Raw genomic sequence first — 576,716 nt, 5'->3', positions numbered from 1 at the left:
TATCCAAATGTGCCCTACCCTTTCCTTCTCCAAATTCACATCCATACGCATGTATGGTAATAAAGGGAGGGAGTCATCAGGCAGACCCAGCAACATCTTGGACTGCCTGAAGGAAGAGGCTCCTCCCTCCTCAACTGTCATCTCGGCCTCAGAGGGAGCCATCAGGCAGACCCAGCAACATCTTGGACTGCCTGAAGGAAGAGGCCCCTCCCTCCTCAACTGTCATCTTGGCCTCAGAGGGAGCCATCAGGCAGACCCAGCAACATCAGGGACTGCCTGAAGGAAGAGGCCCCTCCCTCCTCAACTGTCATCTCGGCCTCAGAGGGAGCCATCAGGCAGACCAGCAACATCAGGGACTGCCTGAAGGAAGAGGCCCCTCCCTCCTCAACTGTCATCTTGGCCTCAGAGGGAGCCATCAGGCAGACCCAGCAACATCTTGGACTGCCTGAAGGAAGAGGCCCCTCCCTCCTCAACTGTCATCTTGGCCTCAGAGGGAGCCATCAGGCAGACCAGCAACATCTTGGACTGCCTGAAGGAAGAGGCCCCTCCCTCCTAAACTGTCATCTCGGCCTCAGAGGGAGCCATCAGGCAGACCCAGCAACATCAGGGACTGCCTGAAGGAAGAGGCCCCTCCCTCCTCAACTGTCATCTTGGCCTCAGAGGGAGCCATCAGGCAGACCAGCAACATCTTGGACTGCCTGAAGGAAGAGGCCCCTCCCTCCTCAACTGTCACCTCGGCCTCAGAGGGAGCGATCAGGCAGACCCAGCAACATCTTGGACTGCCTGAAGGAAGAGGCCCCTCCCTCCTCAACTGTCATCTTGGCCTCAGAGGGAGCCATCAGGCAGACCCAGCAACATCTTGGACTGCCTGAAGGAAGAGGCCCCTCCCTCCTAAACTGTCATCTCGGCCTCAGAGGGAGCCATCAGGCAGACCCAGCAACATCAGGGACAGCCTGAAGGAAGAGGCCCCTCCCTCCTCAACTGTCATCTCGGCCTCAGAGGGAGTCATCAGGCAGACCCAGCAACATCTTGGACTGCCTGAAGGAAGAGGCCCCTCCCTCCTCAACTGTCATCTCGGCCTCAGAGGGAGCCATCAGGCAGACCAGCAACATCAAGGACTGCCTGAAGGAAGAGGCCCCTCCCTCCTCAACTGTCACCTCGGCCTCAGAGGGAGCGATCAGGCAGACCCAGCAACATCTTGGACTGCCTGAAGGAAGAGGCCCCTCCCTCCTCAACTGTCTTCTTGGCCTCAGAGGGAGCCATCAGGCAGACCAGCAACATCTTGGACTGCCTGAAGGAAGAGGCCCCTCCCTCCTCAACTGTCATCTCGGCCTCAGAGGGAGCCATCAGGCAGACCCAGCAACATCTTGGACTGCCTGAAGGAAGAGGCCCCTCCCTCCTCAACTGTCATCTTGGCCTCAGAGGGAGCCATCAGGCAGACCAGCAACATCTTGGACTGCCTGAAGGAAGGGGCCCCTCCCTCCTCAACGGTCATCTCGGCCTCAGAGGGAGCCATCAGGCAGACCCAGCAACATCTTGGACTGCCTGAAGGAAGAGGCCCCTCCCTCCTCAACGGTCATCTCGGCCTCAGAGGGAGCCATCAGGCAGACCCAGCAACATCTTGGACTGCCTGAAGGAAGAGGCCCCTCCCTCCTCAACTGTCATCTCGGCCTCAGAGGGAGTCATCAGGCAGACCAGCAACATCTTGGACTGCCTGAAGGAAGAGGCCCCTCCCTCCTCAACTGTCATCTCGGCCTCAGAGGGAGCCATCAGGCAGACCAGCAACATCTTGGACTGCCTGAAGGAAGAGGCCCCTCCCTCCTCAACTGTCATCTTGGCCTCAGAGGGAGAGATCAGGCAGACCCAGCAACATCAGGGACTGCCTGAAGGAAGAGGCCCCTCCCTCCTCAACTGTCATCTTGGCCTCAGAGGGAGAGATCAGGCAGACCCAGCAACATCAGGGACTGCCTGAAGGAAGAGGCCCCTCCCTCCTCAACTGTCATCTCGGCCTCAGAGGGAGCCATCAGGCAGACCAGCAACATCTTGGACTGCCTGAAGGAAGAGGCCCCTCCCTCCTCAACTGTCATCTCGGCCTCAGAGGGAGCCATCAGGCAGACCAGCAACATCAGGGACTGCCTGAAGGAAGAGGCCCCTCCCTCCTCAACTGTCATCTCGGCCTCAGAGGGAGCCATCAGGCAGACCAGCAACATCAGGGACTGCCTGAAGGAAGAGGCCCCTCCCTCCTCAACTGTCATCTCGGCCTCAGAGGGAGCCATCAGGCAGACCAGCAACATCTTGGACTGTCTGAAGGATGAGACTTCTCCCTGCTTTAATTGTCACATTGTATTTGTATTGAATTCAATTTTCACTGTACACCGCTATGATCATTGCGGAATAGCGGTCTATAAATAAAACGTATTATTATTATTATTATAAATGTAAACAGCAGGAAAAATCTGCTGCCCACTGCATTTCAGAGACTAAATAGAACAATCAAATGGACACTAATCCACAAAAACTTATGCCATAATAAATTCACTGCATCTATAAGGCAGTAAAAGTCTGTGTCATTTCTGTTGCAGCCTTCCCCAAGTTGGCACCCTCCGTTATTCCACAACTCCCATCATTCTCAGCCAATGTAATGTGAATTACAAACCACTTGGGGAAGGCTGCTCTCGAAACACTTAGAAATGGACGTCTCTCAGCCCCACTTCTTTATAATGATTATTTTGTCTTGCTTTTGAAGTGTTTTTGGTGAACTCTCACTCGCTGATGAACAGAGGAAGTGATTTTCATCGAAGTCTTCTTTCCAAATGCTTTTCCCACAGCTCCTGGTTTCCACAGCAACAACTGTGCATCCTCTCCACCAGTCAACAAAGAATCATCCGCCATGTTCCAGTAGAAAGAGCGGACAGTAGCAGAGTGTCCACCCTGAAGGACCCCCAGAGGATTTAGACCTTTGATACAGGATTCCAGGAGACAGATGTTTCCTGACAACATCCCTCCAACCACAATCAAGTTGTCTGACTTTTCAAGATACAGACCACCAATTAAGTAATCCAGTTTGTTATTTTTTATGCTGACGACTTCCCTGGCATCTGGAATACGCAATAACGTAATTGGCTCCTCAGTATCCAGCTGGGTAAGGTCCCACCAACAAAATCCTTCATCATGGCTCATGCAGTAAATCTGTTGGTAATCTTTTCCAGACCATCCAATAAAACTTATTGACGAATCCGAGTTGCAAGTTGAAATCAATGCATCCTCTTCATTGTCCTTGTTTATATCGAACACATTCACCAATCCATCGGTCGACCCTGAAACCACAAGGTTTGGTTTGCTGGGATGACAACCTATTTTAGTAATATCATCATTGTGGGATTCTGAATAGACCCCCAAGGGTGCTTTGCTGGAAGAGGCACTATTTGTGCAGCCCCTGGCATCCCAGAATACAATGAATGCATCTTCTTCCACTTTCTCTGTGCCAGCACACAGTATGAGGTCATTACAGCTTATATCAAAACTGATGAAGACATTGGAAGGATAGCCACAAAACAGCTGTACAGGCTCTAAAGAACCTGAACGCGTATCCCAGCATTTCACTGTTCCATCACTACCGGCTGAAAACAAGACATCTTTGCATGCATGTGCAAATCGGACACCACTGAGCAATCCTGGATGGTTACTATATTCCCGTAGCAAACTTAATGTCTCTCTGTTGTAAACTCTGATCGATTGATTGGAACAGGAAACAGCCACCAAATGGCTCCCTTCTGCTTTTGAAATATCAATATCCAATAAGTAAGTTGGGTCTTCCGTTAAGGCACTCCGCTTTGCTATTTGGAGCCTGGAAAATTGCTCTCTGATCTTCTCCATAGCAACTGCAAATGAAATCACATCCAGAGGCGGAGGAAAGTTCTGCAATAAATAAATAAGCCAAATTAAGCCAGGTTTGCACTGTTAATGAACTGTGAAACACTTTTCAGCATGCAACAAGTTGGGCAATTCAGATCTTATTTTTCCTCCCAATTTAACAATTTAGATCTGGGATGACCAATTTCTCTCTGCAATATAAGGGAGCCACCAGCCAGACAATGGCCCAAGCTGTTTGGGAGGATCATACTATCTAGTTCAACCTTCCACAGCAGCCAAATGATTCCTAATGGCATCATGGCAAGCCCAAAACAGCACCTTCACGAACATGCTCCTCAGCAAGTGCTACATAGCAGTACACTGTCTCCAAAACTGGAATCAGTACAGTGGGTCCTTGGTATCCACTGCAGCTTGGTTCCAGGGCCCTTCCTAGGTACCAAAATCAACTCTTCCAGTCCCATTATGCACAATGGTGTAGTAAAATAGCATCCCTTATATAAAATGGCAAACAGCAAGGTTTGCTTTTTGGATTTAAAAAAAATACATTTCAAACCATGAATGTGGATATGGAGGGCTGGCTGTACTTATTTCCCAGCCTTTGCCCAACCTTCTACCGTGGGCCCTTGGTATCTGCTGGGGTTTGTTTCCAGGACCCCCATATGGATACCAAAATCTGTAGATGCTCAAGTCCCATTAAATACAGTGGCGTAGTAAAGTGGCATTCCTTATATAAAATGGCAAACAGCAAGGTTATTATTCCTATTAAATCTGAATATAACTAGATAATAGATAATACAGCATGCAAAGTACTCTTAGATGTATTAGGTGAACTTACATTAATGGAAGGATTTGTTTTTGAATAGTATTTCCTGCACCATAAAATAAAGTGATTAAAAAGAAGCAACTGACAGTAGATACTGATCTAACAATTTGAATTCTAGGCCAGACTCCTGTTGTTTTTCACTAGGCAATCCCTTTCAGAGAGAAAATACTAACTTTCCTCATTTACTCATTTAATTTAACTGAGCTAACAGACATGGAAATTCCTTTGACACATGGGCTGACCAAGGTCAGTACTAATAGCCAAGGGCTTCCATCTTCATGACTGAGCACTCACAAGTTCCCTGACATGGCACGGAATCTTAAATCCCAAAACTGCCTCAAAAAAGCTACAGTTCATGGAAAAGAGGGTTCAACGTACATTGACCATTCCACTTTATTATTAACTCAGGTTGCCCACCTAAACATTTGAAAATGAGAGAACCATGCTATTCTTGTTTTGACATTCATTAACACTGAGAAATCCAACACACATAACATCAGATTGTGTTTTTGAAATGCAGTGGGTCCTTGGTATCTCCTGGGTTTGGTTCCAGGATCCCCTATGGATACCAAAATCTGTGGATACTCAAGACCCATTAAACACAATGGCAAAGTAAAATGGCACCCCTTATGTACAATGGCAAAATCAAGGTTTGCTTTTTGGAATGTGTATATTTCTTTAGTATTTTCAAGCTTTGGGTAGTTGAATCTGTGAATTTTTAAAAATCCATGGAAATGGAGGGTCAACTGTACCTTATTCTCATCACACTGTTGGGTACCACCATTTTTTCGTCTTCTGTCAGGTATAAGTGCTCAGCCTCCTGTTTTGCTGGCTCAAACATAATCTCCAGAAATACCCGCTCAGACACACAAACACACGCAGCAAGGAAAAGCTTAATTCCCAAGTCACCAATAATCTTCCCAAACTATCTGCCTCAGTAATATCCTGTGACAAGGAGGTCCTCAGGTTAACTATCTACATCAAAGGGACCCTTCAGATCTTATTTGCACGAAGGTCTCTTTTGCTAAAACAATTAATATTGACATCGAGGGTAGTGTTGGTAGTATTATTATTATTATCATCATTATTATTATTATTTCTTTTCCACTAAGGAATAAGCAAGGACAATATTCCTTCTGGCAGCACAGCCAAAGAAACTTAAGCTGACTTCAGCCTAACTGGCTTAAATCTGTCCCTTTAGACTGCCCAAGTTATTAGCAACGTAATTACATAAACACAGTTCTCAAATACTGTTCAGTAGGCTAAGCTCTCCAAAAGGCAGGGACTGTGGCTTCTGCTGAATTTTCAGAGCACAAAATGAAGATAAGGAAGCAATACACTCTCCCCACCACTTTTTTTGCAAAATTCCAAAATTCAAAGTATTCCAAAATCTAAAACTGTCCACATGGGTGGCTGAGATGATGATACCTTTGCTTTCGGATGGTTCAGTGTACACAAACTGTTTTGTGTGCAAATCTGATAAAAGTAGAGTGAGCCCTTTGTATCCACTGGGGTTTGGTTCCAGGACCTCCCATGGATACCAAAATCCATGGGTACTCAAGTACCATTAAATTTAATGGCTTAGTAAATTAGTGTCCCTGATATAAAATGGCAAACTCAAGATTTGCTTTTGGGAATTTATATATTTTTAAAAATATATTTTCAATTCTTGAGTGCTTGAATCGATGAATAAAAAATGTGTGGATGTGGAGGGTTGACTGTATTGTGTATAAAATTACTTTCAGGCTATGTGTATAGCATATATACAAAGCATAAATGAATTTCATGTTTAGACTTGGGTCTCATCTCCAAAGTGTCTCATTGTGTATATGCAAATATTCCAAAATCCCAAAAAATCCAAAACACTTCTGGTCACAAGCACTTCAGGTAAGAGAGACTGAGCCTGAAGTATCTTTTCCAGCCAGGATAGTGTGGTGGTTTGAGCATTGGACTGAGGACCCCAGGAGACCAGGATTCGAATGCATGGAAGCTTCCCACCCCCTACTCTAAAGCAAGATTGGTCCCACTCATACGTTTTTAACAAACAACTTAGAAACACACAAAGGGATCTTGTAATACCTTTGACACTAAGTGAGCAAAAGATGTTGTAGCATAACTTTCATAAGCTTATCCTGGGTCCTAGACCGCCACTCAAACTACTATACTATTCTGTCTTGTATCTAACTATATGGTTCAAGATACAATTAGATACAAGCCAGCATGGTGCCGTGGTCTGGCTGGTGATCTAGCACCCAGAATAAGCTTGAACAAGACTTCCAGGATTTCCACGGCTGAGCAGGGACTCCCAGACTCCTTCTCAAACTACTACACTGGGTCTCTCCCGACCCATTGAATCACTTGGATTTGCCTATATATTAATTCATCATTCAACCATTGACTTAATAGGTCTACTCTAGTTAGGATTAACAATTGAATTCAGGCCACAGCATTTGTATGTGCCCTCAAATGTCTTAATAATTACAACTACTATGTTCAAGGCTACCTTGAAGTTCTTTAAAATGGTTTTGAAATATGGTCAAATGATTTTTCACATGTAAGTCATCTTGTTTTCAACCTTATTCTTATAGGAACATTATAGCAGTCAGCTGAACAATGCCACATGCTCCAGTATCTCAGAAGGATTACGTGTTAATCCATAAGTGGTGCAAATCTGGTGCATTTATGAAAAGGTGCATGAATGATTAGCTACAAAGCTGAACATTTACTTACTAATATTTTTTATGTTGCCCCTCAGTCTGCCAGGCTCCCGAGGCAATGAACCACTGATAAATACAGATAAAAACTAACTGCACTAATTGTTACTAAATTAATATTAAATAAAATTTAAAATGTTAAATTCCTTTTTACATTCCCTAGACAGAGCTTCATTTAAGAGTACAGAGCAAAGGCCACAAACTGGGGTCCATCAATAGCAGCTTTACTATAGGGCTAGACAAGATTTGAGCATTTTTCCAACACCTCCAAGGACAGCCAGCCACTGCCCCCCCAGAACCTGGAATTGGGATTCAGGTCCTAGGCTGCATCTGCACTGCAGAAATAATCTGGTTTGACACCACTTTAACTGCCCTGGCTCAATGCTATGGGATTCTAAGAAGTGTAGTTGGTTGGAGCACCAAAACAAAGCCAGAAATTCTGTCTCATGCACAAAATTATTTTAAAATATTGTATAAAATTACCTCCAGGGTATGTCTATAAGGTATATATGAAAAATAAATAAATTTTGTGTTTAGACTTGGGTTCCATTTCCAAGATATTTCATTACGTACATATTTGCAAACAGAGGTATTCCAACATCGGTGGGGGGGGGGGGGGGGAATCCAATATATAGAATACTTCTGGCCCCAAGCATTTCAGATAAGGGACACTAAACTTGCATTTCATGCTTATAAAGATTTCCAAAGTACATTTGAGAGAGTGTTAAATGTAGAGCCGTTTGACAATGGAACCAGTTGTCTGAAGAGGTGATGGGATCTCTTTTTTTGGGTGTCTTTTAAAAAAAAGGCTGGACAGGTTTCATGCTGGAGATGTTCTATTTCAGTGGTTCCCAAACTTTGGTCCTTCAGATATTTGGACTTCAGCTACCAAAATTCCTGACTGTTGGCCAAGCTGTCTGTGCCTTCTGAGAGCTGAAGTCCAAAACCTCTGGAAGACCAAAGTTTGGGAACCATTGTAATCTAGCTGGATTTCCTGCACTGAACAGTGGGTTGGACTTTGTGGGCTATGGGTCCTTTCCAACTCTATGATTCTATGACATGAAAAGGTATGCTTCAGCCATCAAAAACCTGAAAAACATTGCTCTAATCATTCTGAAAAGCCATCATGGTTATCTTAAATAAGACATCGTGTGTGTTAAACTTGTTTCTGACTAAGGCAAAGCTATCATGGGGTTTTCCTGGCAAGGTTTGCCATTGCCATCCTCTGAGGCTAAGAGAGTGAAACTTGCCCAGGGCAACCCAGTGGGTTTCCATGGCTGAGCTGGAATTTGAACCATGGTCTCCAGATTCATAGTCCAACAATCAAACCACTATACCATGCTGGCACACAGGATAATAATGTGAAATTCTGCTGGGTAGAGACTGTCTACCCTTGTATTTATGCTAAAATGGATTTCCACATGTTCTGTGTCTGTGTGCATGTGCCTTCAAGTTGCCTGTCGACATATGGTGACCCCACGAATTGCACAGGATTTTCTTAGGCAAGGAATACTCAGAGATGGTTCTGCCAGTTCCTTCCTCTGAGCTCTGTTTATATGTCCTTGCCATCAGTGGGCATTGTTTTCCAGCGGAAAGGGCAGCATGCCACACAAGAGGGTAATAACCTACCACACTGCATTTTTCCTCAACTGCCACATCTCATTAAATCGCATTAGGGACATGCAGCCAAACATCAGCTGGTGGAAACGGGATGCTGGTTCTCATTAAGAGCAGCCAGCTGAAGGTTAAACAAACAATTGGGGCACAAGGTCCAGGGTGTAGCCTTCGGCTCTTCCTCTCCGTAAGAGGACATCGCGGCTGTACTTTGACTGGAGAATTTGCTCAGGAAATTGAAGCACAGCTTGGTTACATTTAACAGAAGAACTAAGAATTATTATTATTATAGCAATAGCATTTACATTTCTATACCACTTGTATTTACAATCAAACTGTAAGCCAATTGCCCCCAACAAGCTGGGTACTCCTTTTACCAACCTACATAAGGATGGAAGGCTGAGTCAACCTTGGAGACCTGGGATCAAACTTACAACCTTGTGGCTTCAGTACCAGCATTTAATCATCATCATCATCATCATCATCATCATCACCATCATCATCGCTTTCCCGCTTTTCATCCAAAATTGGGACTCAAATAAATTGGCTTATAGTTTAAAAGCACAGTTCAATTAAAAGCTTACAGAAGTGACCATTAAAATAGAATTAATCAGTTACAATAAGAAATGGTGATTTTCCACACACAACAAAGAGCTGGGAGGTTATCACCAGATGACTCTGAACTCTCACCATGAACATACCTGATCTTGTCTGATTTTGGCACAAAATCAGGGTAAAATATGGATGGAGAACTACCAAGGAATACCCCGGATCTCCAGGTAGAGCCAGGAAGAAATCCTGCCTTGGAGAGCAATAGCTGGCTGTCAGAGCTAACAAAGCAAGTCTAGATGGACCAAAGACCCTACTCATTGTAAGCAAGTTTTCCATATATCAGCATACCCCAGTTAACAAAGAAGCTCTTTTTACAGTCTTTCTACACCTGTCCATACTCCTTTTTCCTTTTCCTCTGTCTAACTGGATGTTCTTCTAGCAGCATCAGTATTGGGATGATGGTTATAGAGAGTTGCAGATACACAGAGGTCCAGTGCTAAGCAGCAGTATGTCTGCCTTAAACAACACAACAAAGCTTGAGCTGGGAAAGAATGGGATTCTTCTCTAGCTGATCCTACTGGAACTGTGTGTGCCTATCTACAAAAGGCAAGTAAAACAGCAGCTGCCTCCAGAATCCCATACTGAGCACGTGTGAACAGGAAAATGGAAAGAAAAGGAGAGAAAAGATGCTCTGGTTCAAAATCACAGATCTGTAAGTCTGGCCTCCAAAATGGAAATCATTTTTAAAAAGTGAGGCTGGTGAAAGAGAAAGAAAAAGTATCCTCGGATGTATTTTGGAGTACGTTTTCAAGCGGATGCTAGAAGGTTTGAAATGTTTTTCTCTGCTTATGCAAGCTTACCTGATCTGTTTGTTTTGTAATTTCACATGGACATATTATCAGTTTTGGATAAAAAGTTGTCTGAAACATGTTTAACTATCGTATATACTTGACTACAAGTCAACATCATGTTTAAGTTGAGGGCAGGTTTTGGAGCTGTACTTATGGGGTTTGATATGACCCATAGATATGTCAAGGGTAATACATAGAGGCATGTAATAAAGTATCTAAAGGACAAAGCAAAGGAAAACAATGACAAAGAATTTACAGAATCCCAGCAGGCATAACTCTTTGTTCTCATACTAAAGGCTGGATGGATGAGAAAATAAGAGGTGGGTTAGTGCTTCCAGGAAACATTACTCACTTGTCTTCCACCAGGGGATGTTTCCTTTTTTATCTTTTAAATAAGAGTTAAAGTGCAGTACTTACATGGATCCATGGATATGTTGACACCGTTTTGGGGGGTCAATTTTTTGACTAAAATTTCTAGACATATACATGAGTATATCCAGTGGTTCTCAACCTTCCTAATGGCGTGATCCACAGGTTGAGAACCGCTGCACTGGAGTATTATAGATAATGGTGCGAACCCTGGGTCTTAGGAGACCCCTGTGAATTGGTCGTTCGACCCCCAAAGGGGTCGCAACCCACAGGTTGAGAACTACTGGTATATACAGTACCTTTTTGTGTGTGTGTGTGCTTTGGTGGTGGTGTAGAAACCTATCCCTATTTCCATGTTACTTCTACCTCTGGTACCAAATTTTCTGTTTAAAAACTAATGCCCAGGAACACATCTCCTCTGTTAACGGAAGCGTTCCCATGGCACAACGTTAGCCACAAAAAAGGTCATGTCCAGCCATCAATAAGTTTTGTGTGCCCTTGATGCAGCCTGCAAAAACCAACCTTGCCATGACATGTCAGATTGATTGCTGGTACATCTAGGTGTGATCATATTGTGCCAATATTAAAACCACGCCACTCCAGTCAGTTTCCAAGCAAGGTATCAAGTGCTGGTTATTGCTTTTAAAACCCTACATGGTTTGGGTCCAGGCTACCTACAGGCTCACCTCCTCCCATATAATCCACTCCATACACTCATGTCCTCTGGCAGACATTTGCTCCGATCAGCCAGGATTAGACTGGCAACTGTCAGTCAGAGGACATTTTCTTCGTCCACTCCGAAACTATGGAATGAACTGTCGGGAGAGATAGCTAAATATGCTATCTTATTTTTTAAAAAAGTATTAAAGACCTATGTTTTCTGGCAGACCTACCCACTCGATTTTAAACTATGAATTTTAAATTAGGATATTTGAATTTATGTTGGGATGATTTTAATATCCATCAGGGCTAGCCTCAAGAAGAAGAGCCTCCATGGCAACTGTCATCTTCTGGCCTGGGAGGGAGTGAAATGGCTGGCCTATCTCCATCAGGGCTAGCCTGAAGAAGAAGAGTCTATTTTTATTTTTATGTATTTTATATTTATGTATTTTTATTGCTGTAACCCACCTGGATTCCTTGTGATTGGGCAGGCTATAAATAAATCATTTATTATTATTATTATTATTATTATTATTATTATCATTTTCATCATATGTCTTACATTTATGGGCTTTAACAATGTTTTAACAGTGTTTTTCAAATGATTTTATATGTTTTAATCTATGTTGTACCTTGCCTTGAGGCTCAGGGAGAGAAGGGTAAGAAATAACATTATTATTATTATTATGAAGAGGTGGATAAGGAATAAATTATTATTATTGGAAGTCAGCATGGTGTAGTGATTTGAGTGTTGGGACTACAACTCTGGAGATCAGGGTTTGTTTCTCCACTGAGCCATTAAAAAAATGGGGTGGCCTTTGGCAAGTCATACTCTCTCACCCTCAAAGGATAGCAAAGGCAAAATCCCTCTGAAGAAACTTGCCAAGAAAACCCTATGATAGGTCCACCTTAGGGTTGCCACAAGTCAAAAATGACCTGGAAAACATAATAATAATAATAATAATAATAATAATAATAATAATAATGTCCTTGCCCCAAAGGACAGAATCTTCTCATCATACTGCAATCCACTACTCCATTTTCTACAGCAAACCACAATTTGTCCTAACCATGATTGAGGACTATGTCAAAGGAAAGTTATGTTTTTAGCGGGGGTGCACATGTAACGTAAAAGCATAGTTAACTTTGGAAAGACAGGATGGTGGACACTGACTCCAGAAAGAAAGAAAATCTGTCACTGAGAGAGGCTTTTAGTTTGCAAATTATAGTCTGGAAAGAAAAGATTGTACATTGCTACCAAGAAGTATTTAGATGGTCAGATGGTTTCCAAATGAAATGCATGGTAAATAGAGCCATTTGCTGAACTTCCATCTTCCATTAACATTAGGGAAAAAAATGGGATGCCGAGGACTGTATTCAGTAAAATTATATTTAAGGTGTGAAAGGACAAGGAAAACTATAAGAGGCCTTTTAAAAGTGGCCCACTTGACTTTTAATACAATTGGAATAGAGTTATAAATATATATTGCGATGTTCAGTGTTCAACACACTAGTTATAAACATCATTGCTTAGGCTAAAGAGAGACCCGTGAGTCATTTTTTAATCCTACAAGGCCTTCAGAAATAGAACAGTGATTCATAAATTACATTCTTCCACCTCCTCTTTAAGAAACTTTCAGCAAGGCAGCAATTTTACAATGGTTTGCATATCCCCAAGAGCAATGCCATCAGATGGGCTGAGCTCTGAAAAGCAAACCCCACAAAAAGAAGAGACAGCTTCATAGTTACACCAAGAACTGTTAATGTTTGTCTGCATGAAGACCCAAAACCACACAACGCATATTCACTCGTTTCCTCTCCCTCCTACTTGTCTCCCTCTGTGGTTCGTGCATGTTTGCTCAAATTTTCTCACCTGGTTTCTATTAAGCTTCATTCTCCATTTTGCAATACTTTTGCCACATCAGTATAACACTCTCTACCCTCTTTCCTTCTCCATCACACTACTCAGAGTTTTGCAAAACTTGTAAACATTACATTTTTTCAAGTGCAATTCTCCAGATACTTCAATTAACAAAACCTTCAACCTAGGCTGCTGCCGCAGGGCAGAATTAATGCTGTTTGGCACCACTTTAACTGTCATGGCTCCATGCTACAGAATCGTGGGGTTTGTAGTTTGCTGGGACGCTAGAGATTCCTGGCAGAAAAGGCTAAAAGCCTCTGAGGGAGAGAGAAGGCTGGCCCAGTACCATCAGAGGCCAGCCTGAAGACAGAGGCTCCTCCCTCCCTAACTGTCATCTTTCGGCCTCTGGGGGAGAGAGAAGGCTGACCCAGTACCATCAGAGGCCAGCCTGAAGACAGAGGCTCCTCCCTCCCTAACTGTCATCTTTCGGCCTCTGGGGGAAAGAGAAGGCTGGCCCAGTACCATCAGAGGCCAGCCTGAAGACAGAGGCTCCTCCCTCCCTAACTGTCATCTTTCGGCCTCTGGGGGAGAGAGAAGGCTGACCCAGTACCATCAGGGGCCAGCCTGAAGACAGAGGCTCCTCCCTCCCTAACTGTCATCTTTCGGCCTCTGGGGGAGAGAGAAGGCTGACCCAGTACCATCAGGGGCCAGCCTGAAGACAGAGGCTCCTCCCTCCCTAACTGTCATCTTTCGGCCTCTGGGGGAGAGAGAAGGCTGACCCAGTACCATCAGGGGCCAGCCTGAAGACAGAGGCTCCTCCCTCCCTAACTGTCATCTTTCGGCCTCTGGGGGAAAGAGAAGGCTGACCCAGTACCATCAGGGGCCAGCCTGAAGACAGAGGCTCCTCCCTCCCTAACTGTCATCTTTCGGCCTCTGGGGGAGAGAGAAGGCTGGTCCAGCACCATCAGGGGCTAGCCTGAAGACAGAGGCTCCTCCCTCCCTAACTGTCATCTTTCGGCCTCTGGGGGAGAGAGAAGGCTGGTCCAGCACCATCAGGGGCTAGCCTGAAGACAGAGGCTCCTCCCTCCCTAACTGTCATCTTTCGGCCTCTGAGGGAGAGAGAAGGCTGGTCCAGCACCATCAGGGGCTAGCCTGAAGACAGAGGCTCCTCCCTCCCTAACTGTCATCTTTCGGCCTCTGAGGGAGAGAGAAGGCTGGTCCAGCACCATCAGGGGCTAGCCTGAAGACAGAGGCTCCTCCCTCCCTAACTGTCATCTTTCGGCCTCTGGGGGAGAGAGAAGGCTGACCCAGTACCATCAGGGGCCAGCCTGAAGACAGAGGCTCCTCCCTCCCTAACTGTCATCTTTCGGCCTCTGGGGGAGAGAGAAGGCTGACCCAGTACCATCAGGGGCCAGCCTGAAGACAGAGGCTCCTCCCTCCCTAACTGTCATCTTTCGGCCTCTGGGGGAAAGAGAAGGCTGACCCAGTACCATCAGGGGCCAGCCTGAAGACAGAGGCTCCTCCCTCCCTAACTGTCATCTTTCGGCCTCTGGGGGAAAGAGAAGGCTGACCCAGTACCATCAGGGGCCAGCCTGAAGACAGAGGCTCCTCCCTCCCTAACTGTCATCTTTCGGCCTCTGGGGGAAAGAGAAGGCTGACCCAGTACCATCAGGGGCCAGCCTGAAGACAGAGGCTCCTCCCTCCCTAACTGTCATCTTTCGGCCTCTGGGGGAGAGAGAAGGCACAGTACCATCAGGGGCCAGCCTGAAGACAGAGGCTCCTCCCTCCCTAACTGTCATCGTTCGGCCTCTGGGGGAGAGAGAAGGCTGACCCAGTACCATCAGGGGCCAGCCTGAAGACAGAGGCTCCTCCCTCCCTAACTGTCATCGTTCGGCCTCTGGGGGAGAGAGAAGGCACAGTACCATCAGGGGCCAGCCTGAAGACAGAGGCTCCTCCCTCCCTAACTGTCATCGTTCGGCCTCTGGGGGAGAGAGAAGGCTGACCCAGTACCATCAGGGGCCAGCCTGAAGACAGAGGCTCCTCCCTCCCTAACTGTCATCGTTCGGCCTCTGGGGGAGAGAGAAGGCTGACCCAGTACCATCAGGGGCCAGCCTGAAGACAGAGGCTCCTCCCTCCCTAACTGTCATCGTTCGGCCTCTGGGGGAGAGAGAAGGCTGACCCAGTACCATCAGGGGCCAGCCTGAAGACAGAGGCTCCTCCCTCCCTAACTGTCATCGTTCGGCCTCTGGGGGAGAGAGAAGGCTGACCCAGTACCATCAGGGGCCAGCCTGAAGACAGAGGCTCCTCCCTCCCTAACTGTCATCGTTCGGCCTCTGGGGGAGAGAGAAGGCTGACCCAGTACCATCAGGGGCCAGCCTGAAGACAGAGGCTCCTCCCTCCCTAACTGTCATCGTTCGGCCTCTGGGGGAGAGAGAAGGCTGACCCAGTACCATCAGGGGCCAGCCTGAAGACAGAGGCTCCTCCCTCCCTAACTGTCATCTTTCGGCCTCTGGGGGAGAGAGAAGGCACAGTACCATCAGGGGCCAGCCTGAAGACAGAGGCTCCTCCCTCCCTAACTGTCATCGTTCGGCCTCTGGGGGAGAGAGAAGGCTGACCCAGTACCATCAGGGGCCAGCCTGAAGACAGAGGCTCCTCCCTCCCTAACTGTCATCTTTCGGCCTCTGGGGGAGAGAGAAGGCTGGCCCAGCACCATCAGGGGCTAGCCTGAAGAAGAAGAGCCCTCCCTCTGGTCCATCTGCCTTGGTCCAGGCCTCAGAGGGAGAGAAGAATGCTGGACCTGATTCCCTCCCCCCTCACCATTCCCTTTATTTTATTGTATACTGTATGGTGTTTGTTTTTAATGCATTGTATGTGTAATTGTAACTTGTGTAAACCGCCCTGATCTGAGGAAGGTGCGGTATATAAATAAAAACTTTTTTATTATTATTATTATTATTATTATTATTATTATTAAATATTTCAAAAAACAACACATCCCAGAATTCCATAGCACTGAGCCACAGAAGTCAAACGTTCAAAACACACTGCAGAAATAATCCAGTTTGAAAGTGCTTCAACTGCCTTGACTCAATTCTGAGAGCTGTAGTTTTGTGAGACATTTAGCCTTCTCTGTCAGAGAGAGCTCTGATGCCACAATAAACTACAATTTCCAGGATTCCCTAGCACTGAGCCAGGGCAGTTAAAGCAGTCCCAGACTGGATTATTTCTACAGTGTGTTTTGGACCAAAACAGTGTCGAACTACATTCATTCTTCAGTGCAGATGCGGCCAAAAATTACCTTATCACAAAGTCCTTTTATGCCAGCCCCACTTTTTCCTTCTTGTCTTCAAAACTGTTATTAGAGGCATTGGCATTCATAGGATAGGTAGGAGGACTGGAAAAGTCCGACTTTTGCTACAGGATTGCTGCAGAGTGTATGCAGTAAACAATACAATTAAGCTGGCAATGGGAAGGAATGGGGTTTTTCTCTAGATCATTTTACTATAGTTGTGTGTGCCTGTCTACAACAGGCAAGGCAAACAGCAGCTGCCACCAGGAACTCTTACTGAGCATGTGTAAGAGGAAACAGAGAGAAAAGGAGAAAGCAGATTAGCCAGCCTCACCAGCTACCCCCCCCCCCCCCCGCATTTTTAAAGCATACTGTATACATTCATATATATAAAATTGACCCCAAAAAACTGGGCCGGCTTATCCATGGGTCAAAAAAAGAACCACTCTCTTTCTCTGAGTAGAGTGGCAAAAGGAGAAAGCTTAGTCCACCTCAGAGGCACCTAAAAGTAATACAACCCTTTCTATTCTCTCCACCATGGCTCCACTTCTGACCTTTTTGAATGCCTGGGTTGAAAAAGTACTAACAGTTATGCCTGCCAGAACTTTGTACGTTTTTTGGCACTGTTTTCCTTAGCTTCATCCTTTACATCCTTTTTTATGTGCCTCTAGGTTTTACCTTTGACTTATCCAATGGTCAGATTAAAATCCATAATTTTGGTGCCAAAACCTGCCCTCAATTTCTACAGGATGTTGACCTATTGTTGAGTATATACGATAGACAGCAATAGTAATAGACCTTTTGGGCCGGTCTGCCAAGCCCCTTGGCTTCCAAGGAGAGTTCAGGCTCAATCTGTTCTAGGATCCATTTGTTTGTCTTTTTAGCTGTCCACAATATCCTCAACACCACATCTCAAATGAGTTGATTTTTTTTCTCTCTGCTATCTTTATTGTCCAGCTCTCATATTCATACATGGTGATGGGGAATACAATGGCTTGAACGGTTCTAACTTCAGTGTTCAGCATGCCTTCCTCCAAACGTTCCACAGATCCTGAAGCCACTCTGAAATCAAGGAGCCCATTCATAATTCACAATTCTAGCACTATTTCACTTTAACTGCCGGTAGCAGCACCCTATGAAGCCCTGGGGTTTCTATCTTGGTGAGGTGTTTAAGAATTCTAAACACCTCTGCCCCCAAACTGCAAATCCCAGGATTCCAAAGAACGTTTCCATGTCAATTCAAGTGGAATCATAATACTATAACTGTATAGTGTAAAAGGGACCCTGGAGAATAGGAGATGTGCTATCCTCCAAGCTGATGCCCTGTACCTTTAATACCTCCCACTTAAAGGTCTAGAGGTGGGTGGAAGAGATTTGGCTCAGATCTAAAGAAAGCTGCAGCTGAGCTTCAGAACTTGTTGGAGCAAAGTGCTCACTGAAGAGTTCTCCAAAATGCTGCATGGTTTGCTCTGTCTTGCTGGAGCTCACAGACATGTCATAAAAGTGTGGTCTGAATTCCATGCATTAAGCAGGTTTGACCTTACAGACCTAACAGTGCTAAACTCAGGGTCTTGCATTTAGCAGCATAACCCACCTTTTCCTCCTTAGTGTTCAGAAGACAAACACGTGCAAAACCCTCACAAAGAAAAAACAAGAAAGAGTCATCTGACATTTGGATGCCATTTTTTGGAAAAGCCAACACAGAAGATTTCAAGCTCTGCTGAACTATTTCCAGGAAAGAGCTACTCCAACAACAAGTAAAAATGGTCCCTAAGGTTGGAAGTGACATCTCCATCCTTCTGATAAAAACAGAGTCCTGAAAAAGTCTGAGCATGACTCATATTCTGCATTTAATTGTTTCCCCAGCTGGGCCTTCCAGCTATCTTGCAATTCCCACACTAATGCACATTTATTATATAAGTCAGGTTTCCAAGGCAATGGGACCTGAAGAAGCTACGCAACCGGCAACCAATTTGCTCAGCACCGCTGGAATTGGTCATGGAGACAGCTGTTTTCTTCTTGCCTTTGAAGAAGAGTTTACCAGTTACCCGCTCACTTCCAGTGTGCTGGGGGGTGGGGGGGGGGAGATGCCAGATTTCACATTTGTTTCAAACATGGATACTCTGTTTATTCTATGGTAAACATCAAAATCACAGTGGCTTACAAATAAAAATATAAACCATCCCAAATGCTTCTGAGGTAGTAGGCTCACGTCTACAAAAGCTCATGCTACCTATCTTTCAGTTAGTCTCAAAAGTGCTTCAAGATTCCTTTGCATCCCTCCTTCTAATACTGAATTTAGAGGGCATGTGACAACAGGCCTGCAATCAAAACAGAGCTACTGAGAAACAAGAGGTGAGCATTAGCATTGCACATCTTCACTTAATTTAAAAAAAAAAGAAATATAAAAGATTGGCCTTCTTCCCCAAAATACAGCCCAAAAAGAACTGAGCATGCCCAGTAGTCCCAAAATATTAAATGTCAGCTGGAAATGAACAGAGGAAAAAACATGCAGGGAGAGAGAGAAGAATGATCTCACTGTGACAAATCTGCAAAACACTTTGCAGACAAAATCACTTGGATTCACTCTGACTTGGACGCTGCAGCTGAGACTGGTCCAGCGGATGTAGTTTTGGCACCTGCTTGCCCTGTATTATTAGGTATGTTTTAGTTTGTGCAGCCTGAGGATGTGGACAGGATCTTTGGAGAGGTGAAAGCCATCAAATGTATACTAGATCCTTGCCCTTCGTGACTCCTGAAAGCAGCAAGAGTGGACAAGTGGCTAGGATTGGCCAAGCGGCTAAAGGGAGTGGAGAATATCTCACTGCAGCAAGGGAGGTTTCCATCCTATCTAAAAGAGGCTGTGGTGAGACCATTACTAAAAAAAGGCCTCCCTGGATCCCACTGTTCTGAATAATTATCGGCCAATCTCTAGTGTTCCATTTTTGGAGCAAAGTTCTGGAGTGTGTGCTGGCCTCCCAGCTCCAGGGGGCTTCTGGATGAGACAGATTATCAAGATCCATTCCAATCAGGCTTCAGGTCTGGTTATGGAATGGAGACAGCTTTGGTGGATAAGCTACGCAGGGAACTGTATAGGGAGAGCGCATCCCTGTTGGTTCTGCTGGGCCTCTCAGTACGATCGACCCTGGTATCGTTCTGGGCCACCTCTCTGTGGTAGAACATGGGGGACTCTTATGCAGTGATTCCAGTCTTTCCAGAAGGGGTGAACTCAGAAGATGGTGCTGGGGGACTACCGTTCGATGCTCTGGCCATTGGCCTGTGAGGCCCCTCATGGTTGTTTTGTTCCCCATGCTGTTTAACATCTACTTGAAACCACTGGGAAAGGTCATTTTGGGACGCGGAGTTATTACTACTACTACTATTATTATTAAAGTTTAGTTATATAGTGCCATAAGTTTACATGGCACTTTACATAGTGAAACAACCGAAATATAGACAAAAACCTGTCTATGGCATACAGTTTAAAAAGAAAAAGCAGGAAATTATAAAATTAACAAGTGGGCCCTTGTTATCCGCTGGGGTTTGGTTCCAGGATTCCCAGTGGATAACAAAATCTGTGGATGCTCAAGTCCCACTAAATACAATGGGGTAGAAAAATTATGTCCCTTATATACAATGGAAAATCAAAGTTTGCTATTTGGAATTTATACTTTTTTTGAATGTTTTCAAGCCGTGGCTATTTGAATCCGTGGATAAAAAAATCCGCAGATAAGGAGGGACAATTGTATAATTAAAATAAATCTAAAACTATCAGTTTATAAAACAATACAGATTTATACACATTATCTACTGCCAAAATCAGGTTATAGGCTGGAAAGCTTCCCTAAACAATATTGTGTTTAATTCGGACTTAAAGTTGGCTAAAGATGTGGTAGTCCGTATGCGTATGGGAAGGAGATTCCAAGAGTAGGGAGCAGCACAGTAGAAGGGGCAAATCCGAGCGGATTGGTTGAGTCAACAGCCCTGAGTCTCTGGAACGTAAAGCATGAAAAGGAGTCACCAATATGCTCAGGACCACCTAACTCTACTTCTCTTTTCCATATGATTTTGAGGAAGCTGTCTCAATGCAGCCTCTAGAGCTGGGCTAGGTATTGTGTGGATGCTGGACTGCGACTCCCAACAGCGCTACTATACATAAATAATGCTAGAGAAAGCTGGAAGTTGAAATCCAGCACCATCTAAAGGATTGCACAAATTGCACCCCTGCTGTGAGGCTGCCCAGTTTCTCTGAAGATGCCAGCCACAGATGCTGGCAAAATGTCAGGAAGAAACTCTTCTAGAACATGGCCACTTAGCCCGAAAAACCCACAAAAAACTATGCACAGTATCTGTTGTTGTTGTATACCTTTCAAGTTGTTTCTGACTTTGCACCCATCCTATCATGGGGTTTTCTTCACAAGATTTGTTTAGAAGGGGTTTGCTCTTGCCTACCTCTGAGACTGAGAGTGTGACATGCCCAAGTCATCCAAAGAGTTTCCATGCTCAAGCGGGGCCAAGCATAGAATCAAACCCTGGTCTCCAGAGTCTTGGTCCAAAGCTGAAACCACTGCACCACCCTGGCTCTCAGTAGTCTCTACATTTACTTGTCCTGAACCTTTAGATAAAACAAGGATGAAAATACAGGAATACTGGAGATTCCACAAGAGTTCCACAAATGCCCCAGGAAAGAAATCAAGGAGGAAGAGAAAGAAGAGGAAGCAAGCAGATAGACACCGCAGACACTGCCTCTTCCTGCTCCAATGTCAATGTTCAACACAATACATTGCATTTTATTAATAGCATGAGCCACTCAAAGAACTTCAGCTGGATACAAAGCCACTAAGCAAAACAAATAAATGCTGATCTATTTTAATCGGTCTCATGAAGGGAGGGGGAAGCCTGTGTCATTCTTGAACAAGTCCACGGGGTGGCAGTAATTGAACAGCCATCCTTTGATATCTCCACTAGTTTTAAACATCCACAAAAGTAGTGTGTCAGGGTACAAAGAGATAATGCTATGCCAAAGCATTGTTTCTGAGTGCACAGATACAAGGAGAACTACTATAATAATCAATGCAAAGAAAGAGAAGATGAAGAAAAAAGGGGAGGGGGAAGAAGTCTAGTGGGACCTTTTCCCAAAGAGCTGAGAAATCAAAGTGAAACTTTAACCAAATTACAAATAAATGGGTCCTAGAGCAAATCAAGCCTGAATTGTCCCTCTAGAAGCCAAGATGACTAAACTGAGACCACCATACTCTGGATATATTATGATAAGACATGACTTACAAGAAAAGGCAATAATGTTTGGTAAGGTAGAAGGCAGTGGGAAAAGAGGAAGACCACCTTACAAAGAGCTGAAAGGGGGCTCATAGGCCACTGCATCCAATCCCCTGCTCAGTGCAGGATCTTCAGCTAAAGCATCCCCAATAGGTAGGCATTCAGCTGCAGCAGTCTGAATGTTGGACTAGGACCCAAATCTCCACTCAACTACAGAAATCTGAGTTACTTTGAGAAAGTTGCACTCTCTCAGCCTCAGAGGAAAGCAAATGCAAACCTCCCCTGAATAAACCTTGCCAGGCAAACCTCATGATATGACTTAGGGTTGCCATAAGTTTGAAATGTCTTGAAGGCCCACAAAAACAACAACACTAAGAGACGAACAGTTTGATTTTCACTTCTCTTCATGGATTTGCCATTTTGACATTGGGGCAATGCTTTCCTTGAACCACAACTCCAAAATCCCTTCCCTGGCCAGCCACTACTAGCTTCAAGTTTTAAAATGACAGCATGAGAACTTAGGAACTTTTCTTCCGACATGCATCATTTGATTAATAACCAACGGATGAAAATACTTACCCTCTTTTTGCAAGCAATCGGGATATGAAGAATTATGCAAAATACTATTCTTCAGAGTTCATCCCCTTGTTCCTTCTGATCCTATACAGAAATAGGAATATTAAGACCATTTTGCAAGAACACAGTTATTGGTGTAACAATCAATCATCTTGCAATAGTCATTAAAGCTTTACCCAGTTATGATTATGACAAGGCAAATCTCTCTCTTATCTATATCAAAGCAATTTGCTGATCCCAAGACTGAGTCCTGTGCTTGTAAATGCCACTTTAATTACAGGCTTCATCACGACAAGAGGCATCACCATGGGCATTCATAAATACTTTGGGCACATGCCACACCATAAACAAAATCTTGGTATGATAATGACAATAAGAGCAGACTTTGAAACAATGAGGAAGCAACAGATCTGGTTGAAAAACATTGCCACAGATAGAGAGATTTCAAGATGCTTAATCATTAACAGAACATCCTTGGTGCAGAAAGCAATTCACATCTACCTTCGTGAAAACTCTGTGAAATTCTAATTTAAGTCCAGTCCAGTTATTATCACTACAGGCCAATTGACTTCTCTAACCTACATGAACATGAAAATATCAGACTGACAGCTCCTACTCTAGGCACCACTAAACATAACAAAGGACACAGCCAAACTCCAGCAAAAACTGTCCCCCTTCTCTAGATTATCTAATAAACGTGTCCGCTAATTTAAAATGAAACGATCAAGTTGTATACAGTACCTTCATAATCATCACACAACCAAATTTAATTGCTGGATATCCAGGTTAACATACACAGGTTGAATCATGGGGTCTTCTTGGAAAGATTTGCTCAGAGGAGGTTTGCCATTGCCTTTCCCTGAGGCTGAGAGAGTGTGACTTGCCCAAGGGTCACCCAATGGGTTTCATAGTTCATCTGGAATCTCAAAACCCAGAATATTCCCAAACCCAAAGCTTTCTTCATGGGTGGCTGAGATAGTGGCACCTTTGCCTTCTGATGGTTTGGTGCATACCAACTTTGCTGCATGCACAAAATTATTTTAAAATATTGTATAAAATTACCTTCATGCCATGTTTATAAAGTGTATATGAAAGATAAAAGAATTTTGGGTTTAGACTTGGATCCCATGTCCAAGAGATCCAATAAATAAATAAATATAAAATCCAAATCACTTCTGATTCTAAGTATTTTCAATAAGAGAGATTCAACTGTAGATATCTAAAAGAGCAGCCAGTAACATATTCAGTCTACAGAAATCAGTCTGGGAATCCTTGGGTGAAGAGACTACAAACCAGTTTTGGTCCATGCCCTAATTCCAGGGGCAGAGCATTCTATAGGGAGCAGGGGCAGCTATACCAAATGCCCTTTCCAATGGCTTCCAAATGAATCTGGGGATCAGGTGGCTTCAACAAATGCTTTATGGGATAAGCTGAGCTCTCCAATAGTTCTCCTGAGGCCCTTGTGCCACACATAATTATAGCACTATAATTCCAGAGCCAGCTTGTGATAGTGGCTTGAAGGTTAGACTATAACTCTCAGTTCCTCACTCAGCTATGAAACCCTCTGGGTGACCTTGGGCACGTCACACACTCTCAGCCTCAGACACCAGATTAGGAGGAGTAGCTAATACCCCAGAGGACAGGATCAAGATCCAAAATGACCTGAACAGACTTGAAAGCTGGGCCAAAGCTAACAAAATGAATTTCAACATGGAGAAATGTAAGGGGAAAATAAAATGCACAGATATAGGATTGGGGATACCTGGCTGAATGAAACTACGTGTGAAAGGGATCTAGGAGTCCAAATAGACCACAAGTTGAACATGAGTGAACAGTGTGATGCGGCAGCTAAAAAGGCCAATGCAATTTTAGGTTGCATCAATAAAAGTATAGTGTCTAGATCAAGGGAAGTAATAGTGCCACTCTATTCTGCTTTGGTCAGGCCCCACCTAGAATATTGTGTCCAGTTCTGGGCGCCACAATTCAGAAAGGACATTGAGAAACTGGAGCGTATCCAGAGGAGGGCGACTAAAATGGTGAAAGGTCTGGAAACCTTGCCCTATGAGGAACGACTCAGGGAGCTGGGGATGTTTAGCCTGGAGAAAAGAAGGTTAAGAGGTGATATGATAGCCCTGTTTAAATATTTGAAGGGATGTCATATTGAGGAGGGAGCAAGCTTTTTTTCTGCTGCTCCAGAGACTAGGACCTGAAGCAATGGATGCAAGCTACAGGAAAAGAGATTCCACCTCAACATTAGGAGGAACTTCCTGACAGTAAGGGCTGTTCGACAGTGGAACAAACTCCCTCGGAAGGTGATAGAGTCTCCTTCCTTAGAGGTCTTTAAACAGAGGCTGGATGGCCATCTGTCAGGGATGCTTTGAGTGAGAGTTCCTGCATGGCAGAATGGGGCTGGAGTGGATCAGGGCCCTTGTGGTCTCTTCCAACTCTAGGATTCTCTGGTCCTACGATAGCGATGGCAAAGCTCCTCTGAACAAATCTTGCCAAGAGACCCCCCCCCCGATGGGTTGACTGCCTTAGGGTTGCCGTAAGTCAGAAATGACTTGAAGGCACAGAAAAACCAAAGCAAGAAGGAGATCCCACATTAGCTGCCCTGGTTCTGTGCAGTTTAGGAGGAGCCTCAGCAAACGACAAGCCCCAGGACTACTGCAGGGGATGGAAGAAGCAGGGCGACACCCAAGTGCCAGGCGCTGCCCTCTTGCTGCAAATCAGTCCTTTGCTGCCTGACGCGTCTATACAGAACCACAGGCTCAGTTTCCCTCCTGAAGTCTGTCTCATATTAACAGTCTGGCAACAACACTGTGCAGGCCAGCGTGGTGCAGTGGTATGAGCGCTGGACTATGACTCTGGCTGCATCCACACTGCAGAATTAACGCGGTTTGACGCCGCTTTAACTGCCATGGCTCAGTGCTGGAGCTCCGCGTGCTGCGGAAGCGAGTTACCTCCTCCTCCTTCTCCATTCCAGATTTAAAGAGGCAGCCTCGAACGCTCGCGCTCCCAACGTTCCTTCCTGCTTCAGGAAAGACGGCTCCCATTGGCTAGCTGGAGTCTGAAAGGAATCGCGAATGGCCAATCAGTGAAGAGGGGCGTGGCGGCTGAAAACATTGCCAAGGTCAAGCTGTGAGTCGCATGCATTCGTCACTTCAGGTCCTAGTTTGAACTAACAAGGAAGACGGAAGAGCCGCTCTACTTCGACGTCTCTATGGTGCAACGCTTTCGATTCGGAGCCGGAAATGCCTGTAGGACTTAGAATGGATCTAAGGCGGTCCCTTTGGCCAGGAAAGGCGCTGGAATGGGACGTGCGCATGCGCACATCGAGGAATGCCTCCCTGTGCTGTGGCCGCCAGGTGGCGCTGTGCGGCTGCTTTTCCTACCAAAGTGGAGGCTTTGTGATGAGAAATGTTTTATAGTAGTAGTGCTATATTGCATCTGCCCTGTAGAAATAATGCGGTTTGAGACCACTTTAACAGCCATGGCTCCCTATTACAGAATGATGAGACTTGTAAACGTACGAGGCACCAGCCTTTCTTTGCAGGGAAGGCTAAAGACCTTGCAAAATTACAAATCCCTGGTTTCCATAGGATTGGACCTACTGTATTAAAAGCAGTATCAAACCGCATTATTTCTACAGTGTAGATGCATCCTGAAACGCCTTCCGTTTCCAATGTATGTCCTACAACATTTCAGCCTTCTGTCCTCCAGGAGGGATTCCAAAATATCTTCCATTTTATTCAACAAAAATACACTTGTTTATTTGTTTATTTATGTTGGTGAATATAACAGACACAACAGTAGACAACCTGGTGCAAGATGAAATAAGCGTTTGGCTTTATATGGCAACTGCCGCCCGTATGATATACGCAAAACACTGGAAATCAAATGCAACACCGTCGATAAACGAGTGGATAGTAAAGCTGAATGAATTAGCCTTACTAGATAATTCGTCAATGTATGAAAATAAGAGAACAGCCCAACAATACGAAGGTCAATGGGAAGAAGCACCAAAATAAGGTAAGAAGACACAATACAAAAGTATGGAAAGAGATCTTACACAATATAATTCTAGAGATTTAGATAAAAGGAAGACATTGCATGAAGCTAAAAGGTAATAAGAAACGTATAGTCTGTTGTGAACTATATAATGGAGACATGTACTTGTCGGTTTGGTTTCGGTTTCTGTATTTATGTTTGCTCTAGTCTATACCCTTCAGCCAGGGCAGTTAGAACAGTATCAAACTGCATTAATTCTGCAGTGTAGATGCAGCCTGAGAGGCAGCATGGTCTAGTGGTTTGAGTGTTGGACTGTGACTCTGGAGACCAGGATTCGATTCCCGGATCGGCCATGAAACCCACTGATCTTGGGCAGGTCACACTTTCTCAGCCTCAGGGGAAGGCAATGGCAAACCACCTCTGAACAAATCTTGCCAAGAAAAACCCCAGGATACGTTCGCCTTACAGTTGCTGTAAGTCAGAAATGACTTGAAGGCACACAACAACACACGCAGATGCAGCCTTGGACCCATACTGAGGTTGTTATCAGTTCATATTGATCTCCAACTTCCCTCAAATGAGCTCAGGGCAGTATGCATGCCTCGGTCCCTCTCCTCACAACAACCCTGTGAGGTGGGCCAAGTTAAGCGAGTGAATACTCCCAAGCAAGCCAGTGAGCTTCATGGCTAAGAAGAACATGAAGCCCAAGTACCCATCCAGCAATCTAATTCCTATTATCAGCTGCATCCAGACAGCAGAAATAATTCAGTTCGAAAGTGCTTTAAGTGGCATGGCTGAATGCTATGGGATTCTGGGAATTGGAGTTTGTTGTGGGGCCCAGAGCGTAGTGGATGGCCATCTGTCAGGGATGATTGAGAGTTCCTGCATGGCAGGGGGTTGGACTGGATGGCCCTTGTGGTCTCTTCCAAGTCTATGAAGTTTATCGCACGGCCCCTAAAACGGGCCCAGTGCGTTCTAAATGTGAATGGGCGCGCATGGGACGGGATGGGGCCAAGAACCCCATTTTATCGCACGCTGGAACGCCGCCTTTGTTGCCGGGCATTCCAGTTCTGTCCCAGAAGGCGCCATTTCTGGGAACTGTTTCTAAGCATCCCTAGATATGGCGCTCTCTGGAACGGAACGGAGACGCAACTGGAACACCTGGGGGGAAAGGCGCCATTCCAGCATGCGATAAAATTGGGTTCTTGACCCCATCCTGTTCCTTGCGCACCCGCGTGCGTTCATGTTTAGAACACACTGGGCCCGTTTTAGGGGCCGTGCGATAAACTCCTATGATTCTATGGACTTGTGCTGAAGAACCTACTGATGCCTAGAGAAGTGTTCTCTCTAGGAGAGAATCTTCCACCATTATTTTCTATGAAAGTTGACCATAAGAGTCATGCTGGAGAATCTAGAAATTCCTAAAGAGAACATATTAATCAAATCTGCAAAGGTTGCACATGTGGAGGGCCTGAGCTACTCAGGGGGAAAGATGGGGATTTAGTTAGAGCCAGAACAGGTTGAGGTAGAATTATGAAGAGATAGGGAAAGAACAAAGTAGGAACTAGGCGTGTTAAATACGTTGGCAGGAACCTTCTATCACGGTCCACCTTGCACAACTATATGTGTACTTAGCTATGCAGCAGAGGCACTAAGTAAACCTGTTAGTGAAATACAAAGATGGGTATCAGGATGTCAATGCTCATCCCGTTGTGCATCAGTCAATCTGCTGGCTCTCCTACATAGAAATGTAATAGCAACTTGTTACTGGATATGGGCATTATGGAACTGCCCAATTCTTATCCCTGAAGATGTTAAATCCATTTATGAAGACACAAATCGTTGGGTTTTATTCAGTTGGGATGTTTAATATATTCCCTCTAACCTAAAGACTGGGTGGATCCCTTTGATGTAAGTGTATTACATAATGCATATAAACACAACATGCCTTGGTTTTATCAGGTGCAAAATCAGTACAATTTAAGAGTATATAGCTGTCTGTTTTGACTTGTCTTGTAATTTGTGCTTTGATTCACCATCTTGGGTTGGTCATCTTAATATTTTCAGTGGGCTTTCTTTACTTTACTTTTATCTGGAATAATAATAATAAATAAATATTGGTTTTAAATTTCACTATTTAATACAAAGAAAGGGGGGAAAGAAAAATGAAATGGGGTAGAGTACATACGATATAAAGATGGGCTAGAGATATACACTGATATAAGGTGACCATATGTCAAAATACCCTAAAGTCACCAGAGCCTGTCTGATCTTGAAAGCTAAGCAGGGTTAGCCCCGGTTAGTACATGGATGGGAGACCACCAACCAATACCAGCTGCTGTAGGCTATATTTCAGAAGAAGGAACTGGCAAACTCACCTCTGAGTGTTCTTTACCTAAGAAAACCCTATAAAATTTATAGGGTTGCCCTAAGTGAACAGACAAATTGAAGGGGTACACACACATCAAAAATACATTTTCTTGAAGTTGTTGTGTGCCTTCAAGTTGTTTTCAACTTATGGTGATTCTGAAGCAAAACTATCATACCATTTTCTTGGCAAGATTTGTTATAGGAAGGCGATTGCCTTTCTCTGAGGCTGAGAGAGTGTGACTTGTCCAAAAGCACCCAGTGGGTTTCCATGGTTGAGCAGGGGTTTGAGTCCTAGTCTCCCAGAGCCCTACTCCAACACTTAACTGGCTCTCTTGAGGATGTCATATGTTTCTTATACCTTCATGCTTAGCTATAACTGTGCTGTCTTTTGACCACTGAATGGTAGAAAGTAAATGTTTCCTACCTAGGAGCAGAAGAGTAAAAGCTTGCAGGATTCAACTGCATTGACCAATTGGTTAATTTCCTAGTTGCAGGTATATAGTTTTATAGTACATGTAGATCTACAAATATCAAAGATCTTTCAAACTCTTGCGAAATTAATGAATTATTATGCATCCAGCACATGATACACCACAAGGATGCACCACATTATCTGTATTATGATAGACTACATGATAAACCACATTATCTGTATTACATCAGCCACATTTAGCTGAAGTAGACAATTTCTGTCTCTCTTCTTTGTGGTGGAATTTGGTTTGCTCTGCTTCCTGGGATATTGAAATCTGCCCACAGGCACAAAAGTCATTGAAATATTTCCATCTCAGGCTCTGTCGTGAAATCTCAGAGCAGCATGCAATTAACATAAACAATGTAAAACAATTTTAGATAAAAAATAATGAAATGCTATAAATAGGATAAAAAGAAGAAGATGAACTCATTTGAGATGTGATGCTGGAGAAGAGTGCTGAGGGTACTATGGACAGCCAAGAAGACAAAGAAATGGGTCCTTGAACAGGTCAAGCCAAAGGTCTCCCTGGAAAGCCAAGATGACTAAATTGAGGCTGTCATATGTGAAGTCGAAGGCTTTCATGGCTGACTTCCATATTTTTTTGTGGGTTTTTCGGGCTCTGTGGCCATGTTCTAGAAGAGTTTCTTCCTGACATTTTGCCAGCATCTGTAGCTGGCATCTTCCCTCTCCCATCCCCTTGTATGATGTAGTGTATGATGAAGGTAGGCCCCTCCAGCAGAACTCAGGTTTTGGGCAGGAATATATGATGAGGTGCTATAAGGTTCTCGCCCTAACCAAGAAGACCCATTGTAGAGGCATGAAACTTATGTGCTATTCCAAAGATCAACACACTTGCCACATCATTTCTCAAGTTTCTTTAACTACCACCCCCAAATGCTGGTATCTGGTCACTGAAATATTGCTCTGCAGCTGCTATCATCTCTGAATCATTCAAAAATTCCCTTCCTTTCAAACTTTTTTTAAGATTTGGAAACAGGAAATAGTCAGATGAAGCAAGATTTGGTGAGTAGTGGGATGGCCTATGTGCTCAAACCCCAAATTCTTCAAAACATCCGTTTTCTTGCCAGCCCTATGAGCAAGGTGCATTGTCCTACAAAAAGAGAACAACTTTCTGCAGCTTCCCTTACTGTTTTTCCTTCATTGCCTCCTTTAATTGGCACAGCAAGTTAGAGCAGTGTCCTGCATTAACTCTTTGGCCCTTCAGAAGAGAGTCAGTCATCAAAATACCCTCCTAATCCCAAAAAAACTGTGGCCATGATCTTTCCTGTTAACTTTTGAGTATTGAATTTTTTTGGCCATGGAGAAACCGAGTGCTGCTATTGCAAGGAGTGTTGTTTGGTCAACGGATCCTAGTGATGTAACCATATTTCATCAACAGTGATGAGTTGTTCCTGAAAATTATCACTAGAGCTCTGAACATGCTGCAAAATCAGCCAGGAGGTATCCACCTGATTTTGTTTTTGGTCAGCATTACAACATTTTGGCACCCACTTGGCTGGCAGCTTCTGCATAGCCAACTGCTCATGAATTATAAACCCAATGCTTTCCTGTGATATCATATACTATATCTGCAACTGTTGTAGCTGAGATTTACTGATCCACCAAAATCAGGTCATAAGCACACTCAAAATTTTCAGGTATTGACAACCTGAAGGCCTCCTTGCTGCATCTTCAGTCTCAGAATCTCCAATGTGAAAGTTGGCATACCACTTCTCCACTGGGATTTGTCACTCAGTGTTTGCACCATACACTCATGTGTCGCGGCAAGGAGACGCAGAGACGAGAGTGGGGTTCACAAGCCTCCTCACAAGCTTCCTCTAGCCAGGTTTTTGGCTGGGCTTTTTATTGTCATCTTGCTTACATTAGTCCGTTGTTTGCCTTACAATCATTTGCTAGGTTACGTGCCCTTTTTGCAGTGGAAGCAGGATGTGAAGACCAGCTAAGTCAGCATGGACTTATCTATCTGATTATGGATAAAGCATTGTCATCTTGAGAGAGGGTCACATTCCTGTGGTTTGCCAGCAGAACTGTCACATCTCAATCTTGATGAGCATTGCTATCCTGAGAGAGGGTCGCGACCCCGTGGTTTTGCCAATGGGGTTGCCACACTCATGGATTTCCTTTGGAGTTTTCTTCTGCAACATGATGGCCTGAGTTCAGTAAATGAAAATTGTAAAAATTTTATTGACACCGTTCTATCAATGATCTGAAAAAACTGAGAAACTGGAGCTACAATCCTGCAAATTGGCAGCTTACAATACAAAATACAAAAGAACACTCTTTCAGGCTACAGTGACAAAATTATGCTCAGATTTTGGGAAGTGAGTCAGGCCAAGAACCTTTCAGCACTCCCTTGTACATAGAGGCAATCCTCTTGTCATCTATAATACATGAACAAAAACATTGAGAGCCAACATATAGCATTGTGTTTAGATTAACACAGCGGACTTGGGAGATGCATGTCCTCCAACATTTCACAGATGAAAACTGGGACACATGCCGCTAAGTAGCATCAGAGCACAGTCAAGATGGCAGAAGTTATTAATGAGGAAGAACAGACAAGCTAGGAGAGGCTGCAGCAGTTTGCTTTTGTCTGAATCTATTGGAAAAAGCAAGATTCCATCCTTTCCTAGGTTAATGATGTGCAAACTACATTTACACTTTAAGTTCAGTTTGTGGCAGTGGAAGTAAGCTAAGGACCAAGGGGGAATATGGGAGGAAGAAAAAGAAACTGTGACATTTTAAAGCAGCGGGAAAAAATTGAATGCCAGAGGATTAATTGGATATGGAGACGCAGGTTCTAGTCTGTATGGAGACATTAAATGTAAATAAGGGCCACTCACATTCTCTTGCAGCTTGACCCATGTTGCAGGGTTATCGTGAGCATGAAATAGAGTGGAACAATAAGTGCACACTAGATGAGAGGCAGAATATAAATGTAGCACTAAATTATTCCTCCATAACCTAACCCTGCAAATTAAGATTGTGCCCATTACAAAATAGGACAGAGGGGGAATTCCATATTCTCATTCAACAGAGTGTTTTGAGGTGAGGAGGAACAAACCAGTCTCACTGGTTCGCACAACACTAATTTTCTCAACAAGCCAGCGCAGGCTTTAATGAGAAAACCCCTGTGGCTCAGCATCATCTCGTATCTGCTCACAAGAGGAAAGCTGGCAGGGCAGTTCAAGGGATAGATGGCAAAAACTGTGCCTACGCCTCGTACCATGTAGGTGGCAGGGAGTCTTCATAAAAACTGGAACCATTCCTGGCATGCCAGATGATCAGCTCTCTGGGATTTTGGCTACCGGTTGGATCATGCTGGGAACATGAAGCTGGCTCGCTGGTGGGGCAGGATCCCATTTTTATCATGCCACTTCTGTCCCTTACATGCCAACGTCTCTACTGTTGCCAGGTTTTCAAAATAGCAAAAAGGGACAGTTGCAGTTCATGACATGCCAGGTTGACAACGGATGTAGCTAGTAATAAGTTTGTGTTCTGCCTAAATACCAAATGAAAGTATGAATTCCCATTTACTTAGCCATGTGTTCCTCTGTAACATTAACATATTATCCACATCCATAAACTACACATTTTAATTAATTTAATTATTTAATTAGTTTTATTTATATACCGCTGTTCCAAAGATCATAGCGGTGAACAGCAAGTAAGCTAATTAGCAAGTAAGCTAATTTGCCCCCAACAGTCTGGGTACTCATTTTAGCGACCTCGGAAGGATGCAAGCCTGAGTCCAGCTTGGGCCCTTTTGCTGGTCTTGAACTCGCAACCTTGCGGTCTTGAGTAAATGGCTGCAGTACAGGCATTGCAGTGGTTTTTGTTCTTTATGAAGGGCCAACAACCAAAAATGCAGAATCTTTGACATCTTATTCAGTCTATATAAAAGGAAAAACTTTCCAACCCTGAAATAGGGTTCATCCCTTATAAAAAGGGACACCTGCCAGCCCTTTCTAGCCTTTTTGAAAAATAATGATCAAGATGCTTGGAGTTGCTTTGAATTTAAGAAAATTGGGACTGAATAAGATAGACGATTATACAATAAAAATATTTTAGCACAAATTGTAATACCATGTCAAGAACTGCCTTTTCTCCCTAGAGTTCAGTAAACATGTCTTCTCTATTGTAAACAGTAAAACTTTAATTCAGAAAAAACATTGTTGTTATCAGGAAAACATCTGCAGACAGAAGGGCCATCATACACATACATTGGCATAACATTAACAATATTTGCTCAGTATTTTTAGTGACTGACTTGCTGGCCTAACTTCATCCAGAAGCAGCAGACTTGTTAGGCAATGGGCTTGAGGCAGGGGTTGAGGTCTACTCATTAGCTTGTCCTTGATGCACATTGGGAAAGGTTTAGAAGGACCGTTCTGCCTCAAGCCCCCCTACACACACACACACACACACACCCCAACTCCTTTATTTCTGTTAAAGTTGGCTCCCAGACTTTTCTGGTAAAGTTGGCTCCCAGACTCCACTTGAGATTTGACTTGAAAGTATCTTGCAAGGACTTGAGTCAACTTGAGGCTTGAAGGTAGAGACATGAGACTTGATTTGAGACGTGGACGAAAACACTGGAATATACCACTTGTAAAAATTCTTGAACCCTTCAACCACAGCATTTTTGGAGGACCTGACCTCTGGGGGGTGGTATAGGGTAAAACAAACACACAATACATAACAAATTCAATCATGGCTTCTGAAAAAGATAACAGCCAGTTTGACATAGTGTTGGACTAGGCCTCTACAAGACCAGAAGTTGACTACTTAAGCTAGTTGACTAGGAATCTAGGAGACCAGCTCAGGCATTAAAACTCACTGGGTAACTTTGGGCAGATCACACTCTCTCAGCCTAAAAGGAAAGCAATGGCAAATCTCCTTTGAATAAAACTTGTCAAGAAATCCTTGGAATTGACTTGTACTTGGCAGTAACAACAGCAATCTCTATAATGTTATTGCCTTCCAATTTGTTTTGACTGATGGTGTATCCTAAGGCTTTCTTAGCAATATTTATTCCATGCAGGATTGGCATTGTCTTCCTCTGAGGCTGAGAGATTGTGACCTGTCCAGAGTTACCCAGTGCATTTGCCTGACTGAGTGGAGAACCCTGGTCTCTCAAGAATCCTAGTTCAACATTCAAACCAATGCACCAAAATGTCTCCTTACAATGACTCTTACTAAATCTCTTGTTGGTGAAGCACTGCCATCAGTCACATCAAAGTGTAACTTGGGGGTATCCATACTATTCAGATATAGCAATTTGATACTACTGTAAGTGGCACAGTTCTTTCCTTTGGAATCTTGGGGAAATACACAGAAGCCCTTGAACTACAATACTAGAGTTGTCTTGGAGGGAACTCTAAATATCTTGTTCCAGGATTCTGTAAGATGTCATTATAGCAGTTAAAGTGGTTCCAAAGTGCTATAAGGAGTGTAATGTAAATACTCACTTATACCATGGGACCAGAATTATTAGGCCCTTGTTTGTAGGAAGATTTAAAGTTCAGTAGGTAAGTCTGATCTTTCATCTTGCCCCAGGTCCCATACCAGGAGCTGCTGGCCATCTGGGACACTTTGCCTGGAAAGTGTTTGGCTTCTGCCATTTTCCATTATGGTCCACATTCCTTAATATATTTTTTTTTCTTCCCTTAGGCTAAACGAGTCTCAAGTGCTTCAGCCGTTCCTCATGAGGTGACACAGGTACTAATTTCTTAACTCCCCACCTTTAGTGACTCAGACGCCTTCCCAGAGCCAGACGCCTTTGGAATTTGCCACTATCCTTTCCTTGCTAAGTGCACACTCCTCCTCCCTGACGCAAAACTGAGCTTGCGACATTTACATTGCATTGGTCCATCTTGGTGTGTTGTACTATTATCAGAAATGGATCGCAGCCGGTGAGCAGTGGAAATGCTTTCTCTTGCTGTTCCCATCATAAATATTTCACAGAGTTGGTTTGAACAGGAGCTCCCATGTTTAAAAATGCATGAGGTTTGGGCCACAGCCTTGCTAAACCGCACATTTTAATTTCCATAATGAAGATCCTTTGGCTTCATTATCAGTGACTTATGAGTCAACTGTCTATGTGAGGAGTGCACCTTCAAACAATGAAGTTTCCCACTGAGATCTTTTAAAAGAGCACTGAACCATTCTGGGCCAGAATCAAGTTCCCCCGCAGAAGCTCATGGGCATTTTAGTCCAAAATTCAGAGTGACCAGTTGCTGTTGTTGTAGTGTGCCTTCAAGACATTTCTGACTTATGGCAATCCTTAGATGAACCTATTGCAGGGTTTTTCTGGCAGGTTTCTTCAGAGGGATTTGCCATTGCCATTCTTTGAGGCTGATAGTGTGTGAACACTAGGGTTCCATGTCCGAGTGGGATTCAAACCCTGGTCTCCAAAGTCATAATCCAATGCTCAAACCATTTCACCACACTGTCCTCCTTTTCCTAGACACACCTTACATTTCAGGCTTCTGTCCAGGAGAAATTCCAAAATGTCTTCCACTTTAAGCATGTGACTTGCCCAAGGTAGTCGTTTTCATGGTCAAGAAGGGAATCGAACTCTGGTCTCCAGAATTGTAGCCCAACACTCAAACCACTATGCCACGCTCCCTTCAGTTACAGTGCTCCAAATAACCTGGGTCTGAGCCACATAATGCTTTTATATGTCATGGCTTGTTCCCAGAACCCAGGTTTACTCTGACACAGACAGTGAAGCAGAAGGACAGGGAAACGGGCCTTGTGGAAATTGGAAAAGGACAGGAGAACATGCCAGTAGTTGAGAGTGACACTCCCCAGAAGCCAGAACACAGCTATATGGACACAGTAATATCAACCATAATGAAATGATAGAGGATGGCTTAGAAAAATAGAATCCTGGAGTTGGAAGAGACCGCAAAGCCCATCCAGTCCAAACCTTGCCATGCAGGAACACACAATCAAAGCCCTCCCAACAGATGGCCATCCAGCTTCTATTTAGAAACCTCTAAAGAAGGAGACTCCACCTCTCTCCAAGAGAGTGTGATCTGAATATTATCTGTTCCCCCTTCTGACTATTTATGCAGAACTGAGGTGGAATGCTCTTGAAACTGAAGCCTGGCTGATGACTTATCGTTTTTGGTTTAAGATTCATTTCAGACCCAATAGATCTGGCCTTTTACATTTACTATGAAAGATGGGCTACATTTTACATAAGTAAAGTAATGTCTATGGGCTTAAATTTTGATTCTCTTCTTCTATTAACTGAAAAGGAGCGTCTTGAAACTGTCAGGGTCTGCCTCATGGAAAGAGAATATCAGCTGTCATATCCAACTAGCACCTAGGGTTTGTTCGCCATCGATGCTCAGTATCCCCCCCCCTTGCAGGGTAGGATTTTGGATTATTTCCAAACTCTTTCATTGCTGGTGTCACAGAAGGCTTTTCTATTTGAAAGGCCGAATGTACACCCCTCAGATGAGACTACCTCAAATTACAGATCTCATTTTTAAATCATACATGTTATTATGCACAAGCTGCTGACATTCTTCTTCATATTGTATTCTTTTGTCCACTGTATATAATTCCAAGGGAAAAATTGTTAAGGAGGTTATTGGAAATGAATATTTCTTCGGATGGGTTATCAATGGAATATTTTTATTAGAAGATCGGAACCCACATATTACCAGGTTAATGGCCAATTTTCCGGTGGAGGCAAGAAATTTATGGCTGAACTTTCATTATAACAATCCTGAAGTTTTATTGTAAATGTATGATGTTGTATGCCTAATAAAGATTGAAGAGAGGAAGGAAGGAAGGAAGGAAGGAAGGAAGGAAGGAAGGAAGGTGGGGTACAGACCGCCAGAAAGAGGCAGCCGGGAGCCACCTCTCTTTTTCGCGTAGCCGTGCCACAGCAACTAAATTGCATGGCACGGTTGCGCAAAAAAAGGAGCGCTGAAAAGCAGTTCCTTTTTGCGCTACCATAAACCGCTGGCGGCCACGTGAGCACATAACTGCCGTGTGGCTCTATCTGGATGCTGCACAGCAGTGACGTCATAGCTGTGCGTGACGTCTGGACGGTGCCGCACAACTATGGCATCATGGTGATGTACTAGTGTTGCAGGACGTGTGCACGCGCCACTCCAAGGCAACCCTAGCACGTCACCATGATGCCACAAAGGGCCCGTCTGTGCAGGGCCAAAGAAAGAAAGAAAAAAGAAAAGAAAAGAAAAAAATCATCTTGGCTTACAAGGAGATTTCAGGCTTGGCGGACAGGTGGGATAAAATGGAATTAAAAGAATAAAAAACTGGACAGGAGAATTTGGAATAGCTAAGAAGCCCAGTTGTTTGTGTTGGTCTATGACTGTAATAAAGATGAACTGAACTGAACTGAGCCCAGTTGTAGCATACCGGATTTTGCAGGCCATATTTCAAATCCTTCTCCAACCATGATTTGTTTGGAGCCAAATTCGTCTCTCTCATTGGGTCTAAATTATCTCAAAAAAGTGACTGGAGGTGGAAATGAGATCCAGATAGATTGCAACCTACCTGCAGCCCTTAGGTTAGGGTGGGAAAGTAATCTAAATTAACAATCTGCCCATTATTCTAAATTAAAAGGTACAGATTAAAAGCAAAATTTAATATAGGGATTGCACAAGACCTACCAGGGGGTGGAGATGTTCCAGACTGCCCTGGGAAAATCAAAGTCTGAAAAGTTGTGCTGTATCTCTCCTCAGTGTTACTCTTTTCAGTGTAATCAGTCTGAAGCAGGGTTGCCAGATCTCACGGCAAATCTCCTTGAACCTCCAGCTTTCATCAGTCATCTCCAAGTGAGAGATGCGGGTGCAAATTCTCCAGTTTTAATGGACTCATCTCTGGGCAAGAAGAATGGACTATGTACAAGTCTCTAGCTCAGTTAGCAGAGCAACAGCTTGCATGGATTAACTGATTTGTTTCTCCAACTTGCAAAGGCTCTGGGGGTGGGGGTATGCATTTACTTGTCATTGCAGCACTAGGGCTCACTCTCCACTCTGCTCTACATCCATTTCCTGGCTAGAAGTAGGAAGACTAAATTACATGTTCCGTATCCAGCCTCCCTAAGTAAGGGAAAAGGAATAATCCCCACATGTTACCTTGAACTAGGAACCTAAGATCTCCACCTTAACTTCCAAACAGGAAAATATATTTTCTTTCTTTCTCAAGGTGTATGTGTGATCTGAACACATCAGTTCTGAAAGTTCTGAAATTGCACTAGAAATTACACCAGGATGGACACTTGGTGTACAGGTAATCTATAAATACCTATAAATACTGACAGAACATTTCTCTACTTGTTTTAAGGCCATAAATCCTTCTTATTGCATTATAGAAGAGATATATCTGTGCTAAACAACAATGAGCTGAAAAATACCCCGCAAAAATACATACAATTTTAAAATAGCTTTCCTTCTATAAACATATTTCCTTCTGGGTAGAAGGTCTACGTTCTAAATGAATCTCAGCGCCCGAACAGACAGGCCAAAGTAAAGCTGCTTCAGGTCCCTTTGGAGGTATGCTGTTTAAATGATGCATATGTCCTAAGAGGCCGGAAGCTACGCCAAAGCTATGCTCCAGTCCTAGGGACTGGAACACAGCTTTGGCACAACTTCTTGCCTCTTAAGATGCATGCACCATTTAAACAGCATACCTCCAAAGGGCCCTGAAGCAGCTTTATTTTGGCCTGTCTGTTCAGGCCCTCACTTCTGATTTTTGGAAGTACAGTAGATTTCTGGTAGGACTGAACTTTACAGCTGGCTTGAAAGGATAATGGCTGACTGATAAGTCTCAACAACCATGATTTCCTGACATAGAAACATAAGAATCATAGAGCTGGAAGAGATTTCAGGGGCCATTCAGTCTAACCCCATTCTGCCATGCAGGAACTCACAATCAAAGGACTCCCAAGTCCCAACAGACAGCCATCCAGCCTCTAAAGACATCCAAAGGAGGAGACTCCACCACACTCTGAGGGAGTGTGTTCCACTGTCGAATAGCTCAGCATTAGAAGTTCCTCCTAATACTGAGGTGGAATCTCTTTTCCTCTAGTTTGAATCGATTGTTCCATGTCCTATTCTCTGCAGCAGCAGAAAACAAGCTTGCTCCATCCTCAACATGACTTCCCTTCAAATATTTAAACAGGGCTGTCATATGACCTCCTAACCTCTTCTCCAGGCTAAAGAAGGTTATAAGGTGATAGGATATCCGTATTTAAATATTTGAAAGGATGTCATGTTGAGGATGGAGCAAGCTTGTTTTCTGCTGCTCCAAAGAGTAGGACACAGATGCTTGACATATTTCCATCTTCAGTCAAATCAACTGAAACTAATTCATTTTTAATTCACAAATTATCAAGTTGCAAGAAGCCAGGCAGTGTCTCTGTGATAAAAATACGTAATGTATCATTCACAGGGTGTTAGTTGGTTAATTATCATAATATGATCATAGGATTTTGAGAATGAACGTTCATCTAAAATTATGTAATCACAACAGCTAAAATCCCAGCGGTCTCATAGGCATGCATACATTCCAATACAGAAGCAGATGCTATTTTTGTCCAATGTGGAACATCCTTACTCAGATGTAGGTTCCAGAAGTGGTTGTGCATGTGGTGCCATTGTGCATGGATGTTCATTGGCACATTGCACACTTGGTTATGCACATTTGTTCTCTCGGTTCAGACACACAAACGTGCCATTCAGCATAAGGGTTGCACCGCACAGTGTGTACCTCCACATGCAGACGTTTATGTAACACAAACCTGATGTAGGATTTTTGCCAGTATTTGTGGTTACAAGACACTTGCATTCTCTGCTCCAGCTGCTACAAATGCAGACAGTCCTCACAGCCACAGCTTTTTTTAAAAGGCCAAATTATGTACTATAACTTACCATAATACAATATTCTTGACTTTTGGCCAATTTCACATACGTTCCCTGACTTACTATCAGGCAGTCTAAAAGTAGACACTGCTCCATCATGCCTAGGTTCGGGAAACTCCTTCCCTACTGCCATTCCTTTTTCCTTGTATATTGTGCCTTATCAAGATTGTAAGCCCAAGGGCAGAGAACTGTCAATGATTTGTAAGCCTCTGAAAGCCTTTTTGCAGGGCAGCCAGATGTCCTCCTTTTCCAGGACATGTCCTATATTTCAACCTTTGGTCCAGGAAGAATTAAAAAACGTCCTCCATTTTGAGCGTGACTAAGAAGCCCAATGCAAATGTTGAAAGGAGTCCCCCCCTTTAATTTCAGCACAATGAACAAATGAATAATTTAAATGCAGATTCAGCCAAGATTTTGTTCCCAGTAGAGAACCATTTTATGCCTTTGTATCACTCAGAGTCCTGTAAATACAGTGGGACTTTGGTATTCGCTGCACTTTGGTTCCAGGACACCCCTTTGGATACCAAGATCTGTGGATGTTCAAGTCCCTATATAAAATGGCAAAATCAAGGCTTGCTTTTTTGGAATTTTTATATTTTTTTACTATTTTCAAGCTACTATTTAAAAAATCCATGGAAATGGAAGACTGCCTATATATTTGATTATTTATCTGATGTCCCCGACTGGTTTTATATATTGTTTTTAAAGTTTTTGATTGTATTATTTGTAACTGATGACGTATTGTACTATGACATGGGTCATATAGTTTTATTGTGTGTGAACCGCTTTGATCTGAAGGAAAAGCGGTATATAAATGAACGTTTTATATTATTTATTATATTTGCAAGTGACTATATAAGACTGAATATATATTGCGGGCTTTTAACAAAGATAAATTCATCATAAAAATAGGGTTGAGTACATAATGTAGTGTATCTAATATATCTGTAAATAAACCATATGCAATGAAATTATATTTGTGTTAGTGATTGCAGCTTGTATTTGGTAACCTCCTCCATTTTTCTTGAATGTCCATTTTCCAATGCTTTGTCCTCCCTTGCAGTTAGGGCATGTGGTCACCTTGCTTTTGGGTTTAAGGATAGGGAACAAATATAGATAAATGCAATAAATATACAAGAGTGCAGAAGGAGAACAAGTTGCCAGCTATCGTCCAACTATGGGTGGGAGGAGGTTGAGGGACTTTCCAAATTTGAAACCAGTAGTCATTTTGCTTTCAATCCAGAGCATCGGGACTGACAGCAGCACAATTTATGCATCACAAGAAAGGAACTGTGTCCCTGTCAAAAAGAGGGCACCGATTTACATAAATTTCATAAGCTAATGTATATTTATAGCTGCACCTAGGGCTAAAATTACATTACACAGCATTACAGTTTATGGTATTAGGAGAATGCAATAGAGTGAGTCTGTCTCCGTGATAATTCCAAGACACAGAACCTAGACACATGAAACTTGGCTTGCATACCAAAGGGACACTAGGATGTATGTAAGGGGGGAAATAATGTATTATTTAACTGTAATTAATCTAAATGCTTCTGTAATCTGCAACACCAGGTTAAATCAATAGGTGCCAAACACCAGGCTCTCCAAGAGTAAAGCTTTCCATGGAAGCAAGACAGCCAGCATGTATCATCAGGGTTGTAGCCATCCTATTTACTGCTTGTTTACAACATTTTCAAAAAGTCTTCAACTCTATAGCAGGTGAGATGTTACACAACCTATACAATTATTATCCTGCCCAGTTGTTCAGTGAGCAATGAGCTTAATAGTGACTGCCTTTCAGAGTGTATAGCCAACAGATGAAATTGCAGCTATGACCAACAACATATTTTAGGCTTCACACTATTACTGATAGTCCTTAGCATTTTCAAAGTGACTTCTGTGCATACAAAGCATACTTCTTACATTAGCCAAATAACCTTTTATCAAACCTGACCCTGAGTCAGATGAGTATGGTTGTTCCCATTTTTACAGCTGGAATGTGAGCCTCAGCCTAGGCAGTTATAATAAAAAAATAATAATAAAATTTATTTATATACCGCTATTCCATGGATCATAGCGGTTTACAGCATAGTAAAAACAATTTAAAAACACAATATACAATAAGATAACAAGATAAAAACAACAATACAATTACAAGGCTGACAGAATGGAAAAACGTCACATTCAGGGGGAGAAAAATAACACCAACGATTCATGGGGGGAATGCCTGACGAAAAGGGTAAGTCTTCAAGTTTTTCTTGAAAACGTCAAGGGAAGTGGACAAGCGGAGCTCATTAGGGAGTGCGTTCCAGAGTCTAGGGGCTGAGACAGAATAAGCCCTCCTTGTAACAGCGTAGCGGACATCTGGAACCGTCAACAGATGTCTTTCTCCTGATCTAAGAGTGCGGGGCGGACTATATGGGGAGAGGCAGTCCTCCAAGTACCCTGGGCCCAAGCCATATAGGGCTTTATAGGTGATAACCAACACATTGTATTCGGCCCGGAAGCGAATAGGCAGCCAATGGAGATCTTTCAGAACAGGTGTTATATGGCTGGCCCTGGAGCAACCAGTGACCAGCCTTGCTGCCATATTCTGCACTAATTGAAGCTTCCGAGATTGGTACAAGGGTTGCCCCATGTAAAGCGCATTACAGAAATCTAGTCGAGAGGTTACCAGAGCATGTACAACGGTTTCAAGGTCCCCCCGGTCCAAGAAGGGTCGCAGTTGGCGTATCAGCCAAAGCTGATAACAGGTGCTCCTAACCGTCGCATCCACCTGAGATGTAAGGTGGAGCGACGAGTCAAGGAGCACCCCCAAACTGCGAACCGAGTCCTTCACAGGGAGCGTGACCCCATTCAGGACAGGTGGAAAAACTTTCTTACCTGGACCAGGAGAACCTATCACCAGTACTTCCGTTTTCTCTGGATTCACACTGAGTCTGTTTTCCCTCATCCAGCCCATTACCAACTCCAAGCAGGCATCAAGAGGAGAGATGCCATCCTTAGTTACTGCATCAGTCGGAGACATAGAGAAGATTATTTGGGTGTCATCAGCGTACTGATAACACCACGCCCCATGTCTCCGGATGATCTCTCCCAGTGGCTTCATGTAAATGTTAAATAGCATAGGGGACAAAATCGCTCCCTGAGGGACCCCAGATGTAAGGGCCCTCTTGTCGTAACGACAGTCCCCCAGCTCCACCATCTGGAATCTGCCCAAGAGGTAGAAACGGAACCACTGCAAAGCAGAGCCCCCGATACCTAACTCTCTCAGGCGATCCAGAAGGATACCATGGTCGATGGTATCGAAGGCCGCTGAGATGTCCAAAAGCACTAACAGGGACACGCTTCCCCTGTCCATGCCCAGACGGAGATCATCAACTAAGGCGACCATGGCAGTCTCAACTCCATAGCCTGCCCGGATGCAAGCTTATGCAAGTTTAGATTCTATACTTAATGGTCATGGGACTAGGTGCAGTTCTTAGTGTGCATTATTTTACTCATTTCAAAATGTTTTTGCATCTCCTCTTCTGGGGTGCATCTACACTGCAGTTTGACACAAGTGTTGCAGCATCCTAAGGAATCTTGGAACTTTTAGTTGTACAATGTCTTTAGTCTTCTCTGCCAATGAGTGCTGGTGCCTAACAAAACTACAGATCCCAGATTCTGTAGGGTGATGCCCTGGCAGTTAAAGTGGCATCAAAATGCATTATTTTTATGATATAGATACACCCTCTGGTGCAGCTTCTCCGTGTGGTACAGCTGTGTATGGAGACTTCCTTGCTCTGAAATAAAGATTTGCATCATCATCATCATCATCCCTCCCTTCTCCCGGGACTGGGACTCAGGGCGGCTTACACTATTACAAAAAACAGTAAAATAGGTATTGTCTGCTTGCTTGAACAGGTTATAATTTAGCCAGACGGCAAGTTGCCAGGCCCGGTTTTCAAATTTGCTGTTGAAACTCTTTTTTATTACTATTTCCTTGCTTTACACTCTGGATATGCCTGCAGCATGCTGCAAGTTTCTGGGTCTGGCAACTTTCACTGCTTTGAAATCAATGTTTGCAACTCTTTTTCCGCCTCCGCACTTTTGCTCACCTCTTTTTCAGTTTTCACAAATGATGCTTCTAATGTTTTAAACACAATTGGGTGTAAGTTGTGCACACCTCCATCATATGCAAAGAATCTTAAGAAAAATTGAGCTTTTCTTTCCTATTTATTAAACGACTTTTCAAACTATGTCTCGTGGGAAATGTGTGTGTCCATATTGGGCAACCATTGTGTTCGCAACCACCACCATTGGCCTACTTATTACTGAACTATATAGTAGCAAATACAGCTGCTTGGACATGGAGAACAAGAATATGACAACCCTGAGAATCAGAGAATTATAAAGTTGGAAGAGACCACAAGAAACATCCAGTCCAACCCCTTTTGCAGGAACATAAAATTGAAGCACCCCCAACAGATGGCCATCCAGCCTCTGTTTAAAAACCTCCAAAGAAGAAGACTCTACCACATTCTGAGGGAATGTGTTCCACTGTTGAAGCAGAGAATCTTTTAGAAGCTATCAAGGTGTGGGGGAAAGGCAGGAGATGCACAAGACTCAAAAAGGTACATGACAGAAGGAAGAGAAAGACCAACAATAAAGGATGCAGTGGGGGAGACGACAAAGGGAACCGAGCAGGAATGACTAAGGGGCTTTTAACCATGCAAAGTTGGTACAAGCTGAACAAGAACAGATAGGACAAATAGAAAAATGAAAAGGGAAAAAAGGAGTGAAATGGAGAAAGTGGAAGAGAGTAGAGAGCAAGCAAGCATGGTGGGGTGCAGGGGGCCTGAAATAACAGGTTTTGAAGCCAGGTGGTGGTTACATGCCTTCAAGTCAACTCTGATTTATTGTGATCCTATCATAGGGTTTTCTTGGCAAGAATCCTGGTAAGGTTTGCCACTACTTTCCTCTTAAGCCAAGTATGTCTTGGCCAAGTTCACTCAGTGGATTTCCATGACTGAGCATAGATTCAAACTCTTGTCTGCAGAATCCTAATCCAACACTCACTGAAGCACTCACTTTATTTTCAACTGGATTCAAAGTATAAATTTTAATCTTAAAAGCCTGTACCATTTCTTGAACTGTCTTTTCAAGTATACATCCACCTAGTACTAATAGGAATTCCTAAATTCAATATTAGTATTTTATTGATTGTATTAACATTTTGTATTATTTTGTATTACTTTGTATTATTTTATTGCTGTCGAGGCGGGAAATGCAAATAAACTCTATTATTATTATTATTATTATTATTATTATTATTATTAGTCATTCAGCTCACTGTCTGGTTTATCCAAAGTGCCTTGTTCAGGGAAGCTTATCTGATGTGTACACAACAACAATGGCAGTCTTAGGTTTTGCATTTTGAATTTTTTAAACATTTGTTTTTTATGTTGTATTTGTTAGCAATCTCAGGATGAATGTACAGCATACAGTTAGATTTGCAGAGTCTGTGTAATTTTTTTCAATTCATTTGAAAGTGTTCATGCAGGAGAATCTCCTGCTGAGTTGTTCCTCAGGGATGTTGAACAAATGCTATTAACACAGTTGTACTTTGTTGGAAGTTGCATCCTAAAATTGACCCATATGCAGTCTGTTGCCACTCCTTGAAAACTACAAGAATACATTTGATAATTACCAACATTTATAATATCAGCTTTTTATGTCTGTATAATTCAAAGTGATGGAGCCACTCGAGTGTACTTTAATGAGACTTTGCTGAAGAAGTGATAATGTTTTTGTCTAGATTTCAGATTATGATCCTGATAAGAGTCACATTTCTCTCTCAGTCTCAATTCCCATTGGAACATGCCTGCATCATCAGTACCCAAAGCATATTAAAATACACACTCCAGTGTTTCATTTTATTTTTAAATCATACAGATGTACTGGTGATCCATGATTAAGGCTTCCAAGTACCAACGTAAAGCAAAATAATACAGACCAAATTTAAAATGTGGATGGCATATTTCATTTTGAAAGACTTACAGGCAGTGTAAAAAAATACACAGAGTAACAGTAGAAGATGCTACAGTGCATGCTTTTAAAACTTTGGAGACCATCATTTACATATTAATGAAATGAGCTCTTTCAGTGAAACTGTTTCTTGATGCATTAATGGTTATAACAGTGCTAGAACAACTTGAAAAAAAATCCATACAGCTTTGCAAGTTATTTACTTTCAACAGTCATTTCCTATTTAGCCCTTTCAACTACTTATATCGACATTCTTTGTTAGAAAAGTCAAGCTATTCAATGGAAATGTAACAAGAAAGTTTGTACAGTGGGCTCTCTACATTTTCTGGGGTTAGGGGTACAGGACCCCCATGAAAATGGAAAAGCCGCAAATAAAAAAAACCCTTTTTTAAATCTGAGAGAACACCTTTCTAGGAATCTCTAGGTCCTCTAGCACAACTATATAACCAAAATCTGCAGAAGCTGTCCATAGAATCACGCTGAAGGGCCTACAAATGCCTAGAGAAGTGTTTACTCTAGTAATCTCTAGGACTTCCAGCACAATTCTATGGTCAACTTCTGGCAGAGTTGCGCTGGAAGACATACAGATTCCTACAGAGAAAATACTAATCAAATCTGCAAATAAGCAAATCCACAAAAGTCAAAGCTGCAAATGTGGAGGGCCAACTGTAATTACTTTCTTTCACTACTGTGCTTTCCTTTAATATTAACTACAGTTATTATACAAGGATTAAGAAAACATGTATCTACTGCCCAACAGTTTTCTAAGAACCTGTTAAATTTAAGCACAACATTGAGTAACTACTGAATGCTTCCTGAAATTTTTCACTGTCCCATTGTTTTCAAAGGTAAAATCAAGTAATTCTAATTTTTAGCCCTAATATCTCATAAGGCATGGGTGAGCAGTCTTTCTGAATTTTTGTTTAATCCAAGAAGAGGATAACTAGGAAGCATTCCATTTTGTGCAGACTCATTCTATTGTAGAGGACATGAAATTGCATTTTTGTGTCATTATGAATGAAATTATGTTTCATGGTATGATAAACTTTGTTAGGAATGCTTCCTGTCTTTTTATTTGATTATAGCAATTCCTAAATTTCTGATATTTGCATTTGGTGATTATGATGACATGCTTTGAATGTACTGTATTCCAGAGTGAAATTATCTCCATGAGCCAAAGAAGTAGATGTTTTATTGTTTGCTCATGAGTTCTTCATATCTCCTTGGTATGTTTCTTTTGAAACTGAAGGAAGATTCAAAAGTAGTTTGGTATAGTTCAAGGCCTACTGATCAAAGTGGGGGGAAATCCACAGGATAAGTGTCAGCCTTTTGCATGCGTCTAAGCTAAACCCCTGCTACTGATTATTTGTAAATAACTAATTTCATCTTTTAATATAGCTGCTAAAGGGGACTTTGATTTACACTATTCATCAAATTCCTGTACATTTGTTCTTTGGATGGCTTATGCTGCAGTCCCATTCGTATAGTGAAAATTATTTCTGAGTGAACAAGCATTATAACGAACTGCTAATACAGTTAGCTGCTGAACATACTGCCTTGTCCCAGTATCCCAAGGTGCACTTGCAATCTGTTCAATGAAGCTAATCTTTCTGCATTTCTGCATAACTGATCCTGTCCCCTAAAGATTTTTAAAAGTTGCAGATTTTGCTACGTCACACTATTTACCCTTACTTTGGTCTGTTACAGACTGCCAAAATACAGCTGCTTCGGGTCTCTTTGGAGGTATGCTGTTTAAATGATGCATGCATCCTAAGAATCCGGAAGCTGCACCAAAGCTGCACTCCAGTGCTTAGGAATGGAGTGTGGCTTTGGCACGACCTCTGGACTCATAGGACCCATGCATCATTTAAACAGCATACCTCCAAAGAGACCCGAAGCAGCTTTATTTTGGCAGTCTGTAACAGGCCTTTGTTTAACCTCCAGTTTGATGAAGAACTCTACAGTACTTGAAAGTCTGCTCACAACTTTATGACATCTGGTTTGTCCTAATAACAGTAAAGCACTGTGATCTGGGGATTTTTGGTTTCCAATGGACTAATGCAGCTAACATGTAATGCTGGCATTATTTCAATTAGAATATCACACCAGAAACTCCTCAAAAACTTCAGCAGCAAACCATATCTGAGCATACTCAAAAGCAAACGTTACCTATTGAATTTAATGGATGTTTATCATACAGTTTGTATTAAGCCAGCTTTAAAAATCACATACCTAAAAACATGTTGAAGTCAGAGGACAAAATTCTCTATTCTAACATGTTCTGTAAAATGATACTACCAAGATAAAAAGTGCATTATTGTAAAAGTGTGGAGTCTAAACAAAATGGTTATTTCCAATTAGAGCAGTGCATCCTGTGACTCAACAGAATCTTATTGAATGAACATTTATGTGTCACTGATTTGATAGGTTTACTTCAGATCGGAAAAACAACAGGATTTAGACTTTAAGGAAGGAGTGAAAATTGTGTGGCCCTGCAGTTGTTGGTCAACTGGAAGGCCTAACAACCTTAAAGAGCATAGCTAATGGTGAGGAATGCTGTGAACTATAATCAAACAACATCTGAAGGTTCACATGATTCACATCCCTGCCTTAAGATTTCCCAGGCACACTATAATACATTAACCAATACTGTCATTTTTTAAAAGTTTAGTCAGTGTAGGCTTTGTTTGCACAACTGGTTGTACAGACAAAATTTCTAAAGTGAGAGTGAGCTCACAGACCAACCGTTGCTTACTTATATAACCCCTGAATAGTTACAAACTATACAGAATTATTAATAATTTTGAAGTAAAGATGGGGAAAATGAACTTGGATTAAGCATGTACATGGTCTGGATTTGTCATTTTAGCCCTCTCTTTTGGACATAGCATACCTATTTTATAAATTAAGGTAAATCTGCAGAAAAATATATGCTCTTTCAACAACGAACACTGCACTTAAAAATACCTAAAAAATGGAATTAAGAATGTTGTTCACAGTTAGCGAACTCCAATATAGGTTTTGTCTCATTCCTTTTAATATTTTTAATACAGAAGATAAAGTCTATATTTTTATTAGTTATGCAGCTAGTTACATTTTAAAGTGTCAGCCTAATTGAGTAAAAATTTAAAATAGTTGTGGGCTTTTATATATAATATATATGTATGTATGTATATACACATCACAGTATATGGTGCTTTTAATTTAGCAACAAAAAGGCACAATTATCAAGCAAAAATAAAATAAAATACAGTACCTGGATGTAACTGGTTTATATTTACAAATTAAAGTTGTTCTAGTGTATGGCAAAGGATCTAAAATGCCAGTTTTTCTAAGCCAGATCTCATTAGAAATTTGGTCCAATAGAACAGCTTCCTTCCTACATAGAACATTTGGGAGTGCAGAGAAGCAAAGAAAATGAGTTTTTCCTTTGTAGCAGTTTGTGGTTCAGAGAAACAAATAACTTAATATGAAATGGCTTACTCTGACCACAAAGAGAACTTTTGGATCAGCTATAAACATACCATTTTTAACATATCCAAATTAAGAGACAGAGAGAAAAAGAGGTACAATTATAGTCTGAGGCATAATTATACGCTCACACACAAAGTACATTTTGTTACAAGACTAGACATGGCATTTCTCAGGGACCTGAAGTGACTAGGTCTTCCTCTTGATAGCAAAGATTTGAGCTTTCTCTGTTAGGCATTACTTTAGCAGAGACAGTACAGTAGAACACTTCTATATTTCTCAAACCATTCAGCTTCTCTCAGAACTATACGCAGTCTAGCTCTCGTCCTGCACCAAGAAAACACTTGCATCAAGAGAGTCCCATTATGAGAAACAGGGAAGGAATTAAGAAAGTCAGTGAGAATCCAACCATTCCATAGGTAAAGTAGCGGTAAGGCAGCTCAACCTCCATACGCTGCCGGGCTTGTCGAACATCGCCGCTAGGTATACGGAAGATTTTACAGGCCAGTGGGATGGTGATCTTCTTCATGCCAGTTTTTGTTAGCAACAGAAGCACAACTCCAATCAATAATCGCAACATGGCTTTTCCAACGATAATTACAGTGAGAGAGGGAGTCACAAGTGGAAGCATCTCTGGTGAAGGGTCTGGCATCAGACCCAGCATGTAGTTAACATGAGAGCCACATGCAACTCCAGCACCGCAACCCAGGATTTGAGCAGTGTCCCCCCGGGATGTGCTCCAGGTGTCTAAAGTGAAGGAGAAAATCCCCAAGGCAAGGTGAAGACTGATGATGATTAGTGGTGCATACTTGCAGGTTAAGTTGAAGCTGTCAACTAGGTCCACAGCTGGAAGGAAGACAGCCAATATGAGAATAGCGTAAAAAAATCCAGCAATAACGTCCTGTTGCAAAATGGAGAAAAAGTAGATTAATACAGCTTTAAGAATAATAAGGCAATGTACCTTGTCTAATGCTATAAAAATACAGAAAACTGGTCAGTTTGTTAGTAGCAACTGTAACTATCTAATTAAAGGAGACTTATATAATACACAACAACACAGCAGTTCTGTCATACCTCTAAAACTGAACTGTATGTTCAAACCCTGAGAATATTCAAAGCAGGAAGGTTATCCATTTATAATGCAAACTCCCATAACTTGCTTATCAGGCTATTAAGAAAGCCCTTTTAAGATTTTTTTTTTCCTCATGGCTGCATAAATGGAAACCTACTTTAATTTTGTGTTTGTTTTGTTTTATTCATGTGGTTGTGCAAGTTATCCATGTAGTTCTTGTATGAATAGCTGTCGGCACAGGACAGCAGGGGCATATTTGTTTAAGGAAGGAAAACTAGCAAAAGCTCCAAATAACAGGTGGGGAAGGGAGAAGTATCATGACAAACCCTTTCCTCCAGAAAGTATGCATATCTGCAGGAAGTAGCATATAATCCCACTAAGATTATGCTCCTGCTAGACCAAAGGGTGGAAGCATATGGTACAGTACTCATAAAGTACAGAAAAACTGTACAGTAGCTTTATGCACATTTTACAGCTGAGGTAGGCAACTGCAGAAGGACAGGGCTTCATTAGTCACCCAAGATACCTTGGAGGCCCACACTCCCTGTGGTACCTGCCTCTGCAAAAAATGCCCCAACCTTTGCCCCAAATGCCTCCAGGAAATAAGGGGGTCTTCCTTGGCCATTTTAGCCCCACGTTACGTAGCACACCATGTACATAGTGCCCCCATGGTTCCATAAAGTGCCAGGGAATTCCTGATTAGTTTAAAACTAGGAGCAGATAATTTGACACCACTGTCTCTGGAGCACATTAAGAGTTGCTTGACCAGATCCATTCACACACAACACTAAATTATGCTCTAGAATTAGGTTGAACTGGCCCACTGAGAGAACCCCTTTCTTTTGAGAAAGCAAGGCAATTACAATAAAACAAGTTCATTATCAAAACTCATTTGTTAGAATAACAGATAAGATCACATTTCCCACAGAGGTCCCAGAAACCATGTAAGTTCCAAATACAACAGTAAAAGAATACTTTTTGTATGAATAAACAGCTTTTAGAATATATTACTTGCAATATTTTTCTTACCAGAATAGAATGCATTCCCATATATATTCGACTACAACAAACCAGTGAACACCAGCAGATGGCAAGGATCAGTCCATACATCAAAGGATACTAGGGAGTGGAAAGAGAGAGAGAGAGAGAGAGAGAATACATTGAACCTGCTAGAAATTGACATTTTATTGACAGGTCACTTCCGATGGAAGGTTTATTTTAAACATGTAAACTCTACCATTCAAAATATATGCTTTGAGATAGATTACCATAACAGCATTAAAATGCCAAAAATAGTCTAGATATAGTCAAAACATTTAAAATAAAATAGAAATTACAAATGTAAAAACATACAGAGTAAATTAGTGGAGGATGAAAAGAACTGTTGAATAAAAAAATGCATAGCTCTGGTTAAGTAAAGAAAACACTCAGAAGAACCAGATGGGAATTAAAGAGTGAATTAGCATTAAAAGTCATTAAAACAGGCTTCTCTTGCACCAAGATAACAGAGGGCACTAGCCAAATATGTTTATGGAGACACCAATTACATGTTCAACACAACTGAAAGGGCCTCTCCCTAGTAGCAGTATTACATCTGCAGTTGGCCAGATTCTGAAGCAATGTTTGATTTAGATGTGGAAAACCAAAAGTTCAAATCCCCACAGCCATGAGGCTCATTGGTGACCTTAGTGACTTGTCTATCAGCTTTACGTGCCTGCTGTGATAATATAATAAAACCCATGTGCTGGCAGCATACAAGTGGCCAGAAAATAAAAATAAAAATCAATAAAAATAGAATAGGCTTATGGTAAATCAGAGCTCCTGCTTTCTCTATGTAATCAAAACAAGTGATTGTTTTTAGTAGTCTTGGCAGAGAGAGAGAGAATAATAGTAAATGGGATTTTTTTTGTTATGTTGATGAAACTATTTCCTTAAGCAATTTAATAGAAAAATATTTTTGAAGATTTTAATGACCTTTCAAGCAGAAAATATTATTTACAACCAATTATAATAAATAAAAGGAAGATGTTGGTTTGTATTATTATTATTATTATTATTATTATTATTATCTGCTTTTCTTCCAGAATTGAGACTCAGAGCAGCTTACAATTTCGCAGATAAAATCTCTCAGATAAGGGTCAATCTGGATGCCGGCATTAAAACAGAATCAGAAAGAGGTGTCCAGTGACTCTGTGGACTGAGGCCCATTACAGACGGGCCTTTGCTCTGCCCCCAGTACGTACTAGGGGTTGGCCGAGGACGCAACGTCCAATCAGGCCTCACCGCTAGTACGTACTGGGGACGTCAAAATGGCGGCACCGCCATTTTGACATGATGGATGCTTAGCATCCGCATGTCGTGGCATGGTTATGACGGCACAAGTGCGCCATTGGCACCTAGCGGCGTCACAACTGTGCTGGAAGAACCTGCTTTTTGCGGGTTCTTTCTGCTGTGCAGGGGAGCCATACAGTTTGTCCGCTGTGTCTCCCCCGTGCAGCAAACACGGGCACCGGCAGAGCGCTGTTTTTGGGTGCTCTGTAAAGCACCTATGTTAGACTGCATTATTTTGAGTTTGTAAATACCGATGAAGTGGACAAGATTCTTGAAAGTGTAAGGAGGACAACATGCCCTCTCGATCCTTGCTCATCATGGTTGACCGTCCAGGGAGGGGATGCAATGAAAACATTATTACAGCTCATAATCAATGCATCCCTTAGGGAGGGAATATTCCCATCAAAACTAAAAAAAGCGATAGAGTGATTTTTAAAAAACCCTCCCTGGACCCCCTGGTGAGAGCCAATTATAGACTGGTCTCCTTATTACCATTTCTGGGCAAAGTGATCGAGAGGGCAGTTGCCTTCCAGCTCCAGGTTGTCTTGGATGAACCCGATTATCTGGACCCATTTCAAACTGACTTCAGGGCGGGATATGGAGTTGAGACGGCCATGGTTGCCTTAGTCGATGATCTCCATCTGGGCATCGACAGGAGAAGTGTGACCTTGTTGGTGCTCTTGGATGTCTCAGTGGCCTTTGATACCATAGACCATGATATCCTTCTGGAATGCCTGAGCAAGTTAGGTAGTGGGGGCACTGCGCTGCTGTGGTTCAGATCCTACCTCTCGGGCAGATTTGAAATGGTGATGCTGGGGGACAGTTATTCATCCAAGAGGGAGCTCAAATCAGGCGTCCCTCAAGGCGCCATTCTGTCCCCATGCTGTTCAACATTTACATGAAGCCGCTAGGAGAGATCATCCAGAGACATGGGGCGCGGTGTTATCAGTACGCCGATGACACCCAAATTTATTTCTCTATGTCTCTGGCTGCTGTAGTGACTAAGGATGGCATCCTCTGGATGCCTGCCTTGGGTCAGTAATAGGCTGGATGAGAGAAAACAAACTCAAGCTGAATCCAGAGAAAACGGAGGTACTTGCGATAGGTACCCCAAGAAGCAGATTTGTCAACTAGTCCTGGATGTGGTCAAACTTCCCCTAAAGTATGAAGTTCACAGTTTGGGAGTACTCCTGGATTCATCTCTACAGATGTCATCTCAAATAGATGCGATGGCCAGGAGTGCTTGGTACCAACTTCGGTTGATTCGCCAACTGAATTTGTCCTACCTGGATTTGTCCTACCTGGACAAAAAGGACCTTGAAGCAGTAGTACTTGCACTGGTAATCTCTCGTCTAGATTTCTGTAATTCACTCTACATGGGGCGATCTCTGTACCAAGTTCAGAAGCTTCAATTGATTCAAAATGTAGCAGCCAGATTGGTCACCAGAACACCAAGGTCGGCCCATATAACATCTGTGTTAAAAACTCTTCACTGGCTGCCGATTAGCTTCCAGGTGCAGTGCAAAGTGTTGGTTATTACCTTTAAAGCCCTTCATGGCTTGGGAACGCGTCTCCCTACACAATCTGCCGTGCACTCTCAGAACATCTGGGAAGAATTTATTAGAATACCATAAGCCCAGGTTAATGTCAACTTCCCATACATTGTTTACAGCCACAGCCCCCAAACTATGGAATAGCCTACCAGAAGTGATCCGTCTTATCACCACCTTAGAAGCCTTTAAGAAGGCACTTAAGAAGGATCTCTTCTGGAGGGCTTATCCATCCGACCTCTTATAGGAGATCTTTAAGATAAAATGCTTCACTTCTGGTTATGATGTATGTTTTCTAAATGTTTTATATGTTCTAGATGTTTTAGCTATTTTATTGAATTAATAATAATGTCAGTGTTTTATTGACTGTATTTTATATCTGTACTGTGTTGATTTGTTGATGTAATCCCACCTCGATCCGCAGGAAGTGGCGGGAAAATACAAATAATAATAATAATAATAACAATAATTAAAAGAACAGTGCAATTAAAATCATACAAAAGAGAGATTTTAAAAAGAATTAAATTATAGCCGCCCCTCCTTTTTTGCAGGGGATCCATTCCATACTCCCTCATGAAAATAAGAGTTTTGCTTATATTCAAGCCCCATTGGCTTGAATATAGACGTGGGCACAGGAGGGTGCGTGACCCATTCATTCCCCTTCCATTCGTCCCTTGCGCCTAAGCAAGGGAAGTGAGTCTGAAGACCCCGGGAACGGAGGGAGGACTTTATTACAATATTAAAACAGAGTACTCATTAAAAGAATAAAATAGTTTAAAAAGATAAATGCCCTTTAAAACAGTACTCTATAAAACAGTACAACATCTCCAGCTCATTATTTAAAGACTTCCTGTTTTAAAAGCCTGTCTGAATAAAAATGTCTTAGCATGCTCAGTGGCATCCCCAATGTGGGTCTCACCCAGGGTGTGTGTGTGTGTGGGGGGGGGGGGTTGTGGGTCAGCTGCAGCCCTCTCCTTTAACCAGATGGCAGAGGTCTCCTCATGAAGAGGCCTCCCCTGCTGTGACAAGTTGGGAAGGACACCATCTGCCTTCCTCACCCCACAGCAGCAAGAGGCCCCACCAGGTGTCATCTCTGTTTTAGGGTGTCACGCGGTGCAGCCTGAACCCCCCGCACCCCCCTAATGATGCTACTGAGCTTTCTGATGGAAGGACAACAGGGGCCATTCTGGTCTCTCTGGGAAGGAAGTTTCAGAGTCCACCAAAAAGGCCCTTTCTTGAGTCCCCATCAACTGTGCTTGCAATGGCGGTGGAACTGAGAGAAGGGCCTCTCTTGATGCTCTCAGAGCCTCATACAGAGCCTCTGTTCTATGTAGAATGTGTGTTGGAATTTAATAAAAATTAATATTTTTTTAAAAAGAGCCTCATACAGGGAGATACAGTCTGCCAAATAGCCTGGACCTGTGCCATATAGGGCTCCTCTCTATTTATCCTCTCTGCAGAGGAAAGAGGTTATTAAATCCAAGGATTAAAAACTGGCAAGTGTAAGCAAAGAATGCTTTTTAGACACAGAAATAGAATTAATCCACTTAGTCCACAGCCTTGCAAATAAATTGACAGGTTACTAGCACATAACAAGAATCCCATTTTACTATGAACTCTAATACTGTACAGAAAACAACTTTCACTCTCCTTCCATGAAATCTAATGGGTTCCACAAACAGTTTTTGCTTTGATGCAATTCATAAAATCATGACATTATCACTGGCCCAGTACAGATGGGCCTTTTAGCACGTAAGGAATACGTGCTAGGGTTGCCTCGGGGTGTCACTTACAGACGCCCTGCAACCCTAGTACATATTCCGTATGTCAAAATGGCGGCGCCCTGTACACACGAGCACCACCATTTTGATGCAATGGATGCTTAGTGTCTGCACGCTACAATGCACTTGTGATGTCTCGAGTGCGCCACTGGCGCACTCGGGCGTCACAAGTGCACCAGAAAAAGAAACTGTTTTTTGTGGGTTCTTTTTTTTGCTGGCTTCCCGCCGGTGGAAAAGGATGCACAAACAGACCGCCCTTTTTGGGTGGTCTGTATCCTGTCACTAACAGTTTATTTGGGTATTATACACACACACACACACACACACACACACACACACACACACACTCCTTGCATGCCCTTTAATGTTTTGGTAATTTCACAAAAATCAAGGTAAATATTAATGTTTAATTTATGCTAAATGTCAGCTGCTCTATTCAAGACTTTCAGCACGGATCATTTCTTGAACATAGCACTCAAATCTCCACAAAGAAATTTGCAGGTAATGTCACAGAGCATTATGGAACAAACTGAAAAATGCCAACTGAAAATGGTGCTGCTATTATGTTGTACAGTAATTGTTAGCTGTGTTCCTTTTTGTTTGATTTGTAACTCTCCAAATGCTTATTCCACTTCATTTCTTATCACTGTAACAATAAGCATTAAAAAGGGCAAAATGGAATAACTGCACAATAGTTTTTAATTGGTCACACTAGAAGCCATTTTTGTATAAGCACTCACTGTTTAGTGGTAACAGTTGCCTATGTATAATTTAGCACAATACTAAATGCTAACAAAGGAAGGGGAGTGTGGCGAAAAGGGGCCTGGGATGCAGAAGCTGAAATCTACCCAGACTTGCCTCCTATTCCCAGTACAGTACAGTAGTGCTGCCACCAAGCCCTCCTTTGGAGATTTTATCTTCCTCAGGTTCCTGCGGGTGTAAGGGCTCAATACCCTCCCTCCCTCTCTTATGACTATTGGGAACACTGAATAACAATTATAGGGTTTCTGGTAGTCCTGGTCACGGAGACATGTGGTTAGCGCTTCCCCTTCACTTTCCCTTGATAAATAAATCAGTCATTTAAAAGTGAACTCTTTGGTAACAACAACAACAACAACAACAACAAAATCTTTAGTCATTTACTGTCTCAATGACTGCAATCGTCTATTGGCTGGTCTTCCATGATCTCATCTTAGTCCTTTGGCTTCCATCCTTCATTTTGCTGCTAAGATTATCTTTCTGGCCTGTCGCTTTGATCATGTTACCCTTCTCTTGACATCTCTATTTTGGCTACCTATTCCCTGTAGGATTCAGTATAAGCTGCTTGTTCTAACATTGATCATGATACCACATGCTTGACAGCCCTTCCTTGGCTACCTACTCCCTATAGGATTCAGAATAAGCTGCTTGTCCTGATGTTCAAGCCCCAACATAATCTAGCTCCTCCTTATCTTGCAGCTCTTATCTCTTCCTCCCAGCCTGTTAGAAATCTGTGCTCTGGGAATACTGGGCTCCTCACAGAGCCACAGGTTTCCTCCTCTTTTGTTCAGCTTTGTCTTTTTTTCTCTTGCTGCCCCTTATCTCTGGAATCGCCTCCCTGCAAATTATTATTATTATTATTATTATTATTATTATTGAATAGTATACTGTATACATTTTTATTCTGCAGCTGTACATGGATGGTGCTATATAAACAAATAATAATAATACTCGGGATACATTCCCTCACTCAGACCTGAGCATTTAGCCCCTGCCTATCCTACTAATCTCTCTCCTTCTAACCCCACAGAAGCCTTGCCTCTTTTCCCTTTCCCCCCTCCACTGGGTAGCAAAGCCCAAGTGGGACTCTGGGCCAATCAGGTATCTCCACCTTCTCACCTTCCATTGGCTAACTAACAGAACCTTGTGAACGTCAGAGCCAATCCCTTCCATGCGTCCCACTGGCTAAGCCAGACCATGAGCTTTACTCATCTCCCCTGAGTTAACCTTTCCTTCCTATAACCTGGTCCCAGAGACCTTGCAGGGTCATTACAGAGAGGAATTCACAAGTCTAAGAAGGGAGGAGTGTAAAGTCCACTGTACAACCTGCCACTCTCTATTATCAAATTATGGCTTGATAATTAGACACTTTTGTCTCGGAACTAGATCCATGCGAGTTTTAATCATGAGCTTTATTACAGCAATGAATTGTAACAGCTTTTATTTTCTCTACTCCATATCAGCAAATATTGTTGGTTTCAGGGTCTGTTTCTTTAAACAAACATTTGATTATTTAGATAAAAAAGCACTACAGAAAATCAAAATATAACGAGGTCAGAGATTTTTTTTTAATCACCATAGCTTTTTTTCCATTTTTCCTCTTATAGTTGCATTGTTTATTACAAGGCTATCCATTAAAATCAGATTATATTACTTCTTGGAAAACAATACATTCATGAAATAATTATTCACAGAGAAACAGAAAGAGTGTATGGAAAAGCCTAACTACTACAGGTAGGTGACATTGTGTGGGTAACATATGATATGATCCCTAAATACTCTATGGTCTATTGTACAGGAGGCATAAGAAGTATGTTACCCCAAGATCACTCCTCCATGCAGTCTCCCCCCCCCCCAAATAAAAAGGGCTGTCTGAAGGCTTGTAGCCCTGAGGGCATCCCCAGTGCAGAGGAAGCCAATCTATAGGGGGAGCATGCAGCTAAGTTGGGGGTGAGGTCCTCTTTGCTGGAGGCTTTCAAACAGAATCAGAGCAGTTAGGGATGCTCTAATTCTGGATTTCCTGAATTTATCATGGCATTGGAGTAGAGGATCCAAGGCTCCCTCCAGCTTTACAATTCTAGTCTACCATCCTTTTTCTCAGGATGGTTAACCAGCTATTTCTAGAAAAGCTGTAAGCCAGAGATCAGGGCAAAAGTCCTCTGCTGCTGCTGCTTCCCAAGCTACCTAGAGGTATACAGTTATCATGTCTAGTAGTCACCGATAGCCGTATCCTCCATTAATCTGACCATTCCCCTCTCTAATCTACTAGCCATCACCACATCTTGCAGAAACAGTTGTGATAAGCTAACTATAAATTGGATGAATAAGAACTTCCTTTAGTGATTCAAGTTTAGTCTGTCCATAATCTCCTGACCATTTGTCATATTGGACAACACCTCAATTTGACAATATCAGCTGTTGCTCTGCAATGCCTCACTGTTAGAATCAAATACAATCATATAATGATGTGCTTGGCAAGTCCTCTTTTTTTCTACGCCACCAACATGAACACTCAACCATATACTTTCTATATCCTTGACTGTCTCCTCCCACTAGTCTCCAATGAAATGATACAGCCAAGGGCTGCATCCACACTGCAGGAATAATTTGGTTTGATACTTTAACTGTCCTGGCTCAATGCTAGGGAATTCTGGGAACTGTAGTCCATTGTAGCACCATAGCTATCTGCCAGATAAGGTGAAATGTCTCATAAAACTACATTTCCTAGAATTCCATAGCACTGAGCCATGGCAGTTAGAATCAGTGAGTTGGAAGAGACCACAAGGGCCATCCAGTCCAGCCCCTTGCCATGCAGGAACTCTCAAAGCTAAAGTAGTGTCAAACGGAATTATTTCTGCAGCGTGGATGCAGCCCTGGTGGAAAAGCCTAGTCCATTTTATATGACTGTACTAGCATGACCTGTTTTCCCCCCTCTTTTTAAAGGTCACTTTTGAATGTATCAGGCCAGAAAACTTTAAAATGAAAAAAAAAGTTAAGGGTGAGGTGCACAAACAGCAACAGACAGGTTCAAATGAGTCTTCGAAGATAAAACTTTCATCATGGAATCATAGCCTTGAGGAAAGACTGACAGACTGCCTGTAACACACAACTGTCCATTTATGATGCTAAATTGGCAGGAAACATCTCAAGATTACCAATATCCTGGTATAAAAGGGAAACTGGCCATGAATAAATGGCTAAAGGCCAAATGTAGTCCCATTTGTTTTTCTGCAGTTTAACAGATGTGGGGGCTGCCTTTGAAAAAGACCTAGAAATTTGTTAGTGCAAAACAAAGCAAGTTAGCATTTAGCTTGCTAAATGAAACTGGCCACATGATCATATCATGCCAGTACTCTGGCATCTGCAGTGGTTACCAGTTCTTTCCAGGCCCAATTCAAAGTGTGTGTTTAGTTTTCAAACAATAAACATTGTGGGCCATATTAACCAAAGAAATATTATAGAATCATAGAATCATAGAGTTGGAAGAGACCACAAGGGCCATCCAGTCCAACCCCCTGCCATTGCAGGAAATCCCAATCAAAGCATCCCCGACAGATGGCCATCCAGCCTCTGTTTGAAGACCTCCAAGGAAGGAGACTCCACTACACTCCAAGGAAGGAGTTTGTTCCACTGTCGAAGAGCCCTTACTGTCAGGAAGTTCTTCCTAATGTTGAGGTGGAATCTCTTTTCCTGGAGCTTGCATCCATTGTTCCGGGTCCTAGTCTCTGGAGCAGCAGAAAACAAGCTTGCTCCCTCCTCAATATGACATCCCTTCAAATATTTAAACAGGGCTATCATATCACCTCTTAACCTTCTTTTCTCCAGGCTAAACATCCCCAGCTCCCTAAGTCGTTTCTAAGTCGTAGAATGTAAAGAGGGATGCATTAGGTATACAGACTTCGTACAAATTTTATCATCCTCAAAGGAAAAAATAATGTGACATGTAGCAAAAATAGCCAACGGAGATCTCTTTTTAACATTTTGGTATGTTTTATGAAAGAAATGTTCATGCAAACCCAACATTTTACAACAGAAGAGGCTGTATTCTATACAAAAAAGAAAGTTTTTTACACAAAAATGTTTTCCTGATTATCGTTTTTTGTACTTGTTTTGCTCAACAGTCCCACAATACAAAATTTAACCAAAACCTTTTAGAATCTTTGCCAGCAAGGAGAAAACTTTTAAAATTAATTCTTTGCCCTTTGTTTCTGCCATGAATAGATCAAATAACCTGTATGTATTAATTTATGTACTGAAATACACAGTGGTGAAAAATCTATCTTGAGGTGAGTTGTTCCAAGATGTTTAGGAGCACACGGCAGATAATGATCACCAATTAGCAGACACCAATCCTCTTTTGCATTAGCCTCCCAGCCTGAGGCCAGCCATCAGCACAGAACAATACACATGCAAATCACTCCTGCATTCCCAGGCTCACACTGTATATATATATACCCCACTTTTCCCAGGCAAAGCATTCTCTGAAGATGCCAGCCACAGATGCTGGTGAAACATCAAGAAGAAACTCTTCTAGAACATGGACACATAGCCCGAAAAACCCACAAAAAACTATACTTAGGAGCAGTTTTCATTGTTGCCTTTACAAAGGGTTGTAAAACAAGGCAGACTTGCATTAAAAAGATAATACCACCTTTACAAGTTCTCAAATTATATTAAGCTACTTCTTAAGAAAAAGCAAGAGATTACAATATTACAGAATGCTACTCTGTACAAGATAGGGCTCAGCTTCCTTCAAAAGCTGGAGAAAATTTGCCACAATGTACTACAACGGGGAATTAGTCACAAGACAGATGGCAGGCATCCAGGACTCAGCTTTGTTTTCTTTATCACCAAAAGTATCTGCCAGTTCCTCAAAAATGCAGCTTGAGCTCATTTTCAGTCTTAGCATCTGGCTGAGGAAGAAATGGTTAAGAATACCAGGGAAGACATTTTCAAAGCTGATGAAAAGAGCTTATGAAAAAAGTACATAACTATTGTCTCTAGTTAGTGATAAATAAATAATTCCAGATGTCATGAGATATGGTTAAAAAACTGAACTCATTTACTGTATTTTGCTTAACTATTTTAAGCCACTACTCTCAGCCCCTGGATATTTTTCTATATATTGTTATCTGAGCCAAAGGGAAAATATATCTTAATGTTTAAGTTTTGATTAGCAACCTTGGGCTGAATCCTCTCAGGTACTTACACTTCTGTAGCCAGGGATTATTCTAACAGACATGTTGAGGGTGGCTGCTTTATAAGGAGGCACGCAGCAGCTACCTGTGAAATGCTTCTCCCCCCTTGACTATCTTATGGCAATTGGACTATACCAGAATCAGGTCCACCCCCTAAGCCAAATGGATTTGCCATAGGTGGTGCCTGCAAGGTTTCCTTAAGTTGTCACATAGCTGGTTTCCATTGCTTTCTACCAGCATAAATACACCATATCCAGACCTCTATTATAATTAGCCTAAAGGCCTCAGATCTCGCCTGATCTCAGCTAAGCAGGGTCATCCCCAGTTAGTAGTTGGACGGGAGACCATCAATGAACACCATGTGCTATAGGCTGTATTTCAGAGGAAGGAACTGGCAAATACACCTCTGAGTATTCCTTGCCTCAGAAAACCCAATGAAATTCATGGGTTTCCTATAAGTCAACAGATGACTTGAAGGAACACACATACACAGCTTTACACTGTGCCAACTTCAAAGAGAATCATGCAGTTTGTATAGCAGGGCAATGGTTCTCAATCAGTGCAATTCGTATCGCCAGTGGGGTATAAAAGTAGTCTAGGCAGGACCCATGTCTTTTAGTCAAAGCAATAATAATTATTCCCAATAATATCACTACAACTTTTTATTTATATTCTTTGTCCTTTCATTTTCATGGCAGTAAAATTTCTGCTCAACACTATTATATTTACAGTCAGCCCTTTTTATACACGGATTATTTAATATACGGATTCAAGCATCCACAGTTTGAAAATGTTCCAAAAAAGTATAAATTTCCAATATCAAACTTTGATTTTCCATTTTTATAAGGAACACCATTTTGCTATGTCATTATATTTAATGGGACTTGAGCATCCATGGGTTTTGTTATCCATGGGGGATCTTGGAACCAAACCCCAGCGTATAACAAGGATCCACTGTATTTTTTATTACCAGAATCATAGAGTTGGAAGAGACTGCAAGGGCCATCCAGTCCAACCCCCTCCCATGCAGGAAATCGCAATCAAAGCATTACTGACAGATCCCATCCATCCTCTGTTTAAAGACCTCCAAGCAGGGAGACTCCACTACACTCCAAGGGAGTTTGTTCCACTGTCGAAGAGCCCTTACTGTCAGGAAGTTCCTCCTAATGTTGAGGTGGAATCTTTTTTCCTGTAGCTTGCATCCATTGCTCTGGGTCCTAGTCTCTGGAGCAGCAGAAAACAAGCTAGCTCCCTCCTCAATATGACATGAATGAATGAATGAAATTTTATTTCTAGACCGCTATTCATTGCAGATCACAGTGGTTTACAAAAACACCAACAAAACCAATACAAAGTGACGACCAATAGCCCAACAATACAAAAACCCACCCATACCATTTAAAAACAATACAAAAATTCTAAAAACAATCCATACAATCATTCAATCTAAAACCAATTAAAAACCTATATATCAAATTAGCTGGATTGTTCCTTCAAGTATTTTGTTTACTATTTCCCAAGAGCACTAGTGCAATTTTACACCCTTAAAGATTATTACAGATGATAAACTTGCCAAGAAAACCCAAAGATAAATTTGCCTGCAAGTCGTCAAAACAGTGATACCTTTTTTGGTCCAACCAAAATGGACAAAATGCATGTTGCAAGCTTTCAAAGCTCTGCTGACATCTTCTCTTCCTGGCCATGTGGATGGACTCCCTGCATGGATATCCCTCCATATTATCTTAACTCTGAACAACACCAACAACATTGTGACAAAATGTAGGCAGGTGGCTGACATTGTCCTATATATTTTTTCCCCTCCTGTAAGATCTTTAATACCTTTGCCTGATGAAGATGCCAGTGGAGTTTTGAAAGCTTGTGAAATGTATTTTGTGGATTTCTGCCTGATAAAGGTATCTCTGTTTTGTGGATTTGGGATGTGATTGTTCATTGTTATATGGCCAACCAAGAAGACATGGATACAAAGTAGGCTGAAGTTTAGTTTATGCTTACACTAGATTATATGAACATTTTGTCATGAGAATACCCTGCTTCCAAAACATGGCCACATAGCCCAAAAGGCTCACAAAAAAATTATAGTCTAAACTTGTGTTCTTCACTTGGTATGCTTGGATAATTCAAAATCAAAATGTTAACTAACAATCTGTTATATTAACAATGTTAACTCAAGTTCTCAAGAAAATTGGCATTTAAAAGAAATTTACTGAAATTGTTTATCTTATATCAACTTAAGAACCAGTGTTGAGCTAAACTTAATTGAGATAAAAGAACAAACAACAAGAAGATGTTAACTGGTTTATGTTTGTGAGCATTCCCAAAATATGATGTGATACAGTTCTTAAAAGAAAGGGAACAGACAACAACCTTATCAACTGGATTTAAACTTGTTTGTGTGGGAGATTTTAGCTCCAGACTCCTATAAACTACCGTTATTATTATTATTGTTATTATTATTACTAATGTTTATTTATATAGTGCCATATGTTTTGCACGGCACTTTACAGCGTCATCAAAACTATACAATACCTGCCCATGGTGTACAATCTAAAATCACAATATAAAACATAGTAAACAGACAAAGTATTTCATTAAAACAGCAATAAAACTGAGAATCTAGACAAGCACTAAATGTGCAACTGTCTGCACATTTACATCCCACACAGATTTCTTGATAGCATTTAGTTATTATCAGTATGCAGTCACTCCCTCATTATGCCTGAGGACCACACTACATAAAAATGTTGGATTATGCACATTTGTGTGTCAAAATATGCTTATACTTGTCATTTTATTTTGAATGAAAAGCACCTCTGTGGGATCCCTATTCAGCACATGTTTCTGATCCAAATCAGGGTGTCATGGTGGTTTCCCCGTGAACAGTGTTTTTCTTCCACATGCTATTTATATCAGAATGTGCTGCTTGCAATCAATTGCACATTTAGAGGCAAAAGCCAGGGAGGGGGTTGAAGAGATTTTGATTGGCATCAGTATGGAACCTCCGTCTGGAATGAGAGTTTGTTTTGAAGCTCCAGTTTTCCTTTCAAAATAAAACTGTTAGCTTAAGCAAGTTTTTCAAAACGCAAGAACAGTGCCATATATAATCGTGTATAGGTCGATCTCGTGTATAAGTCGAGAGTAGGTTTTGAGGACAAAAATCTGGATTTTACTATGACCCGTGGATAAGTCTAGGGTAAAATTGAAGGGCAGGTAACCAGGCTGGGAAGAGGCTTGAGGATCGAACGTTGCATCTTCCCAGCCCAGCTGCCCCCTCTGGAGGCAATTGGACTTGAAAGATGCTTGGGAAGGGAGCATTTGCTCTTTCTGTTTCTTCCCAGCCCAGCTGCCCCCTCCTGAGGCAACTGGGCTGGGAAGAGGCTTGGAGAGTGAATGCTCCCTCTTCCTGTGCCTTCCCAGCCCGGCTGCCCTCTCCAGAAGGGGTAGGCAGGCTGGGAAGAGACTTGAGGAGAAAACACTCCCTCCTCCTTACTGTATTGCCCCATCTATATGTCGACTCAGGATTTTGGAATCAATTTGGGGGCATAAATTTTTCAACTTATAGGCCTGTTACAGACTTCCAAAATAAAGCTGCATCGGGTCTCTTTGGAGATATGCTATTTAAATGATGCATGGGTCCTAAGACTCCGGAGGTCGCGCCAAAGTAGGGTTGCCATATCCCGCCTGGGGGCGGGACTTTCCCGGTTTGGGGCAGGGCCACACAGTCCCACCCCGGTTTAGCCCCTCCCCCGGGACCTCCCCCCCCCCCAGCAAGGCCCTGGAGGCAGCTCCAGCCCTCCCCATGGCTGTGTGCCACCCTCCCCGCCTCCCTGCCTGGCTTAGCCTAGAGAGCAGGTCTTCAAGACATCTGCCACTCAGAGCTATTGCCAGCCCACTTGGTATATATACCCTGCAAGAGGCCTTACTTTCCAAGTTACAGTGAGAAAAGAAAAAAAGGCCATAAATCGTTCATGTTTCACTGGGAGTCTAAATGCCTCATCTTTTAAATGTATACCACTCAGTATTGTTGTAATTCTTTATCACAGGATCGTTTTTGAGGCCCTAAACACCTTTACTTGTAATATGCAAATTTCTCCCGAAGCTGACCAATGGGAAAGAAGCAATCAGCCCCCCTCCACTTGGGTTGGTTTTCAAGGGCTTGGAAGGAAGAGATTTTGCCTTGCAAGTTGCTGGTAAATAATAGAAGGCTTTGGGGTAGCAAAAGGCTGCAGAAATAGTTTGACACCCCCCTTAAACATCCATGGCTCAGTGCTATGGGATTCTGGGAATTGTAGTTTCTTGTGGCACCAGAGCTCTTTTGACAAAAGGAAGCTGAATGGTCCACAGAGGAGGCGTTGCCTGGGGGCAGAGCCTCTTACCAGCAGTCTTCGGTGGAAGAGAGGAGGCTGATGGTCCTGGCCACTTCCCTTGGCTCCCTCCCTCCTCCTCCTCCTCCTCCTCCTCTCAGAGTAGTCACAGCCAAGATGAGCTTCTCATTCACTCTCCCTGGCTTTTCTCTTCCCCCCCCCCTGCACTTTGAGACCCCTTTAACTGCCAAAGTTCAATGCTCTGGAATTCTGGGGTCTGTGAGGCATTTGGCCTTCTCTGTCAGAGAGCTCTGGTGCCACAATAAACTACAATTCCCAGGATTCCATAGCACTGAGCCCTGGCAGTCCAAGCAGTGTGTTTTGGACACAGAGATCCTCCAAATGAATCCAGTCCCTAGCTTTTATATCTCTCTCACACACTGCAGGAATAATAACCCACTTTGAGACTGCTTTAACTCAGTGCTAGGGAATCCTGGGAATGCTAGTGTTTGGGAGACATTGAGACTTCTCTGTCAGTGATGGCTCTGAGGCCACAATAGACTACAATTCCCAGGATTCCCCAGCACTGAGCAGTCTTAAACTGGACCATTTCCTCAGTGTGGATGCACCAGGGGAGGAATTCTGGGCACTGCAGTTCAATTACGTTTGGAGGGTTATGGGACTCCCTGTCAGAGATAGCTCTGGGGCCACATTGTACTACAATTCCCAGTATTCCCCAGCACTAACCCAAGACAGTTAAGTCACTCTCAAACTGGATTATTTCCTCAATGTGGATGCAGCTTTGGTGAGGAACTCTGGGCATTTCAGTCCAGCATTGTTTTATTTCTGCAGTGTATTTTGGACCAGAGACAAGGTGACCAGGCATCCTCCTCCTTTTCCAGGATATGCCTTCTTCGGTCAAATTTCAAAATGTCCTCCATTTGGATCATGGCTAAGAAGCATGGATTTATAATTACATGGGTGTTTTTAGCTTTTATTTACATTTTTTTGCTTGGGTGCCCTACATTTTGGGGTGAGGGCATTGGTCACCTTGGTCAGAGAGCTTTCCAGGGGTTAACTGCCATTCTGCTGTGGTGCTGGAACAAACCACCATTCCCAGAATTCCATAGCATTCAGCCAAGACAGTTAAAGTGGTCTCAAACCAGATTATTTCTCCAGTGTAGATGCAGCCCAAGCCTTTTGCCTCTCTTATGCCTGAGATTTCAAAGCCCAGCCTTGGCACCACAACAAACTACAAATCCCAGGATTCCATAGGATGGAGTGATGAGAGTGAAAGCAGTGTGGCAGCAGCCTAAGTGTGCTTAATGCAGTTCTTAACATGGTGCACCTCTTGCCTACAGAGTCTCACAAGACATTTTTGTTTAACAACTTGTACCCATTAACTCCATTTCATGTCTTCTTTATTTAGTGGGGAGGAATAGAGACAAAACAAGTCAAAATGAAGAAAAACCAAAGTCCCTTGACCAAAGGGTTTGGTTGTGGAATAAGCCTCTGAAATATGCAAGAGGCAATGTTAAAATAAAGCCATGTTCAATGCTCAGATGTGCTGTTTGGAATGGGGAGAGGGGGGTGGCCAGAAAGGGAAGTACATTTCCGTGATCTGTCTACAAATAATGTCAAAATGTCCTCCATTTTGATCATGCCTAAGAAACATGCATTTATATTAACATTTCTAAAAAAGCCTCAATTTTTTTGCGTGTCCTCCATTTTTTTAAAAATGTGTCCTACATTTGAAAATGTCATCCTGCATTTGTCCTACATTTGTCCCGGTTTGGAGGTCCTCACTTATGGCAACCCTACGCCAAAGCCACACTCCATTCCTAAGCACTGGAGTGCAGCTTTGGTGCAGCTTCCGGATTCTTAGGGTGCATGCATCATTTAAACAGCATACCTCCAAAGAGACCCGAAGCAGCTTTATTTTGGCAGTCTCTAACAGGCCATAGTCGAGTATATACAGTATACAGTTTCAGCCTGAGTCTCCATGATGTCCAGAACTATGCAGTTATTACTTGGCAGACATTTTCCCTTAGTTTATAGACGTGTGCACGTGAAAGGCAGAAGGATAACCATGTGAAGTAGGCCATGCAAATTCGAAGATGGGAAGGAGGCAGAAATATGAAGCAGAATGCAATCATATGTAAGGTGGAGATATAGAGTCAGTTCATGGCTAAAATCCATTCAGAAAGGAAAGAAGAAAATTAAAAGAGATAATCTCAAAATAACCATTACATGCAAGGGATAGGTACTGAAGAGGGAAACACTGAATACCCACTAATGCTTTTCCAGCTCTCCAACAAGTTATTATAAAGAGATGAAACAGGGAATGGAACCAGACACAAAATTAGCTGTTAAGCAGGATTTAGAAACCAAGCAAGTAAAGCAAGCCCAACTGAAATACACCAAAGAGATGCATAGAGGCTTAATGTAGTGCGGTACAAAGAGTGGCTTTAATACCTTAAAGCAGGGGTAGGCAACCTTTTTGAGCCGGGGGCCAGGTTGCTGTCCCTCAGACAACTGGGGGGCCGAACTCAAAATGGCGCCTGGAGCGGTGCGGAAGCTGCGGCGGGGGTAGGGTTGTCATAAGTCAGGACATCCAAACCGGGACACATGTAGGACAACATTTTCAAATGTAGGACACTTTTTTTTACATGGAGGAACCCACCCACCCCGCTCCTTCCCAGCCTTTGTGGAGGCCAAAGCCCCCTCAGAGGCCGGGAAGGAGCCCATGGGGCCACCCATGCAGGCGCCCTCCTCCTTCCCGGCCTCTGAGGGGACCGAGGCCCCCTCAGAGGCTGGGAAGGAGCCCGCAGGGTGCGCGCTATCATGGCAATCACAAGCGGCCTCTTTCTCCTTCCCGGCCTCTAAGGGGGCCGAGGCCTCCTTAGAGGCCGGGAAGGAGCCTGCGGGGCCAGCTGCGATCGCGGCGATCGCAGGCGGTCTCCTCACTCCTTCCCGGCCTCTGTGGAGGCCGAGGCCTCCTCAGAGGGCGGGAAGGAGGGAGGAGGCCGTGGGGAGGCGGGGAGGGTGGCGTGGCCGTGCGCAGGAGGTGCCGCCTCCACCTCGCCTCCTCCGCCCCAGGCCTCGCTGCCCTCCGCCTCCTCCGCGTGGCCATGCGTGGTGAAGGAGGAGGGCAGCGAGGCCCCACGGGCCACGGCCAACCCAACTGCAACCGGGGTTGTCCCGGTTTTTGGCGGCACCCAGGATGGGAGGGGCTCGGTGCCGCCAAAACCGGGAAAATCCCGGTTGTAGACGGGATATGCAGCCGGGGGGCGGCAATCGGCGGCAGGACCGAGCTGGGGCCGTTCCCAAGGCCTCGCCAGGCCGGATCTGGCCCATGGGCCGTAGGTTACCGACCCCTGCCTTAAAGACACCAGATCCCAGATCCCAAAACCACCACTGAGTATTTCTTGCCTAAGAAAATCCTATGAAATTCAGTTGACAGGCAACTTGAAGGCATAAACGCACAAAATAAAAGGAACATTTCTTAATTAAAAATATTTGATGAGGCCTCATAGAACACTATACACAAACAATCACATTTACAGGAATCCAGATATTAGTATCATCTTCACTTGATTGAACTGTGCCCATTAAAACAAACAAACAAAAAAACCAAAAACCTATGAAAATCTTTGTTAAATAGCCTCACTAATTTCAGTGGAAGATTCTTAAGAATACTTAACACTCCTGCCAGTATTTTGATAGGCACAGCAAGAGTACAAATACAAGGGCTCTGACCCACAAAATATAGAAAGACATACAAAGAAGGCAAGGGAACTTTGAAACTACAATTTGCCATTATAACAACAATGATCACAAGAAGCAGATTCCTTTTATAAACATGTATGGACAAATCAGGACATATAACTGCCTTTAAAAATATGACTTGATACTATTCTGCTTTCTTTTCTTCCTTCTCAATCATTTCTCTTAATAAAAATACAAACTTCAATATGATTACTGTACTATGCTTACACTGGTGGAAAAAAGGAATCCAGAAACATTTCTGTAGTCATAAAGTATAATGTATCTGTATATGACGTATTTATCCTTTGATATTTTCAACAGTCTTTGGCATGTTATGTGTTTACTAATTTCTCAGTGTTAAGAGACAGTGAAATCATGCTCCATCTATAGTCTAATGAGTAATTAATGACAACAAAAATGTTTACTATTTGAAGTTTTTAAGTTTGAAGTTTTTTAAGGGTCTGTATATAGTTTTTGGAGTGCACATTAATGCATAATGGAGTGCACAAGGGAATTCCAAATGAAAATCGGCATGTGCTTTATTGACTACAGAAAAGCCTTTGATGCATAGATCACAAAAAGCATTATGGGCTGCTCTCAGAGAAATGGAAGTACCACTACATTTCACTGTTCTGATGCGTAACCTATACTCAGGTCAAGAGGATCCCACAGAACAGAGTATGGAGAAACAGAATGGTTCCCAACTGGAAAACGGTTCAGGCAAGGCTGCATACTATCACGATGTACAGTATATTTTTTTTTGTCGAGCATATAGGTGCACGAGTGGCCAACTGCACCAGCGACCCATTGTACCACTGAGCCATCACACACCCCATGAAGCAAAATTACAAGAAACACAGCAGGTCATCAGTAATGCAATGGATATAATAAAAACATTGGGGCAAAGCAGACGGCCCTCCAGGAGTAGCTGGAGGCAATTCCAGCCATGATTGTGCTAGGACCATGGGGACTGCATGGCCCACTTCCAAAACAGACCGCACCGGTGGTCACAAGCTGGCCACCGCCAGGAGCTGGATTATTCCAGCTCCTTTTTGATCTGGACCAGAGGACTGGATCACGGCACCGGAGCAGCTCCCGGTCACTTTGGGAGCATGCATCATCTACACAACACATCCTCAAAGTGGGCAGAAGCTGCTTGTTTTGTCCCATACATTTCAGGCCATTAACAAACCAGACAGTCCAACAGGAGGCCATGGAGTGAAGGGGAGAGGAGGCATATATGGGGAGCCTCCGTGATTGTGCTTTGCCAATGTGTCACTAGGCACAACGAAGCACTACACTGGCATTGTATTGCTCATGCAACCATGTATTCAGTCACACAATTGGTCGTGGGGGTGTCCAAAGGGGTGGGCATCTGGCCAGGATGAAAGAGATAATTGGCAGTCACAAGGGGGTGAGGTGAAAAAACATAATCGAGTCATAACTGTCACAACATGGTGCAGACTGCCCATGGGTGTTTGGCCTGTTGTGGGAACGGGCCGTGCAAACAGCGGGTGCCCTCCCCCAATTCAGAAAACTCTGTAGGCAACCCAAATTTCCCCCTCTGCTTCAGCCCCTAATCCTCACAGGGTTGTTGTGAGGACATTGAAGAGGGAGGAGGAGGAAAGCTATGTATGCTGCATTGAAAGCAAAATGAACACAAAAAGATGGGCTACAAATGTAAAAAATAAATACATAAAATAATCTTCAAATGCTAGCCAGAAAAAAATGTTCAAATTTGTTTTGCAGTGTAATCCTGTGCATGTTTATCCAGCTATAATATTGCTGTTGTGTGCCTTCAAGTTGTTTCCAACTTATGATGAATTTAACATGGGTTTTCTTAGCATGATTTGGTCAGAGGGGTTTGCCATCGCTTTCCTCTGACTCTCAGAGTGTAGCTTGCCCAAGGTCACCTAGTGAGTTTCCATAGCTGAGCAGAATTTGAACCCTGTTCTCTCAGGGTCTTAGTCCAATACTGAAACAACTGCACCACATTAGCTCTCCAGCGGGGCTTAGGAATGTGTACATAGAAATGCAGCCTTAATTACTTGAAATCGTGTTGGTATTTCTGCTTTTTATTCAAGTACGTCTGAACAGCAAAGCTGCAGAAACACTTACAGTACTAGTAAGTAGTTGCTTGGCAGCACTCAGTGTCTTGATTAGAAGTGTTCACAGGAAAAGAGTCTAATTATAAATGTGTTCACTAGGCCAGTAACTGGAGTGGCATTTAGCCCCTTTTACAAAGCTGTAGGCATTTCTGTGACTGTCCAATACTGGTGGGAAATGCCCCCTTTTGTTTTTATTACATCCTCTTGTAATCCATAGTTTACATCTTGATTGGATGCATCAGGGGCAGAACCTCCCTAAAGACTTACTCTTTTCAGATTGAATTAGTGCCAGCAACCATTATGAGAGAACAATAGTTTCAAGAGTATTCATAAGGAAACAATTCCTCTCAAATGCCTATGACCCCAGGTCAAAAAAAAAATATTTTAAGGCACACATAACAAGAATTGTCCAAGTGTTTTAAATGCTACAGTATTACATGTTCTAATGTAAATATATGGTATAGTTTGACATCTGACATGTAGAATATTTTTGTTATTGAGTGCCTCCCAGTCTATAATAATGTGTAATAAAAATAAATTTGAATGGTCACAGCTGGGAATCCTGTATATGATCAACTATGGGGCAAAACAGACGGGTTTTCTGGGGCTGAAAGTGAGTGACTCACCCAAGGACACCCAGTGGGTTTCCATGACTGAGCAGGCAATTCATCCCTCATCTCCAGAATCATAGTCCAATGCTCAAACCACTACACCATGCTTAGCTTTCAAATTTATACAGTCCGACTCAACTTTTGCGGCTTTGGCATTTGCACTTTTGACTATCCACGAGGTTGTTGTTGCGTGCATGTGCACTCCTCTTCCCCATTCCAAGGCTTTTGCCCTGAAGGGGGGAAAGCCAGGAATGGTGCATGCACACCCCCTTCCCTCAGCCAACTATAGCATTGGGGGAAGTACAAGGGGGGCATGCTCTCCTCTTCCTTCCCCGGGGCTATAGCTGGCTTCCCTCAGCCAGCTATAGCACCAGGGAAGGTGATGGAGGGTCACACATTCTTCCTTCCCCTGCTTCTTTGGTGTTCTTTCCCACTTTCACAGTTGTCTTGAACCCCTAACCCCCACGAAAGTGGAGGGCTGACTGTATTAGCAAATATTGATTTCTCTTAGTTATCAATATATAATCACATTTTTACATAACAACATTTGGCACAATATTTAATGTTCGTTTTTTCCTATAAATTATATGTTACATGTAATGTAACATTACATTACAAAAACTAGCCCCAAATTCCCTGATATAAAGATTGTTGGCAGGAACAGAATCATTGCCTACATCATGTTAACAGGCAATACACTGTCAGGAACAGAGTTATTGCCTGTCTCACACCGATAGGCAAACATTATTGATCAATCTTGTTAATTAATTCAGAGCATTCTCAGTAGGACTTTAATATACTGCTAGGGGCCACAGTCCCTGATCTTTTGAATAAGCTGTACATGTAGCATCCAGAAATTCTCCCTTACAGTTCTACACAGATGACATATATATGTACCATAACCTTACTAGTATTACCTATCTGTGTCATTGGCTCCTTTGAGTTTGAAGTCTTCATGCCGTATTAATATCCAGTTCAAATGCAACTGGTTAGATTCTCCTCAAAACATCATCCCAAACTAAAGCCTCTCAGCCCTCCCATAAAAGTATTTCCTTTGGCACATAAGATAAAACAACTAGGTGGATGGTCCTATTTAAGAGTTTAATGCTCTCAATCCACTTTAATGGAACATCTCACAGTCAACTGATCAGCCACTGTGTGAACAGAATATTGGTCTAGACAGGCTTCCAGTCTGATCCAACATGGCTTGTCATCATAACATGTCTCCATCCCCGATTCACACAATTCAAATCCTTTCTTTCTCTGGTCTCCTGACAATCCTTCTCAAATTATTTTCACACATTAAACAGAATTAGCATACTATATTTGGCATGGGAGAAGTTAACTTAAAACATGTTCAAGTGGGTGGGCAGCACAGGCAGCAAAGGGGGAAGGGAAGATGTTCTTATGGTAACCGATACAAACAGAGAACTTCTCTCAACAGGAAAAAACCTCTGCAGAACCATTGTTTTACGAAATCTTTTCACGACACTCATTTGTTTGTTGCTGATTTTGCTACCGTCTTCAGTAACACCATAGGGCCAGTGAATATGAGTGTATCAAGACCATTTTAAGGGTATCAAAATACAGTCAACAGAAAGGCCTAGACAAATCTAGTTAGGGTTAAGTAGAGTGGTAAAAACAGCATCAAAGAATTATGTCCAAACCCACAAACACAACAGTAATAAGAAATTGACCTAATTCTTTACTTCCCCGTTGGTATGTTCCGAGCCTGACCACTTCTAACAGATGATGACCAAAGAGGCACCTTTACTACAGAGGACCCTCAACACAAAAGGCAACAAGAAAATGAAATAGAAATCTTGCAGCGCAATACTGAAGGAAAGATCCAAATAATAGCAGGCTTTTGCATATGTGGATGATATACATATGCCTCTGTACAATAATACCAATATCCAGGCTACTGACTAGTAGCATCTTTTGATGAGGGGGCAGATAGGAAGTATCTCAGCCAGGTCTATTCTGTTGTTGAATATGACTAGTTGACCATAACTGGAACAGGATCAGAGCCAATGTCAGCACACTCTTATGCAGTGGAAAGCTGTGCACTTTATGTATGGCCACTGTCTTTACAACACTGAGAGCAAATCCCACCATAACACAAAACATCCAAGAAAACATGTATAGGACTGCTCTATTCAATTGACGCTCCCTATTAATATAACCAAACCATGGATCCTTCAAATTAGAAGTGGATTTTGAACTCAGTAGGACTTATTCCCAAATAAATTTATATATATCACACCATGCAGAGAGATAGATAAGATAGACAGTTAGGTAGAAACACATGCATGCATATAGAAAGACATCACATCACATGGCTTCCAGATTCATTATCTTACAGTAAAAGCATATGTAATGCTAAAAACAGCATGTTCAGAGTTTATAAAATAAAGCGTAACAAGAAACCTTCTGGAGAATATGCTGAAGAGAAGTCCTCATGCCAAAAAAAAAAAAAGCCAGTTATCAGCATTTATATCCTGAGATCACTACATAACAATCTTCATGGCTTTTAAATACCTGCCTGGTAATAAAGGGTTTTTTTTTCCTTCAATCTTCCATGCATTTCAAATATAACAAGACCTATCCCATATTTCCACCAAACTGTTTCACCAACAGCACAGCAGCTTGAGTAGATGTCTCAATACAGAAAAGGCACCGTCCTTACCTGCCACCGTCCATAGCTGAACAGAAGCAGCGCCAGAGGGATGGCAGTGCCCGACATGGCATGGGTAGAGGGCATGCTGTACTCGGAGTTGTAGAAAATCTCCAGCTTCAGCACTGGCGGGGAAGCAGGCCTTGGCCAGCGGATGACATCCTTGGTGCACTGTCCCAGATACATGACCCAAACCCAAATGATGATGAGCCTCCTGCCCAGCCAAGCGTCCAGGTTCCAGATACAGAAGGGGAAAAAGAGAATGTAGAAGAGTTCATTGCCCAGCTCCGTCCCCAGGCTGAACAGGTAATACAGAAAGGGGCTGCGGATGGAGAAGTCCTGGCATACCGATTCCCCAGTGAGAGAGTTGCGGCGGGGCTGCCGTTTGGAAACCCATCCTTGTGGCTTTTCTTTCTTGGGGGTATCTGGCTGGGACTCGCCTCCGCAGGCTTCCCCAGACACCACCCCATTCTTCATGCCATTCCAGTGGCAGCCCTCGCCCTTCTCGTCCACCTTGGAGGCGCCTTGGAAGCGGTGTCGCTCGGACCCTTCGCTCTCCGCCTGGGGGGCACCCATGGGGCAGCTGCCATTGGCCACTAAGAGGGCGGCTTCTGATTCCTCCGCTGGGGCAGAGGGGGCAGAGGACCGGCCTGGGTTGGTCTCCACGCCACAGAGCCGCTGGAAAGCGGCCACTTTCTCTGGGTCCTGCAGGTAAGAGGTCAGGCGGCAGAGGAGGGACATCCTGGAAGGCCCCCGCCAGGAGGAGACGACGATCCCGACCAACAAGGAGAGAGGGAGGAAGAGGAAATAAAGCAACGCATTGTCACACACAGGAAGACATTTGGAAGAAATTAAGGGCCCACCTAATATTTTTTATTACAAATAAAGCACAGTAGAAGAGATTTGGAAGAATTTAAGGCTCCACCTGCTATTTTGTTCTTTATTATAAATAAAGCAAAGCAGTGTGACACCAGGAAGAGATCTGGATGAAATTAAAGCCCATTCCTCTTTAAGTTATAAATAAAGCAAAGCAATGTCAGACACGGGAAGAGATTTGGAGGAAGGGCCGACCTGCTCTTCTCTGTCATGTATGAAGCAAAGCAGCATTAGATGCAGGAAGAGAACGGGAAGAAATTAAGAGCCACGCTGATACTTTCTTTTATTTCTACTACAAATAAAGCAAAGCAGTGTCAGGCCAGGAAGAGATCGGAAGGACTCCAGGGTCAATCTGGCCTTTACTTTTTGACCAAGTCATGGGCCCAGCTTCCTGAAAGGGAGCAGCACTCTGGGCCAGTCTGGCTTTGGCTGCTTTGCTTTCTTTGCAAGATGGGGAGGGGTCTGTCCATGGGACGGAAGCGGAAAGAAAGAGAGCTGTATATTCATCATAAGCAAACAAACAAATAAATAAACAGTATTCTTAGACCCTGCCTTTCTGCTGCAGCAACCAAGGCGGCTGACATGACTGGGATAAGTGGGAATAATACATGCTTTCAATAATAAATAAATTGAACCCCTCCCTTTGAATTTAATAACTCTATTATATTAATTTGTATTCCACTTTTCCCCTCCAAAAAAACAGTCTGAAAACTTACAATTAAATATTATTATTATTATTATTATTATTATGAATCTGGCTTTGATTGATGTAACCTTTTTTGCAAGGCTGGGAGGGGAAGGGGTCTCTTGGGGGGAGTGACAGGGATTCGGGTGAACGAAGTGATTATTATTATTATTATTATTATTATATTTTAGAAAATTAATTAATTAATTAAATTAATTTCTGTTCCATTTGATTTATTCGTTTTTTATTTACATTTTATTTTGATTTAATTTAACATAAACCTTTAATTTAATTTAGCGACAGAGGGCTTGGAAGTAGGGACTGGGCTGGAAAGAGGGAAGGAGGACGAGGGACGCGGGAGAGGGCTGCGAAAAGGACCAGGGAGAGCGGGAGGGAGGCAGGGAGGGCGCGCGCTTTCTTTTACCTGAGGCAGCAACGGAGGGAAGAAAAAGGGGGCGAAAAGGCTGGGCTCCGCCGGGGCCCTGAGGAGGGAGAGGCAGGGCCGGGGGACGGGGAGGAGTGTCTCAGTCCCTCATGACGCCCAGCAGCCTCCGTCCTCTTTCCCCCTCAGACCCCTTCTGGCAGCTCGCTCTCTCGCTCAGAGCCGTCAAGGCTTCAGGAGGACGCGCATGCGCAGTTGTGACCTCCCCTTGGGAAGAATGGCCGTTGGAACGTGGGCGCGAGACGCCGCAGCCCCAGGGGGCGGGGTTTGGACCACCACCAGCCCCCGCACGCGCGCACCCGCGCGCCGGGATCCCTACTGCGCACGCGCGGGAAGCTGTCTACTCCTCTCACACTTGGAACTGGCCCCCCAAACTAGACTCCTTTAAGAGAGACTCTGTGGACTTCATTTCCCAGAAGCCTTAGACATTGTTGGCCAATAGCCTGGGATTCTGGGAACTGGAGTCCGAAACCCCTTAAAGAGCACAGTTTGGGGGCCACTGTTTTTTTACAGCAGTAGTCCCCAAACTCTGCCCTTCATCATCATCGTCATCGTCTTATTGCTGTTGTTGTTATAGAACATATTTAAATAATTAAATAATAAATTAAATAATATTTAGAAATATCTTATACATAGTATTCCACATACAATATGTAATAAGTCACATTAATTATCAATTTTTAATTACCTCATCTAAATATTATTCATATAAGAATCATTTAATATTAACTATTAAGAGGTTTTGGACTTCAGCTCCCAGAAGCCTCAGCCATTGTTGGCCAATAGCCAGGGATTCTGGGAACTGGAGTCCGAAATCCCCTTAAAGAGCACAGTTTGGGGACCCCACTGCGCTAAAAACAAAAACAGTGGTTCCAAAGCTTTGGTTCTCCAGATGTTTTGGACTTCAGCTCCCAGAATTCCTGACTTTTGACCAAGCATGGGAGCTGAAGTCCAAAACACCTGGAGTCCCTCTATATTGGGAGCAAGGCCCAATATATATTATTTTATAGAAAAATAAAATAATAAAGAAATAATAATAATAATAATAATAATAATAATAATTAGTAATAATAATAATCAGCAAAGTTGAGCAATCACTTCGGTCCAAAACACACCGCAGAAATAATCCAGTTTCAGACCGCTTTAACTACCTCGGCTCAGTGCAAGCGAATCCTGGGAACTGTAGTTTTAATTGTGGCACCAGAGCGCTCTGACAGAGAAGGCGAAATCTCTCACAAAACTACAGTTCCCAGAATTCCCTAGTATTGAGCCAAGGCAGTTAAAGTGGTGTCAAACTGGATTATTTCTGAGGTGTGTTTTGGACCTAACTCTTATTTCTCTCTCTTTCTTTGATCCAAAACACACTGCAGGGGATATCAGTTCAGGCAGGCATAACTGTTTGTGCTCATCCTAAAAGCTGGATGGATGAGAGAGTAGAGGGGATCCATGGAGTTTATCATAAGGGAGGAATTTCTCTTAATTTCAAATGCGAAGAAAGTGGGGCCAGAACGCCTTCAAGTGAATTCGCTAGTTCAGCAAATTTACGTGAATTCGAATTGCGTTCGAACTGACTTCCCATTGCCATTGCCCGAAATTGCGTGTGGTAGTCTATCACGCAATAATGTTAAACCCCATGATTGCATTCGGATTGCCATTGGATTATACTTCCAGTTTCCCTTGTCTGATAACGTCTCAAGCTTCTTTTTGGGGCTCCCAGGATGGACTAAGCTCTTGCCTTTTACCACTCTATTCAGAGAAAGGGTATAGCAACTGTGTGTGTGTATATATATATGAGTTAAAGTATAATACTTAGATTGATCCATAGATAAGTTTAACCAGGCTTTTGGGGTCAATTTTTTTGACTAAGATTTCTAGACTCATACATGAGTATATACAATAAGCACTCTCCAAGCAGTTTCCAATCTGTAAGCCAATTGCCCCCAACAAGCTGGGTCCTAGTTTACCAACCTACGAAAGGATGGAAGGTTGAGTCAACCTTGGAGCCCTGGGATCACAACCTTATGAATGCAGTTTGCAGGATAACTCCCATTTTTGGGATGCAATTTGTAATTTTAGTTACTTTTAGTTACAGACATGTGGCTTCATGAGGAGGAATATCACATGTTTCAAGTGTCTCTCATGTCGTTTCATGCTCTTGTCTCAGTGACAAGAAGGTGGGTGTCCGGAGATCCAGGCTGACCAGATGTACTCACCGCAAAGGAAGACAAGGCACTGTAAAATGTTGGAGGAAAATATGTATGGAGCGTACAGCGGGGGGGGGGGGGACTTTACACAGACAGCTTGGAGGGAGGACCTATGGGCTTAGATGTCTCTACACTAATGCACAGAGCATGGGAAATTAACAAGATGAACTTGAACTCCTAGCACAGCAAAGCATATATGATCTAATAGGCAGCACTGAAACTTGGTAGGATGAATCTCATGATTGGAATGTAGGAATAGAGGGGTATAACCTTTTCAAGAGACACAGGCCAAAGAGGAAAGGAGAAGGAATAGCCTTATATGTCAGGGATATTTACACCAGTGAAGAGATCCGGGACATCAATCCTGGAAGCCAGGTGGAGAGCATCTGGATAAAAATTAAAGGAGAGAGAAACAACAGGGATGCTATTGTGGGAATTACAATGCTGTTGTGAGAGTCACTGGATGGCCCTTGTAGTCTTTTCCAACTCTATGATTCTGTGAAAATGGAAGACATTCAATTGAGGACATGACCAAAGAAAACTAAAAACACTCATAGAATTATAGAATTCCAACTCTATGAAGAGACCGCAAGGGCCATCCAGTCCAACCCCATTCTGCCATGCAGGAACTCTCAGTCAAAGCATCCCCGACAGATGGCCATCCAGCCTCTGCTTAAAAACCTCCAAGGAAGGAGACTCCACCACAATCTCCGAGGAAGGAGTTTGTTCCAAACAGCCCTTACTGTCAGGAATTTCCTCCTAATGTTGAGCTGGAATCTCTTTTCCTGGAGCTTGCTTCCATTGTTCCATGTTCTAGTCTCTGGATGTAGTCCAGTCACTCATGTAAATATAAATTCCTGATTCTCTGTCCTGCTCAAAATGGAGGACCTTTTGGAATCTCTCCTGGACAGAAGGTTGAAATGGAAGACATGTCCAGGAAAAGGAGGACATCTGGTCACCCTGCAGGAGACCAGAACACTGGACTAGATTGGCCTTTGGACTGACTCAATGCAGCCCTGCTTGCAGTATTAAACCCGTGACCTATTGCAGAGTGCAAACTTTCATTTCTGCCCTTCCTCTCTTTGGATTTATCATTGAAGCTTGAAATGTGTGGAATTTGTGCAATCAGCACCAAACAAAGGGAGCAAAGTTTTAACGTCTTCCCCACCCATCTTCGTTGAGTTTAGTGATCTGTGTTTCAGTCCTTAATAAGGATTTCTTAATGGGTGGTTGGCTTCCCTTGCACAGGGTAACTAGATGCCCTCCTTTTCCAGAGCATGTCCTACATTTCAGCCTTCCATCCAGGACAATTCCAAAAAAAGATTTGGAAACAAAAAAGAGGTAGAGTGAGATACTGGCAGAAGAGCAAAGGTGGATGTAGTTCCTGCTGGAAAGTGCAACCCTGTTTAAAGAGTACAAAGACATGTCATTTATTAGCAGCGTCCAGTTAATAATATTGTTGATCTACTTGGCAGGGTTGTTATGCAAGGCTTCTGAGCTCTTTCTGCCTATAACAGCCTACTGTGTGTCATATGTTGGCACCTCCCAAATTATATTGTATCTTTGCGTGGATTTTAACTGTGAGCTGATTTGAAGAGTAATCTTGGTTGAAAAGCAGGTTATGGATATAATGGAATAATAATATATGTGGAATGTTTTGAGCATGCAACAAGGCACCTCATAAATGCTATTATCATTGCTATGTGAAACATTGAAAGTACAGCATCGTTCTCTAACCATTGATATGAATCAGGTTTTTTTCAAAGGTGCTCTTTGAGGAGCTTCTCAAATCCCATCATCCATTCTGAAAGTATGCAAAGGGATCTTGCAGAACCTTTGAGACTAAGGTCCAAAACACACTGCAGAAATAATCCAGTTTGAGACTGCTTTAACTGATCTGGCTCAATGCTAGGGAATTTTGGGAACTTTAGTTTTGTGAGACATTTAGCCTTCTCTGTCAGAAAGCTCTGGTGCTACAATAAACAACAATTCCTAGGAATCCCTAGCATTGAGCCAGGGCAGTTAAAGCGGTCTCAATCTGGATTATTTCTGCAGTGTGTTTTGGACCTCACTGCAAGACAGAGGTTGGTATCATGAGCTTTCATGACTTAAGTTTACTGCCTTAGATACATTTGGTAGTAGGCTCAAGTCTACAAAAGCTCATGCTACCAACTTCTGTCTTTCATTTAGTCTCAAAGGTGTTGCAAGATCCCATTGCATACCAATTTTCCAGGCTAACATGGTGTAGTGAGGGGAGTCAGGAGACTGGGAGAGCTGGAGGGGTGGAAGGGGGCCAGGTGGACAAGGAGGAAGGAATTAGCAGAGAGGCGGAGCGAACGGAGGGGAGGAGCCCAGGAGGAGGGATAAGAGGAAAGGGAGAGCGGCGCTCGGGAGGAGGGAGAAGCCGCGGAAGAGGAGGTCGTGGAGCTGCGGACGAGAGAGGGTCAGTGCAGGTTAAGAGGAGTCCTGGGAGGGACGGAGTCCCAGTCTCTCTCCGAACCCGCCTTACCTTCCAACGAAAAGGGCCCCATCAGGAGGTGGAATTGAGAGACCCCCGGGTCGAAGGAGACTTCACCTACTCGGACGAGGAGGAGTGGGCGCAGACGCCGCGCCGGGACCTGGAGGACGAGTGGTGGGATCCTAAAGGGGAAAGGTGGGAGTTTGGCCCTCCACCCCAGGACTACGACAAGGCCGACCGGGAGCCTTTGGAGAAACATTCCGGTAGGAGACCGAGTCGTGACCCAGAGGGCGCGAAGGACGGCGAGCCGGGAGATTAAGGGAGACGTCCTGGACGGGAGAAGTTGAGACGGTTTGGCCCGTTGGCCTAAGTTTGTTAAACGCACTTGGGAGAAGGAGGAAGAGTGTTTGGTGAAGGGAATAAATACACTGTTGCAGCAAACCAGAGCCTAGAGAGTTTGTTTCGCACGTGTGCCTGGAATTTCCTTTTCTTAAAGCAACATGCAGCCGGCTACCCCAGCCCCGCCCACACATGGCTATGAAGTTTATCACACAGGGGACAATTACAAGTATAAACAGTCATTAACCGTGATATTCCTGCAATTGCACTAATGGTTTTCACATGACGTCGTGTTCAAAGTGCTATTATCCTGTGAATAACCCGTGACAATCCCACAATTGTGCTAATGGTTTTCACACGATGTTGCGATGAAACGTGATTAAAGTGCCATTATCCCATGAATACCCAGGCGAGAAACAGCATCAAATCATTCACCGGATTTTCCCATGAATGACTGTGCTGTTTATTGCTTTCTTATTCCCTGGTTATTCACGGGATAATGGGTCCCATGTTAATCACGTTTTAATATCAATTGCATGATTTTCATGGGTTAATAATAATAATAATAGGATTTATTTATATGCTGCCCAATCACTGGGAATCCTTAAATCATAGTTTAAATTCCACATTTCTCCCTGTGTGATAAACTCCTACATTCTGAAAGTAGGCACCTTGCTTCCTGATGTCTGATTTTTTTGGGGGGGTAGGGGTAAAACAAAGGTTGGTAAACTTAGTTTTTGGACTACAGCTCCCAGAATCCCTTGGCATCTCCAAGGAGGCGACAGAACTCAGAATGCATTATTCTGTGCTGACAATGCAAGAATAGCAGCCTTCATCACCTCACCCTGGCACTTTGCACTTGTAGTCTGTCTTCCATTGCCTTGCTATATCACTCTTTTGCCTCCAAGGCTGCATCCACACTGCAGAACTAATGCAGTGACACCACTCTGGGATATGTAGTTTGTTATGGCACCAGTGCCCGCTGATGGAAAAGGCTAAATGTCTCACAAAACCACAAATCCCAAAATTTCAGAGCATGGAGCCATGGCAGTTAATGCAGTGTCAAACAGGATTATTTCTGCAGTGCAGATGCAGCCTTAGTCCCTGTTGCCTGAGGCACCTGCATACTCTCCAACATTTCACAGATGAAAACTAGGACGTATGTGGCTAAGCAACATCAGAGTGTGATCAAGAGGGCAAAAGTTATTAATAAGGAAGAACAAATAACCTAGGAGAGGCTGCAGCAGTTTGCTTTTGTCTCAGCCTATGGGGAAGCACCGATTTTAATTCTCCTCCTCCCCCCCCCCCCCCCCGCTGACTTAACTGAGTGCAAACTCCTTTTGCACTTCAAACCCAATTTGCAGCAATTTAAATAAGATGAGGACAAAATGGGGAGCAGGAGGAGGAAAGCCAAACAGGGACATATTAAATAAGTGGGACAACAGAGAACTATCCCTGCCCAATTGGGATAGTTGGAGGGCAGACAGATGCCCTATTCTCCCTTACAGCCATATTTCTTTGCTTCAGTGTAAAATGTTAATATAATTTTCTTGGATGGCCTGAGGACTTTGGCCAGCTGTTGTTGTGACGAGGTTATATACCATATGTTTCTCCCAACAACGTGGCCTAGTTGTAACCGAGGGCAAAGTACAGGAAACATCAGCATCAGTTTGAAAGCAGCCAACGCTCTTTCCTGGGTGCAATTGATTTCCACATTTGCAAAGGACAAACAGTTGACTTTGCTTCCTGCTTGGCAGTTCTTTATCTGTACTATTAAACTGAGAGGACATACTGTATTACTGCAGTACTTAATGGTCCTGCAGTCCTGTTTACACGATTGAATACAGAGGTACAGTATAGGCGGAAAACAGGGACAGAGCTGTATACACATTTCAGGAATCACTAGTTTACAATCCTGGCCAGGAAGTTTGAGTAACCAGTGGCTAGACATTTTAACCCAGAACAACCACAGCCTTTCCAGTTTGTCTGTGTTTCGAACTGAAGTGTTGTATGTGAAGTCAAAGGCTTTCATGGCCGGCATCCATAGTTTTTTGTAGGTTTTTCGGGCTATGTGGCCATGTTCTAGAAGAGTTTATTCCTGATGTTGCACAGCATCTGTGGCTGGCATCTTCAGAGAATGCTAGCGTCGTATCTTTCAAATACTTTTGCTATAAGGGAGAATTTTGCATCCACAAACTAAACACTGTGTGTCTCATATATAGCACCATCATCTACCATATTTAAGAACGTTGCCAACAGAATATTCTAATCTGCCAACTTGAATGCAGCTCACTTTTATTTTGAGCAACCGAAGAAGTCGGAAGCTGAAATATTTTGCTAATTAATCCATTAAGCTTTTGTTTGTTAAGCATTTTAATTGCATTATATTAATGGCATCATTCTGGGATCCCAAACAAACATTTGAGAGGTGCTGTTGTTTGGTTATTTTAAAATAAGCTCTCTAAACTTTTGTGTGGGCCTTTTCTTTTAATGCAAACTGATGTGGACAAGGATGGAGCAAACATAATCAAAATAGAATCAGACTTGACACATGCATCCTCCTTCGAGCTTTGAGCCCGAGGAACTATCCAGTAGATGGACCGTGTAGGTTTTCTCATCTTATCTTGAACAGGTGAAAATCCTATCTCGTGTCTGCAAAATAATCAATTATCTGAAAATTAATAGAAGTCAAAATACATCAGTCATTATCCAAATTGCAGGAGGGCTGAGGAGTCACCAGCTTAATAAATTCAACGGGCAAATTAATTTAGCTCAAGGGTTCCCAAACTGGGGGTCACGACCCCTTTGAGGATCGATTGACCCTTTCTCGGGGGTCGCCAGGTTGGTATTCGCCCCGCCTCCTCCCCTCTTCCCCATGGGTGCTGGCGGAAGCACCACCACCACACGGGGATGAGGACAGGGCTGCTTCCTCCTCCTCCCTGCAGGTGCCGGCGCCAGCACCGCCACCACAAGGGAACAAGGATGGGGCTGCCTCCTCCCCTCTTCCCCGCAAGTGGCAGAGCAAGTGCCACCACCGTGCGGTGACAAGGACGGGGATGGGGATGCCTCCTCCTCCTCCCCTCTTTCCAATGGGTGCCAGTGCAAGCGCCGCCACTGCACAGGGACAGGGATGGGGTTGCCTCCTCTTCCTCCTCCAATGGTCCCACCCCTTCTTCTGGTCGGTGGCCTCCTTAATTGTTTTGGAGGCTGGGAAGGGTCGGGACATCTGACCGCAAAGGCCACTGGGGCTTGTAGGCAGCCAGAAGTCCCCCCTTCTTGGCTTCCCAACCAATCAGGGAGGCCACTGGGCAGGACTTTCACCGCAATAGGTCGTGGCCCAACAAAGGTTGGGAACCGTTGGTTTAGCTCAACAGGTAGCAGCAAGAGGGCTAAGGTAACTCTAACCAGGACTTTTTAGCCTATGTATATCGGTTCTAAACCCAGAACTCCAGAGGAAAGTTACAAATTAATTAGTTTTAGTTATAAAAACAACAAAGGGAAGCCAAATTTCACTCAGATACGTTCACACAATACTGAAGATTCTAGCTGAAATCAGATAGAGTGCCTGCCTGGTTCCAACTGAGGCTGAATTAGAATGTCCCAACAGCTGGTCTTTGAGGCGGTTTCTGAGAAATTTTGAGTGGATTTTTCCAGGAGGAAGAATGACTCGAGATGTGGAAATGACCAGGCAATAAATGCAAGCATCCGAAACAAAGAGGTGTCATCTCCAGATGGCAGCACCCTCTGATTTTCAACTTTCCTGAGAGAAACGTGGCGCCTCCCCACCATCACACTTCTATGTGAAGGGATTATGCAGATTCTAACTTCAAAGGATCTATCCTGTCTACATGTGCCAGCACTGCCAAACCGAGCCTACCAGATCCTCATATGTTGGCAGACTGATGCCTAGCATTGGGGCCCCTTCCATGGTTATGTGGCCAAACAACGCTTTTAATGCTGAGCTGATCAAAGGTCAATTAGGGGTGATGGACGGCTTGTCCATGTAGCAGCACATGGATTTCCTCATCTTGGACAAGTGAAAATCTTATCTTAATTGCACAATAATCCATTAGCTGGTGATTACTAGAAGTCAAAATACAGCAGCAAATTGACTTCCAAGCAGTCTGTGCTGTTATGTCCAAATATGTTGTGCCATCAGAGTACAGGCAAGGAATCAGCAGCTGAGTTTACAGATCAGGCTGGGTCCGTGGCATGTGTTTCAACAGGGCGGCACTCCATTGCAAAGATTCCATACTCTGTCATCACTGAACCTTGGCCGTTCCTTTCTCAGCAAGCAACTAATTGTATTCGAGTGTCACTTATCTTAATGATAAGAAAACGAACACAACTACTTGACCAGCAGCCAGCAGGTTTCCTACTTTAGAAGAACTGCAGATTCAATATACTTAATACTACATGCTGATAAATAGCTGATTGCATTGATAGGAATCAATATAATATCACAATACCTGATTACACATGTTATAGAAAAGATCCATAATCCAACATAGGGTGCATCTTCACTGTAGAAATAATGCAGTTTGACTGACACCACTTTAACTGCCTTGGCTCGATCCTACAGGATCTTGGGATCTGTAGTTTTGTCAGGCACCATCACACTTTGGCAGAGAAGGCTAAAGGCCTGGTAAAAGTACAAATCCCAGGATTCCAAAGGATGGATGTACAGCACTTCATGTGGTGTCAAACTGCATTATTTCTACAGTATAGATGCACCTATAGACACTTAAGGTATTTATGCCCACTCGAATTGGTATGATCATATCAGATAATGTGATCTTCCCAGAGGACACCCCAAAAGGTCCATGGGGAGTTCTTTTTTTCTTCCTCCAGCCCACTGTTGAAACATAGGCAGCCACTACCTGGCTGCCCCAACACCCATCTTCCCACAGCCACTAAACGGTCATAGATAGTGATGCCCCATCAATAGATTAATATGTGAGGGAAGAGACGTTACATAATTCCACTTTAGTAAAACTTCATGCTATATCTTCCTATTCCAGGACCTTTTAAGATATAGGAACATTGTTGCCCATTTGGGAGCATCCTGATGTACCAGGTCAAAGCCTAAGAGCTAGGAACAATGTGTAGCAATGTCATTAAGTGTTAAGTGAGCAATCACACTTGCTCACACCTTGTCATTCAAACCATCTTGCATGCACATATACATGTATCATATTTTCCAGGTCTGAAATTAAGATTTAGCTAAAGGGGATGTTTCCAGCTAAGGGGAATGTTTCCTGTAAAATGAGGGCATTATTCCTTCTCACTTACTTAGGATAAGGAACCTAGCGCAATTGCCACACACAATTCAGAGGAATTTGAGCTTTTGCAGCAGGATGGCTCCATAAACTCTGTTGAAAAAGGATTCACAGTTTTAACAGGAGTATCCAGGAGGATGCACATTATTGAACTTGTGGCTGTTTGCCCGCTTCACATGAATTCACATGGTTGGACACTTTTGGCAGGAGGGTGACTAGATGTGAATTTGTGCAGGAAAGCGAAGACGGTTAAGTGTCAATGCAAATGTGTGAAAATCCACAGCAATTTGCATAGTACACTTACATGCAGACTAACCTACAAAGCAAGTTTTCGTGAATTGTATCAAACTGTACCCTTCTAGCTGAACTGAAGATTTCCACACAGCCCTTTCCTCTTGCCTGGAGCTGAGCTCTCCCCCCCCCCCCGCCAAACTGGAGAATTTGCCCCTTTTCTCCTGCCAGGTGATGATCCATGCAAACTGGAGACCTGGCGCTAGGCCCTGAGATCTGGCAACATAATCCAGGAACACTGTCCTGTATTCAACCTATTGTACCCCATATGTTGTTTAATATCCAAAAAGCAGTGGCGTCACTAGGAGCATGGGAGTTGGGGGGGGGGTTTTGAGGACCGCACTATGTGGTACCGGGTGACGCCCCAGATGTTACACCTGGAGAGTCTGGCATGGCTACTGGGTAAGTGAGAAAGGACATGTTCATGTTTGCCCAGCAACTGCACAGGACCCTAAATGGGTCCACTGGAGGCCGCACCTCTCCACATACCCCAGTAGCAGCAATAGCAAGTACATTTTTATACCACTTATCAGTGCACTCCCTAACCAGTTTACAATGTGTAATTTAATTGCCCCCAACATGCTGGGTACTCATTTTAGCGACCTCAGAAGGATGCTAGGCTGAGTCGACCCTGAGCCCCTGGCTGGTATTGAACTCACAACCTTGTGGTTTGTGAGTGAGTGGCTGCAGTACTAGCATTTCACCACTGCAACACTAAGGCAACTTCTAGGGGCAGTGATGCCTTCAATGTCCAGCATGGCAGCCGCACAGGACTCTGAAGTTCTGCAGTTCGCCACTACCCCAGCACCAGATGGCACCAACTTTAGTGCCAGCATGGCAAAAAGTACTTATTTTTATTTTAGCATGTTGTCAGTTTCTGTGGCCTCCAGAAGGTGTGGGGGAACGGCCTCCAGACCCACTACAATTGTCCATCCTATTTTAAATGGATCAGAAAGAAAATTGGCTGGCCCTAGGGATCCTTTGTTCTTCTGCTTCTATAATTCTGCCATTGAGAAATCATCACTGATATAGGAGATAAGCACACTTTTATCTCTTTTATCTTTTTCTTTTATCTCTTTTTCCTATTTTTAATATGAGGTGCTTTGTGAGGTATTTGTGCCATTGGAAAAAAAATCTGTGTTTAAAACAAACCTTGCACCTTTGCATGTTACCAGTCGTTCCGACCTTTATAATGCATACGTCTTCAGGTATGTAGTCTCTGTCTTTCTCTCTGTTAGAAACCCTGTGATTACAGGATGTTACAGCCAAAACTGCTGCTTTCAAATACAGTGTAATAAGGAAGGAAACAGAAACCTCAATTAAAAGGACTCTGTCAGCAAATCTACAGTAATCTCGCTTCTCTTTTCCACTTCTCTTGTTTGGTATTGTTGTTTTCAATGGACATCTAAGCCTTACTCTAACAATATCTGAAGGCAGATTGCCTTTCATGTAATCCCTAGGTGTGGGTTTTTTAAAGGCAACATTAAAAAGAGAGGGAGAAAGAGAGAAAAGAAATGTGACACTTCATTTGTTGCCTTGGAATCTGGCAAAATACCATCAGTTGTTTGGTTTTTACTTATGTGTTGGAATCCACAGTCATCTCTTTCCTGGTTTTTATTGCAAACGGCACGACAAGCTGTTTGCACATCTATTGTGAAATGTTTTACTAGAAGCAACTCTAAAATTACTTTATTGACACTACTTAAAAATGATATAAATCCACCTTTCCCAGAAAAGTAATTATGTGACTGGAGCACTGGGGGTTTCAAGAACCTCTTTCAAACTACTTTCTGGAAAAACTGGGTTTTTTTGCCTTTGCCTCACTTCATCATGACAGGATTCGATCACATTGCAACAGGACCAGTTTCAAATGGGAATGAGGGTCATTTACACTGAATGGGAATTTGCTGTATTTCATAGCAGGAACAAGCCCTACTAGAGAAATCACACTTCCCTGGACAAATTGCAATGCCCAGGATTTTCTAACACAGGACACTTCTCTCTTTGAAGGTATCCTCTAGTCTAAGAGATTATCTTTTGTTATCTATGGGATTGCCTCCTCCTGTATAATCTGTCCCATATACGCAGGTCCTCTGGGGAACATCTGCTTCAACTGGCCTAAACTAGACTGGCTATTTTAAATTGTCATTTTAAATTGGCCACCCCTAGAATGAAGAATTACCTGTCAGAATATCATTGATTGTGTCTTGAATTGGCTGATTTTGGTTTATGTTGAATCTTTATGTTTATGTTTATGGTTAATGTTTAAGGTGGTTACTGGAATAAAGTTTTACTGTTTGAAATACAGAAGACTGGTTCACTGAACTGTGGAGGAAAATAATAGTTCTTGACACCAGGAGAGAATCGACAGCTAAACATGCTATCTGGATTTAAAATAGTTTGAAAGACCTATCTCTTCCAACAGATCTACCCAGTCAATTTTAAATTATTAATTGTAAATTTTATTTTGCATTATTTTAACATATCCTATGTTTACATGTTTTAACTTAATGGGCTTAAATGGATTTATGTGTTAGTCCTGTTAATATCCATCGATGGGTCCATTAATGTTTACATGTGGTAGAAGAATGGAATAAGTGTGCTGGGGTGTGGGTCAGCCAGAAAAATCAGCATTATCAGAACATGTTACAAACCATCCTGGTATAAAATACTGTTTGAAAACACTGATATTCTGGACCATGCCAACAACTACCATGCCAGGATGCACAGGGAAACCCTTAAAGTAAGCAAGGTTTAGCAACCAGTCCTGAAAAATAGCAAGATGAAGACAAAACAAATGCAAATGAGAAATCTCCCAGGGTCAGACAATGAGCACGAATCAAGCAGCCACTAATCTTCTTTTGCATACCCTCCCACCCTGAGGCCTGCCATTAGCAACAGAACAATCCACTTGCAAATCACTCCTGCCTTTCCAGGTCACACAGTATATATTTATAACCAACTCCTTTCCAGACAAGCATTCTCTGAAGATGCCAGCCACAGATGCTGGTGAAACGTCAGGAGAAACTCTTCTAGAACATAGCCCAAAACCCCCACAAAAAACTATGTAATTAATTCAATTTGCAATAGCTAAGGCATGTTATCATATGGTCATAATTTAAAGGTAATGGCTGGCATCCTGTATGGAAGTTATGGATTTATAACCTAGAGTCATGGATCTGTAACTGTTCCATATTCAGTAATACTGCATATTCACTAGTGTCACATTTGTAAATGGCCATTCAGATCTACTGCAACCACCAACAGCCATACCAAGCAGTAGAGGTCTGTTTTGCTGGTGATCAGGGTGCAGGAGGGTGATATTTCCAGTTCCCCAGTGAGTGAGGCTATGACAAAGGATTGCAACCGGGATGGTTTTTTTATTTATTGTCACAGCCTTACTTGTTAGCAGGAAGGGGTTGCAAATGTAATCCTGATGTATGCCAGATGGCCAGCAGAACAAACCTCCATTGCTCAGTGTGCCTGTTGGCTGCTAGGGTAAGTTTAGGGGACCAGGAGGCGTTAAGTAGCTGTTCATTTGTAATTTAGTAGGTGATGTAAGATCTTAGCCAACTCTGTGACCTTATGATTGTAATTTACAGAGTAAGGGACAAAATAGACCATACCAAAAGGGTGGGTTGGGACCATCCTAGTGCCACTCACAACCACACACTGCAGCCCCAATCCATCTCAGAGCTGGTCCAAATAGGAGAGGGAAGGATTCGCTCCTATTTGGCTTGGTAAAAAGCCACTTTAGGTGACCCCGCTGAAACCCAGGGTGGCTTCAAGCCATTCCAGGGGCTTTTGGGGTCAAAACACCATGCCCCCAGAGTGGCTTCAAGACGCCCCCATCCAAATGGCTGGATGGCTTCTGGGTGGCTTCAGGGCGTGCAGCATGAAAACACCATGCCCCCAAGCCACCCAGAAACTGGCTTTTACAGCCGGCCTGTTCCAGCCCCAAGTCCACTTTTTTGTGGCGTAATTACAAGATTGTTGTGTATTTAATTCAGGTATGGATTACCAATGGTGGAGAAGAGACATAACATAGTTCAAGGTCTGGCTCATGTTGCACCTCATGCTGTTATCTCATGCTCTGCTATTTTCATCACAGGCAGCATCTGCACTGCAGAAATAATGCAATTTGTTACCACTTTAACTGCCATGGCTCAGTGCAACAGAATTCTGGGATTTGTGGCATTATGAGATTTTTTCCTCTTCTGTCAGAGAGCTCTAGTGAAACAGCAAACTGCAACTTGCAGAATTCCATAGCATTGAGCCATGGCATAAGTATTGTCAGACTGCATTAGTTCTGCAGTGCAGATGAGGCCACAGTGACAACAAAGTAAATGGGAAGACCATCGCTGCGTAGTCTAGGCTAGCAGTCTGAAGTAATCAGTTCTGTGAAAAGAAAAAAGTAATTAAGAAGTAACTATTTAGCTACTTTTTGAGTAACATGGACCTAAAGTAAAGAATTTGAAAACATTGTAAATGTAACTATAACTAGTTATTTCTTTAGGTCTTGGACCTATAACCACAACTTATTCCTTTTTCAAATTACAGTGAGCCTTTGGTATCTGCTGGTGTTTGGTTCTGCGCCCCCCCCCCCCCCCCAATGTATACCAAAATCCATGGATGCTCAAGTCCTATTAAATACAGTGGCATAGCAAAATGGTGCCCATTTTAAATATGGATTTAAATTTTAAATATGAATTTTATATTTAATTATTGTTCTACGTATTGTAATATAAATATTGTGTAGATCTCTTAATATGTGTATTTTATGCAGCTTAATGTGAATATTTTATGTAATGATTGTGTTTTACCTATGTTGAAACCCGCCTCAAGCTGTGAGGAGAGGCGGGTAAGAAATACAATTATTATTATTATTATTATTATTATTGAAAACAGAAAAATCAAGGCTTGCTTTTGGGAATTTATATATTTTAAAATATTTTGAAGCCATGGATGGAATGCTTGAATGTGTGGATAAAAAATCTGTGGATACAGAGGAATGACCACCGTTCCCCAAGGTATGTGGAAAAGGTGTTTTCTTTCAGCTTCAGCTGCTCAGCCTTGCAGGGGGGTTGTGAAGACCCAATAGGATGATGCCACAAGAGCTACCCTAAGACCAAGGAAACTAGAAATATTATTTTTTGATGCTACACATACACACACCCAGTTGCCATAGTGAAAGTAACTGCTGTGAAAATGTCCCTAAGCAGCAGAACGTACACCAAGTCAATGAGCTGTCACTAAGTAGTGTTATCTTGCCAGCCTTATTGGTCTCAATTTAACCGTGAACAGCTTTAATTTCCTTGAAACGAACAGCACCAGTGAGGGCAGTTATTAAAACCTTACAGAAGAGGATTTACAGATTACAGATGGAGCTACCACTGCCATCTTGGATGCTCTTCTCATGTTCTTGGTTTTCCATGACTAGCTCCCTTTGAGGCGGCTTTCTTTTGATGTGGTTTTTAGCTGACTGAAGATCAGCTATGCTACATTTCTTGCTTTCATTTCTCTAGTTAAAAAAAACCAGGTTTTTCCCCCGCTGGTCAGCAGCTCTGTTCCTCTGCAAGTTAATTATTCCTGAAGTCTGTTCATACATTAATGCAAAAGGGAGAGCAAACTGGTGTCACAGGAAGGTGGTAGCATGACTTGTAGTGCGTGTTTCATTGTCATGTGTTTGCATTTCAAAATGCAATCCCTGGCACACTGTTACTTATTATTATCCACGCTACTATCTCATTCTTCCGGCCAATGGCTTTGGACGGGGTGACCAGGTGTCCTAACTGAGAAGGAGGACAAGTAACCGTAAGATGGAGGACATTCAAGAAAAATGGAGGGTGTTACCAAATAAAAGCTAAAAACACTCATATAAATATGAATTCATGCTCAAAATGGAGGACATTTTGGCATTCCTCCTGGACAGAAGATTGAAATGTAGGACATGCCTGGGGAAAGTAGGACCTCTGGTCGCCCTGGCTTTGGTATGCCTTGTAAGATTATTTTGTCCTCTTACATTGGCCAGTTTAAACAGCTTTAAAAGAGCACTAGATAAATGTGTGAGAGCTAGCATAGTGTAATACTTTGAGTGTTGGACTATGACTTTGGAGAGCAGGGTCCAATTCCTCACTCATACATGAAACCCACTGGGTAACCTTGGGAAAGTCACATTCTCTCAGCCTTGGGGCAAGGCAATGGCAAACCTATGAACAAATCCTGCCAAGAAAGTCCCATGATAGGTTCACTTTAGAGTCCCTATAAGGCAGAAATGACTTGAAAGCTCACAGCAACAGATAAATAGTTGGAGGTTAGAGTCATCAGGGGATGCTAGTCAGGATGGATATGTATCACCTTCAGAGATGCTATATTAAGTCTCAGGGTCTTGAATGTCAAAATTGGAACCTGTTCTAGCCCTTATGGTGAGGGTGAGGAATCTCTGGATAAGATCACTGCCTTGAAAGTGTGTGTGTGTGTGTACACACACACACATACAGCTGGCCATCTGTATCCCCGGTATTATCCATAGACTATACTGTTCAGAGAAGCGTTCCAAGGCATTGCGCGACTATTGTAAGTATATATACACGCACGCACACACACACACACACACACACACACACATCTGGTGAGGACCTCACAGAGGGCTTTTACTATCATCGCCCCCTCATTGTGGAATAAGTTCCCTGTAGAGCTCCGTTCCTCTGCATCTTTAGTTTCTTTCAAGAAACAATTAAAACGCACCTATTCCAGCTGGCTTTTTCACTTTAGGAAATAGTGTTTTTTCTCTGCTCCTTGTTCTTTGTTTTTCGACCCCGGACTAGTGCAATACATTGTCCTTTTCTTGCCCCTAGTGAATTGCGATTTGTATAGATTCCCGTTCATACCCCTTGTAATGATGTTTTTAGACTTTTATATTGTGATGCTTTTAACTGTATTTTATTATTCTTTGTTTTGTAAGCCGCCTTGATCATGCAATTGGAAAGGCGGGGTAAAAATAAAAACTATCATTATCATTATTATTATTATTATTTGTTATCTGATGTTTTTAATTTGTTGCCTGTTTTAATGAACCCTTTCCTGTATTGCGATGTATTATTTATATGTATTATGCTATTATTTCTTAGATTGTACGCCATGGGCAGATTTACTCTTATCTATTTTATTGTTTGTATGTACAGTGTTGTGCAAATCTACAGTGCTAAATAAATAAATAAATAAATAAATAATACCTTTCAAACATGGTACCCTTAAGAGGTGTCTTTGCTACTGGGAGACAATGTAAAGGTCAAAGATGAGTTGGGTCTGAAAACGTGGATGAGTACTGCCATAAGAAATTGAATCTGGCCTTGGACCAGAGTGACCTGAATCAGTGACTAGGGTTGGTGCCACCCATGTAGTATGTCATAGTGTCACACCCCCCCCCCCTCATAGAACGCCTGGGGTGTGAACCGGGAGGAGGCTTTCATCCTGCAGAACCCAGCATCCTGCCAATGACTCCCCTGAGCAAAAACAGTTTTTTAATTACAAAAGATCTCTGCCCTCAAGAAAAGAGGAAGGACCTTTCCACACAGGGCACAGAAGTAGGGGCAGTTCGCATTGGTCGATGCGTATTCGCGTTATATCACATTGGTGTTCCACACCTGTGAGCTCAGAATACGTATTGACCAATGCGATATAACGTGAATATGCTTTGGTCAATGCGTATTCACGGCAGGGTTCCGAACTGAAGGCAGCCGGCTCCTCCGTTTTGCGAGTCCGCAAAATTAGTGGATGCATGGGATCCGTATTGATGGCCAGTGCGAAACCTCTGCTGCTTTGGCTGGTGTGTACATCCAATCCGCTGGTTCTCCTGAAGACCACCGGGTTACAAATTTCCCATGATGCTGCACTGGAATTTCCCCCATCTCCTTCCGTTGGCCCTTTCCCCTTTCAGGACAACCGCCAGGGCTAGGGAGCAATTTTTCCACAGAACGAGATAAAGCAGAAACCTTTTGTGTCGGGGGTGGAATGTATATGTATATGTGTGTATATATGTGTGTGTGTGTGTGTGTGTGTGTGTGCGCGCGTGTGTATATACATACATACATACATACATATACACACACACACAAAGATGTGTGTGTAAGCATATATATGCAGCATTACACTTTCGGCTGCTCCACAGTTTGTGTGTGTGTGTGTGTGTGTGTGTGTATAAACATTCATACAGACAAATGTGTGTGTACACATAAAAAAGGCATCTCACTTTTGGCTTTACCACTCTGTGTGTGTGTGTGTGTGTGTGTGTGTATTTATGTGTGTGCATACACACACACACACACACACACACACACATATACAGATGGTGCATACCCCTTTCGTAAGTTGCTAAAGGCAGCAATTCTCGCGATATTACGTGCTAAACAGTGACCTCATTCTTCACCCCGGAAGTTAAAAATGTTGCGCCCCGTTCAGAGCCCCACAGAGCATGCGCAAGGCTGCCAATGTGAATCGGCCAATACACATTGTATTGGGCTGGTGTGGCTATTCAATCTGCACTTGCCTCACTTTGCCTGAATACGCATTGGCCGATTCACAAAACTTCGATTCGGAAGACCGCCCAGGTGTGAAACAACAATGCGATATGATGCGAATACGAATTGGCAAAGCGTATTCGGAGAGCACGGGTGTGAATGAACGATGCGATATGACGCTGATACACATCAACCAATGCGAACTGACCCTACTTCTGTGCCCTGTGTGGAAAGGTCCAAAGTCACTCCAAAGAGCCTGTCATACCCTGCTTCCAGAAGATGGAAATGGACTCTGACTCAGACATTGAAGCAGTTGTCACACTGGGAACTGCTGCCGAATCAGAGCAGGAGCAGGTTTCAGAGCCACACATTTCAGGGACTGACCAGAGTGCAGTATCAGCTCTGGGGAAGAGTCCTGCCCATTTAGATACAGAAGACAATTTACACATATCTACTTTTGCTAAGTGGAGGCAACAAAAGGAGAGCTTGAGGAGGTCTTAAGGTATTTATAGGAAGCAGCAATTAATTAAGCAGCAGCTGTGTTAAGCTGCTGATCTATACATTCGCAGCCCTGCCCTCCGGGAGTTGTCAGAGATTATTCGATCTACCTGGTTCTCTGTCATGTTCCTGAACTCTGTGCTTGACCTAGACTGTTATTGACATTGGATACTGTTTACCTGACTTGGATATTGCTAAACTCTCTTGCCAGACCTGAAGCTTGAGAATGAATTTTGGGGCTCTACAGACCAGCACTTTGTGTCGGCCTGAACACACACTAGGGCTCAGTGTCCATACGCTCTAAGCCCTTGTTGCGCTGCCTGGGTGCCCTCTTGGCGTGCACCCATCTACACGGTGTGTACCATGATGATGCTCATTGTGTGCAGCACCTAAACGGCACTGTGCACAAGGGGCATCATCACGGCATGCAAGCACGCCTATGGCACCCCTTCTGGGATGCAAAAAGAACCCACCCAGAAGCAGGTTCTTTTTGCTCCCTCCAGAGACTGCAGTGTGTGGTTGCTGTGGCCTCCTTCTGGGGCAAAAATGAGTGACATGGAGCTGCCTGTCTGTATAACCCCTTTGTTTGGGGCTTAAGGCATATATTTACTAAAGTAAAATAAGTGTTGAATTGTAAGCTGTTCTATTACTTTGCTTGCTCATTAGCTGGTGTTGCATCTCTGCTGTCAGCTGTGTAGCAACAAGCCTTTGGGAGGTTGCCTGGAGTGTGTTTTCACAGAGATCCCCCCAGCGGACAACAGATGAAAGAAGGCAAACAGATCAGGAGGGGCAAACAGAGAGAAAGGTCTATGGCTTCCCCCTGTCCCTATCTCCCCTGAAAGGGGAGCAGCACACCAAGAAGAGTCCCTGCTTCCTTTCTAACCTTTCTTACAAATATGCTGTAAGGCTCAAATGGGATCACTCAACATATGCAACTCTAAACCACTTGACAGTAAAGCATTTTATGGCACCCTAAAGAAGATTGGCAGTTTGAGGCCCAGGTGCTGAGGGACGGAGTGAGCTCCCATCACTAGTTCCAGCTTCTGCCAAACAGTTCTAAAGCATGCAAATACAAGTAGATAAATATGTACCACTTTGGTGGGATGGTAACAGCATTCGGTGCAGTCATGCTGGCCACATAATGAAGATGAACACCACCCCCTATGGTCAGTTACGACTAGACATTCATGTTAAGGGGAAACCTTTACCTTTTAAAGGAGGGATGGCTGGTGAATCCACCATGATAAAGCAGTGAATCCACTCTCATGCTTCTCTTCCTGTAGTCGCTCTGAGTTGAACGTAGTGCAGGTAGACCAGCTGTCAAATCCAGAGTGCATTTGCCACCCCAGAGATGGCAGATCCATCAACTGTCCCTGTTTTAAAGGCAAACAAGTATTTCATAGTACCTGCTTCATCAGAGGCATAGAGTGTGATTTCAGTTGGTAAATGACTATAATAATTGTGATGTAACTATGTAGTATAAAACAACCCAAAAAGCCCTTTCACACTACACAATTATAGTACTATGATTCGAATTTAACCTCCATGGCTGCATCTTCTGAAATTCTGGGTTTTATAGTATGGTGAAACACTAGGATTCTCTGGCTGAGACTTCTGACTACCCTCCCTAAATTCCAAATCCTAGGATTCATTAGCTTTCAAGCTGGATTCAGAAAAGGAAGACACACTAAGGATCACAATGCAATTATGCACTGGATAATGGAACACACTAGGAAATTCCAGAAGAAAATCTGCATGTGCTTTACTGACTACAGCAAAGCTTTTGATGGCATAATAGATCATGAAAAGATATACAGTGGACCCTTGTTATACGCTGGGGTTTGGTTCCAAGATCCCCCGTGTATAACAAAATCCGTGTATGCTCAAGTCCCATTAAATATAATGACATAGCAAAATGGTGTCCCTTATAAAAAATGGAAAATCAAGGTTTGATATTTGAAATGTATACTTTTTTTGAACATTTTCAAACCATGTATGCTTGAATCCGTGTATAAAAAATCCGTGTATAAGAAGGGCCAACTGTAGCTTGCTCTGAGAGGAATGGGAGTATCACAACATCTGATTATCCTGATGCATAACCTGTACTCAGGACAAGAGGCTGTCGTCAGAACTTAGTATGGGCCCATTCAGACTACTTTTTAACCCGGTTTTGAAATTGATTCTTCCATGTGAAGTTCATATTGTGCCCGATTCTGTCACAATCCATGTTGAGGCATGCACAAGGAAATGCCCCTTAGTGTGGGGTATCGAGATTCGGGCTAAAATCCGTCTTTTCTGAAAAGACCTGGGTTCCATGAAATATGAACTTGCCCCCGATCATGATCAGGGCAAATTCAGGGAGGGATTAAGGTCAGAGAGCGAGTAGAGGGCAGCACATTCCCTCCCCTCATCGGAGAAGGAGGAGGAGGAGGAGGAAAGAGCCTGGATGCCAAAAGGGGAATCTGACAGGAGGCAAAGGGTGAGAGGAGGCTAAAAGGGGAAATCAGGGTGACTGACGGGGGCTGCAAAGGGCTGTCAGAGGAAGGGCGGGGGGACTGGAGAAAGTGACAGAGGAGGAGGAGGAGAAGGATGAAGGAGCTGTGGGAAGAAGGGAGCCATGGAGGGCATTCTATAACGGAGCAGGAGGAGGATGATGGAACCAGGGCAGTTCAGAGGGAGGGGAGGGTCGGAAGGAAAGAGGAGGATTGCCAAGGGAAATTGGGCTGTGGGGCCAAGCCAGAGGGGGGATGTAAGGAAATCAGGCTGCAGAAGGAGCCTCTTTTATTTTTGACAATCTATGCGCATGATTTTTTTGGGTGACATGTCTGTGTGCTTGCTTGTGCTACTCTCATTTCTTCTTGTTCCTATTATTATTATTATTATTATTATTATTATTTGTGTTATATGCGGATGCTACAGTCAGAATGCCTGCACTGCATTTCCCTTTTATTCCCAATTGATTCCATGGGTCAGTTGGAACTGACAGGTCACTCTCTCTCAGCCTCAGTGGAAGGCAATGGCAAACCTCCTCTGAAGAGAATGTAAGCAGGAGGAAAGGGGTCAGTTCAGTTCAGGTCAGAGGCAGGGCATGAACGGAGCTCACACCAGGCATCTCCCCCCCCCCCCCTTTTTAATTTTTTAAAATTATTTTTGACAAAATATGTGCATGTTTTTTGCTTAAGACAGATATATAGATGGATAGAACATGGCTAGCTGCTTGTTCCCTTTCCCTTTCATTTGCTCGCTTCCAGCAAAGGGGAAATGTTGCAAAGGGCAAGACTTTTTTTCCTTTGCGAATGAATGCTACAATTTGAATGTTACATTTGTTGCTCTTGTCAATTGGGCAAATAGATACATGCTTTTGCTACTGTCTCTAAGGAATTCAGGGGTAGCCCTGAATTGCTTTTGAAAGCAAAAAAGAATGAATGGCAATCGCATCCTTTTATGGCATTTCCAAGGTTAGGAATTTATTATTATTATTATTATTATTACATGTGTAAGAGGCATTCTGGGGTGGCAAGGAGCTGGGGATACAGGATGCATTCGCTTGCATTTTGGGGTTGAAAATGGGGTAAAGGGCAGATTATAACCTGCACTGACCCAAATGCCCACCACACACACACAAACACACAAGGTTTTTAAATCTGCCCCAATGAGTGCTGCAAATGTCACCTATGATGATCGCTTGATTGACAGCAGGTGCCTTCATGTTAAACCTGGATTTTCCCAAGAGGGCATTCGGGTTAAAATGCCCCTGATTTGTAGTGAGCACTTGCTTATGGAGAGATTTGGGAGCCCCCCCCCCCCCAAAAAAAAAAAATCTGCCCAGTTCCTTCCAGGGCAAAACCACCAGTGGGAATGGAGCCTATGGAGAAACAGAATGGTTTCCAGTAAGCAAAGGGGTCAGGCAAGGCTGCATACTATCACACTATTTATTCAACCTATATGCAGAAAATATTGTACACAAAGCAGACTTAGACTCAGAGGAAAAAGTGAATATAGGAGGAAGGACATTAACAACCTATGATATGCAAACGACACAATACTGCTAGCAGAAACAAAAAACACCTGAAGCAGTTACTGAAGAAGGTCAAGGAGGAAGGTGCCAAGGTTAGATTAATGCTGAACATTAAAAAACCAAAACTAATGACCTCAGAATATCTACAAGAATTCATCCTAGAATGGCTCAAGAAATCAGAAGAAGACTAGGATTATCCCCTCTGTTGTAAGCTGCCTGGATTCCCAGTGATTGGGTGGCATATAAATAAATCCTATTATTATTATTATTATTAGGATTGGGAAGGACAGCAATGAAGGATAGCTAAGAAAGAACTGGACAAGATCATAAAGTGTAAAGTCACAATTCTGAACACTAAAGTGAGAATCATCCAAGCCATTACGTTTCCCATCAGCATGTATGGACATGAGACCTGGACACTAGGAAAAAATCAATTAATTTGAGTTATGATGCTGGAGAAAAGTACTGAGAATACTATGGATGGTCACAAAGACAAACAAATGAGTCCTAGAACAGATCAAACCTGAATTCTCCCTGGAAGCCAAGATGATTAAATTGAGACTCTTGTATTTTGGCCACATCATGAGCAAAATGAATAATTAAAAAAGACAATGATGCTAGGAAAGATGGAAGGCAGCAGAAAGAGAGGAAGACCACATGCCAGGTGGATAGACTCAGTCAGGGAGGACACAGACCTGGGCCTGCAGGACCTGAGCAGAGAGGTAGAAGACAGGGGGTCTTCTTGGAGATGTCTCATCCATGAGGTCACCTTGAGTTGAAGCGGACTCAAGGGCAGTTAACAATAATAAAATTGGGAAGGATAAGATTTTGCTCTTTCCTTTCTCCCCACTGAGGAGGTAATTGAGTACAAATGATTTTTGTACTTTGAATTCAGGGCCCATTCACACTACAGAAATAACCCCATATGAAACCGGGTTATTTCCACAATGTTCACACTGCCCCTGAATACCCCTGGCGTGGTTTGCAGAAGGACTGGTGGAAAACCCACTTAACCGCATGCATTTTGGCCCATTCACACTACGGAAATAACCCTGTGTAGTGGGAACATCGATTCAGTATTGCATCACCACAGAGATCTGCATCTCTTCAGTACAAAAAAGTAAATGTGAATGCCCTTGAAGCAGGGTAGGAAGTAAGCTGAGAACATCAGAGAAAAATGAGAGGATGGGGGACATTTTAAAAACAGCTGAAAAAGTGAGACCACAGGATTAATCATGGCTGTTCCTATCAAACTGGGACAGTCATAGGGTATGAGACTGTAAGCATGAGAGGAAGGAACTGTTGAACTACTGTTTGTCATCTGCTCTTTTAGACTGAAGGGTAGGGTATAAATCTCTCTCTCTCTCTCTCTCTCTCACACACACACACACACACACACACACACACACAATTTGCCTCCATTTCTTGTTTGCTGATGTCATTTCCCACATATCTAGCCTGGCCTTGAACTTTTGGAGGACCCCCACCTTACCTCTTCAGGATGAGGAGGTGAACTAAACTCATCTCATCACATGTTCCTTTTGATGTCAGAATTAGTTGTCATTTTAAAACCGTGTCCAGAAAGCTCAGCATCACTGTACATGACTCTCTCTCTAATGTTATCTTCACAACAGTCCTAGGAGGCAGGCTGGGTCAAACTTGCAGGATGGCCCAAACATACTGCATGGGCTTCACAACTGAGTGGGGATTTGAACTCACATGTCTGCAGCCCTCCTGTACATTTTCATCCCTTCCTCACATTTGCTTTGTATATGGATGGAGCAGACATGCTGCATGTGGCACGGGAATATTTTTAGCTGTGTTATTCTCCCTGGGCTGGAGTGCAACCAGAAATATGAAGATGCCTGCATGGGGACTGGAATATTAGAAGACAAGGGAGAAAGTTGCCTCCCTGTATTTGGGGGCGGCTAGTATTAACCGCCACCCCCACCGTCTAACATCTGTATGTGCAACAATAGCCTTGAGCATCTGGTTTAGATTGTAAGATAAATACCACTTCTCACATACCACCTTCTGCAAGCATTAGCAGTCTCTGATGGACAAAGTCATATGAAAGAAGAATAAACAAGAGTTCCAGTCACATGTGGTTTGGCCCCAAGGGCTTAACCTTCGTTGGGCAGCTTGTTCCGGGACGCCATCAACTTAGTCCCAATGAAAGAACCTTTGTGCCCCTTCCTGAAGGAGTTGGCAGCATATACACTAGCTGTATTGCATACATTTTAATCGTGCAGCATTTATGCAGAGCATTGACTAACTTTAAACAATAGCCTGACTGTGGGTTGCAAAAAACATCCCAGTCTCCACGTAGAAAGGAAGTCACCCACTGAGCCTCTGTATGATACCCTCTTCAGGCCTTACCACTGTCTAATCCTGCCCTGGTGGCACAGTGGTTAAAGGCTTGCACTGCAGCCACTCACTCACATGCCATAAGGTTGTGAGTTCAATACCAGCCAGGGCTCAGGCTCAACTCAGGCTTGCATCCTTCTGAAGTCACTAAAATAAGTACCCAGCTTGTTGGGGGCAAATAGTTTATGGTTGTAAACCCCTTAGAGATGGTTAAGTAGTATGAAGCGGTATATAAATGATGCTGCTAATGTTGCGGTGGTCAGGGCAAATGCAGTGGGCCCTTGGTGCTGTAAACTGCTTAGAGACTGCTTAGATATTAATAATAATAATAATAATAATAATAATAATAATAATAATTATTATTATTCTGCTTAATCTCAAGGAATCCAAGCGGATTACAACAGTAAAAATGGTAAAATACAGTGGTATAGATGGTATGAAGCGGAATATAAATGAAGCTGCTTGGGCCCTTGTGGGCCCTTGGTATCTGCGGTTTCTCCATCCAGAGATTTCAGCAACTGTGGATTAAAATGAAGAAACATTTCTTTCTCAAACCTGCAATGTCCAGACTGAGAAGCAGTCCCAGGGCAATAGCAGAGGCAAATGGCTGCCCTTCCTTTTAATTTGGTATTACATCATCAAATCTCCTCAGATCTACTCGGCACAAAAACGCTAGTGTGAATGTGGCCTATGATTCTTTTATTCCCCACAAGGCAGATAACAGTTGGTGTGAAGGATCTTACTATGGGAAAAGTTCCATGAAAAAGAGTTAAGCTCCATATCTGGTGATTTTCTTCTCCTTGAAACTGGAGCCAGAAAGGTCTGGAAGCCATACCTTATGAAGAGCGTCTTAGGGAGCTGGGTATGTTTAGCCTGGACAAGAGAAGGTTGAGAGGAGATATGATAGCCCTGTTTAAATATTTGAAGGGGTGTCATATTGAGGATGGAGCAGGCTTGTTTTCTGTTGCTCCAGAGAATATGACATGAGCAATGGATGTATACTAGATGAAAAGAGATTCCTCCTAAACATCAGGAAGAACCTCCTAATGGTAAAAGCTGTTCAACAGTAGACTATGCTGCCTGAGAGAGTGGTGGAATTTCTTTCTTTGGAGGTTTTTAAAAAGAGGTCGGATGGCCATCTGTCGGGGGTGCTTTGATTGTGAATTCCTGCATGGAAGAATGGATTTTGTCTGGATGACCTTTGGAGTCTTTTTGGTATCACTAGGGGGAGTACAGTGGGGTGCGGACCATGGGTGGATACATCCAGTCGGGTGCTACGCCCCATGGGACTGGCACAGTTGATGGGCAGGAGAGAAAGGGTGTCATGTCTTTTTCTCACATGCCCACCAGTTGTGCTGAGACTGTAGCACTGTCCCTCCCAGAATTCCAGGCTGCTGGGATGGCTGTGCCTTCCATTGGGCCATCTGAAGGCCATGGCAGTCTGCCCCTCCACTGCCCCCCACACCGGATGAAACCAAGCATAGGGACACCACTGCTTCCAGTGCTAAGATTTATGAAAATAAAGGGAAGGTAGATTGCCTTTGATTATAAGAAGAAGATGACAGTTTTGAGCCTCTCCAAACCACTGAAATCCTGAAACACACAGGCAAAAGGTACTGGTTTCGGGCAGCGTTGGAGACATGGCGTTTAGATGATGCACACCCCGAACACTGCCAGAAGCCTTGCTGACGCCATGCCAAGCAAGAACCAAGCCAAAAAGTAACAGGCATAATCCACTCTTCCAGCAGCTCAGTTCACTGTCATGGCAGTGGCCTGGATCAGGACTGGGCCCCTGCAGTCGCCGTGGTCCTGGTACAATCAGGGTCGACACAGTCCCAGTGCAGGCCTAAAGTCTTCCTTCCATTGACTGGGAAAAGACTTAGCTCTGTTTCCACTAAACGTCTATCATCCTTTCCTAGATGACATAGAAGGAAAGGGAGATTAAAGTGCTACTTTTGCAGCACAGATATCTATTTTAGAGGCCCAAAGAGACAAATATCCATGTCCCACACTTTTTACTTGCTTAGATTTATGAGCAATTGATTTTAAGGTTCTATAGCACTGATAGTAACTTGTGGCGCAAACATATTTATTGTGCTACAAAGCCCCCTGGTGGAATATGGAAGATATAAAGTGGACTGGAACACACAAACACACACACTACTATGGACATTGAGTGAGGGGATGGTTGTTTTTCCCTACTCTTTTGTACAGTTAATACTTAAAATGTATCTTTAAATGGTATTGATCTTGTTCCAAGTTAAACTGAGAAACTGATGGTTTCTGGCTACTGTACAGTTTGTAAGTTAGAAGTAACACAATGACCTGTAGAAAAGTACTTTTCTATTGCATTTCAGATGAAGTTGCATTTCAGATGAAAGGACTGTGGCAAGTGGAAGAGAGTTAATTCCACTAACTTTTCAAAGGTCCTTTGAAGCATTTTCAGAGGCATAAGAAAGTGTTGAGTTTTATGCTATTCCCTTATCAATCTTGAAGTTTTTAAAAATAACAACAGAAAATTAGAGAGTAGGAATGAATAACATGCCAAGTAATGTTGTTATTATTAACTGTTGCCAAGTCAGCAGTGATTTATGTTGACCCTATGAATGAGAGATCTCCAAGTCACCCTGTTATCAAAAATGCTACTCAAGTCTTGCAAGCTTCCATGGCTTCCTTGATTCAGTCTATCCACTGTAATGCTCTTCTTCTTTTCCTGCTGCTTTCTACACTATTGAGCATTACTGTCTTTTCTAAAGAGTCCTGTGATCTCATAATATGTCCAAAGTATGACAGTATCACTTCAGCCATCTTGGTTTCTTGCGAGAGTTCAGGCTTTTGGACCCATTTATTTGTCTTTTTGACAGTTCTCCTCTGTCACCACATTGTAAATAACTTGATTATTTTCCTATCAGCTTTCTTCACTGTCCAGCTTTCACAGCCATGCACAGAAATCAGAAATATTATGGCACAGGCAATCCTGACTTTGGTATTTAATTATGTATCTGGTGATATATGCCAGATAATGCACCCTGTTATTTCTTTTACACCTTATTGATCAATGGCAATGAATTACTTTCTGAGCAATATAAGGTGGAATGGATTACTTTTCAAAGTAATGAGGCTTACTCAAAAATGCTTTGCCATTGCCTTCATCTGAAAATAGCCAACAGCATCTAGCATTCCTTGGCAGTGCCTCTGCCATGTAACAGGCCTTATCCTGTCAGGTTTCTTCACTTTTACAACCATACATAGAAATCAGAAGTATTATAACATGGCTGACTCTGAATATGGCATTTAATAATGTCTTTACACTGTCTTATATGGTCCCTTCATGGCTGCCTTTCAGTCTTTGGCTGCTGCCACACTGCAGAATTAGTGCAGTTTGTCACCACTTCAACTGTCATGGCTCCATCCTATGGAATCCTGGGATTTGTAGTTTGTTGTGACACCAGAGCTCTCTGTCAGAGAAGGTTAATGGTCTCACAAAACTACAAATCCCAGAATTCCATAGCATTGAACCAGGGCAGTTAAAGCAGTGTCAAACTACTGTTAGCCCTTTGTTTTCACGGGATCTGTCCCAGACCTCCCTGGAGAAAATGGAGGCTCGCGCTTATTCAAGCCCCATAGGCTTCAATGAGGCATGGCCCAGGCGCATGTGGCTTTGGCAGGTGCACTATGTTAAATAGCAGAGGTTGCCCCTCTGTGCATACTCAAGGATGTGAGTTAGGCGACTATACATTAATTCTGCAATGTTGATACAGTCTTTGTCTTCTGATTTCTTGCTTAGACTCTCCATTTTGGATAATGACTGTGCCGAGGTACAGTGTAGGAAGTCTTTAACTATTTCAATGTCTTTGTTACTTACTTTAAAGTTATGTAAATCATAACAAAATCCATGGATGCTCAAGTCCCATTAAATATAATGGGATAGCAAAATGATGCCCCTTATATAAAATGGAAAATCAATGTTTGCTATTTGGAATTAATACTTTTTTTAAAAAAATATTTTCAAGCCATGGATGCTTAAATCTGTGGATAAAAAATCTGTGGATAAAGAAGGCCAGCTGTATATGATGGCTTAAGTAAAAAACACACTGCAGAAATAATCCAGTTTGAGACTGTTTTAACTGCCCTGGCAAAATGCTAGGGAAATTCCAGAACTGTGCTTTTGTAAGACATTTAGCCTTCTCTGTCAGAGAGCTCTGGTGCCACAACAAACTGCAGTTCCCAGCATTCCCTAGCACTGCACCAGGGCAGTTAAAGTGGTCTCAAACTAGATAACTTCTGCAGTGTGTTTTGGACCTTAGTCCTCTGTGACACAGTGTATCTGAAGAAGTGGACTGAAATCCATTAAAACACATGCTAAACTAAAACCAGTAGTCTCAGAGTTGCTGCTAGATTCTTCTTATTCCCAACATTTTTTTCTTATTTCCCTTCTTTTATGTTAATATGGACCAATATGGCTATCTGTTTGAAAACAGGTGATTTTTAAATGCTGGTGATTTTATTTTAAATTGCCCACTAGATGCCACTGTTGCTAATGGAAAAATCAGCAAATAGACTGTGGCATCCTTAAGGCAAAACAAACAAACAAACATTTAAAAAAAAAAGTTTGTTTAACATTCTTCCTTTCTCCTGGGATGGGATCCAAACCAGTTTATATTAATTTAAAACAAGATTAAGTTAAATTCTATGATTCTTAATTTACAAAAGTTTTTAAAATAATTAAATTTCAGGATTATTTTTAAAATATGGTTGTTGTTGTGTTCCTTCAAGTTGTTTCCAACTTATGGTGACCCTAAGGCAATCCTAACGCTCATTTTGCTGGGGTGGACAGTGTGTGACTTGCCCAAAGTCACCCAGTGCACTTCCATGGCCAAATGGGGAACTGAACCCTGGTACTGCACTTAGGAAAAAAATGATGGGAGACACCTGGCTCAACAAGACTACATGTGAAAGGGATCTAGGATTCCAAGTAGACCACAAGTTGAACATGAGTTCAACATAAAAAGGCCAATGCTATTTTAGGCTACATCAATAGAAGTATAGTGACTAGATCAAGGGAAGTAATAGTGCCACTCTATTCTGCCTTGGTAAGGCCCCACCTGGAATACTGTGTCCAGTTCTGGGCACCATAATTGAAAAAGGATGTTGAAAATCTGGAGCATGTCCAGAGGAAGGCCACCAAAATGGTGAAGGATCTGGAAACTATGCACTGGGAGGACGGAGGAGCAACTTAGGGAGTTGGGGATGTTTAGCCTGGGGATGAGAAGGTTAAGAGGTGATATGATAGCCCTGTTTAAATATTTGAAGGGATGCCATATTGAGGATGGAGCAAGCTTGTTGTAGGCTGCTCTAGAAAATAGGACATAGTGCAATGGATACTAACTATATCAACACAGGTATATAAATATCAGTATACTGAATACATTAATATATCAGTATGAGGTTGAAACATGCATAGTGTTTATTATGTATGATTATGTTGTTTGTGTTCAAGGTGTTTCCAACCTATGGTGAACATAAGGCAAATCTATCATGGAGTTTTCTTGGCACATTTCTTCAAAGGAGGTTTGCCATTGCCATCCTCTGAGGCTGAGAGGGTGTGACTTGCCCAAGCAGGTCACCCAATAGGTTTCATGGCCAAGCTTGGAATCAAACCCTGTTTTTCAGAGTCATTGACCAACACTCAAACCACTACGCCATGCCGGCTCCTTGTATGATAGGTACTATGCACTTATTGTCATATATAATCATTTTGTGTCATTTATTATAAATATCCAGGAAGCCATTTGGTTTGAAATTTTTTGTGACTATAAATGTAGTTAAATGTGTCTGTGTACTGGTGCTTGAACTCATTTTACTAGACTATATACACACCACTGTCTTTGTTGACCTTTTGTTAACTTGGTTACTAGGATCAAGTTCCCTTTGTGTTTTCCCAAGTATATTACTTCTTCTTTTCCCTAAATACAAGAGGGAAGAACAGATGAATAGAAAGCCCCTGCCACTTGCTGTGCTACAAAACTCTAGGGAAATGCAATAAACAATTGTCCCTTTCTCCACTTAGCAGGAACCAAATTAATTGGCTTTTGCTGTTTACTCCAACCCCAAATGAGCCATCTCAGTTTGCCCCATGTAACTGGGGTGGTGGATTTGGCAGAGCCTGGAAAAACTGCTTCTTTAGTGTTTGTGGGTAACTGACACTTTTTCAGCAGTGGCAAGCCTCCTCTGAATAAATCTTGCCAAAAAATAATAATCATAGGATAGGGTCATCATAACCTGGGCTCCTAACACACTACAGAATTAATGAAGTTTGACACTGCTTTAACTGTTACGGCTTCATCCTGTGTAATCCTGGGATTTGTAGTTTGTTGTGGCACCAGAGCCCTCTGATGGAGAAGGCTAAATATCTCACAAAACTTCAAGTCCCAAAATTCCATAGCATTGAGCCGTGGCAGTTAAAGCAGTGTCAAACTGCATTAATTCTGCAGTATAGATATAGCCTTGAAGGCACGTAACAGCAACTGGCAAAGGAGTCAGACAAGGCTGCATCTTACCAGCCTACTTGTTCAACTTATATGCAGGCTTGGACACAGAAGAAGGAGGAGTGAACATAGGAGGAAGGAATATCATCAGTTGCAGAAGCAGGGGGGAACATGCAGTGCCACTTTATTGGAACCATTGTGCAGTACACATCCAGATGGGCATTGTACATTTCACATCCAAATGCACATTACTGTTGTAGATTTTACATTTGTTTGCACATTCAGTGGCATGGTGTTGCACTAATGCACAACGCTCATATACTTCCTTGAATGTAAAGATACAGCCCATCTCCTTAATGTTGGATCTCAGTCAATGTGTATGTGTACACAAATTAATGAGACAGACAAGGTGATTTCCAACAATACCTCCTAAATAAATATTATGTACAACTTTTAGAAGACTAGAAGGTCTAGTCCTCTTTATGTTAATACTTCTAATACTAACAGACACATCGTAATTACAGCATTCCTGAAGAGCTGTGCATTATTCGCTTCCGGGCGCAATATAAGGTGTTGGTGATGACCTATAAAGCCCTAAATGGCTTGGGCCCAGGATACCTGAAGGACCGCCTCTCCCCATACATTCCGTCCCGCACCCTCAGAATATCTGGGCAGCAACTACTTAGGGTTCCCGGGGCTAGGCTTGTCTCCACTACCAGGAAGACATTCTCCATCGCCGCCCCGGCCCTCTGGAATACGCTGCCCATAGAGCTCCGCTCGGCCACCTCCCTGGCCCAATTTAGAAGGGATCTAAAGACCTTCCTTTTCTGCATTGCATTCCCCGACTAAAATCCAATGGGCCTCCTTCCTCTTCACTGGCAAGGGGATTGGCTAATTCGGGGCTTTTCTGTTCTTCTGTTTTTTAATGAATTTGTATGTATTGATGTATTTTACCATTGTCTTAACCTGTTGTTAACCGCCCTGATCTGTTGGAAGGGCGGTATATAAATAAAAATTTTATTATTATTTATTATTTATTATCTCCTAGGTAAAGGCATACCTCAGTTAACAAAGTCTCTGACAAAGAAACTAATTTTCACAAAGTCCTATTAAGTCCACCCAGTTTCCCTTGTCTTTTGTCTAGCTGGAAGTATTTGGCAGCTTTGGCATTGGGAAGATAGTGAAGGAGGACTGGAAAAACCACAGATGGGGGTTGCAGCAGTGTGTCTGCACAGACAATATAATTCAAGCTTGAGTTGGAAAAGAATGGGATTCTAATGTAGCTGTATATGGCTGTCTACAACAGGCAAGGTAATGGTAAGTAACTCCAGCATCACTTTCTAAGCATTAATGAAATCCAAAACAGAGATAAAAGAGGAGACCAGATAAGGCTGCCTTACCAGCTACCAGCAAACCGAACCTACGCTTGGGTCACACAATATACCGAAAACCCACACATACAGACCGATACCTGCACAAGAACTGCAACCATCACCCAGGACAAAAAAGAAGCACAATCAAAACACTGGTAGACCGAGCAAAATGCATCTGGGAACCCCACTTCTTGGAAGATGAACTGAAGCACTTGGACTGGGCTCTACATGTCAATGGTTATTCCAGCTCAGACATCGGAAGGGCTGCCAGGCCCAGGAAAACCCAGAAAAGTGAAGACAGCAGCCACCCAAAGGGAAGGTATTTTTACCATACATCAAAGGAGTCACAGACAGAATAGGCAAAGTGGTGAGGAAGCACAACCTTCAAATGGTTTACAAACCGACCAAGAAAATCCAGCAAATGCTTCACTCAGCCAAGGACCAGAGAGACCTTCTTACAGCCACAGGAGTTTACCGCATACCATGCAGCTGCGAGAAAGTCTACATAGGGACCACCAAACGCAGTGTGCAAACAAGAATCAAGGAACACGAGAAAAACTGCAGACTGGGCCAGCCAGAAAAATCAGCAGTAGCAGAACATGCCACAAACCATCCTGGGCATAAAATACTGTTTGAAAACACTGAAGTTCTGGACCATGCCAACCACTACCATGTCAGGATGCACAGGGAAGCCATTGAGATTCACAAACATCTGGATAATTTCAACTGGAAAGAAGAAACCTTGAAAGTGAACAAAATTTGGCTACCAGTCCTGAAGAACAGCAAAATTAGGACTCAGCAAATGCAAATGGGAAACCATTCAGAGTCAGGGGCTTTCCCAGCAGATAATTGATCACCAATTAGCAGACATTAATCCTTGTTTGCATTAGCGTCCCAGGCTGAGGCCAGCCACCAACACAGAACAATACACATGCAAATCACTCCGGCATTCCCAGGCTCACAATGTGTGTGTGTGTGTGTGTGTGTGTGTGTGTATATATACACATACACCTAACTGTTTCCAGGCAAAGCATTGTCTGAAGATGCCAGCCACAGATGCTGGCGAAACGTCAGAAAGAAACTCTGCTAGAACATGGCCACAAAGCCCGAAAAACCCACAAAAAACTATGGATGCTGGCCATGAATGCCTTTGACTTTAAATCCAGGATTAATCCGGGTTAAATTTCCATGGTTCACACACATCCTGAAGGCACCCGGTTAAATTCCAAAAAGCCCACTTAATCCACGATAATCAATATTTTCCCCTGTTTTTTTTAAAGATCTGCACCATCGGTAGTGTGAATAACTGATGTGAATAGACCCAGGATGAAACGCTGCACACCCAAAATGTGGTTTTGAATGTATTCGCAATGTCGGCTCCATCTTTATTTGAATATTTGCACATATGAACAACCGAACTCGCAGAGATGCACACTGATGGAGTTCCATAGTGTGAATAACAAATCCAGAATGGAATACATGAGTAAAATGTTTCACATGTCGTGCTAAAACAAAACGACTTGTGAATGACGTCCCTGTAATCAGCAGGCAAAGGAGCTAAACTAGCAAATTGCTTCCAAGTAGATTGTGGAAAAAGTCATCAGGGTTATCTAGGGTATCATGCAAAGCCAGGGAAAAACAATGTTTGGGAACAAAAATCATGACCAGGAGCTGCAGTATTGCTAGGCCTCTCATCCTGCATGGATTTACAGCCTCAGGCAACAAGAGCTGGGAGCTTTCCCAGCTCTTGCACTGTTGCTAGTGTTTGTGAAAGGTTTGCCATCAGTCCACTGGGAAGTTTTCCAGGTCCTACACCTGTGCTGCCAGGGCGGAGGCAACAAGAAAAGCCATTAGTCACAAATTCTGATTGCTTCCCTCCAAATGGAACAATGGCCCTAAGTGCATACACCCACTGGCTCCCCCCCCCCCCCAAATCCTCTCTAAAGCTGCCAGAATGAAAACTGGTAGAATTCAAAGATATAGCCATGTTAGTCTAAAGAATCAGTATGCAGAGAGATCTTGAATAATCTTTGAGACTAACTGAAAGAAGTTGGCAGCATGAGCTTTCGTAGACTTCAGTCTATTTCCTCTACTAAATGCATCTTAGGAAGTAGATTGAATTTTATGAAAACTCACACTGCTAGCTTCTTTCTTTCACTTAGCCTCAAAGGTGCTACAAGATCTCTCTACAGAGTGAAAACTGGAGAACTTTAATGGTTATGGAGGAAAAGGATTTTCAGCACCTGTTGCTTGTGACCTGGTTTCATGACAAGCAACACCTGCTGAAATTCCCTCTTCCAAATAACAATTAATGGTACAGAAGACCCATAAGATGACCAGTTGGTCCACTGTAGTCTTCTTTTCTCTTGCTCTTTGCATTTTGCCGTGCTGGTCCTATGCAAAGTGAACACACATGCAAACTGCTTCACACTGAGCTAGTGGGCCCAGACAACAATGAGAGGGAAGGAGGTGGTCACCTAGATTTTAATGCTGTATACTGCCTAAGAAACCTGTGTGTTTTTAAGCAAGAAGGAAATATATGAGCTCTAAACATAGATGAGAACTCACCATTTTCTCTCCTTCCCAGCAGGAATTGTTAGGTGTGACATGCTACCAGGACACCTACATCTACCAGTGACTCACTGAGTGACTCATTGAGCCTGAACTCTCCCTCTTAGAACTGGGGCCAAGTTCCTACATTGGGACTGCATAGCATAGAGCTCCATGTGTGCAACTGCACATTGATTACACAACCTTTGTACTGAATGGGAACGTTGTCTAGCGTAAGTATATATTTCCTAACATTGTTCCACTAAGACACCACTTTCAGAAGTAAGGTTTTGACAGTGTCTGGTCAGAGTACCAGTTGCCTGTAATGGATTTCAGTTCACTTCTTCAAATACACTGATGTGTCATAGAGGACTAAGGTCCAAAACACACTGCAGAAATAATCCAGTTTGACACTGGTTTAACTGCCCTGGCTCAGTGCTAGGGAATCGCGGGAATGGTAGTTTGTTGTGGCACCAGACTCTCTGACAGAGAAGGCTAAATATCTCACAAAACTACACATCCCAGATTTCCGTAGCACTGAGCCAGGGTAGTTAATGCGGTCTCAAACTGGACTATTTCTGTAGTGTTTTGGCACATAGAGTTGGAAGAGACCACAAGGGCCATCCAGTGCAATCCCATTTTGTCATGTAGGAAGACACAATCCAAGCACTCCTGACAGATGGCTATCCAGCCTCTGTTTATGTTTATGATGTTATTTTTTGGATCAGCCAGAACTTGGAAAAGGTTTCACAGGCCTGCAAAATTCATTCAAAAACTTTCTAAAAAATGTGTGCTAAATCAGATTTGCTCCATCATGTACAGCTTTTTCACAACTTTCTTTGATATTTATCTGTTGCATTATGTGACTGAATGAAATGATCTTGCAAAGAATTATCCTGGAAAGAGTAAGACAGGGGTTGAAGTCTTCTAGCATACTTTCAGAACACTGTGATTCACTGATGTGAAACACAAATATCCCTTCAAAACCACTAAAAGAAATCATGCTGGAACATCAGCAACTGCACTTAGTCAAAACTGAGCAACAATTTAATTCCTAAAAACATTAAATGTGTGAAAAAAAACTGTGTGTGATATGACACTTTTATTGTGCTTTTAAAAAATTGAGCACCCAAAAATACATGCAAAGCTGTTACAATACTGGGGTGGTGGGAATCACAGGCATATAATATTATTTTTTAAAGACAACTCCTAGAATCTTGGCTGGGGGATTCTGGAAGTCATAGTTCAAAGATTAACTTTTCTAGGTTCTGTAAGATCACCCCAGGAAAGATCCCATAGTCTCCAGGACTAGCAGTGCCTGTCTCTCCCTCAGCTTCCCACAATTATTTGCCATAAGAAATGCTGTTCTTATTAGTCATTCATAGTTACTAGGTTTTCCAAATAGATGTAAAGATTTTGGGAGGGCTGTAACTGCCAGAATTCCAAATCCATGTGGACTTGGGAAAATTTCCTTTTTTAAATTTAGTTTTGCAAAATCTTCCAGAATGGGGTATATAAGTCCCTCCATCCGAAATAAATTTCCCCATGGTCTGGTGGTTTCTCTCAAGGGGCTGCATTTCTTGCCAGTTTGCTGATAGGCAGCAGGGCTGGTTACCATTAGGCCAAATGAAGCAGCAGCTTCAAGTGGCAAATAGTGAGGGGTAGCAGTGGCCCAACTTCTGGTTATTTCTCCGGTGGTCTTGGCAATCCCCTTTTGATGAAGAAGAAAGCTAAACTATAGTTGTTCTTGTATATATAGCCCACCTTTCTCCCAAAAGTGGGACTCAAGGATCCCTGGTGGCACAGTGGTTAAATAATACAGTTAAAAGTATTGCAGTCACGAGTTTGTGAGTTTGATCGCAGAGCTCCAGGGTTGACTTGGCCTTCCATCCTTCCATAGGTTGGTAAAATGAGTACCCAGCTTGTTGGGGCAATTGACTTATAGATTGTAAACCACTTAGAGAGTGCCGAGTTCACTATTAAGCGGTACAGAAATGCAAATACCATTGCTTAAAATTTAAAAATAATAATACACCTAAAAGCATACAGAAGGTGAAAATTAAAATGGAATTATACCATTCACCATACTAAAGTAATTCAAATCTACATTTACAATGATGTGACTAGATCAGCACAGTAGAAATAATGTAATTTGACACTGCTTTAACTAACATGGCTCAATATTATGGGATTCTGAGATGTGTAGTGTGTTGGTCACCAGGACTCTCTGATAGGGAAGGCTAAGTATCTCACAAAACTACAAGCACCAGAATTCTATAGTGAGTCATGGCAGTTAAAGTGGTGTAAAACTGCTTTATTTCTGCAGTGGAGACCAGGGTTTGAATCCTGACTTAGTCATGGAAACCCACTCCGTAACCTTGTGTAAGTCACAGTCTCTCAGCCTAAGAGAAAGACAATGAGAAACCCCCTTTGAAAAGGCTTGCTAAGAAACCCTATAACAGGGTCGCCTAAGCAGAAGTTGACTTGAAAACACAGAACAACAGCTTAAACTATTTGCAGAGGGATGATCCTTCCAAATACCAGCCTGCATACCAACCCAGCTGATCAAACTGTCATTGAGAGAGATTAAAATTGTAATAGTGGGAAACGGGGATTTTATTGGAATTACCTGAAACAGTACCACATTTGATTTAGTAGTTTTCAGGTTTTTATCATTATTCTTTGCTGTTGCGTTATCTGATTTGACTGGGCTTACTTGTTATCCAATAGTGTACACCACTTGAAATGTTTGCAAAAGCAGTTTATGGCTGTTTTCTTCATAGCAGTACCATTGTTTGAACCTGAAAGTCCCAGTCTCACTTCCTCAGTGTAGCCTGGTAAAAAAGTTCATGGTACTATAAAATTTAGCTGCACAGCTTCCTCATTTTAATATAATTTAATTGGTTTCAGGATTCTCTGCAGAGGTATTTTACACTTGTGTGATTGCTTTGCAATATGGGACAAGCCCTTGGAAATGAGGAATATCCGGCAACCCTATTTGCCTCCAAGGCTGAATTTTAATTAGTGAACTTTAATTGACTGTCCAATGTAGGAATTAGTTGCCTGAAGCCAAAGAAAGAGACAAAAGCAAAAGTAGAAATGTGACATTGGATCTGTTCATGGGAAATAGCTCGACTTTCAGAATCATAGAATTGGAAGAGGCCACAAGGGTCATCAAGCCCAACCCCTTGTCGTGCCAATCCCCAGCCAAGAAGAACTTAGAATTTAGTTCTGTGGACTGCAGATCCCAGAATCCCCCATTAAGCACAGTCAGTGGTCCAAAAATATACTATCTATCCAACCTTGGTTTTGGATTTTGCACATGGACGACACAGCTCTGTTATGTATTCTGTGATGGAAAATGCAACAAATAGCAACCCAAGATCTAATAATAGAGGGGGAAGATTTCCCATCACTCAAGAGGGATCACACTACCGTGAAGCCTTCCTCTTCCTCTAACCAGTAAGTCGTGCTGTTCTCCGAAGGGAGAAGCAGGAGATACAAATAAAATTTATTATTATTATTTATTTATTTGACATCAATTTACAGCTTTTGCCTAGTGCATCACTTAAATTTACTCTGCAGCTCTTCTGATATGGGGATTGTCATGTTTCTTGGTGCTTCTACTCTCAGGCAGCACAGGAGACATGTGCTAGAAAGAAGGAAAGAAAAGGCAATGGAGGCTAGGAGCAGGGTGGGAATGCTCCATTTTCAGTTCCTCCAGAGCTCCAAATGGCTGTAGTGGATTGGGATATTATTCTGCATTGAAATTTTTTTCTGCTCACAAAATGCTGTTTTCTGTGCAAAACAACCATGTGCAAATTCTGTGCAGAATATATACGAAACTGCAGGATCCATCCTACAAGACCAAAGACAATACTAGAATTAGAAAAGAAAATACTCTGCCCTAATACTGGGACTTGGTGGGAGACTGAAGACGGATAAAAGCACTTCTTCACATGGCATATAATTAAACTGTAGAATTCACATGGAATCCTTAAAATTAAGTGGATAGAACAGGAAAGAGCAGTGATTACTAGTCCAGTTATGTACCACTTTCAGTATCAGAGGCAGTACCAGAGACATTGCGGGGGAATGTCAGATGGAGGGTAGATTTGGAGTAATGTCCTGCAGGTGGGCCACTGTGTAAACAGAACTAATGCTAAATAGATCTTTGGTTTGATCCAGATGTTTTGATCATCCATTCTCACATTCCTGTCCCATCTGCTGTGCCACCTGGGAGTTGAAGTCCAAAACATCTGGAGACTCTAAGGCTTGCTGCAAGGCAGCTGCTTGCATTATTATGCATGCAGCTGAGGGAATAGACTTTGGTCTACAAACGCTCATGCTGCCAACTTCTTTCTTTCAGTTAGTCTCAAAGGTAATACAAGATCTCTCTACATACTGATTGCTTATTTAAGGAGGAAGGGTATGCAGTAGTAATCAAACTCCATGTTGGGGAAGGTGTATTCTGAGGCAAGTTTAATAATTTAGAGTTTTGGGTTGTTGTTTTTTGTAGAGACAAGCCACTAGAATCAAAACTCAGGATCTGGTAAGACTAGGTGTTTATGGCCTGCCTTCTGCATTCCTTTGAATACCCCTATTCATTAAGGATGTATTTTTTCACTATGTAAAGTCGAAGGCTTTCATGGCCAGCATCCATAGTTTTTTGTGGGTTTTTCGGGCTATGTGGCCATGTTCTAGCAGAGTTTCTTTCTGACGTTTCGCCAGCATCTGTGGCATCTCTGAAGACGCCAGCCACAGATGCTGGTGAAACGTCAGAAAGAAACTCTGGTAGAATATGGCCACATAGCCCAAAAAACCCACAAAAAACTAATTTTTCACTAATTTTCTTCTTGAAGGAAGTGACAAGTAATTTTAATAACTATCTTTTGCACTGTGAGAAAGTCTTAGAAAACTGCACAATTTTCAAAGATTTTTTTTGCATTTTGGGACTTATTCTATGGAAACTTTCCATGCAGTATTTCGGTGCAGAAAACAGCATTTTCTGCATAGAAAATAATATTTATATAGAAAATTGTTTCCTGTACAGAAAATGCTGTAACTGGGGACTGCACACACGTTACCCCCCCCCCCCCCACACACACACACAGAAAATAACATTTTCTGTTAAAGTATCAGCATATTCAGCAAAGAAAATATTATTCTGCACTGAAATCTTTCTTCTCAGAAAATGCTGTTTTCTGTTCAAAACCACCACATGCAAATTCTGTGTAGAATAGATACGAAACTGCAAAGATTTTTATTACACCAGGATCTACTCATCAAGGTTCTCTATACTCAGGACACATATTCTCTGACCATTTCCACAATAGTCTTTCCATCCCTGTTACTCACTCATTCATCTGTAGCCATGCAAGCAGCATACAGCCTGGGCTAAGATTTCAAAGATCTCAGGCAGGCATTAGACTCAGAAAAGTTACTTTTCCCCAGAATCTCCCAGGCAGCATGGCCACATGAGCTAGGAAGATGCCAAATCTCTCTCTCAAATCATAAGACACAGAGCATGGAAGAGTTCCTTTGCTGGACTGCAATTCACAGAATGCCCCAAGCAGCACAGCCATGTGAATCAGTACTTCAGAGATTTGCCTGGCACAAGAGCTATCCAGAAGTTGGCAACACTACTTACTCTTTGGACTACAACTCTCAGGATCTAGGACAGCCACCTAAAGCAAGATTTCAAGGGTTATTCACACTGTAAAAATCCTGTATTGATGAATTTGGGTTGAACCTCTGTTGGTCACACATGCCCCAAAGGCACTCAAGGTTTTTGGGGAGGGGACTGCCAAAACCCCACTTCATCCAGGATAATCGATATTGGGTTTCCCCCTGAATTTTAAAAAGAGATCCATGTTGTTGGTAGTGTGAATAACCAATGTAAACAGACCCGACTAGACCAGGTATAAAATGTTGCTTCCCTTGAATGTGTTCCAAATGCATTCGCATAGTAGACTCCATCGTTATTCAAGTGCTGGCACATGTGAGCAACCAAACTTGCAAAGATGCGCATCGATGTGGTTCCATAGTGTGAATAACAAATCCAGAATGCATGAGTGAGATGATTTGCATCACTGCACTAAAAAAACAAAACAATGTCTCTTTCTCTGGAGGCCAGCCACAGTTGCTGGTGAAACGTCAAGAAGAAATTCTTCTAGAACATGGCCACATAGCTCAAAATCCCACAAAAAACAATGTCTGAATGACCCTTCAGTCTGCCCCAAGGCTGGCTGTAAGGGTTTGGGAGTAATCTTCCAAAACTATTCACTCCAGGTTGCTCAAGTTTTAAACTGCTGTGATTTGGAGAGCTGGTGACTGAGGGAAGTTTACAGGGCTGTGACTAGGAAAACAACAGTAGCTGCTGGATCACATCCCAATGATGAAAACAGCAAAGCTGCCACCTGCTTACACAGAGCAACCAGAGTTCCTGTACCTCACCCTCCTGAACAATGGGAAACCAGAGCCACAGTCTATGACTTCTTAAGTAAAGAGTCTCCTGGGGGCTGATGATCCACCTTCACCAAAGTTTGGCAGCGGTGTTACCTAACATGCCAGTGTCCCAAGAGGGCACCTACAATCAATATTTAATAGGGGAAATTTATTAACTCAATTAAAGTTGCTGAAAGGGCCTCGACAATTATCTATACTGGTTGTGAGAAACAGAACTTTAGAATACAGAATGCAAGGTCTAAATGTAGATTTATTTGTCAAAGGGAATTATCACTCACACAAAAGCACACTCTCACACACTCACAAGAACTAAGAACATAAAAGGTGGTAGCAGACAGGGACTTTAGGGACTGCAGAGGGTCATACTGTACTGCACTGATTCCAGAAGTGGGGAGAAATTGTTTATTTCTCTGGGTGATTTTGTTTGCTGCCACATGTGCTCTGGTGACTTCTGGTGATGCAACTAATTCTTCTGTGCGCACACGCAAAAACACAATTCCCAAACCATCAGCGGGATTTACACACATCTGTGTGAAAACCAAATGTGCGTGCTACCCTTTTTCCCTTTAATAATGAGCCTCTAATGTGTTATTGTGTTCTGTGTGTGAAAATAATTTGTGCTTTTGGCCATCTGTCAAGGGTGCTTTGATTGTGTCTTCCTGCATGGCAGAATAGGGTCGGACTGGATGGCCCTTGGGGTCTTCCAACTCTATGATTCTATTCTAATAAACAAATAACATTGTGTAATACTGCTTTAACTGCCATGGCTCCATGCTATGGAATCCTGGGATTTGTAGCATTGTGAGCCATTTAGCCTTCTCTGTCAGAGAGCTCTGGTGCCGCAACAAACAACAAATCCCAGAACTGCATAGCACTGAGCCATGGTAGTTAAAGCGGAATCAGCATTGAAAGCACCCAACAAAAACCATAACCCACCTAAGGTTTCCCTAGGTAAGGGATACTCATGAGGTAGTTTTGCCAGCTGACAGGACTGGGCACCCAAATCACCCCCTTTCCTTCTCTGTCCGCAGCTTAGGGGTGCTCCTTGACTCGTCGCTTCACCTGACAGCTCAGGTAGATGTGACAGTCAGGAGCACTTGTTATCAGCTTCGGCTGATACGCCAGCTGCGCCCCTTCCTGGAGCAGGGAGACCTTGAAACAGTTGTACATGCGCTGGTCACCTCTCGATTGGACTTCTGTAATGCGCTGTATATGGGGCTACCCTTGTGCCAAGTTCAGAAACTTCAACTTGTACAAAATATGGCAGCCAGGTTAATTACAGGTACTCGTCGTACCGACCACATAACACCGGTTTTGAAATCCCTTCACTGGCTGCCAATTAGTTTCCAGGCAAGGTACAAGGTGTTGGTGATTACCTTCAAAGCCCTACATGGCTTGGGTCCAGAATACTTAAGAGACCGCCTACTTCCATACTGTCCGTCCCGCACTCTAAGGTCCTCGGGGAAGAACCAGAGGGCCTTTTCCATCGCAGCTCCGAAGCTATGGAATGACCTGCCGAAGGAGATCCGTGACATTTCTACTCTTACAGCCTTTAAGAAGGCTCTTAAAACGGATCTCTTCCGGCAAGCCTTCCCTACCTAGTTCTACTCCCCATTTACTGTGACTTATGTCACTCTGTCCACCAATTCTTCTCTTAAATTTAATGAGAAGAATTAAATTAAAATTAATTAAAATAAAATCCTTGCCTCAAGAAGAAGAGCCCTCCCTCCATGACATCATCATCAGACCTGGGAGGGAGTGAAAAAGAGAGGCCCAACTTCCATCAGGCCTAACTGTGAATGTACTCACTTCACTCTCTTTAATTTTATTGTATTTTATTTTATTATCTTTATTTTTACTGTTGTAACCCGCCTGGATTCCTTGTGATTGGGCGGGCTATAAATAATAATAATAATAATAATAATAATAATAATAATAATAATAATAATAATTATGCCCACCGGAAACATTGGAGACTACTTGCCCATAGGGAAAGATTGCAGGATAGTTGCCCATAGGAAAACATAGGGGAATACTTTCCTATATAGAAACGTTGAAGGTTACTTGCCAAAAGGGAAAAAAAAGAGGATCCCAACAATTATCGTCCAGTTAGTCTGACATCGATACCAGGAAAGATTCTAGAGCAGATCATTAAACAAAGAGTCTGTGAACATCTAGAAAGCAATTCCATAATCACAAAAAGTCAACACGTGTTTCAAAGAAGTCATGCCAGACAAACCTGATCTCTTTTTTTGATAAAATTAACAACTTGTTATATGAAGGGAATGCTGTGGATATAGTATATCTTGATTTCAGTAAGGCCTTTGACAAAGTTCCCCATGATATTCTTCCAAACAAGCTTGTAAAATGTGGGCTAGACAAGGCAACTGTCACATGGATTTGTAATTGGTTGACTGACCGAAGCCAAAGGGTGCTCAACAATGGCTCCTTTTCATCCTGGAGAGAAGTGACCAGTGGGGTCCCACAGGGCTCTGTCCTGGGCCCAGTGCTATTCAACATCTTTATCAATGACATGGAGGACAAAATTGGGAGCATACTTATTAAATTTGCAGATGACACCAAATTAAGGGGAGTAGCTAATACCCCAGAGGACAGGATCAAGATTCAAAATGACCTGAACAGACTAGAAAACTGGGCCATAGCTAACAAAATGAAATTCAACACGAGAAATGTAACGTACTGCACTTAGGGAGGAAAAACGAAAAGCACAGATATAGGATGGGGGACACCTGGCTGAATGAAACTACGTGTGAAAGGGATCTAGCAGTCCAAGTAGACCATAAGTTGAACATGAGTCAACAATGTGATGCAGCAGCAAACAAGGCCAATGCGATTTTAGGCTGCATCAATAGAAGTATAGTGTCTAGATCAAGGGAAGTCATAGTGCCACTCTATTCTGCTCTGGTCAGGCCCCACCTGGAATATTGTGTTCAGTTCTGGGCGCCACAATTCAAAAAGGACATTGAGAAACTGGAGCGTATCCAGAGGAGGGTGACTAAAATGGTGAAAGGTCTGGAAACCTTGCCTTATGAGGAACGACTCAGGGAGCTGGGGATGTTTAGCCTGGAGAAAAGAAGGTTAAGAGGTGATATGATAGCCCTGTTTTAATATTTGAAGGGATGTCATATTGAGGAGGGAGCAAGCTTTTTTTCTGCTGCTCCAGAGACTAGGACCTGAAGCAATGGATGCAAGCTACAGAAAAAGAGATTCCACCTCAACATTAGGAGGAACTTCCTGACAGTTAGGGCTGTTCGACAGTGGAACAAACTCCCTCGGAGTGTAGTGGAGTCTCCTTCCTTGGAGGTCTTCAAGCAGAGGCTGGATGGCCATCTGTCAATGGGGATGCTTTGATTGGGATTTCCTGCATGGCAGAATGGGGTTGGACTGGATCAGGGCCCTTGTGGTCTCTTCCAACTCTACGATTGCATAGTTGCCCATAGGGAAACACTGGGGCATATTTCCTGATAGGAAAACATAGATGAATACTTGCCCAGAAGAGAGAAACTTTGGGGGCTCCTTGCCATAAGGAAGCAGAAGGGGATACTTGCCTACATGGAAGTCATGAAGGGAAAGACTGGAGGGAGGTTGCTGATAGGAAAGGCAGGGGAATGCTTGCCGATAAGGAAGGCTGGAGGTTCCTTGCCCTGCAGGAAGACTGGGGGATGGTTGACCATAGGGAACCATTGGGGAATCTTCTTCTCTGGGGAAAGATGGGGGGATGTGTGGCTGTAGGGCAGGTATTCTGCCCCGTGTCCCTTTGGGGAGGCGCTGCCGTCGTGTCCCTTGTCCCTGCTGCTCCACGTGCTGTTTGTTTGTTTGTTTCCTGGCCATAGAGGCTGAGGGAAAGGGGCCTCTCTGCTCTCCGTCCTGGGCTTCTCCTCCTCCTCCTTCCCTGAAGCTCCGGGGGCGGAACGGGCCCCAGGCCCAGCAGGGAGGAACGGAGGGAGGGAGGGAGGTCCAGGCCCTGGGAGCAGGAGCAGGAGGAGCAGGAGGAGGAGGGCGGAGTTTGGGCTGCAGGGCGGCGAGGGCGGGGAGGCCGGGAAATCGGGAGAAGGCGCCCGGAGCCTCCTTCCTCCTCAGGAAAAGCGCGCCAAGGCAAGGCGGAATTCACCCCAAACCCGGACAAAGTGAGTCTCTTGTCCTTCGGGGAGAAGAAGGAGGCAGAGGGCGGCTGCGGCTGCGGATGCTGCTGCTCTGGTTGTGGTTGTGGTTGTGATGGGCGCCTTCCCCCTTGCCTTCCCCTCAGCAGCAGCAGCAGCAAAGGGTCTCCTTCCCTGCCGCCCTGCCGAGGCCAGAGCCCCCTCCAGCCGCAGGGACCCAGGCGCCTCTTGCCGGGCGGGAGAGGGGCTTCCATGCCTCCTCTTGGCTCTTCTTGTATTGCTTCCACAGGACTCTTTTCAGGCCATATGTACATATACAGGCCCTAAAAGAGTTCATGTCTTTGTGTGTGCAGACAATATCTGAACCCTTTCAGTGGCACTTTCTTTGCCTGAAGTGCGTCTTGTCTCTCTAGTACTCTCCATAGGATCGGTGTAGTCTTTATACTCCTCCTTGCATTGCTTGCTTTCAGCCTCGCGGGGTCCTGCTCCTTTCTTTCCCTGAAGCGCTGCCACAATTGTCTCAGGGAACAAATAGGTTCATAAAAGGAAGTCGGGACAATGAACACATTGAAGTAAAGGGTGGAGACTACTTTGGACCTCACTTTTGGGGGCAGATATTGGGTCGTTGTTCTTGCTGTTCACGAATGTCTTCAAGCTCTTTCCGTTTCACAGGGTTTTCTTGGCAAGGCTTGTTCAGAGGATGCTTCCCTCTGCGGCTGAGAGAGTGTGACTTGGCTGAAGTTGCCCATTAGGTTTGCATGGCTGACTGAGAGGAAGCACAGCCTGCTCTCCAGAATCACAGTCCAGCGCTCAAATCACTGCTCTGCGCTCGGCCTTTATTTGGAGGTCTCTTCATATGTTTTGAATGGTGTTGTGAGAGGCTTTGAGTCCCAATTGGGGGGGGGGGGGAGGGGGAGTAGATAACAACAACAACAACAACAACAACAGAGTAGTTGTGCTGGAAAAGAGTGCTGAGGATCCCATGGACAGCCAAAAAGACAAACAAATGGGCCCTAGAGCAGATGCAGCAAGAAACCTCCCTGGAAGCCAAGATGACCAAACTGAGGCTGACATACTTCAGACACATCATAAGAAAGAAGGACTCAGTGGAAAAGACAATAATGCTGGGAAAGGTGGAGGGAAGTAGGAAGAGAGGATGGCCACATGCCAGATGGAGGGACTCTATTAAGGGGGTCACTATGGGTTTTATGGGGTTGCAGAAATTAAGCAGAACAGTGGAGGACAGAGGGTCTTGGAGGTGTCTCATCCATGGGGTCGCCATGAGTCCAGATCGACTTGAGGGCAGTTAACAATAATAATAATAATAATAATAATAGGAAGCTCACACCCCCAGGACCAGTGGATCCAGAGAGAAGGAGCCAAGTGGCTGAAAGAAAGCCTCTTGGACATCTTCCTCCTCCTCCTCCTCCTCTCTGGGCAGGAGAGCAGCCAAGGCAACTAGGAGTATCTGAAGAGCTCTGCTGTCCCTTCCTGGGCAGGAAAGGATCAGGTGGGGAAAACAAAATCCTGAAAAGAAGGAAACCCTTGGAGAGTCCAAAGAAGTACCAAAGTTTGGTATTGGGGGCACAGACAGTTGTGGGGAACGGCACTGGAAAGTGGGGGGGAGAAGAGCATTCTTCAGGGCGGCCAAGTGTCCTAACAAGGCACTGCAAAATGTAGGGCATTCAAGAAAAATGGGGGCATGACAAAACAAAAGCTAAAAGCATTAATATAAATGTGAAGGCGAGGGCTTTCATGGCTGGCGTCCATAGTTTTTTGTGGGTTTTTCAGGCAATGTTTCTGTGTTCTGGAAGAATTTATTCCTGATGTTTTACCTGCATCTGTGGTTGGCATCTTTACCTCTGAAGATGCCAGCCACAGATGCAGGCGAAACATTAGGAATAAATTCTTCTTGAACACAGCCACATAGCACCAAACCCCCCCCCCCACCAAAAACTATGTAACTTAATGCAATTCTTGGTCATGCTGAAAATGGAGGGCATTTGGGAATTCCTCCTCGGCAGAAGGTTGAAATGTAAGACAGATAAAGGGGGGACTTCTGGTCACCCTGGCTGTTGTTAGAATACAGCTATGAGCTCCTCTGAGGAATGAGAAAGGAGGGTGAGGAGAGGGAATCACACTCTTTTAGGGTTGGTAGGTTGAAATGCCCTGCCTGGCAGCACTGCCTCCCTCCCTCTGGAGCAGGAGGTGAAGGGTGGTTATTAATTCTTCTCCTCAGATGGCTGTTTGGGGTCCTTTGGAGTAAGACCCTAATTGGGAAAAGACTGGGCAACCTGGAAAGGGATGCCTTTTCTGAATCTCCCCTTCTGTGGTGAGGCCCTCCCTCCTTTGCGCTTTGCCTGCGCAGCTTGGATTGGCTGCTGCCTCTACCTGGCGGTCTTTGTTGTCTGGAGCCGCCTTTGTTCTTTCTCCTCTAAGTGTCAGCTCCACCTTTTTCTTCTTCTCTTATACAGTATATTATATATTCTCCCCGCCAGCTCAGAAAACCTCAAGCGGAACTCCTCCAGCCCTCTCTGCGAATGCTTCCTGGCGGGAATACTTTCTGAGCAGAGCAAACCTTCCAGGGTTTCTGGAGCAGGATGTTGGAAGGAGCCAGAACAACAGCAGGAGCAGTGGCAGCTGTGACATTTTGTGATGCGAGGTTGTGGTTTGTTGTTTGCATCTTGAGGAGCCTTTGTAGGTGAGAGATGCTGTGAGACAGTTTGGTGCTGTAGGGCAGACAGTTGTGGGGAAAGTTGTGTTGTGAGTTGTGTACTAGGAAGGTAACATTGTTAGAGTACAGCTATTAGTGCCTCTGAGAGTGAGAAGGGTGGGATCCATTTTTTGGGGGTGGGTAGGTTGAGAGCCAGGGTAATGTAGTGGTTTAAGGGTTGGATTGCAACCCTGGAGACCAGGGTTCGATTCCCACTCAGCCATGACACCCACCAGGTGACTTTGGGAAAGTTACATGCTCTCATCTTCAGGGGAAGGTAATGGCAAGCTTCCTCTGAGAAACTATTGCTAAGAAAACTCCATGATATGTTTGCCCTAGGGTTGGCATAAGTTGGAAATGACTTGCAGGCACACAACAACAAAAGTAAGGGGTGTATAATGAAGAAGGAAGGATACCTCTGCTTTTTGGAATGGGAGAATTTTCCTGTTCAGCCATGGAAACCCACTGGGTGACCTTGGGTAAGTTACAGACTCTCGGCCTCATAGGAAGGCAAAGGCAAACTCATTCAGAACAAATTTTCCCAAGAAAACCCTGTGAAACGTTCACCTTAGGGTCACCATAAGTCAGGAACAAGTCGAAGACACACAACAACAACAAAGTTGGAGAGCTTGTTTCAGATATTAGTAAGGATGTTTGTTGTATAGATCAATTTAATAAATGTGTGCCGTGGAGACTCCCCTCCTGACAACTTATTGTTGTGTGCCTTCAAGTCATTTCTGACTTTTGGTGACCCTAAGACAACCCTGTTATGAGGTTTTCCTGGCATGATTTTTCAGAGGGGATTTCCTTTGCCTTCTCTGAGGGTGAGAGAGTGTGACTTGCCCAAGGTCACTCAGTGGGTTTTCACGGCTGAGTCGGAGTTTGGACCCTGATCTCCAGAGTCACAGTCCAATGCTCAAACCACTATGTTACAGGCATCATAGGCTAGAACTATCCTGCATATCAATTAAACTGTGGACTAATTGTTTTAAAGATATGCTAACCTGTTTTAGTATAAAAAGGAGTGGTAGGAATAGGAGAAAAGAAGAAAGAGGAATCTTGTAGTGTCCTTATAGCTAAAAGATATATTTTAGGCATTACCTTTTGTGAATTACTGTGCAGTTTCTCAGGTGCACTGATGTAATATAACATTCAGCTAGAGAGTCAGTGTGGTGTAGGGTTGAGTGTTGGACTATGACTTTGGGGGATCAGGGTTGAAATCTCTATTTGGCCCACTTGAGTCTTGAGTGTTGGACCTTTGGCAAGTCACACTGTCTCTGCCTCAGAGAAAAGCAATAACAAACCCCCTCTGAAGATATTTTGCCAAGAAAATCCCATGATAGGTTCACCTTATGTAGAGAACTCTTGTAGCACCTTTGATACTAACTGAAATAAAGACGTTGGCAACATTATGGTTGCTATTAAGTCAGAAACAGCTTGAAGGCACACAACAGTAGACATACACACATAACAAACCCCCCCCCCCCACACACACATTCAGATGCAGATGAAGACAAGACCATATCTATTTTGTGCAGGAACGAATTTCAAAAGTGCAAAGTAACTCATAAAATATGGTATAGCTAATAACATTACAAAGTCAAAGGGGGACATAAAAGACTTCAGAGTTATGACAGGTACAGAACCTCTTTTCATCATACATTTTGTGAAGTATGAGACATGTGGTCTGACTATCTTTCATTGTGTCAAATGGCTTCTTGTTTCTAATTCTGGGAGGGAAAATATAGAATGAATTAAGGTTAATCATGTTTCACATAAACATAGGGGAGCTGAGTCTACCAAGGTGTGACATACACTTGATCTGTGTACTAAATTTAACAGGATTCTTGAACCCAGGTACAAATCAGAAATGAAAACAGGTAGGGATTCTCACCAGCATCTGAACAGGTGTACATACAGTGTGAAAATTGCTAGAGTATGTTACAAACTAAATAACTGAACAATGTACCATGTTTATTTACATTTATAACACCTTTTTGTAAATACACTCAGAGTGATATAAGACAGAAACAAAGTCACAAACATTAAAGCAGAGAATTAAAAACAGAAAAACTACAAAACTACTGAAACAATTTAAAAGGTTAAATTAAACAGATGTGCTTTAATACTTTTTCTTTGTATGGCTGTTGTTATGGACTGTATAAACCAGCGGTTCCCAACCTGTGATCCGAGGAGCCCTTAGGGCTCCATGTCTACTTCCCAGGAGCTTCGTGGTTGTTCCAGTAAAATGAAAGATTAAAAATTGAATGAAATTAAAGAATAAGAAACAAAAGGTAACACTAGTCCTAAACATCATTAACTTGTAAGACATAGGCTAGGCCTCTTAGGGTCCCCACCATAGAAATTGATTCTAAAAAGTGCTCCACAAGTCAAAAAGTTTGGAAACCCCTGGTATAGACTCTCCCATTTCATTGGAGCTAGTCTGGTGTGTTTGTTGCAAATCAGTTCCTGCTCTAGAAAGATGAGACACAACACATACAGAGTATGTGTGTATGTATATGTATGTGCCTTTAAGCCACCTGTTGACTTGTGACGACCCCGTGAATTTCATATAAGATACTATAATTGTTTGAAGGGAGAATGGAGGAGAAGGAGAGTGGACAGAGAAAGGAAGCTGGTGAATGACAGAGTTGAAAAAGACCCCAAGAGCCAGTCCAACCCCCTGCCATGGAGTACACAAAGCACTCCTGACAGATGACCATCCAGTCTTTATTTAGAAACCTCAGAGGAAGGAGACTTCACCACTCTCTGAGGCAGTGTGTCCCAGTATCGAACAGCCCTTACTGTCAGGAATTTCCTCCTAATGTTGAACTGGAATTGCTTTTCCTCTGGTTTGCATCCATTGCTCTGGGTCCTGTTCTCTGGAACAGCAGAAAACAAGCTTGCTCCATCCTCAATATGACATCCCTTCAAATATTTAAACAGGGCTGTCATATAGCCTCTTAACCTTCTCTTCTCCAGGCTAAATATACCCTGATCCCTATGCCACTCTTCATAGAGCATGGTTTCCAGACCCTTCACCATTTTGGTTACTCTTCTCTGGACATGCTCCAGGTGGTGGAGGAACTTGCAAAATCATAGTTGGTGATTCCTGGTCATTGTTCTCCAGTGGGCTACTAGTGGCCTTTTACTTAATTTCCAAAGTCTTCATGATTGGTTCAGATCTCTGGCAAGAGCTACCTATTCTCCCTCTAGCAATACAGTGTTCAAGGAGCTAAAATGTATCTATTATTGTTGTGTGCCTTCAAGTCCTTTCTGACTTATGGCAACCTTAATGTGAACCTATAATGGGATTTTCTGAGACTGAGAGTTTGTGACTTGCCCAGTAGGTTTCCATGAACCTGAATGCGATATTGAACCCTGATCTCCTGAATTGCAGTGCGGTGCTCAGACCGCTTTTCAGCTCCAGGCGGTCTTGGATGAAACCGATTATCTTGACCCATTTCAAACTGGTTTCAGGGTGGGCTACGGAGTTGAGACTGCCATGGTCGCCTTAGTCGATGACCTCCGTCTGGCCACCGACAGAGGAGATATAACTCTGTTGGTGCTCTTGGACATCTCAGCGGCCTTCGATACCATCGACCATGGTATCCTTCTGGAACGCCTGGGAGAATTAGGCATCGGGGGCACTGCGCTCCAGTGGTTCCAATCCTATCTCTCGGGAAGGTTCCAGATGGTGAGGCTGGGGGACAGCTGCTCTCGTAAAAGAGAGCTTACATCGGGCATCCCTCAAGGCGCCATTCTGTCCCCGATGCTATTTAATATTTACATGAAGCCGCTGGGAGAGATCATCCAGAGCCATGGATCTCGGTGTTATCAGTACGCTGATGACACCCAGATCTATCTCTCCATGTCTCCGACTGACACAGTGACTAAGGATGGCATCTCTCCTCTGGACGCCTGCCTGGGGTCAGTAATGGGTTGGATGAGGAAAAACAAACTCAGATTGAATCCAGAGAAAACAGAGGTACTCATGATGGGCTCGCCTGGCCCGGGCAAGGAAATTTGTCATCCTGTCCTTGATGGGATTAAACTTCCCCTGAAGGACAAAGTACGTAGTTTGAGAGTACTTCTGGATCCATCCCTATGTTTATCATCTCAAATAGATGCGATGTCCAGGAGTGCCTGGTATCAGCTTCGGCTGATACGCCAGCTGCGTCCCTGTCTGGACCGGGGGGACCTAGAAAAAGTAGTACACGCACTGGTAACCTCTCGTTTGGATTTCTGCAATGCGCTCTACATGGGGCTACCTTTGTATCAGGTTCGGAAACTTCAACTGATCCAAAATGCAGCAGCCAGGCTAATTACGGGCACAACAAGATTTGATCATATAACACCTATTTTAAAATCTCTACACTGGCTGCCAATTCGTTTCCGGTCCCAGTACAAAGTGTTGGTTATTACCTTTAAAGCCCTAAATGGCTTGGGCCCGGGTTACTTGAGGGAACGCCTCTCCCTGCGTAATCCTCCCCGCACACTCAGAATTTCTGGAAAACTGTCTCTTAACCAACCTAAGGTGAGGTTGGCGTCCACTCAACAAAGGGCCTTTTCAGCCGTGGCGCCCTCTCTATGGAATGCCTTACCTGAAGGGATCCATCTTAGTGGATCAGTGGAAGCCTTTAAGAAGGCTTTAAAAACTCATCTCTTCCTTCAAGCCTTCCCTCCTAATTCCGTTTAAGAATATTTTCCCCTATCAATGTATAGTATCTATGATTTTTGATTTTAACAATGTCATTGGATGTTTTTAAATTTTGCTTGCATTTAATCTATTTTAATTATCTACTTTTAAGATGTGGTTTTTACTGTTCTTATTGTCTGTTTTTAATTATTTCTGTACACCGCTTTGATCGTTGGAAAAGCGGTTAATAAATGAACAATTTATTATTTATTATTATGTCACGCTGGCTCCTGATGTAGCTATAGAAGTAGTAAAATAAGAGCAGTGCCCCTGCCAAGTAAACATTCTGCCCCACCCCCCATGAATTTTTCCTTCAGCCTCCACATTTCTGCCACATCATTAAATTAAAACAGTTGAGTATTTAGAAATAGTGTTTAGACATGCAAAGAAAGTTATAAAGGAAATGTGAACACACCAAAAGGAAGAGTTCAAAGGCAAATTTTCAATGTGTCGCTGTCTATAATGCTAGAAATTTGGAGTCGGAAGGAAAATTTCAGGCAGGGGCAGAATTCTTATTTGGGGGGGGTCAGTGCCCTCATCCCCCTCCCCTTGTAACTGGAAAGGAGGAAGATAGGTAGATTGAAAGGGAGAAGCTTCACTTCTAGCTTCACCCATTGCTGGCTTCAGCCTCTCTGGTATTACTTGTTGTCAAATTGACTTGTAGTGATATCAGTGAGAGACTTGTAACATCCCCAGTCATCAGCTGCTATGGTCAGGTCTTGCAAACTCAGGACTGTGGCTTCCTTGATTGAATCTATCAGCCTGAAACAAGGTCTCTCTCTTTTCCAACTGCCTTCCACTTCAAGCATTATTGACTTTTTCAGTATTATCTCATGTTATGTCCAAAGTATGACAGCCTTAGGTTAGTCCTCACTTCTACTGAGAGTTCAGATTTTCTCTAAGACTCATTCATTTGTCTTTTATGCAGTCCGTGGTATCTAGAGAACTCTCCTCCAGAACCACATTTCAGTTGACTTTATTTTCTTCCTGCCAGCTTTCTTCACTGTCCAGCTTTTCAGAACTGTGCATAGAAATCTGAAATATTATGGCCTGGATGATTCTGATTTTGGTATTTAATGATAGCTCTTTACACTTGAGGATCTTATCTAACTCCTTCTTGTAAGAATAGCTGTGAAGAAACTAAATAAGATCAAATGTAAAGATAAGTCATTAAATACCAAAGTAAGAATCATCCAGGCCATAACATTTCAGATTTCTATGTATGGTTCTGAAAGCTGGACAGTGAAGAAAGCTGACAGAAAGAAAATAAAGTCAATCAGTAGTTTGGATTTAAGTGGCCAACCTACATAAAAAAAATTCCCCACTTTAGTTTTATTAGTGGAAATGGGAGCACAGAAGACAACAACTCCACAAAAAATGGCTTTAGCTTACTCTCCCTCTTAGGTGAGGGTTGCAGACTTCCACCATGGACCTAATAATCCAGCTTTCACTCCATTTGTGAAGGGTACTGGATTGGCCTATCCTCAAGTCCCTTGCCAAGGCGTTTATCTTTTTCCAACGTGGAAGGCCACTGTCCAGCTTGTCAACATCCTTTTTGAGTTGTGGTGCCTAGAATGGGACACAGTATTCCAGGGGAGGCCTGACCAAAGCAGAATACAGTGGCACTGCTACTTCCCTTGATCTAGACGCTATGCTTCTATTGATGCAGCCTAGAATTACATTAACCTTTTTAGCTTTTGCATCACACTGTTGACTTATGTTCAACATGTGGTCTAATAGGACTTCTAGATCCCTTTCACATGTTAAGCCAGGTGTCCCCCATCTAGGGTTGCCATAATTCTCTACTATAAACTGGGACAAAATTTAGACCAAAATTTAGGCCAAAATGCAGGACACTTGTAGGATAAAATTTAGCCCAAAATGTAGGACATTTAAAGTCCTCCATTTTTCTCAGATGTCCTAGATGAAGAGAAGCCATTGCTGAGCACCTATTGGGTTCGGCCTGTCAACCATCCAATTAGAAATCCATTTAACAGTTGCATTGTCTAGCCCACATTTTACTAGCTTGTTTGCAAGAGTGTGATGGGAGACATTGTCAAAGGCTTACTGAATTCAAGATATGCTATATACAGCATTCCCTTCATCTACCAAGCTGGCCATTTTATCAAAAAAGGAGATCAGATTACTCTGACATGACTTGTTTCTTAGAAATGCATGTTGTTGTTTTTGTAATTATGGCATTTCCTAACTCACGATTTGTTGCATTTTTTGCTGCAGACCTGCAGTCTGATTCTGCAAATCTGGTTTGTGTACATCCTCCCAGTGCAAGCGCTGCTAAATAAATCTTCCAGCCAGCCAGAGGACGAGAAGGAAAAAGAGGGGCTGGGCAGATGTAAAAAGACTTTGTAAAAAGGAGCATCTTTGGATGTAACCACACTGAAGAAATAAAGCAGTTTGGCACCACTTTAACTGTCCTGGCTCCACCCTGTGCAATCCTGGAATTTGTACTTTGTTGATGTATTCAGTCTGGTCTGGCAGAGGTCTGGTGCTTCACCAAACTACAAATTCCAGGATTCTGTAGGATAAAGTAATGGCAGTTAAAATGGTGCCAAACTACTTTAGTTCAATTGTGTGGATACACCCTATGTCAGAGGCCTTGTTAACTGAGTTATGTCTGTATTGTTTTAAGCCAACCTTCAAAAGTGGAGAGGGACTTAGATGTGAAAAGGTGAAAGGGACGGAACAAGGAGGCAGACACCCCAAAACATACAACACAATTTCTCATTTTCAAAATATGGTTTGGAGACAGTGAACGTTCATCTGAACATGACCTCTGAAAGAGTTTTCAAATGCAGCCACAATGCAACAATTGAAGAAGCAAACAGTGTTACTGGGTGACTTAATGATCTTAAAATACTTTCTGTCATTAGCTGTTGGCAGGCGTCCTTGTGTTTCAAAACCGAAGCTAACCAAGTTTGTTAATGTTTCACTCACTTGTCCCCCTCCTTGCTTTCCAGCCTTCCCAGTCAACTCTGACTTAGTGTTTTTCTTACCCTTGGGACTTGTTGCTAAGTTTTGAAATATCTTGTGGTACAGATGGACCGATGAGTTCTTAATTTAAATAAGATAAAATGGAAGTGCATTAGAATCTCATGCAAGTCATGGAAAACAGTGCCTTATGAGCTGGATTTCTTGTCTGGGCTTGAACCAAATTATAGAGGAAAACTCAGGAAAATAGGCTTGTTTGAACAGCATTAAATACAATGAACATGAATTAGTCTCTTTATTATAAGATGATTCCTAAACGCTTACAGGCATAGTCTGTAGCATAATTAAAGTTGCACTACATGTACATACAATTAGGACTGTCATTTTCTTCTATCATCGAAACAGAACTGCCAACTTTTAAAATGCCCAACTGTGTGTCTGACCTGCAGAAGTTGAGCAGGTGCAGCATCTTCCTGGCATGGAAATAAAACCCTGGAAAAAGCTTCTTTTGTTGAAATCATTCACATGGGGTTGTAGTTGAAGGCAGATGAGAAAACAAGATTGCCAGTTCTTTTATTGAGTTTGGTAACTGTGTCTTTAACAGGAGCCTGGGATCAGCAGCAGACAGGGTTTTTCCTCCCTGTAATTAAAAGCTTCAGCTGCTGGCCTATGCAAACTAGGCAGCTGTTTAAAGACACAGGAGCAGGCCAGGCTCAGTCTGAGGATTAGTTGGCTTCCTCATTTATTTCTATTGCTGTGAAATTTTGCTCCCCCTCCAATGGTGAAAGGTATGGAAACTATGCTCTCCCGATATGATAGCCCTCTTTAAATATTTGAAAGGATGTCATATTGAGGATGAAGCAAGTTTGTTTCTGCTGCTCCAGAGAATAGGGCATGAAGCAATTGCTTCAAACGACAGGAAAATAGGTTCCATCTCAACATGAAGATAAACTTCCTGATAGTAAGAGTTGTTTGACTGGGGCCATACAATACCAGTGGAGTCTCCTTTTTTTTTTGGAGGTTTTAAATCAGAGGCTGTATGATCATTGGTTGGGGGTATTTTGATTGTGTATTTGATTGGAATGGATGGCCCATGTGGTCTTCCAGCTCTGTGATTCTATGATTTAATGTGTGTTTTTAAAGCCTCAGTAGGAGGTCAGACTGGGTAGCTGGCAATGCCAGCATCAATTTATTTTATTTATTTCATTTATATCACACCTTTCTCACTGGAGGGACCCAAGGTGGCTCGCACCTGCAATGGTAAAATAATGATCCTAATTTTATTGATTTATTTAAAGGCATTTGTTTATGAAAAATAGTAATAGTGTCAAAACTTTCCCATACCTTGGACCCATCATTAACCAGAACAGCGATTTTAGTCAAGAAATCAGAAGAAGGTTAAGACTGGAAGAGCAACTATGAAAGAACTAGACAAAATCTGAAAGATATAAAGCTGAACACTAAAGCAATGGCAAACCTCCTCTGAACAAATCTTGCCAAGGAAACTCCATAACAGGGTCGCCTTAGGGTTGCCATAAGTCAGAAATGACTTGAAGGTGCACAACAATAAAAACAACTAAAGTAAGAATTGGTCCAAGCCATTGTATTCCCCATCACCATGTACAGATGCAAGAGCTGGACAGTGAAGAAAACAGATAGGAAAAAAATCAATTCATTTGAGATATGGTGCTGAAGAAAAGTGCTGAGGATACTGTGGACAGCCAGAAAGTCAAACAAATGGGTACCAGCGCAGATCAGTACTAAGCTCTCCCTGGAAGCCAAGATGACTAAATTGAGGCTGTCGTACTTTGGCCATGAGAAGGCACATCTCATTGGAAAAGACAATGATGCTAGGAAAGGTGGAAGATAACAGAAAGAGAGAAAGGCTGCATACTGTTGTTGTTGTTTTGTGTCTTCAAGTCATTTCTGACTTACAGCATCATGGGGTTTTCTTGGCAAGATTATGGTTGTTAGAGGAGGTTTGTTGTTGCCCTCCTCTGAGGCTGAGAGCATGTGACTTGTCCATGGCTGAGCTGGAAATCAAACCCTGGTATCCAGAGTTGTAGTCCAACACTCAAATCACTATGCCATGCTGGCTCCCTACTAGATGCACACTAGATGGATACATACTAGATGGATACATTCAATGAGGCCATGGCCCTTAGCTTGCAGCGCCTGAGGAGAACAGTTGAAGATGGGAGGTCTTGGAGTTGTCTTATTCATAGGGTCACCATGAATTGAAGTTGATTTGAAGGTAATTTACATGTAGGCATGAAACTCATGTACCTGGGAACACCCATTTGCCAATGATGTGTAGGGAGCTGACATGTATAGTGCTGATAAAGCAATCCACAGACCCTTTGTTGACAGTGTAATCTTAGGCAAATACTATGACAATGTGCCACATTATTCAGTGGTGAGAATTAGGATAAATAATAATAATAATAATAATAATAATAATAATAATAATAATATTTATTTATATCTCGCCTCTTCCGTTTTGGGGATCGAGGTGGGTAACAGCAAATTTTTACAATATGTACAACAATAAAAACAACAAGCCCCACAAGACCCCGACCCAACCCTCCCTCCCAAATATGAAATTAAATAATAAAACATGGTTAAAAAAATACATAACAATACGTCAAAATTAATAAACAAACCACAAATAAGAAAAATAATAAAAGGAGAGAGATTCAATAGGTTCTGGACGTTATCAATCGGGGAACGTCTGCTGGAAGCGAAAGCTTTTTGTTGCCTTTTTGAAAGCCGCAAGCAAGGATAACTGGCGAATCTCTTCTGGCAGGTCATTCCAAGTTTTTGGAGTGGTGGCAGAGAAGGACCTCCGGGAGGTCACCGCCAGTCTGGTCTTTCTAGATTGTAAGAGGTTTTTCCTGGAGGATCGGAGTGTATGGGAAGAATTGTATGGGAGGAGGTGTTCCTTCAAGTATATTGGACCCAGGCCATGTAGGGCTTTATAGGTGATAACCAACACCTTGTACTGTGCCCGGAAGCTAATAAAATAGGTGTCATTTGGCTGAACTTGGATTTTCCAGCGACCAGTCTGGCTGCCATGTTTCGTATCAATTGGAGCTTCCAGACGTGGCACAAAAGTTGCCCCATGTAGAGCACATTGCAGAAATCAAGACGAGAGGTTACTAGAGCATTTACGACCATTTCTAGATCCCACTCCTTCAGGTAGGGGCGCAACTGGCGTATCAGCCATAGCTGATAACAGGCACTCCTGGCTGTCACATCAATCTGAGAAGACAGCTGAAGTGACGAATCCAGGAGCACCCCCAAGCTGTGGACACAGTCTTTCAGGGGAAGTGTAACCCCATCTAGAACTGGCAAACTTATCTCCATACCTGGATTGGGGTTACCTATCACGAGTACCTCCATTTTATATGGATTCAGCTTATGTCAGTGGGGAGATGCTCTCATTGGTCACTGAAACAGTCTGAGACATAGAGAAATAAATTTGAATGTCATCAGCGTACTGATAACACCCCGCCCCATGTCTCCGGATGATCTCACCCAGCAGCTTTATGTAAATGTTAAACAGCATGGGGGACAGAATGGCGCCCTGAGGGATGCCAGATGTCAGCTCTCTCGTAGAGGAGCAGCTGTCCCCCAGCATCACCATCTGGAATCAGCCCAAGAGGTAGGAACGTAGCCACTGTAAAAGCAGAGTCAGCGATTCCCAACTCTCTCAGGCGTTCCAGAAGGATACCATGGTCTATGGTATCAAAGGCTGCTGAGATGTCCAAGAGCACCAACAGGGCCACACTTCCCCTGTCAATGCACAGACGGAGATCATCGACCAAGGCGGCCAGGGCAGTTTCCACTCCATATCCTGACCTGAAGCCAGTTTGAAATGGATCAAGAAAATCAGTGTCATCCAAGACTGCTTGGAGCTGGTTTGCAACCGTCCTCTTGATCACCTTACCCAAAAAGGGAAGAAGAGATACTGGCCGATAATTGTTTTTGTCCAAAGGATCAAGGGAAGGTTTCTTTAGAATTGGTTTCACCACTGCTAATTTCAAACTTGATGGAAAACAACCTTCCCTGAGGGAGGCATAGATGATAGATTGTAGCAACTTCAAAGTTGCCTCACCTCCCTGGATGGCCAGCCAAGATGGACAGGGATCAAGAGGGCAGGTGGTCTTTTTTACCTTACCAAGCAGTTTGTCTACATCATCAGTACTCATAGACTGAAACTGATCCAAGATAACCTCATTAACGGAGTCACTAGACACCTCTCTTGTTGACTCTGTACTAATGCTGGCGTCTAAGTCAGCCCTTATCTGAGAGATTTTATCTGCAAAGTGGTAGTTAAAGGTGTCACAGCAGGCTCTCATTGGTTGAAAAAGAGGATTCAAAGTGGAAGGAGTTTGAGTCAACTTCTTAACCACCTTGAAAAGCTCTGCTGGACGGGACTTCGCAGATGCAATAGATGCAGAATAGAAGGACTTCTTCGCTGCAGCTATTGCCACTCGATAGGTTTTAAGAAAAGTCATATGATGTGTCTTGTCAGATAAACGTTGAGTCTTCCGCCAGTGGCGCTCTAGTCGTTGTCCAGCCTGCTTCATTCTTCTAAGATCTTCAGTATACCAGGGATTTCAATTCAAAGCAGGCTGGAAAGGACGCTTGGGAGCGATTCTGTTGATAGCCTTGGAAAGATCTTTATTCCAGGTAGTCAAGGTTTCGACAGAGTTGCCAATGTTGCCATCCATTAAACCCTCTAGGGCTTCTTGAAATTTTTTGGGTTCCATCAGCCTTTGAGGGCGGACCATTCTAATAGGTCTACCACCGCTGAGGAGATTGGAGATAGTGACCTTCAGTCCAACCTTGATCAGGAAATGATCCATCCATGACAGAGCAGAGGTGGAAATCATTTCTGTCCACGGATATTCCTGATCTGTACAAAAGACCGCATCGAGGGTATGAGCTGCACAGTGTGTCGGCCCAGAGACTATCTGGGATAATAATAATAATAATAATAATAATAATAATAACAACAACAACAACAATAATAATAAGTTTTATTTATAGACCGCTATTCCGCAATGATCATAGCGGTGTACAGTAAAAATTGCAATACAATACAAAAAATTGCAAGGCCTCTCTCCCCCTCAAGATGGTGGTCAGGAGGAGGGCTCTTAGTCTTTCCAGGCCAGGCCTCGTCTGTCCCCCTCAAGATGGTGGTCGGGGGGAGGGCTCTTAGGCCCATGTTAGTCATGGCAAACATGAACTCCTGAGCTGCACCAGTGAGATCCAAAGAACTGGTTTTGGATGTGGGAGAAAATAGGAAAGAGAGATAAAAATGTATGAGAAGTGAAAAGAAATCAGGAAGTTATGGTAGTGACACCTGCTAGCGAGGTTCAGCACTTGTGAAACATGAACCGGATCAATTGAAAATTGAAAATGGTGGTGATGGTGCTTCCTGTAGTTTCAGGAATGTATTGCTACAGTGAGGTATACATAAAGAAAGGAAGCGATTCATTATTGTAACATTAGTTGTGCATGGCTTACCGATTAATGAGGAGGGTGGTAAGGTTCCCTAGGGCAATAATTCCCTAGCAACTGTCTAGAGCAGCACTAGTGTGCTTGCAGTTGAATGTGTCATGGGACATAAATTTAATTAGACTCATTGGAGGCTGCAGTGAATGCAAAGCACCTGCCTTCTATGTATCTATATGAGTCACCAGTTTGTTTCCAGTTCATCCAGAGATGCATTGGGCAGACTCCTACAGGGCGGGTTAGTGGTTCTTGATTTGTGGTCCATGGATCCTCATGAGGCCTTAGTATCCTCGCAGGGGGTCCACAAAGGCTTGAAGACTACTCAGCCCACTTCTGCACCTGTGTGACAGGAGTCAAGGCAAAGTTTGGGTGGGTGGGCCTGTGAATTGCCATTCAGTCCACTCCAGCTGCAAATTGCCTAGAGGAATAGTTTTTTGTGGGTTTTGTGGGCTATGAGGCTGTGTTCTAGAAGAGTTTATTCCTGACGTTTCATCAGCAGCTGTGGCTGGCATCTTCAGAGAATCTCTGGCATCTTTTCTGAAGATGCCAGCCAAAGATGAAAAACATCAGGAATGTCAGGAATAAACTCTTCTAGAACACAGCCTCATAGCCCGAAAATCCCACAAAAAACTATAGATGTTGGCCAAGAAAGCCTTCGCATGCCTGGAAGAAGCTGGAGAAAAACCATTCCTCTCACGGGTACCTCTGAAGGAAGGTTTAAAAGATGGTGTAATTGCTTGTGGTTCAGTGTTATGATGATGATTTTGGGTTTCAAATCTTGAGTCAAGTCTGGAGAGGGGTTGTGGCAACAAAATATGTTTTAAGGTGGTTCCCCCTTATAGAAAAGGTTAAGAACCACTGTGGTGGGTAATTCTTCTCCCAATGGATCATTTAGTCAGTCCAGGAATGAAGCTACTGAAGAATGACCCATTCTCGCAGCAAATTCTGCATTTCACTAATTCGATGGTGTATGAACATATGAGAATATGTTCTTTGTGCGCTTGAATGAGAAGCTGTGGGCAGCTGTGGTTGTTACTTAGAATAATAGAATCATAGAATCATAGAATCGTAGAGTTGGAAGAGACCACTAGGGCCATCCAGTCCAACCCCCTGCCATGCAGGAAATCCAAATCAAAGCATCCCTGACAGATGGCCATCCAGCCTCTGTTTAAAGACCTCCAAGGAAGGAGACTCTATCACCTTCCGAGGAAGTGCATTCCACTGTCGAACAGCCCTTACTGTCAGGAAGTTCCTCCTAATGTTCAGGTGGAATCTCTTTTCCTGTAGCTTGCATCCATTGTTCCGGGTCCTGTTCTCTGGAGCAGCAGAAAACAAGCTTGCTCCCTCCTCAATATGACATCCTTTCAAATATTTAAACAGGGCTATCATATCACCTCTTAACCTTCTTTTCTCCAGGCTAAACATCCCCAGCTCCCTAAGTCGTTCCTCATAGGGCATGGTTTCCAGACCCTTCACCATTTTTGTCGCCCTCCTTTGGACACGCTCCAGTTTCTCAATGTCCTTTCTTAATTGTGGCGCCCAGAACTGGACACAATATTCTAGGTGGGGCCTGACCAAAGCAGAATACAGTGGCACTATTACTTCTCTTGATCTAGACACTATACTTCTATTGATGCAGCCTAAAATAGCATTGGCCTTTTTAGCTGCCGCATCACACTGTTGACTCATGTTCAACTTGTGGTCTACTTGGACTCCTAGATCCCTTTCACACGTAGTTTCATTCAGCCAGGTGTCACCCATCCTATATCTGTGCATTTTATTTTTCCGCCCTAAGTGCAATACCTTACATTTCTCTGTGTTGAATTTCATTTTGTTAGCTTTGGCCCAGCTTTCTAGTCTATTCAGGTCATTTTGAATCTTGATCCTGTCCTCTGGGGTATTAGCTATTCCCCCTAATTTAGTGTCATCTGCAAATTTGATAAGTATGCTCCCAATTCTGTCATCCAGGTCATTGATAAAGATGTTGAATAGCACTGGGCCCAGGACAGAGCCCTGTGGGACCCCACTGGTCACTTCTCTCCAGGATGAAAAGGAGCCATTGTTGAGCACCCTTTGGGTTCGGCCGGTCAACCAATTACAGATCCATTTAACAGTTTCTTTGTCTAGCCCACATTTTACAAGCTTGTTTGCAAGAATGTCATGGGAAACCTTGTCAAAGGCCTTACTGAAATCAAGATATACTATATCCACAGCATTCCCTTCATCTACCAAGCTGGTAATTTTATCAAAGAAAGAGATTAGATTTGTCTGGCATGACTTGTTTCTCTGAAACCCATGTTGACTTTTTGTGATTATGGCATTGCCTTCTAGATGTTCACAGACTCTCTGTTTAATGATCTGCTCCAGAATCTTTCCTAGAACTGATGTCAGACTAACTGGACGATAATTGTTGGGATCCTCTTTTTTCCCCTTTTTGAAGATGGGGACAACGTTTGCCCTTCGCCAGTCAGCTGGGATTTCTCCTGTTCTCCAGGAGTTTTCAAATATGATTGCCAATGGCTCCAATATTACTTTTGCCAGTTCTTTTAATACCCTTGGATGGAGTTCATCTGGTCCCGGAGACTTAAATTCATTTAGATTAACAAGGTGTTCCTCTACTATCTCTTTACTTATTCTGTGCTGAAATTCCCCTATTCTGTCCTCTGCTCCATTATCCTCAGGTTGAGCACCCTTTGCCTTTTCTGAGAAGACTGAGGCAAAGAAGGTGTTGAGTAATTCTGCCTTTTCTCTATCTCCTGTTAGCATTTTGCCATCTTCTCCACGCAGTGGCCCTACCGTTTCCTTCTTCTTCCTCTTGCTGCGGACATATCCAAAAAAGCCCTTTTTATTGTTCTTAACCTCTCTAGCAAGCCTGAGTTCATTTTGCGCTTTAGCTTTTCTGACTTTACCCCTACACATGCCTGCTATTTCTTTGAATTCCTTTTTTGTGATTTCCCCCTTTTTCCATTTCTTATACATGTTCCGTTTCAAACTTAGCTCGGTTGAAAGTTCCTTAGTCATCCATCCTGGTTTCTTGAGACACCTCCCGTTTTTCTTTCTCACTGGAACTGTTTGAAATTGTGCCTTCAGTATCTCCCTTTTGAGAAAGTCCCATCCGTCCTGAACTCCTTTATCTTTTAGTATTTCTGACCATGGAATCGCCCTCAATACTTCTCTAAGTTTACTGAAATCCGCTTTCCTAAAGTCTAGGACGCGTGTCTGACTCTGCCTGGCTTCTCCTCTCCATTGTATAACAAACTCCAGGAGAACATGGTCGCTTCCACCTAAGGATCCCACCACTTGCACCCCATTAACCAAGTCATCCTTGTTGGTTAGGATCAGAACTAAAATAGCTGACCCCCTTGTTGCCTCTTCCACCTTTTGGACCATGAAATTGTCTTCCAGGCAAGTGAGGAATTTGCTAGACCTTGAGGATTTTGCTGAGTTTGACTTCCAGCAAATATCAGGATAGTTGAAGTCGCCCATCACTACTACATCTCTCTTTTCTGACTGTGTGGTCATCTGTTCTAGAAAGATATCATCCAATTCCTCAGTCTGACTTGGGGGTCTGTACTTAATGTATAGCACTTAACACTGTTACTGGGGACTGTACCTGGATTTCAGTTTTGGGTGCCAAAATCCTCAGTCCCTAGGATGGTACTGAATTTACAACCCCACACCCGACCTTGGGATCATAACTGTAACTGATGGCCTTTCTAAAAAGTGACATTTCAAGCTCTGTTTTTAATAAGCCAGTTCAGAGACATTGCTCTGTGTGTGTGTGTGTGTGTGTGTGTGTGTGTGAGAGAGAGAGAGAGAGAGAGAGAGAGAGTGGGAGAGCACCATAGCAGGAATTGGTCTATTTTGCATGTTTTCTTTCTCCCGTTTTCCTCTTTCCATGTGGTAGTGGTGATGTTGGAGAGATTGAAAGCTTCCAATTTTGGTTTTGAGTAAAACCACACTTTCCAATTTCTTCCACACTCCTGGCTCAGTCTCCAAGGCGCTCATTTGACAGCTTCCTGTGACTCAGTTCTCTGGCTATGGATCACAAAATCTGTAGGCTTAAAGTTGTAGCCACATTCATTTTTCCCCTCCACCTCCCTTCCTCCTATTTAAAGTCTGTACGCTTTGCTTTATGTGAAATGTTTCACATTCCCTAACCATCCTCCCCTCCTTTTCTCTGCTGCCTTATCTTGCTTTTATTCTGTCTACTTTTCAATGAACACAAGGATGTGCTGAAATGCGCTAGACAGTAGCCCTGTGTGAATGAGACCTCATGAAAGGTTTTGATTTACAAGCTGACAATATTGACCCCCTCTGGCTGCAATCACTGTCTTCTGTTAACGCCAAATAGACAACTGACATTTAGGGGTGATATGTCTGTCTAGAGGCCCTAAAAAGTCACCAGATCCTGTCTAATCTTGGAAGATAAGCAGAGACCTGGTTAGTACCAGTAAATACCAGGTGTGTGTGTTGTGTGCCCTCAGTTTTTGACTTAAGGTGAAGGAGTTTTCTTGGCAAGATTTGTTCAGAGGAGGTTTGCCATTGCCTTCCTTTGAGGCCGAGACCATGCCACTTGCCCAAGGCTACCCAGTGGGTTTCATGGCCAAGATGGGAATCGAACTCTTGTCTCCAGAGCTGTAGTCCAACACTCAAACGACTGTGCCACTTTGGTGCTGTAAACTATATTTTAGAAGAAGGTACTGCCAAAACCACCTCTGAGTGGTCGTTGCCTAAGAAACACTGTGAAATTTGTGGGGTTGCCATAAGTTGACAGGTGAATTGAAGGCACACATACAAACCCATATTTGTATTATGCATAGGACTCTTAATTTAAGGCCCAAGGATGAAGTTGATGCTTTGGTGTAGCTTGCTTGGTTTTTGAAGCATCTCCCATTTGGTATGGGATATTATATTCTGAAAGGTTTGCATTTTCAAGGTGTGATTCTATGGTGAGACTAGTGTATTAGCGGGGGGGGGGTGTTCTGTGATCCACTATTTTGGTAGAGGATGGATCTTTGTTAAATCTGGAGAGTTTGATTCTGCTCTCAACTGAGGCATAGTCTTCTACTTTCTTGCTGACATGTGCAATAAAGAAAGGAAACAAATTTATTTTTTCATTTATCATGGGTCCTTGGTATCCACCGTGGTTTTGTTCCAGGACCTGCAATGGATACCAAAATCTATGGATGTTCAAGTCCCATTGAATACAGTGGGGTAGTAAAATGGTGTCCCTTATATAAAATGGCAAAATCAAGCCTTGCTTTTTGGAATTTATACATTTAAAAAATATTTTCAAGCCATGGATTCTTGAATCCATGGATAAAGAATCCGTAGATACAGAGGGCCAGCTGTATTTGATTTATATCCCACCTTTCCCCCAGTATGTATCCTAATATAATGTAATATAATATAATATAATATAATATAATATAATATATAAAGGTAAAGGTATCCCCCTTTGACAAGGTTTAGTTGTGTCTTACTGTAGGAGGTGTTAGTCATTTCCATTACTAAGCCAAAGAGCCAGCGTTGTCAAAGATCATGTGGCCAGCATGGCTGCACAGAATGCTGTCGCCTTCCCACCTGCACTTTTACATGCTTTCAAACTGCTAGCTTGGCAGAAGCTGGGGCTAGTGATGGGAGCTCACTCCATCACACGTGCTTGGGCCTTGAACTGCCGGCCTGCCGATCTTGCATTAGTCAGAGTCAGCATCTTAACCGCTATGCCACCTCATCCCTTCAGCCACTGTGTTCCTTATTATATAAATATAATATATACTTATTATATTATACAATATACTGTGTATACTCAGCTATAAGTTGAGAAATTTATGTCCAAAAATTGACCCCAAAATCCTGGGTCGACTTATATATGGGTTAATATGGTAATGTTGATGATGGCAGCTCATTCAGTGACAAACACACACACATATCCCTTCCTCCCCACTTTCCCTCCCTACCTGGGAATGGACCTTAGGAGCCTCAAAGTTGTACCCTTGACTTACCCACAGGTCATACCAAAATCCATAACTTTGGCCCCAAAACTTGCCCTCAACTTATACAAGAGATCAATTTACAGTCAAGTATATATGGTAGATTTACAATATAAGCTAAAACAAAATAGCTAAACAGTGTATAGTACTAAAGTTTTTTTCAAAATCCTTAAATTTGCAAAGCAGTTAAATTTCCCCTTCCTGACCCATTTTGCTCCTTCAGATAACAGGAGACAGAATGTTCTCAAATGAGATGGCCTGGTTGACATCTCTTGTGAACTGCCTACAGTGCGTTCCTTCTCTAAAGCACATGATGATCTTCTGGTGAGCTCTCTGGTGTTCCAGTACAATGAAATAGAAAGTATCCATAGAGATAAAAAGTTTGAACATCGCTGATGTATATTATCTCAGTTGCCTTTACAACTTGAGTTGAAACTCTGCTTGTTTTTGAGCTACAACTCCTGTGATGCCTCACCACTAGTTGTGCTTGCTAGGTTACATGGGGGATGCAGTCCAATAATATGTGGAGGACTCTTGCTTGATATTCCCACTCTTGCCTCCTTATAGGATGGCATACTGTATATACTTGATTATAAGTCGACCTCATGTATACGTTGACGGCAGGTTTGGGGGCAAAAATGATGGATTTTGATATGACCCATGGATAAATCGAGGGTAAGATATAGGGACATGTAACAAAGGATCTATTAAGCAAAAGAAAACAATGCCAAAGGACTTACAAAATTCCAGCAGGAATAACTATTTGTACTCATACTAAATAATGAATGAATGAGAGAGTAGAAGGGGGTCAATGCTTCCAGGATAAAGTACACTCTTCCCTTTCACCAGGGGATGGTTCATATATATATATATATATATATATATATATATATATATATATGAGTTAAAGTACAGTACTTACATTGACCTGTAGATAAGTCAACTGAGATTTCTTGGGTCAATTTTTTGACTAAAATACTAGAGTATGCAATTATACATGAGTATATATAGTAGTTTTATTATTTATACCATGTATCAATAATGAAGCATGTGAGCAGTGAAGTTGCCTCCTTTGGAGGTTTTTAAACAGAGGCTGGATGGCCATCTGTCTGGAGTGCTTTGAATTGTGTATTCCTGCATGGCAGGGGAATTGGGGGTATCTTCCATCTCTGTGATTTTTAGTGTGAGCAGCATTGGCAAGTTTGGTGATTGATTTGTGTCCAGAACCTTCCACAGGCTGCCACCTCAGTTGTTACCATGGCTGAATTTTGTACAAGGAGGAAAAGTAGAGGAGCTTTTGCGGTTTCCCACTTGACATTGGCTTCAAATCAGGAAACCTTAAAACAAACATTTCCGGCTTTTAAGGGTTTTTTGTGGTTTGCTGCTGAAATTTGGCACCATAAACTTTTCCTGCTTGTTTAAAAGAGCTTTTTCTAGTTTGTTGTTAAAATGGGTAGCCAGGTACTTGAAAATACTATTTCCATTTATATCCAGATTGCAGATGGGGAAGGTTGGGAACCCAAATTGGTACATTTGTAATTGCTTCAGACTCAAAAAGCTTATAAGAGAAACAGGATATTTTTCCATTCTTGTTGCTAGTTGATCATTGGTGTACTATTGTAATTTGTGTCACCAATATGGTCATCATAAGCTTCATTTTATGGTGACATTAGTAATGAAAGACCTCTGAGGCATCATGTTATTAAGAACCTTGCTGAGATCTTGCAAATTCAAGGCTGTGGCTTCTTTTATTAGCCAATCCATCTGTATTTTGTACTTCCTCTTTTCATACTGTCTTCAATTTTATCTGGCATTATTATATTTTCCATTGAAATGAGTCATCTTATAATAGTCCATAGTGCAATAGCCTCAGTTTAAGTGATCCTACAGAGAGTTAAGGCTCAGTTTCCTCTCAGATCCATTCATTTATCTTTTTGGTGATCCATAGCATCTGTGGACCTTTTCCCCGCTCAAGTACCATAGTCCAATGAGATGATTCTCTTCCTGTCAGATTTCTTCACTGTCAGCTTTCAAACATACATAGAAATTAGAAGTACCATGGCATGAGTGATGCAGACTCATATTCAATGAAATCTCTTTACACATGAGAGAGTTAGCTAGTTCATTCATAGCTGGTGTTCCAAGCCCTAGGCTGCATCTGCACTGGAACGATAGTTTGACACCACTTTAACTTACACGACTCAATGATATTGAATTCTAGGATTTTTAGTTTTGTGAGCTATATAGCCTTCTTTATCAGAGAGCTCTGGTTCCACAACAGAGAAGAAATCCCAGAGTTCCACAGCATTGAGTCATGATAGTTAAAGTGGTGTCAAACTGCATTGTTTCTGTAGTGCAGATGCAGCCCAAGCCGTCTTCTCAAAGATTTGCCATTTTGGTTGCAAAATCACTTGTCAGCCACTACCTGGCCTGCTCTTCCTTTCAAATACGTGCAGCACTTTGACTTGCCTTAATAAAAGTAGCACTCCAATTCTACCGTTTCCCATAAATGTTTTTATTATCTTTATTAAGCACATTAGGTCCTCCCCATCTCATGGTCCTTGAAAGGGACAAATAAAAATGGTGGTGGGGAGGGAAGAGACAGAACATTAGAAGTCAGAGAGTCATAGAATCATAGAGTTGGAAGAGACTGCAAGGGCCATCCAGTCCAACCCCCTGCCATGCAGGAAATCTCAATCAAAGCATTCCCGACAGATGTTCATCCAGCCTCTGTTTAAAGATCTCTAAGGAAGGAGACTCCACTACACTTCGCGGGAGTTTGTTCCACTGTTGAATAGCCCTTACTTGTCTGGAAGTTCCTCCTAATGTTGAGGTGGGATCTCTTTTCCTGGAGCTTGCATCCATTGCTCCGGGTCCTAGCCTCTGGAGCAGCAGAAAACAAACTAGTTCCCTTCTCAGTATGACATCCCTTCAAGTATTTAAACAGGGCTATCATATCACCTCTTAACCTTCTCTTCTCCAGGCTAAACATCCTCAGCTCCCTAAGTCGTTCCTCATAGGACATGGTTTCCAGACCCTTCACCATTTAGGTCGCCCGCCTTTGGACATGCTCCAGTTTCATCGCCCCCCCTTTCGTTCCTTATGTTTTTGGCAAGCAAAACCATTTCCTTAGGGAATGGTCAGCCCAAAGCATAAAGTCTACCTCATGAAAAGGCAAACAGGCACATTTGTTTAAAAGAAACTGGGTTTCTTTGTTTATCCTGCTTTGTCAGCCTGCCAAGCTAACATTGCTCTAAATTGCCACACCTCTCCTCCTCCTCCTCCTCCTCCTCCTCCTCTTCCTCCATCCTTACTTGGTAGCTAGCCTTCTTCTTGGGTGGGGAGTGGAGATCTGAAGGAGCAATTCGTGTCCCTTATGAAAAATGGAAAATCAAGGTTGATATTTGAAATTTATACTTTTTTGGAACATTTTCAAACCATGGATGCTTGAATCTGTGTATAATAAAATCCTTGTATAAGAAGGGTTGACTGTACTGTGTACCCTGAGTCTGACCAGTTGTGGCTTTCTTAATATTCACCTAATTGGATTCCAAGCAGTTGCGTCACAAGGGAGCGTGTGGTGGTGCGGCCTGCACCAGGTGACACCCCAGAAGGGGGGGGGGTGACACCCAGTCGGGCCCTCCTCCATACTCCCCCTTGTGCCATCTACATGTGTGCTCCATCTCCCCGTGTCATCCCGCACTCCCCCGTGTGTGCTCCCACCTTCCCCATCATTCTGCACTCCCACCTCATCGCAACTTCCCCACGCTCCCCCCTGCACTGTCCCCCATGGCTTCACTGACAGGATGGCATGAGAACCTAACTGATTGCAAAGATTAAATACAAAGCAGGTGCTGTATGAAAGGCATTATTGCAGTGGGAGCTGTGTTGGGGGAAAAGACAGTTTAAAACAAAAGCGCCTCCATTTTAAACAGGGCTATCATTCACCTCTTAACCTTCTCTTCTCCAGGCTAAACATCCCCTGCTCCCTAAGTCATTCCTTACAGGGCATGGTTTCCAGACCCTTCACTGACTAGGTTTTATTGAGAAGGATGGGTGTAAAATGATATTGACTGACAGTGTCTTGGTTCTCCTGCTAGTCTCAATAAGAATACTCTAGATCAGTGGTTCTCAACCTTCCTAATGCTGTGACCCTTTAATACTGTTCCTTATCTTGTGACCCCCAACCATACAATTATTTTCATTGCTACATGCAAATACTGTATGTGTTTTCCAATGGTCTTAGGCGACCCCTATGAAAGGGTTGTTCGACCCCCAAAGGGGTCCCGACCCACAGGTTGGGAACCACTGCTCTAGATCCATTCATTCCATGGGAATTATCTGTGTTGACTCACTAATGAACAGTTGATTCAATGGGTCTACTATATTTGGGATTAACCAACAGAATTTCAGCCTGTGTGTATGTATATGTCTATAATTCAAATGACTTTATTATTTTTGTGACCACAGAGTTTCTGCTTTTGGATCCAAGACCTGAGAGACTGGACAATTTTCTCTTTTGGGCAATAACTCTCAGAATTCCTTCAGTCATCATAACCACTGGGAGATTCTGGATGGTATAGACTAGGAAAAAAGGTGCTTTTCCAAGCTCTGGATCTTCCACTGTGTTACTTCAAGACAAGCAAAGATGGTGTGTTATCACTCCCCCTGGGGTTTCCAGCAGCAGGTCTATTTATATAATGTTGGCAGGCTTCCAAGTCAAACATAAGGCAGTACAATGGCTCCCTCACTTCTTTTGGAATCAATAAAATCTTGCTCTTTTTATGTTTGATTTACACACACCAATATTTCTGCTCACTTAACTGGCAAAGCTAATCTTCCCATCAAATTTACAGCATCTGCTCCCCCCCCCCCCGCCTCCTGATGGGCTTTCTTCTGCTTTAAAGGTTGCTACCATGGTTTCTCCATTTAAACTGGACCAAGGCCAAATAGTTAAAATATTGTTTCCCCAGAGATTTGGTATCTGGGGCAAGTGAGGTTTTTTCTCTCACCCAAACTTGGAGGCAATGAATGTTTCACTCAAAAATATAATTAGCCACGACTGGTGTATGTGCCTTCTTCAGTTCACCTGTTGGTCTGTGGTGACGCCATAGTTTTCTTAGGCAAGGATTACTCCAAGGTGATTGTGACAGTGCCTTCCTCTGAAATATATCTATAGCACCTGGTATTTGTTGACTGTTTCCCATCCAAGTACTAAGCAGGTCTCACTCTGCTTAGCTTCCAAGATCAGATGGGGATCTGGTGCCTTTAGGGTAATTAGGCCAGATAACTAGCCATAAATCCAGGCATTTAATTGCAGTCGTGAGCATGTTAGATTAGGGCTGGGGAAACCCAGATTTGAATTGCTTCAATCCATGAAACTCACAGGTGTCACTGAGCTAGTTCAGGGCTTGATAACTTGTGACCTTCCAGAAGTTTTGGACTATATCTTCCACCATCCTTCTGCCTAAGACTTCTGGGAGTTAATGTTCAAAACATTTGGTGGAACCAAGATTTTTATTGCTGGCCTAGGACCGTTACAAACGGGCCTTTACAGCGCCCCCGTCACGTGCTAGGGGTTGGCCGAGGACCTAGCGTCCTTACCGGCCTCACCCCTAGCACGTGACAAGGGCGTAAAGATGGCGGCACCCTATACACATGGGCACCGCCATCTTTACGTGCTGGACGCTTAGCGTCCGCACGTCACGCCCCGGATGTGATGCCGCGAGTGCACAAGTAGCGCCTCGCGGCGTCCCATCCGGGGTGCAAGAAACGCCATTTTGGTGCTTCTTCTTTGCTGCATCTGGGAACCACTCAGTTTGGCTCCTGCGGTTCCCGGATGCAGCAACCGGCACCGGCGGCGGCAGAGCGCCACTTTTTGGCGGTTTGTAACCCGCCTTAGTCACTCTGTGCATGGCCTGTCTCACAGGTTTATTTTATTTTTTTTATTCAATTTATACTTTGTGTTTCTCTCACCAAGGGACCCAAGGCAGTTTACAAAATTTAAAATACAAACTGGCTAGATTATATTTTGTTAATCCTTATTCCTATTCCTATTCCTGTAAAAACCTCATACTCCTTTACTCCTTACTCCTACTCCCATTCTCCAGGCCTGGTTTATAGTTGGCTTAGTGGATGACATTGTCCATACCTGATGAATATTTACTTCCTTGCTCAAATCCTGGAATAACGTGGAGCTGTCTTCTATACAGTAGCAGTTATTCTTGCCTCCTGGCAATGCAACCTCTCCCTTTACACAATTAGACAGGACTGAGGAACTGTGCATGATTAGTAGTGTTTATGATGACAGTTTTAAGATTCTGCTTGGATTGTGTCAGGGAAACCTTGTGCTTGCATCTCAGCATCCCTTCATATATATAAAAAGATGGAGAGTGCATGCATTCTATTTAGTGTCATTTCATTGCAATGGGTATAGAGTGTTGGACAGATTTGACACAGTGGCTTAATTTCTTTCAAGGTGTGCTTCACTTCACTGAGTTAAATATATATTGGTTCTCTTCCCCTTGTAAATCACCATGACTTTTACACATCCCTTGCTTGAGCTGCACTTATATGATACATAGCATGTACCTATTTTAAAACTGAAAGCTGCTCAGGTTAGAGGTCTATCTACTTTGTAAACATGCTTTGCATGCTGATAATTCTGAATCAATTGAGAGGTCCACAGAGTTCTTTCAGAAGGCTTTGTTAGAAAGAAATAGATGTGAACATAGTTGTGAGCAAAGTCATAGAATCATAGAGTTAGAATCATAGAGACCACAAGGGCCATCCAGTCTAACCCCCTGCCAGGCAGGAACTCACAATCAAAGCATCCCCAACAGATGGCCATCCAGACTCTGCTTAAAGACCTCCAAAGAAGGAGACTCCAGCACTTTCCCAGGGAGTGTCTTCAACTGTTGAACAGTTCTTACTGTCAGGAAGTTCCTCCTAATGTTAAGGTGGAATCTTCTTTCCTGTAGCTTGCATTCATTGTTCCATGTTCTAATGTCTGGAGCAGCAGAAAACAAGCTTGTTCCATCCTAAATGTGACACCCCTTCAGTGCCATTCAATTCTGCAGTGGTCACACCTATTAGCAAAAGTTATTGGTAGCTTGCTATTGAATGGAATCCATCTGGCACTAATTTGCTGCCCAAGGTTAGGGCCGGAAGTAACAGCCCAGATACGCCTGCTTCAAGGTGTCATCGGCATGCAGCATTTAGACACCGCATGTTGCGATGACACCTTGAAGCTCTGGGCACCTGTCTAGACATGGGCGGCTTCAAGGCTCTCCAGTGGTGTGGTGTTTATATGCCACATGCTGCTGGAACAGCTTGAAGCCACCACGGGGCTGTGGCAGGGCAGCAAAAGCCACCTTTTTGCCAGCCGAAGGAGGAGTGGATCTTTTCTGCTCCTTTTCCAGCCGGGTTAAAGGTGGATTGGAGCTGCAGTGTGTGGTTGCATCTTTGGAAGGGGCAGCTTCAAGCTGCCCCTTCAGGGCCGTTTGTTTCCGCTCTTAGTTTCTGAAAAACAGAAGTATTACGAAATGGGATCCCCTAACTTTTGAATAAAGTGGTATGGCCTAGGTAGAGCTGTACCACTTCACATTAGATAAACTTTAATGGCCAGTTTACACATTTGTTCGTATCAGATGGTGTATTTTTCTCTACTATTTCCCTTAGACTGGAGTTAATTGCATATTTAAATTAGAGCTTGAAAATGTTACTTCTTGGTCTATAAGTCTCCAGATTCCCCAATTGGCATGGTCATTGACTGTACTAACTGGTTGTTTTTAAATCATAGTCCAAAAAAAGTAGTTTTCCAAGATCTGCTCTAAATATTTCTTCATGAAAATAAATTGATGGCATGTAGAAAGCTGGCATGTTTTTTTAAAAAAGAGATTAGGTTAGCTATCTCCTTGATATGCTAATATTCTGTGTTTAGGGAATTGTTGTTGTTGTTCTAATATGGCAAAATATTCAAGCATGCAATCTCCTTTTCCCCACGGGCAAAATAATTTGGTTTAAGTCCAGGAAAAACAGAATCACATATTTCTGTTGCTGCACATGTAGATTGGCCCTAAGATTATAACAGAACAAAGAAAAATAAGTTGCTGGCAGCAGTTTTATACTGCCGATGTTGCTTCCCGTGTGTCCAAAAATAAAACAGGCATGCTGTCTGTTTAATATTAAAAATGAAACCAGAAGCCAGTGGTACAAAGCCTTTAACAAAACTGCCATTTTATCTCTGAGATGTTTCTTCCAACTTGGCTGCACTCCTGAAGCATAACATTAAATTTTGGGGAATGTTCCTTCAGCATTATGGAAAAGAATTGCCATATAGCCTGGGAGTAAAAGGATGCAGAATTCTTGCCCAGATCATAAACAAATATTCTGGGGAAGATAAGTGGAAGAAGCACCACAATACAAATTATTGCAGTCCTTTTACAACTCCATTAAAAATCATAGAGCCAAAGCAGTTGTGGTTTAAAGGATGGAAAGCTGGCTTCCAGTGCAACCTAACAATGTGTTAAATTTAAGTTCTTCTTCTGCCAGTTTCTTCATTACCAGTTCATTGTGGGAAGCTGTTTTGACATGGCGGCTGTCCATCCTATTTCAAGAAAACTTTTAGCATCCAAAAACATTGGTCATAGAGAACAGCTGCCTTATACTGAGTCAGACCACTGTTCACACTAGGGAGTTTATCAGACTCAAGTTTAGGACCCTGCAATTGCGCTGAGGAAGTGTAAAGAACGTTGCGAAATGACTGTTTTGCGCCATGTCTTACCACATTGCTTGCTTTTCCATCATTCCCCCGTAACGTTATGTTAGCATTACAATTGCGCGAAAGTTGCGATTTGCTTGATGCGAAACCATGCATAGCGGAACTGTCCACTACACCAGCGCCTTTCATTTCTGTCGAGCATTTCTCATCAAAATCCTTGTGCATGCCCTTTGGAGGCTTTGTTGGCATTGTGACCTTTGTGCTTCTGGGGGAGTGAGGGGGTCCCCCCCATCTTTAGGGTCCTATTTAGCGGAGGGGAGGGGGAGAAGGAAAGAGCCGAAGGAAAAAGGGGAACCTGGATGCAAAGGATGACAGAAGGCAAAAGAGAAAATCAGGGTGGCTTTTGGTGGATGGAGGAGGAGGAGGAGGAGGAGGAGGAGGAGGAAGGAGCCATGGGAAGAAGGGAGCCACGGAAGGCATCCTATAATGGAGCAGGAGGAGGATGAAGGACCCAGGGCAGCTCAGAGGGAGGTGAGGGTCGGAAGGGAGGAGGAGGATTGCCCAGGGAAATAGGGCTGTGGAGAGAAGCTGGGGATGTGGGGAAATTGATGCAGCAGGAGCAGCCTCTTTTGACAATTTATGCACATGATTTTTGGGGTGCTTGCTTTCTTCTTGCTCCTGGAACTTAAGCACCATTATTGTTGTTGTTGTTGTTGTTATTTGTGTTATATGCGGGTGCTACAGTCAGAATGCCTGCGCTGCATTTCCCTTTTATTCCCAACCGATTCCATGGGTCAGTTGGAACTGACAGGTCACTCTCTCTCAGCCTCAGTGGAAGGCAATGGCAAAGTGTAAGCAGGAGGAAAGAGGGCAGTCAGGTCAGGTCAAAGGCAGGGCATGAACAGAGCTCCCATCAGGCACTTTCCTCCCTTTTTAAATAAACTATTTTTGGCAAAATGAGCACATGTTTTGTTGTGTTTTTCCTGAGGAATATATATTTGCCCTTTGCAACAGTATCCCTTTGCTGGAAGTCAGCTAATGAAAGGAAAAGGGAACAATAAAAGGGCACTTTTTCCTTGGAGAATCCATGCTAAAATGCGAATGTAACATGCGAATGTTACCTTTGTAGCTGTTGTCAATTAGGCAATTGGCAAAACGATACATGCTTTTGCAAGGAATGCAGGGATAGCTCTGAAGTGCTTTTAAAGTCATAAAAGAATGCATGACAATCGCATCCTTTTCTGGCATTTACGAGGTGATGGATTTATTATTATTATTGTTATTGTTATTACATGTGCAAGAGGCATTCTGGGGTGGCAAGGAGTGGGGGATACAGGATGCATTAACTTGCATTTTGGGGTTGAAAATGGGGCCAAGGGCAGATCATAAGAAGTGTGTTTGACAAAAATGAGCACGCTTTGGGGCATTTTGTGCCTGGCTCTTTAACAAAAAGGAGGGGGGAAGGGTTAGGGTTAGAAGGGGCTGGACTGGATGGCCCTTTGGGGTCCCTTCCATTTCTAGGGTCCTACTTATTACTTCAGAGAAGAAGAAGGGGCTGGACTGGATGACCCCTTGGGGTCCCTTGCATAGTTTAGATTAGATTTACCTATAGGTACAGACCCCATTCCCCTCACATATACATATACATATACATATACATAAACATATACATATAGAACACACACATCCATATATATATATTCACACACACCCATCTTTATAAATACAGGCAGACAAGACAAATATACACATATATGCCAGAGACACATACCAATAAATATCTCTGCATATTCACAGTATCCACAACAGCTGATAACACACACGCGTCTTTATATTCACATTTATTCCTCCGGGACAGAAGAAGGGGGCGGACTGGATGCCCTTTTAGGGTCCCCTTGATTTGTCGTGTCCTATTTCACACATCAAGGCAAAACACACACACAAACACATATATATCTCTGCACATATTTACGCAGAACACACATCTACACACACACACACACACACACGGAGTGGATGACCTTTAGGGGACCCTTAAATTTCTAGCCTCCTAGGTGTTCATGCAGGGCAGAATAATGGGGTTGGAATGGATGACCCTTAGGGTCCCCTTAAATTTGCAGCCTCCTAGGTGTTCATGCAGGGCAGAGGAATGGGGCTGGAATGGATGACCCTAAGGGGTCCCTTAAATTTTTAGCCTCCTAAGTGTCCTTGCAGGGCAGAGGAATGGGGTTGAAATGGATGACCCTTAGGGGACCCTTAAATTTCTAGCCTCCTAAGTGTCCTTGCAGGGCAGAGGAATGGGGTTGAAATGGATGACCCTTAGGGTCCCCTTAAATTTCTAGCCTCCTAGGTGTGCATGCAGGACAGAGGAATGGGGATGGGATGGATGACCCCTAGGGGCCCCTTTCCTTTGCAGCCTCCTAGGTGTCCATGCAGGACAGAGGAATGGGGATGGGATGGATGACCCCTAGGGGCCCCTTTCATTTGCAGCCTCCTAGGTGTGCATGCAGGACAGCGGAATGGGGCTGGGATGGATGACCCCTAGGGGCCCCTTTCATTTGCAGCCTCCTAGGTGTGCATGCAGGACAGCAGAATGGGGCTGGGATGGATGACCCCTAGGGGCCCCTTTCATTTGCAGCCTCCTAGGTGTGCATGCAGGACAGAGGAATGGGGATGGGATGGATGACCCCTAGCGGCCCCTTGCATGTGCAGCCCCCTGGGTGTGCATGCAGGACAGAGGAATGGGGCTGGGATGGATGACCCCTAGGGGCCCCTTTCATTTGCAGCCTCCTAGGTGTGCATGCAGGACAGAGGAATGGGGATGGGATGGATGATCCCTAGCGGCCCCTTGCATGTGCAGCCCCCTGGGTGTGCATGCAGGACAGAGGAATGGGGCTGGGATGGATGACCACTAGGGGACCCGTTCATTTGCAGCCCCCCGGGTGTGCATGCAGGACAGAGGAATGGGGCTAGGATAGATGACCCCTAGGGGCCCCTTTTATTTGCAGCTTCCTAGGTGTCCATGCAGGACAGAGGAATGGGGCTGGAATGGATGACCCCTGGGGGTTCTTTTTATTGGCAGCCTCCTAGGTGTTCATGCAAGACAGGGCAACCCCCCCCCCCGTTGTTCTGTAAAAGGAAGGCCAGCGGAAGGGAATGGGGTCAAAAAGCAGCCCAGCATCATGGGAACTTTGCAATCAGTAACTTTAGCGCTACGTTGCGCTGCTGCCTACCACACCAAACCATTTCACAACCCATTTCGCAAGATAACGTGAGACCATGGCCTGGCTTCCACTTTTGCCCGCAATGCCCAAAAAGGGGAGGAATGACGCTTAAATTATGGGAGCGTTGCGCAACGAGCTCCCATAGAAATGAATGGCGTCTGGAAGAACATCGTGCTTTCGCGTTATTGCACAACGTTAGTGACACTAACATTGCGCGACAGACAGGAAAAATTGTCAAAAACTCGCATCTGATAAACTCCTAGATCAGTACTGAGTGACGGATAGCAGATATCCAGTGATTTTACGTAGGAGTCTTTCTCAGCCCCAAGAGCCAGTGTGGAGCAGTGGTTTTAGAGTTGGGCTAAGACTCTGGAGATCAGGGTTTGATTCCCACCTTGCCATGACCCTCTCAGCCTCAGGGGAAGGCAATGGCAAACTCCTTCTGAACAAATCTTGCCAAGAAAACCCCTTGATAGATTCGTCGTCATAAGTAGGACATGACTTGAAGGTACACAGCATGCGTACGCACACACAGTCTTTCTGAACCCTATCTGGAGATGCCCGGAATTAAACCAAAGACCTTCTACGTAGAAAGCAGGTAGTCTACCACTAGGCAAAGCTCTTTCCCATGCATCCTTGGAGTTGCTGAAGGAATTAAAGATGCCTTGAGTTACTTTAGTGTTTAAGAGCTCTGTTACATCAGTCAGGAAATCCATTCAACCTGGATGGTTGAATCTGTGTATAAAGAATCTGTGGATACAGAGGGACGACTGCACATGTTGTGTTAAACCATAGTTTAGACTTATGTGTGAACATGGCCATTATATTTGGTGGCTTCTCATTTTCTCTTACTTTAACGACAGTGGACCAAAAGATACATACTTAATCTTTATAATTTTTTTTTATCAAGCCAAGTTACCACTTAGATCTGATCTCTATGTATACATATGTCTTGTCTTTTTCATCCCCCCCCCCCCCCATATTAGACCATCTTGAAGCAAAATGTTCCATCAGATAACTGTGGGTTGTGTCAAAAGCCATTTCTAGAGTCATTTGTTTTCCAAGATTTACATAGGAATGTGTAAACAGAAATGAAGGAGTTCGTTTCTCCAGGCAGCCTTAATGAATTTAGCTCTGAAGCAATCACTTGTAATAAACAGCATGAACTGGGCATCTATCACAATAGCGAGTGATGTAAATTTATTGCTTTGTGTGTATGTGTGTTGGATCAAGGTCAGATTTCTTTGGCTTCAGTCCATTTTTTCCAGCAAGTTTTCTATGTGTGTGTGTGTGTGTGTGTGTGTGTTTTAAAATTTCTCTGCACAAAATTTCTCTTGTACAGTGCTGTCCATGACCTTTTTTCTCTCCCATTTGGAAGACATGTAGATTCCTAAATTTGTTGATGAGATGAGAGGGATGGTGGGTGTTTTCCCTAGGAAAGATTTCAGAGTTGGGGGAAAAACAACAACTTTGTTGCATATAAAATTTAAAGAGGTCCATTGTGGTCGCTAAGCTACAGATACATCAAGGTTGTTCTTGCTATGTCAGGCAATGTCTCTTTCTTGGTTACGTTTTAATCTTTTGTCGGCTCAGCTCCTTTTGTTTCCAACCTGCTGTAATAATTGCTGACCAAGACAAGAACTCAGTAATGGGAAAGATATAACGAGGGGGGGAGCGAGAGGAAAATAAAAGAAGTCCCCTCAGGGTAGCAAGGAGGCTCAGGCTCCATCAGCTTTCTAAACTTTCTCCTTCAGATCTTTGTGCTGCAGATCTTTGGATTCAGATTTCTTCCCTGTTTTATAGCAGCGGTTTTTCCAGACATGGAGGTGAGCCAGCTGTTAGAAATAGCACCCAAAAGGATAGCTTATGACTTTGTGATTAAAAAAGAAGGCATAGTCCCTGATCAGACAATCTTAAGAAAACACTGTGCAATATTGCTCTTGGTTCCTTTGCAAGTATTGATTGTGAGACCCAGCTTGATGCAGCGGTCTGAGAGTTAGACTATGACTCTGGAGACCAGGGTTTGAATCTCCACTCAGCAGTGGAAACCTACTGGGTGATCTTGGTCAAGTTACACTTTCTCATCCTCAGAGGGATGCAAATGTATATCCCCTCCTCTGAACAAATCTTGCCAAGAAAACCCTGTGATACGTTCCCTTTAGGGTTGCCATAAGTCAGAAACAATTTGGAGGCATACAGCAACAACAAATTGATTTTGTAGAAGAGTTCCAGTCTAGATGGTCTATTCATTCTGTTTTCTTTTGTTCTCTTTTCTGTTCTTCCAGTTTGTTTGTTGAAATGAGTTCACAGTGACCCAAAAGCCTTCAAACATGGAACCTCGCAAACCATCACCGGCTGATGAAGACCAGTCTTCCAGGGAGATTGATGACCTCCATTATTCGCTGCAAGGTATGTTCTGTGTGTGCTTCACTGCTAGTTCAATCTCTTACTTGTAGGGTTGCCAAAGTGAAAACTGGAGAGTGCTCCTGTATCTTTAATGCAGTACTTCTCAAATAGTGGGGTGGGCCCCCCAGGGGGGACATGAGGCTCTGTTATGCAGAGGTGTACTTATAACAATTTTATAGACAAATGATACTATTTACAGTCGCGCGGGGGGCGCGAAATGTTTTATTCTTCCTAGGGGGGCATGACAGAAAATAACTGAGAAGCACTGCTTTAATGGTTGTGCGCAAGAATGAATTTCCTTTTTTATATATATGTAATTTTTATTGATATCGTTTTAGTTCCCAATAAGTTTCAGTCAACATCTAACATACATATAACAAGAAAAAAATACATAAACAAAACACAACACACCTAACAAATAATAAACTATAAAGTGCTACACTATCCAAATCCTAGACAAACTATCAAAATATACAATTTACAATACTTACACAAAACACACTGCACTATAAAAACCATTCACTCCTAACCATTCATTACTTCCTATTTCCAACCTTGAGCTATTTCCTCTGAGCAAAAATATATACAGCCTATCTTAAAACAGAAAAGAAGAAGAAAAATTGTAAGTTTTCTTTCCCACTTTCTTATTATTCTTTATTTTTAACATATACAAATCTTTAGTTAAATCTGCTTCCAAATATAATACAAGTTTCTTTCCTTCTGTCTTTCTTTCTTGTTTTAATACTTATATTATGTCATTCAACCTCTATTCCCATGAGCATGAGGGAATTTCAACAAGTCTTGCTTGTTACAACATCTGCTGAAATCCCCTCTTTTACATAGTCATTAAAAGTACAGGAATCATCTCTCATTTTCAATCTACTGACCCTATTTAGATGGGATAGAATGGAACGGAACACTAATGAAAGAATGAGTCTGTTGCTTAATCTAGTTTAGCATTCTAGAGTTGGGGGGAGGGATTACTTTTTGGATAGGTCCTAGAATCCCTGAGCCAGCATGTCCAGGGACACTGGGAACTGAAATAATTAAAATGGTAACTGTTACAAGCTCTTGCCTTGCCATAGTACCCAACTATATGCTTCCAGGAGGTGCATCAACAGACTGACTGTTGCTATTGTTACCTTATAACTTGTTGTCCATGACCTCTGAATTTTCATTTAATACCTTATGTAGAACTTTTGCACATGAAAAACTTCCCCAACCCAGTGGCTTTCATGTGTGTTGGACTATAGCTCCCATCTTCCCAGAGCCAACAGGGATAGTAGGAGATGTAGACCAACAGATGTGGTGAGTATCAGGTTCAGGAAAACTGGCATGGGATATTTCCCTCTCTTGGTAAGTTAGCTGTAGCTTTTACTACATTGGGATGTTCTTACAAAATCAGTTGAAGATAAACAATCCAATCCTATGCTTGTCTACTCAGAAATAAGCATCACTTATTGTAGTGGAATTTTCTCCAAGGCAAGTGAGTACAGGATTGCTACCTTAATGTGTCATTTATTTATTTTAGCTACATTTATATCTCATCTTTTCCCCAATGAGCTCAATATTGTATACAGGGCTCTCTTCTTCAACCTCACAACAGTCCTGCAAGGTAGATCAGGTTAAGAAAGGTTTGTTAGTCTAAAGACATCCAGTGAATTTGATGGCTCTGAAAATTAGATCTTCTCAGTCTAAATTCAGCACTCTTAACTGGTACCTCACAATGTTTTTCAATCAGTTGAAAATGTGTTTATTGAAAAATCTTTATCCATTTCTGCTGGAAAGCAAACATCATTGAATTCAGAGGGGCTTACTCCCCAGCAAATGGATATAGGATTGAAGGCTTAGTGTGTCATGTATTTTGGTGCTTTGATTTAGATTTCCTGCATGGCAGGGGGTTGGGCTGGATGGCCCTTGCGGTCTCTTCCAACTCTATGATTCTATGATTCTGTGGTGCTGAAAAGTGTTGGGTGACCTTGAATTAGTTCAGAAATGGAAATGAGGAAGCTGTCCAGCTGTTGTTGGACTGTAGCTTCTAGCATTCCTCCCTATTGGGGTCCATCTACATTGGAGAAATAATGCATTTTGATACTGCTTTAAGTGTTGTGGCTCCATTCTATGGTACCCTGGGATTTGTAGTTTTAGAAAGTCTTTAGCCTTCTGTGCCAAAGGGTACTGGTGCCTCACAAAACTACAAATCCCAGGATTCCCAGGTGGTTAAAGTGGTGTCAAATTGCATTATTTCTACAGTGTATGGCTATGCTGGCTAGGGCTGCTGGGACTTGCTATCCTACAAAATCTGGATGTGCATATGATTCCCATACTTGAATTAATTGCATTCTTGCAGCCTGAGCTATTTTTTCCAGGCAGATTTTGCAGTGATAAAAATGGAGTGGTAGAGCTCCCATTGTCTGAGTTTGAGCTCAGTGGAAGAAGAGAGGCATCAAAATGTAATAAAGAAAGAAAACGTAGCATCTTGGAACTAGGGAACTGCAGGGCAGTACAGTAGCTAATTGAGTAAATAGTGAGTCAGAAATTCTTAATTCACAATCACTTGAGTAGTAGTATGGAGATTTCTTTACAACAGGTGTGGGAAATATGCCGATACTTTTGGACTCCAACTCCAAGCAGCCCTAGCCAGCATAGTGTATAGCTAGTAATGCTGAGAGCTGCAGTCCAAAAACATCTTGAGGGCTGAATGATTGCCAATCCTGCCTTATCTACAAAACAGGAATTACACTGTATCATGCTTGTTAAAATTACTTCTTTGGACTACAAAACTGGTTGGGATTTAAGAAGTTTGGTTTCAAAAAGTAACTTTGCAAAGCTTCAGTCATGTTGCCACTAGTGGTTCAAGAGCAAGGCAGGCTGTTAGGCAACACCAGACATGCCCTTGATTGCATTCCCTGTATCCCACTTTCTCTGATAATAATTGCTCAAGAGATTTTATTTTCACAAGGTTGGTTATGAAAGAAGGAGTTCCTGGATCTTTTAATTGTGGTGTTTTGGGAGGGCCAGCATTCTTTGCTGTTTATTCCTGCTTTCCTTTGCTGAATTTTATTGTTGCTGTGTACTATTCTCAAGGGAATGTCTGTGTTCAGGCAGTGCTGCAGGTTGGCAAGTCATCTGCTATTCCTCCTTTCTGCAAATTAAAACGTGCTTGTCTTCCCCCTTCCCGCACCTCCCATACTACACATCTTGTTTTTCAGTTCAGAGGAAAATGCCCAGCTCTTTTCTGAGTATATTCACACTCATTCTCAAGCCAGAATTTTCCAATTTGAATAAGCAACCATCAGACTTTCCAGTATAATTATTTTGTTGTGTCACGCCCAAATATATCGTTTACTTCCGAAATATATGGTGTTCTGTTGCATTTTGGCTTGCTGGAAACAAGACAGCATGGTCTTGTGCATAATGGATTTACATTGCCTTCTAGATGTTGTTGAACTGCAGTTCCCATCATTGTTCACTATCAATCTGGTAGCTTAGTGTTGTGGTCCAACAACATCTGGAATTGCAGTCCAACAACAGCTGGAGGCCACTCAGTTCCCACCCATGCTGTGCAGTTAGTATTTGATAGCTCTTGTTGGAAGCAGAAACAGCTGAACAATTCACAGACCTGCAAGGCTTGCTCTCTCTGATCAAATTTACTGCTTCTAAGGGTTGGCTTGCTTTGCTTAATAGCAGTGCTGGTAAGCAAAGGAGACCAAACTGTGCTCCTGTATGCCTCTCTGTGGCTAAACCTGACTTCCAGAACTAGCCACAGAAAACAGTACCCGAAGACTTTAAATATGATCAAATGAGAATCATAATCCACAAAGTAATGGCTCCACACTGACCATGAAATCTGAACCCAGCTGTCTGACATTCACAACAAGTCACAGAAATGGGAAAGGAAAGAAATTGTTTTAAGACATGGTTCATATTGCAGGGCTTTTACATCACTATTGTGCCTTGAACTACAACAATCTCTCCTAATGCTACTTGTGAGGCTCAGTTTATGGGGACACCTCATTGTCCACTGTACTAGCAGGACAACTTGAATTTTTAAATTGGAAATGCTGGGGACAAAAGCCATTTGGACATAAAACACTCTTGGTACTATTAAGATACGAAGATTTCCTCCTCAAATTATATGACCATATGAAGCTACTGTATGTTATTGGGCCAGTGATGAGCAACTTCCATAGATCCACAGCCATTTTTTCTACTTACAGCCTGCTGGAGGTTGCACTGTGCAACTGTGACCTTTTCCTTTTAAATAAGGTACATACTCCCTTCTCACCTTGTTTACAAGTGTATTCACATTTCTAGGAACCTGAATCTGCTCAGAAACAGGACATACAGGGTGCCAGAGCATTGTTTAATTGATGATATTTTCTCCTGGTCAGATGTAGGTGACAAATTTAGGCACCTAATTAAGTAGGAGATCTTAGAGGTAGTAGAGCTGCAACACTGGACTGCGAAGATCTGTATGTGGTCAGCATGCTGTTGCCAATGCTGTGCTGGTAGGTTGGTCCATGTAGCCCAGAGCAGCCAGAAACTATGTTGGCTGGTGAATTCTGGTAGTTATGATCCAAAAAATGCACTTACCTTTAACCTAGGAATGGAAATTGTGTATCCTTTGGGCCACATGTGTTGGAAGTGCAGGAACATTTAGCACTGAAAAGTCAAGAATGCCTCAGAGCATGCAGTAGTAAGCTGGTTAGTAGTATGAGTGGCCTAAAATGTCCTTCTGCCTGCTCCCTCTGTGATATAAATTGATACTCTTAGGGATGTTTATTATTTATTTATTGTACTTATATAATGGCTTTCTTCCAAAATGGGATCCAAGGCAGTTTACAATAATTTTAAAAACATTCAACTGAAACGTTAATTTACAAAAGTTAAAAAGGAATGAAACATCAACCTTACTTTTAAAAAATGGTTAATATAGCTAAAACACTAAAAACACTTAAAACACATTTAAAACACAGTTTCAATAAAAAATTAAACTATGTATGTAGCATGCCACTTCTCACACTGCAACTCCACAGTTAAAATTCAAAAGCTTGCCTAAATAAAAATGTCTTCACCTGCCAGCAGAAAGACAAGAGGAAGGGGGCCAACTGGACCTCCTGTCGAAGGGAGTTCCACAGCCTGGGAGCAGCCACAGAGAACGCTCTCTCCTGCCTGTGAGGTTGGTGGGACTGTAACAAAGCCCTCCCCTGCAGATCTGAATGCATACTTTGGTTTATACAAGATGAGGTCTTTCATTTCCACCTCTTCTCCTTCCAAGAGTCCTCTCTGTTCTTCCTGAGAATGCAGCTAGATTAGATTAGCACCCTGAGTAACTTTCCTATGTTTAGAATGGAATTGCTGCAATAAAGCCTTTACTTCGTTTCTCTAAGGCATTGGTGTCTTTGCTCCTTAGTCTGGATATCTAACTGCTGCATGTACTCTATCAGCATTAAGCCCTTTGGTGGCCTTGACACCCCAGCTTTTTTGACTAGCCAAAACCCCCATGCATTTTCAAGATTTAAAAACCCCTATTAGGGCTATTGTAAACTGTTTCAGGATGCTCTCCAAAATAACCAGCTTCTCCCCCCCCCCCATGCCAAAAAAACAACAACAAAAAAACAAAAACAAAAAAAACAACAACAGTCAGAGAGGCTACAGAAAGTGATAATGGTTCTTTCTGTCTTCATATATTTTGATTTTGTTGTTAGCTTCCTTAGTTTTGGAAGAAAGATGGAATATAAATCAAATTAGTTTCAGTGTGAGTAAGACTATGGCCTAATCAATACAGTGGCTGTTGCATTAAGGAACTGATAGCTAATCTACTTGGATTGGTAACAGGATTGGCACAAAGAACTGCCTTTCCACCATCTTTTCACAGTTGTTGTTTAATTTTCTAGGTGATGATTTTGATAATTAATTAATTGATTAAAATATTCATATCCCACTGTGTATCTGAGGAGTGCTGGTGCATGTGACAAATGGCATAGTGTAGAAATGTCCAGAATTAGGCTTCTTTTCAAAGGGTCAGTGCACATAATGATTGGCTTCCTGCTTACTGGTCATGTAAAATTCCTCCATGCACTTTCTAGCCTGTGTGCTATTTTGTTTTCTATTTACCTTGCAAACTGTTAATAAATCAGAGTTATAACAGCATGCAGAAAGTTTATACTTCTGTGTGGGAGCAGAGAAAGAGGCAAGGTACATGATTTGCAATGTAAAAAAAGATCAAATATATTCTTTAGTAGTTTTTTTCTACCCACACTACATAGAACAATTTGGTACCACTTTAGCTGCACCTTAGCAGGCTGAATTCTGGGATTTGCATTTTGGTGAGAAATTTAGAATTTTCTGCTATAGGACTCTAATGCTGCAGATCATTCTAGATATGCTCTACATGGGGCAACCCTTGTACCATACCCGGAAGCTACAAATGGTACAGAATATGGCAGCCAGACTGGTCACTGGCACGTCCAGGACCAGTCACATTACACCGGTACTTAAAAATCTGCATTGGCTACCCATTCGCTTCCGGGCACAATACAAGGTGTTGGTTATAACCTATAAAGCCCTACATGGCTTGGGTCCAGGATACCTTGAGGACCGCCTCTCCCCATACATTCCGCCCCGCACCCTCAGAACATCTGGGCAGCAACTACTGAGGGTTCCAGGGGCCAGATTAGTCTCCACAACAAGGAGATCATATTCCATCGTCGCCCCGACCCTCTGGAATACGCTGCCCACTGAGCTCCGCTCGGCCACCTCCCTGGCCCAGTTCAGGAAGGAGCTGAAAACCTTCCTGTTCCAATCAGCATTCCCCAATACAAGTTCAGCTAGTCCCCCTCACTGACAGCAAGGGTAGCTGGCTTAAGTGGTTTTAATATTGGTTTTAATAGTTGTATTGTACTTGTATTGTTTGTTTGTTTTGATATGCAGATGATATTGTATTGTTTTATCCTGTTGTTCACCGCCCTAATCATGGGAAGGGCGGTATACAAATAAAATTTTTATTTATTATTATTATTATACCTACCCACACTGGAGAAAGTAAGATTCCTTTGATGTCATGACAGTTAAAGTGGTATTAAACTGCTGTAAGCGTGCAGTATGGAAACACTTATAATTAGATGATTTGAGTCTTTTTTAAAAGAAAATGTCATCCAAATCATTATCATCACCACCATCGTCATCATTGCCCCATCTAATACAGACTGAGCCCCTATTCCCCGATCTGCCATTTGGCTGACCTTTGTCTTGTCTGGATTATGCTTCAGTATGTTTGCCCTCATTTAGTCCCTTAAAGCCATCAGGACCCAATTTAGCACAGAAACAGTTTGCGTGGAATTAGGTGGAAAGGAGTAATAGAGATGGGTATCATCGGCTCTGGACGGCCTCTGATAGCAGCTCCATGTATATGTTAAAGAAGCATGGGTGACAAAACAGAGCCCTGTGTGACCATAGAGGCCAGCATCCAAGGGGTCCAATAGGAGTCTCCCAGCCCCACCACCTAGGTTCAGCGCTTCAGGAAGGAATGGAGACAGTGCAAAACAGTGCCTCATAGTCCCATCCCATTTAGGCAGCCCAGACGGTTACCATGGTCAGTCCTATCAAGTGATGGTGAGAGGTCTAGCAGAACCAACAGGGACACACTCCCCCTTTCTAGTTTCCATCATAGGTCATGTCAAGCATATTGGAGTAGACATGGTGGCATGATCCATATGTATCTCTGGCTGGCACTCTCTGTTTCCATGATAATAGTAGAAGAGAGTTTCTTTGCTCTGTGGCTTGCACAGAAACAGAACTGGCTGGTAGAACATAGATGACTCGGAGCTTGGAATAGTTCCTTTTTTAGACTACAACTTCCAGAATCCCCCAGTTAGCATGGCCGCTGGCCATATAGGCTGGATGAGTCTGGGAATTATAAAAAAATAACTTTCCCAATATCTGAAGCTGGAGTAGTCCACCTCTGCTCCACCTGATCACTCTCTTACCTGTGTAGGATATTTAGTTGCTCATAGCTACTTGGTAAATTTTTATATACAAGGCTATTCTGAAGCACCGAATGATTGCTAAACATTGCTATCATTATAATTATATACCTTTCCCTCTACCTTATCTGGCTTTGTTGTAGTAAGAACAACATGTGGTTTCAAAGCACTTTGAGAATCTATGAATGCTATGATGAATAGCATGGAGGATCTGTATGAGTTGCCTGTGGATTTTATTATAATCTTGTTAGCAGAGAAATTTGATGCTTTGTTTTTAGGTGCGAGGGAACATGTGGATTTCATTCCCATTATCTTTACATGCATTTATAACTTCCCATACACTCAGATTCGTATAAGCCTAGGTCAAACATCAAATCCTTTCACTGACATGATGATACAAATCCATGTACAAATAACGCTGATCTTTATGACTATTTGCTGTGGTGCAGCACCATCAGTGTTTAGCTACCAGATTTTTTCTCCCTTGTTTCCTTAGAAAGGGAAATTGTTTCAGGTGTGGCTCCTTTGCCTATAAAGGTGCCACACCTGCCTCCTTGAACAAAAATGTAGTTTGTTAAGTACCAAGGGTGGTGAAACAGACAGGTTACAGATTCCATGATGAATCAGTGTTTTCGTAAATATTCTTCGGCTGCTATGCAACCAACATGAGAAGTGAGGAAACTACTGGACAAGACTGAGTTTGTGGCCATGTTCAGGTGGTAAAGCTTTGTTGGGTGTGCACTGCATGGGACTAAATGCACCTTTATACAACAACAAAAGCCCTACACAAAAAAGTAGATGTCTAGGAGGAAAATAGGACATAGCATTACTTCTTGATATGCTGGGTCTCTGTGCATTGCCATTAATAATATTGCTGGTTTCACAAGTCTATAAGGTATTGGACTGTTAATGGCTTGTTGTAGCTGCTGCTGCTGCTAACATCACTCTACACCAGAGGACCTTAGGGTAGGTAACAATGAAACAAGGTTCTCTGTGCATTGCCATTAATATTATTGCTGGTTTCACAAGTCTATAAGGTATTGGACTGTTAATGGCTTGTTGTAGCTGCTGCTGCTGCTAACATCACTCTACACCAGAGGACCTTAGGGTAGGTAACAATGAAACAAGGTTCTTATCTCTTTTTTGGGCCATTGGTCCTAAATATACACATAAGCATTTTGTTGTTATCCATCCTCCAATCGATCACGACCCATGGCAGCCTTGTAGATGAGACATCTCCAAGACTCCCTGTGCTCCCTCTGCTCAGGTCCTGCAAATTCATGCCCATGACCTCCTTTATAGAGTCCATCCATCTAGCATGTGGCCTTCCTCTCTTTCTGCTTCCCTCTTCCTTTCCTAGTGTTATTGTTATTTCCAGTGAGTCGTGCCTCCTCAAGATGTGGCCAAAATACAACAGCCTCAGTCTAGTCACCTTGACTTCCAGAGAGATTTCTGGTTTGATTTGCTCTAGGACCCATATGTTTGACTTCTTGGCTGTCCATAGTAACTTCAACATTCTTCTCCAGCACCACATCTCAAATGAATGAATTCTCTTCCTATCTGCTTTCATAACTGTCCAGCTCTCACATCCATACCTGGTAATAGGGAATACAATGGCTTGTATGATTCTAACTTCTGTGCTCAGTTGTATGTCTTTACATTTTAGTATATTTTCTAGTTCTTTCATAGCTGTCCTCCCCGTTCTTAGTCTTCTTATGATTTCTTGACTGCAGTCCCCACTCTGATCAATATTTGATCCCAGGATGAAAATTTATTTACTATTTCTGTTTCCTCATTGTCTAGGTTGAATCTGTGTACATTTTCTGTGGTCATTATTTTTATTTTCTTTATGTTCAGCAATAAACCTGCCTTTGCACTTTCCTCTTTGAACTTCCTTAGTAGTTGTTCCAAGTCTGTGATGTTATCAGCTAGTAGTATAGTGTCGTCTGCGTATCTTAGGTTGTTGATATTTCTTCCTGTTATTTTCACTCATTCTTTTGTGCCCAATCCTGCTTTTTGTATAAAATGTTCTGCATACAAGTTGAACAGGTAGGGTGAGAGGATGCAGCCGTGTCTGACCCCTTTGCCAATTGGGAACCATTCTGTTTCTCCATGTTCTGTCCTGACAGTGGCCTCCTGTCCTGAGTAAAGACTGTCAGATGTGTTGGCACTCCCATGTCTTTAAGGGCGGTCGATAGCCTTTCATGATCTATGCAGTCAAAGACATTGCTATAGTCTATAAAGCACATGCTGATTTTACACTCAAAGTTTTACACTCCAAATTTTGCATACTGTTTATTTTATTGCACTGGAGATTGATTTTTTTTCACAAGGGCTACTCTGCAATGAGAAAGAGTTATAGGGATACCTGAAAGAAAGTATAATTCATCATGACAGAGAAAATTCAGAGTAAAACAATTTCTCCCCAGTTCATGTAGCCCCAGGCTAACAATCCCTGAGACACTGGCAAGTTCAATTTTAGGGCTTTTCTATCAGCTTGCCCTGATATGAAACCCTGTTTGCTTTAGCAAAGTAGTGGTGTACATAGTTTGCTGTACTATCAATACGTTTCACAGTAGATCTCCAAGATCTCAGCCAAGAAAGGAGCTTTGGACAAGGAGAATCTCTTGATTCATGTGGTTTTTTAACTAGGGATCCCAGAATATGAACCGGGGAGATTCTGTGTGGAAAGCAGGTGGTGAACCACTGAGTTATAATCCCTTCTTGGCTGCAGCGTAGGAGGGACTACATTTCAAAATATTTAAGTGACATGAAGTTCTTAGGTTCACAGCTCACACGGATCTAGCTATTATCTCATCCTTTCTTTCTAGGCACAGCACTGAAAAGTTAGTTTTGGGATTGCAGCTTCCAGAATTCTCTATCCAGTATAGGCAGTAATGGTTTCACAGGGGTAGGGGGAATTGTTCCCCTCAGATAAGAATTCTTCCCCCAAGAAATTTTCCTTGCATCCCCAAATTTCTAGCATTGGAGTGACTTCAAATTTCAGTTGAGAATTTAGAAATACAGCTAGGCTACCAAAGCTGAGATGTAGGCAAAGTTACCAAGGGAGTGAAAAAAGCAAAGATAAGGACTCCAGGGGTAAATGATTTTCAGTGTCTTGCTCTATGCAATGCTAGAAATTTGGGGACTGAAAGAACATTTTATTGAGGGGGCAGAATTCTTATTTGGTGGGGCAGTGACCTCATTTGCTCCCCCCTTGGCAGCTACACCTGTGATGCAATCACCATGGTTTACTCCAGTGGGGTTACTAGGGGCTGTGAGGTGGTGCGGCTCACACCAGATGATACCCCAGAAAGGGGGGGGGGGTGACACCCAGTCAATCCCTCCCATTGTGCACCATTCCTGCACCCCTCCCGCCCCACATGCTGTCCCCACACACACTCTTCATGGGGCAGCACAGGGGGAGGAAGAGTGTGCCGCCCCCAGAAGCCCTGCCCCCCCTCCCCCGAATGATACCTGGTGCGGGGGATGCTACTGCTTTACTCTTGGGATTTGTACAGTTAGTTTAGAAGTCATCATCTGGCAGATGTCCTCTCCTACAACTTCTTTTGTCTTTTTTTTTAATCATTAAAAATATATTAAGGTATAAAAAATACAGAATACCTGCACCCCACAAAAATATCTCAAGAAAAATAGAAGGTGAACCACAAGATGGAAATCTGAACAGGAAAAGAACCCAAAATTGGGCACTGTTCTCTTTCACAGTACAGGTTGAGTTTCCCTTATCTAAAATGCTTGGGACCGGAAGTGTTTTGGATTTTGGATTTTTGAATATTTGTATGTACATAGTGTAGCAATGAATCTCTCTAGGGGGCTTTTTAAATAGCTCAGTTAATTATTAGGTTGTGCTACAAGCAACCCATTTAGAACCGTTTCCTTATTCAATACCAAGTGAAAAGAGATCAAAGGAATTTCACAGAGGCAGAATTCTCTAAATGGAGTGTTTTGTTTTTTTATTAAGGGGGAAAATCACACAGCAATCCATGTTCACTCACACATACATACAAGGAGTAAGGAAATCAGGAGCTAGCTGTGGAATAGTTGAAGGCTGAACTAACAGCGATACCTACAATTTTGGATTTTGGAGTATTTCGGATTTCAGAATTCTGAATAAGGGAGATTCAATCTGTATAATTGAAAAATCTGGGTTGCTAGTGTTTGATCCTGTGGCTAGAGTTTGTCAGTCTCTCTGTGGCATGCGTGGGAAATGACCCCAAGGCAAACTCTGTTCTGCTTGACCTCTGATGATCTTGTGGATGGAAGAGTCCTCTAAGACAAGGATTGCAGGAGTGGATCTCCCCTCCTTGATGACACACGTTTCTTCCTTTTGTTCCCATGGCTACTAAGCTTTGGAGAGTCAAAGAAGCTGATGAGATGGAAAAGGCAGGGAGGGGGCAGGTGTGAGTTCTCATTGAACATGCCTGTGCAGGATTTTCTCTCCACGCCTGCTGATCCAATTTGCACACCATCACCAGAGCGTAATTCCCCTTCTTAACCTATTTAACTCTCATGATCGGTGCTGATGTGACAGGCGTTCATACAGATCAGCTGTTGAAGCTGATACTGTTCACTTGAATGGGTTGTGCTCCCTCTGCATGTTGTCATATCAACTCTGGCAATGTTAAATCTTGGCTCCAGTTCTGCTTACTCACAGAATTTGTGGCCATAACAAGATCCGTTAACAGAGAATGGAATTTTGCATATGCTTACTTGGAAGTTAAGTTGTAGTAAATGGAACTTGTCTTCTGATAAGATGGAACTTGTCTTCTGATAAGCATGCTTATAACTATAGCTTCTGGTTTGGCTGTGATGGTCATTGGAGATGTCATTGCCATTTGCATCGAAAGGTGTAATTAAGGCTCCTTCCTTGCAGATCCTAGCTTATTTCCCCCCTTGATTCCCCCCCCCCCCAATAATTATCACCATGCACCAATGGAGGTTAACCGACTGTATGCAATCTGAGAAATATCAACAAAAGCAAGAAGGAAGTTATTAATAGGGGATTTATCTTGTGTATATTTAATGTAAAATTAAATATAAACCATGTAAATTAAATAAGAAAGAAAAAGTAGCACATAAGAAAATGTAAGAAAACTTAATGTAATTTAATAGCATATAGTGGATGGGTTTTTGTTACTTCTTGGTTGGATACTTGGTTGGATACTTCTGTGTGGTTTTTTAAAAGATATAATGGCCTGTTACAGACTGCCAAAATAAAGCTGCTTCGGGTCTCTTTGGAGGTATGCTATTTAAATGATGCATGGGTCCTAAGAGTCCGGAGGTCGCGCCAAAGCCACACTCCATTCCTAAGCACTGGAATGCAGCTTTGGTGCAGCTTCTGGATTCTTAGGATGCATGCATCATTTAAACAGTATACCTCCAAAGAGACCCGAAGCAGCTTTATTTTGGCAGTCTGTAACAGGCCAACGGAAACTTTGACAAGTTTGGATGTTTCCTGGGTTGGTTGGTTTGAATAACAAATGTTTTTAAAAAATTAAAGAATGGCAGATAGAAATAAGATAACAGAACACAGGAACCTCCTTTCTATCTTTATTTGTCAATCCACACTAGCATTGCCTAGTAACTCTAGTTCAAGGGATAAAATCATGCACCCCTCCTAAACTAGGGCTTCTGGGATTTTCAGTTCAACAAAATCTGGCGGGCCACATGATTTGCCCCTAAGTTTAGCTTGTGGAGCTTAGGAAAGTTATTTTTCTAGACTTCAGTTCTTAGAATCCACCAGTCACCATGACTGCCCTTGCTGGATAGGGATTCTGAAGGTTGTAGGCACAAGAGTAATTTTTCCAAGCATTGACTCTATAAAGCTTTGGTTGTCACATTCACACCTGCTCCCTTTAAAAACTGAACATGCTTCTGATTGAATCCAGGACTTTCTGCCTGCAAAGCAGATGTTCTTCCACTGAGAATAATTCATTTCAGATCCATCAAATCCACAGAGGAATGTGGGTTTGAAGAAATTCAGAGTTGTTGCTATCCCAAATTATGGGAGGGGAGAGGAAGAAAGATAAACGAGAACAGTGTTACCTTTCTCTTAGTTTTGCTTTTTTAACTGGGCAGGTGCAGCCCCCGGTCTTCTATCTTGAATAGAATGTATTTATTTTAGGTCAGTTACATTGGGAAAACAACTAGGGCAAAATAAATCCAAGGTCATTTAGAGCCTTATTAAAATCCTCTGACACAAAGAGTCCATTCATCCTTCCCTTAGACAAAAAAGTCCTTTTTAATGAATCACATGATGGAAGAATCTAAGCTTTTGTAAAACTATTAAGTCCCGGGGAGAGCAGTATGGAAAAAGAGTATCCTCATGCTGAACATAAAGGGAGGGAGGAACAGCTGTAGCGACGATTGAAATGGCATTGGGTGGCCTACATGGAAGGTAATTTGTTGCTGAGTTGCGCTTTAATTTCTCTTTGCGTCATTGATTTGAACTGGTGACCATTGGAGGTGTGCCTATGATATTTTAAATAAAACATCCTAGGCACATCTCTAATGGTCACCAGTTCAAATCAGTGATGCAAAGAGAAATTAAAGCACAACTTTAAGTAAAAGCTTAAACACATTTTTAAAGTAAACACTTGAAATATGTCAATCTGGCGGACAGGTTTGGATAGCTGTAGTCAAAAAAGTAACTTTTCCAAGCTTTGTAAATAGGGATACAGAAATGACTAGTCTGCTTATGGAGAATCTGCTATGCAATTATAGGAATTGTATTTTTCTGAGACATTTAGCCTTCTCTTGTCAGTGAGCTCTGGTGCCACAACAAAGTACAGTTTGCAGAATCCCATAGCATTGAGCTATGGCTGTTAAAGTGAAGTCAAACTGGATAATTTCTACTGTAGCCCATGAGGTGCATAGTAATGATATGTTTTGGTAAGTCCACCAGGGAATTGTGATTTACTGCAATTCCTTGTTGAATATTAATTCTGTGGCAAATCCAGGTTTTTCATAGCACAGTATGTGCAATTTTCCTCAAGATCGTGTGCTTCTCATTGCAAAAAACATATTTCTATAGGATGAAGATGTAGGATTTTCACTTTTTTTGTTCTGCTTTTTTCCCCTTTTGAAATGATATAAATTCATCTGGTCAAGCTTTCTCCATTCTCTGTGCTGAGAAAGGCTACATTTATTTAATGTTTATATTGAACAGACAAGCCAAAATAAAGCTGCTTTGGGTCACTTTGGAGGTATGCTGTTTAAATGACACATGCATCTTAAGAGACTAGAAGCTGCGCCAAAGCTGTGCTCCAGTCCTTAGGACTGAAGCATGGCTTTGCTGTGACTTCCAGCCTCTTAGGACACATGAAGCATTTAAATAGCATACCTCCAAAGTGACTCAAAGCAGTTTATTTTGGCCTGTCTGTTCAAGCCCATTGTTACTTTTCTTTTTTTTACTTTTTAAAAAATACGTTATTCAGCTATTAAAGACTCCAAAGTTCTCACTTGAAACTCTGTGAGGGTGCAGTAGTACAGGTTGAATTTCCCTTAGCCGAAATTCTGAAATATTCCAAAAACCAGAACTTTTTTCATTTGCGGCTGAGATTAGTGAAACCTTTGCTTTCTGATGGTTCAGGTTTATACAAACTTTGTTTCATGCACAAAGTAATTAAAAATATTGTATAAAATTACCTTCAAGCAATGTGTACAAGGTAAAGTCGAAGGCTTTCATGGCCGGCATCCATAGTTATTTGTGGGTTTTTCAGGCTATGTGGCCATGTTGTAGCAGAGTTTCTTTCTGACAAACTGACAGATGCTGGTGAAACATCAGAAAGAAACTCTGCTAGAACATGGCCACATAGCCCAAAAAACCCACAAAATATGATGTGTACAAGATGTATATGAAATATAAATGAATTTTATATTTAGACATGGGTTCCCATTGGTATTGCAAAATCCAATAAAATAAAATAAAATAATCTAAATACCAAAATAATTCTAGTGCCAAGTATTTTGGATAAAAAGACTTGACCTGTATGGCAAAGTGTGGCCCCACCTCAAATATTAAATTAATCCTCCAGAAGCAAATAGTCTTTGAGGGAAAGCGTAACAAAAGCCATTTGTCTGTAACTTAACCTTAGTCTTTTTGTTGGACAAAGAAACAGGAGAAAACAAAAGAATGCATTGCTTCAGAATGTGGAATCCCATATTCTTCTCCTTTACTCTCCACTTCATCAATGTCACTTCCTCAACTTTCAGGCACTTCAGATAAACACAAGGCTCATCCTTCTGTGAAAAAAGAAGTGGCCAACCAGTCTTTAGCTAATCTGTCAGTACCAAGATCAATTAACATACTTGTCTGGTGTTTTTATTCTTTTCTTGAAAGCAAGATGCTGCCTTCTTTGCTGTAGTTATTGTTCTTTGATGGATTTGACTAATTTCAAGATAAAACGTTCCTCAGAGATCAGTGGCAGCTGGTGGTTTCCCTTTCAGGGGGATGATGATTTTGGGATTTAATCAAAACTTTAATTCATTGCTGAATATGTTTTGGGTATAGTTCTTTTAAAGTCTGTTCTAAAACTCAGAGCTCATCTGCTACCTCACTAACAGAACCCATCATCGGCCTCTGCTAGGATACCATCGAATCAGAGAATTGGAAGGGGCAAGGGCCGTCTAGCACAACATCCCTGCCATGCAGGAATGTACTCCTAAAGCACTATTGGAAGATGTCCATCCAATCTCTGCTTAAAGACCTCCAAAGAAGCCATGTGCCACCCCCTCCAGAGGCAATCTAGTCATCACTCAAACACCTGTTACATTAAAGAAGTCATTCCTAATGTTTGGGGTTCACCATCAACGGAAGACAAACTCACTCCACCATCTAAGTGACATACTTTCAGATATTTAAAAATGGCTATCTGAACAGTGGGTCCCTGCCAGTGTCTGTTCCTCCACTGCACCCTTGAAGCTGCTTTCTGTGTTTAAAAACTGGGGGATCTTGCACACCACTCATTGTAACATCTGTTTTAGTCCTGTGACTGAACAGAAATAAAAATACATTTTATTCCAGACTAGCCTGGTGGGATTGTAGAAGGAGCAGGACAGAAGCAGTGTTAGAGTCTCCCCTCCTTGGAGGTCTTTAAACAGAGGTTAGATGGCCATCTGTCGGGTGTGCTTTGATTGAGAGTTCCTGCATGACAGAGGGTTGGACTGGATGGCCCTTGTGGTCTCTTCCTACTCTATGATTCTATATACATTAAATCTGTGAGTTACAGTTTTAATATTTACATGTATATCCCGCTTTTTCTCCAGTGAGCTCAAGGCTCTCCTCTCCGCTTTATCATCCCAATAACACAGTGCAAGGTAGGTCAACATGAGAGAGTAGGGCTGGCCCCAAGGTCATCCTGGCTGGGTCTGCACTGAGGCAGTTTGACACCGAGTTAACTGCCATGGCCCAGTGCTGTTGAATCCTTGTAGTTCTGGCACCAGAGCTTTTTGATAGAGAAAGCTAAATATTTACAAAACTACAAATCTCAGAATTCCGTAGCACTGAGCATAGCAATTAAAGCAGTGCCAAACTTTTCTTCCAAGTTCTAGTCCAACACTTTAACCACTGCACACTGGCTCTCTGAATTGAGCAGTATGCATGAATAACAATTCAAGAGCAATTAGTTAAACACTTGTTTAATTTTACACGTTTTATTTGTGGAATTTCAGAGTTTTATAGATGGCAGGATCTTGACAGATATGGCTTTTACCTTCACTATTTCATTCTCAGATTCTCCGGCGCTTTACAGACCGCCCAAAAAGGGTGGTCTGCCGGTGCCTCCATTTCCACCATCGGGAAGCCTCTGCCTCCATTTTGTGAGGCTTCCCGGTGGCCGAAAAAGAAGCCCCATAAAGGGGCTTCTTTTTGCGCCGCGGAAATGATGCCACAGGGTGCCAATGGCGCACTCGTGGCTTCATTTCCACGGCGCGGCATGCGGACGCTAAGCATCCGGTACGTCAAAATGGCAGCGCCCCTGTAGAATGGGCGCCGCCATTTTGTACGCGCTTGGTGCGCACTAGGGTTAGGGGCGTCCGGAAAGGATGCCCCTTTCTAACCCTAGTACCAGGGACGTAGCCAAGGGGGAGTCCTTGGGGTCCGGACCCCCCCTTCCATTAGAAAAATGAATGGTGTGTGCTGCTGCACCACCGCAACCAAGCCCCATTATAATGGTGGCACTTAGTCTGGACCCCCCCCCTTCCTACAATCCTGCGGAACGGGCCTTCCTTTCTGCAACTCTTAAATCGAATTTCTTACATTCTTCGCGCTCAAAGCATATAAGTCTATAAAAGTTATTAGGCCAAAGTAATTCATACGAGCCACCTGGTTAAAAGGAATTGTACTTGTAACCTGGGGGAAAAAATTAAAACCCATTTTGCAGACCATTCTCTCCTGATCCACTTGGAGGTTATTTTTATTTGTTGCAGGTGTCCAGGTAAATTGAACAAATTAATGCGTGGAAACACCATTGAAATATATGTGGGCTAGCAAGCTCTTTTATATTACTGGTTTGTTTTTCCTTTATGTTTAATATAAATATTAATAGAAATTAAAAAGAAAATTATATGAAAAGAACTCATTAAAAAGCCAGAACAAAGTAGAACATCCCTTTGATAGCAAATTCCAGGAAGAATAGAGGTTTCTAATAATTAGGTCCCTGTTGTTACAGTCTTGGATCTTTAGCAGAATGGTTGAACAGCCATCCTCTCTATAATTAGATTACTAGGAAAATAAGAAACAGGTACAGCTTGAGCAAGCTGCTTTTTGGATCATGAGTCCCAGAATCCCAACTGGCATTGCTGGATGGAAAATTCTGGAAGATACAGTCCCCAAACATTAATGTTTCCAACTCCAATTTTATGTTGTTGTGGTGTGCCTTCAAGTAGTTTCTGGCAACCTGAAGTCAACCCTATCATAGGGTTATCTGGGGCTGAGAGTGTGACTTGCCCTAGGTTGCCCAGTGGGTATTATGGCCAAATGGGTAATTGAACCCTAATCTTCAGGTTATACCTCCTAAAATTCTGGCAGTTGTAGTCCAAAAATAAGTAACATTTCCAAGCCTGGATAGGTAGTTTCACATGTCTGTGTTTAAATGGGAGATGCCCTGCATGCAAGAGACAGCAAACAGGGGCAATCTAATGTGAACTTCCAGCTTTTATGTTGACAATGGCTGCGCTAATAATTTAATCCTGTCTGTGAATGGAGAGCAAGCTAATCCTTGGCTGCTGTTTCCATATTTCATGTTGACGACATGCAAATGAAATACAAACCACAGTAGCCTCCTTGAACATTCCTAGAAGTTTAAAAATTAAGAGCCCAGACAAAAATCTTATCTAGCAAAGAGATCCCAAAGACTGATTTTGAAAACAAACAAATACTTGTTTAATTTTACACGTTTGATTTGTGGCAAATTCTGTTGAGTGCTTTTGACTTTCTTTCCTTTAAAGTCTGCTTAACACAAGAAAGAGAATTTTTCAGCTCTCCAGATGTGTGTTAGGCTGCAGCTATCAGAAGCCTTAACCAGCATAGGCCGTGTTGAGGGATGCTGGGATCTGCAGGCCAACAACAACTGGATGGCTGCACTTCACCCACCCTGAGTTTAAGAAGATTCCACTTTATATGTGAAACAAACCACATCTCCTCAAATTCACCTCATCATTTGCATATTTGTAGGAACATTCCTTATATATTTGAGAATGGAGGTGGTGCTTTTAATAACAATGTTTTCAAAGTGTTCTTGCCATAGAAATCATACCAGTGGTTTCTTTGTTTTCCCTCCATTATTTTGGTTCTGCTGGTTACCTGCTGCTGTCAGACAGAAAGAACTCCCTTTACTGATACTATCCCTAATACGATCAGAAATGCTTTTGTTTAAAACTTTGCAACTTTCTTAAAAAGAATGATGTGGCTTCAAAGGCTTGTCCTACAATGTTTTACACTGGAACACTAATAGCTGAGTTTAGATTTCATGTGCCAAAAATCTGACTTTTTCTTCCAATTCCCCACAAAATGACCAGCTGGGAAGAATCAGGCATTGGTCCAAATGTGTTTGATCTGCTTTGTTTCCACAGCTGTGCAAAAATAAATATTACTGGATAATGAATGCATTAATAATCTAATCCTAACTTATGGACGATTCTTCTGTTTCTTTTTTTAAACACAGCGGAGCAGGAGAGTACTCAAAAGCGAACCTTCACGAGCTGGATCAACTCGCAGCTGGAAAAGGTAAAGACATGGCAGAAGGGAGATAATAACTCTTCTGAAATCCATCAAAATTTACAATAATGCACCAGATCTCCCCCCCCCCCCTCATGTTAAATAGCTGTATCTCACTAGAGTAATTACACTGGAAAGGGGTGGGGAGGCTTTGTTTGAAGGAAACATGAAAAGGCCAACAGAGTGAATTCAAAACAGACATGTTGTTGAAGGGCACTAACTAGGGCTTCATCTGCACTGCAGAAATAATGCAGTTTGGCACTGCTGTAACTGTCATGGTTCCATCCTATGGAGTCTTGGGATTTGTAGTTTGTTGTGACACAGAGCTCTCTGACAGAGTAGGCTAAATATCTCCCAAAACTACACATCCCAGAAATCGATAACATTGAGCTTTGTCAGTTAAAATGTTGTCAAATTGCATTGTTTCTTTGATGCAGCTGCAGCCTAAATAGATTTTAACCATTTGTTGTTACGCGCCGTCAAGTCATTTCCGACTTAGGAGGACCCTAAGGTGAACCTATCCTGGGATTTTCTATGCAAATTTCTTCAGAGGGGGCTTGTTATTCCATCATCTGAGGCTGAGAGAGTGTGACTTGCCCAAGGTCACCCAGTGTATTTCCATGGCTGAGTAGTGATCTGAACCCTGCTCGCCAGAGTCATAGTCCAACACTCAAACCATTATACTATGCTGGCTCGGATCACTAAGTAAATAGGCACAAATCCTCCTTGCATATCCTCTCACCCTGAGGCCTTGCCATTCACCAACAGATCAACACAGAGATTAACATGCAAATCATTTCCTCTCAACTGAGGGCCATACAAAATATATATACCCCTCACACCTTCATGCCACCATTCTCTGAATATACCAGCCACAGATGCAGGCGAAATGTCAGGAATAAATTCTTCTAGAACATGGCCACATAACCTGAAAATCCCACAAAAAATTATTTTAAAAAATCTGTCTTTCTCAAATGCAAGTTTTAATGACCTAACTCAGTGGTTTGCATACTTTGGTCCTCCAGATGTTTTGGTCTTCAGCTCCCAGAATTCCCGATGTTGGCCAATCTGGCTGGGGCTTCTGAGAGTTGAACTCCAAAACAACTGGAGGACCAAGGTTTGGGGACCACTGATCTAGCTTTCACTGAGGTAAACTTTAGTCAAGATTTTACCATTTTGGAATGCAGGGTGGGGCTGACATGACTGAATACTTCTGTTAAAAATCTCCCTGACATATATTTTTTTGTACGGAAAGATTTTTTTTCCAAGTAGAAGAGTGTTTCATCATGTAAGTTCTCACCTGCAATCCAAAGCCCAGCAATGGATGTGGCTGCTTCATTTAGAATTGGCCTTTTTTGGAAGATAGGAAAACAGCCGAAGCAGAAAGCAGAACAGAAGCCATAGAAAGCTCTTCCCTTCTCACACCCTGACATACCTTAGTCTTCTTCCCAGGTTGCAGTTTGCATGCCACCTGTAAATGTCAAGAAATCAATTTCTGCTTGAACCATTGTGTTAGCATCTTCCTGCCCATCCCTCCTTCTAGCAAGAACACTGCTTTCTCTTCCACCTCTTCCTCTTGCTTGTTCTTCAAAAGGCACAGATTCATTAATAGGTCATCTTAATTTTTTTTTAAAAAACCTGAACACCAAAATGCATTCAAAACTGTTCTAGGAACAGGGGCTTGTGGTGTCCTTGGTGCTAGTCAGTTGGCACTGTCTATAGCCACCTTTTTTTTAATTGCTGAAAAGCTGCAGAACAGGTTTATTCCTTTAAGGCTTGCCTTCTGAAAAGAAAATAACCAATTGGTCCTGAATGCAATAAAGTTGTTTGTAAACTAACCCAAGCACTCTATAAATGCCTTTCATAGATCCTTCTCACATGGGCAGTGAGTGTGGTATTCTAGATGACTGGTCAGTCAAGATTAATGCTACATCTGCTCTATTAATTCAGCATTCATGACCATGTAATGAAATTCTTGTTGATGATATCAAAGTCTAATACAGTCCCAATATTCTGTTGACACAGTGGCCAGACAGTTTTCATTTTTAAACTAGCAGTAACTACATTTTATGTCATTATTTGTTTTGTTGTTGTGTGCCTTCAAGTCGCTTCTGACTTATGGTGACCCTAAGGTGACCATATCCCAAGGTCACCCAGTGAGGGGATTTGAACTCTGATCCTCATAGTCGTAGTCCAGTGCTCAAACCACTATGCCACACTGCTCATTTAAAAACAAATTAGTGAATTACATTTATATCCCACTGCTACTGAGCTGAAGCTGGTACTAATGGTTTTCTTCTTTCCCACATCATATCCTTAATGATACTGTGAGGTAGGTCAGGGTGAGAGAGAGAGAGAGACTGGTGCAGACACCCAATGAGTTTCATGGCTCTGTGAGAATTAGAATATGGATTTCCAAAAGTCACCTCTTCAAGCAATTCACCCCACAGGAGTAAAATCACAACTAAAGATATTTTCCCTTTCAAGGACCCTCAAAATGAGCTGTCTGAAGTAGCCATCTCACTCCTCAATGGTAAAACTGGCTCATTTGTTTAAAAGGCAAAAGACGCCAGGGCTGGATTAAGGCATGCTGAGTTTCTCTCTTTCTCTCTGTGTGTTTATGTGCCTTCAAGTTGCCTGTCTACATATGGCAGCCCCATGAATTTCATAGCATTTTCTTAGGCAAAGAATTCCCAGATTTAATCCACCAGTGCATTAAAAGACAACGCAAAACAAAGTTGGTAATGATGTGAGACCTCTTAAATTAGACATAGATTATGTCATTATTTGGATGGGGCCTACGGCACCTGGCATTTGTTGGCCCTATCCAAATACTGACATAATCTATGTCTAATTTAAGCGGTCTCACATCATTACCAACTATGATTTGCATTGTCTTTTAATGCTCTGGTGCCTCATTATCTGAACCTGTTAATTACATGGCTTGTGTGTAAAGCAGAAGAAAGATACAAAAGTATCCTGATTTTCCAACAAACAAATTGCCTAGAAAGAACAGCTAGGCAAGAACCTGAGGCTCTGTAGATTCAGGTACAATCCTATTGGTCCTCAGATATAACCTGACAGCTGCTGTACTGGAAGGTCTAGTACTGCCTTGTAGCCAGCTGCCTAAGCGGCACCTAACGCCAGCAGAGAATAGGCTAGTGGCTTCTTGGAGATGATTTTGCAGAGAGTGGGGAACCTAGGGCTGCTGTCACACTGCAGAAATGAAGCAGTTTGACACCACATTAACTTCAATGGCTCAATGCTATGGAATTCTGGGATCTGTAGTTTGATGGGGCAGCATGTCAGAATATAGCAGAGTATAACTGACAATTTCGGAAACGTGTTCACAGCCCTCAGCGAAGAGGACAGCAGATGGATGTCTTCCAAGAATGAAGGAATGCCGCTACCGCCGGGAACTCTCCAGCACCACTGTAGGCTTCTGCTGATTAACGACCAGACAAGCCAGGCTCCCCAAAGTGCTTATCTTTATTTACAGAGCGCAAACCAAACTAGACAACCAACTCCTCTCTTCAACCCATACCACTCATCGGAAGTCCCTGAGTTTATATACACACAATGCTATGCAGTCCCACAAACTCAGCCCCTTCCTGTGTCACATTGAAACTTGTCCCCTTGTTTAAACAGACACATGTATATTTCCAGGCTTGCTGCACACAGGCAGTAGAATGGCCTTGTACCTATGAGCAACAGCTGTATCTCATTAGCTTTCGTCCTCCAAGGGCTGATTGCTCATATAGGTCACACACATCTAAACATTTCAGTGCTAGTTTGGCTTTTAACCCTTGACACAGCAGAGCTCTCTGACAGAGAAAGCTAAACATCTCACAAAACTACAAAATCCCAGAATTTCATAGCCTTGTGACATGGCAATTAAAGTAGTGTCAAACTGTTTTATTTCTGCAGTGCAGACACACCCTAGGTATGTTTGCTAAGGTTCCTGAATAGGTTGAGACTCCTTCCTCCCAGTGGTAAGGAGAGAAATAATCTAGATTTATAAATTGGTTGTATTAACAGCATAGCAATAAAATGTTACCTAACCAAAATATGGATAAATGTTTTCCAGCATTCACCACCTTCCCTTATCTTGGATTTATATACGGACATCGGAAAGGGACACGTGCTTTTGGATTTGCTGGAAGTCCTTTCTGGACAACAACTGGTAAGAACTGGAATGGAGTCACGCGGGAATGGGCAGGATGCAACCTTCCAGATGTTGCTGATCTCCACCTATTAGCATTCCTCCTCACATTGCCTATTCTGACTAGGGCTGCTGACAGTTGCAGTTCAATAATCCTTCAAAGTCTGCACTTTGCCTAGCTCTTAACTAACAAATCAGGACTGGCATCCTGTTGGTGATAGGCATGTATAAATCATACTGTACATGCAGGGGAAAATATTTGCCATAGCAATACAGTTATAATCTGCTGATAATGACAGAAATGGAGTTGTGCATATGGCAGTGTTGTGCATTAACATTGTGCATCATGATTGTGTATTGCTGCATTGCGTTTGCACATTGTGGTTGTGCTGTTTCATGTTGTTTGTTGCAGTTGCGTGGTAGCAACCAGTTATTGACATGTGTGGTGCAATGTTGCTATTCTGATGGAGGATGCATATTGCTGGTGTAGCGTATCTCTGCATGCTGCTATTTATGCTATGCTGAGGGTATGTTATATTGCAGCCCATGAGTAGGCAACTGCACCAGGGTCCAGTTTTTGCTCCTTCCCAGTGGGCTGCTATGGGTGCACTTCTGCTAAACTGGAAGTGAATTTTGTACCTGTTTTGGTCATGGATAGTGTTGGTTGAAGATGGGAAGAAAATTAAGCTAAGGCACTGCGTTAGGGGCAGCTTTGTGCAGTTTGTGCTTTTTTGCGGTAAATTCCCTCAAATGTAATTCCAGAATTTCAAAGGTGTTGGGGACATATTTCCTCTCCTCAGACCTTAGTTCATGCTTTGGTTGTTTCTTGCCTTGATTATTGTAATCTTCTTTTGACTGGTTTTCCATTATCTCACATTAGTCCTCTAATTTCCATCCAACATTATGAATGGATCTACTCATATTTGAGACTGACCAAAAAGATTGCAGCCTTGCAGTTGCTAATTCTTGACTTGTGCATAACTGTTCTTCACTGCCTGCAGTTGTCATTTCCAACTTATGGGAATCCTAAGTCGAACCTATCACACAAGAGTTTGTGACTTGCCCAAGATCAGCTAGCAGGTTTCCATGGTCAAGTGAGGAACTGAGCCCTGATCTCTAGAATCCTAGTCCTACACTCAAACCACTATGACACGTTGGCTCATGTGCATTTACCACTTTATTTAATCATTTGAAATAGTGCTCGTCCCTGATATTAATACTCTGATTTTTTTCTCTCCTTCTCTTTGCATAGCCACGTGAAAAAGGATTCAACACTTTTCAGTGTCGAAGCAACATTGAAAATGCCTTGACTTTCCTGAAGAACCAATCGGTTAGTTTAATTCTGATCTTAGATGAGTACTGAGTTTTCCTGAAGCAGAAGTTCATAGCTTATTCTGTTTTTCATTTGTTTCCACTGTAAAATTTCACTAAAATGCTGAAAAAAATCTCTAGTATAATGTGTTTATTAGATCTGTGAAGTAAAATATTAGTTCTAGATTCCAAATGTAGGCAGTGGGAAAGTAAAATGGCTCCATAACTGTGTTATTGTGGTCCTGAGACTGCTTCGCATATTACGATACATAAAGTATGCCCTTCAGTTGTCCTGATTCGACAGAGCTAGCACCAATTAATCTTTTGCCATTCCACTTTTTTAGTTTTAGCTGCTTTTAAAATATCCCAGTTTTTCTCCCCTCCTCCCACTCCCCCCCTTGTCCTCAGCTTGCTTCTGTTGCTACAAACTGAGTTCAGATTGAATATTTTGTACTCAATTAACCCAGCAAGGGAGGCAAAGGAATCTTGCTCTTTTCTTTAAACATAGGCAAAAGCAAACTACTGCAGTCTCTTTTAGCTTGTGTGTTCTTCCTTATTAATAACATTTGCCATCTTGATCACACTCTGATTCTTCTTGGCCATATGTATCCCAATTTTCATTTGTTAAATTCTGGTGAATATACTAAAGGCATACTTTTATAGTGATTGAATGTATAACCCAGGCCAGCTTCCAGCCCTCTAACCTGCTAAAAGTAACAGTGTTCCCTGCAATGCATTATTTCTTGGAGATATGAAGGTTTAATGAAATCACAAATACTGATGCTTTTAATCTTTTCATAATGAAGTAGTTTTACAGAAAAAAAATATCTTGGTACTTTTTGCAGGGGATACTTCAGGTTGAGGTATTTCAGGCATTTTTACTCCTAATTGTAGGTCATTTTCTTACTTTTTGGGTGGATTTCCTTTTTTTAAAAGAAAGTACAAAATAAGAAGAAAGCCTGCAAACAACATTGTGTATAGTGGAATAATCTATAGTTCAGAATTACACATTGGTAATGAGTCCTGGAGGGACTCTTGGTTGGTTGTGTAAGAGGTTGTAAAGTGAGTAATCTTTTTTTAAAAAAAGAAACTTTCCAAGCTTTGGGAACATACAGACATCTGTTATGCTTACCTCTCCCAATAGAAATGTAATTCAATTTTTGCTTGTGGTGCATCAAAAACCAGAAATTACCTATGTGAAGAAGAGAAACAATTAGTTTGTGCATTATCAGAAGAAAGACAGGATATAAATGATAAAATAATAATGATGATGGTTAGAAGTGGTCTACATTGTTAAAGCTTTCATACTGAAGTGAAATTTCTCTTGTAAAATATTTTGCAGTTTTCCTTCTCTTTGTGTAACATTTGTAGTTGCTTTGTCCTGTAATGCTAGACCAGAATTTGATTAAAAGGAGATACAGACACCAGCATTATAGATTTCCATTAAGATATCTCATAAACACTTTAAAGTGTAATATTGGCAAGGGCATAATCTGTCCTGGGAACATCTTTACTTGCATGGTGCCCATGATTCTATGATTCTATGGTGCATCCCCTTTACTTGCTTGGTACTCCTTTGAGGGGAAGTGTCAAAGAGCCACTGTCGCTAATTTCTTACCGAGGCCTTCTAGAAGTCCAGAAGCGATGCCATGGCAGAGAGAGTAAAGGTTCTCTCAGGGTGGATTAAGCTCTCACCTCTCGCCAGTCCATTCAGAGAAAGGGATGGTTCCAGTTTTTGATAAGCGTTAATGTACAGTATTTAAATTAACCTGTGGATAAGTCAATGCAAGTTTTTTGGGTTGATTTTTTGACTAAAATGTCTAGACTTATACATGAATACATACAGTATTTATTGAAATAAATATTTATAAATACAGTTGCCTGTATCTTATATCTGGAGATCCTAGGTTGTGGATATAAATTTCCTTGTCCTTGAACAACATATTTTTCATTCCAGATCAAACTTATCAATATCCATGTTGCTGATATCATTGAAGGGAAACCATCCATTGTGCTTGGCCTTATTTGGACAATCATTTTGCATTTTCATGTGAGTATTAATCAAAAGTCAAAAGAGGGCCTTTTGAAGTTGGTTTCTGCTTACCCACATTTTCAAACAGAAACCTGGCCAATTCTGTTTCTCGGACTGTGTGAGTGCTTTTCAAGTCTGTCTCAATTAATTTTGTTTTGCAAATTAACCTGGAGTTTAATAATAATAAACAAGGAATCTCTTTCAATCAACCATGAGTGCAAGTGATGTAAAACTACATTATTTTGCCTTTGATCCTTTTTATTGCACTATTTTAATAAAATCATAATCCTTTTACTCGGTGGGTTATAGTTGTGGAAGAGTTTTTATTCCAATTGTAACATGACCTCTATATCAGATATTTCTAGAATAAAAAATCATAAATATGAAGTTAGGTACTATGCTTATTCTAATAGTTGCTTCTTGGCCACCTAGATTTTCACTCACCTGATCTGATAAATAGCATTTTGAAACTTTTAGGAAACTACTTCATGAAATACTATTTAGTCTTTACAACTCACTTTAACAAACTTTCAGACAGAATCTCCACTCCATGGCTATTTCTGACATCCAATGGAAATGTGTTTGATTCTGGTGGAGTAATCATCAACTGAGAACTATACCAGCTTAATTTTCATGTAGTTATTTATTTACTTAGCCAACGTTTTTGAGAACTTACCCTATATTATATATTTGTGTACAAGTTGACCCCATGTATTATTTGAGGGCAGGATTTGGGGCCAGAATTATGGATTTTGAAATGACGCTTGGATAAATTGAGGGTAAGACTTCGGAGCATGTAACAAAGGATGGACAGGATTAAGCAAAGGAAAACAACGGCAAAGAACTTACAAAATTCTGGCAGCATAGAATTTGGGATTATTGTGTATTGGTCTGTTTTACTGTAAGGTGCCTTGGTCCTAGTCAGAGTAGGCGGGATATAAATAAAAGATTATCATCATCATCAATCATCAACAACAAGAACTGTGCATTGTGTGGGGGAGGTGACCAAATATTGGTAGGGCTAAGAACATGCACACATGTCAAAAAAGGTATAAAGATAAGCATTAAGGTATAATATTAACTCAAAAAAAAAAAAGAGAACCATCCACATCTCTGAGTAGAGGGGCAGAAGGCAAGGGTTTAGTCCATACTGGAAGAACCTAAAAGAAGCAATGGCCCCACTAGTGTCTTGGTGTTCCTTTGAGGGGAAGCATCAAAGAGCCACCACTAATGCTGTTTTCTTGCCCAGGCTTTCAAAAAGGCCAGAAGCAGTGCTGCAGCAGAGAAAGTAGAGGGAGTCAATGCTTCTTTTAGGTTGTAAAGTCGAAGGCTTTCATGGCCGGCATCCATAGTTTTTTTGTGGGTTTTTTGGGCTATGTGGCCATGTTCCAGAAAAGTTTCTTCCTGACGTTTTGCCAGCATCTGTGGCTGGCATCTTCAGAGAATGCTTTGCCTGGAAAAATTGGATGTATATATACTGTGTGAGCCTTCTTTTAGGTTCTCCCAGGGTGGTTCTTGCTTTTGTTACTCTAGTCAGAGAAGGGAATGGTTCCTTTTTGGATAAGAGTTAACTTGCAGTACTTATATTGACCCATGGATAAGTCAACCCAGTTGTTTTGGGTCGACTGTTTACTAATACTTCTAAACGGATACATGAGTATATACAGTACTTGTAAATATCAGGAGTCAGACAGAACCATCCTGAATTTTTCTGTTTGAAAGAAACAAAAAGGAAAGAAAGAAGATGGAAGAAGACAGAATGAAAATGTCCCAATTTTTAAGTTACTAATTTAAAACAGGTTTTCTTGTTTGTTTTTTAAAAACCCAAGGAAACTAAAACAAACTGATGGAGAAACACATCTGGAAAATGAAATGTCAGAAAGAGGTCTAGTTAGCACCTTTCCTCTGCTAAATACTTGTTTTTCCCCTGTGAGAATAGTTGTTAGAATCATAGACTCAGAGTTGGAAGAGACCGCAAGGGCCATCCAGTCCAACCCCCTGCCATGTAGGAAATCCTGTTCTACCAGGACTCAAAAATGGCTCATTCAGGTTTTCTGGCCTACCACAAAATCGCATGTGCAAATGGACTTTCATCCTTCTCTTATCTTTGTTCAATGCCTTTTAAGTGATTTCCTCTCCTTCTTTCTGAATTCCTTTTGAATAGATTGAAGAGTTAGCCTGTACTCTGGCTGGTGGATACCGTCACCTGTCTATGGAGACTCCGAGTGCCATGGACAATACCTCACCAACAGAAAGCCCACCTGCTAAAAGAAGTGCAAAGACGAAGGAGCGATGGAAGATGTCAGCAAAGAAAGCACTGCTTTTGTGGGCGAAAGAGCAGTGTGCCATGTATGTAGCAATACACGAATCACTGTATTTCCAGATCATACTTCTTTCATATATGGGCACCTTTACATCTGTTACAGTCTGATTCTCCATTAATCTGTGGATTTTTTTAAAAAAAGTGTGCATACATTGGCATTTTAAAAAAAATAATGTTATACAGTACTTGTATTTTCTCAAATACTTAGATTTATGATCAATCTATCAGACATCTGCTTATATGACAACATTTTATTTCCCCTCTACATCTCTCTTAAAGCCCCCTTCATTGCCCAAAAATCTGTTTTAGAGGGTTTCTTAGTCCTCCAGAGCTGGTTCTGAGGGCACACAGAAAATTATTATTCTTATTAACTTGATTTATATACTGTGTTTTCCACAAATTTGTTGTTGTTGTTGTGTGCCTTCAAGTTGTTTCTGATGTATGGTGAGCCTAAGGCGAACCTATCATTGGGTTTTCTTGGCAAGTTTCTTCAGAGGGAGTTTGCTATTGCCTTCCCCTGAGACTGAAAGAGTGTGACTTGCTCAAGGTCATCCAGTGGGTTTCCATGGCTAAGCTGGGATTCGAACCCTGATCTCCAGAGTCATACGCCAGTGTTCAAACCACTACACCATACTGGCAAACAACTTACAAATTAAAATGATTCTATATGTTCAAAATGTACTAAAAGTCAACATTAAACCACAATTAAATTGCTAACAGTTTTAAAATATACATGTAAAATGATTTAAAAACAATACAAGTAAAAGAATGCAAGTAAAACCCTCTTAAAAGTCCTCTCCTTAAAAATATGAAGGCTTGTGGGGCGAAAAATTTTACCCTCCCAGTTTTGCTACCCAACCACACTACAGAACGGTTATGCTATTATTCCACTTTAACTCCATGGTTCTCTCCTGTGGAATCCTGCAATTGGCAGTTTAGGGAGGGACATTAAGAATTCTCAGCTTAAAAACTCCTTCAGTACCTTTGAAAATTACGCATCCCAGGACCCCACAAGATAGAACCACGGTAGTTACAGTGAAATGATACAGGTTTAGTCTCCCTTATCTGGAATTCTGATATCCAAAATACTCCAAAATCATCCACATGGGTGGCTGAGATGGTGACATTGCTTTCTGATGGTGCAGTGTACACAAAGCTTGTTTCATGCACAACATTATTAACTTGTATACAGAACATAAATGAATTGTTTAGACTTGGGTCCTCTCTCCAAGATACTGAGGAGCATTAGGAGATACCTCACCAGGAGCCCTGGTGGTGCAGTGGTTAAATGCAGCAATTGCTATTGCTATTACGTATATACAAATATTCAGAAATCCAAACAATTCAGAAATCCAAAATTCTTCTGGTCCCAAGCATTTTGGATTAGGGAGACTCAGCCTGTAGTGCTATAAATGTAGTGTGAATAGGCTCCAGCTGAAGAGAAAGGTCCTTTTGGGTCTTGCTGTATGTGTATATCCTCTCTATTGTTAATATCATTATTGAGGCTGTCAGTTAAATTTATTCTTAGCCTAGATTTCATCATAAAAGATAACAAGGGGACGAATGTAAGATAGTTCCCACATTTGAAATTCTTCCTGAGGAAAAAAGAAAAACCCAAAATGAAGTCTATCTATGCATCAGAGAATTTCTTCTATTCAGTGTTACTACTCTGCCCATGAAAAAGATAATGGCATTAGAGATGGAGGTGGAAGGGTTAATACGCTCCCTTCTTCGCAGGTAGATTCAGCATGCTCACATAACAATTGGTTAGGGATAAGGTGTTTATATGACAAAAAGGACAGGGCCACCCTAAGCTAGAAGTTGGCCTGTCTAATGAGGTCAAGAGATTTTTTTTTAAGGTGGGCTAGAGTAATTTGAGTAGAACCTGTTTGATTACTTCTTCCCTTCAACCCAGCCAAAGTGTCTACAGTCAGTTCAGTGAATGGAATTGGCTGCAGCAGGGGCTGCTGATTATGCTCACTTTCCTTCCCGTTATCCTAAAAGCAAACTTTCAGGAATATACAAGTGTTACTCAGGGATTTAGCTATGGGAGTGGGGTGTGTAGGAGGCAAAATGAGGACCTTGCCCCTTGAAATAAGAAATTGGCCCCTCCAATTAAACATTTGGTCATTCCCCCAAACTCTTAGCATCTCAGTAACTTAAAACTTCAACTGAGCATGTAGAAATACAGTTTAGGTATTCAAAAAGGGAAAAAAAGGTAAAGCAAAGTTACCAAGGGAATGCAAACAACAAATATAAAAGTTCTAGGTATGATTGATTTTTCAATGTCCCAGTCTCTGCAATGCTAGAAATTTGGGGACTGAAGGAAAATTTCAGGCGTTTGGTCTGTGTGGAGTAGAACTCTTATTTGGAGGAGCAATGCCCTTATCTCCCTTTTGTTGTTATCTATTCTTCTCCAATCTATGTTGGATTCTGTGAATTTCCAGGGGAAAGGTGGAAGGACCATCTGCTCCTGTAACTCTGATCCTGTTTATCACACAGTTTCCCAGGCCAAGTGGGCTTGAGGCAGATGGCAGTGTCTGCTAGCTCTCCTTTATTTATTGGTATCTTGCCTTTGTTCCCAAAATGGGATTCAGGTAGTTTCAGTACAGTAAAAAAAACATGTAATTAAAGAAAATAGTACCCAACTGATAACAAGATACTGACGTCAGGAAACCAGTCAGTTGCCAAAGGATCACACTGTCACATCCTGCACCTTTTCAAAGTACAACAATTCAGCTTTTTTTGTTCATCAGTAAGACCTTTATTATTCAGTAACAAATGACGTTCACAGGTAGACTTCTGCAGACAGAACTGCCCTCATCCACAGTCTCCATCCTCTAGTGACCCACAGCTTGCCCTCTAGTTTTGCAGGATCTCCCCTGATTTGTTTCCATTTCATAACATAATCACTTAGTATTCATTTTAGGCCCATTTGTCCAGCCCACTTTCCTAACTTTCGTTCTTGCCTTTGCTTTCTTTTTCTCACAAGAAAAATACTCTTCCACAAACATATTTAAACCAGGCAGTATTTCCAGTAGATCCCATCAACATTCTGTTTCATTGTTGACAACTGTTCCCATCAGTTTTCACATACCATTATACATGTATACTAAACTATGATATATATTGATGCACACATATTAAATATAACTCAAACTCACTTATCATGCCATTACAAACCTGACATAGAAATACATTTAAAAAGTTATGACAGATTCTACCGGATTCTGACACCTATAGGCTGACATTCTCTTAGTCAATTACTGAATCATAAACTAAGTTTACAACCTTGTAAGATTGGAAAGAGAAACAGCTGAATTAGAATATTTCCACAAATTCCAATTTATCACCAGTGAGTTGAACAGAGACAATGGCTTTCTAACACACTACACTTATTATAATACTAGTTAAAATCCCATCTTGATGAGGAGTGGCTCTTGGCCAATTTATCACATCTCCTTTCTGGTTCCCAGCCTGCACACATGGTATTCCAAACTCCTTCCACCATTCATATGGCCACTCACCCACCGTGGCCTTAGGCAATATCTTTCCTCCTGCCTTTGTTCTTCAACAACCATAGTTGAAACTCAACTTATCACTATCACCAGACTCACACATTCTGCATTTCTATGGCTGTTCATACAGTCTGATTATAAAGGACTTTTGCTCACGTTGTCTCAAAGTTGCTGCAAGAGCCTTTGCAAAGCTTGTAACTGTATCATATTCACATTTACAGTTATGCTTCCATTGCCATGATTATGAATTCCCCTCAAAATCCTCCTTAAAGGCTAGTCAGCCATCCCAGGTGGTGGAGGTGTGAGGTGCTACAAGATGATGTGACTAGGGACCCCTAGTCTTGTCCCAACTTTTGGTTGCATCATGCTCCAGCCCACTATTCGCCAGCATTTTAGAATTCTGTTGTTTCAGAAAGCTGATTGGCTTTTTAAGATGAGTTTCAGAGATCAGATTGGGAGATGGAGCATAGCTACAATAGCATAGCTATGCCTAAGATGCAAAACTCTGCCAATTATGACATATAGGGAGCCTGCTTAGATTCCCTCAAGAGCCTAGGAACAGCCACCGAAAAGGCCTTGTAAATTGCCTCCAGGGAGACCATCATGAAATGGTCTGCTGTGGTAAGATTTTGCATGAGTCAAATATATTTTTTTGCTAACCGAAGAATTTTGACTTGGTTTGGTCAACACTGTTTCATTTCTATAATTACACAAGAAAATAGATGTTAGGGCTAGCCCACATGCCAGTTCCTGTTGGTATTCAGATCAGAGCTTAGGAAAGTTACTTTTTTAGACTATAGGTCTTAGAATACTTTTGTCATGGTTAGTGGATAGGGCTAGCCATGATGGATAGGAATCTTTAGGAGCTTCAGTCTAAAAAGTAACTTTCTCAACCTCTGTTTCAGACTAGTGCTGACCGCTTTCTCAGTAAATACATTTCAGACCAATGAGATCACTGAATTCAGTCACAGTGCCAGTGTTCACCTCCCACTTGCAGAATTTAAGTCACTTTTTAAAGCTGGTGATCTGCCAGCACTGGTTCTGACTCATGGTTAGCCCTTGCAGGCAAGGCTGTGCTCTCTAAGAAAGAAACACATTGTCTGAAGAAACATGACTGACATTTCTTTCAAATATATATCAATCTCTTTGTAATGAATGCTCTTTGTAATGTAATCACTGCAGGGTAGGAAACTGTGGTCACATTCTTACATTTATTATACTGAATCCAAACTTAATTGAATTAAGTCCCATTGATTTAATTGAATTTGGCCTTAAGTATGACTTAGGGCTTTATCCACACTGTAGAATTAAAGCAGATTGACACCAGTTTAACTGCCATGACTCTATCCTACAGAATCCTTGGATTTATAGTTTGGTGAGGCACCAGAGTTCCTTGACAGACCAAGCTGAATACCTGAAAAAAACTACAAATCCCACCATTCTGCAGAATAGAGTCATATCAGTTAAAGTGGTTACAAACTGCTTTAATTCTGCAGTACAGGTATATCCTAGATCAGAATCCATCCCATTGTGCCTTTCCAATAGCTTTACAAATGACAAAGAGCAAATGATGCAGTAGCCTTCCCCAACCTGATACTTTGATACCTTCCAAATCTGTTGTTGTACTACAACATCCTGCCTTGGGATAATGGGAATTGTAATCCAGAACATCCAGAGGGAGCCAGATTTGTGAAGGCTACTACATGGTATGCAAAACTCAGAGCTTGGAAAATATTATTTATTTGGATTATAATCCTTGGAAATCTTTAGCCAGTATGCCTACTGTCCATGGCTAGGGTGGAGTTGTAGTTCAAAAAAGTAACAGAGGTGGGGAAGCCAAATTAGATGATCCAGATTTTCATGGCTGATGGAGCGTCAGTCACTGCTTGCAAGACTAATTTAAGAGACACTTTTCATATGTTTTATGTTTTTCGGCACAGGCATGGTTCCATCAGTGTTGCAGACTTTAAGTCCAGCTGGAGGAATGGGTTGGCTTTTTTAGCTGTCATCAATGCCTTACGTCCAGGCTTAGTCGATATGGAGAAAGCAAAGGAAAGATCCAACCAAGATAACCTAAATGAGGCCTTCCAAGTTGCAGAGAAGGAACTAAATATTCCCCGACTGCTTGAACCCGAAGGTAAATTTTCTGTTTCACTCATGCCTTGTAATCAATCACGTTGCATTCATAGCAGCAGAAGGGTTTTATCATGAATTCTTTAATATTGCTCTAAAATTCAGCGGTCAAAGTCTAACATGTGCGATTAGCTTTGCATACATAGTTCTGCATCCTATCACTACCTGGAAGCTGTCGAGCTCTGTGAGGGGCCCTATTCCTGTTGCTTTACTGGTGAATAAAGGAGGTATGTGTGTACAGTATGTGTTGGGGGCCGTGCTTCAGATAAAAGAGAAACAGCTGGTCTCAGCTCAGCAGGGTGTAGAACTGAGTGCATTCTCAAATGGAGTGCATCTGCCTTTTTCTTTCCCCAGGAGTACGGTGCAGCTGGATCTTTATGACCCAGTCATTTCCTACCTTCTTCTTTTTTCTCCAGTAAGAAGCTGCATTAGCACCCCCTTCCAGGGCCTGACAGCTTCTGGGCATAAGAGGTTTTTGGACAGATTAGACGGACAAGAGAACAGCTGCTTGCACCCCATACAAAAAGTTTGCCCAAGCTGCACTTAACATACATATGTGTAACTAAGAGTATGCCTGCCTGCGAGTGCATGAATGTTCATAAAGATTAGGAATTTAAACACCAAGTGATGGTTAGATTCCTACAGCGGAAGATGATCAAACATGTATTTATAAAATAAAGGTAACATTTTGTTCAACTACGTTATTATTGTTGTTATTGTTAACATTCATTTATAGAGCGCTGTAAAGTTTGCACAGCGCTTTACATAGTAGGGGTCAAATAAAATAAGAAAAAGAATAAAAACCTGCCAAGCAGCGTACAATCTCAAACAACATTACATGATTAAAACATCTCTAAAATAATACTAACTTATATACAACGAAGATAAAGTAAGGAGCAGATTCAGTAATTTGGAATGCCTATGTATTCTTTCAATCCTATCCTGGGCATTATATACCGGTATCCCTACTACCATTCTTGGGCAAGTTGATCGAGAGGGAGGTTGCCTTCCAACTCCAGGCTGTCTTGGATGAAGCCAATTATCTAGACCCATTTCAAATTGGTTTCAGGGCAGGATACGGAGTTGAAACTGCCTTGGTCGCCTTGGTCGATGATCTTTGTCTGGGCATTGACAGGGGAAGTGTGACCCGGCTCGTGATCTTGGACATCTCAGTGGCCTTCGATACCATAGACCACGATATCCTTCTGGAATGCCTGAAGGAGTTGGATATCGAGGGCACTGAGCTCCAATGGTTCTGGTCCTACCTCTCGGGCAGATTCCAGATGGTGATGCTGGGAGACAGTTGCTCTCGTAAAAGAGAGCTGACATCTGGCGTCCCTCAGGGTGCCATTCTGTCTCCCTTGCTGTTTAACATTTACATGAAGCCACTGGGTGAGATCATCCAGAGACATAGGGTGTGGTGTTATCAGTATGCTGATGACACCCAAATCCACTTCTCTATGTCTCCGACTGCTAGAGTGACTAAGGATGGCATCTCTCCTCTAAATGGCTGTCTTGAGTCGGTAATGGGTTGGATGAGGGAAAACAAACTCAAGCTGAATCCAGAGAAAACGGAGGTGCTTGTGATAGGGACCCCTGGTCCAGGGATGGAGATTTGTCAACCAGTCCTGGACGGGGTCACACCTCCCCTAATGAATGAAGTTTGCATTTTGGGAGTGCTCCTCGACTCGTGTCTACAGCTGTCATCTCAGGTGGAGGCATTGGCTAGGAGCGCATGGAAGCCAATGGAGGAATAACTGTCTGTGATGGGAAGTGGATGTGGAAACAGAATCAAGGCAGAAGCTTACTTACTCTAAGTTGTATCCTCCATTCTTTAATTCTGCCTGCAAGAATTCATGCAGGGGTGCTCCCAGAATACAGATCTGTGCTTTTGGCCCTTCCCATGTATAGATGGCCTTTGGATACAGCACAGTAATACAGTAGTGCTGTGGAATGAAGCCCAAGTGAATAGATTCCTTCGTTCACTGGTACAGCATTTGAAGCTTCAAGGGAGGGTAAGGGAGACAGTTTATCATGGACATTCAAGACAGGTTTTTCTGAAAGCAATGCATTGCATATTTCATGTGATCTAGGAGTGATTTAACTGTTTCTACCATTTCACAGATGTTGATGTCATCAATCCAGATGAAAAATCCATCATGACATATGTAGCTCAGTTTCTACAGTATTTCAGAACTTTACCTCCAGCTGAAGATGAAATGCAGGTATGTGTCATCTTCCATTTTGGAACCAAACTTGGTGAGTTCAGAATGTTCATTGGGTGAGGATTCTTCAAGGATTTCTAAGTATTTTTTCAGAAATTCTATACAATAATGGGACAAATAGTGGAAAAGAACAGAGATGTTTAAGTTAGTAGCTAGTTAGACACTATAATATTAGTGAATCCACTTATACTGCCTTCACAAAAAAGTCTGGTCTCCTTTCAGTCACTAGAGGTGCCAGAGCCAATTAGGTGTTTACAAGCCAAACCAAATGAATCTGCAGTTGCAGGATCATAAAAGATCAGAAATATGGTGTCTCCCCACAACTTGTTACCTCTTGAGTGTGAAGTCTTTGTTTTTGTGGGGAGAGTTTTAGTTTAATGACAGAGCACACACATTATTGGTCTCAGATGTAAGCATTGGTATCTTCAGTTGGTGGTGTGGGAAAGACTTCTGCTTGGGAAAGTTGTCACTAGTAGGAGGAGCAATTATTGGGCTAGATGCACCAATGGGCTAACAAAACAAGGTGGCTTCATATTTTCTTCACATCTGTTGTGATAACTAATCATACTTTGTACCTAGTTAAGAGAATCCTGGTTATTATTAACCAAGGTTTACATCAGTGGCAAATTGAAAATTGACCAATGTAGGGCAGGAATAGGCATGTTCTGTGGTTCAGTTTTCTACTCCAAGGACCCCCTCTTCACATGGATCATCAACCCAAAAAATGGAGGAGTGAAAGGAATATCAACACTAGGAAGCAACAAGTATCCACTTCTACTTTTGTTTTGAGGGATGGAGTGGAAGGGATGGCTCCCTTGACCCTTTGAATGCAAAATTGTTTCACTAGGAGGGTTATGGGAACGGTTCGTGATCTTTTGATCCCAATTTCTTTTCTTTTTTTTGAAATAAGGCATCAGCAGGGCTGGGTGGGGGAAAGATCTGGAGCCTGCTAAAACAGCATTGAGGCCACACTTCACCAATCCCTTATTTAGAAATTGGAATACAATTTCCAGAATATCTCCATCAGCATGACCAGTCACTATGTTGGCTGGGTATTCTGGTGAGCCATAGTCCAGTTGGGTTATTTTTTAAAGCTCTGCATTTAGACCCAGGGAGCAAATTGGCATATAACAGCAACAACAACAACAACATCAACAACATTTATTTATAATGCCCTTTCCAACAAAGGGTGGTACATCACAACATATGCAATAAAAGCAAATGATAAAACACCATGATATAAAATGGTAAAATACTGAAATATAAATTATAATATTATTAATTTTTAAAATTTTGAAATCTGTATACAGTGGCCCCCAAGCAACTATTATCGTCAATAAATTAATCTCAAATCCCTTTCCTATACAAAGAGGGACAAAACAGGGCTGTCCCCTCTCCCCACTTCTTTTTGCCATAGCTATTGAACCTCTAGCTAATTTCATTCGATGTAACCCTAATATATTAGGTCCAAAGATCGGACGCCAAATTCATAAATTAAATTTATTTGCAGATGATATATTACTCTTTTTAGAAATCTTTTATGGGATTAAAAGTTATTTTAGATTCTTTTGACCATTTTGCAGGTCTGCGAATTAATTATACAAAATTTAAACTTTTATGTTTTAATATTCCTTCTGATCAGCAGAACATACTGCAAAAGTCATTGATTATCTGAAAATTGAAAAAGGAGTGAATGGTGTAATAGCTTTTGAAAAATAAATTTTATACTCCGGTTCAGAAGGATAGAATAAAGATGTAAGAGAAGAAAGGAATAAGGAAGATTCAGTAGATATATCATGGTATGAGGACAGTAAGAGTTAAAAGGATAGTAAGAGGACATAAATAATGAAAACTTAAGGTGGAAGGGAAGATATGGAAGGTCATGATATCCAGTATATCTGGAGATAAAATAATAATCGCAGTAAAGGAAAGGAGGTTTTGTCTTCTTAATTGTTATGTATTGTATATTGTTGAGTTGTTTTCAGTTGTGTAGGATGTTTTTATGTATTATTATCATTATTATTTCTGTCCTTGTGTGAGTAATGTATGAATTTTATGAAAATAAAAATTAAAAAAAGAAGAACATACTGCAAAAGTTAACAAACTTACAGTTATACCCTTCGGGCTTAATATATCTGGATGTATATTTGACCAAAGATATTAACCAACTTATTCCACATAATTATAAAAATGTTACTAGTTGGATTATTGCAAAATTAAAGGATGGAAACATCTATTCCCCTCGATTTTAGGGAGAATTGCCCTTGTGAAAATGTTTATTGCTCCACACCTTTTTTTCTATTCCAAACGATACCTATGTCTCCTTAGACCTTGAGAATTAAATAGTGACAAAGATTGATTAATTCATATATTTTTGATAATAAAAAACCTCGTTTCTCTTAATCTATCAGATTCCTCCCCTCAAAAATGGGGGGGGGGGGGTTAGCCATACCAGATCTTCAGTTATAATTCACAGCTTTTCAATTGTCTCAGGTGATCCCTTTAATGAAAAAAGTAGTAATATCTCATGGTATTTGATGTTCTTTTGTTGTCTGTTTTAATGAATCATTTCCTGTATTGCTATGTATTTTATATGTATTATCCTACTAGAGAGGCCCCTTCCCCTCCACCACTCCCTTTGTGTTGTGTCTTTTTAGATTGTAAGCCTGAGGGCAGGGAACCATCCAATTAAAAAGATTGCATGTACAGTGCTGCGTAAATTTACAGCGCTTAATAAATAAAGGTTAATAATAATAATAATAATGGGTAAAAACGGAACTTAATATAGATCTACACACTTTCCACAGTAACATTTTTTTAAAAGTATCAGAAAAAGAGATTAAAAGGCTAAACAACCCTTGGTTTAAAACTACCATTGAGACCTGGCAAAAATGGAAAGATATTCTCTCTCCAGATTTGTCACCTAATTGGCCGTTTTTATATCATCCAAATTTTTTTCATGAGGATAAATTTTGGCAATATAAAGGTTGGGAAGAAAAAGGAATTTATCAAATTAAAGATCTCTTTAAGAATAATAAACTCAAATCAATTGAAGATTTAGCATCAACTCTAGACCCATTACCGATCTTGTGGATTCAATGTAAGCAAATAAAAACTTTTTCCTCTAGCTTATTTAACAAAGGGGGAAGATTGAGATCTATGACTCCCTTTGGAATTTTATGCAATGATCCTGTTGGAAATAGTAAAGGCTCAGACTCCCAAATATATCATTTCATCTTGTTGAACTCATATCATGATACCATATGTATCAAAATATTGTGGAACAGTGAACTAAATATATCAATTTCAGAATCAGACTGGTGTGCTATTTGGTCATCTTCAGTGTTGAAGTCAAGATCAGCTTTAACCAGAGAGAACTTTCTAAAGCTAGTACATAAATGGTATCTGACCCCTGTTAGAAATCACAGATGATAAAATCTATATCACCTCTGTGTTGGAGAGGTTGTCCAGTATTAGGGACTTATATCCATATGTGGTTACACTGTCCCAAAATTCTGGCATGATGTGATCAACCAAATTGCTTCAATTACAAAACAAAAAAATATTTTTTTTGCCCAGCTCTTTTGTTATTTTCAATATACACAAAAGATAATAAGTCTTTAAAAAATAGAAAGTTGATATATTTTTTGCTGACAGGAGCTCATCTAGAAGTGGCTAATAATTGGAAAACAGGTCTTGTATCCCTGGATAGCTGGTGGAAATGAGTTTGGAATCAATGGCTTATGGACAAATTAACATATAACATGAAATATAACTCAAAACAACAAAATCAAAGTCCTGTTCAGGAAAAAATGGTCTCCTCTTATAGATTATATTAATACAAGTTTTACATCCGTTTCTCCTCTATCTAGCCACTGTTCTTTATGGTCAGATTTATTTTAAATGAATTGAATTGTGTAAAACTTTAATAAGGAAAGTTTTTTAATGACATGAAACTTTTTTATACCATTGTTTTATGATTGCAAGACTTTGTATGATATATTTTGAATAAAGTTTTTTTTAAATATATAAAAAAAATATACTAATATGCTAAAAACAAAAACAAACAAAATCCTCCTCAGTTGCTACCCATTTCAGGCACCTTAGTCCACACACTGGCAGACACTGGCCTCTCTTCTCTTCCCCTCTCAGCCACCTTAGGCACTCTCAGCAACCTAATCCTTGAATCAAGGAAGGTCTTCAACCCTTTACGAAATTGGATCAGATCCTCCCCTATCCAGAAGTAAGAAAGACTTTTCCACAAACGCAGAGCCAGATCCTGGAAGGCTTGCAGCCTTGACAGAGCCGTATGTGTTGGTGGAACTGCCAATAATCCTTTGTCTGCAGATCTTAAATTTTTGGATGGTACATGCCATGCTAGCCAAACTGCCAAATATGGGGGAAGGTTAAAGCGCAGGGCCATAAATACTAGGACCAAAAGCTTATAATAAACCCTGGCCCAAACTGGAAGCCAATGGAGGGATCTACGAGGGAAAGAGGCATGTGAGTATTTGGGGAGATTTAAGACAACATGAACAGCTAGGATTAAAGCTAGGGGAGTAAGAGAGCAGGAAGTTTTGGCATGAAATTCCCCTGATTCGGAATAATTATCGGCCTGTTTTGCTGCTGCCGTTTTTGGGGAAGGTGATCGAGAGGGCAGTCGCTTTCCAGCTACAATCGATCTTGGATGATATGGATTTTCTAGTCCCATTTCAAACTGGCTTTCGGGCGGGCTATGGAGTTGAGACCACCATGGTCACCTTAGTCGATGATCTCCGTCTGGGCATGGACAGGGGGAGCGTGTCCCTGATAGTGCTTTTGGACATCTCAGCAGCTTTCGATACCATTGACCATGGTATCCTTCTGGAACGCCTGAGGGAGTTAGGTATCGGGGGCACTGCGCTCCAGTGGTTCCGTTCCTACCTCTCGAGTAGATTCCAGATGGTGCAGCTGGGGGACGTTTGCTCTGATAAGAGGGCACTTACATCTGGTGTCCCTCAAGGAGCTATTCTGTCCCCCATGCTATTTAACATTTACATGAAACCGCTGGGAGAGATCATCCGGAGACACGGGGCGCGGTGTTATCAGTATGCTGATGACACCCAAATATGTTTCTCTATGTCTTCGACTGATGCAGTGACTAGGGATGGCATCTCTCCTCTCAGTGCCTGTCTGGAGTCAGTAATGGGCTGGATGAGGAAAAACAGACTCAGTTTGAATCCAGAGAAAACGGAAGTACTCGTGATAGGTTCTCCTGGTCCGGGAAAGGATATTTGTCCACCTGTCCTGAATGGGGTCACGCTCCCCTTGAAGGACTCAGTTCGCAGTCTGGGGGTGCTCCTGGACTCGTCGCTACACCGTACATCTCAGGTGGATGCGACGGTCAGGAGCACCTGTTATCAGCTTCGGCTGATACGCCAGCTGCGACCCTACCTGGGCCGGGGGGACCTTGAAACGGTGGTAAATGCTCTGATAACCTCCCGGTTGGATTTCTGTAATGCGCTCTACATGGGGCAACCCTTGTACCAAACCCGGAAGCTTCAATTAGTGCAGAATATGGCAGCAAGGCTGGTCACTGGTAGCTCCAGGATCAGCCATATAAAACCTATTTTGCAAGATACTCATTGGCTGCCCATTCGGTTCCGGGCGCAATACAAGGTGTTGGTTATTACCTATAAAGCCCTAAATGGCTTGGGCCCAGGGTACTTGGAGGACCGCCTCTCCCCATATAACCTGCCCTGCACTCTTAGATCGGTCAGGAAGCAATTGTTAAGGGTTCCCAAGACGAGATATATCTTGTCTTCTCAAAGGGCATTTTCTGTCTCGGCCCCGCAGACCTGGAACTCCCTTCCCGACAACCTCCGCTCTGTCACCTCCCTTGACCAGTTCAGGTAGGAACTTAAGACCTATCTCTTCCAACAAGCTTTCCCCCATGTGTCTTGACATCTGTTTTCTCTCCCGTTATACAGTTGCTATTCGGCTAGTTTGTTTCTCTGGTTTTATTTTTGGAAATTGCAAATGTTTTATTGGAATGTTTTTATGATGTTTTTAACTTGGTATGTTTTATATTGTATACTGTTCGATGTATCCATGTTGTAACCCGCTTTGATCTTTGGAAAAGCGGGCTAGAAATAAACAGTATTATAATTATTATTATTATTAAATAACCAAGGCCTGGACAAGCAAATAGGCAGTCTTGACAGTCAAAGCTATGGATCCTACAGATGTTCAGAAGATAGACATTACATGCCATAGCAGTTGCCCTGTTTAAGGGGCATAGGGACAAACAATCATCCAACAGGATGCCAACGTTCCTGGTAACTGAGACAGGGGCCAGTGTGTAACTCTGTAAACACAATATCAGACAGGAAGGATTGAGGGATGACAGTCACATGTACATAGCCATGATTCTGTAGCTCACTTTCTTAGCCTTGGGAAGGAAAAGGCACAGTACCTACCTCTATCCTGGCTCCAGCTAATTTGTCAAAGCGTGCTCCAAAATGATACTACTGTTAGTGTGAATTGTTGTGTTGCTTTCACAATTGAATTGAAGTTGTTTGTGAAGGGGGAACATCCTTGGGAGTATCTTTGACAAGCTGACCTTTTCTTCAACAGTGCACACTGGACTTTTTGGAAGGGTTGAGATATATGTACGTAACTTTTTGTTCTGTTTCCCAGGGGAAAGTGAACGAGACCTTGAGCTGGCTGAAGGATCAAGAAAAGAAGTTAACAGAGTTGCTGACTGAGACTGACAATGCACCTTTCTATGTGAAGTTCCAAGTAAGTTAGCTTTGCAAATTTCAGACATTTAGAAATAAATACTTTCAGGGAATAATTTAATGTGAATAAATAAATTTTCACATGATTCTGTAAAGCAGAAGTTCTAAGGTCCTGCCTTTTGAGCCTTTTTCTTTCCTTTTTCTTTTTTAAGCAGTAATTGTCTCTCAAGTGCTAAAACATGATTTGGCTCTGTATCAGGCTAGGCAAAATTTTGGTGAGCCCAGTTTTGACTTCTCAGAAACCTGCTACAGGCCACTTTCATTGAAACGGGGTTTGGAATCAAAACTGGATATGACTGAAAGTTCAAGTTTAAGGCACCCTTTTGATGAAATACCCTTCTTCATTTTTAAATGAAATATGCTTTGATGAAATATGTGTCTTCACTTCACTCACATCATGTATTAGCCCACTGCTCTGTCCTCGTTGTATTCTTTTTATTGTGTTATTAATAGATATTTTAGTCTTCAGTTTTAATTGTATCATGTTTAATTCTGTTTTAAGGGGGAGGGGGAATTTGGGATATACTGTTGAATGTGGATATTTTAATTTTTTGTGAGCCGCTTTGAAAAGCAGGATAAAAATAATAGTTTTATTTATTATTATTTAAAGCCAGCAACCCTGCAGACTTCAAGTACACAATTCTTCTGGTTTTGACAACCTTTTTCTTCCTTTTTTTAAGTGGTGATGTTTGAGAAGAGCTAATATAGGGGCTTAAAATAGTGGCAAAACATATACAGGAAGCCCCCACTTATCTGAAGGTTTGGGAGGTTATATACAGATTAGGGAGGACTGTCAAAAAGAGGAATCTGTTGACAAGCGAAACTCAGTCTTTTTTTTTGGCTTGGAAGTGCAAGACTGAATGGTGTAAAGTCTGTTTACAGAAAAAAAATAATGGCAAGTAGATTGAGAGAAGAAAACAGCAGCATGCTGAGTCAACTGGGAGAGAGAGAAAAAGTAGTAGCAGTGGTCAACAAAGCAGACCAGGGGATGAAAGTGCAGTACATGGCTATAATTTAGATCTTTAGAAACAACAAAATATCAAAAAACGAGCTGTTGAAAAGATAGGGATGCTTGTACTGTTGTTAGCCTTGAAGCAGGGCATAAAGGCAGTGTTTTTCCTTGTTGTTTGCTCAAAAGTATATTCAAAGACATACTGCTCATGTACATGGTGGTCCCATTTAAACATTGTGGACAGTAGTCAGTGATCAACCTTTCTTCCATCTCTCTGCCTAATCCCGGGATGAGGAACTTCTGGCCTTCTATGTTTTATACCACTGTGCTCACAATTTCTTAGTACTGGCCATGATGAGTGGGACCAATGGAAATGGGAGGCTTCAGCTTTTTGTTTACCTTTCTCTTTGGCCTAATCTTTTTTTTTTTTTTTTTTGGTAAAAGCTGATCTCTCACCATGGAAGCATGAGATACAAAATTTGGGCATAAGTATCTTCTTTCCATTTAATTCTTAGGAGACACTGTTATTTATGGAAACATTTGATGAAGAGAAGAAAGCTTTCCTGCCTGTACTGACATCAAAAGGAAAACCTAGGGAGTTGAGTGAAGATCACTTGAGGATGAAAGAAGCATGGGACAGCCTCACTTCACAGGTCATTTAACAGAATCTACAATTTAATTCTACAATTTATGTTGTTGATCCAAAGGTTCGTGTTTTTGTCTTGAATGACCAGTAGATGGAAAAGTTATTTGTTTTTGAACTACATTTTCTAGGGAGTTATGGGAACTGTAACCTAAAAAAGGAACCTTCCAAAACTCTGTAGATAGCTAGTGATAATCAGGAATGTTTCTTTGTGTTCTTCAAACATGGCACTGATATGTTGTCATTAGAACATTCTGTCAACCAGTAGAGGCACCTCTTTTGGGGTGATTTGGTTTTCTGGGTAGACCAGGAAGGTTTTCAATCTTCCAGTTTGTTTATAATTAACAACATGCAAGGGAAGAAACAAGAGAGTCTGCACAAGCTAGACATATATGTCTTCTCTTAATCTAGGTGGATGAATGGAAAGAAAAGCTGGATTATTTGTTACCTCCGCCTTTAGATGCAATTGAGTCGTGGCTCCAAGATGTGGAACACCAGCTAGCTGAAGACGTGCCTGATGTAAATCGCAGTAAAGCAATGACTGTCCTTGAAGGAAAAATGAGATCCCTCCAGGTTGGTGATGGAAATAAAATAGAATGTTTAATGCATAAACACATCATTCTCTTTTCCCTCTCTTTGTCATGCCCATTTTCACACACACAGTAAGCCTGAGAAAGTTATTTTTGGATTGTATAATTAAAAGAATATCTCAGCCAGATTTCTGGAAGCTGTCATCTAAAAAGTAACTTTCCCAGACTCTTTACATGTCAGTGCCTTGATTTTTACTCTTCTTGGCCTTGCAGACACAATGGTATTTAGTGTAGGTCGCTGTCTCCTTGTTTCTATAATGTTCACATTCGACCAGTAACAATTCATTTTTAATATTTTTATACTTTATATTATATTATTTTATACTAAATATAAACATATAAATATAATATAAATATGAAATGTGTTAATCTGTGTGTGTGTGTGTGCGCACGCACGTGTGCACATGTATTAAATATCCATATACTGTAAAATGCAAATGCTTTTAAAATGTAAATTTAATAAAATTTAAATATTTAATATTTTATTTGGGGGATGAGAGAAGCATGGGATAACCAAACCTCACAGGTCACTGGGGGTACAATAAAGAATGCAAAAATGATTAAAAGAGAAGAAAATTGTATTAGGAATGTTACATGGATCAAACAGGCTACAGATAAGTATGTATTTCCAGATTACATGGAACGCTTTGCAAATGAGCAGTGACTTGAAAGAAAGAACATTCATTATCATAAATAGAAACAAGGCAAAATATGTGTTCTAACCTGTGAACAGATATTGTATTGTGTTTGTTTTTAAAAAAATAAATTTTGTTGAATATTAAAATTTCGATCAGACAAAGGACATAGAATTCAAAAATAAAGACATAGCAAAACAAAAGAAAAAGACAAAAACAAGTCTAACATTAAAACTAAACAAATAGAATTCTTCCTCTCAGAACAGCAAACCTTGTATTATCAGATATCAAATGTTTTCTCCTCTTTTAAAATGATTGATTACCACTGTAACTTAAGAACATAGTGACTCATAAAGATCAAAAGAAAGACTTTTGGTTATACCACATCTCAAACTTGACAGTTTATAAGTACATTTCATACCAAGTCTAATGTCCAGTTTTCGCCCCAATAGTTTTTCAGATATTTAATTTTGGGGTACCAATCTCTTTGAAAGTTATCAAGATCTCTTTTTTGAATTATTTGTGTCAGTTTGTCTGATTCCATAAAATCATAAGCTTTAGTTAGCCAGTGTTTTATCTCCGAAATGGATTTTTTCCTTCCAGTTTGCTGCATAAATGATACGAGCTGCATTATTATTAGTTTTTAAATGTCCTACCTTTTCCCAAAGCTGGGGCTCAAGGCAGCTTGCCATATTTGACTTGGATGGAGAAAGCAATTTGCTAGCCAGTTCCAGATAACATGGGTGCATTTACATTTTAGAAATAATGCAGTTTGACACCACTTTAACTGCCATGACTCCATCCTACAGAATCCTGGGATCTGTAGTTTTGAGGCACCAGCAGTCCTTGACATAGGTGACCAAAGAACTTGTAAAACTACAAATCCCAAGATTCCATTAGTTGGAGCTACACCACTTAAAGTGGTGTCAAACTGCATTATTTCTACAGTTCCGATGGACCCATAGTGTCCTTTCAGACATGCAAACTTGACACTTGCATGGCTCTTTTGAAATAATGAGTTTGACATGTTAAGGGTTAAGGAAATTAGGTAGTCAGAGGCCCTGGATGAAATCCAGCATCAGGGCTGCTTTGAGCCAATTGAAATCAATATGACTTGTAAAAACCCATTGATTCAAATGGGTCTGCTCTAGGTAAAACTAACATTAGATTTAGCCGCAGGGCCAGTGTGGTAACATGGCTTGAGCACTGAACTAGGACACTGGGAGACCAGGGTTTGAATCCCTGTTCGGCCATGATCAACTATTGGATGACCTTGGGCAAGTCACATTCTCTCAGCCTCAGAGGATGGCAGTGACAAAAATCCTTGAAAGGAACGTGCCAAAAAACCCTATGAGAAGTTCACCTTGGGGTTGTTATAAGTCGGTAATCACTTGAAGGCACACAACAACAACAGAATTTATAACTAAGGAGTAATTTATTTATTGAAAACTACATGCATTCCGACTTTCTTGAACAGGAACATGAGGCTAAATGCATTCATACAGACAGATAGTTCTGATGTCCAAGAAAGAGACATTAGAAAAATTGGAGGAAAGATAGTAAATTTCTCCTAAGTAGGAGCAATGAAGAAAATACTGGTGATGGGGTCCATACTGATGGACCTGCCAAGAAGGAAGATTAACAAAGGGATAATTGAGAGTTAATGATGAATTAAATAGGAATCAGTAAAAGTTATAATAATTTTCCTATTCCAGAGTAACACAATGTAGCGGCAATGATTATGTTTACCAGAAAGGGGGTGTAGAAAGAGAAGGAGCGTGAGTGAAAGAAGAGTTCGGAAGAAGTCCTTTGGACCTCAGATCTCAGAAGCCCCATCTAGCATGGCTACCAGGCATAGTAGCTCAGGGAATCTGGGATTTGTAGTCCAAATTTTTTGAAGAAAAATGAGGCTTTTTTTGTGAATAGTCCTAGCAGCTGGGCCAACAGTTTTGTTTACATCCTGAAATATTTAAATTAATTATTAAAACAGAAACATTGGCAAATACTCTGCCTCTGGTATTCCATCTAAACTGGATGGGGTTGTTAAATACTATCATTAGTTTGGGAATGCATTGATTGAAAATTTCTTGTCCTCTTGGCTCAATTAAGAAGCTAAAACAACATGCTGTTGACATGGTTTTACCTGATGTCTTTTCTAGGACAGGCATCTAGGGCATAATTACTGTTTTGCAATCTAATATCCAGAGAGGAGAAGAGGTCAATGAATTAAGTCTGGGGAAGACTAAGCATGCAAAAGGAGGGGATGTATGAGAGGATAACCTTGGGTCTCATACATGGTTCTGCCAAGCCTTGTAAGGCTGTAACAGAAAGGAAAAGGAAGATTCTTCCTGTCCTTTTCCCAAGTTGGAATGAAGTTTCTTTTTCTAGGCACAAAATACTTTGCCAAATGTAGAAGAGAAGTGGCTCTAGTATAGAACTGACTCATCAAATGAAAAAGGCTGGTTGTTCACTTGGATCAGTAAGGGCCAAATGTCATATAAATGGCAACAGCAGCACATGTTAATGCCTCTGCCTCTTATTTAAAAAACTGATGGGTTGTGGTATCAGTTGGTTCTCAAAGGAGGTGTTAATTTCTCTTTTTCTATATTTGGAGTAACTGTTGCTTTGTGAAGTGGTTCCAAAAGGACAGAGCTTGGAAAAGTTACCTTTAGGGGCTTGTTGTTATGTGCCTCCATATTGCTTCCGATGTACAGCAACCTCATTGCAAACCTGTCACAGAGTTACCTTGGTTGAGATTGCCCAAAGTCACTCATAGAATCATAGACTCGTAGAGTTGGAAGAGACCACAAGGGCCATCCAGTCCAACCCACCTGCTCAACAGGTTTCCATGACAGAGTGGGGATTTGAACCCTGGTCTCCAGAGTCATCCAGTCCTTATGGACTACAGCTCCCTGAATATCTCAGCCAACTGGCCATGCTGGCCAGGAGATTCTGGGAGTTGTAGTTCAGTCCTAAACATGATATTAGCTAGTCCTAAGCATGATATTGGCCAGAGGCTGACAAAAACTGGAATGGGACAACATCTGAAGACCTATGCATGATCTGTGTCTTGCAGCAATAAGACAATATTATGTTTCTGTGGTCATGCTTGCAGTCATGTTCTTTTCTCTTGTGAATAAGATTATGCTATTGCTTCTTTTAGAGCATGATGACCTATTTTGAACAACACTTGGAGGCCCTGCAGTCCTTCAAGAACAGAGATAAGGCAGGCATGCCGCTGGTACCCCCTCAGAAGTTGCAAGAAATGAGAAGAAGGTTTGTTATTGTCAGACGCCTTCTTTGATCAATCTTGGAGTCTGGGAGTCTGCAATTTAGCTGGAGATAAATGATTGCTTTTACCAAATTTGGCAGCTTGTTGGCAAGAGTGCAGTGTTGCTGATGGATATCGCCGCTGCTCTTGATGAAAAGCATCAGCTTTCATCCCTCTTTTGTACGTCCAGATGTATTGGACTGCATTCCCCATCACCTACAGCTAGTGACTGTGAATGATGGGAGTTTTAGTTTGATATACCTAGAGGGTGATGGTTGGGGAAGTCTGAAAAAATATTATTTCCGTCTGTATTTAAAACAAATGCATACAAACTGTGCTGATAGCTCTTAATTTGTCCAAAAGTGTATTTTTCAGGCTATGAATATAGTGGTGGCCCATTAATCTTTAGGCTATTAATCTTCAGGCATAGCTTGTGTGTCTTGCAAAAACATCTGGTTGTCTGTAATGGCAAACAGGATTGGACCTTTCTGAATGAAAGGGTTTTTACATTCTTAGTTTCTGGCACTAAATTTCTTTCCTTCTTCCATTATGAATGCTGTTTATGAATACAGTTTAAATCTCCCTTATCCGGAATTTCAAAATTTAAAACACTTCAAAATCGTCCACATGGCTGAGATAGTAACACCTTTGATTTCTGATGGTTCAGGGTACACATACTTTTTCATGCACAAAATTATTAAAAATATTTTGTATAAAATTACCTTTAGGCTAGGTTTATGAAGTGTATAGGAAACATAAACGTTTAGACTTGTGTCCCGTCTGCAAGATATCTCATTATGTATATGCAAATATTCTAAAATCTGAAAAAAGAAATCCAAACCACTTCTGGACTAAGCATTTCAGATAAGGGAGACCCACCTATATAAGAAACAGCTTGATACTAAGCTAGACCGCTGGTCCATCTCACTCTGTATTGTCTGTTTTGGTTGGCAGCATCTTTTTCATCCCTGCCATGTATTAGATCTCAGAAATATTTTTATAAACTTTTTTTTAATTTTGGCTTTGCTCCTTGAGTGGCCTTGCCGACTCCGGGATTTTAGGTGTATTAGTGGCCTAAACCCATCTGCTGGTCTCAGCTAGAGCTGACCTATTGAACCAATGACTTCAAATGTTGATTTGGTCATTATTTGTTTGTTTTGTGTTTTCAAGTTGACACTGCCTTATGGCAGTCTTGTCATGATATTTTCTTGGCAAAGATTTATTCAGAAGAGGTTTACCATTGCCTTCCTCTGAGATAGTGTGACTTGCCCATGATCAGCTAATGAGTTTCATGGTTAAGTGGGGATTTGAAGACAGGTCTCCAGGAGTCTTAATCCAACACTCAAACCACAGCACCTGCATCTTGTTTTATCAGCAATTGATTCAGTGAGCTAATACTGCCTGAGACTAGTACCTGGATTTATATCTAAGGAAGTAACTATTCAGACTCTTGCTTGGCCAAGGATTATACCTGTGACTACCTGCATGTACAGTATGTGATCTACTATCTTACTATGAGACAGTTAAGAGGTGATATGACAACCCTGTTTAAGTATTTGAAGGGTGTCATATTGAGGATAGAGCAAGCTTGTTTTCTGCTGCTTGAGAGAATAGCAATGGATTCAAGCTACAAGAAGGAGGAATGTCCTGACAGTAAGAGCTGTTTGACTGTGGAACACATTCCCTAGGAGAATGATGGCATCTTCTCCTTTGGAGATCTCTATACAGAGTCTGGATGGTCATCTGCCGGGGGTGCTTTGATTGTGAGTTCTTGCAGGGCAGAGGGTTGGACCAGAATTATAGAGTCTCTTCCAACTCTATAGTTCGGTAATTCTACAATTCTTCTTTCCCATCAACCTTTCAGCCCCCTCAGAATATACTTCTGCTTTTCTTGGACTGCCCTAAATTCATAGTAATGGTATTTGCTCTCTGGCAGTCTTAACCCTTCCCTAGTGGTAGTTTACCAGCTATATACATAACATTTTGATTAGCATTACATTCCTCTAGATCAGTAGTCCTTAACCTGTAGGGTCCACAATGTCTTCACAGTGGGTCCACAAAGGACTGAAGAAATGTTATGAATGTTTATAGTTAAAACAAAAAGAAAGGAATAAAGGCACAAAGGAAGGAAGGATATTTACCCATGGTTGTTTATTATTATTATTATTATTATTATTATTATATAACACTGTAGATTTGCACAGCGCTGTACGTACAAACAATAAATAGATAAGAGTAAACCTGCCTATGGCGTACAATTTAGGAAATAATAGGATAATACATATAAAATACATAGCAGTACAGGAAAGGGTTCAATAAAACAGGCAACAAAAAGAACATCAAATAGCAAATGATAATCATGCAATTTTATCTCAAATTTCAGCTTGACCTGTCAATTATACTGTAAGTGTACTAACTTACCACTTCCATTAAAAACAAAAGTAAAGACTGCTTATGAAAATAACTGTTTGATACTAAAAAATGTACTCATCGCTTGCTACTTCTGGATGTGGTGCAGGTGAATGATGCTGTGGCTGAGAGAAAGCATGACATTTCTTGCTACTATGCTATTATTGTTATTATTATTATTACATTTGTATGTAATCATTCTAATACGAATATAATTTGAGTGTGTGCAATTAAATCTTTGATGCATGTTAGGGTTTTAAATCTTGAGCTAAGTCTAAGCAACAAAAGATAATTAAAAGAGGTCTGTGGTAAAGAAAATTAATTTTCTTATTATTATTTTATTATATCCCACCTTTCTCCCAATATAGGGACACAAGGCGGCAAACGAGATTTAAAACAATACAATTTAAATACAGTACAATGTTAAAATGTATACATATAAAATTTTTAAAAACAATTAAACCATTTAAAAATTTAAATATTTACGTGTTAAAGAAAAGGTTAAGAACTGCTGCTCTAGATCAAGGGTAGAGAACTTACCAGAATTGAACTGCAACTCTCATCGGTCCTGGCCAGCACAGACAATGAGAGATGAAGGCAGCTGCAGTCCAACAATATGGAAGGCCATAGATTGCCCACCCTTGCTGTAGATTGCAGTGTGTCTTGTGCAAATGACTTTTTTGGATAGGAACTTACAGAATCCCCCAGTGGCCATGATGATTAAGCAATTATGGGTGCTGCAATTAAAAAAATGGACTTTGCCAAGATCAGGACTTGCATGATGCAGAGGATAATATTGGTAGTTTTAGCTCACTTTCTAAAAACAAATTGTTGGGTTGATTTTCAGGTTCAGCAACATTCACCTGATGGATTTCAGCACTCTTGTGGAATACTATAACTTATTCTGCTCAGCTATCTTGGAGGAACTGATCTCTAAGTTGAACATCTGGCACATCAAGTATGGAACGAAGGAAATGGTTGAGTCACTGCTCTCAGATTGGCATGTAAGTATTACATCTTTACCCAGTGGTTGTCTGGGTAGCTGGTTATGTCTTGGGTCAGTTTGGACTGGTGGATGCAAACTATTCAGTGTTCATTGGATTTGCATTTTATGAGATTTTTACGACTATTAATTCCTGACCCTTCAGTCATAGTATTTTAATGTACAATTGGCCCTACGTTTTCACGGGGGATATGTTCTGGACACCACCCCCACCCCCCCGGGGAAAACGGAGGCTCGTGCATATTCAAGCCTCAAGCCTCATAGGCTTGAATGGTGCAGGCTCCTGTGTGTGCAGTCTGGGCGCTTGCGCCAGGTGCACACACCATAGGAAATAGTGGAAGTTGCCCGTTTGTGGTTATTCAGGGGCACGGATTTGAGATCCGTGAGTTAGTAGGGGCAACTGTAGTTGGGAAAAAAAATTCCTATAGAAAGCAGTGTACAGAAAGAGTGCTAAAGAGGAAACACTGAAACAGGGTATCAGCTAGAAGTATAATTTAGATTACTGTATATGCTTATGTATGTCTAGAAATTTTAGTCAGTTGACTCAAAAAATATAGGTAAATTTATCCACAGATTAGCGAAAGTACTACTGTATACTCTTATTGAAAAAGGAACCACCCCTTTCATTGTGTAGAGTGGCAAAAGGAGAGAACTTAGTCCATCCCAGGAGAACTTAAAAGAAGCATTGGCCCCCTCTACTCTGCACCATGGTGCCACCTCTGACCTTTTTGAGTGTCCAGGCAGGCAAATGGTGATGGTGGCAGCTCTTTAGTGCTTCATCTCAAAGGAGCACTGAGAGGAATTGGACTTTGAAGGATCTGAACAAGACCTTTGTGTATGTTTGTCAGCTTTACTGGGTTAAAATCAGGAAAAGTTATCACATTAACATTACAGTCTGCTTTACTGCTAAAATAGATCCAAAACATATTGAAGAAATAATCCAGTTTGGCACTACTTTAACTGCCCTGGGAATTCTGGTAACTGTAGTTTTCTGAGACATTTAGCCTTTTCTGTCAGAGATCTCTGGGGCCACAACAAACTACAATTCATAGGATTCCCTAGCACTAAGCCAGGCCAGTTAAAGCAGTCTCAAACTGGATTATTTCTGCAGTGTGTTTTTGACTATACTTGACATTTTCTTTGTTTTGCCTTTACAAATATTTTGACAGGTGCACATTTTCTCAGCTGGTTACTTCCACCACACGTCACACAGCCACAATTTTACCATAGTTCTTTCCTCATCCATCCAGCCTTTAGCATGAGCACAAACAGTGCTTGCCAGAATACTGCTGAATATTATTACATCTAGTTGTTTCTGTTAGTTGCAGTTGCAATGGCACTTGTTATTTGATGAATTAAGTAGCTTTCAGGCTAAAATAGACATCCAGTAGATGTCACTGTAAAGCTACTGATATTTAACTGCCGATTGGAAAAAAATAGTATTTTCCTCACTCAATCAGGGCTGCTAGATTCTGCAAGGTCTAAAACTTTGACAGCAATTTGATACTTTGCACAGTTCTCTTGTCTTTTCCTTCAACTTGGAGGATTGTGGAACCCCAAAATCTCCTTTTTCCAAGTACCTAAACAAAACAAAAATAATGACCACAGAAGAAATACACAAATTCAATCTAGACAATGATTGAAATAGTTAAAGAATTCCCATATCTAGGATCAAACATTGACCAGAATGGAGACTGCAGTCAAGAAATGAGAAGAAGACTAGGAATGAGAAGGGCAGCTATGAAAGAACTGGAAGAGATACTGAAGAGCAAAGACATGCAACTGAGCTCTAAAGTCAGAATTGTTCAGGCAATTGTATTCCCAGTTACCATTTACGGATGTGAGAGCTGGGTGGCGAAGGAAGCAGACAGAAAGAAAATCAACTCATTTGAAATGTGGTGCTAGAGAAGAGTACTTAGGATACCATGGACAGCCATGAAGACAAACAAATGGGTTTTTGAACAGACCAGAGCAGGACTCTCCTTGGAAGCAAAGATGATCAAGTTGAGACTATTGTACTTTAGTCACATAATGACAAGGCATGGATCACTAGAAAAAAACAATAATGCTAGGAAAGGTAGAGGATAGAAGAAAGAGAGGAAGACCACAAACCAGATGGATAGACTTGATCAGGGGGATTGTGGGCAAGAGCTTTCAGGATCTGGGCAAGGCAGTGGAGGATAGGGATTCTTGGAGATGTCTTATCCACGGAGTCGCCATGAGTTGGAACCAACTCGAGGGCAGCTAACAACAACAACAAAAAGGATATTGGCGAGTTGGAAAAGGTGGAGAATAAGCAACAAAAAATTAAAGAATTTGGATCAAGTCCCCTGTGATCAAAGGTTGCAACATCTAAGGATTTTAGATTTTTAAAAGGCAAGAAAGATATAGTAGTACTTAAGTTAAGCAAGTAAGGGGAGATACTGTATGGTGTGAAAAATCTAGCTAGAAGGACTTTTTTCCTCTTTGATAATCTTAAAACTTGTGACCCACAAACTGAACCAGAGTGGTGGAAGATTCAGGACAAATAAAAGGAAGCAGTTTTTAATATATCATGTATTTAAACTACTGTATAAAATTAATTGCCACAAGATATAATTATGGCTGCCAACACAGATGGCTTGAGAAATGGATTGGATAAAATCATGGAGAGGAATGCCAGCAGTGGCTAGTAATTGGGCCCATTCATTCTATGCAGTTATAGCACTATGATTCCACTTCAACTGCCATGCTTCTGTCCTATGGAATCCTGGGATTGGTAGTCTAAGGAGAGGCCAGAAGAAAACTCACAGTTTTCTTCATCAAACTACAAACCCAGGATTCCATAGGATGGAGCCATGCCAGTAAACATGGAATAATAGTGCTATAATTGTGTTGTGAGTCATCATGAGCTTCAGTATCATCATCAGCTTCAGTATCAGTGGCAATATTCTTTCCTATATGAGTTGTCAAAGAACACAAGATGGAAGGTGCCATTACACTATTGTACTTCTGGTGAGCTCCCCATAGGCAACTGGTTCCTCATTGTGTGAACAGAAACTAGACCATATAGTCTCTTAGTTCCACATTGGGAGCAAGGCAGGATGTAAATTGAAATTCAATAAAAAATTCATTAGGTCTGATCCAACATGCCTCTTCTAATGTTCTTCATATGTTCTCTAAGCTCTCTTCTTACATTCTCTGTATAGGATATTTTGGTATCTTAGGGAAAAAAAGCCTCACAGCAACCTCTGTAATAGCAGAAGCTGTAATAATAAGCTAAATGAATACAAATTGTGTGTGTGTGTGTGTGTGTGTGTGTGTGTGTGTATCTGTATATTACCTGAGGTATGTTACCTCGTAATTCAGAAAGATAGGACATGATAATAAAAGATGTGCGAAAGCTATTGAGTAATATAATAGCCAGGGAAGTGGAATACCAAACAAATATGAAATCTTTTATTTTCCCCTCTTCCTACCTTGCTTGTTGGTTGGTTGGTTAGTTTTGTAAACTCCAAATTGATGTATATCCTCATCTCTGTACAAACAAGGCCAGTTCATTCTCAGGCCAAGTCATCTTTTTTCCTAACTTTTAAAATTTGTGCAGGATTTCATTGAAGAAAATGGATTTGTTGGTCAACTAGAAACTGCATTTCAAATCTGTGAAGAAAAGAAGAACAGAATCATCAGCACTTCTGCTCTGGGTAATTGCTCACAAGCATAGCAGTTCTCATCTTTCTCTCTGTTGTCAGTGTTTTGTCTGTGAATGCTGTTGCTTATGTAGCTAGACCTGCACTACGCATGCTATATAGAATTTTCAGGCTGGAGAACTTCCAACATTTCTAAAAGTACAAAAATACCTTCAGAATGAAATAACTCTGAAAGGATTCCTGCCTCCCTCTCCAGACACACACACACACACACACACACACACACACACACACCCTCAGTGAGGATGAAGCTTGCTTTCTGTGGAAGGGATGCCAAGGTTTATTTGAGGCGTGTGTAGGTGAACAAAAAACGGGGACATAGAATAGAATAGAGTGACTAGAATATAAACAGCAGTATACTCCATATTGCATACTCCATACTGCAACATTATGTTGCATGACCTGCTTGTATTTTCAAAGAAATAGCTGTGTTTAGTGTGTTAACAGCATAAAAAAGGCAAAGTCTGGGGAATAGAAATCTAACCGCACCTTTAAGACTAACTGATTTTTTTCAGCATGACCTTTCATGGATTTCAATCCACTTCTTCAGATGCATTGGTAAAGCACAGGTATTTTAGCATATATGGTTGTGGGATTGGGCTCAGCATCTATTCTTCTACAGGGTCATCACTTGGGAGTTGTAGGGTGTATGGACAGCACTGGGTGACAACTCAGAAGTGGGAAGGATTTCCTCCCTTTTCCACTTGTCCAGCATTTCTGCCAGATCCAGAAAGCTTATGAGGTGGCAATAGCAACCCACCCACACCACTCCCTGGTGGTAAGGGGCTGCCTTCTTCATCTAGCAGCTCTGTTAGCTAAGAAGGAAGGCAAGTCTCCTCCCTTCACCACCCAGCCAGCAGTTCCACCAGACCTGGAAAAGGCTTTTGTAGAGAGGAGGGAGATATTAAAATATGATCTATACTGGATGTCAAATATACTAGGTTCACTGCTATTGTACTGTTGAACTTGGAAGCCTAATTCTCATTGAGAATTATGTGCTATCTACATTCATAAGCTTCCTCACTAAATGTCCACACTGATGCATGGTGAGGGCAGATCCGGGAAATGACATACCACTGGGGCAAGGCCACAGGTGTGATTTCACAGCTACTTTCATTGTATAGTTTCCTTTCAGATTGTCTGTCTGTCTGTCTGTCTGTCTGTCTTGAAAAGACACCATGCAGTGAGCTCAGGGGAGTGTGCATTACTCATGCCTACTTCATTCTCAGAACAGTGCTTTGCATGGTAGATCAGGGTGTGTTAGATCAGGTCACGAAATGAATTTAATGTCAGATCTCTCAAATCCAAGTCTGGCATAATCATTTTTCCACATTGGATCTTAAGTCCTGGTTCAGTGACATATTCATTTGTAAAATGGGTGGCTTGCTGCGTATAATTGCAAAATGAGTCAAGGCTAGAAAGAACTTAATGCTCTTCTGTAGACATGATCACTGACAGAATATTGTGTAAATTCTAGGAGTTGATCCTGAGGAAACAAACAAACTATTCAAGATGGTGGATTCTCAGATTTTCAGATGCCAAGAGTACATTTGCAATGTGAATGAAACTCTGCAAAAAAATTTATCAGCCTGGGCCATCTATACAGAGAATATTCACTTGCTAAAATCATGGCTGGAAAAGACACGGAAAGAACATCCAAAAAAGGTATATTTGCATTGCTTCTCAGTTTTATATTTAAATAAATAATAAATAAAACTTTTATTTATATACCGCCCTTCCATTGATCAGGGCGGTGAACAACATAATACAAATAATACATACAGTAAAACATTTTAAAAACAATCATAAAACCCCCGGTCAGCTCTCCAAATTGCCGTCAGCAAGAGAGAGAGGCCATCTAGGACTTCATTCGGGGAATGCAGTTCGAAATAGGAGGGTCTTTAACTCCCTCCTAAACTGAGCCAGGGAGGTGGCCGAGCGGAGCTCTGTGGGCAGCGTGTTCCAAAGGGTCGGGGCAACGATGGAATATGTCCTCCTCGATGTCGAGGAGAGTTTAGCCCCAGGTACCCTGAGTAATTGCTGCCCAGAAGTTCTGAGGGTGCGGGGCGGAATGTATGGGGAGAGGCGGTCCTTCAGGTATCCTGGGCCCAAGCCATGTAGGGCTTTATTTGTTTTGTACTTAGGCATGGGCTGTAACCATCATATCTGTTGTGTTCTTTCTGACCCTGAAGGTCCCTACAGACACCCTGGCAGCCTGGAACTCTCGGCATGGATCTTTAAATGAAGCTGGGAACTTTCTGATTGAATGCAGCAATGATGAAGTAGGATCAGTTGTTTCAGCGGAACTGAAAAAACTGAACAGAAAATGGGCTAAACTTATAAAGAAAACACAGTTTGTGAGTTGCCACAGATATTTTTCTTCTTCTTACTACTTTGGTTGAGACACACTTTACACCAGCATGGTAGATTGGTTAGATGCAATGGTCCCCAAACTGTGCCCTTTAAGAGATTTTGGACTTCAGCTCCCAGAAGCCTCAGCCATGTTGGCCAATAGTCTGGGATTCTGGGAACTGAAGTCCAAAATCCCTTAAAGAGCACTGTTTGGGAGCCACTGGATGTTGCCAACTTCTTTCTTTCAGTTAGTCTCAGAGGTGCTGCAAGATCTCTCTGCATACTGATTCCACAGACTAATATGGCTATGGACCTTATCACATTGGGAAAATCAGGAGTTTAAACCGGGGTAGGCAACCTTTTTGACCTGAGGGCCGGGTTGCTGTCCCTAAGACAACTTGGGGGGCCGAAGCCAAAAAAATAATATTTTTTTTTAATTAAATAAATAAATAAACCAGGACAAATGTAGGACAAAAATTTAAAGTGGAGGACACTTTTTTAAATAAAAAAATGGAGGACACGCAAAAAATTGCTGATTTTTAAAAAATGTTAATATAAATGCATGTTTCTGAGGCTTCTATAGACAATTGCCCCCCCTGCTCCCCCTTGCCTGCCACTTGCCCCCACTTGCTCCTCCTTGCCTCCCTTGCCCCCACTTGCTCCTCCTTGCCCGCTGCTTGCCCCATGCGCAAAGGCCCCACATGCCTAGGCCGAAGGCCCCGCGCGCCTGCGCTGGAGGCCGAAGGCCCCGGCAGCAATTTGCGGCAGGGCTGGGCTGGGGCCGGTTCCTAGGCCTTGGCAGGCCGCATGCAGCCCACGGGCTGTAGGTTGCCGACCCCTGGTTTAAACAGTAATTATCCCATGTAAAATGCAGTATCGTAATTATGATTTTCACACAGATCACTATTAAATAGGCAATAAGCAGGCAATAAACAGCAACAAATCATTTTCGGCATTTCCCTATGAATGATTTGTTGCAGTTTATTGCTTGTTTATTGCCTGTTTAATAGCAACATCGTGTGAAAATCTGAATTGCGATATTGCATTTTGCATGGCATAATCACTGTTTAAACCCCTGATTTTGCCTGATTTCCCCTGTGTGATAAGGTCGTATGTTTTTGAATTGGTTAGAGATGTTAGATTTAGACCAGGAAGATACAGGTTTCAAGTCATCTATAAAATTCAAGGGTGAAGCTTAGTGGATACACATAATTTGCCCAGAGAAAATCCTAGGTTCCATTCTGGGCATCTTCAGCTTGGATTAGAAACACTTCCAGACAGGAGTCCCCTGGAAGGCTGTGGCAAGTAAGTGTAGACCAGGAGTGGGCAACTGTTTGGCACTGGAGAGCTGTATTGGCCTTGCAGACACCTTGACACTGTTGTTGTTATTATGTGCCTTCAGGTCATTTTTGATTTATGGTGACCCTAAAGCGAACCCATTGTGGTGTTTTCTTGGCAAGATTTGTTCAGAGGAAGTTTGTCATTGCCTTCCTCTAAGGCTGAGAGCATGTGACTTGCCTAAAGTTACCCAATGGAGTTCATTGTGGGCTCCACCTCGCCTAAAAAAAACTTTAAAACATTTTGCTTCCAAATATCCCAAATGGTCTCCAGGGGGTATTTGGGGGAAATTTCATCATGTTCCTATTGGGAATATGACAGACCTTTTTTTATTATAGGACAGTGATGGTGAACCTTTTAGAGGCCGAGTGCCCAAACTGCAACCCAAAACCCACTTATTTACCGCAAAGTGCCGTGTCCCTCTGGCTTTCTAGTAACAAACTCTGGCAAACTCTGTGCTGGGGCGACGGCACATGTGCCCACAGAGAGGGCTCTGAGTGCCACAAGTTCGCCATCACTGCTATAGGAAGTGACAGGGAAGTTAATTTCCTTTCACTACTGGTGTAAAAAATGCCTCTCCCAAGCTTAAAATGGCTGCAGAGAGACAAAAATATGGCAAAATTGTCGCCGATAGCTTCCTTTAGGGCATTTGAGGTAATTGTTTTTTTAATTTTTTTGAGCCCTGTAGGATCCTGAGCACTACAGAAATAGCCCTGGTAACCACTTATGGCCTGGAGGCCACACTTCTCACACGCCTGGTGTAAAGAATACTGAGCTAGGTAGACCAGTGGTTGAACTGTTTATTTTACTTTGCAGGAGATGAGACTGTTGACAATGCAGCAGGAGGAGATGTGCTTATTGACTGACAACAATGAGAAAGTTGATTCTCCTACACTGGAAGCAGAAATTGACACGCTTGGCTATCAAGGGAATGTCTCATATGAGGCTCTTAAGAGCCACTTTGAGAATATGAAGGTAAAGAATTTGCTTATCTTATGGGAACCAGAGTTTCAGCACTTAAGGTATTTTCAGTATTTGGAGTTAAGTGTCTGCACTTGCAGTTTAGTCCTTGTTTGGTATTCGTATCTTTGCATGTATGTGGAAGGGAGGGGAAGAGTAGGCTCACATTCATCCAGTTAACAGGTCAGTCTTGCCTCTGGGCTAATGGCAGCCAGTGAGTCCCATGTCAGTGGGTTGATGAATCCAATTTTTATCCTGATCTGTACTGCAGCTATTGGAAGTCCTGGGGCTCTTTTTAATTTCAGATTAAAGCCTGGAGTGAATTAACTGACATGAAAGCCACCAGCCACCACTGCTCTGGACCCAGCTGACTTGTTTACATAGAGTCTGGGAACATCTGTGGGACCCATACCATCTCTGCCAAATTCTGGTTAGGATTGTCAGGTGTCCTTGATTATAAGGGATTTTCCCTATCTGAAGTTTGGAAGCTTTTCCTTTTATATAGACCAGTGGTTCTCAAATGGTGGAGAAAGAGCCCTGAGGGTGTGTGAAGTTGCTCAAGGGGGGCACAAAACTTGGAGGCACTGATCTCTTCTCCTCCACTACTTCCCAAACTTTTTCTGTCTTGGAGGGGAAGAGAAAGACAACGGGGATGCTTGGTGCAGCTGCCTCTGCCTGAGGGATGCAGAAAAGGAGGAGATGTGGGGAAGCTCACTGGATCATGGCCTCTGACTGGGCCCATCCCAAATCATCACTTTCCCCCACTGTCTCATCACTGGCCTGAGAATGAATGTTTTTGTATAACTGTGTGTGAGAGAGTAGGTGAGTATTGTGTGAATGAAAGAAAAAGTGAATCTGCACTTCAGAAATAATGCAGTTTGACACTGCTTTAACTGCCATGGCTCCATCCTATGGATCTGTGGAATTTATAGTTTTGTGAGCGATTTAATCTTCTGTGTTAGAGAGCTCTGGTGCTACAAGAAATTACAAATCCCAGGGTTATACAGGATACATCCATGGCAGTTAAAGTGGTGTCAAACTGCATTTATTCTCCAGTGCAGATTCAGCCTGCAACATATCTTTGAATACTGGTGCATGTGAGTGTGGCTGCGTGTAAGACAATTTATTTATGTATACTTTACACATGTGTTAAGTATTTAATATATTGAAATAAAACTGTCCTAATTTGAAGAAGGTTATTTCCTTATAAAATGTTAAAATATTAAATATTCATGAATGTGTGAACAAAAATATGCACACTGTGCAAACAATTTTTATTCATATAGCATGTCAATGGGGGCATGACATCTGCATGTAGATATAAAGGGGTTTATGAGGATAAAAAATTAAAAGAGCCACTGATATAGATTGAATCGCTTCTCGGCCTTTTGGCTAAGATCAATTCAAAAGACGTAATAAGGTTCCAAAAAGTCCTGGATTTTGGGGCGTGGGCCCTTGATAAAGACAGAAATGGGTGCATCATGACAACATTGTGCAACTTAATGTGCACCTAAATGTGCGTGCAGATTTACTTCTTCATGCACATGAGCATCTGAATGCAAAATGGCATAGCATGCCCATCTCCTTTTCCACAACTTTGAGCTGAATGCAGATGTTCTGTGTTGGGTAAAAATGGACAAAGTGGAATGTAAACAGGCAGAAGACACCAACAGGATTTTAGTCTTTGGTTTTTATTTTACCTGCTTATTTTAAATCTGTGATGGACACAGTGAATGTACCCACATCAGGTGTTCTTTAGTTTGGCCAAACACTTACTCTGAATGCATAACTAGCTATCAGATCTCCCCCACCCCCAATTCAGCCATGATTTTCAGATAATGACTAAGTCTATGATCATTAACTAAAACATCTTTATTTCAAATAATGATTGCATTTTATTGTTAAAGAAATAAAAAAGGTTAATTTCAGTAGAGGTTTGGGTTTCATCTGTCCCCTTGGCAGAGACATGTCAGCAGAAGAAGCTTTTTGAGATATGACAATCCATAGAAAGAAAAAAAAACTTTCCTTAAAAAAGAATTGTACTAAAGAGATGTCTTTTTTTTCATAGACATTTTTGTTGTTTCCTTACCCATTTTTCTTCCTAGATGCTTCCGGTTAGTCTTGGCACTGATTCACTTGCACCTGACGCATTCTTGTCAGAGCAAGAAGTCAAACTGCATTTCGAAGATACTTACAAGAAGCTTGAAGCTGCTGTTTTAAAAGCTATGCAACTCCTTGGCCATGAAACAGGACCTGAGGGACCAATGTCCAAGTATGAGGTGAGTTAATCAAACTAAGGTTAGTGTCACTCTGCCAAAAGGTAGATGTTTGAGGAGCTGTTGCAATACATATTCCCCCGCACCCCCCTAATGACACCACTGCTGTGCAGTACATGTTATAAGAGGGAATACCTCATGGCCATTAAATATAGACAGAAAACAAAGGAGGGTTCTAAGAATGCTAAAAAATAAACAGTACACTACATTTTAATTATGCTACTAGTATTTAGACTTAAGTCCCTTCACTTGCAGGTTAGTCATTATTTGGCTTACCTGTCTTTGCATAGCAATAGCAGCTTCATTTATATACCACTTCATACTACCTAAGCGGTTTACAGCCGGTTTACAACTGTACGCTAATTGCCCCCAACAAGCTGGGTACTCATTTTAGCAACCTCAGAAGAATACAAGCCTGAGTCAAGTCTGAGCCTTGGCTGGTATTGAACTCATAGCTATTTTTGTGGTCATTGCATATACTCAGTGAAGATGCTCAGTGGCCACCTTGCAAGTTGTATTCACATTTACTTAGTAGTAAACTGATTACAGTCCAGAGGGGCTTATTCCCTGTAGACTGGTATTCCTATTTAACTGAATTGCACTATGGTTCTGGCTGGTGTACCATATATATTCAACTATAAGTCAACCTCATGTATAAGATGAGGGCAGGTTTAGGGGCCAAAATTATGGAATTTGATATTACCCATGGATAAGTCAAGGGTAAAACTAAGGGGCATGTAAGAAAGAATCTAATAGATGAAGCAAAGGAAAAAGTGCAAAAGAACTTACAAAATTCCAGCAGGCATAATTGTTTGTGCTCCCATTAAATGCTGGATGGATGAGAGAATAGAGGAGTGTTAGGACAGGACAGATCACACACTGGTTTTTCAGCAGGGGATGGTTTCCCTGTTTTAAAAAAATAAAAGTTAAAGTACAGTACTTATATTAACCCATGGATAAGCTGACTTAGATTTTTGACTAAAATTTCTATACTTATACATGAATATATACAATATTTTCTGCCCACTGTAAACACCTATTTTGTTATTAATCATTTTATGTTATTCTGATACAGTTTACAGCTAATACAAACAAAGAAACTTAAACTGAATACACGAACACTGGTTGCACAGTGGATCTTTTGATATATTCCATGAGTGATCTCCTGTGATCTATGCACTCTCTGACATACACACATTTCTGTTTTTGAGTCTGAAGGTGTGCTCCACAAGTACAGTTATAGTGCAAATGGAAAGAAGTGTCCCTTGTGATGTTACAATCATAATGCAAAGGATACCTCTGTTCAGTGTGGCCATGCTGGCTGAGATTTTCTCAGAGTTGAAGTTGAAGAAAGTATATTTTCTAAGCTCTGCTTTTGCAGTTGGAAAAAAGGAATTAATTTGAATCTGACTGATTGCTAGTTAGGAGTGGGCTGCTTGTCCCCAGCAATGGGTTCAAATGAGTGCCTTCAAATTCTCTTCCACCCTTAAGAGTCCAGTAGCACATGCTTTGCTTTGTAGTACTCACAGTGTGGAAAGGACCCTTTTACCTTCCAGGCATTCATCTATTTTTAGGCAGGTTTTGTGTTTTGATTACTATTCCATAATTTTATGCCACTTTCTTTCAGGAAGCTTTTAGCATCTTGGATACCAGCATCCTTGGTGAGTTTTTGAAAGCAGCGGAACAATTGAAAGACATTTCATCTGCTCATGAAAAGGCAGTGGTGGAGGAAAAGAGCAAAGATGTTCGTGAGAGATGGGAGGTGAGAAAATGTACCTGGGAGGCAGAGAGCTGTTTTAATCAGATAGAAACCACTTGAGTACTTTCCCATTACATATGATTTTTGGAGGCCTTTTTGATAGCATCTGTGTGGCATGGTGCCTAGACTTATTGCCTTGAATTTGGGAGACCTGGGTTCAAGTTCTGACTCAGTCCTGAAGCTCCACCAGGAGGCCATGGGGAAATTGGTACAGCCTTGTTCACCAGGGCCTCCCCTGCATGAGTAAACACATGGTGGGAGCATGAATCTCACCCCATGACATTGGTGCAGTATGCAGAACATTCGTATAGGTTGATCCATATGCTGTATCATTGCATCGTCTTCCAGCACAACTGGTTTCCTCCTGACACAGAGAGTTTATGCATGTACAGATGTATATCTACAGGCATTTCTTGCTCACCTTCCATTAGAATCATAGAGTTGGAAGAGACCACAAGGGCCATCCAGTCCAACTCCCTGCCATGCAGGAACTCTCAATCAAAGCATATCCAACAGATGGCCATCCAGCCTCTGTTTAAAGACCTCCAAGAAGGGAGACTCCATCACTCCCCATGGAAGATGTTGAAGAGTGGGATCAGGATGCAAATATGTAGCTACAGGAGGTGGTGGCAGATTGAGGGCTTTTTTAAAGGGAAAGGCCAGGTATATGTGTAGTAATTTCAAGGAACACCTTTGTACTCTCAGTCCTATCTACCTGGCAAGGGTGTTATGAAGCTAAAATTCTCTTCTAAACTCCTTGTATCAAGGATGGTGGACACATGAAAAAAGTCCTTCGACCCCTAACCCCCCCCCCCCCAATAGCTCTCATGTTATATCTTTATTAATTACCAGCATTCTTTGATATACATTCTGTATTCTGCAGGCAGTTCGCAGAGAAATCATATTCTATATTCAATTAAAAATGGAAATTGAAAGAGGAAAATTAAATAAAATGTTTTCCAAGCTGAATAAACAGATAAATAAAGAGAAGAAACTGCTCAGTGCTGGGAAAACCAAAGGACTTCTTGAAGAACATGAGGTATTTTTCCATATAGATATTTTGTTTAGGCGAGGAATACTCAGTTACGTCCTCTGAAATACAGCCTACAGCACCTAGTATTTATTGGCAGTCTTTCATTCAGGTAGTTCATCTGGTCCTGGAGACTTATGATTAACTTTCAAAATGAGACAAGATCTGGTGCCTTTAGAGTATACTGCATCAAACAGGTGGACTGGAAGTCTTGGTTTAACTATTTATTTTGGAAATCTATGAAATGTTTTAGAGTAATGATCATAGAAACATAGGATCGTAGAGGTAGAAGAGAACACAAGGGCCATCCTGTCCAACCCCCTGCCATGCAGGAACCCTCCATCAAAGCATCCCCGACAGATGGTCATCCAGCCTCTGTTTAAAGACCTCCAAGGAAGGAGACTCCATCACACTCCGAGGGAGTGTGTTCCGCTATCAAACAGCTCTTACTATCAGGAGGTTCTTCCTAATGTTGAGGTGGAATCTCTTTTCCTGTAGCTTGCATCCATGGTCCAGGTCCTGTTCTCTGGAGCAGCAGAAAACAAGCTCAGTATTACACCCCTTCAAGTATTTAAACAGAGCTATCATATCACCTCTTAACCTTCTCTTCTCCAGGATAAACATCCCCAGCTCCCTAAGTCATTCCTCATAGGACATGGTTTCCAGATCCTTCACCATTTTAGTTGCCCTCCTTTGGACACACTCCAGTTTCTCAATGTCCTTTTTGAATTGTGATGCCCAGAACTGGACACAATATTCCAGGTGGGGCCTTACCAAAGCACAATACAGTGCCACTATTATTTCTCTTGATCTAGACACTATACTTTTATTGATGCAGCCCAGCTTTCTAGTCTGTTCAGGTCATTTTGAATTTTGATCCTGTCCTCTAGGGTATTAGCTATACCTCTTAATTTGGTGTAATCTGCAAATTTGATAAATATGCCCCCAATTCTTTCATCCAAGTAATTGATAAAGATGTTGAACAGCACTGGGGCCAGGACAGAACCCTGTGGGACCCCACTGGTCACTTCTCTCCAGGTTGAAAAGGAGCCATTGTTGAGCACCCTTTGGGTTCGGCTGGTCAACCAATTACAGATCCATGTAACAGTTACTTTGTCTAGCCCACATTTTACAAGCTTGTTTGCAAGAATGTCATGGGAAACCTTGTCATAGGCTTTACTGAAATCAAGATATACTCTATCCACAGCATTCCCTTCATCTACCAAGCTGGTAATTTTTTCAAAGAAAGAGATAAGATTTGTCTGGCATGACTTGTTTCTCTGAAACCCATGTTGACTTTTTGTGATTATGGCATTGCCTTCTAGATGTTCACAAACTCTCTGTTTAATGATCTGCTCTAGAATATTTCTTGGTATTGATGTCAGATTAACTAGACAATAATTGTTGGGATCCTCTTTTTTCCCCTTTTTGAAGATGAGGACAACGTTTGCCCTCCGCCAGTCTGCTGGGACTTCTCCTGTTCTCCAGGAGTTCTGAAAGATTATTGCCAATGACTCCGATGTTACATTTGCCTTTTCTTTTAATACTCTTGTATGTAGTTCATCTGGTCCTGGAGACTTATGTAGAATCTGTCAACAAAAAATGTCATGTATCCAACACAAGTGTTTTTGCATTTCTTTGTCCATTTAGGACATGTTTTCTCAGCAAGGTAGAATGGGCAAGCTAAATGCTTGCTTACAAGCCATGAAAACAATGAGTAAGAAAATGGCCATGGAAGAAAATGAGACTGAAACAAAAATGCTGGTTACAGAATATGAGCAGAAGAAAGAAGACCTTCAAAGACGTGCATCAGCTGTTTACAATGCACTGGTGTCTAGGGCTTGTGAAGACCGTTCATCTAAGAGAGGGTGGGTATTTTCAGTAGCCAGCATGGAACTGCTTCATGGGGGCTTTCTAGATAGCTGTGGCTTGTGCAAAATGCATTGATAATGCTCGGGATCCTCTGAAGATGAGTTAGGTTCAGCTTAACAACCAAACTGAGGATACATCCAGACTAATTAAAAAGACCAGACTGTTCCAGATTCTGTTCTTGTTCTTTCTGATTTTATTTTGGAGATCCATACATATTTTGATTATTGCAGAATATTTTCTGTCAGCAGCTGGTACACCTTTTTATACCAGCTCCCCAGATTAGTGTATTCTAATGTGGTATTAAAATGGAAAGAACAGGAACAAAATTGGGGGCTTTTTAGTCAGTCTGAATACACCCTGAGAGATATAGAAACTATTTCAACTGTAAGTCTAATTTTAATTTCACAAAAGTTCTCATGACTACATTTCAGTGGTGGGCCAGGTCAGTCAAAGAAGTAGGACCAAATATACCAGTATATTTTAGCTTCTAAAACTTTCAGAATTGGAAAAGCCCCATTCAGAAGTTGAGAAACCACGAAAGGAGAGAGTTGAGAAACCACTAAAGGAGAGTGTCTTGAGGAAGGGAACCATCTAGCAAACATTGATGGGGTGGGTTAGGACAGGGTGGTGAGATTTAGCCCCAGGTCTTGAGGTTTCTGACCCCTGACATGGAGTGCATGCCTGAACAGGTCTAGTATGTGCAAGAGCTAAGAGTAATTCACTATGATTAGTAGTCGTGCCATGTGATCATGAAAGTAGTGGGGCTATGTGGTACAGATTTATGAACACATGAATAGATATAATGTTGGATAGGAGAACCATGGCTGTGCCAGACAAATATTGGGACATACACATGCATATGATTCTCATACATTGCATATGTCCTTTTTGAATATTATGAGGGTTAGTATTCCCTTCTTCCCTCTGCATAACACAGAGCCTGTCCTTGTGGGACTTACTGAATATTTTCTGAAACCCCCAGCACAACCATTCACTTGTTTTGTGGAGAGCAGCAAGAAGCTTCCCCCCAGCCAGATGTGAAATGATGATATCTGTGTGCTGAATTTTGCTATGGTCCTCCAGAAGTTTCAGTGCTGTTGTAATCATTTTGCACCCAGCTATGAGAACATAACCGGATGCATCTGTGATAATTAAGTTTATCGCATGGGGCTTCAACCGTTCCCCAGCGCGTTCTAACGGGGGTGTGCAGGGGCGTGCACGGAACGCGATGGGCACCGGATGGGGCCCAGAACGCGACTTTATCGCACGGGGGGCCGCCGCCGCCGCGCGTTCCCATCGTGTCCCAATTCGGTTCCAGAGGGCGCCATTTCTGGGGACACTTTGAAACAGTTCCCAGAAATGGTGCCCTCTGGAACCGAATTGGGACGCAATGGGAACGCGCGGCCTGTGTGCGCCTGTGCCGCCGCACCGCCGCACACGAGCCCCATTGTTTCCAATGGGGCTCGAGCATAGGCGGAATTCGCCTTACGCGGAGGGATCCGGAACGGATCCCCGCGTAAGGCGAGGACGGACTATAATTATTAGTCCTTCCATCTGTATTGGACCAGCTCTCTGATAAGATGTTTCCAGAGCCTGTTGGTGCTACTGGATCTCTAAGTGGCTTTTGACACAATAGGTCATAACATCCTCTTGGATTGCCTGAGAAGATTAGGAATTGGAGGCACTGCATTGCAGTGGTTCTGTTCCATCCTCTTGGGTAGATTCCACAGGGTGATGTTCAGGGACAGTTGCTCTACAAATAAGAGCTTAATTGTGGCATCCCTCAAGGTGCCATCCTGTCCCCAGTGCTATTCAACATATATATGAAGCTGCTGGGAGAGATCATCCAGAGGCATGGGGCGGGGTGTTATCAGTATGCTGATGATACCCAGATATATTTCTCCATTTCTCAGTCTTCAGCTCAGACTTCAGATGGCGTCTCTCCTCTCAATGATTGTCTTAAAGCAGTAATGGACTGGATGAGGATAAACAGATTAAAACTGAATCCAGAAAAAATGGAGGTACTTAAGTAGCAGCCCCGAACCCAGGTTTTGGGATACAACCTCTAGTCCTATATGGGGTCACACTCTCCTCAAAGGACTGTGTTCATAGTCTGGGGGTGCTCCTAGATCCGTCACTCCAGATGACAAGATGGTCAGGAGTGCCTGTTATCAGCTTCGGCTGATACGCCATCTGCGCCCTTTCCTGGAAGTTAAGGACCTTGAAACTGTAGGGCACGCGCTGGTAACCTCCCGTCTCGATTTCTGTAATGCACTCTGCATGGGGCTACCCTTGTGCTTGATTTGGAAACTTCAGGTAGTGCAGAACGTGGCAGCCAGGTTGGTCTCAGGAAGAGACCACATCACACCAATTTTAAGATCGCTTCACTGGCTGCCCATCCGTTTCTGGGCCCAGTACAAGGTGTTGGTTATAACCTTTAAAGCCCTAAATGGCTTGGGTCCAAGCTATCTTCGGGACCGCCTCCTCCTGTATAATCCACCACTCGCACTCAGGTCCTCTGGGGGGAACTTGCTACAACCTATAAAAATAGATTGTCTGCAACCTCCCAGAGGACCTTTTCGGCAACTGCTCCCAGATTGTGGAATGGCCTGGTGGAAGAGGTCTGTCACATTATCACCTTAAATAGCTTTTAAAAAATTGTTAAGATGGATCTCTTCCGGCAGGCCTTCCCTGAATAGATACACGGCCACCAAAAAGCCTAGTTTGTTCACCCCGATTTCCGTTATAGCCATGGTTTATTTGTTTTGTTTATCATTTTAAGCTATGTTTTAAACTGTAAGCTGTTTAATTCTATTTCATGGGGTGGGATTGTGGGATATGAGAATTTAATCTTGTAAGCCTCCCCAGTTGTGTTGCACAGAGGAGCAGGATATTATTGTTGTTGTTGTTGTTGTTGTTGTTGTTATTGTTGGGAAAATGTATACTTCCAGTACTCCTTGTTAGCATGGTCATTGGAAGTATTCTGGGAACTGTAGTGTCATGAAGCATCTCTTCTAATCCCTTGCTGTTTCTTACCTACAGGGGAAATGGGAAAATATGTTGTGCTTTTTTTCCCCACAGGGTAAAAAACAGCTGTTGAGATGTATATATGCAGTAGGTATTATTAAGCAGATGTGGCAAGCAATGCAAGGGTAATTCAGTCTTAGAATCATAGAGTTGAAAGAGACCATAAGAGCCATCCAATCCAAACCTCTGCCATGCAGCCTTCTGATCCTCCCCTTTGAATTTCAGCATCTCTAAGCTGTTTTACTTGAACAAAAAAACTGTTGAACAGAAAAATCAGGGAAAATCATCATGTGCAATTTGTCACTGAAAGTAAAACATATGGCACAGTGGTTTGAGTGTTGGACTAGGATTCCTGGAGACCCGGATTCAAATCCCCACTCAGCTCCTGAAAGCCACTAGGTGACTTTGGGCAAGTCACACTCTCTCAGCCCAAGAGGAGGGTAATGATAAACTTCCTCTGTAAACCATTGGGTTTACTATGAAAACCCAATGGTAGGGTCACCATTATGTTGGAGTTGACTTGAAGCCATGTGACAACAACAAAAGAACAAAACAAGTGCTGAATTTTAATTTGTGGCAGAGAAAAATATGCCTTGGCTATATAGAGATGAGAAAACTTTGTATGACATTCTTAGTGGCCATATGCATGGACCTTAACAAGGTAAATACACTTTTGCCTAGTTGCCATTTTTATTTTTTGTATTCCACTAATCAATTTATTTTTAAAATCCAGAGGTTTAGCACTTGCTTCTGGCAATGGAGAGAGGGCATCTTCTCAACATCCCTGTGATGGGCTTTCAACTGAAAAGGTAAGATGTTTGAATGCATTCATGGGGCTTTCTCCATTGTGGCATTTTGCAAGGGCTGGCCAAAGATACTTTGCTGCCTGAGACAAACAGGAATTGTTGTTGTTGTTTTATATATTCCATCTTTCCCCCAATAATGGGAGTCAAAGTGGCTAATATTTAAAAACAGTACAAATGGTGAAACTATACAAGGTCATTAATTAAAGGGTAAATGTAAGAGTTATTTAAAAAACAGTTAAACAATTTATGAAGTTAATATATTAAACATTAAAAACATTAAAATACATTGAAAGACTATGTACAAACCTTAAAACTAGCACCACATAGCATTAAAACCCCACCCCGGCCAGTTTTTAAAAGCCTGTTGGCACAAAAAGGTTTTTGCCTGTTACCAGATGGAGAGCAGGGATGGGGCCATCCTGGCTTCTCTAGGGAGGGAATTCCAGAGCCTGGGAGAGCAGCCACTGAAAAGGCCATTTCCTTTGTTCCACCAAGTGAGCCTGAAAGAGTGGTGGAACAGAGAAAAGAGCCTCTTCAGACAATCTTAGAGCTCTAATAAAGGGAGATACAATCCTGCAAATAACCTTCCACTCGACATAAAAAATCAACTGACAAAGCAGATTATTTCCATATTAAAGAAAATTTTTGTACTGCTTTTCAGTTTAAAAATCTAAAAATGGGTTACAATAAAAAATATTATAAAAGTAATAGCTAAATATATCACTTGGATGGGATGCCTGTACAGGCCTAATATATTGGATAACTGCCAGTACACCAGAGGCCCTTTCACACTACACAGCTACACTACTGTGATTCCACTTTAGATGACATGGCTCTGCATCCTATGGAATCCTGCAATTTGCAGTTTAGTGAAGAGTGTTTAGAATCCCCAACGAGAACTCAAGTACCCATTCAGTCTTCTGCAACGCACATATATGTTTGTTGTTGAGATTTTTCCAATCTTGATAGCTGGTTCATTAAAATAATTTAACTGTGAAATATCTTGCTTTTATTGAGGTCATACTTTGAAATAAAGCCTTTGCGCTCATGGATGAACCCCCCCCCCCCACACACACACACCAGTGTTGTGAGCTGGTAGGTTTTAATTGAATTGACTGTTTTGCCATTTTAAAATAAATACTATGCATTTTCATTCTTTTGCCCGCCCCCCAGGTCCCAACAAGTATTTCTGATATAAATTTGGAAGCAGAAGAGAAACTTCATAATGGAGGACATCATCGAAAGAAGTGTGAAAAAGATGGAGACTTGGATTTGGAAGGGTTGAAAGAGAGGTGCTTTTCAGTCTAGGGCCTTATCTGCATGGGCCAAATAAAATGTCCTCTCCCTGTCCTCTTGGCAGGGAGTCTGGGCGATGCATAGTCCAAACCCCACTTCTTATGGGAACAGTTTGAACAATGTCCAGTCCATTCAGCAGAGAACATGTTCTATAACATCCTTTAAACTTTTTTTAAAGTTACCTTTTGCTTTGGATTTTCCAGGATGATTCTGAGACCTCCATTGCAATTGTGAGTGACTGTTTACAACTCATCCCGTTGTGCTGCCTGGAGTAGCTGCGGCAGTGGGTAGTCACTCGCTCTGAGGTCAGAACAAGTGCCCAGCCATGTGATGGATGCTGGGCTCCTCATTTTGACCTCAGAGCGAGCGACTTGTGATGGCTGGCGTAGCAGCACAGTGGGACACATTGTACAAACCGTTAGTGGGACACACTGTGTGAACAGCCACTTGATGTCGCAATGGGAGTGTCAGGTAACTGGAATGTTGGGTAGCTCTGGGGCTTATGTAGATGGTCTAGGATGAACATAGACAGCTACAGTGTGGGTGGGGATGGGAGCCAAGGGCAATTTATAACCTTTACCTCTACCATGGTGGGAAACCCAGGCTGATTGTTAGTTTAGTGTCTTTTAGAAATAACTTTTGGAGTTTTGAGCACCAGTTTTGGTGTTTTTCTATCTACTCTTCTGTTGCTAGAGACCTCTGGGAATGGAGATTGTCCTTATTTTAGCTTTTAAATATCCCTTTTTCCCATAATTTTTAAAATGAGGTACAGAGGCTTGGAAGGGTTATTTGGGGTTTAAGTGGCTCACAGACTGCAATGGTGAAAAAATTGGACCTGTGGGCAGCATGTGGCTCCAAGGAGGGTCAACAGAACCCACCAGCATCTCAAAATCTTGGAGGACATTCCCCCCCCCCCCCCTTTGTGATAGCTTCCCCTCTGACTGACTTCTCCAACAGAAGAGCCAGTGTGATGTAGTGGTTTGAGTATTTGACTAGGACTCTGGAGAACAGGGTTTGAATCCCTGTTCAGCCATAAAAACCCAGTGACCTTGGGAAAGTCACAGTCTCAGCATCAGAAGAAGGCATGGCAAAAACTCTCTGAACAAATCTTGCCAAGAAAACCCCTTGATAGGCTAACCTGAGTTTCAGCATAATTCGGAAATGTCTTGAAGGCACATCAACCCCTTCCAGTCCTTTATGCCTTGTTTTTATCCCTTCAAATCATGTTAGGTACAGGAGAGGTCTTTTCCCAATGAGGAAGTAAACTGGAGGACATCTTCCGAGGGTAGGGTTGGGAACATGATGGAATGTTTTTAGCAATAAACAAAACAAAGTGAAAACGGTTTAAAACATTCTGTGGCTGGGACCCCTCAAGGTCTTCTGGAGGAGATCATTGTCCTTATTTGCTGCATCATCATCATCATCACCACCACCCTTTTAAAATATTTTTTAAAAATATTTTTTTCCTCAGCTGTGAAAGAGCAAGACATAAACTGAAACTTCATTTAAGCAGTATCAGAGAGAACATAGCTCCTGCTTTTACTACTGATATAAAGGACACTTCCTATCTTCAGAATAAGCTACATGAGTTAGAGGTAAATATTTTGAAGCTCCCTCATTGGTCATATTCTTAAAGGAGTATCAGATGAACTAGAGCCTATGCACTGACTCAGTTCAGATGTCATGTTAAAGCATGGTTTGAAGTCTTAATAATGTATTAAAATGTCATTGCTGTTTTTATATATTAGTCTTTGGATGTGTGTTACATCTTGGAGAAACATGTTGCACAATTGACACTGGTCTGTCATGTTTTAGGCCTTAAAGAGTAAAGGTGAAACTTCATGGAAAGTGTTTGAATCCATGGCCGCCATGCTAGAAAAACGTTCAGGTGAAATGGAGAAGTCTGACACCACTAAACAATCTCAGGAGGAACTGCTGAGAGAATGGAACGAGCTCCAGTTGGCTTTAAATAAAAGGTATACTCTGCATATTATAGCTGCAAGAAGGAATGGATTAGTTGGATGGGATGGCCATACAGGCCTAATACATTGGATAACTGCCAGTACACCAGAAGCTCTTTCACACTAAACAGTTAGAGTGCTGTGATGTAGATGACATAGCTGCATCGTATGGAATCCTTCAATTTGCAGTTTAGTGAGGAGTATTTAGAATCCCCAAAGAGAGAACTCAAGCACTCCTCCAGTCTTCCCCAACACACATATATTTTTGTTGTTGAGATTTTTCCAATCTAGATAGCTGGTTCATTACAACTCTATAAATCTAACCTCTATAGTGAATGTATTTGCCACTATTTTTTTATTCTTCATTGAGCTGAGAAAAATGTAGCCCTTCTTCAATTGGTAAGACTTATGTTTGGGTCAAGCTCATAACTCAAATCGAGGTTTCTAGGTGAGGTTTATTATTACCATTACAAACATGTGGGTAGAATTCAGAGACATAGCCATGTTAGTATGGAATATAAGGATGCAAACGGATCTTGTTGCACCTTTGAGACTAACTGTGGCCCTAAATAGGCTAAATGAAGCAGATTCTGGCCACTTTGGAGGCATGGTGTTCAAGCGACGCACATCTTCAAAGCTATACTATACTAGCTAACAAGAATAACATGAAACTAAACTATCCCCAATATCTCCAATTCCTTCCTCCCCTTAAAACTGTACTTATTAATAAACATATAATCATGTTAAACTCAAATTAATACATTTAGCACAATCCAAAATTGACTTCCCAGCTCCATGAATATTAATACTCCATATTTCAAGTTTGTCAGTAATACAAACTCATTTTTATTTAATTTCTGACCTAAAAATTTAAACCAAATTGCTTCAGATCTCCAAATCCACAACTAAAATCTTTCCTTCTTTCTTGCTCATATAAATAAAAAATGATACCCAAACCCTTCAATAATTGTCCAAAGGTTTTTCTTTAATTAATATTGCTAGTTTGTCCATTTTGTCCAATTCGAACACTTTAACAATCCAGTATTCTTCTGTAGGAAGAGAGTCTGTTTTCCAACTCTGGGCATACAATGATCTTGCTGCAATGATCATAGAATGCACCACTTTATAGTTTATGTCGTTAAATTTCTCTTTTGATATACCAACAAAAACAACTCTGCATGCATCTGACAAAGGGTTAAATAGATTCCTACTGCATTTTGGGAATCGATTCTAAAAGGTCCCTTGTTCCCACTATGAAAGTTCCCCCCCTTACCCCAGTATAATTGCTTTTTTTTTGCTCCGATTCTCATCGCCACTGTTAGCGCAGCTTCAAAATCCCCCATCAATCATCTGTGACGTAAGCGGCAGCCTGGCTTGGAAATTTTGGGGGGGGGGGGGTTGGAGGCTGAGAGAGTGTGATCTGAGGCTGAGAGAGTGAATGGGGCTTGGGATTGGAGGAGAAGGATGAGGCCAGGCAGAGAGAAAAGAGCAGGGGAAGGAGGCTTGGGATTGGAGGAGAAGGATGAAGCCAGGCAGGGAGGAAAGAGCAGGGAAAGGTGGCTTGGGATTGGAAGAGAAGGCTGGAGCCAGGCAGGGAGGAAAGAGCATGGGAACGAGGCAGGAGGAGAAAGAGGAGGACAAAATGCTTTTTTAAAAAATAAAATTGTTTGGATTTTCAATTGATTGATTTTGCAATTATTTGTCTTTGCAAGTAGTTGCTAAATCAAACAATCAAATACTTGATCATTTTATTAAAAAAACAAACACAAGTACAAAGGCAGCACCGAGAGGAGAGGAAAATGGTGGATCTGCCAAAAACTGAGGAGGGATGGTAAACACCCCTCTGCCATAGTTCCTCCCCTCCAGAATGAATCAATTTTGACTTGTTCCCACTTATGGAACTTGCTTCAGAATCTATTCTTCTCAAAAAACCCTCTTTCAAAATACTCTCTGGAAACACCATTTTTTTTGCCTTTGCTTCGCTTCATCTTGACAGGATTAGATCAGATTATGGCAGGAACTGGTTTCAAATGGGAATGAGGGTCATTTCATAGTGGGAACAAGCCCAAAGTAGACCAAGTTTTCAAAAGCTTATGATACAACCTCTTTCACACAGTCTCAAAGGTGCTACAAGATCCATTTGCATTACAAACATATATGTGTCAGCTCCAGAGGTGGGGAACCTCACACCCTAGGACTGAATGTGGCCCTAGGTCTGGCCATCTGGGCTTTTCCCAAATGGTTCTAACCATACAACATCAGCATTGGTTGGCTTTTGAATTTCTGTATGAGGCTTTCCTTTCATACTAGGAGGTTGAAATGCCTTTGCGAAGGCCTTGTGATTAACAGTAAGAGCTTGGGGTGAACTGTACTGGTATTTTTGTTGCTGCCTTTTTGCCTGTGGCTCAACTCACCTCTAGAATGGGGTCTGTGAGAAATACTAAAGTTGAATTTGGCCCTTGGGCTGAAAGACGTTTCTCATCTGTGGTCTACTCAGAAGTAAAATCTCACTGTTTTCAGCAAGAATTTCTCTGATATGTAAACTTAGAATTTTACCCTAAAGGATAAAAGTCATTACTAACCAACTAACTAACTAAAAAAGTAACTACCAACTAACCCTAGACTATTTTTTAAAGTTAGGATGAATAATCAACAATCAGAACATTGTCAGATGACATTCGTACAATTTAGGATTCCTCCTTCAAAGGAGATACAGAGGTTATCCAGGCAAAATGTTGTTGTTATTATGTGACTTCAAGTTGTTTCCAAGCTATGGCAACCCTAAGCTGAACCTATCATGGATAGGATTGGTAAAATTTGTTCAGAGGAGGTTTGCCCTTGCCTTCCCCTGAGGCTGAGAGCATGTGACTTGTCCAAGGTCACCGAGTCAGTTTAATGAGTGAGTCGGGAATCAAACTGTGATGTCTAGAATCATAGTTCAACACTCAAACCACTATGCTAAACAGTAATTAACACAGGCTAAAACAAGCATCAGATCAAAAGATTCTTGGGATTTTTCAGTGTTAGCATATGGACTGTGTGACCTTCCTCTGCACTTGGATGTAGCTATAGGAAATAGGAATATGTAATAGCTAGTTCTTCTTTCTGCCAGACACTCGCCGTGTCTATTCAGGAACGTTCTTTCTCTGTGTATGCACCAGCTGTCTTATCTTTGATGGAAGAGAGATTTTAAGGGGATAAGATTTGGGTTTCTTTGATTACATCCACTAGAGCTCAAAATTCTGCTAAGCTTCCCTTCCACTGGTCTTAGAGTCAATGAATCATTTAAATTCCCTCTATGTATGTGCTTATTTAATTTATACCTCACATTTATTCTGAGATGGGATGGGAGACAGCTATATTTTTCAATTCCTGTTATTGCAGTCATAAGGGCTAGAAACTCAAGAGACATGTGGAAAGCTGAGATTTTCAGAATGTAGAATTCTATACCTCGTACTAAATTCCATGCTTACGCAGTTGCTTCATAGAATTATCTAACACAGGCAACCCAAGGCATTTATCCATTGTGTTGTGTATGTGGCCATTTCCTTGATTAGTCACTTTTTGATGTTTCTTTTGCTGTCTTTTAGGATGGAACCTTTAAAGGCTATTTTGACGCTTGTTTTGCCAATAGAAAATGAGTGGGTTCAGTTGTGCAACTTAGAAGAGCAGCTTCGCAAAAGGGACATACCACAGTGCGTGCTGCAGAATATGGAACTTCCACGTAAAAAAGTGAAGGTTGGTACCTCTTACGTTTCTTGTAGCAAGGGATCTCAGTGTGCCTTATATGAGGCTTCCAGAAACCTTCCATTTAGGCTTTTAAACTTTAATTGCATTCAGAAGCTGGCACTTTCAGGACAGTCACAAAGCCCTATGTGGAGAGCACTGGGGACAGATCTATCTAGTCTCCTGTTGGCCTGTGTTCATAAATCCCAGCTGTGGCTGCTTTGGTGAAAAATGCTCCAGGAAAGGGTTATTTCCAGGGAAGAAGTGTCAGAGAGGAAGAATGCTTTTAACCTTACACTTCCTTATGCATTCTTCTAGGTGTTTTGTCCCCAGGTAGAACCAGAGCTTGGGAAACTTACTTTTTTGGACTATTACTCTGAAAGTCCCTTAGCTAGTATGGCCCCTTGAGATTCTGGAAGTTGTAGCCAAAAAGAAGAATGTTTTTTGTGGGTTTTTCGGGCTATGCGGACATGTTCTAGAAGATTTTCTTCCTGACTTTTCGCCAGCATCTGTGGCTGGCATCTTCAGCGAATTCATTCTCTGAAGATGCCAGCCACAGATGCTGGCAAAACGTCAGGAAGAAAATCTTCTAGCACATGGCCGCATAGCCCGAAAAACCCACAAAAAACCATGGATGCCGGCCATGAAAGCCTTTGACTTCACAAAAAAGAAGAATCTTTGCTAAGCTTTGGTTAGGGCTGTACAACGTGTTAGAAAACCTTGGCCACTGCTTCTCATTTAGGAGGAAGTATTCCCTGTTCAGCCATGGAAACCCACTGGGTGACCTTGGACAAGTCATGCTCTCTCAGCCTCAGAAGATGGCAATTCAGCTGAGGGTAGTGTTTGTAATGAACTTTGCTCCTCTGTCTGCTGGGAACTCAGCCCCTGTGCTGGCTGCAGCTTCTCCTCCTGGATCTGCTGGCCTTGCTGCAGCCCTGACATGTCTCCTGAGTTCTCAGTCTCTTCATCAGAGCCTTCAGACTTAGAGGGCATGCCAGGATCCTGGAGGCAGGGCATGACAAAAGGTACCTGTCATGATGGACACCTGCCTTTCAACATTTAGACGTAAAGCACATCCTATCCCTGTTGTCCTATCTTATTTCTCAGAAAATTCAGACATCTATAGCAAATTGTATTGAGTGGTGCAGTCAGCAAGAGCAAACCAGGCCCACAGGAGGGAAGGTTGACCCAGCAGACTGGCAAGTGGCAAGTGCAATGATTGGAGAATACAAAATACAACTGGAAGAACTGGATCATAAGACACAGACCATTGGAGCAATCTTGCAAGATCTTGAAACTTTCCTGAGGCATGTCAGAGCACCTGCGAAGGTTTCAGACCCTTTCAGCCATTCTCCTCAACTGACAGAGGCTTGCAAGATGCACAAAGAGGCCAGACTTCTAGATGACAAGTTGACACGAGCCCGTATCCGCTTGGAAGATCCTGAATCAGGGAAAAAAGTGAGCTGCAAAGAGCTTGTTGCAGCTTTGTGTACAAAGGAAATCCCAGCTGTTGGTTCTGCAGAAAAAGAAGAAGTTGTCCAGACTGAGGATTTTCGGGAAGAATTTTCACCGAAGAACAGTGAGCTCTATAAAAGTCTCCAAGACATACGTGATAAGATCCGTATGATAGGGCTGAGGGATCCAACAATTCCTGCTGCTCAACAAAGGTGAGCAAATGATATTTTTTATCCCCACTTTCATATTTTTTCAAGATTGTCAACAATCTGTTGAATTGTCTTTTTGCAGGAGGCATAAAAGCTTTCATAGGTTTTTTTTTTCGTGGACTTCAAAAAGTATTATTCATGAAAGCTTCATTTTATCTTCCCAGAAATGATGGTTACAAAGTGCTGTCATGGTTATTATTATTGTATATACTTGTTAATAAGTCTAGAAATTTTAGTTAAAAAATCAAACCAAAAAAACTGAATCGACTTATCCACGGGTCAGTGTAAGTACTTTACCTTAGCTCTTATGAAAAAGGGAATAATCCCATTCTCTGCGTAGAGTGGCAAAAGTTGAGAACCTAGTCCAGTGATGGTGAACCTTTTAGAGGCTGAGTGCCCAAACTGCAACCCAAAACCCACTTATTAATTTCAAAGTGCCATGTCCCTCTGGCTTTCTAGTAACAAACTCTGGCAAACTCTGTGTTGGGGTGACGGCACATGTGTGCCCACAGAGAAGGCTCTGAGTGCCACCTCTGGCACGCATGCCATAGATTCGCCATCACTGACCTAGTCTGTCCCAGGAGAACCTAATAGAAGCATAGTCTGTTGTGGCACTGCTTACAGCCATTTGAATACCTAGTTGGGAAAATAGCAGCAGTGGCTCTTTGGAACTTCCTCTGAAGTAAACACTGAGAGGAACTGGGTTATGAAAGATCTGAATAAGACATTTGTGTATACAGTATCAGCTTTTCTGTGTTACAACTTTGACAAAGTTATCACATTAAAGTTAAATTTGTTTTGCCTTTACTTCTTTTTTTATGTTAGTGTTTCCTTAGCCCTACTCATGCCTGGTCACCTCCCCACCTATTTAATAATAATAATAATAATAATAATAATAATAATAATAATTATTATTATTATTATTATTATTTATATCCCGCCTCTCTACAAAATGCAATTGAGGCGGCTTACAAGATTAAAAATATATAATCCAAACCCTCAACCCCCCCCCCCTAAAATGCAATTAAACAATGTAGAATTTAAAACATAAATTTATCAGTTCCTTCCTCATCCATTCTGCTTTTATGGTGACATAAACAATTATGCCTGCTGGAATTTTGTAGGTTATTAGGCATTGTTTTCCTTTGCTTTGTTCTTTATATCCTTTGTTACATGTCCCCTCTACCTTAGCTTATCCAAATCGATGAGTATGGCCTCAAAACCTGCACTTGACTAATAAATGAGGTAGACTTATACACAAGTATATAGAGTATATTTATTTTTATCCTGCTTCCCCCCCCCCCCAAAAAAAAAAAAAAATTGGGACTCAAAGCTGCTCACAATTTAAAATAATAGTACAATTGAAAAAATTCAACAGATGAACATTAAAATATAAATAAATTATTCACAGTACATTGGGCCATTGATATCCTCTGGTGTTTGATTCCAGGACCCTTGTGGTTATCCAAATCCATGGATGCTCAAGTCCCATTAGATACAGTGGCATAGTAAAATTGTGTCTCTTATATAAAATGGCAGAATCAAGGTTTGCTTTTAGGAATTAAACAAAACCAAGTTGTGGATGTTTGTGGACAAAGAATCTGTGGATACAGAAGGCCAATTGTATTAAAACAATTCAAAATTCAAATTAAAAGAGTAAAAAAAGACAGTAATCAGTTGAACAGTTAAACAGTTCCATTGAGCTAACTTATTTTTTTAAAAAACCCTTTTTTTAAAAGGCTGTGAGAATAGAAAAGGTTTTGCCTGCTGACTGAGGGACAACAAGGCCTTCTTGGCTTCCCTAGGAAGGAACTGTCATTGATCAGTTCCTTCAAACATTTAATGACACAGCAAATAAAAGAACATTAAATCAAACCAGAGACTACTAGGAATAGAGCAATAATGCTGAAATAACTTTTGGTCATGACCTCTTTCCTTCCCAATGGTACAGATTGAAGTTGCTGATTGAACTCAGGCAGAATCTTGATTGCCATGCTGCAGACATGAGATCCTTAAATGAAAGGGCTAGCCTGCTTTCCCATTTCCCAAAGGCTGAACAAGAAGAGCTGAAGCACCAGTGGAAGCTTATAGAGGATTTATGGAAGGAAACCAAGCTCTCTATTACTGAAAAGTAGGAAACTAACGCTGCTGTTGTTGTTGTTTTTGTGTGCTTTCAAGCCATTCTGACTCTGGCGACCTTATCACAGAATTTTTTTGGCAAGATTTGTTTAGAGGAAGTTTGCTGTTGCCTTCCTCTAAACCTGAGAAAGTATGACTTACTCAAGGTCACCCAGTGGGTTTCCTGAACCAAATTGGGATTCCAACCCAGATGTGCTGAGGTCCTACTCCAGTACTCAGACCATTGCACCATGCTGGCTCTCTACTACGGCCGTAATCTTATGCATATTTGTTGTAGTCAGTGACAGCTCATGGCTTCCTTGTCATTGGGGATAGTGAAACTACTCTAGATTTACTTTGAATTTTAGTGGAGCTATCCAAAGTGCTGAATAGGTCAACACCTATTCTGCCTTGCAGACTCCGGGCTGTAGCTTCCTTGATTGAGTTTATCCATCTGTGATGTGGTCTTCCTCTGCTCTTACTGCCTTCCACTTTACCAAGCATTGTTGTCTTTTCTAGTTAATCATGTCTTCTCATATGTCCATAATAAGACAGTCTCAGTTTAGTCTTCTTGGTTTCTAGGGAAAGTTCAGGATTCATTTGATTTAGGATCCATTTACAATGGGCCCTCAGTATCTGTAGCAGTTTGGTACCAAAAAACATGAGTGCTCGAGTCAAGTATTTAACATTTAAAATTACCTGAGTTACAAGATCGAGGTACTAGAAACATTCTTCCTGCAGTCTTTCCCTCCTTCCCACCTTGAAGGCTCTTCCAGAATTTAAACAAACCTGCCTCAGTTTTCCACCTTCTCAAACTTCCCGTCACAAAGCCTCTGCCAGATTTTAAACCCCTTTGCCACTAATTCACATCAGGGAAGGGCAGCAGGAGGAGTGGAGCAAAAAGGTGTATCGTTGGGGAAGGAGTTTAAATTCTGCCAGAAGCTTCCTTGTGAAAAGATGGCAAATTTTAAGTTCTGACTGTGGCTTTCTGGTGGGGTTTACTTCCATTGAGAAGGGAGGCATTGGCTTGCCTGAGTCTTGGTGCATCAGCCTCCGCTAGTGCCTAGGGACCACTTCTCAGCCTGGCCATCGCAGGTTAAAAAAAATTAAATGTTTCTTCATTTCAACCCGTTCTTGCTCAAATCTGCATACATTGAATCTGCGAATACTGAAGGCTCACTGTATTTGAATTTTTGGCAGTCTAGGGTATACACTGACTGTCCTCCAGCACCACATTTCAAATGCGTTGATTTTCTTCCTGCCTGCTTTCTTCACTGTCCAGCTTTCACACACACACACAAACTGGAAATACAATGGCCTGGAAAATTCTAACTTTGGTATTCAATGGTATATTTTTACATTTGAGGAACTTGTCTAGTTCCTTCACAGCTGCCCTTCCAGGTCCTAGTCTTCTACTTATTTCTTGACTACTGTCTCCATTTTGATTAATTATAGAGCCAAGGTACAGAAAAACTTTGCCTATCTGAATATCTTCACTGTCTGCTTTAAAGTTATATACGTCTGTGGTCATTATTTTTGTTTTCTTAATGTTCAGCAATAAACCTGGCACTTCACATTCTTCCTTGACTTTGTTCAATCGTTGTTCCAAGTCTTTGCTATTTTTCTGCTAGTAGTATGGTGCCATCTGCATATCTTAAATTTTTGATGTTCATTTCTCCAGTTTCCACACTTCATTCTTCAGTCTAATCCAGCTTTGCATATCATATCTTCAATGTACAAGTTAAACAAATGGGGTAATAAAATGTCGATGTATCCTGTATGTAAGTCCCATGGGATTCAGCCAGCTTACTGTAGTTCTCTATATCATAGTACACTGTTCTAGCTCTATTGTTCCACTAACTGCTAAGGCTGCCTCCTGTAGAATTCTGGGGTTGGTAGTTTACTGAGACCTAAGAGCTTTCCAGCTGAGAAAGTTAAAGGGCTGTCCCCAAAATGCAAATCCCAGGATTCCACAGAAAGCTGCCTTAACAGTTTAAGTAGAATAATAGCACTATAACAGTGAAGTATGATATTTTTCTGGGATATGCCTAGGAAATTAGCACTGTGAGTTACTCTGAAAGTGTAATAGTATGTTGTAAGGGTCGTGGCACAGGGAGAAAGTATTCAATTCCCCTCCCCATATGGTGTGCCCCTTCACCTTTCCTTGTAACTTTTGAATTTTTGTAAGCCATGTGAAATGCATTATTACAATATACCTTGAGCCATGCAGACAGAAGATTTTGAGAATTGTATACCAAAAAACCAACTTAGCCAAGTTCTGCATTTACATATAATATCCTGTTTAACCCTGAGGGAGCTCCAAACATGCTCCCCTTTTAAAAATAAAAGTTCAGATTACGTGGTATTGAATAGATGCACTGTATTCTGTGCTAAAAGCTAAATCCCTTGATGTGTTTACACAGTCATGTTTAAAAAAAAAACCCAAAAAACTCACACATCTTCAGTTTTGGGCAGACCTTTAAATGTGTTAATAATTTTGGGTTTGTTCCTTTTCAATAGGCTGGAACACTGTGGCCGAGTGATAGAGCTCTTGAAGCAATATCACAGTTGCAAAAACTGTCTGATGAGCATCATTCTGAAGCAAGAACATGTCCTGTCACAGCAGGTGTCTTACATGGGAAAAGACAACCTTCAGAGGATAACTGCCAAGGTGAGGTTCTCAAAAGAACTTTCCATGTAGGGGAGCCAGTTTCTGTGCTTCTCTGCAAATGGAACAGAACAGAAGTTGTAGAATGTGGTGCTAAATGTGGAATACAGCATGCAGAGAAAATTGTCTTTTGCTTTTAAAAAATATTTAAAGGAACAGTTTTCAGGCTCTTTGGTCTGCAGCAGCTTCATTTCTCATGATATTGCAGAAAGATCCTTATCTGCTGGCTGAAGTAATTGAGAAAAGGAAGAGCATTGCAGCTGGTTGGCATCTGTTTATTCTTTGTGGCTGACATTGATTGTGCTGTATGTAAACGTACTGCTATTTCATGGCAGTAAATAAATGAATAAATTGGTGCACATTCACAAAGTCCTTGCCAATCTTTGAGTAGTATCAATTCCAACATAAAACTGCAGCTGCCATCATCCCCACCAAGTATGGCCAATGGACCCGTGAGCTTCAACATATGGGGAAGGTTGCATTAAATGAGGCAATGTTTGCTCATGATGCCAGAGAAGTGGCTGCTAAAATCCCCATGGCTGTAAGACAGAGTTATAGAGTTTGCTGTAGTTTATTTCTTCCTCCCATTATTACTAGAATGCTAAATTATGCATATTGTGAATCTTGGTGTAATTAGCATCATAGATGGTATAATTAGCATATAATTTAGTGTAATAATTTGCATACTTATTAGCAGCATGTATTCAAGTTTTAAAATCCATCTTTTGTTGGTGCCCATTTCAGATTGTTTTAGCACACAATACACAATACCGACCGTTTGTGTATATGTGTGTATGTATACAGTGCATGTGATCTTAACTGCAACCATAGTCAAACAGGCAGCCTATTTGATCCACTTGAAGGCATCAAGAAAGGTCTTGGTGCAGGACTCCCCTTATTTAGTCTTTTTTCCTGAACCATTGTCAGTGTCTGAATTATGCCCTTCATATACAGGTTGAGTCTCCCTTATCCTGAATTCCTAAGTCCGAAATATTTCAAAAATCCAAAATTGTCCACATGGGTGGCTGAGACACTTACACCTTTGCTTACTGATAGTTCTGTATACAAACATTGTTTCATGCACAAAATTATTAAAAATATTATATATAAAATTACACACAGGCTATGTGTGTAAGGTGCATGTGAAACGTAAATGAATTTCATGTTCAGAATTTGTTCTCAGCTCCAAGATGTAGATGCAAATACAGCAAAATATGAAAAAAAAAACCCAAAAATACTTGTGGACCAAAGCATTTCAGATAAGGGAGACTCAACTTGTATTATGCTGAAGGCAAAAACTATTGGGGGGGGGGGGACCCAATAACGATGATGATGATGATGATGATGATGATGATGATGCCAGATCCCTAACAGAATAGTTCTTTCCCACTTTCTGTTGTGTCCTTAGTGCAGGATGGGTGGACAAATCTCTATAGCCAGAGGTACCATATTGGCTGAAGTACCAGCCCACCTGAACACTCTGTCAGCTGATTCCCAAGGGTCAATCCCTCTCCAGCTAGGTCTATATAATGCTCTTGTCTCAGACATTGTTTGTCTGTCTAAGCAGTTTCCTTTTGGTATGAGGAGGTTTTCTACATTAGTGATGAGCAACACATGGTATGAAGACACACCCAACTAAAGGTGGTGGCAGGTTTGGGTGTGCAACGGCGGTACCCTGGTGAGATCAAACTCTTCTACCCAAAAAAGGCTCTGAAGCTGAATGTAAAGTTGAAAAGGGGGGAAATTTAATTTAAAAAACAAAATAAAGAGTTTTCTCCTCCCCAGCTCTAAGCAAAAGGTACTTTACAGTTGCAGCAATATTCAGGTTGTCATCTTTCTGGGTTTGATGGTTTGCTCTCCTCACTCAATGGAGCTGGTGCAGGGTCTTTCAGCTCCTGAACTCCTTTATTTTCTTGCTGATGGTAACTAATTCGGCTGAGTTGGTAACTGATTTGGCTAAGTTGGTAACTAATTTGGCTGAGGTGTAAGAAATGCCCTTTCCGGCTGTCTGGGCCTGCTTGCCACCAAAAGACAGCTCTCTGCTTGCTCTCAGCAAAGACTGCTCCCCCACTAAAACCTCTAGCTACAGCAGAGCATGTTGGGAAAGGGCAAACCAAACTTGGAAATAATGCAGGGGAAACCTACAGCTCCTCCCACAAACTAATACAATGAACTTTTCTACACTAAAATAATCTATGGCCTGAACCAACACGAAAGAAAATGCAGGGGGAAGTCCAATCAGTCCTGGCAGGACATCACACATGGTCTGTGGGTCACATGCAGCACATTACTTGATTTTATGGCCAACAGAAGCCCCATCACTTTCTTTTTCTTTTTCCATTGAAAAAGGGGACTTGCACTCATAGAATGCTTTCCTGCCAGCTTACTTAGTTTTTAAACAGCAGGAAGGAATCTTGGGGGACCGAAAATGGACTTCTAGCCACTTTGGATTTTGATGGCAACGGATGGGCCATGTCCAGGGGTGGGATGAGGAACTTGGAACTTGCCCACAAATGATCTGAGTCTTTTCTTTCTTTCCCTAAAACAGTTTGAAACTGCATTACTTCTGCAGCGTAGATGCAGCCCACAACAGTAGTTGTAGATCAGGTAGTATATACTGAGTTGATTCACTTAAATAGACAAACCAAATGAAAAATGTCCATCCTCCCTATCTTAACCCGCTAGATCTAAACATGCTTAGTTCATACGGACATTAATACAATTTAAAATAACAGCCAAACATCCTTGCATTAATTTTATTCATTTCACATCAAGGCTAAATAGAAGCTTGATGGGGATGATGTTAAATTGAGGAAGGAAAAAGAGTAATAGCTGTGTTTGAAAACTGTGGCTAATTGGGCTAGAACTCTCACAATCCCCCAACCAGTATGGTCAGTGGATTCTGGAATTTGTAGTCCAGTATATTGTCTTTTATAAATCTCTAGTATTATGTCACAAATTGGATTCATGCACACACAGGGGCGGTTTTTCTGAAATATTTTCAAAAACCCACCCACAGAGATGTTCAAAAATCTCATTGGGGCTGCGGCTTTAAATTTGGATGAGGTCTCAGTATCTCTGTAAGAGAATTAGCCCAGGTTTTTTCAATTTTTTTTCTGAATGAATCTTTATTTGGGTCAGTGACCAGAGAAATAGAGTAAATAAAATAATATCCAGTATTAAAGTTCGAGGAAAATAATGCAGTAGCAAGTTTCTTCAGAGGACGTTTATCATTGCCATCCTCTGAGGCTGAGAGAATGGGACTTGCCCAAGGTCACCAAGTGGGTTTACATGGCCGAGTCAGGATTCGAACCCTGGTCTCCAGAGTTCTAGTCCAGTGCTAAAACCCACTCCACCATGCTGTATATTCCTTTTTTAAATATTATTTTACTCTATATTTAATATTACATGTTATTGTAATTACTCTGCCTTTCTGCCATTAACTGAAATAAAAATTCATTCTTCCATTTTCAATAGAAGGCAAAATTCTGGGTTTATCTTTCCCATCCAAAGGCTAGGAGGAGAAGTTCCCTCTTATTTATTGCTTTGAGACTTTTGTCCTACTTTCCTATCCTCTTGCTGTATCTGCTAGAGAACAGACTTCATTGTCTGGCCACCAAAACAAAGACCTCATTAATGAATGTGGTCTAATTGCCAGGCGCTAGAGGTCACTGTTTCAGTGCCCATGCTCTTCTCTGCTTTGTAAACATCTGTTTGCGTTTGTGTGCAGTGAAGTCTGGAATGGGAAGTTGCAAACAAAATACAGCAAGCCCTTGGTATTTGCTGGGGTTTGGTTCCAGGACCCCCTATGGCTACCAAAAGCCATGGATGCTCAAGTCCCATGAAATGTAATGCCATAGTAAAACGGTGTTCCTTACATAAAATGGCAAAAACATATTTTGCTTTTGGGATTTTTAAAAAGATATATTTTGAAGCCGTGCCTGTTTGAATCCGTGGATACAGAGGGTCGACTGTATGGTATTGTATTCTCTTCTTTAAAAATTATGAGATGGGATTCCATGAGTCAAGACCAGCTGCTAAGTCATGGAACTGAACTGCAGTTATTTGTTAATGGGAATATGGCATTTCTTGTAAAAACATGTTACTTTATTACTGTCTTATACAGTATCATTGGTTCATTGATGCTTTTTGGCATGTCATGAACAAAATGACTACAGGGCTCCACTCCCATGGAGCTTAAAAATATATTTTAGATGTAAGGGAGACATGATGAAGGGAATCAAAATACAAGAGGTATAAAGTGTTGCGGTCAAGCGTCTGACTGGCACTAGTTATAAGGAGCAACCTTGTTGAAAAAGGTCCAACGATTATCATTCCTCTTCTGAGCAGAATTCAGCTTGTCAAGGTCTTTAAAACCCTGTGTGGCTTGGGTCTGGACTATTTGAATGACTGGATCTTTTTCCATGATCCTGCCTGGGTTTTAAGATCTTTGGAAGAGCAATTTATCTTGGTCCCACCACCATCACAGATATATTTGGCGAAGTCACAGGAGAGAACTTTCTCAATAGCTGATCCTAAGTTGTGGATTTTCCTTCCATGACAGGTCCTGTGGGCCTTTTTATCTAGACAGTTCATTTTTAACTTGTTGCAGCAGATGGAGCTTTGATTGGAGTGTGTTGTGTCTGTATTTTATTATTTTAAATGCTATTTTTATAACACTTCTAAACTTTTATAAAAAGAACTGGGATTCAGTGGTTTTTTTCACTTTTGTATTAATGTTATTTTTAGTTGTACTTTGTTTTAAATATATTAAGTGAATAAACAAAGGAAGGAGGGGGATTTTGAGAAACAGATTGTTATTGTCCTGTGCCTTCAAGTTGTTTCTGATGCAGGGCAGCCCTGTCACAGGGTTTATTTGGCAAGATTTGTTCAGAGTGGGTTTGCCTTTGCCTTCCTGTGAGGCTGAGAGAGTGTGACTTGGCCAAGGTCACCCAGCTGGTTTCTATGGCAGAACAGGGATTCGAACCCTGATCTCCAGAGTCCCAGGTCCAACAATCAAACCACTGCACCAGACTCGCCTTCTGAGGAACTGATATATCTGGACAAATGCAATGATATGTATGAATTTTCTTCATACGATGCATTTTACAAGATGCAACGTGTCACTTTCTCTGAAATGAGGAACTAAATCCACACTGATCCAAAAATGTAAAAAAATCAGTGCTTTTATGAGGAAAACTTCTGATCATAGACACCTTATATTTCTAGATAATGTAGAAAGACCTCAGGCAGTGTGGAATAACTATTGAAAATCATAGGACTTGTAGGTGCCCTGTTACAGAAGAATTAGAGACACATGAGGGAGATGCAGGATGGGAAAATGTTCAGGGATGAGGAAAGGCAGGACGAGGAGGGAAGGGGTTGTAAGCGTGATATTTTCTCAGAAAATGTCAACAGGCTACTTTCTACATTGCAACAAAACATGCATATCTTTGATATGAAGCTGACCAACACTGATAACTTTGGGTCAAGATCAGTTTGTTTAATTCAGACAGACTGAAATCATATTAAACAATTTAGATGTTAAAACCTGTTTATCCCTTTAATAATCTCCTGGGTCTTTTTGCACAAAGATGATAAATGAAGATAAATGTTTTTTTAGATGATATCCTCTTACCCTAAAATATATGTGTGTTGTGTGTCTTCAAGTTGTTTTCAACTTATGGTGACCCTAAGGCAACTCTATCATGGGGTTTTCTCGGCAAGATTTGTTCAGAGGTTAACCATTGCCTTCCTCTGAGGCTGAGAGAGTGTGGGTTTAATGGCTGAGTGAGAATCAAACCCTGGTCTCCAGAGTCATAATCTAATACTCAAATCACTACCTTCTATTTTATGGGGAGCAACTGGGAAAGAAAAGGAGTGCCCTTCACATGTTTATGACTTGTAGAATAGTTCACATAAAATATTGCGAGAAGAAAGAGACTTCAGTGTTAAAGGAATGAGCAATACTTGTTTTCTGTGGATATAGCGGCTGCTTTTTGAAGATATCTTTATTGTTTTATTGCTTTATTCCTTGTGGTATCATTATTGTTAATGCATTTTAATTGTTCACTATTAATGCTGTTCAACACTTTTTGTTGCCTTTAGCATTCTGTGTATTATGAGGTGCAGATTATTAAGGAGATAAACTTGTTTTAACTACACTAGTGCCTCGGGTTACGAAATTAATTCGTTCCGCCATTCCTTTCGTAACCCGAAAATTTCGTAACCCGAGAAGGCTTTCCGTTAGCACTGGAAAGCCTATAGCTGCACTTTGCAGCATTTGAATTTCGCGCCGAAATGAATTTCGTAACCCGAAAAATATTTCGTAACCCAAAACAGTTTTTGCCAATCCAACTTTTTCGTATCCCGGAAATTTCGTAACCCGATCATTTCGTATCCCGAGGCACCAGTGTATTTAAATTGTTTATTATGGCTTTAGTCTGCTCCAATTAAATTGCATGTCCTTTCAAATTCTTTAGCTTGATTTTTTTGTTTTGTTTGCAGTTTTGATGATATAGAGAAGGATATAATACTTGATCAAAGCATACAAATGGTAATTTAAATGATGGGATCTGGCTGTTATGAATAAGCTGGCAAGGTACACCAGGGTGAAAGAGTGGAATCAAAATATTAAGTGTGAAAGATACAATTATTTATGTAGGGATTATTTTGGACCCAATATCCCTGACAATAACTTATTTTTATTTATTGTGAGCATGAATAAAGAAACATCTTAGTGGAATGTGCCTCTGCTTTTTTTCTCATTTTTATTTTTCTGTTGTGTCTTAACAGTAAATACAGATCTTAAAATGGGAACTCGTGGTACTATCTTTATACAGAGAGAGACAAAACAAAGGGAGAAAAGTTGGGTTGTTTTTTCACTTGCAATTTGCCTCCAGTGCACTGCAATGGTCTTAAAAACGCATCTACTCACTTTCCTCCAGGTCAACATGGCAAAACAGGAATTTAACAGCCATTCAGAAGATGTTGACAGAATAAACCAGATCTGCAAAAACCTTCAGTCCCAGTTGAACAAAATTAAGAGCTTTGAGGAGCCGCCTTTTGAGAATGAGGCTAACGCTATTGTGGACAGATGGCTGGATGTATGTAAAAAGTAAATGATCAGGGTGGTCTGATCTGCTATGCATTATAGTAATTGATTCTGACTCATGAGTAATATTTTGGATAAATTAAATGCAGCATGTTGGAGAATCATAAAGAGGATGAAGAGTTAAAATGTAAAAGAGTGCAACACTGGGTATCAGGTCGACAGATCAGTATGGCTTTCTGTCTGCTGTTGGGCACAAGCTTTCTAGTAAAAGATAATTATGGGAAATCTAGACAAGCAATATTGGCTTGTAAGGTTTTTTCCGGTATTGCTAAGCCTGCCTGGAAGCTTTGCCATGGCTGCTGGTCTTAGGAATGGGCTGTACAAAAGCTGTTCTTAAATGGCTGGTAAAAGATGTTGAATCTCTGTTGCATCTGCCTGGGCATTTCTTCACTGACAGACTAGTTGGGACACATTTTTGGGAGAAGCTCAAGTCTGATGAGCCAAACTACCTTGCCAGACCTGTCTTTAGAACCTGGAGAGCTGCTGTTTATCTTTGATATGGTAATATTTAAAACAGTATTTGGTAAGAAACTGTCTCCATCCAACGGGCACGTCGGATTACCCCCTCCCCCTTCCTGTTTATGTTGCTGGCTTCATTCCACCCGTGTCTTCATGTTTGAAGTTGCTTAATTGCAAAGCCTTATGTTTTTGCTTTCTTCCCTTTCCTTTCCTGCAAAATATAAACCCCTCTTCCAGATCAGTGAACGAACCGAAAACTATTGTGATAATTTGGGAAGAGCTCTGGCTTTATGGGACAAACTCCTTAATTTATCTAGTTTGATTGATGAATGGTCAAATACAGAGCTGAAGAACTTAGAAGAATGCAGCCTGACTGAGAAGGAGCTGGCAGAGTTGGAGGTAAGGTTCATGGAGACTCTCTGTCAACTAATAAATAACTTGAATGTGCCATACATTGAATATTCCTCTTCCCTTTGCTCTCTCTCACCAATTTCCAATGCCTTTACCCCTCTTCTCCCCTTCTTCTTTTCCTTCCCTCTTATTAGCTGACAGAGATACTGTTCAGGTTATTTCACTCACATTCAGTATAATGCCATCAGTTAAAATTATGTCCATATAACTGTCTTGTATTCAGATTTACAAATGTGGCAGCATTCCCAGAACTGCAAGTAACCTTAAAACCCACCTTAAAAGCCAGACAGCCATACCACGTGAAGGAGTCCTGCAGTACTTGTGAGCAGGGCACTGAAAGATGATGCATCCAACTTCTCCCACAACCAGTGAGTCCTGGTGTGATAAGCCAAAGCACCCCCCCCCCCCAAATGGAGTTATATCACAATTCCTTGTTGCACCATGGTTCATGGCCAGAATGGGATAGATGCATTATTCCTCAGTACCTTACTTACCAGTGCCACATAACATATTTGTTCAGTACAGCTTCCTGGCTTCTCAGGTGGGTTTCAGGGGGCAGATCAGGAGATGTTGTTACAACATGGTAGGTACATGTCCCATGGAGGATCTTAGCCAATATTTTTATAGGGAAGAGAAAATGTACTGCAATTAAAATTGGTAACAGGCATTACAAGCAGATGCAGTGGAAGTGAAATGGACTGTTTTTTATTTGTTTCTTTGTTTATTGTACACTCGTCCCCCGGGTTACGAAATTAATTCGTTCCGCCGCCGCTTTCGTAACCCGGAAACTTTCGCTAGCCGAAAAAGCCATAGGCGCTAATGGGGAAAAGCCGCGATTTCGTGCGAAATAGCGCCGAAAAGCACCAAATTTTTTTTCGTAACCCGGAATAACCTTCGTAACCCGGAACTATTTTTTTCTATTGATTTTTTTCGTAACCCGGAAATTTCGTAACGCGGCGCATTCGTATCCCGGGGTACCACTGTACCATTTCTTGTTTAGGCTATAGATTGGTTTAAAAGAAACAGGAGTCCAATAGCAATACTTTGCCTTACTGTAAGAATGAGGATTCAAGTTAACCAAAACATTATTTGGTGCATAATATTTTTTCTTTTCCTTTTGTCATAGGCTGGCTTACAGTTCCAAGGGAAGAACTTAGAGGAATTTGACACAAAGGTGGATGAAATTCAAAATCTCCTCAATGGCAGTGAGCCTCCTCTTGAATTACAGGTAAGCAAATAGTTTAACTAGAATGCTTTTGTATTTATGTATCATCTACTAACTGGATTCTTTGGAGAGATTACAGTAGGAATAATACAGTGCAACTCAACTAAAAAAATAGAGACACTTTAGAGTACCTTCCAAATCTGGACATCAGTAGAGCTTGGAAGAGATACTTTTTGGAGTAGAATCTCATAATCATGTTGTCCAAAACATAACTTTCCCAAGTTCTTGAGATGATGAAAAATGAACAGCTCCCCCATCTTTCTCTTATGTGTTCATGTAAGCGTAGGAAAAAAAAACCCACACCTCTAATCAAAATACTTAGCATATGATTAAGTCTTTGAGGTGGCAGTTTGAAACAAAAACCGTGTCCTCTTTAACAGTAGTATTTTCAGCATGCTGAAAATTTAGAATGTAGAAATCAGAAAGGTCAGAAGTAGTTTTTCCATGGTGGTCGTGGTGATCATTTCCCCTTCAACTAATTGTTCTGCCTTTGTTTGTTTTGGCAAAGTACAATCATGGGTTAGTGGCCCATCATACTCTTTGACAATGGTCCAAAACACAGTGCAGAAATAATCCAGTTTGAGACTGCTTAACTGCCCTGGCTCAGTGCTAGGGAATTGTAGTTTATTGTGGCACCAGAGTTTTCTGGCAGAGAAGGCTAAATGTCTCACAAAACTACAGTTCCCAGAATCCCCTTGCATTGAGTCAGGGCAGTTAAAGCGGTCTCAAATGGAATTATTTCTGCACTGTGTTTTGGACCCACAATTCCCTTTGCAGCGTTGTATCATTCCTGAGACATTATTAGGAACAAAGATGGCAACTCTCACAAAACCCTGATTTCTGCTTCCTTCACAACTTATTATCCTCTTCAGAAGTTGACAAATTGTAGGGACAGCTCCCACAAACCTCACCATGATTCATGTTATACTCTTGCTACCACTACTGGGGAGCAAATATTGTGTTTTATGTTTAGTAGAAGGTGTGCAGGGAGTGGGTGACAGTGATGGCATCAAACAGGTGGGCTAGGGGACTCCTATGAACCATGTTGCCTACCGGTGCTCTTAAAATAATTTATTGCATGGCATGATACCATCATGCTAAGAGCTATTCTGTTCCTACTCCACATCACTGGATACTTCTTGAGAACCACAGAAACTCATAATGTGATAACATTATATCACAGCAGCACATTTCACTAGATATTATGGGGGATCAAGTCAGTACTACAGACAGAAGTTGACATTTTTAGCAGCAGCTACACATATTTTGTAACAAGTGATGTCACTTTCAAGGAGTCTTAGGTCTGCACCTAACAAAACTCCCATAATGTGTAAAAAAGGCTTTCAGAAACAAGGAAATCATAATTTTGAAGAGAAGGTAGGGAAGTACAAATAGCAATAGCATTCTCTCTAACTTCCTTTTGTGAAGTTATATAGTAGGAAATGGGCCAGGAGAACACCTAACCTTCCCTCTGTGTTTCGCATTTTCAGGTCATCAAATCCTCTCTTTTGAACAAAATGGAACTAATAAGAAAGCACTTATCAAACAAGTCGATACCCACTGAACTCAATGGCAATACAGCAGAGCTAAAAGGAGACCTTGACCTGGCCAAGACACAAATTGGAATGACTGAATCGCTTCTGAAAGCTTTGTCTCCTTCTGATACTCTGGAGATCTTTACTAAATTGGAGGTACTCCAAAGACACACACACACACACACTATTCTATTCCCACTTCTTCCGTTTATACCAATGGCATTTTCTCTGATGGTTCATCATTAACAATGTGTTTAGAAGTTCTCTAAAGCTGACAAAGGAAGCTAAAAACGTATATGGCTCTAGCACTTGTGTAAAAAGGATTGGAGATGGGGACAGAAAATTGGGGAACTGTCAACAACTTTTCCCCCTCCTCTTCTTCTTCTTCCTTATCCTCTGCCATCACTTATTTGTAGAAATCCTGAAACTGTAAATGTTCAATAAAAGTGCAATAATACACATAGTCCAGTTTATAGTAATTAACATTATAAATAGGAACTGTTTTTATTTAACATGAGCTTTTGTGGATATAAACTGGTTTTTATTTTAGCATGAGTTTTTGTGGATAAAAACCCACTTCTTCAGATGCAGCACAGAGAATAGTTATTGTTCACTGAGATTCACTTTTAGTTAGGAATCTGAAACCAGTTTCTGGTTAATTTCATCCACATTTCAGCCACTAGTTACAAAAGGAGCAGAGTTATGGTTAAAAGGGAAGCTGTTGTTTTAATTTTCTCTTGAAGAGTAGTTTCCTCTAAAAGCCATTTTTTGGCAGGAGATTTCCTATGTGCGAGGATTAGACTGTGATTAGTAATCTAAGGCAGAGCGTGAGAAAGTTACTTCTTTGTACTCCAGTTTCCACACACAGATGTACTCCAGCCAGCACTCGATATGCTGGCTCTGGGCTTCTGGAAGTTTCAGTGCAAAAAGATAATGTTTTTAAGCTCTGGACTGAAGTTGACCTAGTTTTTGAAATCAAAATGAAAACTCCACTGGATCTACTTAATTGTGAGGAAAGGTGGGTACATGTGGTGGCACTGCCACTCATATCTATCTAAGAAAGAAGACACCTTAAATTCTCAAATAGTAAATACTCTATTCATCAAAATGGTAGGACACTAGGATGTAACAAAAGACAGAAACACATAGAAAAAAACCCCCTAATTTAGTAACTTTTAGGAGGCATGAATACAAAGATCCAGATCTATGACAGAACACTTTTAATTTCTTCTTGCAGTGTTGCCATATTGGTAGGTTTTGCAATTGAATCTTGGAAGCTATGCAGGCTTAGGCTTGGTTAGTATTTGGATGGGGACTGCCAAGAAATACCAGGTACTGTAGGCTATATTTCAGAGGATGACAGTAGCAACCCACCCCTGAGTATTCCTTGTCTAAGAAAACCCTATGTAGTTCACAGTATTGCCATAAATAGACTTGAAGACATATACATATATAAAATAGTGTAGGCCAGTGGTACTCAAACTTTTTACCTTTGGGGCCCACCTTCACATCTACATGTAGATGTTGTGCCACTCCCCCCTCGATATAATATATGGATTATATTCACACACTCATGTATATTCATAGTTTAATATTTTATAAGGAAACAACATTGTTCAAATTAGAATAGTTTTAAGTAAATTCAATATTTAACTCAGTGCATGTGTAAATTTTGCACATAAGAACTTTGGGAAGAGGAGAGATCAGGGCTTCCAAGTCTTGCACACACACCCTTAAGCAACTCTCATGTCCCCCCCCCCCTCCATTATCCTGTCCCACCATGAGAACCACTGGGGTAGGCCTAAGCTTATAGATTACAAATGTATAATATTTCTTACAAAATACACTGTTTTGATATCGACTGTTTTATCAGTCTTTCTGCACGCTTTCTTTCAGCTTATTAAAAGAAAGCTTTCCATTCCCTTTTTTTTCTTATTTAGGATCTACATCAGAAGATTCTGCAACAAAAACACCACGTGGAATCACTTCAAAAACGACCAGGTTGTTTTAACCCTGAAGTGACTGAATTAAAGGAGCAGCTTAAAAGTGTCACTGACTTATTTAATTCAAAGAAGCAAATTTTTCAGGATCACTTTACTACTCTCTTGAACTGTAAGTATAATTTTAAAGGATAAAAACGAGTTTCACACAAAGGGATTTCTCCTCCCTTGATGGAATTTTCCCTTTTGCATCCCTCCTTCCCAATTTTTCCAGACAGACCCCTTTGCCACTGAGGGAAGCAGGTCCATCAGTGGGAGACTTAAGCCCAAAACCGAGTCCAAATTGGGGGGGGGGGCAGGATATAAATAAAACTCAGTACCCCATTCTTTCTCTGGCTTTACTTCGTGAACGAAGATTCAGGAAGGACTCATCCTGTGCTTTCTGTAAGCATGTTGATGATTAAAAAGGCCAATCCGAGATGAACAAGTCCAGTTGCAGAAAGCACAGCAGAAAGTCTCCTTGGCCCATTCTTTCAGTATTAATGAAATATCAGTGTTTCTTTGATATACCTGAAGCAAATCTATAAATCTGTTATTTCAGGTATTTTATGCAGCTATTTAGAGCAATAGATAATGCAATATACTAGTTTTTGACATAATATTATGATGTTCAAGTAATAATATGACTACAGTATTGGATTTTCAAATATTGAATTTATTAAATTAAATTATTAAATACAAATATTAAAATGGGGCATGTTTAGTCTGGTGAAGAAAATTCTGAGGGAAGACTATGATTACACCCCTTCAATATCTAAAGCACTGTTAGAGAAGAGGGTGAAAGTTTTTCCTCTGCTGCTCAGAGGCTAGAACCAGATATATTTAAATGTCAGGAAGAAACTCTTCTCGAACATGGCCACATAGCCTGAAAAACCCACAAAAAACTATAGATATGTTTAAAGTTTTATTGTTTGTTGTGGTGTTCCTTCAAGTCAGTTCTGACCTATGACAACCCCAAGGCAAAGCTTGGCAAGTTTCTTCAGGGTGATTTGCCCTCTCAGGGTGAGAGAATGTGACTTGTCCAAGGTCACCCAGGGAGTTTTAGTGGCCCAGCTAGGATACAGCAGGTAAATTTCATAGATTCATAGAGTTGGAAGAGGTCCTACAGGCATGCAGTCCAACCGCCTGTCTCCCCCCCCCCCCCCCCCGGCCATTGATTGAACACTACAAGGAACTTCTTGATGGTAAGAACTGTTTAACAGTGGAATCAGTTATCTAGAGAGGTAGTAGGGTCTCTTTCTCTGAACTTTTTCCAAAGAATCTGGACCGCAACCTGATGGGAATGCTCTAAAGGGAATTCCTTACTGAGTGGGGGATTTGACTCAATGGCCAATGGAGTGCCCTTCAGTTCTGTGATTCACTATAGTAGACTCTGGCAGCTGCACTTGGTGACTATACCCTCTCCCTTCTATTCCTACATAATGCCATTTGTTCAAAAGTCATGTTATGATTTCCCCCCCCCTGCAGATCAGTGTAAGGATTTTGATGACTGGTTCAGCAGTATGCAGCTCTCTCTCAAGGAGTGTTTTGAACCATCAGAAACAAAGGAGATGCTAGAAGAGAAAATTCAGCAGCTGAGGGTAAGGCTTAAGACTACTTGGCACAGGTTGCATTACTTCATTATTCCAAAGACTGAGTACTTTATCACATGAGGTTTGAAAACTGGAATTAGAGCAGGATAGTAGCCTGTGGCTGAAGCTTATCACATGATGTTATGTTAGTGCAGTAGCGGGTCTGTAGTCCAGCCATTGCTTCTTATTTTCAGGCCAAACCCATCAGTGCCTCCCAGTCATGCTATCTGTCCACTGTTGATGCATATGTGAAAAGTTCCTCCCAAAGCAGTTACGGCAACAAGGCAGTCATGTGGTATGGGTGGACGTGATTATGCCTTTTTCATGGAGGCAGAGATATCCTCGTGTGGGCTGCTCCTTCTTCATTGCTCCAGTATGCAAAAAGTAGACTTACAGGGAGTTACCAACAGCAGGAGCATCCCCCCATATCCTTCAGTCTAGTTCCTGCCAGTAGGTGATTCTTAACCATACTCCTCAAATCAATCCAGTCTTTCTTTGTCCTTTTACCTTCAATATCTCTTTAACTCTTAAACTTTTCTCCCTCCCTCTGTTGTAAAAGGGAGCCACATAGAAGACAGTCCTGGCATGTCAGTGGAAGAGAACTCCCTCGCATCTGCTTCTGAAATTGGGGAGACTGAGTCCCATGCAGCTCTCATCCACAAACGGGTGGTGGCCAGGGCAGAGGAGGGAGACCTAGGCCACATAGTGCCACATAGGCAGGTCCAGAGACATGCGATATATGACTCGGAGGTGGTGGTGAGTCAACCACACACCAACCCCCTATGTTGGAACGCTGTATAGGCTACTCAGCCTTTTGCACTTGGCTAAAGGCTTTTATACCCAGTGAGACAGCTGACATGAGCGCACTACTGGGCACTTCCCAGTAAAGTACCCCCTCCCATGCCTGCTGAGAAGGTGCTGTGGCAGTGTGCCAGTTAGAGTAATGAATTTCCGGGCCACCTGGTCTGGAAGAAGTCTTCCTCCTCAACTCCCTGTTCTCCAGATTGGAGAGAAGCATCAATTCCCCCATCCAAGTGGGGGATTTTTTGCCCGCACCACTTCCATAGGGACTGCAACGTGGGTAGAGGGGTGAGAAACAAAATGGTACATGAGGTGGCCCCATCAATATGAGAAGCAGTAAGGGGGGGGGGGGTCACAAGACAGGGAAGAACACTTAAGAGAAGGAAGGAAGAAGAGCTTCCTTCATCTGAGGAGGATAGGTAGAAGGAGTCGTGTCTCCCCCATTTCTTCAGATCTGGAGGAAGGGGAACTAACAGAGGGGAGGAGGATCCCAGACTGAGGAAGGCAGAGTCTGAGACAGAAGCAGCACCTCGTCGATTTGGAAGAGCTGTGCAATGTAAATCATTGTCCTTGTCAGAATCTGGCATATTCTGTCATAAGAGGGTTGTTGTGGTGATGCATAGGGTTGTTTAACTGGGTATTGTAATGTTTTAGTTTAAACATGTTTCACTGGGTATTGTAATGTTTTAGATAGGTAGACAAATGATGGGAGATGTAGTATTGGTGGAGATAATTGGTGGTGTTTCAAAGGGAAGCTTTTCCTGCCTGGTGCAGGAATGTGCAGATGTGTGGGGGAGGAACTTACTCTGAGTTGGCTACAATGGTATGTTGAAGAGAGGGTTGGTATGTTTTAATTAGTTTAATTAATTAATATGAAGCCTGCAAAGTTTATGGGTGGGGTAATGTTAACGTTAGGCAATGTTTAGGGATGAGGGCACTTCTGTCTGTAGATGTCCTTCTGTTAACACCTTAGGTTTTTCTGGAATAAAGTTTTGCTGTTTGCTATACAGAAGACTTGTTCACTAAACGCCTGCGGGGAAAGCAGTTCTAGACAGTCCCCAACCTGGTATTTACCTTTCCTTGACTAGTACAATTGTAGAGCCTTACAAGTCTGGTGTGATAAAGTCCTGAAAGTGAGGTGTCCCTTTCTTTCTAAATTAAAATTAAAATACCTGTTATTTTTATGCCTTCCCCAGTGTTTTACAATTAGATTTTGTTGCTCAATTGATTTAGATTTCATTTCTATCAGTGGGGGCTGGTAGACCCAGTGCCACTGGAGCAGGGAATCCTCCCTGGATTTTAGTATAAACTATAAAGGGGCTATCCAAAGTGTTTAACCTGTTTTGGAGAATCTACTTGAGCAATGTAAATGGCTTCTTTAAAGTTTGGACTGAAATCCAAATTGGATTCACTACCACACTAACATGGAGCTGTCAGCCACCGCTGAATTCTATAACATTCTTATTAGTAAAGCCCATTGAGTACAATATACTGTTTCCTTCTTAATTAAGCAGGAAATAGTATGATGCCAATATATACTGCAAATAAGTGCACAGTTGGTGGAGGTTAATTCCAAGTAGTCCTGATATGAATGTGCTGTTGGCTACAAATCCTTTCATCAGAAGCTTGTTCCTTTTTCATAAAAGAGCTAATTTTTTATTAAGAAAATAATTACAAATTGATGAAGGCTGCAGAAAAATGTTCCTTCCTTTGGAAGAGAGCCAGTAAAATGCTTCTTTCTAGATTATGCCTGCTCCAGTTTTATGCTCTAAGATATTTCTTTCTCCCTTCTTCCCTTACTTTTTATATTGCAGTTTAGCAATATTGCAATTTAGCATAGACAATGTGAAATTTTAGTTTTTCCTCTGAAATTGACCATTATGATTTTTAATTCTTTTGAGGAATTTTATTTACACCAGAATACAGTGAGGTAGGTTTCATAGGAAGTTAATGACTAAACCATAGCCATTTAGTAAGCTTTGTGGAGAAGTGGGGATTTGAACTTGGGTTTTCATGGGCAATCTGAGTTCAACACAATTAACTTGTACACCTCACTGGCTCCTTTATACAGGTATGAATCATGTAATCAACAAATGCATGTGTGGTAATTTGACCAACTTTCTTTAACAGTCTAACAGCTATGAAAGAGCTTTATTTCTGTTTGAGTCACTGTCCTCACAGTGCTTCCTAAGTTTAAAGGAGGCAAACCATTGGCAGGACTCTTGCAGAAACTGAACAACTGAGCTCTTCTGATGTGGGATCATTTTCTTTCACCCCTCATCTGAGATGGCTTAGTGAACCAACAGACCCAGCAAAAGGATCTTTGGCAGAATGACTCACCCATCAGAGGATCATTGGAAGAAAACCCATCAGACTTCTAGGGTCACAGAGTCACAATGAGAATCCTCATTCCAGAACTTGAAAAAGCTACTTTTTGAGCACAGAATCCCCTAGGCAGCATGGCTAGTTGTAGTCTAAAAAGTATCTTTTCCAAGCTCTGACCAATTCTGCTGTGTCCTTGCATTGATTATGAATAAAAAATCCATCTTGAATGGAGACAAGTGTTGAAAGGAGTCAAGATCAGAGGTCTAGATACTGCAAAGAAACAGGTGTCCTTTTGGGGGGTGGGGGTGGACAGTTCTTCTCTCTTTTTTCTTCTCTTTGTTGACAATTGGATTTGGGGGGAAAATACAGTACTAATTAATCAGTCATGGTCCATTCCAAGATCATCACTTGCTGTTACCTTAAGAAGTAATAAACCAGCATCTGTGAATCAGTGCATAGTGAATCTTCTGACAAATTACTGCACTGGGCAACAGATTAGGGCTCATCACAGCTACATATTATATTGTGGTTCTTTTTTTTCTCCAGAGCTTCCTCACTTCTGAAGGCAAAGACAGTGACATCTATGAGGTGAAAACTCTCCTGAGCCAGGTGAAGCACTATTTGCCCAGAGCAACTGCCTGCCGGCTGAGCAACTGGGTGAGGGACAAAGAAGTGGTATTACAGAAAGTAACTTCCAAATGTCGGGTGCAAGAAGAGGAGCTGTGCATCTCTTTACAGCGGTTTGCTAGGTAAGAACTAAAGTGAACTGGGCTCAGTTTACTTTAAGAACCACCTGCAAACCTTTCTTGAAACACTAATGTCCAACAGTTTGATATTTCAAGGTTGAGCAATATATGTCTTGTCTCTTTCTGTGATCACTGCTGAACCTTGCTTACTGCCAAATTTGGGCCTACGTTGCCAGACACCAACTGTACAACAGGGAAAAAAAACCCTTTAATTTCAGTTTAAAGCAAGCTTAACAAGAACATACACCATCTTTTTTATCCTGAATTCACAAGTTCCTGATTTTATGTACACTGCCAATTTGGTGATGAGATGGCAGGATGTGATATCCCCCCAGTGGGTTGAGTAGCCCCCTGCCACTAAAGTTGTCTACCCATGGACTATATTGTCTTCAAGGAGGCTTGCAATATTGAAATAGCAAAATGTGATAAAAATAGTAATGCAGATAGACATATAATCTAGTATGAGATGTGAACTCCAGTGGGGTGTGATCTCCCCATGGGTTCAGTGCCTCCCTTCCAAAGTTGTCTATCCATGGACTATATTGCCTTCATGGATGCTTGCAATATTGAAATATAAAATTTGATAAAAAATAGTCCTGCAGATACATATAAAGTCCAATATGAGATGATACGAGTATGGCAGAATAGCTACAACAGCAAAAAATATTAAATGTAACAGTGAAATAAAAGAAAATATCTCAGCTATTCAAAGCCAGGATGTCAACCAGGATGGTCTTAATTTGATGCTCAAAACCCAATAACATTCACACTGGGGATGGACCTGCCATTAGAGTGAGATGATCACTTCAGGTGGCAGATCCCAGGAAGCAGCAACAATTTCCTGGCTAATCTTGAGCATCCCCCTCCCCCCCCAACAGTTTTCCACTCTGTTAGAAATCTCTCCTCAACATTTTTGCTACTCTCAGCATTGGTGGAACACTAGACCGTTGCAGAACTGAAGTAAGTTCTTCACCTGACAGTCCAGTTTGTTGCTTTATATGGAATGGCAGAAGGTGTGCCATCTTTTCTTTTGTATTAGGCATTGCAATCTTTTGGTTGATGCCATATGAAAATGTTTGGAAAGGGCCTTCCATAAACATGGGCCTCATGTGTCTTTGAAAGAATCCATTTATTATGAAAGTGATGTTGAAAGTGATGTAGGTTTTACACTATTAATAACCTAAAGCCATTCTGGATGAAAAAAAGAAAGAATTCTATTTGAATCAGCATCTTGTTTAACACTGCAGCCAAACAGGTTAACCCGAGAAAGCCATAAGCAGTGCTTTTGGGCTAGTTGTGGAACACCTAGTTGGCAATTGCTACCAATGGTTTCCTACTCCAGGTATCTAGGGCTTCAAAGCCTAGGCTTTTTGTCCTGGCCAGTGCCTTTCAGAGGTTGCTTCCAAGGGAAGGTTGCGAGGCTTGCATTTTTTGACGCTGTTCATAATAGAAGAGCTTATTGGATTGGGATCTATACCTACCTATAAACTTTGTACTGAATAGCTACTGTCCAGTTTTACAACTGTGTCATTAGCTTTACCCAACCACATTATCAATTTCTAAACCCTTTTGAAGGCTTGAAGATGACATTGGTAGACTGGCAGAATGGTTAAATCTTCAGGAACTGCAAGAGAGTGAAATAGAGAAGCCAGACGTTGAACACTTTTATCAAACTCTCCTAAAACAGAGGTAACCCACTTGGTTGTAGCTACCTTCCTTAGCCCTTTGTACTACTCTTTGGGATTAGTTCCAGTGAAATATGCATGGGTTTTCTATTGTTTGGCACATCTGGACTAATGGCACTTCTGGGGTTGTGTTATCCCCCCCCCCCCCCCATTTTCTGACATTTCGGGCTCACTGCAGTTGCTGACCAAGGCATTATAGTTCAAGGTTTATTCTTCTTTTTATTTTTACTCCTCAGAGAGTCATTTGATTATTTTGCTTGGCTGACCAATTCTTTGCGGAGTTCTGGATTTACTTGCGATGAAGTGGTACTAGAATCTGCTCAGATTGTCAGCAGGTACAAGACGTTGCTCAGCCGTGTACGTAAAAGCCTTGGAGATTCTCAGGGACTTTCTGTAGAAGAGAAGAATTTTGAAGAGCTTGCCCAAAGCATATTCTCCTGGGTGCAGCGGGTGAATGAAATGGTCTTTGGGTTGAACTCTGAAGAATCCAAGACTCCTCTGGAAGAAAGGCTTTGCCAAATAAAGGTACTAAAAAGGACAAGACACTTAACATTTGATCAAGGGGTTGAAGCTGGTCATCTCCCCACTTAAAATTTTGGTCTTGTGCCAAACATCTTCCAGTTGAACCTGAACTGGTTGTCTTATTTGTGAACTGATGTCATGATGTAGAAATTGTGAACTGAAGCAGCATTGTTCTTATGTGACATCATGGCAGAAATCCTGTAGTATACTGTTCTAGCAGTTGTACTTCTTCCAAAGGAGGAAGATGGTGAGGGAGAGCAAATTGGCTCCTAGCATACTTCCTTCATTATCACTGCACCCATGGTATTTTCCCTCCTCTTGGCACTGTCTTTGTTGATGTTTGCTGTCAAGTCAACTTTGGCTGCATCTGCACTGCAGAAATAATGCAATTTTAAACTGCTTTAACTGCCATGACTTAATGCTGTGGAATTCTGGGAATTATAGGCCCGTTACAAACGGGCATAAAGTACGGACTGGGTCCGTATTAGGATTGGAAAGGGGCGTCACTTCTGGACACCCCTAACCCTAATACGGACCGAGTCCGTACAAATGGCGGCGCCCGTTCCACATGGGGGGCTGCCATGTTTACGTAGCGGACGCACTGCGTTCGCAAATCGCACAGCGCATATGACGCTGCGAGTGCGCCATTGGCGCCTCACGGCATCATATCCGCGCTGCAAAGAGAAGCACCATTTTGGCACTTCTTATTTGCAGCGCGGAGGAGCCTCACGGTTTGGACGCTGGGGCTCCTCCGTGCTGCAAATGGCGGCGGCGGCAGACCGCCCCTTCTGGGCAGTCTGTAACACGCCATAGTTTATTGAGATTTTTTTCTGTCAGAGAGCTCTGGTGCCACAACAAACTACAAAACCTAGGATTCCATATCATTGAGCCATAGCAGTTAAAGCAGATTCAAACTGCATTATTTCTCCAGTGGAGATGCAGATGCAGCCTTTGACATGTGGTGAGCCTATGAATGACAGACATCTAATAGTCCCAGTAATCAGCAACCCTGCTTGTATCTTGTAAACTTAGGGGCATGGTTTCCTTGACTGAGTCATTAATATTTATTTTTTATTAACTTTTATTTATAAAGCGCTGTAAATTTACACAGCGCTGTACATACAATATTTTAGTTAGATGGTTCCCTGCCCTCAGGCTTACCATCTAAGAAGACGCGACACAAAAGGAGAAGGGAGTGGTGGTGGGGAATGGGATCAGGTCCAGCAGTTCTCCACCTCCGAGGCCTGGACCAAGGCAGATGGACTGGAGGAAGTGCTTGGCTTCTTAATTAATGGTTAAAAGGAGGCTTCCTGGGTCAGAGAGGGGCTAGCCTCTGGGAATGCTTTTCTAAACAATATAGTCTTTAATTCAGTTTTGAAACTGGGTAGAGAAGTGATGAGGTGTGCATGTGGGGGAAGAAGGTTCCAGGAGTAAGGGGCAGCAAGCGAGAAGGGATGAATTCGGGAGGGGGCAGTGGTAGACCTACACTGTGACAGGAGACCTTGACTGCAAGAGCGGAGGGTGCGAGTAGGAATGTAAGGAGAAAGAAGATCAGATAAGTAAGGAGGGGCCAATCCATGGAGGGCTTTGAAAGTCAATAATAAAAGCTTGTACTGGATGCGGAAGGGGAAGGGGAGCCAATGAAGGGAGGATAAAAGAGGTGAAACATGGTCAAAGCGGCGAGCGGATGTGACAATACGGGCAGCTGAATACTGTCCACCTGTAATGTGTTTTTCCTTTTTTCCTATTAACTTTCACTTTACCAATCATTACTATATTTTCCAGTGAGTCATCTTATCTTGTTATATGTCCAAAATATGACAGCTTCATTTAGTGAGAGTTTAGGCTATTCATTTTCCTTTTAGTAGTCTATAGTATCCATAGGATTCTCTCCCAGCACCACATTTCTTTGATTTTCTTTGTCAACATTCTTCATTGCCCAAATTTCCCTCCCATACACATAAATGAGAACTACTGTGACATGAATAATTATTTGGCATGGATAATTCCTTGGTATGTATGTGTGTGTGTATGTGCCTTCAAGTCATCTATTGACTTTTGGCAACCCCATGAATTTCATAGGGTTTTCTTAGGCAAGGAATACTGAGATGGTTTTGCCATTTGCTTCATTTGAAATATAGCCTGTAGCACCTGGTATTCTTTGGAAGTCTCTTATCCAAGTACTAACCAGGGCTGAACCTGCTTAGCTTCCAAGATCAGATGGGATCTGGTGCCTTTAGGGTATTTAGGCTGCTCAGTTCCTTGCTAGTTAATTATGTATCTTTACACCTGAGGATCCTATCTAGTTCCTTCATAGCTTCCTTGCCACTGCCTACAGAAGCATATATATTTCCAGTGTGGTGCATAAAGAGTTTTCCAGCTAGTGTCTCTTAGTGCAGAGGGATGAATTCCAGGCTTCTGTGATATGTTTGCAAAGAATTTTCCCCAGTCAAACCAACCAACAGTTGCTGTTTTGTTAACTCTGAGCCTCTACAGACCAGCCCAAAAGGCCAGCCTGTGGGCAGAGTCATGGTATAGTGTCCAGACGCTCGATGCTGTGACCCCGCAGTTAAAGTGGTCTCAAACTGGATTATTTCTGCAGTGTGTTTTGGACCTTAGTATTGCCCTTTTATGTCTGTTAGTTTCCTACTGTATTGGCTATCAGTCTACATGTCTGAACTGTGGTCACGTCATCCAACATATCTAGAAGCTAAACAGTAGGTCCTATCGATCCTGATCTCCCCTTTCTATGCATAGTTTAATGCTGTTTTGCAAAATTAATTACGCTCATGCTTATAATTACAGGAAATCATGTTGCTAAAAGAGGAAGGCAATGCAAAAATACAAAATATTATAGCTCTGGGGGAGAATGTGAAGAGTGCTGGTGGGAGCAAAACCCAAGCTATTCAGCAAATGGTTTCTGATGTCCAAAATCAGTGGGAGAGCACCATTCAGCTGGCTGCTGAGTATCTGAGGTGGGTAATCCAAATCATAACAAACAATTTCAGAGAGTTCATGCCATTTCTTCCCAGCCCCAGACTTGCCATAAGTTGCACAAGCTCATTCTGGTGGGGAAATACCTGCTTTTAGAGCTTAGGTGGGCACATGGTTTGCCCGAGGCCCCTGGACACCCCACTTTGTGGCTCCCGAAGACTACACTAACCCACCAAAGCCTCCTAAATGCCCAATTATTAAAAAAGAATCAGTGCAATAGGCAATTCCCCCCCCCAGCTATTTTTGTGGCTGAAATATGTCCCCCAGTGCCACAATAAAGCTGGTCTGATTCCTCCCCTGACCCTAGAAAAACTGTGAAAATTAGCCATTTATACGCTGAATACTTGAAGTGGGAGTGATGTGACATCCCTTTTGGAGGGAGTAACAGTGTTGCCCATGGTTGTAGGGGCAGAATTTCCCCCTTCACTGTTATGTCCCTTTTGATCTAGAAACATTGTACAGGATTTGATCACAAACCACTGCTGAGGGAAGGCTGTGATACAAATGCAAACAAGTGAAATGCATGTCAGTTAATTTTTGATGCATCATTACATCTGCCTGCTAAAACCAAATTCATGGCCAAATCTAATCCTATATAATTAAGACTTTACAAGCACTGGGATTAATTGTCTCCATTACGGAAAGTAATGATGGGCCATATTTCACAGTACACAGTTATAGCATTATGATTCTACTTCAGCTGTTGTGGTTTCATTTCATGGAATTTTGGGGTGTACAGTTTAGGGAGGAACATTTAGAATTCTCATCCAAAGAGCTCAAGTGTTTCACCAGACTTCAAACCTCAGGATTCCATAATATGCAGTCATAATAGATTTTAAAAAATATTTATATTTATTAGTTTCATGTGAAATATTACAAACTAACATGCAACAATTAAGGTAACAAGAAATGTATAAACAATTATTGAACATAATGAAGTAGAGAGTAAAAAGATAAGAGTAAATAAGGCTGCTAATAGAAAAGATTACAGGAATGAGGTCTACAGCAAAGGATTGTAATGATACTTCAAGCTGCGTTAAGGCCTCTTACACAACATCTTTCCAATGCAATAGTTCTGTAAAGTGAAAGAGGCCTCAGCCACTGGAGAATTCTGAGAGTTATAATCCAGAAAATAAGATTTTCCAAATTCTGTATAAAGTCATATTGAATTAATCTTGGATAGAACAACATGGTTGCTTGTGTGTGCTGAGACTAGTGTAATATTTCTGGAGGGCACTGGGTTGGAAATGGCGTTGGTATACATTTGGTTTTGCATAGAAATGTGGCATATCCATTGCTCCTCTTTGGATTTCTTTGGCTGCTGCTTTAGAATTTCATGCTTGTAACAAAGGTCATTTCAACTTGGAAAACCTTATACTATGATAGTTATTCTTTATTGTTAACAAATCACCTGTTGTTATTACTATAAAATGTGGAGCTGTTGAATTAATATTGATTTTTTTTCTTACTTAGGCGAAGTAAGAATGAAGAACAGCTCCAGAATCAGAGGCGACAACACAAGAGAAGAGAAGATGATACAAGAGCAGCCTTGTATGATTCTGAGACACAGAAGCTGGAAATAAGTATTTACCCTGGCTTGCAAAGTCAGTTAATAAACTATTCAGCTCTCCAAGAGGAAACTGAAGATTTATCTTTACTCTTAAATGAACTAGCAAGGCAGCATAGTTCCCTGGGGGATTTAACCGAAGAATCATTGATGGCCTTGCAGCAGCTCCATGAAAGTCTTCTTAATCGGTTACAGGTCAGTATCGCAACTGCTGACTTTTAAAAATTTAAAACAGAACTGGGTTTTGTTTTGTTTTGTTTTTTTACTCTTTGCAATATATGCCTTCATTAGATCTAAGAAACAGACCCTGTTTACTCCCAGACTTTGGAAAAGTTTCTTTTTGGGACTATTGGCACTACTTGGCCTCTGAATCCTTCAACCAGCATGGCAACAGGAGGCATCATAGGGGTTTCTTTGAAAATATTTTCCTTATGTTGGAAAAAAAATATTTCTTCTCCTTTATTAGAGGTTTTTAGCAGAGGTTGGATGGCTACGTCTTAATGATGTTTATTCATGGGCAGGGGATTCAAATAGATGGGATTCCTTCCAGCTTTATGTCTCTATAAATAGTGGGTCAAGGGGAAATTTTTCCATTTTAGACTTCAAGCTGCATGTGTTCTTTAAAGGCCAATTGTTGTATGTTTAAATGCTCCTGCATAAAAATACAATACTTCAAGACAGTGGTGGAACAACTTCAAGACAGTGATCAGGGGCCCTTGCACACTATAGAATTATAGCACTATTATTCCACTTTAACTGTCATGATCACATCCTGTGAAATCCTTGAGTGTATAGTTTGGTGAGGTACTGGAACTCTCCAGCTGAGAATTCCAAATACCTCTCTCTAAACTTCACCTCCCAGAATGCTGTAGGATGGAACCACTACAGATGGAAGCGTAAATATTAAAATGGAATCACAGTGCTGTACGTGTGTGAAATGGTCCCATGAGTCTTACTGTAGTCACAGTAGTCCATGCACTGACATCTTGGATGGCCATCTGTTGGGGATGCTTTGATTGAGATTTCCTGCATGGCAGGGGGATGGACTGGAAAGCCCTTGCGGTCCCTTCTAACTCTATGATTCTATGTTTCTATGAGTCAGAAGAAACCTTACATATTGCCAGCCACAACTTTGCTTTTCTGTACACAGAGGGCAGTTGGGAGGGTGTGGTGGGCTGTAATTTCCCCCCTGACTAGAAGAAACTATAAGGTCATGGAGAAATTCAGTTTCCTTAGCTTCTGATGAAAATATGTTAAATAGATAACAATACTGGACATCCATGTATGCAGGGTGTGTTTTGCCTGTTGCACTGAAGTGTAGGAAATGCTTGAATTCCAGAATACAGCAATGCTCTTGGAAGGAAATGTGGAGGAACACCAACATTGCAAAGAGCTGATGACCCACTTGAGGGCAACTCTGAATGAGCTTTGGGATCCTGATGATGAAGAGCAAAAGCAGGTCTGGAACTCTTTCTGTTTTTTAAACAATGATTTTACACATCGATAATCTGTTGAAAAATGCTCATTGCTTAACACGAGTGAATGTTGTTGTGTGTCTTCAAGTTGTTTCCAACTTATGGTGACCCTAAGGTAAACTTGTCACTTGGTTTTTTTTGGCAAGTTGCTTCAGAGGGGTGTTACCATTGCCATCCTCTGAGGCTGAGAGAATGTAACTTGCCAAAGGTCATCCAGTGGGTTTACATGGCCAAGCTGGGATTTGAACTCTGGTCCCCACAGAGTCATAGTCAAGCACTATGGCAACCCTTTCACAGGGTTTTCTTGGCACAATTTGTTCAAAGCAGGTTAGCCATTGCCTCCGTCTGAGGCTGAGAGAGTGTCATTTGCCCAAGCTCACCTAGTGGATTTCCATGGCCGAGGAGGGAATTAATCCTGATCTCCAAGGTCCTAGCCCAACATCCAAAACACTACACCACATTGGCTATACAAAACAAACAAACAAACAAAAACAAAATAAAAAAACACCCCAGTACCATGACTTAAAGCCCCTTCTTTAAAAACAGTTATTTGCTGTTTAAGCCTGCTGGAAAAAAAAATACCTAACAATGGAAGGACAGCCAGGAAAGAGCAATTCAGACTTCCTGATAAACATTAACAACAACAGGCATTTCATAGACTATGAAATAGGGATCATTTTAAAAAATAACATCTCCTCAATATTTGAAAGTTGAAGAAGGCCAATAGTCACAGATTCAGTCAGGGATCATTGCTGAAGAAATCAGAGTAATGAAACACCAGCATTCTCCTTTATTAGAAAAGCCTGTAGTTGCTGAACTATATCTTAATCGAGCAATCTGTTTTTGTGTGACTACTGCCAACAAACACAGAGAAGGCTCTTCTTCTTTAAAATATTTTACATTCATTTCATTGGAGAGGATAGAGGATAGTTCTGAATGCATGATCCAGTAAGTGTTGGGGGCTTTTTTTTTTTTTTTTTGCTCCCCCCACCAGAGGACAAGAGTTTTGACAATTGCAAGCACCTTATAATTTTTCTTTTTCTTACCTACTTCATTTAAGGTACGGCAAGATACTCTTTGTCAAATTGAAAACATACTACAGCGGATTATAGCTGTAGTTGAAAGCCAAAAAAAGAAAACCATTTCAGTGGAGCAGCTGTGTATTAGGGATGAGATGGATGCACCACACAGTATATGCAAGAAGCATCCTAAGATTAAAGGTGGGCTTGTGGAGCAAGACCCTGAGAATGTCCTGAATGATGCGTTCAGACAAGATCATAGTTTTTCAGATGATGGGCAGACTCTAAAGAAGGTAGATGAAATTGTCTTTGATGCTGAAGAGGACAGTGCAATGGAAGTTCTTGAAGGAGGCCAAGAGGGAAGTTCAGTAAGTGTTGTTAGATAGTAAACATTGCACATGAGTTTGCTTTTCTCTCCTTTCTCTGTTAGCCTCCTCTTCCTCCTCCTCATTTTATTTATTTATTTATTCTTCATTGTCTCTGTGAATCACACAATTGGGTTTTAATCCGCCTGTGCAGAGGATAGTTGGAACCTTCTAGAATAGCTAGGCAAGATTTTATATATATATATATATATTTATTTGCATACCACCATGGATGCACATGACACTTCACAGAATAGAACAGTTTAAAAAAGAAAGACTGCCCTGCCAAAGATATACCTTCTGAAAAGAAAATGTGAAGGAAGCCATAATGTAGATATAAAACCAGAACAATACATTTGTAAAACAAGCAATTCAACTAGATATAAAGTCAATGCAGTTCTATACTCAACAAGTTAACAAATACAGATAATTGAAATATGCAAGATTATGAAACTAAATTAAATTAAAATTGCAAAATCTTTGGAAAGCAAGAAAGTTTTAAATTGAGATTTATAACCAGTAAGGGATGGGGCATTCGATAAATATTCAGGGAGACAGTCTCAAGAATATGGAGCAACAAGTGAAAAGGATGAATCCACGCCAAACGAAGGAAATCCTTGGTTGGGTGAAAAACCTAGAGTTCATAGAACAAAGATCCTGAGCAGGCTGGTAAAAAGAATTGAAGTCTAGAAGAAAGAGAGAATTAGGTGATATGGGACTTTAAAAGTTAAAACAAGAAGTTTGTATTGGAACGTAAAATGAATAAGCAGCCAATGATGAAAAATCAAAAGTGGAGTAGCATGATCAAAAGGATAGGCCAAAAAGATTATCCTAGTAGTAGAATGTTAATAGAAACCACGGACCTAAAGCTGCATCTCTACCATAGAAATAATGTAGTTTGGCACCCCTTTAACTGCCATGACTCAATTATATGAAATCCTGGGATTTGTAATTTGTTGTGGCACCAGATCTTTTGAACAGAGAAGGCTAAATATCTCACAAAATTACAAATCCCAGAATTCCATAGCATTAAGTGGTGTCCAACTACGTTATTTCTGCAGTGCAGATGAAGCCGAAGATAAGATCTTTCCATATCTATTTTTCCTTTTATGTTAGTCTTCTAGATTGTAAACCTAAGGGCATGGTCAGTCTTTTTTGATCTGTAAGCTATGCTTGTTGATAGTCATGTTTTGGCCAGTTGAAATAAATTTTTCCCAGATGTCCTGGGCATATGGGGCAGATTATATGGGAGGAGGCCATCCAGTAGGTAACCTGGACCCAAACCATGTATGGCTTTAAAGGTAATAAGCAACACTTTGTACTTTGCCTGGAAACTAACTGGCAACCAGTAGAGTGATTTTTATATTGGCATGATTTACCCATTCCTAGATGTACCAGAGATCAATCAGGCTGCCATGTTCTGAACTAATTGAAGTTTCTGAACTTGGTACAAAAATAGCCCAGTGTAGAGCACATTGCAAAAGTCCAGCCTTAAGGTTACCAGCACATGCACTACCATCTTTAGGTTTTCCAATTCTAGAAATTAGTGCAAAGTTTTTAACAACAACAACAGTTGTTTTAAAGAACACTCAATAGCAATAGCAGCTTCATTTATATACTGCTTCATACCACCTAAGCAGTCTCTAAGCAGTTTACAACTGTAAGCTAATTGCCCCCAACAAGCTGGATACTCATTTTAGTGACCTCAGAAGGATGCAAGGCTGAGTCAAGCCTGAGCCCTGGCTGTTATTGAACTCACCACCTTATGGTTTGTGAGTGAGTGGCTGCAGTACAGGCATTTAACCACTGTGCCACTAGGGCTCTTAACGGTTAAATTACAACAGTTAAAACACATTAAAACATAGTAAAAAGGTCAAAACATAACATATGGGCCTGAATAGACAGGCCAAAATAAAGCTGGTTCGGGTCACTTTGGAGGCATGCTGTTTAAATGACACATGCATCTTAAGAGGCCGGAGGCCACGCCAAAGCCATGCTGCATTCCTAAGGACTGGAGTGCAGCTTTCGATCAGCTTCTGGCCTCTTAAGATGCGTGTGTCATTTAAACAGCATACCTCCAAAGTGACCCAAACCAGCTTTATTTTGGCCTGTCTGTTCAGGCCCATAAACCATTAAAAAGATCCTGCTGTCAGAGTAACTTAAAAGCCAGAGGCCTACCAAAATCAAAAGGTTGCCTGTTGGAGGAAAAAGAGTAGACGGGTCAACTGAACCTCCTGTTGGAGGGATTCCACAGGTTGGGAGCCTCTACTGAGAAGGTTGTTTTTCTCATCTTCAACAAATGCACATGTAATAATGGCAGGACAAAGAGAAAGCTTTCCCTAAAGTGGTGGTTATAGACCAGTGATGGTGAACTTTTTAGAGACCCAGTGCCCAAACTGCAACCCAAAACCCACTTATTTATTGCAAAGTGCCATGTCCCTCTGGCTTTCTAGTAACAAACCCTGGCAAACTCTGTGCTAGGGCAACAGCATGTGTGCCCACAGAGAGGGCTCTAATTGCCACCTCTGGCACGCGTGCCATAGGTTCGCCATCACTGTTGTAGACTAATGCAGGAGCTGTCTTTGACAGCTTTCAGGAATGAAAGAAACAGTTGTAGCCAATGGGTGCAAATATGGTGCCATTAAAACTTATTTGCTCTGCCACATCAGATAATATAGGAAACCCTGCTCTACAAGAGTACTGCTCAACCTGTCTATAATGCCCTCTCCCATCTTGTTTTCTTAAGGTGCCAGGAACTGGTAGGATATTGGTTCCCATTGGCTGCAACTGTTTCTTTCTTTCTTGGAAACTTGCTGCAGGCCAGCAGTCAATCACTCATGGACTACTACCAGTCCATGGACCACTACTTGGAGTAGGATTATTTTACAACTCCCTTGATGGTGGCTGCATTTATAGTGTTCCAATATGGTGGGTTTTGTGGGCACCAATGTAAACAGAAATCCCTAAGATTTCTCCTGTTGCTTTAGTCTTCCCCTTATCCTAGTGGAGCCAGGATATGTAGGGTTGATGTTCTGGGATGTTTTTGTTTAATGGAGAGGATGTAATGCTTATTTTTTTTTCCTTTTGAATGTATCTGAGGTCTTTGTTGTAACTGGGTTTCAGAGAACAGATTTTCACAGCAAAAATATATTGTGGTGAGCTGTGCATATGTTGAACATGTTTTAGCTTGCAGAAGAGAAGACTGAGTGGTGCTATGATAGCCTTCTTTAAATATCTGAAGGATGCTGTGTAGAAGATGGAATGAGTTTCTTTTCTGCTGCTCCACGGGATGAGATTCTAACTAAACATTAGAGGGAATTTTCTCAAGAGCAGTAACAGTGGAAAAGACTATTTTGGAGTATGGAGGACTCTCTTTTATAGGAGGTTTTTAAATAGAAGTTAGGTGATCATCTTTCAGGGATGCTTTAGCATTGATTTCCTACATTGCCCATGGGCCATTGACGATTGACCATGAACTGGATAGCCCTTGAGGTCATTTCCAGTTCTGTGCTTTTATAATTGCATGATAATGCCTGCTCATGCTTGCCAGATCAATACAGCTGCCTGCATCTGTAGGACTCCAGCATAGGTATAGCTCTGTGGACTTTCATGTTATATCTTGTTTTCACCTTGTTGTAAGCCAACGTGAAATATAAGTGAATTACGTAGTTAAATGAGAATTTAACCACTACACCACAAAACCCATCAGGATCTGTACTCTTTTGTAGAGGGCCTTGGTCTGGCCATCAGAATCCCTAGCTAAAACTTCGAAGCACTCCAACAGCAAAATGGTAGAATTACAACAAGAAAGGAGAACTTTCAGATTTACAGACTTCTGTGATATCTCTAAGCATCACCCTCCCGCCTTACATTAACTGTGAGATTCTGCTGTATAAATTTGCTTTTCTCTGACCTTTATCGCCCCTTTATTCTATTCTTCTTTTGCCATGTGAATGCTTTCTATTAAGAAAGCAATTGACATTTCAATAACTCCTGTCCTGTGAAGGTCATGCCATTTTTTTTCTTCCCTCATCTCTGCCTCTCCTCTCCCCCCCCCCCCCTCACCACACCACACTCATCCCACTTTCATTTATCAGGAGCTAAAAGGCAGTTGGATGGGTGCCCACAATTTCCCTGATTCGACAGTCCAGAGTGGAAAGTGGCTGCAGAGATCAGGACAAACAGCAGCTGATGATAATCGTCTCCACGAGCTTCAGCAGCGACAGCTCAGCTATCAAAAGAAATTGCAAGCAATGCGTGGCTGTTCGGAAATGCCTCCCACCACTTTGCCACTAATGAATGGAAAAATAAGGGAGGTTGGCCCCAGTCCTTCATCCATTACCCGTCCCTCATCAGAAAGTGTGGTAATAATCTCTGTTGTTGCAAAGCTTCATGGAAGCATGTTGTTAAGTGCCATTATTGAACAAAGGCAGCTCTTCAGCCCATACAGCCATTTATCTATAACTCAAACCACCTCACTCTTTCTCCCTCCAACTTCTAAGTGGCAGGCAGGGATGTGGAGGCAGTAGCTTGAAAGCATCTAGTTTTATAGGATGTTTAACTTAATATCATGTATAGTATCTGCTTCAATAGCACATTCAGTACTATGTGTTCATGGTTAATTCAGATTATCAGTGGAAATATTTGATATGCATGTGTGTGTTCTCCCCATCTCCTTCTCTGCCTGAACTCATCTGTGCCTGGGTTTGATCATACTGTACTATTTGCTTAGCTTCACAAGAAGCCAGCATGGTCTGACGGTTAGAGAATCAGCTGTGATGGCTGGTGGCTTTCACATCAGTGGGGTGGTGAATCTGCTATGGGTTTTGGTCTGAACTTTAAAAGAACCATCCAGTTTCCAGCATCCATTCCCCAAAATAGTTTCAGTATCTTAGCTATCACCATTAAAGTTTGGAGTAAAATCATGAGTGGATTGGCTTCACCACTAACATGGAAACCAGCAGCCACCACTGAGTGTCAGGCTAGTGCTAGAGAGATTCAGGTTTAATTCCTCCACTCACCTTGAAACTCTGTCTTTGTCAGATTCTGTCAGCCTAAAGTCCCACCCTGGACCATGGTAACAATAAAACTGGGAGGAAGGCAGAAAAACCATGTACATCAGTGCTTCTTAAGCTACCTTTTTTTCTGCCCAGTGTGTCAGGGACTGGTACCATGTATGTGTCAATTATCTATAATTGTTTGTGTGTTAGAAACTCTCCAAGGACTGACACCAGTTCATGGACCACCACTTTGTGTAGCACTGATGTGCATCACCACTATTGCCTTGGAAGAAAGACAGCATGACGTAAATACACATTGCGTCCCCTTATTGGGAGTTCCAAAATCTGAAATAACTCAAAATTGTCCACATAGGTGACTGAGACAGCGACATCCTTGTTTTCTGATGGTTCAATGTACACAAAAATTGTTTCATGTACAAAATTCTTAAAAATATGATGCTTAACATTTTCTGTGTGTATGAGGTGTATACAAAACATAAATGAATTTCATGTTTAGACTTGGTTTCCATCTCCAAGATACGTCATTATGCATATGCAAATATTCCAAAATCCAAAAAACTCCAAAATCCAGAACTCTTCTGGACCCATGCATTTTTAATTAAGGAGACGTAACTTGTAAAGAGAAATGCAGAAATGGCTTATCCTGGAAATGAATCATGCTGTCACATCTGCTTGCATAATTCATATTAATATATTTGCCTAGTTAGGTCCAGTTCAAATGTTATCAGAATATAAATTCCAACATTTGAAAACCAGGACACGTGTACACAGTGCTGGGGCTGCTGTAATTTAATAGGATCTCCTTAAGGAAGCACCCTATTCACTGGTAGACATCTCCTCTATCCCTACTTTTTTTTGCAAGGTAAATTGTTCCTTTCATTTACCTCAAGAAGCAATTTGTAGGCAGAGAGTACAAGACCTTCTGTCCCAAAGCTTGGCCCTTGCTGTCTCTTCCAACTCTATGATTCTATAGGCTGCATCAGTTCATTATTGTTTAAACATGCAGGCAGGGCAGGCTACTTTTGCAATTTGAGCTGTTTGGACCAATTGAAATGACCTAATCACAAAAGAGGGAAAGTAGGAGTAGGAAAGAGAAACTGGGAGCATTATCGCATATGTAACAGGAGCCCCAATTCCAAGCACTTCCGTAGCAAGGGTGAAGCAGGGTCACTTCGAATCCAAGGCAATTCACATGATGTATTATTACACATGAAGAATGAAATTGTGGTCAAAGCGAAGCGAGAGCACTTTGAATGTGAATTGTTCCTGTCATCTCTCCCCTCAGCCTCCGATGGCCCCCTCCTTTGCTCCCATCTCTCCCTCCAACCTCCTGTTTCATTCCCTTCACCCTTGTCATCTAGATCTAAATCTACCCTCCTTTTCATTCCCTCCATCCCTGTCATCTAGATCTAAACCTACCCTCCTTTTCGTTTCCTCCATCCCTGTCATCTAGATCTAAATCTACCCTCCTTTTCATTCCCTCCATCCCTGTCATCTACAACTAAATCTACCCTCCTTTTCATTCCCTTCACCCCTGTCATCTAGATCTAAATCTACCCTTCCGAGCATCGGAAACAAATGGGGCAAAATTGGAGTGCAGCATCATGGGAAACGTGGGCCCTTGGCGGTTTGGGGGGTGTACCAGGATGGAAGCAAAGTTGCATTCCACACCAGACCAATTCAGAGTGACATCGAAGTGAGCTTAGAAGCAATATTTGTGAATTCGCTTGTTACCGAATTCACCAAAATGAGGAGTCACTTTGGATTGACTGTGGAAGCACCCCAGAACAACCCCCCCATGGAAAGCAATCACGTGAGATAATACATCACGTTTTAGCGTGAATCCACAGGGCTGGACCCGCAGTCCCGTCGGAACAGAGCTGCAAAAACCTCAGTGTGATAAGGCTCTGGGACATTTTAAAAACAGCTAAGAAAGTGAGACTGTAGAGTATTATCTAGGGTTGTCCCTTCCCAACCAGGACAGTTGGTGGAGTATGCTGGAGTAGAGTAATGGTTATCTTTCCAGAGCAGTTTCTCAAAGTGCTTTGGTATTCTCTGCAGTTGTTATTTATGTTAGTTATTTTATATGGTGTGATTGCAAAGATATGGCTTGGGTTCACCTCCCAGAGCAATGCATGTGGTCTCAGCATAGGAGCAGCAGTACTGTGGGAAGTCTCATGGGCCTGCAGCACCCACAACAGAAAAAGAGATAGCACTACAAGGCATAACAAAGGTTAGAACTTCAGCCATACAATGTTTCTTCCTCCCGCTTTTAGTGAAGTTGTGCTTCTGTAACTAAAAAACTGAGAAGCGAAAGTAACAGTGGTAAAGTAGTGATATTATTCCCAGTGGGTTTGTCTAGCAATGTGCCATATTCTTCCCCCACCTCCGATTACATGGCCTGGGGATATGGATTTACACAGATGCTGGGTCCATTCTTTTTCATTTGGCTCAGGGTATTATTTCATAGAATCATAGAGTTGGAAGAGACCACAAGGGCCATCCAGTCTAACCCCATTCTGCCATGCAGGAACTCTCAATCAAAGTATACCCAACAGATGGCCATCCAGCCTCTGTTTAAAGACCTCCAAGAAAGGAGATTCCACCACAGTCTGAGGGAGTGTGTTCCACTGTCGAACAGCCCTTACTGTCAGGAAGTTCCTCCTAATGTTGAGGTGGAATCCTGTTGCTTGCATCCATTGCTCCGGGTCCTGTTCTCTGGCGCAGCAGAAAACAAACTTGTTCCCTCCTCAATATGACATCCCTTCAAATATTTAAACAGAGCTATCATATCACCTCTTAATCTTCTCTTCTCCAGGCTAAACATCCCCAGTTCCCATCCCGATAATTTATTTTATTATATGTATCTGTTTGATTTAATATTCCATCTTTCTCTTCAAAACTAGTACTTGAGTTTCACAGTAAGATTAAAATTAGAACAAAACTCAGTTAAAAGCAATTACAGGTTGAGACTCCCTTTGGATTTTTTTTTTTTTTTTTGGATTTTGGAATATTTGCATATACATAATGAGATATCTTGGAGATGGAACCCAAGTCTAAACATGAAATTCATTTATTTTTTGTGTACATCCTATACATATAGTCTGAAGGTAATATTATATATTATATATTTAAAATAATTTAATGTTTGAAAGAAATTTTGTGTACACTGAACCATTAGAAAGCAAGGATGTCACTATCTCATTTTTTTTTTTTAGTATTTCAGATCTTGGAAATCCGGATAAGGGATACTTAAACTGTATAAGGTACATTAATTACAACTAAACAAAACACCACAGCATCTCATATTAAAATCCATTTCCTGAGAAGCCAGTAAACTGCCAAAATCCTATGCTTGTATAAAAAGTCTTTGCTGACTACAGAAAGGCAACAGAGAAAAGACTGTTTTAGCCTTCCTTGGCAGAGAGTTCCACATCTTGGAAGAAGCCATCAAGAGGTTCCTTAGAATAATAATAATTATTATTATTTTGGACTGTATATTTTAATCTTGTAAGCCACCCCGTTGTATTTTGTAGAGAGGCGGGATATAAATAAATTTTGTTATTATTATTTAATAATAATAATAATAATAATAATAAAATTTATTTATATTTCCTGCCTCTCCCTGCGGATTGAGGTGGGATTACAACCAGATAAAATACAATGGACAATAAGAAACAATAAAGTTACAATCAGCAATAATAATCCTAACAAAAACCTTGCCCCTCCTATAGTTCAATAATAAAATCAACAATTAATAATTACAGTAGCAATTAAAATACTCATCTGAGCACAATCAGTAAACTGGAGCACTGAAGTGAACGGATTACAGAATCGGATGGGAAGGCCCACCAGAAGAGATCCATCTTGACTGCTTTCTTAAAAGCATCTAAGGTAGTAATAAGATGGATCTCCTCCAGCAGGTCATTCCACAGTTTTGGAGCGGCAGAAATAAAGGTCCTCTGGGAAGTTGTCACTAGTCTGATCTTCTGTAATTGAAGTAGATCCTTCCCAGATATTCTGAGAGTGCAGAGCGGACTATGTAGGGAGAGGCGTTCCCACAAGTAACCTGGGCCCAAGCCATGTAGGGCTTTAAAGACAATAACCAACACCATCTACTGCACCTGGAAGCTGATCAGCAGTCAGTGAAGAGATTTTAGGATGAGTGTTATGTGGTCAAACCTAGATGCACCGGTGACCAATGATAGCTGATAGCTCTGGGGTCTCGTTTAGGGACTCTGTCATGTCCTTGATCCTGATTTTGAAGAGCCAGGTCTTTTTGGCTATTAAGGACAACACAGATACTCAAGTCATTAGTGTGGTGAATTCACCTTGGAGGTTTAGACTGAAGGAGTTCAGGTTAAAACTTGGATTAACTGATATGGAAGCCACTAGTTTACTATTCTAGCCAATGCAGAGCACCTATTATTAGAATACATGATTTCTAATCAAATGATCTGGCTTCCTGCTGTATTTTGAGCCAGAGGAAATCTTGGGGTTTGTTAAATTAATTTCTAGTTGAACTTCAGAGGAATAAGGAGATGTATGGCAGTCTGAAACAAGACAATGTGAAGTAGTACATTTATTCAGACAACTTTTTTGTGTTTTCAGGGCTCAGCAGTAGAAATAGTTTCCCAGAGAAATCTTCTTCTTCCTGGAGACCAAGCACTTGAAGAATATGCTGAGATGGAACAAAAGGTCAATAAGATGAAGATCTGGACTGCAGAGTTAGATATTGTGTTGGTGAATGACCATCTTAAAGAGATTGAGGTAAGGAAATGCCAATCAAGCCATTTGTGTATGATTATGCTGCTAATCTCAAACAATGTGAAATCCCTGCTGGCATTTTTTCACACAGTGGCATGGTGTCAGGACACATCGGTAGCATGCATGCCATGCCATTGGAAAGAATGTGTGGAAGTTCCAACAGTATATGTCAGATTGAGCAATTAAAGTGGCATAGGCCTTTGGGCTGCCACTGTCACACCTTCTTTGGAGGTAAACATCTGGAGAGCCAGCGTGACATAGTGGTTTGAACGTTGGACTACGATTCTGCAGCCAGGGTGTGATTTCTGCTTGGCCACGAAGCCCACTGGGTGACCTTGAGCAAGTCACATGCTCTCAGCTTCAAAGAAAGTCAATGGCAAATCTCCTATGAATAAATCTGCCAAGATATGTTCACCTTAGCGTCACCATAAGTTGAAAAACAACTTGAAGGTACACAAGAAACAGACAGAGGAAACATCTAGTTGGTCATGGTTAGACAGAGTATCTTGTTAGCAAAGCTTGGAACAGTTGTTAGGACTATAACTCCCAGAGTTATGCAAACTAGCATGGCCATTCTGGAAGTCATCGCTTCTCCAAAAGTAACTTTTCTAAGCACTGCAGTAGAGAATTTTTTTTTTAATCTATCAGAAGAAAGAATTCTGAGACATAGCTGTGTTAGTTTGGAATATCAGTATGCAAAGGGATCTTGTAATACTTATAGACTTATAGACTAACTGTGTGAAGAAGTTATAGCATAAGCCTTTGTAGACTTGGGCTATTTCCTCAGATGTGTGGGATGAAGTGTTACATCTGAGGAAGTAGACCAAGTCTACAAAAACTTATCCTATAACCTTTTTTCCATAGTTAGTCTCGAAGGTCCTACAAGATCCCTTTGCATCAGAAGAAAGCCTTTTTCTTACATTAACTTTACTAAAAGTTTCTCTGTTTGGATTTCTGTTGCAGAAATTGTGTACTCAGCTGGAAAAACAGAAAACTGAAGCTACAGCTGCAGAAAGAAGCAAATCAGATCCACATAATGTGTCTTCTTCTAATTGGGATAAACTGCTTCAGGATTTAATGGCTGTTAAAGAGGCCAAGCAAAAACAGCTGCATTTAGTTAATAACTATCAAGAATGCTTTGCTCATGTCCAGTCTTCAATGAAGCGTTTGTCAACAGAAAAAGAAAACCTAAAAATGTGAGTACATATGTCGGTTATATTATTCTAACTTTGCAATAGAGGGAGCATGTCCCACATCCTTTTACTCATATATTTTATATCTTGTCACATCCCACAAGTTATGCATGGTATCCAATATATTAAAACCACAAAAACGATTCATTGTTCTTTTTTTTTTTAAACCCAACCTACGACTCTCCTATTAGATATCCTTCTGCAGAGCTCAATAACCCCATCTTAGGGCATGCATTTGTTCTGACTGTATTTAAATCATAAAATTTTATACACTCTCACTGTAGAAATTGTAACCAGTATTAGATGTCTCCTTTTATAATTCTTGCCTCTGAAATGTGCTAAGTAGTTGGTTTTAGCCAATATATGTTGAATAAAATGGCTTTAGAAAAAGAATGTCAAAATTTATTTTAATTCTTTTTTTCCTTCAGAAGGGGATCTATGGAGGATACTGTTCTCCTTGAGAATATTAAGAAGTACTTAAAATCCATAGAAGAAGAGAGAGTCCTTCTGAGCAAACTGAAAACTGAACAGGAAAATCTATCTAGGCATTTAACTAAGATGGACAAGGCATTAACACAAAGCCAAGTGGACCAGGTTGAGAGATGGTGGAAGCAAATGGAAGACTCACTTCAGAGGAAACAGCTCTGGGTTGCAGCAGAAGCTGATGAATTTAAACTTTTTATGAACAAAGCACAGGACCTCCAAAAGCTGCTGCAGGAGCAGCACCGTTTGCGAACAGGTCTGTGTGCATCTAATGGAGAACACTATGTGTACCCAGCACTGATGGCCACAGAATTACAGACTCTTAAACACAGTGTTTCTCTGTTGAGAAGGGGTGTCGAGATGCAGATGAAAAAAATTTGGAGTGATGCAGGGAAAAGAGCTCTGGAAGATGCAGTAAACGATTTGCAGAACCAAATGGAGGAGCTGGAGCAGCTGACTCCAAAGGAGGACATCCAGATAACTGACAACTATCCCCAGATGTCTGAAATTACCAGGAAGATAGAGGAGGCCATCTTATGGGCCAGAGTCTCTGAGCTTTATCTTGATGAGAAGGTAGCTCTTTTTCCAGATGAACTGTCGTCACAAATCCAAAGCTGTAAGGTTCTGCTCAGTGTCACTAAAGAGAAAGAACCAGCTGTTATACAGCTGGTAGATGAGGCCCGACTTATTGCTCCCCGGCTGGCTTCCAGGGAATCTTCTGCCCTTGACGTCCTTGCACATGAGTTAAAAACCTGCCACCAGCGTCTTGTGCTGAAATTGGTTCAGAGGGTGCAACAGCTGGAACCACAGTTTGAGAAGAGACAAAAGCTTTTTGCAGATGTAGACAAAGTTCAAAACCAACTTTGGAAGGCAGAGAGGATGTTCAGCCTGGATGCAGGTGAACCAAGTGTCAAGTCAGAGCTGGAGCAGTGGTGGGTCATCTCAGAAAAGATCCCCCAGGAGATTCAGGAGGCAGAAGGATTAGTAGATGCAAATTACAAGGATCCACCTCAGGAGCTAAACATATTTGAGCAATTATTTTTCAATGATTGTTTACGAAGCTTCAGGAGCAGAGCAAAAAGAGCCCTCAGGCTAATCCAGGGTAAGGACTATACAGTACAAAACAAGATAGATACCTGTGAAAAATTCTCAGAAGAGATCACAACACTGCAGCGGGGTCTCAGCAGCCTCTATTTCCAGGGTAATGCATTGGAACTGGATCTAAAGAAACAGTTCCCCACAAATCAAGAGTTTAAGAATAAATGGAGTGTGCTGAGAGAGAGAGCTTTATCGTTCCTGGAATGTTTGACACACTTAGACAAATACAAAGAGATCTGGGAATTCCTGGATCTGAAATGGGATGCATCATGTCTTGATGAATTGCAAAGCCAGTTGTGCAGAATGGAAAATCACCTTGGGCAGAGGGTTAAACACTTTGAGAACTTTTTCACAGAGTACAACAGACACCAAATAGCGCTCAGTGAGGCTGAGGCTATTGTATCTAATATACAGAAAGACTGTGATGTTCTGAAAGATTGTTCAGATGCCATCCCTGAAACCAATCTGATATCAGAAAAGGTTTTGAGCTGGAGAATACAACACGCCAGGCACTTAACTCAGGATGCACTAAGGCTGTTAGATAAAAACGATGCTCTCTCAGCCTCTCTCAAAGAGACCAAGATGCAGGAAATGAAGAGTCTGTGGGCAAAAATAGATGGAGTGACTCGGATGATCCAATCTAAGATACTGGCAGTTCAAGAAAAATACCAACATGAACAAGGGCTTAAGAGCATGCTGAATCATAGCTTAATGACCTTAAAGCAAATTCAGTCTGAGCTCCAACAGCCCCTTCTGCTTGACTTGGAAATTCACATGATTCCTTGTGAAAAGATGTACTGCAAAGTGCTTGAAGATGCTGTAGAAGCAGAATGTTGTGCTGTGGAAGACTTCTTGAAAAGAAAGTCTCAGGAAGAGAAATATTCCCTCCCTAATATTTTTGGGAGAGAATTAGGGACTTTGCGAAATCTGAAAAAACAGTTGAAAGCTGATATTGCTGCACGTATGGTAAGTAATCCTAGATAGTTCGTTTGCCACATCCAGAGCTTTGAAAAATGATCTGTTCTGGAATTGGGTGTATTCCCACATCTCTTCAGGAGTTCATTTGGTTATTGCTATAAGATAAGCCTTGCTGATGTTAAATGATGCAACAGATGGAACGTAGTAGAGAAGCATTCTGGTCCTTCTGCTGATGTTTCCAGGATCCCCTCTCAACCAATGGTAGAAGTGGATCCCCAAATTAATTTTTTCAGAATATCCCTGGCAGACAATCAAATTCTCCATTGCTGTTGTATAGAGCAAATGATTTGGGATGCACCCCCCATACTGAGGCTATAGGAAGATGGATTGCCAAGGTTTATATAGTGGAGAAGCAAGAATAAAATCAGTATGTGCAAGTATGACTAATCTCCCCCATCCCCAACATATATGTATATATATATATAAAATATGTACAAGCAGGTTAGCAACAGAGCAAAATTTGCTCCTCTAGTCCAGTGGTTCCCAAGTTTTGGTCCTCCATTTGTTTTGGACTTCAGATCCCAGAAGCCCCAGCAACTTGGTCAACAGTCAGGAATCAGGGAAGCTGAAGTCCAAAATATTTGGAGAACCAAAGGTTGGGAACTACTGGACTAGTCCATTTTTAGATGTCATATCTTTTCCTTGTTTCAAACTACCAAGCGAATGCAAAAGATATCAAACAAGGTCACTAATACAGGTGGACTCTTTCTCTACATTGGATGGTTGAAACCGTTGGCCATGAAACTAACAGGGACTCCAAAATCTACCTGGTGGCAGAGGGGGACTACAGCTCTCAGAACTCCCCAGCCATCATCATGGCCAATGTGTGCAGAAATGTTGACAGGGTGAGAGCTCGGAAAATGTTTTTTTGGGCTTCCACTACTCAGGTTTCCCAGCCATTGTGAACACCATTGTCCATGCTGTCTGGAAAGTTCTAGTCCAAAAAAGTAACTTTTCTCAGTACACTTTGACTGTTTCTAGTGAATGATGTCATGGCTCATTTGCTCATATTTATGTGAGTATCCTATTTCTCATAATGTTTCTTCTGTGTTGTACCTTTCTTCCCCCCCCCCCCCTTACCAAAGGTCTGACTTATGTATAAGAGAAGAACAGGAGAGTAATGTGATGTCCAGACACATATATGCTGTTAGCACTATTTTTCTCTCTTTTAAAAGGGACCTTTTGGGGTGGGTGGGGGGAATAAATCTCCCAAAAATTCTGTGGGAGATCCTTGGAGTTGCAATACAAAAAGTAACTTTTCTCAATTCTGGTTTGCTGACTCACTTTCTAGCATATTGCTGCAGGAACAGACCTGTGTCTTTCAGAGAAGGGTCTGCAGACCCCTTTGCTCCTGTCTAACCTTTCACAGCCATATCTGGGTGGCCATCATTCAGAGGTTTCTCTCGGACTTCATTCAGATGCCACCTTTCAGCTTAAAAGCTTCCCAAGATGGTTTACAAAACAAAATGTTACATCCAGTATCGATGCCTGAAATCTATGGAAATGTTCTTTTTTAAATAAAAAAATGAACTTCAAAAACAAACAAACAAAAAGCAATTTTTGTGGGGGGTTTTAGGCTATGTGGCCATATGCTAGAAGAGTTTATTCCTGACGTTTCAGCAGCATCTGTGTCTGGCGTATTCAGAGAACGCTGACATGGAAGAGAGGTGTGTGTGTGTGTGTGCGCGTGTGTGTACACACACACACACACACACACACACACTGTGTGATCCCTGGGTAGGGAGGAGTGATTTCCATGTGAATCTGTGTATTCTGTTGTTGATGGCAAGGCCTCAGGGTGGGAGGATATGCAAAGAGGATTAATGTCTGTTTAATTAGTGATCACTGTCTACTGGAAAAACCTTGACCCTGGGTGGTTTTTCATTTGCATTTTGCTGAGTCTTGATTTTAGTGTTTTTCGGGACCGGTAGCCAGACTTTGCTAACTGTAACGGTTTCTTCTTTCCTATTGAGGTTGTCTTGGTGTTTGTGGATTTCAGTGGCTTTCTTGTGCATTCTGACCTGATAGCTGTTGGCATGGTCCAGAATTTCAGTGTTTTCAAACAGCATTTTATGCCCAGAATGGCATATAACATCTTCTGCTACTTTACCGCATACCATGCAGCTGTGGACAAGTCTACATAGAGACCACCAAATACAGCGTTCAAATACGAATGAGAGACACTGCAGACTGGGTCACCCAGAAAAACCAGCAGTAGCAGAACATGTTATAAACATCCTGGGCACATAGGTCGAAAAACCCACACAAAGCTATGGATGCCATCCGTGAAAGCCTTTGACTTCACATTAAAAAACAAATTGCAAAATATATATGTCCTCCATAGTCTTTGTGAAATACGTGCATCCCCACCCATCTTCAGAAAATAGGAAGAGGTGGAAACAGGTCATTTATAGAATCATAAGGGTTGGAAGGTGCCCCTGTGGTCTATTAGGTCCAGTCCCCTCATCAAGGCAGGACCTCCAGCTAAAGCATCCCCAGCAGGTAGCTATCCAGACTCTTTGGAAGATGTCCACAGAAGGAGACTCCACCATCTCTCTTGGCAATTGGTGCACTTACCAAACCGCTCTTACTGTCAAGTTCCTTCAAATGTTCAATCAAAATCTATCCTCCTGTAACTTAAAACTATTAGACCTAGTTCTACCCTTTGAGGCCAACCCCCTCCTCTTTGTGGCAGCCTTTGTGGCAACAAATCTTCTCTTCACCAAGCTGAACATGCCCAGCTCCTTCAGCCTCTCCTCATATGTTTTCCATACCTCTTCTTGTTGCCCTTCTCTGAACTTGCTTCAACTTGGCTATATCCTTCCTAAAATAATGTGCCCAGAACTGAACACAGTACTCCAGATGAGGCCTGACCAGAGCAGAATATAGGGGAGACTATTCTTTTCATTGACTTGAAAACTGTATTTCTATTAATAGAGGCTCAGATAGCATTTGTCTTCTTTTCTGCAGCATCACACTGCTGGCTCTAGTTCAACTTATGATCAAGCATAATCCTAAGGTCCTTGTCACATGTGGTACTCCTTTGCCAAGTAATTCCTTTGTTATTGAAAAGGCACTGCTATTATCATAAGTTAAATTGATATACAAAAAGACGGGATTTTAAGGAGAGCTGCACTGGCAAATATTAATGCTCTGGAAAAGAGAAGAATTTTGCAGATAGGGTTCACATTTTTTTCATCCCACACTGTCTTGCTGCATTTCTTATGTGTCATATTTTTGCTTACCTGTGCAGCATGCCATAGATGAAGACTTTGGCACTGTGAGGTGTTACATCGAAGCTGTTCAAAAGGCTGCCAATCTCCTCCATCAGTGTGAAGCTGTTCTCTCCACTCCAGGGCTCAGCTTGGATGAGCTGGAAAAGGAGTCTATCCTCCTTACTTCCCAGAAACAAGAGGAATTTGAGACTGCCAAGACCAAAGTAGAAGCATTGACCTCCATGCTGGAGAAGAAAGTTAAACAAAGAGCCAGTCTGCAACTGCAAAAAACACTTAGTGATCTTGTTGCTGGGAGTTTAATAATAAGAGAAAAGGCTCAAAAAAGAAAAACTGATTTGCAGAGGTAGGTCATTAGGTTTTTGTTTGTTTAAAACAATTTATGAATGTAAGAAAATGCTCAATACTTAGTTGGACCCTTGGTTTTTTTTAGCTCCTTGTTCTTTATAGCTTTTCAGCAGGAGCTCTTCAGACTTCACTTGGGATGCTGGGGATTGGGTCCTACCACTGAAGTATTTGATGTTGTAGTGGTGTGCCTTCAAGTCATTTCTGACTTGCCAATCTTCTTGGCAAGATTTATTCAGAAGGGGGTTGCAATGGACTTGTTCCAGGTTTTATTTAATACTATTGCTTCCTTAGATGTTTGGAAAAATACCAACACTTCAAAAAATCCAGAGATATGATATGTGCTAATCTCAATGATGTGAAAAAGGTGCTTCAGAAAGCTTGGGGACATATTCCAGTGTCTTATAAAGAAGCTTTAGAGCAGTCGGAACAGAGCAAGGTAAGGACAATAATAACAATACCATTCACCATTTTTATATAGTGCTTTTTAACTATGTTTGCCCTAAATATTTCACACTAGGTATGATTTGCTTTTTTAAATGAGATATAATTTGCATTTCCTGGATAACAAGATGCCTATCCTTCAGGTTCTCTACTTCAAATCTTAGGATGCCATACTTGGCTCAGAAATTGAGAACTTAGAAAAACCTCCCAGAATCCCTCAGCTATCCTGGCCACTGACTATGATAGCTGATTGTATAGGCTAACGTGTACATACCTGAGCTCAGTCAAACTTTCTTTTGAGTAGAAATGCATAGGATTGCCATGTAAATCATGAGAACTTATTGTTTATACTCTTTTCCCCTTAAAGATGCAGGTTTCCCAACTAGTTTCAACTGAAGAGGATCTAATGAAGCTGAGGCAAGATTCAGGACACCTCAGCCTGATATGCAAAGAAAATGATTGTGTGCTGATGGGCACCATTGTGTCAACACTGTGGCTAAAGTGGATTCATCTACTTAATGCTGCAAAAGAATGGGAGGGCATATGTGAAGAACAGAACCAGGAATGGAAATCTATCAATGAAGAAGTGAGTTTGGAAAAATCATGCACACACCCAAATGAGCAACTGTTTCAAGCTTTTTGGTTGACACACTTTTTAAATTTGTATTTATCTCACCTTTGGATAGGACTCTAGCTGAATCCCAGAGTACATGCCTTGTGTGCAATATAGCTGCCTGTAGGGTATTAAGACAATGGTGACTGATGGCTTCTATTCAGTGTTAAGTCTATTTAAAAAACCCCAAACAAATAGAAAACTATCAGTTTACAAACCTTGTTGGCTGCTTTATCTTAATGCACCCCAAGGCAATGGTAGATGCAATGACTGCTGAATTTAATGGTGCTGTAGCAACGTTCAGATACATCCAGAAAAGTTACTAACCTGCAGAGGGTTTATTTAACGAGCCATCTGTGGGTTGACAGAAAGGGAGAGAGAGCTGTGTTTTCTACTAGGGCTGGAAAATGAAGGCTCCCATTCTCTGGCAACTCGCTTGATATCTGTAATGGGTACAATGCTGTGAAGCACTTCATACTACAACATTTTAGTGCAGGCTACAGCTATAAATGAACTTACTTTGCACAGGGAATATCTGTTCCAAGTAATAAACAATCACCATTATATTTTTGCAAAGGTAAAACAAATATATTACAGAGACCAATCTTACACATGTTGTCTCAGAAATAATGTTGACATAGTGCACATTTGATGGTGCTTTCTTCCATTAAAGTGTGTTCATAGGATCACATCCCTAGTAGTTGAATTAGTTCACTCTCCTGCCCCTGTGTCCATCTTTCTTTTTAGATGGAAAGAGAAACAATAATTCTAGACAATCTGCAGGAAGAACTTCCTGAAAACCCCAAAGAGAAGGAAAGTGTCACCAAAGAAGAACTGGAAGAACTTCTAGAATGTACAGACTATTACAAGGAAAGTGTGGATGCTGAGAGGTTATTGCTCTGCATAATACTTCAGCGCTTAAGGAGCATCCTGGGTATTCCTGAAAGCCCTCCTGGGAAGAAAGACATTCCTGTTGTGTGTGAAATCCAAACCATGCAAGAGAGAATAAAAGAGTAAGTATAAATTAGGGAAGCACAGCTTTTGAGAGCCTAGGGGTCATTTTGCCCTATCCTAGAATACACTTTCATTTTTTTTCTTTGCTGAAAAATATGGCAGATAGTACCCCTAGAAGCTTCAGAGGGGTGCAACTTGCTATATACAGGTTGAGTATCCCTTATTCAGAAATCTGAAATTCGAAATACTCCAAAATCAAAAATTGCACACATGCATGTGGCTGACATAGTGACACCTTTGCTATTATTATTATTATTATTATTATGAAATAACACACGCATACAGTTTGGTGTAGAATCAGTTTTAACATAATAATGATTAGCATGTGGCATAAGATAAAAAATTAAATAAAGGTCTTTTCTTGTTTCTTCTCTAAAAAACTTTAGGAATAAGACACTTCTAATCTCTTAATTGCCATTTAGGAATATACTGCCAAACAGTCATTTGTGACACTAGATTGGTTTGTTCATCTTAATAGTGGTTTCTATCAACCAACTACAGATTTTGGGTCAAAAATCACCATCTGAAACATGTTTTTAAAAATGACCCATGTGTTTCCAGCTAAGCAAGATCAGAACTTGAGATTCCCATATTGCTTTCAACATGCTGTCCACTATATGTTCATGCTAGAATGCATTCACTATATGGCACCGTCTCAGAAGTACTAAAAGTGAATCTATTTTGTGTGCAACAGTGGGAGTTTCAGAGAAATCTTATCTACCATAGGTTGAACATATAACTTAGTATAGTGTATGTGTGTTGTGTGCGTGCACAGCTTGGCCACCTTGAATCCCATTTTGTGAGAATGGCAGGACATAAATCCAATGAATAAATAAATGTACACAAATGTTTCATGCACAACATGATTAAAAATACTATGTATAGATTACCTTCAGGTTATGTGTATAAGGTGCATATGAAACATAAATTAATTTTGTGTTTAGACTTGGGTCCCATCTCCAAAATATCTTATTATGTACATATATCTCTGAGGTATCTCATTTTCTATCTGGAAATATTCCGGAATCTGAAAAAATAAACAGTTTTGGTCCCAGGCAGTTTGGATAAAGGATACTCAGCCTGTATGAGCTCTTGGCCAGAGGGACTGAATTAGCTTTTGAGTAGTAAAGTATGTCCTCCCAGGCTTCTGAGGGTACTATATGGGGTTTTTGTGCTTAGGGGAAGGTCAGAGAGTGCCTTAGGCAGCATGTGGTTTACAGGCTCAAATTTGACCACTCCCTGGTATAAATGAATACATTTTCTTAGCTAATTAAAATTTTAATTCAATCAAATTGCTAATTAAGTTGTTAGTCTATTAATTCCCACAGTATTTGTTCATCTGGTTTTCTGTTAAGCTTTTAAAGAAAATTCTAATTTTTAAAAGAAATTGAAATGTAGATTCCAAATAATAAAAAACCAGTATCTCAGAAAGAAAGAAAAAACGCTTTTTTGCACTTACTGGCACTAGTATCCCATACTTTGCACAAAAGTAAAATTTTAACGCAACAAAACACTTCATGAAAGTTCCCCCCCCCCGAAAAAGTCCTCAAATGTGAAAAATATATTTTTTAAATTGAGAAAAATACCTGACATGTCCTCCATTGAGGAGACAACTCTCTAATTTTTCCATCTTGCATGAGAGAATGAAATACATGAAGATTTACATTGCTAATTTCTAGATAAAATCCAATAATGGCCCTTGCAGTCTCTTCCAATTCTATGATTCTATGACTAAGAAGCCCAGAGAAAAATGACTGGAATGAAAGTTGGTGTTTTAGACCCATAAAACCAGAAGGTGGCGATAATTCATATACTGTTCCCCAACTGCCCCTCTTCCAGATGCATTAGAATACATCATCCTCAGAGAGCATAGCCATTGAGAATGATCATCTAGCACATCTGGAAGTACAAACACTGGATTCTCCTAAATAGAGTTCAGATTCTGCTGTCCATTGATACCTTCAGTTTTATATAATTCCCAATGTAATATTTACAGGCTTTGTGAAAAGGTTCAAATGCAAAAGGAAGCTTTGCAATCAGAGAAAGAAGACCGGGCCAAAGTTAATGAGGAAATACGTATTCTCAAAATTTCATTACAGCATACACTGTCTTTGATCTGCAGCATGGATGGAGAAACCCTTAATGCAAAAGCAACAAAACTTGAGGTTTGTAAAACATTTTGTTTATAATAGCAGTATAGCTGGCAAATTCCTTAGCTAGGGAAATACAGCCACCCCTTGGTATCTGCGGGGGATCCATTCTGGACCCCCTCCCCCCCCCCCCCCCGCAGATACCAAAATCTGCGGATGCTCGAGTTTGTGTCTTCCCAATTGCCACGCAGTCACACTACCATTAGGGACAACCTCCCATTGTCCACAGTGGCGGCATGCGCATGTGGCCGTGCCGCCATTAGGAACAACGAGACTCGTCCTTAATGGCAGCATAGTTGCATGCACATGCCACCACTGGGAACAACGAGGGCAGTCCTGAATGGCAGCTCATTCATGTGCATGCACCACTATTACGGACAATGCGGGCTTGCCGTCCATGGACGGTTGAATTTGCAGATGGCAACTTTGCGAATACAGAGGGCGGACTGTATTTCTTTCCATGTTAATTTTATTTTCATTTAAACTAAAAATAATACTTGTAATGCAGTGGTTCTTAACTGCTGGTCTATAAATGGGCAGCAGGAAAAGGACAGCAAAATGCTTGAGGCCACAATGCAAATGTTGAAAAGTTGTCCTCCCCCCTTAATTTCAGCTCAGTGGACAAATGAAAAGAATAATTTAAGTGTAGATTCAGTCAAGAGTTTGTTGCTAGTAAAGTGCCATTTTAAGCCTTTGTCTTGATCAGAGTTGTATAAGTATATTACAAGCCAAGAAGGCATTTTAACTAAGATTTGCTTCTCAGAAAAATACAGTTGGGTACATAATAAAATACAGCAAATACAATATAGCTGTAAATAAACCATACAAAATGAATTTATATTTATATTAGTGTTTTTAGTTTTTATTTTGTAGTGTCGTACATTTTTCTTGAATGTCCAATGTTTTGTGGTGCTTTGTCCTCCTTTGTGGTTCTTCCAGTAAATCCACCGCTTTCCATGTAAGGCACTGCTGAACAATTCTCTTGATATTAAACAGTTTAGCCAAACCCTTACTTTGTTGCCATTTCGTTCCATTGGTTCTCCTACTGTTTCAACCAGTGACATTTGCATCACTGAAACATGGCATAAGGGACAGCTGGTGGGAATAGCTTTTAGCACTCTGGGTATAGCTCCTTTAAAGTTAGGCAAAATACAAAGGAGATTCGCCACTCTACTGATAATTAGCCTTTTTTGTAGCACTGTTATAATTAGCCTTTTTGTGGGTAGCCCTCTCATTTTTCTTTTTATGCCATATTTTGGCTTGGACAGCAAATTCCAGCTTTTTAGTACTGAAATGCCTCAGAATTAGGACAAATGATTGTAAGTAAAATGCATTTGCTAACAGGAGGGCCAAGAAAATTTGGCCCAAAATATGTTTTCTTTCAGTTACTTCTGTTAGAGGATGTTGATTAGATTAAATTTCTAGGCCACAAATAGTCGTCAACTGTCAAGTTCCTTTTACCTCATGAAAGTGATACTCTTCACACAGAATTGGAACTAACTGTTCTGCACTGATCTTTTCATTAGGATGACACAAAAGTGAATATTACAGTTCTGTTGCTTTTAGTTGTGTTTTATTGTTGCTAGAGGAATCAAATTTTGGCAGTTGTTAGGACTGCTTCTTCCTCTGCCTTCCCTCTGAAGCATCCTTCAAAGCTTAATCATAGCGGTGTTTTTATGTGTTCAAGATATTATTTCATTTGTCAACAAGACCTGAGAGGACAATGGAATGGTATCAGGTTTAATTTATTCTTGGTGAACTGAAAAGCATCATGACTAAACAAAGTGAGCATCTCTCAGGTTTACCTTGCCTGGCTGCATAGTCAAAATACAGCTTTGTCACTGCCTCTGAAAGAACCACCTTCAACACCACTATTAATTCCTTCTGTCTCTTAGGAGATCCAGAGAGCCATCAGTACTCAGAAGCAAACTCTTGAACAGGTCATGGAGAAATTACGAATCAAGTACACTGACATGTATACGATAGTTCCTGTTGAAATTGAAACACACTTGGAAGATTGTAAAGAAACACTGAAAGACCTGGAAGAAAAGGTAAAAAGCCACTTTAATTTGTTTTGAAGCTCAGAGTAGCTGATACTGGAATCGGGGCTTCTTGCAGTTTCGGTCTGCTTGTTCTGTGGAAAGCTTTAGGTGGCTTATTCAGTGCTTTCAGTAGTCACTAAGCCAGGTATTGACCTGATCTATAAATGTGTAACTTTGACAATGTTACAGCTTTGGATATTTCTGAGTATAGGTTGAATCTCCCTTATCCTGAAATTCCAAAATCCAAAATACTCCAAAAATAAAAAAATAAAAAAATTTCATGGGTGGCTGAGATGGTGACTGCTTTCTGATGATACACAAACTTTTTTTCATGCACAAAATTATTTAAAATATCATATAAAATTACCTTCAGGCTATATGCATGAGGTGTATATGAAAGATAAATGAATTTTGTGTTTATACCTGGCTTTTATCTCCAGGATATCGCATTATGTACATATATGAAAATAAAGGCAAAAATCCAAACAACAACAAAACAAAACCCCAAAACAAACCTCAAACACTTCTGGTCCCAAGCATTTTATGTAAGGAATACTCAACCTGTATTTACTAACTGATTCACTAGACGGTTGTGCAGGTTGAGAGCACTCTTCTCGGCTTTCACAAGATAAAAATGTTATGGACCCTCAATCACTGCAATCTCTGTAAAATGTACATTTAATTTTTCAATTTGCTAATAATAGAACATTGTCACACTTTCCATTTCCAAGTGGTGTATGGTTTCATTAACAACAAACATAAGTTGGAAGTATGTAGGACCTTTCACTCTACACCGTTACAGCACTATGATTCTACTTTACCTGCTGTTGTTCCATTTTATGGAGTCCTGCTGTTTGTAGCTTAGAGAGAAATATTTAGAATTCTGAGCCAGAGAAGTGTAGTGTATCATTGAACTGCAGCATTGTTTAAAACATAAACGATATGAGTTTGTAGATCATAGATTATGGTTTGCAGCATAGATTTAAGCATACTTCAGGAACAAGTTCTTAATTGCAAAGGGAACTAGCAATGATTCAGCATGTTACAGGTCTCGATCTAAGCACAGTAGAAAGTCTGACAGACTCAACAATGGTGTTTGCTAGCTGAAGGGAGCAGGCTTTAGCTGGAGTTGAAAATTAAGTAGCAGGAATCAACTTCTCCTTACGGTGACCACAATATATGTTAGTATCTGGTCCTTTTAGCTTAGAAGTAAATGGTGACTATTCATAAAATAATGCATTATACTACAATGAAAGTGTGTTACAGTAGAACAATACTGTTTAGTGTTATATGGATGTTGTAGTATTATTTACTAATAATAAAAGAACCCATAATCATCTAATTTATTTGAATAGTGTGAAGTTCTGGAAAGAAATTCTTTAAATAACACATACTTAAATTGTGGGATTCATTGCCACAAGACATAATTATGACTGCCATCTTGGATGACTTTGAAAGGGACACGGGCCAATTTATGGAGCATACAGCAATCAATGACTACTTGTTATGATTGCTCTAATGATCATGACAATTTGGCCACCTCCAGACTTAAAAGACCAAATTTACTGGGACATGGAATTCCCCCCAAAAATAATTTTTTAAAAAATTCCCAAGCTCTGAAAATATTAAAAGAAAGACATGAGCTTGTTCTGTCCATGGAATTCCCAAAGAGATCCTTTTGATTTCTCGCTGTTAACACTGGGGTGGGGAAGTAGATGATGGATCAGATGGTTTGTTTGTCTAATGGTGGACTCCAGTCCATCTGGGCACTTTTTATGTTGCTGTTGTTGTGTGCCTATTTATTTATTTATTTCCAGAATTCCAGAAGGTTGTTTTTATGCTTTGATATTGTGTTTTTAATATGTTATACTGTTTAATACTGTCTTAAGGGGGGGAGGGATAAAGTGTTTTTAATTGTTGTATTTTATATTTTACTGTTGTCAACCGCCCGGATTGGTTTCCCATAGGGCGGTATACAAATTATTATTATTATTATTATTATTATTATTATTATTATTATTATTATATCCTGCCTTTCTCCCACAATGGGATTCATGCCTCCAAGTTGTTTCTGACTTATGGCGACCCTAAAACAAACCTATCTCAGGGATTTCTTGGCAGTTTTCTTCATAGGGGTTTTGCCATTGCCATCCTCTGAGGCTGAGGGAATGTGACTTGCCCAAGGTCACCCAGTGGGCTTACATGGCCGAGCCAGGATTTGAACCCTAGTCTCCAGAGTCATAATCCAATGATCAAACACTCTGCCTTGTGTTCTTAGGAGATTCTTAGGAGCCTGTTTAGCAATAATTCTAGAAACAGAGATGGTACATAAGTGCAATATAAAAAGAATCAAGAGAATAATAGACAATAAAGGAATGTTATTGATTTGGAAGGGAATCACTGTCAGGTATTGAGACAGTATTGCTGAAAGAGGTTAGTGAATGGTTTCTAGATTACTGTGACTCATTAAAGGGGGGGTCTTGGATCATAATTTGAAAAGGCAGTTTGTGTTGTCTTTGTCTTTCCCTTCTTCTATCCCATTGCAATGCTTTTCAATATTTTGTTTTTAAACCCTTGTAGGTCAGCGACGAACTCCTGAAAAACTCCCCTTACCATATCACAGATAAAAAAATAGAAGACATTAACAAGGGCCTCCAAGCAATTAGAAATATGTTACAACAGAAGAGTGAGGACATTGAAAAAGCAAAAGAAATTCAGAAGGTAACATCTTGCTACATTTTTTTAGCTCAACAAGGGTGCCTCTTTTACTGATGCTGAGCCACAATGTGGTGGTTTCAGACACAATAGTTTAAACCCAGATTTGCCCAATCTTGTATAAACATGGAGCCCACGCTGAGAAGGCTCCACTTTTAGGGCCTAGTAACCTTGCAGATTATAGGCATGATTCCATTTTAGAACTCTGTCTGGGATTAAAGGTTTGTTCTTGAACCTTCAGAACTCCCCTTGGTAGGGCTCAGCTGCAGACCTTCTGTGTCAAGTGAGGAATTGTCTACTAGTATCCCTTTACTCATGATAACTCTTTATTACTAAGATGAGCCTTTCTTTATCTGCTGGCCAATCAAGCCTACACCTTTAGGTGTTCTTTAGGACAAGGGTCCAAAACACATTGCATCCTGGGAATTGTAATTTATTCTGGCACCAGAGCTCTCTGACAGAGAAGACTAAACATTTCATAAAACTACATTCCAGAATTTCCTAGCATTGAGCCAGGGCAGTTAAAGTGGTCTCAAACTGGATTATTTCTGCAGCGTGTTTTGCATCTATGTGCCCAGTTGAGATCAGAGGGTGTTTTCATCTTAAGGGGAAGGTTCAACTTCCACTTTCATTAAGACCCAGGACAAACACACATACAAACACCATTATGGAATGCTCTTCCTTGACTTTCAACTTTCAGAGTTCAGGTCATTCTTTACAGAGGATTTCTCCAGGAATGCATAAAAAAAGAAAGCTGATGTGTTTTGAGGCAGGATACTTCACTGCAAAGTGGATTTGAAACCAGAACTCGTTAGTCCTACTCAGGGGTGGACCATTGCTTTGTGCAGACAGGGTAACACCTCTGGCTATCTCCATGCGCAGAGAGGGACTCTAATACATATAAGTTGTAACTAAATCTTTTGCTGAAGTTTTCAGCCCAATTGCTTGGTCTCTAAGTCCAGTCACAACATGGTTGCTTTATGTTTCACTTCCATTTATAGTGGGTGGGTTGGCTAAAGTTGTAATCATATTCTGTTTCTAGTGGCTTTCTCAGCTGCTTCCTTACCAAGAATAAGCATTACTGCAGTGCAAGCAAAGTGTTTGATGGGATGGCTGTGCCTGACACCCAAATATGGAGTGTATCCACAGTAGAGAAATAAAGTAGTTCAACACAATTTTGAACTGCCATGACTCTATCCTATAGAATCATGAGATTTGTAGTTTGGCAAGGCAGCAGAGCTCTGTGATACACCAGGCTGAATACCCCGTCAAATTACAAATCCCAGGATTCCACAGGATGGAGCCATGACAGTTAAAGTGGTGTCCAATTGATTTATTTCTGCAGTGTAAAAGACCAGAGGGTCTGAACATCCCTGCCCCCCCCCCCCCCTTAGAAGAGCCAGGTATTGGTATGCAAACATTGTATCACGGATAAGCTTCCACATCCAGTGAACCAAAGGTGTGCCTACACTGCACTGTTACAGCAGTTTGATGCTACAGTTGGCCTTCCATATCCACGGATTCTTTGCCCATGGATTCAACCATCCACAGCTTGAAAATCTTTTAAACATATATAATTTTTTTAAAAAACCACCTTGATTTTGCCATTTTATATAAGAGGCACCATTTTACTCTGCTATTTTGTTTGTTTGTTTGTTTAGAGTATTTATACCCTGCTCTTCAGCCACAGAGTATTTTACTGATTGCTAATTTGACAGTTCCCTGCCCTCAGGTTTACACTCTAAAAAGACATGACACAAAAGGAGAAGGAAATGGCAATGGTGAAGGGGATGAAGTCCAGCAGATACTGCCAATTCTTCTCTCCCTCCAAGACCAGGGTGGTAGCAGCTACGATGGAGGGAGGGCCTTTAATCTTTAATCTTCAGGGAAGTGTATTAGAGCTCTCTAGGAGAGACCTCAAACCATCTCACCAAACTGCATAGTTGAAAAGATTCCAGAGGATGGTCCTGTGACAGTTAGGATGGCATCAGACTGCTTTGACTGAGTAGTGTAGGTATGCCCTAAGAGTATGTGTGTTTATCCTTTGTGTCAGGGCAGCAGCAACTATGGACTTTGAGGGAAGGAACACAGCAGCCAAGGTTTTTTCTTAATTGATTTTACTTATTTGAATATTAATTTTGTGTGTTTAAGTGTGTTGTGATCATGGGATTCTGCAGAGTGCTCCAGGGACAACTTCACACTACATAATTTTAGCACTATGATCTCACTTTAACTGCCATATTTGCCTCCTATGGAATCCTGAGGCATGTAATTTGGGAAGGCACTAGAACTCTTTCCCTGGGAATTCTAAATACCTCCCAACTGCAAATCCCAGGATTCCATTGGATGGAAATATGGCATTTAAAGTAGAATCATAACATTATAATTGGTTAGTGTGAAAGGGTCCCAGGAATCCCTACCCCTCGTTTTCTTGTTTTTCCTGTCAAGTCTTTCATGATAGTTTATAAAATATTTTTTTAAAATATCACATAAATCCCATATCTTTTCCAGTGACATTTTAGCTCCTTAATTAAAAAAAAAATCCTGTTTTGAATTTGAAACCCCCCCCCTTTTTTTTTTATGACTTCAAGATCAGTCTATTTTTCCTAGTTTTTCAGTTCTAATTGAATGGATTTGTTGCTGCCAGGGTTATGCCATCTGCTTGTCATCTTTTATTGTTTACACTTTTTACATTTGTCTCATTGCTGGCTGATGTTAGAAGCATCTCTAAACAAAGTATAGAATGGAAGAATGTTACTTTTGTTCATTGATGGCTTTTGTCTGTTATCATGCAGAGAATCTGGGATCTGCTAGATCTTTGGCATTATAAAATGAATGAACTGGATTCAGATGTTCAGGACATAGTAGAGCAAGATCCCTGCCAGGCTCAGGAGCTGATGGATCGCTTGATGATTCCTTTGCAGCAATATCAACAAGTTTCACAGCTGGCTGAGCGCAGAACTGCAGACTTGAACAGGGTAAGAAATGGATGGAGAGTGAAAGACTGTGGCACATTTGCACATCAGTATACATCATGGTTTGCTTTAACCATGGATCTTCATGTCAGCCACAAATTGCACAGGATATAACCAAATACATTTATTTATTCTCTACATTTCTGATTTGTTTCTGTCCTCTCCATTTTTGTCAGCTTAGCCTTCAGTTGTAGATTTGGATTTTACCGTAAGCCATGCTTCAACAAAGCCAGTGTTTGTAAAGCCAACAATAAACCATGTGTCTGTATTGTGTAGGGTTGTCATACCCTCTTTTTCCTAGATATGTCCTCTTTTTTAGAGCTAAAATTTCTGTCCAGGAGGATTTTTAATTATCTGTGGATTTGTCTCCTACCCATCGACAGTTCATCTGTGTCATCAGTGTCTCACTGGCTTCATCAAGAACTCCACTCAGGAAAGGGATGAAAGAAGGACAGGGAGGACAAGGCAGACAGACATGGAGTGGGAAAGCAATAGCACAGGCTTTCAGTTTGTTTCTAAGTCAGGTTCTGTAGCTAGTTTTGACTTATAAAGCACTAATAAGGGAACTGTCTATTATCCCCTCTGTTGTAAGCCACCCGGATTCCCAGTGATTGGGCAGCATATAAATAAATCCTATTATTATTATTATTATTATTATTATTATTATTTGACTTTATAACATAAAAAAATCTTCTTTCATATGACCTTAACCATAACGTGTGATGTCTGTCAGAAACCATGTTTGATGTCCAGATCCCAAAACAAGATAGGCTGGTGTGAATACAAGACAAGATCTTTTCTGTAGCAGTGCGTATAGAACTCTCACCAAGGAAAGTCAGATTGTCTTGTTAATTATTCAGGTTTCATCAGGCCTTTGGCTTTTAAATTTGTTTTGTGTTTGTCTTTTCTTTTGATTAGAGTTTTATGAACAATTCTGTCTAGTGGGCAGACAAGTTATACTATATATAAACAAATGAATATTTTTAAAAAATGTTTTAACTGTTTTACATTTTAATTATAACCTTTAAAATTTTTATCTCTGTTACATTTGTTTTAAATAGTATACTGTCTTGAGTCTTTATTTTGGGAAGAAGGCGAGATAAAAGTAAAATAAGGTAAATTAATTAAATGTGAAAGTATAAAGAGAATGAGCCAGAGTTTAATAGTGCCATGAATGCCACAAAAATCATCATTTTTCTCATTAAAAATATACTTAAATGGAATTAATCCTTAAAACTTAAATGTATACTGAATTTATATTGCAATTAAATAATAAGTAGAGACAGGAGACTGCAGTCATAAAATAAGAAGACCAGGGATGGGAAGGCCAGCAATGAAAGAATCAGACAATGTTCCTAAAGAGTAAAGATATACAACTGAGCACTAAAGTCAGAATCGTTCAAGCTATTGTATTCGCTATCATTACGTATGAATCTGAGAGTTGGACAGTGAGGAAAGCAGATAGGAAGAAAATTAACTAATTTGAGACGTGATGCTGAAGAAGAGTGTTGTGGATACTGTGGACAGCCAAAAAGACAAACAAATGGGTCCTTGAACAGTTCAAGGCTGTATTCTCCCTGGAAGCCAAGATGATTAAATTAAAACTGTCGTACTTCAGTCATATCATGAGAAGACATGACTCATCAAAAAAGACATTAATGCTAGGAAAGGTAGAAGATAGTAGAAAGAGAGAGAGACCTCGTGCTAGATGGATAGACTCAGTCAGGGAGGTCATGGGCCTGAATCTACAGGACCTAAGCAGAGTAGTGGAGGACAGGGGGTCCTAGAGATGTTTCATCCACCACATCACCATGAGTTGAGGTTGACTTTTTGGACTGAAAGTTGCAGTCCAGAAACATAACTTCTCCAAGGTTTGAATCAGACACTGCTGTTCAGCAGCAGAATAAGTGGGAGATGAGGATTCCTTAATGCATATGTGAATGGTTGCCATATGCATTGAACTCCATGTGGTCATGGTTCTCTAAATAAATCGGGGGAGGGGGGACGTGACTGTGCCTGCAAGAGGAATGGGAGAAACCTCTCTACTCAGTTTCACTACTTCCTATTCTCTCTGTTATGTCTAGACCTTATTCCACATATCCATAAAAAGGGTCTGCTGCTCCCCATTTCTCTACATGCTTCTCTTTTTCCCAAATTACAAAGCTTAGAAAATTTCTTTCTTTGAACTATAGTTCTCAGAATCCTCCAGACAAATTGATGGAGGGATTCTGGGAGTTGCAATCAAAAAAGTATCTTTTCTGAGGTGATATGATAGCCCTCTTTAAATATTTGAAGGGATGTCATATTGAGGAGGGAACAAGCTTGTTTTCTGCTGCTTCAGAGAAAAGGACAGGGAACAATGGCTGCAAGCTCCAGGAAAAGAGATTCCACCTCAACATTGGGAGGAACTTCCTGACAGTAAGGGCTGTTTGACACTGGAACACTTTTCCTTGGAGTGTAGTGGAGTCTCCTTCCTTGGAGGTCTTTAAGTAGAGGCTGGATGGCCATCTGTCAGGTATGCATTGATTGAGAGTTCCTGCATGGCAGGGCATTGGACTGGATGGCTCTTGTGGTCTTTTCCATCTCTATGATCCTATGATTCTGCGTTTGCCAAATAGTAAACTGGGTATTGAAGTCATCATCAATAGGTTATTTTTAGCACAGATGCTACTGGCAAGCTATTTTTTCTTATCTGTTATGAGAATATATTTGCAGCAACTTGTATTAATAGCAGAACCCTCTGCGTTAAACTGATGTGACAGTAATATGTAATTTGTGTTTCATGTTAAAGGCAACTAGCAAGATGGAAGAATGTGATGAACTGCTGAAGAGTACCCATGTTTGGCTTGAAAACACCAGTCATTTGCTCACAGGGGAATGCAACAGTGACTCTGCAAAATCTTTGAATAAACATGCCAGTGCGCTCCAAGTAAGTGGATCTGTCACTTTGCAATATCAGGAGCCCAGTTTATATGGTTTTAATACATGTGCAGGCCTTGAACCAATTATATTCTGCACTGTAAGCAGCAAAGACACAGTGCAAAAAGCTTCAATGAGTGGCCAGTGGCCCAGAAGAATGGATGGTAGTGTGTATAGTTCCATTCTCCTTGCAAGATGGATGGGAAAGAGTGTCTTCATCTACAGTTTGTACAATAATAATGCAACTCCGTCCCTGCCTATTTCATATAATATGCATCCAAATGAGTTCAACTAGACTTACCAGTACTCCTGGTTAGGTGATACAGCATTGCAACCTAAATGCCCATTTTATTGGAAAGCTTGTGCTATTGTCAAAATGTGATATATTTTGTCATATTGGTGTTCCTGTGTTTTTTGTAATGTATAGCATGTTTAACATTTGAAGTATTTATAGATGTTATAGGTTTATTGTGAAATGAAGAGAGTGATGGGAGGCATAGTACTTGGTGCTGCCTCAAAAATGTTTGTGGCCTCATGCAGGAATGTGCAGATGAGTGGAAGAGGAAACTTCTCACTTTCTGTTGGTGGGAAACAGAAAGTAGAGTTGAGAACATGGCTGGGCGATTAAAGGGGGCATGTAAAAATGGGTTGGGATGTTTTAATTAGTAAGTGAATTAAGATGAAGTCCACAAAAATTGGGGCAGGACATTGTTAATTTTATGCCAGTGTTGGGGAATGAAGCCACTTCTGTCTGCAGATGTTCTCCTGTTAATACCCAAGGTTTTTCCGGAATAAAGTTTTTACTGTTTGCAACACTAAACTCCTGGAGAAAACAGCAGTTCTTGACAGCTATGCTAATTCATATATGGATTAGAGCCTGAGAAAATTACATATTTGGATTACAAGTCTGAAAATCCTGCAGCCGCCATGACTAATTGCTTGGTTGATGTTTTAAAAAGCCGATTTCCAGTCTCTGATCTACATTTGTATTTACATCTGCATCCAGTCTGCACATGTAGTCCCAGTTCAGATTGAAAACCACATGGTGAACCCTACTTTCCTGTGCCGGTGTCGCTTGGTGGACTGGTCAGGTAGCTGCAAGGTGGACCTAAAATAGGAAGCAAGACTAGTTCAGGATACTTTGCTGCCTAAGACAAAGTTGCAAATCGTAATGCCTTCCCTTTGCAAGTCATGGAGCATGACAGCAAGCCTATGTTAGGAACAATGTCTCTTTAAGACAGTGAAAAATAGTTTGTATGGCTGTAAATGAGAAGTAACACCAGGTTTTAACCCTTAGCCATTATCCACTGTATATAAGTGTTCTAATATCCAAGGCAAGTGTGGGTTGAAGATAGTGGTTTGGAGAGAGTAGATTGGTGTGGTTGTTGTTGAAGTAGATTGTATATCAGACAGTGCATGTTGGAGAGAGTTATAGGAGAGTTTGTATATAACTTGTACATATTGACACAAACAATAAATGCCTCCAAGGACTTTTGGATGAATCCAATTGTGTCTGTGTATCATTCCAGGTTGGTCAGTGCAATATTGGCAAAATACTACTAACTGAGTTTATACTTCTGCACTCTGCTGTGTAAATAGCTACTGTTGAGGTCAAGCACCTCAAACAGTGCTGCTAGTTGGCTTCTGTAGTGGTCCTAGATTTTGTTTTTGTCACTGCATGCCTGCGGGACATAGAAGAGAGCAAACAGCCAAATCTAATTAGGCATGTAAGAGAGGCATGGAGCCAGTGTGGTCTTGTGGTTTGAACATTGGACTAAGACACTGGGAGAAGAGAGGTTGAATCCCTGCTGACCGTAGAAACCACTGGGTTACCTTGGGCAAGTCACACACTCTCAGACTCAGAGGAAGACATTGGCAAACTGCTCTGTACATATCTTGTCAAGCAAACCCCGTAATAGGGCTGCCTTGGGGTCTTGAAGGCATGCAACAACAAAAACAACAACTGAGACAACCTTGCAATTGATAGGATTCAAATATATATCTGTGTTAGTCTGGAAAATCAGTATGCAAAGAAATCTTGTAGCACCTTTGAGACTAACTGAGGAAAGGGTTGTAGCATGAGCTTTTGTAGACTTGAGCCTATTTCCTCAGATGCATCTGAGGAGCTAAGGCCCTGTACAGGCCGTCCTGAAAGGCCAGCCTGGAGGCAGAGTTGGGGCATTGCGTCCAGATGATGCATGCCCTGACTCTGTCCCCATGGTGCCATGACTGCATGCACTGCTCCACATGGCACACGGCTATGACGCCCTTTTGAAGGCACAAAAAGGCTGAATTGGGGCCGAGGCATGAGGTTGCCGCAGCCCCGATCAGCTAGGAAAGGGGTGGTGTCCCTAAGTCACATTTCTGAAGACTCATGCTGCCAGCTTTTTTCTCTCTGTTAGTCTCAAAGATGCTACAAGATCCCTTTGTATACTAATCTTGTAATTGGAAGTGGGAATTGCAATGGAAATGCAAAACATGTTGATGTGGTGGGGTGACAAGTATCATCTGGTGATGATACTTGTCACCCTGGTGGCGCAGTGGTTAAATGCCTGTACTGCAGCCATTCACTCAAAACCACAAGGTTGCGAGTTCAAGACCAGCAAAAGGGCCCAAGCTGGACTCAGGCTTGCATCCTTCCGAGGTCGCTAAAATGAGTAGCCAGACTGTTGGGGGCAAATTAGCTTACTTGCTAATTAGCTTACTTGCTGTTCACCGCTATGATCTTTGGAATAGCGGTATATAAATAAAACAAATTATTATTATTATTATTATTATTATTATCTTAATGATGTTTGTAAAAAGTACATCAAAGATAGGAGACAGATTAATCATATATAAGCAGTAAAACATATTTAGAAGAGAAAAGTGTCTGGCTTTGGTAGAGAAACAGTAAAATGTTGTCACAAAGCAAGCAGGAGGAATCTTAAGTTAAATATATAGCTGTGATGAAAACTCTTGCTTTAATATATGTAGTGTGCCAATAAACTACTCTCTGTGTTCAAACCACTTCTGATGAATTGGGATTTGTGGAATTATCCACATTCAGCTGTTTGTCTTTCCTTTTCCCCTCTTTTATTTTATTTCAAAGATTCATTCATTTATTATATTTATACATTTGTCAGCTTTCAGTCATCATACTTTCTAATACATAATCTTATCCTAACCTGTCTCTTCTTTTCTTTATGGATTTCATTCTGTTTCTTCTTGTATATACAATGTTTTCTAATAGAGTTTTCTTCTTCTCCTTTTTTTCTTTATAGTCTCATTTCATCCATCTTCTTTTCTATTTTTCCTCTTTCCTCTTCTTTCTGTTTCTTCTTCTACGGTCTCTTTAACCATTATTTCATTCTATTTTATCCATCATTTATATATGTAAAATAAAGTTTGTCTTTCCAATATTCCTTTAATTTATGTTTGTTTAAGAGCTGAGAAACATATGATTAAATGAAATGAACATTTTCATACAGTATTTCAATAGAATCCAAACTTGTTAATAGCTATGTCCTGATTGTCAGCCCTGTATGTCATAAATTTCAGTGTCCCCTATTGCTGTTTTGAATATATGGCAGCTCAATTTTGCCTACTAAAAAAACAGTAATTAAACATTTTCATGGTAGCCAGAACAAAACTGTCACAGTGGTTCATGGTATGACCATCCCTTATAGGAAGCCCACATGGCAAGTGTTAAAAGCATGTTTACTTAAAACACACAGGATTTGTAGCAGTAGCTTCCAGTGTAATCCAGTGTGATGTGTTTGTATATTACTCTTTTGGAAAGACCACACTCACACACAAAAAATCACTGCCTGTACAAATCCCTGCCCTTTGAAATGCATTTTGAAATCAGAAACCTCTCAGGTCCTAATATGTTCGTCTGAGTTAATTTAAGAGTCATCTGAAGTTTCAGAAATTAAAGAATTACTTTTTGGGGGCATAGAAGTATCTCTCTATGCATAGAAGACACATCTTTTAATTTCACTTTTTCTTCCTCTCTCCAAGATGGCATTTGAAGATTCAGAACAAAAGCAAAGCATTCTCAGTGCTATTTACCCAGAACTGGAGGAGTTGTCTACATTAGTTGAAACTGGTGGTATGGTAAAAGAGCTGAATAATGTAAATGAGCAAGTGAAAGCCTTACAGCAAAAGATAATGGAGATTCTTCCACATGTCCAGCATTTGGCTGATGTAAGTCTTGACTGTCTAAAGATAAAATGCTTAATTTTATAAGTTGTAGATATATCCTCTTTTTGAGTATAATTATCATGATTTATCACTGTCATGATTTAGCATTATCAAAGTCCATGCTGTTTTACAAAGTTCAGAAGGGCAGGTCCCTGCCCAGAAGAGCTTAGTTTGAAATTCAACAAGGAAGAAAGAACAGAGAAATGGTAGGTGGACAAAATATAGGCCGTTACTTCAATTAACCTTATACAGAGCTTGGAGAAGTGGCTTCTGCAGCTTCTGGAATCCCCAACCAGCATGGTCATTATTCCAAGTAACTCTTCCAAGCTCTGCATTTAGGCTTGCTTACAGAATGCAGTAACTCTTGTTACAAATGGAAAAGAAGAGTGATTGAGGGGAAGGAACACAAAATACATCAAACAGATAAAGCTCTATGTTTTATGATAGAAACAAGGAATATTGCCTAATGCATCTCTTGGATGAGATGTTTGTGGCAGGACGAACAGGAACTAAAATCAAGAGTAGAAGAATTTATTTTCTACTGTCTCTTTTGAAAAGGCACTCAGCTTCAAAAAGAGGAGTGAAACATTTATACTATTCTCCCAGGGAACCATCATTGTTCCCCGGCATCCAGTATGATCTAGCTATTTATGCTTTTATTCTTTAGGCTAAGCTTCTAGCCTAAGCCTAGTTCTCCCAAACTAACAAGAAAGATAAAAAGAATGGTTGGTGACATTGGGGGGGGGGGGGGGGGAGAGGCGCAGTGGTTACAACTGACTGGTTGGTTGATGTATAGCCTTTAAAATTTGGAAGAATAAAGATGAGGTTTTTGAGCCTCTGGCTGCCACAGGGGCATAGGGTTTATTTCCATTGGTGGTCTTTTCTGTTTCTTGTTAACAGTCTTTCATGGACAATTTAATAATACTTGTGAGTGTTTTTTAAAAATGTAGGAGGTGGAAGCTATTGAATCTGAAGTAAAAACAATGGAGAAAGATGTAGACAAAATTAAGACCATCTTGTCCCCTTCAGAAGACACACTCCATTTTTCTCCTCAGGAACATCTTAAACATGGCCAGGTAAGTTAATCTGTTGTTGTTTTTAAAGAGACTTAATTAATTGACAGAGGAAGCTGACTTAAATTAAGATGGATAAGTCCTGCTCACTGTTACTTACTGTGACTGGCATCAGCACATCATGATCTCAGACACAATATCTGCTGCCTAATTCTTAACAAGGTCTCAAGTTTAGTCTTTGACACCTCCAGTGCAGAGTTGCCCCTTTGATGGCTGGGGCTTTCATGTCAATGAATCTGCTCCGGGTTTTAGTTTGAACGTTATAAAAGGAGTATTCAAGGTGCTCAGCCTATTGGGGGGATAGCACTTTAGATGACATCTTTAAAGTTTTCACAAAAAGCCAGAGCGGACTTATGGCTTCAGCTCCCTGGATAACCTCATTAAATATTAGAGTGGATTCACCACCCCATTGATGGCCATTGGTGGTAGCAGGAATTAAACATACTGTATTGTTATAACTCATCTTCTGGAGTCTGGGATTCAAGAGAGCAGAGGAGGCAGACTGCAGGAATCTGCAGCTCCATAAAGGCTGTTACATCAGAGAAACTAATTAATTAGGCCCCAGGTATTGTTGAGCTAACTGACCATCAATCTCACAGCAGCTCCTCTGTGTCTTTGTTGTTTCTATCCATCTTATTTGGTTGACTTATGGAACTGTGGTGCTCGTGTTTCTTTGCCCTTAGATTGGCTATGCTTTGACAACTTCTATTTATTCCTTTTTCGTTCTTGTATCTGGATTTCTGGCTTGTTTACTCAACAACCTAACAACCACCCTCTTCTCTTTCTCTTCATCTTACTGGATAACCTGTGAACTGACTGAATTCACTGCTCAACCACACTCGCATCCAGGATACTTGCTGACTCGAGCATAGGACACTTATACTTTCTACACGCAGAATATGTGCTATGAGATTGAGCTACAGCATGTAGCTGTAACTCAGGGTGGACAAAATGCAGACTGGAGCCACATGTGTCCCTCAGGCTGTTTTTGTGACCCCCAGGGATATACAAATTTCACCCCAAAATGCCCCTAGGGGATACTTAGGCCATTTTTACTGTACGTCTGAGTCACTCCCAGGCCAATTTAGGCCCAGGAGAGACTGTTTTTAAAAACAGGAATTAACTACTGCTTGTTCTTGTTGTTTAAAAAGTCCTCTCCTAGGTGTAAAATCACAGCAAAAATGCCACCATGACTCCTGAAGGGCACTGAGGGCAAAACATTTTTTTTTTTTTAGGTGTGGTGTGGTGGTGGTGGTGAGATGTAATCCAGGGTTTTCTGTGGGGGACTAATGTGGCTCCTGCCTCACACAGTTGCACAGCCTTGATGAGTCAGTTGCTTTTAAGAACAGATGGGATCCTGTTCACCCTTCAGGACATCTGAGCCAAAGCGGTTGTACTTTAGCATTAAAGTTAAAGCAACCAGTTTCCTCCTCTTACAAATTGCCTCCAATGACTTGGGGAAGCAAGACATCTGGGTCTTGCCACTTGAGTCTCTGGATGAACCTTCCACTCTCAGCACTTTACAGTTGTTTTAATCCTTTCTGTCTCTCAAGTTCATGTCAGTGTAAGTATTCCTTTTTACTGAATATGTGTCAGTATTGGCAGAGATCAGTAGTTATGTAGTTAGCTTTCCTCCTTTTCTGTTAAAATTTTGCACTTATTTTATACACTTACATACTTTCTTTTCCTTCTCATTCAATTGTTTAATCTTTTTATTGGTCCTGTATCTTTGGATTTAGGTTATTCTGGCCCACATCAGTCCCATGCAGAAGGCACTTGTGGAGATACAATCCTATAAAGAAAACCTTAGGTTACCAAACATCAAGATGCAACCTCTCTGTGTGTTCCAAAGAGCAAAACAACTCCTGAAAGAATTGAAGAGATTAGAAAGAATTACCAAGGAACAAAACATGCTGCTTGAGGTAAAAACAACCGACATAGACACTGGAATAATTTGTAAATACAGTATTCATAGAAAACACGTTATTTCATCATTTCCTGATGGTTGAACAAGAATGTGGCCGAATGAAGACAAGACACATGGTTGACAAATCTTTTATCTTGGCTTTAGTTGACTATTTAACTCAGAGGGGGAAACACTGAAAGTGGCTGTAGTGTGTAAATCCTAACATGTGGAAACATTGTCATCAAAGATTATTGTTAGGCAGAGTTTAGAAAAATTACTTCAGTTCCAGAAAACCTTGAGTCAACATGGCTATTAGATGGTGTACTGCTGACACAGCCTATACAAAGCAGAGTAGAAAGAAACTATGTCCTGTGCAGGTATTGACTTACCTTACCGGTGGAGCTAAATTGGGATGAATGTTGTGGTGGCGGATGTAATCCCCATGTCTAATATCCCTGATCCTCTCTCCAGTTAGTACAGTGGGGTGGAGAAACTGCACACCATGGATAGCATGTATCCCTTGACCCCTAAAGCCCCCCTAAATATCCCACAACAATTGACAGTGGAAATTGTTCAAAAGTGGTTAGTCAACATTCATGGGTGTAGCTCTGGAACAATTCTAGACTGAAGAAAATAGGCCCCAAATGACCAAAAATGGAAAGTGGTTTTATTTTTATTTTTTTTACCATTGCTCAGTGTTGTATTGTCTACTTTGGGACAACTCCTGGGTGGACAACTCCTGGGCCCTGCATCCTTTTAAGTGACCAGTTTTATTTTCCAGTGTTGTATGTTGATGGCAAAAGTGCAAATTTTACTTGCAAACCTCCAGTCCTCAGAAAATATGGCTAAATTGTTTAACTTGGTATAAAACAGTTGCCTATGTTCATTCAACAGAAGCTACAACTTTCTCAAACTACAATGATTTCCTTCATTAGCTGAATCATCTTTTACTTGTGTGGGCTGAACAGTTGTAGGTGTTTGATGGTTTGTTAGATTATGGGTCCCACTCTTTACTTTTAAAAGGCTAATGGTAATTATTGGTTTTGTAGCCAATTGTGAAAGAGGTTGAAGAAAGCGAGCAAGAAATAGACTTTCTGAAACAGCTCCTGTTCCCAAAGAGTGATTTGGGTGAATCGTCCGCAGAATTCCTGTGGCCTGGGGAGCCTAGATCCCAAAAAGAGGTGAGGGTTACAACTCTTTGACCAAGATCCTGCATCAAAGAAACAGAATGTGAAATGCACAATTTCAGTACTCTGGTCATCAGCATGGGCAGTGACGAATGCACAATATACTTTTGCATGTGCAGTGTACAGTGGTGCCACGTGCAGAATGCCACTGCATGTTCAAGTTTGTTTCCACAATCTTCAACTCAGTATTGATGTTACACCATGGCCAAGAAAGTGCAACCACATATCTAAGTCACCAACAAGATGTCAACCTTCACTCCATCATTCCTCAGTACCAGGACTTGATCTTTAGCAGAGACATCCTTCAGTCTGGCATATTAAAATTAAGCCAAATAATAAAAGGACAACCTGTCTGTGAGATTAACTATTACCCATTATACATGGGAAATACACGTATAATTGGTCGTCCTTTTGTTACCTATTATTATAAACTAATGCTTTAGTCTCATCTCTCAATCCCAGCAACCTCTGAAAGTTCAGTGTCGTCACTTATTATTTTCACCTTGATCATCCGCTTAGAATACCATTTTTATTATGAATGAATGAATGAATGAATCTTTATTTGTATACCGCTATTCCCATGATCACAGCGGTTTACAACAGTAATAAAAACATACCGAAACTACAAAATCCGATAGAAAGAAATCCCCCCCCCCCCACATTAAACAATACAGTACAGCAATAAAATATCCATCATTCAATCACAGTTAAAACAGTTAAAAACCAAATCACCAATTACATCCAATACAATACAGCAACACAAGGGGAGAAGAATGGAATTAGGGAACATGGGGGAAAGCTTGACGAAAGAGGTGAGTCTTTAGATTTTTCCTGAAAGACTCCAGGGAGGGGGCTGAGCGGAGCTCATCAGGCAGAGAGTTCCAGGTCTGCGGGGCCGAAGCAGAAAAAGCCCTATGTGCAGACACCACATATCTCATATCAGGGACTCTCAAAAGTTGTTTCCCGCCTGACCTGAGAGTGCGGGGCGGATTATATGGAGAGAGGCGGTCCTCCAAGTACCCTGGGCCCAAGCCATTTAGGGCTTTATAGGTAAAAACCAACACCTTGTATTGCGCCCGGAAGCGGATTGGCAGCCAATGAAGATCTTTCAATACCGGTGTTATATGGCTGGCTCTGGAGTTGTCAGTGACCAGCCTAGCTGCCATATTCTGGACCAATTGTAGCTTCCGAGTTTGGTACAAGGGTTGCCCCATGTAGAGTGCTTTACAGAAGTCGAGTCGAGAGGTTACCAGTGCATGTACCACTGTTTCAAGGTCCCCCCGGCCCAGGAAGGGTCGCAGCTGGCGTATCAGCCGAAGCTGATAACAGGCACTTCTAACTGTCACATCCACCTGAGAAATCAGGTGAAGCGACGAGTCCAGAAGCACACCCAGACTGCGAACTGTGTCCTTCACGGGGAGCGTGACCCCATTTAGGACAGGTGGAAAAATTTCCATCCCCGGACCAGGGGAACCTATCACAAGTACTTCCGTTTTCTCTGGATTCAGGCTGAGTCTATTTTCCCTCATCCAGCCCATTACCGACTCCAGACAGGCATTGAGCGGAGAGATGCCATCCCTAGTCAATGCATCAGTCGGAGACACAGAGAAGACTATTTGGGTGTCATCAGCGTACTGATAACACCGCGCCCCGTGTCTCCGGATGATCTCTCCCAGCAGCTTCATGTAAATGTTAAATAGCATAGGGGACAAGATCGCTCCCTGAGGGACCCCAGATGTAAGGGCCCTCTTATTGGAGCGACAGTCCCCCAGCTCCACCATCTGGAATCTACCCGAGAGGTAGGAACGGAACCACTGCTGACTTATGAGCTGTCTTGGGTCCCATATGTGGAGAAAGAGGAGATATACATTAAATAAAGGAATAAATATTACGGGACACAGTTTGTGACTTTCTAATTTTTGGCAAAACACTTCTAATACTTGTGTAGTACCTCATAGTATGCAGGGCTTGTCTCTGAATAGCTTTGGTTTCCTTAGAGATCCAGTTAGAACTAGTTGTGAAAAGCTGATCTACTTAATAAAGTAACTAAGTTGTTTCATACCTATTTACTTGCAGGTGGTGGTATATCTTTAAGCACCATAAAGTTATGGCCTTTACCGTATGCATTCTTGTGTTTTAAAAACAAGGAAAATAACTGAGATTTGTGACACTGTAAAGCAGTGGTTCCCAACCTTTTCTATGTCCCACAGCCCTGGGAGATGTTTGGTTAATGTTCACACCCCCTACAAAATTAATATCACATTTGAAGATAAAGAAGTTTAGTTTTTAATTTTTAAATTGCACATTGAACCATATGCAATACTGTGGGTGAACAAATTGAACCTTTTTTTTTAAAAAAAGAGAAGCTTTTAATTCAGTGCATAAAAGCTCAATCTAAATTGAGCAATTAGATTCTAATTTAATCAGGAAAAATAATCTAAACTATTGTAAATTGTAAAGTTCTCTCCTTTTGATTAAATAAACAATGGGACTGTTATCTATGAAACACAACCACCTACTACCACTTCTGAAGGCACACTGGGAACTGACTGAGTGATGACTTGTGACTTGCCTCTCAAGGACACAAAGCACTCTTTGTCACTCATCCTGAAATTCCCTCTCATACCCCCTGAGGGTGCAAGCATCCCAGGTTGGGAACCTCTGCTATAAAAGAAAGGTAGAAATTTCCAAAGAACCCCACTAGACTTCTGAGTGTGTATCCTTAGGATTCCAGTGCATGGGTGCACTTATTTGGACAAAATGACTGTGTTCTTCAATGGGCAGATGCATAGTTGTTAATACTTGTCTGTGTGGGCTGTTTCACATGTTCTCCATGGGGCTCTGAGAGATCCTTTGCCATGCCAGGCTCCCATTGTGCAGGGGCTCACCAATTAGATAGAAGAGACCCATGTCATCAGTGTTGCTGCCCATGTAATTCATCTTTATACACATACTACAGCCATTTGTAATCATATCATGAGGACCCATCTCCCTCTTAGTTACATGTGTGTGAGAGTACATGAAAGAGCTCTATATTAAGCAAGAGATAGAATATTTATCAGTATGGAAAAGGGAGCGCAAATGTTTAAAACTGTAAAGGTGGAACAGCCAGGAAGTAATTTGGTCATGCAACCGTGAGAATGCTTTCAGTGTTCCAAATTGCATTACCTTTAGTAGCATTTCCTACAGCATGTGTAACATAAAACCCCAATTAGAGTATATAGCACCCAGATTGTGATTGTGTTTGTGTTGATTGACACCTACCTACACATTCTTTATTTATAATTAGTTCATTGGAGATGGTCGCCTCTATTTTCCTGACATATTTTGGGCTTTTCCTGTTAAAAAAAAAATTCAGGCAGCTCCTACTGCTTTCCCATGTTAGTCCTATGTGGCATAAAAAGCATCTTTCTTTGGGAAGTGATATTGTGTTAGTTAGCCTCTCTTGATTAGTAATATGAATTAACTACATTCTGTCTGTTACATGAAGAACTCCTGGCCACTAGGAGTTCCTCAGCCCTAACTGGCCCAGCAAGCATCCAAAGTGGTATTTATTACTGAGTCCTGATAATTTCCTTCTAAACTATGGCTGGCCCTACATGCATCCATCAGGTGTTGCTTTCCATGCTGAGATCCTTACTCAAGGTCTCAGTAGCACTGAGGAATTACTTTGGATCAAAGAAGAAAGCCAATGGAAACCAGGCAGATAGTGTTTCAGTAAGATGCCATATAGTCTGTTTGCCATTTCCCTACCATGTCTGTCCTAACCCACCTGAAAAATGTCACATTTGAACTTTATTTTTCTTTAGGGTGTGGAGATGGAAGAGATAAAACAACAAATTACCATACTGTGCCAGAAGAAAGAGGACATTTTGATGGCTATGAAGAACTCCTTGACGGAGCTTCACCAACAGCAAAAGGACCCTGAACTGGAGGATAACATTTTGGAATCACAAGAACCAGAGGAAAGTGGAGGTGGTGCTGAATGGCAGGTAGGGAACAGTGAATCTGTGAATCTGCTCACTTTCTTTTCACCTGATTCCAGGCAATATTCTTTAAGGCCACACAAAAATCCATACAGCTTGAGTCTCCCTTATCCAGAATCTAAAATCCACCAAAAACCAAAACTTTTTTCATGAGAGGCTAGCTAGTGACACCTTTGCTTTATGATAGTCCAGTATACACAGAATTTGTTTCATGCATAAAATTATAACATATATTGTTTAAAATTACCTTAAGGCTATGTGTATAAGGTGTATATGAAATGTAAGTTGATTTCCTGTTTAGACTTGGGTCCCGTCTCCAAGATAACTCATTATTTATGTATATGCAGTACAGGTATTCCACAATCCAAAAATATCTGAAATTGAAACACTTCTGATTCTGAGCGTTTAAGATAAGAGACTCAACCTGTAGTGCATTTTCTGTTTATTTTCTAAAGGATGCATTAATATGCATTTTTCCTGATGTATGCATTTTTGGAAGTGTTATCCTTTTATTCATTGAGTTAATACGGTGAATGTAGTTTTGTGCCTAATTCTGAGTAATAATTAATTTTTGCAAACACTTCCCCTAATGTATAGATTTACCATGTATTTTTAAAACAAATCTGTATTGCAAAAATCCATGGAAATGTGAAATTTGATTCACACACAGTTCAGTTCAATTAGTGATTAGTGAAATGTGGAAAGATGTAGACAGTCACTCCTCCCCTCCCTCCCTTTTTTGGCGTGGACTGTTTGTTATCAGAGACAAAGAGCTGCCATTAAAAATGGAACCCCGGTGTTGATTTACTCCTAATCTTTCACAGAACCCAGATTGCATCTATACTGCAGAATTATTGGAGTTTGACACCACTTTAACTGCTATTGTTTGGTGCTGTGGAATTTGTAGTTATGTGTGATATTTACCTTTCTCTTTCAGTTTGGTGAGGCACTAGAGTTCTCTGGCTGAGAATTCCAAAAACCCTTCCCTAAACTGTAAATCCCAGGATTCCATAAATTGTTGTCATAACAATTAAAATGGTATCATAGTGCTATAATTGTGTAGTGCCACAGGGCCCCAAGAATGGGCAAAGTGTGGCTTTCCAGATGTTGGACTGCAACTTCTAGCAGCCCTAGGTAGTTTCCTGTTAGTGAAGAATTCTGGAGTTTTGACAATACCCAAATGACAAACCATGAGCTACTATGTGATTAAATCTCTGCTGCTTTCATTGCTTGTAACCCAGTGACTATAAACCATATTTTAAGACATGTTGATTTCGGGGGGGGGGGGGGGGGGAGGAGAGAGAGAGAGAGAGAGAGAGAGAGAAATGTAATCTCATTGAAAAATACAGGACTTAGAAAATACTTAATTTATTTAAACTCTGTACTTATATATTTACTCATCATATATTCTCTCTTGTCTCTGTCTCTCTGTCTCTCTCTCTCTCTGTGTGTGTGTGTGTGTGTGTGTGTGTGTGTGTGTTTGTTCATGTATGTGCATGCCTAATAACTGGGACTCGGTCCGGTTCACAAAATTGAGGTGAAACCATAAAATACAAGCATGATAAAATAAAGTGTGATGTTTAAAAGAAATTTAAAATAAAACAAAAGCATGATAGCAGAGGACAACAGCAGTTGTGAAGTCTCTGAAAAGGGTCTGACAAGCACTGATGTGTTTTAAAAACTTTGACTTTCCCTTGGTTGGATTGTGACCACAAAATTTGTGTGGATAACTTGGTGCTTAGCACTTAATAGGACAGTGCCTGAACATTAAATTCTGAGCATGAAACGGAAGGTTCCTTTTCCTGCTACAAATAACTGGGGTGTATTTCTCTATGTACACTTTAGACAAAGAAACGAGGATCAGTGTCTCTTCTTCCTTCCTTGGTTGAAGAAGCTGAAGATAATTCATTCCACAATTCAGTAAGTACAATGTGGTGTATGATGGGGCTATGCATATAGAATTTTTTTTAATATTTTTTATTACACAAAAATATGATATATACAATATACAAATATGAATACCGAACAAATACAAATACAAACATATTACACAACAAAGCACGAATACATTAAACATACATGCTTATTCGTTACCGTTTAAAATTCTCTTCAAGTACTTCCAGCACCCATTATGGTACTTAGCTATCTTAACATATACTATATTCCACCACATCCAGCTTGAATTTCTTAGCTTTTGTTATCCTGCCTATCTATTCAAGGATAGAAGCAGAGTATAACTCATTTCAAGTTGGCATCTCTCAGAGTAATAAAGGCCTATAATCTAACTTCATCCAGAACAATCAATATATTGAGACGCCGTGCCATATCTATGGTATCTTAAGCCCACAATATATATCCAGACATTTCCATCTCTTATTTACTATCTTCATATCTTTGTTCCTCAAGCTCTCTGTCAACATATCCATTTCCTTAGCTTCTCTCAGTTTAATTAACCAAACATCTTCCTCAGGGATTTCCTTCCTTTTCCAATATTGTGCATAGATAATTCGACCCAATGTTACCATATAAAGAATTAAGAACGACATCTCTCTTATCCTCGGGTCATCCAGTATACAAATCATATTTAACAAAAAAATACGAGGATCCAATGGTATATCTACCTGGAGAATGTTTAGCATTAATCTATGTATATTCCCCCAAAACTTTCTGGCCATCTTACAATCCCACCAAAGGTGGAAAAAAGAGCCCTCCTGCTTCCCACATTTCCAGCAGGCGTTACTTGCAGTTTTATAGATTTTGTTAATCTTTACAGGCATCATATACCATCTGAAAAGCATTTTAGTATAATTATCCTTATAGTTTTGACAAACTGTAAATCTTTTTGTATCTTTCCAAGACTCCTCCCAGTGTTCTAAGTCAATAGGTCTCTGTAGGTCCTGTGACCACTTAACCATCAAGTGTTTGACAGTTTCATCCTCCAACTGTCTCTCTTTTAAGATTTTGTAATATTGTGAGAGATGCCCCTTCCCTTTATCCAACAGAACCTTATCCAGTTCATTATTTTCCTTATTGAAACCTTTCAACTTTAAGTCTACTCTAAATCTATCTGCAAGTTGGAAATACAAATACCAGTCAATTTCATGACTATCTACAATGATAGCTTCCCTCTGTTTCAATGACACAATATTATCAGGTCTCCAAAAGATCAGATCTTTATATGTCAGCCATGGATTCTTATAATCTCTCGTTCTTCTAAAGAGGGCTTCTTGAGTAGACACCCATTGAGGTAAGCCAGTATAGAAAATATCCTTAACCTTGTCCCAAACAAAAAGGAGGGCGTTCCTCAAAAAATGGTGTTTAAATCCCTTATGTTCTTTAACTTTGTCATACCAAAGATAGGCATGAATTCTAAACCTCAGATCTACACATTCCAAAGCCATCAGCCTTTCATTCTGTAACTTGACCCAGTTTTCAATCCAGCATAAACATGAAGCAAAATAATACAGTTCAAAATTAGGCAATGCACATCCTCCTCGAAGAACTTCATTGGTTAGTAATTTCCATCTCACTCTAGCCCGCTTTCCCTCCCAAAGAAATTTAGAAAACTCTTTTTGCCATAAGGCAAAATATTTTGCATATAGAATTAAGTGTATTCAGCTTTAACAAAAAGTACTGCTTCTTCCAGCAGTGAAGTTTTCAGATCCCTGAAAAGTTTTGGAAAATTTTGCCAATTCAGAGGGAGGATAATATTGGTCCAAGAGACATTGCCTTCTCTCTGCATTGGCTTTCCAATATTGTTGCGTAGCCAGATCTGTTCATGTAATCATGATGTTGTGATGTTATTACACTTTTGATGCAAAAGTTATTACACTTCTGATTGCCTGTCAAGAAAAAGATAAAGTTGACAGCAGTGTAGGGAGGGATCAGCAGGAGCTGATGAAGGGGATAACTAATTAACAAGTAGAATTCAAAGATATAGCGGTGGTAGTCTGTAGAATCAGTATGTAGAGATATCTTGTAACACCTATGAGACTGTCTGATAGAAAGATGTTGGCAGCATGAGCTTTTATAGACTTCAATCTACTTCCTGAAATGCATCTGAAGAAGTAGACTTTAGTCTACAAAAGCTCATTCTGCCAACTTCTTTCTTTCATTTAGTCTCAAAGGTACTACACAATCTCTCTATATACTGTGAAGTCAAAGGCTTTCATGGCTGGCATCCATAGTTTTTTTGTGGTTTTTTCGAGCTATGTGGTGATATTCTAGAAGAGTTCTTTTCTGACGTTTTGCCAGCATCTGTGGCTGGCGTCTTTAGAGAATGTTGGCATGGAAGTGAGGGGGGAACATGAACATGAGAAGAAGGAACATGAGAGACTCTGCAGACTGGGTCAGTCAGAAAAAACAGCAGTAGCAGAACATGTTTTAAACCATCCTGGGCATTAAATGCTGTTTGAAAACACTTAAGTTCTGGACCATGCCAACAACTATCAGGTCAAAATGCACAGGGAAGTCATTGAAATGCACAAACAACTGGACAACTTCAACAGGAAAGAAGAAAACAACTAAAATCAAGATCCAGTAAATGCAAATGGAAACCACCCAGGATTAGGGTTTCCCAGCAGACAATGGATCTCTAATTAAGCAGACACAAATCCTGTTTGCATATTCTCCTACCCATAGGCCTTGCCATTCAACAACAGAACAATATACAGATTAACATGGAAATCACTCCTCCCAAACCAAGGTCACACAGTATGTGTGCATACACACACACACACCACTCACTTCCATTCCAGCATTCTCTGAAGATGCCAACCACAGATGCTGGCAAAATGTCAGAAATGAACTCTTCTAGAACATGGCCACATAGCTCGACAAACCCACAAAAAACTCTCTATATACTAATTAACAAGGTGAGGAAGATAGGGAAGAACATTTCAGACTTGGCATTGTTTTTGTATATGAAGCCTAAGTAGTACAATGAACCATTTGAGCCAGCCTCAAAGGCAACAACCACACTAATAGTCTTAACTTGTGTATACAACTCAGAAGTTTTTCAACATTGTTTCCATGTCTTCTGGCAAAGGCAAACATGTCCATGCAAAGGGAATCTCCTATTTCTACAGTGTAGATAAACTCCCTGATCTGGTTCTTGCACATTAGCTGCTGAATTAAAAATGAAAACAAACAGAATGGGCTATGTTTCTGAATCATTTATAACAACAGAAATCAGTTTTAAGCAGACAAAAAAAATCTCCACTGTGTCTCTGCTTTGCAGGATATTGATGCTGATGAGCCCAAAGCCTTGCACAATAGAGCTGACCAGCAGAACAACTTCTCATCCTTTGAGAGAATAAAGGAACACAAGGAACATCTTGGCAATCAGATCAAAGTAGGTAGAAATAAGAAGAATAATGAGATTGCTGTTATCACCAAATAAGTATAGTGATCAAATGACTTTCTACTACTGTACAAAATAAATACGAAAAAAGAAGCAAATGGCCAATCTGCTTATAGTCACACAGGTTGTTATTATGCACTGCATACAAACATCAAATAATTAAAGCAGCTTTCCTCACCCTGGTGCCTGCCAGAACTGTTGGATTACCACTCCAACTATTTGTATCTAGCAGTTGCCATGGGAATTGTATTCTGGCACATCTGGAAGATTCAAAATTAGATTAGAGAGAACCTGTATAATGGTGAAGGCTACCCTAAATTCAGATCCTCTGTGTTGCATACGCCTGTTAAGAATTTCCAGCCAATTAGCCACTACATTTTTGTGCCCATCTGAAAATAATCGTTACTTTTAGCTTGTAGAAAAAGGAAAGGAAGTAGAGAGATGTAAGATTGTTATGAAATTCTGCATATAGTGGAGATTGTGGAGGAAGAGGTTTTCTCTTCCTCTCCCATAATGCTAGAATTTGGCACCATCCACAGAAACTGCATCATGGAAAATTTGGAAGACATCAAGGGAAATACCGTATTTTCCAGTGTATAAGACAACTGGGCGTATAAGACGACTCCCAGTGTTTCCAGTTAAAATATAGAGTTTGGGATATACTCGCCGTATAAGACTACCCTCTTCCAATGTACACCAAATAAAAATTTAGCAAAATCAGATTTGATTTCAACATGGTAATTTTAATTCAAAAGCTTATGACATGCAGGTACTTAGTAGGAAAACTTGTTGTATACAAAGCCTGCTTGGATTGGACAGCTCTCCCTGCCTGCCCTGTCTCCAAGACTATCAGACCTGTCGCGCAAACACGGCTCTTTTTCCATACCCCAGGTGTCCCTGATGCCTGCAGCTTGCTCCCCCCTTCACTTACACCTTCCTGGTGAGGCGCCCACCATTGGGACCGCATTAAGCCACTTCTTTCCACGAATCCTGGTGAGTGGACTTTCTTTTACTGTACTTGTACAGCGCCACCCTTGCTGCTTTCATACGGTCGCCGCATATGGTGGGGATGCAGCCGCGGCCATATGTGGCGACTGCAGATTCTCCAGTCTGGCTCAGAAGTTTCAGCACCTTCTCTATAAGACGACATCCGGCGTATAAGACAACCCCCCCGACTTTTGAGAAGATTTTTCTGGGCTAAAAAGTAGTCTTATACACCAGAAAATACAGTACATTGTTTAATTATTGCCCTTGCTTCCACAAGAGGTGATGATGGCCACTAACTTACTTATTTACCTTTTATTCTGGAACAAGGCAAGGCGCCCCTACAAAAATGTCCAGTTTTTTACCTCTTGGGGCTTCCAACTGCTCCAAACCCAGAGATTTTAACATAATCATCTGCTTCTCTTTTTAAAAGCATACACTCTATGCTTGGGGAAAATTATAATGGTCAAAAAGTTTTTTTTTCACTCCCCCACAGTTATGAATAAAATATATAGGCTAGCAGCCTTCTAGTGACTTGCATAAGTTCCCTTCTGCATGTAGTTGTACTTTTTTGGCCATGATGTAATGCCTATATCCAGTTGAAGGTTGTGGGAGGTGAGTTGTACATGCGCTGCCATTGTACATATGGTGCTGTCATGCATTGGACATGCAGTTGAACATTGTAAATGTGCTTATTGTATTGCACATTGCAGTTGTGCATTTCACATTGCCATTGTGCATTTTGCACTTGTTTGCACATTCAGTTGCAGTGTTGCAATTTACTAATGCAAAGTCATCATGTAACTCTGTGAGTGTACAGTTGCACTTGTGTCTCCTTGATACAGAATCTCAGCCATTGTTTTTCAGTAAAAAGACATTGGTTTTTGACATAGGAAGGGAGGATTTATGTACATGGGCCAAACATTCCACTGCCTCACTTGGTACATAGTTCTGTGTTTGCTTATATTCCTTTTTGCCTCTGCCACACCTTTCATTCATACCCCTTACTGATTTTCCACTTGTAAACACTTTGAGGGCAGGAATTTGTCTTCTTTTCTGTTCCCACTTCATTGCATATAGAACAATTTGTGCACAGGAGGAAAGATCCCTGTTTACATATGACCTTTCTAAAGATGTGCATTACAGTTTCAAAAGGGAATAATAATGTGATAAAAGGGAAAACTTATCAAGGAATAGCTATAGCTAGTTGGGCACATGCTCCCAGAGGTCTGACTCAACAGAAGCAGTGGTGTTTCTCTGTTCCTGAAGCAGGAATATTTTCCAATTTTCAGTCTGAAGTTTGATGAATATGCTCAGCACTTTGGACAGCTCTTTTAAAATTTGGGCTAGAAGCTGGAGCAGATTCACCAGCAAGATCCTCTATCCCACTGGTTCCTAACCTTTGGTGCTCCATGTGTTTTAGGCTTCAGCCTCAGAAGCCCCAGCCAACTTGGCCAACAGACAGTAATTATGGGAGCTGGAGTCCAAATCATCTGGAAGATCAGAGATTGAGAACCACAGCAATAGCCAATGAACAGTCATTATTACATCCACCTTTCCCAGTTATTGTGTGCTGTAGGCAATTAAATAACAGCAGGCATTCATCAAATTGGGAGAGACAGAAAGCAAGAGTGTGCCCTTTTTTGTCTTTCCAACACCATCTGCCATCTTTTTTTGAGTAATAGAACCTGAATCTGGAGTACAAGAATCCAGTGATGCTGACCATAGTTAAGTTCCAAAGAATATAGTTTAAGAAAACATATGAATCTGCATCCTGACATGGTAGTGGTTGGCATGGTCCAGAACTTCAGTGTTTTCAAACAGTATTTTATGCCCAGGATGGTTTGTAGCATGTTCTGCTACTGCTGATTTTTCTGGCTGGCCCAGTCTGTAGTATCTCTCGTGTTCCTTGATTCTTGTTTGCACACTGCGTTTGGTGGTCCCCATGTAGACTTGTCCGCAGCTGCATGGTATGCGGTTTGAAAACACTGAGGTTCTGGACCATACCAACCACTACCATGGCAGGATGCACAGGGAAGCCATTGAAATCCACAAACACCTGGACAATTTCAACTGGAAAGAAGAGACCCTTAAAGTGAACAAAATTTGGCTACCAGTCCTGAGGAATAGCAAAATAAGGACTCAGCAAATGCAAATGGGAAACCATTCAGAGTCAGGGGCTTTCCCAGCAGATAATGATCACCAATTAGCAGACATTAATCCTTGTTTGTAATAGCCTCCCAGGCTGAAGCCAGCCATCAGCACAGAACAATACACATGCAAATCACTCCTGCATTCCCAGGCTCACACTGTATATATACACCCAACTTTTTCCAGGCAAAGCATTCTCTGAAGATGCCATCCACAGATGCTGGCAAAATGTCAGGAAGAAACTTTTCTGGAACATGGCCACATAGCTTGAAAAAACCCACAAAAAACATTATTAATTTTCTGAAAATAAGTTTGGTGAAATAAAATAAGAACATAGAATATCCATAAAAAATATCCATGTTGGCCAAATAGGAAAGCGCAATAATATCCAAAATCCAAAAAGAGTGATACTTTTGTTGGGCTACCCAAAATGTACAAAATACATGTAAAATGAAAAATCCATAATAAAACCACCATCATATAAACATGTTGTTACTCATACCTCAATATGTAATTTGGGCATCATTTTGTATAACCATATGTATTTCTTTGCTTATGCATACATGTCCCATCCGCCCTGAGGCATTTGGCTGTAGGTCTCTACAGCATGACCAGTCTGTGGTTACATATTGCTACCCCTGCCATTCCGCTTACTGTGTGCTGTGGGCAATAAATTAAACAGCAAGCAATACAACTCAAATAATGGAAGAGAGACTGGGAGAGAAATAATCAACTGAATTCTTGAAGTGCCATTGAGTCTATAGACAAAATAGCACCACCCAAAAACAAGAAAGAGGTTTCAGCATTCCAATGGGAACCACAAGGGTTACAGAAGTACAACTTTTTATAAAAACATAGTGGTTCAATAATACACACACACACACACACACACACACACACAGAGAGAGAGAGAGAGAGAGAGAGAGAGAGAGAGAGAGAGAGAGAAAGAGCACAATAAAGACTGAGCATAGTGACTAACTGGCTAGAAATTTTAACAGATGTATGCAACACTGCAACATTCTATGGCAGACCCCATTTGTTTAAAAAAAAGCCATTATAAAAATATAAATTGTGTGCAGTGACTCCATTACTGAAAATTTGTGAAAATTCTGGCTACTTTGTCTTTTCAGCCTAATTTTTTTTTATTAGAGACCGAACTTCAAAAGCAACACATAAACATAACTCGGTGCCCTACAGGTCCTGCTTTGAAGTGCAGTACCTGGAATGGTGAATTACATGTACTAGAAAAACACCTCTCTGTATCCCAAAGGGATATCCACTTAATGAGCTGTGAGTCAGACAACTCACTTCCTGTGTGCTCAGGACTACCTGGGTAAATGCAAATCAGCTGCTAAGAAACCTGTTGCTCCAGATCACATGGTTTGTTCGGTTTATTTTGTCTTTCTTTTGTTCGGTTTATTTTGTCTTTCTTTTCTTTTTCTTCATCGCCTGCTCATAATCCACCAACTGAGAGGAGTTTGCCGGCTCATGCTGCTTTTTAAAAATTAACTGCTCTATATAGCTCATAGTTCTTCCTGTGTTTGAATCATCTTTCCTGCAGGGCAAACCCTCCACTGGAGTCACAGACATTCCAGAGTGCTTATGGAGAACACTAGGAGGAGAATCAAAGGAAACTGTGGACCCCGGTAGGCCTGGCTCTGACCCTGCACAGGTCCTCCATGTGTGCCAAACACAAATTGCTGAGTTGGAAATATGGCTAGAACAAACTAAGGAATCCCTGAGGTCAGAAGCCCAGACCTGCCAAATGCAGCAGACAGTGGAGCAGCGTTTGGCTGCGTGCCAGGTAAGCTGAACTGGCCAAAGTTCACTGCTATCATCATCTCATGAAACCAGTCACCTTTCCTCTCATTTAGGGAATGAGATAATAATAGTTTCAGGTATTGCCGCTTCTGCTGACTGCTGGCTGGGACATTCTACTTGTAATCCCAAAAGCAAATGTTTCCAAGCACTTCATGGCTAGAGGTCATTTTCCCATACTCTTGATCTGGCTGTTGTCCTCTAAATCCAAGGAGACATTAGAAGTGTTCCAGTAAACACAGAATTCCCTGTCCCATGTTTTGAGATTTGAAATTAATGCAGGGGTAGAGCAAGAGACAAATAACAGACATGTCTGTGTCTGTCTGTGTCTTTCTGTCTGGCCTTGTATTCATTGGTGATTTGCCCCAAATTTCCCCTGGGCTTGCTGCATCCTGTTTACATGACACAGGGCCAAAACCCTGAATTGGGTACAGACTTTCTCCATGACACCTGTACCCCATGTATGGCTTCATCCTTGTAAACCACATTCAAATAACACCATTTGCTGTGGGGTTGTAGCTCTTTTCTTGGGGACAACAGTGCCTCCCTACACTTGCAGCCCTTGCGAACCACCCTGAGGTTAGAATTAGGTGCCCAATGTCAGTAGTGTGGCTGGGCACCTCATTCTGACCTCAGGAGCAGCACCAGGCAATGAACGGGGGGCATGTAGGAAGGCAGCTGCCCTTCACTCACTAGGAGATCCAAAAACCCACAACAAAAAGAACAGGTAAGGGGTGGGTTTATGGGAAATTTGTGGTCAGAATACTCTGAGGGCAGAATAGTCTTTGGCAAGTGTAGAGCTGCCCTCTCTCTGTGTGTATACTTAACACTTCCCTGATGGCCACTTCCCTACACACCTTCCCTCCTGTCTAGTTTCTGTTAAATAGACAAACTCTTGAGATTTTAAGTCACTGTATAGAGAGGAAACCATCTGAAGTCAAAAAAGGATGTAGGGAGGAGTGCTGAGGGGAGGACTAATTATTTCCTCATTGCAGATATCTGCCATCCAATGCAGTCAGGTTAGTTGACAAACTTGTCATTGAAAATAGGCAGTAGGATGATAAAGAGATATGGTGACTAGTAAGGGGGCACTTCCATTGTGTGCTAAGGGGATTCCTAGTGCATGTTATGCCATGGCATTGGAAGCAAAGGAGGAAAGATCAGCATCATGCAGGAGCAACATTGCTATCTGGGTTGTGTTTGTCCCATCTGGTGCTAGGTTGCCATCTCCTTCCATCAATGCTGGCATGAGGCCTCCACTGTAAGGATATGAGGTTATTCATTTAAAAAACAACAGCAAAGTTTTTCATCCTTTTTAATGTGAAGATAGGCTACAATTAGCTTCATGTTGCCTTACATCTTTCCATTACTATGTAATTTGTACATAATTCTTACTTCCTCTCATTCGTGTAAATTGTGGTGCTTAGTTTTTCCCTGTCAGAGAATTTGGGTTATTTATTGCATAGGTTGGGGACTTATGCCATCTTCTTGTTATAACACAGAACAGTACACATAGCTCTGCTTAAGTCATACTTTGTTACATAACAGGATTTTGTAGTAGGGATGTAATTGTTCATGCAGTTTCTTCTCAAAGTAAGCAACAGGTAATTTTAACAATTTCCTTCCCACTGTGAGAAGGTCTTTGAAAACCTTACAGTTTCTTACAGTTTTCAAAGCCTATCTGCAATTTGGGAATGTTTCCTGCACAAAACAACCACATGCAAATTTATACAAAATAAGTCCTGAACTGTACAGACTCTTGTCAGCTCAGGATTCTTCTTGTTGGGGGTTCTCAACTATTGAAAAGCATGCCATTTTGACAATTTTTTGAATATTTTCTAATATTCGTTCTATCCCTAGTTTCTGGCATCCCTAATGAAGTAGTGAAGCTCCTGTGATGAGTAAAATGTAATATAGTAAATCCTCTAGAAAAGAAACCTGGCTTGAAAGTAGCTAAAAAAATTAACCAGTTCAGGTATAGCATGTTCAAAATGATAGCCAATCAGACTGAGGCTGGGATGGACAACTGTTCCAGGTTGGAGGCCACTTTTTGGTGGACCAGAAGTGATTGGATGTTACTTCTGGTTTGTTTCACTTTATTTTGGCTAGCTTTCTGCCCCTGCCCCCCTCCCCCCAAGATTTGATAGGGCCCTTCTGGTACTGTATAAATGACATCAAACCACTACATTTTGTGGTGGTTTGGTAGTGGCTTGGACAGTTTTCAGGTGATTTTTTTTAAAACCCATTTTCAGTTTCAGTTATAATTTTGGAAGCAGGGCTGGGGGCCATGGGGATGTCTTGTACTGCCTAGGAAGCTGCAAAAAGCAGCTGGGGTTGAATTTATTCCATCTTTCCATAGGTGTTTTATCTTCACTATTATAAACCTGCCAGAGAAAAAAGTACTGTCTGTCATATTTCAGGAATGTATTTGACTCCACAAATTTCTAGAAAGATGCTGGTAGACCAGTGATTCCCAAAATGGGTGGTACGCCCCCCCCCCCCGGGGGGGTGATAGAAAGATCCAGGCGGGTGGTGAAGGGGAAAGGGGGCAGTGAGGGAAATAGAGGGCTGTCAGTAAAAGTATTGGTGTGTAAGAAAGACGAGGAAGCAGTGGCCTTTAGGACCATAGTGGGGATGAAAGTTGCATGAAACATCTTTTCAGGGTCCCTTAAAACCACCACAAAGCCTCTTTTCATGTGATGGTATCTCCTGCTCTTCACAGTGGTGGGAAACTCTTACAAGGGTTGTGTGTAAAATTAGGGGATTGCAAGCAAATTATTGTGACTACAGTCATCCCTCCATATTTGCAGCTTTGATATTTGTGGATTTGATTATTCACGGATTTCATTAATATGTTCTCTCTAGGACTGTCTAGGTCCTCCAGTGCAACTCTGTGGTCAACTTTAACTAAAAGTTGCACTGAAAAACCATTTGTAGCTACTCCAGTGCCATTCTATGGTCAGTGTATATTGGACATTGACCACAGAGTTGCACTGGAGGACCTAGAGATTCCTAGAGAGGTGTCCTCTCAGGTCAAAACAGTGTTTTTGTTATTTGTGGTTTTTCCATATTCACGGGGGTCTTGTTCCCCTAACCCTAACGAATATGGAGGGACAACTGTATATTTGCATGTATTCATAGAGTCACACAGCATTACATATATGCATGTATGTGTATATGCCTTCAAGTTACCTGTCAGCTTAGGGTAACCCTGTGTATCCCATAGGGTTTTCTTAGAAAAAGACTGTTCAGAGGAGATTTTTTTTTGAGTTCCTTTCTCTGAAATACAGTACATGATATATATTGGTGGTCTCCCATCCAAGTACTAACCAGAGTTGACACTGTTTAGCTTCCAAGATGAGATGGGATCTGGTAGTTTTAGGATATTTAGGTCCTGCACATACACATACAATTTATACAGTTGGAAGCTGGGATTTTGGAGGTCATGCAGTCCAGCCCTGGCTCGGGAATCTACTGGATGCACGACACATGATGTAATGATTAGATTTTAAAAAGAAATTCCCCTCTGGTTTTCCCATTTCTACTCATTATCTTTAGTTGCCTTGAAGAGCAACACGTTTCCTCCATTTTCTTCATTACTGCCCTTTGGATATTTGAAAAGCACAGGCTTTTTCTTCTCCAGGATAACTCAGTGTTTCCAGTTCTTTCTTAGAAGACTCTACATATATCCCAGTTTGTCATCTTTATGAAATGTGGTACCCATGTTCTTTTAGTATTGCCATACTGTTTCCTCCCTTCCATCTCCCCTCCCTTTTTCTTTCCCCTCCTTTAGTGTAAACATTTAGATTTTAAGCTGCTTATTTGACTTTCTTAGTCTTATCAGTGTGTAAATTGAGTGTAGTGGAATGTATATTGACTGGGTTGGTCCACAAGGGTGTGTGTGTGTGTGTGTGTGTGTGTGTGTGTGTGTGTGTGTGTGTGAAACAGAGGGAATAATCTGAAACTCTCAGTCCTCTCAATGAAAAGATGTCTGATTTTTTTTTCATGAGCTCTTGGGTGGTAACATATGTCAGCTTGAGGACTGGTTTCTTTCCTATGCTAAGTGAAAACATAACTTTTTATTAAAGCATTTAGTGCCTGACTTACTTTTCAAATGTACATCTACATAGTTTTAATTATTCTAACTTGTTGTTGTGCAAAGCACATCATTTCCAACTTACAGCAACCCTAGCCTAAACCTTGTCTTCTTGGCAATATCTGTTCAGAGGGTTTGCCACCATTGCCTCCCTCTAATGCTGAGAGTATGTGACTTCCCCAAGGTCATCCAGGCAGTCTGAACTAGACTATTCCCATTAAATTAATGGGAAGTACAAGTGTTGAGTTATCATTTAATAATGGCAATCTGCTTGAGAAAAAGATATATCTCATGCTGCACCAAAGACCACAGGAAAAAGTGGAAAAAGTCTTATAGCAACTCCAAGACTTATATATATATATACTTGTGTGATCTAAAGGCACCAGATCTAATCTTGGAAGCTAAGCAGGGTCAGCTCTGGTTAGGACTTGGATGAGATAATCCAACAATCCCCAGGTGCTGTAAGCTATATTTTGGAGGAAGGAACTGCCAAAACCACCTCTTGAGTGCTCCTTGCCTAAAGAAAAACCTATGAAATTAATGGGTTTCCATAAGTCCCAGGCAACTTGAAGGCACATAGATATTTATCACACTATACTCTTAAAGTGCTACTATTCCACTTTGACTCCTCTAGCTGCCTCCTGTTGCATTCTGGGATTTGCAGTTTTAAGGAGAGAATTCTGCCTGAGAATTCTAAATACCCCTCCTTAAAACTGCCAATCCCAGAATGCAACAGGAGGCAGCTAGAGGAGTCAAAGTGGAATAGTAGCACTTTAAGAGTATAGTGTGATAAACATCATAAACACACAGAGAGGACTGCTTGGCTGCAAAGCTACATTATTTGGGTGGAGTGTAATAAAGTTTCACATCTCTCCCTCTCCCAGAAAGCAACTTTCCAGAGCACAGAACATGCTACCCTGGCTGTTCAGTGGCCAAGGAGAGGAATATAAGAGAGAAGACAATTTCATGGTCCAAAAGGTGGAAGAGGCAACAAGGGGGTCAGCTATTTTAGATCTGATCCTAACCAACAAGGATGACTTGGTTAATGGGGTGCAAGTGGTGGGATCATTAGGTGGAAGTGACCATGTTCTCCTGGAGTTTGTAATACAGTGGAAAGGAGAAGCCAGGCAGAGTCAGACACGCATCCTAGACTTTAGGAGAGCGGATTTCAGTAAACTTAGAGAAGTATTGAGGGTGATTCCATGGTCAGAAATACTAAAAGATAAAGGAGTTCAGGACGGATGGGACTTTCTCAAAAGGGAGATACTGAAGGCACAATTTCAAACAGTTCCAGTGAGAAAGAAAAACGGGAGGTGTCTCAAGAAACCAGGATGGATGACTAAGGAACTTTCAACTGAGCTAAGTTTGAAACGGAACATGTATAAGAAATGGAAAAAGGGGGAAATCACAAAAAAGGAATTCAAAGAAATAGCAGGCATGTGTAGGGGTAAAGTCAGAAAAGCTAAAGCGCAGAATGAACTCAGGCTTGCTAGAGAGATTAAGAACAATAAAAAGGGCTTTTTTGGATATGTCCGCAGCAAGAGGAAGAAGAAGGAAACGGTAGGGCCACTGCGTGGAGAAGATGGCAAAATGCTAACAGGAGATAGAGAAAAGGCAGAATTACTCAACACCTTCTTTGCCTCAGTCTTCTCAGAAAAGGCAAAGGGTGCTCAACCTGAGGATAATGGAGCAGAGGACAGAATAGGGGAATTTCAGCACAGAATAAGTAAAGAGATAGTAGAGGAACACCTTGTTAATCTAAATGAATTTAAGTCTCCGGGACCAGATGAACTCCATCCAAGGGTATTAAAAGAACTGGCAAATGTAATATCGGAGCCATTGGCAATCATATTTGAAAACTCCTGGAGAACAGGAGAGATCCCAGCAGACTGGCGAAGGGCAAACGTTGTCCCCATCTTCAAAAAGGGGAAAAAAGAGGATCCCAACAATTATCGTCCAGTTAGTCTGACATCAGTTCTAGGAAAGATTCTGGAGCAGATCATTAAACAGAGAGTCTGTGAACATCTAGAAGGCAATGCCATAATCACAAAAAGTCAACATGGGTTTCAGAGAAACAAGTCATGCCAGACAAACTTAATCTCTTTCTTTGATAAAATTACCAGCTTGGTAGATGACGGGAATGCTGTGGATATAGTATATCTTGATTTCAGTAAGGCCTTTGACAAGGTTTCCCATGACATTCTTGCAAACAAGCTTGTAAAATGTGGGCCAGACAAAGGAACTGTTAAATGGATCTGTAATTGGTTGACCGGCCGAACCCAAAGGGTGCTCAACAATGGCTCCTTTTCATCCTGGAGAGAAGTGACCAGTGGGGTCCCACAGGGCGCTGTCCTGGGCCCAGTGCTATTCAACATCTTTATCAATGACCTGGATGACAGAATTGGGAGCATACTTATCAAATTTGCAGATGACACCAAATTAGGGGGAATAGCTAATACCCCAGAGGACAGGATCAAGATTCAAAATGACCTGAATAGACTAGAAAGCTGGGCCAAAGCTAACAAAATGAAATTCAACACAGGGAAATGTAAGGTATTGCACTTAGGGCGGAAAAATAAAATGCACAGATATAGGATGGGTGACACCTGGCTGAATGAAACTACGTGTGAAAGGGATCTAGGAGTCCAAGTAGACCACAAGTTGAACATGAGTGAACAGTGTGATGCGGCAGCTAAAAAGGCCAATGCTATTTTAGGCTGCATCAATAGAAGTATAGTGTCTAGATCAAGAGAAGTAATAGTGCCACTGTATTCTGCTTTGGTCAGGCCCCACCTAGAATATTGTGTCCAGTTCTGGGCGCCACAATTCAGAAAGGACATTGAGAAACTGGAGCATGTCCAAAGGAGGGCGACAAAAATGGTGAAGGGTTTGGAAACCATGCCCTATGAGGAACGACTTAGGGAGCTGGGGATGTTTAGCCTGGAGAAAAGAAGGTTAAGAGGTGATATGATAGCCCTGTTTAAATATTTGAAAGGATGTCATATTGAGGAGGGAGCAAGCTTGTTTTCTGCTGCTCCAGAGAACAGGACCCGGAACAATGGATGCAAGCTACAGGAAAAGAGATTCCACCTGAACATTAGGAGGAACTTCCTGACAGTAAGGGCTGTTCGACAGTGGAATGCACTTCCTCGGAAGGTGATAGAGTCTCCTTCCTTAGAGGTCTTTAAACAGAGGCTGGATGGCCATCTGTCAGGGATGCTTTGATTTGGATTTCCTGCATGGCAGGGGGTTGGACTGGATGGCCCTTGCGGTCTCTTCCAACTCTATGATTCTATGATTCTAACCCAACAGCACTGGCTGTTTGCTTTTAGTCAGCGTTGCCAATTTCTGGGGAATTCTCTGGAATCCGTGGAATTCAATTAATTTCTTTCCGGGGATTTTGACTGAATATTCCAGTAAATATTAGGGAATTCTGGGGATTTTGGATTTTGGTAAAGCATTCCGGGGAATATCTTTGAGGCTTGTTGGCAACACTGCTTCTAGTAGAAGGGAACTGAGGTGACTGTTCTGGAACTCCAGCGACTTGCTGAATAGTGTGGGATCTGGGATAGCGTGGTCAGCGTTCTTCTCCCAGCTACAAAATTGTAGACATGGGCCAGGTGTTACTTGGAGACCCTCTCTGCCCCCTCTTCCTTCCCCAGCCATTAAATTGCCAAGGTAGTATGCTTCAGCCATAGAACATTGCTAGGGGAGGAGCTGGACATCGGGCAAGGGGATAATGAATGCCTTCTTCACAATATTGAAAAAGGCATTGGGGGGGGGGTATAACCTCATATTACATGTGCATAGGTCATGAATAGAATTACACTCTGTTGTTTTTGCTGCAACAAACTAAAATAGCCACTCCTCCAGCAGACTTGAAGCTTGCATGATGCAGCATGATTTATTTTCAGAGACTGGAAATATTACTCTTTTGCACAACAGTGCCCAGGATTGTTGGCTATGGTAGGATTCTGGGAATTGCTGTCTCCAAAAATAACATTTTCTAGTTCTGGTGTTTTTGTTTTGTATTGTTTTTAGCTAGAACACAGCTCCACTAATCAAAGCTGTGTGCAAAACAGAGTAAGCAGAAATACTGTACCAATTAAGAAACAAGATACCTCTGAGCACATGCTCAGGAATTTCTGATGGAATCAGTACCTCATTCCCAAGACCTTTCCCTCTTGTTGTTTTTTTCCTCAGGCTCTACCCTTCAGTGATCAAATTTCAGGAAGGTGTGGGGGTGGTATGCTTTTGTTGTTAGATAATTAGGAGCTCGAAACTTCTGCCTACTTTCATCTGCCAGAAAATCCCAATCGTGCTCTAAAAACTACAAAGACGTTGATGGTACTACATAAAAGTTTGCAATTATCTGCATGTCTCTTTGTCCTCTAAACTGCCCTCCCCCTTGTCTGGTTAACTGCCAAAAATCCCTGATTGAACAAAAAAACACCCTTTCCCACCTCTGAAAAAGCCAGAGGAAGAGGAAATATGAGCCACTTTTAGATTGTCCCTCCTGGCCACTTTTGCTAGCCTTTCTTTCAACCTACTAGCTTATGCTCTCTTCAGTAAATAAAGTTTACTAAAGAATGAATGATTAACTGCTTGTCTTCTCCAGGTCATGTTATCAGAGATTGAACAAAAAGTGGTATATCTATTGGAGGATTGCAAAGACCGGCCAGCCAGTGATAGTCCATGCCTCCAGGAAGAAGCAGAGACCCTTTCCCGGAAACTTAGAGATGTGAAGCTCAACTTGGAAAAAGTACAGGGCATGCTCCAGGACAAACATGCAGAAGGAGAGGTAAAACAAAACCACAACAAACTGGTCTGCTGCTTTTACATTTTTAGGAAGCGTGTATGTTTGTGTGTCTGCTATGCTTGTGTGATGACCTCTGGGCACATGTATATTACATTCACAAATGTTTCCAGGCCTGTTTTACTGTTAATGTCTCCTGGGCCCTGACTGCTGTCACCAAGTAAAGCATCCAACTCCCATTCTCTCAAAATGGGAGACTGGTAACCAGTGGCCCAAATCCTGATTCTAATGTGAACAGACCAGATGATGGCTGGTCCATTCAGCACCAGAACTGGGATCTCTGTCTCTTACTATGCATTTTAAAAAGTCCCCAGCCCTCTGTTTTGACATTGGGTCGATATTCACATGTACATCCTGCTGTGCCATCCCGCATGGCCACCACCACCACCACCACATGTTGCTTTGCTCTGCGGTCAGAACAAGGCAACTAACCATGTGACCAAAGCAGGGCACCTCATTCTGATCTCAATGTGCTATTTGTCACTGTGGCAGCAGTGTTTACACACACGTCCAGCATGCTTCCTGGCACAACAGCAACCGCTACAAGTCACTTCGCTCTGAATTCTCAGAATGAGGTGCCCAGCCTACCTCAGAAATGAGTGACTTGTTGCCATGGTGGCTGCGCCGGGCAACATAGCAGGACACACATGGGAACAGTCGCTTGGCACCAAAATGGAAGACTAAAGTAGTGGAAAAGAGTCAGGTCAGCTCTGGGGTCAGAGTACTCCAGGCTGCCCCTGGAGTATCCTGGCCAGTGCAAACAGGACCTTGATCATGGGATACAGCCCAGTAATTCCCTGAAGGCATTTTGAGTCTCTTGATAAGAAATCCCAACAACCCTACTGTCTTTAAACATCCTACTGTCTTTAAACAATGGGAGGATTGGTAAAATGTAAAATGTGCCTTCTAGTGCCATTGTGACATTGGATGTGAGGATTTCTTTACCCAGTGATTTATGTCTAGCATCTGGCTAGTAGAGGTAAACTGAACATATCAATTATACATTGCACAGTATGCAATATCTTGTAGCACATTTGAGACGTAACTGAAAGAAAGCAGCTGTTACTTCTTCAGAATCATGGGATGGAGTATAGTTCAACTGTCATGGCTCCATTCTATGGAATCCTGGGATTTGTAGCTTGACGAGGTATTTGGAATTCTCTGCCAGAGTGCTCTTGTGCTAAATATCAAGAGAGTGGATTAGAGTTCCCTAGGAGAGAATTCTAAGTGTCTCTTCAAACTACAAATCCTGAGATTTTTTAGGGTTGAACCATAACAGTTAAAGTACTATGAAGTTGCTATAACTGTGCATGATAGATATACTCTGACTCTATTAGAGGTAGGGGACCAGTTTGGTGTGCTGGGCCAGATCCATGTCCCTGCAACTCCATGTGGGCTGACTAATGCTAGAAGTCACAGGACTTATTTGCATTAGCCCTGTACCCTGAATTTACCCCAGGCCTGCCATTTATACCATGCAGCCCCCAAACCCTGAATCAGGTCTGGAATGTTTACACAATGCCTGGACCCAATTCCTGGTTTCAACACCTTGTCCCGCATTTTAAAAAGTTACCTTTTGCTGTGGGTTTTCCAGAAAACCTGGAGAAAAATATGGCAATGACAACAACTGGCAGCAATAAACAGCTACTGGTCCACCAGCATTCCTGCTAAGGCAGTCTGTGGATGTGGGTTGCTCTGGGCTTGTCTGAGATCAGACCAAGGCTAAGCACCTTGTTCTGACCTCAGAGCAACTTTTGCCCACAGTGGTGGCACTGGTTGGCTTGCAGGGGCCACAGCAGGTATTGGGGAGGGGGCAAAATTTGGGGGAAATGCTGGGGCTAGAATACTTTGGGGACAATATTCTGACAAATGTAGACAAGCCCATAACCAGAAGCCCTGTGATGAAGTGGTGTGACCATGCCCCCAGATGTTACAGGGTAGTTGGTCACACTATGTATGCAAATACAAGCACAGTCGGCAGGAACATTCCTGTAGCCAATGCTAGGCTCTTGACAGCTTTACTGACTCCATTCCATACTGTCCCTCACTAGGAAGGGCATGGAGTGGGCAAAAAATCCTGTTGCCTGTGTAGCATTATTCCAGGCTGAATATATTGGATGTTGTCTCATTTTAGATGCTCAAATATTATGAGAGAAGGCCTTGGATGACATCTTCCACTTCCAGGTTTCCCATTTTTCCTTGCAATGTTCATGCTGAGCATTATGTGCTCTCATATGCGTGGTCTTCATTGAGCTATTTTTGTCCCATTCTCAAGCTCTACTCAGGAGTGTTTTCTTTTCTGAACACTTTGAATGAGCATGTACTTTGTACTTAAGAAGACTTGGGAAGCCTTCTGCTCTCTCCCTATTCTGTGGGGGTGGTGCTGTTTTGGCTACATAAATAACCCACACCCAGTTAATGAATTTGCTATTAGCTTGTTCCACAATTCAGATCATGTTTTCTGAGGAGAATGGGAGCTTTTTTGCAATCAGTGTGAAGAGCATCACATTGGGAGAAATAATTAATATTAATTTATTATAATATTTATGTTCTGCTCAACATCATAGGAACTCAGGGCATTTTAACCTCAAGAACATTTTAAGCAGTTGAAAACAATTCATACTTTGAAACAATGAAAATCAAAGCCTGTTGAACAATTTCATTTAATATGTTAAAACAATTCAAAAGTATTAAAAGCAGTTGAAACCACTTGCATATTGAAGTGGGGAAAATTCATCTTGTAGGCCATTTGTGGAGGGGTAGCTTCCTAAGCTTTGTCCCAAAATTCCCTGAAGATAATGGGAGAGGCAATTTTGGCACATTCTTAGCCTCTTCAGGGCCCAAGATGGGCCCAGAAAGGGCTGCAAATGGTGAAACTGCCTCCAAACCCTTTAGGCTGGAGCATATAAGACAAAAATAATATTTTTTCAGGGGGTGCAGCATGGGGTGCTGACTTCATAGTCCCATGGGGGGGCATTGTGGCTTCTTAACACTCACACTTGGCCACCCCAAGTACATTTTGAAAATAGCATCATTATTATTATAGATCAAATGCATCTGAGGAAGTAGACAAGTCTAGGAAAGCACATGCTGCCAACTTCTTTCTTTAGTTAGTCTCAAAGGTGCTACAAGATCTCTCTACTTACTGATTCTACAGACTGACACAGTTATATCTTTGAATTATTATTATTATTATTATTATTATTATTATTATTATTTCTTACCCACATCTCCCCAATGCTTGAGGCAAGGTACAACATAGATTAAAACACATAAAACCATTTAAAAAATAGGTCAAAACAACTAGAGATAGGACACATTAAAATCATCCAAACATAAATTTTAAAGTATAGTCGGCTCTCCTTATCCACAGATTCTTTATCCATGGATTCAACCACCCATGGCTTAAAAAGATTCCAAAAAGATATAAATTGCAAGTACTGCATGAAAGAGTTCTAAGCATCCCCATTTCCTTTCTATTACTGTTGTGGAAAAAACAGTGGAACTTGAGGGGCCATGAAGAGGAATAGGGGAGCAACACAAGTTGACAGTGACACTAGGCTGTTCCTCCCATTGTCTCCAAGCCACTTTGGAAGATTAAAGCCAATTGTGATTAATATTTATTTCTGTATTTGTTTGTTTCATTTATGTCTTATCTTTCTCCAGATATAGGACCCAAGGAGGCTTGCAACAGTTAAAAACAACAGTCAAAAACCTGGTGATTAAAAAGTTTAAAAGGAAATAAATCAATTACCATATTATAACAACCACTAATTTAAAACAGTATAAAATCATTAAAAAGCATTACAATAAAGACAAAAACACAGCCCATGCACTCCTTTGAAAGACCCTTAGGCTGCATCTGCTCTGCAGAAATAATGTAGTTTGACATCACTTTAATTGTCATGGCTCAGTGCAGTGGAATCCTGGGATTTGTAGTTTGCTGTGGTACCAGAGCACTCTGACAAATGAAGGCTAAATATCTCACAAAACTACAAATTGCAGCATTCCATAGCACTGAAAGCTTTGCTTTGGTGCCACAACAAACTACCATTCCCAGAATCCCATAGCATTGAGCCATGACAGTTAAAGTTGTGTCAAACTGGATTATTTGGTGTTTATCTGCTCTTTCAGAATACTGCAGACCTCTCCTGAAACTTTTTGATATCCTCTCTTTTTACAGGTGAGCCTTGAAGAAAAAATCTCTGAGAACAACTCACAACCTCTTTGCTTTGACCTCTCCAGTATATTTCCAAATATTACTTCAGACAGGTCTGTGGTCAACAGACCAAATAGTTTACAGCATCAACAGGTAATTTCTCCCTTTGCCTCTCCTTTGCATGGTGAAACATTTTGCTATTTTATTGTTGTCATATAAAGCATTTATATCCTGTTCTTTCATCCAAGTGCCTTAAATGTTAAGCAGTATGACAGCCTCTTTTCTTAGATTTACATTGTAAATTTAAGATACAACACACAAGGAAATTGGAATGGGGAGGGAAGAGACATCTAAACACTTCACCTGTGGAATCAAAGTGCTGTAGTTGTATAGTTGGGAAGAGACCAAGGTTCAGTAACTCTGTTACAGAGGTACAGCTATGACACAGATAAATTAACAGACTAAAAAGAAAAACCAATTAGAACAAAGAATGAAATGTGTGCCCTTCTTCTTAAAAGGAAAAATTAGGTAGAAAGGAATTAAGGATGAGAAGGAGTTTGGGGTGGGCGGGCAAGGCTTGTTGTTACAGAGTCATCATCCAAAATACTTGGGAACAGAAGTGTTTGGGATTTCAATTTTTTTTTAGATTTAGGAATATCTGTATTTGCATATACGTACATAATGAATTATCTTGGAGACAAGACCCACGTCTAAACACAGCATTCATTTATAATTCATATGCACCTTATACACATAGCTTGAAGGATATTTTATACAACATTTTAAATAATTTTGTGCAAGAAACAAAGTTTCTGTAAACTAAACTATCAGAAAACAAAGGTGTAATTATCTCAGCCACCTATGAAAAAAGTTTTAATTTTTGGAATATTTTGGGTTTTGGAATTCCAGATAAGGGAGATTCAACCTGAATGTGCTTTCAAGTCAACTGCAAGTTATGGTGACCCTATCCTAGGGTTTTTGTGGCCAGATTTATTCAGAGGAGGCTTACCAATGCTTTTCCCTTAGTCAAAGAGAGTGTGGCTTGTGCAAGGGCACCTAGTAAGTTTCCATGGCTGAGCAGGAATTTGAACCAGAGTCTTTATTCAGGACTCAAACCTCTACACCACACTGGCTTTTGGGGCTACTCTTGCCCCATTTGAGAGCGAAATGGATCTTAGCTCCAGTCATTTTCATGAAGAGATAACACCATCTTTATGTATGTGCTTTCCCCCCTTGGTCTAAATCAACTTCCAATGATAATTTCTTTCAACAATAAGCATGCACTTTTGCAGTTGCCCAGTACTGGAAATTATGTGCAGGTTTGCTTCCCACCCCCCTCACCTCTCAGGAAGTTGCTCATGAAATATACAATTAGTTACAGAAACCAAGCGCTCAGAACCCATAACTAGGGACTACAGCAGGAAAAAGAAAAGTGTGGTTTTGTGAATCTCTGCCATTCTTTTCCACCGCAGGGAAGTCCTTCTTGCCTTTAGCAACTTCTCTTTGTTTTGTTCAAGAACTATTCCTCTCATTTTGAAAGCATACAGTTAGGAATGTGTGTCAGGCATTTGGATTCAAAGTAGACAAGAACTTTGGAGCAGATGAGCAGCTAGAAGTCAGTTCAGATTCCTGGAGGCAGCAGTCAGATAGTAGTCAGCGTCAAGTGTTAGGTAGGTCATCTGTTGGCACATGTGTGTGTGTGTGTGTGTGTGTGTGTGTGTGTGTAGCTGCTTTTGCACTGAGTTACATGGTCTGAGGAAGCCTATGAGATCTTGAAGCTTTACACTAGGGGTGGGCAAAGTGTGATCTGTAGATGCATGTAACCTGTGTCTTCAGAAAGATTGTGTGAAGAGTCAGCTCAATGTGAAAAATTTGCACAAGAAATACACAGCTGGTCCTGCCATTTAGGGATAGTGAGGCAACCACCTCTGGTGGCAGATGCTGGGAGGCACCAGTGACGTCTTCCATCTGTTTTCCTGAGCCCCCCGGCCTATTCCCTCTCTTGGAGAGCAGCACTGTTTGTGCTATATAGCTATGCTATCCATCACCTCATCTGGCCTAATGCCCTTACATGTGGCAGAGAATCCCATCCCACAATATCTGTTGGAACAAGCATCAGATTGAATTGGAATGCCTGCCCATTTTTGGAAGAGAGGAAGGTGCCACCTTATCTAGGATCATTGGAGTTCTATTTTTTTTTTAATTGTCATTTTCCAAGCTTTGCTCAGGTGGCACCTTATTTTTTCAGGCCAGGAGGATGCAAGATGCTTTGGGAATATCCTAGTTTTACGTTTCAGCCATAACTGGTGACCCTAAGCAGAGAAGGAAACAGTTACTTGATCTTCAGAGTGCCCAGTTTGAGCCCCATTGTTCCTGGCAAAATAACAATGGCATGGGGCAAAACATCACTTTGGGCAAACTCCCGCTTCTTACATTTTGAGTTTCCTCTGTGGTGTTCCTCCTTTGCAGGAGCTCCTGTCAAAACTCTCTGAACAAACCAATCTCATTGACTTCATTGATGTGTATGTGGAGAGGATGCAGCCACAATCTGAGGACAGCACAGTTCTGGAATTACAACCAAGGTAAAATAGGCAATACAGTTCCAAATGTGATGACATGAAGCTGCCAGGGAGCCACTAGGTTTGGATTTATTTTATTTTATTTTATTCTGTAGCTTTAAAAAAGAATGTGAGTCATAATGGGAATGGAGGAAGTACTGGAAGCAGTAAGCATTTATTTTCTCTTTCTGGTTTTTAATAGTTTTCTGTACAGAATTAAAAAAAACATAGCCATATTAGTCTGGAAAATCATTATGCAAAGGGATTTTGTAGCAGCTTTGAGACTAACTGAAAGAACGAAGTGGTAGCATGAGTATCACGAGTCTACAAAAGCTTGTGATATTGGCTTCTTTCTTTCAGTTAGTTTCCTTTGCTTTCTGTACAGAGTTTATACTGAAACTGTACATAAACTTGTACTAGAGCTATGCCTTTTCTGCATAGGAAGTGTAAGAAGGGGGTCCTGAAATTGATTTGCTTGAAGTCAATGTGTCTTACTTTTGAGTAAATGCATTTGGAGTCAGGTTGTTGGGTTTGATGAAAGCTTGTATTTTGAATGTTCCTCAGTATTTCGCTTACCGAAATTAGAATCTATTGTCAACAGTTTTAGTGACTTGTGTTGGATTTTCTCCTCATTGTTTTTTGTTCTCCTAATGGATGGTGAAAATCCAGTCATGAAGCACCAGTTTCAGAAAATGAGTTCTGTGTTCTAACTCCAAAGGACCAAACAGGTGATAAGTGGCAATATTTGCAAGAACAGCTGCTGTGCAAAAAGAATCCCTATCACTTTGCGCTTACTGAACCTCAGGTTAGTATGTTTACCAGGTTAGAACAATTCACTCAAAAGATCTAATACTAAGAACCTGGAATCACTACATTTTTGAGTGACAGCTCCCAGAATTCACGGGGATTTTTTATGAGCTCTGCAAAAGCTATAAGAGAATTTAGATATTTTTTGTATGTATGTATGTTGTTGTTGTATACTTGGAAGTTGTTTTCAATTTATGGGGACCTTAAGGCAAACCTATAATGGGTTTTTCATGGCGAGATTTGTTCAGAGGAGGTTTACCATTACCTTCCCCTGAGTATGAGTACATGTTATTTGCCCAAGGTCACCCAGCTTCATGATGAAGCTAGGAATTGAACCCTGGTCTTCAGAGTTGTAGTCCAACACTCAAACCACTACACTAAGCTGGCTCCTTACACCAAAAGCAAAAATAAAGGCAATGTGGGATTGTTCCAGTTATCCTCTCAAGGCACTCAAAACAACACAGATACAGCCGTGCATTCTTCAGTAATGTGAAGAAGCTGTATGTTTTTGCAGATGTGTTTGTGTTGGTCCCTTCCACAGGAAGGAGAAGTCTTGATGGATCCTGGATACCCTTCTCTCAACTCCAAGTGGAGGAGTGCTGGACACAAATGTTGGTACACACATAGATCTTGACATTGCTGCTGAGTGTAAAATTGAAGAGATGTATATCATAAGCAGCACAATTTCCATGCATACTTCCACCATGTGAAGAGGATTAAGTGAATTCCAACCATGTCCTAGTAGTAGTAGTAGTAATGAAAAGTAGAGGACAGTATAAAATGAACATGGTTGTCTGATGTTCACATTCTCATCTGACTGACCTGTTACTGACACAAGGCTTTCCCATTTCTTAATAATGGAAACTGTTATCTAACCTATGCTTTCCTTAACTTTTCCTCTGCCCGCTCCCTTCCTTCCTCACCTGGTGCAGCTGTGACTGAAAAGCTACACTGCAACAGGTGTATATACACCACCACCAGTGATGCTTCAATTATCAGCTGTTGTTCAGGTGTGAGGAGGAGCAAGTGAGCACCAAGCTCAGTTCAAAGTGATAGCATTACTGTGCCAAGCCCTGAACAGTTCATTGTCATCATCCCTAGTAAAAATATACTTTATATTTAAGATCAGGCAGGGAGATTCTGCGATTAGCACCCCAGAGTAGTGTGTGGTCTTTAATGCCACCACATGTGTCAGGGCTTTCTTTATGGTGACTTTCCAGTTGCAGAACAGATGTCATCAATTCTCTCAAATTTTAGATACTGGTTTAAAAAGTATTTGAACAAATTTTCAGAGAATAGAGTAAGTGTTTAATTTGTCATCAGCTGACAGGTGTTGTTTGTGATTGTTCTTGTTTTCTCCTTATGTGATGCTAATCACATGAAAAACAAAACATCTGAATTGGGTTGTTATTTGCAGCCAAAGGTAGCAATAGCATTTATATTTACATACTACTTATCAGTAAACTCAGCACTATCTAAGCTGTTTACAGTCTGTAAGCCAATTGCCCCCAACAAGCTGGGTACTCATTTTACTGACCTACGAAAGGATGGAAGGCTGAGTCAATCTTGTGGCTGCAGTACTGGCATTTAACCACTGCACCACCAGGGCTCATTATGTACACATAGTCCATGTGTGGGTGTGGGTGTGTATGTGCTTTCATGTTGCCTGAGTTTTATAGATACCTATTTTTCTTCTCTGGAAAGAGCGGTTGTGTAGTAAACAGCATGCAAAACTACATATGCATAGCCATCACATGTGACAATTACATGTGCTTTTTAAATTGAATCTGCATGTGGGCATGAAGACTACTGAATGTTTTCCAGTGAATTGTGCATGTGTACAGAGGAAGGAACTGGCAAAACCCCCTCTAAGTATTCCATTTGTATGTACCAGGGCAGAATTTTGGTGGGCCCAATAGATGCCAGGCTTTAGTTGTTAGCAGATTTCAAGCCAGCTGCTAGGAATGGAGCGTACAATTTCCAGACCATAATCATGGTTTTATTGGTTTAAATTGCATCTGCACCTAGATTTGGGTTTTTTTGTTTTGCTTTTGAAAGAACATTATGTATCACCCTAGGTTTAATCTGGAGCATTTGTCTAAACATGTTTTGCTTTTCCAAATGTTAGATCTCTACCAAAATAAATATTCTGCCCAAGGGTGCCACATCAAGTGTGAAAACTCCAACCGTCGAGGAGCTGAAAATGTACACTGCACAGCTTGGCAACCTAAGCCAAGAAGCATCTGTTCAGATACAGGTACTACATTTATTTTTTCTCCTCAGTTACATAAATTACCAATATGGCTAGTGGACAAGGTCCAACGTCAGCAGGGGGAAATATCTGTTCCTTCTTCCCCACGTTCACACACATATATTCCCAACACAAAGGGAATGTGAAGTACCAAAGCATGCAGTTGAAAGGGATCACATGAGCTATCTAGTCTAACCCTTACCATGCAGGGATGCACAATTAAAGCACTCTTGAGAAATGGTAATCAAATTTCTGTTTAAAAACCTCCAGAGAAGGAGAGACTACCACCCTCTGAGGCAATCTGTTCCAATGTTGAATAGCTTTTACCGTCTGGAAGTGCTTCCTAATGTTTAGATGGAATCATTTTTATCATAATTTGAATTCTTGCTCTATCTGTGATTCTATGTAAGACCTTATTCACAGACTTGAATGTCTCTTCCAGTACCCATTTCTGATAGGTGGTACTATCTTAACATGTTCTTAAATCTGTTTGCAAAAATTAATCCAATTGATCAGTACTCCTGAAACTGTATTGCAAGTGCAGACCTAAGGACCCTAACACTGTTTTGCTGAGCTAGTAGGATGTCATGGGATGTTCATGAACATTGTTCAGGAAATAAAGCCATTAGAATACCTTATGACCAACCTCTGTTAGGAACAATAAAGTTCTTGATTAAAGCTTCATATGACCCCTTGAATGAGATGTAGTTCGGTCGAGCTTGTACTGCCAGTTTAGTATTGAGAGGTGATCTTAAAGGAACAGCAATATCAGGAAGCAAAAAACAAAGTGAGGGCTGTATTTCAGATAGCAGTCTGATTTGAACTAATAGGATAGCCATTTTGCTTTTGGTTTATAGATTTTGTGTATGTAATGTTTTTGCTGCAAGTTGCCATGGAAGCCTTGCTTTGAATGAACAAACAAATAAATAAATAAATATAGAACCTTTGTAGCTACCACTGTTTGCCTTTTCCCCACTCTTGCCTACCCAAATTGTGACCTTCCAAACAGAAACAGCCCCATATATTGGGGGGGGGAGGTGTTTCAAAATACTTTGTTGTGTATGTGAGGCCCCCACAGGGCTATTGGCTTGCTGGGTCACCAGTTGTGGAGGCCACAGATTTCAAATGCTTTCTCCTATGAAGAGAATGAGGAGGCCAGCTAGTTTTGAAAGAACTAGGAAAAGCAGCCTTCACTTCGCAATGCTGTCTGTGGTCCCAAAAATATCAGTCATGAGCCAAGGGGTTGTTTTGCTGACATGGTGGGTGTCCACACAGGCCAGATAAAATATTCTTCCCCACTCTCTCAGTGAGGAGTTTGGACAATGTAGGGCTCAATCCTTGGTTCTGGTGTGAATTGTCCAAATGACATCTGAGCATTGAACCTGCCACATACCTGCTTAAACTTTTTTTTAAAGTTAACCTTTTGCTCCAGTTCTGGAGCCCTTTGAGCAGTGTTAGGCAGCCATTTACAATGTGTCCCATTGTGTTGTCCAGCAGTGCCACTGCTGGTGGAAATTGCTTGCTCTGAGGTCAGAACAAGGCACCCAACCTTGGGATCAATGCTGAGCACCTTAGTCTGACCTCCCAAGTGAGCACCTTGCATTAGTGGCCATGCTGGTGAGCAGAAGGGATGTAGCCAGGATTTTGGGGAAAGGGGGGGGGGGAGTCCAGACTAAGTGCCACCATTATAATGGAACCCCCCCCCTCCCAGCTACGTCCCTGTGAGTGGTACGGTGAGACGCACATGTAGTCTGCTGCCTGGTGTTGCAGTGGAGGGCCCAACATAATGGGGGGATGTCAGCACAGTTTTTGGGCATGCTTCCTACATCAAGATTTATACCAATTTCCCATATGTGTGTCAAGCTCTTTAGAGGAAGCTGAGAATTTTTTTATCTCCCTCTCTTCCAGGAAAATATAGCAGGGGATGTTCCATTGAGCTTGGATCAGAAACTCTTTGAGCTGCTTCTGGCAATCAGCCGCTGCTTGAACAACATGGAGCAGATGTTAAGCACCTGCACACTCACCAGTGAAGAAGCTCCTATGCAACAGATGCTCTATGAGGTGGGCAGAGATGAGAGTTTTTCTACATACATGAAACTCATGTGTGGTCAACGTTTATCCTTAAACCCAGTCAAAACATATCTGGTGGTCTGGATGCAGAAGCCTCCCAGGAATGCCAGCTTTCATTTTTAAAAGAAAGGAAGAAGCAGTTTTCTATACTCTAAGATTTTAAACATTTGCTTGAAAAATTAGAGATAGCTTGGGGATTCAAAGCTGGGTTTCCCCTCTCCTAGACCAACATGCTGTCCTCTACAGCACAAGTTACTTCTTTGGATTACAGTATCTCAGCTATGCTGGCTAGGGAATTCTGTGAACTATATTTTTTTTTTAAAAAAAAGGCAAGTTATTTATTTGTCTATGCTTTTTTGTCTATGGCAAATTTTAGAAAATGCTCCTTTCTTTTCCAGACAGTTTTAATTTAAACTTCTGTGGAGGTAAGGGAGTGAGCCAAAATTCCCCAAACAGAAATTGCCTGAAACTAGGAATGAGTGCCAGGAAATGGCATTTGCATTATTGCTGCAGTACATTTTCTTCATAACATCCAAATTAATTATTATATTAGGACAATGTATAATAATGTACAATAATGTAATGTACAATATAAGTTCCATTTTAATAAATAAATAATAAATAATAAAAAATTTATTTCTATCCCGCATTTTGCCAAGCAATCAAAGCAGCTTACAACAGGTTAAAATACATCCATATATACATAATGCCCCCCCTTAAAACAAGATTAAACAGTGTAAGATTAAAACTACATATTAAACCGTCTAAGCTAAATAAAATCATCATGGGCAGAGTTCACTAGACGATAAGTCTTCTTTGTGGCTGAGCATTTTATTCCAGGAAGGCCTGCCAGAAGAGATCCGTCTTCATGGCCTTTTTAAAGCTCTCTAGATTGGTGATTTGACGGATCTCATCCGGCAGGCCATTCCATAAGTTGGGAGCGGCTGCAGAGTATATCCTCTGGGAGGTCGCTGTCAACCTGGTCTTTAAGGGCTGTAATAAATTCCTCCCAGAGGACCTGAGGGTATGGGGCGGATTGTATGGAAGTAGGCAATCCCTTAGATAGGTTGGGCCCAAGCCATGTAGGGCTTTAAAGGTGATAACCAACACCTTGTACTGTGCCCAGAAACTGATAGGCAGCCAGTGGAGTGACTTCAATATTGGTGTTACATGGTCACTCCTTGCTGTTCCTGTGACCAACCTGGCTGCCATATTCTGTACCAACTGGAGTTTCTGGACTAGGCACAAGGGTAGCCCCATGTAGAGCGCATTGCAAAAATCAAGTCTTGAAGTTACCAGTACATGTACTACAGTTTCGAGGTCACCCTGTTCCAGGAAAGGGTGCAGCTGGCATATCAGCCGAAGCTGATAGCAGACGCTCTTGACCGTCGCATTCACCTAATTCCTCATCTGAAGCGACAGGTCAAGAAGCACCCCCAGACTGCGAACACAGTCCTTTGAGGGGAGCGTGAGCCCCTCTAGGACTAGAGGTTGCAGCCCAATCCCTGGTTTGGGGGCCCCTCCGTTTTGTCTGGATTCAACTTGAGCTTGTTTTCCCTCATTCAATCCATTACTACCTGAAGACACTGGTTGAGAGGAGAGATGCCATCTGTCGTTGTCGCTGATGACTGGGACATGGAGAAATATATTTGGGTGTCATCGGCATACTGATAACATACTCCATGTCTACGGATGATTTCTCCCAGCGGCTTCATATAGATGTTAAATAGCATCGGGGACAGGATGGCGCCTTGAGGGACACCACAATTAAGCTCTGTTTTTGAAGAGCGACTGTCCCCGAGCATCACCCTCTGGAACCTGCCCGAGAGGAAGGAGCGGAACCACTGCAATGCAGTGCCTCCAATTTCCAACTCTCTCAGGCGTTCCAGAAGGATATCGTGATTTACAGTATCAAATGCCGCTGAGAGGTCCAGCAACACCAACAGGGTCACGCTCCCTCTGTCAATGGCTAGACGAAGGTCATCAGTTAAAGCAGTGCTTCTCAATTATTTTCTGTCATGCCCCCCTAGGAAGAAGAAAACATTTTGCGCCCCCCGCCGACTGTAAATAGTATTTGCTGAGGTCAAACGAGCCCCCCTTTACGGAGCCTCGCGCCCCCCCTGGGGGGCGCGCCCCACTATTTGAGAAGTACTGAGTTAAAGCAACCATGGCAGTCTCCACCCCATACCCGGTCCTGAAGCCCATTTGAAATGGATCAAGAAAATCGGCTTCATCCAAGACCACTTGGAGCTGAAGAGCAACTGCCCTCTCGATCACCTTGCTTAAAAATGGCAGATGGGAAACAGGCCTATAATTTTTCATGTCCAGAGGGTCCAGGGAGGATTTTTTCAAGAGTGGTCTAACTATCGCTTCTTTCAAAGAAGATGGTATATGACCCTCCACAAGGGAAGCATTGATAATATGTCTGAAAAGTGCCATTTTCACACTCCATTCCACTCCCCAAAGGGCAAAACTAATGCAGAAACCTGGAGGATGTTCAGGAACACGTTGTATTCAAATAATAATGATCTGGTCCTATTGATGATTAACTTTCTGCACAAGGAGAGGGGGAAAGAGAGTACAAAATGTCACAGTGCTGAATATTCTCCATCAAAAGTAAAAGGTGAACAAGCCCAGAAAGACACATTATTGTATCCTTGTAAGGCCCCCTTCACACCCTCCAACTGTCCTGTTTTGTCAGGGACAGTTCTAAGTAATCATGTGTTATCACACTTTCTCAGCTGCTTTTAAAATGTCCCAGTTTCTCTCTCCTCTTACCACTTTCCTCCTTTGTACTCATCATCCTGCAGTTGCCACAAACTGATTTCAAAGTGCAAAATTAGTTTACACACAATTAAATCACTGGGTGGGAGGAGGAGAGCACGGACCAAAGTCTTTCCCTTTCCTGTAGACTGAGGCAAAAACAAACTGCTGCATCCTCACTTAGTTTGTGTGTTCTTCCTCATTAATAACGTTTGCCATCATAGCCACACTCTGATGCTGGTAGGCCTTGCATAACCCAGTTTTCATCTGTGAAATGTTTGAAGGTATGCCTTTTACTTAACAGATTGAAACCTGATTGATATCCCAGCTACAATACCTTTTACAAATACCATATTTACCTGCTTCTTTTGCCTTCCTCTCTTCCAGACTCTTTCTGCTGAACTACAAAAACTTCATGCAGATATTGGTGAAAAAAAGGAAGATCTTTTGAAGTCCATCACTTCTGCTGGTGGTAACCCTGAGAGATTCTCTCAGTGTTTTATCAACTTGCAGACATGGCTACAACAGACAGAAGCAGCCACTGCTTCTAGGAGCAAATGTATGAAAGCTGACTTGGACCATTACAGTAATTATGAGGTACTCCTAGTTGAATTTTCACTTTGTTTTTCTTGTATCCTTTTCAGCTACATCTCACAAGAGGCACACTTTGTCTTTTTAGCACTTGCTACTAGAATGACATCACATTGAGCATTTTGTGCCTACTCAAAACTAACATTTGGAAGCACTTAGGAAAATCATAGCCAGTTTTGTTCTATATCCTGTGTACCAGTTGGGAATCAGTCCTATAGTTTCATCATGTTGTTGTTACTTTCCTATTGTTATTTTTGATAATCACAAAGTGAATAATCTTGCTGCTTTTTCATCACACCCTAACATCTACTGCTTGGTACAGCTGGATCACTCCTCCTAATGGCTGGGCCTAACCTGTGCTAATGATTATAACAGAAAAGTACTTTCTTCCTATCAAGCACACACAGGCAGATGCACATGAACACCCATAATACGTGTGCTTAAGCACATTGTTTTATAGCTTTGAGCTAAAATATATCTCCTTTGGGGACAATTTCATTTTTGATTTCCATAATGGATCCAAGCCTGAAGCAAATTATGATAATAAAATTGGGTGTCATTTTTATTTTAAATTTTGCAAGAGCAAGTGATTGCAAAACTATTTGTATTTTTTTAAGGATTCTTTCCCCCACCCCACTTTCTTTCTGGATGTATAGAGAATGATTCTGATTAAACAGTCCAGTTGAATTGCAGTTTAATTATCCTATCATTCTGTGTAATGTACCTTTGAGTTCACTTTGGGTTTGTTTGCTTGTCCCTGACACAGAATGAAATCAGGCAATTGTATGATGAGTTGATTGAGAAGAAATCCATGCTGCAACAGTCCTTTGCTGCAATGAGTAGCCATGGCATTTCCATGCCACTCCAGGTAATTAGTGGAAATATGAAGATAAAACCCAATCAGTTGTCCAGTTCTGCGCAATTTTACCTAATTTCCCTTCTTCAGTTGCAATGCCTATTGTTTTTTCCAAAATGGCAGCAATATTTCCCCCCTGTGAGCTTAATGGCACTGTGATAACCACACTTCCTAAAAGCTTCTTTGTTTAGACCAGGTGCTCAAAGACATACAAAAGGGCATTGCCCTTTTGGACTGCACCTCAAAGAATTCCTCAACCAACAAAGCCAGTGGCCATGCTGACTGAGGGAGCCTGGGAGTTGTAGTTCAAAAAGGTAACATTTCCATACTCTGAAAACAATGGAGGTAGAACTCTGACCTTCAACCTTGGCTTCTGGGCTTTTTGAAACGTCAGATTGACCAGTATTAAGAAGAGGGTGCCAAAGTTAATAGACTGTTCACATGCTCTAGTAGACTATTTATTTAAATGTTTATTTAAGATATTTCTATATCACCTTCCATCCCACAAGGGCTTCCAAGGTGATGAGCAAATAAAAGCAATTAAAAGAGTGCAAACATAAAACATTTTTAAAACACATGCAAAAACACTTTGGGACATGCAACAGGGCAGGCTCATGTGGGAGGAGGTGGTCATTCAGATGTTTTAATTTTAGATGCCCCAATTTTCTGATGCAAAGGGATCTTGTAGCACCTTTGAGACTAACCGTGGAACAAGTTGTAGTGTAAGATTTTGTAGACTTCTACTGTCTACTTCCTGAAATGCATGGAGTGACCGGTTGCCAGGAAGGGCCTTTATATCAGACTAAATAGCCATAGAAATGCAAAATTTGTGATATAGTAATGAGGTGACCAGTTTTAACTATGATTGTTGAGGGACAAAGACAAGACAGTCTCATAGATCCCTTTGCATATTAATATTCCAGACCAATATGGCTATGTCTTTGAATTCTAATTTTCTAATGTTCTTATTGAGGCTGTTTTGTCTCTAGAAGAATTTAGAAAATTTTCCAGTAGGCAGTAAGAATCGGGATCTTTGGGAAATGGCAAGATCCTCTCCACTTCACAGATGTAATTAAAATTATTGTCAAAAATCTTGCATCTTGTAGCTGCCCTAGAAATGCCATTGCCTGCTAGTAATACCTTGTTGTTGTGTGCCTTCAAGTCATTTCTGAGTTAGGATGATGCTAAGGTGAACCTATTATGGGGTTTTCTGGAGCTTGAGAATGTGGCGCATCCAAGCTTACCCAGTGAGTTTCCATGGCCTAGAGGGGAATCAACCCCTGATCTCCAGAGTCATAGTCCAATTCTCACACCACTACATCATGCTGACTCAACCTTACTTTACCATAGAGCTTAACTATTCCATCTTTTTATTTAGAACATGGACAACTGTGAGTTGGAACTGCAGAACTTTGAAACTCGGACAGCTAAATTAAGAGATCAAGGAGAAAGACTTCATTTGCCTGTTGCCCTAGTCCATGAAGTGGATAAATTAGAGGTAAAGATGTTGAATATTATTATATCTCTAGAACTATCAATTGATGTCAGTCTAGATTAAATTAAACACAGCCACACACACCCATTACCCAAAGGACAAGTGGAAGCAAATAGAGTTACGTGCAAAATGAATTTCTTTGAATATAAAATACTGGCAAAATCTTTATAGAGTGTTTTGGAAAATATAAATAAACAATAGCATTATTATGCAAAGGGATCTTGTATCACCTTTGAGATTAACTGTTCAAAAGAAGCTGTAGCCTAGGTTTTTGTAGACTTGGTCTACTTCCTCAGATCTACAAGATTCCTTTGCATATTGATATTCCAGATTAATATGGCTATGTCTCTCAACCATAGCATTGATTAAGAGTCTAACAGTGATCCATCAACTGTTTGTTGTGGATTGTGGAAGATGGTGGAATCTATGTCAGTTGGGCAGTGAATCTAATCCAGGTTTTAGTTTGAATTATAAAGGAGCCACACAACGTGCTGAACTCTATCCCTAAAATAAGAATCTTGAATATCTCTCTTAAAGTTCAGACTACAACTGGGAGTGGATTCACCATTCCACTGACATAAAAGCCACCAGCCAGTAGCAGTGCAAAGCCACAAAAAGTGACTCCTTTTTGCGCCACGGAAAGGGTGTGGCTTTTTTGCCACTTTGGCACAGCACATGTAAGCGCTGCCCCAAAGACATTCCGTGACAGCGCACACAGTGTGTATAATGTCAGTCTGTACAGCCTGTGAGACATCTGTGTTTTCTCCTAGAAGTTTTGGTATTACTGAATCATGATCTTATTTGGTAACTTGAACTTGCTTTTGCTGAAATCTCCATGCTGATATACATTTTTCTACCCACAGCAATGTCTTCTTTATTTTTTTTCATTCCCCTCCAACCCGTTTTGTTGTTATTGTGTACCTTTAAATTGTTTCCAGTTTATGGTGCCTTTAAGGTGAATCAACACAGGTTTTTCTTGGCACGATTTGTTCAGAGGAGGTTTGCCATTACCTTTCTCTGAGGACAAGAAAGTGTGACTTGGTAGTTTAAATAAATAAAGTTTGCAACACTTGAGAAGGATGGTAAACATAAGATTTTTTGGAGATCACTGAATCATAGAGTGGCTGTAAATCAAAATTAGCACATGACACACATAATCTCTGATTGCTGATTTGTTGTTAACTTTGACCCTGTGAATGAGTGGCTTGAAGTCACCCAATTATCAAGAGCCCTACTTAAATCTTGATAACTGTAATGCTTCTTTTTCCTACTGCCTTCCATTTCCCCAAATATTATTGTCTTTTCCAGTGAGTCATGTCTTCTCATAATATATCCAAAGTACAACAGTCTCAGTTTACATATCCAGGGTAGCCATGTTGGCCATACAGCAACGTACAATAACATCCAAAATTTGCAAAACAGTGCTACCTTTATTGGACCAGCTAAAATACACAAGGTAATTGATGCAAGCTTTCAAAGCTCTACTGGGTTCTTTATCAGGCAAAGGTGCTAAAATCGACAGGAGGGGGAAAACAATGATGTTAGAATCACATTTCATCAAGATATTATTGTTATTAACATCTTAACATCATCATTTTCCCCTTCCTATCTGATTTTTAATATCTTTGCCTGATGAAGAAGCCAGTACGTTAAGATGGTATGGAGAGAGATCTGTGCAGGCAGGGGCCATTCCTTTTGGTCCTGTCGGTTCTGGGAGACAAAGAGTCTTAAAGTCTGAGAAATAAAATTTGAACTCCATTAGCAACACAAAAAAGACTTTTGAGATCAAGGTTGCCTCTGTCCTTTGGGAGGCTACACTCCCCCTTATTAGGCAGAGAACATTTCTCGGTTTAGTAATCTTCAATCCTACAGTCTTATCACACAGAGGGCGAATTGGTAAAATCCATGCAGAAATGGGATTTTAAAATCTGGATGTTGTTTGTCAGATGCATTGGCATGAAAGAGAAATAATGTGAAAATAATCCGAACAGAAAGCTTTAGCAAAAGTAAAAAAGAGCTGGTTTTGACGACTTTGCGTTCGGGTTATTTTTGCATTATTTGTCTTTCAAAGGTTGTCTGAAAAACATCCTGCAAATGTGGGGATTTTTTTCTCCAAATTTCTGATCAGGTTAACCCCCGAACATCATCTGAAAAACAACCTGCAAATGCAGGTTTCAGTTTAAATTTAGTTTTTGCACAGGATTTGTCCCGTGTGATAAACTCCATAGGGAGAATTCAGGCTTGATTTGCTCTAGGACCCATTTATTTGTCTTTTTAGCAATCCAAGGTATCCACTGAACTCTTCTCCAGCACCGCATTTCAGTTGAGTTGGTAATCTCTTGTAAATCGCAAGTGAAGTCCATTAATTATAATTTTTTTTTTTTATTTCTAGGAAGTGCTGGATGCCCTGTGGAGGATCCTGAGAGCCAAACAGAGGGAGCTAACATCTCCATTTATTAGTGAACAACAATATGAAGCTCTGTTACAGGGACTAGCAGAGCTCATAGATCTTGGCCAAGAGAAAGTTATTCAAGTTTCCAACCTGAAAGCTATCAGTCAAGCTAATTTACAATTTCACCTACAAAATCACAAGGTAACAGCTTTCTGCTCAAAGAACTTTTAAAGGTGTGATTACCCCTTCCTTTAAGATGACACTGATGGCTTTTTATTACAAAATCTGCTAAATGACATAGAAACAAAGAGCTGGGTGAAAATGCTTTGTGAACTGCTGTTTCCAGATATAAGGATATGGAGATAGATGAAGTACAGCAATCAAATAAGGGTGTGATTAGTTTCTTTCTTGTTTACTTTTCACTGGGTGCATCTACACTGTAGAAATAATGCAGTTTGACATCATTTTAACTGCCATGGCTCCTTCCTACAGGATCCTGGAATTTGTAATTTTTTGAGGCTTCAGCACTCTGGCAGAGAAGGCTAAAGACCTTGTAAAACTACAAATCCCAGGATTCCATAGGATAGAGCTACAGCACTTACAGTGATGTCAAACTGCATTATTTCTACAGTGTAGATATACTCGCTTTGAGCTTTTAACATAAATCAGTCACAGACAAAGCAGGGATTCAGACCCTGTTCTTCAGAGTCATAGTCTAGTGCTCAAACCACTACACCATGCTGGCTCATTCTGCTGTAATTATTTTGCTAGACATATTATTTTGAAAGAAGTAAAATACAGCCGTGCTAATGAGGATTAATGTTTACAAACTGCACAGGAGAACGATTGCATAAACATGAAACAATTCTCTACTTAACTCTTTTGAATGTTAAGTTAAAAGAAGCAGTTGGTCACTTCTGTTGTCTTCAGACAAAAATGGCTGTAATTTTATCTCATCAAAGTAGAAAAATGCCTACTTGTGAACAGAATAGGAAAAGAAGCACATTATGTATGGAAATGCTCTTTGTATAAGTCATGAAGAGAAAAATAGCTTGCTCCATTGGTCAAAGGCTCAAATCTGGGGGCTCAAACTGCTAAGCAGTAATTCTTCAGCTTTAATGCTTTGCATTCTCAGTAGAGAGAGAGTGAGTGTGTGCGTGTATGTATGTGTGCACATGGATATATATGTATGAATACTTGTGTGTGTACATCTCTATGCACACATGCAGATGAATAATAATAATAATAATAATAATAATAATAATAGGATTTATTTATATACCTCCCAATCACTGGGAATCCGAGCGGTTTACAACACAGGGGATAATAGACGGTTCCCTGCCCTCAGGCTTACAATCTAAAAGACATGACACAAAAGGAGAAGGGAATGGTGAAGGGGGGATGAAAAAATAATAGTAATTGGTAAAGCATCATTGCTAACTGGGCTCAACAAGCCAAACTGTTTTCCTTTAAAAATTGAAAAATTGCTCATTTTATTCCAAATCCAAATGCAAGTTAAATCAGACCTTGTTTATTATTGATTCATTGATTGTTTTGATTTGTACCCCACCTTTGTCCTATTATGAAGCCCAGAGCAGCTTACAGTATAAATTAAAACAAAGTAGCTACAGTAAAACAATATGTGGTATAAAAGTTTCAAAAAGCATGAAACAACCAATCTGGCTGCAATTATTTAAAAACATGAAAGTAAAACAATTAAAAACACAGAAAACACGTATTATGTATTGCACAACCTTCTACCTCAACCAGTTAAACACGAAAGGCCTGTTTAAATAAGGAGGTCTTTGCCTGCCAGCAGAAAGAGAGCAAAACAGGAGCCAACCAGGCCTCTCTCAGGAAGGAGTTCCATATCTTAGGACTTGTCTGCATGGGCCAAATAAAGTGGTTTCCCCTCGCTCCTGCTATGACTTGTCTGCACAATGCAGGGCCAAAGCCCTGATTCTACTGCAGACTCTCTTCACCATGTGAGGTCAGTTCTGCATCACACCATGCTTGTTTTAAATCAAGTTTAAAAGATTTACCTTTTGATCTGGATTTCCCAGGAAAGCCAGGTGCGTTTCAGGACTACGTCAGGTAGCTATTTACATACATTTGTGCCACTGTGCCACCCAGTGTGAATCATCCCCTCTGAGGTCACAATGAGGCACCCAGTCTTTGATCAATGCTGGCCACTTTGCTTTCAAGCTCAGAGGGAAGAACTCACAGCGGCGGTGCCACGTGGCACAGCAGGATGTGTCTATAGACAGCTGTGCGGCATTGCTCCAGAATATGGAGATAATGGGAGAAATTTAGGCAGTTCCAGGGAATTTCTGGCCAGTATACTTTTAGGAGTAGCCACTGAGAAAACTCTTCATCTCATGTGTACTTACCATCTCATGTGCACTTACCACCCTGTGTGGGTTGTAGGGCAGAAAGAAAGCTCTCTCTTGGTGATTGTAAGAGTTTGGCAGGCTCATATGGGAGATACAGGCTTTTGGATAATCTGAACCTAAGCTATAGAACACTTTATAGGTGACAACCAACCATTTGAATTGTGCCCTGAAAGGAACCAGCAGGCAGTGATGCTGCTTCAGCAAGGGTTATCTGTGCTCCATATAATAAATAAATAACCAATCTCTATAATTGCATCCCCATTGACCAGGACACTTCACAATAAGGATACATCCAAAGATTTCCATACTGAACAAGCCCAAAAATAACAGGATGAATGTTGACATAATTAGTTAACAGCTACTACAGGTGGTTCTTTTGTATTTCAGTAATATAGTATGCATTTTTGAAATTTAAAAAATATGTATTTTTATTTTTAATCAAAAGCTTCAAATAAAGAAAGTGATTGAGATACTTTTTAAATAAAAGCCTTCACCAGGCACTTATATAGTGGACGTAATGCACTTATAAGGAAATTGTGTTGTGGTTTTTTTAAGTGAACTTAATGTCCTGTACTTAATGCTATTCTTAATGCTATTTTTTTCTTTCTGGATGCAGAGCTTTTTCAGTAATCTTAAGACTCACATGCTGCTTGTGCAAATGTGTTCCCAAAAAGTAGCACCTTCTGTATTACAAAAGAGAGAGAGATCCTGGAAGAAGATGGTAGAGGAGGTCAAATCATTGGAACAGCAAGCTGTGCAACACGGAGCCTGTTTGGAAAGGCTGTTACAGGTAAAGAAATAAGATGACAATTGAGTGAAATGTAGGGATGTGTTTATTGCAAGGGTGGGTCACTTGCTGCCCCAGATAATATTAAGAAGAAGAATTCTCCCCTTAAGCAAGCCATGGGGTTATTTTTTAATAAAATAATTTTCATTTTGGAGGAGGGAAGAAGAAAAATATGCAAGTTTTCTGCAGGCTGCAGTGGATCAACATAATAATACAGTAAGGAAATGGTCCAGATTGTTTCATGGCTGCGCAGAAGACACTGGGAGCTTCTGACTGTATTTACATTAACTAAATTTTGATACGCCAACCTCAACCCTTAATAGCACTACTATGGTGAATGAAAACAAGCCAACTTCATCCCCTGTGATTTGAAATAATCAACAAATCATAGTAAAGATGCATCAAACTGTGTCTAGGTTCAGATGATGTGGAAAACCCTGTTTAATCTAAAAGGGATGGAAAAGCTTTCAGACACCTTGCATAGCCTCCCTTACAGATACAAGGAGAGACTAATTCCAGGTTAATTCAAGTAATGTTAAGTACAGTATGCCCGCGTCATACGTGGCTTTCAGCTTATGCTAACAGCCTCACACCAGAAGAGGGAATGGTGCATGTGCCACGGGCACAAGCCCCATTGTTTTAAATGAGGCTCTACATATGTGGTATTTCCCTTACGCGGTGTGTGTGTGTTCCAGAATGTATCTCCCGCGTAAGGGAAGGGGACGCTGTAATTATTTAGTAATACATCCAAATGAGACCAGTGACTCTTTATGGTATGATTGGGCAGATATTTTGAGTAACAGGATATATCCATGAAATAAGGATATTGAAGAGCTTGAAAAGAAATTACTGTTGTATACAATAAAGTGCTGTGATAAAGCTGTGTTTCGTTCTCTTAGGACTGGATAGAATTTGATGACAGCTACCTGTCCTTCTATCAAAAACTAGAGACTCTGTCTTATGAGGTGCCTTCTGTGAGTCTGGTGGGAAAAACAGAGGAAAGGTTAATGGAAAGAACTCGCCTCCTCCAGGTATTTCCTTGTCTCTAGAATGCGAAACTTGCATTATCCTAATTGTTGTTGCATTTGTTGTTATGCGCCTTCTGACTTACGATAACTCTATCCTAGGATTTTCTTGACAAGATTTGTTCAGATTTGCCATTGCCTTCCTCTTAGGTTGAAAGAATGTGATGTACATATGGTCACCGGGGGGGGGGGGGGTGTTCCATGGCAGAGCCAAACTCTTAGTCCAACATTCAAACCTATCCACTAAGCCAGCTCTCAAGTTAATACATGCATTTTGTGAAAGTGTACTTAAACAGTTCATTCAGCCCTTCAGATCAGAGCTACTTCAAGGGCTTTAAAATAAGATATATTCTGATTGAGCAGCTCACAGTTATTTGAGTGTGGATTCAAAACTTGGAAAAATGACTGTTTTAAACTAAGCCCCACCCTGCCCCCACCAGCATGGTCAGTGGCCATGCTGGCTGCGGTTTTGTAGGAGTTGTAATCCATAAAGAATTACTTCCCAAGTTCTTGCTTTAGATGGTGGGGAGATAAAGGTATCCAGGAAGGCCACCATAGTTTGACTAGTCATCAGATTAATGTGTTATTGAGAACATTCACTGTTGCCCAGTATGTTCATGGAGATTGAAGTACCAGATGTTTCATATAAAGCTGAAATGAAAAAGTCTCCTATCCTGGAGTGCTTGAGACAAATTTTGTGCTTTCCAAGACAGGCTTTTGGAATGGATAGAGATGGATGTAACAGAGCTTTTTTTTGAGAGAAACCCAATCAAGGAGTATTCGCTGTTAAATTCTGATGAAGCTGAAGTGGTCCAAAGAGCATAAGTTGGGCAGCATGATAGAGATCACTTGCCCCCCTAATGGCATTGTAACCAACAAAATTGTTTGACCGTCATCATAAAATACTTTGGTTGCTAAGAATGATAAAATTATCATTGGGTGATACATGAAATTTGTCTCACCTTTGCCATCTATTCCATACTAAAATGAATGGTAAGTGTGAGAGATTAAAGGGAAATAAACCAGTGAACAACCTGTAATTGTACTTTTCATTTTGCTCCATATCATGTTCTTTCTTAGCAAATCAAAAAGAATATTGAATTGGAAAAGGCCAGGTATCATCAGCTAGTCAAAGAAGGGAAAAATGTGATGGAGCTTGTGAACTGTTCTGAATTGGAAAGCCAGGTTGGGAAGCTACAAGAGCAGTGGGCAGCTCTTTCTCAAAAAGTTGACCATGAGCTTCAGAGATTTGAAAGTTTACTCAAACTCTTGTCCAGGTAAGTGAGATATGTATTATTTTCTTCACTTTATAGCCTGGCTGTGCTCTCTGGGGATGATGGTAGTTTTAGTCAAACATTTGCAGAAACCTGGTGTACAACCTCAAGCCAACTTTGAACAGCAACAACAACATCTAAAAGGAACATATTTGTGGTAGCCTTGTTGACCATGCAGCAAAATATAACAAAATCCACAAAAGACTGATAACCGTATTGATCAGCCAAAATGCAGAAAATATATCACTCAAGGTTTCAATGTGTCACTGGCTTCTTCATCAGCCAAATATGTTAAACATCATACAGGAAAAGAAAAGTGGTGATGCTAGAATCACAGACCTACATTTTGTCTCAGATGTCATTTGTCAGATTGTCAGTTAAGAATTTTGGATTTTGTTGTAACGCCTAAAGGAATTTTCTGGAGATGAGTGGGCATTGTTATTGGTTTGTTGTTTTTTTTGTGTGCTTTCGAGTCAGTTTCAACTTACGGCAAGTCTAAGGCAACCCTATCATGGAGTTTTCTTGGCAAGTTTCTTCTGAGGGAGTTTGCCATTGCCATCCTCTGAGGCTGAGAGAATGTGACTTGCCTAAGGTCACCCAGTGAGTTTACATGCCCGAGATGGGATTTGAACCCTGGTCTCCAGTCATAATCCAGGGCTCAAGCCACTATACCATGCTTGCTTGGAGCATGAATTTGCTGTAATAGAAAGCACATGCTGTATATGCACTTTGTTTTTAAAGGAAACCACAGATTTTTCATCACCAAATTTACTGCAAAATGGTAGAAGAAACCCAGCAAAGGACCTTTTCTTGTTTAATTTGGTGGCAAAGGGGCAGCAGCTGGAGCAGGAGCAGAGAATCATATATAATGTAAGAGTGGTCATCTGCTGATTGAGGGGCTGCATTGGCCCATGCTGAACCCACATGGACTACACAGTACCCTGCTGCTCAATTTTGGTTGCTTGGCAGCAAAATCTTCTCTATTATGATGAAGTACCTGGGGTACATGGGGAGTGAATGTACTCTGTTTTGGAAAAGTTAAAAGAGCTGTCCAAAGTGGTGAAGCGCTTAAGAGACAGGATGAAACACCTTGGTTAATTCATTTAAAATATAATAATAATAATAATAATAATAATAATAATAATAATAAGTTTTATTTATAGACCGCTATTCCGCTTTGATCATAGCGGTGTACAACTAAAAAAATTGCAATGACAAATACAAAGTACAATCAAAATATTTTAAAAAGAAATAATTGATATTAATTAAAAAATAATGTTGTCTTCCAGGCGAGGCCTGTTGTTGCTGGCCTGCCTCTCTCCCCCTCAAGATGGTGGTCAGGAGGAGGGCTCTTTGTCTTCAGGCCAGGCCTCTCTCCCCCTCAAGATGGTGGTTGGAGGAGGGCTCTTTTTCTTCAGGCCAGGCCTCTCTCCCCCTCAAGATGGTGGTCCATATGAGCTAAAACCTAGAGTGAATTAAAAATCCAACTGACATGCAAGTTCACAGTCACACCACTTTATGTGGCCCTCCAAATGTTGCTGGCTGATGAACTCAAGCCATTATGGTGAATGATAAGCAATGATGGGAAAGCCAAAGCTTTCCCACTGATGTCCTAATGGCTTCATTAGTCACTGCTTCTTTAAGTAAGAAAAATATTGTTGCTTTGTGTTAATTTTCTGTAATGGTCAGCCACCTTTGAAGCCTGTTATGAGGCAGAAAAATGGGACTGTGAAGTTTATAGTGTTGGCCATTTTTTCTACTATAGTTCCAATTTTGATTTGTTTCTGCAGCTACAACAGAGAGTCGAAGGATCTGGATAGCTGGTTGGCGCTAGCTCAGCAGCGTGTGAATGTCTGGAAGGACCAATCGCTTCATGCATCCCAGGACCTCACCACTGTCAGAAACAATATACAGAGCTTACTTGTAAGTTGAGCAATTTTTATGGGGTAGACAGTAATTGTAGAGCACAAGAACTGCCTTGCTGAATCAGGCCAAAATTCTATATAGTTCAGTATAGAGTTTTTCTGTTGTGACCAGGCTGAAGAACTCACAAGGTTGTTATTTACTCCCAACATCTAGTACACAAAGTATACTGCTTCTAAATATGAAGATTCCATTTTAGGGTGTAATATTTATTAGCCATCAATAGATATATTTTCTGTGAATGTATCTTGTTTTCTGAAAGCCTTTTCAAAAACAGGTACACTGCAGAACTAATGCACCTTGACACCCCTTTAACTGCCATGGCTCATACTGTGGTATTTGTAGTTTTGTGAGCTATTTAGCCATCTCTGTCAGAGACCACTGATTCCACAACAAACTACAAACCCCCAGGGACCCATAGGATGGAGCCATGACAGTTAAAGCAGTGCCAAACTGCATTAATTTTGCAATGTGGTAGCAGCCTTATTTATGAATTAATTAGTCACACATTTATCCTTACACCAACACTATGAGTTAGCGCAGGCTGAGAGAAAGTGTCTATCTAAAATCGGCCAGTGAGTTTAATGTCTTAGTGGGAGCTCGAACCTAAATCTCCCAAGTCCCAATCCAGTATTCTAACCACTACACCACACTGTCTGTCTAACAAATAAACAAACAAAACATTACCATCGAAGCAACAGTGTTTTCTTACAATTCAGAACCATCATCTTTTTGTTTAAAGTTATCTGTGTGTGAATTCTGTGAATTCTTTTCTGCTCTTCAGGAATTCACTAAAGAAATTGATGAGAAATCTTCCTTGAAGTCATCAGTCATAAGCACTGGCAATCAACTCTTGCTTGTTAAGGAATCAGATGGTGCAGTGATGCGCTCATCTTTGACAGAATATGAGCAGAAGTGGGGTGATCTGATCACTCAGTTGCCAGGCATCCAAGAGAAGTTTCACCAGGTAAAAAAGAAAATCAAGAACTAGGTATTCAGTGTTGCTGTATTATTCGGCTCAGTCATTCCTGTATACAAAGCTTCCTAGCTATCCATTTTGCCTAAGCCAAATCTACCTATGTTAAATGCTGCTGTTATTGCAGCTTTCTTGAGTTTTCGTATGAATCAAAGATCGCAAGCATTTGTATAAAACTAAAGGATACAATCCAGCAAACAAGTAAGTATGCTAAAGTCCCATGGGCATCATATTCTGGGATGTGCCTGATAATTCCTTCATCTTTCTTCAAAGTCTTTGTGTCCAAGACATTAAACATCCCTTCCTGTTCCCCTTTCAATGCATACATTTGTAAAATCAGTGACTCCTTCTAAAGTTGTGAATATTAGGGAACAGTCACTAAGACCAGTGCTAGGGAATTTAAAGACTGTGCCTGCACCACATTCAGAGGGAGGGCAGGTCCATGTAGCAGAAAAACAAGGACACAAAGAAAGCCACTTTGTGCAAGGAATTGATTTCTTCAAAACAGATAGGTGGCATGCACTGGCTGCATGCAGCCCTTTCCTTCTCTATTGTTTCTGCAAAAAGGTGCAGTTTTTCTAGGGGAGCACTGCTATTGAAGTGCTTCCCTACTAAAACTGCAACCTTTTAAACATATAAAGAAAGTCTGGGGGGTGGGTGTCACATTCCTTTTAAAAAGAAAGCCTCCAGAAAGTATAATTCTGCTTAAAAACAAGGTGCATGCCCTCTGTACACATTATTTACATTTAAGAAAGCATGGATGCAAGCACCCCTATTTTGGGGATTGGGGAGGCAGTATATAGACAAATGGATAAACATAAAATGCATAAAGAAGAAGCGTATATTTAAGAATAGTTTATTTTATTTGGTTTTTTTAAAATGTAGTCAAGTGATTCTATAATTTCTTATCAGCTCCAGATGGCAAAGCTGCCATCTCATGAGGCCATCACAGAATTAACTGCCTGGATGAATCACATTGACCAACAAAGAAAGAATGAGGCTACTGTTGATTTGCAGACTCCTGCGTGCCAAGTGGAAAGGCTTCTTAAGAAATACAAGGTAAGACAATAGAATAATACATTTCCTAGAAGCTGATTCCCTACTGCTATGGCAGACAAAAATATAAGAATATGAATAAGGAATCACAATGAAGGAACTTCCCCTAATGAACTGTTGCAGTGACCAAAATGGGTATCTGTTATAGAATGGAGCACTAGGAGAATGTTCCTGTGCTCCTGAGGAAACGTCCTGTTTTGCAAACATGGAATGGTGAATGTGATGCCCTGCCTGGGGTAACTGATATCCATAAAATATGAGTTCATAGCTCTGGTGCAATGATGCCAATGTCCACACAGGAGGAAGAAGAATTTGTAGTTTTATTTGCTATAGCAAATAGGTGTCTGGTCTCATGACCCAAAAGACTGAAACAAAGAAAAGAAAACAGGCATACATGCATATATACTTTTCAGTATGACAATCACACAGACACATAACAGTGACTGCTTTTCTTGTTTCATCCTCGTGTAATCCCCTTATACATCATCTCAGCATACCTGTCTCCTCCCCACAGGAAACAAGTCACAATTTGTTTCAGTCATAAATTTGGGTGACTGCCATGGAGTTTTATTCCAATCTTATTTTGGAAGGAATCTCTAACCTCTTTTACCTGCTTTTTTCATTTCTGATGTTTAGCCTCATAGCTTTTTGGGGTGAAAGTGTAACATGCTCAATTGTTATTTAAAACATCTTTGCAAAAAAAACAAAAACAAAAGGTTTGCAGAGTAGTCTTCTGTCTTATAGCCTGAAAGACATGATATCAGAAGAAAAGGGATTGGGATGAAGGAGGAAATTGACATTGACTTCAGCACCAGTACATAGTTATAATAAGTTAGTTATAATGCTTCTTTCTGGCTGATGGACAGAAGCTTCCCACACTTACTCCTTTTCTAGCCTATGTTGGTCTTCCCATTGTCACAATGTTCTGACTGAGAGAGGGAACAGCATCCCAATAACTTTCAGTGCCCTGGCTGATGTTAGAGACCAGAATGTCTTGCCCTTCAGTTAGGTAACCCCAAAGCTGACAGGGGCCACCACTAACCTTGTCACACTGGCTGCCTATTAGTTTCCGGGCACAGTACAAGGTGTTGGTTATAACCTTTGAAGCCCTACATGGCTTGGGTCCAACCTATTTGAGGTATCATCTGCTCCCATATAATAATTTAATCCACCCCGCACCCTCAGGTCTTCTGGGAGGAATCTATTGCAGCCTTTAAAAAACAGACTAACTGCTACCTCCCAGAGGGCCTTCTTTGCAATTGCTCCCAGACTATGGAATGGCGTGCCGGACGAGATCTGTCAAATTGCCAGCTTAGACAGCTTTAAAAAAGCTGTCAATATGGATATCTTCCGGCAGGCCTTTCCTGAATAAAAGTGCCCGGCCACAGAATGACTGCCCCGCACATCATATATTAGCCCACCGCTCTGTCCTCATTATATATATAATTCTGTTTTAATATGTATTTTAATTGTAACATGTTTAATCCTGTTTTAAGGGGGGAATTTGGGACACAATGTTGTAAATGTGGATTTTAAGGTGTTGAGAGCCACTTTGATTGTCTCGTCACAGAGAAGCGGGATACAAATAAAAGTTTTATTTATTTATTATTATTTACAGTACCCTTGTAGGATTGTGTCACTTTATTCATAAAAAAGATAACAGTGGGGTATTCCTAGAGTTGGAAGATACCCTCCCAGTGCAGGAATCTAGAGCCAAAAGTATCCCTAACGGCATAGGTGGCTGGTGTCTCTGTTACTGAAAACAGGGTGTTCCCCCCACCCTCGTATGAAGGTCTTATTTTCTATGCGAGTTACCTAAATACTTGAACCTATGCTAGGATTAAAGTTCAGTATCTGGATAGCATCATACAATACAGCACATCAATGTAGACACTGCTATTAACACTGAGGTTGTTATGGATGCATTTAAATAATTTCTGACTTATGGCAACCCTAAGGCAAATCTGTCATCGGGATTTCTTGACAAGAATTGTTCAGAGGGTATTGCCATTGTCTTCCTTTGAGGCAGAGTGTGTGTCTTGCACAAGCTCACCCAGTGGGTTTCCTTGGCTGACCATGGATTTAAACCATGGTCTCCAGAATCTTAGTCCAACACCCAAACTTCAACATCATGCTGGCTCTCCGTCTGGACATCGACAGGGGAAGTGTGACCTTGTTGGTACTCTTGGACATCTCAGCGGCTTTCGATACCATTGACCACGGTATCCTTCTGGAGAGCCTGAGGAAGCTGGGCATCAGGGGCACTGCGCTCCAGTGGTTCCGATCCTACCTCTCAGGCAGATTCCAGATGGTGAAGCTGGGGGACACTTGCTCCTCTAAGAGGGAACTGACATCTGGTGTCCCTCAAGGAGCTATTCTGTCCCCCATGCTGTTCAACATTTACATGAAACTGCTGGGAGAGATCATCCGGAGACACGGGGCGCGGTGTTATCAGTATGCTGATGACACCCAAATATGTTTCTCTATGTCTCCGACTGATGCAGTGACTAAGGATAGTATCTCTCCTCTGAATGCCTGCCTGGAGTCGGTAATGGGCTGGATGAGGGAAAACAAACTCAGACTGAATCCAGAGAAAACGGAAGTACTTGTGATAGGTCCCTCAGGTCTAAGGAAGGAAATTTGTCAACCTGTCCTGGACGGGGTCACCCTTCCCCTGAAGGACAAAGTTCGCAGTTTAGGAGTACTTCTGGACTTGTCCCTCAGGTAGATGCGACGGCCAAAAGTGCTTGCTATCAACTGCGGTTGATACGCCAACTGCGACCCTACCTAGACCGAAGGGACCTTGAAACGGTGGTATACGCTCTGGTAACTTCTCGTCTAGATTTCTGTAACGCGCTTTACATGGGGTTACCCTTGTACCAAGTTCAGAAGCTTCAGTTAGTGCAAAATATGGCAGCCAGATTGGTCACCAGTTCATCAAGGTTTGAGCATATTACACCTATCTTAAAAGATCTTCACTGGCTCCCTATCTGCTTCTGGGCACAGTACAAGGTGTTGGTTATTACCTATAAAGCCCTACATGGCTTGGTCCCAAGTTACTTACGGGACCGCATCTCCCTATATAATCCGCCCCGCACTCTTAGAACATCGGGTAAAAACCTATTGGAGATAGCAACCTCTAAGTATGTTGCTACTTCGCAAAGAGCATTTTCAACAACACCTCCGAGAATCTGGAACAGTCTTCCTGAGGAGATTCGCTTGGCGACCTCGTTAGAAACATTCAGAAAAGTGATTAAAACCGAGCTTTTTAGCCGAGCATACCCCACTTGATATGAATACCCCCCTGATATGAATGACTTGCCCTATCTGTGTATGATCCCTGCCTTGTTTGTTGATGCTATAGTGGGCCTGTTCATACAGGCGCCGCCATTTTGACATAGCGGACGCTCTGCGTCCGCACGTGGTGCCCCGGAAGTGACACCGCGAGTGCGCAACTAGCACCTCGTGACGTCTTTTCCAGGGCCCAGGAAGGAGCGCAATTTCCGCGCTCCTTCCTTGGAGCGTCCGGGAGCTGCGCGGTTTGGCCGCTGCGGCTCCCAGACGCTGCAAGCGGCGGCGGCGGGAGACTGCCGCAATCCAGTGGTATGTAATGCGCCGATGTTGTATATTTTATTGTTTTTAGCTGCTTTTAATTGAATTTTTATTTAAACACTTTGTGCTTTTTTAGTCTGTATCCCCACTTCGATCCACTGGGAGAGGCGGGGAAACATAAATAAATTTTATTATTATTATTATTATTATTATTATTAAAACTGAGGGCTGCCATTAAAACCAATGATTGGTTCCCTGCCCCTCACTGTACCACCAGCCACCTGTGCCTGACAAGTGACCTTCCAATCTCTGTTTAAAAACCTCTAGTGAAGGAGAGTCCACTGCCTATGTAATTTAGTATTTCCCAGCTGAATAGCAGAGTTTCAAAGAGTCCTTCACAAGCTTAAATGTGAAGGACTGAATGTGAAACATTTAGCATATTATGTTCTCTACCCCTGAGTTACAGTCCTTGCATAAGCTATTGTCATGTTTTCTTTTACAACTGCTTTCATATTGGAGCTCCCTGCTAGTTTTTAAACCCTGTGAGGCTCTGTGGATGCACTGGGTCACTATAGCAGTTCAGCAGAACAGCCCTGATTTTATTTTATGCTTATAATACAAAAGTGTAGTGTGTGTTGTAGGGAATGTTTAGATAGCATGGTAGTTTAAGAAGCTAGCAAATGCATTAAACTCTAATCCCCATACACCTTGTAATCATTAGCAAAGCACTTGACCATGCATTCACGAATTATGGGTTATAGTTCTTCTATGCATTAGTCTTTTTGTCTGGTAAATAAACAGTTAAACATGTTTTCTGCAGGAGAAAAAGCATTTTTCTTGGCTGTTGTGTTTACTTTTCCAGGAATACCTGATAGAAATGAACTTCAAACAGTGGGTAGTTGATTATGTCAACCAGTCACTACTGCAGATGACAACTTGTGATGTTGAAAGCAAGCGTTATGAGAGGACAGCATTTGCAGAGCGACTTGGAGAAATGAATTTGCAGTGGCACAAGTTACAAGGGTCTCTTAATGGAAAGGTGTGGTCATGTTTTGCAGTTCTGTTATACAGTTTGAATCCACTGTTTGCTGAGTTCTCTGAAAAAATCAGGTCCAGAGGGTTAACAACCCTGCTGAACAACATGAGAAATGGCATGAGGTGCTGTGATCAGTGGCGTGGTGGGATCTCTTTTCCGTCTTTCTTCAGTAGCGGTGGGGGAGTTCCACTGGATCTCAGTTTCTTGCTTATGTCAGCTAGCCATTACTCAAAGTGACATCTTGTGATGTCAAAAGCAAGCATTAAAAGAGTACAGCAGTTTCAAAGGGTCTCAGGCAGGTGAATTTGTAGCGGCACAAGTTGCAAGGGTCCCATGGCACTTTTTATGCCATTGTAAGGACTGCTTCTGGAATGGAAGAAATCTGATTTGGATTGATGGGATCCCAGAAGCTGTGCCACCTGCCCCATAAAGATGGAACTATCATTCCTATCATTCTCAGCCAGCATTGCTGGATAAAGCTGCTCTGGGGATTGCATCTAGAAATGTACAAATGGAAACCTACTTATACAATGGGGCTTTCTTCCATCCCCAATACAGCCACTCCTGGAGGTCAAGAATCTCTCTGGTAACCTCTTGATTGGATTTCTGTAACGCGCTCTACATGGGGCAACCCTTGTACCATACCCGGAAGCTGCAACTAGTGCAGAATATGGCAGCACGACTGGTCACTGGTACTTCCAGGGCCAGTCATATAACACCTGTGCTTAAAGACCTTCATTGGCTGCCTATTCGCTTCCGGGCACAATACAAGGTGTTGGTTATTACCTATAAAGCCCTAAATGGCTTGGGCCCAGGGTACCTGGAGGACCGCCTCTCTCCGTACAATCCGCCCCGCACACTCAGATCAACTGGGCAGCAATTATTAAGAGTTCCAAAGGCTAGACTAGTTACTACCACCAGGAGGGCCGTTACCACATTGGCCCCCAACCTCTGGAACTCGCTGCCCATTGAGCTCCACTCCACTCGGCCACCTCCCTGGCCCAATTTAAGAAGGGGTTGAAAACGTATCTTTTCGAGCGGGCTTACCCCTGACTCTATCCCCCGGTATATTTTCTCACCCCTCCGTCGTCACCTGGTTGAGCTGGCGTGAGTTTGCTTGTTTTTATTGCAATGTTTTAATGTATTTTAATATGTTTAATTGTATGGATTTTCTTGCTGTGCACCGCCCTGATTTTTAGAAGGGCGGTATAGAAATAAATTTTTATTATTATTATTATTATAAGAATGCTCATAGGAAATGCAGTGATAGGGGATCTGGTTGGAATTTGGAGTGGACTTGCTGATATTTGAGTCTTCATCCAATTTCTGATTTCCCCCTCACAGTACTCAGTCCTTTTAGGACTTCTGTCCAAGGATTCCACCCACAAGGCCTCATATCATCTTATATCCTGATAAATAATGAGCAGACCTTACAGTTTGTCTGAACTGCAAATGTGAGAGCTTGATACAGACACCAGCTTTTGAAGAGCGTACCACTCATTTAACATTCTTAATACAACAGCAAGGAATCAAATACAACACACTGAAATTTTTTGAACATCCTTAATCTGCTGGCTTCCTGAATTTAAACTGGAAGTCTGAGAAGTCAAATTGGCAATCTTCAAAGTGCAGGTGGCATAAATGTACCATCATCACATTGACCTTTGCTTCTTTGGGGCCCTTTCACAATTATAGCACTATGGTTCCATTTTAAATTCTATGGCTATGTTCTGTGGAATTGTGGGACTTGTAGTCTGTGAGGCATGAACGCTCTCTAGCTGAGAATTCTAAATGCCCCTAAATGCAGATCCCAGGATTCCTTAGGATGTTGCCAAGGCAATTAAGTGGAATCATAGCACTATAATTGGGCAGTGTGAAAAAGTCTCTTTGATATGTGCAATTTGGGGCACCAAAGTTCATGAAAAACATTGACAAGCTGGAACATATTCCAGCAGAGGGTGACCAAGATGATCAAAGATTTGGAAACCAGACCCTATGTGGAATAATTTAGGAGTTGTGTATGTTTAGCCCGGAGAAAAGAAGTTTGAGAGGAGACGTAATAGCTGAATCTAAATATCTGAAGGAATGTCATGTAGAAGATGGGGTGAGCATGTTTTCTGATGCTCTAGAGACTAAAACACAACCAATGAGTCTTGTAGAAGATGGGTGCAGTCATACGAGCTTGTATACCCTTGCTCTGTGGTTTTTCCCTCTCAAAAAGAAGTTTCAAAATACTGTGTGGTCTTACATTATTCCAATCATGATGAATTATCCATCCTTGCAGACAAAGGAATTGGAGCACATTTTGGAATCTGTTGCTGAAAATGAAAGCAGAGCCCAGTCTTTGGGCAGCTGGCTAGAAGCACAAAGCCGAAGGCTAAAAGAGGCAGAGAAGCCAGCAAGTTCCCTCCTTGCACAGGACACAGCAGGAGTCTGCAAGGTAAGTAATTGTTTTTGACCAGGATTTAAATTTCAGCTAAATTAATCGATTGTTGTTTTTGTTGTTGTTAACTACCCTCAAGTTGATCACAACTAAACAAGCCTATGGAGGAGACATCTCCAAGACTTCCTATCTTTCACCACTCTTCTTAGTTCTTGGAGATTCATACCCATAAACTCCTTAATAGGGTCCTTCCATCTAGCATGTGGTCTTCCTCTCTTTCTACTTTCCTCCACCTTTCCTAGCATTATGGTCTTTTCTAATGAGTCATGTCTTCTCATGATGTGGCCAAAGTATGACAGCCTCAGTTTAATCATCTTGGCTTTCAGGAGATTTCTGGCTTGATCTCTTCTAGGACTCATTTATTTGGGTATTTTTTTTGGCCATCTACGGTTGTTGCTTGTTAATAAATAATAGAAAAATTAAAATATTGTTATTTATTTGCCATTTTTATTTATGACAAATGATATTTTCCTCAAAACCCACCAACAAACCCTTCTCTTCTTCTGAGGAGTTCAGGGCAATGTATACACCTCCCTCTTTTTCATCAACCCTGTGAGGTAGGCTGTGCTAAGACTCTGGAGATAATCACATGAGGCTGAAAAATGGAAGTAAAACAACATAGATGCATTTATGGTCATGCCTTATCACATGGCACCATGGCTGAGCCGGTCTGTGACTTTCACAGCTTTTCATTCACAGGCTTTCCCCATCAGTTGCCACCATTATCACTGCTGTAACATTAGATTTGTGTGTTGATAATATCCAGGTTTCAGTCCTGGGATTGTCACATGGTATCAGTTTCCTCACCGTCTTCATACTCTCCTCCTCCCACTATTCCCAAACAGCTGTTTTCTTTTCTTTTTAAAGTTTCCTTTCTTTTCTCCTCCCTCCCCCAAAAATCTCATTGTCATGATGCCTAAATAGTTTTTAAAGGGAGGGGAGCATGTTGGCAAAGCAACAGGGGAGGGAGGCATGCTGGGAAACAAGAGTCCACACCAGCAATGCCTGCTGCAGTGTTTGCGGACACGTGCGACAGGGACTGCTCTCAAGTTGGTGTGTATACATTTCTTCTCATTAACACAATTGTGGTGAGAATGGGGGTTCATGTGATAATCTCCATGGTGGCTACCCAAAAATCAACCAAAGAATTTAATAGCTGATAGATTATGCAAACTGCCATTAAGGTTCAGCACCTTGGATAGCTCCCGTAACATTCTAACTAAAATCTGTGTCAGCACGTCAGAGACATGGAGGCAGAGACCACTGAATGGACCTATATAAAAAGAATCAAGGTTGGGGAGCAACCTGGAGAGTTGTGTAGTGGTGAGAGTGGTGGTGTAGGATTTGAGAGATCCATGTTCTAGATCTCACTTAACCATGAGATTCATTGGGCAAGCTTGGGGCGATCACTCTTTCTCACTCTATCTTGTCTCACTGAACTGTTGTGCTGAGAACTATGTATTTGTTGTTGTGTGCCTTCAAGTCATTTTCAACTTATGGCAACCCTAAGGTGACCCTATCATAGGGTTTTCTTGGCAAGCTTTTTCAGAGGGGGTTTGCCATTGTCATCCTCTATGAGAATGTGACTTGCCCAAGGTTACCCAGTGGGTTTCCATGGCCAAGATGGAATTTGAACTCTGGTCTCCCAGTGTCCTAGTCCAACATTCAAACCACTACACCATGCTGGCCCTCTCAGAACCATGTATCCTGCCCTGAAATCATTGGAGGAAAGATGGGCTAGAAAGAAAGTACAGACTCTACTTTTTAAAATCCAAAATGCTCCAAAATCCAAAACATAATATATAACAAACCCAGCCTCCAAATCTTACATCATTGTTATTGTTAATTGCCATCAAATCTTCTCTGACTTATGGTGACCTTATCCTCGACAACCCTGCTTAGGTCTTACAGTTTCAGAGCTGTGGCTTCCTTCATTGAGTCTATCCTTCAGGAATGGGATCTTCCTCTTTTCCTACTGCCCTCTATCTTAGCAATCATTATTATCTTTTCTAGTGTGTTCTCATGATATTCCAAAGTACAGCGCTCTCAGTTTAGTCACCCTGGCTTCTAGGGAGAATCAGGTTGGTATAAACATAATTCTCGTCCAACACCACATCTCAAATGAGTTGATTCTCTTTCTCTGATTTCATCTTGTACAGGAGGTATAGGAGACTTTTCCAGTTTTCACTCACCACAGCATCACACCAGTTTTCAAAATTGGACATATCAGTGGGCCTTTTCATTTGGGACTTGGAGGACTCTTCTGCAACACGAGCATAGCCAAATTAGCCTCCCCCCCCCCTCAAAATGAATAATGGCAAACTATATTTGCTATAGTTTTTGCTTTCCTCCTCCTTATGGTATAGTAAATGTGTTTGCTTTATTGCCATGGTTACTCCTTTTCTCTTCCTTTGCAAAAGTAGTGGGTAGTTTTGCTATTTATTTCCTGCAATGTTTTATTGAAGCCTTGGAGTGTGTTCATCCCCTTCCCCAGCTGGGGGACAGAGGGATCTTTTCCAACTGGCTAATAAGAAGCTTTGAGAATATAAAAAAGGACAGCTTGAAACTCTCTTAGTGAGCAGGTACACTCACTAGGGGAGAGAGGAGCGTAGAGAAAAGTTAAATAAAGCCAAGGTTTTTCCCAAAAAAAAATTCTTGAAGAAAACTTTTTAAAGCAGTACAGTGTTCTTTAAATAAAAATCAAGGGATATGTATAAAACAGCTGGAAAACAAAATGATTCTTCACTTTACACTGCATTTCACATCAAGAAACCATGGCTTGTGTCGGCTTCTAATATATGTTTAATTGGCATAATTTATGTTGCTGTTTCTGATTAAAGGAAGGAGCAAAGGGTCCCCATGCCACAGGCTATAGATATTTTCCATTGAAATATAAACAAAAATCGATCAGTGATACCTTTATTGGCCAACCGAAATACACAATATACTTGTTGCAAGTTTTCGAAGATCCATCAGGAAGATGTTACAAACCAAACAGGAGGGAAAAAATGGAAATGTTAGTCAGATGCCTGCATTTTGTTTCAGTCCTTAGTAAAGATGTTATGATGGAGAGGATATCTTTTGCAGGCAGGCTCCTCCTTCTGGCCATGTTGCAATAGGGAGATTTTCAAAGTCCAGGAAATGTAAAGACCATTTACTTCTCAACAGAGACCCTTCTTTTACAGTAAGGAAATTTAAAGTCCATTTGCATCTCAACTGGGACCTCTCTTTTGCAATCCAATATGTCTCCATTCCAGTGAGGCCTGTTTGTTGACAGAGAACAATAGATTCATCAAGAAGTGTCCAGGCTTTTGCATCAGGAACATTTTGGTGATGTAGAGGTAAAACATGCAAATTCAGTCCAAATTTAAGAAGAAAAAAAAGTGTTTTACCTTGGTTGAAGTCTCAGTCCACAGGCAAGTATATTGTACATTTCGGTTGGCCAATAAAGGGAACACTGATGGATTTTTGTTTGTATTTTTTTAAATGGCCAACACAGCTATCCCTGAATATTTCCCATTGAAGTATGTTTAAGTTTGTTACTGAGATGGCTTAAATTGACTCCTTGAAATCACAGTTATTGCAACACAGTGCCAAGTGGCATTGTGTGAATTCTTGGATGAGTTTCTGTTGCTCCAGCTTGGTTGTTTTCTCTGTTATTTACATTTATACCCCACCTTTTCTCCAAGGAGCTCAAGAACATAATGTTTCTTTCCCCTGCAGTTGTTACCTTCTCATCAATCCTGTAAAGTATGCTAAACTAACAGACACTGAATAGAAAGATAGACTTTGCAATAGAGTTTGAACCTTTGAGCCAGCTTGGTATAGTGCTTTGACTGTTGGACTAGGAGTCTAGAGAACAGAGTTTGAATTCCTGCTTGGCCATGGAAACCCACAGGATGACCTTGGGCAAGTATGCTCTCTCAGCCTCAGAAAAAAATAAAGGCAAATACAATCCCCCTCTGAACAAATCTTGCCACGAAAACCCTGTTGTAGGTTCACCTTAGAGACTCCACCAACTCTCCCATTCTCCACCAGCCAGTGAATTTTGTGTGTGTGTTTGCAACACATTAAAAGATGAATTGGGGAGGGTGACTTAGGAGCCAATACATAGTTCCTCTGGGCAGAACTTTACCATATGTGTTCCTGCTCCAGGATCTGTTAACTATTAAAGGTGCAGGAGGCCTGTCCCACATATAACATGACAAACCTACCAAGCATTGTTTTTGTTTGTTTTTTTAAAAAATAGCTCTGGGGTCATTAAATACCAAAATCAGAATCCTCCAGACCATAATATTTCCAATTTCTGTTAATGGTTGTGAAAGCTGGACAAGGAAGAATGCTGACAGTGAAGAACACATTTGAAATATAGTGCTGGAGAAGAATTCTACTGATACTGTGGTCTGCTAAAAAGACAAATGAATGAGTCCTATAGCAAAACAAGCCTGAACTTTTCCTAGAAAAAAAGATGACTAAACTGGGTCCTTGTAGGTCTCTCATTTATGGGATTACCCTACATTGAAGTCTACTTGATGGCAAATAACGACATGTGTGAATGTATTTTAAATTATGTGCAGAGTAGCAATTTCATTCCTTTCTCTCTCTTGTTTACCTTTCCCAGGCACTAGAAAATGAGCTTGCAGCTAAATCTAAGGATGTGGACCAATTGAAACAGAACTATGCACCTGTAGACTACAGTATTGAGGCTTCTGAAGAGACTGTGTTAAATGTCAATAGTTTGGCTGAACTGAGGGCCAAAGTAGCTAACCAGGTAGATACTTTGTTTTTTGGACTATCTTTAAAGATGAGGACTGCCTATATGTATAAGGTTTTGGTTCTGTGCAATAGTTACTGACTGAACCAGTAGACTCTTGCCAGGTTAGAATTTGACACTCAGGCTTTCCATTGTCAGGGGTAGTTGTTGTTGAACCTATGAAGATGGTTTAATAGACCTGAAATTGCTAGATGGACATACCACTTTTTTTAGTTTCCTAATGACTTTGCAAGTTTTAAATAAGTATCTTGCCAGGAAAACCCCATGATAGGTTTGTGTTAGGGTCATCATAAGTCAGAAATGACTTGAATGCAAACAACAACAACCCATTCACTCCCACATTAAAAAAAACAAAAAAACAACAACCCCAATCCTATTTCATCAGATGCCACTTTCGAAATGGCAAGGAGCCCAAAGTTGACACAGGCAAGGCTATATATAGGTTGTGGTTTAAGAAAACAGGCAAGGAGAATTCAGAATCATACACAGAACGCTAAGAGCTGGTCAGAGAAACTGACTTATTAGCAGGTCAGATAAAGCAGGGGAGGGGGGCTGAGAACCAAGCAGTAGTCTGGGTTCTGAAACTAGTCATTTTCAAACAGCAACCAGATAAGGCAAGTTTGAAAGCCATGTCAAACACAGCTGAAGATCAGGACCAGCAGATCACACATGTAGACAAAGCATTTACAACCATCTCTCACGGTCTGACAAAGCACATGATAGACATGATTTCTAGCAGCTCCACCACCCAGGAACTGAGGCTTTTGTCATTGAACAGCCAAGGCTACACCTAGAGCTCAGCTCCTTCCTTGTAACTTAGCACTTTATCTGACAGTCTGTTGCCAAGCCTGTGTTTTCCTTAGGTGATATTCTTTCAGACAGAGAAGGATTCATCTGCATTGGAAACAATGCCCACAATACTATCAAATTGAATTTACATGTGGATGTGAAAACATCAAAAGACTCCAATGCAGTCCTTTTTTGCTTTTGCTGAAAATGAGGGAATTAGTAAAGGGAATTGGAAAAGAAAAAACAATAAAAAAGATCAACTCTGTCCAGGATGTTTGAGGTCTACACAAACCCATATTAATAGAGACTCAGCTAGAAGTATACTGCAGATTAGAATAGGGAAGTATGAAGTCCAGGAGATCATCAGCATGGCTAAAATATATTGAGGGGTGGGGAGCTTTCTTTAGAATCTGGAAGTCATATCCAAATGAGATGACCACACACACACACACACATACACACAAACTTGCACAGAGGAATTCTAAATAGAACATTAGGAGTGCTGAAGGGGATTTTGAGGCTCACAGCATCAAGACCAATACTAAGCAATTATTTAAATAGATCAAGAGCAGGAAGCCAACCATAGAGGCAATTAGACCAGTAACTGTGAAATTAAAGTTCTAAAGGGAACGGAGTAGCTGTATAAATTATTTTCATCTATCTTCAGTACTGAATTATCAGATGGTATCTTCTTGATAATACTTAAAGAGCCCAAAAGTAAAATTTCAGGTCTTCTGATTAAGATGTGTGATGCATCTCTATGATCAGCCTCTGTACCAGAGGACAAGAAATTGACCAGTGTGTTATGGCTACTTCTCAGTGGCTGCTTTTGTACAGTTTTTCCCCCTGAAAAATTCAATAAGGGGGGAGGGGGGTTTACAAACAAATTTTTCATCAGAAAGTCCTGAAGTAGAAAAACTATCAGAAAATTGCAAAAACCTTTCACAATCTCACCCAGTAAGGAAAAAGCTTTTGGAATTATTCATTCTTCCATGTGATGACAAAAGAAGTGAAGATACACATCTCTAACAGTGCATAACTAAGCCCTAGCTGTCATAGTGCTGTGAAACTAGCTTGGCTCTATCCAAGCGGTACTGAATCTAAAATGTCAACAGAAATCCAAAACAATTTCATAGCAATTTTAAGCTTTCATGTAACTAGAGCTCACAGCTGAGCTGTCTCTTTTGCAAATTAAAGCTCTTCAGGAGCTGCTGAATCTGTGAGCATTCCTGCTGAGATGTCAGCAAAGAGAGAATAAAGCCACACATTTATTTCGGTAAGTCTTTCTGTAACCAGGCTTCCCAGAATGAGCTCTGCCAGCGCGGCAGGACCTTGGCCTTGAATTTAGTTGATAATGAGAATAATTTTCAGACTTCACTCCGTACGCAAATCTGCATGAGTTCCTCTCCCCCTGTAATATCTGGTTTGAAGCATGTATCATTACCTCTGAAAACAGTTATATAGTAATTTGTTAAATACTTACAGAATTTTTGGGCATCGGAGAGGGCAATGTGTATTAGAAAGGATGCACTGGAAAAAATGTTAACATCAGGTGTCCTCAGATTTTTAACAGTGGGTGTGCCATTGTCAATTTGTGTATGTCCTGTTCAGTAGCTGCATAAGTGTACTTTGTAAGCCAGAAATGGCAGTTGTGCTTCTAAGAATAGCTTGTGTGTTTATGCAGGTTGCACAGTTGAAGACCTTGACACAATCTGCTTTGGAGCACTGGAGAATATATGATGAAATCTGGGGAGATGTCAGGTTGATGCTTGGAAGATCTTTGTATTACATGGAGCATAGCAAGCCTCCTGTGATTACTTTTGAGACCATAAAGAACCAAGTAGTAAATCTCCAGGTAAGTCCCTTCAAGTCCAGTACAATAGATTCTAGGGTGCAAATATTTTTCTTCTCAAGTGTGGGACAAAGGGCTGCTTTAGACCAAACCACTTCCCCAAAAAGGAGTCTTTGCAGGGGGTGCTCTGAGATTGCGGAACTGCTTTTCTTTCCAGTGATAGGCAAAGACCTTTTTATTTAGGTCACGTTTTTGGCAATTGCTGGATGATGAAGAACAAATTTTTAATAAGCTATAGTCACATATGCCTATGTCACTAACTAAAAGCTGTTTTTAAGTGTGTCTTTTTTTAAAAAATCATGTTGTAAGCTACCTTGAATTCCAGGATAGCTAGAGAAATAGGGATAGAAATAGAAATATAAATGTCTTCAGATTCATAACCAGTTCTGTGGCATTTCTTTCCAGTTTCTACAAGATAAAACAGAAAGTAATGAAGAAATCTGGGCTAGACTCCAAATTGCTGCGGATAACCTCAAGACGTTCTGTGATCCCTTGTTTTCAGAGATGATTGAACAGAAACACAAGAAAGCACAAACGAGGTACAATAAATACATGCTTTCTTTTAAAAAAAATCTTTAGAGCTGGTGAGACTCATGAAGCCCTCCAGATATTTAGAGACTTTAACTCCCAGTATTCCTTACCATTGGCTGTGCTGGCTGGGGCTGCTTGGATTTGCAGTCCAGCAACATCTGAAGAGCCACATGGATACAGTGACAATTAAGTAAGTCAGATATCTGTTAAGTTAATGTTTAGGCACCTAGACAAGAGGCAAGGAAAACACTCTTCCCATTGTAATCTTGATTCTCTAGAATATGTCCACACCCACCTTCAACATTCCATGAAAATCAGTTTGGGGACTCTGACAGCCTCATCTAGGGACGAAGCAGACTGGCAGCTTGGAGTGGACCCTAGCCAATCCAGCCCTGGTCAGCCCCTGATCATTGTGGGACGGTGGCAGCTGGATAGCCCACTCTAGAAGCAGGCCACTGCCACAGTCCCGAATAGAATACCAGCAGGAGCGTTTTTTGCCTCTCCTTTTTGGGCCGGCTGTTCCCCATCGACCATGCTCCTCACGCAGCTTCTGGCCATTCTGAGGGCATACATCGTCTGTATGCCTCACCTCCCCAAATGCCCAGATGCTGCTTTTTCCTGCCCATATGTTTTGGGTCCGAGGTGTCTTATTCTCTAGGTCTAGTGCAGCTTTCACCAACTGGTGTCCTCCAAGTGTGTTTTGCTACTACAGTGGGCCCTTCCCTTATGCGGGGGATCCATTCTGGACCCCACTCCCACAACCAAAAATCCCACAGCCACTACTGAAATTTTTTGTTGTTGAGAGTGTTCTTCACTCTCTCTCATTTTATGTGTTTCCTGCTTATGGATTTATTTGGATTCTTGACCTCTGGGCTGGCTTACAATGTATATCCAACTGTCTTTCCCTTGTGGCTTCTGTTATCATGACTGCTGCATTCAAACAGATGGGCCAAAAGAAGTGGCTTCCAGCTGCTTTGGGGGCATGGCGTTCAGATGACACGTGCCCCTGAAGCAGCTGGAAGCCACAATAAAAAAGAGCAGTAAAAAATGCTCCTGCCGGCAGGCCATCAAGGACCACAGCAGTGATCTGCTTTGAGAGCGGGTTGTGTAGTCACTGCAGTCCCAGGCCTTGCCACTCATCTATTTCACTCCTTTGCTATTGTCCTTTGCTTCAGCTTGGTCAGGTCCCTTGGCTACCTCTGTAACAACTGGAGCTAGCTTGATGTAGCCATAGTTGCTTCTGCCAGGCTATAAGTAAATATTTGATTTATTCTTAGTGTTCTTAAGGTTACATAGCAATTTATTCTATATTTTATATGTTGTATATTTTACAGTCTAGACTCTTGATAGACCTAATAGTGTAGTCTCCTGTTGGTGTTACTCTGGTGTTACTCTGAACGTTCTCACATGCTCAAACACCTTCACATTGTTAATGTGTAGAACTGAGAATGGAAGATAGTAGGAATGCAAGAAGGTCACAGTACAGCTGAATTGACTCAGAGTGTATCCACACTGCAGAATTAAAGCAGATTGACACCCCTTCAACTGTCACAACTCTACCCTACAGAATAGTGGGAATTGTAGTCTGGTGGGGCACTAGAGCTCTCTGACAGATGAGGCTGAATACTTCACCAAACTACAAATCCCAAAATTTCACAGGACAGAGTCATGGCAGTTAAAGTGGTGTCAAATTGCTTTAATTCTGCAGTGTAGATACACCCGCAATCAAATAAGCACACTCATAAGCCACTGTGAGATTTTTTAGTTATTATTTTAATGAAATTAAGGAGAGGGTTAAAAAGAATGAAGTGCTCTCTCTGATAGCATTTTATTTTTCATTTTTGATAGGTGGGCATTGATAAACAGAGAAATTGAAGATCAGCTACAGAAAGTGCAAACTTATCTGCCCCTTTGGGAATCGTATATTGGTTTGTATGCTGAGGTGACTGCAAAACTGGACAGACATGAAGAACGATGCAATTCCCTTTTGGTGCTAAATATACCTGCAGGCTGTACAAGAGACTTCTTTAAAGAGAAGGCACAGGACTTGAAGGTAGGTTCATGGGATTCCAAGGCATGGTTGCCAGTAGGCAGGAAGGATAATGAAAAGGCAGAAATTAAGACCCATCCAACTTCTATTTAGTTAATTATTAAGAACAATTTAAGAACCCATCTCTTTGCTCAGGATGCCATACACAATCTAGGAACAACAGAAATATGTACAAATTTATTCCAAAGCAGGGGTAGGCAACCTTTTTGAGCCGGGGGCCGGGTTGCTGTCCCTCAGGCGACTGGGGGGCCGAAGCTGGGGGGTGGAGCTTCGACCCTCCAGGGCGGGGCCACGTGCCAGGGGTGGAGCTTCCACCCTCTGGGGCGGGGCCACATGCCGGGGGTGGAGCTTCCACCCTCCGGGGCGGGGCTGTGTGCTGGGGGGTGGAGCTTCCACCCTCCAGGGGCGGGGCTGCATGCCGGGGGCGGAGCTTCCACCCTCCGGGGGCCAGGCCTCCCCATTTTTGCTGGCCCCTGACGGGGCCCTAGGCCCCGTCAGAGACCAGCAAAAAAGCTGGGGGCTCCCAGGGCGGCAGGGGGCCCTGCAGGAGGGCTCCCAGGGTGGCAGGGGGCCTCTGCAGGGCCCCAGGGATGGCAGAGGGCCCTGCAGAGGCCCCCTGCCACCCTGGGAGCCCTAAAGCAGGGCCCCAGGGATGGCAGAGGGCCCTGCAGAGGCCCCCTGCCACCCTGGGAGCCCTCCTGCAGGACCCCAGGGATGGCAGAGGGCCCTGCAGAGGCCCCCTGCCACCCTGGGAGCCCTAAAGCAGGGCCCCAGGGATGGCAGAGGGCCCTGCAGAGGCCCCCTGCCGCCCTGGGAGCCCTCCTGCAGGGCCCCGGGGATGGCAGAGGGCCTGCAGAGGCCCCCTGCCACCCTGGGAGCCCTAAAGCAGGGCCCCAGGGATGGCAGCGGGCCCTGCAGAGGCCCCCTGCCACCCTGGGAGCCCTAAAGCAGGGCCCCAGGGATGGCAGCGGGCCCCGCAGAGGCCCCCTGCCACCCTGGGAGCCCTCCTGCAGGGCCCCAGGGATGGCAGAGGGCCCTGCAGAGGCCCCCTGCCACCCTGGGAGCCCTCCTGCAGGGCCCCAGGGATGGCAGAGGGCCCTGCAGAGGCCCCCTGCCACCCTGGGAGCCCTAAAGCAGGGCCCCAGGGATGGCAGCGGGCCCCGCAGAGGCCCCCTGCCACCCTGGGAGCCCTCCTGCAGGGCCCCAGGGATGGCAGAGGGCCCTGCAGAGGCCCCCTGCCACCCTGGGAGCCCTAAAGCAGGGCCCCAGGGATGGCAGCGGGCCCCGCAAAGGCCCCCTGCCGCCCTGGGAGCCCTCCTGCAGGGCCCCAGGGATGGCAGAGGGCCGTGCAGAGGCCCCCTGCCACCCTGGGAGCCCTAAAGCAGGGCCCCAGGGATGGCAGCGGGCCCTGCAGAGGCCCCCTGCCGCCCTGGGAGCCCTCCTGCAGGGCCCCAGGGATGGCAGAGGGCCTGCAGAGGCCCCCTGCCACCCTGGGAGCCCTAAAGCAGGGCCCCAGGGATGGCAGCGGGCCCCGCAGAGGCCCCCTGCCGCCCTGGGAGCCCTAAAGCAGGGCCCCAGGGATGGCAGCGGGCCCTGCAGAGGCCCCCTGCCGCCCTGGGAGCCCTCCTGCAGGGCCCCAGGGATGGCAGAGGGCCTGCAGAGGCCCCCTGCCACCCTGGGAGCCCTAAAGCAGGGCCCCAGGGATGGCAGCGGGCCCCGCAGAGGCCCCCTGCCACCCTGGGAGCCCTCCTGCAGGGCCCCAGGGATGGCAGAGGGCCTGCAGAGGCCCCCTGCCACCCTGGGAGCCCTAAAACAGGGCCCCAGGGATGGCAGCGGGCCCCGCAGAGGCCCTCTGCCATCCCTGGGGCCCTGCAGGAGGGCTCCCAGGGTGGCAGGGGGCCCTGCAGAGGCCCCCTGCCACCCTGGGAGCCCTAAAGCAGGGCCCCAGGGATGGCAGAGGGCCCTGCAGAGGCCCCCTGCCGCCCTGGGAGCTCGCCTGGAGGGTCCCAGAGACGGCAGCGGGCCTCCCAGAGGCCCCCTGCCGCCCTGGGAGCCCTCCTGGAGGGTCCCAGAGATGGTAGCGGGCCTCCTAGAGGCCCGCCGCCATTGCCGCTGCTGCCGCGGCGGCCACTCTGGGCGCCGCCATTTTGGGCGGCAAAATGGCGGCGAAGTCTCGCGCGACCTCCCCTGAGGTCGCGCGAGACTTTGCCGCCATTTTGGGCGAAAAAATGGCGGCGCCCATAGCCCCAGAGGCCGCTATGGGCGCCGGCATTTTTTCGCCCAAAATGGCGGCGAAGTCTCGCGCGACCTCAGGGAAGGTCACGCGAGACTTCGCCGCCATTTTGCCGCCCAAAATGGCGGCGCCCAGAGCGGCGAAAAGCCGCGACGGGCGGCCGCAGCGGCGGCGGCGGCGGCGGCAGGGGCAGCCGGGGGCCGGCGGCCAGGCCTTCGCGGGCCGCATCCGGCCCGCGGGCCGGAGGTTGCCGACCCCTGTTCCAAAGCATGATAAACACTCAAATAATACAGAAGTATAGAACTCATCATTAACTACCACCATCCACTTTTGTTTTTACCTTTTAAAAAGGTTATAGGCCTCCCTGTGCTGTTCACATAAAAAATACCAATTTTGTTTGAAGAACGAGAGGTGGACTTCAGTTCACTTTGCTTTTTGTTTGTTTGTTTTATTTTTTTATAGTCTGTGTAGCTCCCAGAGTATCTGTGTTCATAAAAATGGCCCTGAAGTACCCCTGAAGGATAGCATCTTGCCAGAAAGGCTGCTGAAGAAGTGATGACAGCTCAGTGGGAAACTACCTGTTTGGCTCATAACAGTTGTGTTCCCATTTCCAAAAGTGTTTCATCTGCACCAGAGAAAGCCTTTTGTAAAGCTAATGGATCTTGCCATCCCATGACCAAGCACCCTCAAAATATTTTGAATTAGAACATGAATGGACCACAGTGTTAACACTTTTGTGGGGGAAATCCATTTCTCCTCCAGCTAAGAGTGGAACTTCAGCTAAACTCAGAAGTCAAAGAGAAGCTTAAGGTGGGGACATCAGATGTTCTTGTGCCTTCAAGTTGTTCCCAGTTATGATGACCCTAAGGTGAACCTATCAAAGGTTTTTCTTGGCAGGTTTCTTCAGAGGGTGTTTGCTGTTGCTCTCCTCTGAGGCTGAGAGACTGACTTGCCTAAGGTCACCCAGTGAGGTTTCATGGCTGAGCCAAGATAATCCTTGTCTAATGAAAATGTCCCGTGGCTTTGACATAACAAGCCCTAGCTCCTCTGATCTTGCATGAATAAAAACAAGGGAGAATGTGGGATACAACCTGTGGTGGCTGGTAGCTTCCATGTGAAACATTTATACTTCTCTGCCAGAGAGCTCTGGTGTCACAACAAACCACAGTTCCCAGAATTCCATAGCATTGAGCCAAGACAGTTAAAGTGGTGGCAACCTATTTCTCCAGTGCAGATGCAACCTCGGATAGCTCTTTTAAAGCATGATCTAAAACCAGAAACAGATTCACTAGGCCTACTGACATGGATCTCACTGGCAGCCCACTGAAGTTTTTAAAATGAAGTATTTTAAAGTCTTCTTCCCATGTACTTAAGTAGATGGCTGCAACGGATCCCCCTAAGTAGTGCAGCATTGATGGAAATGCTTCAGCTGTCTTCTTAGATGATATCTAGAAGAGGCTTTGCAGGGGAACAATTCCGTGTCACTCTCTCACAATGAAAAACCAGGATAATTTTGTCAGATACAAAGCAGCTATTAAATCCACCTGGTGCTAATAGTAGTCCCTTCCCAATATCTGTGGAAGAGAACCAAACAATTATTTTCTCTTTTGTAAAGAATAATGCCAAAGAAGAACCATAATGGATGGGGTGGTAGGTTGTTTTTTTTTAACACCCTTTTCAGTTGTGAATGGCTGTTAGGAATCTGTTCAGCCACTTGATGTGCTTTTAAGTCTAACCTTTTCCCCCCTCTCTGCTAACAGTTTTAGGTGAGATTGACGACAGACTGACAGTAAAGTTCTGTGCATTTGTGTTTTTTGGTTAATGAGTGGATACAAATGTGTTTTCAGCCTTAATAAATTGCATGGAAACCTAATGGAAAGAAATTTTAAAAAATAGATTGCTTTAAATGTAAGGGATTCATTTGGCCTGAAGGGCATGGTTGCAGAGCAGAGAAAGGGCTTAGGGAGCGTGGTTGTATTAGTTATACTGGTAAAATTTCTTCTTAATGGCAGTAAATTAGCATTTTATTCCTGCTTTATGCCCATTAACAGCACAGCTGTGATTCTCATCCAAAAAAGCACGATCTTCTGGATAGCTGGTGTTAAGTGAAAATTGTATTAAATTGTATACTTCAGAAAGAGATGTCCTCATCCTCACCCAGAAAGAAAAACTGCCAAGCTACAAGTTTTGGATTGGGCTCTTAATTCTCTTTGTGTACTTAATCGCTTATAAACAGGAAGTTAAAGGGAGTTAACCCACGTAATGGAATGAAGAGGTTGGGTTTCCATGCTCACAGCCAGGCTCAGATGTTTGGAATACATCTCCCAGAATCTCTCATGCTAGCTGGGAGTTATAGTGCAAAAAAGTAACTTTCCTTAACTCTGGACAGGCAGACCCTGTCCTGTCTCACAGAACATTGGTAAATACTTTCTATTTCCAGTATGTATAAAGAAATCCACATGAAACATCAGGGAACAGTGTGCAGTTAATTGCAAAAAAGGAAGGAAATACAGCAATAACAAATTTGTTAGTATAACTGTATTAGTCCAGATATGATTTGTCTTAAAGCAAAGACCATAATAAGAGAAATGCTTTAGCTCTCCTGTGGCACAAGGCATTTCATAAGCTGGTGGCCAATATGCTAAAGTAGGGTTGAGCACAGTGTGGCTCTCCAGAAGTTGTTAGACTCAGCTCCCAGCATTCTTCACCATTTGCTTTTTCTGGCTTGGGCTTTTAGGGCTTTATACATGAATTACTGGAGGGCCAAACTTTGCCTGCCCTTATATTAAATATTCTATACTTGCTGGTCTTTAAACAGATCTCAGACTCAGGCTCCTGTGAAACCACCAGATGCACCTGTTCAGAAGACCTCAGTGAATTTGTAGGATGATAAGGGACAGGGCATGTGTTCATGTGAGACTGTAAGGCTGCAAGCCTATGGATGCTTTCCTAGGAGTACGCACCATTGGACACAACAGTCTTACTTTTGAGTCTGCACATGCAGTATTGGGCTCCATGGTTGGTTTTAATTCCGTACCTGGATTGCCTTCTGGTGACTAGTCATAAGTCATTGTTTTCTTTCAGGATCCTTTGTTTGCAGTTCCAATATTTATAACAAGTGTAGTCTCAAGCAACCTGCATGACAGCCTTTTCAGAAAATAGCAGCAGCTGGTTGGAATTTCCTGCCTCTTTAGAGAATCCCCTGTTTCTATATCTCTGCATTTATTCAGACGTTTTCTGACTCACGTTATCCTGTTGTATTTCACTGGATGAATTTGTGGTGAACTTTTTTTTATTAAAAAGTTTAAATTTTGTTTTTAAGTTTGAATATAAGTGTTTGTATTCAACAGGGCTTATTCCCTTGCCGGTATATTTAGATTATATCCTAAAAGTTCTATCTTCCTTTTCCTGTATATTGCTTTGAGCCACCAGCAGCTTCTGCTCCAAACAGGATACAAATGTCACTCCTTCATTTTAAGATGAGGGAAATCCCTGTTGAAGCCATGGGCCACCCCCATTCTGAGCTCTGCTTAATGGAGAACAGCAGCTAGTATATTTTCATCCTAAATCATTCCTGTTAACTGTTAACAGTGTTTTTTTTTAAACTGTTGTCATTATTAGTTGCATCTTTAAAAAATAACTTGTAGTGTTAGATGTGACATTGCTCATTTGTTGCTTTAAAAGAAAATGTAAGAATTGGCATAAAACCTGTGCATTCTTGCCAAATTACTTTTGAAAGAACTTAATGAAACTAGGTTTTGCTCATTGTACCAAAAGGGTAATTTATGACCACTCATTATATAATCTTTGAAACATGCAGTGGACCCTTGGTATCCACGTGGCTTTGGTTCCAGGAAAAGTTTGAGGCAATACTAACGGCTATACTTACTCTAGAGTAGACCTTCTCCTGGAATCCAATAGACCAATGCCAGGGGTTGAGACACAGTCATGGACTGCATGACTGGGCTGGAGCTAATCAGGGTTCAGAGGGACAGTTTCCCGCTGAAACCCAGACTGGCACACTGAAAAGGAAAGGGGCAGTAGCCCAAAAGGGTTTGGGGACCACTGCTTAAAGCAGTTAACCAATGTTTGGAATGATATCTCCAATATAAGGATAGAAAGATGGGCCTGGAGATTTCTTGTTCTCAAATTACAACCTAAACCCTTTTTTTTCAGAGCCTTTATTTTTTTCCCCCCTTGATTTATTTTGCATTCCTTCTAGAAACTACAGTTTGGCCTTCAAAACATCAAAAGAAAATGTCTCCAGGCTTCTGATATGGCAGATAAAATTACTCAGCTAGTAGAGCCAGCAGCACAGCCTCTTCTGGAGAAACTCCAACCACTTCAAAAGATATCCCATTTGGAGAAGATGCTGCAGATGAAAGGAAATGAATTCCAGGTATTTCTCAAAAGGTTATTTTACTGTTAACAGTGAGACCTAAGTGTTTCCAGGAAGGGAAAAGGGAGTGTTTGCATGATATTTCTTAACATGGTAGTTGGGGTTACCCTTCTGCCCGCTAGAGATAACTTCCAGTGGCATCAAGTTTCCATTAATAGATTTGTCAAGATCCTGTTGGATTTTGTAATTAATGCTGGCATAGACAGTGACAGTGTTGCAGCAATTGCTGTCGTGTCACATCAGTTGAAGGCCATAGGCACAGCTAGAAATGTGAATGCATGGGGGGAAATGCAGGTTTCCACCCACCCACCCCCCCCCACCCCAAGTCAAACCGCTCTTACTATCAGGAGGTTCTTCCTAACATTTAGGTGGAATCTCTTCTCTCATAGCCGTGGTGGTGAACCTATGGCAAGGCCATTTCTGAGGGCACACAGAAATACGGGAAGGCGGGGGAAGAGTAGGAACAGGCATGCCCCTGTTCCTACTCTTCCCCCACCCTCCCATGCCTTTATCTGTCTCTGGGGAGGCAGCTGAAGGCCTGGGAGAGCAGGGCTCCACCACTGCTCAGCTTTCTCCTGAGGAGAAGTTCCGGTGGAGGAGGACGGACGGACGGGCAGATGCTTGCCCTGCAAGACTCCTCTGCTGCCCTGCTTTCTCCTGAAGAGAAGGGTGAGCGACAGTGGGAGAGGGCTGAGTAGTGGAGGAGCCTTGAAATTGTTCCACATCCTCATGGGCCACCCAAAACCCTTTGGCGGGCCACATGTGCCATCACAACCAACCCCCCCCGCCATAAGTTTTGCAGGCCTGCTCTGCAGCATACCAGAGGGTAAATTACCACGAGGGTAGTGTCTGTTTACCCCAGGATCAGACTAGATAATTTGGATCCACACCCTGTCTGGCAGGATTGGGCCCAATCCAGTCCTGGGGCTTTGGCCTGCGTCATCTGAACTAGACGATGGGATTCATTATAGTAACTGGTATTTTATCGTTGAGGTATTCTTTATTTCAGGACCAGGTAGTTCCATTTGTAACAAAAAAAACCCAACTTTTTTTTAAGTAAGTACAATTTGAAATTATATTCTTAATAAACTGTACTTTTACAATTTTGCTCCCCATGGCTTTAAAATTACAGAAATTTCATACTACTAGATGCAGCAGTAATGGAACACAGGGCATAAAAAGTCTTCACAGTCAGGCAAGAAATTCAATCTGTCAGATCTCAAGATGCTCAGAAACCATCAGGGCAGCTTTCTGTCCAGAGTATGAGGGTTTTCTCTGCTTTCTTCCATCTCCCACTGCTCACCCCTGTAAAATGCAGTATATTGGCATAACAGAATGCCACGCCAATGTAAAGCACCAACAGAATTCCAGTGTTAGTTTCTATGAAATGTAAACCATGGGTTGTGGGTTTTTTAAAAAAAATTCATTTTAAAAGCTGTGAGTTGCAGTTTGTCACACCGATTGTAAACTGATAAACAATTAGTAACATGCCACAATTTTTTAAAACAATCCAGCCAAAATCAGGTATTTTTGAATATTTGATTTCTAAAAACAAAACCTCAACATTTTAGCTTTTTTTGGGTTGTTAGACAAGAGATCACCACATAGGATTTAAATGTGCTGAGCTTTGGCCCTATCTCCACAAATATGAAAGCTAGATACCTAATGGTATATTTCTGTTGGAATCTCAGGATTACAGCAAAAGCGTAAGAATTTGGCACAGTTAATAAATTGTGTGATGAATGTATATGAGCTCTTTACTTCTCCTTTGGGCACTTAAATTTAACTCAGATCAAAAACTTCTGTGTATTAATTTCTTTCCTCAGTTTGGTCTTTTGCAACTAGAGAGCTTTGAAAATTGTTTAGAAAAACTGGAAAACCACATTAAAGGATATACAGAAGCACTGAATCATCTACATGAAGAAGATAAAGACTCAGATCGACTCATGGTAAGCCTAAATCCATGCAATTGTAATAGCTAATAAGAAGAGTGGAGACTGGGGGGAAATGTAGCCCCAAACCTGACATTAGAAGACCTGAGACCCTCCAAAGATTCTCCAAAGCTCAGCTTCACCCAAAGTAAAAACAAACGATCCCTGGAGTATTTAAAATTCCCCTAGGAGGAACTACCCCAGCAGAACAGCCCTCCTAGACTCTATGCCAGGGGGTACAAGAGCTGCTGCCAGACTGCTAACGGGCAGATTACAGAGACCACACAATGCCCCTGCTGAAACAGCTTCATGGGCTGCCAGTTTGTTTCCAGGAACAATTCAAGGTGCTGGTTATTACCTATAAAGCTCTATATAGCTCAGGTCCACACTATTTGGCAGACCGATCAGGGCTCTGAGATCCTCATGAGAGGCCCTTCTCTCCGTCCTAACACCATCACAAGCACGGTTGGTAGGGACATGAGAAAGGGCATTCTTGGTGGCTGCCCCTAGACTCTGGAACTCCCTGCCCAGGGAGATTAGAATTGCTCCCTCCTTGATGGCCTTCCGCTGGCAGGTTAAAACCTACCTATTCACACAGGCTGGGATGTTGTACCATTATGAAACCGCTTCATGTTGGAGACATGTGGGCACTCAGATGCCCACACGTCATCCATACGGTCCCTATGTGGTTGGTGCTGCTCAAAAATGGCGCTGCCCACATGTAGTAAGGCTTGGGAGCATGTGGTTGGTGCACGCTCCTGAGCCCTACTATCACCGCCAGGACGCGGTGTACTGGGCCTTAGATTTGCATTTTATGACTGAGTTAAAAAAATTTAGGGTTTTATTTAAGTTCAGTTTGTTCACCCATCATATTGTATGTGGTAGAATTAAAAGATATAGCTATGTTGGTCTGTAGAATAAGTATGTAGAGACATCTTGTAGCACCTTTGAGACAAACTGCCATTTTATAGAACTAATAGGAATGTTTGCATTTCAATATTAATATTTTATTGATTATATTTTGTATTTGTATTGTATTATTTTACTGATTTAATCCCGCCTCGATCCATAGGAGAGGCAGGAAATATAAATAAAAACTATTATTATTATTATTATTATTATTATTATTATTATTATTATTATAGTCAGAGAGAGATTATTATAACTGAAAGAAAGAAGTTGGCAGCATGGGCTTTTGTAGACTTCAATCTACTTCCTCAGATGCTTTTGGAAGTAGACTGAAAGCTCATGCTGCCAACTTCTTTCTTTCAATTAGGCTCAAAGATGCTACAAGATCTCCCTATATATTACATGTGGTTTTATTTGTGGTTCAAAAATTAGAAATGAGACTTCTTCATCTTCAAATGTGGTATTACTTTTGTAGACTGTGCAGACATTAATCAAACATTTCCTAGGGGCGTGGGACATAGAAAAGGTTGGGAACCACTCTGCTGTGCAGATAGACTCAGAAGATGAGCAGGACAGTCGCCACTTGATAATTCCCAAAATGTTCCAAACCCAGATGACATATCCTAGTGTCCACAGCAGCATTGCTGTGCCCATTAATTAGGAACTCTACTGACAACAACAGTGGCTCCATCTTGTGAAGCAAACTGAAAAATATTTAGTTACAGATTTTGGTTTCTGCCTTCATCACAGCTTGATTCAGTTGTGCCTGAATCAAGCTGTGATGAAAAGAGGAGCTGATTTTTTTTATTAAAAAAAAAAAAACAACCCAAAGGCTATCTCTGTTTAAAATCATTCTATTTAGATCTAGCTTATTGTACAAAGAAAGAAAGCGAAAGTTCAGTTGGAAAGTAGCGCCTTACCCCATGATGTTATAGTTCTTCAGTTCTCTTCCTGTATGAGACAGTAGTGAAAGTAAATGTTTAGTTCAGTGAATTTTTCCAGCTGGAAAAAAAGACACACTTTTACAACCATCTCCCATGGGAAGAGAACTGAAGCACTCCCCACATCATGTGTTAAGGCATGTGGAAAGGCTCTACTATCTGGCTGAATTTCCACTTTCTTTCCTTGTGCAATAAGCTTCCTAGCTTGTTCAGTCATACCTCGCATAGCAATGGTCCCACATACATAGAGAGAAAGAGAGAAAGATAGAGGGAGTATGGGAGGACATTTGAAAATAACAACAAAAACAAACAAACAAACAAACAAACTAGGTTTTTGAGCATATTACCCCCATGTCCTTTTCCTTTTCAGAGCCAGATGTTGAGCCTCATTGCTTTGTCACCTGACATGGAAACTCTGAATGAAGTCAGCTTTAAGTTGCCTCTCGGTGATGTCACTACAAAGAGACTGCAGAGCCTGAACTGGCAATGGGCTCAGAAGACAGCCATGGTTCTGGAACAATGCAGGTAGATAGACTTGCTTTCTCCTTTCTATCAAGCCTTAGCAACAGATGTTCTCATTGTGTTGCTTGCAACAGAGATGCTGAATTGGGTTCTCATTTCTCATGGCATTTACTAGGTCCTTTGTTGTAGAGACATAAATGCTTCCTTTTCTTTTCTTGCATGCAAGAATAAAAAGTCTCCAAAATTTTCTCCTCACCAGGTCAAATGGAGATTTTGGTTCATTTTCAAAAACAGCATTTGCATTCACAAGGTCATTTATTTCTATGCAGACTACAACTGTTGTTGCCTTGTTGCATGAAGTTTTATTAAGCAAGGGCATGGAATGGTTTGTTCTCATCTTTTAAATCAATAATGTTGTCTATCTGTGGTTGCAATTGTGTGCACCTTGCTTAAAAGATAGACTAGATTATTCCAGAGGCTTCTTGTACAATTTGCAGAAATCTTAACAAAGGGAAAAAAAGCTCTTGTTTCATTCTCAGAGAGGAAGGGGAAAATCTCACAGCAGTTGGTTGACAGGGTGTTCCAGTGTGTTTTGAGAACCCTGTCTCTTATTAGTGAATATTATTCACATCTCTATTTGGTAGCACTCGGGCTGGTTCTGATCATAGTGAGCTACACTTCTATACAGGCACTTCATCCACATGAAACTGTGTTCTTTTATGGAGTTTGTGGAGCAGGTCTTTTCATTTGTTTATTTATTTTATACTCTGCCTTTCTGTCAGGCAGAAAAATGAGCCAATATAATAAGACTTGAGATTACATGACTCATTGGAAAAGATAATGGTGCTTGGTAAAGTGGAAGACAGTAGGCAAGGAGAAAGATCAAATTACAGGTGGATTGGTTCAATCAGGGAAGCCAAAATCATGGGTTTACAGGACCTGAGAAAGACTATTAATAGCAGGGGTCCCATTCATACTGCACAGTTATAGCACTGTATTGTATTGTTTTCCCTGTCACCATGTACAGATGTGAAAGCTGGACAGTAAAGAAAGCAGACAGAAAGAAAATCAACTCATTTGATATGTGATGCTGGAGAAGATTTGTTAGGATACTATGGACAGCTAAAAAAATACACGAGTCCTTGAACAGATCAAACCTGCAATTTCCTTAGAAGCCAAGATGATCAAATTGGGGGTGTCATACTTTGGACACATTATGAGAAGGCACAGCTTACCTGAAAAGACAATAGTATTAGGAAAGTTATAAGATAGTAGAAGGAGAGGAAAGCCACACACCCGATGAATAGACTCGATCAGAGTGGTCACAGGAATGAATTTACAGGACCTAAGCAGAGTAGTGGAGGATAGGGGATCTTGGAGATGTCTCATCCACAGGGTCACCATGAGTCATGGTTGATTTGAGGGCAGTTAACAACAATTCCACTTTAACTGGCATGGCAGTGTCCCTTGGAATCCAGGGACTGGCAGTTTAGGGATGTGCATTTAGAATTGTCAGCCAGAGAGCTCTAGCACTTCACTAAACTACAAACCCAAGGACCCCATAGGATATTGCTATGGCAGTTAAAATGGAATAGTAACCCTATATTTATGTAGTGTTACCTACTGAAGGTCTCTCATTCATAGAGTCACCCTATATCAAAGTCTACCTGATGGCACATAACAACTCAGTAACAACTTTCTGTGAAAAAGGCATTTAAGACAAATAATAATAAATTACAAGCTAAAAAAGAAATCTTATTTAATCCTCAGTCCAAAAGTAAATGAAAAATTGGGGGGGGGGGGTAATTGGGTTGGTAAACTTTTAAAGACATTCTCTGTAGTGGCACCCTGACAGTGGAATTCAAGGAAGCCAGACTGGTTCAATCTCCTTGAGGATTTTCATGGGCAACTTAGACTGCTGCTTCTAATGGCCTTTGGCCCTTAAAACCAGGGTTGGCTGCTCTGGCTGTTTTAACGTCTCTGCAATTTTAAAACTAATTTTAAGGAGGAATTTCTGCCTATTTTTAAACGTTTTTATTTCATATATAACATTTTTTTATCTGCTCTGTTTTGCCTCAGGGCACTGCTGGGCTGAAAGGCAATAGATAAATAAAATCAAATCACAGCAATCAATACTAAGCCAAAGTATTTCAACAGCAGATTAGCTGCTATGATTGAATGAAAATGTCTTTGTCTGCTGAAAGAAGGACAAGAGAAAGGGAGCAAACCTAGCATCCTCTGAACTTCCCTGTCTGAGAATGGTTGCTCGGAAGACCTACTCTTAGGTCCTTACCAGACATGAAATGAGCCTTTATGGTAGAGATGGACAATTGTGGTGAGCCTGGGGCCAGCTTTATATCGCTGGAAACTGCGTGGAATGATGGAAACTTCTGAAAATAGATGAGCCTAAAACAGGTGTCCAGGGAACCATGTTAGATTCTTAAAAATTGGTATTATTTGATGTTCAAACAGTACCAACAGGGCATGTAACCTCTTTAAAAGGTGAACTGCTTCTCCCAGAGGCTTCTAGAGAATGAAATGTAGCCCTTTTGGGGTACTAGCAAAAGGACAACTCAGGTATTCTGGAGGAATTGAGGGGCACAAAAGGAGGCTTTGGGGGGCACTTTGCCCTCCCCTGCATTATAGGAATACAGGAATTTGCCTTATACCGAGTCAGATCCTTCATCTGTTTAATCCAGCTCTAAATGACAACAGTGGCTCTCCAGTGTTTCAGACAAGATTAATTTCTAGCCTTACTTGGATAGCCCTGATGTTCTCCAGTGGCCTCCCATCCAAATACTAGCCCTGAACAGCTTCCAAAATCATAAACAATGGAATGTATTTAGGGTGGTATGGTAGATTCACATTTTTATGTACCAAAAAGACAAATGGTCCAAGAGACTAGAGCAAATCAAGTAGGACCTAAATACCCTAAAGGCCCTGGGTCCCACCTGATCATGGAAACTAAGCAAGGTCATCCTGGTTAATATGTTGATTGGAGACCACGACCAAGTACCAGGCACTGTAGGCTATATTTCAGAGGAGGGAACTGGCAAAACTACCTCTGGGTATTCCTTGCCTAAGGAAACCCTGTGAAATTCATGGAGTTGCTATACTGTATGTCAGCAGGCAGCATGAAGGCATATACACACACCTGCACAGAGCAAATCAAGCCTGAAATCCCTTTAGAAGCCAAGATGACTAAACTGAGATTGTTATACTTTGGACTTACAATGAGAAGACAGGACCCATTATAAAATGGCATTTGATAAAACAGAAGACTGTAGGAAAAGAGGAGTGCCACATTACTGGTGAATAGACTCCATCAAGGAAGCCATGGCTCTGAGTCTGCAAGTACTGTCCAGGGCTGTTGATGAGAGAATTACTTGGAGCTCTCTCATTCATAAGTGAAAATCAACTTGTCAGCAGTTAACAACAAATAGTTGAAGATCGTTCCGATACCCAAGATGCACAAACCCAAATCCTTGAGATCATAATAGAACTCCCATTTTATGTGTGTGGGGGTAGTTTAGTCAAGTATCCTGTCTCCAACAGTAATTCTGTACAGGTGAAGCCTACAGCTAGTGCACAAAAGGCTACACCCCTCTTGTGTTGTTTGTACCCCAGCTTCAGGTATTCAGAGGCATCATGCCATAGAACATGAGGCTCTATCAATACTCATCTTCCATGAATGTGATCAATCTCTCTTTTAATTCATATAAGCTAGTGGCCAGCACCAGCACTAAATCTTGTTACACTGAAATACAAATGTTACTTGCAGTTTTCTGTTAATGATTTAAAAAAAAAAAGGGGGGGGTCACACTTTCAGGTGAGGTTTTGCCTTGAAAAGATAACTTTTCATTTTTGTAGGAATGGACTCAACCTCATATCTCTTGCTACACAATACACATCCCTCAGCCCAGATCAAGTCAAAGCAGTTTTCATTTTAGGGACTTTGACTGCAAAATTGTTGTTATTCTTATCAATTATTAATTATTAATAAGTGGTTAAATCCAAAATCAGCCACGTTTGTTTACATTTATTTAAATCTCATTCCAGGAAAAAAGCAGGATATACCACCAGTAAATAAATCAAATAAATAAATAGAATCGTAGAGATGGAAGAGACCACATCCAGTCCAACCCCCTGCCATGCAAGAACTCTCAATCAAAGCACCCCTCACAAATACTCATCCAGCCTCTGTTTAAAGACCTCTAAGGAAGGAGACTCCACCACTCTCTAAGGAAGAGTGTTCCACTGTTGAACAGCCCTTACTGTCAGGAAGTTCCTCCTAATGTTGAGGTGGAATCTCTTTTTCCGTAGCTTGCATCCATTGTTCTGGGTCCTGTTCTCTGGAGCAGCAGAAAACAATCTTGCTCCCTCCTCAATATGACATCCCTTCAGATATTTAAACGGGGCTATCATATCACCTCTTAACCTTCTCTTCTCCATGCTAAACATCCCCAGCTCCCTGAGTCGTTCCTCATAGGCCATGGTTTCTAGGCCCTTCACCATTTTAGTCGCCCTCCTTTGGACACGCTCCAGTTTCTCAATGTCCTTTTTGAATTGTGGTGCCCAGAACTAGACACAATATTCCAGGTGGGGCCTGACCAAAGCAGAATAGAGTGGCACTATCACTTCCCTTGATCTAGACACTATACTACTATTGGTGCAGCCTAAAATTGCATTGGCCTTTTTAGCTGCCCCATCGCACTGTTGACTCATGTTCAACTTGTGATCTACTTGGACTAGATCCTTTTCACATGTAGTTTCATTCAGCCAGGTGTCTCCCATCCTATATCTGTGCATTTCACTTTTCTGCCCTAACTGGAGTACCTTACATTTTTCTGTGTTCAACATTAGGAAGAACTTCCTGACAGTTAGGGCTGTTCGACAGTGGAACAAACTCCCTCGGAGTGTAGTGGAGTCTCTGTCTTTGGAGGTCTTTAAGCAGAGGCTGGATGGCCATCTGTCAGGGATGCTTTGATTGAGATTTCCTGCATGGCAGCGGGTTGGACTGAATGGCCCTTGTCGTCTCTTCCAACTCTATGATTCTATGAATTTCATTTTGTTAGCTTCATTTCTAGTCTATTCAGGTCATTTTGAATTTTGATCCTGTCATCTTGGGTATTAGCTACTCCTCCTAATTTGGTGTCATCTGCAAATTTGATAAGTATGCCCCCAATTCTGTCATCCAAGTCATTGATAAAGATGTTGAATAGCACCCTGCCCAGGACAGAACCCTGTGGGACCCCACTGGTCACTTCTCTCCAGAATGAAACGAAACCATTGTTGAGCACCCTTTGTGTTTGGCCAGACAACCAATTACAAATCCATGTAACAGTTGCCTTGTCTAGCCCACATTTTAAAAGATTGTTTGCAACAATGTCATGGGGAACCTTGTCAAAGGCCTTACTGAAATCAAGATATACTATATCCACAGCATTCCCTTCATCTACCAAGCTGGTAATTATATATATATATATATATATATATATAGAGAGAGAGAGAGAGAGAGAGAGAGATGAGATTTGTCTGGCAGATTTGTTTCTCTGAAACCCATGTTGGCTTTTTGTGATTATGGAATTGCCTTCTAGATGTTCACAAATTCTCTGTTTAATGATCAGCTTCAGAATCTTTCCTGATATTGATGTAAATAAATTAAGGTGCAGCAATTGAAATCAAGGGGATAATATATTTGGAAAGGTGGTATATAGCACCTTTGAGACTAACTGAAAGAAGTAAATTGGCAGCATGAGCTTTCGTAGACTTCAGTCTACTTCCTCAGATGCATTTTGTGGAGTGAAAGCCAGGCACAGACATATATATACCATTGGTATGTGAGGATGCCAATTCAAATTACAAATCCATACACAAAGGGTTTGTAATTTAAATTGACATCCTCACAAACTAATGACATATTGGTTGCCATTGGCTTCCACTCCACCAAATGCATCTGAGGAAGTAAACTGAAGTCTACAAAAGCTCATGCTGCCAATTTCTTTCAGTTAGTCTCAAAGGTGTTACAAGATCTCTCCACATACTGATTCTACAGACTAACGCTGCTATATCTTTGAATTCTTCTACGAATGGGACTTAAGTGATAGAGAACTGACTTAAGTCTTACTTGTTTAAGGGGGCAAATGCTTAAGTGTGGCTAACTCTAAGCTATTGCTTTGATTTGTTCCTATGATAACAGTGATGAGGATTAAAACTATATCTAGTAACACAGTTGAGTTCGATGATGATGATGATGATGATGATGATGATGATGATGATGATGATGATGATGATTTTCTCCTTTTTAAAATTACAGTGAACTGCAGAACATTCAGGAAGATGACAAAGAGTTTCTCCAGCAATGTCAAAACTGGGTGCAGTTCCTGGAGAGAATGAAAAAAGGTTTGAAGGAAAACATGGCAGGCACACAGGAGAAGCTGAAGGAACAGCAGAGAGAATGTGAGGTAATGTTTCTGAATTTTTGAGGCCTCATCCTGAGAATTTTGTGGCTTGGCTACTTGTTTCATTCAGAGGAGAGCTGAAACAATGGAACTTATTTATTTGTTGACTTATCAGGTTGCATCTACTTTAGTTGGGGGTGATAGTTTGGTTTAGAATTCAGAGGCATAGCTATAGCCATGTTAGCCTGGAATGTCAGTATGCAAAGGGATCTTCTACCACCAGGGGTAGGCAACCTTTTTGAGCCGGGGGCCGGGTTGCTGTCCCTCAGACAACTGGGGGGCCGAAGGGGGGGGAGCTTCCACCCTCCGTGGGCGGGACTGTGTGCCAGGGGTGGAGCTTCCACCCTCTGGGGGTGGGGCAGCGTGCTGGGGGCGGAGCTTCCACCCTCTGGGGGTGGGGCTTTCTCTGCTCCCTTTCCCAACCTCTCGCGGTCTGGGATTGGGAGAGGGGGTAACAGGCGTGCGCCTGCTCCTCCTGCCCTTCTGTGGCCCCCAGCTGCCTCTCAGAGAACCAGTAAGGGCCCGTGAGGGGCAGGAACAACAGGGGCGCGGCCCCTGCTCCTGTCCTTGGGGCTTTGCCAGGCCTGAGGTGTTCTCCGAAGGACACCTCAGGGCTGCCAAAGCCCTGCGGGGAGGAGGAGGCGTGTGCCTGCCCTCTCCTCCTTGGTCCAAGGAGCCCTTTCGGCCGAAGGGGACGGCCAAAACCACTCTCATTGTTAAAGCAGACCTTTTAGCATTGAAAGCACTGAAAATACACAGAAATGCACTTTGGAAAGTCACACTGTCTCACCTTCAGAAAGAGTGCATGTCCCACAAACTGACATATCATCATCACTACCACTCTCATTGTAAAAACAGGCCTTTTAGCATTGAAAGCACTGAAAATACACAGAAATGCACTTTGGAAAGTCACACTGTCTCACCTTCAGAAAGACTGCATGTCCCACAAACTGACATATCATCATCACTACCACTCTCATTGTAAAAACAGGCCTTTTAGCATTGAAAGCACTGAAAATACACAGAAATGCACTTTGGAAAGTCACACTGTCTCCCCTTCAGAAAGACTGCATGTCTTCATCTTCCTCCTCCTCTTCCTGCTCCTTCCTCCTTCTTCCTCCTCTTCTTCATCCTTCTTCCTCCTTCCCTACCTCCTGCTCCTTCCTTCCTACTTCTTCCTCCTCTTCTTCATCTTTCCTTGTCCCTCCCTCCTCCCCCTGCTCCTTCCTTCCTTCCTTCCTTCCTTCCTTCCTTCCTTCCTTCCTCCTTCTTCCTCTTCTTCTTCATCCTTCCCTCACTCCCTCCTCCTCCTGCTCCTCCCTTCCTCCTTCTTCCTCCTCTTCTTCATCCTTCCTCCTCCTTCCCTCCCTCCTGCTCCTTCCTTCCTTCCTTCCTTCCTTCCTTCCTTCCTTCCTCCTTCTTCATCCTTCCCTCCCTCCCTCCTCCTCCTTCCTTCCTCCTTCTTCCTCTTCTTCTTCATCCTTCCTCCTCCTTCTCTCCCTCCTACTCCTTCCTTCCTTCTTCTTCCTCCTCTTCTTCATCCTTCCTCCTCCTTCCCTCCCTCCTGCTCCTTCCTTCCTTCCTTCCTTCCTTCCTTCCTTCCTTCCTCCTTCTTCCTCTTCTTCGTCCTCCTTCCCTCCCTCCCTCCTCCTCCTTCCTTCCTTCCTCCTTCTTCTTCCTCTTCTTCATCCTTCTTCCTCCTTCTCTCCCTCCTGCTCCTTCCTTCCTTCTTCTTCCTCCTCTTCTTCATCCTTCCTCCTCCTTCCCTCCCTCTTGCTCCTTCCTTCCTCCTTCTTCCCCAGGGCTTCCCCTGCCCCCCTGGGAAGTCGAAGGACGTCCCAGGGGGCGGGGAAAAGGAGCGCTCCGGCTGCCCCAGGGCTTCCCCCGCCCCCCTGGGAGGCCGAAGGACATCCCAGGGGGCGGGGAAAAGGAGCGCTCCGGCTGCCCCAGGGCTTCCCCCGCCCCCCTGGGAGGCCGAAGGACGTCCCAGGGGGCGGGGGAAAGGAGCGCTCCGGCTGCCCCAGGGCTTCCCCCGCCCCCCTGGGAAGCCAAAGGACGTCCCAGGGGGCAGGGAAAAGGAGCGCTCCGGCGGCCCAAATCGGCGGCAATCAGCGGCAGGGTTGGTCTGGGGCCGTTCCTATGGTGCCCGCGGGCCGGATCCGGCCCGCGGGCTGTAGGTTGCCGATGCCTGTTCTACCACCTTTGAGACTAACTGAGTGAAAGGCTGTAGCATAAGATTTTGTAGACCAGGTCTACAAAAGTCAGTAGCCCAAGTCTACTGGTCAAGCCTCACCTGGAATATTGTGTCCAGTTCTGGGCACTACAATTCAAGAAGGATGCTGAGAAACTGGAACGTGTCCAGAGGAAGGCAACCAAAATGGTGAAAGGTCTGGAAGCCATGCCCCAGGAGGGCATAAGGGAACAGGGCATGTTTGCCTGGGGAAGAGAAGGTTAAGAGGTGATATGATAGCCCTGTTTAAATATCAGAAGAGATGTCATATTGAAGATGGAGCAAGTTTGTTTTATGCTGCTCCACAAAAGAGGACCCTGGAGTAATGGATTCAAACTACAATAAAAGAGATTCCACCTAAATCTCAGAAGGAACTTTGTGACAGTGGAAGACACTCCAGAGTGAGGTGGAGTGTCCTTATTTGGAGGTTTTTAAACAGAGACTGGATGACCCTTGGGGTCTTTTCCAACTCTGTGATTCTAGGCCTGTGAAAGCTTATGTTGTAACTTCTTTCTCTCAGTTAGTCTCAAAGGTGCTACAAGGTCCCTTTGCAGTTTGATTTAGGCCTACTTAGAGAGCCCAGACAAACTGTGAGCTTTTTAAGGATTCTTTGATCATTTGGTGATTTAAAGTATCCTATTCATACCATGCTTTAGCCCTTTTTAATGCTGGGCATGTAATAATAATTTTTTGTTCATTGTTTACAGATACTGCAAGCAGAGATTTCTGTTCATCGGCAGATTTTTAATTGTATTGTATCAAAAGCACTGCAAATGCTTGAGTCAGGAGAAGCAGAAAACCGGTAATATTATTTTACTTGTTGGTGGGCAATGGGTGGAATTGGAGGTTGAGATATGCATTCTAAGACCAGAATCAATTGTTTTTAAGAGAATTGAAAATAGCATCATAAATGACAGTGCCTGGATCAGAATTATGAATGCAGCTGAGTAGAGGAGCAGTTTACTGTATTTTACCTTATTCCCAAGTAGAGCATAGAAAAATTACCTTTTGTATGACAGCTCCAAGATTGTCCCTAGCCAGCACGAGTGTCATCCAAAAAAGGATGTTTTCCAAACTCTGTCCCTGAGTAGTGCCTGTGTGCAGTAGAATACTGTCATGAGGAGCACCTTCCATTTTCTGTTCATAATGTGCATTCCTCTGGATTGTTGTTGTTGTTGTTGTTGTGTGCCTTCAAGTAATTTCCGGCTTATGGCAACCTTAAAGTGGCCCTATCATGGGGTTTTCTTAGCAAGATTTGTTCAGCCCAGTGGATTTACATGGCCAAGTGGGTTTACATGGCCAAACAGGAAATCACTCCAGTATCCAGAGTCATAGTCCAACACTCAAATCACTACACTATGCTGAGAAAATCTAATTTATTCTTACTATAGTCCTGTACATATTTACTTCAGTGTAAACAACTTTGTACTTCATGGAAGTTGTTTGGTGTGGAGGAGTCTACCTGTGTGATTGGTTGTCTTCATTAGACTAGTTTATCCTTCCCCAGCCTGGAGCCTTCCCAGGATGCTGGAATACAAGTTATGACCTTTACAACCACCATGGTTGTGTTGGCTGGGGATGATATGGGCTGTAATATGGCTCCTCTGGAGGGCCTCCAGCTGGACTAGCTGATCTTTAGGATCTTCCCAGTATCTGTATGATTCAATGCAGTTGGTATAACCCTGCTTTTCGAAGTGTATGTGTAGACTGTCAGACAAAGCCATTTTTATAATGTGTTAATACATGCATATGTATGTTTCTGAGGCAATTTATCCCCAAGCATCTCTCCTCTATTCCCTAATATGATGGTTGAATTTTCTGTCTTTTCAGAGTGGTCACCTCACTCTGCTTAGTAGTAACTGGCTGTAACTACTGTTAGTAATACATCTATCCCCCTCTGCTTCAGGACTGAGTTTATCTCCAGACTCACCATGTTGAAGCAACAATGGCAAAGTGTCATCCACATGGCTCAGAAGAGAAAGAGCGAAGTTGATAGCTTTGCAAAGCAGTGGCAGAAATTCACAACTTCATTGCAGGACCTCACAAAGTTTCTCAGAGATACCAGTGGCTTCATATCTGCCATGAAGAGCCAGGACAAGTACAGCTTGGACCAAGTCAGGAATCTGAGTCATGATGTCAAGGTTAGATCTTTCCTTACAATTAGTGAAATGAAGAGCATTATTGTGTTTTAAAATCTCAATAACAGGTGTCCAGAAAACTTAAAACGGACTCTAGCACGGACATCTGTGAAAAAACTATTTGGCCTTTGTAAAGTGACACGTCTCATAATTCAATCTCTAATATTTATTTATTTTCATTTATATTTTTTTAACATTTATGCTTATACAGTCATCCCTTGACATTCACAAGAGTTAGGGGCGGAGGACCCTCGTGAATGTGAAAAAATAGTGAATAACTTAGCCCCACCCAGACATGAATGATACAGAGTCCTCTCCCACCAAGAGCATCACCCATTAACTCTCTTCGCAACCTTGCCACATCTTGCCTACATTTCCGAACCCTTGCACTTTCAATCCAATGCTAACAGCCTGATCGGTGTGAAAGAACCACCTTTTCCTGAAAGAAGGTGATTCTTTCTTGCTGATCAGCCTGCTAGCTTTGGATTGAACATGGAAGGGTTTTGAAATGGGGGGATGCAAAGTCTGGCAAAGTGGGGAAGGTATGGGATTTCTTTTTCCTGGCTGAGAGGGATGGTTTGGAGGATGGGGTGAAGAGGTTGATCTTGATAAGCAACAGCTACTAATTTGCGAATAGTCAAAACTGCAAATCTGAAAGCTGCGAATGTCAAGGGATGACTGTATTCTTGTACAAATTCCAATGGTTGATTGATTCATTCAGATAAGATTAATACAAGTTATTTTTTTTTTTTTTTGCCTGTTTGGTGCTTTGCTTATTGAGCTGACAGCTGATGAATTACTGAAATATTGTTGTACAGAGCTGAAATTAATAAGTTTTTCTTAGTTCTTTTAATGGTTTGTTTGCTTTCTTCTGTGTTTTGTGAGAATAATTTTCTAGTGAAGAAACAGCATGAAAAAGCTAAGCCTTGTCCAATTTAAAATACTGAAAGCAACATGGGGAGGAATTTGAGACTATTTGGGGAAGAAAATTGAGCCTATCCCAACCCTATGTTTTTACATTGAATCTCCTTTCTCTAATGTTATACATGATTAGAGTAGGCATGCCTTTAAAAGCATGAGCCTGGTTCCAGTGGAAGCTTATACTCCCTTAGCTTGAGCCTCCCTTCTTTAGTACTGTGATGATAATAATTGATTACTGGGAGAAGTTAGAAGAACATAATACTGAACTATGGCTGCATCCACACTGCAGAAATATTCCATTCTGACACCGCTTTAACTGCCATGGCCCAGTGCTGTGGAATTCTAGAAACTCTAGTTTTGTGAGACATTCTGCCTTCTCTGTCAGAGAGCTCTGGTGCCACAACAAACTACAATTCCCAAAATTCCACAGCATTGAGCCATGGCAGCTAAACTGGTGTCAAACTTCATTACTTGTACACTGTGGTAGCGGGCTATTTTTTTATTACATGAGTGAACATGGGGAGCCTTGCACTAGTGTACAAGACTTGTTCTAGTACATCCACACACACACACCAACTTCTCTTTGCTAATTTGGTGCATTCCCAAGAAAACAGTGCCCACAACAAGTTGGTGTTGACCAAAGCAAGCCAGTTTTAGACCATGGTTTTTAAAGCTGGTTTGTTTGAATAAGTCATAGTTAAGAATAACTATAAGTGAGGGTTCAGGCGTAATGGTGATGTGTGGTTAACTTAACATAGGAGAAAATGTTTCCAGTCTCCTCCTTCTATCTACAACGCTAAACAAAAAAATAGTAATATGATTGAAAAAGCCTTTGTGGTATAGGGTCAGTAATGTTAAAATTAGACTAGAGAGACCTGGTTTCAGATCTTGGGTCTTCCATGAGGTGACTCTCCCCTCACCTTTCACTTTCAATCTAGTCTATCTAGAAGAGTTGTTGTGAGGAGAAAGTGAAGGGGGGATTATATAGGAATTGCCTTGAAATTCTTTGGGGAACTATGGGAATAACAAAGTAAATAAAATCCCGTCTAATATTTAGAATTTATTTTTCCAAATAGCTAGGAAGCTATTCATATGGGAATTTTTCAAAATATTGTTCTTTACACTCTAAAAATGTGCAGTCATTTTCTTTGTAGTTTCTTAAATATAGCTACATGTTGGATAATTCAGATTCAGGCATGTTTGTCTGGTTTCTTTTTAGAACAAGCAAATCCTTCTTCAGAGGTGGCAAACCAGGTACTCATTGACCTTGGACACTGGAAGAAAGTTGCTTGAGGCAGCTGCCCCTGAAGCAAAAGCAGCCATACAGCTTGAGATGAGCCGGTTGCAAGAGAACTGGGACAATACACAACTTCAAGTGGAGAAGATTACAAAGCAGCTTCACAACACTATAGAGGTATATTTTGCTTAACTCAGTTGTTTTTATTGAACCCGGTGAAATTTAGAAATACCATATTCTTATAATAGATATTCCAAGTCAACAGTGACACACAGCCAGCCTTACAATTAGGGTAGCCATAAATTTTGAAGTCCAGGAACTCACTAGCTAAACATACTCACATGAAAAAATGCAAGCAACTGTATTGATCCATGTCAACAAAACAGTTCTGGTAGGTTTCCTCTCCACTAGAAGAAGCTCTTTGTTAAAGCTAATGAGTTTTAAGGGAGTGTTCAAGAGCAAGCCACCACAAAATATAAAAAATACTGTAAATAAAATAACTTTGTATAACGAAAGAACACTCCATAACAATAAGTTGTTGCTAGCACACATTTCCCCCTCAGATACTGTGAAGACTTAGCTCAGAAGGAAGGAGGAAGAGGGTGGCCAAAGATGTCATTAACCCTACAAATGAAATAGTTCTGGCATTTTGACCTTGAGAGTTCTGGCTTCCTAAGACATTGCTTAAAAACTAGGGTGCTCTAAATTTAATCCTGTTTAGCATGAAAAACTATTCCCCAGAGGTGGCTGTGGCAAAAAAAGGAAAATGGCTAGGACTTGGACAAGATGGTCCTTCAGGTACCTTCCAGTTTTATGACCCTATGTACACATGAGCAGGAATGCTGGACCCAAAAGCCTTTGTTACGGGTGTCAGGGAGTATAATCTTTCCCTTCCTTTGGTCTGTTAATATGATGGGGATTCCTTGTAGCTTGTCTGCCTGCAGTCTCCTCTTGTGGCAAGTACTTTCACAAGAAGATGTTCCTGTCTGGTGCCTTGCAGTTACTAGTGAAAAATTGACCATGGTGGCTAAACCTCGGGAGTGAAGTGCTGAAACTCCAGAGTCACAGAATCATAGAGTTGGAAGAGACTAATAGTAATAATAATAATAATAATAATAATTTATTAAACAAGACACATAGAGGTTTAAACACCTCTAAATAAGGAGACTCCATCACTTTCCAAGGTAGCATATTCCACTGCGGAATAGCTCTTTCTGTCAGGGAGTTCTTCCTAATGTTTAGATGGAATCTCATCGCAGTGACATGAACAAGTGCACTAACTTAATGGAAAGTGGCTGAAACATGTAAAATTCTCAAGGCATTGTGCAGCTGAGAGCCAACATGGTGTAGTGGTTTGAGCACTGGACTATGATCTAGAGGATAGGGTTTGAATCCCCACTTGGCCATGGAAACCCTCTGGGTGGCCTTGAGAAAGTCAGACTTTCTCAACCTCAGAGACCCCCTCTGAACACATCTTGTCAAGAAAATCTCATGATATGGCTTAGAGTCACAGTAGGCTGGAAACAACTTGAAGGCACACAACAACAACAGCTGAACATCTGTAGTTGAGCAAGATGAGGTCCTCAGGCTAAAGGTAGCCCCCAACCTAATTTTAAAAATAATCTGCCTATTTCAGATTTCTGAAATATTTCTGAAATTCTGAAAGAAATATGCTCTGCATAGTTCAGATTTCTGACAATAACAATTTGCTTTTCCTCACTAGATAGCCCACTAGATGCGGAGGAACATAGAAAGAGTGGGGCTGGAGAGAGGGGGGATGGGTGGTTTAAACCACTCTGGCTTCAAACTGACATAAGGCTTAACAGAAGAAAGATTTCCCACTGTGGCTTTAGAAGGTGTGGATGTGGACCTCCAGAATTTGTGGGGCATTGGATAGCAGCAGGCTCCAAGCTCCAAAGGTTGCCCATCCCTCTACTAATACTTCTGAGGCAAGAGAGAGAATGGGTTTTCAGGGTCCTGCTACTTGGCCATTATTTTTGGATACACATTTGGAAGCATTTTAGAGAAAACCAGTATGAAAATCAGGATAGGGTGAAGATTATTGGGCTTACCACGAATCTTTGTGAAGGCCATTCACAAATCTTCACATGTAGAGATTCATATACAGAATACAGAAATAATGACTAATTTAAATAGAAATGTAATAATTTCACCATAGTGGAGAAAACCATGATCTTGGGGGCCTTCCTGTTGATTCTGCTGTTGAGATGCAGAATGGTAATGGACAACTACAGGATCCCTACTCCCTTTACTTTTGTTGTTCTTCTTGTGTATGTGCAAACCTTATGTGAACTGGACCAAGGCTGAGCAGGCCTCAAAAAAGAGGCCATTCTGTTATAAAGTAGGGCACATGGGCTTAAATCATGCACCTCTCCAGATGTTGGACTGCAACTCCCAACATTCCTCAACATTGACTGTTTGGTGTAGGCTGTTGGGAGTTGTAGTCCAGAAACAACTTCATGTTTCCCACTGCTAGTTCTGCCTAAACTAAATCCAACTGCTAATTCCAAGTAGAGTATAACAACAACAACAACAACAACATTTTATTTATTTTTCCCCGCCTCTCCCAGTTGGATCGAAGCGGGGTTACAGACTAAGTAAAATCACAGTATATGCACTAAAATTCTCTAAACGAATTACTAACATTAAAATATGCAGCATGTAATTAACAAATTAACAATTAACAATTAACTGTACAATCAGTAAATAAAACAGCATCTCATTCAAGGGGGTAAGTCAGTCGGAGTTTTATATCATGTCGAGATATGCTTGGCGAAAAAGCTCGGTTTTAACTACTTTCCTTAAAACCTCTAATGAGGTCACTGAGTGAATGTCCTCAGGAAGGCTGTTCTACAATCTCGGAGCCCTTATGGAAAAGGCTCTTTGCAAAGTGGAAACATATTTAGGATTCGTGGTTTCCAATAGGTTCTTGCCCGACGTTCTAAGAGTGCGGGGCGGATTATATAGGGAGAAGCGGTCCCGTAAGTAACTCGGACCCAAGCCATGTAGGGCTTTATAGGTAATAACCAACACCTTGTATTGTGCCCGGAAGCTGATAGGGAGCCAGTGAAGATCTTTTAATAAAGGTGTTATAGGGTCAAATCTAGAAGAACCAGTGACTAATCTGGCTGCCATATTTTCTACTAACTGAAGCTTCCGAACTTGGTACAAGGGCCCCAAGTAGAGCGCATTGCAGAAGTCTAGGTGAGAGGTTACCAGAGTATGTACCACTGTTTCAAGGTCCCTTCGGTCTAGATAGGGTCACAGTTGGTGTATCAACCGAAGTTGATAGCAAGCACTTCTGGCTGTCGCATCTACTTGAGATGTCAACTGCAGGGACGAGTCCAGAAGTACTCCTAGACTGCGAACTTCGTCCTTCAGGGGAAGTGTGACCCCATCAAGGATGGGTTGACAAATTTCTTTCCTTAGATCTTGGGGACCTATCACAAGTACTTGAGTTTTCTCTGGATTCAATCTGAGTTTGTTTTCCCTCATCCAGCCCATTACCAACTTCAAGCAGGCATTCAAAGGAGAGATACCTTCCTTAGACACTACATCAGTCGGAGACATACAGAACCATATTTGGGTGTCATCAGTGTACTGATAACACCTCGCCTTATATCTCTGAATGATCTCTCCCAGTGGTTTCATGTAAATGTTAAACAGCATGGGAGACAAAATAGCTCCTTGAGGGACACCAGATGTCAGTAGACCTGTTGAATCTACTACCAACTGGTAAATCAACACTTGTGTGAATCCCATGCATTCAGTTTGTGTACTTGGGACTAACAGTAGATTTGAGGCTATTGCCACCGTCGAGTTCAAGAAGATGTCTGGACTTAGGTAACACCAGCTTTGTCCAACCCTTTAAGCCACTAATGCTGTTAACGCCTTGAATCCCATTTTGGGAGAAAGACAGGATATAAATCCAATAAATAAAATTAATTGATTATATAATTAATAATTTTTCTCCTTTTTGAAATTACAGGCTTGGAAGAACTGTGAAAGGCAAGTGGAAGAGTTGAGCCATAATCTTCAAAAGCTCAAAACAAGAATAAAAGACCCTCTTCCAGTAGAGCATGATGACCTTCAGGCAACCAAGGAACAAATCAAGGTACTGAGATGCTGAATTCTCAGTAATAGCCTAGTTCAGCTTTTGAAAACTGATGGGTTACCCATTTTTCTCCGAGAAGATGAGATTTAAGACATTTCTGGGAAATGGAGACTTCATCTTCCCAGAAAATTAGTTCCTTTAATTTAAACAAAAACTTCTATGAGAAGTTTCCTTACCTAAATGGCTTTCTCATTAGAGAAACCCACGGATTTAGACAACCTGAATGGGCCACAATTTTTGATGTTCTAAAATATGGGTGGAAAATTTCAGAAGATCTGGTGGAGAAGGGAATTTTTTCTGTCCTGAGAATCTCCAGAGTTTCTTTAGCCAAAATTTCTAAAAGTAAAGAAATGAAGAAGAAAAGAAATCCGCTTCTGTTTTTGAAAAGCTTGTTCCTCGAATCTTCCAAGAGATGAAGTTCAGCCCTACATTTTTTGACAGAAAATGGGGAATCTGGCCATGTTAGAGAAAGCTGGAGTTGTAAAAAGAGCCTTGGGCCCACTTGTAACACCAAGGGCCCTGTTCTAATATATCATTCAAAGCAGACTTAACCAGGATTTAACTGTCTAATTAAAATAATAATTGTAAGCCGCTCTGAGAGCCTTTAGGGCTGAAGGGTATAAGTACTCTAATAATAAGGAGTACGGTTTATTGATTTGAGTGTTGGACAAGGGCTCTGGGAAATCAAGGTTCAAACCCTGTTCAACTTTGAAAACCTACTGGGTGACCTCTGGTTCTTTTCTCAATAAATCTTGCCAAGAAAATCCTAGCATAGGTTTGCCATAGGTCAGAGTAAATGTGAAGTTGCAGCAACAACAAGAAGATGCAGTGGTCCTGAAATTAAGACATTATGCAAAAATAATTCCTTAAAAAACTTTATCAACCAGATCGGCATACTTCACTCTTGTAGAATCTGTGTTGTGTGCATGTGCTCATGGGTGCACATGCATATATCCGCACACAGAGAGATTAACTCCAAGGTCCACTAACTAGAGTCAGGGGCAAAATACATACACTTAGAATTAAAGAATTGGGAATTGAGCTGAGTTCACAGTCCTTTCAGAAAGAAGAAAGCAAAGGTCTAGCTGATTACCCCATGTGTTCTACATTTCAGTAGCCTAATTTGGGTGATGGTTGGAATAATTTTCTTTAACAATTATTTATTATTATTAACCTTTATTTATAAAGCGCTGTAAATTTACACAGCGCTGTACATAAATTTTTTAGTCAGACGGTTCCCTGCCCTCAGGCTTACAATCTAAAAGACACGACACAAAAGGAGAAGGGAGTGGTGGTGGGGAATAGGATCAGGTCCAGCAGATCTTCTCCACCTCCGAGGCCTGGACCAAGGCAGATGGACTGGAGGAAGGGCTTGGCTTCTTGATGGATGGTTAGAAGGAGGCTTCCTGGGTCAGAGAGGGGCTCACCTCTGGGAATGCTTCTCTAAACAATATAGACTTTAATTCAGTTTTGAAACTGGGTAGAGAAGTGATGAGGTGTGCATGTGGGGGAAGAAGGTTCCAGGAGTAAGGGGCAGCAAGCGAGAAGGGATGAATTCGGGAGGGGCAGTGGTAGTCCTACACTGTGACAGGAGACCCTGACTACCAGAGCGGAGGGTGCGAGTAGGAATGTAAGGAGAAAGAAGATAACAACAGATAATTAAACAGAAATCTATCTTCTGTTAAACAATAGAGAATTTATAAGAATCAGTGTGCTGTAGTGGTTTGAGTATGGGAACCTGGCTCTGGAGACCATGGTTCAAATCCCTGCTTAGCCATGGAAACTCACTGGGTGACTTCAGCCAATTCACATCTTCTCAGCCTCAGAGAAGAACAAAGGCAAACCTCCTCTGTACAAATCTTGCTAAGAAAAGCCAGCGATAAGTTTGTCTTAAGGTGGCCATAAGTGAAGGTATACATTTTGCCTTAGACAATATGCTCCAAATCATCCTGAGATTGACTTTCTGCCCTGCTCTGTTGTAAACAGATATAATTCCTCATCTAAGCACCAAGCTCCTTAAAATGTCTGGCATCTGTGAGATCACAATTCCACCTTCTTTCTCTCTACAGTAGTTTTGTCAGCTCTTTTTTAAACTGTTCACGGTTTTGTTCTGATTTTTGTGTGTTTTGTTTTAAGTAAAGTAAAATACAAATGCCCTCCCCTTGGAGGCCTAACCAGCACCAAAACTCGCTTCATTTAGACACCAGGTAGGCTGTATTTCAGAGGAAGAAACTGGCAAATTCACTTCTGATTATTCCTTCCCTAAGAAAACCCTATGAAATTAATGTGGTTGCCATAAGTCAACAGACAACTTGAAGGCACATACACTTGTCTATTAAATAAAGACTTTGGGGCATAAATGTGTCACTGGAATATATTTATGCACATCATTTCAAATTGTGTCAATCTTCCTAACCTGTTTTTAACTTGCCCATTTGTACAATGTGTTTGTAGTCTATTTAAATTTTCTTGATTTAAATTGTTTTAATCTATTAGTATTAATTTTACCTATACACCACTCTGAGATCTCATAATATAGGGCAGGCTATAAATAGTTTAATTACAATGGGCCCTTTCCTTATGCAGGGATCCGTTCCAGACCACCACCACCCCGGATAAGGGAAAAAATGCATATGCTCAAGCTCCATTGAAAATAAGCCCCATTGGTTTCCCCGTGGCACAGGTTCAGCGTAAGCTGAAAGCTGATATGGCGCACCCGTGCATGGTGCGAGCACTCTATACTTAATTATTTGATTTTTGTTTAAATAAATAAAAATAAAACTTATTTTTATCCTGCTTTTCTGTGACAAGACAATCAAAGCAGCTCACAACACATTAAAATATCCACACTCACAACATTATGGCCCAAATTCCCCCCCTTAAAACAGGATTAAACATGTTACAATTAAAATATCTATTAAAAACACAATAAAAAAATAACGAGGACAGAGCGGTGGGCTAATACATGATGTGGGGGGCAGTCATTCTGTGGCTGGGTACTTTTATTCAGGAAAGGCCTGCCGGAAGAGATCCGTCTTGACAGCTTTTTTAAAGCTGTCTAAGCTGGCAATTTGACGGATCTCATCCGGCAGGCCGTTCCATAGTCTGGGAGCAATTGGGAGCCCTGGTAGCGTAGTGGTTAAATGCCTGTACTGCAGCCATTCACTCAAAACCACAAGGTTGCGAGTTCAAGACCAGCAAACGGGCCCAAGCTGGACTCAGGCTTGTATCCTTCCGAGGTCGCTAAAATGAGTAGCCAGACTGTTGGGGGCAAATTAGCTTACTTGCTAATTAGCTTACTTGCTGTTCACCGCTATGATCTTTGGAATAGCGGTATATAAATAAAACAAATTATTATTATTATTAATTGCAGAGAAGGCCCTCTGGGAGGTAGCAGTTAGTCTGGTTTTTAAAGGCTGCAATAGATTCCTCCCACAGGACCTGAGGGTGCAGGGCGGATTATATGGGAGCAGGCGATATCTCAAATATGTTGGACCCAAGCTATGTAGGGCTTTAAAGGTTATAACCAACATCTTGTACTGTGCCTGGAAACTAATAGGCAGCCAGTGAAGAGATTTTAGGACAGGTGTTATTCGGTCACTCCTAGTTTTTCCTGTGACCAGCTTTGCACTAATTGAAGTTTCCGGACTAGGCACAAGGGTAGCCCCATGTAGAGCGCATTACTGAAATCAAGTAGTGAAGTTACCAGTGAATGTACAACAGTTTCTAGGTCCTTTACTTCCAGAAAAGAGCGCAGCTGGTGTATCAGCCAGAGCTGATAACAGGCGCTCCTGATCGTCACATTGACTTGGTGCGTCATGTGAAGCGACGGATCTAGGATCACCCCCAGACTGCAAACACAGTCCTTTGTGGAGAGTGTGACCCCATCTAGGACTGGAGGTTGCAACCCTATACCTGGTTTGGGGGCTCCTACTGTAAGTACCTTCATTTTGTCTGGATTCAGCTTGAGTTTGTTTTTCCTCATCCAGCCCATTTCCACTTCAAGACACTGATTAAAGGGAGAAATGCCATCTGTAGTCATAGCTGCTGATCGGGACATGGAGAAATATATTTGGGTGTCATCAGCTTACTGATAACACCTTGCCCCATGTCTGCAAATGATTTCTCCCAGCGGCTTCATATAAATGTTGAATAGCATTGGGGACAGTATGGCACCTTTAGGGATGCCACATTAAAGCTCCGTTTTCGAGGATCGACTGTCCCAGAGCATCACCCTCTGGAATCTACCCAAGAGGAAGGACTGGAACCACTGGAGTGCAGTGCCACCGATTCCTAACTCTCCCAGGCATTCCAAGAGGATGTCATATTTTTTTAAGGAAAGCTGATGTCTGAACAAGCACTCAGTTCCCTACTACATACGTTAAGTCACACAAATTGCAAAAACAGAAGGGAGTTAGCCTCATACTGCAAGTGAAAAATCATGTCAGGGTCAGTATAATGGAGGGGGATGCTAAAAACAAAAATAGCAGTACTGAACCTTATGGGGGGGATTGAAAATGCACAATTGACATTTATTAGAGGACCAATCAGAATGCCACCAAATTTTCCAAATTTTCTCTTGCCATTTCAAAATCTGTTCACAAGCTTTTGGATGTTCAATGGGCCTGCGTCATAAGCGGCTTTTCAGCACTGGAAAAAGGGGAGGCACACCCCATAAAGGGTAATGGCGTATGCACCTATGGTGCGTGTGCGCCGCCACGCCATCACATGCATGAGCCCCATTCATTTAAATGGGGCTTGCGCATACACGGAATTTCCTTTATGCGGGGGGGGGGGGTCTGGAACAGATCCCCAACGTAAGGGAAGGACCTCCTCGCTTGGGGAGGTAAGTAAACAAGCATGGACTTGCATTTTTAAATTTAAATGAGCTCTTAGAAAGTCTCATAAATGAAATAAAACAACAAAGCCTTCTGGCCCTATGGAAGCTCTAAAATTTCTTGCAGCATCTTAATGAAAGATTTTATGCCATAGGTCTCTGAGAAACTCTTTCTGTAGCTAGAACTCAGAAAATATTACATTTCCTCCCCCTCCCCCCCCCCCCCAACTTGTTTTAAGTAGCAAGACATGGGACAGCTAGAAAAACAAAGGGATGGATTCTTGGGGCACCTTTTGTTTGTTTTTCCTCATCCAGCCCATTTCCGCTTCAAGACACTGATTGAAGGGAGAAATGCCATCTGTTGTCATAGCTGCTGATCGGGACATGGAGAAATATATTTGAGACTAACCAATTGATTTTAGTACATTGATGGAGTACAGCAACCCGGCATCAAATATATACACATAGCTATAGAGCTTGAAAATCTATGGAAGTGAGATGGTTTTTGCTGAACTAAGTCTGGATCCCAGCATAGATGCTGAACTGTCTTTCCTGCCCACTTGTGCATGCAAATTTTCCTCCTCCCCCCTCACGTTTCTCCTCTTCTTACAGGCCAATCATAGGATTAACCCAAAGATTTGAAGGGGGGAACCATGCATACACACACACACACACCTCCCAAGAACTTGCTCTGAAAGGACTGTTGTTTTCTATCCTCTTGGTGTGTTTCAATGCAGGACCTGGAGCAGTCCCTTGCCAACTGGAACCAAAAGGCAAAAGAACTTGGCACCAAGAAAGCGGATCTGGCTCGCTACCTCTTTGCGGAAGATGTGATGGTGCTGAAAGAGCAAGTCCAACATTTGCACAGACAGTGGGAAGAACTCTGTCTCAGAGTAAGTGGCTTACAGGGAGACGCACACTGGGTTTCATGAACAGACTTCAGTAGGGCAACAACAAAAGAGAAGGGGAAGGATACCTTTCAGATGCTTCAGCTTTGTAGAAAGAAGGCTCTTTGTAGACAAAGGCTTTGCTTTGTAGGGTCTAACCCACTGCTGTTTGCAACAGGGTTTTCTGGGTTGTTGTTTTACAGGCACCATGTGGAAACATAAGTTTCTTGTGGCCACCAAAAGTTTGGGAAAGAGCCCATCTACCTTTTGTTTTGTTATATTTCTTTTCTTTGTGTTTGCACAGAGTCCCCCAGAAGTTTAAAAAACTTTTAGCCAGCATATGTATAGGAGTGTGGCACAAGCAGGGTGAAACAGAAATAACAGAAGAAGTCCTGGAAGTCTTTGTTCACAGTTTAACTGTGAAAGCATGATGTTGAAAACAGCTTGGAATGGATAAGGAGTGGGAGGGCAAAATAGCAAGAGGGAGTTACTGGAGGCTCCCTGGTATTTTTGTCTCCTTGTTTCTCAGGTGGCAGACTCTCCCCCACCCCCCATTTCTAAAGGCAGCTTAAGCTTTTCAAATTTAATTGCACAAAAAGATTAGCCTGTGAATACACTCCAGGCGGAGGTCAGGAAAATGTCAGGAACAGTCACATTCTTTCCTCCATTCCTGTAAATGTTCTTTTGAAAGCATATGTATATCTTTTTGGCTGGGTGTCACATTTTGTAGGATGCTAAGGCTGCAGGCTTACACAACTGCCAGTGAACTGAAGTCATCATTGGAAGCTTCCAGCTGATTTGTAGCCAGAAACAGAATTTCTCACTGGTTTGTGGAATTTCCCCTTGAGGAAGGCCTGTCTGTGGCCAACAATAGCTGATATTTTTGAATTTTGAAATGAAATAGAAATCTTTGGAAGCAAGTCCTATTGTACATAGTAGGTCTTTTCTTCTGAGTAAACATGCATTGAGTTGCACTATATAGCAGTAGCCATGAACACGTTTAGCTGGGAGTAATTCCAACCAACTTCAGTGTGACTTACATCTGTGTAGAAATTCCTAGGTTTATGCTGCATGGGTTATATGCTCAAAATTGTGTATTTTTCTGACATTAAGACCATCCTAGCCTTTTATTTCTTGTTCAGGTGAGATATGGCCTAGTAGCAATTCTACTGACTTTCATGCTTATGTTGTAAATGCAAAGGAATGAATGTGTTCCTCAGTTGGGCTGGACTGCACCTCATCTTCAGCCAATCAGTCAGGGATCAGTCAGTTGTCTGGGATGATGAGAGCCATAGATCACCAGAACCGGAGGCAATATGCCTTTGTAGATCAGTTGCTTGAGGACCCATTGGAAATATGGTATGCATAGGTATGGTATGCAACTTAAGCCAGGATATATTCACACTACACAATCATGGCAATTTCATACCACTAGAACTGCCATGGCTTCATCATGTAGAATCCTGGGATCTATAGTTTGGTCATAATTATCTAGTGTGCTTTTCTAAACTAGACTGTTAGAGCTCTCTTAGATGATGATGATAATAATAATAATAGGATTTATTTATATGCCACCCAATCACTGAGAATCCGGGCGGCTTACAACAATAATTTAGATCGTTCTAAATACCTTACAACAGTGCAAATCCCAGGATGCCATAGGATGGAGGCATGGTAGTTACAGTAGTATCCAAAGTTCCATAATTGAGGTGTGTATATGTTGCAGCATAGAAAAAGACAATTACTTTCTCCTGTCCAGTTAAATAATCAATTTCCTGGCAAGAGTCAAGCATTTTCTGCTAGTCTCAGCTAAAGGCTTCTTTTGGAGATAGCAATTTAATATTAAAAAATCAAATTTTATATTCTTATTTTTAATCAGTGCACCATCAGATACAATCCTAGATAGGCCTTTGATCTGATCCAACAGGGCTATTCTTACATTTTTGCCTGAATGCGGAAAGTTGGCCAAAATTACAGTGGTCGCCCATATCAGCTAGCCTTTCATGGATGGGAGCATCAGCAGATGACCACACCCCATTATTGTCAATGGCAGCGCATACACGTAGCTGCGCCGACAAAGCCATACCTCAGCGTCCATTTATGGTAATGGGACAAGGTCCCTTGTTTTTTGGGGGAGGTGGCATCTGGAATGAAACTCTTACTGATACATGTAACATGAAGGTGAAGCAGTGAAAAGATTTTCACTAGATGCCTTTCTGTAGGAAGTTACTTGCTCGGGACATATAATTGTGGTGGACCAAATTGGTGTAGGTGATGGATGATGATGATGATGATGTTTTAGTATTTTTATATTGTTTTCATGTGCTCAGGCTACAATACATTGTAGGTATCATATTGCCCTGTAAAGTAGGTCCACATTATTATCCCCATATGACAGATCACAATCTGAGCGAGAGGAGAAACTTAAGCAGAAAAGGATGCCTTACCTATAGCCACCTAATGAGTTTGTGGCAGAAACAAGACTCAAACAGGGACGTTCCTAATTTGTGGTTCCTCCACCACAGCACTGCAGAAGATTATCAAATGACTGGGATGGCAAGAAAGAAATCCTTTGACCCTGATCCTTTAGAGTCCAATTACCAATTTTCATAATTGGACAACCCCACCCCTTTTGCTGTATAATTTCTAATCCAGTCTTGCACAGAAATGCCTCATAATGGTCTGACCTAAATCTATGTGTAGTGCAAATCACTTTTTTCATTGTGTGTGTGTGTGTGTGTGTGTGTGTGTGTGTGTGTGATCTTGAGTTAAGTCCATTCACTCAGGCTTTTGCTTTAAATACAATTTTCCTTATCCAGAAAGGGAGCAGATGTCCATTGGAATGTACATCTCCATATTCATTGGGAAGGCAAACATCTCCATATGCATCACAACACTCCTCCAGCTGGGTGCCTTTTTCAGTATAGATAGAGTTATCTCCACTTGGGACTACCATTTGTTACATGTAGCCACTAAAACAGGATTAACAGTTGGTATTGTTTTTATTGTGCTTGAGACAACAAAGGAGTAAAAGGTTCCTTTGGGAAAAAATAACAGGAATGCTACTCAAGTGTATTTGTTACCTGTATTTCTTGCTCTGCTATAACAGTTGCTTGGTTGCCAACAATGTCTCAATTATGAAAAGAAAATAGTATTTTAGCATACAAGAATATGGTTACCCTATCCCTTATTGTAAGGGATGGCCCCTATTTAATGGTTGGAAAGATTTCCCATTTATATAGACTGAATGACATACCAACATTTCCTGCATTTTGGGATGTGGGCCTTTCATAAAGACAGAAATGGGTGCATCATTTCTTTTATGGATGTGGACAATATGTTAATTTTGCAGAGAAATGCATGGCTAGGTTAACTAAAAATTTTCTTTGATACCTAGATAGAACACAAATTTGTTAACTGCTAGTTCCTGATTTGTCAACCCTTTGTGTCATGAATTTCAATTATCCCTTTTTACTATTTGGAAAACCTAGTGACACTAAGCTGCAGAGTAGAAATGGCTCATAATCTTAACATTTGTGTAGGTTGGAGGCTAGTGTGGGTGATGGCTCTCAGTGCATCTCATTTTGCTACATTTTCTATCAGAGAAACTGAGCCATTATTAATTGACCTCAGCTTGATTACTGCAATTTATCACGCATAATGATACTTTATCGCTTTGCAATTTTAAAATTATTTTTGTCTCTTCACAACAATTTTTTCTCTCACTCTAAATCAGAATCCCCTAGTCATCATGGGGTCCTGTGTGTTATAGTCCTGAAATGTAACTTTTCTATGCTCTTGGGTTTTCCAAAGGCTAGATGACCAGCCTGAGGCAGAGATTGGAACCCAAGTCTTCATCTCAGATCTGAAATCTAAATTTCGATTTGTGATAATAAAACCCAAAATATCTTTAAGCAATTGCCTTATCAATAAAAAGTCTTAAAGTGAGTTGGCAACTGAGCTTGAAAATATTTAGCAGTGAAATGTTTGAATGCCTCAGTTAGTTTTCTCAAACATAAGCCTAAGCTGGAGAGTCCAACAGAAACATATTGTTTGGAAACAATTGATGAAATAGTCGCAGCCACTGTAAGCATTTAAAAGCCTGGCAGTGCAGCTGTCACTGAGTACACAGAAATAACCAGCCAGATGCTCCCTATAGAAGAGGTAAGAAAACGGAGCATACACTTCCAAGGGGGAGATACAAAGGTCAGGGACTGAGCACAGGCGAAGCTAAAGTTGGAAGAACATATAGGAGTCTGTAAACCACAGCAGGTGCAGAAGGGTGGCAATTTATATTCATTATCAACAATAACAAGAGGAAGAAAAAAATTCATCACACACACAAAAACAAAACAAATGAGTGACAGGTTTTATGCCTCAGTATCTGCAACAACAAGGAAGAAGAGCATGACCACCAAAATAGGCTGTGTAAAGGTATGGGTTTGCATGGAATATGTATATGTTGGTTTTTATGTATAGATGCAAATTTAATCCAAGTGTAGCAAGAAAAATTGTTACTAGCATCCAAAACATACTGCAGAAATAATTCAGTTTGAGGCCACTTTAACTGCCGTAGCTCAGTGCTAGGGAATCCTGGGAATTTTAGTTTATTGTGGCACCAGAGCTCTCTGAGAGAGAAGGCTAAATGTCTCACAAAACAACATTTCCCAGAATTCCCTAGCATTGAGCCAGGGAAGTTAAAGTGGTCTCCAAATGGATTATTTCTGCAATGTGTTTTGGACCTAAGTGACTAGTGTGCCTGCTCTGTCAGAGGTCCTGGTGTTAAATGTTGATGGGCATTGTCACCCAACACTCCATCCTTGTGTGTGTATAATATGTTCAAGTTGCCAGTCAAATTATAGTGACCCCATAGGATTTTCATAGGATTTTCTTAGTGAACATATAAATATATACTTGGCTGATCCAAACATCATGCAAAAACCACAATTAATAAAGGCTAACTGGTTTGGCATGATATCCACATTGACAAACCATGCTTTGCAATCTGCCATCAAGCTAAAGTCTAACTCTAAACCCACAATTTGAAGTGTGTTTGTAAACCATGGTTTTGGCTAATAATAGGCTAAATCTAATTGTTATTCTCAACTGAAGTAGACTCATTGACGCAGTGAAAATTATAGAGGTGTTGACTTACCATGTTCCAACTGATTCACTGAGTTTAATCTAATTGGATTTAGCCCACTGGTTTTTGATAAAAGACTGAATCAACAAGCTGCTGTTTGCCTTCACTTTAAAGGCTGCTGCTATTGTAGAGACAAGAAGTAAACCTCGAAAGCTGAAGGGTTAGAAGCCAAAAATAAAACCAGAAAAGTATCTTTTTAAACATAGCTTGCTTGTTGTCTGTTTGAAAAATTGCAACCATGGTTTGGGCTCTAAGATGTGCTTGGGACAATCCATGGTTTGCCATTAGGTTCATGGGTTCCCTTCTCTTCCTCCACTATAGACTAATAATAATAATAATAATAATAATAATAATAATAATAGGTTTTATTTATATACCGCCCAATCACTGGGAATCCGAGCGGTTTACAATAGAGGGGATAACAGACAGTTCCCTGCCCACAGGCTTACAATCTAAAAGACACGACACAAAAGGAGAAGGGAATGGTGAGGGAGGGAGGGGATCAGGTCCAGCATTCTTCTCTCCCTCTGAGGCCTGGACCAAGGCAGATGGACCGGAGGGAGGGCTCTGCTTCTTCAGGCTAGCCCCTGGTGGAACTGGGCCAGCCTACTCTCTCCCTCAGAGGCCGAAAGATGACAGTTAGGGAGGGAGGAGCCTCTTTCTTCAGGCTAGCCCCTGATGGAACTGGGCCAGTCTTCTCTCTCCCTCAGAGGCCGAAAGATGACAGTTAGGGAGGGAGGAGCCTCTTTCTTCAGGCTAGCCCCTGATGGTACTGGGCCAGCCTTCTCTCTTAGAAATAAATAGAGGAAATAAGCTTTCATTTCTACTTTCAACTCACTTGAGGGTTTTTCCTCTTTGTTTTTTGTTAAACCCAAGGCTGTTTACTCTGGTTTATTGAAACAGAGGGGCCATTCAGACTACCTTTTACCCCGGTTCAGAAACCGGATTAAAAGCAGGAAGTTCATACTGGCCCCAATTTTTTTACACTCGAATTTGAGGCTTGCACACCCATTCAGGGGCAAATCCCCCTTGGCGCGGGTCTTTTGAAAGCAGAGTTTTTCCTGTATCATTTGAGAAAAACCGGGTCCTGGCAAATGTGAACTTGGCCCCGGTCATGTTCGGGTCAATTTCAGGTGAGCAATTAGGTCAGAGGGAGGGCAGAGTGCAGAACATGCCTCCCCTTCATTGGAGTGGTGGAGGAGGAGGAGGAAGGAGCAGGACGAAGGGTGCCATGGAGGGCAGGATCAGAGTAGAGGAGGAGGAGGAGGAGGAGGAGGAAGGAACAGGACGAAAGGTCCCATGGAGGGCAGGATTGGGGTGAAGGAGGAGGAGGAAGGAGCAGGACGAAGGGTGCCATGGAGGGCAGGATCAGAGTAGAGGAGGAGGAGGAGGAGGAGGAGGAGGAGGAGGAGCAGGAGGAGGAGGAGGAAGGAACAGGACGAAAGGTCCCATGGAGGGCAGGATTGGGGTGAAGGAGGAGGAGGAAGGAGCAGGACGAAGGGTGCCATGGAGGGCAGGATCGGAGTAGAGGAGGAGGAGGGAGCAGGATGAAGGGTCCCATGGAGGGCAGGATTGGGGTGAAGGAGGAAGGAGCAGGACGAAGGGTGCCATGGAGGGGAGGCACAGATTATGTGAATGCTTTTTCTGCAGGTTGATACATATTGATAGAATGTGTCTGATTGTGCTACATTTCCCTTTCTGCTTGCTGCCGGCACGGCACCTCACTTTGCAAGTGGCTTTTTAAAAATTATTTGTGTGTGTGTGTGTGACAATATGCGAATGCTACAATGCGAATGTTACAAATGTTTCCTTTTCAATTTGGCAAATTGATACAATGTATGAATGCTTTTGCTACATATGTGTATCCAATGGCATGGGGTGACAATTGGAGGGAAAGCAAAGGATGCAGAGATGGCATTCTGAGGTGAGGTATTATTATTATTACTATTATTATTATTATTATTATTATTATTATTATTATTGTGACGGGAAAAGGATGACATGGGGGGGAGGGAAGGGCTTCAGAGGTGGCATTGGGCTTGAAGCGAAGGGAAGGGAAGAGGTTCCAAAGAGGAGGAAATGCTGGGCTGGAAGCGAAGGGGTTGCTAGAGGTTGGCATGTGGAAACCCATGAGGTGACTTTGGGGGAGTCACACTCTCTCAGCCTCAGGGTAAAGTCAATGGCAAATCTCCTCGGAACCAATCTTGCCAAGAAAACCCCAGGATGGGGTCGTTTTAGGGTTGCCATAATCTGTAATGACCTAAATACACACAACACACACACACACACTTGGAGGCTTTTAAATTTGACAGGTTGACAGCAAATGTGCACACTGCCGCCAGGTTTTTTTTTAAAAAAGGAGGGGGGGAAGCACCCATTCCATTGGCGAATGGCTGTAGGATATGTCACCTTTGACAAAAGCAGACGTGAATTTGATTGACAACAAAGAAGGCTCCATTTTAAACCGGTACTGCAAATGTGAACTTCAGAGGGCCAAATTGCCCCAATCAAGGTAAAGGATAGTGGGCACTTCTTTCCGAGCGGATTCGATATGGGGGCAACCGCATCTGCCCAGTTCTATCCAGGGCAAATGAGCGAGTGGGAATGGGGCCAGAGTAGGATTATTAACCATAGTTTGGAGTTGACTTGTTTTCATAAACTAATAAATTCTACCCCCAGTTTGTCCGAGTTCATACATAAGAAGAAGCTGTTTTTAATTGAAACTGGAATGGAAAAGGGGTTGCCTGAATCTACTTAAGCATGTAACATTGAACCGTGGTTTAACATTACATTTGTAAATACAACTCTTGTGTGTCATCAGCATTTGCTTCAATAGTCAGATTTATTGTGACTCTTACTGCACAATTATAGTGTACATTATTTTGGCAATTAAAGTGACTGACAGTTAAACAGGGTAATATGTTGTTTTATAGTGCATCTCTACAGTAAAACCAAATGGGAGGATATTCTGGTTGCCTCTCTTTTTAAACAAAGAAAAGGTTTCATTTTCTTACAAATCAGAGGGAATAATTGCTTAGGAATGCTCCCTTTTGTTGTGAAGCATATTAACACTATCAGTTGTTGCAAAAACACATGCATATCTTTAGTTATGTCTGTGCCTGAAAATATATCGGCAAGCTTTGGCTGCTTCCTCAAATGCAACAGACAGCTATCATATATATCACCTTTTGTAGGTTTCTCTGCGCAAACAAGAGATAGAGGAGCGACTCAACGCCTGGATTGTGTTCAATGAAAAGAATAAAGAGCTCTGTGCCTGGTTGGTGCAGATGGAAAGTAGAGTGCTCCAGTCAGCTGACATCAGTATTGAAGACATGATAGACAAGTTGGAGAAGGTGAGCTGATTCTTGCAGACTGATTTTCTTGTCCCTAGCATCATGATCAAGCACACACTTTGCTGCACAGAAAGCCTTGTGAATGTGTAACTCACCTTGTGACAATGAAGCTTCAGCAGCATGATCCATGTAGGGCTTAAAACATGTTGATTTGGGTCCCCTGCTTTTCTTTAAATAGGTGTGTAAATGCCAAGGACCCTAGGTTTTTGTGGGATGAAAGAATTTTTCCCAAGTGACCAGTAGGGAAGCTCTGTCTGTCTGTCTGTCTGTCTGTCTGTCTGTCTATCTATCTATCTATCTATCTATCTATCTATCTATCATCTATTCCACTTGTGAAGGGAAGGCATATTTATGAAATGGATGGGAGGAGAAAGATGGGTTAAGTGTAATCCATGTTCCTTGGCTAATGTTTAGGGGTGACACTATAGGAACCTGGTTTGTTCTCATTTAATGAACTATAGTTCTGTTTGTTTCACTTTCACATAGATAGGCAAAAATCAATCACTCATTGTATAGAAGCCTGTTTTATTGTCCTGTTGAATCCCAGCATTTACTAAATATCCAATATTCCATCCCATGCAGAATTATTTTTTCCATATCACTTGGGAATAACATTTCCAATCAATTTTTTTTTAAGGATTGCATGGAAGAAATCAACATGTTCAGTGAAAACAAACTAATTCATCTCAAGCAAATGGGTGACCAACTGATCAAGGACAGCAACAAGAGCAGAGTGGCTGAAATTGATGAGAAACTCAATAAAATTAATGACCGGTGGCAACATCTCTTTGACGTCATTGGAGGACGGTAAGAAAAGAAACGGCTGAGCTTCACTAATTAGTATAGAACTGAAAGTGATGGTACACATTGATGAGCTTCAGATTAGATTCACAGAGAAAAAGAAACTTATAAAACTCTCAGAAATGCTTCCCCTCTGTGTTTCTTAAAGTATATGTCTAATATGTAAATATATGAATTCGCCAGAAGTGCAGTTTGCAAACATATAGGTGACCTTACTAGGGTTCTGTGATTGGCTGCTTAACTGAAACTTGCTGTTAAGCATATACTCAGAGAGAAGGAAACTGTCCTATGCAGACTTTTCAAAAACATAGCTGTCAGGCACTGCATAAAAAGGGAAAGAGGCATAGGGAGAAGGAATATTTTAAGATAAATTGATTTATTTCAGCATGAGCTTTCCTGGATATGACAATCTTTTCAGATGCATCTCCCAATAGTGCATCTGAACAAGTAGACTGATATCCATAAAAACATATGCTGAAATAAATTAGTCTGAAAGGTGCTACTAGATTCCTTCCCTCTCCTCCTCCTCCTACCCCCTTTCCTTTTTGTTTGTAATGAGTGAGTCCGGTCGAGATTGTTCATTAATGTCTCCACCGGAGGTAGGAATCATTAATCCTTCCAAAGGTTGTAGAACTACAAATTCCAGCAGCCCTAACAATCATGGCCACCAATAGTACCAGATCCCATATGATCTTGGAAGCTAAGCAGGGTTTGCCCTGGTTAGTACTTAGATGAGAAGCCACAGATGAATACCAGGTGATATAGACTATGGGGCTCGACAGACTGCCCCTTTTCACGCTGGATTGAGGCCATGGTAATGTAATAGCAATAGCAAATACATTTCTATACCGCTTATCAGTGTACTTAAGCACTCCCTAAACAGTTTTACAATGTATAAGCTAATTGCCCTAACAAGCTGGGTACTCATTTTAGTGACCTATGGAAGGCTGCAAGGCCGAATCAACCCTAGAGTCCTGCAGGATCGAAAACACAAGCTTGTGCCTGTGAGAAGCATTTAATCAACTGCACCACCAGGGCCCCTGAGGTCCTCTCCCATGATTCTGTGATCAACTTCTGGCAGAAGCTGACCATAGAGTTGTATTGGAGGACCTGGAGATTTCTAGAGAGGTGCTCTCTTAGACAGAATAAATAGTGTCTTTTTATTTGTGATTTTTCCACATTCACAGGGGTCCTTCGCCCCTAACCCCAGCGAATGTGGAGGGACCACGGTGCACTGAAAATCATTCTCACCTACAACTCTTATATTTGCTGTGTTCATATTCCTTTTATACCTTTGCTTGCCCCTTTTCTTTGGATGCATATAGCTTTGTTTCTAAACTCTCAAATGAAGTTTAAAGTTACTGCTAGGTTAGAATTTTTTGGAACTGAAGGAAAATACCATGGGTCTATGTTGAATCCCGGGGAGAATTAATCCTTAGTTGCTGTGGCAGGACTAAGATGTTTATACTGGGATGTACATTCTAACATTGTAGGTGTAAGCTTGTATGTTATATATTTCAAAGTGAATGGAGAAAGACGAACCATGCTCTGCTTGGAGCTGCTGCTGTAAACAGAGCCCCTGTGTTGATATCTCATTCCTCTCCCCGTAATGTTTAGATAGCTTTACCTTTGTCTTCACACTATCCCATCATGCATTTGTCTGCCTCCTATGTATACATAATTAGCTAGCAAAGGCAAAGAAACACAGTGCCACTTGATTCATTGTTGTGGGAAGATGAGGAAGACTTGAATATGAGATAATTATGCTTTAACTTTTATATCTTGTGGATTTTAACACTTTTTTTTAAATTGCTGTAAACCACTTTGAGTCCCAATCTGGAAATAAGACAGGAATAATAATAATAATAATAATAATAATAATAATAATTGTTGTATTTAGCAGATAAATAGATAAGAAAGAAAAATGTTATTGGTCAAGAGAATAATAACATATACCTTAATTCATGCCTGGCATTGCAAACATTTCTTTTAAAAGGAAAAAAATCATGGGGAAATGTATATACCTCTGCAGTCAGTACATGCAGAGAAATTCTTCCACTAGCACAAAACATTATACACATCTCCCCCCCCCCCCCAACTTTTAAAATAGTTCCTTGAGAGCCAGAGTGGTGTAGTGATTTGAGTTTTGGACTAGGACTCTGGGAGACCAGAGTTCAAATTACTGCTCAGCCACAGAAATCTACTGGATGACCTTAGGCAAGTCACACTGTCTCAGGCTAAGGAAAAGGCAATGACAAGCCTCCTCTGAACAATCTTACTAAGAAAATAGGTTCACTTTATGGCTGCCATAAGTAAAAAACATCTTGAAGATATGCAGCAAGCTGTCTTGGGCTCCCACTCAGGGAGAAAAGCAGTATACAAATGAAATAAAGTAAAATATTTTTAAAAGTTTACTTGCCGCAGTAGGAGTAGGCAATGCAGCTCTTATCTTAAGTTTTGTGTCTATTCAGTTCAGATTTCTGGCAAGAAAGATCTGCCAATTTCCCAGCAGCCCACTAGACAAGGAAGAGGAAACAGGGGAAACGTTAACAGAAAGAGAGATAATGAGATGGCCACCACTTTGGTGTCACATCCTGTCAGGCTGCAGCTCCTGAAAGATTAACCTCTGCGACCTCCCACCTGGAATTCAACTCATGATAGAGGAAAAGGTCCCATCCTCGTACTACTGCCTATATCTTCACGATTCACCATTTTCTCAAAATTTGAGAATACATCCATCCCCAGTATATTATGGCACCAGAGCTTGGAAAAGTAGTCAATGATGTACTTCCAGGGCTGGGAAGTCAATATGCCAAATCTTTGACTCCTCGATTTTCTACTGTCCAACTCTGATTCCTTCATAAATGGCAAATGTATATTAATTAGACATAAATTTTTACTGTAGTAAAATGATAGCACAAGGCATTTTATCACCACTAAATGAATCATCAGGCTACTTAGATTGATAGAATATATTTATTTATCATATATATATTTATCAAATATATTTACTCAATTAAAATTCCTGAACAAGAAAACTTTCCTGAGTTCTTACGAAAGTAACTATACAACAATCTAGGCATTCAATATTATTAGTTGTTATTTTGAAGCCGGAGTCAGAGTCAGTAAATAACTGTTTCTACTCCATCTACTCCATCCAGAATTGCTTCCACCTTGTTAATCATGTTAACAATTACAGACAATATAATATTGTAAAACCTTCTCACTGCCACAACCCCAAACATGGCATTTAAAGCATTAATTTGGAAAAGCCTGTTGGAATGCTTGCCAATTTTTCAAAGCCTGTTTTCTCCTGCCAGTGGAAGAATAGCAAAGAGTGAGCCAATCTGACCTTCTACAAAAAAGCATCCTAGAGTCAAGGGGCATTAACGGAGAAGCCCCTTGGTTACTTTTATGGACTGCAACTTTCAAAAGCCAGCTTTGGTTTGTTGTTGTTGCTATTGCTTTGTAATCCAAAAGATAACTTCTCCAAGCTGTGTTTAGGATCCAGGTCAGAAGAATACAATTATAAAACATATGCAACCATATTTAAATGTCCATACCAACAGAGTCCCAATGCAGAGAGACAGACACTGCCATAATAGTAGATTGAGAACCACTAAGTGCTAAGTACAAATACTAAGTGCCGTATATACTCGACTGTAAATCAACCTCATGTATAAGTCGAGGGCAAGTTTGGGGACCAAAATTATAGATGTTGATATCATCCTTGGATAAGTCGAGGGTAAAACTTAGGGGCATGTAGGAAAGGATCTAAAGAATGAAGCAAAGGAAAACAATGCCAAAGAACTTACAAAATTTCATCAGACATAACTGTGCTCACATTAAAGGTTGGAGGGATGAGAGGGTAGATGGGGGTCAGTGCTTCCAGAACAGATTATTCTCTTGCCTTTTACTAGGGGATGTTTCCTTTTTGTAGTAAGAGTTAAACTACAGATCTTACATTGACCTGTGGATAAATCGACTCAGATGTTTTGGGTCAATTTTTTGACTAAAATTTCTAGATTTATACATGAGTATATACAATAAATCTTAGAAGCACTTCAGTGACACCCAAACGGAAAGCCCCTGGTTAAATCTGTTCATTGCAGTAAACAACTCACATCACCTTAAACCAATAAGTGCCCTGAGACAGATGGATAAATTAGGTGAGGCCTCTGTTCAGTCCATGACATGCTTCTCATAGTTCACAGAGACAAGCTCAGCTTTGCCATATGGCACCAGTTGCATCAAGCCTTTTAGCACATCCATTGTGCCAATACATGCTTGGCTTGTGCCATTCACAGAGGCTTTGTTTGTGCTTGGAAGCAGCTGGAGTTGGGAGTGCATCTAACCAGGATGGGTTCTGGGAACTCAGTGTATATCTGGAGAAAAGAAAGCAATGACGACAAGATAACAACATACAGGCATCTGTTCTGTTTTATATGTGATACATTTGCATGAATGCATGTGAATCTTCTGAAAGCGTTTTTCTCATAGCAGTGTTTGGGATTTTATGAGGCGGGAGAAAGGGGGAGCTTTGTGATGACATACTAGATTTAAAGGGGCTGTGGTCAGTTGTTCCAATCTGTTTTGGGATTGTGTTCGCTCCTGCAAGATGTATCTTCTAATTATATCTTTTTGTGCTCTAGTGTGTCAGATCAGTTCTTCCATGCAGAACCAAGAAGGTGTGAAACAATTCTAAGAGCCAGGCTAGATGCGAATGGTTTCATTAAAAACAAACAAAACACAGAGATAATTAGTGCAGGGACCCAAGATAGATTGACATGACATGATATGGCTGGAGGAAGGAAAGCTGTGGTCATGTAACTTTAGCCCCACCCTATCCTAATGTGAGGTAAGAGAACATATTTGCAGTAATATTTTCCAGAGCCTGTAAATGTTAACTTTGGAAACTGAAACTCTCAGAATCTCCCAGCCATGATATCTGGGCAACTTGGAGAGTAATACCAGCCTCTGGTATTTGTAATAGCAACTATCTGTAGTTGGAGAAAAGCTTCTGTTGTAAACAATGGGAGCCCATTGCCAATAGCTCCAAGAAGTCCTCTGATTAAAATTGGGACCATGACAAGTCAAGGATTAATCATCCCTCACCATTCAAGTCCTGATTTGGCTGCTTCCATCTACACCAGCTGTTAATATTTTAAGAAAGTATGCATGCTGGTCCTAAAGATGTGAATACTGTCACATTTTTTATTTATCTTAATAGTAATTTGTGTGTTAACATGCCTTTGCTCTCATGTATCCATCATTACTCTCCCTTTCACTCCCTCTTTGTTTGTCTTCTTAGTCTTTAAATTTAGATTGCAAGCTTCTTGGGGAAGAGACTTTTATCCCCCCCCCCTTTTTTTTTCTTTGTTGCTTGCTTGCACTGCTGTGTAAAATGCTCTGCTGATGTATACATACAGATGAACCTTGCCTTATGCGGGGGATCCATTCCGGACCCCCCCCCCCCACGTATGGCAAATTCCGCCTATGCTGGAGCCCCATTCAAGTGAACGGGGCTCATGCGCACGGCGGCATGCGCACACCACAGGCGCACGGCCCATTTATCCGAATGGGATGCATCACCCCGTGTGCTGCCACGTGGCTTGAGCGTGTAAGACCGCGTATAGTGCACCCGCGTATAACATTACAAACCCCATATCCATGGGACCAGTATCCATGGTTTCACTTATTAGGATGGTCCACCCTCGAAGGCTGATGGAACCCATAAGGTTCCAAGAAGCCCTAGAGGGGTATGCGACTGGTTCTGACGGCGATTCTGTTGATGCCCTAACTGACATCTGGGATACTACTCTCTCTAGGGCTATACACAGTATCGCTCCCAAGCGTCCTTTCCGGCCTGCTTCCAAAAAACAACCCTGGTATACGGAAGATCTTAGGGAAAGGAAGCGGGTCGCGCAACGACTAGAGCATAAATGGCGAAGACATCGGCACTTGTCTGACAGGACACTCCTTCGCTCTCATTTAAAAGCTTATGGAGTGGCAATACGTGCAGCAAAGAATTCCTTCTATGCTGCATGTATTGCGTCCGCAGAGTCACGTCCGGCAGAGCTGTTCAGGGTTGTGAGGGAGCTAACTCAGCTCCCTCCCTCCCTGAGCCCTATTTTGGAGTCATCTAAAGCCTGCTGCGACGATTTTAACAACTGCTTTGCTGATAAAATCTCTCGGGTAAGGGCCAATCTCGACGCCAGTCTTTGTGCAGATCCTACAGGAGAGGTGTCCGAAGCGTCCGTGGTCCCTGTTATACTGGATCACTTCGAGTTTGTTAGTACCGATGAAGTGGACAAGATCCTCCGAAGTGTTAGGAGGACGACTTGCTCTCTTGATCCCTGTCCCTCATGGCTGACAGCTCAGGGGGGAGATGTGGTGCGACTTATGTTACACCGCATAATCAACACATCTCTAAGTGAGGGTCAGTTTCCAGCTAAATTAAAATTAGCAGTGGTTAAACCTCTGCTAAAGAAGCCCTCCTTAGACCCCCTGCTTCATAATAACTATAGGCCCATCTCGCTGCTGCCTTTTTTGGGGAAGGTGATCGAGAGAGCAGTTGCTCTCCAGCTTCAGTCGATCTTGGACGACACCGATTTTCTGGACCCATTTCAAACCGGCTTCCGGGCGGGCTATGGAGTTGAGACTGCCATGGTCGCCTTAGTTGATGATCTCCGTCTGGGCATGGACAGGGGGAGCGTGTCCCTGTTGGTGCTCTTGGACATCTCAGCGGCCTTCGATACCATCGACCATGGTATCCTTCTGGGATGCCTGAGGGAGTTGGGAATTGGGGGCACTGCTTTACAGTGCTTCCATTCCTACCTCTCGGGTAGATCCCAGATGGTGGAGCTGGGGGACTGTCGCTCCGATAAGAGGGCCCTGACATCTGGTGTCCCTCAGGGAGCGATTTTGTCCCCTATGCTATTCAATATTTACATGAAGCCGCTGGGAGAGATCATCCGGAGACATGGGGCGCGGTGTTATCAGTACGCTGATGACACCCAGATAATTTTCTCTATGTCTCCGACTGATGCAGTAACTAAGGATGGCATCTCTCCTCTAGATGCCTGCTTGGCGTCGGTAATGGGCTGGATGAGGGAGAACAAACTCAGTGTGAATCCAGGGAAAATGGAAGTACTAGTGATAGGTTCCCCGGTTTCTGGTGGTGAGATCTGTCACCCGGTCCTGAACGGGGTCACGCTCCCCCTGAAGGACTCGGTGCGCAGCTTGGGAGTACTCCTTGATTCGTCGCTCCAGCTGACTTCTCAGGTGGATGCGACAGTCAGGAGTGCTTGTTACCAGCTTCGGCTGATACGCCAGCTGCGTCCCTACCTGGACCGAAAGGACCTTGAATCTGTTGTACATGCCTTGGTAATCTCTCGATTGGACTTCTGCAACGCGCTCTACATGGGGCAACCCTTGTACCAAACTCGGAAGCTGCAATTAGTGCAGAACATGGCAGCTAGATTGGTCGCTGGTAGCTCCAGGTCGGACCATATAACACCTATTTTAAAAGACCTCCACTGGCTGCCTATTCGCTTCCGAGCCCAATACAAGGTGTTGGTTTTGACCTATAAAGCCCTAAATGGCTTGGGCCCAGGGTACTTGGAGGACCGCCTCTCCCCATATAATCCGCCTCGCACACTCAGAACTTCCGGGACTAAACTGTTGGAGGTCCCTAGGTCTAACCTTACACGGACCTCACAGAGGGCTTTTACTATTGCTGCCCCTTCACATTGGAACAAGCTCCCTGCAGAGCTTCGCTCCGCCGCCTCATTAGCTGTCTTTAAAAAACAGCTGAAAACATATCTATTTCGGCTGGCCTTCCCACCTTAGATTGTTTATTTATTTTCCTGCTCCTTTTTCCTTTTCAACTCCGGACCGATGTAAATTTTTGCTCTTATTTGCCCTTGATATGTGTATTTTATTGTTTTCCTGTTCCCGTTTTTGTAGTAACTGTTTTTAACTGTTTATTGAATTTTTAACTTTGTATTGAAATGTTTTTATAAATTTTGTAAGCCGCCCTGATCATACTCATGGAAGGGCGGGGTATAAATAAATGTATTATTATTATTATTATTATTATTATATAAATATTTCCTAGGTCCCCCACCACAATTGTATGGTATGTTTGTGGCATACATTGTGGAGGACATTGTGGAGTAGTTTCTTAGCAATCCCTAGGTCCTCCAGTGCAATTTCATGGTTAATATCTGCTGGAAGTCACTTGTTTCTATAGGGTTCACTATTAACCACAGTTGTGCATTTCCACAGTAAGTCCAGGAACATACATCCCCAGGCATATAGCACATATACATATGTGCTATAATAATGTATTCCTGGGAAACAGCAGACATTGCTGTGTGAAGTTCTGTCATGGTATTTAACCAAGAAAGTAGGGAAACACCTATATTCCCGATGTGTATGCATGGCAGGTATCATGAATGTATGAGAATCTCAGAATGATGTGAATTTTGCCAATGTGCTATTGATCAGGCCTTGTGACTTATGCAATTTCATAACTGAAGAATCTTTTGGAGAAATAACTGCTAATGAAATAATTTCTATGGAATAGATTAGTTGTCCTAATATAGGACAATATGAGTCAGTTGCCAGAGGTGGTAAATCTGGCTTCCTATTAAGGGCAGGCAATGGGAGACAACATGGATCTGTCCCATAAAGAAAATATTCCACAGTATGATCGGTTAAAATTAACTGGGAACGATATGTAAGAGCATGTCAGTGTCTACCTATGCGTTAGTAAGAGGAGGGCCACAGCTTAGTTGGTTTATTTGTGTCCCAGTATGTCTTGAGGTAACAGTGTTAGGAACAGCATCAGTTTGTTTCCTTTCTCCTCAGAATCCACCTCCACCACCCTAAGACCATGCCTCTTCTCTTTTATCCCTCTTACACTGCACTGCCTGCCTACCACAATTTCTGTTTCTGCAAAAAAACAATAATAAAATTAAAAATGAAATCTCACAAAAAGAATGAAGAATTCCTGTTTGCCAGGTGAACTGAAATTATGCAAATTAGCATAATTTAACTGCTCTCCTCCCCCCCCCCCCCCCGGCCACCATTACTTTAGCATAGACAGTAATGTTGAATAAATGTTAAATTTGAGATGTGACATTTAAGAGGTCCCTGCCTAAAGTGTGCCTTCCATTATGTTTAGTTTTCCCCTTAATGACAAACAAATTAAAATGAAAAGGGCAGGCATGAAATTTGATGCAGCCATCATAATGAGAAATGACACCTTTTTGCAGTATTATGCTGCTTCCTTGCCTTTTAGAGTATCTGATTTTATGTTTTCTTATTCCTAATGCTAGTAGGATGAACCAGCCTGGTTGTAGTAGTTTGAATGTTGCACTAGGACTCTGGAAGACCAGGTTTCTAACCCATTCTCAGCCATTGAAACCCACTGCGTCACACTGTCTCCACCTTATAGGAAGGCAAAGACAAATCTCCGCTGAATCAATCTTGCCAAGAAAGCCCGATGGTAGGGTTGCTATACATTGGAGTTGACTTGATGACATATAACAACAGCAAAGAGATAGTTGTCCTCAACCAGGCTAGATCTCCCACTATGGGGACAATAAATCCACTTGGGATTTTACTGGTACTCCTCCCACACACTTGATGTCAAGCTAGGATCTAGCACTGACAGAGCTCCTGTTCAACATGGAACAGTTGTGGGAGGAATGAGGATAAAACTCAGAGTAGATTCACTGCCTTGTGGCCAACCCTGGTAGTCCACTAAAACTTGAGTAGGAACAATCAAGAAAATATCTGTGTGCCAAAGTAGTTGGCCACCTAATTTAACAGATGGATTTTCAGGTGGGTAGATGTCTCTAATGGTAAATCTTGATATATATTTTTAGTCTTGATGGATGTCAAGGACAATGAATAACCTTTTGTCCCATAGCTTCAGGGACAGTGGGACTTCCCCCCTGCAATTACAGGAAACTGCATAGTTTTTTTGAAAACCACACAGCTTCTCCTGATAACTGTACCACTTGCAATACCGAAGGGAAATGGTATAACATTTAAACTGGCAAAAGCTGCAGCTTCAGTTGACCCTCTTCTCCACCTGTCCCATGAAAGGACCGTGAAGGAGAAATGAAGGTAGCTGCTACTACCTCAAAATGCCAGAATCCAAGGCCTGGGTGCATTAGATTCCTGAATCAGAGTACAGTTCACTCATCTTCCACCTACACCGTGTGAGAAAGTTGAAGGAACAGGGGTTCTTGAATAAGATGTAAGCTGGAGAAGCTCATTGTAACATCAAGGACATTGTCTGGCTTGTGGAGAGGCCAGAGGGAATTTCCCTACTACAAACCCTGTGACGTTTCTTACCCACATTACGGCACAGGAGGCAACAGCTTGGCACATAGTTGCCATTTGTTGCTTCAACTCATCACATCAGGTTTGAATCTTCTCCAGGCAACTGCAGATCCAAGGAGGATTTTGTGATGTTTCTAAGGGAGGCAGCTAATGGTTTTCCTAGTTTGTGGCCTGTTTGTTCCATAGTTCATCAAACACAGGGTTCAGCTGAGCTCTAGCACAGTGATGCAGAAATATGTGCACCTATGGGGAAATCCTGCACCATGATTAAAAATCACAAAATCTCAGCAGTCTTGGGTATTGCCAGGGCATTTGCACCAAATATGACTCTCAGATGTGTATGTGAATTGCAGATATTGCCAAAAGGAAAATTTGGAGAGGTTGGATTTAAGTTTTCCAAATGACTTAAGAAAATTGTTCTTATCAAACACCCGGATGTGGTCGTCACAATTATTAGCTTGCCACCAAATTTTATATTAGGGTTAGAACTTCGTATGAGGTCTCCAGCTGTGTGGGGTGTGTGGATCAGAACCCATTACTGTTCCAAGATCCCTGCACACTGCAGGTAGGCAGTGTCTTGTAGATATGTGTTGTTTAGGATTGATGAGTAGTCCATTTATGGTGTATTAGAAACCAATATAATATTTTAATAAATAAAAAGAAAGAATCTCTTCCAGGCAATGAGGCCAAAATGTTTTTATTTTGTAAACTGATTTTTTCCCAGGTCTTTCATACTTTTGTTGTGGTCCATGGAGCTAAAATTAGAAATTGTTCAGGCAACTAGATCTAATATATTTTATTAAAATGTTATTCCATTACTTGTAGAAGGACCTCTTCCTTCAAAACTACATTTTTTGAGTAAGCTCCAGATTGGCTCATGGTCACACAGTGAGGCTTATGGATGATCCAGTTCTCCTTTGTTCAGAACTGAAGACCTAAAACATTATACTACACTGGCTCCTGTGTCACTGTAATCTCTGTGAAGCGCAACTCTGTTTGACCTGTTCTTATATAAGCCTCTTAAATTTATATTAATATGTATGTGTGCATGCCCCCCATACACTCCATTTATTTGTGCACATGTCCTTCCACACAGAATAAATGATTAGATCTGGAACTGACAGAAAAATATTGATCTTCCACAGTGGTCTTTGTCAGAGCAATATGTAACTTGATTACCCTCTGCACACATACACATATGCATTCAGCACTCTGAATATATAGAAATCTTTTTTTTTTCATACCCTTTTAAGAGAAATGATAGCGCCATCATTTACCCTCCCTCAAACCTCCAAAATATCCCTCACCTCCATCACATCTCCCATAGATTCTGGTGTGCCAGAACGAAAGCATCCCATTTTTTTTTTATTTGTCAGATTTCAAGCTTTTGAGTAGAACTGATATTGACAAGTCTGAATACAACAGAAAAGAAGAAGGTGGCATTCACTTCACAGGGAGTGTGTCCATCCATCTCTCTCTCTGTATGCATGCATGCATGCATCTGACTCCCTGCCTAGGGCTTAGAAGAGGCGGAGGGGAGAGATCTGTGCTTTTTCTCTCCTTTCCTTTCTATAGGAGATGCTAAGGCAGTGTTATTAAATAGGGCATCTGTAGAGGAGGGGTTTCCTTTTCCCTGAGTGCTTTGCTCACTCAGAAGCTCTACCTTGCAGCTTCGGATTGATAAGCTATAAGGAATGGTTTTCCCTTATCAACAGTAAGTGCATTTCTGCTCATCAAGGGGGTCTGGTAAGAATAGAAACGTGTAATGTGAAAGAAGAAGATGACGCCTAGCCGTGCGCTGCAGTAGCCGTCTTGGGGGATGGGCCCAGACAGTGCCAGCCGGGATGGATGTGTGTGTGTGCAAGTGTGTGTACAGTGGGTGCATTTGTCTTTGACAGACTGAGAAAAGATTGGGGTGGGGGATTGCGGACCATGGGGGGAATGAATGGCATTTGGAGCTAACCTACCCCAGCCATGTTAAATTAGCTATTTGCTCTCTACACCGCTGTCAGAGCAGCTTAGTAGCTGCTGCAGTATGAGAAAATAGATGGAAAGGCATGGTACTTCTGGTTTGTTTTGGTGTGGGGTGGTTTGGTTTTTTGTGGGGGGTGTGTTAATTCTTTTTTTAGTAGCCTTCTCCATGTGTTAAAAAAACATTACAATTAACTTTTATAGTAGAATTCATTGGCACAAAGGCTGGACTGGTGCACTGCTCATGTCATGTGTGGAACCATGTTAACCCCACCTTCCATTTAAAATATAAAAGCAAGGCCTTTATAAAAAAAATTACGTGTGATGCTTTTTAGTGATTTGTATCTTTTGAGCCTTTTTTTTGATGGGAGGGAAGTACCGTCTGCCATGTATCAAGCCAGAAGGCTTACATATCCAAATGGCTGGTTGTTTATTTTTAAGGCTGCAAATTAATTATACTCAGTAATGGTGATTAGCAATGATGCTTGAATTTCACAGCCTATTTATCAGCACTAAATAGAATATCAACTCCCTGGTTAGAATGATGCTTATACTGAAATATAAACCTGTATTACAGTAAAATCAGATATCGCTCCATCAAAGTGAAATCACAAATCTTTATTTTTATGCTGCTGTTGGCATTAGCAGTGATGATTTTTAAAAAAAATTCAAAAGGCACAGTATGGTTTTCAATGCTTCCTGCACTACTGGCATTACATCTTGTCTGATTTGCAAGGTGATGAGTCCAAGCTTATTTTCCGTTTTCCTATAACCAAAAATATTGTTTCCAAAATAATGAAAGCCATTAATAATGAAATTTTATACAATAATTTTGTGCATGAAACAATGTTAGTGTACATTGAAAATCACCAAGCAAAAGTGTCACTATCTCAGTCATCCATGTGGACAATTTAAAATATTGGAGTATTTCGGAATTCTAGATAAGAGAGACTCAGCGTGTATATTTAACATTTGGAAAACCATCCTGAGCTCTTTTTGTGAAAGGTTGATTTACAGTATAAGTGCCTTCCTTCTGTTGATCATAATATGGGGAAACCTAAAGAGATCTACTTCTTAGAATCATAAAATTGGAAGAGGCCATAAGAGCCATCCTGTCCAACCCCGTGCTGTGCAAGAATACATAATCAGGGCTTTTCCAGTGGGCAACTAGTTAGGACAATGTCTGCACTGTTTTATTATTGCTATTACCACACACAGACACACAACAGCTGCTGCTGCTGTTGTTGTCTTCCTTCATTTCCTACTTATAACAGCTCTCAGGAGAATTTTTCATGGGGGTTTCTTGGCAGGATATATTAAAAGAAGGTTTTCCATTATCTTCTTCTAAAGCACCCAGGAGGTTCCAGTGGCTGAAATGGGATTCAAACCATGGTTTTCCAGATTCCAGGTCCAACACTCAAACCACTACACCAGCTCCAGTCTATACATGCTCACATCTACAGTATAGATGTGTGTGTGTGTGTGTGTGTGTGTGTGTGTACACACACTCAATTCTTACCCACCCCCCAATCCTGAAAGTCAAGGCAGCTTACAAAGTTAAAACAACTACACTTCTCCCTCCCCGTTCACAGACTTAATAGTTGCGGTTTTGATTATAGAATCATAGAATTGTAGAGTTGGAAGAGACCACAAGGGCCATCCAGTCCAACCCCCTGCCATGCAGGAAATCACAATCAAAGCATCCCCGACAGATGGCCATCCAACCTCTGTTTGAAGACCTCTAAGGAAGGAGACTCCACTACACTTCGAGGGAGTTTGTTCCACTGTCGAACAGCCCTTAAGCACCCAGCACACACTCCTCCCCTTCCTCTCTCTTTGGATTTTTTCCATGGGGGAAAAAAGTCCAGGAGGGAGGGAGCAGCCAGGAAGAGTGTGTGCTTGTGCCTCTTCCCCCTGTCCCTTCAAGTGGCTTCCCAAAACCAGTTACGGGCAGGGGACGAGCTCCTTCTGGTCCCTCCCATGCCTCGGACAACCATCCCAAGCAGCAGAGGGGAGGTAGGAGGGGCTCACTTTATTCACGGTTTTTCCACATTCGCAGATGTCTTGTTCCCCTAATCCCCGTGAATGTGGAGGGACGACTGTATAGATAAACATCCATTATCATTAAAACATACAAAAGACAAAATGTAAACTATAAATAGAATTAAAAGCTATTTTAAAACATAAGATACTTAAAAGCAAAAGCGACAAGAAATACAAACAGTGCAGTTCATTAATAGACCCTTACCCCATGTGTCATTAGTTCCCAAAGGCCCACTGAAGGAAAAAAAGGCTTTGCCTGTCTTTGGAAGGACACCATGAAGAGAAGCAGTCTGACCTCTAGTTCTGGAGTCTGGGAGCAGCCACCAGGAAGCCCTTCTCATATGTTCCTACTGGATGTATCTGTGAGGGTGATGGAACAGAGAGAAAGCCCTCCCTAAAAGATCTCAAGACATGGGCAGAATGATATGGGAGAATATGGACCTTCAGATGGCCTGGTCCTGATCTGTATGGGGCTTTATAGGTCATGTCTAACACTTTGAATTGTTCCCAAAAACAGACCCATAGCTGGTGCACCTATTATAAGAAGGATGTTGTATGATCCCTATAACCACCCCCAGTTAACAACCTGGTTGCAGCTCTTTTAATCAGCTGAAGCTCCCAAGCTCTCACTGCTTAGTTCAGTATGAAGCGGTATATAAATGAAGCTGCTGCTGCTGCTGATGATGATGATGCAAAAGCAGTGTCATATAAAATATGTTACAGCAATCCAAACAGGATGCAACAAAGGCATGTAACAATTTCCCTTGTATTCCTGTAAAATGGATAGGAAACTCAAGATGTAATACTGGTCTCCAGTTTCAGAGGATGGTATGGAGGCTCTTGTTACTCTTAGCACTGACTGAGCATTCTTCACCACCACCACATCCAGCTTTCACATGGTGATGGGGCATACAGTGGCATGGATGATTCTAACTTTAGTGCTCAGTTGTGCATCTTTACCTTTTAAGATCTTGTCTAACTCTTTCATAGCTGCTCTCTCCATTCCTAGTCTTCTTGTTATCTCATGATTGAGGTTTTCATTCTGTTCAATATTTAATCCAAGGTATCAGAAATCTTTAATAGTTTGGATTTCATCATTGTCTAGGCTGAATTTATGTAGGTTCTCTGTAGTCATTATTTTTGTCATATGTTCAGCTGTAAGCCTGCCTTTGCATTTTGTTCCTTGATCTTCCTCAGTAATTATTCCAACTCTGTGATGCTTTCCACTAGTAGTATGGTGTCATCCGCATATCTTAGATGGTTGATGTTCCTTCCTCCTATCTTCACTCCTCTTCTGAGTGTAATCCTGCTCTTTGCCTGATGTTTTCTGCATCCAAGTTGAACAAGTAATCTGATAATATGCACCCTTGCCTGACCCCTTACAAATTTGGAAACTGTTCTGTTTCTCCATATTCTAACAGTTGCCTCTTGTCCTAAATACAGATTTCTCATCAGGACTATCAAACATTGTGGCACTGCCATGTCTTTAAAAGTGTTCCATAGTTTGTCATGATCTATGCAGTTAAAGGCTTCAAAGAATGCCAATTTTCTTTTTGAAGAATATTGAGTAGCTGGAGCGTATCCAAAGGAGGATGATCAAAATGGTGAAGCCATGCCCTATGAGGAGAGACTTAGGGAGCTAGTTATGTTTAGCTTGGAGGAGAGAAGGTTAAAACATGATATGATAGCCCTGATTAAATATCTGAAGGGATATCATGTTGAGGAGGAAGCAAGCTTGTTTTCTGCTGCTCCAGAGACTAGGACCCAGAGCAATGGATTCAAACTACAGGAAAAGAGATTCCACCTAAACATTAGGAAGAACCTCCTGACAATAAGAGTGTTTGACAGTGGAACAGACTCCCTCGGAGTATAGTGGAGTCTCCTTCTTTGTGGAGGTTTTTAAACAAAGATTGAATGTTACGTCAGGTGCTTTGATTGTGTGTTCCTGCATGGCAGGGGGTTCGACTGCATGGCCCATGTGGTATCTTCCAACTCTACGATTTATTAGCCATATGAGTGCCTTTTTCTTTCCTGAACCCTGCCTGCACCTCTGGGATTTGTCTCTCCATATATGATAGGACCCTGTGTTGCAGTATGTATGCATAATTTTGCTTGTGTGGGACATTAGTACTATGGTTCTATAGTTGCTGCAGTCTTTTGTGTCTCCTTTTTCATGAACCTAACCATACAGAAAACTTAGGATCCGAACAGACAGGCCAAAATAAAGCTGCTTCAGATCACTTTGGAGGTACGCTGTTTAAATGACACACGCATTTTAAGAGGCCAGAAGCTGTGCCAAAGCTGTGCTCTAGTCTTTAGAACTGGAGTGTGGTTTTGGCGCAGCTTCCGGCCTCTTAGGACACATGCAGCATTTAAACAGCATTCTTCCAAAGTGACCCAAAGCAGCTTTATTTTTGGCCTGTCTGTTCGGGCCCTTATTTACTATGCTTCTGCATATATTTCTCCAGGCTGTATCAAACTTTTCAAAGTATACCTTAAATCTGCAACCTTGTGAGAACTCTTGTTGTCTACAAAGAATTTTGTGGTATTGTAAAGGCAAATTTGTGAGCAGGAGTGGGTTCATCATTGGATGCAACTGATTCTTGCCACAAAATCTTATGCTACAGTAAATCTGTTCATTTCTATAGTATGATGCCATCACTCATTTTGAGAGTTTCCTCAGCAAAGGGCTCTCTGCAGGGCCATTTTTCATGTGGTTGACTCTTCAAGACTGATAAGGAGTTTACCTTGTGGGCTGGCACATTGACAGGCCATTTTTCCTTGCTTACTTTCAATAAGGGGTTGCAAAACTTTGGAGAAGTAGTCACCCAGTAGCCTTCATTTTGATTTTTCCTCATCAGTCCATTTTAATCAAACATCTACAGGAAAAAATAAAATGGCAGCTATCAGCCAAATTGCAGCCCCTGAAGTTTAGTCTATCAGGAAAGGATGACAGCTTTCTGCATGATGAGCCTCACAAGAATACTTTGGGGAGGGGGTGTTTAGGTGCTAGCAAGTGACCATCACTACCAGTGCCTTTTGCTGACTACTTGGTCTGCTGCACTGGCTTGGTGACTCTTCTCAAATTTGCCTAACATACAGGTACATTGTAAATTAAGCTTCTTCATTTTGAACACAACTTGGAAAGTTTTTTTTTTTTAAATGAAAGAACTTTGTTACTGCAGCTCATTACAATTATTGTTGTGAACAGTTGCCAGGTTCACCAATTGGTGTAACTCAGAAGTAATTTGTTACATCACTCTTTAAAGGCACATTGAAACTGTATTACTTCTATTGGTTTAACAAAAGCAATTAAGATATAAAAATGGCCTAATTTTTCCCCAATGAGATAAATGTTTTCAGAATAACAAGTAAATTTTCCTAAATATATATTGCTACCTGTGACTTGTTTCTTTTTAAAAGTGTAGGTATTGTAGGGATCTGTTACAGACCCCCAAACCAGAGTGAGGACTTGGATGGTACCTTCCAGGAACAGATGGCCACACATTCAGAAATGAGAGATGTAGTAGTAATGGGGGATTTCAGCTATCCTGATACTTGTTGGAAGTCAAATTCTTTGCAGAATATAAGGTCCAACAAATTCCTTACTTGCCTTGTAGACAATTTTATTGTACAGGAGGTAGAAGAGACAAGAAGGCAATCAGCTGTTTTAAATCTGATCCTAACCAACTATGATGACCTGGTTAATGGGGTGGAAGTGGCAGGATTCTTAAGTAGGAGTGATGATGTTCTCCTGGAATTTGTTATATAGGCGAACGGGGAAGCCAAGCATAGTCAGACAAACATTCCAGATTTTAAGGAAGCTGATTTGAGTAAACTTAGAAAGATACTGGGGTGACCCCATTGCCAGGAATACTAAAAGAGAAAAGAGTTCATGGTGGATGGGAGTTTCTTAAAAGTGAGATATTGAAGGCACAATTTCAAACATTTCCAATGAGGAGGGAAAATGGGAGGTGTCTAAAGAAACCAGGATGGATGTCTAAAGAACTTTCAGCTGAGCTAAGATTTAAAAGAGACATGTACAAGAAATGGAAGGGGGGGGGTCACCAAATTGGTATTCAAACAAATATCCAGCACACTCAGGGAGAAAGTCAGAGAAGCTAAAGCACAGAGCAAGCTCCAGCGTGCTAGAGTGTTTGAAAACAATACATGGGGGGGGGGGGGTGCGTATAGAATCATAGTATCATAGAGTTGGAAGAGACCTCGAGGGTTGTCAAATCCAGCCTCCTGCCATGCAGAAAGACACAATCAAAGCATTTCTGACAGATCGACATCCAGATTTCATGGTCCATATTTTTCTTAGGACCACACTCATGTGCTTTGGCTGGGATAGGAATGGTTTGGTGACCACACAGCCAGTGGTGCAAGTTGCTGAGGAATTTTGACCTTAACCTCATCATTCTGGAAAACATTCTTCAACATCCAGTGTTTGTTTTCCATGGGTTTTATGATGGACCTGAAGGGGATCTGATGAAATGCCAACCGGCATAAGTAACAAATTAGTTAATTGGGCCAGTGTCTGAAGAAGTAATTAGCATTACGAAGTAAGCAGGGGGAGGAAACTGAAGGCACCATGCTGGTTTTGGGGCTGCAGTTTCAATCAATGCTATTGAAATATTTTTATAGTGACAACAAACTCCTACAAGGTGGTATTTGGAGACTCTGTGCTTTTTGGCATTGTTTGTACCCTAGGTTTTGCTCTCCTCCTTTACTAGGAATGTCAGAGTAGCTAGTGGAATGTTGCTGAGCTGATGGAGCTGGGTGCTTTTACTAATTGTGTTATTTTGGCACCTGATGCAGAAAATCTCACAGCCACCTCTTCTCATTTCAGTCAGTTAAAAAATTCAGTCACACCCAAAATCTGCTGCCCAAGGTGGCTTTCTCATTCTGCCTAATGGAAGGGCCAGCCCTGACCTCAGGACATGTCTGCATACCTGCGCTTGTTTAAGCAATATTTCTGTGAATCTTTTCCACATTGCAAACCTCATTGCATTTCATACCCTTGAGAGTTCGAAAATGTTAACATTTTTGAACTCTAGCACCCAAAACTTCAGAGAGCTGCAGTCCCCCCCAAAAAGTAACTCTTCCAAGATCTGCCTACACCACTCCCATTTCTACTAACCCATCATCATGCCTTATGGATGCCCAAATGCCTATTTTACTCTAGGAATGTGCTGTCAGCTGCGACTTTTGGATGTGCATATTTCCAACAAAATAAGAATCTGTTGCATTGCTTATTTACCATGACATGCATGCAGAGCACACAGCATTTCCTACATTAAAGTGACACCTCCTGAAGAAGTTAATGCACCAATAGAAAGCATCCACTGAGTCTCATTCATATGTTAGACTCTGGGCAGGTTCAAGGAGAGACAGCCCCTATATTTGTTGCCAGCATCTGTTCCTCCAGTATGATCCATATTCATTCCAGGGCATGCAAGGCAGCTGACTCTTAGAGAATATACATAAGTGGAGCAGAAACAAAAGCATAAGGCAAACATTTTATATCTTTTTTTCATGTTTCATCGCTTTCTGTTTTCTGTCCCTCCCACTTTCTAGGGTGAAGAAGCTGAAGGAGACTTTTACATTCATACAGCAGCTGGACAAGAACATGAGTAATCTCCGCACCTGGCTGGCCCGCATTGAGTCTGAGCTCTCCAAACCTGTTGTTTATGATATCTGTGATGACCAAGAGATACAGAAGAGACTTGCAGAGCAGCAGGTCAGACAGGGGAAACAACAGATTTTCTGAAAAGGGCATGCTAATGGTGGTCTCGATGATTTGTGGTTGACCTCGGTACTGCTTTTGGCAATGGATTTGGGGCATTTATCATGAAGATTTGAACTTCAAATGCTTGGGAAATTCAGAGGTTTCTGAGCCAGGGGATTCTAGGAATTGTAGTCTAGAAAAATAACTTCCCCCAAGCCTTGATCTCCTAATCTACAGTGGGCTCTTGATATCCACTGGGGTTTGATTCCAAAATCTGTGAATATTCAAGTCCCATTAAATACAATGGATAATAAAATTTATATAAAATGGCAAAATTAAGCTTTGCTATTTGGAATATATATATATATATATATATATATATATATATATATATATATATTTCAAGGCATGGATGCTTGAATCTGTGGATAAAGAATCCGCAGATAAAGAACCTGTGAATAAGGAGGGCTGGCTATATTTCTGTATAGCTTACAAGGGCTCCTGAGGCGATGAACAAATTAAAACAATACAGAGAAAAGAACATGTTTAAAACACATTAAAATACTCTTTCAAAACGCCTAAAAGCAGTCTAAAAACAATCCTAGGATCCAGTTTTAAAACAATTAAAACAGCAGTTTCAAACCTTGAATGCCATGCAGAACAGCACTTTGTTGGCTGCCTGCCAGAAGCTTACAAGAGATGGAGTGGGTTAACTTCCTTGGGTACGGAGTCCCACAGTCAAGGTGCTGCTACAGAGAAATCTCTGTTACATGTAACCACCAACCTAAATTCACAGGACATGCAACAGGACCTTCTCTGAAGATCTTAAATTTCTGGCAGGCTCATATGGGAGGAGGCAGTCTTTTCAGATACCAGGGTCCCAAAGTATTTAGGGTTTTGTAAATCAACACCAGCACCTTGAATTGAGCTTGAAAGAAAATTGGAAACAAATGCAGTTCTTGCAGAACAGGTGTTAATATTCTACCATTTAAAACAGAAAATAACTTTTCCCCTTAACATATTAAATTAATATGTCAAAGAGAAGGTTTGGCCAGGGGTCTTCACACGGAGAATGTTAGTTTTGTCTGTGCAGGTTCATAATAGTTTGTGTTTTACACAAGAGAGAATACAGATTTTGGTTCTTCACCTCTAATTTGATGCATTTTATGAGCCTGCTGATCATATAGCTCAGCTCTAAAGAGTTTTTAGGAAGTATTTTTTTAGCCCAACTTTTTTGACATTTTGTATGCCATGTTCAGTACCTTTCTGCTATTACAGTTTTTACTTGTTAAACAAACAAACAAAAACAACAACCTGGATTTTATAAGAGGAAATGCTTACTAATAAATTAGTAATTGGAGATGGCTTTTTACTCCCGGTTACAGGACCTGCAGCGGGACATTGAACAGCATAGCGCAGGTGTAGAATCTGTGTTCAGCATCTGTGAAGTCTTGCTGCATGACTCGGATGCTTGTGCCAACGAAACTGAGTGTGACTCCATCCAACAGACCACAAGGAGCTTGGACCGGCGGTGGAGAAACATCTGTGCCATGTCTATGGAGAGGCGAATGAAGTGAGAGGCATTACTTTTTTCTCTCTTTTGTGTCAGAGAAAAAAAAGCATGTTATTATTTTTTTAACTTAACGTTTTTCTTAATACTGTCTTTTGCACCATCTGCCAAAAGTTCCAAAGGATCTGTTCTGAAAAGAATAATCATGCATGGGTCACCTTTCTTGGGAGAGATGGACACTTAGTGAAATCTCTCTTGCCTGAAGTTGGTTCCAGGTGGAGGTGTCTAGAGGGTGCCATAATCAGTGAGCTAGTCCAAACTTTAAAAAGGGCTATGTAAGGTGCTGACCTTATTTGGGAGTAGTGTTCAGCACTACTCCCAAATAAGAGAGCTCCTTTAAAAATTCATACTAAAGATTAGTGGATTCGCTGCTCTCCTGATAAGGGAACTTCCACTGAGCCCAAATTCAGTTTCTGGCATCTTCAGCTAGAACAGGGCTGGGAAAAGTATGTTCCACATGTGACTTCTAAAAACATTTATTTTTCTTTTGGCCTTCCAAATGATGGGGGAACTTCCTTTCTTGGAAGCTTCTAGGAGTGTTGCATTACAATCAAAAAACAAAACCACAAGTGGACTTCCATGTTGCTGCCACAGCAGTTGAAATGGAAACAGTGTTATACAGTGTGCCTGCATTATATGGAGGTGCGCTATAAGCGGTTTTGAGCTTACGTGCGGGAGCACGCAGGGCACAAGGGGCAGTGCATCCCATTCAGATTAATGGGCCGTGTGCCGCCGCGCTGTGCACACAAGCCCCATTCACTTGTATGGGGTTCCAGCATCGGCAGTATGCGCCTTATGAGGGGGGAGGGTCCGGAATGGATCCCCCACATAAGGCAAGGTTCAACTGTAATTCTATATTTTGAAAGGGCTCCAGGTTTAGTTTTCTCTGTCCATCTCCACAGCAAGGAGTCAGCACCTCAGTCCAGTTTTTATTCTTTCTATATAGGTCACTTCTGAATAGCTGAATGGCTTTGTACTCTTAATTTGGGGTTTGGTTGCTTTTTTTAGCCCATCCCTGCAATTAATGAATATATTGGGGGAAATGTTTTGCTTGTTTCTATGTTAGGATCGAGGAGACCTGGCGCCTATGGCAAAGGTTTTTAGAAGATTACTCTCGCTTTGAAGACTGGCTAAAGACAGCAGAGAGGACAGCAGCTTATCCCAACTCTTCCGAGGTTTCATACACAAATGCCAAAGAAGAGCTGAAGAAATTTGAGGTAAACATTCATCTTGTTTTCTCATTCTTGAATGACCTGCAAGTGACTTATAATTTTTGGGGGTTTTGGTCTTAAAATGTTTGGCTCGGTGGTGTGTCTCTCTTAGATGAAAATGGTGGTACTATGTCCAATATATCTAGGCATCTTGAGATATTTTATAATATTAAAAACAGTATTCAGAAATGGTGATATATCCAGTATATTTAGGAATTTTTAGATATTTCAGAATGTTGACAATTGAAACAGTCTGTTGTGAAACAGTTCTGATGTGCCACAAATCAGAATCTTGTAATTCTAATAAGCCACTATTGGGAGGTGATTAATTAATATATGTTTTTTTTAATGTGACCCCTGTGGTCCTCTGTTCTTTAAAGAACTTTATTGTATAAGCATTAATTATATTTTCATCTCAGGCATTTCAACGGCAAATCCATGAACGGCTCACTCAGCTGGAGCTGATCAATAAGCAGTACCGCCGACTGGCCCGTGAGAACCGCACTGATTCAGCCAGCAGACTCAAGCAGATGGTGCATGAAGGCAACCAGCGCTGGGATAATCTGCAGAGACGTGTCTCAGCCATTCTCAGGAGACTCAAGGTAACTACCAGCTGATGTCATATTGAGGAGGGAGCAAGCTTGTTTTCTGCTGCTCCAGAGAGCAGGACCCGGAACAATGGATGCAAGCTACAGGAAAAGAGATTCCACCTGAACATTAGGAGGAACTTCCTGACAGTAAGGGCTGTTCGACAGTGGAATGCACTTCCTCGGAAGGTGATAGAGTCTCCTTCCTTGGAGGTCTTTAAACAGAGGCTGGATGGCCATCTGTCAGTGATGCTTTGATTTGGATTTCCTGCATGGCAGGGGGTTGGACTGGATGGCCCTAGTGGTCTCTTCCAACTCTACGATTCTATGATTCTATGATTCTATGACTATGCCAGGGTGATAGCTTCTGCATTGAAAGCACTTCACCTGAGAGTTGTATATGGTGATATTGCTCTGGGAGGGGGAGCAAACGAAATGGGGAGAGGAAGGGCTGAATTATAAGTGGTCCGGTGAGTGTAATTCCTCCAGCCTTTTATTGGCTAAGGTTCAAATGCTAAAGGAAAAGGGTACACCTGGATTCCATTTCTTCCTCCATCATTTCCCAAAACTCTTGAAGTTTTTATTATCATCAGTGTTTTCAGTCTTGAGTAACTGAGTAAAGACACTTGGATACCTTTCAAGGATGTGCCTCCACCTTTGGACAGGCAGGGTTTGCAATTTTACCTTCAGGAAGATGAGATTCTTCTGTTGCTGACATCTACATTTAACTCAAACAGGAATAAGCAGAGCTCCAAGAACAAGATAGGGGGAGTGGTGGTTATAGTATTGGGTTAGGACTGAGAAGAGACAGGTTCAAAGCCCAGTTCAGTCATAAAGCTTGTTTGAGTGAACTAGTCAAGAGACTCTCTTGACCAAATGAGCCAGTCACTAATTTCAAGGGTACAATGGAGGTGGGAGCATAATAGCAACTGAGTTTGTGGAATAAATGGTGGAATATAAATTTAATAAATAAAAGAAACAGTTTGGACATTTGAAAGCTAATGTGCAGATACAAAACGATGATGATGATGATGATGATGATGATGATGATGCATATTACTGCTACACCTCATATTACATGATAATGATCATACAGCTTTCTATGTTTTCTGGATACTAAAAGTCTTAATGAAAGTTCCAGAAAGTTTTGCAAGCATAACATGATAGCTGGGGATGTTTAGCTTGGAGAAGAGAAGGTTAAGAGATTGTGTTGGGTAACTCTGTCCTGTGGTTGCATTTAGTACTTTACCAATCAATGGGAAGAATTTGTGGGCACGAAGGACAGTGTTCTAGTGTGGCTGACCGAAATGGACCTGCAACTAACAAACGTGGAGCATTTCTCAGAGAGTAACTTTGATGACAAAATGCGACAGCTAAATGTAAGTATTGCTTTTTGAACTTTACCCAATTCTTTCCATAGTAAATCTATTTCTAGACTGTTCTGTTTTCTGAATTTTCAGATGTTTATTTTTTAAAAAACATAGCATCTTCTGGGGTATATTAATGGTTTATTTCAAAGCCCAAGAGCTTTGTAGTGATCCCTTTACTTTCTCAGGTATCCAAAGTACTTTCATTTATTGTAAAACTGTAAATCTGGTGCCTTCCTTAAAGCCAATAGGTGCACTTTTCTATTTCACAATCCCTATATTTTCAAAATTTAGGAAATTGTAACAGGACTCAGTAGGCAAGTGTGGGCAAAGTACAACATTCTAGGTCTTGTTGGACTGCAGTTCCCTTCATCTGTTGCTATGGCTATGCTGGTTAGGAAATGTAGGAATCTTAGCCCGGAGGCCTAAAGGAGAGGGAAGGTATTAAGCAGCAACTGACTTGCCTTCTCCGTGGCATAGTTTACAAGGCCTAACCTATAAGAGCAGGAAGCACACCTCCCTCAGCTGGTGCCAGGACTGCTGCTCCTCTGATACCATCTTTTGTATCTCTCATCAGTTTGTTTTCCATCCCTGCTTGTGGCATTCAGTAATCAGGATGACACTGCTTGAATGACATCCAAAATCCTCAAAGCACTGATACCTTTATTGAGCCAATCAAAATGCACAAAATACTTGTTGCAAGCTTTCGAAGCTCCACTGGATTCTTCATCAGCCAAGGGTGTTAAAATCATGCAGGAGGGGGAAATGATGATGTTAGTCACAAGTCTGTATTTTATCAAGATGTTGTGGTTGATGATCTCAGTTAAGATGTTATGGAGGAATATCCATGCAGGCAGACCACCCTTCCTTGGGCCATGGAAGACAAAGCATCTTAAAATCCAGGAAATAAAATTTATATTCCATTAGCAACACAAATAAATACAGTTAGCCCTCTACATTTGCAGATTTGACTTTTGCGGATTTGATTATTCACAGATTTTATTAATATGTCCTCCCTAGGAATATCTAGGTCTTCCAGTGCAACTCTATGGTCAACTTTAACCAAAGGTCACACTGAAGGACCTAGAAATTCCTAGAGATAACACTCCACTAGGCATTTGTAGCTCTACCAGCGCAATTTTATGGTCAGTGTCCAGCAGATGTTGACCACCGAGTTGCACTGGAGGAGCTAGAGATTCCTAGAGAGGTGTTCTCTCGGGTAAAAAAAAGTATTATTTTTATTATTATTAACCTTTATTTATAAAGCGCTGTAAATTTACACAGCGCCGTACATACAATCTTTTTAATTGGACAGTTCCCTGCCCTCAGTAGTGTTTTTATGTGCGGTTTTTCCACTTTCACTGGGGTCCTGTGCTCCTAACCCCAGCGAATGTGGAGGGACCACAGTACTTTTGAGATCCAGATTGTCTCTCTCCATTGTGAAGCTACAAGCCCCTTTGTTAGGCAGAAAACAGTGAATTTCTCAAGAAGTCTCCATGCATTTGTATTAGGAAAATTTTAGCTGCTGTTTAGGTAAAACATGCCAAATGCAGTCCCATTTTTTAAAAAAGTTTTTATCTTTGTTGGAGGTAGAAACCCTCATATAGTGTAGTCCTAGTCCATTGACTCCCTCCTCCCTTGTTGTAGCTAAAATGTGGTAAAATCTTGAGCATAGAACAATTCTTGCCTCTTTTTCAAACAGGGTTTCCAGCAGGAAATAATGCTCAACACCAACAAGATTGATCAGCTCATTGAGTTTGGGGAGCATCTGATTCAGAAAAGTGAGCCATCGGATGCTGTCGTAATTGAAGAAGAGCTAGAAGAACTCCACAAATACTGCCAGGAAGTATTTGGTCGTGTCTCCAGATTCCATCAAAGACTGGCATCCTGGCACCCAGTAAGAGCTAATAGAATGATCTTTAGGTTCCCCCATGAAATTTTCCTTTAGTCCCCAAATTCAATGCACAGTGAGACATTGAAAATCATCCCCAACCAGAACTCTTTATATTTGCTGTGCTAGCTTTCCCTTGGTAACTTTGCTTGTCCCTTGTCTTTGGATGCCTCAACTTTATTTCTTAAGGCCAAGTCAAGTTTTAAGTTATTGCAGTGCTAGAAATTTGGAGAGTGAAGGACATTTTCATTTTGGATGGGGCAGAATTCTTATTTAGTGGGCCAGTGTCCCCCTTCCCTCCACCATTGGAAGCTGAACCCCAGATGATGATGATGATGATGATGATGATGATGATGATGATGATGATTAACCTTTATTTATATAGCGCTGTAAATTTACACAGCGCTGTACATACAATCTTTTTAATTAGACGGCTGTCCTTTCATTGGTTTGAAGTTCAAATTAAAGTTAATTAACTTGTATCCAAGTCCTTTGTTTCTTCAGCAGTATTTTGCTGTCAAAAGCCTTGTGAATCAAGAATTAAAAGGCTTAAGGAAGTCTTCCCCAGACTTCTGATAATAACAGGAGGCATTTTTACGTGTGAAAATGAAGACCTTCTCTTAAACCCCCAGTTTCCCAGAGCATGTGGCGCTAAATCTAAGCTAGAGGCCATGTGATGGTGAATCTGAGCATGCTGTGAAGTGGATTGGCCCTTCTGCTTAGGCACTGGTAGGAATATGATAATTTCAGTAATGGAGTTGAGTAATTGTGGTCATGTTTCTTTTCTCCTGTTAGGGTCTAGAAGATGAAAAAGAGTCTTCTGAAAACGAAGCGGATACAGAAGATGTAAGGGGGATACAGAATGATCTATGGCACAAGAAAGCTTTACAGGAGGTCCCACCACCTCACCAGTCGCTCTGTCACCTCATGCCCCCAGCAGTGAGTCACGAGAGGTCAGGCTGTGAGACACCTGTCAGTGTGGACTCCATTCCGCTGGAGTGGGATCACACAGGAGATGTGGGAGGCTCTTCCTCTCCAGAGGATGAGGAAGAAGAGCCATACTACAGTGCACTCTCAGGTAAGTTGCCTCTCACCATTGAGCTACTCTTTCATTTCATCTAGGAATGATAACTTTCATTCACACACAAAATCCAATAGCCCAGCTTTAAATGTTGGATTTTAGCAATGCAGCCAAAGCATTTCACCTCAGGAGCTTTTCCATCTTTCCTATTCAGCAATACTTATTCTATATATTGTGCAGAATGAAGTAGGAGACTTGTGTACCTAAGGACTGGGGAGAAATATGTTTGGTTCAAAGGGAAATGTTGCTAATTTGTGCTTGCCAGACCAATGTGAGAACCAAAATGCAGTCAGTATATATCCTGCAGTATTTCTTCTCCACATTTTGTGATGCTGTTTTTCAGTAAAAAAAACAAAACAAAAACAAAATGTACAGAGATGTTCAAAAAAGGAGATTATTGCACTACACTCTTAAGGCATTTCCATTCCTCTTTAACTGCTCTGACTGCCTCCTGTTGCATTTTGGGTTTTGTAGTTCAGTGAGGCCTAAGAGCTCTTTGACTGAATATTCTAAATGCCCCTTCCTAAACCGCAAATCCCAAAATGCAACAGGAGGCAGCCAGAGCAGTTAAAGTGAAATAGCAAGGTTTTAAGAGTGTAGTGTGATAATCTTAATGAAAAGGGGGTGGCCAAAAATGTATTACTTTAGAGGAAATCACTTACAAAAATGTGTATACTAGGCAACATTGTAAGTAAAAATGTATCAGGAGAAATGATACGAACAGTTTTTTGTGCAGACAAATTTATTTTTGTATTTGTCTACCCCCAGACAAGTAGAAAAACAGAATTAGAAAATCAGAAAAGTAGGTAGAACATACTTGTGACTGCAAAAATGAGATGCTGAAAGAAACCAAAATTGATTATTTTCTCTCTCTGTTTAGCCTGAACCACTTCCTTCTAAAAGTGGTGTGTGTGTCTCATTTCGACACTTAACCCTTCAGGGATAGACCAGAACATAGTAATAAAGCACAGGATTTGCATCCAGAAAGCACCAGGTTCTATCTGTGGCATCTTTCAGTTAAAAGATTGTTGCAAAGTACTCTGGAGAGCTGCTGCTAGTTAAAATAGACAAGACTGGGCTAAAGAGATAAATAATGTGACTGGTACAAAGCAGTTTCCTATAATGTGTGCAAAAAAGTAGCACATCAGGGTGACAATCTTTTCATAGACCTCTCTGAAGTGCTGGCTTGCTTCCTTCAGAGAAGCAAGATTCCTTCCTCCCTCTCCAGGCTGACATGGTCCATCTCATTCTGTGTTACGTGCAGCAGGGCGTTTGCATACAAGCAACAAACAGTACCAGGAAAAAGAAGCATACTGTGTTGTGAATGGCTTTGCACATATTCCGTCCTATGAGTTCTGCTCTCATAGCTTCCCCATGGATATCTGCAGGGTTCGGTGCAATCTATTGCAAAAAGAGGAAGCTATAAATGGGTGCAATCGATGGTGGGGTGGAGGAGGCACACTGTAGAGATGTCATTGGAAGGTATTTCCCCCCAGTTCATGTCCATACATTCTTAGCTGCTCCAAATCAACACTCCTACTATTTCCAAAAGCAGCCCAAAAATAATAATATTGTTTTTATACTTTGTGATGTTTTTATGATATGCATTTTAGACATGATTGCCTGTATAGAGATTTTTGGTTGTAATCCCGCTTTGATCCATTGGGAGAAGCGGGAAAATACAAATAAACATTATTATTATTATTATTATTATTATTATTCCCTTAGCAGAGCCTGGCTGTAATCATTATAGGAGGGATCTGTATGTTTACATTTTTAAAGATGCTGCCACCCAAAAGGTGGCAGGGGTGGTAATGGGGAGAGAAATCACATGCATAACAGAGTGAATGAATGCCTCCCTCACTCCAAACTAGTTCTTTCTTAATCTCCCCTTATAAAAATGATAAAGGGAGATGATCTATATGTTAAGTTATGTTATGTACGTGGAACTTCAGTATTCAAAGGCAGTATATCTTCAGGGGAAGCAAAGAGCAAGAGAAGGCTGTTGCCTTTATGCTCTTCTTATGAGCTTCTCAAAGCCATTGCAGTCCACTCCTTTTAGAAAAAGAATGCCAGACCATAAGAACATTTGAGGTGAATCCAGCAGAGGCAGATCTTACAGAAAATTCTTGTGGGGTGATACGGGGAGGGTGAACGAGCTCACTCTGTGTCCAGTGTAGCAACTGGTGACATTAATTCTTTTTTCAGATGTAGAAATCCCTGAGCATCCCGAGGCATATCTTAAAATGACCACAAAAGCTTTGAGAGCAGCTTCTGGTAGGCACCTGCTACTGCATGTGTCTCAACATGACAGTTTCCCCCCGTGCTGCACGCTGTGCTCTTCACTCCTCTCTCATATGCAAGTGTCTGACCTCCCTGGTTTGTGTTGACACCATGGGCCAGTTGGCTTATGGTGGGTTCTCTTTTTTGTTCTGTTTTTATTTTCCAACTCTGCACCATCCACATGTGTTTCTACATGAATCGGGATTTACACTTTTGAGTTTTCTTCACTTCAGCACAAAAATGGCTAGAGTTACAGCTTGGAAACATTACTATTGGCAGGACAAAAACTCCCAGAATTCACATTGGCCATGTTACCTGGGGATTTGGAGAAAGGTAGTCCAAAAATAATATATATATCCCCACTTAGATTTGTGTTTGAATCTGAGTTAAACCTTCCTGTGTCCATTCCTCACAGTGTGGTCTGGGCAAAAATTCTGAATGGTGGTTATCACTTCCGCTACAGCTTAGTTTAGTTTTCAAAGCATTGGTTCTCGCATAGCAGCCTTGGCCTTTCTTCCTATATGTGCCATCCAGAATTAGCATTTTTTTCATCACTCCAAAATCAAAGGAGTCCCTTCTTGACTATCGTCACTTGGCACAGGTATGTTTTCAGCATCACTCAGAAGTCCTGTTCCTAGCAGAGATGGCCAGAGAGATTCTGATACCTGAGGGTAGAAAAATCCAAATGGTTTCCCTCCCTATCAACTGGGTTAAAATGATAATAAACAAAATAATTGAATTATTTGCTCTATTTCAGTGGTATCCACAGATATGCCATCCAAAGTGAGACACCTCATTCAGCTTAGCTGCTCCCATATATTGACAAAGTTACCTCTTGCAGTACAATTCCCAGAATCCCCAACAACTGAGCTGGGGGATTCTGGCAGTCGTAGTCCAAAAATAACATTTCCACACCTTCCTCCAGACTCTATTCATATTGTCTATAGGCATTTTCAGGAAGAACAGAGGAAAGCGTTCCCATAACTGCATGGCTGCCATTTCATTGTCCCCAAAACACGGCTGACGTACATTTGCAAACAAGCATGCTTTGCAATGAGAATGGCGAAACTCATTTTGTCCTCATACCATTACTTGGTTATTCCTCTTCTGCAGAATGCTTTTAATTCATTATTTTACAAAAACACAGTAATAATCTTTCCCCATCCCTTCCCTGTCTCCTAGCATCTCATTTTCTGTGTATCTCTTTTGCATTCTCATGAAACAGGAAAATCTGCCTCTGAAATACATACATGGCACTCCCCTGAAAGCCCAGTTGGTCGAAAACATCCATACAACCAAAGAGAAATGGTTAGAGGTGTCTTGGCACACACTCCAGAGACCAGCACACCCTTCAAAGCAAGCTATGTAAGTCCCAGATGGAAGAATATTTTCAGATAGCAAGACTTTGGGGACCTTTCTTGAGGAGTGAAAGGACCTGGGAGTGGCATATTACAATTTGGGTGGAGACTGAGAGGGGCATATTCCAGCATTAGATAAAGCTAAAAGCATGTTTTGGGGCCAGATGCTTGTGGTTGATAATTGTTATCAAGTTGGTTTTAACTCATAGTGACCCTATGAATGAGAGACCTCCAAGTCACCTGTTGAGGTCTTGCACAATCAGGGCTGTGGCTTCCTTGACTGAGTCTATCCACCGGTAATGTGGTCTTCTTTCTGACTGCTAGTGTGGAGGTTTTAGGGAACGTGTGGCACACCCTGTGTGATAGAAAAGTTGAATGATACAAATGACATTGTTCTACAGCAGTGGTTTCAAACATGTGGCTTCCCAGAAATTGTATCCAGAATGCCTCCACATTGGCTGTGCTGGCTGGGGTTTGGGGAGTTGAAGTCTAATATCTGGGGACCTACAGGTTGAGAATGAATGCTCTAGAGAGAGGTGAGAAGACCAAAGTATGAGAACAGAAAGTGCTGCTGAGATTGTTAAGGAAGAAAACAAGATTTGTTCATCTCTGGTATTCTGACTAGGTATTTTGTGAATTCAGAGTCTGTATGCACATCATTGCAAAGGTGGTGAAACAGGGTGAAGGATACATTGCTTGTGAATGCAGTGGTAGGCACTTGAATGCAGCCATTTCACTGAAGCCTCCTCTCCCTTCTCTGTTGCCATATTCCAGGTGAAACAACTGAGCACTGGGAGCATAGACAGCATGAAAGAGATCTCTGGGATTTTGCCTAGTGAAGAACCCCAGGCGAACCAAAACCTCATTGGTGTTGCAGCTGTTGAGAAACCACCAGGTATGTTAACAGTGTTTTTGGGTGGTTGGGGAGAGGAGTAATTTGAGGGGAGAGATTTTTTTGTTCTACAACTTCCAGAATGCTGGGGGATTCTGGACTTTGTACTCTAATAAAACTGAATGAATGCCTTTATTTCAGTTAACAAACCATAGGCAGTATAAAAGCAAAACAACAACAGCAGCAGCAAATTAAATAACAGCAAGAGTAGTACATACACAGCATATAAACGAACATGTAAAATACATTATAACAGAGGTTTTATTAACAGACTTGCCACTTCATAATCCACCCCACCCCAATTTTCCATAAATGTTTGAGCCGGGAGAGGACATCACTACCCACCTTTATAACACATGACTTTTCGAATTTTTATAACAGAGAAAATAAACTTTGCGACTTCCTCTGTGATCTTTTTGTCCTCATCTGCCAATAAAAACTTCAGCTACCATTCAGAAGTTTGCCTGGATGTCTATTTAATAAAGGGGTAATTAATCATAGTCTATCATCCTTGTAAAATATACAATAAAGAAGAATGTGAGATATGGATTCTGGTTGGCAATGAAACTAACTTTTCCAGTTTCTAGGGGGGAATAGTAATACGTATGACTCTGTGTCTATGTGTGTTGTAACTTGAATCAGGCAGATATTTATTTTTAAAATATATATGTATACATGCATTCAAGCGACTTTTCCCCCCAATATTTTACACTATAGTTATATAGCTTATTAAAGTTCTATATTCTCTCTCAGTCTTGCTTTTCAAGTCTATATTATTTCTATATTTAAGATCTTCTGCATCTCCAAATACTGTAGAACAGATGAAGAAGTGAATGGATTTGACTAAACTAGATAAGCTGGCAAATTTAGTAAAATAAAACTCTATAAAAATCTATTTTTAAAAAATCTGGAAGTTCTTTACAGTTTATATGACATCAAGTCACCTCTTGACTAAAGGTGACTCCATAAATTTATTAGGGTTTTATTTGGAAAGGAATACAGTCGACCCTTGGTATATGCTGTGGTTTGGTTCCAGGATCACCCATACCAAAATCCATGGATGTTCAAGTCCCGTTAAATACAATGGCGTAGCAAAATGATGTCTCATATATAAAATGGCAAAATCAAGCTTTGCTTTTTTGGAATATATATATATATATATATATATATATATATAGAGAGAGAGAGAGAGAGAGAGAGAGAATATTCACAAGATGGCCAGAGGCACAATTTTCTACTAATGGGGGTTTCCTCGTGTCAGTCGGGTCTGCAGGAATCAACATTCTTTTTCAATTGAATTCCTGCCCTCAGTCAGTTTATTTTATCCTGCATACCGTCGCATTTTGCCTCCTCAGCAAAAAGCCGTTCAGATTTAGATAATTACACAGGATAATAACAATGGATTAAAAAAAAGAGAAGAAGAGGATAAAGAAAAAGGAAAGAAAGAGAAAGAAAACGGAAATAAAAACAATGCTTCACCTAAAAAAAGGTACAGAATCGTCTAAAAGTCAAGGAACAACTAAAATAACTTCTCGGATGGTGGCCAAAACACGAACCTCGGTAGAAGTTGGAGCAGACACTTTGAAAAAGGTTTTTATGGAAACCAGAGAGAGTGAGTTGGAAGAAAGACGCCCGCTAGCAAGCCAGAGAGCTGCTGCGGAAAAGCATAATAAAGTTGCTGGGAAATCGCCAGGAAGAGATACAGATCTTACGAAGAAAGACAATGACAGACTTACCTCTAAAAGGCTGCAAAAATCATCCTCTATTCCAGATTTTAAAAAAAGGTGAATTGGACCCGAAATTACTAATGGCTGATTGTGGTCGCCATCTTGCCGAGCGCAGTTCTATTCAGAAGGGAGGGGTTCAAGTCCCATTAAATGGCATAGCAAAATGATGTCTTTTATAAAATGGCAAAATCAAGCTTTGCTTTTTGGAAGAGAGAGAGAGAGAGAATATTCTCAAGCTGAATTCAAAGATGACTTGCTACATCCCTGCTGTTAATATAGTCTACCACACCTTGATCCCCCTTCCAAGTACTAACCAGGCCTGTCCCTGCTTTGCTTCCAATGGAAACAATTCTTTTTGTGCCTGTACATTAGCCCCATCATCCTGGTAGATCAAAGGTGAGCAAAGTGCCGTTGTGGGGCTGCATGTCACCCCAAAGCCATTTTTGTGGCCCCAGATGCCTTAGATCTCACTTCTTCAGGTAAAAGGAAGGGGATTTCCTTCCAAAGCAACCAAGAACAGCATTTCACCTTTTAAATATGTCACACCACCCTCCTCCCTGTCCTATTTATCCTGCTTGCTTTTAAATGCTATTTTTCAAAACCTGAAGTTGACTTCTGGACACTTCCAGTTTTGTTTTGATTTTTCATTTTTTGACTGCAGATATGGATAATAGGGGCCCGGGGATTAAAAAAAAATGACTCCCACATCTTCCAAAGTTGTCCACCCCTGCAGTAGAGGATTTTTCAAGTAGCAACATAAGCAAAATAAACAAATATGTGAGATCCTTGTCCCCAGGGAGCTAGAAACTGCAGCAGAGAGATGGAAAGGAAGGAAGAGAAGCAAGGGTAACAAGCGTGTGTAGGTACTGCTATTGCAATGATGGAAAGCCAAAGTATCTAACATAAAAATAAGTAAAACAGAAGCAACAGATAAAATTACAACAACAACAAACTCAAACAAGGATGTGGGGAGTCAAGTACTAGTCAGGCCCATGAATTCACACAGACTTTTGGTTTGTATTATAGGACATATGTCAGAGAAAGTTTCTTCAAAGGCGGCCAGCAAGGGCCTAAAATGATATTCCTTTCAGATTTCAAAGCTTTTTCTTTTTGTTTTAAATGATCATTGTGTGATTAAATGCAGGAACCATGGAGAGATGGGAGCTGCTTCAAGCACAAGACCTAAGCAACAAGCTGAGATTGAAGCAGAACTTCCAGCAGTGGCAACAACTGAACTCTGACCTCACAAATATCAATGCTTGGCTGGACACAATGGAAGAAGAGCTGGAAGAGTTGCAGGAGGCAGAACCAGCAAACAGCATCCAGGTCATAGAACAGAGAGTCAAGAAGCTGAAAGTAAGTCTGTTGTTGTTTAGGATTAAAATTGTATTGATAGGTTTATTATTTATTATGGTATTTATACCCCACTCTTCAACCTTAAAGGCTATGTTTCTCTGAGGTTTTTCTGATATAGCACAAATAAAGATGGATATATATGCTCCCCAACCCAAAGAATTCAGCATCAAGATTTATTAGAACACATATTGGTAAGAATGACAAAGACTTAATATGTAACAATACTGTGATCAGTCATTGATCAGAAAGGAGACTGCAGTCAGAAAAATCTGAAGAAGACTAGAATTGGGAAGGACAGTTATAAAAGAACTAGACAAGATCCTTAAGTTAGAAGAATCATGGTTGGAAGAGACCCCAAGGGCCATCCATCCCAACCTCCTGCCATGAAGATGGTCATGCAGTCTTTGTTTAAAGACCTTCAAAGAAGGAGACTCCACCACACTCTGACAGTGTATTCTACTGTCAAATAGCTCTTACTGTCAGGAAGTTCTTCCCAATGTTGAGGTGGAATCTCTTTTCCTGTAGTTTGAATCCATTGTGCCAAGTCCTATTCTCTGAAGCTACAGAAAACAAACTTGCTCCTTCTTCAATATGGCATCCCTTCAAATATTTAAACAGGGCTGTCTTATCAGCTCTTAACCTTCTTCAGGCTAAACAGACCTAGCTCCCTAAGTCTAGGGCATGGTCTCCAGATCTTTAACTATTCAAAGATATAAAGCTGAATACCAAAATTAGGATTTGAGAGCAGGACAGTGAAGAAAGCTGATAGAAAGAAAATAATCTCATTTGAGATGCTGTGCAGGAGAAAAGTGCTGAGGTACTGTGGACAACCAAAAATACACTGCTAGATGGGGCCTAGAACAGATCAAGCCTCTCACTGGAAACGAAAATGACTAAATTGAGGCTGACATATTTCAGGTATATAATGAGAAGACGTGACTCACTAGATTCAGGATCATGGTTTCCTTGATCAAGACTGACATTAAGTTTCCAAATTATTTGAACAGGAGTAATATCAGTAACTAAAAACAAAAATAAAGTTATGGTAAATTACTTTTGAGGTACTGTGGAATGAGTTACATAATGTATTTAAAAAATAACCACCTAAACTTTAGGTTGATCCTACTAGTTCTGTAATAATCTAATCTGGTCATAAATCATTTGCTAACTCTTGGGATCTTCATCAGTTCCCACCCAAGAAAAGATATATGCAGAGATTCTTCCAATTTCATATTTTAGCTGTTTCAGACTAGAGTTATTTCTTTATTTTTCTGTCTTGACATGAAATCCTGATCTGTTTTCCCCCCACCAGAATATGCTTAAAGCCTTTGATAATTACAAGGCCCTTGTGCTGTCTGTTAATCTGACTAGCAAGGACTTCAAGCAGGCAGACAGCACCGGATCCAAAGAACTTCAGAACAGACTTCGACGGGTCAATTTACGCTGGGAGAAAGCAAACCTTTTAATGAGGAACTGGAGGAAGAGTTTACAAGAAGCCCTGATGCACTGCCAGGTGAATAGAACCATCATTTTGTCATGTCTTGATTTATTTATTCCTAAGAAGCTGGTGACTAAACATTAGCAAGAACTTCCTGATGCAGGAGAGCTGTTTAGGAGTGGAATAGCCTGCCTCAGAAGGAAGCTGACTCTCTTTCATTGGAGGTTTTTAAACAAGGTTTAGATCTCTGCCTGTTCAGGTTACACACAACCTGTGGACCATACTTTTCACATCTCTATTGTAATGCCAGAATGCATGCGTGCTTCTGCACTGATGCTTTCTGACCCCATCCCCAAGCCTGTAGCAATGTCTTTTTTCATGCCCCCCTTTTCTTTCTTTCTTTCTTTCTTTCTTTCTTTCTTGTAATGGCTAAGTGTGAACTCAGCTGGTGGCCGTAGCCAAACCAACACCTTTCAGACCCATCCCAACACCCAAGGTTGGTGGTTATGTGAATGATGATACTGACTTAACTGGGTTTAATACTATTGAGATACTGTATATGGAGTATACATAAAACATTTGAGAAAGCACAATATAAAACATTTGTTGTTATTGTATATTACCCAGAGTATTGGGAAAGACCCTGCCATTTCCATCTAATAAAATGATACTGCCATAATGCCAAGTTGTATCTCTTGGTTAGCCAGTGTGATCTGGTATCAGTATATTTCTCTGGCTTTGTTTTCACAGGATTTTCATGAGTTGAACCAGAAACTTCTGTTGTGGCTGGCTTGTGCAGAAACGCGGAGGCATCACGCACAGGTTAAGGATCCAAATGCTGATCCCCACACAATACAGGAGAGTCGAAAGGAATTATTGGTAAATGGAGAGAAACAGTTGCCCTTCCATTCAACCAGCTTTTGTTTGGAGCTCTGTTGTGTGTGGTGGTTGGATGATGAAGTCCCAAGAACCTGCTCACTGGCTCCTTAGAACTGGGAATTGTGTTCTATGTTCTTATATTTGTGTAGTTACCCTGAAAGCTGGATCCATCACACATGTGGAAGGGCACATGCTTTACATCATACAAGGCCTCGGCTTCAGTTACTGGCATTGCCAGTTAAAGTAGGGATGGGCAACAACAAAGCAAGTGGAGGCCATAGGGGCAGCACTAGTGATCTGGCATACATGGAAGTGATTTCACCTCATTTCCAGTTTTATTGTTGGCCATTTGGGGGCCAATTGAGAGGGAGAAAAGGAGAACATTGGGGGTTATGGATGCTGAAGCGCCCTATTTGATGGCCATTATTAGCCAATTTTGGTCAAGGGAATCATCCTACACATCTTTCTAAATTTGGGGGGGGGGGGGAGTCTAAGGAGCCCAGGAGAGTTCCAGGGGCTTCAGGACCTTCAAAATGGGGATTCCAGGTCACATTTTCCCCATCTCTGAGTTAAAGCATAGGGAGATAATATTTTGGGGGCTAAAGACTGCATTACTTCAGTGGCAAGGACCACATGGCAACAGTGAGCAGCACCCAAAAAGTGGATAGTTCCACCACCTCTCTCTGCCTTGTACACACACACACACCCCAAACTCATACAAGATTATCACCATTCCCTACTATTAGATTTTTTAAAATAAATATTCAAAAGCAGTACTGTTATAATCTGTTAAAATCTTATATTTCTTAATGGGTTCTTGCTATTTCCTTGTCTCAGCAACTAGAAAAGGAACTTCTGCAACAGCAGCTGCAAGTAAACACTCTACAGGAGATATCCACTTGCTTGCTTGTCAAATCGGATGGTAGAGATTACATAGAAGCCGATGAAAAGGTCCATGTCATTGGGAAGAAACTAAAACAGCTCCTTGAAGGAGTTTCACAAGATTTAAAAGTTTCACGGGGAAGCCAGGTGAGGCTTGTCTGCACAGCTCTCATTTTGGGCTAGTGTAGATTTGTATCCCGAGAGTGCTGAAAATTCCTGGTGTAAATTTCTGCATAAGAGCTTTTCTTGCTGTTTTTGTTCCAGGACATCAGTGCATTTCAGACACAAGTAGGTGAAGCAGACTCTGGAAGGTATCACCAGATATCAGAAAAGCCTTCCACCTACAGGCACAAGGCAAGATGCTTTAAAATGCTGCTTTTATCTGGGCTCTTCTTTTCACTCAATTCTCTCCTTAAATTCTTTTTTGTAATTTAACAAGGCTTGCCAATTCGGATTTAATCTGGACTCTCCAGGGAATCACTAAAATGTATACCCATATTACAGGATGTGGGGTTCATAGCATAAATGTTTCTGGGGACCCCAGTTTTACTGGAGCCTTAGGGAAGTGCTCTGAATGAAAGGGTGGAACCATTGTTGCTGTGTTCATTCTAGTTGTTTCCGACCATCCTTTCATGTCTTTTTCTTGACAAGATTTGTTCAGAGGAGGTTTGCCCTTGCCTTATTCTGAGGCTGAGAGAGTATTACTTGCTCAAGGCCACCCAATGGATTTCCAAAGCTGAGTGGGGATTTGAACCCTGCTCTCCTAGCATCCTAATCTATCACTCAACCATGCTGATTCTTGGCTTAATCTTACATCCATAACATTAGCAGACTGGCTGCTTGAACTTATAATATCTGTGAAAGTAATTCTGTTATATCTGTGTCTCCTCTCGGAGAGAAATCCTTTGGGATATGGAACTGTGCTGTTTGCAATTTGTATCTTTGTGCCTCCCCCCCCCCCAATAATATTTTTTATTTATATTTATTAAATATCCACAGGATGATGGAAGGAAGACCTTGGAGAATAAAAGCAGCAGCAATATTAGGTATGATTCTGTGGTTTTCCTTACTTGAATTAGTAAAAAGAATAGTGAAGTTTAATAACAGCCTGATGACCAAAGCATACTCAACATAATATGTATAATGCAATTATTATTCCTATTTGTCTTATCTTGTAAATCATAGCCAAAAGGAGACTTGAGAAGTTTTAACTCCTCCATCTGCCATTGTGTTCTAGACAAAAAAGCTTTTCTATTTGAATTCGAAGGGACGCTTCCATTGCCATCAATGGTAGGTTCCCTTAAAACAGAAACATAAGCTTCAAAGAGATGGTGTTTTTCCAGGAGCCTAATGGAGAAGGAAAACCCTTTTCTCCCTATCCATGCCATCTGCTACTATTGACATAACAACAAAATGAACCCATTAAATGCATTCACAAATACAGTTCACAAAAACGCATTCCCTTAGTCCTTATGGAAAGCAGATGTCCATGCTACATGGCTAGCATGTCTAAAAGTTTGTAATTTTTGCACTTCTAGTTTCATATGTATATTCCTTCACTCTGAAAGCCACCTTTTTGCTTCTGTTCTGTTCTTTTGCATAGAAAAGCAGGCTTTAACTCACTGTCTCTGAAAGAGGGTCACAGATTCTGTTTGAAGAAATTGCAAGTGTAGCTTAGCTTTTAATAATTTGTTTATCCTATATTTTGCTATCCATTCAAACAGAAAGCACTTAGTATAATAAAAGATATTCCAAGAGGCCTTCCAAAAGTCATTCTGGTTATTAAAAATCATCTGTCGTATTTACAAATAACTGTCCATAGCTTGGACACAAGATACTTCGTTATCTGAAGTAAAAGACAAAATGGCACCCCACTCCATTCTACAAAAGCCAGTGGGACTGACAAGTCAAAGCTTGTTTCAGCATAAGCAATGTGATATACCTTTCTACCAAATGTGAAGGCTTCAGGCTTTTTTAGGAGTGTCTTTCATTCTTCATCCATTCTTTCATGCATTCTTCAAGAAAGGAATGGCTGGAATGGCTCAGGATGAATGGCTGGGGCCCGTCATTGCTCTTCCCCAGAATTTGCCACCTCAACTTCACTCTGCCAAAGGCAAGGGATCTTGGAAGCTAAGCAGGGTCAGCCCTGGTTAGTGTTTGGATGGGACACCACCAATGAACACCAACTGTCAGAGGAAGGAACTGGTAAAACCAACTCTGAGAATTCCTTGCCTAGGAAAACCCTGTGAAATTCATGGGGTCACCATAAATTAACAAGTCCACTGGGGAGGTAGTGCAGCGCTCTAGCTCTCAGGAATTGCCCCCCTCTGGCCTAACAGCAGGGCATGTTCTGGGCCTAGGCTTTGGAGAAATGTTTGCTAGCCAGAATAGTGAATGGAGGGCTAAATAGACTCATGATCTGACAGTGTTAAGAAGTCACATGTCTAAATTGTCCTCTGTTTGCAGAACGGAAGACAGAGATGAAGCCAGTCCAACTGCCCCCAAGACCCTTTCCTTCTTTTATCGTGTTCTGCGAGCAGCGCTACCTCTTCAGTTGCTCTTCCTTCTCCTGTTGTTTTTGGCTTCCTTGATCCCTTCTTCTGAGGAAGACTACAGCTGTACCCTAGCCAACAACTTTGCCCGGTCGTTCTATCCAATGCTGCGGTACACCAACGGACCTCCGCCAACTTAAAAGCCACTCGCTCCCCCCCCCCCAATGTGTTTTGCACTCAACCAAAATTAATTTCCTCCACGGGTGCACTTTTTGTGCTGCTAACATCAGTCCAGGGAATTCACACAGCAAAAATTTCTCTCTGGTTTCACTGTGAATTCCCATCAGAGTTTCATTGGCACTAATGACTAACAATAGCAATGTCCTATGTTAAACACTACAAGAGTGACCTTCCACTTAATCGCCTGCTGTCTACATAAGGGAACACATTATTACTTCCTGTCGCCAGGATATAGATCCTTTAGCAATTTCAATACTTGAGATGGGAGCGAAGGGGTTGTTAATTAATCATAGTTTTGTACAGAAAATGCTATTTCTATATATTTTTTGAACTGTAAGCAAAATATTTGGTACTTTTGCACAACGTATGATCAGTTGGTCAACAGTCTTCATGGCAGATGGTCCACTGAATTAACAGAATGGTGTCATGTTTGCATTAAAATAATTTCTCTACTGAATGATCAATATCATTGGCCACAATATTCCAGAAAGTTTGCTGCAGAAGCACCATTACAGTTAATGGGAGCTGTGCAATTTAATTGAACTGGGGCTTGCAGTGGAAAGTGTCTGGTGGATTGGGCCCATAGCTTAAAGAAGTGATAGAGAAGGCTTTTTTTCTTCTCAAGCAGCCCTTTGTACGCACAGAGATCACAAATCCGTGGCTGCGTTTTCTACTGTGGAGGGGGAAAGGTTTAATTTTTAAAAAATAATCCGTACACTTAGTATTTTAGCAACGTTCTCTCTCCAATTAATGTATATGTTTCCAAGAGAAAGATTTTGGTACTTAGAAACTGCTGCCTTGTCTGATGTCTTCTTTTGTACTATGTTTTATATTTATATATAAAAAGAAATGATGCTGCATGTAGGTGGCTTTTATTGTTCAAAATTTTCTAAGGACAGAAAAGCTAAAAATCATTTGTGTTGATTATCTCACATGTATGTATACACATAAACTGTCTGAACTCGTGGCTTTTGAATCAAAGATGTTTATGTTTAATCTTTCTTGAATTGTGTACAGTAAGCCAAAAGAAAAGAAAATAGTGTGATTTTTGTTTTAATAATTCAAGGGCACAATCACTCTGATGCTAGTCAGTGGCTCACATGTATAGAGAAAACAGGGGGACACCTGACTCTTCCTTCCTATGTTCTCAGAGCGACCACAATGCAAAGTTAGAGACATTGGGGATTCACTCAGATTTATCATAAAATTGCACATCAATTCCTGAACTCTGGAGAGGGAGGATTAAATGAGGGGGAAAGAGGCATGCTCTGAAGAGAGAACAATTGGGCCTATACCACATCACTTTACTCATATGAGCAATACTGCAGAGACTCCATGTTCAAAAGCAGTATATCATTATATACCAATGGAAGGGGTGGAAGCATCTGGCTAGGGCTATTGATTGGATTTAGGGTACTGCTTGTGAAAAGGCCATTTCTGAGAACCGGATGCTAGAATAGCACATCTTTTGTCAGGTACAGCAAGGTGTTCTTCCCGTCAGTAGGGCTCATACCCTAACCATATGATTTCTCACATTTAAAATGAGGATGGGCTTTCAGGGGATGCTTAAAGAACAGAAATGGGGCTCTCTGATTCCACAGTGTATTGATTGTACGTATAATTCAATCATCTTCTTCCTCATTAAAATTTTGTAGCAATCCTGATTTCATTGGTCTTGATACTTTTTACAAGATTTCATGGGCATGGTGGGTATGAGCTGCATCTAAGAGCTGACAGTGAGATGTAGCAGCAGTTCTGCCATCTCCAAAACAGAAACTTATACTATGCTACCCTTCTGCAAAGAATTTGCAGTCAAATGTGCCATCCCAGTCTGGTGGGAACTCACACTGGTGCTTTCCCAGTTCTTACATCTACACAACAGTACTGGAAAGTTTCAAAGAAGTGTTCAAAGATAATAATTATTCTTTTATAGGGGTTGAAATAACCTGGTTAGAGAAAAAAATGTTAGCAGTGGGAGTTTATGATCCACAAGAAAATAAAGGAAAATTTTATAATGATTTACAAGAAAAACTGTCAGAACATGATTACGAGAATCTGATAGTAATGAGAGCTTTTAATGGAGTAATAGAACCAAAGATAGATAGACCATCACACAAAATTGCAAACGAAAAACAAGATAAATTACCATTTTTAAAAAATTGATAGAGACTTTTGTTTTGGTAGATATGTCGAGAAAAGAGATTACACATTCTGTACCAATAGACACAACTCGCTATCGAGAATAAACTTAATCCTGATTTCAATGACAATGGTTAGAAAAATAAAAGAGCAGAAAAGAATGTATAATTGGAGATTCAATGAAGAGCTTCTGCAAGACCTAAGTATTATAGAAAAAAACACAAAAATATTCTTTGAAGAAAACATAAATGATGAAAGTAAAATTGCTGTGGTTTGGGACACTAGTAAAGCTGTATGGCATGGTTTTCTTATACAGCAGAATATAAGATTGCAGAAATTGAAGAAGTAAAAAATGATAGCATTGAATAAATTACTGAAAGAAAATGAAGAAAAATTGAAAGAAAACCCAAGTAATAAGGAGGTGGCTGACAAGATAAGAAAAATCTTACAAAAACAAATATCAGTAGAAATGACAGTAGAATTAGAGAATTTTTTTTTTAAGGTTAAACAATACAATTTTGAACATGCGAATAAAACAGGGAAATGGCTTGCCTCTAAGTTAAAGAAAGAAAAAGAGAGAAAGAACATTATTAAAATTAAAGAGGGGAATGAAATTTATATGCAACATGAAAAAAATTAAAGAGGTATTTTTAAACTTCTATTCTACTTTACACTCCAACCTTTCCAAAAAAGGAAAGAATGTTTGGATAAGAGATATTAAGAGTACTGTACATCTAGAAATTTTAGTCAAAAAATTAATATCCATGAGTCAATGTAAGTACTATACTTTAACTCTAATAAAAGAAAGGAACCATCTCCTAGTGAAAACTAAGAGTGCAATCTGTCTTTGAAGCTCTTCTCCCCCCCCCCCTTCTGCTCTATCATTCATCCAGACTTTAGTGTGAGCACAAACAGTTATACCTGCTGGTATTTTGTAAGTTATTTGGCTTTGTTTTCCTTTGCTTCATTCTTTACATCCTTTATTACATGTTCCTAAGTATTACCTTTGACTTATCCATGGGTCATATCAAAATCCATAATTTTGGCCCCAAAACCTGCCCACGACTTATACATGAGGTCGACTTATAGTCAAGTATTGTATATGGTAGTCATTTTGTCACATCAGGCAAGCAATCCCTCTGTCACCCTTGCCTCTTTAAGGGTGCAGCCTCAATCAGACTCACAAGCAATAACCATGCATTTCTTGATTCAAGATAACTTTAACAGAAGAAAACCTAAGCGCTTAGGGGTGCCGAGGCCGGGACACAGGTCCACAGCTGAGGCATGCTTTATACAGTCACATCTCCAGTCCAGTTCTTTCCCACCAAACAGTGAACACTCCTGTTCACCTATCACCATCTGCCAATACTTTCTTCCATTTTATAGTAACAAATTCCTTACATAATAACATGGGGTTTCAGGACTCTGCACCCACAAGTACTCCCAGGATGGTTGTGGACTAGCTCACTCACACCTCTAGCATCTCTCTCACTCTTTCTGGCAGAAAAGATGCATTAAGGGACAAAACAGACTGCCCAAAAGTATCGGCTCTGGTGCTGCCACTTTCAGCACCAGATCAGGGCCATGACAACTGCAAGCTGCAGCCGATCCGTCGCATTGCTGGCTCTAAAAGAAACTGTGAAATACTGCTACTTTTAGAGCAGGCAAAAGGCATTGTTGCCACTGTGGCAGCACTTTCCAGTGCATCATCTGAACGCCGTGCCAAAAGAGCACCATGATGCCGTCCACTGTGCGGTTGGGCTGGCGGCATGAAGCTGGCGTGGGAGTGGCATCAGGGCGTGTGGCATCCAAACGCCATGCCCCCATGCTGGCGCTTCAAGCCCATCTGTTTATTCCCTAAGAACAAAATAAATACCAATTTGCCATCCTTTCATGATACCACAAATCTTCCAGCAGTTGGCTCAGTTTACCAATGGTAAGACCAGTTTGAACCCAAAGGAGCATTAAACATTTCCTAACATTAAAATTCAATTTGTTGAATAGGTAAAATAATGTATTACTGTATATACTCATGTGTAAGTCTAGAAATCTAGGTAAAAAAATTGACCCCCCCCCCCCAAAAAAAAACCCTGAGTTAGACTTATCCATGGGTCAGTGTAGGTACTGTACTTTAACTCTCATTTTTTTAAAAGGGAACCATCGTCTGGTGGAAGGAAAAAGTGTAATTTGTCCTGGAAGCACTGACCTTCCCCTATTCTCTCATCCATTAGTTGTTGTTGTTAACTGCCTTCAAGTCGATCTCGACTCATGGTGACCCCATGGATGAGACATCTCCAAGACCCTCTGTCCTCCACCACTCTCCTTAATTCCTGCAACCCCATAAAACCCATAGTGACCTCCTTAATAGAGTCCCTCCATCTGGCATTCGGCCTTCCTCTCTTCCTACTTCCCCCCACCTTTCCCAGCATTATTGTCTTTTCCAGTGAGTCCTTCCTTCTCATGATGCGTCCAAAGTACGGCAGCCTGTTTGGTCATCTTGGCTTCCAGAGAGGTTTCTTGCTGCATCTGCTCTAGGGCCCATTTGTTTGTCCTTTTGGCTGTCCATGGGATCCTCAGCACTCTTCCCCAGAACCATATGTCAAATGAATTGATTTTCTTCCTATCTTCTTTCTTAACTGTCCAGCTCTTACATCCATACATGGTTACAGGGAATACGATGGCTTGTATGATTTTAACTTTTGTACTCAGTTGTATACCTTTGCATTTTAGAATCTTTTCTAGTTCTTTCATAGCCACCCTCCCCAAGGTTGAACTTGTGAAGGTCCTCCATAGTCATTATTTTGGTTTTCTTTATGTTAAACATTAAGCCTGTCTTTGCACTTTCGTCTTTGATCTTCCTTAGTAGTTGTTCCAGGTCTGGGAGGTTTTCTGCTAGTACTATGGTATCATCTGCATATTTTAGATTGTTCATATTCCTTCCTCCTATTTTCACTCCTCCTCCTTCTATGTGCAAGCCTGCTTTTCTTATAATATGTTCTGCATACAAGTTGAACAGATAGGGTGAAAAGGTTGTCTGACCCCTTTGACAATTGGGAAGCATTCTGTTTCTCCATGTTCTGTTCTGACAGTAGCCTCTTGTCCTGAGCACAGATTCCTCATCAGGACTATCAGATGTGGTGGCACTCCCATGTCTTTAAGGGTATTCAATAGCCTTTCATGATCTCTCATCCACCCAGCCTTTAAAGTGAGCACAAAGGTATATCTGCTGGATTTTTTTAAGTTCTTTGGCATTGTTTAACTTTGCTTCATTCTTTAGATCCTTCATTACTTGCCTCTACGTTTTATCCTCGACTTATCCACAGATACATTACTTTGGCCCCAAAAGCTTCCCTTGACTTATACATGAGGTCGACTTACAGTCGAGTATATATGGTAGTTTATTCTGTCAGTGTTGCACTGTGTCTTCTGAAAAGGGCTTTGGAACACCTTTCTTTCTGACTGAAAATTACTAGCAGCTATTAAGGTGATTGTTCTTGAGAAAAAATGAATGCATTAACTTGTCTTCATAAAGCAGCAAAATAACACAATGTAGCAAAAGAAAACTACAAAGGAGTGACTAACATGGGTAGTATTTAGAATTTTCAGACTCACTTGGAGTTATTTGGACATAGCATTAAATGCAGTGGTATTTAATTTGGAATCAGTTATGGAATTAAACAAGAGTTAATATTATGTAAGAGAAGATAGAAGTGACTTGCCGTGGCATAAATATCTTTCTTCCCTCTAGAACAAACCCTGTAATAAAAGCATAGTTTATAGTGCATTAAAAGGAGATTGAAAATAGAGTACTTAAGTGGATAACAACAAGTATAAGTATAGCTACAATTACATATCATAATACTCATGTACTTGTTCACACTCATATCTAGTTGGCAAATTTCTTCACGTGCCAGAAGATGCCTTACAGCCAACATAAAAAATCCCCATCATATTTTCACATTAAACACAAAAAGCACTGTTTGAAATAGATTTGAAAGGGACAGACTCAATCTTCTGCCATCCCACTTTTTCAGATGCTTTTAAAATGTCCCAGTTTCTCTATCATCTTCCCACTGTTTGCTCCTTTGTCCTCAGCTTAGTTCAGTTGCTGCAAACTGAGTTCAACGTACAAAAACAGTTTGCTCTTAGGACCCTATCACACTGGGAAAAGTGGGGGTTAAAATAGCTATTATCCCGTGAAAATCATGCAATCACGATTAACATTTTCACACAACGTCATGATTAAGGTGCCATTATCCCAGGAATAAACAGGCAATAAACAGCAACAAATCATTCATAGGGAAATCCCGTGAATTGTTGCTGTTTATTGCCTGTTTATTTCCGGGATAATGGCTCTTTAATTGCAATGTGTGTGAAAATGTTAATCGCAATTGCAGAATTTTCATGGGATAATTGCTGTTTAAACCCCCGATTTTCCCAGTGTGATAAGGTCCTTAATTAACTCAGTAGAGAAGAGGGGAAGGCCAGAGAAGAGACGAGAGGAGAGGAGAAAGTGGCTCAGGCAAAAGCAACCTAATGCAGTCTCTCCTAGCTTGTGTGTTCTTCCTCACTAATAACTTTCACCATCTTGGCCACACTGATGTTGCTTGGCCACACATGTCCAAATTTTCATCTGTGAAATGTTGAAGGGGGTAGTGGGAATCAAGACTGAGAATGCAATACAGTGGGTCCTCCACATTCAATGGGGATAGCAGTGCAGGACCCCTGTGAAAATGAAAAAACTGCAAATGAAAAAACTATTGTTTTAATCAAAAAGAATATCTCTCTAGGAATTTCTAGGTCCTCCAGTGCATCTCTATGGTCAACATCTGCCAGACGTTGATCATAGAATTGCACTAGAAGACCTACAAATGCTAGAGAATGTTCTCTTTAGGAATCTCTAGGTCCTCCAGTGCAAGTTCTGGTGGACGTTGACCATAGAGTTGCACTGGAGGACCTAGAAATTCCTAGAAAGAATAGATCAAATCTATGAATAATCAAATCAGCAAAAGTGAAATCCACAAATGTGGAGGGCTGACTATAGCTTCCTTGAGACTCATTTTGTGGTTGTTGTTGTTATTGTTTGATGAGGTGAGATTTGATCCTGGGATATCAGGCTGTCAACATTCACATTTCTGCACCAGTGATCCCTGTGGGTACTTGTTATCTGCAAAAGTTTGGTTGCAGGACTCACCGTGGATACCAAAATCCATGGATGCTCAAGTCCCATTAAATATAATGGCATAGTAAAATGGTGTCCTTTATATAGAATGACAAAGTCAAGGTTTGCTTGTTGGAATTTATATTTTTTGGAATATTTTCAATCTGTGGATGCTTGAATCCATGCATAAAAAATCCATGGATATGGAGGGCCAACTGTACCCTTGGATGCCAGACATAGGTTTAAATACAAGAAATATTCAATCTGTTAGAGTCAAAGAAAGACTCAAAGCAAAGCAATAATCCACTTCTAAATATTGACTCCAGTGAGAAAACCACCTTACAGAATATCAGTTTATTGATCAAGTACAGCCAACAATTGTCAAACACATCACTGAAGAAAATACCTAGACTCTACATTAGTAGAAAGCAGCTGAGAAGGGTTTTAATTTCATCCACTCCCCAACTTGGCTTGTTTTCGCAAAATACTTGGAAAGGCACCAAAAAAGACTTCTTAAAACATTTGGGGTTTAAAGCCAATAACAGCAAAGGTACACGGATTCACATCTATCACTGCTGGCATGGAATGAAGTTCGTATGTGTGGCAAAATCTTTACAATGGAGAGAATACTCACTTCTGTGCAAACAAGGGCTGCTAATTTCAGACAGTCTTATTTCCAAATACCTGTGCTTAGCACTGTAACCAAATAATAATAATAATAATAATAATATATATTTTAAAAAACCAACAAGGCAGACACAGAGTCAGAAGCAGCAGTTTATGGAGATGCTAAATCACTGGTCATGAAAACAACTCAGAGAGGCTTATGTGTTTTTAATGACTTGTAAGATTAAAAAATAGCTAGATCCCTAAAGGGTTTGTGTCTTTGGGAACATCTTTGGCTCCCACTCTATTTCCCAGCCACTATTCAAACTGACACTTACCTTCATAATCATAAACTTGTGGTTGAGCAACCTGGTTCCTAAAGGAATATCGGCCTTCATATTAGTTGGACAGCGCATTACAGTAGTCCTCAGAGGATTTCTTCTGGCTGCTCTTATCATCTGAAGTGAGACGTGTAGCAATGCAAGAATACTGGACATCGCAGTTATAAAATGAGCTTCCCAGGATTAATAACCAACTCTTTTACCTTTGCAACACCAAGAAAAACCAATTTTATTTTCCAAGGCCTTGAATTTGCTTTTAGGTTGCTATGTTTTTCAAAATATTCATACTGTAGTTTTTAATACACTCCTTTCAATCTTTTTCAAAAGGCAACACACACATTTTGATGTTAAAATATATGGGAGAATCCTCTATTATGGTATATGTTATACACCTTTATGCCTTTATGTAGACTTCGTTACATAGCAGAGGCACTAAGAAAACGCTGTTGCTGCTGTTGTGTGCCCTCAGGACATTTCCGACTTATGGTGACCCTAAGGCAACCCTATCATGGCTTTTCATGGCAAGATTTGTTCAGAGGAGGATTGCCACTGCCTTCCCCACCCTGCCCTTCCTCTAGGATTGAATATCACTGTTGTAAGTGATCTCCAAAGGAATATGGAGGCTCAAACCCTTCCAAAGAGAAATCTTTGTCCATAGGCATGGGTAACAAAGACCATATCTGGAATTTTGCTGATGATATATGTGCATGTATGTCTGGTTTTGGGTGCTGCACAGAGTTATTCACGTATATGTTATGTGATGTCCAAGACACCTCAACATGGCTGCCAAGCTTTGAAGGTGCTACTACGGCAGTTTACTGGTTGGGGTGAGAAGGAAGGAAGCAGCCATTTTACCATCTGCAATGGGGGAAAAGATATGAAGTTGCTCTCCTGGATTCTTCCTGCCTCCACCTTGCCCATAAATGGCTAAGATGGTGCACCATGGGGTTTTACAGTTATCTAGGAGAGCAGAGAGACCATGTTCCATACACATGCATGGTGGATCACAGCCAGACTAAAAGGTGTTGCTGGCTTTCTAAAATATCATGCACGATAAAGATCAGCTGATCATTTTCCTTTGGTCAGAAATTGTTCTTCATAGCTGAGAACCATCATTTTAATCTACTGGACAGAGAATAAAATGTCTCACCCAATTTTGTACATATGGACCATACATACAAAAAGTGTATTCATGAGCCATCAAATACCAGAGATGTTCCTTTCAGATAGAGCCTACCCTCTTTCAGACACCTTCTATTCAAAATGCATACAAATTAGCTGTAAGCCATCAAGTGTACAGTGACATGATGAGACTTCAATGCAAGTCATTCATAACTGTTTAAGAAGCAAATTTCACTGCTATTGTTGTTTATTTAATGTTGATTTGGTGCCACTGCCTATACCATGCTAGGTGCTAAACTTTAATAAAGATGTGAAATGATCCCTGATTACAGCCTATACAGAAAGAGGAAGGCAAAAGGAAAGAAATTATGAAGGAGGGAGAGGTGTTATAAATGGAATGACAATAATATGAGGAGGTTGAGAAAGGGTTATTACAGGAGGCCTGGGTACATGCTGGCTGAATGATTCTTTTAAAAGCATCTTCTAAGTGCTACATTTTATGTTGAGAGTCATGGCTGTTAGCATGTCCTTGCTTGTTCCCACTCTATTTTAATTAAAAGTAGATTGCATTGGGAGCATGGCTTAGTGGTTTGAATGTTGGACTACGACTCTGGAGTCCCTGAGTTCAATTCCTCACTCACTCATGAAACCCACTGGGTGACTTGGACCAGTTGCATGCTCTTAGCCTCAGGGGAAGGCAATGGAAAACCTCCGCTGAACAAATTGTGCCAAGAAAACTCCATGATAGCATCGCCTTAGGGTCACCATAAGTGTGGAACTACAGTAGGTGAATACAGACCTCTGCAACAATCCCACCCCCCAAAATATGGAAGGCCAACCATTGTTTTTGGTGTGCAAGCATTTTTTTAAGAAAAAAAAGATCTGAATTTTGAAAAATTGTCCAAAAATGCACTAAAAAGGAGGAAACCTTTGAAAAAATATTCATTCTTGCATACAAGAATGAAATGATGATGATTTAAAGCATAGATCCTTCTTCCCGACCAGCAGGTCCTTTGGGGACATAAGCTGTGTCACACAGAAAATGAAGGGGAAAGAAAGAAAACGGATGCTTCCAAAAATATGGTAGGGCTATTGGGGAAGGAGGGCACCTGATGACTCCTTAGTGACTCCATTGCTCTGCCCTGAACAATGTCCTCCTCCCTTTGCCTGGGCTCTGAGCTAAAAATATGTAACAGGTTGTACAAAATGGCAGCTCAAGATTCAAAAGTACACCAGCATTTGGAGCAACGTATAGGAGCCAAACACATCCAAGCCACTCTCCATGCATGGATCTGGTTGTACAATAAATGTACCTCTTATTCCCATCTGGAGGTGCATCAACCAAAGGTATTCTAAAGAGGGAATTGCAGTTGCCACTGGATTGCCATTGTGAATGGAAGTTTTGGGGGCAGGCAGGAATGACATTGTCTCAATAAGGACATTGTGTGCATTAAGAAAGTTTCTGATCCATAGCATCCAAACATAATCAGAAAAGAGCTTTCCCAATGAAAACTAAAAATGTGCTCTCTCTTCTTTGTCCAAGGTGCTTTCACACAAAATGCTGAACACATTCATACATGTTCCTGTTCACTCTATGAACTCTAGAGTGACATGGGCGCTCTCATGTGAATACAGAATATGGCATGATTGCATATTCATTTAAACTATCAGGGTTCAGAGAATCATAGAATTGGAAGAGATCACAAGGGCCACCCAGTCCAACCCCCTGCCATGCAAGAACTCTCAATCAAAGCATTCCTGACACTGTGCCAGTTCTATTTTTTGTGTACAGTTGTCTCATCCATTAGAGTGAATGAGGCAATTCTTACTACTGGGAGAGCTATACGTGTGCATGTACGTATGCACTACAGCTAAAACCCTGGCACATGGGAGTGCATGAAAATACCACCAGGACATTCCCTAACGGTTCCACCAAGTATGTAGAGAGAGCTTGTAACACCTTTGAGACCAACTGAAAGAAAGAAGTTGGCAGGATGAGCTTTTGTAGACTAAAGTCTACTTCCTCAGATGCATTTAAGGAAGTAGACTGAAGTCTATGAAAGCTCATGCTGCCAACTTCTTTCTTTCAGTTGGTCTCAAAGGTGCTACAAGATCTCTCTACAGACTGATTCTACAGACTGACACAGCTATATCAATGAATTGTTCCACCAAGGGTCAGTTTATCTCCTATGCTGCATTTTTACTCCTTTGGGACGAATACATTTATAGATAAATGTTCCTCCTTATTCAGTATTAAAATCACCACAGTAATATTGATCCTGCATAATGAAAACATGAAATCATTATTCACAAATTCTCAATATTCACAGTAAACAATTCCTTTGTGCCAGTGGCAATACACAGCGTTAGCTTATAGCAGGAAACAAAAATGCCCACCCAGATGTTTGCACACAGAGATTTACCAGCACTCAATACAAAACAGGGCTTTTTTTAAAAAAAGAACATTTCTAGTCCACATTGTCAAAATGCATCAATATACAAGCTCTCCAGGCCAAGGCCTTTCAGTTAAATAGGACCAAATTTTCCATGCTCCCATACTTAGTGCAAGTGGGTTTGCACAAAAGGGAAACATATTCATGTCTTTGCAGTTAAGAAGCTGAAAAGCACACATTTCTAATGGGCACAGGATCCTCCTGACGTGCTGTATTGTACAGAATGATATGTATAATGAAGCACTGATGGAAAGCAATGTACAAAACCATTCAGTTACTTGATAGAAGTTGCTTCTATTTTCTGCCCCCACTTGATTTTTGCAGTGGGATCCTAGGCGCTCAGTACAACTTTCCCGCTTTTTTAAAAAGAAAAGCAGCAAAAACAACACTTCTCTGTCATCCAGGTAAGGTACCATGAAACTTAAGGCTCATATGGCGCTTCAACAGTCTCCTCTAGAAGGCACTCCAGAAGTGCAACTTTTGACAAAGCCAGACTAAGAGGCAGGCTGTGCCATTTCAACCTCATGAGGCTGTTTTAGGACGGTAAGAGATGACAAGGCAAAGCAGCATTAAAAAGATTTGTATATGTCCTATAAAAATCACAGAAGTTTCAAAAGAGAAATCAAGATACTGGTGCCTTCTTTAAAAAACAACCACCTACCCAAATACCTCTATTTTCAATCTTGATATGTTTTCTTTGTACTTTCCTGGATTTCTCCTTCACTGTGAAATCACAGTTGTGCTCCATCTGAAGTCTCTGTTGCAAAATCACAGTTGCGTGTCATCTGTAGTCTCTGTTTGTTCTGATGGGCTAATCTCAAGATTGGAAATTGATGTTTTCCTGTGACTTCGGACAGTGTGAGCGTTGAGCATTTCCAGTAACAAATCGTAGACAGGGACAACGTTCTTACACTTCATGCTAAGAAGGTGCTCCATCCCTTTGTTGCTGTAAAGAAAGCAAACAGGTCAGAAAGAGGTGCTAGGCCTTTGAAACACTCTTATCAAGAAATGCTCTAGAGAGCTAGAGTGGCCTGGTGGTTTGAGCATTGGACTATGACTATGGAGACCAGGATTTCAATCCCCACTCAGTCCAAGAAACCCACTGGGTGACCTTCAGCAAGTTACATACAGCCTCAGAGACAGACAAAGACAAACTCCTTCCAAAAAAACCTTGGCAAGAAAATTCCCACAATACGTTCACCTTAGGGTCATCAAAAGTCACTTGAAGGCATGTAACAACAACAGCAGCAACAGCAGATGTTCAGGAAGTAGGAAGCACATAGCAGAGACAGTGACAGTGTCAACATTTTATCTCTGTTACATCTAAGCAGGGACGACCCAAGATGTTACACTGCCTTAGGTAAATCACATGGCACTTTCCCCTTTCATGTTGAGATGGCAAGGCACTCTCTTCTGTTACACTGATGAAGTAGTTTAGTGGGTACAATACCATGTGGAAGACACAGGACATTAAGCTGATCACAGGCGACTGAAATGCCAAAGTTGGAAGTGAAGAGGAATCAAAAACAGTAGGTAGATTCGGATTAGGTAAAAGAAACAAAAGAGGCGAGTATCTGATAGATTTCTGTGAAGCCAACAATCTATTCATTGCAAACACCTTTTTCATACAACCTAAGAGAAGGCTATACACATAGATATCACCAGATGGAAAAACCAAATAGATTATATAATCAGAAGCAAAAGATGGAGAAGCTCCATCCTTTGCCGCCTTTCACACCATAATAATAATAATAATAATAATAATAATAATAATAATAATAATAGGCTTTATTTATATACAGCCCAATCACTGGGAATCCGAGCGGTTTACAATAGAGGGGATAACAGACAGTTCCCTGCCCACAGGCTTACAATCTAAAAGACACGACACAAAAGGAGAAGGGAATGGTGAGGGGGGGGAGGGAATCAGGTCCAGCATTCTTCTCTCCCTCTGAGGCCTGGACCAAGGCAGATGGACCGGAGGGAGGGCTCTTCTTCTTCAGGCTAGCCCCTGATGGTACTGGGCCAGCCTTCTCTCTCCCTCAGAGGCCGAAAGATGACACTTTCATCTCATTATAAGAATCAAAAGGGAATGTGCAGAAGCCCTGGCAACACTACCATGTGTTCCTCAGGCTGCAATAGGATCTCCCAATACTGTTGGGGTCCTGGGTGCCATTGGGTCCAGAGATGGGAAGAAAGGGGGAGACCAAGAGCTTATCCCCCCCCCATCTGACCTCCTAGCAGAGTCCCAAACCTTATGCTAGGCATAGTGCCTGCAGCGGCAATGGCAGGGGACCCCTAGCAATCCCTGCCTTGAGCAAGGGCATTAGATCTGGCAAAGGTTCCTTGGTGGCTGGAGAGAGAGGGCCCCTGGTACTCACCCCTTTTCCTGTGTCTTTTGGCTGGCTTGTCTCTCTGACCTTGGCCCTGTTTCAGGCTGGGCAGAGGTGATGCAGAGAAACTCTTTGCCATGGCTTTTGGCTGGCCAGTCCTCTGAACCCTGGTCCTAAACAGGCTGGGCAGAGATGCTGAGAAGTTTCCATAACTTCTGGCCAGTTTCCTGACTGATCCCTGGCCATAAATGGGCTGGGCAGAGGTGATGTGGAGAAACAGAGACATGGAGGGGATACCCCTCACCATCTGTTCCCACGGCTCCCATGTGCTGCAAAGCTGCCTGCAGAAATCTCCTGTGCTCCCACCATGAAAGGGGGCTGCTCTGGAGGACAGGGAGAGTCATTGGCAAAGCCAAGACCTTTCTCCAATCCTGGGAGCCCTTACCATATTAAGTCTTTCTTCATGCTTCCAAGACAGAAAGAGAAACGAAGAGAAGGAAAGGAATGGAGTGGCTGTAGTGAAGAAGTTGCAGAGCAACCGCAAAGACATCCTACAGGAGTGATAGGCAGGACAAGACTGGCCTTCTAGGGTTAGCTCCACCACGTGGAGTCACCAGAAGGTTTCTCTTTTTACTTCCTGCCTATTGCAGTGAGTGGGAGGAGCATAAACCAAATTACAGGATGTGGGGTCTTATCTACTGGAAATGGACATATCACAGGTAAGAGCCAATGTCCCTTTTTGGCCAAGACTATACCAGGTGCTGACTATGATACAGATCATGAATTACTTATATCAAGAATAAGAGTAAAATTTAAGAAGAGGACAGAACTGCTCATCATACCAAAATTTGATCTAAACAATATTTCAACAGAATTTATTGATAATATAAGGAAATGATTTGCTCTACTAAATACAATAGACCATGAACCAGAAGAATTATGGTCAGAAGCTATAAAAGAAGAAGGCAGACAGACACTAGTCAAAAAGAAAGAGAAGGAATCATGGGTGACAGATAAAACACTAAAAGCAGTAAAAGAAATAAGAGAAGCAGACCAAAAGGGAGACAGGAACAAACTCAGAACCATGAATGCTACAGTTCAATGACTGGTGCAAAAAGAGAAAACAAATACTACAATGATCAATGCAGATAGATAAAAGACAACAACAAAATGGGAAAAACAAGAGATCAGTTCCACAAGATCCGGGAAATCAAAGGGAAATTCAAACCAAGAACTGGGATACTCTATGACAATAAAAATAACATATTTCAAGACCAGGAAGGAATAAAAAGACATTTGATGCAAAACATAGAAAAACAATATAAAAGGATAACAAAATGAAGGACACATGGATCAAAGAGCCACATGAAGATGAACCCAAATCCTAAAAAGAGAGTTGAAAGCTACAATTAGAGAAATGGATACAAATTAATCACCAAGAACAGATGATATTCCAGTCGAACTGCTTCCATCCACACTGACAGAATCAGCACCAGTGTTAACCTACATATGTCAACAGATATGGAAAACAAAATGATGGCGAACAGATGGGAAACTATTCATATACCTCCCCATACACAAGGAGACACAAAAGACTGCAACAACTATAGGACCATAGCTCTAACCTCTCATGCAAGCAAAATTCTGCTCAAAATTTGTCAACACAGACTCCAACCATACATGGACAGAGAAATCCCAGAGGTTCAAGCAGGGTTGAGGAAAGGAAGAGGCACTAGGGACCATATTGCAAATATACAGTGGTTAATAGAGCACACCAAGGAATTTCAAAAGAAAATCAGCATGTACTTTATAGAATATAGCCAAGTTTTTGACTGCATAGATCATAAAAGGTTATGGAACATCCTGGAATCAAACCCCCAGCAGACACCAAGGGCCTACTGTATTGCCAAGAAAACCCTATGATAGGGTTGCCATAAATTAGGATTGACTTGAATGCCTAAAACAACAACCACTCATATTAGTTGTTGTCTAAGGCAGATGCCTCATTCTGGCTAATGGTAAGACTAGCCTTGCAACTTAGATGCTCTGATTTTTGAGGGATCCTTGAGTGCACTGTTTCAACTTTTCCAATACCAGCAGCCATGTCCCAGCTCCAATTTGCACATCATTGCTAAAAGATATATTGATGCCATTTCTACAGCACGTTAATGCTAACCACTCTACAAAAGAGAGAGATTTTGCTTAGGTGCTCTCCAATTCAAAAAAGAAGAAAGAGAAGAGGAACAAAATAATGGAACAAAGAGAAGACCATAAGATCTGTTCCTATTTTATTCAGTTTAGCGTCCGCATGGGCCACAAAGGTAGTTTCATTTTCCATATGGAAATGATTGGAGTTATTCCTTAATTGGCTTAGAATCATAGAAATATAGAGCTGGAAGAGACTGCAAAGGTAATCCAGGAATACACAATCTAAGCACCTGCGACAGATGGCCATCCAGCCTCTGTTTAAAAGCCTCCAAAGAAGGAGACTACACCACTCTCTGAAGCAGAAACATATTCCATTGTTCAATAGTTCTTACCACCAGGAGGTTCTTCCTAATACTTAAGTGGAATCTCTTTCCCTGTAGTTTAAATCCATTGCTCCATGCCCTAGTCTCTGGAACAGCAGAAAACTTACTTGTTCCATCCTCAATATGACATCCCTTCAAATATTTAAACATGGCTATCACATCCTCTCTTAAACTTCTCTTCTGCAGGCTAAATATACCCAGCTCCCTAAGTTTCTTCTCATAGGACATGGTTTCCAAACCTTTCACCATTTTGGTTGCCCTTCTTTGGACATGCTCCAGCTTGTCAACATCCTTTTTGAATTGTGGCAGAGAAATGGACATGGTGTTCCATTTGAGGCCTGACCTAAGCAGAATAGACTGGCACTATTACTTCCCTTGATCTAGACACTACACTTACTAGGACATTGAGGGGAGGAATAGAACTCCACTGCCAGTGTATAGAGCTGTACCAACACTTTCTATGTCAGATTAGACAAAAACACCAGGAAGACTATGGATGGCTGTATCCAGTGCAGAATTAAAAAGCAGTTTGACACCACCTTAATTGCCATGACGCCATTCTGTGAAATCTTGGGATTTGTAGTTTGGTGAGGTATTCAGCCTGGTCTGTGAGAGTGCTTTGGTGCCTCACCAAACTAAAAATCCCAGGATTCCACAGGATGGAGCCATGGCAGTCAAAGTGGTGTCAAGCTGCTTTAATTCTGCAGTGTGGCTACAACTTATGTCTTATGTCATCGTTCAGGACAAGCAGGTGATGTCCTGCATCATGACAACCTTATCCTGATGGAACTGGAAAGATGTCTGAAGGCATGAGAATTCATTAGCCTTCCTAGCAGGTGTGACAATCTCAAGAAATAAACGTTTCCTACTCCAAGGGGCAGGAAGTTTTTGGTGTGGAATTTCTTTTTCAAAAATGCATTAATTCCTCCACTTCCCAAGACAGGCTGCGTCACATAGTTTTTCTAAACATGTAGGCTAGCCCATGCAGAGTGCTTTGGTTATTTCTATTCCCTGTGGCTGGGCAGGGGCTGTATAGAGAAACATGGACTAATACAATAGAGAGAAAGTAAAGCTGAAGGAGCCAGCATAGCATTGTGGTTTGAGTGTTGGACTAGGACTCTGGGGAACAGGGCTCCAATCCCGACTCGACCATGAAACCCATTGGGTGGCCTTGGGCAAGCTGCACACTCTCAGCCTCAGAGGATGGCAACGGCAAACCCCCTCCAAAGAAACCTGCCAAGAAAACCCCATGAAAGGGTCGCCACAAGTTGGAAATGACTTGAGGGCAGACAACAAGCAACAAATGCTGAAGAAAATGCACAAATGCTGTATATTTTCAAACAGTTGTTACCAGGTCACAGTGGAAAGTGCAATATGAGGACAATAACATGAAAAAGTGTACCTGTCCAACTGTTATTTGCTCCTGAAAACGAACAGAAACTTCATCATCCACTAAGCATTTACTCATGTCGCCTCTGCTTTATATTTCACACTCACCCTGCAATAAGCCTATTTTTCCTTCCTCAAAGCTGCATGCCCACCAATCTGACTTGCAAATTAGGCTTACATTTACCTTCCAAGACCAATCGTGAAAGAAAACACACTAAGTGTAATGTATGTAAACATGTATGTGCTATGTTAAGATGACAGCTTTTACCACTTGAGGGAGCAGCTCTTCTAAATACACGCTGAACCGACTGCATGTAGTTTGACCTTTAATGGTTGATCCATCTGTTCTCATGCATCTTGCTGCCAATCCTCTCTGAAGACTCAAATGAACAGTGAACTTACTCCCCACCACGGAGTGATAACTGGCACAAAACAGCAATCACGTGTCAAACATTAGCCATGTAGAATTGGATCTACAGACTTAGCATCCTCAGCATAAACAAGGAAGAATGGTGTTGCCAAGATTAAAGGACTTCCTTTTCTAATGTGTTTCTGAATCTTCCCATGAGTGGAAACATACTTTGATGGCAGAACATGATCACAGCAAAGAGTGCTGGGCTACAGCCTTCTTCCCCAGTGTGCTAATTTTCTTACTTTAGGGGCATTAATTTATTTAAAATATTATATCACATCCTGTATCCAAAGATCTCAGGGCTTACAATAAAACCAATTTAAATAAATAATAATAAGACAAATATATGTATTAAAATCATTTATCAACTAAAAGCCAAACAATTTAAAACTGGTTAACATGGTTTAAAATACCAGTATGCAAAGGGGATCTTGTAGCACCTTTGAGACTAACGATGTAGAAAATGTTGTAGCATGAGCTTTTGTAGACTTGGGGCTCATTCACACTATGAAATACAGTGAATTGCCAATCAAATTATATAACCCTCATTTCCATTTGAAACTGGTTCTGTTCCTGGTGCAATTGATTGCAATCGCAATGAAGCGAGGCAAAAGCAAAACCATTTTTTTCAGAGAGTAGCTTCTATGCGGTCCTTTTCAGAAGAATCAATTCTGAAGCGAGTTCAATAAGTGGGAACGACAGATCAGAATTAATTCATTCTGGAGTGGAGGGACTATGGCAGAGGGGTGTTTACCATCCCTCCTCCGTTTTGACAGATCCACCATTTCCCCCCCTCTCAGTGCTGCCTTTTGTACTTTTTAAAAAATAAAATAAAATTGATTGAATATGCGATAGATTGATTTTGCAACTTTGCAAGTAGTTGCAAAAACAATCTATCAAAAATTCAATAAATTTTATTTTATTTTTTTTAAAAACATAGTCCTCCATCTTCTGTCCCTGGCTCCTTCCCCGGCATCGTCTCGTTTTCGTTCCCTGACCTCACCTCCTTCTCATTCCCCAGCCTTGCCTCCTCAGCTTTCCCTCCTTCCCCGGCCTCGCCTCCTTCTTGTTCCCTGGCCTGCTCCTTCCCTGACCTCGCCTCCATTGCCTTTTCCCCCCCTGCTCTGACCCTTCCTTGTTACACTCTCTCAGCCTCCCCCCCCCCCCCCAAATTTCCAAGTCAGGCTGCCCAGGCTGCCGCTGACATCACATATGATTGACAGGGGAATTTGAAAGCGGCACTACCAGTGGGAACAACAATTGTGACAAAAAGCACAATTACACAGGTGTAAGAAAAAAATCCCCTTTCACAGTGGGAACAAGGGACCTTTTGGAATTGATTTCCAAAACGGAGCAAGGACAAATCAGGAATTGCTTTAAACTGCAAGTAGGGATGGCCCCTTGGTCAACTTCCTCAGACCTACAATAAGCTTATGCTACAACTTCATCTCCATAATTATTCTCAAAGGTGCTACAAGATCCCTTTGCATATTGATATTCCAGACTAATATGGCTGTATGTCTCTGAATTCTACCACAATTTAAAGTAGTGCATCTATAGCACATGGACAGCCAAATATGCCCAAAAGCTTTAATTTTAAAAAGCCAGTTTTTCACTTGGCTCCAAAACGATACCAACACTGGCAGTAATCAGTCCTCCAAGGGAGGATATTCCAGAACTGGGGTGCCACCACAGAGAAGGCTGTGTCTCATGTTCTCCCAGAATGTATACCCCTATAAGTGGGAAACATAGGAGGGCCCCTCCAACAGACCTAAATTCTTGGTTAGGTATATAGAGAGGTGTTCCTTCAAGTGTCACAGTTAATGTTATCCTCCCACATTTTGCTGTGTATATAGCTCCTACTATGCATATTCTACTTTACTACAGGACAGACCACAAAGGTACCTCAAGGGCCATTTAGTCCAGTGATTCCCAAACATTAGTTCTCCAGATGTTCTGGACTTCAGCTCTGAGAATTCCTGACTGTTGAGCAAACTGGCTGGGGCTTCTGGGAGTTGAAGTCCAAAACACATGGAGGACCAAAATTTGGGAATCACTGATTTAACCCAGTCCCTTACCAATGCAGGGACCACTTAGTTGAAGCAATATCTAACCATCTGGCCATCTAACCACTGTTTAAAAACCTCACAGATGGTATTTAAAGCCATTTTCAAACATGAGGCTTAACTTGATTTGGGCCTTTCCAACATGATTATTTTAACACTTCATTACTCTTCATACAAGTGATAAAGTAGAAGGGGAGTATTTGTAATGCCAATGAACATTTTGGCCAAAGTAGGTTTTTACATTCACCTTACAAGCTTGTTTGAAGCAAGAACTGCCCTTAATGTTTTCACAATGCTTCTGCAAGTCCACAGTTTATAAAAGTATCTCCAGCCAGACAGAAACTGGGTTAATGAAAAGAGTAGTAACTTCTATTATTATTGAATCAAATAAGTCAAAACCTGGCTTGCTCTGTTTCCTGTCTTCACTATTGGAAAAATCAATATTCCTTAGGCGACTTCTGCATAATGACTCAATCTTTTTAATGGGTTGACTTAAAAAGTAATGATAAAATTTCCAGTGCCAGGTCAACATGTTAACACAGTTACAGAGTGGACTTTCATCACCATCAAAGCATAAATAATTGCTCTAGGAGGTTGTGCATGAGATTTCCCTTTTAAAAACAGAGAAGAATCATGGGTAACCTGCTAAAACAAATTATTTTTTTCCTGGGGAGAATTGTGTTCAGCAAACAATAGGCATTCTTTCAAGTGTTTTGGAAAGACTAAAACAGAGAAACTTTTTCTTCAGATTATAGCAACTTAAAACAACAACAACAACAAAAATGTAAGACTAAGGTGGATTTGTAATTGGTTGACCGGCGGAAGCCAAAGGGTGCTCAACAATGGCACCTTTTCATCCTGGAGAGAAGTGACCAATGGGGTCCCACAGGGCTCTGTCCTGGGCCCAGTGTTATTCAACATCTTTATCAATGACTTGGATGACAGAATTGGGGCATACTCATCAAGTTTGCAGATGACACCTAATTAGGAGGAATAGCCGATACTCCAGAGGACAAGATCAAAATTCAAAATGATCTGAATGGACTAGAAAGCTGGGCCAAAACTAACAAAATGAAATTCAACATGGAGAAATGTAAGGTACTGCACTTACGGCGTAAAAATAAAATGCACAGATATAGGATGGGGGACACCTGGCTGAATGAAACTACGTGTGAAAGGGATCTAGGAGTCCAAGCAGACCACAAGTTGAATATGAGTCAACAATGTGATGCGACAGCTAAAAAGGCCAATGCAATTTTAGGCTGCATCAATAAAAGTATAGTGTCTAGATCAAGGGAAATAATAGTGCCACTCTATTCTGCTCTGGGCAGGCCCCACCTGGAATATTGTGTTCAGTTCTGGGCACCACAATTTAAAAAGGATGTGGAGAAACTGGAGCGTGTCCAAAGGAGGGTGACCAAAATGGTGAAGGGTCTGGAAACCATGCCCTATGAGAAACAACCTAGGGAGCTGGGGAAGTTTAGCCTGGAGAAGAGAAAGTTAAGAGGTGCTATGATAGCCCTATTTAAGTATTTGAAGGGGTGTCACATTGAAGATAGAGCAAACTTGTTTTCTGCTGCTCCAGAGACTAGAACATTGAACAATGGAAGAAAGCTACAGGAAAAGAGATTCCAGCGCAACATTAGGTGGAGTTGCCTGAGAGTAAGAGCTGTTCAACAGTGGAACACACTTCTTCAGAGAGTGGTGGAGTCTCCTTCTTTGGAGGGTTTTAAACAGAGGCTGGATAGCCATCTGTTGGGGATGCTTCGATTTGGATTTCCTGCATGGCAGGGGGTTGGGCTGGATGGCCCTTGGGATCTCTTCCAGCTTTATGATTTGATGATTCTATGATTAGCTTGCTGGATCAAAATAATAAAAATAGGCTGGCATCCTATTAGTGACTTATGCACATATACGTTCCATTACACATGTGGTTCTATTTTATTTATTTATTTGCCATAGTCAAGTGCCATATTCAGTTGACGTAGCAAAAGCAGAGGGGAACATGTGATGCCTTGTACATCAGGTGCCACTGTGCATTATACATGCACACTACACTTACAGATTGCAATCATGCATGTTTGCACAATCAGGTGTGCAGTGTTGCAGTTCACCCATGCACAAACATCACATAACTCCATGAGTGTAAAGTTAGATTCCATCTCCTTGATATAGGATCTCAGCCAAAATCCAGTGCTGTATTTCCTGGGATGCCCTGCCTCTCCAGCTCAGTGGACCAATACAGGCTTAGGCGCGTTACAGACCTCCCAGAAGGGGCAGTCTCGCGCCACTGCTGGTTGCTGCGTCCGGGAACCGCAGCATCCAAACCGCGCAGTTCCCGGACGCAGCAAAGAAGAAGCACCGAAATGGTGCTTCTTCTTCTGCCCTGGATGAGACGCCACAAGGCGCTACTCGCATACTCGCAGCGTCACATCCGGTGCGCGACGTGTGGATGCTATGCATCCAGCACGTAAAGATGGCGGCGCCCGTGTGTATAGGGCGCCGCCATCTTTACACCTTCGTCACGTGCTAGGGGTGAGGCCGGTGTGGACGCTAGGTCCTCGGCCAACCCCTAGCACATGACGGGGGCGCCGGAAGAGCCCGTCTGTAACGGGCCCTAATATCTTAAACACCATCCACCATGGCCTTCTCCAACATATTTCTTCCATGAAGTCATACGAAGAAAATCTACAAGGCTTTCTTGGCTGTGGCTGTCTATTTATGGAAGGCTCTTCCAAAAGTAATACTGCTATAATTTAGGTGGTAGGCAAAAAATAAAATAAAATAAAGACTAAGGCAGCTACGAATGTGTGACTCAGAGTTTTGCAATTGTAATCATTTTGTATTCACAATCCCTATCTATTCTAGAGTTCAGGAGAAATGTAGGGACCATGAAAGTCCCCTAATGTTCACTTCCTGGGCAACAGCTGCTTTGATCAATGGGAATTTCTTCCCTTGTCAATTGAGAAGCAGCTGACTGGTGCATGAACGATCTGACAGGAGGGGGAACGGCAGCAGTGATCCTGCTTTTGGCTATCTCACTAGAAATAGCACACAGGAAGGGTGGGACCAGTAGCGTCGCTGAGGTTGGTGTCTCCTGGTGCAGTGGGGGGGATAAACTGTCTTTCTTCCCCCCGCCCCCAGCTGCTCAGCTGCCCAAACTTCTGCTGACAGGGTGGTGATGTGACATCTGGAGTGCTCATTCAATGTCCAGCATGGCTGATCTGCCAGCAGCTGCACTGGACCTGAAGGCACTGACCTCCAAGCAGCTGCCACTGCTGAGGTAGGAAGTTTGTAGCCTCTGGAGGGCCCATTTAGGGTCTGTTGCAGCTACTGGGTGAGCGGGAAAGGGAGGCAACACCCTTTCTCACTTGCCCAGTAGACACGTCAGTCCCTCTGGGTGTACCATCCCACTGTGACACCCCCAGTGTGGTCCGCACCCCTTGCACTCCCCTAATGATGCTTCTGGGAGGGACCATCAATTAGTTGCTTTGAACAGAGCCTTTGGGCAGTGGTTGCTGCCCAGTTAAGTGGAAATTGGATTGGGAGACACTACATAGCAATGGAATTATGGTTGTGAGTTCAATACCAACCTAGGGGCTCAAGCTGGACTCAGGCTTGCATCCTTCCAAGGTCGCTAAATGAGTACCCAGCTAGTTGGGGGCAATTACCTTACACTTTGTAAACACTTAGGGAGTGCTTAAGTGCACTGATAAGAGGTACAGAAATGTACTTGTTATTGTTTTACTGGTGATTTATCACAGCTCTAGCACATGCACAAAGTTTGAAGGGAGACTATTTTTGACTCCATGGTGGACCACACCAGACAAAAATTGCAATGAGAACTCATTTCTGGTCACGACTTTTTCTATGGGGGCACATAAGGGCAAACTGCCATTCCAGGAACAATGATTTGATGTTTATTAGGACTGTTGGTTTGCTGTTTTTCAGCCATTTTGGGCCAAAAAAATTATCTGAATTAAAATGAAACCCAATGACCGGGGATGCTGGGAGTCTGAGACTGCAAAAAAACAAAAACAAAACAAGAGAGAGAGAGAGAGAGAGAGAGAATAAATTATTCTCATAAAACAGCTTGATACTTTTTCTTTTTCCTGGAAGGACTGTGGGAGGTATTTTCGTTGCTGGCCTTGGGATTGGGCCATATCACAGCAAGTTGAACTAGGCCTTTTATTTTCTAAGCAAATATTCTGAATGTGAAGGTTTAATGCTTCAGGAAGAGATAACAGTTATCTCATTCATTTTATTTTTAAAATGCAACAGAAATTCACGCATTTGTAGTCGATTCTGGTTGAAGCACAGCCTTTATGTTATCCACAAACTTCTCTGAAGTGAAAGTGCACTGCCTAACTCAAATGTAAATGACTTACAATCTAGACCTACAATGCAAAAAGGAAGAACATATGGGGTTGAGTCTCAGTGCAGCACCATCATTATTTCCCACTTATTAATATTTGTACAGTCCAGCCTCACTTTACATGGGGGAACCGTTCTGGACCCACCCACCCCCCACATAAAGCAAAAAGCGGTATGCTCAAGCCCCATTGGATAGAATGGGCCTTGGGCTCGCAGTGTGGTTGTGTGCGCGTGCTGCGTGCGCGTGCAACATTGTTTTTAATGACGGGCAGCTTCAGCGTAAGATGAAAGCCACCTAGAATGAGCCTGTGTATGGCACGGGCTCACTGTATATAGATACAAACATATCCTAATGCAATGGTTGAGTTCATGGAGTGGAAAAGCCAATTCACAGATGGATGCTAATCATTTAAAGACACATGTCACTTCCATATCAGTCTGCAACATTAAAGCTTTTTTGACAAGGTTATGAAACACCAGTGTGATGTATTGCAGGGGTAGGCAACCTGCGGCCCACGAGCAGGATGCAGCCTGGCGAGGCCTTGGGACCGGCCCCAGCCCGGTCCTGCCGCCGATTGCCGCCGGGGCCTTTGGCCTGTCGCACGAGGGGCATGGTGGGGCAATTGTCTATAGAAGCCTCAGAAATATGCATTTATCTTAACATTTCTTTAAAAATCAGCAAATTTTTTCATATGTCCTCCATTTTTTATTTAAAAAGTGTCCTCCATTTGAAAATTTTGTCCTACATTTGTCCTGGTTTATTTATTTATTTAATTAATTTTTAAAAAATTATTTAATTATTATTATTTTTTGCTTCGGCCCCCCCAGTTGTCTGAGGGAACAACCATCCGGCTCCCGGCTCAAAAAGGTTGCCTACCCCTGATGTATTGTTTTGAATGTTGGACGAAGACTCTGGAGACCAGGGTTCAAATCCCTACTCAGCGATGGAAATCTACTGGGTAACCTTGGGCAAGTCACATTCTTTCAGCCACACAGGAAGGCAAAGACCATCCCTGCCCCTTGAACAAATCTTGCCAAGAAAAATTCTGTAACAGGATCGCTGTAAGTGGGAAATGACTTAAAGACACACAACAAAAACAAGGAACATATTCAAAACTGGTCCCAAATACATAGACATAAGCTTCTCCTTTATTTCATATCATATGAAATTAGGATTTTCTCAGAACCTAGAAAATTTTCTCTTTTGGACTATAACTCCCATAATACACTACCCAGAAAGATCTGCCTTTCAAAACTAGTGAATTTGGCAGCCTGGACATTCAGGCAGGAAACTGAACTTTATACATCTTGTCTGGATGCATCAGCCATCACATCACGTAAATCTCAATGAGGTTTATCACACTGGGGCTAATTTCAGCATTAAAGAAAGATTAAAGTGCATTTAAAGCAGGGGTAGGCAACCCTTTTGAGCCAGGGGCCGGGTTGCTGTCCCCCAGACAACTGGGGGGCCAAAGCCAATAAATAAATAAATAAATAAATATTTTAAAAATTAAATAAATAAATAAACCAGGACAAATGTAGGACAAAATTTTCAAATGGAGGGCACTTTTTTAATAAAAAATGGAGGACACACGAAAAAAATTGCTGATTTTTAAAAAAATGTTAAGAGAAATGCATGTTTCTGAGGCTTCTATAGACAATTGCCCCACCATGCCCCTCACGCAAGACGCCAAAGGCCCCGGCGGCAATCGGCGGCAGGACCGGGCTGGGGCCGGTCCCAAGGCCTCGCCGGGCCGCATCCGGCCCGCGGGCCGCAGGTTGCCTACCCCTGATTTTAAAGCATGCCGCAAATAAAGCAAAAATGGGGAGTAACTGAGCAAATGATTATCACACACAATTGCACAAATAAAGTAATATCAGAACTGCATTGTCACTGAAATCCCAAAAGTAAAAAGATGTGCATTAATGCTTCATTGTGACTAATTTAATGATGGGTTTTGTGCAACATCGTGTGAAATCGTTTCATGCAATTATGTGATTTTTCTGGGATATTCACGGGATAAACTCCCAATCTCCTGCGTGTGATAAACTTCAATGAAATATTTCATAGGCAAAGAGAAAAACAGAAATGGGCATCTAAAACGAGCTCAGAGAAGTGATAGGATTCTTGGCCACAGTTAAAAATGCTAACAGGTTTTAAAGAAAATCCGCAAGACCCTAAAGGACCGCCTTACCTTGCGTGTCTGACATGTGAAAGCAACATGAGCAAATTTGCCAAGCGAGTGGTCTGTTGTGGCAAAGGGATCCCGCTCTTTGCAATGACCCACACCAAGGCATCGGTCACAGAGTTGAGCAAGTGGTTCAGCTTCCGGTGACTCTCAGGTTCTTCTGTGGTGGATGACATTGGAAACATGCCTAGCCAAGAAAGAGACCAAAATTACCCATAGTGTTCAGAGTTTATTGAGCAGTTCCTGCTCAGCAGTAGGGAACCAGTGTGCTATTGTGGTTTAAGTACTGAACTAGAATTTTGAGAGACCAGGATTCAAATCCCCGCTCACCCACAGAAACCCATTGTGTGATCTTGGGCAAGTTACACTTTCTCATCATTAGAGGAAGGCGATGACAATTCTGAATAAATCTTGCCAAGAAAACCTTATGATAAAATCACTGTAAATTAGTACTGACTTGGAGATATGTAACAACTGCTTAAAAGAGTAATGTGCACTGAGCTTGTAATACTTATGAAACTGTGTTATACAGCTTGAGTTTCACTTATCTGAAATGCTTGGGAGCAAAAATATTTTGGATTTTTTTTTTTTTTTTTTTGGCATTTTGGAATATTTGCATATACGTAATGAGAAATCTTAGAGATGGGACCCAAGTCTAAACATGAAGTTCATTTATATTTGATATACACTTATAAATATAGTCTGAAGGTATATTATACATAATGTTTTTAATAATTTTCATAGAATCATAGAATAATAGAGTTGGAAGAGACCACAAGGGCCATCCAGTCCAACCACTTGCCATGCAGGAAACCTCAATCAAAGCATCCCTGACAGATGGCCATTCACCCTTGTTTAAAGACCTCCAAAGAGGAGGACCCCACCACACTCCAAGGAAAGAGTTTGTTCCACTGTTGAACAGCACTTACTGTCAGGAAATTCCTCCTAATGTTGAGGTGGAATATCTTTTCCTGCAGCTTGCATCCAGTGTTACAGGTCCTGTTCTCTGGAGCAGCAGAAAACAAGCTAGCTCCCTCTTCAATATGACATCTCTTCAAATATTTAAACAGGGCTATCATATCACCTCTTAACTTTCTCTTCTCGATCTCCAGCTCCCTAAGTCGTTCCTCATAGGACATGGTTTCCAGACCCTTCACTATTTTACTGGCCCTCCTTTGGACGTGCTCCAGTTTCTCCACATCCTTTTTAAATTGTGGGCCCAGAACTGTGCATGAAACAAAATTTATGTACCCATCAGAAAGCAATGGTGTCACTATCTCAGCCACCCATGCGGACAGTTGTGGATTTAAGAGTATTTTTGATTCCAGAATTCCAGATAAGGCATACTGAACCTGTATTAAATCAGACCACTGGTTTATCTCACTCACTACCTTTTACCTCTCAGGTGGACAATTTTAGTGGATAGTGGGACATCTTCCCTGATACTGCAATGGGCTAAGCACCTCATGGTTACAACCCTCCAACAAAATTTGGCTGTGGGCTAACTATGTCTGGGGTCCTATTAGCAACTTAGACATGCATAACTTCCTCCACAGAAGAAATTGGCCATTTGTGTCTGATCCAGAAGATTATGGAAGCTGAGTTGCACAGGCGGTGAATCTACACATTGCAATAATTTCATATTTCATTTTTTGCATATTAGTTTCACAGTGTTCCAGTTGACTAATACACAATTATTATGTAATACCATGAGTGTGATGTTACTCTCTTGATGTACTATTTCCACCTGTATGTGGCCACTGTTGGCAGCTCTCCAATCATGCCCTCCAACTGTCCCACTTTTTCACCTTCTTTTTAAATATCCCTGTTTCTGTCTCCTCTTTCCATGTTCCACTTTTGTTATGAGGTGCTGGAGAAAAGTATTGAGAATACCATGGATGGCCAAGAAGACACAAATGAGTCCTAACACAGTCAAGCCTAAGTTCAGAAACTTCAACTTGTACAAAACATGGCAGCCAGGTTAATTACAGGTACTCGTCGTAACAATCACATAACACCGGTTTTGAAATCCCTTCACTGGCTGCCAATTAGTTTCCGGGCAAGGTACAAGGTGTTGGTGATTACCTTCAAAGCCCTACATGGCTTGGGTCCAGAATACTTAAGAGACCGCCTACTTCCATACTGTCCGTCCCGCACTCTAAGGTCCTCGGGGAAGAATCTACTTCAGCCAATAAAATCTAGGCTAACTTCAGTCACCCAGAGGGCCTTTTCCATCGCAGCTCCGAAGCTATGGAATGACCTGCCGAAGGAGATCCGTGACATTTCTACTCTTACAGCCTTTAAGAAGGCTCTTAAAATGGATCTCTTCCGGCAGGCCTTCCCTACCTAGTTCCTCTCCCCATTTACTGTGACTTACGTCACTCTGTCCACCAATTCTTCTCTTAAATTAATGAGAAGAATTAAATTAAATTTAATTGAAATCATATTCTTGCCTCAAGAAGAAGAGCCCTCCCTCCGCCTCAACTGTCATCATCAGACCTAGGAGGGAGTGAAAAAGACAGTCTCAATTTCCATCAGGCCTACTGTGAATTTACTGTAACTAACGTCGCTCTCTTTTATTTTATTGTATTTTACTTATTTTTTGTATTTTATTTTATTCTCTATATTTTTATTGTTGCAACCCGCCCAGATTCCTTGTGATTGGGCGGGCTATAAATAAATTATTATCTCTGGAAGCCAAGATGACTAAACTGAGGCTGCCGTACTTTGGCCACATCATGAGAAGATGAATCATTAGAAAAGTCAATGATGGTAGGAAAGGAAGAAAGTAGAAAAAAATGACCATATGCCCAATGTTTAGACTCAATGAGGGAGGATATGGGCCTGAATGGGCCTGCAGGACCTGATCAGAGAAGCTGAGGACAGGGGGTTGGAGGTGTCTCATCCATAGGCTTGCCATGAATCAAAGACCACTCAAGGGCAGTTAACAACAAATTTTGGAAGGAAGTGAAGGGTAAATTCCTTATAGTGTAATGTCTGTTTCCCTATTATTAGTGTCTTTATAACAGATTTGTTGTTGCTGTTGTCCACCCTCAAGTCGATATAGTAAGATGAACGTGTGAAGCAAAAAGACATTGTCCTCACTTGCCACTTAAAAATTCTGTCTCAGTTTGTTAAGAACAAATAAAGGGGTGGGGAAAGTGTGGGCTTCATGAGCTTCCAGGCTCCCCACCCCCATTAAAAAAAATGCCTAAGGGACACTGAGTGGCAATTTCACCCTGTTGCCTCCTGCCAGCTTTTTTAGGTCCACAAGAAGCTATTTTCCAACAGGAAATAACCCAGAATTAAGTAAGAATGTAAAAATGGCGCAAAGAAGGTGAAAAACATGGCAAAATGAGGGTGCACTTGGGTGCAGCCTTGAAGGTCAATACCTTCCATTTGTCCTAGTTTGGCAGGGACAGTCCCTATTATTCCTCTTTCATGCCATGGTTTCACTTGCTTTTAAAATGTCCCACTTCTTTCTTCTCCTCCTAGTTTCCCCTTTTGTCCTCATTACTCCAGTTGCTGCAAACTAAGGACTTTATCACATGGGGAAAATAGGGGGATTTAAACAATGATTATCCCGTGAAAATCATGCAATCACGATTAACATTTTTATACATGAATGATTTGTGGATGTTTATGGCCTGTTTATTCCCAGGATAATGACAATTTAATTGTGTGACATCATGTGAAAATGCTAATCACGATTGTGATATTGCACGATTGCACGGGATAATCTATGTTTAAACTCGTGATTTTCCCCATGTGATAAAGTCCATTGTTCCAAGTGCAAAAGTAGTTTGTATTCAATTAACTCAGTAGCAAGGAGAGGAGAGGTGTGTCTTGCCCTTCCCAGTGGAATCAGGCAAAAGCAAACTGCTGCAGTCTCTCCTAGCTTGCATGTTCTTCCAGATTAATAACTTTGGCCAGATTGATATTGCGTGGCTACATTTATGCTAGTTTTCATCTGTGAAATAATGTTGGAGGATATGAAGATCCTGTGGGTGATCTGTTTAGCCCCAGACATTGCCCACCCCAGTCTGGTCAGTTTTTAACTTGTATGTTTGTTTGTTTGTTGTTGTTTGTCCTGTTTTTTAAGTACTGCATTGGATTTAATACTTTTTTAAGGAGGGGAGGGTACCAGGGATTTTATATGTTGTGTATTTTTAACTTTGTTAGCCGCCCTGATTGTTCTCAGAGGGGCAGGATACAAATAAATTTTATTATTATTATTATTATTATTATTATTAGAAGATATGTAGAGTCGTGAAGATATATCATTTTTCTCCTTATCAGCTGAAAATCACAGGAATAGGATAATGGCGGGGGATCTGACAACCTAACTCACTTGTGTTTGTGTGGGCGACCAAGACGGTGATTTAATAAGTCTTGGGTCACATACTATTTTATTAAGTGTCCTTTCAAGTTTTACTTTTAGAAGGTATAAAAATGCAGCACACAGAATGATACATCATGGTGACCTAGGTATTATTTCTGTGTATCAATCAGAAAACCATTATAACAGGAGGAAGGGAAAAAGCACTTTGGATGTTGTTATTCCATTCGCCTTAATGGCTCTTGTGTCCTTTGATATTTCTACCACCACCGCCCAAATTTTTGTCTCAGTAATAAGCACAGCTTGACATGACTGCAGCGCATCTACTCACTGGAATTGAGGAGGATCATCGCCTTGACACAGAGATATTCTTTGTGCTGCAATTTCAGCTCTCGAAGCCTTGAGGTTGTTGCCAAGAGCATGTCAAAGATTTCCAAAATTCCTTCCACACATTTCCCCTCATCCCTAAGGTGGAAACAGTCAGAAGATTATTAGGAATCCAAAATATTATCTTCAAGAAAATATCTTTTCGTGCTCTGATTATCATTTGCTTTTTTGTCTGTATTCATGATTTGGGCTTTTGTGTGTGGGTATTTTAATTGTGTGTAATTTTAATTTTGATAAGAAATCTTAAAACATTCCTTGCAAAATTCTTGGTCTTAAATTTGGATTGCATTCTCCCTTAGAAGGATGTTGAAAAACTGGAGTGTGTCCAAAGAAGGGCAACTAAAATGGTGAAGGGTCTGGAAACCATGTCCTATGAGGAACGACTTAGGGAGCTGGGGATGTTTAGCCTGGAGAAGAGAAGGTTAAGAGGTGATACGATAGCCCTGTTTAAATGCCTGAAGGAATGTCATATTGAGGAGGGAGATGACTTGTTTTCTGCTGCTCCAGAGACTAGGACCCGGAGAAATGGATGAAAGCTCCAAGAAAAATATTGGGAAGACCTTCCCGACAGTAAGGGCTGTTTGACAGTGGAGCACACTCCCTCGGAGTGTAGTGGAATCTCCTTCCTTGGAGGTCTTTAAGCAGAGGCTGGATGGCCATCTGTCAGGGATGCTTTGACTGAGAGTTCCTGCATGGCAGAATGGGGTGGGACTGGATGGCCCTTGGGGTCTCTTCCAACTCTATGATTCTATGATTTTAGAAGAGAATGCAGAGTGCCTTCACTCCTAGCTTTGCAGAGCTGAGGAACCAATGGTTCTCCACATATGAACTACGACTCCCATCATCCCCCTGCCACTGATCATCCCAGTTGGAACTGCTGAGAACAAAATCTTGATAGCCATGGATTCAACAGCCCAGCTCTGCTGCCTTCAGGAGCTTCACAAATATCTCCTGCTTGCTTTTAAAACTTGAGACTTTCTTTCTTGTTACCCCCTTGTCTTTGGAGCTCCCTCTCAGAAAAATGATGTTTCACTAAATCAATTCCTCTATTCCTTGACATGTTTGAAATCCCAGATCTTCCAAGGAAGATCCTCACCCCATCCTAATCAATATATATAATCAATACACATAATGTATAATTGTGTCAGGGAGGCTTTTATACTGGGTGTGTGTTTTAGTTATGCTTTTAACTTTTGTATGTTTATGGGATTTTATACTGTTTTTAGTTAGATGATTTTAAATAGTTTTTTATTTTATTTTACTGTATAACATTTAAATGGTTTTATTTGTGAGCTGCCTTGCATCCCTTTCTGGGAGAAAGGTGGCACAGAAATAAAATAAATACATAATCAAAAGTAATAAATCAAGTAAATCAAATACAAAATGTTATTTGAATGTACTGTATCCTCTTGCAGTAAGGCAGAGGCACATCCTGATCAGTTCCAGTCAGAACCTGGAATTAACCTGTTAAATATAACACTAGAAAAGATCCGAAAATGTAAAGATATACAACTGAGAACAAAAGTTAGACTCGTACAGCCATTGTATTCCCTATCACCATGTATGGATGTGAGAGCTGGGCAGTGAAGAAAGCCAACAAAAAGAAAATCAATTCATTTGAGATGTAATGCTCGAGAAAAGTGCTAAGGATCACATGGACATTCAAAAAACAAACAAATGGTCCTAGAACAGATCAAGCCAGAAATATGAAAGCCACGATGATGAAATTGAGGCTATCATACTTCAGACACATCATGAGAAGGCACGATTCATTGGAGAAAACAATAATGCTAGGAAAGGTGGAGGAAAGTAGAAAGAGAGGAAGGCCATGTGCTAGATGGATGGACTCTGTTAAAGAGGTCATGGGTATGAATGTGCAGGGATTAAGCAGAGCAGTAGTGGACAGGGAGTCTTGGAGATGTTTTACTCACAGGGTCACTATGGGTTGACACCTATTCGACGGCAGTTAACAACAACAAAAATCAGTTTACTAGACCAGAGTTTGCTAGACCTAAGCAGGGCTGTTGAGGACAGAGAGTCTCTCATTTACATGGTCACCATATGTTGAAGCCAACTTGACAGCAACTAACAACAATTGCAAAGTACTGGAACTGGGTAATTGCCTAGACCACTTATACTAACTCAGCTCCTTGCAGTGGATACGCTTATACTGTAGTGGTCACCAATTTCAAAAATTGAGACCTTCAGATACTTCTTATTTTTTACACAGTTGAAAATCCTCCTGCTGTAAAGCCAGCCTTCCACATCCATGCATTCTTTATCCATGGATTTAACCATCCATGGTTTGAAAATGTTAAAAAAACAAAAAAGAAAAAAGCAAACCTTGATGTTGCCATTTTATACAAGGGATACCATTTTACTATGTCATCGTATTTACTAACACTTGAGCATCCATGGATTTTGGTATCCACAGGTGGTCCTGGAACCAAACCCCAGTGGATACCAAGGGCTTTTTCAGGCTATGTGCTGCACTTACAGTGAACAGTGTGATGTAGTGGTTTGAATGTTGGACTAGGACACCAGGAGACCAGGGTTTGAATCTACGTTTGGCCACAAAACCCACTATGAGTGACACTGTGTAAGTCATTCTCTCTCAGCCTCAGAGGAAGGCAAAGATGAATCCCCTCTGAACAAATTCTGCCAAGAAAACTGCATGGTAGGTTTACCTTAGTGTTGCCATAAGTCAGAAATGACTTGTCAGTACACAATAACAGCAAATAACAAACCAACAGACAGAAATAGAGAGTCGCTCAGGCTTCTTACCTGTCAAGCACTAGGTCTGGTGCAAAGATGAGCTTGCCAGGATGATCTATGGATCTCCACATCAGACCCACCATTAGCACTTCCAACCAGCAGCTTTCCAAAAGCCTCACTTGATCATACAGACTGAGCTCTATGAAGCCTTGAAAAACACAAGAGATGGTATCATTACATCAACTTCTCTCTCTCTCTCTCTGTCTCTCTCTCTCTCTCTTTGCATTTTTGAGAATTTCAGGGGCAGTCCTATGTTTCCTCTAAAAAGACAGACATGGAACATATCTAGGTTGAAATATCTAGGGGTGTCTGGATGCTCTGCTGGCATATCCATATAAATAAGCAAATTGACTATGGATTGTTTTCTTTAAAAATAAAATAAAATGAAAGACCATACTTGTTCTGCTGGCACACAAGATAATAATGGGAATCCTGATGGTCTCTTACACTTGGTCACAGAACTGGAGTTGTTCATGTAGGTTCATTGTGTGTGTCAACATTCATGGATGTTCAAGGGGAACACATGGGCATCAGGCTGTATACTGAGTTGCACATTTGGATGTGAATACAGTTGTGCAACCTTGCCACTCAACACCAGGGTTGCACAGCCCAGTCAATACATATGTCTGCATGGAACTCCTATGTCAGATCTTGACCAAAATCTCTCTGCAAGCAATACAGCCAACAACAAAAAAATGCTCCCTTTTACACAGTACCGTGTTTGGCACAGAACTGTTAAAATACTGGCTTATTTTGCACAGCACTTTATTACACAGCACTGTCTTAGGCAGGTACGAAAAACAGACAAAAGTACATCTAGAATGCATTACTATGACACGGGGAAATGCCCTCTACAGACTTAGCATAGGGATGGGAACTCTGCATCCTTCCAGATGTTTTTAGACAACAAATCCCAGCATTTTTCACTATTGTCAATCCTGGATAGAGCTTTTGGAGTTGCAATCCAGCGATATCTGGAGGGCTGCAGGATTCTCACCCTGCCTTGCTAACTTTGCAGGAAGCTGTCCTATATAAGCCCAGTGTTTTGTGCTATCTATATGCTCTTTTAACTGTATGATATGTTTAATTTGTTGTTTATCTTTACTCAATCCAAAGGGAGAGGCAGGTAAGAAAGAACAGCAACAATAACAACAATATGCATGATGAATGTTGCAAGATGCATTAAGCTTCAGTCACAATTGCACAGAGTATGCCTTTAAAATAATAATAATAATAATAATAATAATAATAAAACAAGGCCAGGATCCACAGAGACAGAATGTAATTTTACACTTGCAGAATTGTGTGATGATTGTGCATTAGTGAATTTCAACACTATACAACCAAAGAAATAAAAAATGCTTAATCTGCATGTGCAGTGCACAGTGGCACAACATGCACAATGGCACCTCATGGTCAACTGTGTTTCTGTAGCCTTCAGCAGAATATAGACCTCTGCATCAAATGAAAATACCCAACACCCCCATCCCCTTTCAACCTCTTTACCCAATGAATGAAGAAGGGAGTCAGGCCCTGAAATCTGGGGATCCCATGTGTATAGTGCCGACTTTAAAGAAAAATCAAAAGAAAGGCAGCTCTGGAAGGAAACATTTTTTTATTTTATTTTATTTTATTTTATTTTCATTAGCCCATAACTTTTAATAAAAAAACAACTTAGATGGAAACACGTACATACTAACTACACAAACTAATACATTACACAAAATAATAGTAAAACAAAGGAAAAAGAGGAATGTACAGTCGGCCCGCCACATTTGCTGCCTTGACTTTGGCCAATTTGAGTATTCATGGATTTAAGTAATATGTTCTTTCTAGGAATCTCCAGGTCCTCCAGCATGACTCTATTGTCAACTTCTGCCAAAAGTCAAGCTGGAGGATCTAGAGATTGCAACTTACTAGCTGATAGTTATTGTTATCAAATTACCCTACTTCCTCTAATTATGTCTATAAGATATGTTACTACAAGGAAGGAAACTATTTTTAGCAGAGAACTATCAGGGAAGGGATTAAGCTGCAGGGATGCTTGAGGAATGTGCTTTGTCTGCATTTCTAAGCTATTTTAATCAGTACCTCTTCGATTAATGCACAGATCACAATGCAGGTATTCTCTGATGTCACACTTCTGACTTTCACCATACCTTTCTATAAAAATTGGTATTTTAGGATAAAATATGTTTATATCAGTGAAGTGTATAATAATAATAATAATAATAATAATAATAATAATAATAATAATAAATTTTATTTTTATCCCGCTTTTCCGCGATGATCAAAGCGGCGTACAGATTAAAATTCCAACATAAAAATGCATACATGTCAATAAAAACAATTTAAAAGTATCATGTTAAAAACAATTACACAGCCAGCTGAGTTAAAGATCCAAAAAACATTACAAAATCACTACAAAGTAGGGGGAAGGGCAAAATATCACATCTCATGGGGGGAAAGCTTGGTGAAAGAAAAAGGTCTTAAGGTTCTTTTTGAAAAGATCCAGGGAGGTGGTGGAACGGAGCTCGTTGGGAAGGTTGTTCCACATTTTTGGGGCCGAGATGGAAAAGGCCCTTTGCGAGGTCACCGCATATTGCGCAATTGGGACCCTCAGCAAATTCTTCCCGGCTGACCTGAGTGTGCGGGGCGGATTATATGGGGAGAGGCGGTCCTCCAAGTACCCTGGGCCCAAGCCATTTAGGGCTTTATAGGTAATTACCAACACCTTGTATTGGGCCCGGAAGCGAATAGGCAGCCAATGGAGATCTTTCAGGATAGGTGTTATATGGTCTGCCCTGGAACATCCAGCAACCAATCTCGTAGCCTTGTTCTGCACTAACTGAAGCTTCCGGGTTTGGTACAAGGGTTGCCCCATGTAGAGCCCATTACAGAAATCCAATCGAGAGGTTACCAGAGCGTGTACTATAGTTTCAAGGTCCCTCCGGTCCAGGTAGGGTCGCAGCTGGCGTATCAGCCGAAGCTGGTAGCAAGCGCTTCTGACCGTCGCATCCACTTGAGATGTCAATTGGAGCGACAAGTCCAGAAGCACTCCCAAGCTGCGAACTGAGTCCTTCAGGAGGAGCATGACCCCATTCAGGACAGGTGGACAAATTTCACTACCCCGGCCTGGGGGACCTATCACCAGTACTTCCATTTTCTCTGGATTCAGGCTGAGTTTGTTTTCCCTCATCCAGCCCATTACCGACTCCAAGCAGGCATTTAGAGGAGAGATGCCATCCCTAGTCACTGCATCAGTCGGAGATGATTAGAATGGTTAGAAAAGTATATCTTAGGAGATAAATATGTTCAAGATATAATCTAGAGATGTTTAGGTATCTTGTTGTTGTTAACTGCCTTTGAGTTAATCCCAACTCATGACGGCCCTGTAGATGAGACATGTCCAAGACGCTCTATCCTCCACTGCTCTGCTCAGGTCCTGCAAATTCATACACATGACCTCCTTAACAGAGTCCATCCATCTAGCATGTGACCTTTCTCTTTTTCTATATCCCTTTACGTTCCCTAGCATTATTGTCTTTTCCAATGAATCCTGCCTTCTCATGATGTGGCCAAAGTATGACAGCCTCAATTTAAGTCATTTGCTGCTAGCAAACTGTGTAACAAAGGCTTTGATGGTTTTCCCAGGGAACTGACAAAAGTGATCCACCACTCCAATCCAAAAGTGATTGGATTTGAGGCAATCCCTGGATAGTCGGATAGGATGGTTGAGTAGGAACAAAGCCTGGGGCGAGGTGGAAGGTATGGCCTTTCACTGCTTTGTGATGGGACTCACTTAGGTCCAAAACACACTGTAGAAATAATCCAGTTTGAGATCACTCTAATGGCTTTGTCTCAAAGCTAGGGAATTTGGGGGACTATAGTTTTGTGAGACATTTAGCCTTCTCTGTCAGAGAGCTCAGTTCCCAGGATTCCCTCGCACTGAGCAAGGGCACTTAAAGCAGTCTCAAACTACATTATTTCTGCAGTGTGGTTTGGACCAATGTCTTCATTGCGAGAGGAAATGTGAAGAGCCTGAGGGAGTGTAGGTGATCAGCAAACTCATTCAGTGTTTATTTTAGTACTATCTAGGTCGCCCACAAATTCTTAGGTCAGCCTAGACCCCTTACATTCCTAGTCTCCAAAAGTCATAGGACCTTATCACACGGGGGCTTCTTGAGCGTCAATTCGTATTGGCCAATGCGATTTCACGTCATATCGCATTGGGCATCCACATTTGCGCTCTCTCAATACGCTTTGCCGATCCGATTTCATGTCATATCGTATCATTCATCCACACCTGGGCAGCCTTCTGGATCAGCCAATGCGCATCAGCCAATGCGTATTGACACAAAGCGAGGCCAGTGCGGATTGGAGAACCACACCAGCCGAATAATGTGTGTTCGCCGATGCGCATCGGCAGCTTTGCGCATGCTCTGTGGGGCTCTGAATGGGGCACAACATTTTTAACTTCCAGGGGTGAAGAATGAGGTCACTGTTTAGCGCAGAATATCGCGAGAATTGCTGCCTTTAGCCACTTACGAAAGGGGTATGCTCCATCTGTATATGTGTGTGTGTGTGTGTGTGTGTGTGTGTGTGTATGCACACACATAAATACATACATACATACTTATATATATATATATATATACACATAGTGGTATAGCCAAAAGTGTGATGCCTTTTCTATGTGTAAACACACATTTGTCTGTATGAGAGTTTTTATATATATATATATATGTACTGTGGAGCAGCCGAAAGTGTAATGCTGCATGTATATGCTTGCACACACATCTTTGTGTGTGTGTGTATATCTATATATATATATATATACATACATATACATATACACACACACACACACACACACACACACACATATATATATACACACACACACAAACTGGAGCAGCTGAAAGTGTAATGCTGAGACTTCCGGTTGCGACGTCAAGACGAGTGGAGGCAAGGAGCTTTGCTCTGTCTCCAAGGTCTGTCGTGGGCTTGTTTAAGGCCTCAACTTTTCCATCTACTGGGTGACAGCAGAGTTTCCAAGTTGGGGGAAACTTGGAGCGAGGGTCTGTAGGGGACTCGAGAGACTCCCTCTTTCCGTTTGAAGTGGGGAGCCACTGCGGGCGCTGGAGGGTCTCTGAGAGAGTCGCAAGACAGCCGACGCAACGTGAGCCATCCCTTCTGGGAGCAGTTTTGACAGCAAATCTATTTGTTTTGAAGAAACCCGTGTTTTTTGTTGACCCAAACAGGGGTTTTATATGCATTGTTTGGATCTGGTTGGAAGAGAACTGATAAAGGCCTAAGAGAACTGGTTATTCCGGGAAATGTGGAAGATGGAAAGATAGTTTGGTGTATTTTGGATGAAATAATAGCGCCTTCGCCTTTCCACTTTTTCCCCTCTAGTGACTCTGGACAAATATTTTTTGTGTATCCTTTAACAAGAAAGGCTTTAAGTTTTTGAGCTTCGAGTTTTTTGAGTTTACAGCTGGGTTAATCTACCTTATTAGACTGCATATATCCCCAGCTGTTATACATTAACAAGAAGCCTGTTAAAGAAAGGTAGTAACGGAGGATTTGCACCTGGGAAGTGAAAAGAAAGCAAATCTGCTCAAAGCTTTCCCCTTCTAAGCACTAGACCTCTCGGAACTTTAAGAGTTCAACTAGGAACAGCTACCTTTGAGGCTGCTCAGATTTCTGGTTTTGTTTCTCTGGGACCTTTTATTGTCTGTTTGTTCGTCTCGGAGCTTACTGATGGAAACCAGACAAACGAAAAATAGAAAGGACAATATGAGCTGGACTCATACGAGTAATAGAAGAGATTCTCTGGATTGGTCCAATAAACATCAGGACTTAAGTGCCGTGATCCTGGAGGAGCTACGGGAATTTAAGAAAAAATTTAAAGCGGAGATAAGGGAGGAACAAAAAAATTTAAGAGAAGAGATCAGATCAGATATGCAGTCAGAGATACGTGGATTGGTTAAAAAAAATGACTGTCTGAATAAAGAGTTTCGGGAAATCAGAGAAGAGGTTCAAGCTACGACAAAAAAAACAGAGGAGCTGGACAATAAGATTGAGGAAATTGAGAAGCGTCAAAGTAAAGAAGAAAAAATTCTTTGGATGCAAGAGAAAAAACAGAGAGATAGGGCAATTAAAATTAGAGGTCTCCCAGAAATAGAGGAAGAAAACTTGGAAGAAATAATAATTCCAGCATTAGCAAAATTCCTTGATATACCCACAGACCTGCTGAATACTCAAATTGATAAACTATTCCAGGTTTATTCCAGAACAGCGCAAGAGAGGAGTTTGCCAAGGGATATAGCTGTGTGTTTTAACAATTCAAGGATAAGAGAAAAAATCATACAAAAAATTTTTGCTGAAGGATTGATCATTGAAAATGTGGAATTAGAGATTTATAGAGACCTACCCCTGGGCACGTTAAAACAAAGGCAACAATACAGATTTTTAACATCTTTACTTCAGAGGAAAAACATTAGTTATAGGTGGGGAAATGTGGAGGGAGTTGTGTTCATGTATAGAGAGAGAAGGGTGAAAATAGATTCTATTGGAAAAGCTAAAGACTTTTATAGAAAGATATTACAGAACGAGGAGAATGGGGAGTAAGGAAACATAGATATAAATCCATCTGTAGCAAGTGAAACTGTGACTACCCAAAAAAAAGGACTTGCTGGATTTAGGGGGGAACTTACCGAAAGAAACTCAGAGGGAAGGGCTGATTGCTAATGAGAAGGAGTCAACATTGCAGACTGCTCTGTTAGACTAGAAGAATTTATCGAAGGTGAAGTACATTTGTTTTATTCTATGCTCTTTTCTTTTCTTTATTGTTATTAACTTGCGGTAACAATGATGTCTTTAGCATCTTGGAATGTAGGGGGGTTGAATAAGGAAAAAAAGAGAAAACAAATTTTTCATTTGTTAGAAAAAAGAAGATATGATGTTGTTTGTTTGCAGGAAACCAAGATAAGGACAACAGATTTAAAATATTTAAGAAATCCTAAGTTGGGTAACTGTTTCACATCGTCAATCAATAAGAAAAAGCGGGGATGTATCACCTTTGTTAATAAAAATTGGGAGACTAAGGAAATTAAGTCGGACCCAGATGGCAGGTTCGTAATTGTAGAAATTAATACAGGGAAGGAAGTAATAGTGGTTGTAAATATTTATGGCCCCCTTGAAAAGAAAGAACCTTTTTTTCAAAAACTCAATGAAGAACTGATGCTTTGTGACAAAGGGAAACTAATTATAGCGGAAGACTTCAATGGGGTTTTGAAAGTGAAAAGAGATAGAAAATCGGAAAGGAAATTGAAAGATACCCAGGGGAGAGTACCCCAAAGCTGTTTTGACATGATGTATGAACACGATTTGGAAGACCTATGGTTGCTTAAATATAACGAGAAACCAGGGTTTACATTTTACTCGGAAGTGCACAGGTCTTGGTCTAGGATAGACCTTTTTATGATATCCAAATCCTTACTAGTGAAAGTGAAAAAAATGGAAATTGACCCCAAAACTTTTTCTGACCATAGTCTGATTGATTTGACTGTGGATATTAAGGGCAAGAAAAACCAAACTTGGAGGTTACAAGAGGACATGTTAAAAGAGGAGAGTTTTGTAGAGTTTTTGAAAGAGGAGATTAAATTCTACTTTAAAACAAACGAGACACCGGGGAGCAGTATTGGAACAATCTGGGATGCGAGTAAAGCGGTGGTTAGAGGTTTAATGATTAAAAAGCAAGCAGAGTTAAGAAAGGCCGAAAAGATCAAAGAAAAAAATCTTATGGAGGAATTAGGTAAGAAAGAAAAATTACTAAAACGCCATCCTACAGATAATAAATTATTGAACGAGGTAAAATTGCTGAAAAAGCAGATGCAAAGTAAGATTAACATAGAGATTGAGAGAGATCTTAGACGTAATAAGCTGAAATTCTTTGAGAATGGAAACAAAGTGGGCAGGTGGCTAGCTAAGAAATTGGAAGGTCACAAAGAGAAGAAAAGGATAGCGAAACTGAACGTGGGAGGGAAAACATATACTAAACAAGAAGATATAGTAAATTTGTTTCGAGGTTATTATCAAACATTATATGACCAAGAAAGGGGAAAGACAGCTGGGAAGGACAAAATCAATAGTTATCTAAACCCCAAAATAGTGGAAAAAATATCTCAAGAACATAAAATGAGCCTGGAGGCAAGGATATCTAAACAGGAAATTCTAAAAGCTATATCATCATTAAAGGAAGGGAAAACCCCTGGAGTGGACGGTTTTTCTGCACTATATTATAAGGTATTTAAATCAGAATTATTGGACCCGCTAGTTAAACTATATAACTCTATAGAAAATGAGGGAGTACCACAGACATGGGAACAGACTTGTATAACACTCATCCTGAAAGAAGATAAAGATGGCTCTTGTTTGGCAAATTATCGACCTATCAGCCTTTTAAATGTGGATTATAAAATATATACCATGATTTGGGCTTCAAGACTTAAGGAAATATTAAAAGTAATTATAGGAAAGGATCAGAATGGATTTTTACCGGGGAGGCAAATAAGGGACAATATTAGAACTATCATAAACAGCTTGGAGTATTATCAGATAAATAACGAGAAAAAGTTGGCACTAATAGCATTGGACATGGAAAAAGCGTTCGACAAATTAAGCTGGGATTTTTTATTTGAAGTGTTGGAGAAAAGAGAGCTAGGCACAAAATTCATTACCGCAATGCGTCACATTTATAACAAACAAAGGGCTTTTTTGATCCTGAACCAAGAGAGAACTCCAGAATTTGAAATAAAAAGGTTGCCCTTTATCTCCGCTTCTTTTCATTTTAGCAATTGAGGTTCTGATTAAAAGAATTAACGAAAATAAAAAGATAAAGGGAATAAGGAATAGAGGACATTCGGTAAAGACCAAAGTTTTTGCGGATGATGTTGCAGTAATTTTGGATGACCCGTTGCAGGGGACTGACGCGCTAAAATACGAATTGAGTCTATTCGGGGCATTAGCGGGCTTGATGGTGAATAAAGCAAAAACAGTTATGGTCACCAAGAATCTAACCACAGAGGAAGAAAAACAACCAGAACAGAAATCAGGCTTTAAATTGGAAAGACAAATTAGATATTTGGGGATTAAAATTTCAAAGGATAACCTAAAACTTTTTGAAAATAATTATAGAAGCAAGTGGAAAGAAATTAAAGAGAGTATGTGTAGGTGGAATAGATTAAACCTTTCCCTTTTAGGAAGAATTGCGGTTATAAAAATGGTGATCCTCCCGAAACTTTTGTTCTTATTTTTGAATTTACCCATTATGATAAAGACTAGCCAGTTTAGAGATTGGGAGAAAGAGATGAATAGATTCTTGTGGAGGGGTGCAAAACCTAGAATTAAAAGCTCTATATTAAAAGACCTAAAAGAAAAAGGGGGTTATGCACTCCCTGACCTGCAGGTATATTTTTGGGCATGCAGCGTAATGTGGCTTCAGAACTGGGTGAAACTGGATAATGAGGAAATACTAAGTATGGAAGGCGTGCAACTTAGATATGGGTGGCATGCGTTCTTAAGTTATAACCAGCTGGAAAAGAACAAGGATTTCAACAATCATCCTATTAGAAAATCCCTATTACAGTCGTGGGTAAAATTGAAAAAGCTATTTTATTTTAAAATTCCTATTTGGACCTCTACCCAGGAGGCTTTTTTTGGCAGGTGGCTAACAAAGGAAAAGAACAGATGCCTAACTTACCAAGATTGCTTAAAGAAAAGTCAACAAGGAACTTGGACTCTAAAATCCAGGGAGGAATTAAATAATGAGGGGTTTGAGCTTAACTGGTTCAACTACTATCAGATTAATAATAAGTTTTCAGAAGACATTAGAACGATAGGAATAGAAGACCAGCGTAATGAATTAGATGAAATAATTTGGCAGCCCGATAAGAAAAAAATTTCTAAACTGTATAAGTTATTAATAGATCGTAAATTGGAACAAGAAACAATAAAAGATTATATGAGTAGATGGGCACAAGATCTAGGAAAGACTATCAACTTAAACGAATGGCAGAATGCCTGGAGAAAAACACAAGAGTTTACAATAGCTCAAGAACCTAAAGAAAACTTATTAAAAATAATGAACAGATGGTACTATACACCCTGGAGAATTAAAAAGATGTATAAGTTAGATTGTGGCAAATGCTGGAGATGCAACTTTGAAAAGGGCAATCTGATCCACATATGGTGGAAATGTAAAAACATCCAGAAGTTTTGGAAAGAGGTCCATAAATCAATACAAGACATATTAGAAATTAATTTCTCTTTGGACCCCAAACTCTACCTATTGAAAATGACTACAATTCTTAAACCGGATGATGAAAAAAAATACTGGAGGGTTGTGCTTTATATGGTCACTGCGGTTAGGGTAGAGGTTGCTAAACTGTGGAAGTCATTTGACATCCCCACGTGGGAGAACTGGATGTTAAAAGTAAATGACTATAGGATACTTGATATACTCTCTTGTAATGTTAAGAACTTTAGTAAGAAAAGATCTAAGGAGGACTGGAAAAAAGTTTTAGATTTCTGGGGAAAGGAAAGGAACTTGAAAACGGAGCTTTTTTGCAATTAAAAGAGAAACTACTGTACAGTGGTACCCCGGGATACGAATGCGCCGCCTTACGAAATTTCCGGGTTACGAAAAAAATCCATTGAAAAAAACATTTCCGGGTTACGAAGGTTATTTCGGGTTACGAAGAAAAATTTGGTGCTTTTCGGCGCGATTTCACACGGAATCGCGGCTTTCGCTATTAGCGCCTATGGGCTTTTCGGCTAGCGAAAGTTTCCAGGTTACGAAAGCGGCGGCGGAACGAATTAATTTCGTAACCCGGGGTACCACTGTATTATGTTTTTCATTCTGTTAATTTTATTAATCCAGGTTGCAAGATCCGAAGGGAAAATCGCGGTGGAAGATCCCATTTCTGGGTCTTTCTCTATTCTTTGTTTTGAACTACATCCCGAGGACACTCAGATTACAATGGATACTATTGTTAACTAGATTTGGGGAACTAACCGAGAACCAGGGGGAAGTGGAAACGTAACGTAGTTGACAATCTTCTACTGGGATAATACCAGGTTAATTTTATGAATTGTAAGAGACATTGTAGGGTGCAGGATGATCTACCTAGGAAACCAATTGTTGAGATACTTTAGTAATGATTTAAGATATAGGGGGCTTGATCTATTAGAGATGTTTAAGTGTGCCTGCATGAATTTAATAGTAAGTTTTGGAGTTTTTTTGTTGTACATTCAAGCGACGGAGCTAGGTTGTTGGTGGTACGGTCAAGAAAGAAGTTCATCTCCCAATCGGAATGAAAGGAAGTCTATTTGAAGAAGGGTCCAGGAAGATCTGAAGACGTGTTGTAACTTTACAATTATATGTTTTATTTTTTGTCTTATGCTGGGCTATATGTACACATATGTTCTAGTCTGTATAAGTCTTGATAATTATAAGCAACCTTATTTTAATTATAAAAATATTAATAAAGATCAATTTAAAAAAAAGAAAGAAAGTGTAATGCTGCATGTATATGCTTGCACACACATCTTTGTGTTTGTGTGTGTATATATATATATATATACACATACATATACACACACGCATATTTTTCCCTGGATGGCAATTGCCAAGGATCCACTCAGTGAAATCATGCAGTTGGTACATTGCCATTCAGGAATACTGGATCACCCACCCATGGCAATGTACCTACCTTTCCCTTGGGATTGGGATGAGAGTTTATGTATGTATGTATGTATGTATGTATGTGTGTATGTGTCTTTTTAGATTGTAAGCCTGAGGGCAGGGAACCGTCCAATTAAGAAGATTGTATGTACAGTGCTGTGTAAATTTACATTGCTTTATAAATAAAGGTTAATAATAATAATAATAATAATAATAATAATAATAACAACAATAATAATATATACACACAAACACACACATATATATACAAAAACACACTGTGCCACAGCCAAAAGTGTGATGCCTTATTTATATGTGTACACACACATCTGTCTGCTTGAGTGTTTATATATATGTGTGTGTGTGTGTGTCTGTGTGTGTATATATATATATATATACTGTGGAGCAGCTGAAAGTGTAATGCTGCATGTATATGCTTACACACACATCTTTGTGTGTGTGTGTGTATATATATATATATATACACATACATATACATATACACACACGCATATATATATACATATACACACACACACACACAAACTGTGGAGCGTCTAAAAGTGTAATGCTGCATGTATATGCTTGCACACACATCTTTGTGTTTGTGTGTGTATATATATATATATACACATACATATACACACACGCATATTTTTCCCTGGATGGCAATTGCCAAGGATCCACTCAGTGAAATCATGCGGTTGGTACATTGCCGTTCAGGAATACTGGATCACCCACCCATGGCAATGTACCTACCTTTCCCTTGGGATTGGGATGAGAGTTTATATATATATATATATGTATGTATGTATGTATGTGTGTATGTGTCTTTTTAGATTCTAAGCCTGAGGGCAGGGAACCGTCCAATTAAGAAGATTGTATGTACAGTGCTGTGTAAATTTACATCGCTTTATAAATAAAGGTTAATAATAATAATAATAATAACAATAATAATATATACACACAAACACACACATATATATACAAAAACACACTGTGCCACAGCCAAAAGTGTGATGCCTTATTTATATGTGTACACACACATCTGTCTGCTTGAGTGTTTATATGTGTGTGTGTGTGTGTGTGTGTGTGTGTGTATATATACTGTGGAGCAGCTGAAAGTGTAATACTGCATGTATATGCTTACACACACATCTTTGTGTGTGTGTGTGTGTATATATATATATATATACACATACATATACATATACACACACGCATATATATATATACATATACACACACACAAAAACTGTGGAGCGTCTGAAAGTGTAATGCTGCATGTATATGCTTGCACACACATCTTTGCTTGCACACACATTCCCCCCTCCCCGGACACAAAAGGTTTCTGCTTTATCTCGTTCAGTGGAAATAACGCTCCCAGCCCCAGCGGTTGTGCTAAAAGGGAAAAGGGCCACCGGAAGGAGAAGGGGGAAATTCCAGCTCAGCATCATGGGAGATTTGTAACCGGTGGTCTTCAAGAGAACCAGCAGATTGGATGTACACACCAGCCAAAGCAGCAGGGGTTCCGCACTGGCCATCAGTGCGGATCCAGCCGATCCCCTAATTTAGCGTACTCGGAAAATGGAGGAGCCGGCTGCCTTCAGTTTGGAACCCAGCCATGAATCCGCATTGGCCAAAGCGTATTCACGTTATATCGCATTGGTCAATGCGTATTCAGAGCTCACAGGTGTGGAACTCCAATGCTATATAACGCGAATACGCATTGGCCAATGCGAACTGACGCTCAAAAAGCCCCTGTGTCGTAAGGTCCATAGTGACCTTTCAAAAACATGCCCAATCCTAGATATTAATGAGGAAACCCCATACCGGTGCAAGGTGAATCGGGTATGCTAATGGTCTGTGTTTGTCCATTACAATAAAACAGCCTAAAAGATTACTATACTGCCTACTTAATCTCTTATGTTTAATATCCCAATATTTAAAAGTACCTAAGTGGAGTGTTGGTGCCAAATCTGTCTGTGTGGATTATACTGTTGATCATGAATTTATAAAACCAGGTAACTAGGAGGTGATGAAAGGGATCTCCAAACAGATACAGGTCAGCTGACTAATGGCAAAGAACCTTCAGTCCCTCCATCTAAAGTTAGGGAGCCATGCCTGTTTCATCCTTTTCTGAAATGTACCATGGCAACAGGGTCTGGAAACCATGCCCTATGAGGAGAGGCTTACAGAGCTGGGTAGGTTTAGCCTGGAGAAAGTTAAGAAATGATATAGTAGCCCTGTATAAGTATTTGAAGGGATGTCATACTGAGGATGGAGCAAACTTGTTTTCTACTGCTCCAGAGAACAGGACCTGGAACAACGGATGCAACCTACAGGAAAAGAGATTCCACCTAATGTTAGGAGGAACTTCCAGACAGTAAGAGCTGTTGGACAGTGGAAGACACTCCCTCAGAGTGTGGTGGACTCTCCTTCTCTGGAGGATTTTAAAAGAGGCTCGATGGCCATCTGTCTGGGATGCTTTGATTGTGTGTTCCTGCATGGCAGAATGGGGTGGGACTGGATGGCCCTTGAGGTTTCTTCCAACTCTATGATTTTATTTTTAAAAAAAGCAAGAAAGAAACTAATGCTTTCTGAAACAATTTAAAAGAAGTGGAACAGCCCAAAATATTTTGGAATGAAAACAAATGAAGCTGGGAATGAGGAAATCTGTTCATTTCAATGTGAAGTCGAAGGCTTTCATGGCCGGCATCCATGGGTTTTTGTGGTTTTATGTTCATTTCACATTCTCTCATGCTTGAATGTTTAAGCGTCAAGTTCTTTTCATCCATAATATGAAGACAATGGGTAAATTCTTCAAAAACAAACTCAAATCAAATTACCATTCATTCATACAGGCCAAACTCACAGCACAAAAAGAACTATGCTATACGTTTCCGGCATATAGCTGAAAAGGCCTCTCGGGGGCGGGGGGGGGGGGAGCGATAATTCCATCCCATAAGCAGGGACTCAAAGACAGGTTGTAAAATGTTAAACACCGAAAGCCTATTTTTGCTTTCTCCCGCATTCAAATCTTTTTTTAAAAAAATTAACAGCAAATCCTTCTTTGGAGGTATTTAAACAGAGAATGGCTGGCCATCTGTTGGGAGTGCTTGGATTGTGTATTCCTGCATGGCAGAGGGTTGGACTGGATGGCCCTTATGGTCTCTTCCAACTGTATGATTCTATTATTCTAAATGCACTTTTATTTAATCCCGACTCCTCCCCTGTCCCAGCTTTACATCATAGATAAAATGTGGAATGTAAATTGTGACAGCTAATTTGATATTAAACAGAGACCTATAACATTGTGTGAGGAAAATAGATAGATAAAAATTTCTCATAATTCTAAGAGCCAAAGGCATCCAATGAAAGTAACTGATGGAAGATTGAAGTCAAAGGACCTTTCCACACAGGGCACAGAAGTAGGGGCAGTTCGCATTGGTCGATGCGTATTTGCGTTATATCGCATTGGTGTTCCACACCTGTGAGCTCAGAATATGTATTGACCAATGCGATATAACGTGAATATGCTTTGGCCAATGCGTATTCACGGCTGGGTTCCAAACTGAAGGCAGCCGGCTCCTCTGTTTTGCGAGTCCGCAAAAATAGTGGCTTCACGGGATCCGTATTGATGGCCAGTGCAAAACCTCTGCTGCTTTGGTTGGTGTGTACCTCTGGTTCTCCTGAAGACCAACGGGTTACAAATTTCCCATGATGCTGCGCTGGAATATCCCCCTTCTCCTTCCGTTGGCCCTTTCCCCTTTCAGGACAACAGCCGGGGCTGTGGAGCGATTTTTCCACTGAACGAGATAAAGCGGAAAACTTTTGTGTCGGGGGGGGAATGTATATGTGTGTATATATGTATATGTATGTATATATATATACACACACACACACACACACACACACACGAAGATGTGTGTGTAAGCATATACATGCAGCATTACACTTTCGGCTGCTCCACAGTTTGTGTGTGTGTGTGTGTGTGTCTGTGTGTGTATAAACACTCATACAGACAAATGTGTGTGTACACATTAAAAAAGCATCTCACTTTTGGCTTTACCACTATGTGTGTGTGTGTGTGTGTATATATATATATATATATATGTATTTATGTGTGTGCATACACACACACACACACAGAGATGGTGCATACCCCTTTCGTAAGTGGCTAAAGGCAGCAACTCTCGCGATATTATGCGCTAAACAGTGACCTCATTCTTCACCCTGGAAGTTAAAAATGTTGCCCCCGTTCAGAGCCCCACAGAGCATGCGCAAGGCTGCTGATGCGCATCGGCCAATACACATTGTATTGGGCTGGTGTGGCTATCCAATCTGCACTTGCCTCACTTTGCCTGAATACGCATTGGCCGATTCACAAAATCTCGATTCGGAGCGCCGCCCAGGTGTGAATGAACGATGCAATATGATGCAAATACGAATCGGCAAAGCGTATTCAGAGAGCCCGGGTGTGAATGAACAATGCGATATGATGCAAATACGCATCGACCAATGCGAACGGACCCTACTTCTGTGCCCTGTGTGGAAAGGTCCAAAGTTCAAGGAAGGAGTTCTACTCTCAGAGCATATGTAAATGCTGGAATGTAAATTGTGACTGCTAATTTGATATTAAAAACTGAATTTAAATAGAATTTGTGCTTAAAACCATCCCTGTTGATGGCAGTGAAGTCGGCATCTGAGGCTTTGAGCCACAACTCCCTGTTTCTCCTCACATGGGGCCCAGGGTACTTGGAGGACCGCCTCTCCCCATATAATCTGCTCCGCACACTCAGAACTTCTGGGACTAAATTGTTGGAGGTCCCTAGGTCTAACCTTGTACGGACCTCACAGAGGGCTTTTGCCATTGCTGCCCCTTCACTTTGGAACAAGCTCCCTGTAGAGCTTCGCTCCGCCGCCTCACTAGCTATATTCAAGAAAAATTTGAAAATGTATCTATTTCGGTTGGCCTTCCCACCTTAGTTAGATTGTCTGTTTATTTTCCTGCCCTCTTTTTCTCTTTCGACCCCGGACCGATGTATATTAATTTCTCCTTCTCTTTGCCCTTGACATGTGTATTTTATTGATTTCCTGTTCCTGTTTTTTTGTAGTGGTGTTTTAACTTTTTATATTGAATTTTATCCTGTATTGTATTATTTTAAATTTTGTAAGCCGCCTTGATCATATTTTGGAAAGGCGGGGTAAAAATATTTATTATTATTATTATTATTATTATTATTATTATGAAAGTAGTATAGTAGGCACAAGCGGCAACCACATGAGCTTTGGCCCATTGTGTCCAGGAATTTTGGTGCTGCAAGAGACATCACTTTTTAAATGATGCCAGTGAAGAACAGAGTCCACCAAATGCTAGACAATCCAAAGAGCCTAGAATTGAAGAGACTAGGGGTTGGGATCAAAAAACGAAAGTAGCTAAAGAGCGTGCTTCCTTTGGTGCTGATGAGCAGTGGATGCAAAGGAGCTGAAGGTTGCTACTGCCAAAGTGCTTCTATAAGATTCTAGAATGGATTGTGCAGGCACAAATAACCCATTTATGTGAGTCAACAAACCACAAAGAAGCAGTTTTGGTGAGAAAAAGAAATCCGTGTGAAATTAAAAAAGACAATACTTCCAGGGGTCAACACTTGTGAAAATAGTGTTGGATCCAGTCATGTTTATTATGATGGACTAGGTGAAATAAATCGCATTTGCATTAGTCATGGCTAAATTAAGTTTCATTGATTTCACTAGGTCTGCTTCAAGTATGAATAAGACTAGATCCAAACCAGAGAGATGTTCCATCTTGCAGGAGAAAAAATTAATATCCTGAACAGTAACATTTACTGTGTAAGCGGGGTGGGGAGAGATGAATCAAACCAAAACTACATGCATTTTTACTAACAGCGCTCTGACTAGTGACAAAAAAAGCAGAGATAGTAGTTCAGATGTGAAAATGGTCTCCTTTCCCAGCTGAGCTCAAATGCATGGCATTTTTCCAATGGTCAAAGTAGAATGACTTGTCATTAGGACTCCCATTCAGAACCTTGATGATTTTAAATTTCATTTAAGACTTTTAAAAAGAGATAATATTCCTCTTGTATTTCTTACCCTCTGCATCATTCACTGAAGGCAGTGCTCATTTGTCCTGCTGTGTATGTATTTTAGACGCCTTACAAAATTTAGAAATTGCCAGACTACACAATGGTCAGGTTGCTGAAGCAGGAATACTGCAAGCTGAGTCCAGCATATATATGAGTGCATTTACTCTTTTTGGAGTTTAAAAAGGAATTTTGGGTGAATTTTGTGGGCTGTGCCCAAATTACTTGAATAAAAAGAGAGAGGCTAGTCATGCAGATATTTCATCATGAAAAAGTGTTGTGGACGTTTCTGTGGCATTGACTGAATACCGTGATTGTAGCTGTAGACAGGTGGTACACCTAATGTGATCTATCCAAGTCTGGCCTTTCCAATATGGCTGAGTATTATCAATTCCATACCCTCAGCTCCAAGTATCCAGACTTGGTAGGGACAGTGCAGATTAATCCCCTGCCTTCCTCATTTTTCATCTGCTTTTGAAATATCCCACTTTTTCTCTCCTCCTTTCACTTTCTCCTTTGTCCTCAGCTTACTTCAGGAGCAGCAAACTGAGTTCAAATTGTAAAAGTAGTTTGCACTCAATTAATTAACTCAATGAGAGGAAAGGAGGGGAGACAGAATCTTGTCCTTCCCAGCAGGTTTCAGCAAAAGCAAACTGTGGCAGCCTCTCTTGGCTTGTATAGTTTCCTTAATAATTACTTTTGCCACACTCTGACTGCATGCATCCTGGTTTTCATATGTGAAATGTTGGATGATATGCAATTCTAAATTCCATTGTAACATGATCCTTGCATGGTACCTGTACTTGCAAATCACCTCATACATTCAAGAAGAAAGTATCACCACACTCTGTCTGGAATCCTAATGGTGACTTACATCAGCCTATGGCAAAGGTAGGGAAAGTACATCTTATGGGCTGCATTCAGCCCTCCAAGCACTCCGAAAGCAGCCTGCCAAACCCAGACCAAACAAACATTTTTAAAATGATTTGTAACCCCCCCCCACACACACACACACACAAATCAAAAATAGCTTAAAATGATCAGAAAATGTAGATATAATCTCAGGAAAATCATGAAGTCTGTAGATACCGAAGGACAAATCTTGCTGAAGGAAACCATCTGCAAAAGTAAGCCCTGCCTCACCACCCTCTCCCTGTAAGTAACCAGCTCTTTTAGCTGGAAAAGGTATAGGAAATGGCAACCAAGAATGAGAAAGCACTGGTACACCTCCTCTATAAGGAAAACATAACATTTGAGAGTAAAGAATTAAAAGATATAACCGTGTTAGTCTGTCAAAGCAGTATGTAAAGAGATCTTGTAGCACCTTTGAAACTAGAAGGAAAGAAGTTGGCAGCATGAGCTTTTGAAGACTTAAGTCTACTTTCTCAGATAAATGCACCTGAGGAAATAGACTTCTACGAAAGGTCATGCTGCCAACTTTTTTCTTTCAGTTAGTCTCAAAGGTGCTACAAGATCTCTTTATATACCAATTTGAGAGTACAGGAGGATATAGGTGCATTTAGACTGTAGAAATAACACTGTTTGATACCACTTTAAGTGCTGTAGCACCATTCTATGGAATTCTGAGATTTGCAGCTTTTACAAGATCTTTTGCCTTCTCTGCCAAAGAGTGTTGGTGCCTCACCAAACTACAAATCCCAGGATTCTGTAGGATGGAGCCATGGCAACTAACATGGTATCAAACTGTGTTATTTCTACTGTGTAGATGCACCCTACAGCAGAAATCTATAGCATTGTGTGGGGGAAATGGATAGATTAAAAATTGTCATAATTCTAGGAACCAAAGGCATCCGATAAAGGTAACTAATGGAAGATACAAGACAGGGCAAAAGAAAGAGTTCTTCTCTCAGAGTGTATGTAAATGCTGGAATTTGTTACCCTCCCACTTACTTTCCCTAGTAAATATGGAGGAGTATACTTTCGCCGATAATGAGAGCCACTGTAATGTTCATGTCATGCTTATGATTTTCCCATAGTCATATGGCTGGCCACTGTGGGAATAGGCATGGTTGGGCATTTTGTGGGAACAGAATATGGACTGGATTGGCCTTTGATATGACTGTCCAGAGTGTTTACGTACGTTTTAGATGCCAAGTAATCTCAAGGCGGAAAGTCCTACAAGGACCCATAAAACCCATCAAGTACAGAAATGACGACTGATGGAGAAGGGAGAAGCCTAATAGTTATGTGGGAGAGGGAACTAAACTAGAGTAACTGGAAATAAAAGCGAGAAGAAACACAAAGAGATATAAATAGGACAGGCAGATTCACCCTGTTATCTGGAAGAGTCATTTCCTGGCTCAGACGGAGAAGATATTTTAAAATGTCTCCAGGGATGGGATGAGAAATCAGACTGGAGATGAAACTAATATTCAGATTTAGCCTTTAGAATTGTAGACGTACAGCCCTGACAATTTTGTTTACCACTTCATCTGGCTGCATCATTTAAAGGATCTTCTCAACAGCATGTCTTCCAAATCTATAAGACGTTCCTCTATACCAAGCCAGCTTCTTGATCCATGAAACCTAATACTACATTTTCTGTCTGGCAGCGGATTCCCTAGGTCTTTGGCAAAAGCCTTCACTCCCTTCCTGTTCCTTTTAACTGAAGATATCAGAGATTGGACCCAGAACATGCCATATAAAAACCATGTGTCGCTGTTGTTGTATCATAAGTCATTTCTGACTTATGGGGACCTTAAGGTGAACCTATCAAGGGGTTATCTTTGCAAGATTTGCTCAGAAAGGCTTTGCCTTTGCCTTCCTCTGAGGTTGTCACCCAGAGGATTTCCATGACTGAACGGGGATTTGAAACCTAGGTCCAAAACACACTGCATGAGCTTGAGATAGGAATTGTAGTTTATTGTAGCACCAGAGCTGTCTGACAGAGAAGGCTAAATGTCTCACAAACCTACAGTTCCCAGGATTCTCTAGCATTGAACCAGGGCAATTAAAGTGGTATCAAATTGGATTATTTCTATAGTGTTTTGGAGCCTGGTATCCAATGCTCTAACCATTACACCGGCTCCACTAAACTATGGCCTAGGCGGGTGACCATATAACCGCAAAGGACAACAAGGTACCACAAAATGCAGGGCATTCAAGAAAAACATAGGCCATTACAAAATAAAAGCTAAAACATTCATATAAATATAAATTCATTTCATATGGATTATTTACAATTATATTACATATACTGTATTTTATTATGAACTCAAGTCTATTTTTGTGATGGACCTATCTTTGTTAAAATGCCTCAGTGGCTTTCAATATATATATATATAAATCTAAGTAAGACAAAGGCTTAAAATTGTACTTTTCTAGTGACAAACCCTTGACTGAAACTACATTTAAATTATTCCTTCTATTTGTCCCTTGTCCTGAAATTAAAGAAGAAATGCTTTCAACATTTGCACTGTGCCTTCAAGACCTGTCTGCTGCTACTCCTAGAAGGATCCATCCCATCCCCTATTTGCAACGAGGACAGGCTGCCAAGTAGACACATTTCTCAAAGGGGAACAGCAAGTGTAGTGTTACTCAATGTACTTCTTAGTCATGCTCAAAATGGAGGACATTTTGAAATTCCTTCTGAAGGTTGAAATGTAGGATATGCCCTGGAAAAGGACATCTGGTCACCCTGCTATGGTCTCATCCTGGTTGTATAAACATCTAACAATACAATTATTTCCATCTTCTTATGTTTCAGCATCTCAAAAACCCTCATACCCAAACCTAAATATTCTTCATAGCACAAATCCTACTATAAATGTTTGAATGTCTCAAATACTCACCAGGAATCTTTTTGGCCCAGCCAATCATGTGGACCAGTTCTTTGTCAGCAAGTTTTGTCAAGGACATCATCATGGAGGCTTCAGTAAATGGCTTGCTGGGCCGACTCACCAACACATTGGGTGGTTCAGCTTCAAGTAATATTGAAACAAACTGTTCTGGAGTCAGGGCATTGACAAGGACCTCTTTCATTTGGATGATGCTTTCATTGTTCTTTTTCACTTTGCTGATACAATGCATGGGATCCTCCGAGTTCCGATGGCGGCGTATGATCCGATACCCACACCGCTCTCTTCTGGAACCTGAAATGTTAAAAGTTTCAGGACTACAGGGCATTTTCATCAGGTTTTCCCATAAACTGAAACATATTTACCTTGTGAAGAACAAACGTCCAAGATCCTACATCAAAAAGATGGAATATAACATTATACCCAGAGTTTCATGACAATTAGGAATTGCAATGCTTCACTACTGAATGTGAAAATAAATGTGAAGTGCACTATCACAACACACAGTGCACATCTGCATGTGCAATGCACAATGTGCTTCTGCATATGTCGTGCACAATGACACCACTCATGTAACAACATCGCATGCACAACTCCACTTCAGTAACCTTCAGCAGCTGATTACGAACTTCTACATTGGCCAAAAATGTCCAGCCACTTCTGTGGGGAAACATATGCATTCATAAGCCAAGATGCTACCAACAAGGTTCTAAAGAACCAAGCTGGCTGAGAGAGGTGAGGTGTAGTCCAAAAAATGACTTTTCTGACGTACGAGAAAACTAGTGTTCTGACTAGGAAATGACATAAAAGATCAAACTTTGTGGCAAAGACCACCTCATGGAAGAGCACTTTATCCCCTCAAGATGTTCTGTCATTGAACTCAAAGTAGCCATTGTGGAAAGAGAGAGAAAAACCTTCACAACAAGGAGCCCAGAGAGCAGGCAGGAGAGAGGGAGAAGAAGACTTGGGCCTTGTCTGCATGGGCCAAAATGTCCACTTTTGGCAATCCTATCATAGGGTTTTCTTGGCAAGATTTGGTTGAGGGGGTTGCTCTTGCCTTTCTCTGATCATGAGGGAGTGTGATTTGCCCAAGGTTACCCAGTGGGTATTCATGGCCAAGCAGGGATTCGTACCTTGGCCTCCAGAGTCACAGTCCAACAGTGTGACTTGCCCAAGGCCATCTCATGTGTTTCCATGGCAGAGCAGGAATTCAAACCCTGGTCTCCGGAGTCATCGTCCAACACTGAAACCACTACACCATGCTGCTTCTCATACATATGCGTACACATCTGTATTTGCATCCAGTTCTAGAGGGAGTATTCAATGTCTCAATCTCCATAATGCTAGAAATTGACAGTCTGAAAGAAAAGTTAATTGGAGGCAGAGTTCTTATTTGAAAGAGCGATGCCCTCATTTTCATCTTCCATAACTACATCTCTGGGTTAAAAAGGAAAGCTGGAATCAAAGAACAATTCCTGATTTTTCCCAGTACTTCTGGGCCCAACCCAATATGCAATAGCAGCTGCCTTCAGCCTGGTGCCCTCCCAGTGTACTGGTCTGCAGTGCCAGCTGGGGATGATGGAAGTTGTCCTGTGCACTCAGAGTTGGCTCTGCCTTCTCAAATCAGTTTTTGAGCACCATTTAACAGCCTAGTTTAAAATACTGCCACTAGAAGCTCAGTCCATCTATATTTACAGGTGCTACAACAGTTGATATTTTGGTATTTAAAGCTATCCATAACAACAAGTGAAACAAGTGAGGCTTTTAAAAAGGTTCCAGCCTATCAATCTCTTTCTTTTTCCCATTCAAAGAGCAATTAATCATTCTGCAAAGTACAGCGCTTGTTGCCAGAAAACCAAAGGCTGATCTGATGGTGGACACCCAAGAAATCTTTCTTGGCATCCTAATTTAGCTCACCAGGAGTTTCCTTCTGAGACATTTACTTTGATTTAAAAGACATGCACACAGATCCCATTTCTTATGCTTTCCTCTGGTTTGTTTGAATTGCAACCTAAAGCCAGCTCCAAGTGAAACCCCATGAAAATCTGACTGACAGGAATTTTTAAAAGAAAACCTGACTATGCCAAATATACAATTATGTGCATTTTTGTGCACATTTTCTCCTGAAATATGCATTTTTAAAATGTTGAAGTGCATTGCAAAATTCAGAAAAGGGTGAATATAGTCTTGTTCTAAGACAGGGTGACAATAAGACATTGTGAAATATACAGTTAAAGAGAGTCACTATGGTGTTGGGGGTTGAATGCTGGCGTACAACTCTGGAGACCAGTGTTTAAATCCCTGCTGAGCCATGGAAACCCACTGGGTAACCTTGGGCATGCCACACTCTCTCAGCCTCAGAGAGGGTAAGAAACCTCCTCTAAACAAATGGCAATCCCCCTCTAAACCAATCTTGCAAAGAAAGATTTGCTGAGAAAACCCTGTTAATACAGTTAAAGCATTGAACATGTAGCAATGCAGAACTATAGTGATGTTTCTCTTTCACTCCTGAGATAAGCATGAGATAAATGGAGGTGAATGAGTGAAGAGGCAACTGCAAACTATATTCTTTGAAATCACTGCAGCTATTACAGCTGAGAGCTCTGACTTCATCTGACTGGAGCACATCCTCCTTAGCCACTGGGTTCACCATTATTATTATTGTTATTATTATTATTATTATTTTCTTATATCCCACCTGCTTTCCAACATAGGAACCCAAGGTGGCAAACAACATGTACAAAGCAATACAGTTTATAAATAAAGGTTAATAATAATAATAATAATAATAATAATAACAACAGTATAAGAATATTAAAATATATAAATATAAAATTTAAAAAAACAATTAAACAATTTCAGGAGTTAAAACGGTTACAAATTAAAATATAACAAGTTAAAATAAAAACCATTAAAATGTACAATATACACAACATTAAAAACCCAGCCCTTCTCAGTTTGCAAGGGCCTGCTAGCACAAGAATGTCTTTACTAGCTGCCAGAAGGACAGCAGGGATGGAGCCATCCTGGCCTCGCTAGGGAGGGAGCTCCAGAGCTTGGGAGCAGCCACTGAGAAGGCCCTCTCTCTTGTTCCCACCAAACGTGCCTGAGACCTCAATGCTTTAGGGGGCTCATACAGGGGCATACAGTCCTTCAAATAGCCTGGACCCAAGCCGTATAGGGCTTTATAAGTCAAAACCATGGGGATGCTGTAAAATGTTTACCATCATTCCACTCCTCAGATGCTTCAAGTAATGTCAACCCAAAAGCCCTACTTTAGAGCCAGGTGAGGCTTTTATGCCTTGGCATCTCCAGTCCTGGTGTCACCTAGTGCAGGGGGGCTGCTGAGGAGAGCATTGGCAGTGACCAAAAGGGTGCGCTTGGTTTTCTTGTTTGCTGCGGCAGCAGAGGTCTCCTGCTAAGGAGGGCTTTGCTACTACGGCAAGCTGGGACAGCCTGCCTGGGTGTGGGCTATATCCCTGGCATCCCCCTAGTGACACCACTGTTTTTATGTATTGTTGGTGGGAATTATTCAACCTAAGATGGAAAAGGCATTTTGGGAGAAAGGCGGGATATAAATCAAATAAATAAATTCCATTACAGGCCAGTCTCAAATTGATTATAGACCCTCTCTCTGTATGTGTATTTGTAATAAAGTGATGTGTGCATGGTTTTTTGCATATAGCGTGTGCCTATGAGTATTGTGTGAGTAATGTGAATGGGGGAGTGTGAAAATGAAGCAGGAAAGAAGACACAGTATTACACTCAGAGAAAAACATATCTGTGAGTTTATGTGGGTTTCTGCTTGTAAATCAAAGCAAAATTTAGCAAAATAGTTTTAAGGCATCATGTCCATTCCTGTCTATTCCATTACTTTATGTATAGCCCACCATTCCCCCAAATATGGGCCTCAAGGCAGCTTAGCATCGAAGTTAAAAATTACTATGGCTCTCACTAAATTATAAAAACACAGAGATAGGCCATCAAATCCAACCCCAGCAGCTATGATGCAGCAGCTAAAAAAGCCGATGTGATTCTAGGCTGCATCAATAGGAGTACAGTATCTAGATGGAGGGAAATAATAATACCACTCTATTCTGCTTGTCCAATTCTGGGTAGTTCAGGAGGGATATTGACAAGTGGGAATGGGTCCAGAGGAGGGTGAAGCCAGCATGTTGTAGTGGTTTGAACCACAACTCTGGAGTTTCGGGGTCAAATCCCTACTCGGCCATGGAAACCCAGTATGTGATTTGGGGAAAGTTACACACTCTCAGCTTGTCACACTCTCTCAGAAAGGTAAAGACAACCCCCATCTGAACCAATTTATCTTGGGTTTTTCTTAGCAAAATTGACTCATCTTGACTCATTTTAGGGCTGCCATAAGTCGGAAAGGCACATAGCAACAGCAAATACCACCCTATAGCTAAAGATCTCAGGGTAGCATCCATTAAAATCAATCATTTCTAAGTTGAGCTTGGAGTTTTATTCTAATTCCTCGTCTTAGAATGAGCAATTATAGCAAGTCATAAACAACCTATTATTGAGTCAGTAACTTAACATTACACTTTTATGTTTCAGTAATGGATCACTGTGAAACTCTGTTGGAAATATGCACATAAGTCTGTTAGGACGAATCACTCATTTATTTCATTTTATACTCATTTACACATCTCTAAATGTGAACCTTTCTATTTTCTTCTAGACTATAATATGTTGTCAAGATAAAAGAACTGTGCATATTAAGCTAATATATCTTCCACTGTCAATGACAATTTAATTTTTTTTCTAATGAAGCCTGAACATTATTAAAAGATATATTTTTCCAATAGGCAGTGTTGATTAACACCTATAATTCCCCTCCATACTTGAACCCTTATTGATCCGGCATTAACATTGTCATTATTTTGATCAATGCTATACTTGCTATAATTATCATTCTCAACAGAGCTCAGATGATCAGAAGCACAAATTGAGTTATACAGTCTGCCCTTGCCATATGCGGGGGATCCGTTCTGGACTCACCCCCCATATAAGGCAAATTTCACATATGCTGGAGTCCCATTGAGTTGAAGGGCGGCACACTCCCACACCATTTTGTCCTTCGCCCATTGTCATCAGCGTCAGCTTAAAACCGCATACAGCAAGGGTGTGTGTGCCAAGGGCACACTGTACCAGCTTATAAGCACATTTGAAGGATAAAGAAACTGCACTATGGGTTCCCTATCCTAGCACTCTCTGCTCTGACTGACTGTTTCTCTGGGTCTCAAGCATAATTTGGGAACAGTCCAGCCAGAGAGAGGAGAAGGAGAGGAGCTGCTTGGCAGCCATTTTTGAGACCGTGTGCTTGAGACCGTGTGCTCGTTGCTGAAGGGGCGGAGCTTCTGTGAGTCACATCTGTGAGTCACAAGGGGCGGAGCTAGCAGACTAGCTTTATATACCAGCTTCCAGAGCCGCGCGCCGAATTTTCATTTTCTTTAACTCAACAACTCTGCTCAAGTGACATCAGGTTAGAATCAGATATTGAAACAGAACCTTCCCTTTAAGTGTAAGATAGCAGCCAGTACTTACCTTTAAAGAAGTATTCCCAGTAGATTGACTGTTATATTTATTACTAAAGACTTTGCAGTATGGACAACGAGGGATCTGCCGCAGTCACCTGCAACTCTTGTGGGATGTTTCTCTTCTTGCCTACAGAAGTGGAGAACTTCACATGCACCAAGTGCAAGTTGGTAGCACTCTTGGAGGAGAAAGTGCAGCAGCTGGAGTCCAGAGTAGCTACACTTCAGCATATTAGGGAACAAGAGGATTTCCTGGACACAATAGAACTAACCATCTTGGATGAGTACCACGCAGAGGAAGATGCTAGGGTGGAAGAGGTCACTTGCCAAACAGAGGAGGCAGACAGCTGGAGGAATGTCACAAAGAGAAGTAAGCCAAGAAGGAATTGTTCGGGGAGCTTGCAGCTAGAGAATCGATTCGAAGTTCTTTCCCTTATCAAGGAGGATGAAGAAGAGCAGCATGGACAGACTTCAGGGACAGAGCAGGGGAGCCTGAGAGTCCCACCCGAGGGAACAGTCGCTGCTAAGCCTCGGAGGAGGCGTGTGGTCGTAGTGGGGGACTCCTTGCTGAGGGGTACAGAAGCAGTGATTTGTAGGCCTGACAAGATGTCTCGAGAGGTGTGTTGTCTTCCAGGTGCAAAGATCCGTGATGTGACAGAGAGGCTGACAAGACTGGTCAAGCCTACTGACCAATACCCCTTCCTTTTGGTCCACGTGGGAACTAATGATACTGCAAGACACAGCATTCAGAACATCAAAAGGGATTACGAGGCGCTTGGTAGGAAGCTGAAAGGAATGGATGTACAGGTTGTCATCTCGTCTCTTCTGCCAGTTGAAGGGCATGGTCCAGGAAGGGAGAGGAAAATAGCAGATGTGAACAACTGGCTTCGCAGATGGTGCCGCCGAGAAGGATTTGGATTCTTCGATCATGGGCTGCGGTTCCATGAGGAGGGACTTCTTGCAACAGACGGGTTGCATCTCACGCCAGTTGGAAGAAATGTTTTTGCCAACAGTCTCAAGAACTTGATCAGGAGAGCTTTAAACTGAGTTCCGAGGGGAAGGGAGACAATATTAAGGAAGGCGAAAGGGATGGCGAAAATAGTCAAACTGACATAGAGGAAACAAGGCAAACAGTGCAAGGACCCAACAGTGGGAGGCAAAAAAACTTGCACAGGCAGCAAGTAAAAGGGAACCATGGTCTGCGATGTCTCTACACTAATGCACAGAGCATGGGAAATAAGCAAGATGAACTCGAACTCCTAGTACAACAAAGCAAATATGATATAATAGGCATCACTGAAACCTGGTGGGATGAGTCTCATGATTGGAATGTGGAAATAGAGGGGTATAACCTTATTAAGAGAAATAGGCCAAACAGGAAAGAGGAGGAATAGCACTATATGTCAGAGATATTTACACCAGTGAAGAGATCCTGGACATCAATCATGGAAGCCAGGTGGAGAGCATCTGGATAAGAATCAAAGGGAAGGGAAACAACAAGGGTGTTACGGTGGGAGTCTACTACAGACCCCCAAGTCAGACTGAGGAATTGGATGATATCTTTCTAGAACAGATGACCACACAGTCAGAAAAGAGAGATGTAGTAGTGATGGGCGACTTCAACTATCCTGATATTTGCTGGAAGTCATACTCAGCAAAATCCTCAAGGTCTAGCAAATTCCTCACTTGCCTGGATGACAATTTCATGGTCCAAAAGGTGGAAGAGGCAACAAGGGGGTCAGCTATTTTAGATCTGATCCTAACCAACAAGGATGACTTGGTTAATGGGGTGCAAGTGGTGGGATCATTAGGTGGAAGTGACCATGTTCTCCTGGAGTTTGTAATACAGTGGAAAGGAGAAGCCAGGCAGAGTCAGACACGCATCCTAGACTTTAGGAGAGCGGATTTCAGTAAACTTAGAGAAGTATTGAGGGCGATTCCATGGTCAGAAATACTAAAAGATAAAGGAGTTCAGGACGGACGGGACTTTCTCAAAAGGGAGATACTGAAGGCACAATTTCAAACAGTTCCAGTGAGAAAGAAAAACGGGAGGTGTCTCAAGAAACCAGGATGGATGACTAAGGAACTTTCAACTGAGCTAAGTTTGAAACGGAACATGTATAAGAAATGGAAAAAGGGGAAATCACAAAAAAGGAATTCAAAGAAATAGCAGGCATGTGTAGGGGTAAAGTCAGAAAAGCTAAAGCGCAGAATGAACTCAGGCTTGCTAGAGAGGTTAAGAACAATAAAAAGGGCTTTTTTGGATATGTCCGCAGCAAGAGGAAGAAGAAGGAAACGGTAGGGTCACTGCGTGGAGAAGATGGCAAAATGCTAACAGGAGATAGAGAAAAGGCAGAATTACTCAACACCTTCTTTGCCTCAGTCTTCTCAGAAAAGGCAAAGGGTGCTCAACCTGAGGATAATGGAGCAGAGGACAGAATAGGGGAATTTCAGCACAGAATAAGTAAAGAGATAGTAGAGGCACACCCTGTTAATCTAAATGAATTTAAGTCTCCGGGACCAGATGAACTCCATCCAAGGGTATTAAAAGAACTGGCAAAAGTAATATTGGAGCCATTGGCAATCATATTTGAAAACTCCTGGAGAACAGGAGAGATCCCAGCAGACTGGAGGAGGGCAAACGTTGTCCCCATCTTCAAAAAGGGGAAAAAAGAGGATCCCAACAATTATCGTCCAGTTAGTCTGACATCAGTTCTAGGAAAGATTCTGGAGCAGATCATTAAACAGAGAGTCTGTGAACATCTAGAAGGCAATGCCATAATCACAAAAAGTCAACATGGGTTTCAGAGAAACAAGTCATGCCAGACAAATCTAATCTCTTTCTTTGATAAAATTACCAGCTTGGTAGATGAAGGGAATGCTGTGGATATAGTATATCTGGATTTCAGTAAGGCCTTTGACAAGGTTTCCCATGACATTCTTGCAAACAAGCTTGGAAAATGTGGGCTAGACAAAGGAACTGTTAAATGGATCTGTAATTGGTTGACCGGCCGAACCCAAAGGGTGATCAACAATGGCTCCTTTTCATCCTGGAGAGAAGTGACCAGTGGGGTCCCACAGGGCTCTGTCCTGGGCCCAGTGCTATTCAACATCTTTATCAATGACCTGGATGACAGAATTGGGAGCATACTTATCAAATTTGCAGATGACACCAAATTAGGGGGAATAGCTAATACCCCAGAGGACAGGATCAAGATTCAAAACGACCTGAATAGACTAGAAAGCTGGGCCAAAGCTAACAAAATGAAATTCAACACAGAGAAATGTAAGGTATTGCACTTAGGGCGGAAAAATAAAATGCACAGATATAGGATGGGTGACACCTGGCTGAATGAAACTACGTGTGAAAGGGATCTAGGAGTCCAAGTAGACCACAAGTTGAACATGAGTGAACAGTGTGATGCGGCAGCTAAAAAGGCCAATGCTATTTTAGGCTGCATCAATAGAAGTATAGTGTCTAGATCAAGAGAAGTAATAGTGCCACTGTATTCTGCTTTGGTCAGGCCCCACCTAGAATATTGTGTCCAGTTCTGGGCGCCACAATTCAGAAAGGACATTGAGAAACTGGAGCGTGTCCAAAGGAGGGCGACAAAAATGGTGAAGGGTCTGGAAACCATGCCCTATGAGGAACGACTTAGGGAGCTGGGGATGTTTAGCCTGGAGAAAAGAAGGTTAAGAGGTGATATGATAGCCCTGTTTAAATATTTGAAAGGATGTCATATTGAGGAGGGAGCAAGTTTGTTTTCTGCTGCTCCAGAGAACAGGACCCGGAACAATGGATGCAAACTACAGGAAAAGAGATTCCACCTGAACATTAGGAGGAACTTCCTGACAGTAAGGGCTGTTCGACAGTGGAATGCACTTCCTCGGAAGGTGATAGAGTCTCCTTCCTTAGAGGTCTTTAAACAGAGGCTGGATGGCCATCTGTCAGGGATGCTTTGATTTGGATTTCCTGCATGGCAGGGGGTTGGACTGGATGGCCCTAGTGGTCTCTTCCAACTCTACGATTCTATGATTCTATGATTCTATGATTCTAACCTTTAAATTAGATTTTGGCTAAGATTATTTGGTTGCACAATGAGGCCTTGTTATCAAATTTGTGATCTTCCACAATCAAATGCACAACCAAACTTGCCCAGGTACAGACAGACATCTTCTTTCTCAACAAATGCAAGCAACAGGATGTCATTCCTAAAGGCCCGTGTGTGAAGAACCCTCTACAGACTACCCACCACACAGACTACAATGACAAACTGTACACAATCCTTTCCAGGAAACTTTTTAAACATCTGGGAAGCATTATGTACAGTAAACAAGAAAAGACCCAAAAGGAAATCTCCTGTGTAGAAGCACAAGTAAGGAACCAGCCCTCTTCTCAAGCCATCAATGAACATAATTTCTCAGACATCAGGAAAACCATCTATGAGGTGCACTTCTCTTACCTGATGAAAAAGAAGGAGAATAAACTTGCCTTGCCACTGAAAGACTCCACAACCAACAACAGGGGTGCCATGATTCCAGACAGCAATATTATAAATGTATCAAGCCACAACCTGAGTCAGGCAGAGGAGTCTGATTTGTCAAGAGGCTTATTCTTCTGTCCCTCCAAACCCACGCACATGGTATGTTTCTGTGGTGATCTGGAGGCCTTCTTTTGCTGCCTATACCTCAAAGAAAACTTCAGGAACTATGACACCAGTCAGGAAAACAACACACAAGGGTCACACCTTTCTCCTTAACACAGCTGTAGAAACTACAGTAACATATCTCTGACTCATAAAAAGAAGAACTACACATGGACTCCTCCTGATGTCTGGTGCACAGAACCAGACTCCTACATAGAAAGTTTCCGCCACCATGCGCAGACAGAAATAATCAATAAGAAGCACAATTTACAACAGAATCTGAGTCGCAAGGAACAAGATGTCATACACAGTCTCAACAACAACCCTAATATTGTCATCAAAGGGGCTGACAAAGGAGGAGCGGTAGGCCATAATGGACAGATCTGCTTACATACAGGAGGCTGAGCAGCAACTGTCTAACATCACATTTTACAGAATCCTATCTAACAACCCCACAGAGAAATACTGGAAGGAATTACACAGGCTGCTCAGGGAATTTCCCATGGAGGCACAAAACCATATCCTTTTGACATACCCCAGGAACCCAAACTGACACATTCTACCTATTACCTAAAATGCATAAACAGGGCAACCCTGGAAGATCTATCGTCCCCAGCATTGGAACACTTATAGTCGGTGCCTTCAAACATATGGACCATATCCTTAAACCATATGCCACCAACGTTCCCAGCTATGTGAAAGACATGATGGACTTCCTACAGAAGATTCAATCTATCCGCAACCTTCCAGGAAACACCATCCCCTCCAGAATGGATTGAAAAAATACAATGGTTTCCTGACACACTACACGCACTTTAACACTATCTGACCCCATCCTCATGAGGGTGCCCTACATTCATCTATTCTCCTCACCACAAGCTAGTCCCATTGCCAAACTGGATCTGCCACTTCATCTCTATGCACAAAGACCAGCTTCCTATGTCTTTGTGCACTAACAACCATTGTTAAAACTGAACCTGCAATTTCATTTCCATACACAAAGGATTTATAATTTGTATTGACATCCTCATATACCAATGGCATATATATGTCTGTGCCTGGCTTCCACTCTGCCAAATGCATCTGAGGAAGTAGACTGAAGTCTATGAAAGCTCATGCTGTCAATTTATTTCTTTCAGTTAGTCTCAAAGGTGCTACAAGATCTCTCTGTGTACTGATTCTACAGACTAACACGGCTATATCTTTGAGCACAACCAAACGTGCATGCACAATGTACAATATGCATACATACCATACATAACTGTGAACAATATATACTGGATGCATGTACAATGGCACCACATGCATAACTCTGCTTCCTCAATCTTAAACTGAATATATGGAATTCTGAAACCCAAAATACTCCAATATCCAAAATTGTCCAGATGGATGGCTGAGGTAGTGACACCTTTGCTTTCTGTTGGTTTAGTATACACAAACTTTGGCATGGTACATACTGCCCCGAAACGGCGGGCTGGAGATGCTAGTTTTTCTTCCAGAGGGACGCCACAGCAGCCAAACCACAGAGTGTCCTCCACAGTAAAAAGAACCTGGAAAAATGGGGTTCTTTTTGTAGTGCCCAGCTTACGTCACAAGTGCACCATTGGTGCACTGGTGACTTAAGTGATGCGGAGCAACATCTGTACAATCCACATTGCTTACGTCATCATGGTGGCACCCATGTGGACGGGACGCTACCATGATGTTGCCGCGATGACGTGCTAGGGCTCAGGAGTGTACGGTTACTGCACGTTCCCAAACCCTAGTATCAGCAGCGGCACGCTGCTTTGGGCCTGTCTGTCCCGGGCCTTTATTTCATGCAGAAAAGTATTAAAAATATTTTATGTAAAATTACTTTCAGGTGATATGCATAAGGTATATATGAAACATAAATGAATTTCTTGTTTAGTCTTTTCCAGTGATTCATACCGTCTCACGTGGCCAAAGCATGACAGCCTTAAGGTAGTCATCCTCAGCAAGCACAGCTGGGAATTGTAGTGCAAAAATATCTTTTTTCCAAGCTCTGTCCAGTGCCCATGTCCATCCTGAAAATGGTAGCATTTTCCACATCCATCTCATTTATGTTTAGAATCTCTATATCTTGCACAGTACATTTTGCCCACCCTGTATCAGATGATGTTTGAGCAACCTCCGTAGACCAAAACCTGGCCCTGCCTAGTGATTTGGCACGTCAGTGCATCACCACCAATTTTCCTTTGACAGCAGTGAAAAGATAATTCCAAACAGCACACCACAAGCTGGTTATTTACAACTATTAAACCTTGAAAAGAATACTGTGCATTAGGTCTATTTAAAACTTCAATGGAGGCAATCACCAACCCTGATTTGCCTGTCCTCAAATCTAAAATTATAGATATCATTTCCCAGTTTAAATGTTTGATTGTTGCTTCTCAGCTTATTATAATATTTTTCTTATTATTGTTAAATGCTCCCCACTTTTCCAAGTGATGACAAGTTCCAAGGGCAGTGTTAGAAAGAATAGTTTCCTTTGAATGAGAGACTTATCTCTGAAGTATTTGTTTTATTTACATATATACAAGCAAAATACAGTGGAGGAAATTGGCCTCTACAGCAGCTACAAAAATGGCTAATCCTGGACCACTCATCCAAAGTAATAACATCTATCCACTTTGTCTCTGACTCACTGAGAAATTTTAGGCATTGTGAATTCAATGGCAAATGTGTGTGATGATATATATATGGCTGTTCTCACTTTCCAATTCTGAGTTCAGATGATGCATGCACATCTGAAATAATCAGTAACCATTTCCACATATTCCTGCCACCACCAGCACTTCTTTCTTAGTGCAATAAAAGAGATACTTGAATTCTGTTCCAGCTATAGCTGATGGGGGTCAGGTTCACTAAACCATACTTGTTTTGGCTGCCTTCCATAACGGTGACATTCTGGCCTCCAACTTAGCAAATTTGTTGTGTGTGTCTTCAAGTCAATCTCCAGGAAAAAAGATTCCACCTAACTATTAGGAAGAACGTACTAACATCATCATCATTATTATTATTATTATAGTTTATTTTTATAGCGCTGTAAATGTACACAGTACTGACAGTAAAAGTCTGACAGTTGAACATGCTTCATTGGAGAGTGGTGGAGTCTCCTTCTTTGAAGGTTTTTAAACAGAGGTTGGATAGCCAACTTTCAAAGTGCTTTGACTCTGTATTGCTGCATGCCAAAGAGTTGGACTGGATGGCCATTGTGGTTTCTTCCAACTGTATGATGCTAAGTTGTGAACCTATCACAAGTTTTTCCTGGCAAGATTTGTTCAGAGGTTTGCCTTTGCCTTCCTCTGAGGGTAACAGCATGTAACGTGCCCAAGGTCACCTAGTGGGTTTCCATGGCTGCATAGGGATTCAAATCCTGGTCTCCAGAGGCATAGTCCAATGCTCAAACCTTGGTCTCCAGGATTCTGGAAGTGGTAGTCTAAGATAATAACATTTCCAAGGTCTAGCATGCATTGTCACATCAGGAGCATTACTGGCCCTCAGATTTTACAGGCAAAACCTCAGGCCTAGGGACAGTATCCAGACATATCACTGGGCAGCGTATCATTAAGCGCAATACATTAAACATCAACCACAGTTGCTCACACAACAGCACTCAAATTTTGGAAAAAAAATCTAAAAAGTGAAACAAAAGAGAGAAGAAAAGAGAGGAGGTCTCTGGAGAATCTAGGCAGCAATTCCAAAGAGGTTTGCAGCAATGGCAGCCTGCTACACACCATTTTCTTAAAAACACTTTTGTTTTTAGGGTAATGTTCTTGCCCTGAGATTCCTCCCTTTCCCTGAAGCCTGAAGAAGTGGGTCCAGAGGCAGAATAGTTCCTGAGTGGATCCACCAAGGAACAGCAGGAATCATCTATCTGAGCCAGAAGAATAGAAAATTTCAGCAACAGTAACATGAATGGTCCATACGTATTCTTGAATCATCTCTCCCATTTTAACAGTCATTTTGGACAAGAATACACACACACACACACACACCTTTCTCTTAGCCAATTGAGGAATTGAGAAATTCCTCTACCTGCATTCTCAGTTATGTATGGACTCCCCAACAGAAGAGGCAAATGATGGAGAGGGACATACAAATGGACACCTATTCTGGGCACAAAGATATGGCAGCAATGATGAAAATGCACATTAATGACACCTCAGTTCAATTTTCTCCCAAACCATTCCCAAAAGACATGGATTATTATTTTCAACATAAATTATTGTCTCTGGATGCAACCCACCACTGGCATTAATGAAACTGAAACATAAATGAAAGAAATTTTGTAGAGAAAAAAGGTCCAAGGGAATCACAAAGACACAGTCTTACCACATTTCATCATGCCCACTTCGTAGCATTTCCGGAGTCGGCAGGCCTGGCAACTTTTGCGCCTGTTTTTATCTATTGTACATTGGTTCGTCGCTGGACAAATATAATCATTGTGTCCTGCAGGGAGATATAAAAGAATGGGTCATAAAAGTCTCTCTCTCTCTCTCTCCCTGCAATATATATTGTAGAGAGAACTTGTAGCATGTTTGAGATAAACTAAAAGAAAGAAATGCATCTGAGGAAGCAAACTAAAGTCTATGAAAGCTCATTCTGCCAGCTTCGTTCATTGAGTTAGTCTCAAAAGCGCTACAAGATCTCTCTACATACTGATTTCCACAGACTAACACAGCTATATCTTTGAATTCCATATATATATATTGTTACTGTGCACGATGGTTTGTGACATGGAAGGCAGCTTTTAATCTTGTCTGTGTTGTGTGTAAGGTTGCCAGGCCCTGAGTCTGCAGTTTTGTGGATCGTCTCCAGGTGAGAGATGAGGGTGTAAATCCCCCAGTTTTAGTGGGCTCAGCTCCTGGCACAGCTCCTGTGCACATTTCTAGCTCATTTAGCAGAGCAGCAGCTTGGAAGGTTAAAGTGATTTCTGCAACTTTTAAGTCTCTTTGGGGTGAGGAGAGCTCTGTGTATAGGTTGAGTCTCCCTCATCTGGAATTCTGAAAACCAAAATATTCCAAAATTCAAAATTCTCCATTTGAGTGTCTGAGATAGTGACGGTTCAGTGTTCACTAACTTGGTTTCATGAACAAAATTAGTAAAAATATTCTATAAAATTATCTTCAGGCTATGTTTATAAGTGTATGTAGATCATAAATGCATTTTCTGTTTAGACTTGGGCACCATGTGCAAGATATTTCATTATGCATATGCAGATACAGTGGGTCCTTCCCTTACGTGGGGGATCCATTCCAGACCCCCCCCCCCATGTAAGGGAAATCCCTCGTATGCTGGAGCCCCATTAAAAATAATGGGGCTCATGCCTGCAATGCAGTGCACGCGGCACAGGCGTGCATGGCACAGGCACGTGCTCCATTACTTACTCCTGGGTGTGCCATGGCTTTTTCCAGCACAGCATTAAACTTATACTGAAAGCCAGGTATATCATGCCCACTTATGATGTGCTTGCACTATATTCCAAATTCCAAAATAATAATAATAATAATAATAATAATAATAATAATAATATCCAAAACACTTCTGATCCCAGGAATTGTGGATAAGGGAAATTCAGCTTGTATTTACTTAGTAAACATCCATCTTTTTTCCAAATCATTGTAGTGCCAAAGCTCACCCTCCACACTGCTCCATATCTACTTTCTGGCTAGAAACAAGAAGGCTAAATGTTCCTTATTCTATCCTTCACTAATATTCCCCTCATTTCATCTTGATCTGGGAACAGATCTTTTAGCTAAGATTTCTGTCCTGATTTCCAAATAGAAAAATATATTCTCTGTGTGTGTGTGTGTGTGTGTGTTTCTGAATGACAAACCATGATCAACTGTTCTTGAAACATAATCTATAACACTTTATGAGACCACCATGTCCTATTTTTAGGACTGAAACCATCCTGAATGGCCAGCCCTGGGACCACTAGCTGGTGCTTAGCTCCTTTTACATTACAATTGCCACATGCCAGGCTTCCATTTCCCAGTAGAATTAGCTTACCTTCTGCCTGCCGATGTGATTGCACTGAACTCTGGGAGTGCAGCCCTGAACAGTCACTGTGTCCTTGATTTGACAAAAGACGTTTCAGTGACACTGATCATACGCAAACCCAGAAAGGCCAAGTGGCCGACCAGCTGCTTGGCAATACAACCCTCTAGTTCCTTTCACCTTCATGTTCAAGGCAAAGGGGGGGTTAATTCATCTGGAGGATGCATTTTCCCTAACTCTTGTTTAGTCAGTGATGAGGATTGAGTCCAAAGAGATGGAACAAGCAAACAAGAGGAAGTAACAGTGATGAGAAAGAGGTGGGAGTTCTCAGTGTGGAGCCCAAGGGGTCATCATGCTATTTCTTGATACCTAGACTAAATATGGGGAAACAGTTGGAATACTTATCCTATGGAATCCTCAGATTTGCAATTTGGCGAGGCACTAGAGCTCTCTCCTTAAAGTGCCAATCCCAGGATTCCACATGATGTTGCCATGGAAGTTGAAGTGAAATAATAATGCTATGATTGTGTCATGTGAACAGCTCTTATGAGCCAGCATGGCATAGCAGTTTGAGTGTTGGACAATGATTCTGGAGACCAGGGTTCAGTAAGCTAGGTCTTGGACAAGTAACACTCTTCTCAGTCTCAGGGGAAGGCAATGGTAAACCTCTTCTGAACAAATCTTGCCAAGAAAACCCCATGATAGGTGTACCTTAGGGTCACCAGAATTTGAAAACAACTTGAAAGCGCACTACAACAAAAAAAATGAACGGCTCTTAGTCTAGCATTCCGTTTGCACAGTGACAATAGCAGCTGGTGACTTATACATCAGCATATGTCCAAGTTTTAGGACTTTATCGCATAGTTTCAAAAACCGAATTACAGCTGCCGAATTCAGTTTGGATACATGCAGATTTTGCTGCCACCGCTGCCACTGTCGCTACTGGGCAAATGCATCCTGGGTAATATCTGGCTGGAATCTTAGTTCAGCAAGCCTCTTTTCAAAGCCGGGTGCCATAAATAAGTTTCCATGGTTGGTTTCTAATTTATGGCAACCCTATCATGGGGTTTTCTTGACAAGTTTCATCAGAGGAGTTTGCCATTGCCATCTGCTGAGGCTGAGAAAGTGGGACTTGTCCAAAGTTACCCAGTAGGTTTCATAGCCAAGCTGGGAATTGAACCCTGGTCCCCAGAGTCATAGTCAACACTCAAACCACTGCACCACGCAAACTCTCATTCTTTCCTGTGTTACAATGCTGAAATTGCCTCCGTATGGAGAGATTTAACATAGAGAAATTTAACATCTAAAATACAACCTTGAATCAGGAAAAAAAAATGGCTTTCCAGTGCTTTTAATGTTACATGGCTGTTTCTAGAGTGCAGAAGCTGATATGGCATGCTTAGTGGTTTTTCTTCTTCCGTCATAAAGCCTCCAGCAGTCCACATATTAACTTTCCAGGTGATTTCCAATGCAGGCACTAACCAGACCTAGCCCTGCTTAGCTTCCTGAAACAAACCTGCAAACACTTGGACAGTATGCATATTAATGCAGGTTACAGGTTGAGTCTCCCTTATCTGGAATTCTGAAATCCAAAATCTTCCACAATCCAGAAGTTTTCATGGGTAACTGATACAGTGACATCTTTTCCTTCTGATGGTTCAATGTACACAAACTTTGGAGATTATCACATGGAGACGCGGGATGCTCCTGTCCTTATCATGGGATTGTGTGAAGATTGTTACCCAACGTCTTGTGATGTCACACTCATCCCATCCTTCTCTTGTCAATGAAATAGAAAGGTCCTGTCACTTTTCATTAATGGAAAACTACCGTTAATGAAAAGTGACAGGACGATTCCATTTCATTGATAGGAGGATGGGATAAACACAACACTGTATGATCATCTTCATGCACACGCAATAAGGATGAGAACATCCCGCTTCTTTCCTGTCCTATTTTTCTGTATGATAATCTCCTTTGTTTCATGCACAAAATTATCTAAAAATAATATGTATAAAATTAGCTTCAGGCTATGTGTATAAAGTTTATATGAAACAAAAATTAATTTTGTGTTTAGACTTGGGCCCCATCTCCGTGGTATCTCATTAAGCATTTACAAATATTCCAAAATCCAAAATAATTCTGGTCCCAAGCATTTAGACTCAATCCGTACAAAGTCCTAACAGTAGATTTTTGAAGCGGTGTAGAGGAAGAAACTTCAGAAAGTAAGTGTTCCTATCAAAGATTTTTTTAAGATCACATTGGACTCCTGTTTGCTTCCTTCTATTTGCCCATCCAAAGTTACAGGAGTGTGTTATAGATTCTGAGAGGCTAAAGACATCTCAGAACCTTTTGCAGTGCACCATTATAGCACTACAATTCCACTTCAAATGCCAGGGTTCTAGCCTATGGAATCCTAGAATCCTAGAGTTGGAAGAGACCACAAGGGCCATCCAGTCCAACCCCCTGCTATGCAGGAACTCCCAATCAAAGCATCCCCGACAGATGTCATAATAATAATAATAATAATAACAACAACAACAACAACAACAACAATAATAATAATAATAATGTCCATCCAGCCTCTGTTTGAAGACCTTCAAGGAAGGAGACTACACTACACTCCGAGGGAGTTTGTTCCACTGTCGAACAGCCCTCACTGTCAGGAAGTTCCTCCTAATGTTGAGGTGGAATCTCTTTTCCTGGAGCTTTCATCCATTGCTCCAGGTCCTAGCCCCTGGAGCAGCAGAAAACAAGCTTGCTCCCTCTTCAATATGACATCCCTTCAAGTATTTAAACAGGGCTATCATATCACCTCTTAACCTTCTCTTCTCCAGGCTAAACATCCCCAGCTCCCTAAGTCGTTCCTCATAGGGCATGGTTTTCAGACCCTTCACCATTTTAGTCACCCTCCTTTGGACACGCTCCAGTTTCTCAATGTCCTTTCTGAATTGTGGCGCCCAGAACTGGACACAATATTCTAGGTGGGGCCTGACCAAAGCAGAATACAGTGGCACTATTACTTCTCTCGATCTAGACACTATACTTCTATTGATGCAGCCTAAAATAGCATTGGCCTTTTTAGCTGCCGCATCGTACTGTTGACTCATGTTCAACTTGTAGTTTTCTAGGGCTCATAGATCCCTTTCGCATGTAGTCTTGTTAAGCCAGGTGTCACCTATCCTATATCTGTGCATTTCATTTCCCTACCTTTTTGTAATTTTGTTAGCTTTGGCCCAGCTTTCTAATCTATTAAGGTCATTTTGAATTTTGATCCTATTGTCTGGTGTAATTGGCTACTCCTCCTAGTTTGGTGTCATCTGCAAATTTGATAAGTATACCCCCAATTCTGTCATCCAAGTCATTGATAAAGATGTTGAATAGCACTGGGTCTTGTAGTTTGGTGGGGCACTTAAGGGCTCTGGCTAAGAATTCTAAATGCCCCTCTTTAAACTTCCAGTTCCAAAAACATGGCACTTAATGTGGAACCATGATTAATCTGGAGCTACAAAGTAGTGCTGAGAGAAACTAAGGATGTGTCTACATTGCAGAAATAATGTTGTTTGACACCACTTTAATTGCTATGGCTCCATCCTACTGGAATTCACAGTTTTGTGAGGCACCAGCGCTCTTTGGCAGAGAAGGCTAATGACCTTGTAAAACAATAAATCCCAGGATACCATAGGATGGAACTACAGCACTTAAAGTGGTGTTGGACTGTATTATTTCTATAGTGTAGATGCATCCTAAAAACTGATTTTTGTCATCAGCTTCTCTCTTCCAATTCCCCATCCCATCTGTTTAAGCGGGGTTTTAATATGTAATCATTCTCAGGGGAGCCTCTTATTAGGATGTTTGCTTTATTTTTATTTTTTACTGTTGTATGATTTTAAAAATAATTTTATATTCTTTTAAGTGCAATGTTTTTAATTGTTTTTAAAACTGTATTGTTATTTTCTTCTGTGCGATGCCCTGCGTCCAACTCTGAGAGAAAGGTAGGATATAAATGAAATGAATGTAGCATATAAATGAAATGAATAAATCATATATAAAATCTGTTTTCCCCTTCCTATTCTGACAAACATACATCCAGACCCCCAATGAATGGGGGTTTGGAACAAACAAAACTTGGCAGGAAAGGAAATGAGATAGGACTCTTCCCCACATTCCACATTTCCTGGGTTACAAAGTGAAAAACAAACCGGTCAGGGCTCTTGCATATTTAATAGTTGCTCAGAAATGGGGATTTCTGCAGGTGTTGCTCCTCCAAATCCCCCTTCCAAAATGGCCTCTCTCAGGTATGCTTCAGAGACAGCTGAGATGCATAGGATCTCATTATAAAAATCTATCAGCATTTTAAACTAAAAAGCTTTAGGAAGCTCGCTTCTGAAAGATATAAAACGCAGGATCAATATGTACTGGCAATCTGTTTAATATAACAGATATAAAATCATTTATAATACCAAATCATTTTTGAAGAATTGCTAAGCAATTTTTTTTTAAATAAAAAAGCCATGATGTGTCCAGAACAGATGTGGACTCAGTTCTTGGCAGTGAAGGCTGATTGTTATCAAAGGTGCCCTGGAAAAAAAGGATAAATATGTTGTCTCACCAGGTCTCTTCATGTGTCACGGCCTTCAGAAGGTTATCATGTTCCGTTCTGAAGTGCAGGTGACCGAAACATATGTCAAGTAAACATTCTGATTTTCTTGAATAACTTCAACTTCCTATATCCAGATTTTTATAAAAAGTACTGATCTGAGATGGGAGTCTCTCTCCACAGTGAGGTCCCATTGAAGGCAATGAAATTTGCTTCCGTAAACATAGATTTGGTGAGATCTAGTGTGGTGTAGCAGTTTGAGCACTGGACTATGACTCTGGAGACCAGGGTTCAATTCCCTGCTCAGCCATGGAATCCCACCAGGCAATCTTGGGGGAGTCACAGACTCTCAGCCCCAGAAAACTCTGTTTGACTTAGGGTTGGCATAAGTCAAAAAAGATTTGAAGGCACACAACAACAACAAAACATAGATTTTAGGATAAATTGGGGCACACCTTGGACCAGGGTTCAAATCTCAACTGAGCCATGGAAACCCACTGGGTGACCTTGGGCAAGTCACCTGCTCTCAGCCTCGAAGAAGGCAATGAGAGCCCACCAACCACTTCTACTTATATCTTTTTCAAAGATATTTTCATTCCTGAATGAAACCTTTCTTCAGGTCAACCCGTTACTCTTACCTTGAATGCTTCTTTTGAAGAATGCTTTGCAGCCTTCACATGACCAGACGCCATAGTGATATCCCGAAGCATAATCGCTGCACACAGCACAGAAATGGGCATCTCTTTTTGAGCTGGGACTGCTTGTCGTGGGACTGGTACAGTCACTGCCACTGGCCTTCCGCTTCAGGGTCTCTCTGATGGCAGAGAGGAGGAAAACGGTTAAAAAACAAAAGAAGTAAAATGTATTTTTTAATGCAAAGTTTGCCCTTATTTTATTTATGGGCACAAGCAGACAGGCCAAAATAAAGCTGCTTCAGCCCACTTTGGAAGTGTGTTGTTTAAATGCTGTATGTGTCCTAAGAGGCCAGAAGCCGCGCCAAAGCCACGCTCCAGTCCTAAGGACTGATGAGAAGTTTAAGGTGATAGCCATGTTTGAATATGTGAAGAGATGTCATATTGAGGCTGGAACAAGATTGTTTTCTGCTGTTCCAGGCACTAGGACACGGAGCAATGGATTCGAGCTACAAGGAAAGAGATTCCACCTTAACATTAAGAAGATATTCCTCATGGTAAGAGCTGTTCAACTGTGTTCAGTTTCGAAGAGTGGTAGAGTCTTCTTCTTTGGAGGTCTTTAAACAGAGGCTGGATGGCCATCTGTAAAGAATGCTTTGACTGCATATTTCTGAATGGCAGGGGGTTGGAATGGATGGCTCTTGTGAGCTCTTCCAACTTTATGATTCTGTGATCATGGCAATGTCATCCAGCCTCCAGAGGCTTTCAGGGTGGTAGTGGTATCTGGAGTTAATTCCAGGCTTTACACAGAAATGAACTGTGAAGGAGCCTCTGTAAACAGAAATATAAGGCTCTCTAGACTGTGTCGGCTACCTCTGGGTTTCATTCAGAAGAAAGTCTTAATTAAAAGTTCACGTGTCATTCAGATTTCCTTCCAACTCAAGGAAAGTTTTGTCTGTCATATTTGAAACAAAATCCACCATTAAAAGGGGGGGGGGGAATAAAACATAAACGGCCTCTGCTCATTTAATCAAGGAAAGGGAGGGATTGGCTCCTTGCAGTTCATACTCTTCCCATCTTTTGAACTTTCATTTAAGTTATAATTCATGGATTTTCAATGCCACAATCACTGTTTCCATGGCAATAAATTAATGTCACGAACACAGGATTAAGACACCACCAAAGAAATGAAGCAGACGGAGAAGCGCGACTGTGAGAGAGAATGTGTGCTGGCGGATCATTTGGAAGACTAGAGAGGACCTTTTGCACTTTTCCTTCAGAAGAAGGAAGAGAAGAATGCAGACAAATTCTCTGCATTCTCCAATTTATCAAGATTCCCCCCCCCAATGGTTGATTGTAGCATATCCAAGGCCTAAACTTACCCCAACAGCAGCAAGAGCCATACACACTGTTCCCACCCTTCCTTCTACATTCACAACAACCTTGTAAGGTAGGTTAGACTGAGGGTGCATCTACACTGTAGAAATAACACAGTCTGGCACCACTTTAACTACCATGGCTAGATCCTACAGAATGCTGGAATTTGCAGTTTTGTGAGGCACCAGCACTCTTTGGCAGAGAAGGCTAAAGCCCTTGTAAGTCTACAAATCCCAGGGTTCCATAGGCTGGAAGGATAGCATTTAAAGTGGTATCAAGACAGTTAGTGCACTGGACTACGACTCTGGAGATGAGGGTCCGATTCCCAGCTGGGCCATGAAGCCCACTGGGTGACCTTGGGCAAGTCACACTCTCTCAGCCTCAGGAGAAGGCAATGGTGAACCTCTTCTGAACAAATCTTGCCAAGAAACCTCCATGAAAGGTTCACCTTAGTGTCACCAGAAGTCAAAAATGGCCTGAAGGCATACAACAATAACAAACTGAATTACGTATTTCTATAATGATGAGGCACTCTAAGAGATACCAATTGATGGAAAGTCACTCTGTCAGATCCAACAAATTCCCCACTCCTTTTTAGACTGGGAAAATTACTTTTTCAGACTCTAGGGCCCGAATCTCCCAACCAGTGTAGCCATAGTGGTTTCAGAATGCTGGGAATTATAGTCCAAAACAAATTTTCCAAGCTCTTGGACCTTTTCATAAATGTCAAGACATTTAGCAGCATTGTGACTGAGCCTTATCAACAACATGTGAAAACCCTGGGAAACTTGTATGACCAAGTCCGCCATGGCTTTTTATGGACCAATTTAACTTTTCCACCCTAGAAACTGCCCAAACCACACAAAGGACTATACAGCCAAGAAACTATGAAAGTAAAACCCAAGGGCATCCTTCCTGAAAAAGATGTTTCAGTTACTTCTAGGATCCTGGTTATGGTTGTTCATTCTATTTTTGAAACAAAGATACTGCTTCTTAATTTCTCTTTGCTTTAATAAATGCATTAGAATAGAAATTGGAGTTGATTTACTTTCTTGCCTAGGCTGAAGATTGGTTTCAAATACCGACCAAGCTAACTCGGATGGTTAGAAGCTTAAAAGAACCTGCCCTTCTCCATATCTCTGTGGATCCAGGACATCAGAGTTGTTGTTTTTCAGACTGATCTATACCTTGTAGGACTTGACGTGATAATGAAGACTGGTGAAATCAAAGTGTAGATTTGAGTCAGTGAAGACTGGAACATAGGTCAAAGTGAAGATTGGAACATAGGTCTCTCTGTCCACAGCCCTGCACTATAAATACAATGCTAGCTATGTCAGTATGCAAAGGGATCTTGTAGAACCATTGAGAGAGGCTAACTGAGTGAGGTTGTAGCATAAACTTGTGGCCCACTTCCCCAGATGCGTGGAGTGAACTGGTGCCCAGGAAGAATCTTTAGAACTAGATACATAAACAGTATTACAACATTTGTGGGTATGGTGATGAGATTCAGTTATGTGCCAATATTAACACCTCAGTCTCATGAGGATACTCTTGGCCAGTTTATCACATCTCCTTTCTGATTCCCAACCTGTGCGCACCACATTTGAAATCTCCCTCCAGCATTCATATGGCCAGTCACGCATCCTGGCCATAGGCAACATCTTTTCTCCTGCCATTGTCCCTCAAAGACCATAGTTGAAACTGAACTTGTCACCTCATCATCAGACCCACAAGTTTTGTGTTTCTATGGCTATTTGTACAGTCTGATTATAAAGATCTTTCCTGGGCATCAGTCCACTCCATGTGCCTGACCAAATAGACAAAGTCTACAAAAGCTCATGCCATAACTTCTTTTGTACAGTTCATCTCAAAGGTCCTACAAGATCCTTTTGCACACTGATATTCCAGACTAACAGGTCTAGGTCTCTGGATTCTACCAAAATGCCATACCTTAAGTTGCCACAGTGGCTATTGGCCACATTGACTCTCCCCCCACCCTGAATTTTTAGGGGGATGTGGTCTTATAAGGCTAATGCTGCCGGCTAGACCAGTGGTTCCCAACTTTGGTCCTATAGGTATTTTGGACTTCAACTTCCATCAGCCCTAGCAAGCTTGGCCAACAGTCAGGAATGCTAGGAGCTAAAGTCCAAAACATCTGGAAGACCAAAGTTTGAGAACCAGTGCCCTCAACCCTGGCAATTGTCCACCTTTGCTGCAATCCAGTGGATCTCAAACTTTGATCCTCCAGGTATTTTGGACTTCAGAAGCTCTAACCAGCTTGGTCAACAGTCAGGCATTTTGGGAGCTGAAGTCCAATACATCTGGAGAACAAAAGTCTGAGAACCAGTCTAGCCCAACACACCTGGAGGGCACCAGGTTGGAGAGGTTTGCAGGACAGGTTGGGAACTAGATATATAAATAGAGAGACCGATTGTTGATAATCAAAACATTACCTGTGCATTGGTAGGACATGATCCACAGGTCTTGCCTCACACCATGGGCTTTTGGGTTGTTCTGCATATAAAACAGAGGACTGGCAGTGTAAGGTCAAAGGAGAGATGTGACCAGGGCCTGACCACAACATGCTTGGGCTCGCCGTCTGTCTCAGGGCGGTGCTTTCCGAATCGCTGAAGTTGCTGGGGATGTTGTAGTTCATCATTGTAGCCGGGGTGTAGAAAGCCATGGCAGAGTAGTCATGCCGGTTCTCCATGTAAGAGGAGGGAATGTAAATTGGACTGTGCTCGACAGTCAGAGCAGATGGGCTGCAGCTGAAAGGGATGGCAGGAGAGCCAAGCTCTGACAAGGAGCTCTTCGTTTCCGTTTTGCTGCATCCAAGATCTTGAATCGGTGGCAACTGAGAACATTCCTTGTGAGATGAGGCACAAAGGGACATGCTGGAGCAAGACAAATGCCAATCTCTCTTCTTCAAACAGTCATCAGAAAATACTTAATCTGGAAAACAGAAGCATGAACGTGGTAAAACTCATTTCCCACTCTAGCCTGGCTTCACATTTTATTCTTGAGCTTCTGCAGCATTTGTAGTGGTTTGAGTAGAGGAATGGTATGGTGAGAAACATGAGGCATTCATCTCATGCTGCAAAATCTGAGTGTCATGAAGCATGGCGCAGTACAGTATGTGCAGATTTGGCATGAGGACCATTCTTCTCTAGAAAGTTTCTATTCATTTTAAAAAGACATTGGATTATAACCACTGTTATATTGTCTGAGTCCCCAAAGATCTGAGGATAATCCATCTTGAGTTGTGGGCAAAAATAAATTATCTATACCACTTTAACTGCCATGGTTCAATGTTATGGAATTCTGGGATGTGTAGTTTTGTGAGCTATTTAGCCTTCTCTATTTAGATAAACTATTTAGAGAGCTCTTGTGCCACAACTAACTACAAACCCCAGAATTCCATAACATTGAGCCAAGGCATTTAAAGGGATGTCAAACTGCATTATTTCTGTAATGGAGATACAGCCAGAGATACAGGTATAACTCACTGAATGAAGAATATGTTCTTTAACAGCAACAGCTACAACAATTGGTACCAGAGGAAGAAATAATATAGAAAGAATAGTGATAGGTTCCTCCACCATAAAAAAGAAGAGCAGTTCAATATGTTTCAGGAAACTTTTTATTCCAACCCAACAATACCTACATATGAAATCATGCAAACAGGTCAGGTAAGCCTTCCATAAGTAAACAAAAACAGTTTTAATCTTCTGGAGAGCACTTGAAAGCTACTTCCACAATGCCTCCATGGATTATACTATTCTTTCACTAGCCTCCACTTTTATTATGATTTCCAAATAAAAATTTCAAATTATTTCCAATTATTTCCAAAGAAATAATTAAAAAAAACATTTTGAGGCATTTGCCTACAAGTGTAGGATGGGATACAAATACTGTCACAAGTTTTGTCCCCAAGACCGGTTTAGGCCCAAGAGAGATCTTTTTTTAAACACAAAGTGCACCCAAAGTGTCTCTGAGGAAATCCCACTATAATAATAATAATAATAATAATAATAATAATATTTATTTGTATACCGCCCTCTGGCAAACCAATCCGGGCGGTTAACAACAGTAAAATATAAAATATGACAATTAAAAACCCTTTATCCCTCCCCCCCTTAAGACAGTATTAAATAGTATAACATATTAAAAACACAATATCAAGCATAAAAACAGCAATTAAAACTAAAAACCCTGATATCCCTCTGTTGATCCTCAACCATCACTAAGATGGGGCCACGGGAGGAATGAGGGAATCAGGGAACCTGGGAACCTGGGCCGGGATGGTTAATCTGGAAAGGCCTGCCGGAAGAGATCCGTCTTGACAGCTTTTTTAAAGCTGTCTAATGATGTCAACTGACGGATCTCATCCGGCAGGTCGTTCCAGAGTTTGGGGGCGACAGCAGAGAACGCCCTCTGGGAGGTCGCTGCAAGCCTAGATTTTAGAGGCTGCAGTAAGTTCCTCCCAGAGGACCGGAGAGCGCGGGGAGGATTGTACGGGAGGAGGCGGTCCCTAAGATAGCTTGGACCCAAGCCATTTAGGGCTTTAAAGGTGATAACCAACACCTTGTACTGGGCCCGGAAGCTGATAGGCAGCCAGTGGAGGGACCTCAAAACCGGAGTAATGTGGTCCCTCGTAGATGTTCCTGAGACAAGCCTGGCTGCCATGTTTTGAACCAGCTGTAATTTCCGAGTCAAGCACAGGGGTAGCCCCATGTAGAGCGCATTACAGAAGTCAAGGCGTGAGGTTACCAGCGCGTGCACAACCGTCTCGAGATCCCTTACTTCCAGAAAAGGGCGCAGCTGGCGTATCAGCCAAAGCTGATAACAGGCACTCCTGACCGTCGCATTTACCTGATTTGTCATCAGGAGCGACGAGTCAAGGAGCACCCCCAGACTGCGAACACAGTCACTGGAGGAGAGTGTGACCCCATCCAGGACTGGAGGTTGCAACCCAATTCTTGGTTTCGGGGCCGCTACCATGAGCACCTCCGTCTTGTCTGGATTCAGTTTCAATCTGTTTTTCCTCATCCAGCCCATTACCGCCTGAAGACATTCATTGAGAGAAGAGATGCCATCGGAATTCGAGGCCGACGAACGAGATACGGAGAAATAGATTTGGGTGTCATCAGCGTACTGATAACACCCAGCACCATAACTCCGTATTATCTCACCCAGCGGCTTCATATAGATGTTAAATAACATCGGGGACAAAATAGCCCCCTGAGGAACCCCACAAGTGAGGTACCTCTTACTGGAGCTACAGTCCCCGAGTAGCACCCTCTGAGACCTGCCCGAGAGGAAGGACCGGAACCACTGCAAAGCAGTGCCCCCGATACCTAACCCCTTCAGGCGGTCCAAGAGGATGCCGTGATCTATAGTATCAAAAGCCGCTGAGAGGTCTAAGAGCACCAACAGGGTCACACTCCCCCTGTCAATGCTCAGACGCAGATCGTCGGTCAAGGCAACCATGGCAGTCTCAACCCCAAAGCCTGTCCTAAAGCCAGTTTGAAATGGGTCTAGATAATCGGCTTCATCCAAGACAGCTTGGAGCTGAAGGGCAACCGCCCTCTCGATCACCTTGCTCAAAAATGGCAGCAATGACACCGGCCTATAATTCTTCATATCCAGGGGGTCCAGGGAAGGTTTTTTCAGGAGCGGCCTAACCGCCGCTTCCTTTAAACAAGATGGAACATGTCCTTCCCTGAAGGATGCACCGATGATATCCGTGAGGAATCTCATCAATGCATCCCCCCCCTGGACGGCCAGCCATGATGGGCAAGGGTCAAGAGGGCAAGTTGTCTTCCTCATCTTACCAAGCAGCTTGTCCATGTCATGAGTACTCACAGATTGGAGCTGATCCAGTATGACTACATCGGCGGAGTCACTGGACGCCTCGCCTGTCGACTCTGTTTCAACGGTGGCATCTAAGTCGGCTCTTATCTGAGAGATTTTGTCTGCAAAGAAGTTGTTAAACGCATCACAGCAGGCCGTCGTCGGGTTAAGTAAGGGATTTGGCGCAGGGGTCACCTGCGTCATTTCCCTCACCACCTTAAACAGCTCTGCTGGACGGGACTCTGCAGACGCAATACGTGCAGAGGAGAAGGCTCTCTTCGCTGCACGTATTGCCTCCCGATAGGAACGAAGAAAGTTCCTATGGCGAGTTCTGTCGGATAAGAGTCGAGTCTTCTGCCACCTGCGCTCTAGCCGTCGTACAAACCGCTTCATCTTCCTCAGCTCTGGTGTGAACCAGGGCCTCCGATTTGGGGCGGGATGGCAAGGGCGCTTGGGAGCGATCGTGTCGATAGCCCTGGTAAGATCGGTGTTCCAGGTATTGACCAGAGCATCGACCGGATCACCGGCATTCCCAACCATTAAACCCTCTAAGGCTGTCTGGAATCCAATGGGCTCTATCAGCCTTCGAGGGCGGACCATTCTAATGGGTCCGCCACCCCCGGTGGGGCAGATATTGGCTCTAAGTTTCGTCTTGACCAGGAAATGATCCGTCCATGACAATGCGGAGGTACTTACCACCTCCGCCCACGGATATTCCTGTTCCGTACTGAAGACCGCATCGAGTGTATGACCTGCACAATGTGTGGGCCCTTTGACCAATTGGGATAGGCCCATGTTTGTCATGGTCTCCATGAACTCCCGAGCCGCACCTGTTAAACTGGTCTCGAGCGGAATGTTAAAGTCCCCCAAAACTAAGAGTCTGGGGGTCTCCAACAGCAGCTCAGAGACCAGCTGTGTCAGCTCGGTCAGGGAGTCTGCCAGACAACAGGCAAAATCCCCAAACTATCCCTGGTCTTCAGGCTAAGGTACATACACTCGAAATGGACTGTGTTCCGGACAGGTATCCTGGCCAAGGTCAGATGGTTCTTATAGACTAGAGCCACTCCGCCCCCCCGCCCACTTCCCCTCACCTGCTCACTGACAGAGTACCCAGCTGGGAGGGCCTGTAGGAGGGAAAACGGATTATTCCAGGGAATACACATACCGTGTAACACCTAGTTTGATCCTAACTATGCCAACTGCTAGGCTAAGCTGCAGGTTGCCTTTGAAGTCATATATGTCTGTTAGTCTAAAACAGGGGTAGGCAACCTGCAGCCCGCGGGCTGGATGCGGCCTGGAGAGGCCTTGGGACCGGCCCCAGCCCGGTCCTGCCGCCGATTGCTGCCGGGGCCTTTGGTGTCTCGCGCGAGGGGCATGGTGGGGCAATTGTCTATAGAAGCCTCACAAACATGCATTTATCTTAACATTTTTTAAAAAATCAGCAAATTTTTTCGCGTGTCCTCCATTTTTTATTTAAAAAGTGCCCTCCATTTGAAAATTTTGTACTTCATTTGTCCTGGTTTATTTATTTATTTAATTTTTTTAAAATTACTTAATTATTTATTTTTTGGCTTCGGCCCCCCAGTTGTCTGAGGGACAGCAACCCGGCCCCCAGCTCAAAAGGGTTGCCTACCCCTGGTCTAAAATACAGCTGCAAGGTTACAAACCAGTACTGGCACATAGGAAATATCTCAACGGACAATTTTATTGGCCTTTGGTCCATTGCTGGACACAATCCAATGTGCTGATTCTTAGCACTGAAGCCTTGCATGACTTGCCATACAAAAAGAAATGTAGTCTCCCAGATCAGCCTGCCCATAAAACAACAATTCCTTCTGTGGTCCTTCTGTAAAAGCCCTCACTTCCAGAGATCCAGAATTTAATTTCTGAAGATTCATAGTTTTTGACTGTGGTGTTTCCCCTTTGGAATGCTAGCCTTGGAAGGCAGGACTGACAATGACTCTGATGGCTTTTTGCTGCCATTCAAAGGCCCTTTCAATCTTACAGACCTGTGTCAATTCTGGTTGAATTTAGGTTACTGTTAATATTGTTAGCATAGATTGCCTATGCTGTCTATCTGGCAACAAGTACTAATTTCTCAGCAGCATGACCTGCAATTACCTGGAATAAAGCACATTAACAATCTTTTCTCCAGCAGTTTGCAGAGGAAAGATGTTTCCCTAGCTTTTAAAGCATCTTCTCTCACTGTTTCCTGCTGGAAATCAGGTGCATTCTAGCATGAGTTATTCCTTGAACATGGAATTGTAAAACTCTTTCAGATGTGCAGATAGGTGTGTTCTGAGCAATCATGGTAAAATATTATGCCATGACATCTTCTTTAGTAATGCTGGGGAGAGGGCATTAATTTTTGGACAGCAGCTGCCTGAACCAACACTAGCACCACCCCTGCCAACCTAATTCTGGTATTTATAGTGCAACAGCACCACCCCTGCCAACCTAGTTCTGGTATTTATAGTGCAACCCCCCCCCCCTACAATCTCCCATCTCTAGGGCTCATCTACACTGGCCAAAACTCCCAGGCTCACCTGTATCAGCTGTTGACATGATGTATGGCCTGATTCGGAGCAAATTTGCCTCTTTTGGCCCTTAGTCAGCTTTTAAAAACCTTGCAAATTACTCCAGATTTCCCTGGGAAAACTGGAGTTTCCTGATTGTGTACAGCAGGGATTGGGCCAGATTCATTGTGGAGGAGGCAAAACAGACGGCAAGCAGCACCATCATCCCCTGTGCAACCTGTTCCATTTAGTATTTCAAGTGTGGACATCAATGCAACTTCAATGCAGAGTTTCTTGGGTAGGTGTAGAACAAATGGGGGTGAATCTAGGCCAAAAAAATTCCGAGTTACAATGTAGAGGAGCCCCAGGTGGGTTCATGAGGACATGAGAAGAGCCATCCTGGATCAGATGAAAGGCCTATTGGGCCTAGCATCTTTTTCCTACAGTAGCCAATATATCCAATCACCTCTGTATAGCAACAGCAATAGCATTTACATTTCTATACCACTTAGTGAACTCAGCACTCTCTAAGCGGTTTACCATCTGTAAACCGATTCCTCCAACAGGCTGGGTACTCATTTTACCACCCTATGAAAGGATGGAAAGCTGAGTCAACCTTGAAGCCCTGGGATTGAACTCATAACCTTGTGGCTGCAGTACCGGCATTTAACCACTGTGCTACTACAGCACTCTGTAGTGAATTTACCCATTCATAAGACACCAACAGGATTGTAGACAAATTTGTATACATTTCTATCATTTTCCAAATTATTACCTTTCTTCATAAAAGGAATAGTAACCTTTCCTCCTAGGAGAGTTGCTCCAACACCTTCATAATTTTGCTTGCAATTTTTCCAGCTCTCCAATATCTTTTTGAGGTGCAGTGACCAAAACTGGACACAGAATTCCAAGTGTTCATTGATCTTCAGTCTCTGTTTTCTATATGCATTAGTTTTCAAACTCTGTATGGGATAGGGGATATAATATCCAAATTGGTCTTTAAATGTATAGACTCCCTAGTTGTTTCTTCTTTCCTATTTTACTTGCATTTCTAGGCAAGAAACCGACACAACACATTAGGCTCACACCAGCAAAGACACTTGTCTAAATTTAGACTTTGTTCTCTTTGACCCAGCAAAGACATCTACACTGCTCTTCTAATAACATTGACCCTTACTCTGCCACTGAACAAACACTGCACATTGATTATCGTAAATTTAGTAACTGCCGCTAGAAAGAGCAGTTAGGAAGTTCACAGCCAGGCCAAATGGCTACTTGTAACCTGAACAGCTTTTTACACGGGGTTAAACAAATTTGTAGAAGATATCAACACTATTATCAGGATTAGCCAATCACTGCATTTCCAAAACCAGAGGCTGCATGTCCCTGCCCATTGCCAGCTCCAAGATGCTGCAAATAAGTGGGAAAACAAATGGCATCTCAACCACGCACCCAATTCAAGTTGCATACACTCAAAGCCTGGCGTATAATTTTAGCCAAAATCATACACTGACAAAGTGTTAAGGCCTATTCACTTTTTCAGATGCATTTAAAATGTCCCAGTTTCTCTCTTCCACTCTCATTTCCCCCTTTTGTCTTCAGTTTATTTCACTTACTACAAACAGAGTTCAAAGGGCAAAAGTAGTTTGCGTTCAACTCAACAGGAGGGAGAGGAGAGGTGTGGATGGAGTTTTGCACTTCCCAGTATGCTAAGGCAAAAGAAAACTGCCTTAGGCAAAACCCACTCCTAGTTTGTGTATTCATCCTCTCTATTACCTTTTGCTATCTTGATCAAATTTTGATGTTGCTTGGCCACATCATTTGTCCTGGTTTTCAACTGTGGAATGATGGGGCATGTGATAGACTTCTATATTCTACCATAATTGCCATGGCAACTACCTATGGAATCATGGGATTTGTAGTTTGATGAAGCACTAGAACTCCATAGCTAAGAATTCTAAATAGCCCTCCCTAAAGTGCCAATCCCAGGATTTTGTGAGATGTTCTTGTGGTCCTTAAAATGGAATATAGAGCTATAATTATGTACTGCAATGTGAATGGGTCCCAGTTCTCTGCTACAATACCTTCCTGAGGATGCAGAAGCTGCTTATTCTGCATCTCTGCTTCCCTCAGGCAACACCAGGTCCACCTCCAGTATCCTACCTATTGATAAAATGTAGAGATGCACCTGGGTCCATTTCAGCTGCTCTTGAAGGAGTAAAAAGCAAGGTCCATTTGGCTGCTGGGTAGACCTACAGGATCCTCAGGGCCCAGTGTCGTGACCCATGCTATTTAAGATCTACATGAAACCACTGAGAGATCATCCAGAGTTTTGGAGTTAACCATTATCACTACACTGATGACCTCAATTCCATCTCCTTTCCATCTAACTCCAAGGGCAGTGTTTTGGTGTTAAACCAGTTGTCTATTGTCAGTAATGGACTGGAAGAGGGCAAACAAATTGAAGTTAATCCAAGACAGAGGTGCTCCTGATCAGTAGGATCAGTGAATAGGGACTTTTTCTATGGTGGATGGGGTTACATTCCCCAGGAAATCTCAGGTTCACAATTTGGGCACATTCCTGCATTCTGATTTGAGTCTGGATGCCCAGGTTTTAGCAAAAGCCAGGAGTGTATTTGCACAATTATAACTAGTGTGTCAGCTGTGCCCATTCCTTGAGACATCAGATCTGGCCATGGTAACATATGTCTTGATTACATCCAGATCGGAGGATTACTGTGGTGCGGTGGTTAAATGCCTATGCTGCAGCCACTCACTCAAAACCATAAGGTTGTGAGTTCAATCCCAACTAAGGAGGCTCAGGCTTGACTCAGGCTTGCATCCTTCCAAGGTCACTAAAATTAGTACCCAGATTGTTGGGGGCAATTAGCTTACAGTTGTAAACCACTTAGACATGTTAGTTCAGTATGAAGCTGTATATAAATGAAGCTGTTTGTTTTTGTTTTTTGTTTTGTGGCCAGGGGGGTGGTTACAGAGAACCATTGAACACCACTAAAACATCTTCATGGGCTACCAGTCCATTCTCATGCAGAATCCAAAATGTTGGTTATGACCTTGAAAGGCTTGGGTCCATACTATCTGTAAGACCATATCTTCCTATATGACCCTGCCCAAGTTTTAAAATCTTTGGGGGAAGGCTATCTTTCAGTTCCACCATAATCAGAATCACGGTTGGTGAGGCCACAGGAGAGAGCGGCCTTGGTCGCTGCTCCCAGATTGTAGAATTCTCTCCCTTGCTCAGTTCAGTTGTCCCTCTCCTTTCACCAGCAAGCTAAGAACTTTTTATGAATGGATGCCATATTCAGGATGGAGCAGGCTTGTTTTCTGCTGCTCCAGAGACTCTGGGCACAGAGCAATGGATTCAATCTACAGGGAAAGAGATTCCATCTGAACATTAGGAAGAACTTCCTGATGGTAACAACAGTAGAATAGGTTGCCTCAGAGTGTGGTGGAGTCTCCTTCTCTGGAGGTTTTTAAACAAAGGTGGGAGGACATCTGTAGGGAGTGCTTTAATTGTGTATTCCTGCATGGCAGGGGGTTGGACTGGATGGCACTTGTGATCTTTTCCAACTCTAGGATTCTATAATTCTAATTCTGGTCCTACTGACCAGAAGCACATGAATTAGGAGAAGTTGCAGCAGTTTGTTTTTTTGGGGGGAAACCACAACAAACATGCTTTATAGAGATTGTTGCATAAATTAGGTAAATTGTATGAATATGAGCACACAGTAGGAAAATGTGTTTTTAAATGTGCATTAATTATACTCCTCTTGTTATTGTGTGTCTTCAAACTGTTTCTGACTTATGGTGACCCTAAGGCAAACCTATCATGGAGTTTTCTCGGCAAGATTTGTTCAGAGGAGGTTTGCTATTGCCTCCCCTGAGGCTGAGAGTGTGACTTGCCCAATGATTTCATGGCTGAGCTGGGAATCATACCCTAGTCTCCAGAGTCCATAGTTCAACACTCAAACTACTATACTACTCTGATTTTCCTCTAGTCTACCGGCCACCCAGTGCGCTAATAGACTCCCTGGCCGAGCTGACACAGCTGGTCTCGGAGCTGGTGTTGGAGTCCCCTAGGCTTCCTGTCCTGGGGGATCTCAACATCCCCTTCGAGGCCAGTCATAGTCCAACTGGTGCGGCTCGGGAGTTCATGGCTACCATGACTGCCATGGGCCTGTTTCAACTGGTCTCAGTGGCTACGCATTCTGCTGGTAATACGCTTGATATGGTCTTTTGTACGGACATGGAGAGTCTGTGGGCAGAGGTAACAAATATCTCCGCCTTGTCATGGACGGACCCTTTCCTGGTCGAGGTTAAATTCAAGGCATCTACCCAGATCCCTCCTGGGGGTGGTGGACCTATTAGGATGGTCCACCCTCGAAGGCTGATGGAACCCAAAAGGTTCCAAGAAGCCCTAGAGGGGCATATGGTTGGAACTGACGGCGATTCTGTTGATGCCCTGAGTAACATCCGGGATACTGATCTCTCCAGGGCTATACACAGTATCGCTCCCAAGCATCCTCTCAGGCCTGCTTCCAAAAAACAACCCTGGTATACGGAAGACCTCAGGGAAAGGAAGCGGGTTCTGCGATGACTAGAGCGTGACTGGTGAAGACACCAGCACTTAGCCGACAAGGCACTCCTGGACTCTCATTTGGAGGCCTACGGAGTGGCAATAAGTGCAGCTAAGAATTCGTTCTATGCTGCACGTATTGCGTCCATGGAGTCGCGTCCGGCAGAGCTGTTCAGGGTAGTGAGGGAGCTTACCCAGTTGCCCTCCTCCCTGAACTCTATTTTGGAACCATCCAAGGCCTGCTGTGACAAGTTTAACAACTTCTTCGCAGATAAAACCTCTCGGATAAGGGCTGATATCGACGCCAGTATTTCTTCAGGATCCAGAGTAGAGGTCCCCAGAGCCTCCGTGGACTCGATTGTACTGGATCATTTTGAGTCTGTGAGTACCAAGGAAGTGGACAAGATCCTTCGAAGTGTTAGGAAGACAACGTGCTCTCTCGATCCCTGTCCCTCTTGGCTAGCAGCTCAGGGGGGGTTGGTTGTAACTGTTATGTTGCACCGCATAATTAATTCATCTTTTAGGGAAGGGCGTTTTCCATCCAGCTTGAAATTGGCCATTGTAAAACCGCTGTTAAAAAAGCCCTCCCTAGACCCCCTGATTCGAAGTAATTATCGGCCTGTTTCCCTGCTGCCTTTTTTGGGGAAGGTGATCGAGAGGGCAGTTGCCTTTCAACTTCAATCGGTCTTGGATGAAACAGATTTTCTAGACCCATTTCAAACTGGCTTTCGGGCGGGCTATGGAGTTGAGACTGCCCTGGTCGCCCTGGTCGATGATCTCCGTCTGGGCATGGACAGGGGTAGCGTGTCCCTGTTAGTGCTCTTAGACATCTCAGTGGCTTTCGATACCATAGGCCATGGTATCCTTCTGGAACGCCTGAGGGAGTTAGGTATCGGGGGCACTGCGCTCCAGTGGTTCCGTTCCTACCTCTCGGGCAGATTCCAGATGGTGCAGCTGGGGGGACGTGTGCTTCGATAAGAGGGCACTTACATCTGGTATCCCTCAAGGAGCCATTCTGTCCCTCATGCTATTCAACATTTACATGAAACCGCTGGGAGAGATTATCCGGAGACACGGGGCGCGGTGTTATCAGTACGCTGATGACACCCAAATATGTTTCTCTGTGTCTCCGACTGATGCAGTGACCAGGGATAGCATCTCTCCTCTAGACGCCTGTCTGGAGTCAATAATGGGCTGGATGAGGGAAAACAGACTCAGCTTGAATCCAGAGAAAACGGAAGTACTCGTGATAGGTTCCCCGGGCCCGGGGATGGAGATTTGTCCACCTGTCCTGAATGGGGTCACACTTCCCCTGAAGGACTCAGTTCGCAGTTTGGGGGTGCTTCTGGACTTGTCGCTCCACCTTACATCTCAGATGGATGCGACAGTCAGGAGTACCTGTTATCAGCTTCGGCTGATACGCCAGCTGCGACCCTACCTGGGCCGGGGGGACCTTGAAATGGTGGTACATGCTCTGGTAACCTCTCGGTTGGATTTCTGTAACGCGCTCTACATGGGGTAACCCTTGTACCAAACCCGGAAGCTTCAATTGGTGCAGAATATGGCAGCGAGGTTGGTTACTGGATGTTCCAGGACCAGCCATATAACGCCTGTCTTATACGATCTGCATTGGCTGCCCATTCGCTTCCGGGCGCAATACAAGGTGTTGGTTATTACCTATAAAGCCCTAAATGGCTTGGGCCCAGGGTATTTGAAGGACCGCCTCTCCCCATATAATCCGCCCCGCACACTCAGGTCGGCCGGGAAGCAACTCTTGAGGGTTCCTGACACAAGATATTCCATGACTGCACAGAGGGTGTTTTCTAGCTCTGCCCCGCAGCTTTGGAACTCTCTTCCCGGTGAGCTCCGCTCGGTTACCTCCCTTGACCTGTTCAGGAAGAAGTTAAAAACTTTCCTCTTCCAACAGGCTTTCCCCCAGATGTTATGAGATTTGCTCTCTCCCCGTTGCACCAGCACTTTATGCTAGTTTGTTCGGTTTTATCTTTTAAATTTTTACTCTGTTTTTAATTATTCTGATGTATTGTTGTGGTTTTTATATGAATACTGTTTGTAAATTGTACATTGTGTAGTACTCTGTTGCAACCTGCTTTGATCTCCCAGGAAAAGCGGGCTATAAATAAACAGTTTAGTAGTAGTAGTAGTAGTAGTAGTAGTAGTAGTATAGGACAACTATGTCAGCGGTCACTGCACTCAGACTTCCTTGTTCATTTCCATGTTTTGGTGCACTCTTTAACTAGAAGGCAAGAGGGAGATGAATTTTCATATCAGCAATATATTGTTGTAAGCTATTACGGGAGAACTAGTGTGGTGTAGCTGTTTCAGTGATGGGCTAGGACTCTGGGACATTGAGGTTCAAATTCCCTCTCATCCTCTGCCACCCATTGGGTGACCTTGGACAAGTCCCATTCTCCCAGTCTAATGGGAATACAATGGCAGACCCCCTCTGAATAAATCTTGCCAAGAAAACCCTAGGGGAGAGTCATAATAAGTCAGAGTCAACATCTTTAGGGGAAAAAACAGCAAATTGTTAGTTATTAAGGCATTACTGTGTTCCATTTTTATTGTCACAAAGATGGAGAGAGATACTCATGGGCTGATCTTTCTCAAGTCCAAAATAACCTTGACTGTACAGGAGGAGGCAGCATTTACTGCTCTGCTTGTTGTTGTGCGCCTTCAAGTTGTTTCTAACTTATGGTGACCCTAAGGAAACCTATCACACAGTTTTCTTGGCAAGATTTGTTCAGAGGAGGGTTGTCATTACCTTCCCCTGAGGCTGAGAGCATGTGACTTGCTCAAGATCACCCGGTGGGTTTCATGGCTGAGATGAGAATCGAACTCTTGTCTCCAGAGTCACATTCCAACACTCAAGCCACTAAGCTACGCTTTGTTGTCAAATCAGCTTATGATTCTGGTTGTTGGAAGTGAAAAGGCATCAACATGTGTTTTTCTTTAGCAATTTAAGGGTAGAGAGGAAACTTTGAGGAGCGTGTCTTGTTCCTAAGCCATGCTGCCGCTTATGTCACCGATGACACACAAATGATTGAGATGCATTTTGAGGTGGTGCAAACTAGTGGGGAGAACAATCGTGTCAAAAAAAGAAGCGATTACAATGAGATAATGAAAAGATCTGATTTTATAGTGGGAATGATGGACCTTTTGGAATAGTCTCCTTCCTTGGAGGTCTTTACACAGAGGCTGGATGTGCCAGGAAATGACATTGGTGTGGCCACTAGGGAGAGCTGTTGTGCAGATAATTGGGAGCTCCAGTGGCAGCTAATGTGTCAGCATTCAAACAGTTCATCATCGGAATGTTGATGCAACTGTCAACTGTCAGTTCTCAGCTGTCACTGAGATAGAGAGAGACAGTTGGTGCCTATGAGTGGGCTGTGTCTGTTACTGTGAGACAGTTGGTGCCTCGGAGTGGGCTGTGTCTGTTACTGAAAGGCAGCGAGATGGTTGTGTGTTAATGTGCCTGCCTCAGAGGTTGTGTTATTGTTGGTTGGTGTAAATAGTGTGTATTAGAGACGGATGTCCAATACACTGTGTATATCTATGTTGTAAATACTGCAAAGGAAGATTAAAGCCCTCGTTTAGAGTGAAGACTTGTAAGAGTCATTATTAGTAGAAGACATCTTCACAGATTCCTTCTTCTTGGCGTCCTGTCGACGTGGTTGAACACTGCAGGTGGTCGTGGTGGACACTGCACGTCATTTCCATAGGTCCCAACAAAGGTTATGGGCGCAGCACACGAGCCACAACAGGATGGTCATTTGATTGAGAGTTCCTGCATGGCATGGTGTTGGATTGGATGGCCCTTTTGGTCTCTTCCAGCTCTACGATTCTATGATTTTAGATTCACTGGCACTCAGTGCTGAGGGGCGCCATTTTGCTCGGTCTGAAAACTTCCGACCCGAAGATGTAACACTCCTCAGCACTGAATGGGGATGGCTTGGCACCAGGGAACAAAACGGGACCATTTTGTGGATGATTTGCTGTGTGGTAAAATCCATTCTTTCCCGGTCGTGCACAGCCCCAAGCGTCCCCTTTCAGTTCCCATAACGGGGAAAATAATGTGTGCGATGAGGTCCCAAAACAAATGGAGGTCCAAAAGTTGGGAACACCTGATTCATTTGTCTATTTAGCAGTCCATGGAATGCTCTACATCCGGTCGCACAATACCTTGGGGCAACCCAGGATTCTGGACTTATATATTTTCCCCTTCAATAATTATTTCTTTATACAAGATAAAAGTAAGATATAAGATATAAAAGTAATGTTAGAGAGATAAATACAGAGTAGATAAATAAGCAAAGAGAAATAGTGAATGAAATTATTTGTGGGTCAATCCTAGTAGTTTGAACAGTAGGCAGAAAGATGACTCAGAAGCAAAACATAATGGAAATAACTATATTGTGTATTTTTCATCCTCAATATCTAATAATCTGAGGGATATTGCCCTTAAGCATATTTTTAATGTCAAGTAGCCATCTCATTCATTTTCAATATAGCATAACTACACACAGGCAACTAAGAAAAGGAAATAGAAGTAGATAGCAAAGATGAAATCACAATAGAGGCTCAGCTGCCATTCAAATAATTTAAAAGAGACTTAAGTTCATAGCATATTACTTGTATTGTGTTTTTGTAAAGTCTAAAACTGCAGTGGTAGGCAATTTTTTTTTAAAAAAGAAATTTCCTGCTGATGGCTTTTAAAAGCCAAATGAAGTAAAATGCAGAAGGAAAGTGGGGTGAGTAGACAAAAACAAGCTGCACTATTTAACTTTATTCTGTGGATATCATGGAAGGCCAAAAAAGACAAAAAATGGGTCCAAGAGCAAAGCAAGCCTCAACTCTCCCTAGAAACTGAGGTCCAAAATATACTCTAGAAATAATCCACATTGAGCAATGCAATTCTGTTGTATTGAGCCATGGCTGTTAATTCTGTAGCATAGATGCAACCTGAGATTTATTGTACTGTGGGCATATAATGAGATGATATGACTCATTAGAAAATATGATCATGTTTGACAAAAGAAGACAGTAGAGGAAAAAGGAACCCTGTATTACAGATGGATTGAGTCAGCCAAGAAAGCCACAGCTCTGAGTTTGCAAGACCTTAGTGTTACCCCAAGATCTGGCCCTCTGCACCCCTCCTCTTTTCCAATATCAAGTCGATATCAAAAGGGATGTTTGAGATATGTAGCAGAGAGGGTATCCCCAGTGCTGGAAACTAGCCATGCTATAGAAGGAGGTCTGTGGCCATATTCGGAGATCCGGGAGGCTCAGCATATGGGGGAAGTTCGAGAGTACATAGCTGAGGAACAATCAATCCTTGTGTTTACAAGTGAACAAAAGACTACTTCTGGGAGCGATATTCCTTTGTCCAAAGACGTTTGTACTGAATGTCCAGCCACTCACAATTTCCTTCCCATTCTTCTCTCCTGGGAATTCTACTTTGATCCCGAATTCTGCCCTGGGACAGGTTTTGCCCTATAAATGTGCCCACTTGGGCATTAACAATATGGTCTTGCTTGAGGTCAGACAGACACTGTCCATATCTCACTTGACATCTCAGCTTGCTGACCATGATCCCCAGGCAGCTTGCTGAGCCACTTTCACTTCATGATGTCCCTCGATTGGAGCTCCACATCTGACATCAATATGATATCATCCTCCTCAACCTTTTAAGTCACTGTTTACTACCATCTTTCATTTCGTTAGTTCTTTCATGTATGCATTCCCTTGATTTATTTGGAACTTGCACTCTGGAGTTGTGTTTTTCAGAACTGGTACACAGAGCCTTATCTTTGAGTTTGCCTGAATTTTCAGTTGAGCTAATAAAATTTCCTATGGAATATTAATTGTGGGTGCCCTCCCAGGACCTTTGCAACTTGGGTAACATTAGTAGGACTGTTTATAATCAGGAAACTTGAAAATCTCTCATTGATACTGTTGTCATAAGTCAAAATTGCTTCGACAGTAAATAACAATAAACTCAGAGAGATATGGTATTTTTTTTAAAAAAGGCTGCATTTATTGCTGCCACTGTTGGATATGGATATTTTACAAATATGGCAAACCATCTCCTCCATAACATCCAGGCCAGTCCTCAGAAAACTACACAGACTTAGAATAGACTGGTGTGTGTGTGTGTGTGTGTGTGTGTGTGTGTACTGTGTAGAAATTTCTTCTGAACTCAGTCAGCAGATTGCTTTGCACATAATCATGATCTTTACAGTTGCTATTACTGCATCCGCACTGCAGAAACAACCAAATTTGACGCCACAATAACTGTCATGGCTCAATGTTATGGAATTCTGGGAACTGTAGTTTGTTGTAGCACCTGAGCTCTCTGACATCAAAGGCTAAATGTCTCACCAAACTATAGTTCCCAGAGTTCCATAGTATTGAGGCATGGCCGTTAAAGTGGTGTCAGGTTGCAGTGTGTTTGCAGCATCTATTGAGTATAACAATGGGTTCCTCTCTTGACATCCTCCTTGACAATTATTTGAAACATAGGTACATCTACACTATAAAAATAATGCAGCTTGACTCCATGTTAAGTGCTGTAGCTCCCCCTATGGAATCCTGGGATTTGTAGGTTTACAAAGCCTTTAGCCTTTTCTGCCAAAAAGTGCTGGTGCCTCTCAAAATTACAAATCCCAGAATTCCATGGCATTGAGTCACAACAATTAAAGCAGTGTCAAACTGCATTATTCCTGCAGTGCAGATTAGACCCAAGTATAAACCATTTCCAGTCATGTAAACCTAGTCATCCAATTTTTACTGATTTTTTTCCCCATCATGCCTCCCCAAAAGCTGCTCCTGAGGATTAAAGAACAGAATAAGATTATTCTGTTATATTCTTTTTTTTTTTTTTGGGGAGGGGGATAAACAAAATCTTATTTTTACTACCACAGAACTGTAACTGAATACAGTCAGCCCTCCATATCCACGGATTCTTTATCCACAGACTCAACCATCCACAGTTTGAAGATATTTTATAAAAATAAATATTCCAAAAAGTAAACCTTGATTTTGCCATTTTTATATTTTAAAAATTACTACGCCATTATATTTAATGCAGGGTGACCAGATGTGATAACCGCAGAGGAGGATAAGGCACTGCAAGATGTAGGCTGTTCAAGAAAAATGTTGGACATTCCAAAATAAAAGCTAAAAACACTACTATAAATAGCAATTCGTGCTTCTTAGCATTGTTCAAAATGGAGGACATTTTGGAATTCCTCCTGGACAGAAGGCTGAAATGGAGGACATGTCTGGGTAAAGGAGGGTGCTTGGTCACCCTGATTAAATGGGACTTGAGCATCCATGGGTTTTGGTATCCATGAGGAGACCCTGAAACCAAACCTCAGTGGATACCAAGGGCCTACTGAACTAGTTGATACATCAGTAAATAAAAAATTAAACGTTGCTGGGGTGGCAATGGTTTTTTAAAGGTCCGTCCCTGGCCTAGATGTACAAATGCAGAAGGTCACCATGATATGCACAATTTGTTCCTTTGAATCACACCCAAACATTTTCTACAGAAGTGCCTCCTCATGGGATGTTTGCTGAGCAAACTCTGCTGCAGCTCTTTCCAGAAGAAGAGACAAATCCATTGAATCCACTTGGCAGGAGTTATTTGCATACTCCAAGCATTGTGTAAACAGAAAGGAATCCCTAGATAGCATTTATCAAATGACTGGTTATAGGAGCATAATAGCATTACCTGATTCTGAGAAAATTTAGCTGTGAATTTCCCCAAAAGGGGTACATAGTACATAGTTACAGGGGGACTGAGTTTAAGTGATGGTAATATATTATTATCAGTTATTCAATAATCAACAATTCCTCCGAAGAGCCACCAAAAATGCAACTGAGGTGCAGGAAACCATTTAACTGAATTCTAAAAATGACAAATTCTTCCAGGCTGAACTGTTTCTACGGATCAAGGTGCAGAACAACAACAGGTTCAAGTCATAACGCCAGTTTACAAGCCATATAAAATTAAAACATATTTTTAAAAAATCAATTCATACTTTAAAATTCATAGTTTAAAAATAATCTGGAAAAGCCTGATGAAAGAGACTGGTCTTTTGAACTCAGGAGCCATATCCAGCTGATGAAGCTCTTTAGCAGGTCTTTGCACAATGGCTGGAGAAAGGCCTTCTGGTTAGCAGTTATCAGCCTAGTTTTGGCTTCCTTTCCCCCTAAACCCAAACAATGACTTTCTTTTCTCTTAAACCTATAATAAGTTTTTGTCAACCTTCTTTTTTTCCATGAGAATGAGCAAAAGAAAAAAAAATTACAAATGGTCTTGGGAAAAAGAAGTGTTTCCTGTCAGTTAATCCTAACTAGAGTAGGTCCATCTAATGGACTGTTGAGTCACGAGCCAACATGTAGGTAAATCCCATTCAATCAATGCATCTACTCTAGTCAGGATTGACAATAAATAAGATTTAGGTTCATGTTTTTAGCTAGCTATTCTACAATGAGAAGCCGTGGTTTATGGCTGTTTTATGAACTCTGGCATCTTTAAACCATAGCTTGTAGTCACATCAAAACCCAGAACCATAATTTGTGACTTGTTTCCTGGCTGTCCAGCTTGAAAGTGGAACTGATAAAAGAGATAGTACAGAAACATAAAAAGTGGAGGAAACAATTTTTTGTTCCTTTAGTTGTCTAGAAGATAATTCATGGATAAAACAGCAGACTATGGCTAATATAAACTATGGCTTGGTGTGACAAACAAATATGATCATTGGCACAGTTGTTTATTTTGTAGAGAGATCTTGTAACACCTCTGAGACTGACTAAAGAAAGAAGTTGGCAGCGCTTGCTTTCGTAGACTTAAGTCTATTTCTTCCAAATGCATCTGAGGAAGTAGACTTAAGTCTACGAAAGCTCATGCTGCCAACTTCTTTCTTTCAGTTAGTTTCAAAGGTGCTACAAGATCTCTCTACATACTGATTCTACAGACTAATGCAGCTATATCTTTGAGTTGTTTATTTTGTTATTGTTGTTAAGAATAGTTTGTTGTTTACTGTCATCATGTGGACTTTGACTTATGGTGACCCCCATGAATGAGAAATCTCCAAGTCAACCTACTAAGCCCTATTAGGGTCTTGGTCATGGCTTCCGTCATTGAGTTCATCCATCTGGAATGTCTTCCTCTTTTCCCACTACCTTCTTCCTTACCAAGCATTATTGTCTTTTCTAGTGAGTGATGTCTTCTTATGATATGGCCAAAGTACAACAGTCTCAGTTTAGCCATCTTGGCTTTTAGGGAGAGTTCAGGCTTGATTTGCTCTAGGACCCACTTGTTTGTCTTTCTGGCCATCCACAATATCCTCAGCACTCTTAGTGATCATATTTTTCCTCTAAGGTTGTCATCCAATACATAATTTTCCCACTTCAACTTTACAACAATCCCAATGACATCAGGTTGAGAGGTGGAACCCATTCACATTGTGGAATTTTGTTGTTGTTGTTGTTAACTGCCCTTGAGTCAACTTTGACTCATGGTGACCCTGTGGATGAAACATCTCCAAGACCCCCTGTCCTCAACTTCTCTGCCCAAGTCATGTAGGCCCAGGACCATGATCTCCCTGGTCAAGTCTAACCATCTGGCACACAGTCTTCTTCTCTTTCTATTGGCCTCTACCTCTCCTAGCATCATTATCTTTTCTAGTGATTCATTTTTACTCATGATGTGGCCAAAGTATGACAACCTCAATTTAGTCGTTGCCTTCCAGAGAGAGTTCAGACTTCATCTGTTCTAGAACCGATCTGTTTGTCTTCTTGGCCATCTGTGGTATCTTCTGCCCTCTTCTCCATCAGCACATTTCAATTGAGTTGGTTTTCTTCTTATCAGCTTTTTTACTGTCCATTTCTCACATCTGTATCTGGTGATGGAGAATACAATAGCTTATACAGTGGGCCCTTCTTTTATGCAGGGGATCCATTCCAGACCACCAACACCACCAACACCCCGTGTAAAAGACAAACCGTGTAAGTTCGAGCCACGGCCACACCCCCCATTACTTCTTCCAGGGCGTGTGAGTCTTTTTTCCGTTGCGGCTTCCAGTGTATGCTGGAAGCCACGTATGATGCACCCACTATGACGCGGGCGCACTGTACTATCCTAACTTTAGTGTTCAGAGTTAATTCTTTACACTTTAGGATCTTGTCCAGTTCTTTCATAATTGCTCTTCCCAATCCTAGTCTTCTTCTGATTTCTTGACTGCACTCTCCATTCTGATCAATATTTGGACCAAGGTGTGGATTTCAATATTCTCATTGTCTAGGATGAATTCTTGTAGATCTTCCTTGGTCATTATTTTTGTTTACAGAATTACAGCACTGTTACTCCACTTTAACTTCCACAGCTACATCCTATGGAATCCTGGGGTTTGTAGTTTGATGAGGACCAGAGGCTGAGAGTTCTAAACATTCCTTCCTAAATAGCAAATGGCTCCATCCTATGGAATTCTGGGAACTGTGGTTTTGGAAGATATTTACCCTTCTCTGTCAAAGAGCTCTGGTACTGCAACAAACTTCAATTCCCAGAATTCCATAGCATCGAGGCATGGCAGTTAAAGCAGGGTCAACCTGGATTGTTTCTGCATTGTGGATGCAGCTCTGAACAGTGCCCAAAATGGCTTCAGAAAGATAGACAATTTATGTCATTTCCCCCCCTCCAAATGCTCTTTGTATGAAGATTTAAGAACTCAATACTTTGATCTTCTTACCATTCTTATTAGAGATGCTATTTCCTTCAAATCAAACAAAGAAAACCTGACATATTTATTAGCAGGAGCAGATTATTATTTGTTCTATCAAATAGCCAAGTACATCAAATTAGTCTAGATTAAAAGAGAAGCTTCTAACCAGACTGAATGACAAGATATAATCTTATACCTATTTGATATATTTTAATTAAGCTTGAATATTAGATTGGTTTGTTTTTATGATTACATGGAATGCCCAGTTAGTTAATGCCGAATAAACTTGACTTAAAGTTCAAGTTAGTTTAAAAGTGCATTTCTTTGGATACCAATTTTTTGTTGCTTTGTTAAAAGCAAGGGATCGAAAGCTCGAGTAATCTGATTTTAAAAATCTGACAAGATTTCAGCATGTGCCAACTGTCCTGACTCTTAGGGCCAAGTCTTACTGGATTGGATTTTTCAGTGCAAAATATTTAAGTGAGATTTAAAAAATCATCAATTAGATAAGACAACTGTTGCTAAGGTGAAGGAAGGGCCATCTGGGGCTGTGTCTGCACTGCAGAAATAATAAATAAATAAATAAATAATAATAATAATAATAATAATAAATAAAAATTTTATTTATATCCCGCTTTTCTGTGACAAGACAATCAAAGCGGCTCACACAACACATTAAAGTCCACATTTACAAATTTGTGTCCCAAATTCCCCCCTTAAAAAGGATTAAACAAGTTACAATTAAAACATCTATTAAAAACAGAATAAAAAATACAGCGAGGACAGAGCGGTGGGCTGATACATGATGTGGGGGGCAGTCATTCTGTGGCTGGGTACTTTTATTCAGGAAAGGCCTGCCGGAAGAGATCCATCTTGACAGCTTTTTTAAAGCTGTCTAAGCTGGCAATTTGATGGATTTCGTCTGGCAGACCGTTCCATAGTTTGGGAGCAATTGCAGAGAAGGCCCTCTGGGAGGTAGCAGTTAGTCTGGTTTTTAAAGGCTGCAATAGATTCCTCCCACAGGACCTGAGGGTGCAGGACGGATTATATGGGAGCAGGCGATACCTCAAATATGTTGGACCCAAGCCATGTAGGGCTTTAAAGGTTATAACCAACACCTTGTACTGTGCCCAGAAACTAATAGGCAGCCAGTGAAGAGATTTTAAGATGGGTGTTAGTTGGTCACTCCTAGTTTTTCTGGCGACCAGCCTGGCTGCCTTATTTTACACTAGTTGAAGTTTCCAGACTAGGCACAAGGGTAGCCTCATGTAGAGTGCATTACTGAAATCAAGTCGTGAAGTTATCAGTGAATGTACACCAGTTTCCAGGTCCTTTACTTCCAGGAAAGAGCGCAGCTGGTGTATCAGCCAGAGCTGATAACAGGCGCTCCTGATCGTTGCATTCACTTGGTGCGTCATGTGAAGCAATGGATCTAGGAGCACCCCCAGACTGCGAACACAGTCCTTTGTGGAGAGCGTGACCCCATCTAGGACTGGAGGTTGCAACCCTATACCTAGTTTGGGGGGCCCCACTGTAAGTACCTCCGTTTTGTCTGGATTCAGCTTGAGTTTGTTTTTCCTCATCCAGCCCATTACTGCTTCAAGACACTGATTGAGGGGAGAAATGCCATCTGTTGTCATACCTGCTGATCGGGACATGGAGAAATATATTTGGGTGTCATCAGCGTACTGATAACACCCTGCCCCATGTCTGTGAATGATTTCTCCCAGAGGCTTCATATAAATGTTGAATAGAATCGGAGACAGTATGGCGCCTTTAGGGATGCCACATTTAAGCTCCGTTTTCAAGGAGCGACTGTCCCCAAGCATCACCCTCTGGAATCTACCCGAGAGGAAGGACTGGAACCACTGGAGTGCAAATCCAGTTTCATATCACTTTAACAGCCATGGCTTGATGCTCTGTGTAACGGATACCCTCCTTTTTATGACAAGCGCCTGGGACTTTTGTTATCCCACCGCTGCCAACCAATTTATGTAACGATCCCCCTTTTCTATGGGGCCAGTTCACCTTATGATCTAATTTAGTAGCGTGGATATAATATATATGACGGACAAGCCTTTAGGTCAGGGGTAGGCAACCTGCGGCCCGCGGGCCGGATGCGGCCCGGCAAGGCCTTGGGACCGGCCCCAGCCCGGTCCTGCCGCCGATTGCCACCGGGGCCTTTGGCCTCTTGTGCACAGGGGCAATTGTCTATAGAAGCCTCAGAAACATGCATTTCTCTTAACATTTTTTAAAAAATCAGCAAATTTTTTCGCGTGTCCTGCACTTTTTTAAAAAAAGTGTCCACCATTTGAAAATTTTGTCCTACATTTGTCCCGGTTTATTTATTTATTTAAATTTTTTTAAAATTATTTAATTATTTGTTTTTTGGCTTCGGCCCCCCAGTTGTCTGAGGGACAGCAACCCGGCCCCCGGCTCAAAAAGGTTGCCTACCCCTGCTTTAGGTAAACCAAAATAATAACTTTATTAAACAAAAGGTTTTAACCTATTTTCCTTGAACTAAATGATATTATATAAAGATTAGTTCAGGCAGAGGTTACTTAGTTACATTCGTATTCTTTTATTATGCTACTGTTACTTCACTCTTCCCCAGTATTCTTCAATCACCTAACTCAGCCACCAAGGCCAACACTATCCCGCAGGATATTCTACTCCAGCCACTCTCTTTCCTAGAGCCCTGGCAGTATAATGGTAGGGAGCCTTTTTCTACTCAGACTCTACCCCTAACCATCTTTCTCTATCCCGGGAACCCTCACTCTTCGGATCCCAAGCCTCAACTAACTATTCCCTCAGGAATTCCTGGACCCTAGTCCTCCCTCTTCAAGATTCTAAACCTCACCCTCCAATATTCTAACCCCAACTGTCAGCTCAACTGCCAAGCGGAATGTTCAAATTCCTCCCCTAGCACCTGATTGGCTCAGGGCATCTGCCCTCCGATTGGCTGATTGGCAGTCACCTCGTTACACTCTGGAATTCTGGGAATTGTAGAACTAGAATTCCCAGAATTCCATAGCTTTGAGCCATGGCAAACTGGATTATTTCTGCAGTGCAGATGCAGCCTGAGCCCATAAGCAGAGCTAAACCCCTGAAATAAACCTCAGATTAAATGTTTTGGTGTCTTTCAAGCCCTTCCCAATTCCACCTGTCTGACGCTGTTTTTAGTGGCCTACATCCAATCGATAGCCTCAACTGAGGAAGACCCATTGAATCAATTGTTGATTGCTGAAGTGTTCCATTAACACTTACGTAAAGCCCATTGATTTAGTGGGTATACTTGGCCAGCAGTTGGATTTAGGCCAATACCTTTTCATTTGAACTGCCTTGGAAATGTTACATTCAAGCGCGGTATAGTCATTTTTTTTAGACAAGTAAATAAATTAGAGGGCACATTTTGGCATTTCAACATGTATGACGCTAACCGAACAACATTTTGTTTCCTCGCACTTAGCCAGTTTTATTTCATTTCCTTGAATCAGTAAAACTAACAAGCCAATTTAGGGCTCAGGAAATGCAAATGTTTTTTCATGATATCTTGCAAACACAGAATTTGATCCTGTGCTGCTGCATGTTCCAAGGAAACCAGTTTCTCAGGCTTGTCCAATAGCCATTTTTCATTTATATTTCTATAAATTATTATTTTAAAAAGTGAAGATTAAAATGATTCAATAAGATATTTTAAAAAGAAAACATTTGAGTGTAATTATACATAACACAGGTTATATTACAGGAATCTGAAAGTTGGGACCTTTCTAATGGATGGGTTGCACCAACTTCATATTTACCCTTGTTGTTGTTGTTGTAATGTACCTTCAAGTTATGGGAA

General features: G+C 41.7%; 4 protein-coding genes across 14 annotated transcripts; 1 reads left to right on the top strand and 3 right to left on the bottom strand.

Annotated features, from left to right (window-relative positions):
• Window positions 1-2,467: 2,467 nt before the first annotated feature.
• On the bottom strand, window positions 2,468-25,505 carry WDR89 (WD repeat domain 89). Of its 4 annotated transcripts, none has more exons than XM_089522746.1 (3): window positions 25,420-25,505; window positions 22,463-22,543; window positions 2,468-3,918 (listed from the first exon to the last, which is right to left on the bottom strand). In XM_089522746.1, the coding sequence occupies exon 3, from the start codon at window positions 3,874-3,876 to the stop codon at window positions 2,725-2,727; it is 1,152 nt and encodes a 383-aa protein (XP_089378872.1). In that variant the 5' UTR covers window positions 3,877-3,918; window positions 22,463-22,543; window positions 25,420-25,505; the 3' UTR covers window positions 2,468-2,724. The 4 variants fall into 4 exon arrangements, with proteins under 4 accessions (XP_089378872.1, XP_089378873.1, XP_089378875.1 ...); XM_089522747.1 differs by lacking the exon at window positions 25,420-25,505 and adding an exon at window positions 23,201-23,433; XM_089522749.1 differs by lacking the exons at window positions 22,463-22,543; window positions 25,420-25,505 and adding an exon at window positions 21,059-21,129.
• Window positions 25,506-45,594: 20,089 nt separating this feature from the next.
• On the bottom strand, window positions 45,595-78,121 carry SGPP1 (sphingosine-1-phosphate phosphatase 1). The gene is made up of 5 exons (XM_089522736.1): window positions 77,907-78,121; window positions 75,934-76,663; window positions 51,846-51,935; window positions 48,201-50,645; window positions 45,595-47,964 (listed from the first exon to the last, which is right to left on the bottom strand). Exons 2-4 carry the CDS (start codon window positions 76,660-76,662, stop codon window positions 50,094-50,096), a joined length of 1,371 nt encoding a protein of 456 aa, XP_089378862.1. The 5' UTR covers window position 76,663; window positions 77,907-78,121; the 3' UTR covers window positions 45,595-47,964; window positions 48,201-50,093.
• Window positions 78,122-124,867: 46,746 nt separating this feature from the next.
• On the top strand, window positions 124,868-472,930 carry SYNE2 (spectrin repeat containing nuclear envelope protein 2). Of its 8 annotated transcripts, none has more exons than XM_089522729.1 (115): window positions 124,868-124,924; window positions 161,009-161,132; window positions 181,303-181,364; window positions 185,443-185,538; window positions 186,770-186,847; window positions 188,786-188,878; window positions 191,025-191,209; window positions 196,642-196,838; window positions 198,959-199,059; window positions 205,738-205,839; window positions 207,306-207,443; window positions 207,845-208,006; window positions 211,822-211,934; window positions 215,186-215,342; window positions 218,928-219,024; window positions 220,508-220,695; window positions 221,223-221,387; window positions 223,537-223,695; window positions 225,786-225,959; window positions 227,584-227,718; window positions 228,599-228,754; window positions 230,396-230,613; window positions 234,378-234,453; window positions 235,624-235,742; window positions 237,218-237,341; window positions 237,562-237,722; window positions 241,298-241,445; window positions 242,541-243,100; window positions 245,049-245,228; window positions 247,736-247,886; window positions 254,831-254,989; window positions 255,694-255,855; window positions 256,994-257,095; window positions 258,583-258,783; window positions 260,568-260,739; window positions 262,095-262,207; window positions 265,871-266,073; window positions 267,646-267,759; window positions 267,992-268,280; window positions 271,083-271,252; window positions 272,745-273,033; window positions 274,178-274,297; window positions 275,374-275,700; window positions 279,795-280,061; window positions 285,330-285,488; window positions 286,449-286,681; window positions 287,110-289,225; window positions 292,491-292,816; window positions 293,110-293,254; window positions 293,627-293,845; window positions 294,620-294,885; window positions 296,883-297,051; window positions 298,932-299,087; window positions 301,659-301,799; window positions 304,589-304,771; window positions 307,560-307,697; window positions 311,690-311,875; window positions 312,823-312,948; window positions 314,685-314,867; window positions 315,901-316,032; window positions 319,848-320,030; window positions 321,870-321,944; window positions 325,264-325,377; window positions 326,278-326,379; window positions 330,083-330,325; window positions 339,054-339,236; window positions 343,435-343,563; window positions 345,880-345,992; window positions 346,638-346,773; window positions 348,904-349,032; window positions 350,935-351,087; window positions 354,247-354,456; window positions 355,217-355,318; window positions 356,685-356,804; window positions 359,194-359,394; window positions 362,203-362,376; window positions 363,273-363,404; window positions 364,479-364,675; window positions 366,463-366,595; window positions 367,380-367,562; window positions 368,484-368,630; window positions 373,042-373,218; window positions 375,500-375,655; window positions 380,280-380,429; window positions 382,906-383,076; window positions 383,479-383,612; window positions 385,453-385,657; window positions 392,110-392,286; window positions 394,113-394,235; window positions 396,438-396,592; window positions 402,846-402,993; window positions 405,928-406,022; window positions 407,127-407,361; window positions 409,499-409,693; window positions 413,526-413,651; window positions 419,226-419,381; window positions 427,713-427,871; window positions 428,509-428,678; window positions 448,626-448,788; window positions 450,162-450,349; window positions 451,413-451,563; window positions 451,977-452,159; window positions 453,386-453,523; window positions 455,214-455,408; window positions 456,198-456,480; window positions 458,692-458,760; window positions 459,992-460,131; window positions 460,899-461,019; window positions 463,888-464,099; window positions 465,412-465,612; window positions 466,288-466,416; window positions 467,254-467,445; window positions 467,563-467,652; window positions 468,298-468,344; window positions 469,765-472,930. In XM_089522729.1, exons 2-115 carry the CDS (start codon window positions 161,054-161,056, stop codon window positions 469,988-469,990), a joined length of 20,559 nt encoding a protein of 6,852 aa, XP_089378855.1. In that variant the 5' UTR covers window positions 124,868-124,924; window positions 161,009-161,053; the 3' UTR covers window positions 469,991-472,930. The 8 variants fall into 8 exon arrangements, with proteins under 8 accessions (XP_089378855.1, XP_089378853.1, XP_089378861.1 ...); XM_089522727.1 differs by having other exon boundaries at window positions 287,107-289,225; XM_089522728.1 differs by lacking the exon at window positions 124,868-124,924 and adding an exon at window positions 160,477-160,549 and having other exon boundaries at window positions 287,107-289,225.
• An 8,643-nt stretch (window positions 472,931-481,573) lies between these two features.
• ESR2 (estrogen receptor 2) lies at window positions 481,574-552,051 on the bottom strand. Its single transcript, XM_089523625.1, has 8 exons — window positions 551,612-552,051; window positions 547,788-547,963; window positions 540,882-540,998; window positions 526,316-526,615; window positions 504,657-504,795; window positions 501,817-501,950; window positions 497,153-497,333; window positions 481,574-482,798 (listed from the first exon to the last, which is right to left on the bottom strand). The coding sequence occupies exons 1-8, from the start codon at window positions 552,049-552,051 to the stop codon at window positions 482,621-482,623; spliced, it is 1,665 nt and encodes a 554-aa protein (XP_089379751.1). The 3' UTR covers window positions 481,574-482,620.
• Between the last annotated feature and the right edge of the window lie 24,665 nt (window positions 552,052-576,716).

The sequence above is a fragment of the Sceloporus occidentalis genome, unplaced genomic scaffold (assembly GCF_023333645.1).
Source record: "Sceloporus occidentalis isolate IW3139 unplaced genomic scaffold, rSceOcc1.0.p SCAF_4, whole genome shotgun sequence".
NCBI classification, from domain to species: domain Eukaryota; kingdom Metazoa; phylum Chordata; class Lepidosauria; order Squamata; family Phrynosomatidae; genus Sceloporus; species Sceloporus occidentalis.
The sequence above is the reverse complement of the archived record's forward strand: the minus strand, read 5'-3'. Positions and strand labels throughout refer to the sequence as shown.

Excerpts from the sequence above, each read along its gene's own strand:
- SYNE2 (XM_089522727.1), top strand. The coding sequence starts at position 161,054 with ATGGAACCTCGCAAACCATCACCGGCTGATGAAGACCAGTCTTCCAGG. Across the intron at positions 223,696-225,785 it reads GCCACTTTGAGAATATGAAG|ATGCTTCCGGTTAGTCTTGG; the intron begins GTAAAGAATTTG and ends TTTTCTTCCTAG. Across the intron at positions 339,237-343,434 it reads ACAAACATGCAGAAGGAGAG|GTGAGCCTTGAAGAAAAAAT; the intron begins GTAAAACAAAAC and ends CTCTTTTTACAG.
- SGPP1 (XM_089522736.1), bottom strand. The coding sequence starts at position 76,662 with ATGTCCCTCCTCTGCCGCCTGACCTCTTACCTGCAGGACCCAGAGAAA. Across the intron at positions 51,936-75,933 it reads TCAGCTATGGACGGTGGCAG|TATCCTTTGATGTATGGACT; the intron begins GTAAGGACGGTG and ends TCCACTCCCTAG. Across the intron at positions 50,646-51,845 it reads TGGGAATGCATTCTATTCTG|GACGTTATTGCTGGATTTTT; the intron begins GTAAGAAAAATA and ends ATTTTGCAACAG.
- WDR89 (XM_089522746.1), bottom strand. The coding sequence starts at position 3,876 with ATGGAGAAGATCAGAGAGCAATTTTCCAGGCTCCAAATAGCAAAGCGG.
- ESR2 (XM_089523625.1), bottom strand. The coding sequence starts at position 552,051 with ATGTCCCTTTGTGCCTCATCTCACAAGGAATGTTCTCAGTTGCCACCG. Across the intron at positions 540,999-547,787 it reads CTTCAAAAGAAGCATTCAAG|GACACAATGATTATATTTGT; the intron begins GTAAGAGTAACG and ends ATCTCCCTGCAG. Across the intron at positions 497,334-501,816 it reads GATGATCCTCCTCAATTCCA|GCATGTTTCCAATGTCATCC; the intron begins GTGAGTAGATGC and ends TTTCTTGGCTAG.